Source organism: Primulina eburnea, chromosome 6 (genome assembly GCF_022965805.1).
Source record: "Primulina eburnea isolate SZY01 chromosome 6, ASM2296580v1, whole genome shotgun sequence".
Lineage (NCBI taxonomy): Eukaryota > Viridiplantae > Streptophyta > Magnoliopsida > Lamiales > Gesneriaceae > Primulina > Primulina eburnea.
The window spans coordinates 33307844-33801809 of record NC_133106.1 but is presented as its reverse complement, the minus strand read 5'-3'; the positions used below and the strand labels follow the sequence as shown (position 1 = coordinate 33801809).

The window sequence follows — 493966 nt, the reverse complement described above, 5'->3', positions numbered from 1 at the left end:
TTGACATGATCAACTAGGACATCTTGATTCAATATGATACGAAAGTTTATAGAAAATAGACATGGTCATCCGCAAGACCAAAAGATCTTTCAAAATAATAAGTTTCAATGCTAAGCATTTTTTTTTGGAAAACTTATTATAAAATCATCACCAACTAAAATCCAAACTGAATCACATATGTTTCTTAAACATATTCAGGGTCATATTTGTGGGCCAATTGATCCACCATGTGGATCATTTTGATATTTTATGGTATCGATTTATGCCTCCAGCAGATGGTCACATGTATGTTTATTATCAATCTGAAATGTGGCATTTGCAAGATTACTTGCTCAAATAATAAAATTGCGGAATCCATTTCCTGATCATACAATCAAGAAATTTAGACTTGATAATGTTTGTGAATTACTTCCCAAACTTTCAATGATTATTGTAGTCAATGTGAATAATTGTTGAGCATCATGTTGCTCATGTACATACACAAAATGGATTGGCTGAATAATTGATTAAACATCTACAACTGATTGTTAGACCAATAATTATGAAAACAAAACTCTCTGTTTCTATATAGGGACATGAAATTTTACATGTTGTGGTATTAATTCGCATCATACCAAGTGCATATTATAAATAATTTCTATTGGAGTTTACTTTTGGTAAAAAAAACCAAACATTTCTCATCTGAGAATTTTTTGATGTGCGGTATATATGCTTATTGCACTGCCTCAACGAACAAAATTAGACCTCAAAGAAAGATCGAAATTTATATCGGTTATGATAGCCCATCAATCATTCGATATCTTGAGCCTCAGACAGGCGATGTGTTTACAACACGTTTTGATGATTGTTTTTTTAATGAGGAAATCTTCCCAATTTTAGGGGGAGAAAAGAAACATATCGAAAAAGAAATCATATAGTATACATCATAATTATTACATCTAGATCCGAGAACTAAACAATGTAAAAAATATGTACATCAAATTGTGCACTTGCAAAGAATAACAAATCAAATACTAGATGCATTTGCAGACACAAAAAGGGTCACTAAATCATATATACATGTTGTAAATGTCCTTACTCGAATTGAAATTCTAAAGAAACAAATTGAAGATATTCATGATGTCATAAAACGATTCAAGTGTGGAAGACCAATCACTTCAAATGATAAAAATCTTCGAAAAAGAAAAAAAAATAGAGAAACACGATGATCAGCAAATATATAATGATATTCTGGCAGAAATACATTTCTGTTAGAACCACAAACTGATGAGAAGCGTGAAATCTCTATCAATTATATTAATACTGAAAAAATATAGAACCGAAAAGATATAAAATAAATTGATGTGATATTTTCTTAAAATGTGATATTTGACATCGTAAATGATAATGAATATCAAGAACCAAAATCTTTTGGTGAATGTAAAAATCAACAGGACTGGATAAAATGGAAAGATGTATGGATTCTCTAAATAAAAGTAATATTTTTGGACTTATAGTCCTTACACCTGGAAGTATAAAACCTGTTGGGTACAAATGACTTTTTATTCGAAAGTGAAATGATAAAACTGAAATAGTAAGATATAAAGCTCGCCTTGTTTGCACAAGGTTTTTCTCAAATGCCTTGAATTGATTATGAAGAAACGTATTCTCCTGTTATGGATGCAATTACGTTTTGGTATTTGATCAGTTTTGCGGTATCTAAAAATTTAGAAATGTGTTTTATGGATGTTGTCATAGCTTATTTATATGGATAACTCGATAGTAATATATATATATATATATATGAAAATCCCTGAATGATTTAATATGCCTAAAGCACAAAGTTCAAAACCCAGAGAATGTTATTCTGTTAACTTGCAAAGATCGTTATATGGGTTAAAACAATCCGGCCGAATGTGGTATAATCGGCTAAATGAATATTTAATGAAAAAAAGAGATATGTTAACAATGCAATATGCCTTTGTGTTTTCGTTAAGAAAACAACATCCGAATGCGTGATTATTGTTGTATATGTTGATGATTTAAACATCATTTGAACGAATAATAAAATTCAAGAAGTTGTGTCGTGTTTGAAGAAAGAATTTGAAATGAAAGACCTTGGAAAAAATACAAAATATTGTATGTGTTTACAAATTGAACAAAAAAAAATGTGGAATATTTGTTCACTAGTCAAATTATACAGAAAATGTCCTTAAACATTTTAATATGGATAAATTAAATCTTTTAAGTACTCAAATGGTTGTTAGATCATAAAACATATAAAATGATCCATTCCGTCTGTGTGAAGATGATGAAGTTATTTTTTGTACAGAAGTACTATATCTAAGTGCTATTGGTGCCCTTATGTATATTGCAAATTGTACGAACCTGATATATATTTTGCTGTAAATTTATTGACAAGATTTAGCTCATATCCAACAAAAAGACACTGGAATAGAATTAAACATATATTCCATTATCATTGAGGAACGACAGACTTGAGACTTTTGTATTCAAAAGATACAAATCAAAGCATAATTGGTTATGATGATGCTGTGTATTTATCTGATCCACACAAAGCACGCTGTTAAACCAGATATGTATTTACTTATGGAGGCACTATAATTTCTCGGCGTTCACAGAAACAAACACCCGTAACAACTTCATCAAATATTGTTGAGATTATTGCACTACATGAAACAAGTCATGAATGTGTGTGGCTAAAATCAATGACCGAACATATCCAAATCTCATGCGGATTATCATTCGACAAGAAGTCTGCGACATTCTATGAAGATAATGGTGCATGTGTTACTCAAATGAAATAATGATACATAAAAAACGACATAACTAAACATATTACCCCAAAGTTCTTCGTATTCACCCAATAGTCTGAAAAGAATAAAGATATTGATATTCGTTACATTCAATAAAGTGAAAACTCATAAGATCTCTTCACGAAGACACTTCATACGAGAATATTCAGAAATCATACATATAATACAGGGATGCACAATTTACGAAATTCGTGAAGAATAATTCGTGTTACCATGAGGGGAAGTTTATATGACTATACCTTTTTTCCTTTACTTTGATTTTTATCTCAATGAGTTTTTCCTAGTAAGGTTTTTAAGAGACATTATAAAATACATCATGAAGAAAATCATTTATCATGATCATCATCACAAGGGGGAGTGTTGAAAATAAAAGTTGAAATTATTGAATGCTGAAAATAAGAGTTGTAAATATTTAAAATTAATGTGCTATGATATATGTAATTATGTATTTATTTTTGAATTATTTGCAAAGAAATTCTATAAATATGTCTCTCAATTTGAGAAGAAAAATAAAATTGACTAGAGAAAATATTATAAAATATGTAATTTAATATATTTGTGAATTTGATATTTTTACTTTTTACCGTAAATTTTTACTTTTAACGATATCAACCATATCTCTATTATTTTAAATATTTATATAAACACTGTTTAAAACCGTTGTACTTGACATTTGCCCATTTTCAATATCTTAAATTTGATGAAAGATCAATGTTTGCACTAGAAAATCGATTTTTAGTGAAACTTTCTTTAAATTAAAAAAAACAACATTGGTGCGATTAATGTTGTAAGATTGTTTAGTACTTATCAAGTTAAGTGAAACTCTTTTTATTTTGATCATCTTCTTCAAATACAAATTGTCGGCACTTGGTTTGTACCTCCTGACATGCACAAAAGATAATCTTTTTGACTAAGTTATTTTAGTCCAACCAAAAGCAAAAGAGTAGTCTTATGTGATACCGTTTCACGGATACTAGTCTGTGAGACGGGTCAACTCTACTCATATTCATAATAAAAAGTAATACTCTTAGCATAAAAAATTATACTTTTTCATCGATGATCCAAATAAGAGATTCGTCTCATAAATTCGACCCGTGATACCGTCTCACACAAGTTTTTGTCAAAACAAAATTACTGTAGAAAACTAAAGTGTTTTAACTTTTTATTTTATAGTAGGATTTTTTGTGATAGAGTCTCACGAATTTTTATCTGTGAGACGGGTCAACCCTACCGATATTCACAATAAAAAGTAATACTCTTAGCATAAAAAATAATTTTTTTTCATGTATGACTCAAATAAGAGATCCATCTCCAAAATTACGATCCGTGAGACCGTCTCACACAAATTTTTTTCTTTATTTTAATGTGAAACAAATCTAAGTTACATTTATACGTATCGTTTCGTTCAACATATGATCTGAAGCCCATCATTTGTACCATTCAACAACTACAAGCTTTTTTAATGTCGACTAATAAAATGAATTATTTATTTGAAATAATATAAAAATGGAAAGAAAATCTATATAATTGGATTGAATGGATTAATATCAACAAAACTCCGACTCCCCAACTTATAAATTTATAATATTATAATTTTAAAAATCATTGTATTATATAATAATTTTTGTAAAGCAATTATATAATCTATCAAAAAAAAAGAAGCAATTATATAATAAATTTTTAAAGTGATAATTATATACATAATATAATCTCAGTGTCAAATCGCATTGCCAGCTAAAATTAAGTTCCAAACTGTTCGCAGAAAGCGAGCCGACGGACGTGTATGCTTGCTTAGGTCTCTTTTCCTCGGCCTTCAACCGTTCAACTTTCTCAGATCTTCGTTTCATTTTTCTTCTTCTCCGCGCTATCAAGATAAAGGTAAGATTCGTTCCTTTTATTTCTATGTTGTACTCTCTTTTTTAAAAAACTTGTTGCCATTATTGAGTATTTGTTTGATACAGTCACAATTAATTATTGTGTCTCCGATTGTACGAATGAAACTCATGTATCCGAAATTCATTGTCGTAAGATCGTCAGAAATCGCAATCAGGCAAATAGGAGAAAATGTTATTGGAAATAGCTGGTGGTTAATGTGACAAAAATTGGTTTTTCAGTCTGGCCCGGTGTGCTGTTGATGAATCACTATTGAATTTAGAATATTTAAGGCCTTTTTTTTAAATATTTATAGCTGTCCCAAAGCTAGAATTTGTGCCAGCTTATGATCTCACTATTATAGGGGCAAAAATGTACCACCACATCCAATGTTTCAAACAACGCATGTAGCATGTTAGATGACTGTAACAATTAAATCATTGAGAGTTGTATATATAGGATTTAGACAATTATAAGTTAGCTACTGGGGTGAAGTGAGACGAAAGTACACGATCTTATCAGAGCTAATACCCATCGCTATTTGTTGGACTGATCCTATGGGTCACTCGCTAACATGTTGTAAACTTTACGCAATGTGAATGAGGTATGTTAGACGCCCCACATTGTTTGGATTAAATTTTTGGGAATTGTATATACAAATTTGAACAATCCTCTTTCGTTGGGCTGACTTTTGAGTGGAGTTATGCCCAAAGCCATGATCTTGATATGAATTTTTTGGGCATGAGGGAGTTTGTTAGGTGTTCCACATCGGTTGGATTAAGTTATTGAGAGTTGTACGTATGAACTTGAACAATCTTTCTCTCTTGAGCTAGCTTCGGTTGGAGTTAGACTTCAAGTCCATTATATTAGCATATCATAGAATTTTCTTGTGTTCAAGTATTCATTTTTCTAGCTAATACCAGTTGGTTGATTAGTTATTGATGCATCATGCAACACTTAGCATTGTTGATGGACATGACCATCTTATTATTAGAGCTCCCATTTCTTTACCTCTTTTAAATTTTCTTGTCACAATACATTTCCTCGTCGATAGTTATTAACTGGATGACAATCTATATTAGCTTGAATCAATAACTGTGTCATCTACCCATGTCGAGATAAGGCATCCTGTCTTCTCGGGAGATGAGTTAGAAGGATGTCTTGTCCTTCGTCCATACATTTTAATTTATTACAAATTTTATTTTTCTTATAAAAAAATTGGCATGTAAACTTTATTATATCTTCATGCTATCTTGACATTTTATTGTGCACTTTCCAAAAAAAAGGGGAAACGTGTTGTTAAAAATTAAGTAATTATTGGTTCTTTTGTGATAGTTTATTCTATGCTCAAAGAGCTAATAATCATCCTTTTATTTTGAAATGACTGTGTTCAGCATCTAAAAAATATCATGTTAAGTTTAATTCAATGGTGCTTTATGCAGAGAAGCACTTTCCCTTTGTTGATATTGCTGTTATGCAAATGCTTTCAGGTTCTCATGATCTCATTCTCAATTATTTTTTATTTCAAGATTGATGCCATCAGGGAATTAATTGACATGGATCGAGAAACAAGGTTTTGGCATAAACAGTTTTGACCTTGAAATCTCACATTTTTCTTATTAATAATTCCGACGGCTGTTTTCATTGGTATCTGCTGCTATTCCTTGTTGAAAAACTTCCAGTATATTTGTCTGCATTCTGAAGGAGTTCATTTACTTATTGATGATATCGCAGCTAGAAGCAAGTCTGACATAGTCACCTTTGTCAAAAATAAAAATATGTCCGAAAGTATATCTATTTCGTCTGGATCTAGATCTTACTCACGGAAGCCTTTAGTACCAATCACATCACTAAATCATTGGAAAATTGGAAAGGGAGCTGGTGTTCAGATAGCATCATTTCTCATTAAAGCTATTGCATTAGAGATGGTGCGGAGGTTCTCAAGGGCGAGATGTCCTTTTGTCTGGAGTGGTCTGCAAGCATTGCAAGTAATTTGTTACCCCCCATTCAAGTGGATTCAGCGCTGGAATCCTTTTGGAATGTTGGTCAAAGGCATGCAGGTGGGTTCTGGACTGAAAGAATTTTCCTTTTAATATGGCTGAACCTGACCTGCATATATAATCTGTCACATGTCATTTTACGTTTGTGCCAAGCGTCTATTTTTACGTTTTACGTATATACAACCTGAGGCTAAATCTTTCTCGTGAAATCATTTATGATTTCAAAAGTATATTCCAGATTATAAGTGACAATCATCTCATTTTGTGGTTTTTGTTTCTTTACTCTGGAAACTGATGTACTTGTTTTGCCTTTTGCATCTCTTTGTTCCTTGTCTTAAACATTATTTCAGGCACAATTTTGGGTATGTTCTGATGTGGTGGCAACCAATCCCGATCATGAAAGGGATATGAACACATATAACTAAAGAAGTTGTGAAGTGGCAATTTATATCAACGAAATGCAAATTTCATTATTTTTTTCAAAACTTATAAAAAAGTTTCTGGGTAATGAAGGTATCGATATAGCTTCCTCAACATTCAAACAATGTGCTGTGTTTGTTGTCGTAGTTGGTAGTTTTTATATCTACAACTAGGATCAGGCATCATTTTGGGAGCTTTAATCCATTGGCACTATTTTCTGAAGCTAATTTGTTGACTGTAAATTGCTTTTTTCAGATGTTAGCACGTCCTTTATTGGTTCTCTCTATCGTGGATGCTTTCTCTGATCATTCAGACGGCAGCAATCCTGCTGTTGATAATACTGAAAATAATAATATCAATGACGAATCTCAAGCATGTTCAGACTCTCGTTCAAGATCCTCATCCGTGCAGTGTGATGATGATGACATAAGGTGTAAAAAGTAGTTGTACATGTTATACACCATGAACATAAATATTTTGTGGATGATTTCTTTAGGATGGTCTACATGAACTCACCCACATTTTCATTCTTCCGTACTCATGGAAACTATACTCCAGTGGAGTTTTGATTCTTTTAAGACATTTTTTGCTGGATTTCCTGTTCATTTGACTTTTTTCCATTGTACAGAATTGGCAATGAAAAACCTCAAGGAATGCTTTCCGCAGGGTGGTTCTGTAATCTTTGTAAAGAGCTGGAAAACCAGGGAATTACTTTACCAGAGAGGTGAGTTTGTTAGTTATGGTGTTAATAAAACTGTTGAATGACTGTTTTAAATAGAAAAAAGCAGAAAAGATATCCCAGAGTAATATTTATGGGTCTTGGTCTTTTCTTTTTTGTTTCTATTTTTTGTGCCTTGCATTTTCCTATCACATTATTACCTTTTCTTCTGCCATGCTCTTCATATATCCCGATCCCCGTAAACGTTTGGATTCAATTTTTTTTAAGGTTTTTGAGAAGAAATATGTTCCTTTGTTTTCTTCTCTTCATTTCTTTTTTGTTTTAGAAAAACCTTCATTTTGTGGCCACAACAATCTTTGAATAGTTATTTTGCTGTAGTTTAAATTGATACTTTGACTAATTTGTTCCAAATAGTTATTTTGCTGTAGTTTAAATTGGTACTTTGACTAATTTGTTCCATCTTTTTTTTTTTTTTTCATCTTGAATGACAATGAAAAGTATTCACTCTGAAGAGTGATAATAGCGATTATCTGGTACTATCAACAGTGATTTATAGGCTTTTTCAGTTGAACAGTCATTTTCTTTTGCATTGCTTTGAAATTTCCTGCTGTCATTCAATCTTAGTTTGACATGTTATTAGTGCATCAATATGATGTGTCACATTGTAACATTTTTATGCTAAGGTTGGCAATGTTTATAAAATATAGTTCGATAATAAAATTTGTAGGAACAGAGCAAAGCAAGTTAAAGAAAACAGATTAATTTTAGTTTTATTGACTGTTATCCTGAATAATTGAAACCTATTTTTCCTTTATATCGTGGTCAATAATCTGTAAAGTTTATGTATAGTTGTCTTTGGGCAGAATTAATGAAGAGGAACTCCAGAGGTTTTATGTAGCTGCAAATGGGGATTTATCGAGCTTGTTCTTATCATTAAAAAAACAATACGCTGGAGAGAGACTTACAAACTTCTCTCCGAGGAGGAACTTGAGTTGTGGTCAAATATGATTTTCTGGCATGGTTTTGATGTGAAGCATCGACCATGTCTTATTGTTCGTCTTGGGCTGGCATGTATCACCTTGTCGTCCCATGATAGACCTTGCTTTGTGCAGGCAGTGGGTACGCTCTACAGCCACTCTTGGAAATTTTTCTGGTGTTCAGCTCCTCATGGAATTTTCTCTCTGAATATCATGATATAATGAACAAGCTGGTTGAGGTGAAAAGTAGGATCATCTCGAGTATAATGCTTTATTTCATTTCCGGCTGTTCTCCCCATCTTTTCTACTCCCTTAATGCTAAGAGAATGTTAGAGTCAGTTGCATTTATTGTCTTTGTGGGGTCTGAACCTTCACGTTTGTTTCTCGCAATATATGTAACACTCCTTCTCAAGTCAAGGAAGTTAATATTTTTGTCCTTGCAGCTTAATTATCACCATATTTGTTCCCCTGATTCTCTTATCCGCGTACTCAATATATATGTACTCGCAAAACTAAGTATTGTGTGCTCGGCTTATGGCTGTTTGTAACTGAAGTATCTCAGGTGGAGCACGGTGTCCTCTACTTGGTGGATGGAGAGAATCCTCAACTTACTGTGATAGTGGATTGTCATGGGTTGTCACCTCTGAAAATTCCCGTGCAAATGATGAGACACTGCTGTAATCTTTTGCAAGACAATTTTCCAAATGTTCTCGGTTGTTTAATCATTATACGGCTTCCTCCGATAGTTCGTGTTATGGCACAAACATTTATACAAGTAAGCTTATGACTACTTTACGTGACAAATTGCTTTAAACGAGAAAATAAAGTCAGAACTTTTCACCCGCATATCCCGTTATTTAAATTTGTGCTATTTTTTTCTGTCCCTTTCATCAGGTTCTCAAACCAGTCACCAAGCAAAAACTGAGATTCGCAGGAGAGGCGGATCAGAAAGTTCTTTCCGATTGTTTCCAAACACTTCCATCATATCTCGGTGGTCTGTGCTCATGCACAAGATTGTGCTAAACTGGGAAAAGGCAGCATGCTACGAAGTTTGGATGGCCATACCAGCACATCAGAGGCAGTTTCTGAGATCACAAATTTTGAGGATTTCTCATCCATCGAACCAACTTATCAGTATGATACAATCGTGGACAATAGCTGCAGTCAAATATTGCGCTCTGCTGTTGTAGGTATTCTCATTCTCTGGGTTTTAGTCGCATTTATTGAAGGAATATATGATCCCTCAAGTCGTCCATATTTACCCCCGTGATGTTGCAATAGAGGAACGTCCCTATTTCTCTCCAAGGCTTGATTCTTCTCATCCCTCTAGGTTAAAAAGTCTATATATCTATGTAATGTAGGAACCATACTGATTGATGTGTTGTAGTTATTTGTAACAGTTTCTTACGGGGAGAAAATTTGTAAGAAATACTTAAATTCCATGGATTGAGGATTGATACCTTCTTGAAAGTCTCCGATTTTTGTTCCACTTTAGAACTAGTCAGACGGTGTTACATGGAACAAGGCTTGAAGATTGTATGATCAAGTAAGAGGTAATGCAAACTTCTGACTGTTATAAACGGAAGGCAGGCAAAATTTAAGTTAGAATAATATTATTTTGAGAGACATCTAGTGACTTGAGATTACAAGATCCCAGTTTCATAAAGACCATAATATGCCGATCTTGCGGCGACGAGAAACGGCGTAAATCGGCCACATATTGATTTTCAGAATTATGATCGAGTACCATGATATCTTTTGTTTTTGAACTTTGATAGGTGCAATATCTGTACTAGATTCCAATGTGAATCCTGTGGTTTTCAATAAATTCAAGTTGAAATTGATTCTCAGAGCACATTAAGTTGTGCTTTATGTCAAGAAGGCAAGAATATTCAATTGGCTCCACTTAGGACATCATGGTGACTCTTCGGATTCCGAACAAATAAAGCGAGGTGACACTAACTGTTTCACTAAATCTTGTCGAAATATTAACTCTAATTTATTTCCTTCTTTGTTTGGCCCACTTCGAATGAAATGTGATCTCGAATAGCTGAAGCCTTGATTAATAATTGCAGCAATCAATCTCACTTCCATTATCATACCAAATAATTGGCTGCAACGTTCTTGATATCTAATTCGGTATAATCACATTTTTGGCTCTGCGATAAAAAAATAAGTAAAAATAATCTGTCTGCTTAAACCATGCGCTGTACATCTTTATCCAGGGCAGAATTAGTGGAAGGGAAATAATGATGTAAGCTGGCTTGTTTTATAAATATTGAATATACTTGCACTAGCACTTTAGTTGGATCCACATCAAATTAGGCGTGACGTTACAAAAAGGAAAGAGAGGAGAACTTGTGGTACAATTTCCCTGTAATCCAAAAAATAAAAGCAAAGAGAGAATATTCCAAAGGGCAGGGCCGACCGACCCGACCCGAGCCGATTTCGCATTTATTGAGTGGGATCCCCATACATTAGGTCGTTGAACGACAGCTGACAAATTTGAAAAATCCAAATTCTTTAATGTCAGCTGAGACACTGGGTACGTAGGTGATTTGGTGTACGCGCACACTCTCGCGTATATTAGAGAAAATAACATTTACATCCTTCGATATATTGTTTATTACCATAAATTTCTAAGGATTTATTTACTATAAAACGTACCGTACTCAAAGTGATATTTTCATGCATCATAGTTGGTTACGATAAAGAGGTGATTTGTTGTACGTAAACACGTATATGATATATTTTGTCTGGGATTTATGTTTTTTCATTAATGAACAAAAAATTAATTGTGGAATAAGACTAATCTACCTCTATAACAATTGGTTATTACATAGTTTCCACTCACCTTGATTATATGCACTTGTACTCCACTTCCACCCCTCCTCGTTATTAAGAAACGCGATTAATAGGCAAAAACATGCAAATTCTTGAGGTATATAATTATAATCATTCAAAATTCGAGGATTTTTGTATAATTAAAACAGAGCAAGTTTGTACGTTCACACTCGCGCACTATACTAACAAACAAATCCATGCTCCACCTAGCTATAAGCTTTGTGCTTACATAAGCTATAATCGCACTTCGGCACTGGATTTGCAACTAAAAAGATAGAGTTGTCATATTTATATATGTATTGCTTTTTCCTCATTGATATTCATCACGTATATATTATATCATAATAGTAGCAAAAAATAACTTTTACTTTAACGAACTTGTGACGTTATTTTAATGCCATTGGGAATGTTCGCCTCATTCTTCATTGACCCTTTGCTCTATTCAAAGGATCAGAAACTCACTTACCAACGCAATCATTTTCCATTACAAAATCCCCCCTTTCACCTCCAAGAAAATTCACTATCATCTCTCGATTAACCTCTAATCCTATACACAAAAACCAGAGTTGGAAATGTTGTCCCAAATCGAATCAAACCGTGTTAAAGCAATGTGGAGGTGTTGTCTGTCTTCAGCCTTCCGCACGGGCATAGCATGCACCATAGTCGGCAGCGCCACCCTTTACGGCCCAAAGTTTTTCACCCGACAAGTAACATTCCCTGCATTTTCATACGTGACAGTGATTCTTATCATGAACGATGCCACTTTAGGCGACACTTTCCATAGCTGCTGGCTGGCGCTTTATGCTACCATGCAAGGTGTTTTACCGGCCATTCTCAGTTTGTGGTTGATCGGCCCGGCCAGGCTAAACGTTGGCACCACCTCAGTGGTGGCAGGCCTTAGTGGATTCACAATAGCTCTGCCGGAAAACACTCATTTGATATCGAAGCGTATAGCGCTTGGACAGATTGTTCTTTTGTACGTCGTAGGTTTTGCTAATGGTGAGAAAACAGATCCCATTATGCATCCTGTCCATGTGGCGGCGAGCACCGCCTTTGGTGTGGCGGCTTGCGTTTTGGCAATGTTGTTTCCGTACCCAAGTTTGGCTTTTTGTGAGGTAAGCAAATGCATGTGGTGGGAAGATCCTAGTGCGACACATGCATGAAAAGCATACAAACCCTAATAAAGTGATACACACTTACACACACAAATTATATTATATATATACATATTTCTTCAAAAATAAATCACATATATATTTATATATAATTTGAAAATTAAGAATAAATAATGATTCAAAAACATTTATTGATAATAATAAACCTTTTGAACAGGTAGAGTTATTCGTTCAAAAACCAACATCATATTATAAACTTAAACACAAAATATACGTCAAGTCAAGAAAGTCAACCAGTTAATGAATCACCAGTCTTAATTATTTTTTTCTGAAAAAATAATGACTAATGGCCATGCCATTTTCTGCATTTCAGGTGAAAGAGAACTGCAAACTCTATATACAAAATGCTTCCAAAAGGCTTAATTTATATATGAAGGCTTTCTCCACAGAAGATAGTACAGTGTCGAAGGGATTGATTTCACAAGCAAAGTTTCTTAATACCACAGCAACCAAACTTCTAAAAAATATCGAATCAAAGCAAGTAAGCCTATGGATTCCCATGAAATAATAAATTAGTATCGAATAATTAAGAGGTAAAAATCTTAAAATATATATTGACATGTTATGTTACAATATTTTGAACAGGAGAGCATGAAATGGGAGATAATTCCAGCCATGTTCTTTAAATCCTACAACAAAAATCCAGCTGAGAAATTGACAAATCTTGAATCCATATTAAAGGGAATGGAGATTTCCTTGACAAATCATTCTGAATTCCCAGTTAAGATATTGGATTCCGAGCTCAATAATGTCCTTCTTGTCATGGAGGAGCAATTCTTGAACCAAGTTAACAACATGGCAGTCGAAAAGACGATTTTAACGCTGTCTGATACAGAAATAGACTCAGTATTTTCTCAAACCTTGAAAAACAGTACTGCCCCATTATCGAGCAAAGATTTTCCCTCGTTGTTCTTTATATTCTGTCTAAAACTCATGCAAGGCAAATCAACACGATCTGTTTTACCAGAAGTTACATGCAAACAAGGATCAGAATTATCAAATGAGCACTCACAGAAAGAGAAAAATTGGGCCTTAATCACAAAAGTATTGAGTTTTAGTCCTATAAAAGTTAACAGAAGGAGATTATTGCCTGCCCTAAGATGCTCACTTTCTTTAGGATTCGCGGTTCTGTTTGGATTGATATATAGCAAGGAAAATGGGTTCTGGTCGGGTCTTCCTGTGGCGATAAGCCATGCTGCAGCACGAGAAGCGACATTGAAAGTTGCGAACATTAAAGCACAAGGGACAGTTTTAGGGACTGTATATGGAGTAATGGGGTGCTTTCTTTTCGAAAAATATGTGCACATAAGATTTATTTCACTACTTCCGTGGTTCATTTTCTGCAGTTTTTTACGAACCAGCAAAATGTATGGCCAAGCCGGTGGGATTTCTGCAGTTATTGGTGCCGTGTTAATATTGGGAAGAGATAATTTCGGCCCCCCTAGTGAATTTGCGATAGCCCGAATCGTTGAGACTTTAATCGGTTTATCTTGTTCTATAATTGTGGATATGCTCTTGCAGCCTACAAGAGCTGCTGTTTTGGCCAAGATTCAAGTTTCGAACTGTCTCCAAGTGTTGCACGAATCTGTGGGATCGGTAAGCATTCCATCTTTGGGCGAGTTTTTCTTAGGAGACAGGCAAAAGACGCTGAAAATCCATGTAAACGAGCTCGGAAAATTCATCGAGGAAGCTGAGATGGAACCCAATTTTTGGTTCTTGCCTTTCCATAGTGCTTGCTATAGTAAGCTCAAAGGGTCTTTGTCAAGAATGGTGGATTTCTTGCTTTTCGAGAGTCAAGTACTCATGTCCCTAAAACAAGAATTGTCAAGAAATGGGGACAGCAAAATTTTAAGACATGATTCTATTGTCAAAATAGAAGCCGATATCAACCTTCTAAAAAGTGTGATTTCCTCTGCTATAGAACTCTTCAAGGAAGTTAGTTTGGTAAGATCACTCGAGAAAATCGAACGCGAGTTCGAGAAGAGGAGAGATTCCCTCGATCTCGAGTTGGGAAAATCTTCAATTGCATGCGTGGTCGAATGGTCAAAATTCGATAATGATGAGCTTGAACAGAATACAAATTCTTTTCTTCAACATTTAGATGAACTTGTTGATCAAATGGAGGTGCATGAACTCATGAAGAACCAAGTGATTTTGAGTTTCTGTTGTTTGATGTTTTGCATGAGAGGCTTGTTGAGAGAGACTATGGAGATTGAGAAGGAAATAAAAGAACTGGTGCAATGGGAGAATCCCTCGAGCCAAGTGGATATGGTTGACATTTTATGTAAGATTTACGTATTGGGAAAAAGTGTACAATGAAGTCATATATTATTGCTCCGATTCTTTCAAATATTTTTAAGCCTATATATGAGTGGTTTATTGCTTAATTATGTGTTTTATTTTTTAAATACGGTATTCGATAATATATTATTAGTTTTTACACGTGCTATAAACTGTGGTTATTAGCCTAATTAATAGATCTCTAGTTTTTATTAATTAGAAAATAAATGTAGATATAATAAAATAACAATAATTAATTATGTCATATCTACTGTCTAAGTATTAATAACTATTAGTGCAATTAAACAGTTAAGCTCAGAATTAAAAGACTGAGTCACTATATAATTATTAAATAAAAACTGCCTTAATAAACAATACCTTAAATCGGGAAAACAAAATTATTCAAGTTTATAGTATTCAAAGCGGACTTCAACATTTTTGCTTTCTGTTTTTTAAGAAAATAATTGATTAATAACTACGATTTCATATACGAGTTTTTTTTATAAAAAAAATAACCATGAAAAAATATTGATATTTTAAATGCATTATTATTTTCAAATCAAATGCGACAAAACAAAAACATTATTATAATAATAAGAAGAAGAAGAAGAAGAAGAAGAAGAAGAGGAGGAGGAGGAGGAGGAGGAGGAGGAGGAATGCTAATTCTTCTCTATGTATGTAATGAAATCATGGTACGTTATAATTTCGTAATTAAGTTTTAGAATTTGGTATTTTTTTTTTTGAAAATTAGAGTTTAATTATATTGAATTAAGATGCATATATTTTTTATGCATGCGTTGTTTGATGCTCCCACATAGGAACCGACGAACACAATAGAATCTTGGTGGAAACTATATGGACTCCACATTCCTCATTATAAGTATGACTTTGAAGGACCATTTTTCAAACATGATTTTTAGTTGTATGTTATGCAATCTTGGGTCATTTGGAAGGGGATATATGCATCTGGAAACATAATCTGATGATCATAACCAACCAGTCGTTTCAGGTAAATTGGATTCCTTCTTACCTTGAGGAATGTCAGAAAGTAAGGAGAATGAGATTACATGAACTAGTGGCTAAACACCATGATAGAGTGAAAAAATGGACTAAACCTCCATTGGGACACTTCAGGCTTTATGTTGATGCAAGTTTCTATGAGCAGAAAGATGTTTTTAGTGTATGTGAGCAGTGATTAGAGATCATTATGGAATTATCTATCGGGTTCAGTGGCTGATACAAAACTCAATGTTATATTTTTTGTTTTGCTTGAAGCTCGTTGTGCATGATAATTATAGCAATGTGTGGGTGTTTCGGATTCAGTTCAAGCTGTTTTTTGTTGATAGACCCTATAAACATTATTAATCATGATGGTTCTCTTATCTAAGACATTTGGAAGCTTTTCTATTCTGATTGTTTTATGAGAATTCGCAATGTTAGTAGAGGTTCGAACATAGTTGTTAATTGTTTAGCGCATTTTGTTCTGTCCTATCTTTTACCATTTACTTGGAGTGAAGATATTTACTCATCTCGATTGATGAATATACTTGCTCGTTATTTGTCACTTGTCTAATAAATAGATTGATTTATGTTTTGTTAAAAAAAGATGCTTATATTTTAAATTGATTAAACTAAATATATATTTTATGGCAATTTAATGGGAAAAATTAGTAGAGATTCAAATCATATGCAATGGCAATGAGTTTGAATTTGTGTTTATCAGCGTTGATTTGATTTGATAACGATTCGATTCGCTTTGCCCTAATTTTAGAGGACTTGGAAATGGCAGCCCTGATTTACCAAATCTTCTCCTCCTCCGCGCTGCTTTCGCTAGGGCTTTACCACCTCATCTCCGCCACCAAGCACCACCTCAAATCGCCGCGCGATTACGCCGCCAAGCTCTACCACCCCTTCCCCAACGCCAACCAGCAGAATCGGTTCCTCAGGTATTTACAGCTTCACCTGGTTATATCATTCCTATTCATCGCCCTAATCCACCAGCTCCTTGTGTCCGCCGACCCCGATCCCCTTCTCAAAGGCCGGACGGCGGTGCACCGCCTCATATCCCTGCAGTCCTCCGCCGTGATATTCTGCTTCATCCTCCTTTCCGCCGCGCTCCTCGTCTCCGAAGCCACATCTCTTCTCCCTCTCCCCTCCGATCTCTTCTTTGCGATAGCCTCTGCACTCTTCTTCCTCCAGTATTCTCTCTCCGCATCCGACGCCGCCGTACAGACTTCTGATCTCCAAGCCAAGTGCGATTCCGTCGCGGCGCATGTTTCCGCATTCTCGTCTGCTCTCTGTCTTGTTCTTTGCTGTCAGCCCAGACTCTATGCGGCGGATGCTGCTCTCGGAGCCTCTTTCTGTCTGCAAGGGCTGTGGGCTCTGCAAACAGGGCTATCACTCTACGTGGATGCCTTCATTCCGGAAGGCTGCCACAAGCTGCTTGATGTCGTCAGCGGGGTGGAGGGATCAACTAAGTGCGAATTGGATGACTCGAAGCTAAGGGCAGTCGCAGTCTTGGATCTAATGTTTGTGCTTCATGCCCTTTTCGTGCTTCTCATTTTTATCGTGACTTATGCTGCTATTGCCAAGACTTTGGGTATCCGCAGCAGATTTGGATCATATGAAGCCTTGCCCACCGGGGCTGCTGCAGACTCGAATCATATTCAATTAAAGACCATGACTGGAACTCAAGCCTGATCAGCGAGGTATTTCTGTTCTTTAATCCCATGTTGAAATTCTTGTACTTCAAGTGAATTTTTGTCGAAGAAAGTGAGCATGAGCATGTACGATGTGGCCAAATTGAACTGATTCTCGTAAGGAAACGCGTGGATGCTTGATAGGAAATCTTTACCTCGGCTATTTTGTTGTACTGTGTTTTCAATTGTTTACTCATGCCTGGCCAAACTAGAAAATTTTTGATGTTACGCCATGAAAGGTAAAACAAATAATTCCTTACACTATCCAAATGATTATAAAAACTAAGGTGCAAAATTTGCATTATAAATCAATACAAGAATTACCTTTTTCTTAGCTGGGTGTTAGTTACCCTTTCCTATTTTTGGCCTGTTCATCTCAACAGCTTGCCAATCACTAGAAACTGAAGAACGTTGGGAATCTACTGGTTTGGTTTGGAGGGATTGGATGAAATTAGGTTGTTAATCGAAGAGACATCCACTAACTCGCACCAGTTGAAGTATATGGTATAAAGAAATTTTTTTCCTAAAAATTGATGTGATCCTGCAAGCATCGGACGGCCATAAGGTGATGTCCGGGAGCAGACTAGCGGCGCAAGCAAGAACTTGAAAATTTATGTGCTATTTGTTCAAAAATTCTAGTTTCGTCGTCGTAATTTCATGGAGCCACTTTCCGTTCTCGGAAATTCATGGGTTACATTCACATTCTCTAGAACACTTCAAGCATATATTTGACCGAAGTCGCCTTGCTATAGTGCTAGTGCCATTTTACCTGCGAGGTTTTCATATTAGAAAAGTCAATTCATTGTACATTTCGAACTTTTCACTATTTAGTCCTTGAATGGCATTTACCCGATCAACTTTGAATATCATAAAATTTTGTTACGTTTGAGTGAGGATAACAGAACATTGGTTTCACATAAATTTTGTTCTTCGCATTTATATTTGTATTTTAAAATAGAATTCATTTTGCATAAACATTTTCTATCTTATCCACAAACCTAAAATGGTATAAACGTTAAGTGTACGACAATTGGAATACATTTATAAAATAATATTTTTTTTTCCCAGCCTCAACTTGTATTAGATTGTCAAATTAATAATTTCGATAAGTTAATAAGATGATATTTTTTAATTTCGATAAGTTAATAAGATGATATTTTTTTGGAAGACTCTTATATAAATCCATGATCTTCTCGATATCGTAAATTAATAATTCTGTAAATTTATAAACATAATAACTAGGACAATTTAGTGAATATGATTCTTGAAATTTAACTCTATTTGGATTATTTATAACCTTTTTTTATTACATTCAAAAGCTTCAATGTTACTTCTCAAACAAAAAAAAAAATTGAAAAATTATTATTGTTATGACTGTGTGGTGCCTAAATTTCGTCACGTAATCATACAATATATGAAGTCATATGCATAGAAAATTTCTTCTCAACAACGTAATAATATAATGAATATACGACAAAATAATACAATTATCACATTATCTACATCACTCAAATAAGACAATGAGCTACACTGTCTCTATGCACTATCAACTACAGGACTGTTTGACTAGACACACCTAGTCTTTCACCTCTATCATGTCTCACGGCATAGTCCTATAACCTGTCCAACGGAAACAGTTTTCGAAGAGTGAGCATACACAACAATCATCATCATAATACATAACAGTTATATTAACAACAACATAAAATATATCTGAAATGATAACATAAATACTCTTTTTGCTGTTTCAGGAGAATCAAACCACCAACAATATCAACAATATCACTCCCATACTACTCCTCTCATAATCCTGTCGGGCCGGGGGTGAGGGGCGCTTAAGGTGAGTGATTTCACCTTTTGGAGCAATATCACTCCCATACTACTGCAAAAAAACATCATCAATCTGGGGCTTGTGATATATCTAAATAATTCAACAACAATTATCATATCATTCTCACTGTATCAACACAATCATTACAGCCTCAATATATAACATCAAATAGCTCAACAACAATTATTTCAACAAAATATAAAACTCGATTATATATCTTCATCGTTCAACAATTAATATTCTGGTGTATTTAGTTACCAATATTAACATCAAATACACCCTAATAAATTTAATTTAATTTAAATAGGCTATATAAAAACATCTGCTAAACTACAAAAATTTAATATCAACAGATAGTCTTTACTTCGTAAACTCCGAATATATAATCAGAATTAATAACAACTGACAAACAACTCTTCAATTTCAATCCTAATATCTGATTATAATAAATTAGGAATAATTCAAAACAATATCACTATAATCTTCTCTATTTCGTTAAAATCTTACATTATTTAACCATCTTCAATTTCTATATGATTTAACAATTTATTGGATTTATTCCAGAAATCGATGATTTCAAATATCACCAAATATATAAAATTTATATTTCAAATCGAAGATTTCGTGTCAACGATATCAAAATTGAAGTCGATTCGTCGATTGGATAAACCAATAAGTCGCAAGATCGACAAAAAATTGAATTATTGTTATCTCACTTTTCTACCTCACCTCTCTGTTCAAACGTCTCCTGTTGTGTTGGAATTTTCAAATTCGATTCAATTCGATTCAATTCCACCGTCTCATTTTTTTAAATTTTATATTAATAATATAATATAATATATAATATTTAATAATTTTAAGCATCGATATATCCGTTTGGATAAATCAAACGATCAAATTTATTAAAACTTAAAACATGAAACTTCTATATCTTTGAGTTTTCTATGTTATATCGAAATTTCAAATCATTTGGACTTCATATGATTAAAATATGTCATATTTCATTCTTTAAAATAATTAATTATTTGTAATATCACATTACTAAATAAATGAATTGTGATATTTATTTAAGACATTACAGTTTTCTCTTGCATAGTAATTAGTCGTGAAATAATTGTTCAACAGTAAATTTAATTTTATGAGTCTTTTTCATATTAGTTCAATAGATATTACACTTACCTGACACATAATAATTTATTTATGTAATTAAATTCATTTTTACTGAATCGAAAGAATACATTTTAAAATAATAAATTGTTTATTTATTCCTAACATTATTAATAATAGAGGTGTATATATATATATATAATAGTGGTAGGGGTGGGGGTGGTGGTGGTGGTGGTGGTGGACAACCAAGAAACCAAGTGTCAAAAGTTTGGTAGATTTTCATCTTTTGAAATCTCGAGTACAAGTTATGAAACGGGTACTAATTGAATTTGGATTTTGGATCCAAAAAACATGCGTACCACTATTTATTGATTGCAATTTATCACCTAAGCCTAACGTTACAAAATTCCTACCATTTCAGTTGCCCAATAAAATCATGACAAGTACCGCCATCTCGGACCTAACCCACCAAGAAAATTGTCATAAAATAATAAGCCAATGGCAAACTTGAAAACCAAAGCAAACGCTAGATATAGTAATTAGTTTGGCGAAATTATTTCCATTTGCCTTCAAATCGAAGCAAAGCAAACTCCCTTTCTCCCTATAAATAAATAAATAAATAATCTTCTCATCATCCACCATCCAAAAGATACCACCCACAATGTTCCATTTCAAAGCTTTCCTGTTGCTATTGCTACTCGTTTTCAGCTCCTCAATGGCGGCCAAGATCCCTTGTACCAAACATGGGAAAGATGCTAAATGGAGATGGCAAAGGCAGCCATGGATGAACCATGGAAGCTTTCGTGGTCGCACAAGGGGACGACTCATTAATCCGACAGTCGAGAGTCCATTTCAAGTCCTCAAGTTCCCTGTTTAATCTGTTAGTTTTAAGCTATTGATATATTGTTGTGATCATATTGTTCCCTCTTTCTTGTTGAATCTCCTCCTTTAACGTTATTACTTACACAACAAGCCGCAACTGTTCGACACGATCTCAAACTTGTATGCATATTAAATACTTGTGTCTTATTAGACGAAGGGGGAGACCCATGTATGATACTCCAGATGATACAAGATGGCTTCAGTGTGCATAACTAGACGCTATTAATGAAGAATGGTTTGCGGTCTAATTTAATTAGAAATCATTTTAGGAGTAAATTGAGATTGGATCATGGATGGTTCTGCCAATGGACAACGAAACTGTAGAGATCGCTGCAATCATCACACATCGATTCACCAGTAAGAACTTTGAGAGACTTACATTAAGGTTGGGCTTAACATTTGAACGATGATGTCCCAAACAAATTTGGGAAAAGGTCTTCGATCGGGTTCGTTACTAAATTGTAATAAACATCTTTGCCCGAATAAAAAACAAGAATAATAATAATATGACTGGTGACATGCATGAGCTGTCAACTTCGAGATGGGCATCAAATTCCATATCGATCCTGCAAGCGATTCGGAAAGAGTTAAAAATTTGAAAGGTTCTTCCATTCAATAATCGATTATAGTTCAAGTTTTTTTGGATTTATATCATCATCTTGGGCTAAATTTAGCTTACCAGAGGCTAGCTGGAGAATCCAGGAGGTAAGAATTTAGAAATGAATTGGAGTGGGGAAGGAATCATTACCAATTTGGCCAAATGAAATGATGTCTTAAAATTTGGCCATGAATTTGTTCTCCTTTATGTCAAGATGAAGGAATATACGAATAGCGTGCGGTCCCAAAATTTATTCTTGTATACATCCAAAATATCCCCATTAAAGTCGCAATAGTCGCAAATCCCTCGTGTTCTGCTGTCGTAACACGTGCCCACATCTTAAACCAGATTCTCTTATGTTTTGTTTTGACCTCGAGGTTTCATCCCATCTTCTCGAAATATGTTTTTTTTAAAACATATAATAAAACATCTTATAAGTTTTTAAAAAAATATAATAAAACATTTGATTTGACAAATAAAATAACGCGAACCGAAATAACGTTAGGAACAAGCAGGTCTTTCCATATATGTGGGATGGCTTGACTTGACTCAACTCAAAATTTCAACGGCAGGTCTTTCCATATATGTCAATTTCATTTATTTATGTTTTTCACTTATAATAAAATAATGCATACATATACAAATTCAACACGAAATAATGAAAAAAAAATTAAGAAAGAAATTTTTTTTCCCCCCTCAGCCAATTATGGCTAGCAGGCTTTGTCTAACGGCTGGAAGAGAGCAAATGAGAGAGCCAAAGATGCCAGTGAGAGCATATGCAATTGCACAAAATGGAAGAGCCTCAGGTTCCTTGGCAGATAAAGCAGCCGTTCCCAACCCGTGAGCACTGATCAGAACAATTAAACCATATTTATTTTTTAGCATTCTTTATACCAAACATTTTGGAAAAAAGTTTGATGTAGATGATCCGCCACACAATTTGGCAGGTTAATAAGATTGCTACCTGATGGATAAACGCATGGGTGATACCCGATTTATTCAATGTTATCCTTGGGGTATTACCTCGAGTGTAGTTAAATTACTCTAAAGAGATCGTATCTATATTTCCGAGTAGATCAATACATTGCATCACAAGAGAAAATGATTGTTTTCTCTTCTTGTCCATGGGTCGAAGCTACCGATAATGCCGTAAGTCATAGTTTGGTACAATTTATAAATAAATTAAATAATGATTAATAAGTTATCATATTTCATCTCATGTTTGATATATTTTTAAAAAGTCTTCTAGAATTTCATGGACATATGACAAATGTTGGTCTATGTGTAGAGACTCACTTTAAATATTAGTAAAAATTTGAGGCTCGGATTTTGCCCGAATTAATTATATACAAGTTCGATTCAGAGCTCGAATTTTTTAATTTTTTGGCTCGAGGTGTAATCAAAATCACGAATTATTCGAACTATTGTTCGGATGGTAAGATTCGTGATTGAAGGGCGAAAGCTCGAAGCGTCTGAATGTTCGAAATGTATATACGTTTAATACATAAACAAAATAATTTTGGTTCAAGTTCTACTCGGAAAAAAGTTCGAACAAATTCGAGTTCGGGCTAAAAATAATTCAAATATGTTCTAGTTTTGCTTGAATTCGATAAATTCGAATATGAATCAAATATTTATCGACGCTATTCTTTAATTTATCTTCCCCACTTCCATTTTAAAAAAGTTAAATACATATTTTAAAAAATTAAAATTAAAAATAATAAAATTAGACGCAAGCGCTAGCTCAGAAGGTGGTAATTAAAGGAGTGCAAGGTATCATGATCATATATACTAATAATATATGCACACGAATTTCACGAACATAAATAATTTATGGTATATCAAAAGATAAATTAATACTTTAATTATTTTAAATTTCTAAATTGAATATAGTAAGTCTCTTATAAGACGGTCTCACGACAGACGAGTCAACCCTACCGATATTCACAATAAAAAATAATACTCTTCTATCGATATTCACAATAAAAAGTAATACTCTTAGCATAAAAAGTAATATTTTTTCATGGACGACTCAAATAAGATATCATTCACACAAAATACGATCTGTGAAACTATCTCACACAAGTATGTGTGTGTAAATGAAACAAAAGTTTTTGTAACCCAAAAAAGTTTAAGTTTTGAAATCTTTAAAGTGTAGAAAATATCGAGCCATGCAAAGCTAAAATTTTGTTATGGTAAGTATAATCTTGTCAGTATTGTCCAATAGTAAAATTTTAATCAGTTTTATTAAAATCATACGAAATATTGTTGATTGTATCTTACCATCTTTCTCATCCTCTGTTTTTCCTTATATACCGAACTCTGCCTAAGACTATGTTGGAACTTATCCCGGTTTATTTCATCCTACTTATGCGGGCATTGCCCCCATGATAGGATGGATGGTCAAGATTTGTCCATGCATATGTAGGATCCACTTTTTTTTTTTGAAATTATATGTTTGGCAAGATCTTGACCATCCATCCTCTCATGGAGGCAATGTCCACATGGGTAGGATCTCATTAACAACTTATCCCCATTTCGGCTTTATAATTTTGGACGGTAATATTGCATGAATGAATCCTACCATAAGTATAATTTAAAAAAGACAACTTGAACGTAAATCGATTCAAACGCAGCCTAGAGATTTTATTGGGTTCACATTTTAAAATATCATATTGGATATTATTGTGATGGTTATATATGACCACTTTGTATATAAAGGTTGAAAATTGAATCTTCGTACCTTGATGCGGTTGCTATTCCTCGAGCGATAGGATCGCGGAATCCTAATCGGTCAAGAGTAGCCTGAACAAAGTTGGCGCCGACAAGTCCGGTTACCACGACTACAGCAGCGGTAAGCGATGGATTGGGACCTTAAAAACGAAAATGGAGCATTTTTCTTGATCGGGTCGTTTGAAAAAAAAAGTTGGCTTCGAGTTAAAAGTATAGAAATAACGCAAGTTTTCGACCTTCAAAGAAAGTCACAATGCTGAGTGCAAGTGCCACAGTTATGCATCTGGGTAGGATTGAGACGGTTAGGGATGGTTCCAGGCCGACCAGGCGTCCTATGATAGCAGTGGAGTACAAAGAAAACACCGTGGATATTATGACTGAGGTGAATATTTCTGATGCATGTCTCTTTACCAGCTGTACATTTTTTCAAACCAGGAAAAAAATATAAATCAGTGACTATTTCAAGCATTTTTATTAAAATAAAACGTGGGTTTCGGACATTTTGCAGCTGCAGTATGTTTTTGTCGGTGATACCGACCAGTCTAGCAGGCCCTGAGCCTGAAAATCCATGGGGAAACTCTTACCTAGTTCGAACTTGTTGGATGGTTTTGCCTTCAAGGCAAAATTTTGGAACCTAAAAGAACTAGACTCAAATACGATGATTAAATTGCAAGAGGATCAGTTACCTTTCTTTGTCGGAACATTGAGAAGGCGAAGGAGAGAATAACAGATCCAAGAAATCCCATTAAAAGGTCACCAGCTCCAGGATTTGACGAGGCCTTAGTAAGGTAATAACCTGTAATTTTAATTTTTACCATAAAACATATTTTACATGTCTTTGACCGCAGTTTTTGCATGATAATTTTGTTAGATCGTTACCAAGGACAGGATTAAGCCCACAATTTGACAGTTTTCCATAAGCCAATGCTGCCAATTCTGCTGAGAGCGTACAGCAAATAATGGGATGGAAAACCGTCTTCACCTGCATCGGTAGCCTAAAAACCCGAAGATATGACCCGAAAACTGAGAAACATAACAGGTAAAGACACAGAAACAGAAACAACATGCATATATGTTGGATTGAGCAAATTCTTGTTACAGTTACCCTGAGAAACATAACAGGTAAAGACACATAAACAGAACCAACATGCATATATGTTGGATGGAGCGAATTCTTGTTACAGTTACCCGGAACCGATCATGTAGCCTAGTACAGTAGAAGCGAGGAGAAATGGCAGGCACGTTCTAGCATTGGTTCCAAGTGCAGTGGGGTAGAGAAATGCTGAAGCGAATGATACGAGGAAAATACCGCCCCAAAGCCATAATTCGAGTGAAGAAAAGGGAGAAGGCTTAGGCATTGGTTCGGCTGGTATCATTTCCGTGTTGACCAATTTTCTCACTGCTATAGCTGTAAAACCCGCCACAGACAGTGAAGCCAGCCAACCTCCAACTGCAATAAAGTAGGGGGAAGAAACTCAGTGTGATGCATTTGTTTGCAGCAGGAATGGGCCAGACGTATTGGGTTAAAAGATGCATAGCTTGAAAAGAAATGTCTTTTATTTTCTTAGATCGAGCAATGTTGCGTCAGCGTTGCACTTTAGAATCGAACATATTTGGCTTTGATTGTGACAAAATAACTTAATATTTTCAATCGTAGAAAAGTTCAAATGTTATTATGTCCCAGTGGTTGTATACACGGCCACAGTATAGTAGGTCTGTCTCAAAGCGTGGTAGCTAACATAAGTACAAATTGAGCAAAATACCATAGGATAATTAATGACTTTAACTCGGGATTTCCAAGCTGCGGAATCTGAATTCGGAACTAAGATTAACTGGATCGGGCACATACCTACAATGAGAAGGATTTTAAATCCAGAAGCTGCTGGTATATCTTTGACAGCAAGAGGTAGAACCACCAACGAAGGCACGTAAAACAACGGCAGCCACCGTTGAATAAACACAAGCGCCGGCTGAAAAAAGTCGAGCAGAGTAGTTGCTGCGTCGGGGATGGTGGCATCAAGAACCATCAAAATGGTGAATATACAGAACATTCCAAATAAAGCACTTGGGAACTTAATGGCAGCATCCACAAATGCCTTTTTCAATAGCTTGTCCATGTATACTATGATCCCCAATGAAACCACCAAATGCAATAGCTTTAAAACCTGAAAAAGAAACAAAGAAGGCCATAATTATTTGAAAATGCAATTTTTTTTATTAAGTCATCCCATCTATCTAATGAACTCCTGTGGCATTTTGATGGAACGAAGATGATACTCATGCATTAATTACCATTGTTTGAACTCCTTCAGAAGTCAAACCGGTAACTGATCCAGAGGATTTGACAGCAACGTTTTTCTTGGTATGCGTTTTAGGAGCTTCAAAAACCAAGATTCTTGAATCGGGTTCAAGAGCATCGAAGGGTCGCAGAGTTTCAGCCGCTTTGCCATAACCGTCGTCTGCTTTTCGAGCTCCAACCGAACAAACCGAAAACAATCGTGAACAGACTTTTCTGGGTTTTTTGACAGAAGCCAAACGAGCTTGATTGGGGAGAACACCACGATGAACAAGAAAAGGCGAGGGAAATTGAGAAATGGAAGCCATGTGAGTAATAAAGAAGCTGAGCGAGCTGCAGAGGAGGATGTAACATTTTCTTGAGTTAGCAGTTTGCGTGTGAAATTTGTGTGGACACGATGAAACGTCGGAAACTAAAGAGATGAGTTTCACCAAAAATATATTAAATTGTATTAGATTGGATTCTGTATAACGTTATAAATTCCCGGGTCGTGTTTAAGTTACGGTTTTGTTCGTTGATCTTCTGGGCTACCCTACCAGCCACACGACCCGTATCCATGCACGTCAATCTACATTAAAAATAATCCGACATCCTTAAGAAAAACAAATATTTTACGTAATTTTTATGGTATAATTTTTTAATTGATTTCAAAACGATTTTCTCAAATATATGATAAAGAGTAGTGTGTCAAATAAATTATTGATTTTTGGGGAAATGATATTCTATGAAATTTGAAAGTAGGAAAAAATAATTTTTATGTCCATATAACCCAAATCCCATAAAATCTTAAAATTTTTCAAAGATTTTGTTTAGTTATACTTCATATTCTCGATTTTATTTTTTTTCATGAATAATATTACTAGTATCAATTTGTTAGTATCATTTAACGTCATTATAATTATCAATCTATTTTTTTTATCATGAAAATAAATTTTTTAACTAATTCTCCTTATTTATAATATTCTAATTTATTTATATTAGTTGTATTAGATGGATTTACAGAAATATCTTATAATTTTTAATACACATTTTAAAATCTAATTATAAAATGTGGTGTCGTTCGTTCGTTTGTTAATTAAGTTTATTTACTAAATTGCTCAAATCTACAAAATCATCACTATAATATTTCAGCCGCAAATTAGTCAACATTGATCATATGCCTTTGTTCTGTAGTTTTTTTTCCCAACATTGGATTACGTACATAAAAATATATTTTACTATTCAAATTGTACCATATCGAATAATCAATTCTACTAATAAATTATCCTAAGACCATCTTATGACATAATTTTATAAAACGGATTTTTGACCGACACATGAGAAACATCATTTTTATGTGCAAAATATTGTTTTTCATTACAAAAAATATCGTTTTTTGGAATGTTGTTTAATATATACTGATTTGAATGAAAAATATTTGAATAATAAAAAGTAGTATTTTATGTTAAAATATTATTTTTTATCGTAAAAAAATCATTTTTTTGTTAGTTATTTTAAGAATAAATATTGTATAATATATGTTTATTTTAGTGAAAAATAATATTTTTATATAAAAAATATAATATTGAAAAGGATCGACTCGTGAGACATTTACGTAGAAAACCTACTCATCGTTCCAAGCGAGGTGACAAACATTAAAAATTACATACACCATTTGAAACATTAGAAAATGTGAAATAGTGGTGCCCAATAATACAGTTTACCTAATTTAAACTATTAATATATAATATTATTTTCTTCATTATTAATCATTATTATCCACATCAAGACTATTTAATCAAGTTTTAAATTAGAGCATCAATAATTAATAAAATAACCTAATCCCAACTCATTTTTTTCAATTTGAGAAAAAAATTTGTTACAATTAATCTCGAACTCGAAAATACCAAAAAATAAGATCTTTGAGACCTTAATTTCAAACCAACAACATGAAAACTTGAATCCACTTATTTGTTTTAGGCAAAAACTTGTGTGAAACGGTCTCACGGGCCGTATTTTGTGAGACATATATCTTAATTGGGTCATCCACGAAACAATATTACTTTTTACTGTGAATATCGATAGGGTTAAACCGTCTTACAGATAAAGATTCATGAAACCGTCTAATAAGGAACATACTCTTTGTTTTAAATCAAAATAGACTCGTTTTTGTCTTTTACCATTCCGTTAAACCGATTCAAAACACTAATAAAAAACAAGAACCCATAGACAACTCCTCCTCTATTCCCGCCATCTCCTCTATTCCCGCCATCTGACATCAAATTCTTCCGCTCAGTTACCAAATCTCAAAGTAAATCTCGATCCTCCCACGTGGGTAGATGAAATCTTACTTATGAAAGAACTATCTTCACTTCATTTAAACAGATAGGATGAAATAAACCCCACGCTCAAAAGTCCCCAGTTTCTCTCTTTTCCAACGCCATTAAAACAATATATTAATATAAAAAAGTGCCAACACAAAGTAAAGGCAATAAATTTATCACAAAGTGGACATCCCATGAACCAAACTTTTTTGGCACCTCGCCAAGAAAATATCATTTCCACGACCCACCTTTTCATATCCTCTGCTTCTTGTAAATCAGAGTGTAAGCAAAAAAAATGGCGACTCTGGAGGATATTGGGGTGTCAGCACTGGTTAACATACTTGGCGCCTTTGCATTCTTGCTGGCTTTTGCGCTGCGCAGGACCAGGTTTGGTGTGGTGGGCAAGTTTGTGAACTTGATATCATGACTTACTTCACTTTTCTTAACTGGATGCCTGAGGCTTTGAGGATGGGTGAGTCTGAGATTATTAGCCATGCTGGACTTGATTCTGCTGTTTTCTTGAGGATCTACACTCTTGGGTACTCCAAGATCATGATTTTTCTTATATTTTTATACTCTATATATTTTCGTCTTGGATTGTTTTGAGTAATGTAATGCTATATTTTGGTGGTTAAATGGTGGGATTTGAGATTTTTAGTTCAATCTTTAGCTTGCTTTTGTGGGCTGGGGTATTCGGACTATTGATCAGATTATGCAGTTTCTTTTTTTGAAATTATTTAGTATATATTTCTTCTGCTTTCTTGGACATGATCTTTTGTTTTCATCGAAATTGTGGAATCTAGTATTGCATGTTTTATTTTCTACATCCACGACCTGCAACTTTTTCTAATTTTCTTTGTCATGAATGGATATTCTTTTTATCTTGATTCTGCTATTTTCTTGAGAACCTAAAGTTGTCCACTGTTAACTGAACACTTTGGTCCGGAATTTGATGGTTTCTTATAAGTAAGTCACTTGCGTGTTTCATTGAAATGCGCAATATAAAGTCTCGCCATCAAGATAAGGTGTACTATAGGCATTTTCACTCACTTGTTAATAAGGTATCCCTTTTAATCGTGCACAAAATAAAGTCTTTATTAGTCACTGCTCGAAGGAAAGTGGTTTAGTTGATATTATAATATCACCATTTTCCATCTGATATATAAAATTCCACAGAATAAGCGATATATTATAATTTAACACTTTTTTACAGCATTTATTGTTATACTGATTGTAATTTCAATCAGAATTTTTTCTTGGTATACTCGATAGTTTTTATACTTCAAGTCATGATTATGAAGATCAATCTTTAAATTAACAATTGTTGAATCATCTCTGTTTTACCGAAATTCAGGCTTTACTGTGTATATTTCATGACAGAAAGTCGTATGATTTCACTGTAGTGATCTATCTCCACCATTAAATGTATATATTTTGGATGCTTCTGTTATAATTTCCGGTTATCATGCTAGAGCATCGAGTTAGTGCTACATGGATGCATTCATCACTTCTCTCATTTTCTGAAGTTTATGCTTTTACTTGAACAAATATGAGAACTTTAAAGATCATTTTTACGCAATCGAAAGTATACTGTTCATAGTTTCACACAGTTGGCAACAGAGATCGATACCTGCGCATCTTCTCGTCTCCTCTTTCTCCATCAGTTGTGGAATGATATACACCATAAACTATTGTTCATTTGCAAAGTGTTTGCAGAACTTACATCCCATGTTTTTCTAACTTGGAGCTGAATTTATACTTCATCCATTCGTATTGCTTTATATCGTAGGATCAAGTGGGGAACATGGAAAAAACATAAATTTGGTTTCACTCTCACACAGATGCCTTGTAATTCAATTTCAGGTTTTTTATCCACTTATCAATGGAATACATGTTTACATTTTGGGTCTGTTACATGCTCTATAATGAATATGGTCGAGTTGCTTCAATGCGACTAAAATTTTTGGCTTCACAAGGCAGGAGGCCTGAACAATTCACGGTAAGTTCAGCTGTCATCGAGTTTACCAGCTTATACAGCCTTTGGTCGTTCTAATATGAGTCTTGATTGGACAAAGCCTGTGGTATGTCATGTAAAAGTTATTAATGGCACAAATTTCTGCATTAATGATCAAATGTCTTTGTATCTGTATCTCTACTCGATATGTTAATTATTGAAATATTTTCATGTCTGAACACAAAAGAAAAACCAACTTGCAATATCCTCAGGTTCTCGTTAGGAATGTTCCTGGTGCTTCTGGACATTCGATATCTGATAATGTCAAGACTTTCTTTCAGAAAAACCATCCGGATCACTATCTATGTCACCAGGCAATGAACTTCCTCTTTCAAATATTTATTTTGAAAAGATATTCCCCAAAACTCTTTTTGTGACATAAATTCGTTTACTTTCAATATATGTCATTATTTTTCATCTTTTGTTGAATTTTGCCTATGTCTATTTACCCAGGGTGTGTACAAAGCTAACAAGTTTGCCAAAATGGCTCGAATGAGACACCAACTTGAAAATTGGCTGGACTACAATCAACTTAAGTTTGAGAAACATCCAGACAAGAGGCCGACTAGAAAGGTGTTCTCCTTTCTCTTTATGATCTTTGAAGTGAAGTACTATGAAAATTATTTTAAGTATTCAAGTGTGACTTTATTATTTCTTTAGTTACTTCACCGCTTGACACGTTTGTACTGTTCATGTGTTTTTGTTTTTCAGAGAGGCTTCTTTGGACTTTGGGGTGAAAGGGTTGACTCTATTGACTTCTACAAAGAGCAAATCAAACATCTTGATAAAAAAGTGAGTTGTGCTAGTTAGAAACCAAAGAATAAATTCTACAATCAGATTTGGTATTATTATGATTGTAGCGCCCTTAACCGAGCCACTACTAAATAGACTAAAAACATGCATGATTAAAACTTAATAATAACAATTAAACAGTGAAAACCAAATAACTTAACAATCTAAAACTCAAACGAAAACAAAACAATAATTTCAGTTTTAATCATGGATCACCATCGGACACCCATCTGCTCTAGCCATTGCCCTGGCCATCCGAACCGTCCAACCAAAATACCTACTCCGTCGAATGGGGTGTCCTAGATGAAAACAAGGACGTGAGCGACAATCACCCAATACGAGAATATACAAGTATATAAATTGATATGATGCATGTGAAATACAATATGCTCGGATATCAAGGATCGAGTCAAGAATCTCATGCTCAGTCTAGAGGCGTTTGAGTGTGTTGTCTCTAATATGCCACAGACATCTTTTGGCTCCCACACTCATCATCAAGACGTGGGCCTAAAATGTCCAGGGTCATCAGACTCTGCGAGTCTCATTGAACACTGTAGCTCTCGATACCCAACTGTCCATAATACATAATATGGTTGATCGGCCCAAACTAACTATGTATATCTCAAAAGATATCAGACCCAACGTGATATGTAATGCATAATATATCAAAGCAATAAAACATGTATAATGCAACAGAGAAGTGTGTATAGAATATCTCAGTCAGTAAATCACGTACCTCACTAAAACAATCTGTCAGAAAGTCGTAACCTAGCCACTTACAAGTTGTAGATATTCTAACTATGACCCTATTCCGTCCTGCACTTGAAGACTTGGTGTCCAAGTTGGGCATGATCAATATATATCACCCAACTTGAGGGCGAGTGTTGAAGATTCGATAAGAGTCCATAAAACATGATTTTTTTGGATATTATACTCCCTTAGATATGTTAAGATTGAGATTTGTACCTAACTTAATCTCAAAAGCTAGCTCAAGAGGGACCCTAAAAGCTAGCTCAAGGGGAGGATTGTTCAAATCGATATATGTAACTCTCAGGAACTTTATCCAACCGATGTATTACATCTTAACAAGATAGATGCTTATCATTTTATTTTTTAATTTAAATAGTGGATAGATTAGGGTATTATCTTTTTTTCTGTATTGTATATATATAGGCTGTACTTATCGAGAACAAAAGTGAATAAGGAAGCTTCTTTTTCCACGCATCTATTCTCTTATAAACTACACAAACTTTTGTTTATATTCTGATTATTTACTTATCGTTTATCCTCAGTTAACTTTAGAGCGGCAAAAAGTTCTGAAAGACTCTGATTCTGTCACACCATCAGCTTTTGTGTCATTTAACTCAAGATGGGGGGCAGCTGTTTGTGCACAGACACAACAAAGCAAAAATCCTATTCTGTGGTTAACAAATTGGGCCCCTGAACCCCGGGATGTGTACTGGAAATCTAGCTATATCCTTTTTTTCACTTAGCATTCGAAAGCTTGTGATATCAATATCTGTATATGCATTAGTATTCTTTTACATGATTCCAATTGCTTTTGTTCAATCATTGGCGAATTTGGAAGGGCTAGAGAGAGTTGATCCTTTTCTCAGGCCAGTAGTTGAATGGTAAGTGACTGTTAAAGCGAAAAATAAATAGAAAAAAAAGAAGCAAAACACGCATTTCTTCTTCCTATTCTCGTGAGATGAAAGTTTTTCATGACCCATGAGAGAATCTTGATTTCTACATCGTCAATTATTTTTTGATATTATTCATTGTCATACTCTGTAATACATGGCTGAATCTGTTTTGTAGGTCGTTTCTCAAGTCATTTATACAGGGTTTCGTTCCTGGTCTAGTCCTTAAAATCTTTCTATATTATCTTCCTGCAATTTTAATGGTCATGTCAAAAATAGAGGGCCACGTAGCATTATCGGTATTGCAACGGAGAACTGCTGCAAAATACTACTACTTCATGTTAGTTAATGTGTTCTTGGGCAGCATAGTAGCTGGAACTGCATTCCAGCAACTTCACGCTTTCCTTCACCAATCCGCTACCCAGTAACGTCCCTTGCATCCATTTTTTTAGGTTATATATATTTGTGAAAATCAGAACCATATTTTTCACTTCACTTTTGTTTTGATATATATTTTACTAGGAAGGAATCTTTTCGGGTTGCAGGATCCCACGAAACATTGGCGTCTCGATACTAATGAAGGCTACTTTCTTTATCACATACATAATGGTCGATGGCTGGGCCGGAATTGCCTTTGAAATTCTGCGATTAAAAGATCTAGTCATTTTTCACCTAAAGAACATGTTTATTGTAAAAACAGAAAGAGATTTGGAAAAGGCGATGGACCCTGGAGGCCTCGATTTACCTGAGGCTTTACCAAGTCTTCAGTTGTACTTCCTTCTTGCCATTGTGTACATGGTTGTCACCCCTATACTTCTTCCTTTCATACTCATCTTCTTTGCCTTTGCATACTTCGTTTATCGTCATCAGGTTAGCTCTGCTAGAAATCACTCTATGTTTTACTCATTCTAAATTGAATAATGATTTTGTACTCAATTTTGTACGTTCTTCTGGTATTATATTCCAGGTGATTAATGTGTATGAACAACAATATGAGAGCGCTGCTGCATTTTGGCCACACGTTCATGCACGTATTATAGCAAGCTTGCTTATATCACAACTGCTACTATTAGGCTTATTGAGCACAAAAAAGGCAGCAAACTCCACTCCTCTACTTGTAGTGTTACCTATATTGACTCTAACTTTCCACAAGTATTGCAAGAATCGATTTGGACCTGCGTTCAGGAGGTACCCTCTTGAGGTAAGATTGTAGATGTGATATTCCTGATACAAAGCCATTAATCAAACATTTTTGTTTGGGATCAATAATTATCCTTATTGTCCCACTTGATTGTCTGTGTGACATAATAATCAGAACGTGGTGTTTGGGCAACTTTATAGTTAAAAGATTTGAATTGAAATGTTATCACTCTTTTGGTACAACAAATAGTCGGCGTTATAATTATATGTCACATTGTCAATACGAGTTGCGAGGTGGGTCAATTATTGGGGGAATTGTTCGAGAATAATTGTTGCCTCTGCTTTCTTGTGAGGCTGCCTATGTGGCATAGTGATCAAACACGATACTTGGTATTTGAGTTATATTATTACCATCAATTATGATTTTTGGTATGGTGACAAAGACTTGATTCCATAATTTTGAATCACTGTATGATAAGTTTTGTTTGATAGATGTTACTTGCATTTGCATCTGCAGGAAGCCATGAACAAAGACACACAAGATCATGCTTCTGTTTCTGATGTCAACTTGAAATCTCTTTTAGCCGACGCATACTTGCACCCGATTTTCCAGTCATTTGAAGAAGTTGACTTGGTTGAAGTAACAGTTGAGAAAAACCCGGAGGATATAGCTAGCTCTTCTCCCAGCTCACTTTGTTCTTCTCCGTCCCCTCAACATGCCCATCATCTAGAAGATGAAACATCAGACAATGCCCAACATTATGAAGTCGAACCACCTCACTCCAACTATCATTATGAAGTTGAATCACCAAATAACATGTCTAGGTATAATGTTGAATCAGCATATAACATGTATGGTTACGACTTTGAATCATATTATCATGGATATCAGTATTGAAAAAGTCGCGTACAAATTTGTTCTGTTTTTAGCTTTTTTCCCCTTTTCTCGATTCACCTGCAATGCAAAATGGTTGCTGATTTTTTATTTATCTTTCGACCTATTCGTGGAGAATTTTAACTTTGGAAATGAAAAGCCATAAATAGAGATAGTCGATCTCCCAATAAGTATTTCTTTTCACTTAATATCTGATTTTTTTAAAATTTTAAAAGTTAAAGCACACAAAGTTCTCCAGAGTCGGCCATTGAGTCAAACATACTCATGCAGCTTTAGATAGCTTTACTTCAGGCGTGCATTTTTATATTTCAATATTGTGTATTATTTTATGTTGTACTTTACAAGATTCCATGCTCGATAACTATTTAAATTTTTTTGTTGTAAAACGCCACAGCATATAATCATGGAAAATATGCTTAAGAATTACTACTCCTCTCAACTTTTTCCACCACTCACCAGTTTTCTGCATACATATGATAATTTGTTTTCGAATTTTCAAATTTCAAGATGATTGGATGTTGGTCATGCTACCTAAAGTTATGGTACGTTATACCAATTTCAAATCCAAAAAGCTAGTAGAAAAAGGTGCTTAGTAAAGCTAGTACTTTATTAAAAAAAAAGTAAGGGTAATTCCGTGTGGAATCTAGTTAAGTCACCCCTACTATGTTCTAGTATTGTGTTGTGTAAGAGACAAACCCCTCAACTTCAAGTGGGCATTTTCAAGGTTGGTATTAAATTTTATCTGCATTTCATAGGCTTTATCACTAGACCATGATAACTCCTGCACAGAATCTTTTGGTAGGCAACGGTGAAGCTTTCAAAGGCCTGTAATTTTCCCAACACACACCCGTATGTGTGTGTGTTTTTGCATTTTTTTGTCTTCAGTGGTTCTTGATTGACTCGACTGTTCTTGAATATTATATGTGCTTGAATCATATCGGACAAATGTGGTTTTTTATGGTGATAATATTTCTGCCAACAGACAATACCGGGACTTAGTCACACAAGGAGAATGATTCTAATATTCTTTGTTCATATAGGTATAAAAATCAAGTGATTAAATCGATGTCTTTCGTGGTCTCGAAAGTTTCACACCCAGCTGTTCACCCTGAACAACTGTTAAACCGTTTTTAAGGACACCCTTTGATGCAGTGATGTCTCCATTGTGGATCCCTTAGAGACTTGAGCTTCAGAGTGAGAGAATGGCGGAAAGCAGCCCTCAGATTCAAGAAAGGTCGAAAGACTTCGAGGAAGATATGGCTACACCGGATGTTCAGAACGTGGGAATGAAAATTCAGAGAGGTGCAGATATGTATAAAGCGTATGGAGGAATAGAAGAGAAGCCAACTAGGGGAGAAATTCTTATTTGGTATTTGTATGGATTGTGCTCATATTTTGTTCATACCGTACTGATTCCTATTGTGTTCCCGCTGATCATCAGCCAAACGGTGCCTGGCGCACCTGAGCCGGATCAAGGTTGGTTGAAGAGCCATAAGGGTTTGAAGTGCAAGCAGACGGAAATGCAACTGTAAGTTATATAAAGTAGTTAACTTTCCGAGTTTGTTTCAAGAATTTGAGGAGAGAACAGGCAAATAAACTTTTCGAAAAATGGTGCTAATCATCTGTGTTACTTTTGGATCTTGGGAGTCTGTAATGATTGATTTATTTTCAAGGACTCCAAGAAAAAACATTCAAACTACACATGTTCTGTGATCCTTGATGTTTCTGGCCGGTTTGAGGTGTTTTATGTTTTTGCTTAGTGTTCGGTTTACCGAGAGAGACTCTTGTGCAAACAGAAACACTAATTTTCATATCTTAAATTACAGATATGAAGGGTTGGTATACCGGGCAGTTGAAGTTGGTAGCCTGAATTTCTCCCCACTCCAATGGACTTCAATTTCTTGGATTACAGGACTCATTCTCTCAGCACCAATTCTTGGCCTTGTTTCAGTAAATCTTGACTATGGCCACAACCAACAGCTAATAGCAGGGGCAGCCACAGGCAAGCCTCTCTTAAAGAAAAATTTTAATTTGAAATAAATTTTACCACACTGAATTTCCTGAATCTTCTTATAGCAATCCCATCATGCAAAACTATTTGTTTGATGCCATGTTTAATATTGATAATTTCTGGATCTGTCTCTATGCACAGGCATCGGAGCTCTTTTCTGCCTCCCAGCTGGATTCTTCAAAAAGTCCTGGATCTTTCCACCATACATTGCTGCCATCGTTGCAGCAAGCACCATCGTAGGAGCCACCCATGCTCGTCACCTCGGCCTAATGATCCGCGGATTCACCGGCTCCACCATCCGTAAACGCCAGTTTGCCGACAGAAGATCATTTGGAAGCTGGCTATCTTTATACTCCACCGCAGCAGGATGCTTAGGAGCAGCCATAATGGCTTCTTTCACATATCACATGCTTAGCCAATCTGATCACTTCACTGCTTTGTGGGTTGTCTCGATTTTCAGTGGCCTCAAATGGGGTGTAGGAATGATCCACATTTTCAGCACAAATAGAGCTACTTCAAGTTACACTGATTCACTATCGGATTCAAATCCCCTGATCCACGTTGTATCGATTTTCAAGTATCCTCAAGCAGCAGGGAGTCTTGCAGGAGTTTTTCTCTCATCTTTCACCACAACGTGCGTTTTTGCCGGAGGGTTGCTTTATGCAATAGGGTATCTATGCATAAAAGCTGAGAATATTTTGTATCTTTGGTTAGCATATTTCGTGTGCCCTTTGTTGTCTCTCCCGTTGGCACATCCACTACAGCAAATCATGAGGGCAGATGCTGAGAAAATGCAGCTTCTTGGGTTCATATTGTCGACATTCACTTCAGGGTTTGGATTCTATTATAAGACGAGCATTTGGAGCACAGGCAGCATTCTTGTTTTTGCTGCTATCCAAGGAAGTTCAGCAGGTTTGTTCTTATGCATCTTGTTATATCTATAACTTAGCTATATACAGCCAAACACGCTTACTGGAAAATTAATTAAAAAAAACACCGCAGCATGCCTCCCTGTCTGCTCTCTGTGATTCAAGAAGTTAAATAAAGAACACAGACTCTGCACCTCTTGCTAGGTCCACCCCGGATGGAGGCTATTAAAGTGCCAAAAAACATGACCAGTTCATTAATTCGATGGCATTGTTCAAATCCAACTTTTAATGTATTTGGTAGAAAAAATTCAATCTTATAAACCACTCCAAAATTGATTGTGGAACTGAGATTAGATCATACCATCACACATCCCTTGAGAAGCCAACATAGTGCCCTATCATGAAAAGCTTTCTATCACTTATTAGTCTGCGGCAGATGTGAGCATAGGCCATATTATCTCCACAATTACAATGGTAGTCTTCTCTCCACTCATTCACATCAATTCTCAATAAGCCACCAACTTAATGTATGAGGCCCAGATTAAAGGTCGAATTCAAAAGTTGTTAGCGATTCTTATAGTTATTGCTGTAAGTCACTCCATAACTGCTTGTTTTTGAAGTCAAGGCGGGATTGTAGTAATTTACGGAAAAAACTAAACATATACTTCAAGAATCACGTGTCTTCCAATGGCACCAAACTCACTGCAAGTTTAACAGGTCTGCTGCACGCATTCGGAAGAGTTCTGTGGCTGGACTGCTCACCGGTAGGCAAAGAAGGCGCGTTTTCGGTGTGGTTCTCGTGGGCTCGAGCTCTCGGAGCTTGCGCAGGATTCGCGTTAGCAACAGTCCTGCCTGGAAGCATTGGAAAAACATTTGGAGTGTCATTTTGTGCTGGAATTATTGGAATGATCATTGTAATATTTGGAAACATAAGCAGTTTCAGAGGAGCCAAAGCTGCAGGACATGTGATCCGAAGTGAGAATTCTTCACCACTTCATAAACATGAAGATGGCAGTGATTATACGAAAGGATCAGCTACAATGGAGGATCCAACTCAAAGGAAGGTCGAAGTTTGAGCTTTGCTGCTGCTTTTTTTTCTCTGTTCTTCTTTTGGATGGTTATTTTCGTTAAGTTTTCGTTTTATTTTTTTGGTTTATTTAATAAGTTGCTTATAAATGTAATTGTTTTTAACAATTTTAAGTGGTTGATGTCAACTTCGTTACTAATTAAAAGAATTGTGGTAATATTTATATAGTTGATTTTTCATAATGATTCTTCATAAGAAAAAGTAAGGCTCTATTTTTTTTTATTTTTTCCTTCTATTCAAAATAAAATTGAATATTATAATTTATATATAAGCTTTTTCCCAAAAACCCATTTTCCTACTTCGTGATCATTGGTTTTAGTTCACTTTTTCGTTATTTCCCAAAAATATTATACGAATATATTATATTCTAACAAAAAATGTATCACAATAAAATTTTAAAATAGTTTTATTTAAAAATTTAGGATATGATTTGACATCAAACAAAATCTAACATGAATTTTATTTTCAAAAATTTTCTTTAAATTCTTTCTAAACTAAGAAAATAAAATAAAAACCATTAATCTGGTCCGGTACTTTTCCAATAAAAACTCTTTTAAAATTCTCGTGGGAGAAAAAAAGAACAAAACTATAGGCAAAAATTTGTGTGAGACTGTCTCACGAGTCTTATTTGTGAGATGGATCTCTTATTTGGGTCACCCATGAAAAAGTATCACTTTTTATGCTAACAGTATTACTTTTTATTGTGAATATGGATATGGTTGACTTGTCTCATAGATTATGATTCGTGAGACAGTCTCACATGAGACTCATTCAAAACTGGAAAGCATCAAAAAAGGGCAATCCGATGCTCCTACTAGAAAAGGAGGTACGGTTTCTTGATGTCTTCGATGTTATTTTAGGTTTGCTCTCCACAAATATTGCATGGTATTAATTGTTTTGGGAAGAATATTAATCAATTTCTTATTTAAATTGAATGGTGCCTAATATCGTGTAGACATCCAGTCTACTATTTAGTTATCCCACGTTTTTGTACTCCCCTAATCATGTTTGTAGTGCTTGATTTATCAAATATTTAGTTGTATGTATTATTGAGAGGTGATCAATTTTTTTTTATTAAATAGCGATCGAGGTATACGCGTTGCATGTGTAACATAATATTATACATTTGAAATGTTGTTTGATCAATCATTAAATGATTAAAAAAATTCCAAGAAGAAAAATGAATTTAGGTTTTAGGATTTATTTTCCACGTAAAACGACAAAAAAATTGCAAGATAACATAGCAGCAATGATCGAACCGCTCTTGCTGATAACCGCACACTCGATCCTTGAATTTAAAGAAGATGTTTTTCAATGGAGAAGGATAAGAGAGAAAATAAATCGAGGAAGAAATAATCTATTGGAAGGTACTTTTTGACTTTGAAAAGAATATGTCAAATAAAAGAAGAGAATAAAACTTAATCGCTTTTCCGGCCGCGTATGATATATGCAACCGATCTTCAAGATATTTTGTTCTATTTTCTCTCTTCTTTTTTTTTTGCTTTCAAGTGATTTTTACACGACGAAATGTGAGATGGAAAAAAAGCGGATGAATAAATTATAAATGGAAGTTAGAGTCGAGAGAGTGGGAGCGTGGTGTTACTGTATTTGGGAGTGAGAGTTTTGGAAATGTATGTTTTTCAAGGGCTCAAAATTTTTACAAAGAAACAAAGCATAAATCAGTTTTCTTTCAAGCATTTCCTCTGAGACGTGGAATGAGTGCCGAGCAGGTGGAAGACGCAGAGTGAGAAGGGGTAAAAAGGGAATAAAAGTTGGTGTCCTCCGTTGAGCAGTTTTTATAGATGTCTCAAATATAATAAAATAGTAGAGATAACCGTCTGAAGCGAATTGCACTGCACCGCCTAAACTGTTTACTATAATATTTACCTAAGATTATAATAATTTATAAACAACATATTCAATTAAAGAAGTCGTCATTCATTATATTTCAGCTATCTTCAAAATTATTATTCTTACAAAGAAAACTTATGATATTTTTAATTATTCTTTATATTAGTCTTTTATTAGAGTGTTTATTTCTTTTACCACAATATTTTATTTGAAAGTAAAAAAAAAGATAAAATAGTATAAATATCATTTTTATTGTGTTATATTATTAAATTATTAACTTAGTTTTAAATCTTAATTATTAGTTTTATCAAGTTTTATCAGTTCGAGTCCCTAGTATTATTGTTTATTCATTAGAGGCTAACGAGAGAGTTAGCCATATACGTTCATTTTATACGTTGTGCTGGATTATTATTTATTCGTACCACAGTACACTTCCATTTTTGAAACACCAAATTTGATGGAATTGATATAAATTATTGATACCTTAATTGTCTAAATCGTGCCTAATTTTGAAAAATGCATTTAATGTCGGATCACCATCATTGACTTTCTTGTTTCAAAACCCCAGTTTTTTGAATCTGTCTAAAATTGCTATTTGAATCAATGATGTTGACCAATTACAATTATGATTGATCATTGGATCCCAGCATTTGTCATCAATAACCAGTTTATGCTTTTTTAAATATAAAATCTGAAGCTTTTGGGGTCGATTTGGGGATAGAAAAGGGCTAACTTATTTCACATATAATTTTCTCTACTTTGTTTTTGCTTTCGATTAAAGATTAAATAAGTGAATTAGAACAAGGAATGTTTTTTTTTGCACCAATTGGGTACACTTCAACATGGATAGTTTCTTCTATTGGGATTCTCAAGCTTGAGCGCGAGTCTTGTGAAGAGATGAAGAAAATAAATTGCATAACATGAATTAGTGAGGGAGCACGTCACGATCATATAATCTAGTTGATTTACAATATATTTTACAGTTTTATTTATTATTTGGATAAGTATAATTTAATAATATAAATATATGATTTATAAATATAATATGTGAATTTTCGAATTTTTAAAATGTATTAAATATTGTAGTTATAAGTATAATATATGAAAGAAGATTATTTATCTAAATAAATATGTTATTTTTAAAAAAACTAATTCAAACAACAAGGGTATTCTAGTACTTTCAATACGCATATGCGTTGTGTTATTGTGTTAATAACTGGAGAAGCTGTCTCAAATAATAATAGCAAGTGGAGAAGCAGTTCAGATTCTCCGGTCTCCCGACTCCTGAGATCCAATCTGAATCCTCGCGCTCCCGCAACCCCACGGCCTCAGCTTCACGCTCCGCGGGCGGCGGTGCCGATGATGGAAAGAAAAGAAGCATTACATTACAAGTTCCCATCAAGGAAATCTCCAAGACTTTCTTCCGTGTCTTCTTCAACTAAATTCATATCCAAGCCGGGATCCACACCAGATGCAAATGCAGCAGCTATATGGGCTCTGTCATTGCATGTTATCGATCCACAGCCTTTGGGATTCCTCGTTCCTTATCTGGAAGGGGATAATTCTCTTCGCAGATCGTCAAGATTTACTACCAATAAGTACAGATCGCCAATTGAAGAGAGAAGCAGAAGCAGGAGGCCAAATTCTTTGGATTTATCTCAATTGAGAAAGTCTCCTAGATTTTCTTCTTCTTCATCTTCACTCCCGGCTTTGACCTCGGGGAATGTCAAGGTTGTTGATTTATCCCAATTGAGAAGGTCTTCTAGATTTTCTTCTTCTTCATCTTCAGTCCCCTCGGCTTTTACCTCGGGGAATGTGAAGATTGTGAAAAGGTGTCGTTCTATGGGTAAGGAAGCTGACGCGGGTCCAGTTTTGAAGAAGGGGAGAGTGGGTTTTGATGATCGGGGTACATGGAGATTGAGTGCGTGTAAAAAGGGGACTTCAAAGTGTGAATTGCTGGCATTGCCTGAGCCTGGTTCAGGGTCTTTGAGTGAAGTTAATTTGCGTACCAAGTGCTTAAGATCAAGAACTTTGGTAATGCATGTGGGGAATGAGAAAGATATTGTGGAGAAAAGTGGTTTCAAGAAAAAAAATGGCGATGGTTTCAGTATGAACGAGAAGAGCTTGAGATCTCGAAAAACAAAATACCCTTTAATTGAATCTCCCCGGAGTTTGAAAAACAGATCTTTGGACAGAAACCATAGGAAGTCTCCTAGGTTAAATCCCGCTGTTAGTATTGAGCCACCTTTAGTGCAGAAAAGTGCTTATGCAGAGAAGCGCTTAAAATCAAGGAATGTTCTAGTCAATGTGGGAAAAGAGACAAAGGACGAGGAAAAAAGTTCGAAGAGAACTGGGGATTTACAGTCTCAAATTAAAGAGTATAGTTTGATTGATTGTCCCGTAGCTTCAGAATTCAGCAGTGTGAAACGTGGTTTAGGGACGTCTCCGAGGTTTAGTGAGGACGTTTCTGGTAGAAGCTTGAAACTTGAGATGCTTTCCATGCCTGACATTCCTTCCTTAAAGAAAACAGCTCCGTTCATTGAGAACTCTTCCTTAAAATTAACAACAGTTGTGATACAAGATGGGATGGAGACTCTTGCTTCAATTGAAAGCAATTCTCCTGAGACAAAGTCTGATTTGATTGAATTACCTGATGTTTTTAAGTACATGGATTTGAATAAACGTGATTCAGAATTGACTAATGAGAAGTGCTTTAGGTGTAGAAAAATTCAACTGAAAGTGGGTGCCAATGGAAGCTCGAGTGAAAAACCGGTGCAAATTGAAATGCGTAATTCCAAGAAAGAACTAAGCGCAGATAAGAATGGAGTATTAGAGAAAAATGTGGGAAATCAAAAGATCATTGTATGTACGTTTGTGGGCAAGCCGATTCCAGAAGAAGAAGCTCAGAAAAGGTGGCGGTGGCGATACGAACTAAAGGTGAGTGATTATTGATTTTGCTAGAGGAATCATCCGTTTTGGAATTACTATATGAACTAAAGTATTGATACTTATATCTGTGGTTGTTTGAAGCATCTCATAATCTATTTATTCATTTGCTAAGTTTTTTGGCAGTCATTATATTCATAGTTCTTACGTTATACTGGAGATTTTATACAAAGTGAAATACACTATGTGAAATCCAACAGAATATACAGTAATGTCAGTCTTCTGACATTTGAATGCATCGTGTAGTGCTTTTGAAAGATTTCAATATCAATGTTTCCTGTTTTTCTCATGGTTTAATCAGATGGCTAACATTCCCATTCTTCATTTGATGATGTCAGAGGGGTGTAATTTCAGATGGAATAATAGGTCACATGAGAAGAAAGTAAGATGGCATAGGCTCTAGGCTCTAGCCGTGTCATAAATAACATTAAATTAGAAACTCGTGAGCTCTCAAAGTATAATGAACAAAACTGAACAATAAGGTAAGAAAGTGAACGTTCTATTTAAGAAGCTTAAACATATAAATAGTAAATAGATAAATAAATGGCTCACCTCAGGCTATTAATGGATACTTGATTTCACCCCTCATTGTCATTATTATAATTTTAGGTTGTCAGAGATTTCGATTTTCTAATTCTTATCCATTTGTTGCCTGTGTTGGACTCTTATGAATATGTAGCAATTTATGTTACCATCTCTGACTTTGATAGATTTTGGACTTTGCAGAGCCAGCAAAGAGGTCGAGAAGGTTGGAAATTAAAGTGAGTGAACCTTAAGAACTTCTGGTGGTAACATGTTGTGACCCTAATCCTCCATGTTTCACATTTTGCAATTTGGCTTTGCATTTTACTAATATTCTTCTTAATTGTCTATAGTTCCGGTGAAGAAGATGAAATTATATTGAACGTGGATTGCCATTACGCGCAGGCCAAAGTCGGTAGCACTATCCTAAACATTGGAGATTGTGTATATGTAAAGGTAATTTATTTAAATACTTCTCTAATAATAATATCATCCAAGCTTCATTATTCTGTATATACATTTTTTTATCCTTTTTTTAAATTGCTGGAATTGTCTGAATATCTAGACTACGGTTGTATTCCACTAGAAGCTTCTTGGTTGTAATCATTGGTGATTTTGGTCATTGTTACAAGTCCCAGCTTTAAACATGAGTCTCCTATAACATTACTAAATGCATGACTGCTTTAACATTGCAAGATTGACGTCCTAGAAACTTCTTCAGGGCGAGGGAGAAAAAAAACATGTCGGCAGGATCTTGGAATTTTTCAAAACGACAGAGGGAGAAGAATACTTTAGGGTACAATGGTTTTACAGGGCAGAAGATACGGTTGGTGGTTGGGATAATGTTATCTGTGATTCTTTTTTGTGCAACGCAGGTTTCATTTTTATAATATTTATATATTTCTGCTCGTCAGGTCCTGAAAAATGCTTCGTCGTCGCATGACAAGAGGCGTTTATTCTATTCCACCGTAATGAATGACAACATATTAGATTGTATTATTTCAAAGGTCAATGTCGTAAAAATACCACCTACGGTATGTTTCACTTTTAGGAGTCGAAAATCGCCTTTTTTCCTTTCCACTTTCTGTCTTCTCGCACTTCCTGTATGTTTTGTTTTTTATCCTTTATAATTTTGGTTGATCATGCATCTTCTACTCTTTGATGACCTGCTGTCTTTCTATCCCTCAGCAATGCCTAAAATCAAATCCCATTCGATCGGCTGCCTTTTATTATGATATGGAGTACTGTGTGGACTATTCATCGTTCCGTAATCTGGTTACTGGTTAGTAGTTTTGTTAAGATTGTGTTTATTTCTACATTCTCAGAATAGAAGCTATCTTCGAACTATCTAGGCCAAAATTTATTATATGTACCTCTTCAATTATTTAATTATTACGTATCAATCTGCAATTCAGAAACGGAGAACCATGATTCATGCTCATTGAGAAGCACATGCCTTGATGACAAACCAATTACACTGACACCCTTTGAGGTTTTGCCCAGTTTTCAATCTTCTAAACCACAATTAGCATTGCTCGATCTATACTCTGGATGTGGTGGAATGTCAACTGGTCTATGTGTTGGTGCAAAGCTTTCTGGTGTTAATCTTGTGACGGTGAATATTGGATAGACTTCCATCGTACTATGTACCTTATAACATTATTCTGTTTTTTTCAGTTCACTGTATAAATTTTAGTAGTTTTTTCCTTGATTTTTTAGAAATGGGCAGTTGACAGCAATGAATCAGCATGTGATAGTTTGAAACTTAACCATCCAGAAACACAGGTGTGTTAATTACACTGTACTATTCCACGTTATGGAGCTTGTTCTGTTGAACTAGCTAAAGGCACATCAAATCTGAATTAACATTACACTTTTACAGGTTAGGAATGAATCCACTGACAATTTTCTCGAGCTATTGAGGAGATGGGAGCTGTTATGTAAACAGTACGTTTGTGATATAGAAAGGAAACTGAAATGCGAACTAGATGAACTTGTTGAAGCTGAGGGTAATGGTAATCAATGTGATGAAGAAGTATCTTCGGACGAATATGAAGTCTCCAATTTGGTTGATATTTGTTATGGTGATCCTAGTGAAAACGGAAAATGCGGGCTACACTTGAAGGTACTGATGAATAATATTTAGTACATCTGAACTATATGAGACAAATCAAGGAGGACAAAATCCATAATTGTGAACTGTCTTTTGTTTTTTCTTCACTTTTTTTGGGTTTCTTTACACTATCTTGTGGTTTGTCGAATAGATTGTAGTCATACTTCTTCATCCAATTTTGAAGGTACGTTGGAAGGGGTATGATTCAGATGAAGATACGTGGGAACCAATTGAAGGCTTGAGGTAAGCCTATAAGATTATCCCTTTGTTTGGATTCATTTTCTCCCCAAAATAAAATCAAATATTGTTATCTAGTTTTTATTCTCTTCTCGTTTGAATATATTTTCACCTCGTTTTACATATCCTACGTAATCATTATTTTAAATTCAACTTTCATCAGTTTCTGAAAATGCCATATTATTTTATTATGTTTTACATAATACACTATATTTTATCATTTTGAAATATCTCATATACACTATTTTTATATTTTGAAATATCTCACAAGTCATAAACAATTAAATTAAATAAACACATGTGGTAGAACTTCATCAAGCCAACAAACATAGAATTTGCAGTGAAAAATATACCTCTGTCAGATATTAATAACCAAACACATTGATATTATCCCATACAATTTCTCAAAACTCATCTTTGTATTTGCTTGTTCATATCTTTGTAATGCTCCTTGTCCTTATTTTCTTGTTTCAGTAATTGCCGAGAACAGATACAAGAATTCGTTAGGAACGGATTCAAATCCAAAATATTACCTCTTCCTGTAAGTGTCTTGTTTTCTTGCTGCGTTTTGTTGTTAAATACCAATGTGTCTGTTTCTTTATGATATAACTTTAGTCGTCTGACAAGCCACCACGGATTCCAGGGTGATGTTGATGTAATCTGTGGGGGCCCTCCCTGTCAAGGCATTAGTGGCTATAATCGTTACCGAAACTTTGATTCCCCTCTGGATGATGAAAGAAACCGGCAAATAGTGGTCTTCATGGATATTGTGAAATTCTTGAAACCAAAATATGTCCTGATGGAGAACGTGGTTGACATAATAAGGTTCAACAATGGGTCTCTAGGAAGGTATGCCTTAAGTCGTTTGGTTGATATGAAATATCAAGCAAGGCTAGGCACTATAGCCTCAGGCTGTTACGGCCTTCCTCAATTTCGGTTACGTGTTTTCATATGGGGTGCAAATCCTAACGAAAAGTTGCCACAATTCCCACTTCCAACACACGATGTTGTAGTTAGATACTGGCCTCCGATTGAATTTGAGAGGAACGTTGTTGCTTATGACGAAGGACAACACCCCTGCTTAGAAGATGCTATTGTTCTCCGTGATTCGATTTCTGATCTCCCAGCTGTTACAAATGATGAAAACCGTGAGGAAATGGCATATCTGAACCCCCCGGAAACCGAGTTTCAAAGATACATAAGGTTGACTAAACAAGAAATGACGGGCCTTGTTTCAGCCACAGATTCAGAAGAAAAATCATTTGTTTTATATGACCATCGACCTTCACAGCTATGTAAGCATGATTATCTTCGTGTCTGTCAAGTCCCACACAGGAAAGGAGCAAATTTCCGGGATCTTCCCGGACTTATTATCGGGCGAGACAATGTGGTTTGTCGTGATCCAACTATAGACCCCGTGATGCTACCCACAGGTAGGCCTTTAATACCTGATTGTGCAATATCTTTCGAACAGGGTAAGTCTAAAAAACCATATGCTAGACTGTGGTGGGATGAAACCGTGTCGACCATAGTGACATTTCCTTACGTTCGATGCATGGCCATTTTACATCCTGAACAGGATCGAGTTCTAACTTTACGTGAATGCGCTAGATTACAAGGATTCCCAGATTTTTACAAATTTTGTGGTACTATTAAAGAAAGATACTGTCAAATAGGAAACGCGGTATCCGTTCCCGTGGCACGAGCCTTGGGATATGCACTCGGCACGGCATATCATAAGGTAAGCGGAGATGAACCGCTAATGACCTTACCACCAAAATTCTTCTCCTTGCAGCCTTCAGTAGATGATGAATTAGTGATACTGGGGAGCTAAACAATTCGTTGTACCTTTTCTGTTGTAACATTATACTAATTTGTGATCCAATATTTGTTGTGCAGACATGTTTGCATCACTGAACTGTAATAATTGATTGAGTTTGTCCTAAATTTATTTGTAACAGATTTCAGATAACTTATGGAATGATTTTTAATCTCTCGATTTTCTCATCTCATATTTCTCCACTGTTTAATTGGTCTGACTAAAGAGCTGCAAGCTTTCTCGTTTAATTCAACTTTCTCTAGCTGATTGGAACTCAAATGCCGAATTGCTGATAGTATCTGAGGACCTCTTTTTTACGTATCTCACATAAAAATACGTGAGCCGACGATACATACGTATTCTTTTTTATCCAATAATTATGATGTAATGACCTATATTGGTGTGGACCCCATGCAATGCATGGTGGGCCCACTCCATGTTGACTGACACGTAACAAGAGACGAAGAGACTCTTCAAACTAGAGCCAATCAAAGTAAAATATAATCCTCAGCCAAATCAAAACAGCAGCAAACATTCTTTCGGGGAAAAAACGTAGCAAACACATAACAAAGTTCAATCTTTCAGAATGTCTTTGCTGAATTCTCCAACCTCTTCAGGGATTCCAATTTCTCTGTCCTCCCCTTCGAAGCGACAGGTAAATAGTGAATAAAATTGTGAAAGCTTCCAGCTTGAAATCCGTATTATCTTTTTTCAAGATTTTGATCTGAATTGAAGGTCCGCTTGTTTGTGCCTTAATATTGGGTTTTCTTGTCTCGTTTTATTCTTTCTTTAAGCAGCCAATGTTATTGTTTTTTAAGTCTTTCGAGAAATCAAGTAGCCAACTACAATCCTTGTTAATGTATCAAACAATTCCTTTCCAACTAGTTTTCTTGTAATTTTTATCTTACTTTTCAATGCATTAAGAGTTTTTGCATATGAACATAATTCTCGAGGGGTTATTGTTGTGTTTGAACAAAATGAAGGGTAGTTGTGGAGGCTTCCCGATTGGGACAGAGAAAAGAAAATTCGATCAAAGAACTAGTTTTCTTAGTATTTCAAGAAGTCCGCAACTCGTGGTTAATGCTGCAGCTGGGAAGGGCGGTCCTTCAGCAAAGCTTGATGTGCCTTTTCCAAGTGATTATTCTGAACTTCTTGAGCAAGTAAGCTTTCTCTGTACACGGCTGCAAACTTTGACCAACTATTTTGTGTTGCCGATGCATTTGGTCTGGTGTAGCCACATTAAGTTGAGAGAATTGTCTGCTAACAGGGCTTGGTGGTGGTTGTGGCACTTAATAATCCATTTCCATTGCTATGTCATGTAATGGTCTTCCTCGTAGTTTTAGATGATGAAAATAATTTACATTTTATCATAATAGTAAGTCATTACCACATCTTTCACTTGCTTACAGTCCAATATCTTGAGCATTTATGCAGAATTATTAGACACTCGATTGTTATTCACCAAATTCACCCGCACTCTGTGTTATTCCCAACACTAGAAGTAAGAGAGTTGGCCATTTTTTCTTATTTTGTTATGCTTGTTGTGTCCGCAACAGGGCGCTGTAGATAACCGTGGTTATAAATTCACAAACTTTGATTTAGGTCCTTGTTTGGTGATACAGAACATTTTGAGAACCTAAATTTTCCTTTTAGTAGGTCCAGCCTATCTTATGTTTTCGCTTACTTGAACTTAGTACCTCGTTGTTGTGACTATTAACAGGCTAAAGAAGCCACTGAATTGGCGCTAAAGGACAACAAGCAGCTGATGGTCAGTCACTTCTTCTTCTGTTATGTTCTTGTTTTACATTTGGTGATGACATAATAAGTAAACAAACATTACATACTCCAAATTCCAGAGTTTGTGAGCAACAATTTCTGCCACAGGAAATTGAATTTCCCACTGCTGGGTTGGATTCTGTGCCAGGTAATAATAATCTTCATAAAACTGGTTTCTTCTTTTTTCTAATCCCAAGTTGTTTTCATGATTCCTGGAAAATATTTAACTTGAAACCTTTGATCGACTTAAATAGTTTGTGTTTCTATCAGGTGATGGCGAGGGGGGGATAGAAATGACCGGGAGCATGCAACTTCTTCGTGAGTTCTGTGACCTTTTTGTTAGTCCAGAGAAAGCCACACGAACTAGAATTGTAGGTGATTAGTTTGTTTGAATGCTTTGAAAGATTTCTGTCTGACGAGTATTTTTGAGAAACTCGATATTTTCTGAGATTTAATGACTATGCTTTCTGAAATTTTCTGGCATTATGCCAGAAAATTTCAGAAAGCATAGTCATTAAATCTCAGAAAATATCGAGTTTCTCAAAAATATAGATTCATGTAATAGGGGCCCCTGGTCATAAAAAATATGCTACATCTGTCTAAATTATACTGTCTGGGCTCAGTAAATGATTGTGTCCTTTGATGTAGTGTTGGTAGAATTTGTGATTATTTTGTTAACTGTGTGGGTTATGTTGGTTCCAAAGCAGTTGATGTAAGTTGTAATGATCGTTCTTCCCCATTTTGATCTATTTTAAATTAAAACCAGCGATTCAAAAAAGGAAAAAACTCATCCCTTGCTCCGTGACTTGATCCAAGTTAATTTTGCCTTCCCCTATTTTACTTTGAGTTTACTCTCTGTATCTCCTCAAACTTGCTTATGAGTGCCTCTAACATTGAAACGAACCTCAATCACCACCACCTAGCTCATTTCTCATTCGACCCATTCTTGTGACACATTATTTAGATTTTTTTTCTTTGCTCACACTAGTTGTTTGATCAGAACTTTTTTTAGATTTTAATCATATGGTTCGGTTCATCTTCATTCAATTGTATCTTTCGGATTCTCATTACAAGTAGAAATTAGAATCATCGATGCTCCATAATCAGTCCAGCATGGATTTCCGTAACTTATGCTGTTCCTGACACAGTTTCCTAAACCCTGCAGTTCTTCCCAGAAGCTAATGAAGTAACATTTGCCAGAAAATCAGCATTTTCTGGAGCTTCTCTAAAGCTAGACTACTTAACAAAGCCATCGTTATTTCAAGATTTTGGTTTTGAATCAAAAGTTAAAATGTCCGACCGTGTGAAGCCTGAAGATGAACTTTTCCTGGTCGGCTATCCGTATTTCAACGTTAATGGTGCCTGTTAAAACCCAATTCTCCTCTGGTATTTGGATCTTATTTGAAGTGATTACTACTTGGGCTTTACCTCTTTTTTTGGCTGTCCAGAAATGCTTGTGGTGGAAGAATTGTATAAAGAAGCTGTGGTGAACACTGCTCGGAAACTCATAATTTTCAATGGAGAACTTGACAGAATAAGATCTGGCTGTATCCTTTCTCTCTATAATTATCTATTAGTTCAGTGAATTTTCTTGAGCAAGTGCCATGCCTCGTGGACATGAATATAGCCTCGGTAATTTACAGATCGTGTCTCGGAGTTATGTAATTTTAACAGTTGCTGGGAGCGCATGAGTTCGTGTTCCTGAACCTAAAAAGTTGCTCAAATTTTCTTTTGCATTTGATACATGGCGATATCTTATAAAATTATCTTAAAAATTTCCATGACAACCCTGAAGATTACCCACCATTTTTCTATCCAAAACTGGCTGCACTTTCTCAAACCTTCTTGCCTGAGATGGAGACTGTCTATTACATACACAACTTTAAAGGAAGAAATGGAGGTGTCCTATTCAGGTATAATTCTACCTTCTTCCTTTGTTCAAACTAGAAGTTTTTTTTGTGTTTAAAAAAACAAGGCTACTCATTATCTTTTATATGTAGGTGTTATCCAGGACCATGGACGGTTTTTAAGAAAGTGAGAAACAATTATGTCTGCGTGCGTCAGCAACAAGTGATGCCATCACTCAAGCAAGTTGCCTTGGAAATTCTTCCATCAGCTTGAATTATGCCACGTAAAAATATGGCGATTTCTTTTGTAATTTGACTTTCCGGAGGAGAACCGAACTAGTGGCAAGCGGTCCTAGAGGCTAGAATTTTGTAAAAACCAAATTCATCACCATTTTAGTTTTAAAATTGACTTCGTTTTTTCAACCTGGCATCGACTGTAGTTAGCAATATCACTAGAGTTTTTGCCAAAAATAGTAATTTCTCACCAAAATGTCATTTCTAAAAAAAAAGATATATCATGAATATTGAAATATATGCACCGTAATAAATGATAATTTCATTTGTTGTTTACATTGATTATATCAATTCATTTAGTTCAGATTTGAATTTATTTCATTTTCATATTAATTCAAATATAATTTATGTATTATTTGTCTTTTATTATTTTTTATTCAAATTTAAACTAAACTCTATTGAAAACATAAATTATATTTAAAAAAATCATCGATTGTATCAAGCAATTTAATTTGTGATATGATTTGTATTACTATGATATATTTAATTTTTATTACAAACTGTATAAATAAATTTTACATACATTTTGCTATCTTGAGTAATTTCCTGTCCAAATTACTTATTAAAAAAAATACAATATATAATTATTTTATTTAATTTTTCTAAAAATAAAATTAGTTGAGTGTTAAAAGTTATCACTACAACAAGGTTTTCCTATAAACATTAAATTACCATTTAATAATCATAATTTTTTTTATCCCAAATGTATATTATTTCGAAATTACTTTAATTTGAAATAATTAATGCATTGTAGTTTTCTTCAAAAATCATATGTATATTGTATATCTTGAATTATCTTCTTAAAAATTCAAATAAGAGAGCATAAGAAAATTAAAAGAGATAAATTCAAAAGATTTCAAATGGACATTAAATTACTCTCAATAAACATGTATGTTAATCTCAATAATCAGAAATGTTTAACACTCAATGCATGCAATTCGAGATTTCCATAATTTGAAAGAGTTAATCTATGTTTTAATTTTATCAAAAACATCCAATGTATAGTTTTTGTCCCTTGCGATGTCTTATTTGAATTTTAAATTATAAATAATTCAATATTGCATATTATATTAAAACCAATTTTATTTTATTTATCTTACTAAATTTATCTACTCGAAAATTGAATTTTGAAATTACTCTTCTTCTCAACACCATATATGAGTTGAATCCTTCCGAGATGTAATGTTCGTTTAAATTCAGATTTGTTCGTTGTTATGAACTACCTACAATATGGAAACAACAAGAACAACGAGACATTAAGTTTGAAATTAGTATTTAATGATCGAGAAGTAAAAAATATTATTATTCTATTTGTACAAAATTTTAATTATTACGTATTACTAATTCGATAATTTTCTTCTATATTAAAAAGTTCACAGATACATGATAGTATAAAATATCTCGTAATGAAAATGATTAAACCAATTCAAAAGAAAGTACGCATCTTATTAGAAGACACCTTATAAAATTTGTTGACATTGTTTTAGAATACACATAGTAAATGTTAATACAATAACTTTTCTGATTTATACATAATTTACTTATGATCACATGTTTCAATTTTCTTTCGAAATAATATGTTGTTGTGTATATTATGAAGTGATTATGTAGATAAAATAACAACCCATTTGAATAAAGATATATATGAAACAATTATTGTTATAATTCAAAATGTGTCAAACACGTGTCATGTCACAAAATTGTTTGTAAAGGTAGATTTAGACGAAATTACTGAATTTTTGTTTAAAAAATATTTCTCATTAATTTTATTCAATGTGATTTAAAAATACTTTTTTATCACATGTTAAAAAATAATAATATATAATTTCTCAAAAATTAAAGAATTAATTATATATTAAGGTTGATTGTCGACATCAACATATTAAACACGATAAGCATTATGTCATTGCATTTGACTAACGCAATCTAAAATTTTAATATATGATAGTATTAGCCAAAAGAATCAATCGACATGCGTTGTATTTAAGAATTTTTTTAAAAATTAACGAAAAATAGTTTTTGTTTTTGTTTTTGTTTTTTATAATTATATTATTTTTTTAATTTAAAAATCTATTCATTTTTCACTATTTTTTAATAACGTTCGAATCCAAATCTTACACGTGGCGAAATCATTACCGACACATAAATTTCTTTTTCATATTATATTTTAGTAACTTTTCATGTAACGAGCACATACTACGTGTCACACACGATATAATGACACATAATTGAAACCAAAAAAAAAGAACTATATAGTGGAGAACTTTCGCGTGGATATTCTGTCTGCTTATGTGCTATAAAATGAGGTATCTACATTTCAGTCCACTCACTCGTCAAAGCTTCGAAACCTAAGCAAAAACTTTACTTACACGAGTCGTCTTCTTTGTCCTGCTTTCTTTGCTCCTACATATATCAAGCGCTGCTACTGGAGGAATATCTCTCTCTTTCCATGGGAGCTACTGATATTTTGGTGCTGCCTTTTTTTGGGCAGGGCCATCTCAACCCCTCGGTGGAGCTCTGCAAGCGCCTCGCTTCTTGTAGCGAATCTAAAGTCATCTTGATTATTCCTTCCCTTCTTTCTTCCTCCGTTCCTTTGACCCTCCACAAAAATAATCCCTCCATTGAAGTGCTCCAGATCGATGTGTCGCACTCACAACCACCACCTCTGCATCCGCCAGGAAGTGACGGGGCTAGAATCGCCAACGGTCGAGATCCAGTTCCAGATCCCGAGCACGGCAATCGGATGATGGGAAAGGGGATCGAGGGTTTTCTTGCCGAGAGATATAAAAGGGTTACGGGTCCGACCAGACCCAGTTGCGTGGTGATGGACCTGATGATGAGCTGGAGCAAGGAGATTTTTCTGAGGGAGAGTATACCCATCGTCTCGTTCTTTTCTTGCGGCGCTGCTTCCACTGCAATGGAGTACGCTGCGTGGAAAGCCCAAGCGCACGACATGAGACCGGGTGAGACCCGGGTGCTCACCGGGTTGCCCGATAGCGTGGTGCTTGAATATTCGGACACCAAAAGGCGGAGTCTCGGAGGCCCGCCACCTGAAGAGCTCATACACGGCGAGAATGGTCCGGACTTTGGCATACGTGACCCGGGTCAGGCTCCTCGTTGGTTGGAAGATGGAGATGATTCCGCAGCTTTGCTTCTCAACACATGTCATGAACTGGAAGGTCCGTTTCTCAACTACATATCGAATCAAGTGAACAAGCCGGTGTTCGGGGTCGGTCCGTTGCTACCGGACACATACTGGAAATCAATCGGCACAGTGTTTCACGACCGGGATAGTAGATCGAACCGGAAATCAAACTATACCGAGGATGAAGTTACCCAATGGTTGGACTCAAAGCCAAGTAAATCAGTCATTTACATATCATTTGGCAGTGAAGTTGGACCTGATATTGAGGAATATGGGCAATTAGCAGATGCATTGGGAGATTCGAAATGGCCATTTATATGGGTGATCCAGCCGGGTTCGGGTAAACCGAAACTACCTCCATCGGTATTTGGTGAGAAACATGATTCAAATGAGAAGGATGAAGGCTTCTATCCTGAAGGATTGGATGAAAAGGTTGGAAACAGAGGGATAGTAATAAAGGGTTGGGCACCTCAGTTACTGATATTGAGTCATCCGTCCACTGGTGGATTTTTATCACATTGTGGGTGGAATTCAACTGTGGAGGCGACTGGGCGAGGGGTTCCGATCTTGGCCTGGCCAATTCGGGGCGACCAGTATTATAATGCAAAATTTGTGGTGGATTATTTGAAGACAGGAATCATGGTTGCAACTGGTGAAAATCTAACAAAGATGGTGAAAAAGAGTGATATAATTCAAGGGATTGATAGCCTGATGGATGACAAGGAAATCCATAAACGAGCTGTCAAAATAGAAGGCACGTTTGAGAGTGGCTTCCCATCGAGTTCCACTGATTCCATAAAGGAATTGATCGAGTTTGTAAACAACATTTAGGTGGCATGTTCTATGGTATATGTAATAAGATTCCTATTGAGTTTCACCTCGTACATGAGGAGAATACCTGTGTGTTACTAATTTCCTTTTCTATGTATGGTGGTCAGTTATGGTATGTCTGCTATTGACGTAATAACAGATATGTTTAGAATTTTATGCTTGTGCTCAGAAAAATCTCTCTCTCTCACTCAATGAAATTTTCAAAGAGAAAATAAAGTCCAGCAAACCACTGAATTTGAGTCCATTTCGCATGTGGTTGGCGCGGATAATGACTCGACTGAGTCAAGATTCGGCACAATAGCAGATGAGATGGCAAAGTCTGACGGCACCAATTACCCGCTCTGGCAAGTCTTGTGTTGTATTGGCCTGAAGGGCAACGAGTTGTAAGGTATTTCATGAGCTATGTATATGATGAATCAACCCAATTTTAAGCCTAACTGGAAATCTATAGAATTGATACAAGTGAAAGCGCTCGACGTCGAAACTTAAAAACGCAAGGCCTTGTTTCTTTGCATCTTTTATGAATATAATATTTTGTTAACGACTGAATGTTCCAAGTTCCAACGATGCAAATTTTGAAACTAAACATGACACGCCAAACTAAGAACGGGCAACCACCGTTATTTGGTAGATCCTTGGGGGATTTATCGAGAACAATATGTGTAATGGAAATGAGTTTGTGTTTTTTTTTTTTTTTTTTTTGATCATTTGACATGTAATATATAATTAAATATCATAATTTGTTGATTTAGTAATATATAATTATTAAATAATTAATGATGTTGAAATAACAAAATTTGATCATATGAACTCCGTGTGATTTGAATTTGGAGATGACAGTAAAAAACCCAAAGAAGTATAAGTTTCGTGTTTTTTAATTTTGACAAATTTAATCTTTTGAATTATCCAAATAGATATAGCAATGTAGAAAATATTAAAAAAAAATTATATTATGTTATGATATATTATAATATTAAAAAATAAAATTTCGTGTCAAATTTCACCTACACACTCAGACTGAAGACGAGCAAGAAACAAATAAAGAATAATGTTTCGATTTTCTCTTTGATTTTTTTATTTATCTGTTTATCCAATTGATGACTCGACTTCAATTTTGAAATCGTGTACACGAAGTTTTCGATTTGAAATATAAATTTCATATTTCTGGTGATGTTTGAAATTCGTCGGTTTCTAAAATAAATATGAGAATTTGTTAAATCATACCAAAATGAAAATATTGTTGGAAATTGTATGATTTTAATGAAAAATAGAAAATTGTAGTTGGGTTATTATTTGGAATTATTCTTAATTTATTATAAAAATGATTTTAATCATTGAATTGAAACTGATCAGTTGTTTTTTAGTTGCTATTAATTTTTATTATATATTCAGAGTTTACGAAGTATATATTATCTTTTGATATGAAGTATTTGTAGTTTAGTGGATGTTTTGACATAACATATTATTTGAAGTTAATTGTTGATGATGTAATTGATGCTTAGATCATGAATTAATGAAGATTTATAATTGAGTTGTATATTTCGTTGAATTAATTGTTGTTGAGCTATTTGATGTCGTATATTGATATTGTTATGATTGTGTTGATACGATGACAATGATCTGATAATTATTGTCGAGTAATTTAGATACATCTTGTGGGGACCCGAACGTTAATCAAGTTCTTAATCATCATTGGGACTAATTAATCAGTTATAAAACATGGTCTAAATTTTTTTAAAATACAAAGCGGAAACGTAATGTAATTTACTCAAATTACATATTAAACATGAACATATAAATCTTGTGTTATCTACAAGAATTCAACTAGGTTCAACTACATCTCAGTGCTGAATCTTCTCTCATTCTCTTCTTGACCCTGATCCAGCCCCACCTGTTGTCATGCACACATACAAAACAAGACAACAGCCGGATAACTCCGGTGAGAATGAATCCCAGTATAAACAATGTATACAGGCAATCATATAAAAACATATATAAAAGCATATAACAAATATTCATAACAGGTATCAAATCAGAAACATAAATCAATATCAAACAATGAATCACATTCAGACTCAAACTCGACTCAAACAACGCGTCGTCTCAGACTCGACTCAATTCTAACCTAGGGATCCCGATGTTTGGATATAGATAATTATATCGAATCTCAGTCGATAGGAATGAATCAATCCCTAAACGGCATCGATATAATTCATATATCAATGTCTGGGCGAATCAGCCGCAAAATTGACGAATCAGTCAAGAATTAGGCGAATCAGCCAATAACCAGACGAATCAGCCTGTATTTAAGCGAATCAGCTTAAGTTTAGACGAATCAGTCAATAACCAGACGAATCAGCCGGTGATTAAGCGAATCAGCTTAAGTTTAGACGAATCAGTCAATAACCAGACGAATCAGCCGGTGACTAGGCGAATCAGCTTAAGTTTAGACGAATCAGTCAATAACCAGACGAATCAGCCGGTGCTTAAGCGAATCAGCTTAAGTTTAGACGAATCAGTCAATAACCAGACGAATCAGCCGGTGACTAGGCGAATCAGCCAATGACTCAACGACTCAGTAATCAATACATGCAGCGGCTATAAATCAATAGACAACAAACATCAATCTCATCAATTACAAGAATCAATGTAATAAACTAAGTATGTGATTTAGGCAAACTCGAGTCAAACCTTCCTCGAGTTGTGCAATCCCAACACAACATTAATTTATACCTTTCTTTCTGATATTCTGGCTCTGTCGAAGTCTCGAACTCCAAGCCTGTCAATACTCAGTCTGACAATAACAATATCGAGGGTACGGTATCAATACACCACTCAATTAATACCGGATATAATCAGAATTTAATCAAATTCTGTTTCAATACATAACGACATAATCTCAATATATCCAGCCATATTATATCAGTCAGATATCATTTCTAACATCTTATAATCAATAACAATTCAATTCGGATATCAATTCAACTCCGAAATTCATAACAATTTCATATGGTATATGTTCCTCAGTCCGGTTTCAATTATACGATGTCTAACATACCAAGAACATCATATATGAATCATATCAGATTCTGACAATACCATAATTTGAAGACACATCAAAACGCAGCAAAACTTACGTCCAGTTATAGCCTACGTCGATAGGAACACAGTACCGAAGTCGGATTCAAAATCGGACGGGCGGATTTCTCACAAACCTCGGATTCAATTCTTTTCCCGAACCTTTCTCGATTCTCCCCTTTCTGATTCTGAAGAATTCGTGCATGTATATATATATACATGGACATGCAGCAAGGCAAATGGCAAACCCCGCATGCAACACGTCTCGCGCTCGGGCGGTAAGAAAGTACCGCTCGAGCGCGGCACTTTCTGTTCGGATGCATGGCCTATTATCCATTGGCACTCGGGCGGTAGTTTTCTACCGCTCAGGCGCCACACTTTCTGTCTGAAATCCCAACTTATGGTGCATTGGCGCTCGGGCGGTCTCTTTCTACCGCTCGGGCGCCACGAGTTCTGTACAAAATTCTTGTTTGTCTTGCACCGACGCTCGGCTTTTCCATGTGAGCTCCTACAACCTTAATTCTGCCCTTTAATCAACGTCTTATTACAATCATTAAGTCTCGGGCATTACACATCTTAAGCCTCGAGATCGAATAAATAGACATATTTTATATATATTAATTATCAGGTACTTGTTGGTACTAGTTGACGTACAAAAATTTATTGTTATGGTTTAGTATTGATGAATATTATTGTGTTGAACAATAATAAATAACTGAGAATTGGTGATTTGATATTAAGCGTGTTGATTATTGTTGATGTTGTTGGTTACCGGTTATTGGGTAATGATATTGTTGTTTATCGCGGTATTAGAGAAGCTACAAGTTGCATTAACAGGGGAACGACGTATCGTTGTAGTAGGGGAGTGATGGTGTGGGATATTATTGGTTATGATATCAGCCATTGTCAGAAACAACGAATAAAGTATTACTGTTATGATTTCAGTTATATTTTATGTTGTTAATATAACTGTTATATATTATAACGATGTATATTGTGTATGCTCACTCTTCGGAGGCTGTTTCTGTTAGACATATTATATAACTAGTGCTGAGATATGATAGAGATGGAAAAATAGGTGTGTCTAGTGAAAGAAATCGTGTAGTTGATAGTGGATAGAGACAATACATTTTATTATCGTATTCAAGTTGTGTGTTGTGTAATTACTATATTGTCTCTAACATACTACCGTAAATATTGTGTTGATTGCATTATTTTATCGTATATACATTATGTTATTATGTAATGGAAAGAAAAAAATTATGCTTATTACGTCACATATTGTATGATTTGATGACAATATGATCTGTGTGTATCTGTGCATTTGACGTGTTTTTGATGATTTCTTGGCAACGATTGATTGTTCTTTGTTTGTATGTGTTTTTGTGCGATAGATGTGATGATGATTATCGTATTGTAATTGTTAAATGTTATGTTTAAGAGAGCCTGGGCTGATGAATTCATCGACGCCTCTTCCTGCAGGATAGGCACTTGCAGATCAACCTTTATTGTCTGGTAAGTTGAGTTTGACACGATTTAGTAATTATCTTCCGACGAGATTTGATAACACTGAAACTGAGAAGCGAGCGTATGAGTGGATTGAGAGGATAATGCAGATATTTGTTACTTCTCCTTGTGCTAGCTCTACATGGTTACGATTGGCTACATTACAGTTTTTGAGGAATGTACTGTTGTAATGGCAGACGACTGAAGTTGGATTGAGAGCCCATGGTCGTATTTTCGATTGATATGTTTTTCAATCTCGTTTCTTTGATAAGTATTTTTCTATAGCAGTCTGACAAAATAATAAAGAATTTTAAAAGTTGAGACAATGTAGTATGTTTGTTGCTGAGTATAAGTCTCAGTATTCTGCTTTGTTGAAATACAGGTCACATCAAGGACGATTATCAGAGTCAATTAGGTTGTCATTGTGATCGCATGAACAATCATTTAAATTTCAGTTATTCATCCTCTTCTGAAAAACATCGATTTAATTCACGATATCTTAAAAGTGGTGGGGGTAATATCATAAATAAAAATTAATTAATTAATTAATTTAATATAAATAAACGGACGTATATTTTACAAAAATTAGATTTGTACCTTTTTTTAAAAAAAATATCAAATTGGAATAGCTCAAAAAAGATACAAACAAAATTGTGGGTTTGGGCTCTGAAGCGGGTCATGAGATATTCTCAAGCCCGAATCCGAATTCCGAACAATAAATAGATAGCCGTTACTATTGCTTGCCAAACTATTTTCCGAACCACATCTTGATCATCTACGAAGGCCTTCTCAATCTCTTCTTCTCTATTTTTATCTCGCAGAAAACCCAAAACTCTCTTTTTCGCTTGTTCTTGGTTGTTTTAGGGCTGTAACATAATTTTTTACGTGATTTAATTATTTCTTAGGAGAAACATTGTTACTAGCCTTTGGGTTTGAGGTTATGTGGGCTGTTTCTGAATCTTGTTTGATGGATGTAGGAAGAAGAATTAAGGGATCGAGAATCCCTCTCTCAGATCAAATGCTTCAAAAGTTAAATTCCCGCGAAAATGTAGGGCCTTGCCTTTTCTAATTTTTTACGTGTTTGAATTGTGTTTCTTTTCATAGATTTGGTTTCTTGACTTTGTTGTTTTCTATTGCTGTGATGGGTTTCCTGAATTTGGGTGCATTTGATCTTTTATTTTCTGTCTTGAAATTTTATCGATTTTCTATGGTAATGGTCTATTTTAGTGTTCTTTACCCTTGAGTTTATTTCTCAAAATTTCGTAAATTAATAAATTAGAGTATTTACCTTTATTCCTAGTTCATATATCTGCTTTGAAATGTGCAGAAAAATACATTTTACTTGCCCTTTTGGTTAAGTTGTTTTATGACTTTTAAATGCTTCCACAGCTTTGCTAATTCTTGGCTTGTTATAGAATTTTGCTTTATGTTTACCTTTCTTTTCAAAGGAGAGTTTCACGGTTATAAGATGCTCTTGTATGGGGTGAAGGGAAAATAAAAAATATATTAGCAGAAATGATATATATGCATTTGCTTAAAGTTTATTTGGAACAGAACAAGAAAACTTTACCTCTATTTTCTGGATTTTATAATGTATTATTAGTAGGCTATAATCTGCATAGGATTGAATAATAAACCGATATTTCAATGTATAAACTGGCATTAATAATAATAATGCTGTGAGAACTCAACCTGAATTCCCTTTTCTCAAATGGCAGTTGGATAGATTCATCCCGAATAGATCAGCTATCGATTTTGATTTTGCTCGTTGCATGCTCACCAGTAAAAAAATTGAAAAGGAAAACACCGATCCATGTTCACCATCCAAAGAAGTTTACAGGAAGCATCTTGCAGAGATTTTGAATGTGAATAGAACAAGAATCCTTGCTTACAGGAATAAGGCACCGCCATTTTCAAAGAATATTCACAGGTCATCCTCACCTATCCAAGAAAAAAAATTAGTTAAGCGAAGAAGACATATTTCTCAGGTGAAAAATTCCCCTATTAAGTTTCGCTTTTATGCTTTCTTGGTCTGTTTTATCTGTTATTTTCCAGTGTTGCTGAATTTTTTAGTCCATTTTGTTCGATTAATAGTCCCCGGAAAGGATTTTGGATGCTCCTGGTATCATAGATGACTTCTATATGAACTTTCTAGATTGGAGTTGCAGCAATCTTGTTGCCATTGCCTTAGGAAATACAGTATATTTATGGGATCCAACGAATGGCTCTACTTCTGAACTTCTCTCTATTGATGATGATATTGGGCCGGTAACGAGTGTTAGATGGGCACCAGATGGGAGACACATTGCTGTTGGCTTTAATAATTCCCATGTCCAGCTGTGGGACTCGTTGGCTACTCGGCTAGTATGCTCTCTTCTTCATATTTTGCACTGTATTAATAATTTGTGTTCAGTTAAACTTAAATGTTTTCTATCTTCCTGTCAAACTTAGTGCTCTTAGGTTTTTTAGTTGTTTTGATGCAAACTATGTCAACTACTCGCTTCTTTTTTGTCTTTTCAAGTGATATTTATGGTAAACTATATGCAGTAAGCTAAACTAGTTTGTCTTTTGCTCCTTGCTGACTTGTCATTTTAGTTGTTTACTTGTTTCCAACTAATTCTTCTGTCATTTTTTTTCCATTTAAATATAGCTGAGAACCCTTCAAGGAGGACACCGGTTAAGGGTAGGTTCACTTGATTGGAACAATCACATCTTAACATCAGGAGGATTGGACTGTATGATCATCAACAACGATGTACGAATACGATCTCACAATATTGGAACTTATATGGGACACAACCGAGAGATTTGCGGTTTGAAATGGTGTTCCTCGGGCCTGCAATTAGCAAGTGGGGGGAATGACAATTTAGTATACATATGGAGCATTTCAATGGCCAACTCAAACTCTTCGAATCAATGGCTTCATTGCCTCGAGGACCACTCTTCTGCAGTCAAAGCTCTTTCTTGGTGCCCTTTTCAAAGCAACCTTCTTGCCTCAGGTGGGGGTGTAGGAGATCAGTGCATAAAGTTTTGGAACACAAATACTGGGACGTGCTTGAACTCGGTTAATGCAGGCTCACAGGTTTGTTCTTTGTTGTGGAACCCAAATGAACGCGAACTTTTGAGTGCTCATGGCTTTAGTGAACATCAGCTTACACTTTGGAAGTACTCCTCTATGGTTAAGATTGCAGAGCTTTATGGTCACACATCAAGAGTGCTAAGTATGGCTCAGGTACGAGTGGATCTTATACAAAATCTTTGTTGTCTGGGCTAAATCTAGTACGGGTTCTATTGACCCTTGAATTAAAATATGAATTTTTATCCCGTCTTATTGGTCATAGATCCTGCAATATTCCTGGATCCCTTCCTGTCTATATCCTGCAATATTCCTGGATCCCAGTTTTATTGGTCATAGATTGCTGACTTTTTTTCTCTTGGCCGTTTGTTGTCATTGTGTTTTACAGAGCCCAGATGGCTCAACCGTCGTGTCTGCTGCTGGTGATGAGACATTAAGACTCTGGAATGTTTTCGGGACACCACTGTCGAATAAGCCTAGAAATGCGAGTAAACCAGAGCCTTTTTCTAACGTACCCCGCATCAGATGAAAAAAATGGCATTTTGATGCGTGCAAAAATTTGCTTCAATTGAATTTATGGTGAGAATAATAAAGTATACATTTTTCCCGGAGGAACATTTTAGTTTTTTAGTGTAAAAAATTTGACTAGGGACGAATACATGGGAGTTAAGCACCTAAATTTAATTCACATGAATGGGAATGATGTAAAGTATGTTTGTGAAGTTGTACAAATCTGAAGAAGAAAGTCGATTCCTTTTCCTGATTTCATTTCTGCCCATGAAAAGCCGTACGAATATGTCTCTGTCAATATATGTATTTAAATGAACATGGTCTCTTGTCAATATGAAATTTTAAAAATCGTCTTTATATCTACACTTGGGATCTTACGAGGACTTGTATCAATAATAAAATATATGAGAAGCGGAAATACACAAAAACTCATATTAACTGGAAAACAAAAACAAAACAAGCAAAAAACAAAGATTTAAGTCTCTCACAAAAGAAATGGTGATTCAATACCTTTGTAATCGAAGACTGAGCGTCAGATTGAGGAGATTTTTTTTAAAAAATAATAAAATTCTGGTTAAGCCACAATGCTCTATTCTCGAAACATTATCTGACCATGAAAAATAGATCTGTTGGGTTTAGAATACTATATGCATGAGCTGACATGAAAGAGTGTGTTGAAACAAGCCACACAATGATTTTAGTCTCTAATACAGAGTTCATGGGTACATGAGAAAACAAGCAGCAAAATTCTCACATTTAAATGATACAATAGCTGCAAAAAATCCAACACTACTACGGTTTTTTTTCAACATTCCCACACAAATGTGACTCAAATCCATCATCATGTCTAGGAAGCCGTAGTACTAAGGTTGTTATGAGGTATGTAACAGTCAGCAAACACATATTTTCTCTCTATACATAAAGGTAAGTTCAAATAACAAGCACAAAACGTGTTCAATATGGAATAATGGATTCTATAAGTTCTTGAAGCGGGGCAAGTTCCTTCTTGTCAATCAGCACAAATTCCTGCATAACAAAAGTAAACTCGAGAACCAAGGAAAAGATTTCGATAAACAAGGTTTCACGGACTTGGAGAACTTACACATGTGAAGAGTATAAAATGTTTGAAACAGGTATTTAGATGGGCCTCCTCCTTGAGACTAACAATCTTTTGGAAATGAGAGTGATATATATGTGCATAGACACGGAATACGCGTTTGAATATGGTCTTCACGACATCCCAAAAATTTGAAGGAAATGGAGTCCCTACAGTAATTTCTTATAGTCAGATTCAGCACTGATAAAAACAAGAAGTGTGAATAAAAACAAGGAAAGCATAGAAAGAGATGGAATGAAATATGACAATCATCCATGAAGCATATGCAAACCAGCGTGGAAAAAAATCATTTGATGATGTTAATATGGAGAGATAAACGAGACTTTTTATCAATAAGAAAAGAAGAAAAAACAAAAGCATTATACTAGAGGGGTATATATCACCAGCACGTGAAAGGTAGGTTTAATGTTGGTTCTTTTTAGAGGATTGAAGGTCCAACTCATATTTGGGTAATAACTGTCGTAAGATATACTGAAACGTCATTAGTACCGAGCTTTTGAGGAAATATAGACTCATCATCTAATTGGGTTTCAATCCAGTCCATCAAATATTCGACATATTTAGGAGCAGAAACTTCAATAGGTTTCTTGATTTGCACGCCATCTGCCCATCTGTACTCATACCTGAATAAATATAACGAGCAGGTAAGTATCGTTCCCCTTTCATATAATTGATCACGTGAAATATAGAACTAAACTCAAAAAAGTTGGAGTTGAAACTAGATGTATGCTTGTTTTCATTTTCTTACCATTCCTGCTCCATTTTTTAAAACAAAACCAAACATTACGCTCTCATAAGCATTTAGTTCTGCTCCCATATATAATTATTTTTATACTAGATTTTAAACCAAATATACTATTTTTAAAATTATAAGATATTTTGCATTAAAAAATCAAACATATTCTCGAATGGTGAGATATTTCTAACCGAAAAAAATTCCTACAGACTGGTTTCTCCAAAAAGGAAAAGATCGGCAGTAATATTGATATGGCTGATGATGAAAAGGCTAGTGCTTAGCAATGAGTAACCAATAATAATCAAGACATACTTGGGACCGGCTGACATTGTAGGACATTTCTCTGGAGTACAGAACTCTGTGAGGGTGCCGTAAAGCAAATTCACCTGGTTGAAGAAATCTACGGCTGAAATTGAATATAAAGAATAATCAATCTTTTCATATTCAATCCTTAAACTGATGCTTTGGATGGGAAAATAAAAATGCCATCTTGTTAAGCAATGTGTCAGTTATGCATTTCAGCATGCCATTATAAAGACAAACCAAGAAATATTCGATGAGAAACTAATAATGGCAAAGAAAAACTTAAAACTGATAATCAAATAGTCTTCTCAATGAAGTAAGAGATTAATTAGGCTTAGATTAAGACCTGCTCATGTCAAAATCGAATATCGAGCATTGTCTCATATATTAAGCTAAAGTTTTGATCTTTGTTGACTAACCCGTGCACCGATTTTCTTCCCAAAATTCACAAAATCAATACTTCTATCCAATCAATATTTTCATGTGCATTTGCCATATGTTGAAACCAAACTAGGAAGAATGTAAATTCGAATGATGAACCCTTTAATCAACACACATATGAGACTAAATGCACATGCATATACACACACACACACACACACACACACACACAGAGAGAGAGGGTACTGTTGACGGCAAGCCATTCATTCATGTCCTCCCCAGGAGGTAGCCTCACAGCTTCTCTTAAGTTTCCACTGCCTAATGTGGCATCAATATGCTTTTTCAGCTGTGCACCCTGAAACATAAATATTATGATTTGATGATGCACTAGTATAATGTAACGGATGGAGAATATGGAGATAAAGACATCGGATGGCTAAAGTAACAAGAAAAGCTATGAAGCATATCGCGGATGCAAATCTCAACAGAAACAAGTTGTGGCAATAAAATATCACAGGCAAACAAAATGATGGTGGTGATAAATTAAACAGGTGAGATCAATCAAAATATGAAGGCAAAAGATGTGGAAAATGGAAAGAAAAAATAAAAGAATGTTTCCTATTTCCCACATGTAATTCCACAAAAAAATAAACAAGGAATAAATCAAGTTTCCTTCGAGCTAAAAAATAACAAGGAATATAACAAGAAAATAAACAAGGAATATATCAGGTTTCTTAGGATAAAAATTCCTAAGACGTGACTGAGTCACAAAACATAATCCATTTAAAGATGTATCGAATTTTAGAAGTTTAGGAAATCGAAATTCAAAGCTCTGAATTTCAGAAAGGTGTCGAATTTTGCTATTTATGCCAAGGAAAAAGCAGAAGCTGCTGAGAGGTAAAGGGTGTCGGAGAACTCATCCAGCAAGGTTCACAACAGTAAAGATTTGAGAAACAGAAAAGACAGACGAAAAACACTGTTAGGGGTGGGAGGACCACGTAAGTAAAGTTTAAACAGCAAAGAAAGTAAGCGACCCACACCTTACTCCCCGATGGAGTGCTTTTTTTAGGGCGGAATGTCCGTTGATTCCTGTCCGAAAATACCAAGCCAACCCTCGTAAATAAATTGACCACAATGGAGGGTAACAGTTAAATAGAAACGAAAACATTTGCACAAACTCCACGATAGGATTTGAGCTGGAGATCACAGAAATTACGTCTACAGAAATAATGGTTCCTTTATATTCAAACACAATTCAATTGCCACAGATGGAGTAACATTGTAAATGAACACCTTGCCAGTAAAAATAATCACCGTGATTTGCATATACAACAGAAGTTTAATTGGACTCAGAGGCATAGGTTCCTGGATCCTACCACTTAAACTTGAAACAACCCATGCTACCGTCAAATCATTTCCTTCACGATCAAGTATTTTGTGCCATGATACAAATTATTCTCAGGACAACAAAAACCCAAGGCAAAGCTATGGTGAATCAAATAAACTACCAAGTAAACCCCTTTCCCCTTTTACACGAGATCAGTCTTCATTAGTCATTACGCTCCTTACTTTCTAAAAAAAGATCATTCTTTGAAGCTGAAAAATCCTCTAACCATCCATTAAAAGAGCGGAAAACACGCTCTACACAATAAAAACCCGGATGTCCAGCATCGAGAAAATCAAAACACGACAGAGTTAACAACATCATCAAGAACAAAATGAATTCCAGCAAATAAAGGGCCGATCTGACACAAATAAAGCAATCATAGAACGATACACAATACCCAAATGCAACTCAAAAAAATACCCAGATGAAAAACATTCACGAAATTACCGGCCAAGGCCAAAGAGACTCATGGCTCCGGACACAGAGAGAAAAAGGAGAGTTAAATTGTTTACAGAACGGAATATTTGCTTGTGTGTTTGTGTATATATATACTAGTGTCGGAAAAAGCAGTCGAGCACTGACTTAGTGACTTGGCATCCAATAATAAACAAACCAGCGCCAGGTTGGGAGTAATAATAATCAATTAATAATAATTACAGGCTACAACTAATATCTATTTTAAGTTTTTTTTAATCTATAAAAAAATGCAAATACTTGTTTCTTATATATTTATTAAGCAAAAATTTGTGTAATATAGTTTCATGGGTCATATTTATGAGACGGATCTCTTATTTGGGTTATTCATGAAAAAATATTATTTTTTATGTTAAAAGTATTATTTTTTATTGTGAATATGAGTAAGGTTGACTCATCTAACATATTAAGATCCGTGAGACGGTCTCATATGAGACTCGCTCTACTTATTATATGTACCTCTCGTGTGCCCATGTATTTATATTATGTGAAACAAGTCGATATAATTTATGTAAACAATGAAAAATAATACTTTATTATAAAAAAAATAATATTTGGTCGATCGGATTTGAAATCTGTGTCACAGAAGATTTGTGCATATATGTGTCATAAAATAATATTGAAATTGAATTTAAAAAATCAAAATATATATTCACCTATACCACTAAAATATTCGAATCTTTATTTCTCATTTTAAAAATTTCAATGTTAGCTTCTTTTAAAGTATTTACGATTAGATTTAATTTGTTACTTTATCTATCTTTAATATTTTTTGTTATTTGAGATTATTATTTATCTTATTTTCAAAAGAAATAAATGTTAAAATAGAAATAAATCTCATATACTTTTTAGGTTGTTTGTTGCTGAGTGGTTAAATCCCAAAAGTAGGTCTCACGAATATTTATCTGTGAGGCAGATGAACCTTATTGATATTCACAATAAAAAATAATACTCTTAGCATAAAAAATAATATTTTTTCATGAATGACGCAAATAAAAAATCCATATCACAACCGTCTCACACAAATTTTTATCAAATCCCAATGAAATTTCCGATTATTTAGGCAATTTAAAATTTAACTATCAAAATCACATTGTAAATAATTTACAAAATATATATCTTTGACACAAAATTTTCGTAAGTCCAAGTGTGTGAGGTGTCGAAATGACAACGATTTTTTCATCTCTTCGACTTCTACTTGACACGATAGAATCTATGATAAGGTCGCTGGTTCTAACCTCACCAGATTTATACACCAAAGAAATGAAATTGTGACAAAAGAAACAACAACAGATGTATTAACAAATAACATAGAGATTCAATTATGATATTTCGAACAAAATTAAACTTATATACAAACTGGAATTGGACGAAACACTGATGGGTTGCATCCCAAAAATGGCCCTGTGAATTATTTCAATTATATAGCGCACAACGGCCCAATGGGGATGGATGACAACTAAAAATGGTTAACTCGACCCTATCTTTGCTGGCAGTGCCCGCAAGAGTCGATCCAACGGTTCGGATTTTTCCGAGTCAATTTTTTTTTTTTTTTTTTTTTACAGAGAGGTCCCGTTCATTGCCCGTGCAATCCGCTAAAAATATGATGCCTCATGGTTATGTGTAACCTTTACAAAAGTAGAATTTAGATTGCCTTACACGCAATTGTAGAGCTGGTGAGTGTCTGAGAGATGCGTCTTTAATCAATTTTTTAATCTATTCAGCTAAAAGGGAACCAAAATGTCATTTACAAATAGAACATCGAACCTTTTTGTTTACATCGGTAGTCATCATCGAATACAACAAAATAATAACAAGAACTACCCTAAACTCGAGCATATTTACTTGATTTGTACACTGATCTCTTCTTCTCATTATATAATTCTTTCGTCTTAATCTTTTTCTCGCAGTTGAATAGTCTGTATTTTTTAATTAAAAAACAATATATTATCTTCGTTAGAACAAAAAGATTGATGTAAAAGTTTTATAAATTCATGAAAATGATGAATTCGATGTTTAGATGAATATATTAAGTTCAGAAATTCAAAGTAGATTCAAATCTCGACAGATAATTAGTTCATTAAAAGAGGTAATTTATTTAATTTTCATAGGACCGATTGAGAAATGGATGTATGAAAATAACATAACAAACCTAGAAGAAGACAACTAAAATTTAGATTTGTTTGACTCAACTATCTCTATTTTGGGTTACTTCTCAATATGATTATCGATCATAGGGAGAATAGCATTGTTCAAAGGTTCTCTTTTGACTTGTTGATTTTCAGCCAAAGTGTTGGAACTATTAGCCTAGCAATTAGCAAAGATAGCACAATTCAAAAGGTTAAATATATTAATATTAAATTTAAAAAATGTCAAAATTTTATAGTCATTTCTAAAAACTTATCATACTTGATCTTTATTTTTGTTTTTGTTTTAAAAAAATTATAATTAAATCTCGAACTCGAACGCAAAAATAATACTTGTGTTATATCCTCAAAGAGTGTGTGATCATCATACAAAATCACATGATGAGCAAACGTCATTGGACCATAACACTGCCCCAACCCGACCCAATCCCACGTTGCCTCCCACCACCACTCCATGCCGCCTTCAACATCGACACCACAAATATCCCCCACCTTCTTCATCATTATCACCGAAAACCCCCCATTTTCCATTATTTGCTTCACCAAGAAAATGTTCCTATAATTATACTGTGAACTTTGAGGTGACCAACACTCTCTCATATTTAAATCTCACATTTTTGTAGTGTCTCTCTCTACTCAAAGATTCCATCTTTTTTTGTCTTCCTTCACCAGCTGCTCCCTCTCCTTTCTGATTCTGAGGTTCTCCTCCCATGTTTGACCAAACCCTAGATCCGTCTCTGCTCTAGGTGAATACCCACACTGTCTGTCTCCTGCACAGACACTGCAAATGGTGTTTATTTGTTTGTGTTTTTATAGTGTTGTTCATGTTTTCTTGATATTTCTGACTGCAGCTTTTTTTCACTAGAGCTTGCTACAGTACATATGTACGTGTTTTTTGTGTCGGAGTCCAAACACAAAGTTGTTTCTTTTTCCCTTGTCCATTTTGTGGAAGCAGCTTTTATGGAAAGTAAGAAATTTCTCATATTGAACCCCTTTTCTCCTATCCCACGAGAAAAAAAAAACGAAATAGCCCAAGCAATGGGTGCACAAAAGTAGCTACCGTGCACGTCTGCTCATGTTTTTCTAGCTTATTTTGTTAACTGACTGTAATTTTGTCAATTCTTGACGCAGGTTAGGCGAGAAAATTAAAGGAGGATTATTTATCACTGAATTTGCAAGTATCATTTTTAAAGGAGGGTCGAGCTGAAAGAAAAAAATGAGTGGCACAGCTTCTGGATCCGTGGTGGTGGGGGGAGGGGGAGGGGAGGTGGGTTACGGGGGCTATAGTAAGCCACCATTCACAGCAGTGCAGTGGCAGGAGCTGGAACACCAAGCCATGATATACAAGTACCTGGTGGCTGGACTTCCAGTCCCACCGGACCTCGTTATGCCCATTCGCCGCAGCTTTGATGCCCTTGCCTCCCGTCTCTTCCACTATCCTTCATGTAATCATCACCCTGTTTTAATCGATTTCATTCAACGTTTGATTCAAAGAGACATTTTGACTTGATGTTGACAGTTGTTCTGACTTAGACATAAATGGAAGTTCAATGCTGTGTGTGTGTGTGTGTGAAATACATAGAACAGTGGATTTGATAATGGTGGGTAATTATAGTATCAGCATGAATGTGACTTTTCACTCATGTTGACTTTTTTTCATATTTGATCGAAAAACTCAAGGATGACCTGCTTGAAATACCTGTTTGTAGGTGGATATATATAAGATTGACCAAGCCATTGGTTTATTTGCCAACTGTAGGTTGTAACTTGGAAATGATGATGTAATTTTCTTGACGATACTTTATCTGTTATAGAAGTTGTTGCCTTGTGTTAATATTGGAGAAGTAGCCATTTTTGGGGGTAATATCTTTTTCATTTCTTACTTCAATATCAGCTTGTTTGTTAAAACATTGATGCTATGGCATGTCTGCATGCTGTCAGTTGAACTAATGCTACATTGGGTGAAACCGTACCCAACTAACGTATGTCACTGATGCATAAAAAATAGTATGAGATCAGAATGTAGCATGACACATTGGGAATATTTCTTTTGGGACAACGAATAACAGACTGATACCGTCTTATTTTGTGAACTTAAATTTGGGTATTTGTTTCGTAGTGGGCTATTGTTCCTACTATGGAAAGAAATTTGATCCTGAGCCTGGAAGATGCCGAAGGACAGATGGGAAGAAGTGGAGATGCTCCAAAGATGCACATCCAGACTCCAAATATTGCGAGCGGCACATGCACCGAGGTCGCAACCGTTCAAGAAAGCATGTGGAATCTCAATCTACCTCGCAATCTTTGTCAACTGCGATATCTCACATCTCTACTGGGAGCAATAGTAGCAGTGGAAGCTTTCCAAATATGTCATTATATTCTGTTGGTAATTCTGAAGGATCGGCTCTAGGAAGAAATGTGACGAAGCTGCAGATGGAGCCTCTCTCCTATGGAATCCATAACAAGGATTTGAGGTACTTTTGTTAAGCCTAGTCATTTAGTTAGATCAAACTAATATTATGGCTTATAGCTTGTTGTGGAGCCAAAAGTTTTGCTCAAGTTTTAAAACTAAAAATTGATATGGGGAGTGAAAAGATACTTTTATGCGTGTAATAAAAAAATGTACATGCACGTCAATAAGAAAATGTAAGAGGGAGGCGACCAGGGTTGTGTCAAACCTCTCCCCCTCGAAGGGTTTGCTCAATAATAGAAATGGGAGAGCATACTCCTGGGAGATGGCTGGACCGTAGGAAGTGAATTCTATGTCTGGATCTTCACCATGAGCCTGAAGAGAACTGCTGTAGACTTGAAGTAGCAGGTAGTTTTGAAGATTAATCAAACTAACTAGTTACACAATATGGAACATGCCATGTATGACTGTTGTGGAATATCCTCTCTTTGAACATAATTAACACCATTTCTGGCTGACTAAATGGTTCAGTGGTGGAGCCATTGGTTTGTTTGAACATAGGTCTTATGTTCGATTCATAGCCTGTAGGTGGACGTGAATATTTTTTGAATAAAAATTAATGTCATTTTCCGTTTACTGTTTCCCATCTTCTAAACAGAAGTTAGCCTCTGACCATTTCTCTGCTTGTATTACTTAACCAAGACTTGCAAACCATATTTCTATTCCAGTGGACTTTCTTGTTCTTTATAATATCAAACCTGGGGTGTTGGGGGAAATTCAACTCTTACACCCATCCTCACTTTTGAAAATTAAACTAAAGTTTATGGTTGTGCTGGTAGGCAATAGTTAGTCAAGAAAGTTAAGAATCATGATCTAGCATTCATAACTCTAGTAGTGACTTCCGAAACAACTATCTTTCTCTTGAGATTTGTTTCACAGCGGGATATAAAGCATAAATATTTCTTCCCATGGCTAGAAGCTTTGGTTTGTTTTTTGGTGTCTATCTGGAGCGATTAACCTTTTTGATGCATATTCAGCTGTACCAGCATGGCCCCACTGGTTTACTTCTGGTTCTACTTGACTAAGATTGTGCTCCTTCAAGGAGAAAGTTTGCTCAGCCCTACTGATACCCTTTTTCATAACAAGATTTTTTATGTACAGGTACTACCTCCATGGATCAGCTTCTCATTCTGATGACCATAATTTCTCCCCAGAAGCTTCTCTGGGTTTAGGCTCTAGTTCAGGCAGCGGAACATGGTGTTACTTACCTTCCCAAGTTTGTTCAAGCTCTTCGTTGAGGCAAAATACTGATTCCCAGTTTCTGGGCCATTCCTCTTCTCAACAAAACATGTCGCGTGCTTTTGAAACCGTTACTAATGATACCATGGCAAAACAGCGGGAGCAACACCGTGTTTTTGGGAACGAGCTTTGTTCACTGGGACCAAATAAGCAGGATCATCAAAATCTAGTGCACCCTTTCTTCAGTGAGTGGCCCACGACTAAAGAGTCTTGGTCCAATCTTGATGATGAAGATGGGTCTGAGAAGAACCTCTTCTCCTCTACTCAGCTATCCATCTCTATTTCAAGGGCGAATTCTGAGTTTTCACCAAGGAGATCTTACTCCCCAAATGGTAAATGTTTCTAGTCGATCAAGATTTGATATTGTTGCAACATATATAGATAAAACAATCACAGAGCTGAACGACTGAATCTACGCTTTATTGATTCTCTCGTTAACATGCAGATGCTTGAAGGGAAGGAGACGATTCAATCAAATGCAGCGTAAATGTTCTCGTTGCTCACTGAATCATTGTGTACTTCAAGAATTGCTTGTATGAGATATGAGATTTATGTACCGTAATTGTTGTTTAAGTTGCTTAGTTTTTAGTCTTGAATAAATGCTTTCTGAGTCTCTGGCCGTAGAGAAACCTCCTCTGATTTGGTTTTATGCTTTGTGGGATCAGCTGCGAAGCGTTTGGAAGAGTGTAATAAATCTTTATTGATTATAAGCTTTTTAGACATTTTACCGACTTGATTTGATATATTCCTATTGTTCATGCGCTCAAACTCTGTTTGTTATCAATTTGATATAGATTTGCATGAAACACATACTTCGAAGAATATATATTTTCTCTGAAAACTTGATTTAAAATAAATTTACCATTGATTCTAAAGACAGATCAAGTATATATGTAAAGATAATAGTGAGGATGCTACACGTTGATTTTGAAATAAATTTTGAACGATAAACCTTTCACAGCATACAGTACAACTTTTGTTTTCGTCGGATGGATTTATTGCCGATAGTAATGATACAAGTTTGAGTTTCTATTTGTCCCACGTTCTGTTTCTCCATTATCGATCGATTTATGACCGTTTAATCTAGCAAGGAAATTAAAGACTATTTCAAACAACTAATGAGATTAACTGATTAAATGGCAATTTTGTCACTCTTCTAAGTTTGCTTTACAATAAAGACATGCACTAGTTTATGCATCACCACCATATGTACATAGTAACCAACCAAAAAAAAGGTGGGAAAAGTAGTGTTCCATCTCTCATGCTTAGTGTAAATTCCACACATATTTCAAGATCCACTCGATAATTATTGCAAAATTACATCACAAGTCCAGCCCAATAGGCTTGATGAATATGGTGGACAACGCATCAATCCATATTGTCCTAAAGCAGAAGTAAAGACTTAAAATATAAAGTTCGTGTTATTACTCCTACAGAGTGTAAATATCATAAGCAAGAATCAACGGCTAGATGTTCATCAAAATTTAAAACTCACTATCATTGTCACCCATCATCACTTGACAGTGACGATCTTAATGATAGACGCGGTCCCAATACGGTGAAGGGCCACGACAGCGTCTCCCACCTTGCAGAGTCCTTTTGTTTTAGCGTGCTGAAGAGCAAACTCCAGGGCTTCCTCAGTTGACTCCTCGTGAGAAGCCCTTGCAGATCCTGCACAAAGAATAGGAACCAGTCCTCTGAATATAAGACTGTGCCTTGCCGGAGATTCATCACTGCACGACCAATCAAATGAATCAGTCTTTATTTCAGGAACCACCACTGACAAAATTGGCATGCCTGGCCTGTATTTAGCCACCAGCTTTGCGGTACTGCCTCCTCTAGTCAGGACCAAAATAAGAGCTGCTTTAGCTGAATTAGCTGTTCGAACTGCTGACGATGCCAGGCTCTCCAATGGGCTCATGGGAACTGGAGCATTTGCCATGATTCGTTTAATAGCATCACTATAGTCAATTGTGCTTTCAGCTTCTATGCAAATCTTGGCCATTGTACGGACGGCAAGATCTGGATAAGCTCCTGCAGCAGTTTCACCACTGAGCATTACACAGTCTGTTCCATCAAGAACAGCATTGGCAACATCTGTGGCTTCTGCTCGAGTGGGCCTTGGAGATTTGATCATTGACTCCAACATCTGTGTTGCAGTGACAACAGGCTTTCCTTGGATATTACACTTGTATATCATCACCTTTTGAGCCAAAAATATCTTCTCTATTGGAATTTCCATTCCCAGATCACCACGAGCCACCATGAAGGCATCTGAATTGGTTAAGATTTCATCAAAATTCGCCACCCCTTCTTGATTTTCAACCTATAGAAAGACACCCAATATGAAAATAAGAAAACACACGTTAGTTGCCTCTCTAGGCAAAGCCAGGCCAGAAACATCATCAATTTAACATGCATGCTTCAAACAAAACAAAATGTACATTTCTAATGCAATTCAAAAAGTACATTAGTAGATAACACTCTGGAAACATCAGAAATAAAACCAAGCATTAACATAGTTATAATCGCATCATCTTCCAGAGTCCAAATCAGTGAGCTAGTAAAACTCAAACAAATTATGTGTTGCTTGCATAACAAATAATTTTCCAAGATTCATATATTACAGCACCGAAGAAAACAAGATCGTACCTTAGACATGAGAAGGATGCTTTTGGCATGCTCACCCAGCAATTTTCTGACCTCCACCAAGTCAGAACCTTTTCTAACAAATGAAAGAGCAATCATATCAATTTGATTTGGAACTCCCCATTTCAAGATATCTTCCTTGTCTTTCTCCGTCAAAGTTGGGAGATCCACGATAACACCAGGAAGATTGACATTTTTCCTTTCACCTAGAACCGCAGTGTTCTCACAGCGGCAATGTACTAAACCTTTTTCTTTGTCACAAGCCAAAACAGCGAAGGTGATAGTGCCATCAGCACACAGTATAACACTTCCAGGCTTTACATCCTCCGCCAATTTTTTGTAGCTCATGCAGATCATTTTCTCATCACCTTTGATGTCGTAGTCTGTGGTTATTGTGATCTCTTGTCCCTGCTTTAGTTGGACAGGCTTGGCATCTTTTAAGAATCCCGTTCGAATTTCCGGACCCTGCATTAAAATAAACATTACTTTAAGCTGCCAAATATTAGCAGTGAAGATATAGAACGGGATGGTTTGAAAATAACCTTGCCAAACTTTTTTGGAAAATCAACCCTCTCAAGTGAACCCTTCAGCTTAAAGCCCAACAGAACACAAAGCAAAGACAACAAAAATCAAAGCTAAAAAGTCTAATACAATACCAAAGGGAAGGAATCTTTTGAAAAAAGAAATCAACCGCAACGCACACAAGCATAAATTGTAACGGAAATAAGCTAAGTTTAAATTTCGAGCGAGGAACAGTAAAGCGCGAAACATACAAAACAAACAAACAGATAATCAAACAAAAAGGAATAAAAATCTAACAAATAACCGTCACAACCTTCGTGTCAAGCATGACGGCGCAGAGTATGCCTGTGTTGTCCATAGCCTGGCGGAGGTTATTGAGCGTCTCCTGATGATATTCGTGAGATCCATGCGAGAAATTGAATCGAGCAACGTTCATCCCCGCGCGAAGAAGCTTCTCCGCCATGGGAACAGAACGAGAGGCCGGTCCCAGCGTGCACACGATCTTCGTCTTCGGCCTGGGCACAATAACATCGCCTCCTTTGATTTCTACACCGTCGCAATAATCGCTGTTCGTTTCGATCCTCATCTCGATCGATTTAAAACCTCAGATCGAATGTTAAAGCAGATTTTGTCAATAAATAGAAGATTTGTGGTATGGGTGTGTCAAAAAAGCAAAGCACGTTGATTGGCAGCAACAAACCGATTCCAAAGTCTTGTTCGGATTGTTGCTTGTTAATTATTCCATTTTCGATCCATATATCACTCAATCGAATAACCAATTTTTTCCTCTAAAATATAGTATTTAATAATAATTATAATAATAATAATTGATCGTTGATCAATAAAATATTTAATTTGTGGTTTTTTTTTTCTTTTTTTCCGTTGAAAAGATTTGGACCGTCTTACGGATCTTAATATGTGATATGAGTCAATCTTACCGATATTCACAATAAAAAGTAATACACTTAGCATAAAAAGTAATATTTTTTCAAAGATGACCCAAATAAGAGATCCGATATCGTTTTTAAAACTCGATTCCATTAAATCTCATGAAATCTTAAAATTTTTGTAAAGATTTCACTTAGTTCATCAATTACCAATCTCATTTTTATCAAACAGTGAAATGATATTTGCAATTCAAATTCTATCCAATTTAATGTTGCCAAACGCCGTCGGTCCATCTTATTTTATGGTTATTTGTGTAAGCAAAAACTTGTGTGAGACGGTCTCACGGGTCATATTTGTGAGACGGATCTCTTATTTGGGTCATCCATGAATAAGTATTACTTTTTATGCTAAGAGTATTACTTTTTATTGTGAATATGAGTAGGGTTGACCCGTCTCACGGATTAAGATCCGTGAGACGGTCTCACATGTATTTACTCTTTGTGTAAAGAGTAAATACAAACATAGTTTTCGATTTCTAGCTTTAATGTGACGCCTGAATTGCAAGTTGGTGACTGCACGTGACTTTTCTTTAACAATACATAAATGCCACAGGGTTTTTTTTATAATGACAATTTTTGCTTCTATTTATTTTTGACATAAGGGAAAAATTCAGACAATCGGTTCTCTCGGTCCAACTTCTTCTAGTCAAGTTTAATAACCTAGTATATATTTACATAAATTAAGGCCAAGTAAAATATAGATTCAATCGAAATAATCGACTGTCTGGTTTCGGTTTTTAATATAAAAATTAGGTTAAACCGGAACCATTGAACTTTATATTTTTTTAAGGACATAAAGTTTATTAAAACTTAAATTTTTTATATTAATTTTTTAATCGAAACTTGATTTCGAAAATAAAAAACTAAAATTTTGATTTGTTCAATTTTAGTACTAAAGTTCGATCGATTCGATTTGTTAGACAAAAAATCTAATTCGGTTTTTTCCAAATGCTCATAAATATATTATCATTTTGTCCGTGACTTGTAGTAAATTTGTATTTGTAAAAATTTTGTATTCATCAAAATTCAAAATTAATGCATAATTGGCTGAGATGGATGGATGTTCTAATAACCTAAGAAAGACAAAAATTTGTATGAGACGGTCTCATGGATCGTAATTTATGAGGTGGATCTCTTATTTGTGTCATCCATGAAAAAATATTATTTTTTATTGTAAATATCGATAAGGTTGATCCGTCTCACATATAAAGATTCGTGAGACCGTTTCACAAGATACCTACTTTCTAGGAAAATATTTGATACGATTTTAGATTGTTATTTTTCTTAAAAAAATAAATAAATTGCCATGCTATTATGCTAATTGGGACGGATCGCTGAAGCCCATTGGATTTAGGCCCATGTTACTTGGTTGGATCTGCTCACTCCCTAATTATATCATACCGGGCCTGAGGTTTGCTACATAACCACAGCTTAAATTTTGAGTACCAAGGCACATAAAACCAAAGGGTATTATGAAACATATATGGTGTGCAGTCGTTCATCCTTTGATGCGAGAGAAGAGATATCACTATAAATTTTTAGCAATTGGAGTTAAAAAAAAAATCTTTTTGTTATCCTTAATATTCAATTTATCGTTTCATTTTTCATCGTCTCATCTCTCGAGCCAAGCGGTTTTTATATAATCCATTTAAATATTCGATTGAATTTATGTTTAATGTATTTTAAATCTTTTTCTTTTATTACTTTATCGATATTAATTAATATTGGGTGTATTTTAAAATGTTGATGTATTTTAGTATACCAAAATTTTCCTCCACAATTATGCAAACGTAGTAAAACTATCCAAAAGTTAAATCACAAGTCCCTCTCCTCCATTACCCGTATCTTCTTTTAACATAACAATTCTTAGTAGCACCAATTTTGAAGTTACCGCAGAAAGGGAAAGCATATATAATATTAAAAGCTATAAAACCAACTTAGGGAACAGGGAAAGAATTGTAATTAACTTGATATGAAGTAGATTAGAAATTCAGTAAGAATTTATCATACAATCATGTCAAAGAATTTAAAATCGCTGAGTTTAAAATCCGTAATCTCAAATCTATGTATCCAAATACGAAAATAGATTTCTCATCAGAATTCATCGTGTATTACGAAATCTAATATTCTAATTATATTTTTAATTTAATATAGATTATAAAAACTTGCATTATTAAGTATCATACTTTACAACAATATTGGTGATAGACGCATCACTTTTAAAATTCAATAATCACTTTTAATCCCATCTCCTTTCCTACATATAATATATGTGGTTTCAACCACAAACATTCCAAAGGCTAAATTAAAGTTAAATCTTGGCACTTTGCTTTTTCATGTTTTCCTAACTTTTATGCCTTAATTCAACTTTAGATTTTGTGGGTCTTTGTTAGTTCAATACTTTAGAGTAAGGGATGGTGTGATCTTCAAAATTGCTCTTCATCGGACAAACCAACGAAGTTTGTGACTTGTTTGGTTTCCTAATTCATTTTGATCATCATATCAAAAAATTATCGATTATATTTTAAAAAAAATTGTGGACCATAACCTAAAAATGAACATTTAGACAATATACAGACGTTAATACAATGCTAGAACCATAAAAATATTCCTCGGACCACTTTAATGTTCTTTTGAGCCACGCTCTGTCGTCATCGATATACATTATTGAAAAAAACTACTGATAAGAACTATGTCTTTTTCGCGTTTTTTTTGGATGTTTAAAAATGCTCAATAACAACGATTTTCACTAAAACAATTGTTAAAAAGTAAAAGACAATGGTTTTTTTTTTTTTTTTGTAAAACCGTTGTCTTTTAAGTGTTGTGTATATATTCAGCATTTTTTTGTAGTGTATATGTGATATTTCAATATCCACTCCTTAAGAAGCTAAACGTCTCGAAGGTTAAGTATCACGCCGTCCCGAGAGACGAAGCCTTCGGTTTGTGCCTGTTTTATTTTTAGCTTATTACCATCTTCGTGTTGGTTTGAGTTTGTAGAATTGCCCAAAACTTGGGTTTGTATCAAAATTCTCAAAGAGGAAATGATATTTGGTGAGAAGAAACAAAAATGTTCCATCAGATGTCATGCATCAATTTCCAAAATGTGAATGGATGATGCAAAATAATCTCACATTCAATTTTGAATTAAAGGCAGCTGCCTCTAGTCAACACAACACCACGGACCCATATGCACACTTGCCCAATGGGAAAACTTGTACCGAGATAATAGTGCCGTTTTGCTGGAGAAGTTAATTTATTCAAAAAAATAAAAATAAAACATATGTAATTTTTAAATATGATACACGACTATTCTTTATATATATATATATATATATATATATATATATATATATATATTATAGCCACAGTTTTTATTTTCATTTTCATTTTATTCAAATGTAAAGGATTAAATGTATTTATTTAGCAAGTGCCATAATACAATCTACTCAGCTTGCACACAACCGGGCTCGGACGCCCGTTTGGCGAATGGGAGTAAGAAAAAAAATAAAGAAAAAGAAGATCACTCAAGATTAATAAGAAAGTTGCTTCGTAGACTGTTTGATTTGAAATGGCAACCAAACAGGGCCGTACATATTAGATTGGAAAGATGTGAAGAAAGCTTGGAGCGAGCGAATGGAGGGATGGCTACTGTCTTTTTTGGATCTTGACTATGCCTTTCGTGATTACTATTGAGATCTCTCAAGTCACTCACTTTTTTAAAGGTTTGTTTTAGGTGTACACACCATATATATATATATATATTGGTGATATATTCGGAAGAGCCCGGGTCTTGGATGATGATCCGGGACAGTAAATGGACAACCCAGATAATTGTAAGGAGAGTGCTTAGGACTTCATTTACCGTCAACCAGAGGTCCGAGTTCTCGGGCATATTCTCAGGTGATGACTCTCTACCTAGGATGTCTCGATAATAGTATCGCACTCGAGTACAGGGAACAGACGATATATTATCTCGATAAACGTGCCTAACAGAATCCTACTGATTGGACAAAATGACAAAGTCAAGACGACGTGACATGAACTTTATGTAGATGTCTATAAATGGTAAGTATTTACTAAAAACAAGGAAAAATCATCTTCTTTTCTATAAATAATATGTTTGATTGGCATTTAATCCATTCACATATATTGACATATATTCACACATATACACACCAGTGGCGTTTTATTTCTCTGTAAAAGCCACACTGATTTTTTTCATTTTGTACCTGCTAACTTAAGCATTCGAGTTGTCACGTCGGACACTCCTCCGACGTCCATTCATATGTTTGTTTTCATGTGTTCAGGACATCATTACAACTCATTTTTCCTCATCAACTTCATATCAAGATTTAGTAGATTGTCCGACCCAACTCATCCTATTCACCCAAATTTCATCATATATATATATATATATATATATATATATATATATATATATATATATATATTATATATATAGATATAACACACACACACGATGATATTAGTTCAAATAAAGATATATTGAAAATAATTCTAAAAAGAATTTTTGATATATTCGCAAATAATATATCTATCTCAATAACATATGTACTTGGAATAATGACTTCATTGTAATATCATTTCGGAGTGTTAAACATGAGGAATGACCTCGATTTAAAAGTATCATCGCATTTTAAAAATGTGAGTTGTGTTCTAAACTATATGTATATTTAAGTCAATCCATTTGATAAATAATATAGATATAAGGATAATTGTGTTGAATTTTAAATATATACAAAAGGAGTGTCATTTCCAAACCAAATCTATATCTTCAAGTCTTTCTTTCCCGGACACACCACGTGTTGGTTAATAATTTGTTTGATTGGAGAACAAAAAGGGCAAAAATTCATAACTTGAATTAGTAATTTTGAGAGGATGCATGTCTCGTAATTCCAAGCATATTTCTTTGCTTAAAGTTATAATGTCATTGGCACAAAGAATAACGTTAAAAAAAGCTATCCCACAACTATAGTTAAAAAGCTACTAAAGCATACGTTCTTGCCCACATCTCTTACTCAATTTAATTTATATCAAATAAACGAATTAAACCGAAGTAAACGATATAAAATTTTAAATAGACTGCGGGTTCGTGCATGTTTTCGATCGAGATAATTCGCCTCCATCAAATACCTGGCAAGTCCATCGTGGTATTTAATTTGAAAATAGAACACAGTTGTTAACTATGTAAAGTGAAAACGTTGTTCGTGTGACAATATGATTAAAGTATCATGTCGACAGAATAATTTCAAAAAATATAACTTTATTTTATAAAATAATATCCGTGGAATTAAAATTTGGTAGCTAGCGATGCTCTTCTTACAAGGCAGTGAGGTAATTAGACAAAAATCTTACGTACGAAAGAATCGAGTGGCCTGCATCTTTAGTTTTCAGAATCTTCCCCGATTCCTATTTATAGATAGTACTCCATTAATTTCCGCTGAGATTATTGAAAGATCGATTCATACATGCATGGGTTGTCATGTTCCAATTTGGATTTTGTTTCCAAGTGTACGTACTTTATTCTTTTTAGAGCGCGCATACACATGCACACACACACACACACATATATATATATATATATATATATATATATATATATATATATATATATATATATACCCGAACCAGAATTTTCAAAACTATGTTGAGCTAATATTGACAAATGGAGCATCGGGCTACCGGAAAACAAGACAAAATTTTATTATAAAAAATATCGGAAATAAACAAGTCACCCAGACGGAACAACACATGAATCAGCCCGTGTATATACCCGCGGATCATAACATGCACAATGCGTATGTTCCATAAAGAAATAATGAATGATTTTCTTTTTAAAATTAAAGCTGTAGATTTTTTAATTGAAATATTTGAAAATAAAATAAAAGTACAAGATAATATAGTAAAATTATGGAGTTAGTTTGATAAGATGAGTGGTACATATATGTAATATTCTTGCACAATTGAGATGTTCAAAAGTAGAAAAAACACTTATTTATAATTTTTTCGAATCAATAAGATTGCGTTTAGATAAATAGATTCGGAATTGAGTGATCATTTGAGATGAATATTTGAAATGATTTTATTTTGAGATAATTCGAAATTTACCAAAATGACTCAAAATTAAATATTTGAGATTTGAAATAAGACCGTGGATTTGGCGACATAGCTTAACATTAAAAATGAGGCTATTCAGTGAAGGAAATTTCTTGTTGAAAAGCCACCTATTTTCCAGTCTAACATTGATTTAAGCAAGATATAGACACACAAACGCAAAGCTAGTATGCCAGAATCTAGGGACTCTTGCATTGCATGCAAGGAATTCATGCATGTTCATAGTAGAATTTTTAAAATATTTTAAATATATATGGCCACGTTATGGTACTATATGATTTTTTTTAGTTAGCGGGGAGTTTTTTATAACCGAATCTCGAGTTTGGAACTTCACTTCAAATTTGAGATACTGATATCAGATAAACTATAAATCACTAGTTATACTTTACGTTTCTAAGCGTGCTAAATCTAAAGAAAAATAACCAATCCTTTGTAAAAGGATATATAATGAAGCATTTAATTTATAATAAAAAGCATTTTTAATATAACTTCAATTTAAAGATAGATTAAACTAAACGACACACGTGCTACAATGATCGGGAAAAAAAGTTGCGATCTGGCACGGGTGAGCTAACCCCAAAACCCGTCCTCATACTACATGCAACATTAAAAGTAAGTTTGGATGATACTTTTTAAAACTTATAATGAATATTTTTGAATCATTTGATGGGAAAGCTCAAGAAAAAACACAACAAATAAGGATGTTTCCATTCAACTAAAATAAATCGATTTTTTTTCCTACAACGAGACATGACGTGGCATCCGCATAAGCATCCAGCATAGATTGTCTAGGTGGACCCCAGTTTCCAGATATCGATTTATGACGGCCCCACCCAAATCATTGCGTCTCCGTGTACAGTTTCCGAAGCACGGAGTACAACCCCCGATGCAGCGTTCGGGGTGTTCCGATTTCCGTTAGATAACGACGGGATTTGACGACGTCACCCCTTTATAAATACCCAATCACAATCTCGCACTTCGGTCTCCTTGTCTCCATCCTCGTTTCTCCGTTACCATTTGCACACCAAAAAAAAATAAATAAATAAATAAAAAATTCCACCCCTCTATTTGCGATATACATATGTATCTATTTATGCAGGGAAAAACATTCCCATTTTTCGAGCCACCTCCGCCGTTGATAGAGCTCTGAAACGGAGGAGCTGTCATGTGTCGCCGGAGAATTATTTTTGTTCATTGAAGATTCGTTGTAGCTGCATGAAGTACACTACTGGAGAATATAATCGAGAGATTCGATTCGGTCTGATTATTCGCGGGCTAGCTATTACACCCAGCTGTTATTTGATTTTTTTTTTTTTTTGAAGTGGGGATTGCTCTGTTTTTTCCCTTCTCCTCCTCCAGTTCCCCCCTCCTTCCTCTGCCATGGTAGCATGCTTGTAGCAGCAGTACGAGAATATGGCTGTGATTCTTGAAGGGATTTGTTTTTTTTTCCAAGTTAGCGTGAAAAGATTTATTTAATCCAAAGGTAAGACTCTCGAAAAGTATATATGAGATATCAGAAGGCTCAAAATTCTTGTTTCGGTTCTGACGTCTTTTACTCGAATTTGCAACCTTGTTTATCAAGGTAATTGTGAAGAAAAAAAGACCGAAATCACACAACAGTGAATAACAAGGTATGCCGATGCTCATTTTGTTCAAAATCTGGGGAAATCTTTTGATTTCTTGAAAATTAAATAAAAGTCTGAATTTTTTTGTGTGTCCACAAATTGATTTATTTGATTGTCTGAAAGAGTTTTGAGGAAGCACTTTCAAAATGGGACAAATTCTGCAACCTATTACAACATTTCAGTATTCATTTATTGAGTCATGTCATCTGATTCCCAGTTGCTTTTGCGACCATCCGGTCCCTCGTATTTAATAGTTTTAAATATTATTGGCTTGGAATTATTCAAGAAAAGGGCAAGTGTGCTTCAATACAAAAGTGAAAGGGATGAGATTATTATTCTCCCTTATTTTTGAGTGTGATCAATAAAAATTTGTCAGAAAATTGGACACAAAATCTGTTTTTAATTATTCTGTGTGTACATTAAAGGAGGGAACATCAAGAAGCCATTTTGGAACTTTGTGTTCAATTATTGGCCCTTTGTGTTTAACATACAACTACTATTAAATTCTCTTCCTGATAGTTTTTTATTATTATATTATTATTACTTTCTATGACAAATTTTGGGTTGGACATGTTTTTCTATAAAATCTTGGAATAAAAACGTAGGAAAAAAAATATCTTGGAAGGATGATATCTTACTTGCCTTTCATTGTACAATTTAAACTTATTAGTAAATATAGATCTAAGTTGAAATCCAAAAACAGCATAGAATTTGAAAAACCTGGGCTTTACTTTTGTGATATTAGTAATAGTAAATCATGGGAAACATTCAAATCTTGATGAAGAAATCCACTTGTTTCATTGAAATTTACGTAAATGAATTGGGTTTGCAGGTGGAAATAGGAGAAAAGTTAAGATGCTGACATGTATCACTTGCTCAAAGCAAAGAGATGATGATGACGAGGATGCCCCGCGTGGGACTCCCTCTACCAAAGACGCTGTCAAAAGTCTAACTACACAGGTTCTTCACTTCAACTTCTGCAACCCCCACCCACACCCGCACACCCACACAAAATATAGATAGATAGATAGATAGATAGATAGATAGATAGATAGAACTTAGCCACTCATTCCCAATCTATTCCATTGGTGAGAAGAGAGTTCCGGAAAATCATGGATCACGATCCAAACAAGAAAATTTCAGTCCCATAATCCCGTTATATACTAGCAAAATTGGTTGCTTTTTTTTGGGTTATGTACGAATTATTAGGTTGTGTGTTTGCTTCTTTTGTCACGACTCCAATCTTGGAGTCCGATAAGAAAAAATTTGAGTCTTGAATGTACTGCGCCGGACTGCTGGTACAGGTTTCTGGGTTTTATAGCTAGGCCTTGGAAAATTAAGAAATGTGAGTGATTTCGATAGATGAGAGCTGCAAATGCTATTTGAAACTTGGACACCTCGATGATACCCGACTTGTTAGTTTGTAAATGGATAGATTCAAATCATTTCGAAACCCAGACCTGAAAGGATCGATGCCAAACTTTTTTGCGACAAATAACAACAAAAGAATTACTATGCTTGCATGACATAAAGTCACAAAAGCATAGTTAGGAACTCTGAAATCTACACAAAGAGAGAGATTTAAAATAAAGATAGATGATAATCCTAACTGGCTCTCTATTTTCCCCCCGCTGGTTGAAGGTGACTTCTCCAGTCACAGCAAATGGCTTGAAGAAACATGTGGGGGTGTGTGTGCCACAACTGTAGTGGCAAAGAAAATGACTTTAATTGAAGGGGACATTGTCACGCCAATCCTCGGATCATGTGTCCGAAAATCTTGATTGGTCCTATAATTTTTTGGTCCTACACCAAAATTGTTCTCTCTTTTCAGCTTTCCATGCATTATTTGGTCTTCCTTCGATACGAGGAATTCTAGCTTGTAATAATACAATGGCTTTTAAATTTGCTTTTCACTTTATTGAATTGACCAGACTTCGTGTTTAACGAAGCACATGAATTGAGCCTGGGTTCAAGATCCTTCATCTCTTTTCTTATCACGGGTAACAAGAATGTTTATTTTTTATAACTGGGATTAATTTTGCTTGAAGGGTTCCCCTTTTGCTAGAACTAGAATGCATTCTATACGATAATGATTTCAAGAACATTGCGTAAAAAAATCTCGATTAACCGATTTAGAACTATAGTCGGTAGTATAACATAACAGTGTCATCTTGTACTTCAAATCTGAAAAGTTATTATATTTGGTACTAATCTTTGGTCTTGAATCAACTACTCACAAAATACTATGAGAAATTATGAATAATTTAATCAATTATATATATATAGATAGATTTGTGGGGATCTTCAGAAAAGACGGGGCCTGAAAATATTTGGAAAAGACTCATCCTTGACGTGGCCCACATTGAATTCCTGCCCTCCAATACGTTAAAATTCTCTCAACTCTTGGATTGAAGAAACAGTTTTTATAGACTTAGCCGCTTAGGAGTTAGGAGTACTAGCGCAATAAAAAAAGATAGATGTTATCAGATCTATCAGTTGCTTTGGACTTCACAGAGTAGCTCTTTAGCCGTGTAATGTAAGTGTCAGTATTTTGTGCAGCAAAGCTGTGTGTTTTGTGGGGACTAGCTATTTGTTGTTTAAGTTAAGCTAAATATAACTGCTATTTGGGCATATTTCTATGTCAAATCTGATGAAGTAAAAGCCATTACTCATTTAATTTCAGGCTGCTATACTGTATAGTTTTCTTGGGGGCCCTGCGGCACAAGGGAGCCCATCTTGGTTGTTCAACTATATAACGCAAAAGGGTTGGTTTTAGTATTATGGAATAAAAGTTACAATTTCTATCTCCGTACCAAGTATCCTGAGGTTGGCCTGGTTGGCTTCCTTCTGAGAACTCATGTTTCATCGTGAACTTAGCTTTAACCAGATAAAATTTTCAACCCAAATGGTCAAGATTTTATGCATCTGACAAGAAACTTTTGGTTCAAAAACCATGTTGAGAAACGAATTCGAAAGTATACAATAGTTTCACCTCAACAAGAAATATAGCAGACCAAAAGGTGGACACATCTCCCTTTTTTAGAAGTCTACATACTTGGAAAAAGCATTTGCTAGAATTATTACACATGACTTGTCCGTTACTCTGTGGTGAACGAGGGAATCAATCTGCATGTCTCTTTGTCTTCTTATTCATTGAGTGGACTACTAAAGCTAAGGAATTTTTTTCACGATCAGATCAAGGATATGGCACTAAAAGTCTCTGGATCATCTTCGAAAGGTAAGCCAGGGCAAACAGATGATAATTTCAAGAGAGGGCCAAGATCTTATCCCGATTTCAATACAATTTCCGAGGGAGTTCCTTATTCATATGCCCAACCGGGAAGCTCAAGCTCGACTCCAGCTTGGGATTTTACAAAATCAGGACATCGAGCTAAGCGACCTGATTCAACATTCACGGTATTTGGTGGCGACAGGACAGCAGGTGGACTAGAATCTTTCTCAGCTCATGATGGAGAAATGACACCCGAAATTAATAATGAAGCGAAAGAATGGATGGCACAGGTGGAACCTGGTGTTCAAATCACTTTTGTGTCACTCCCTCGAGGAGGGAATGATCTTAAACGAATCCGTTTCAAGTACGTATATATTTAAAAGACTGTATGATCATGTCAAGTTTTGGAAACAACATATATAGTTCTACCTTTTGATATTAGATATGCCTCTATGGATGTAACATTCCAAATTGATTCTCGCTTTATAACTTTAAACAGGACAACATAGTGTCAAATGGGAAGTTGATTTTATTTTTGTTTAATGAAATTTGATTTGACTTTATAATAATACAAGATCGCGCCTGCTTAACATGTATTAGCCGGGAGATGTTTAACAAATGGCAAGCTCAGAGATGGTGGGGCGAAAACTACGACAGGATAATGGAGTTATACAATGTCCAGAAATTCAATCAGCAAGGTGTCAGCACTCCAGGGAGATCCGAGGATGGAGTAAACTCGCATCACCTTTTCTTGAATTTTTGCTCTTTACTCTTATCATGATATTGTAAATTAATATTTCAACTCTTCACTTGCTTTTATTGCAGAGAGACTCGACGTATTCTAGGCTCGGAACTGCCTTAGAAAGCCCTCGAATGACTCCATCCTTAAACAAAGAGTGGACTCCTAGGTATAATCTCCCAGGCAGCAGCCAATATTACAATCCCGGATCAAGTGCTTACTCGAGTAGTGGCATGAAAAATGAAATGTTTATGGAAGCTTCAAGAATGACAACTTCTTCGAGAGACGAGGCTTCAGTTTCTATTAGCAATGCAAGTGACATAGAATCTGAGTGGATCGAAGAGGATGAGCCTGGTGTTTATATTACTATTAGACAACTTGTTGATGGAACCAGAGAACTTCGACGTGTCAGATTCAGGTAAATAAGTCTTAAAACTCATGAAACTTCAGAGTTGAAGGTTGAAAATGTCTAAATTTTAGTGGTTTTGTTGTAGCCGTGAAAAATTTGGAGAGGTGCATGCGAAGCTTTGGTGGGATAGTAACCGCGACAGGATACAAGCTCAATATCTTTGCTAGTCAAATCAGAGGCAAATTTAACAGTGGAACAGATACTATCTTAACTTTAGAAGACTCAACTTACAAATGTTGTTTTAAAAAGGCTTTAGGCGGAATTTCCTTTGTAACTAGTTGCTTCTTTTCAGGTGTTTTATCTGTCTTTGCCGCGGTTTTTTTTCGAGATTTTGTTGAGGCAGTGCCCATTTTTTCCCTATTTTATCTTTCTGGTTTAATGGTGCCAATGACAGAAGGCAGGCATTAGATTTCATGGTGTGTTACAATCTTTTTGGAAGGAACAAATTCAGTGATCACTTGCCATGGAATACCACAATTGTTCAACTTATGAAGTAGAAAATATCTAGAACTTTTTAGTTGTCGACACACATGATCCAACGGTGGATGCTAAAGCTCTTGTCCCACACATATACCACACTATGAAGATGCATAACACTAACAAGAACAATTTCCTTAATATACGAATTAATCAATATTTGTAAAAATGCGAATACGATTTTTAAAAGTTACGAAATAACAATCCACGATTTCTTGTATTTTGGAAAATTTCTTGTTCTTTACAATTTTGATTATATTTTGTCAAATTTTAGTTTTAATATGCTATTTTTATTTAATCAACAATTTTAATTATTTTCCGACACGATGATATTGAAATTACAAAAAATAAAAAATACAGAATTTTGTGAAATTACCTTGTTGACTGCAATAAATTTCTATTAGCTAAGTTCAGTGAATTATGTCATTTATTCATTTATCATTATTATTATTATTATTTATTATTTATTATTTATTATCTATAGATATTAGTTGCTTTTGATGAAGCAGCCCTTCTTTTTCTTACTTATTTTGTGTCTTTCTGTTCTGTGTTGGTGTTCAAATTTTGGATAAAATTGAAAAAAATCGTAAATCTAAAACGAAATACCCAATCACTGAATCGAATGAAATTCAATTTTTTTTATTTCAAATATAAATGTTAAAATCGAAGTATATATAGTTCGGTTTTGGATTATAATATATATCAAAATCGAACCGACCGAAATTTCATTTGAGTAATTATTTTATTGAGATTATATATTTTATGATATTTAGATAATGAAGAGTCATTTTGATTAATTTTTAGTTGAATGTTGTTTATTTAGTTTATTTTCAAAGATTTTACTAAGAAATTATCCAATAATATGTTATATTTAAAAATATATTTTTATTATTAGTTTAAATAATTGTCAAAAACAAATTAACCAAACTGAGATAATCAAATTGTTTTGGTAGAAAATTGAATCGTACCGAAGAAAAACAATTTAGATATTGAATTATATACTTTTAAAATCGAAAAAACCAAAATAACAAATCGAAACCCTAACGGAAGAGATTGATGAACACCCCTACTCATCTGTTCTCGTTTCAATTTCAATGTTTCAAAATTTCGTGTCAGAATGCATGGCAGGAGTCCCAATGCACTCTTTGTTTTGTTACAATATTTGAAGAAAAAAATTGGGAAAGACTGATTTTTTCTACAATAATGTCCAACCAAAAGTTAAGAATTAAAATTAAAATTTATTTGGTTTTGTTTGATGTATAAATGTGATAAATTATTCTTCGATGATTTGCAAGATTTTATAAATATACTCTGCCAATTTTCAGCAATCCAAGCTGAAGTGTCATTTACTTGGCTCAAAAATTTTGTTTGGGAACAAGTTTTACTGGTTGTCCCAGGAAGAGTCTGTCGAAACTATTGTTGGGAAGAAAGGAGCAGAGAAAGACGATAAAATAGAATTTTTTCGTAAGCAGCTCAACCCAAAGAAAAAGGAGGATTGGTGTATTGAAGCTGAATTCTACAAAGCACAATCTGATATATTTGATCATTTAAGGATCATTCATGTGCGTTAGAATTTATTATAATTTTTTTGTAATTGTGAGAATGAGTCCATCACAAATTGATTGTAATTATTCGGTTGACGAAAAAGTGAAAATATTTCTCGAAACTGGAGAAGGAAAGTTACATTCGATCTTCCATAAACAATTTGTTATGTGAACTTCTTACTGCTTATCATACTCTGCTGATTCTTGTATTAGTATCTATTTGGTTCAACTTTGATCACACGTTCATTTCCGCATATATATTTCACTTTGCTGACTTGTATCTTTATCGAGTTGTGATAAATCAATCGTGTTTTGTTAACCCAAGCCAATCAATCCGGAAATTTGATAATGTGTTTATTTATTCCCTCTAAGCAGTCGGTCGATCCTGACATGTTGTAATCTCCCGTGTAAAATACTTCGCTTACATGTCTTCATCAACATGCATGGTTTTTCCATTGAAAGACCAAGAACTTTCTCCACTAATTATTTTTTATATCAGATTTTAAATAATTATAATTCAAAATTGTAATTATTATAAGTTGATCTTTACTATAAAATTCCATTTATTAATAAACTTAACTTGAATATTATTATAGAGGTAATGAATATTTGTATGTCTGGCTGAATGAATATATATAGTCCAAGTCTCCAAGTCCCAGTCAAGAAAATGAACTAGGAATACATCCACAGACGACAATGACAGGCAAGAAAAACAACGTAAGTATTTCCTAGATGTGAATAAATTTTTTTACCCATTTCTGACAATGTTGGTTCTCAATATCGGAAATTAAAATATAAATTTATTCTAATTTATATTTAAACATAGTAAACATTATTAATCTATACTTGAAATTTTTAAAACACTTTTTTCGTTTGAATATATTTATTAGAAAAATTAGTGAAAAATTTATGTGCTATTGCATGCTCACACATATAATAATTAAAAATGAGAATTATCGGTCTATCTATTTTGGACTGGAATGATCATTCTCACTCCTCATTTATTATATTTATAAGATGTTTTTCTTATTTAGCTTAACCAGTATAAATCTATATCTATATCATTTTAATAATTATATATTTTATAAAAATTATAATACAAAAATAATAACAATGAAAATGATAATATTTTCAAGAAAATCACTATCATTTATATATATAAAATAATTACAATAATATTAATAATTAAAAAATAACTTAAATATAATGTGATAATAATAAAAAATATATAATAAAATAAAATAATTATTAAATAATAGTTATTATAATATTTTATTGAAAGATAATTATATAATTACTAAAATATTACTTATAAAAATAAAATTATGATCCATAGTTACTATTTTATGGAAAGATAATTACATAATTAATAAAATATTACTAATAAAAAAAATTAAGATCTATATTTATAACGATAATTTTATATTAATTAATAGAGAATAAATATGTATAATTTTATTATTTTTAATAATAATAATAATATACATTTTTTAGTAGTTATTATTTTGAAACTAATTGATAATTAAAAATGATTTCCTTTTTTTTTTCATTTTTTTTCTATTAATCACATGAATATAATAAATTTATCATTTTATTCTTGTTCCTATATCATTTCAAAATTTCTTTCTTTCCTATTTTATTCTATCTCGGTAAATCAATCATGGTCTAAGAAAATCAAAGATATTAAATGTACGAAACCTTAGAACAAATGACTTAAAGAAGGGAAATAATGAAAACAAAAATATTTTCTATAATCTATCAAGGAACGACAAAGTTTCTTTTCAAAATTTGACGATTCAATTACGGAAAAATGATATGCTGCTATTAATGTAGTGAAAGCTTTAGAAAATCGACCGACTCTTCAAAAAAAGAAAAAAAAAACCTGAAGTGTGAAGAACTTACATAAACAAAATAAGAAGACCACAATCCAAAAACAAACTCAAGTGACAAATAGAAGAATTAACATCAAATCTGATTTTGATAACAAAAAAAAACAGTAGAAATCAAAGATGATGAAAGCATTGTGAATTTATCAAAATAATAAGCAAAACAAAAAAAAAAAATTGAAAAGAAACTAAATGAAGTGAAAATCAAGCCATTAAATTAAATGATTGAACAAATTATAGTTATTTGAAATGATAGACAAATTATTTTTTGGAAGGAACTGATACATTTGCTATTGAATATAAGTGAAATAAATTATTTGTTTATATTCATTTGCAAAATTACTATCATGCATAGCACATCTACGTTCTATATTTATTTGCCATTGAATATGAAGTGAAATAAATTGTATTCATTTGCAAAATTACGATCATACATAGTACACCCACGTTCGTTATTCATAGTTTATTATTCACGTCTACACACGTACATTATGCTAGTAATAATAAACGACTCACAAATTAACCTGTCCCTGTTTGGATCAAATTCGTTCATCATGTTTAGATTAAAATGCTTCTGACTTAACACAAACCCAAATTGCACGAGTAGGAGTCAAATGTCATAGAAGATTCTAAGCAACACCCAAACTTTTTATTACAAACCAAACATTTCCATCAAATGTTGTATCAAAACATAACATCAAACCCATAACCTAACAGAACAAAAATTATAACGAGTACCGAATCAACTTTAAAGGGTACACATGGTTCCAGGTCAGAAACACGGGATAGCATCAACACAAATGGGCAATCAGCGCGATAGCATCACAGTTTTATTCAACCTGCCATTTTCCTATTGTAAGGTCGTCTTGGAAGCTCCTGAGTTGGTCCAAGCAATAATTCTGATGGCCCATGCCAACCTCCAGCCTTCATAGGTGGAGGTACATATGGCTTCACAAGTGATCTACCAGAGCCCACGCCCATGTTTGCCAACTTCTCAGTAGTATCAGAAATTGCACGAGTCTTTCCCCTGTTACCAGCTGCATTTACACAAATAGAAAGAATCCCAGCCGAAGTTAAATGGATATTCTTGTGCAAGATTTTTTTTTTCCATTAGCAAAGACAAGCATCTCAATAAAAAATTCCAGCTTCAATTAGCACAGTATCTATATCGTCCAAATATATGATATGATTATTAACCAGACTAGGCGGTTCCTATGTGGAAAATATTGATTTAATCGACCCTGATGGAACATTCCATAACAAAGAAAAGCTGCTATGTGGAGGCCAAAAATATCAATATAAAATATTGTCAAGAAGAAATCGAGCACAGCTCAAAATGTTCACCTCAAACTGAAGAAAATGATGTTACTACTTACATGGGCCATTCATGCCAGGGGGTTGATACCTTGGCTGTTGCTTCACATAGTTCTTCAGAATCTTGTCATTTTTAACCATATCCTGTATCACAGATAGGACAAACATCAGAACATTTATTAACCAAAAATTATCTAAAAACTCGTACAAATTATACAACACAATGTACCACTCATACAATTAGCTCAAACAAAAAATCACATTCCCACTTACCCGAGTGTTCATATCCAACTTCCTTTGCACATCTGATGTAAAGAAATAAAAGAAGTTACAAACGCATTCTTACAGATCATGCCACCCAAAAAACACGAGCATACATACAATAAATAATTATTTTAATCAATGTAAAACCCAGTACTAAGAAAGATGTAGGCAAAAGGAAACACAAAGGATACTCCCCCACCCTGCCTCAATAGTATCATATCTACCTTCCACAAAACAGTAATTATTATCCAACACAGTTACAGATATATTAATCATCTTTAAAAGAACTCAAAACCCATTAACTGATACTTCCCACAACGGAAAATTTGGAGATTGACTCCCTTAAAATATATCTTAAAAAATATGACCTGATGCATATGTTATGGCTTGGGCAAGGTCGTGAATTTAAAAAATTGTTGTTTAGGGCTTAGATTTTAAACCATCCCTCACACAACTCAATGAACAGCAATTTAGGCCTGCCCTTCCCAGCCATCTCTCTTTTTATTTAATTTATTTTTCAATCTCAATATAATATATTGTTTACAATTTATCTTGATCATATGATGCTAATCATCTGTCTTTCTCATTTACGTTCTACATAAAAGCACAACCTGCACGACTCTTGATTCAAATCAACAATAATTACAATTTTATTAAAAACATAATACCTGCACCCAATGCCTGGGATTTGGCACAGTAAAAACTGTTGCTGGGCTTTGGGCTTGATAAAGTAGCTGCATGTATCCTTCCACATTTTTGCTCCAAAACTCCTCTTGTTCCCACTGCAACAACTCAAATCTTAACACCAATTCCCCTAATATTTATCAAAGATAGAAGAGAGTATGGCAACCAAAGACTAACCAGAAGGAGGTGTTCTTGCAATGGTAGCTTTAGCACGCAATGATGGTGGAACATAAAAGCAACTCTGAACATTGTAAAAACAATTATTATCATTTGAGAACACTTAACCATGTCGTGTGTGCAACCAATCATATCAGACAGCCAAATTAAAAAAAATTAAAATTATTAGAGTTTGATACCTGGAAGAAGGGGTGTTGAAGAGCCTCCAAGGCGGTTGGCCTCTTGCAAGGATCCCATGAACAAAGTGACTACAGTTGGCAAAAACACGAGACATAATTCAAAAGTTCAGCGGCAAAAAAAAAATTGATTCCAAGAAAAAACAGGTTTCACAAATAAACGTTCATCGTTTCATCATTTAGAACAATTCGGGTATGTGAAGTTTACGAAAATATCAGGGAGGGAGGGATGGAGGAAATGAAGATGACATAATTTCTTACTGTGATAAGATTGATACCATCCTCGCCAACACCTCGTATCAACGCAGCGAGATGGACCCCAGCAACCTGCCACGTAACTATATTAGTGTACAGAAGTAGTCTTCGGGACTAATCACAAACTATTGTCCCATCAAATAAAATAGCAAAACATGAAATGAAAAATGTTTGAACATAAATATTCTGGTAGAGAAGTGTCAAAAATCATAGGATAATAAACCAAATATACACATATATCAATCTAAGATACATAGTATTAATTACAAATTTACAAGATATTATTTATACAATCTTCCAACACAGTCACAATATCTTCAGTTTTTAACAAAAGGTTGCTAAAATAGTAAAGCACGCAAATCAAATGTTCACAAGCGCAATTTCTCTAGAAGCAGTTTGTTTAATTTTGCCATATAAATGAAGTGTTATGAGGTAAGGCTTTACTTATTTTCTCGCTATTTTTAATTTTATCCTTATGGTAGAAAATTAGATTTAAAAATAAAAAATATTGTCTGAGATATCTTAAACCAATGTAAACAGAAAATAATGTCCTTGATGAGAACAAATTAATGCTTCTGACACTGCATTTATCTGCATCAGGTGAAAAGTGTGACACTCACTGGTGGGAACTGGTAACTTATGGCATTAGCAAGTTCAATCCCCTCAGGCCATTCATTAATGGTTGGGCTGCCTATCACAGAGCATATTTTGTAAATTTCATCTGCCTCACTGCACCAAAAAATAAGAGAACGTTAAAGCAGGTCAGACTTGTCATATGAGAAACAGGTAACATGCTTGAAAGAGATGAGACATCTAGAAAATTATACAAGTCCATGGCGATGGAAAGTACTCGGAAGCTGTGAAAAGAAAGGAACAAATAAATCTTTAAAGGGAGTAAGGAAAGCTATAAAACATTCTCAACAGTAAGAGAGCACCAAATGCTAGTTTAAACTAAAAATCATTCAGTCCACTATTAATTGAGGGTACAACCTATTTCAGCTAAAGTAATTGATTATGTTTATTAAATCGCGGCAAGACTCATTATAATCTCAAAATATTGATAGAAGGATATCTCGTTCTCCATTTGTGGTTTTATTTTTATGTATGGGCTATAAACAAATTTCACAATACGTGTGCTTTTCCCTTTCAAAAATAGGTAGAAGTATGAAAGTACTTGGCAAGACAAGCTGACAAGGTTATGAAAAAGCTAGTAACACAAGCAATTTGTACCTAGACTACAAAACTTGTTAAGATTGGGGTTTGAACCTAACTCATCCTTAAAAAATTAGCTCAAGGAGGGAGAATTTTCTAAGTCTATATATACACAACTCCCAAGAATTCTAACCGATGTGGGACATGTAACAAGACTCAATAAAAGTGACATATAAGAGGCAGACATCACTTGCGACAATCCACACATCTAATCATATCAAACTCTAGAAAAGAATAAACAAGAAGGCCGCTAAAGAAGTAAAACCTTGAGCCTGGAAATAGAGGACGGAGTGTGCATAATTCAGCCATAATAGCACCCATTGCCCACATGTCTAGAACAAAGAAGAGAAAATTTTAATATCTCATGGGAAAACTTTAAGGAATTTTTTTTATCACATATACTTACCAACCGGAGGTCCATAAGTTGGTGACTGAAGCAGAACTTCAGGAGCTCGGTACCTGCATATTACAAGTTACAGATACCTACAGTCCTACACGAATACTAGAATAGAAATAAACAGGAAGGAAGAGAAATAACTACCCACCAGCGTGTCGAGACATATTCAGTGAACGGAGGTTGAGAATTGATCTCACGAGCAAGACCAAAATCGGCAATTTTTATGACATCCTTTGATACTAGCAAGTTCTCTGATATGAGCATTAACCAATAACATCAAATAAAAATAATAGGAAAACCACATCTAAAAAATACACAGCACGTCGATCAAGCAAATTCAGGATTGGGTATGCAAAAGTGAGCTGGTTCACAAGCTTTTTAATCTAACTAAAAATATTATTCAATTGGCATTCCAAATTATTGCACTCTACACGAACTCGAATATTTCGACTGTGTGTTCAAACTGAATCTGAGGCTGAACTATTTGTTTGACATTCTCATGAGTCACAATATTTTATAAACACCCTCCAAATGCATGGGCTCAAACCTGAATTCGAGTCTTTAATCAAAAATTAAAGCTCGATAATTAAGTTCAACCAAATGAGTCAAGCTCAAATTCAAACTTCAAGCAAGTATAAAATATAAAAATAATCCAATTTCTAACTATGGGCAGGTTAAAGAATTTTGAGCTCAGCCTCAACATGAAAAATTAGTAATATTTGACTCCTTTTAATTCATTTGGATTTCATTCTAGATGATAACAAATAGACTTTTTCCAACACACACATTCCAGTTTGTAAATGGCTTGAGGATCCAACAAACAAGTATACCAATTCTGCATAAATCATAATGCATAAAAAGAAATATTTATCGCACAACTAACCAAGTAGAATTGAACCAAATTTTATACTTGATGAGTTATCGTAAATAAATTCATTAAAGAATTCATAATCAAACTGGAAAAATGTAACCAAGTGAACGAGAATCAAAACGGTAGGCATGGACCAAGCCCACAAGGTTGAAACACAGGTATTATCACGATAAGCTCCAATCTCCAAACTATCCAAATAAAACTGCTGGATATCACAGGCAAGTAGGTTTCATGTTGCAAGCAATAGGTGAGTCCTAACCTGGCTTGAGGTCTCGATGAAAGTATCCTCGTTGGTGCATATACGCGAGACCATGAAATACTTGGAAGCACCAGTTTTTCACCTCGGTTTCTGAAAACAGCTTTCCTCTGTCTTTCATAAGCTGGTATAAATTGCATTCCTGAAAAGGTAACACATTATGAGCATCTATATGTAGTACGAGACTGGTAAGACAGACAGGAAAACCAACGAGAATGCATACCATGTACTCAAAAACAAAGTACAAGATATCATTTTCCCTAATTACTTCCTTGAGCTTTACAATGTTTGAGTGGCTCATTTTCCTCAGTGACTGACAAAAAAGAAACTTGTCATTTATCTCATACATAAAAGGTGAGCTTAAGAAAACCAACCAAAAATGCAAAACTCTTGTCACCTTGACTTCTCTCAGGCTTATACATTCTTCCCATGAGTAATATTTCTTCTTCATTTTTTTAATTGCGACCTATGCATGAATTAGTTGGAAAAATTTTATTTTAAAAAATCTCATACATTCAACTTTGAGTGCAGGAATAGATTCAAATCAGAATGCGCCCAACATCAAAAGTCAAAACTAACATAAACCTACCACTTCACCAGACTGCTTGCTTAAAGCTCGCCATACAGTTCCAAATGTACCACTACCAACTTCCCTAATGATCTTGTATCTGCATGGGAAAATTTTCACAGCTGAGAACAATAATAAACAAAGTGATAATGCGTGGAAATAAAAGATTCAGGATTACAGCACGCAGCACCTTTCCATTTTTGTAGTCCGGCTTCTTGTGCCACTGTTACTTGTAGAACAATGAGTAGACAACAAAAATTATTAAATCTTATAGATTCACTAGATTACTTAACACAACAACTAGAAAGGCCTGGCTGAGTCAGCAATCTCCATCATCAACTTTTTAGCTGCACTCCACTGTGAGGACCAAAAGGAGTCCGATGGACAGGCTTCATAGCCTTATTCAGGAAATGTACCATATCAAAGAAATGAATGAGTAGATGAGGCCTGAAAGGCAGTGAATATAAGGAACTGCATAACATCTTGATACTAGTTAAAACTAAATGATTGCATCAGGTCCTACCCAATAAATGTAGTCATTATCTCGAGACACAAAGGTCTACCACGGTAGCCAGTGTAAAAATACTGAACTTGGTGCAAACATTTGGCCAACAAAACCTTGCCTCATTTAACAGGTCATCTTTGAGAGAGAGAAAATCAGAGTTCTGATAGAATAATACTTGGCACAATTACAGAACGACGAGCTAGCTAATGCTTAATCACAAAAAAATCTGCCTTTCCAAACCCTTGCAGAATTCGACCCTGGTATAAACAAAGAAAAAAATGAACCTCGAGTACATGATCATCATCCTATATGCTAAAATGACTAGAAAATACCTCAGAAACTGGTGATTAAAGGATCTCAGATGCATGTTGCTCTAACAACTATAGGATTGGTCAAGAAGAATAACAAAAGAATGGGAATCAACAGTATAAATAGTGTCCAGAACACATACAGTGCGAGCAACCCCTCGTAGAACTGCTCTGAAGTTCCGACATCTATTTTATTTTAGAAGAAATGCACGTTTGGTTTCCCGTGCTGCTCATTTAAGAGAAGCTGTCCACTAAGTGCAATTAAAGAACAAAATGAGAAGCAATGCTCTGAGGACAAAAACCCGCCATTCAAGAATTTCCTGGAATGATAAAACTCGGTGCTGGTAGCAATTTGACCAGAGGTTAACGTGCTCCATGTCCTAGTTAATTTTAATTGGTTCAAATTAAAATCTAGCACAACCTGAACGCATAAAGAAACAAACTAAGTTAGCTACTTGGAAACTTATATGCAGTTAAAATAGCTTCAGGCATACAGTGTACATGGGAATAAAGTACACATACAACAACATGGTATTTTCAAATAAAAGATTGACAAATTATTTATCTACTGCTCATTTCCAGATAATAATAAGATCACCACCTGGAACTAGAACATAAAGATCCTGATTCTAGAAGCAAACTTAAAAGAAATCAGAAGATAATTATTTACATTGAATGTAAATGAAAAAAAGAGGTAATCTTTGGTGTGGAGTCCAAATAATTCTTAAGCAAAAATAAGCATTAAAGAAAAATATAATTCAGTTGCAAGCATCACAATAGGTATATTAATATGTAAGACTGAAAACATTTAGAAAGAATAGAATAGCATACAACAAATAAATGTAGCCCAAGTTCAGAGTCCTCAACTTAGCAAATTTTAACCAGTTCCCATGTATAACTTCATATAACATATACAGAAATCAATAGGCAGTCTCGATTTGAAAAGCCAATCATATTCAACTAGAGCGTATACTAAAACATCGCAAAACCTACTAGACTCACGCATAATCCAAACTTCGATGAGATAAATATGAGTCACAACACGGAACGACACAAACACATGAAGATTCAAAACTAACCAATGACAGAACATACAGAGATCAACATCAACCCAGAAACAGCAACAACTGAAATCATAAATAATTACATCATACCATACGAACAAACATCAGCAGATACATTCATACATACATATGCAGAGAATGATGAGAAACAAAAAATATCCGCATCCAAACAATGTCAAAATTGAAAATATACTAGATGGAAATAATTGCAATGAAAAAGCAAAGAGCATACCCTATAAAAATAAAATTCAAACCCACGCCCAAAAACTACCGCAAATATCCTACTCTTAAATTTAAAACGAAAACCCACACCAGATCCCAGTATATTCGATATAAAAAACTTGATAACAAAAACCAGATCTAACCAATCACACCATAATTAAAAGCACACATAGTGCATGCATACACGCATACAAAGAGACCAACAAGAGGAAGAACTCCTGCGAGAAACGTATAATCCAAGAAGAAGACAACCAAACATCCAACTTCAAACAATATATCACACCAAATTCTAAAAGGGTCCCGCCAATTGCAATCAAACACCAATAGCTCACACTTATACATCAAACAGAAACTACGCCAGATCTTCTAACATCGACAAAGAACCCGCGATGATAAAAATCAGATCACAGCCCCAGTAACGGAAATACACACATATAACGACAGAAAATCAGAGGAATAGATACCTGCAAGGATGGTATAACCTAAGGTGAGAGAGAGAAGAATTTATGACAAAATAGCCTACAACATTGACCCACTCTTAAAATTTCGAAAAAGTATCAAAACTTATTTGTAATATATATTTATTTATTTGATATAAAAAAATTATAAATATTAATTATTATTTTGTAATATTTATTTATTTGAGATAAAAATATTATTTTAGGTCAAAAGTATGAGTTAGTCTCACATGAGACCGTCTCACGGGTCATAATCCGTGACACGGGTCGACCCTACCCATATTCACAATAAAAAGTAATACTTTTAGCATAAAAAGTAATACTTTTTAATGGTGATCCAAATAAGAGATCCGTCTCATATATACGACTCGTGAGACCGTCTCGCACAAAGTTTTTCCCCAAAAGTATTAGATTTTTTGTCAAAAACATCAACATCAATGTCTAGGCTCAATGTGACTGAGAATCGTGTTGTCAACGAGTTTGAGTCTTCTACAAGCAGTTTAGTATTCAAAACTTGTAATATGACATGGTTCATCCCACATCTTTGTGTCTTGCGAGTTTATAACCTCTTGGACTCCCTCCTTTCAAGTTCTGTGGTTGGAAGGTGCAATCGAAAAGATTGATTCTTGGCTTAGAATGATATCCACATCATCGTCTTATATTCATTTTTACGATTAATTTAAGAATTTTACTTAGAGAAATGTACATTGTTTATGACTAGGGATAGATAAAAAATGTATCTCTGAAGTTCTTAAAACTGAAATATTTAAACACTAAAACAATCATTTCATTTGTTTTGCGACCTGGATGGCTATGTTGAACAAATGTGAGACTCAACAATACCCAATAGAAACCATAGTTACAAATCAACATTATGGATCTATGTGGTTTACACATAACGATGAAACTAACAATACATGAAAAAAAAATGACAAATGTCTGCTCTGAATTTTGTATTTTTTTTTTGGTATATTTTGAAATTGATATCATATTCTGATTTGGATTAAATTTAGTGATTTGGAAATTTTGGACAAACTCTGTGTTTAGCAAAATAATATTCATTGATTTCATTTTTATTTACCCGATGATCATTTTAATTTAAACAGTCGTTGAAAATACTGGATTTCTTTTTCATTAATGTCTAGTCCAGTTCCAATTTTGCTCCTCCCATTAACTTTATTAATATTATGTTTAAATTAACTGAGTCGAAACCCAAGATTATGAACAAATAGAATCCCTTGTACCAAAAGAATTGAAAGAAAAGATATATAAAATGCAACCAAAGTCCCACATAAAAAAAAACAGATAGACTTGAGAGGATGCCAACGACAGAACTTTGTTTGAGGGGATGATAGATGAAAATGTCACCAATGTCTCACATTGGAAGATTAAGATAAAGTAGGAATATTTCTCGTATGAAGTATTTTGAGTAAAGTCAAAACAAATCATTGAGGTTCTATGTCCAAAGTGGATGATATCATATCATTATAGAGATATGTATGTTTCATGACACAATAAATGTTATTGAAGTCATGGTCGAGATAGAGCCATGTGAGTTGAATCATCGAAGGAGGTGAGAGATCCTAGTAAATCCGTGATGAGCTCTCGAGGTAGGTGATGTTCTTAGTATTTCATGCAAGGCGTGTGCCCTAACGCAGTAAAGAGGAGTGACCTCGATTGGAGGATGAATAGATTTGAGGGGAGACTCTGTCCATGAGAATAACAATAGAACTTCGTTCAAGGTGATAATTGTTGAGAATTCGACCAAAGTCCCACATTAGAAGATTAATTAAAAGATCATGAGTTAATATAAATTGAAACATATCTCCGTTGACATTATTTTTTGGGTAAAACCCAAAAATAAACGCATGAAAGTTTACGATCAAAGTTGACAATATCATACTATCACATAAATATGTGAATACGTGACTTTCATGGCCCAACAAAATATTTATCTACCAGACGTTGGTTGGATGACAACATGTGAATTCCTCTTCCTTACATTTCTCCTCCTTTTTTCTTTCGAGTATTCTACGATTGCCGACTGTATAATGCAATGACTTTAATGGGGATAGTTTGGATGGATACAAATACAATTATAAATTTTGCGACCGCCCGCTATTCGTGTGTGTTCCTTCATCTTGACATATAGGAGAACATATTCATGGCCAAATTTTAAGACATTATTTGGCCAAATTGGTAATGATTCCTTCCCTACTCCCATTCATTTCTAAATTCTCCATCTCCTGGATTCTCCAGCTGATTTATCCCAAGAAGATGAGATAAATCCAAAAAAAACTTGGATTTTAGCTCTTCCAGAATTGTTGGGTCAATATAGAATTTATGTTCATCTTGAAGGTGACAGCTATAACGGTCACCCGTTATATTATTACTCTTTTTTAACTAGAGAAGATATTTATTACAATTGAATCTCGAACTCTCGCCCTCGTTACAAATTTTGGGACCTATCAAATTTCTTACTGGTGAATAATGCGGGATGATTGCAGCGATCTCTGGACAAGGAACAACCATGTCCTTGTCCGTTGGCTGAACCATCCATGATCCAATCTCAGTATACACATATAATGATTTCTAATGAAACTAAAACAAAAACCATTCTTCAATAACACCTGCATATACAGGGGCGGATTTAGTGTAGGGCGAACGGGGGCCACGGCCCCCCCAAAAAATTAAAAAAAAAAGTTTAGTATATATTAAATTTTTTTAAACTAAATATATAAATAGATATATATATATATATGGCCCCCCAAAATAAATGATACGTCCATGTATCTCAGTGGCTAAAGCCACTTATAATGTTTCATCCGCCCGATTTCGAAACCTGGGAGCGCTTATTTTTTCTGGCTTAGCGACGGTTGTGACGAAAACCGTCGCAAAATTTGCGACGGTTTCTTAAAACCGTGGCCATATAGCGACGGGTTTTGAGAAAACCGTCGCAAAATAAACTTAGCGGCCCCCCTGTCCCTAAATCCTAGATCCGCTCCTGTGCATATACACACTGGCAAGCCATTCTGTATCATTTATAAATATCACACACAGTTCTCCCCTTCGTCTAATGAGATACAAGTATTTAATATGCATGCAAGCTTGAGACTGTGTCGAGCAGTTGCAGCATGATACAACGTTAAAAGAGGAGATTGGACTAGAAAATTGGAACAATATGATCACAACCATGTATCAATAGCTTAAAACTAACAGATTAAACAGGGGACTTGAAGTGAACTCTCGACTGTTGGATCAACGAGTCGTCCCAGAGTGCGGCCACGGAAGCTTCCATAGTTCATCCATGGCTGCCTTTGTCATCTCCATTTATCATCTTTCCCATGTTCGGTACAAGGGATCTTGGCCGCCATGGAGGAGCCGAAAACGACTAGCAAAAGCAAGAGGAAAGCTTTGAAATGGAACATTGTGGGTGGTTTCTTTTGCCAAGGATAATGGATGATGAGAAGATTATTCTTTACATTTATATATAGAAATTGTAGTAATTTTGTAACATCAGGCTTAGGTCATAAGTTAAAATCAATAAACAGTGAGTGGTACATAAGATGAAGATTTACCCAACTTTTTAACATTGGATTGATTTCTTGTTTGGCCACATACATTTACATTTCAAATATGGATATCCACCCAATGAATTTATGCTAAATTTTCTTTTAAACAAAATTTGTTTACACAAGTAAAATATTTGTTTTTAGGCTAAGTAAGAAGCTTTCCCAACTGCCAAATACAAAAAAGATCAACTCGAATTTGGTTATAAAAAAATTAATGATCTGATTTGATTAGTAGAGAATTAGCTCACTGTGAGTCCAAACTTATGGGGTCGGGTTGAAGTTCCAATGATGAGGTAACTTGTGACTATCCTAGTAACATTGTTTTTTAATCTTAATAATGAATATTACAATTAGAAAATTGAATTTTTTATTCTGGATATTTATCTATGCGATTGCGATGCTTAATTTTGTCAAATTTCTTATTTTTGTTTTTTTTAATTACTTGATTTCTAAAACAATTTTAATTACTTTTTAAATCATCATCCGCTACGCACCGAATAAACTTCGATATAACTTAGTAGCATGCAAACTACGCTAGTTAGATAAATCGTATTGAACAAGCATATGTGACATGTTCATCCAAAAAAGATGTCGGTAAGACGAATCAAATTTTTGACAATTGACCAAACATTCGCATGTTTAACTGATACGAACGTCTCTTTAAAAGCGTTTTAATTATCTTTTTAAAACGACATTAATGTGGTGTTTTTTTAGTTTGGAGGAAAAAATTGATAAAATTGAATTTTAAACTCGAGCTATCATCTTAAATTTGAAATATTGTATATTAAGTCTTTACGTCATTGCTAATGTGGTGTTGATTGAAATAAAAATAAATAAAAATAAATAAATGCAATACTAAGATATTTAAAAAAAAAAAAAAACTGAAGACAGTGGACTGAAATATATATCATTCTCGGAAAAAAGAAAAGAAAATTCTACACGAAACACAATTTTGCGGGTGTTGATTGAAGGGCGAATAAGCGAAGACAAAGAGGCGAAGATCTATGGCGGCTTTGCAGTATTTGGAGACACAGAGAAATGAGCACCCTGAGCTGTCAGAGTGGTACAGCTCGCTTTCAGATCTGTACCAACGCAAGCTCTGGCATGAGCTCACTCTTAAGCTCGAACAGTTCGTCGCACTCGCCGTATTTCAGGTACTAAACCCTACAATTGATTGCCAGTACTTTTCCGGTGATTTATTATTCATTTTGCTACTGTAGTTATGTAATTTGCCAGTTTTACTTTTGTTTGCAATTGTTTTGTTCGTTTCTTTTGGGTATTGGAATGGTGTTTCGGATTTTGGGGATTTTAGTGCTTTATTCGAGTGATTTTTTTAGGGGTGGGTTTTGGAGATTTGTGATAATTCATAGTGATGCAATGGAGTTTATGTTGAGTATCGACTATCGATCGTGGGAGAGTTCATTAAGTTTGTTGAGGAACTGAGAAAAACATACGCTATCAGGAGTTCCTTTATTGGGTATTGGTCACTCTGAATTTAGAGGCCTACGATTGTGTGATGCTTTGCGTATGATTAGACACTTTGGTTTTCTATTTTGTCTTTGAAAAGTGAGAGCCGAGGGCAAGAGAAACGAATATATTATTTTGAATTCATTTTCGATCAAAAGACATTCGTATGGGATGTTTAATTGTGAACTTGTAAATATGTTTGTGTAATTAGTTTTGTTTCTTTGTCATGTGGTCAATACAATTGAGACGCATCAAGTGTTTGAACTGTGAAGAGATTTCGCTAAACCCAGTTGGTTCCTTTACATAATATATCATGATGTAATTTGCTTTTTTTTTCCTCATAGCCAATTTCGCTATTTTTTTTTTGGTTGGCCTTAGTGGCATAACATTTTTTTTATGAACATCAGTAGTTTGATCCTCTGCTAGGTACATTATTGATTGTCCTTCCTATTTTATGCAATATGTTATGAGTAGTCTATCTTCCCACATCAATTATTTACCTCTTTGCATTGTCGTGCTTCTTTAGCTTATCTTAGAAGATAACATTAAATTTCTTCCATCTCTCTAATTCAGGCCGGGGATGCTCTAATTCAGCTTTACCACAATTTCATAACTGACTTTGAGACAAAGATCAATCTTCTCAAGCTTGCTCATTTTGCTGTTATAGTTTCTCGACAATACTTGGAGAAAGAGGCCGCTATAGAGTATCTTGAAGGAGTGATTGCAAAGCTACGTGATACAAAAGAAATGCGCATAGAGGAACCGATACTTTATATCAAAGTTCAAATCGGTACATTAAAGCTTGAGCAGGGAGATCAAAAAGAATGCAAGAAACTTTTAGATGAGGGGAAATGCACACTTGATAGCATGACTGACATTGATCCGTCTGTGTATGCCAGCTTCTATTGGGTTTCATCACAATACCTTAAATCTCGTCAAGAGTTTGCAGAATTTTATAAAAGTGCTCTCCTTTTTCTAGCTTACACTGCTGTCGATTCTCTATCAGAATCATTCAAGCTGGTAGGCTGTTTGTGCTCTTTTGTGTTTCATTATATAAGAGGCAGCTTTAGTGATACCAAGGTTATGCATGCTGTCATGGAATTCAGCTAATAATGGGAACCTATGATATTTTACTGAGATAATGTATAAAATAGTTGAATATGTTTTTAAAATGAGAGAAAAGTATCTACTTTCTTTCAAATAGCGTGGCAACATGAACAACAATATTAAATTAATTCCACAAAGTCAGTAATCATCTTTTTTTTCTTTTTGCCTTGTTCTTATATTTTGTGGTTCGGTTGATCAATCTGAATTGCTATACTACACAATCCACTTGACGAGGTTTTTGCCAGTTGTAATTACTGGGCTAGAAATAATATTATGAAATCTACTGATTAAAAACTCAATACTGAGTACGGGAAACCTTACGCCACATGCAATTTCGAACCATGAAGAAGTTTTGTATACCTTTGTCGTCGGGGTGAAATCTATGCTTGCTGTTATGCTTATGGACATGGTCATTTATGTTTATTTTCAAGTTTAATGTGTCTTGTTTTTTGGCTGTGATAATGCAGAATGCAGTGCAAGGTTCTTTTCATTGTTTCATGCATGAGTTGATGAAGCTACTATTGAATAAAAATGCTTCATTCCATAAACGTTTTCCTTTGTTCTTTTGTGGTATGATTTCTAAGTGAGGGAGATTTGCTAATGCTGTCTATTTAGCTAACTTTACCGTTGCTTGTTTCCAAGGATTTGGCATTTGATTTGTCTCTGTCAGCATTGTTGGGGGAAAACATCTACAATTTCGGTGAACTTCTTGCGCATCCAATTGTAAGTATTGTGTAAAAGTTCCATCTTTCGGAAATGATATTCAAGGGAAGCCTTCTAGTGGTTTCTCAACTCTCACTGATCACATACCCATACCCTACATGGTAACTTTATATGAACTTTATGGTCTACCTCTCACTTTTGTGTGTAAAAAAGACATTGTGCTTCAAATCAATTGATGGGGTTGCATAGCTCTAAAAATTTGCTTCTTATCGTGCTATCTTTTAAATGCTTTTTGGACTATTTGTTATATCTGGCATTTCTGCAGATAAAAAGTCTTTTGGGGACAAAAGTTGAGTGGTTATACTATATAATCGAAGCATTCAATTCTGGTGATTTAATTCGTTATCAAGAACTATGCAATGTTCATGGAGCTGCTCTGCGTACCCAACCTGCTTTGGTCCAGAATGAGAAAAAGCTTCTGGAAAAGATTAACATTCTCTGCTTGATGGAGATTATTTTCAGGTGATTTAGGAGAATTACATAATTGCTGATGTTAATGAGTTACGTGCTATTCTATTTTTGTTGAGCTCATGAAACATCTGTTACCTGCAGCCGTTCATCAGATGATAGAACTATCCCATTAAGTGTCGTTGCTGACCGGACAAGGCTTACAGTAGAAGATGTTGAGTATCTTCTCATGAAAAGCCTTTCAGTAAGCACGCTAAAATCTGATATCTTCTTCATCCAATTTTTTCTCAAGTGGGATTTTGAATTCAGTATTACAACTTTCTGGGTTTATGGCATCATCTTAAACATGTCATACTTGGTTTAAACTGAAAAGGAGCATTAGCTGTTCCAGACACGTTTTAGACTTCAAATTATGTATTTGGCCTGGTTAGATGGTGACTGCTGCCTAATTGTTGCTGCAGGTGCATCTGATAGAGGGGATAATTGACCAAGTTGAGGGAACTGTTTATGTATCATGGGTGCAACCTAGAGTTCTTGGAATTCCTCAGATCAAGTCCTTGCGCAATAGGCTCGATAACTGGGTAGATAAAGTACACACTGCTTTGTTATCTGTGGAGGCAGAAATACCAGATCTTGTTGCAGCGTAACATTCTTGGCTTATCCTTGTCATTTCTGCAGATTACCTTTAGAGGAGATACTACTACTGATTTCACTAAAAAGAGCTAAAATCGGACTTTTCACGGGCTGCATGCTTGTATTTTTTAAAAAAATTATTCGGACAACTAGCAACATATTTCTGACTTGATATGTTCGATGCAGCACCATGTTTTTCGATGATATTCTACTTTCATAAATAATTTCGTTCAACAGAAAGTTATGGGAAATTTCTGTACGAACTGTGGCCTAGTTTTTTAAAGACGCAGCGAAATCATAAAATTCATAATTGGGGTATGAATCTACCATTCGATTTGAATTAGAAAGGGGGAGGTAATGAATGAACTTTTCCCCCTTTTATATAAACAAACTGCCTGCTGCCAAGGTCGCTATCAACACGGGCTTTGGTAAAACGAGGCTCTTTGCACGTCAAAAGGGTTTTATCTGGTAAACACTACGAATAAAAATTATGAGCTTCGAGTTTCAGTTTTACCTTATGCAAATAAATTCTATATTAAATACAAACATTATATTTGAATCAAGTATAAATGTAAAAAAAATAACGATGCTCTGTGTTATACTCGCTAAAACTTACCAATACTAATTGTATTTGGTTACTATTTTGTGATATTCAAATTTGATCATGTACTTGCCCATCGAAGGACTGACTCTACAGTGAAAAATCCGGAAGAATTCACGTGTACATTTAAATAACTTTTCTGAACATGATAATATCTAAAGCTCGTAGGTAAATGGTGATAGCGCTATAGCAGCCCGCAGGGCGGCTTTTGTCCCGTTTATGCTGGTAGTGTTCCTAGAATGTGAATGTAATCCATGAATTTCCGAGAATGGAAAGTGGCTCGATGAAATTTCAACGAGGGAACTACAATTTTTGAACAAACGCTACACATTTTCTCAAGTTTTGCTTGCCCCCCTCACTAGTCTGCTCCGGAGATTACCTTATCGCTGTCAATGTTTGCAGGATCACATAAATTCTTAGGAAAATTTTTCTTTATGCTATATACTTCAACAGTGATTTAAGGTTCATCATTTACTCAATGTCATGATCGGTGCGAGTTAGTGAAGGAGTGGATATTTCTTCGATTATCGATCTTGTTTCATCCAATCACACAAAACCCAAACCAGTAGATTTCCAATGTTCTTCAGTTTCTAGTGATTGGCAAAGCTGTTGAGATGAACAGAACAAAAAGGGCAAGAGGGTAACAGCCAGCCAAGAAAAAGGGAAATCTTGTTTTGATCTATAATGCAAGTTTTGCACCTTACTTGTTATAATCATTTGGATATTGCAAGGAATCGACAGGGGTATTTTACTAATTCCTAGGCACTTCAAATATTTAAATATGAAGTCCAAATATTAAGCTTTGTTAAAGGTGCTCGAGAATATGACGCTAAGAACTTTTTGAACGATTAAAAAAATGCATAAATTCAAAAACATCAATTATCAATAACGCAAAAAGTACATGTGAAAGACTTCCAGACAAGAAACACAAAACTGCGTGCCCAGAGAAATATATATATAATGCTAAATTACCCAATCCAAGTGCCAATAATCTACCATATAAACGATAACCATAATACCATGAAATTAACGCACATATTTCATCCAAAAACAGTGTACTTGATATTTGCAATTTCCATATTCATCACCTCAGTTGTTTCAAAAGCTTCATATCCTCCACCCTTAGTTTTGATCTTTTCATTTACAACGCGAGGCTGGGTCGCATGAAACATTAGCCTTGAAAGTAAATTTGACCATGCCTATTGATACCCTCCCGGGAAAGCCGGGATCTTGGGTACTGGATGATCCCGGGTCATGAGCTAGGTCCTGATAAGCTTTGGGCTGGTTTGATAATAGCCGGGCAAATGACTGTCCGAGACATCAGCCCCAGGCTACTAGAAGCTGGGCTTCCAAACGAGTCACCGAGTGATGGTTTTCTATCCGGGTTACCTTCGATAGTACCTCACTCGAATGCACAAGTATCTGATACCTTATCTTGGTAATCATCGATCAGTGTCAGAATCGCATGGATTTGACAAGGTGAAAAGGACGGTTTGGCATGTCAGAGAAGTTGGTGTCAGAAAGCAGGGTATGAGCAGCCATCTTACCATAATTAGTAAATGAGCACTGAAAACAAGGTCATCACTGACTTTCTTTCTATAAATACCAGGTTTGTTTAAACACTAAGTAATTATTCATTGATTCACATATATGTTGTCCCTATTATTTACTCTCTAGATTCTGATACACCATTGACACATAATTTCTCAATGCTACATTGATTTTCCTCATTCACTTGCTGACTTTAGCATCGGAGTGGCTACGCTGGACATCCCTCCGACGCTCATTAACGTGGTTACCTTCGTGGTTGCATATCAGTACTAGTTCTTCTCGGGAGAAAAACCTTCGGTTGGATTCATCTCGTTGTGCTCTCATCCCTCATCATTTTCATAACCCGACCTGATGAATTTCCCACACATCACATATATACCCACTTTTACTCGGTCACATCACCTATACATTAAAAAATCAAAAGATGAAACTAACAATAACAATAATAAATACGATAATGCAATAGGTGTAATTTGTAAAGAACACACAGCGCTCCAACTCCCACGAGTTAAAATAATAATAATAATAACAATAATGAAAAAATGTGTAAATAAACTATCAGACATTGCTGATTAACCATCAAATAAAAATCCACCTTGACAACCAACAGTCGAGTGCCAGCCCTACCGAGGCTCGTTCAACAGCTAACCTGCATGCATGCAAGGAATACTAGTTTGCAGCATTGTATGTGTTATCTTGTTCCATAGTGTCGTTTTCCTGTTGGGAAAAATTACTGTAAATTTTCTGAATAAAATAAAAAAGTTCAAATGTGAATTGGTCACTGCAGTAAGCAGGGAATCATTTGGGATATATATCCATTCTCAGAAAAGATGTCGAAGTCTTCATCTACACCTACTGGCGCGTGTGTTTCTGAGAAAACCTGGATGAAATTAGTATTGAATCTATGCATACTGAATGAGATTTATTTGTGGCATTTGGAATTGTGGCTGAAATGTGAATCTTTAATGTGTCTTGCACTTTTGATCACGAACTTAAAATTGATATCAGAAATTATATCACGTGTAAAATGGTTTTGTACTTTTTTTCCTAGTTTGTCTTGGCCAATTTATGGAATATTTCACCCTACTTCATAGGACACTGCGCCCATGAGAAAATCAAAGGTCCAGTTTTAACACACATATGCGGGGTCCACCAATTCATATGCGGGGTCCATCAAATTCTTTAAAATCAACGGTCCAGATCTTGTGGGGCACTGCCCCTACAGGTAGCATCGACAGAACCGCAATTTATGAAGAGGATTGCCAGGGCTTTACGCGAGTTCAATTTTTAATTTTTTACATATTAATTTTTGAGTAAGTGCATGTGAGACGGTTTCACGGATCTTTATCTGTGAGACGAGTCAACCTTACCTTGATATTCACAATAAAAAGTAATATTCTTAACATAAAAAATAATATTTTTTCATGGATGACCCAAATAAAATATATGTCTCACAAAATACGATGTGTGAGAGCGTCTGATCACACAAGTTTTTGCCTTATTTTTTTTATAAAAAAAAGATAATATAAATTGATATTTGGAAAAAAATATTTTTAAAATTTTTATTTCAGTTGAATCAATTTATAATGAAGGAAAAGAAAAAAAGATATGAAAAAAAAAACATTTCTATTTCATGAACCATTTTGGGCTTGGATAATCCGAGCCCAATAAATATTGGCCCATTATAAGTATTTCACTGATCACTTACCCAAATCCCCTTAATCCGAGCGCAATAAGCAGTGGCCCATTAGAAGTGTTTCACCGACTACTTCGCCATATCACCTGAAACCCCCTCGAATTCCTTAATTTTGGATGTGACTCCCTCGATCATCAAGGTCTCTCTCTCTCTCTCTCTCTCTCTCTCTCTCTCTCGATTGTACAAATTTGAATTTAGCTGATTTTTAAGTTGTCGCATTTGAGTCTTTCTTTGTTGATTTGTTCGTCAATCGCAGGATCCCTCATTTCTGGTTATAGTGCTTTTTTTAATAAAAAAGAACAATCTTTCTATGTTCCTTAGGTGCGAGAATGGAGATTATTTTATTCGGTTTCGTTTTAGTTTGATGTATGTATCTCTTAAACGTTAATTTGGCGTTTTACTTTGCTTACTGGATTGTGCCTGACAGGGAACCTTGAATAGGTTTAGGCCGAAATGGGTTGGAAAGCTGCACAAAAGCTCATTCATCACTGGAAGATTCTCAGAGGCGGACAATGTGAGGAGATTAAGACTGTTTTATTGCTTATTGTTGTTATTTCTCAAAATCTTGTTCGTTAGTGGTGGACCAGAAATTTTAGTATAGTAGGGGAACGTGTACTTCGAGTGAAGTTTATTTGACTTCACAAATATTCAGTATGAAATTTGTAGATTTTCATTTAAGGTAGTCATTGCATGCCGGTGTAAGCATATTTGTCATCGAGTGCCTTATTATTCCTTTTCAGGTTATGATAATAAGAGGTAAAGATAAAGGCGAGACAGGTCTGGTTAAGCGTGTAATTCGCTCTCAAAATCGTGTTATTGTCGAGGGCAAGAATTTGGTAAGCATTTTGGTTTAATGTGTGGAAAAATCCATGTTTGAAATTTTAATTTTTTCTTCAAACTTTTTTATGAAGAAAGCAAAGCTCGAGGAAGTTTTTTTTGTTGTTATTATTTATCTGGCTTGTTGGAGATGTGACACTGGGCGAGATAGCAATGTAAATGTGTGAATAAAACGGAACTCCTTTAGTCTTGTCATATGCAGCTCCAAATAAGTTTCAATTGATACATATGTATGTCAAAGTGTGTTTGTCATGTTTCCTTTCTATCTTTTCTTCTGGCTGGATGTGTGGTATGCGAGGTTAACCCATCATTTCTATTATCTCTGGGAGCATATTTTACCTTTTTCATGTTTTTTGTGATAGATATATGTAGCAGTTATTTTTCCATCAACTACATGAAAAAATTAAGACAAATTCCAAGGAGATGACATTATGATGTTTATTTGGTTTAATATTTTTCGACCCGTGTTGTAAGTTTCCATTTTCCAACGAGGATGCAATTATTAATGGTACCAGTTTTCCCGTTCATATTACTAGTTTCATATCTTGTTATTTCGAAATGCTTAATAGGATTAGAACTAAAAACATAATTGAGTTGAATTATTTTTAGTGTTACCTAATTGCTTTAAAACTATTTCTAGTATTTCGTAGTTGTGTTAGACTATTATATAATTTGTAGTATTATTGGTATTCCATTGTTATATTTCTAGTGCTACCTAATTGCGTGAAACTATTATTAGTATTATATTTGGGTTTGTGCATATGATTCAGAGTTTCAGACAATCATTTGTTCTAAGTAAGATTTTCATAATTATCACTATTTTTCTTTGAAATTTGATTTTTACACGACTTTTTAGAAATACCAAGCGGAATTAAACAACTAAGAACACACATTGCAAGGAAATTGGCGATGCATATAAAAATCCTTTTAAGACTGATTCATCTGAATACAAATAAGATATTTAAATAGAATAGTAAGAACAAGACTAACACAATTAAGGTTATGGTAGGAGTAGCTCCAATGCAATTAGGGAATACTAAGAATTGTTCTAATGCAATTGAGTCTCTAATGATATTAGGTAATTTACAAAATAGTTCTAGAAAATGAAAAAGTAGTTTTGCTGGCTCTTGTCTTCATCGATGCCGGCTAACTGTTACCTTTTATAATTTTGTTTACCTATCTTGTTTCTACTTATTGTCTCACTGCAGGTAAAGAAGCACATTAAGCAAGGGCAAGGTCACGAAGGTGGGATTTTCTCAGTAGAAGCCCCTCTTCATGTCTCGAATGTTCAGGTTATTGATCCAGTTACCAGGTGAGGAGATGATTCCTCATCTTATTATTTTGCTTTCAAATGAAATCCTGGTTCACATTTGCTTTTACAGGAAGCCGTGTAAGGTTGGAATCAAATTCTTGGAAGACGGTAGTAAAGTAAGGGTTTCAAGAGGTATTGGAGCATCAGAATCCATAATTCCTCGTCCAGATATCTTGAAGATAAGGAGCACACCTAGGCCAACAATTGGTATCATTCAGATTTATGATCCTTCATGAAACCTGCATCAACATATTTTATAATAAAAGCTTATACTGTAGATTGTCTGTGTTATTAAGATCAGAATGCTATGTTTCCTGCTTGCATCCGAAACCGATAACTTTTCGTGGATTCCTTTTCTTTGCGTGCAGTTGGTCCCAAGGACACCCCAATGGATCTGGTCCTGGAAAAGACATATGATGCTAAAAGTGGCGTTGGAATGCCAGATCTTTAAGCATTTGTTTGCTCTTTCAACCTTCTTGCAAAATGGAAGCTGATGGTTAGGATTTCCGGATTAATGTTTCCATTTAAACTGTTCCAAGTCTGGCTTCATCAGTTTACATTTTGGTCATGATTCTTCTGACATTGCCTATCTACTCTCTCATTATTCTCATGTATACTTTCACAGTTTGGATCCATCTTCACATAAATGAAGCACGAAACGTTGGTGCTGCTTGACTCAGAAAAGGAAAGATACTACGTGTACAGAAACCATTTCCATGACCCCTCGAAGATATATATATATATATATATATATATATATATATATATATATAATATATAATCGAATATAGCGCACGGAAAAACTAAGAAAGAGAAAATACAATCATAGTTGTTTTAAAATTGAACCAATTTGGTTTGTCAACCAAATTGTGAAGTCAAACCAAACAGCATTTTTTGATCGGTTTGTAGTGAATCACAACTTGAATCGGTTTTAAAATTCACTAAACAAAAAAAAATTAGGTTGGTTCAAGTTTTCAAGGAAATAACGTAAATCAAACCTATTCAAACTTATTATATTAATATAAAAATAAATGTGTAATATTTTTTTGTTAATTTAAGTTAACTTTTCTTGAATATAGAAATATTTTATTTGATCGTTAGTTTGTGTTTTATTATAAGTGAGCATTATAAATAGTAAATCTACATTGAGAATTTATTTTTTACAGAGTTTAGACCAAATAAAATAACCAAAAAAGTGAATTTTTACAATTTGCGAAATTTTGTAATATGCATACATATTTTGTTTTATAATAATTTAATTATAATCATTTTATTCATAATAAAATTAAATTTTAACTGTAACTTTCATAAAGTGTCAATTGATATTTTTTTTCAAAATAAAATATTTCAAGCATTAATTCATTGTGAAAATCAAAACTTAAAATAAATCATCAAAAACATATGGCAGACCAAACCGAAATTCATGATTTGGCTTGATTATAAATAATTCATGAGTTGCTTTAAGTTGAAATTTCACAAAAACGGATAAAATATGATTTTGTTAGAACATGCCTTTGAGATAATGATTTTGTAACACCGAACTATTGTCGTTTATCAAAAGTTATAGCCGGTGATAATGATCCAACTCAATGCTTTTAAATCATACAACGGCTCAATCTTCGTGTTTCGATTGTTCTAACCAGCAGAGACATTTATTGCATCCAACAATCACACTTCAAATAATTGAACTTTTTTGTAATCAATGAAAATCGAATATGTGATCTTAGCTTTAATACCAATTATAGGACCACACACTTACCGATTTTACAAAAATTATAGCTGATGATAATGATACAACTCGAATCTTTTAAATTATACAACAGCTCAAACACCACATTTCGATTGTTCAAACGTGACAATTATTTTACACAATATATCAAGTTTCCCATGTTCTAATCTAAATCCTAAAAAAGATTCTGCAGAGAAATCCATATTGATAGAAATAATTTAAAACAAAAGGTAAGTTATGTTTCATAAAACAAAGCTACACAATCTGATAAATCGATCTATGCTCCACTTATTATTTCTTAACAAGGATAAACACATAACCAGCAGCAAGACAAAGCAAGACTCTCATGCTTCTTCACTTAACATATCCTAAATTATATACATCAGAAACTCAAAACCCGCCAACATATTGCTTCGATGCTGTGCCATATCTACCTGGAGTTGCGTTACTGCTCCCATAAGCTGGAGGAACATTGTTCGAATTGGGACAATCCTTAGCCCAGTGTCCCAATTGATGGCATTTGAAGCATTCACTGGATGCACCCCCAGAACTCGGCCTTGGGGTCACCTTATTGTCAAAACCACCTCCATAAGACTGTTGCCCTGGACCACCCATAACACTAGGACAATTTGCAGAGCTATGACCGCTAGCACCACAGCTATTACAACTCATATGCATACCAGCAGAGCTAGTAGGGGGAAGTTGTGAACCACTATACTGATTAACGTACATGCCCATCTGACCAGGTGTGTTTCTGGCCACGTTGATGTTACTTCCACTGTAGTTCATAGCAGATGCTGTTGATTCTCTGCTTCCACTTCCAAATCCACCGTGATTCAGTCCGGATACTGCAATGGGTTTCTCACTTTTAAGAGGTAAAGAACCCGAGTCCTCTTCTTTGAACTTCGCAATCAAGTCCAGAAGATATTTGGTCTCGGTTTGGAAATTCACCTTATCTGCTTTTACGACTGTTGACTTGACACGCTGTTCGTCACTAAAAGTCTCTTCCTTGACTTTTAATTTGAATATGAATTTGGTAAACAGAACATTCCGTATTAGTTCAGAAAATCTATCATCATCTTGTTCTTCGTATTTCAAATAGTACAGGTCTTTTGCTGATATTCCCAATATCTCCTCTCCTGTTTCCTGAAACGCAGTCACCCATGTTAACCCAGTGTGATCCTGGATTTGCATCTGGAGAATATATCTATAATCGCATTCATCAACAAACTGATCACATCTGTCACATCTCCATTTCCCATCCCCGTTATTTGTAACCTTTTTGTTGCACTGACGATCCCCGATCATGATGGGGCATGCAGTATAGCAGAAGTTGTCCACTTTTATGAACGTGAGGGTGGCAGAGACAGCAATCCAATCAGGCTTCTCGGAAGTTCCTAATTTTTCGTCTTTAATCTGAGACACAGTTTTCCGTGTATCAGTCCGGACAAAATTTGTTTCCCTTGATATAGATAAAGCAGTGGTATTTTTTCCATCATTGTCAAACCATGTTCTGAGTTTGTGAGCTTCAAGAAAATCTGGCTCTATAAACAGCTGGCTAGTGGAAATGGTTCCCAAAGATTTTCCATTAAAATCATTCACTCTACCAGATTTCACTGCCAAAACAGGAAACACTCCAGAATCGCACATGTTCTGAAGTGTTTTACCTTCTGCATTGCAAAAGTTTCCCCACAAAGTTAATTCAACACTTCTGCCTGACATGTCTTTGAGTTGGAGAGTTCTTTTCTGAGTTTCTTGACCATTTTTCCTCATTATTGAGGTGGATGGATTGATAGAAGAAACAACAGCAATCACATCTACTACACTGTTGTTGTCTAGGCCTTCAATGTCACATATGGGGCGAAAATGAAATTGCTGCTGAGGGATGGTTTTATCATCCTCAAAGCAGGGTTGCACAATTGAAGTACTCTCCAGATAAATCTCATGATCATTACGAAGGTGATTAAAAGTTTTCTGAGCAGGCTTTAGCGAACCTTTAGAAATCATATAAACTCTACCATGCTCAATTTGATTGTAAAACTGATCTGCCACAGCATTGAAGCATGTTACTCTTATTTCTCCTCCATCAGAATCAAGAAGATCAAATGCAAATACTTTACCATCACCTCGAGGATTGCTGTAGTGCTTGAGTTCCCCTTTGGACGTCACTCTTGCCTTAATCGTCCATCTTCCTTGATAAGGATTCAGTGCAGCGATAGGAATAACTCTTGGAGGAGCTTCATTTTTAGCTACAGGCCCCCTGTTGGGGAACATTGGAGGCGGTTGATTATGATGTGACTGAGGCGGCCTGACAAAATTGTTAGGAGCCCGAGAAATCCAGAACCAGATTCTGATTTCGCATACTGTGGAGGTGCATTCGTTGAACCATATCTGCTAGAGTCTAGATTGCTGATGGGAGAATTATAAGAGTGCGAGCCTGCATTTCGACCTTCCATCACAGGAGGAGCATGAATTCCGCTGCCCACATTTGGCAGTGGAGCTGGACCAGAAGCATAAAATTGTGGACCACTTCCAGTAACTGGCTGATTTGTTGGCTGAACCTGTGCTGTCGGTCTAGCAATTGAAGGGGCATTTCCGTCGGTCTTGTTAGGATATTGCTTTGGTTCACCAATAGGGTCACATTTTTGTAGTATCACGTCCAGATCAATAATGATTATAATCCTGCACCAGTTTAGGGGAAAAGTATATTTCATAAAATTGAAACATAACAAATAATTCACATGAATTACATCAGAGACAACGTTCAGGGAATAGGCCCATACGTTAAATTTTAGATTAGTATCACTCAAAGTCATAAATGGCAGGTTAGGTGGTGGTGGGCGATTCAAGGCGGCGGCGTAGCCGGTTTGAGGCAGGGTTTGTGGCACTTGTGGGTGGTTGGGTTGGCTTGGCTATTTTGTTTTGAAGACCGTGTATAATGTATTAATAATAGGGGTTTCAAATTTAGTTGACTTTTAATCGCCTCGCCTCGCCTCGCCTCGCCTGGCCCCGGCTCACCTTCAACCGCCTGCAGGACGCATAAGGCAAAGGCAATGAGGTGGATGACCCCTCGACCGCCATTTAGAACACTGATATCATGTGCTCAAGTCCGTGTCAAGTGCAATTATTGGTACCTCAAGTCCAATAAAGAAGAGTTCTTGTCGCATTATACACATAAACTACTCCAATGACCAAAGTTCCTGATCCAATATTGCAGAACTCGTGAACCTGACATGTTAAAAGAGTGTAGCCTGAGAGCATAATTTACTTATTACTAGGTTCAAATGCGGAAAATTTAATGGTTTTAGTCAAAAGCTTCAAATGGGTCAACCGTAAGAAACCAATAGCTTATGACATTAAAAAAAAGGTAAAATATAAAAAGAATCAGTAAAAGACTGGGAAATAGGATAGTGAACTCAAGAATTCATAAGATAAAAATAACCATCATGAGAAAAATTTAGTATTGCATAAGTAAAGTACTCAATTTCTTTCGCTAACTAGAAAAGACTAAATTTTGAGACGCGATGACTTCTTTATCTACCACGATGTTCAACTGCCCACCACCACCTCACCCCAAAAGAAAATTAGAGACACAACAGAAACTGAGATAAAAAAAACCTAAAAGCATAAATAAGCGTAAGGGGGATTTCGAATACTGACATGCGATTCTGAATAAGATTACAAACGAACTGCGTCAGCTGCACAATGGAACCTTTCTGCAGCATTTCAGACCGCACCAATTCGTTTCGCTGAGTCGCGAGCATGCCTTGCTGAGTGAACTCCCCGTCCGACAACAGGATCCGATACCGTTCATTGTTATTGTTCTGGTTCTGTGTGTTCACCAAACGTATGTCAGCGACTTGAAGCACGGGTTTTACGTCCGTCCCCTGCGCTTCGCCGCTCGAGAGCAGCGCAATCGCGCCCTCCGTCAAATTAATCGGCGGCATATTGTTGAAATTAGCGTTTGTGATCCGAAGAACCAAGTTATTGATTAATCTAATATGTTGATTTCAGGGGAAGAATGGGAAGTGAACAGTTTTTGAAAACCCTACGTGGATGAGTGAAGACGAAGAGAGCGCCAAAAAAATGGAAATATGAAGTTGGAGGGGCTCTTGGGATTTTCTTGTCTATTTTGGGTTCGGTAGACCGAACCAATTAAAATTAGCCTCGTGTAGAAATGACAACGGCTAGATATGAGATAAGTTTGGCCAAACACGAGACACATGACATCTCACTCCTTCGGATTGAACTCGATAAAAATTATATAATTTTATATTTCATTACATATAAAATAAAATTTTAAAATTAACAAATCAATAATGTTATTTTTCATTTTTTAAATCAAAAGTTAAAACTTATTAATTAAAGTACGTATTAAATTATTCATTATTCAATATAATAAAATAAATAAATGAATTATTGATGATATATATACATGGTAGATATATAATAGAGTGCAGGTCGGTGACGGGTTCATAAAATATGATGCTTGCTCGAACCCGCTTGTAGACCGCTTTAACATGGTCTAAAAACCCTCACATCCGGTGTAGGGTTTCCCTAATCTTGTTACATAAAATAATGGATTTTTTATATACTACATTTGAGAGGTTACGAGAATAAAACACAAAACAAATCAACTTACATGATTAAAATCACAATTTTCTCTCTTTTATCGATTTGGTTATGTTTTATGATCGCAAACCTTGCAATATTATCAATGTTGTAAAATATATTTGGTTACAAGATTTGGTTATGTTAAACATTGTTAATGAGAAACATTTTTGTACATGGCTAAAGAATGAATTATAGTTTCAATTCTCCCGTGATTGATAACGACAACTCATAAAAATAATTTATCCCTCTCAACATGCTAAGAGTGTGGAATCACCTCATAATTATTTGACACTTCCACTTATATGGCACTAATCAATTCACAATAATATATTTATATTGAGTGCTTTGTCAATATTCAAGCAATTGCTTAGAATCATAATGGATAGTGCACGCCGGTGTGTTTTATATAGATTTTTTTTTTAAAAAAAATCATTTGGTAATATTATAACTGTAAAAATTAATAAACGCACATGTGTGTGATTTAGAATAAAAACTTGTGTGAAACAGTCTCACGAGTCGTATTTTGTTAGATAAATATCTTATTTGGGTCATCAATGAAAACATTACTTTTTATGATAAGAGTATTACTTTTTACTCTGAATATCAGCAAAATTAACCTGTCTCACAGATAAAAATTCGTAATACCGTCTTACAAGAGACATACTCGTGATTTATACGTGGAGCTGAACAGAAGTAATATAAAATTAATTCAAAATTATTCAAGAGTAATATATAAAAAAGTTATTAAAAAATTGGCAATTGACAATATATGCGGCTCGAGCACTGCATCGATTACATTTTTTTCTTAATTACACTAACTTTTTTGTCTCTATGACATGAGATGGAATCCGGACCACTTGCCCATAAAAAGATATCTATGTCTACGCCACAAGTGGGTTGACATGTCATTAACTTATTTTTAACCAAATATATTTGTAACGAATCAATCATATTTATATTCATAATAAAAAATAATATTTTTGATATAAAAAATAATATTTTTTAACGGATACAAAATATCTCACAAAACTGACATTTGATACCGTCACATGAGTTTTTGTATAATTATTAATAGAATCAATATGGTTAAAAATGAACGTGCCCAAAAATTTGATTTAGAATTTAGAGGCCAGTCAACTTTACATTTATTACAAAGATTACAAATTATCAACAACACCAAAACATTTATTTCATTTTTGTTTAAAATTTATTGAGTCGCTAAGTGCGGTTATGGTTATATTGTCACTCAAAACCAATTCCACCTGTTTCCTCTCGTCGGTTTCGAATGGTAAGAATAAATGGAGTCCGTCAGTCCGCACTTCGCTACAAGAAATGCATTGGTTCCTATTAATTCTTTTGACTTAAAGGTAGGTAACCGTTAACTTTTACTTTTCCATTTGTTTTATCTGTAAAGAAACATTCACTCTGCCAACCCAATTCAATATGAGAGGGAAATCACGGCATGCAGGTACCAAATACTGATTACTTTCACCACAGAAATTAGCTAAGGCGACAACTCTGTTGTCTGGGAGAGAAACGTACGTGTGCGTATGTATACATGTATGTAAAGGTTTCGGAGATGAAAAGATTGAATCTTGGTACCTGGAACATGCTTTTGGGCCGCCTGTTTCTTATCCTCGTACGCACATGTATCTGCTCCAGCAATTTCAGTGTTTTCTTTATGGTTGTACTGAGATTATTGGTGACTGGGAATTGTCTGAGTAGCAATGTTTCTTCATCAAACATGGAATCAAGTAATTCTCTGCCTATCGACACCATTTTCAAGCTTCCTTCTCCACTGCCCTCTTGGCCTTCAGGTTTGTTGTTTCTCAACACCGTTTCGTATTCCGGTAACAGTAAAACATCCCACATTGGTTTTATAAACAACAGTGAAATGACGTGAACTTGGGAATCCTTTCCCTTTAATAAAAAAGTTTTTTCGGGTTTGAATTGTTGTATTTGGGTTTACGACCTAACCTAAGTGGTTTAGTTGAAAATTGGATTGGATGTGAGCGAAAAGAGTAACATATCAACCTTAGACGTTACATGACCACTTAGACTAATATTTTGGGTTTGAATTTCAGCTATGCTTTGGGCTTATGGCCTGCTAGCATTGTATTACTTTCACCTGCTAAGTTGGCCTTATGTTTGGTTTTTGTTCCTGCCTGCATGACAGGTGGCGGCTTTGGAAGAGGAGTAATAGACATAGGAGGCCTTCAACTGCTTCAAATATCATCTTTCAAGAAAATCTGGGCAACATATACACGAGGACCAAACGATCTGGGTGTGACGTTTTTTGAACCATCTCCAATACCAGATGGTTTCTCGATGCTTGGTAGCTACGCCCAACCAAATAACCAACCTCTTTTTGGTAGGGCTTTGGTGGGAAAATCTGATGCAAGTGATCAATCGGGTCAGATCTTGAAGAGTCCAATTGACTACACTCAAGTTTGGGTTAACAGTAGCCAGCCAAATGGGCCGGAAGAGACTGCTTATTTTTGGCTCCCAAAACCACCCAATGGCTACAGAGCCGTGGGGTATGTCATCACATCGTCCCCTGATAAGCCTTCTCTAGACAAGATTCGATGTGTTAGATCTGATTTCACAGATGAATCCGAATCCAATAACTTGATTTGGGCACATAATGGATTGAATATACATGATTTAGGACCAAAGAACAGAGGGATGGCAGCACAAGCATTTGGTATAGGCGCATTTTCTATTCAAGAAAACACTGCTAATGACACTTCTAGTTCCACCCCGCCTTTATCTCGTCTGAAGAACAACAATCCCAACTTCTCTTCCATGCCTAATCTAAGCCAGGTTGAAGCATTATTGAAGACATATGCACCGTATATTTACTTCCATCCTAAGGAGATTTACCTGCCTTCTTCAGTAAACTGGTATTTCAGCAATGGTGCATTGCTGTACACAAAAGGAGAAGAGTCAAAACCTACGCCAATTGAGCCCGATGGTTCAAATCTTCCGCAAGGGGGCTCAAATGATGGCGCATACTGGTTAGACCTTCCAATTGATGAACAAGCAAGAGAAAGAGTGAAGAGAGGAGATTTGCAGACCGCAGAAGCTTATATGCACATCAAACCAGTGCTTGGAGCAACATTTACCGACATTCAAGTGTGGCTTTTCTACCCCTTTAACGGCCCTGCAACAGCAAAGATAGGATTATTCCGCAAAATTTCACTAGGGAAAATCGGCGAACACGTGGGAGACTGGGAACATTTGACGCTTAGAATCAGCAACTTCGATGGGGTACTCCACAAAGTTTACTTCTCCGAACACAGCGGGGGTAGATGGGTTGATTCCTCCAATTTGGAATTCCAGAGCGGGAACAAATTCGTGGGTTACTCCTCGTTAAACGGTCATGCAAGCTATTCCAGTGCAGGTCTTTTTTTGCAGGGGGGTGGTAATATTGGGTTGAGGAATGAAGCTGCAAAAAGTGGAATGGTGATGGACACTGGGTCCAGGTATTCCGTGGTGTCAGCGGAGGAGGTGGTTGAGCCGCCGTGGCTGAACTATGCCAGAGAATGGGGACCTCAAATAAGTTATGATTTTGGTAAAGAATTGAGAAAGGTGCAGGAAGCTGCTGCGGGGGAAGAAGCTGAATTTGCTGCCTAGCGAAGTCTATGGGGAGCAGGGACCCCTCGGCCCAAAGATGAAAAATGTTTGGAGTGGTGATGAAATTTAGATTTTTGTAAGGATGTGAGAGATTATCATTTTATATTATTACATTACGTTTGATAGTTAATGTGTATTTTTTTTCTTTATTCTGCAATAATTATATATATATATATATATATTTCATCGCATTAGTGCTCAAATAGATTATATATATATATATATATATATATATTCTGCAATATAAATATATATATATATATATATACATATATAAAAGAATTTATTTTTAGTGGACTATCTTGAGAAAAAAATAAATATTTATTTTTATTACATCCGTTGACGGGCGACGGGTTCAACCCGCACCCCAAACGGTAAATAAATAGAGCGAAGTTCATTTTGGCGTCCACAAATACCCGATCACCGGATGAAATCTCCGGGGACGGTGAATTTCACCGCCGGATTTGCTATAGCTCACCCAGAATCCACCCTACAAAATCTCCATGGATTCGCATGAAATGGGGGAGGAGCAGAGGAAGAAGGAAAATGCTAAAGCCAGTGTTCATCGCATAATCTTGCGTTCCTGTTTTGTTCTTGTGTCCTCGTTCTTAATCTTGTTTTTCATACTGTATTTAGCTGTTCTGATTGGAAATCTATCGATCTGGAGCCCGATTTCCGTCCCCTCTCAGTGTAGAATAGTCTCCAGCGGTAAATATCTGCAATTCCAATATTTCAACCTATTATATTTACTTATTTATTATGTGGAAAGTTTCGAAGTATCGAAATGTCAGTTGATTAGGATGGGGTGTGTCAAGGGAAAATCATTGTCTTCACCAAGAAATTGCATAGGAAAAAATAAAGATTGAATCTGCTTGACTTTGGCTCAGCCATCACTATCTTGGCATTAAATGCAATCCAGTTTACTCGTCGTAGTTATGCAGAGTTTGTAAAAAAATTGGCACCTGATTTTAGAAAATTTTGCTGATATGATGAGATGTATCCAGGCATGATATATTTGAAGATGCTCGTATGATCTCCTCTTGCATTATCTATAGTTAATATGCCATGTCACCCTAGGCTCTTTGTCAAAAGCAATATCATCAACTTGTTTGCATTTGAACTTCCTCCTTGACACTTGAGATTTAGCTGTTATTCTAGTCAGTCGTCGGAAAAACACCATGGAGTATCATTTTAAAGTGAAAGACTGGCTTGTTTCATGGTGATGGAGAACACAGTTAATGTAGGCCCCACTCTTACCACTGAATTGCGTATCTTTTCAGGTGTTGATCTGAGGTCAACAAAGGTATGTGAGTTAGGATTATTAAATTACAAAGCCAAGCACGTGTTCTACCAGTTTGAAAGAAAAAGGTATCGCTGCCATTATGATTACTATTGGGCGTCTATTTTCAAGGTAATTATTTTCCCTTCTTGCATAATGTAATGGTTTATCTATCACATTTTGATTTGTTGACTTATTGCTACAACTAATACATAGATGGATTCTAAGAAAAATCCATTAGTTTTGTTAACATAACAATAGATCATAAATTGAGTGTGAACCTTATGTTTTTTGGAAAAGATATGCTCGATGATGAGTTGTTTTCCGGTTAATAAATTTGCTTAGTGTGTTGACTGCAAAATGTGTACGTATTCAAGGAACTCAAGGGATTGCTGTGGACTAGATATCCTTTGAGGTTAAGGAAATACTCTAGGCCTTCCCAAATATATAGGCTGCATTTTCTATTTCGATTGTCCCAACATATAGTCCACTTTTTTCATTTAGCAATATTTCTTCTTTATTTTTTTTCTTAATATACCCCTATTAACTAAGTCTTGGAAAGACGTGTAACCATTTTTTGAATGAATTATGTAATGATCGAATAGAAAGTGTGTTTGTACACTTTGCATTTTCAATGACTTCGGAATCTGTCTAAAAATTCAAACAAGTCTATATATTTGGGACATATGGAGTCATTTGTATTTCATAATTAATAGTGAGAGAAATTGTCGATTTTGTGACATATTTTTGAATGCTGATTAGTCAAATCATTGTCTTATTAATCAGTATGTTACGATCTCGTCAAATGCCAAGGACTGTACAAAAGTAGCCCCTCTAAATAACGGAAAGTATATATTATGTAATTAATGAACGGAATAGTATCTCCAATTAGCTCTCACTTCTGGAGCCATTTTTATGCTTGACTTGATTTCCGATCAACAAACTCCAATTAGTCAATCACCTCAAAAAGCAATATCCATCTTTTTTCCTTTTCTCCAGCATCTCAATGCATATATATTCTGTGAAATACTTAGCTTATTATGGATGCAACTGCTAACATACAGAATTTATATGCTAAAATTCCTCTTCTTTTTCTTGCAATACACATGACATCTATTATATGTGCTGCAATGGCTTTCCCGTTGACCTAACAAATTGGTGATATGAAAACTGTTCTATCCTTTTGTCGCTTTTTTGGTGTATAAGAATGACTCAGAATCTGATAGTCATTTTTTTCCTTTTATTTTCATGACACCTGATTTTATTTTATTTTTTGCACTATAATGCGTAATTTCATGTTTCTGTTTGTAGGTAGAATATGTAGATCATTCAGGCCAGGCAAGATTTGCATTTGCTGAGGCCCCAAATGAAGCCCTCCCATCCAACTGTAGACCCAATTTTGGTGCTGCATGGTTGACAAAAGATAAATTTAAGGTTCATATTTTACAAAGCAACCTTTTTTTTTTGATAGAAAACATATTTTACAAAGCAACCTTGATCATTATGGCGTTGTATTGTCATCTAAATTATTGGGTTTTTCGCTTTGGGAGTTTGTCTCAAGCAGCTTTTAAAACCCAGAAGGTTCATTATAGCTTAGTAAATTTATTGTGATTATTTTCGTGCACATGTTTTATTCATCCATACTGATTAGTTTGCTTGTTTAGATTAATGAAACTTATCAATGCTGGTATACACTGGGGATTTCTAAAGTGAGCATGAATCACAAAGGTTTATTTGACTGCCAGGCCCAGGATCCATCAACTGTTGAGATGCTTAAACGCTATTCCATGTTGTAAGTAACAGGAAACTATTTCTTTCTTAAGTTTAACGTAAATTCACTTTTAGAAGAAGAATAAAAAATATTATGACAGTCTGGAAGATCAATTTTCATTAGTGTGAACTGTGAAAAAGGCTATGATTAAAGTACTTGGTCAATAGCCTATATAAGCTATCAATGATAATCAATGCATGCATTAGAAATTGATCTGGTTGCATCAACCAGGGCAATTTGACTAAACATTTGTTAGTATTAAAAGATTCTTCAGAGTTGGAAGTTCACAGGAACAAAATATATGTGATATACCAAAAGCATACGACATTACAACTAAGTTCAACAAGTAATAATGTAAAAAAACTCAATGTCAGGCCCCCAATCTTGTCATATTATTGTTGTCACTAATTTCAAACTTGGGCATCAGTTCTCTTTCATTTCATTGATGTTTGCTTTTTGCATTGAGCAATTAAATTTGATCTTGATTGGATTTGCATTCATCTAGCTTCAAAATGGTCCATTGGTTTCCTTTAGTCCAGTTTTTTTTTGGGCAATATGAATGGTTTTTCTGTTTAGTGGTTTAGAATTATTTTTCCTCATAATTTTTTATGTAAACTGGTACTTATTGGGTCTGAGCTTGTCTAGTTTACTTTCTTTTCTCAATTTTTTTTTATAGAATTCCATTATCCCTGTATTAATATTTATTCTCTATAACGTTTTTTGGCTTATGTTAAATATGAAATGGAAATTTATTTGTCCGTAACTCCACTATATGGCTTTTCAATTGTCTGCTTTGCCTTATTATATATTATGATGCTCTTGTCATTTTAGGTTTATAAGGATGTCAAAGTCCTGGTTTTCCAATGGGGCATCAATAAGATGGTGGAGATGGGACATGATTGCTGGACTTGTTGCTGGCTTGACAACTTCTTTTTTATCCATTACTTTGGCTGCAGTTCTGCGGCAATTTATCTCTATCATCTACCGTGTCTGTGCGTCTAGGGTGTCCCTTCGATACCCAAGTATCATTTTAATCAAAAGAGCTTGTTTATTTTTAGTGTATTTCTCCTTTATGAGTTGGGTCACTTTTCAGTATGTAAAAAGACATGGCCTTTCTTAGTCATATAGCAGTTCACATCAGAAGGCACATGCTAGCAGATCCAATAGGGGAAAGTGGCCAAGGAGGTGTGGTTGCAACTCCCAAGAAAAACATTGAATCGCCCACTTTCTCCTCTGGCCTCCATCAATTACATTTCATTCTTGGGTCAACCTGTGGAGGCACTCTTTTTCCATTAGTGCAATCTCGACAAGTGCCAGAAATCCCATGAAACAATGTAACACTTTTGCATCGGTAAAATTTGTTCATCAACCTAGATCAAGTTCAGCTAGAAACAAGGACAATTGTAAATATATAGCAGCTGTGTTGTGCACTATACTTTAGTTCTGAAAATTTCAAGCCAATGAAGTTATTTAGGACTATTCTAGGCAATTGTATAACTCTTTTCTGGTGCTTTGTCAAACTTAGTTGTGACAGCTTTTAATGATTTTCATTGAACAAACAGTTCTTGAACATCCAAAATATGGGTGATTTTTGCGTGACCATTTTATGTTATGTAGAAATTTGAAATATAAGATTGTAACATTTTGCAAGTTATTCTTATGGTTTTGGTATGATTCTTCTTTGTTGATATGCTTCAATCAAATATCAACCTTTGTTTAATGAATCTATTACTCTTTGGAAAGTTTTACATTGAACTTAAATTCTGTTTGACATAATATTGGACAACGCAGGGGCCCTGAATTGACAGCAAATCGATGCCTGTTATGGATTTTGAAGTGCATCGCACTTGGCGGTAGATAGGAGTGGTGGTAGTTTTATGCTGTCCGTGAACCTTCTGAGTTCCTCCCCTTACGGGCAATCGGGAGCAAACTTACCTCAATTAGAGTTTAAGATGGTTTAGGTGTCGACTGTTACAGGAATCTGTGAGAAAGTGAGATTGGATTATACTTGCTGAGATCAAAACGTGGCCAAAGTTAATTTGGCATGACACGAAATGCATGTTCTAGATAAGTTTGGTATCGTTGAGACTTCTAATTTCAAATAGAGCACAGTGGATATGTGGGATCCATGTCGTTAGTTCCAACTAGCTTGAAATTAATGCTTGACAGGTAGTTGCCCCTATCTATTCTTGATTTTTAGTGTTGTGGTGATCAGAAAATAAATTATTAGGATCCAGATAATGTAGTATGTAGAAACAATTGATTAATTGTTAGGTTTTAGAAATACATGTGTCGGATGCTCCACTGACAGTCATACAGAAAGGTTGTAAAAATACTAAATCTGAAGGGGCCTCACATTTTCCCTGTTTCTGCGATAATCCTCTCAATTTCTTCAAGAAGTCTCTCCTTCTCTTCACCCAACTGCTTGTTCTGTTTCTGTAGTTCTTCTATTTGCTTTGTCTGCTCGGAATCCTTTCTGAAATTCATTAAGATTTAAAAAATGCTCGGTATTATTTTCTGAAAATGCACTCTCGCAAGGGTGGAAGAAAATTGTAGTTAAAGAAGTATATTGGAAGGATTCAGTGAGTCTATTGTTGGCTTACCTATTCATGAAAGCCAAGTTAAGTTTAAGTGAACGCACTTCCTTCTCAAGATTTTCACACCTCTTTAGAATTGATTGCATGTCTGAAGGAATTGTTGGTATTGAACTTCTTTCCTTTGCTTCCGCCATCCTTTATTTCCCAGAAAAATCAGTACACAGTGCAAAGCATCATCAAGAAAATTAAACGAGTACGGAGTACACATACTTTCTTGAACGCTCGACTCTACGCTTCTTTGTAGGATCTCCTCTCTCAACTGTGCAAAATAAGCTACTCGGTAAACTTATATCATAGGACATAGATCCAACAATTAGATTTGAAGATTTGTTTTTCAAGAGAGTTGTATTGACCTGAACAGGATGAGTTCACGGATCCATATCGAATCAGCCCTCGTTTCTGTTTATGACATAGAGCGTGTAACAATAAAGTTATAGTTGGCAGTAAACAAAGCAAGATCTTAAGTTTACACCGGAAACTATTATCAAATTGAGAAGAAAATCTTCATTCACAGGGTTGATCGGATCTATCAGGGGGAGGGGGGCTGTGTAGGAAAACCCCCCGACTGGTTTCTTGGGTCAGTTGGTTAAGAGAGTTACTACGTACCTTTTGATTGTCTTTCAAGTTATCATATATGCATTCTCTGAAATCTGAAATATGTTAAAAGAAATTGCATCAGTATGACGTCCTTTTCCTTAGAACTCCACGCACGGCAGTTACTTCCATTCCGTAAAGATTGTACCTTTAGTTCTTGAACTGTTCTCTGGACTCCTTCCATTTCCCATTTGATACCTAGAGCTCTCACAAACACTAGGACCCTGAGCTGAAACACAAGGATCGTCGCAGATCTCGAAACCATTTGAAATCACTGGTGCAGCAGCCGATGATTCACTTTGAGATGGCTCCCGAGAAAATGTTCTCATCTGGGTTGGGTTAACTGGATCCATAATACCTTCCAACAATGACTCTTCGATCATTTGTAGGACTCCAGCTTCCCTGACTCCAATAGTGGATACATCTTGAAAACTTCCCTGATTTTCACATCCAAAAATTCCTCCCCCCTGGTTTAAGCATGTGCTTCCCAAGATCTCAGTGCTGTAATAGCCAAAAGAACTGTCATTTGCAGCTTCTTTTTCGATCTGGTTACCGAGTTTCTTGCGTTCTAGTGTACCCTTCAGCATGCTCACAACAGAAGAGATTTTATCCGTATTCCCTATTTGTTGATTGTGGAAAGTAGACGACGATGAATGAGATGGAGACATGAATGGGCTGTATTGGTTTGGAGTCTGGCTTGTAGGTATGATATTGAACTCATTTGCTTCTGTTGTCTCTTGCTTGAAATGGTTGGCTCCATTTCCAGATACATTGTGCATTGCCTCCATACCTATTGCTGTCTGTGAATTCTGCATAGCAGCATATCTCCTCCTTCAAGAAATTGCATAAAATTCTATGTAACTCGATGAAATTTCGAAAGCAATACATTTACTAGAACGAAGATGATGTGGAAATACAACTTTTCCAGTAATTAACAACTACATAATTTTTCAGGTCAAACGAATACCTCAACTCAGAGGACCTGCTCCTGGTCATGGGTTGAGAACTGTGAAACCAGGCCTGCGATTAAGTTTACCAAATTGATTCGTTAAAATTCTTTTTTTTTTTTTACTATGTACTACTTTCTTTGAAGAAACCTTGGTACCTTTGCCAAGAACAGATTACTACCATGCAAGCCCTTTTCAGCTCCTGGTCTGGGGAAGTTAATGGCACAGTTATCTCGATATTAAATGGATTTACCATTCAAGAATGAGAAATATGGATCTAGCATATTAAAGCAGTGGTGGACCTGGCATAGGAAGTCCCCCCGATTTTTCGAAGTGAAATTTTTTTATTTTCGTCAATAGTATGTATAAAAATGCAAGTTTTGCTTGCAAAATGATACAAGATGTTCCCTTCTTTGACTAAATTCTTGGATTTCTTTTATGTATTCGAGTAGCGTCTAGACAGTAAAAAAACTGAAATTGAACCTGTTTGAATGTAGATCATTAGACAAGTCATCAGCAACAGACGTAGTTTGTGTAACTTGAGTGGTATCTTCTGCCTTTTTCTGACCTATGCCCCCAATTTGATTAGTTAAACTCGCTAGTTCAGTCGATATCCTGCAATTTTACATCACAAACTGTATCAAACGCATCGAGACGAACCTAAAAGTAGGCCTGCACGACAATCTCCTCCTTTAATTTCATGTATAAATTTCCATGAAACACTAGTTTCGGCCCCAATAGCACCCTCCCCCGACTAACCTTCTTGATGCTTGTCGAGGTCGATGCGCTGCATTTGTTGGATGACTTCCATTGTTCTGATAAACAAGCGTGCTTCTCTTTAGACACACAACAAAATATACCTAAACCTCAGCCTAAATCATGTTCAGGAAAATCTAAAAATCTTAAACATTAATCTGATTCAAGAAACTTGTCAAGAATTTCAACATAAGAATATTATTCAATATCACTTGCCTCTCCATTAGTGAGCCAGCTTTTGAAGAGTTCTTCGCTGTCTGTTCGGAAACTCTGCATAAGATTCTTGAATCCCAGCATCTCCATAGTTGGAGCTGGCATCCCAATAGAACTCTCCATCATCGTCTTTATGAACATTTCTTCACTTGTGTTTCGATGAAACTCTGTGTAGCTTCTTCCCTCCATCTCCATCAAATTTCTACACTTGTAACTTCAAATTTTCCAAGAAACGACGTTATAATCGAACAGAGAGAAAATAACACAGCATCTGTTTCTTGCAGAACTTCATGTATAAATTTCTACCTTAAACCCAATATATAAAATGATCCCACCTTAAATTTCAAAAAGATATCACACCTTCACGTGTATTGAACGTATCAAAATTATGGTTCTTTATTTTTGGTTTTTTATCCGTCAAAACCACACATAAAATCTTTTACTATTGGCAGATTCCAACTAAATCTGGCAAGGCAAGAAGCTTGGAACTATAAAACTTCTCATAAACTATGCATTCTATATTGCTTGAAGAATCATTCTTTTATAAATTTATTTCACTTTCACCACAATTTTCTTTCTAATCTGAAGTTTTTTTTAAACAAATATATGGTGGGCTCGACCAGAATTTTATATGTTTAATTCTTGGAATCAATTAGCTAATTCTGCTCAAGATTCCAGTCATCTATATTTGTCGTTTAGTTTGTGTGAAAGGGAAATATACTGGGAAACTTGATCTTGCATTATATAGTCTCTGTGACTGTCTATGTAAGTAATAATAAGACACAAAATCATTCCACCAGTTTTGAATGAGTCAGCTGAAGCAAGCTCTAAATTTTTTTATGTAAAATTATTGAACTCTCACTGGGCTTATTTTGCTCATGGCCACAAATTAGACGAATGGGAATGAAGGTTTTTTTAAGCAATCATTTGGTATCGAACTTAGATCTCTCATCTGTTAAGAGATATTTACGTCACTCTACCATTTTTAGATCAAAATATGATGATTATTTGACATGCATGATATTATCATAAATAAGGAAAATATGCTCCTAAACTACTCCATCAACTTTTGAATAACAAATATATATATTTATGAAAATATGCTCCTAAACTACTCCATCAACTTTTGAATAACAAATATATATATATATATATATATATATATATATATATATATATATATATATATATATATATATTATATATATATATATATATATATATATATATATTATATATATATATATAAGATGAGTTCAAGTGAGCGGCTCTGAGCAGCACTCGACAAACAATGGAAGCCACGAAAATGACTTTCTGTATTTAAATAACGTAGCAATTGAGAAGACATTTCACTAGTTCAATATACACTCGATCAAATTTGGTTCAGTCAAGTTTTGAAACAATGTATTTAAAAATGTCCGGTTTGGGGCCATATCTAGAGCATCCTAGCAAGAATCATACTTAATTTGATATCAAAATCTAAAATTTTGGATGAAATATCGAGTTCTGGACATAATATTGAAAACCCTCAACCCACTTGTGATATTTATATTATTGGAGTAGAATATGTAAATTGTAGAAAAAATTCACTTGTATCAAATCTACTCGAATCAACCTAATTATTGTACAAATCAAATTATCTCAACCGATTTTAATTGAAAAAAAAAAAAAAAAAACTCTCGAGTTAAAAAAAAAACTCTCGAGTTACTTATACTTTTTTCAAAAATAGTTGTGCAACAAATAAAAAATAGAAACAAATAATATATGCGCTATGGAGTAATAGGTTTTGTGTAATTTTAGGCACGTTATTAAAAGTATATCATAGACGGCCAGGAGGTTGGGGGTTAAATAAATCAATAATAGCGACATTTTATTAAAATATTAAAATTAGGACATCGTTCTCTTGACTAGAAATGGCAATGTCTGGAAGACTACTAAAACCTAAATTTGAGTAAATATTATAAAATTCTCTTAGATTTTAAAATTTTATATCAACTACACATGAGAGCCCACCATGCACTACACAGATTTATTAAAAAGGGAAAAAGTATTGTACATTTTTCTAAAAAAAGAATTTATAATAATTTTGGTCACCTAGTTTTAATGCATCGATTTTAATTAAATTAGTGACGAAACATCATTTGGTTCCATGCACTTGGAAACTTTAATTATAACAGTCAACCAAAACATTACCTAAGAGTTGAAATTTGAATGCAGTCCTGTCCGCCGGTTCGATTATTCAATTTAAGCTAAACTTTCGATAAACGATTCGAGTTATATAAATTTTTTTTATAGGAGAAAAAAACTTAAAAATCTCAGAATATATAATGCAAAAAAACACGATTTTTTTTTGTGAGACTGGAGATTGATGAGAGCTATTTTAGAAGGAGTTGTACTTCAAATTGAAAGTAGAATTCTTCTAAGATCCATTGCTCGATTTTGCTGCATGCTCTGCTCCCAAAATGCAGAGAAGACTTGCGAGAATTGAGTGAATTCAAGAGTGTATTTTGTGATAGGTATCAGAGTGAATTCATAGAGCAATTATTGTATTGTATATCTGGATCTTGATCGATAAAAGTGTCCCCGTTGATGTAGGATTTGATTTGGCCGAACCAAGTAAAGTCTTTTGTGTTAATTGTTCTCAAAATTGCTTTGATTCATATTATTCTTGTGTGTGAATCTACTCGAGAATATTGTTCTGATTTGTGCCTTCGTTGATCATCTATATTTGTTCATCACTTTGCCACATAAACATGATGCCCGTCTGGACAAAAATACAGCCCAAAGAATCCCTCAAATATGCTTCAGTACAGTATATGATAATCACATGCCAATTTGAAGGAGATCATGAAAAGACATCAAGATGGAACTTATTTTGCTGTAACTAGAATCATCGGCAGATGACAAAAAATGTGCTTCTACTAGTTCTAAAATCAACCTTAACAGAAAGATACAAGTCGTTTAAGCCATTGGTGAGTGAAATATCAGTGCATCGATAAACAAGCAGAATATCAATAATTTTAGTCAATTTTGAAATTCTAAAAAATTGTTCTTTAGTTCAATGAGATGTTAAATTTAAAACATGAAGTCAAGGTTTCATCGGAAATCTGAAACATCTGTAAGTATATGTGAATCAAAGGATGTTCAGCACCAAGTACAGAAGCAAAAATGAAATTTATAAAGAATGTTTACCCGAAATAAATGTCCTGACTAATATATCTCATCATCAGGAATATCAGGTGTCAAAAACTTTTTAGGGTCCTTGCTGATCTCCTCATAATTGAATGTAGATGGTTTAACTCTTTCTGGGACAGGCTCAAGTGGAATAATGCTATCTCTATCAATAACTCCGTCTATTAAACCATATTCAACTGCTTCAATGGGGGACATGTAGCGATCTCTATCAATATCCTTTTCAACTTGTTCAAATGATCTACCAGAGCAATCAGATATAATTCCTGTGACGTTCTTCTTGTTATGCATTACCTCCTTGGCTTGAATTTCCACATCAATAGCTTGCCCACTAGCACCTCCCAATGGTTGGTGGATCATGATTCGGGTATTAGGCATCGCAAAGCGCTTGCCTTTAGTGCCACCACCAAGAATGATGGATGCTGTTGATGCTGATATGCCAAGAGCAATCGTGGAGACATCGGCCCTAACTAGTCGTACAACATCAAAGATGGCCATCGTAGCGCTGGAGTAAAAAAATGTATATGAATGAACTTGCGAAAAATTAAAGAATATATAGAAGCCTAAACAACAACTAAAACCTATTCCATGAGACGAACTTGGAATAGGGTTAATCAATATTTTTGGCGTGTAACTCCATCCAATGCGGTCACATTTAGATATGGTTTAAGTTGCAAAGACTGGACACCATAAATAGGGGATAAGTAACTTATTATGGTCATCAATCAATACTGCAAAACATAATTTAGATAGATCATAATTCATGAGGTATTTAAAATGCAATCAAATCATAAACATGCTTTCACCAGTTAAAGAAGTAATGGCTTCGGAGATGAGATCATTCCTTTGTAGGAGCACTAATTAAGATAACTGCACTACTGTGAGGTGAATAAAATCTTTGATTTTGAACACACTAATTTTTTTTCACTAAGCTCCCTATTTTCTTTCAATGGAAGGGGTAGACAACTATTATCATATAGGCAGGTAGATATGGGGGGAGCAAGCACCACGATGAAGAATCTTAAAAAACATCATAAAAAAAGACTCAGTGACACGTGCATCACATTATACCACTGATTCCGTTTAACTGGAGCATGAGAAGGTTGATAATACTAACGAAACTATTGCATAATCATCGAAAGATTCAAAGACACATCAATCACATCACATTATATAGAAATAAATCAAATATATGTAGTTTTAGAAGAAAGAATATGCATACGCTTTATCGGCCGCATAACGGGCGAACGGAACGGAAACGATGGAGCGGAACGGTTTTATGTATGTAGCGACGGTTTTATGTATGAACCGTCGCTACTAGTCACTCTAAATTGATTCAAATTTGTGCGAATTTATATATATCCAATCGAAACTATTTTAATGTTTTAATTAATTAAATACAAATAACTTTTAATATTTTATTTAATTTTTGATATGATTGGAAATATTTTAAATATAATGACGATATAAATTGTGTTCAATAAATTGTTAATAAAATTTTAAAAATATTTAAATTTCTTATTTACGTCAAATATTCTATTTAAATGATATTTCTTATGGTAATGGTTATTGTTTATGGTTATGTTTATTGGAATGGTAATAGAATGGTTATGTTATTGGTATTATATTTCATAGTTGTTGATGATTATGGAAATGAACGTGTAGAATAGAAAGTGGATCTTGAGCCAAATAGGAAATGGAAGTGCAGAAACTGTATGAAAAATGTGGCAGTAGTTATGGTTTTTAGTATAATGTCTTGTATATTGATCCAATTGTTGTGAGGCTACTTCCATTAGAAAGATAAGATATAAGGCTATAACTTTCATGTTTTGATAGATCATTTGATTTTTCAACATCTGGTAGACATGGAATTAGACATCGTGGATTTGATTATGGGTCGTCTCAATATATTAGTGACAGATACAATGAATCTTCATCATCTATATGGCGGGGTATTGGACGTCATGGTTCCGAGTATAGATCTTCAAGTACAGCTGATAGTTCTACTGTGTATCGTGGATTCGGATACTATAATCGTCGTGACGAAAAACTATAATTGTGTTATTATTGTAAAATAGTTTTGTATTGATATATTAATTTGTAATAACTTCATATATTTTATTTTTTAGTATGATGTAATTTATATTTTAATGTTTTTTACCAATTTTTTGAATTTATTAATTTTTTTATACAACCGTTCCGCAATATAACATTGGAACTGGAACGATAGTTGTCGTTCCAAGCACCGCAACCGTTCCGGCGAACCATGCTACACACACTCCATCAACCTGTCAATCAACTCCAGAAATAATGGTAAAAATTGTTGGGCTCCACATTCAAAGTTCCTGACTTTCTCAACACAATCCATCAGGAGGAAAAACCTCAGTATGCCATCTTAGCTACGCTAACCAATAAGGACTAGCACAAACATTTGGCAACCCAGAAGCCCAATTTCAAGTAACATTGGGAGCAATGCCAATCCACCAATATAAACGTACTCAATCATATTCTGGCAGTGACTCTAATACCAACTCGTAATATATAAAGGTCATTTAATCTTAGTAACAAGCTACACATGGAAATATAATCCACCTAGTGACTAAAGCTAATCTGATGTCAGGGATTCCCATATTCAAATGAAATGAAAAATTAACCAGCAAAGATTGAAGCCAAGCCATCCATTTTTCTTTGGCCATATCATTGAAGCCAAGCCATCCATTTTTCTTTGGCCATATCATAAAATTAAAAAATAAATTAAAAAGACTTCATAAAATTACAAAATGAATTAAAAAGACTTCATAAAACTAAAAAGCCAAGAACGAGTTTGTATATACGAACCTGAGTGAGCCACCAGAAGAATTGATGAAGAGCCGGATATCCTTCCTCGAATCCTGAGCGTCTAACAGTAACAGCTGACTAATAATTGAATCAGCGACAAAATCATCAACACTGCTGCCCAGGAATACAATGCGCTCCTTGAGCAACAACCCCATGGCGTCGGAATCGGCGCCACGCATGGAGGTGGCAGGAGTATGAGGGGAAGAAGCTGTGAGATGGAGCAATAGGGATTCCGCCGATGGGGCGCCGACGGAAGAGCCGATAGTTTGGTGGTTTAAGGAAGTGAGGGAGCATCTGAGTGGTAAGATTCGGTGGCGGGTTTTGCCACGCTGCAGGCAGATAGAAGCAGGTGGTGGAGCCTGAGGGACCTGATGGTGGCTGCGGCAGCAGGATGCGACGGAGGAGAGGTTGGAGAACGGCTCGGATTGGATGAGTGAGTCCATCGCCACACTCGGGGATAAAATGTCGGTCACCGGTCCGACGACTTGATCTCAAATTGCTTGGGCTCCTCCAAACGATAAATGTAGGCTTTTTTGAGACACAAATATGGAGCCCAAGTTGAATATATTTAAAATCTGGGTTTTCAGCAAGGGCTTACTCTTACCAACCAGGCCCATTAGCCCATTATTTCCCTGACCTAAAAATACTCTATAAATTCTCATCCTCCTCCATTCTCTTTTTAGTGTTAGGGTTTCTGCCTCCAGTCTAGCAATACGGTGCTTACTTCTCCGGCGGCGTTTCTCAGAGATAACGGTAAAATCAATTTAAATCTGATATTGCACAATGTATCGGAGGCTTCGCCCAGAAACTCTTGAAAAAGAGGAAAATGGAGTGGTCTGTTGATCGATAGTGCAGAAATGGAAAGCTGAGCTTCTATCAGCGGCGGCCAGACAACCGCTGAGATGGATCCACAGATGAGTGCGTTCTTTGGTGCTTGTCTACTAATTCCATCTCATATTTTTGCTTCTCAATCTGAAAATATAATTATAATTTATTTCTTTGGAAAATCTCCCTTAAACTTGAGATTACGAGGTTGATCAGTGATTTTGAAACTCATGGAATTATTGACAGAATAAAAGGTCAACCTGATTTTCTTCAATCATTCTGTTAATCGAGTTTAGACCTTAATTTTGCTAATTAAAAGCCAAAAATAATTAAATTGTTTTTTTAAGGTCGATAATTTGGTAATTCCGACTTGTTTCAACTTTAATCGTCATTAAAGTCGTAATAACATATAAAATGCCGATATTAGCATTAATTTGGTACTGATTCTCAGGGCTTCTATCACAAGTTTACAACAAAAACCATTTCATCACAAAAATAAAAACGGTTTACAAAAGATTATAGGTAACTAGTAGAGAAAGCTATTTTGCAGGTATATCCACTTATTCATGTTCTTGAACAGTGAATCTTCTTGAACAGTCTCGGAGAAGGCCACGACACCGTCTGCACATATTGTAACACCGAAATAGAGGTTAATGAGATCTTATCCATGTGGGCATTGCCTCCATGAGAGGATGGATGACCAAGATATTGCCAAACATACAATTTAAAAAAAAAAGTGGGTCCTACATATTCATGGACAAATCTTGACCATCCATCCTATCATGGGGGCAATGCCCGCATAGGTAGGATGAAATAAACCCGAAATAGAATACCAACATTCGTTCTGTTCTAACGGAACTTATAACTGAAGTTCACCTCTTTTAGTAGTGCTAATACTTAGATTTTTAATTGAATGCCGAATAAAAAACAGAATTTTGGGTCAAAAAATTGATCTATTTAATTAAAATAAAATTTAGGCAAATACATATTATCTGTAGATGAGATCTTATCTATGTGGGCATTATCTTGCTTCATTTCAACGAGTAAGATCTTACTAAACATACAATTTGAAAAAAAAGAGTGGTTTTTATATATGTGTAGGCAAAATCTTGGTCATTCATCATTTTCATGGGTGCAATGCTCACGTGGATATGATGAGATAACCCATATTACCCACTTGATGATGTTACTTATCATTTATTTTATATTCTTATCTTATGGATAAAATTACTCTTGCATTTTCATAAAATGAAATATACAATTCTTGAATTAATGAATATGGTTGTTTTTAAATTAAGATAAGATGGAAAGATTTACTTAGAGAGAATTTGAAAGATGTAAAAACTTGTGTGGGAAGTTTTCGCGGGTCGTATTTGTGAGACGAATCTTTTATTTTGGTTATCTATGATATATTATTTTTATGTTAAGAGTATTATTTTTTATTGTGAATATAGATAAAGTTGACTCGTCTCAAAGATTAAGATCCTTGAGACGGTTTAACATGAGACTCACTTTTTGAAAGATCGATTTTAACATTTATGTGAGTTATGTTGTGTACTTCAAAATTCATCATAATTATCTTTGAAATTTACTTTATATTGAGCGAATTTGAAGGATTTGAACACGGCCTAAATGATATGTAATTATTGGTCTGGGTTCCTCACGAAAATTTGTGAGCGTGTCAAGCATGTTATCGTGTTAAATGTAAAATGATTTAACATTTTTTTATCAAGTGTTGTGAATCGTTCATATTTTTCCATATGATTTCAAAGCTTAAAATAAAAATCGACTATATTTTTACACTAAAGTTGAAAGAATATGTCAAAAATTCAAGAAACTAAACTGTTGAAAATTGAAAATACACAGACAAATTATTTCATCATATTTTTCGGTTTATGTTTTAAGAGTTGAAAGAATATGTTAAAAATTCAAGAAACTAAACTGTTGAAAATTGAAAATACACTTGACAAATTATTTCATCATATTCTTCGGTTTATGTTTTAAACTTTGAAGTAATATCGAAAAAATTATAATAAATGATCGAATTGAGATATACAACGTTTGATAAAAATAAAAAATTAAAAAAAAGTTGGATCATTTTACATTTGGTAAAATTATTTGTGTGACACACAAACAAGTTTTCGTGAAAAAACATGATGATTATTTGTTTTTTTATTATTCTAAAAATGTCATATTTTAGCTATTTTCCCTCATGGTTTGTCCTGGATGGAATCTTCTGTTCCATATTGGTTGCTCGAATAAATCTCATTTATCTGAATTATTAAAAATATTTGAATAATTTTTAAAAAAGACAATAAAATATTCTAATCATTTGACATATAATCGATTGTTGTATTTTTAAAAATAAATGAATAAAATGTTAGTTTGAACAAAATACAATACGATTTGAAATACATAGAACATATGATTTAGTCCTTGGTATACCACCGTTATTTTAGGTTTTGTACACTTTTTTGGAAGTAAATAAAGTAAGATGGAATCATTCGAGAGGCTTTGAACATTTGAGATACAAACTTTAGTTATACAATATATAAATCTTTATTCGAACTTTGGAAATTTTTAGATACGAAGATTTCTGGATTTATATGGATTTTAGTTAACCATAAATTTGACATTCACGCAATTTAGGATCTGACTTAAAAACTTTACGTCAATATATATTGGATTTTTGGTTTATCAAATCCGTATTTGAGAATTGATATGATATAAATACCATATAAAGTCATATAGGATAATCTTATTGATCAAATTTGTCAGGCTCAAATAATTAAAAATAATATTTTTATATCGAAAGTATTAATTTTTTAATATCCATCGACTCAATATATATGTTTAAGAAACGGGAAAATTTAGGAAATCTTATTTGAATAAAGTAAGATAACTAGAATTTATGATGACAAAAACTTGTGTGAAACGGTCTCACGGGTTGTATTTGTGAGATGTTAGGTGTGCAAAAATATCTGACTATGTCCTTTGTGAGACGGTCTCACGAATCTTTATCTGTGAGATAGGTCAGTTTTACTGACATTCACAATAAAAAGTAATATTCTTAGCATAAAAAGTAATATTTTTTAATGGATGACCCAAATAAGAAATCCGTTTAACAAAATACGACCCGTGAGACCGTCTCACACAAGTTTTTGCCAAAATATTTAACATATATGTTTTTTATATTTCATCTCTTTAATACTGAAACTGTAAATCATGCTTTGTATCTAATTTGAGTCAATTAATATCATAAATATATAAATCAGTATATTGATTTAATATTTTTGTAACTAAAGTTTTTTGAATTAGTGTATAAACATGTATAGTAAATGCTCATATTAATAATATTATTATAATTTTATATCAAAATTATTTTTTTATCGGATTTGAAACAGTTGATATTCAAACAGTACATATAAATAATATATTTTTGATGTTTTGTACTAATTTTCATGTGTGAAAAAAACTTCTTGTGAATCAGAGAGTGCGTTCAAACCTAAGTTTGGATTTGGAGATTTAATGACAATTTATCCAATTATAAAAGCTTTTAATGATGGCAAAAACTTGTGTGAGACTATCTCACGGGTATTATTTGTGAGACGGATCTCTTATTTGGGTCACTCATGAAAAAGTATCACTTTTTATGCTAAGAGTATTACTTTTTATTGTGAATATGGGTAAGGTTGATCCGTCTCACAGATTATGATCCGTGAGACGGTCTCACATGAGACTCACTCTTTAATGATTAATAATAAGTTGGGACATAATTATTTATATATGGAACAGCGTCAAACCCTCTTCCGCCGCTGTTTTGTCTAGGCTTATTGATTCACGAAGTCGGATTGGGTCAAGTAAAAGTTTCTAAATGGGCTACTGGATTAGTGGACTAGCTCATTTACTTGGGCTTGGGCTTGGGCCTGGGCCTTCATGGTTTGGCCCTTTGTGTTCTTTCTTCTCCCTGATATTGTCCAGAACCTTAGTTCTCCCCTTCTTCAAAACAGCGGCTGGGCTGCGGCACGGCGGCGGATAGGCAATCCGGAAGCAACGGCGGAGACAGTAAGCGGATTTTTTCTATTCTGTATTTATTCTTCTCTAGTTCTCCGGTCTATGTTGTCTGAGAGCTATGTCAAGAAGTTGCGAGCCGTGGCTGACAACTGTTTGGAGTAATGAAAATTGTTCCACTTTTGGGTCGAAGTGAGATTGGGGATTAAAACACAATCACAAGTGGCAAATTGGAATGCATTTAGGTTATTGCTGTTGATTACTTCGAAAGTCCCATTTTTCTTTGTTTATTATCATTCTTCACTGTTATAGGAATGAATCGATCCCTTGGTGCTGCTGCCCTTAAGCGGAAAAGGCCTGAAACAGATCCCCCGGGCCTGGTCGATGCTGAACGGGCCATTCTCAATTCAATCAAAAGCAAAAAAGATTCGGGTATATGGGTAAGAGACATCAAAGTAGATACCAAGCTAACTGATCATGTAGTAAACAAATCACTCAAGTCGTTGACAGCTAAGAACTTGGTAAAAGAGGTGGTCAACATTCAGAACAAGGGGAAGAAACACTACATGGCGGTCGAGTTCGAGCCTTCGAAGGAGATAAGTGGAGGAGAGTGGTACGTAGATGGGAACCTCGACAAAGAACTTATTAAAATACTCCAAGATCTGTGCCTAAGGTACATGCGGGCTCAGAGGGTTGCCACGTTACAAGGGGTGCATAATGAATTGAAGAAGAAGGGAGTGTTGAATTTCGAAATCTCTGCTCAACAAGTTGCAGAGATACTGAATTCCATGGTTTTGGATGATGAGATTATAGAGGTGAAGAGCACTGGATTGGCGGATTATCATTCGATTCCTATAGGAACAATCTGCTACCGAGTTGCAAGTGGTGCCGGGGTGGTCAAAGGCTCCAAGGTAGGTGTGTTTGCTTCAATTCCTTGTGGTGCTTGTCCCCGAATTAGTCTGTGTACATCCGATGGCTTAATTTCTCCAAGTAATTGTGTTTATTACAATAAATGGTTAGACATTGAATTTTGAATCTTTAATGTTCTTGTCTAAAAGAAAATTGTGGTTTGAGCCCTTTGCAGTTTCTTGAGTATGATGAATCAAAAGCGTTTTATTCCAAACTTGAAGGATTAATCTGGATTTTGAAGCACTGTAAATAGCTAGCTAATTACACACAGACTCATAAATAGGAATTTTCAGATGGGATGAATTTGATGGATTTCAATAGATAATGGTTTTTATTTTAGTTTTTAGCTGGTGAAGGGATTTGTTAGATCTCAACCCGAATCCCAAACTTGGGACACCCTTTGCGACTTCTCAATGACGTATCATTTTGGTGCTAGATGAACTATAAATTATCAGCTATAAGCCTTACTTTTAAGCTTGTTATTGTGAGGGTTTCAACATTACCAGTACAGCAGACTGTTCAAAATCTTTTTTTTTGATAGGAAACATAATTTTATTGATAATAATAAGTTCATATTACAGTAAGCGGACTAGTGGTCCACTAATCGAATCTACTAAAACTTCTAGCAGTACACATAATACCAATCTCTCAAAATATCAGAAATAGATAATCCATGAAAGTTTTTATCCAGTCGAATCCAATTCGCTGTGGTGAATTTTATTTTTCCCCAACAATCTTCTGTGGTTTCCTCAAGATCTTGGAAGATTCTCCTGTTTCTCTCCACAGACTGTTCAAAATCTATGCATGACTAGTAAGAATTTCGGCTGTCTGACCATCATGATAAGTTCAATTTCAGCCGGTGTTGATGTAATTTTTACAAGTTTGAGGAGCCCTCAATTAATTGGTAAAATGAATGTAGACACCCACCATTATAGCCAACACCAAAGTCCCCGATTGCCTTGACTCGTCGGATACCAACCAATGGAGCAAAAAGAAGAAAACATGCCCATCCAAGCTCTTCACCTTTCCAATTTAAATAAGGCATATAAGCCGTCGTTGCCAAACATATGATTAAAATCAAGACAAGAGGTCCAAGAAGCATTGTTGTGACAGTATAGGAGACGAGTACTAGCACGAGAGGTAATATAATCGAATGACTGGTTGAATAAAACGGGAGCAGTAACACAACAGGTATAAACACCAAACACGTAAAGATTGCATTTTCTGAGTCGGAGACTAATGGGAGGTTGACATTGATCGCGGAGGAGTTGCCCCGGAGGAGAAGGCCAAGTGCCACCACGAGAAGTGGGATTATGGGAGACGGCCCTTTTCAGGTGTTGGAAGCATGGTTGAATGAGTCCGTATCACTCATTATGAATCTAGAAACCAAGTCAGGCTGCAGTTTTACTACTTGTGAAGTTTAGTTCTTACACTTTCGTAGTGGAAACTTTGATTCAAGAAATATATATGGGAACCGGAAAGTGGGTGTGATGATGGCAAATGGATATCGTGACAAAAGTTTAAGTGATTATAATGGATATGTTTATGTGATTTTCTATAGTTAATTGTATTGTTTTGTCACGGTATTTTGAAATATATCGAGAAAAAGAATCAACTTTAAATGTTGAAACGAATTTTGGACATACGAATAAACAATCTTTGTACTTTTACTAGAACTCGGGTGAATGTTGTGCATTAAGGGAGGAAAAATGGCATATATCAAGAAGATGATTGAATGTCAAGAATCACTATCTATTTTACATGTAAACTCAAAGTGAAGGCTGAGTTGTGCATGAATCCAAGGGAAGTTTCAAATTGCATGGGACAAATAACTAGCGATGCCATAAATTTGACCTTTCCAGACGAAAAAATGGGATTTTAGAACAAGATTCATGTCAGTTGATAAAATTGCATTTATTGGTAGGAAGCTCAAATTCTTGATTATGGGGATTTAAATCTCAAAGGAAATGACTAAAATGAAATAGAAATTTAGTGATGAAAGAGGGACTAAATCTTTCTTTCTTTTTTCCTTAAAGCTCCTGTTAATATGAAATTTTCTCAAGATATACTTACAGGTACCCCTTGTAGGACTATGAAAAATCGACTCCGTTAGTCAGTAAAAGATGAAGATTAATCACTTGATCATTCTTTAAAACACAAACTGTTCGTGAAAGCACTTTTACGTCCTTTCCCTAAGAGTCCATTTCATTTGAAATGTGATGTGCATATTCGAACTGTTTTGCCCTAAAACTGCAGCCTGCTTTCTGGAATAAGCTTTTTATTGGTGGGCAAAATGATGATTTGAACCCTCCAATCTCTTGTTCAATATAAAAAGTTTTCCCGGAATAGAGTACATACGGAAACAACAGAATAACATTGTTGACAACTTGAAGAAGCACGATATGCTTGTAGATTTCATTTTATTTTATTCTTAGTTAAATAACTCAATGTTTCACAGGATCACAAACCGGTAATCGACTCATGACCAAATGAGAATTGCAATAAAACATCAAAAGTTACCATCTGCAGATCAATATACTCCAGCTTACTGGCACATATCATCTTTATTTGTAATGAGTCTCACCTTTAGACAATTACGACATTCCTCGTACCTCGTATTCATGAAATACTTGAAGCGGGGATTCCTTAGAAACGGGCCTGTCTTCTGACCATAACTCTAAATTTACAGTCCCTGTACCCCAATGAATGAGACATTTATAAACCTGATTGATATTGAACCGGTTCACTAGACATAAGCCAAGATTTTTATCAACAAGCATCCATTCACCTGGAAAGAAAACTCATATTTAAGAAGGGAAAGCACTAAAATTTGATCTGCATGAAGGTTAAACAATACGTATTATTCAACGATCTAGAAAAAAGCAGGCAAGTTACCATTTGGCCGAAGACTCCCTTCAAATAACCGTTCGCTAGATTCAGGCCAGACCTCGAGTTTGGACCCATCAATTGAAGTAAATGATATATATGATTCTGTAGGGTGTAACAAGTTGAATGTAGGGTGCACTCGTAAGCACACAAGCCTGAAATTTGATGAGGCGATGTTCAGCCTAAAGAAAATAAAAATTGATAGTGAAAATGTATTTTATCGGTTAACCTTGAGAATCCACCAGAACCAGCACCAACTTCGCGAGCAATGATGCCAGAATCAATTCTGAGAACTTTTGGGTCGTCTTTCGTGAGATATATCTCCCTCTCAAGAATCAATCCACCTCCAATATCACCCTCTAATTTCAGCAACTCCTTTTCTCCTCCCTGCTCCAGGCCCTTTCTGCACAAGCAAAAGGTGGCAGTAAATGTCAAGTATGCAGTCCTGAAAAATCACACATTATCTTTTATACTTGTGGGTTTCTGAAAGTCCCCCATTGCCTAAAAGTATATTTCAGTCGTTCTTTATAATGAATTGGTGGAGATGAGTAAACTTGAGTGAGATCATCCTAGATGACAGCAGACGTGCTAGAATGTTAACGGTGTTAATTTACATATAGAGTTGGTTGGAACTAAGTTACCACTTTATCACTCCCAAATGGATAGCTAGGATTCTAGGAAGGGGTTTAGATTGTGTCAAGCCAGCTCATAAGCCTGTCATACCAGCTTGGCACAAACTCAATCAATCTTAAGGTTTATCCAGCTCGGACTATTTCAGTTACTCAAAACTCATGACCTAGGACTAGCAAACCAAACTTGTTATATGAGCTCATGGACATGTTCGCGGAACAAAAATTGTAATCCCAAACTAAGTTCACATGTCTGTCTGCTCGAGACTGAGAATTTTCACAAGATTGATTGAGATCGACTCGTTTGCACCAAAAAATCAATACCGCAATAATGATAAAGTAATTATTTAGCGATTAATATGCTTACTCAATGACAGAATACTCCTCCAAGCACCCCGCAGACCGGAATTCCACACCACTATACTCTTCATAGCCACCAGCACCAACTTGACTATGAAGCCATTGAGTTTCTGTCACATACAGGAAAAAACAGGTAATTATGAAACAGGAACATCATTCACATTCAAGTAAACAATTTAAAGTTTACATAGACAACAGGAAAAAGCATTATGTTCCACAAAATGTTGAAAAAATAGTTGAATGCCAACACAAAAACTTCAATCAAAGAAACTCTATATAAGCCTAACAATATAAGAGTTCATATTAAGAATTACCCGAGGGAAGATGCTCCATAGAAACAATTCTACCACCAGTCCATGGTACTACTTTTAGAATCCAATCCCGGCTTTTCATTTCTACAGGGGTAAATGATAATTCTGTTCCTTTATGCTCAGAAACATTATCCATGTCTGGAATATGGTTCTCACTTTCTGCAAAAAAATGTGAGACTCGTTTGTATCTTACAAAGAAAATACACATTTGCTTTAGAAATCACCGGACATAAGATAATGTGAAAAATAGATGATAACTAAAAGAAAATAATACGTAAAAAAGATACTAGAATTCTCGAAGAGTGGGTTACCTATACGAATTTGGAATTGCTTTTCACTTGCTAAGACTAGTTCTGATATTTCACTTTTTGAAGGCATTGGGATTTCAAGAATCTCTCCATCTGTACCCCATGCATCAATCTGTATGACATGACCATAAATTAAATCATCAGTGGATCCCAAGAACTTGTTAAAATAAAAGGCACATAAATCTTCTCAAGAAAAAAATATACACACTGTTCAACTCCATGAAAAAGAAGTTGTGTACCATCGCACATTTGCCAAGCAGTAGTTTCACGTGTAAACGTCGGTTTGGTCGCTTCCATATACCTTCAGTCTTTAATACCTTCACTGTGACTGCAGAAGACTGACATTCAGCAACATATGTTGTCATAAGATATCCTCCATTAACATAGTCGTATCCATCTCCAGCATCTTCAAAGAAAGAACCTTCGGCATTACCTGCAATTTACTCAATCCAATACAGAAGCGATTCATCAATGTAACTTACTCTATAAAATATTTTGCAGTGTTACTAAAATGCATAATCAGAAAGATTACCATATTCATCTAAAGCCACCAGCAGTGTTAAATCGTCGGTATAATTAGCTTCACCAACATGTTGATAAAGAGGAGCCAAAGGAATGATTGATCCACCTTTTAGATACAATGCAGGCAAATCCTAGGTAAGCCAAGAGTGGGGAAAATGTGGAAAAGGTCACAGATCATGGTTAACAGAGACTTTAAAAAACAGAATAGGAAAGTTTGATGAAGTTGAAAGGAATTAGTTACTGGATGAGAATCTTCAAAATCAAAACTCAACCAGATGCCTTTAGGCAACTTGTGCTGCATTTGACATAACTCCTGATCTTGTCCAGTGCTGCAACACGAAGAACAATTTTCAAAGTTGATATTTTGTTCATATATATCATTGTATTGACCAGTAACATAAGTGGCTACGGTCTAAGTTTACCCATTCTACCATTCTTTATACTAAAGAAAAATGAGTATAGCAGGTGACACCAAGTTTTTTAAGTGAACTACTCTGTAGTGGGGATACTAACATGCAGATCTATATTGAATGTTGAAAAATCTAACGCTATATATTCAAGAAAGAGATATTAACCTTGCATATATGAGAAGTGGACCCAACAGAAACGAATTTTCTTGTTCTCTCAACTCCAAATCTTTGGGATCTGCAAATATTTTAAAAGTTTTAACCTACCAAACATAGGGAACCTATTATAATCCAAATTCAATCGAATTTATGAATAAAAACACACCAGCGAAAAATGTGGGAGTCACAACTGGAATACCCCTTCTATGGGCAATGTAAAACAGTGTATAAATGTGCGGTAAAAATCGATATCGCCTCCTTAATGCCCGTCGACAAACTTCTTCGCACTTTTAGACATGGCAAATAAGAAAGCAAGAAAACAGGAAAAAATTATATATAATCGATAACGTCATCAAGCAATAAAAATTACATGATTTGCTATTAACCGTTGAAACATACTAGTGCAGATAGAAAGAAAAAATGCTATGATGGGGAAGATATAGAATTTTTTCAACAGCTCAGGTAGATAAAATTAATTTCATATGAATATAAGAACATCAATTTGGTTAAATATGTCGATTTTCTATAGTTCAGTATTAACCGCGCTTGAATGCTGCCCTAATCAAAGAATACATCCCCGTGGACCCAGCATCTTTTAAAAAGATTCTAGCATAAACCAATAAAACTAGAAGGCGAACCTCTTCCCCAAAAGACCAGGGTTCATGATCAGCTGTTCCAGTTTCAGAATGTCCACGGCAAAAAGGAAACATGGACCCTACTCCCATCCACTTCCCGAACAGTTTTGGTGTTGCATTACCAGCAAATCCACCAATATCCGGCCCTGAGAGTGGTTGACCGCTAAGACCCTGGACAAAAGCTTATTTTCATCAGAGTAGTTGATTTTGTATACAAAATGGAGGAGAACAATGTTTTTAATTAAGGACTAATAGGTTCAGTATCATAAAACCTGCCACTTACCAATTGAAGAACCATGGAGATGCTCATGTGAAAATGCTCCCAATTAGAAAGATTATCTCCTGTCCATGTTGCAGCATATCTTTGGCTGCCCACAAATCCAGCTCGTGTAAGAACAAAAGGACGTTTTCGTTCATTTGCCAGTTTCATGCCTTGGTATGTTGATCTTGCCATCAGCATACCATAAACCTGAGACGAGTAAGTAAAATTAGTGACTGAAAGTCAGAAGGGGGTCCAATTTATAGCAATTCATTAATTTTATCAGTACCTTCAGGTGAACAAAAAATATGGATAGTTCTAGGCTTCATATTAAATTGTTTCATCATACGAAAAGCGTGATAAAAAAAAGTGTATTACATTGTGATAGTATGAATGGCTCTGACAACCTCCAAGTTCTGCATCTCCCCTATGAATATTGGTCTCTGGCATTGTCTTTGTTGCACTCTGTTACAAAAATAAGGCTGTAAAATGCAACGGAACAGGAAATCTCGTGCCTCCAGAAAACCTCTAAACCTCACCTTGAAAACAGCTGGTTCATTCATATCATTCCATATGCCATCCACGCCATTAGAAATAAAGTCTTTAACAAGATTGGCCCACCAAGAACGGGCTCTGAATTGTGTGAAATCGGGAAAGACACAAGGGCCTGGCCACACCTCCCCTAAAGTAGAAACAACGCAGATAAATAACAAGAACCGAGAGAAGCCTAAGCAAAAATATAAATGAAGAAAAGTGCCCTAGGCTATAGAAACCAAAGTTTCCAAGCTTTCATTTGAATCATTACTAATCATAGTTTTTTTTATTTATAATTTTATGCATAGGGTGTTTAAGGTGCATATACCAACAAAAGGTTTTCCGTCAGCATCTTGAATCCAGATATCGCTTTCTGAACCACTGTCACAAACAAAATAGCCCTTTTCGTTTTTTATCCCTGGATCAAGCATCCATATAGCTTTGAAGCCAGATTGATGAAGATCTTCTACTAGAGACTTAGGATCTGGGAATCGTTCCTGGAAATCAATTTACCATTGCTTACAGGAATAAATAATATCAAAACAGACATTGACTAACAAGAAGCAGTGGCAGTGAAGCACATGACAATCAATCACTGAAATATCAATGGTCTTTACCTTAAAGCGTCTGTAGAAAATTTAGAATTCAAATCATACAAATTGTTTTTCCGTTTCATTATATAGCTGTTAAACATAAGCTGTCAGTGATTCCACTTTTGGGGGAGTTGATAAGTAGCATTAATTATATATATTGTTGCAGTTTTTAATGCTAGAGAAATTCCTCATTCACTAAAATTATTCATGGTGCCGGAGACAGGTTCGGATAATCTACAACTAAAACAATTCCATGGCTGCTGAGAATAGTTATTTGTCATTGGAAGACATCTCGAACAGTGTAGGAGCCGTCAATAAAACCTCGTTTTCCATACCGGATCATAAATTAAATGTCCATGGTTATTTGCAGTGCTCCCAATCACTAATGATCTTCATTCTGGAAAAGGAAGGGATGAATACCTCAATGGTAAGTGTGAGTAACCAGCAAAAGAAGATCCAAAGTTTCACAAATGGGACATAATAAATAATCTTCTCGTTGTATGGCTACTCAACTCCATGACTAATTAGGCAGGTCAAATAAATGACATAAAAGATCAGGCATCTGGATATTGCACATATGCTTGGGAGATTTTGGTCACCTGTTGTGGTAAGATACAACCTGTTGTAGAAGAAACAATTCGAAAGCGAGCAACGGCACACGGCATTTGTGAAGGCGTGTGGCATAGAAGATTGTTACAGGAATTGCATATTTTATTGAAGAACCTATAATGATGTTTGTGATTGTCAACAACAATTAGTACTGTAGTTTGCCCATGGCTGAGGAACACGTTCAACGCCAAGCTTGGCATAATTGATTATTGCTCAGCTTGAGGGGAAGTATAGCTAATTTAGAAATTCAAATTACACAATTGTTACTCTGATCCCATAATTGTCGTTATTAAAAATAAGTTGCAGTTGTTCCACATTTAGAGGAGTTGATAGGTATAATTCTTTGTCTGTATATTGCCATACTTCAATATCTGAATTCAAGAGAAATTCTTCATTCTCTATTTTTCTTCAGCTTCATTTATATGAAAGACAGAAAGTAAATATCAATTGCATACAACAATAAAAATGTACTAGGAAAAATCATGCCTGGTCAAAAGTGAAACAACGAAAACCATCCATGTAATCTATGTCCATCCATATGACGTCACAAGGTATTCCTTTTTCTCTGAACGTCTTTGCTATCTGCAATGAGCACAAAAAACAAAAGTCCAAGACGAGTAAAAATTCCAAAACACTGAGAAACACCAGTATGCGAACTAATAGAAACTTTTGCAGGTCTACATAAAAACTACATACACTTCTATATAGACAAATTAAATGTGACTTGGGAAACTGGAGGTTGGTTAATTTGGGACTTGCATACCATAATAGGAAATTTATTCAATTTGGAAACAACAGATACATGAACAAAAACAGATATAATAAACTACATAATTAATGGCAAGGTGTATGTATATATGGTCAACCTGGCGAACTCGTTTATCAGAATTATAGCTCCAACGACATTGATGATAGCCCAAGGACCATTTTGGGGGCATAAATACAGTTCCTGCAGGTAAAATCTCAAACAAACAAACATCAATTGCATTCAGTGACGAAGGCGAGAACTGCTAAAGAAGTGGCAAATATTACGCGACAACAGAAGGACCCATTCACAGGAAATTTCAACTTCTCAGCAGACACGCTTTATAGTGCATACTTAAATGAAAAAAATGCTTAGATACAAGAAGTAATGATAAAAATATTTCTAGTTGTCACAACAATAATTCCATATATAAATTAATATATAGGAACAAATTTTTCAGAAAGCATCAACACATTATAAAATATGTCACAAAAAAAATGACATGGTGTGGCAAAGGATTTATTGCACAGTGTGACAAAACATAGAAGTATACATTAAGACCAAGCTCTGGATAGCAAATTACCAATTGCTCGTGAAAAAGATGCTAGAACGTCGGTTGGTGAAGCAAATGGACCAAATGTGATGACAGGATAGGAGGATGAAGAAATGAACTTTATGTTTAGTTCCTTCTGCAAATCAATCTGCCCAAAAAATAATCATTGAAACAACTTTTTACTAAGGTCAAGAAACTTCACAAGATAGCCATAAAATCAAAAGTACCTCGCAGCGTCTTGTTGTATCCGCGAGAACCCCTAACGCCTCTCCGTTAGAAAGAACTGCTAGAACCCAGGGGTGTGATTGATACAAGGAAGCAGTTTCGGGACCATAGCCATATGCATCAGTGTTCCATGTGAATATCTATCTCTCATTTAAATTAGTTTACGTAAATAAATAGATATTGACATCCAAATTATCACATACCTCCTGTAAGTAACCACAAAAGAATAATAAATTGAATGGATCAATAAGCTTACCCTCTTTCCCGTACGTTCTAGCTTCCCACCAACTTCTCCAGTTCCATAGAACGAGGTGTTTGGAGGGAACTAAATTATAGCAAGATTGAATCCCATAAATGAATTAAAAAATTTACTCTCATCAAACAGCAATATTCAAGTTTTCTACACAAAGATGTGGATGACAGAAGATATTCGATTGTACCTCAATACTGACAATCTGTTGTCCCCTTACACATTCAAAAGTGGGAATGTAGGATGGAACTTGATGAACACTCATGACTGGTGTATCCCTAACTTTAGGATTTTCAAAAGAAATGCTGGGAAATGCCGCATTTCTGTCATCTACTGAACAATCGAAACGGAGCACCCCTTCACCGAGAATTGGTTCGTAAATCATTTTACCTGATCGCACATTATTTGAATTCAATGACTCCCCTTCACATCCCGCCATCATGGATATAATAAACGATCTTTGATGAATTAGTCTCCTTTCAAGTCTCTCCTTTCTATATGCCAAATAATCACATCAAGAATCTTCCCCAGATCATGCAACTTCATAAATGACCAACAACAAGACAGAGAAGTAAATCTAGAATCAGCAAAACAAATACTCTACATATCTATAAAAATAACAGTACATAATGAGACGAAAAAAACAAGACTGAATCACTCAAACAATTAGCCATAAATATCAATAAATCACATATTTTCTTTCTTGAATTCATCCATGACAAACAGCTGAAGTAAAAGAAACTCTAAAAAGCAATGGAAGCGGAAAGGTGGCATATTGAACTGACCTGATTGAGCTAAAAAGATGCGCTACTGCAACATCTGTAACAGTAAAATGGGATTCTAAACTAAACCAATACAGAGAACAGAGGTTTCTTAGTGACCCACTTAAAGTTCTTGAAATATAACCGCGAGTTAAAACAGATGAACCAATGGGGCGCTGCCTATCCGGCAAAACCAGCACTCTACTCCAACACAGTGTCCTCTCCATTATGGTTCAGAAAAACATTTATAAATAGAAAGGAATACTTAATTTAATTGTCCAATAATTGACAGAACAGGGAAATTAACAGTCCATGTAAAAAAATCAATCGATGATCAATCCAGCGGTGAAATTCATAATTTTTAGAAATTCGGTGACTGAAAGAAAGGAGGATGATGTGTCCTAAACAAAAAAGTGGAAAGCACTCGTATGCGATCTGTGCTCTTTTGGACGCAAACGCAAGGGAATATTTTGTTATTAAATAATTTTTACAAAATATTAGAAAATATATTTAAGTCCATAATACTTTTAAAACGAGTTTTTATATCTAGATTAGAGTACGACTTAAGTGAAATAGTCTCGCAAATTTTCATGAAATGGATAAATTATATGACAAAAGCTTATATGAGACGATCTCACAGATCTCTTATTTGGGTTATCAATGAAAAAATAAGTGGAGTGTATTCAATTCAGAGTTTTGATGACTTTTAATGACTTTTTTAAATGATAAACTTTTATGGATTTGATAAATTTTTATTGACTTTTATGGAATCTCACATATTTATAAACAGATTTATGTAGATTTTTTTGCAAGATTTTTATAGACTTTTGTAGACTTTTTTGCAAGATTTTTATAGACTTTTGTAGATTTTTTTTTATAGAATTTTATAAATTTTGTACTTAACTATAACATGTGATTTTTTATTAATTTCTTTGAACTAATAATTAATTGACATATATAACATATTCAATTTGAAATTATTTTTAATATTTATATTAATAAATAAATTTAATTATTTAAAAGTTAAATCGTTTAATCCTTACATTTATATATATATGTGGGTTTATATGCATGTTTGTAAATTTTTTAAAATACATCAATTGATTAACATGTAATCTTATTTTTAAATTGATAATATAAATGTAAAAATAATATTATTTATTATTGTGTGAATATAATTTTGTATAAAAATATCATAGCTTACATATTAATTAAAAATACGAAAATGAATTTAAAAAATCATTGTTGTTACGAAACTATTCAATTATTAAGAATTAAACAACATTTTTTTTATCATCTTTTATTATTATTGAATATTACATTAATTTGTATAAATCATAAATTAAAAATCACAAAATCAATTCTATAATTCAAAATTTCCCCGTGTTATTAAAATAAAAAATTATTAAATGAACAATCAGCCAAAAAATGAAAAATTTGAAAAAGAAAGATGAAAATATATATAGAGATACACTTCGAAAATTTGAGAGAGTAATAGAAATAGATGAGAGGAGAGAATATATGAAGATATGTGATGTGAAGCGACAAAGAGAGAGTTAGAAGTTTTAAAAATCCATTCAAATCTTTGGGGTGAACCAAATACAATTTTTTACAATTTGTAGTTGTACCTTAGGCTTTAATGTTTGTATGTCAATGAATTTCATGGAGTTATTAAAAGTCCATGGAAAATTTGAATACCTGTAGACTTTTATAGAGTTTATAAAAGTCAATGTTGAATACCACTTGACTTTTTAAAACTCCATGAAAGTCTATTTTGAATACCACAAGACTTCTATAGAGTATGCAAAAGTCTTGATTGAATACCTCTAGATTTTTAAAATATACAAAAGTCATTAAAAGTCAATAAATTTCCCACGTTGAATACACCCTCCTAATATAGGTAGGATTGACTTATCTCATAGATAAAGATTCGTGAGACCGTCTCACAAGAGAACTACTCGCAACTATATTCATACTTAAAGTAATATATGTTTATTCTTATAAAGTAATATGTTTTTATTAATTGGATCCAGTTGGAGATCTCATATAAAAAAATAACTCATAAAATTGTCTCACAAGAATTTTTGCGTTTAAATTTATGATATGATATGATGATTTTAATTATTTTTTTAAAATTTAAGAGTACTAATAAATTCATTTTACGATCATACCATAACGCTTACAATTTCAGACACACAAAAAAAAAAGTTAAGTTTATCGATTTTGAAATTTTGAAATAAATTATTCAATCCAATTACAACTTAATGTTTTATCATTTTGATCTCTCGTATTTATGCCTTGTATTGCGTGAGATGAATGATTAAATGATGAAATAGGATTTATCAGATAAATTGAAGAATGAATTAGATTTTATTGGGCTACCATATATGTCTTTTTGCATGTAAACAAGAATAGTATTTTGAATACCACCTTCTATTTTATTTTAATTATATATAATTTTAATTTAAAGACGTGGATCAATTATTGATTACTAGAAACAAAAAAACATGTACATATGTGTGTTGGTTCAATATAAAATAATCTTGATCGGATTAGCTTTCTGATTGGATTCAGCTTTGATAAAAGATCTCATCAATATCAACGTCAACATCTGTTCGACTAAATGATTATAAAAACAAATTTTGCTTATCAAAACAAAGGTGGAATCAGAATATGCTTTGATTTTATTTTTATTTATTTTTTAATATATTAAAGAAAGTTTTCAACATGAGGCCAAGGAGCTAGTTTTGAAAAATATGAGGAATGAAAACTACTTATATGGTTTAATAACTTAATGTTTAATGAAAGGAAAAAACTTGTTTGAGACAGTTTCACGGGTCGTATTTGTGAGACGGATCTCTTATTTGGATCACCCATACAAAAATATTACTTTTTATGTTAAGAGTATTATTTTTTATTGTGAATATGGATAAGGTTGACCCGTCTAACATGATACTCACTCTTAATGAAATTTGATTTGTTTAATTATTTAAAGTAGATGAGTGCAAGTACGTTTCATCGCTGACGAATCAATCGACCAACTCCGAATTAAAAAAAAAAAAAAACCATGTTTTCAGGGGATTTGTTATACTGTGACCGTGAGTACATACACCTAAATCATTTGCCACTTATGGGCCACATCATATCATCAATTTAAGCTATCCTTCTATATTCATGCACAATACATGAATACATATTACATACATACATATGCATACAGACACACACACATACACACACATATATATAATTGATCTTTTGGACATCTATTGTGAATCCCATATGAGCACAGATAATGTGATATTTATCTATTGAATATAATGAAATTGTACATTTGATGGATAGACGTCGTATTTTAACATGAGCTGTCGCAATTTTTTGGAACAAGAGAAGATGTATTTTCAATGGATATATAAATATAAGGTGATAGATTAAACACATAGAAGCAAAAATACAAAAATAATTCTTGGATGGGGTGTTTGAGTTTTGTAGATTTGTGAGTGTGATAACAAATTATTATTAGTTTGATTATCTCTCTCGACATTTTCTCGATAAAAGTTATTGTACTGGGCTTGTCTAAGACGATCTACTCGACTGACATGCTTTACATGTTACCATGTTAAAGCTCGAGGGTTTATTCAGCGAGTAGGTCTTATGTGAGACCGTCTCACGGATCTTAATCCGTGAGACGGGTCAACCCTACCCATATTCACAATAAAAAGTAGTACTCTTAGCATAAAAAGTAATACTTTTTCATGGATGACCCAAATAAAAGATCCGTCTCACAAATATGACCCGTGAGACCGTCTCACACAAGTTTTTGCCTTATTCAGCACGCATTCGATGAATTGTGGCTGCGAGTTTTCCGTCACATGAAAAAATACACACACAAATAACACATAGAAGAATAGATGATAGTGACTACACTTCCAACACTTTGGTATGCATATCTTGGATTAGCTGCTAAGGAAGAAAATAGAGACAAAGGAGAAGTGAGAAAAAATCTATGTTTATTTTTATATGGAGTATAAGATTATATATATTTTAAATATACAGCCAAACATTTAAGCGGCTAGTGCTAAAATGAAATATGTGCATTATCTAGCATTGAAAACAATCGGGCATTAATATGAAACTGAAACCATTAATCTTGGAATTATGGAGCTGATTGATTTATCTCAAATATGTGAGAAAGTCTCACAAGAGACTCTTTTGTTAAATAACTAGAGTAAAAACTTACATATTGATATAATAATATTGAAATAGAGGAGAAACAATATCGATATGACATAGATTAACTCAGCTCTTAGCGATTAGACAACCACAAATTTTCAATATTTTGCCATCTGATGATGGATGTGAATTGTTAGAAAATCAGATTTCCAATAATAATAATTATTATTATAATTATAAACCAAAGAATCAATGTGTACTTGATTAAGGATTATTTGAAATTTAAATCCTACAATTTTTTCTACGAGTCATTTATTGAATAGATTTAACAATTCTTGAAAATTTTAGGATCATTTCGAAATATCATACAACTTCAAGGTCCTTAAATGATTTCCACGTCACGACCTTATCATTCTTCAACAAACAACCAATGAATGTGAAATCAAGATGGTGTGGGCCTCCTGGGCAGGCAAACGTCAATCAATGATTTGCCTAATAAATTTAAAAAGCATCCAAATTTTTTATTAAAAAAATAATATTAAATAAAAATATAAAAATATTTATATAGAGAAAATTGTTGTACGAAAAACATAAAATATAAATTAAAATGACTACAAGTATCTCTCTTACAAAATAGATTGGCTCGACCCATCGTCCATCGATATTGGATAACTTTGTAAATGTTGTTAAAAGATTATTCTATAATGAGATATTCGATTCGAATTCGATAAGAAAAAGGTAAAAACTTGTATGAAACGGTCTCACGGGTTGTATTTATGAGACATATCTCTTATTTGGGTCATCCATAAAAAAATATTATTTTTTATGCTAAGAGTATTACTTTTTATTGTGAATATGGATAGAGTTGACTCGTCTCACAAATTAAGATCCGTGAGACGATCTCACATAAGACTCACTCTAAGAAAAATTCCACAACACAAGTTTAAACCATCCTAATTTGCTATTTTTATTAAAAATAAATTTTACCGTGAAAATAGAAAATTATCTCTAGGTGAGTGTGGGTGGCATATATAGGTTACATATTTTAGAATATGTTTCTTGTGAGATGATGTCATGAATATTTATCTGTGAAACGAGTCAACTCTACAAATATTTACAATAAAAGTAATACTCTTATCATAAAAAGTAATATTTTTTCATAGATGATTCAAATAAGAGATATGTCTAATAAAATACGACCCGTAAAATCATTTCACATAAGTTTTTACCAATATTTAATAATGTTTTCTTTTTTCTTTCTTAGTGCAAGAGTTAATGCTGTCCTCTTCATACGATAATTTAAATATATATTTTTTAAAATATATATATTTAAAATAAAAAATAAAAAATAAGGACCTTATCCTTGTACATATATTTTATTTTATGCGAAGTCCTCCTAACTAAAAAATTATATTTTTTAAAATAAAAAATAAGGACCTTATCCTTGTACATATATTTTATTTCGCGAAGTCCTCCTAATACCATTTCTTTAGTGTCCAAATCGATATCATCCCCATTAACATAATCCTTACACATTGTGGGGACGTGTCATGTATCAATCTTATAATTCTCAAATTATGCTATAAAACCACTTTAAGTTACAGTACATTTTTCATGTACAATCGATCGTTTGGTACAACTGATAAGATATTAAATCATTACATAATATTAGTTTATTTAGTCTTTAAATCAAAGTATTAAAATTTTACGTCGTTATGTTTTCTATATATACCACGTATCTTTGTTACTGACTAAATCTAAATATGATTTCTCACCAAAAACATAATAAATTGAAGGTTAATTTATATGATACGGGAACATATTATTTTGGTGTTTATTGGACATGTACATGCCTAAAAAGTGACTGTCTATGAAGTAATTTGATTTTCGTAGGATAATAAGTTAAATAGGATAAGATAGTTATTTAGTAAACATAATTATATAAGTATATTTATTAAAAAAAATTATATAAGTATAATATCAAGATTCCTTAAGAAAAATCAAAATCCAAAGAAAAATAAATGTAAAATATTTAAATGTCATAAATAAATGTGATTTTCAATCCAAAAAAAGAAATTCGATATACGTTGAAATTAAATATTTTGTCTTTAAATAAAATTTGCTTTTAAAACGAAATTCAATATTTTGTCTATAAAGAAATTCAAAAAAAGAAATTAAATAAAAGTTAAAACTAGCGTTGAACATTTTGTTTTTAAAACTAATTTGCTATATAAATAGTGTTTACAAGATATATCAATCTTTTCTCAATATACAACGATTTTCAACTTTTGATGATAATACTACAAATCATAAATTTTATAACCAGAAATGTTGTAAACTCTATTTGGGAAGAAATAAGAGAACGAAATTCAATATGAATGCAAATATTTTCTTTTTGTCTGATTATCTCAAAATTTGACGTTATTTCTGAAAAATATATTTAATATATTCAGATGAATTAATATTTAAGTTATAACTCTCAAAATTGACTAAAAGACACCTTTTGACAACATTGTTTCATGAAAACTCACACATACGAATTACGATCAAATAATATATCATGAACCAAAGTGCCACTAATCGGGCACCTAGACGCCTCCCTCTTGGCCTAGAAATTCATAAATAGGTGCTAAGACGTTTCTTGAGCCTGAACACCTCTCTTGCATAGCATGAGACGCTCAGGCGCCTCCCTGGCCTGTAAATTTTTATGTCGCACATGGGACGCTCATTTCGGGGCTCCAACACCTCCCTTGAAACATGTTTTACTCCGTTTTGTTCGGTCGATGTTTATTCGTTCTTTTGTTTGCTTAAATTTCATTCATTAAACTTTAAATTTTATAACAGTTCAAAACTTTATATTTATCGTGTCCAAAAGGTACGAACTTTATTGGATTTTTTCTGAAATAAATAAAATCTATAGGATTTTTGGTAAGAAAGATCGGGGAGGAGGAGAATTTTAATCGCTTTTTTTCAGTTCAGAAACAAGAACACGTTTCACCGAGGTGGATACCATAGGAACCTTCGTTTACTGCAAGGAAAAAAAATTCAGTTCATAATAAAATAATAACGTACAGACATACGTAAATGGTGATTAGTGAGGTAATGAGAGATTCTAGTCCCGATAAGCTGTAGGATTACAGATTACCTTTTCTCCTATCCATTTCGTTTGGCTCCACCATAAGCAAAACAATAGTAAAAACAGGGACCCTCCTTCCAAAAAGTGCTCACAATTATGAATTCACTGTCAGCCAAGATTGTATATATGCATACAACAGATGGAGGGCCTGTGTATCGGGTGAGGGAGATAGAGAGGGAAAAGTTGAAGAATTAGAGGGAAGAATTAAAAGGGGCAATTGGGTTTTTCTTTTTTTTTTTGTGGATTATTTTGGCTGATGCTAGAGTTGATAAGTTCCAATTCTATGGATCTTGGGAGTTTCAGCGTTATAATCAGTGTCAGCTTCCACCATATACATTTTATTACTTGCCGTTACTTCGCTTCATCTTCACCATCTTTGTCTGTGCGTTCCTCTTGTTTTGGAAGTTACCACTCAGCACCCAGAATGGTCTCTGTTAACCACTCCATTAAACCTTCATCTCCTTTGATTTCGGAGCTTTTATCTTCACCGGTTTTTGACGAGGAGAAAGCTTGATTTTTTCGAGTTTTCTTGATTGCTGGCCCCTCTTTACTTCTGTTTCTTTTTGTCTTGTGGGGGGTTTTTGCTGCTTTTTGGCGTTTCATAACAACAGCTGTCTCCTTTTGAGATTAATCTCTGCAACCGTTTGTTTTGTTTTGTTTGTTTTCTTTTCTTGAGAAGCTGGGGCTTTTGAAGAGAAATTTCTAGAAAATTTGGTCTTGTGTCGACATGTGCGATTGTTGGGAGGTTTAAAGATTGCCCTGTCCTAATCATTTAATGGGAAATTGAAGAATGATGTGTGTTTCTTTACCTGGGTTTGGTAACCAGCAGATGATGATTACTGGTGGGATTGACGCATCTTGTGTCGCTATGCCTTCTTTGGGAACTTTTGGCAGGTAAAATCGTCATTTTGACTTTGAGTTCAAGAATTCAATGGGTTTTGATGGATTTTTTGTGACATAACATACAATTGATTGCTATGGAGGATTTTATATAGATGCGTTGAATGTGAGTTTAACTTAGCATCATCAGGTATGCTTTTGATTGTATCCATGGATGTTGGAGTGACGGCAAAGGGAAATTCAACTATATGACTGCTAAAACAGCTAGAAATGCTGCAGTTAAAAAGATGAATACGAGCGTTTCTCATCTGGCTTCTTGTACTCTGGCAGTATCAGCCTTATCGTATAATTCGTCAAGGGCCAATTTATACAAGGAGGTTGAATTAGTTTCTCTCGATATCCTCTTTTGTTGAAACCAGAATGAAACTTAAATTTTATATCCCCTCGTGTTTATGGTTGTCAAATTACGTGAAACCTTGATTACTATATTTATGATATGTCAGATTCTTGAGGCTGCGAGAGATAAATTTACTCGGGAGATATGTTTGCAGTCCAAGGACAAAGATATCTCACTTGCAAAGGTGATCTTGCCATATTCTTTTGCTAGTTTTATTCAAGATTATTAATGCTCTATGATTGGAGTAATTGCTTCTACAAGCAATTGTAGAATGATCCACAAGTTTGAGAATTTCTTACATCTAATGATACACTAGTATTTTGGATTTGGTTTTCCCTCTTGGGCTTATAGCATTATGCTAGCAAAAACGACCCAAGATGCTTTTTACTAAGTTTGATGGATTGTAAAAAAGCTATTTTTTTGGGGTTTTGTATTAAATGGTTTGGTTTGCTGTTGTTGATTCCGTTGCTTCACTCGGAATTGGTTCTTTAGGCTTTGCTTTATGTGGCTGTTGAAGATGAGGCGTTGTTGGCTTTCAACCGTGAAATTGACGCCCACTCAATCCTTAATGAAAGAAGAGAGATGACATCACCATCTAACGTGCAATCGTGGAACTGTGTGGAATCTATGCCAATAGCTGGAAAGAATGTGAATGGGTGGCTGACCGAGCTAGATGCCATATCAAGGGAAGTCGAAGCCGAACTTGTGTCGAGAGAGATAGGATGCGATTTAGTAGAAGTTTTGGGTGCGGTGAACAAAGTTCTTTTTGAATTGAGAGGTTTCAGAAGGTCACCTGTTCTAGTAGATTCAAAGTGCTTGTACTTGCACACTGTATTAAGCTCTGGATGCGCCAGCGGTATAGATCCATTAGTCCATGTTTGAAAACCATTATATTCCCTACTTTATGTGAATTGTCTTACTTCTGATATGTTCACGGTTAGAATTCAAAAGATTTCCACTAAATTTGCGAGTGTAATTTTGACAGCAATTTTGCTAAGTGTGATTTACATCGAAGTTTGCCGACGACTTAATCTGACCATTGTGGGATCTCGAGTTGGGGAAGATTTTTTGATATGGCCCCCAACTAAGAACCCTGAGGTATGTTAATTTCACTCTCAATCCTTGGCATGTAGAGGTTATCCCATATGATAACTTGTGTTTAGTCACGCATAATTGTACAACGGGACGTTTTTTTTTTCTAAAAGTTATTGCAAATTGTGCCAATAAATTAAATCTTTTAACACATCCTAATCCTAGATGCCAACTTTTGACTATTTGCGTGTATGGGTGGGGATATATTGACGTAACAGTATTTTTTTGGTTACAGGATCTGATAGCTAACTCTTAATATGTAGGAATTATTCAGAACAACCTCTGGACATAGCTTGTTCGGGATTGTTAACGGAAAGTGTGTTGAGGACCCTCGATCTAAGGCCTCAGACATTAACAGCAACTCACTTTTGGGGCTGGATATCGCAACAAATCGAGACATCATCGGAATTTCTTTGGCCAATTTAATCGTGAGTCTTTACTTTTAGTTCATGTTGTTTTATACTTGGATTTATTGCATTATGCGCGAGAAATGACTCAAAATATAGTATGCTTCTGTCCACCAAAATAAAAAACTAAATATGTATTGCAGAGACTCTACTGGAAGCGTGCTTCGAAACTGAATTATGGGTTGATGCTGACTTCTCCACTAAGGCCGTTTCATAAATCTGAAGACAAGTTCAATAATGTCTGGGGTTCAAATGTGCCTTTGTTGCGCCCTCAGGAGCTGAGGTAGCGCATCACTGCACTCTCTATATATCTTGATTGCTATTGTCCTCTATGTGTTCTGATATTACAGGTGCCTATTTGTCTTATCCTACAGGTTGAGATGCATATATCACAAGATTGGCCTGAGAATGAGGATATTGTGAATTCAGACTCATAGAATTCTCTCAAAATATTAAAATCTAACCATGAGAGGATTTATCATAACATATTATATTATAATTCTATTACTCTTATATTTGAAGTAAGATTTTGAAACTGATTAGTCGTATCATAATTGTTTCACTTGACATTTGCTCGTGGCTGGTGGAGGCCATGAAACTTTTGGTCTTTTTTCCCTGTTTTCGTAGTGTTGTACCTTTCCTTGGGTCAAGAAAATATGTCCTGTAATTTGTGTGTTACCCTGCGTTTATATGTTCTTCACTTTCTAGGCTTGCGCTCATGGCTTCCGAGAGATTGCTTATACTTCAACCGCATAATTGGGCTCTGAGACGTGACTTCGGCATGATGCTGTACTATAACAGGTATGAACGTGGGGCCTGTTATATTTGGGTCATCTCTCTGCAGTTGTGACAATTTCCCGAGTTTCTACAATACAAGTTTTAACCCTTACAGAGAATACGAGGAGGCGGTCCAAGAGCTTAGTATCTGCATGGCATTTGCACCGGAGGAAGAGGCAGAAATTTTAGAACGTTTCGTCGATAAACTAAATCTGATGCAGCTTGAAGCGTCTTGGAAGTCGTTGGGACAAAAGGGTGGTCGGCTTACAGTTCCTTGACCTGATCAGTACGATGTTGTTGGAAGTCGTTGGGACAAAAGGGAGGTCGGCTTACAGTTCCTTGACCTGATCAGTACGATGTTGTTGTTACATCTAGTAGTAGCTCGCCCAAACGATGTTACCTTTGATCAAACTTTCTGATGGAACCTTTTTCTGTTCCTTTTTTGTCCTCTGTATCGTGTGAATATGTTTCATTAGACACATCTTTGATCCCCATGGTTTTGGGACAGATCATATGCCAATAAACAGCTCTCTTTATACTTCGATTTATTATCAAATCCTTCTCATCTGAATCAAAGTGGTGCCTAATCTCTAAATGAAAAATCTCTCCCTATAACCAAAATCCTCTGGCGTAGCATGAAACATCCTCGATGTGGACTGAAATGGGGAACACGACATGTTTAGGCTTGTCTGCTGGTATCAACTATAGGACCAACAGAACCTGTTATTCACTATTCGCTGAATGATTCTTGGTTTTTCAAAATTGATTCCAATTCATTCAAGAAATGACAAAAAGAGCCTAATTTCTATTGTAATTTCTTGGAAATATCATTAAAGGGTGAAAAAAGGAATAATGCGGTTTATTTCATCCTACCTATGTGGGCATTACCCCCATGATAGGATGGATGGTCAAGATTTGTCCATGCATATGTAGGACCCACAATTTTTTTTTGAAATTGTATGTTTGGCAAGATCTTGGCCATCCATCCTCTCATGGGGGCAATGTCCACATGGGTAGGATCTCATTAACCGAATAATGCAGGGTGGGTGGCCATCTTAATCATCAAACTATTAAACGTATGATTTTGGTCTGTTGATTTCATTACCTCTCCTTTTAAGAACTATGTTTACCTTGAGATTGAATAATGCTTGGTTTGGGCATGTTCGAGTACGACGAATGTGTTTGAACTTCCACCAAAAACATCTCCTTTAGTATTTTGAATCATCATGCATGAATTTTTGTATATTTAATTTATAGGTTTCAGAATCAACTGTATCACCTTTTTTCTCAACAAAAGAAACAAAATGATATTAGCGTACATGTTTCAGATAACCGAGTTCAATCTAGCCAAATTCATGCCAACTCAGGGATTATTCTATGCTATACTCGAAGTATTTATCTCCTTATGATATAATCAAATGATAGAAATTGGATCATCAACATATATGTTAAATTCCATAAAAATGTGAGAGACCTATATAATCTCATGATATTGGAATATGAAAAAACACTCCGGTGTAGGTGCGTAGCATAGACCCAACCCTAAACTCAGCTAATGCTCATCTATTAACTAAAATAAATCAGGATATTGCAATTGCAAAAATGGGCATAACCCATGTTTACTAATGGTCACTTTGCTTGTTCTATATGAGTTTCGAGCTATGATGTTTTTATTGGTCGCCATTTCTTTCTCCTTTTTTTAAAGAAAAAATATCCAATTCTTGTAGATTTTTGGAAGAAAGTATAATTTAAGTGTTATTTTTTTTTCTTAATTTGTGTTGTATCTGTGGGACATTTGTATGAGCTAATTCAAAATGCTGTCTTTCAAAATTAACTCTCCAATACAACTCAAAGTGACGCAACTTGAAATGATATTTCCATTAATAATAATTTCAATTATGTAAGAATTTACTTACCAAACAATGAAAATCATATTATACAAAACATATTTATTATAGCATGAAAAACAGCACCATTAGAGCAGAGGATCTCATCCGGAAAAATTTTGAACGAATTCATCGAGTTTACGACCCCGTTTGAAAGTTCGTAGAAACAATTTGACTAACCAAGTAATAAATGATTCATTCATTCTTTGTACAAATCAGATACGACAAAATTCAAGGTAGAGCTAAGAATGTGCAACATCAAATTAAAAAAAAAAAAAAAAAGAATGTGCAAAATCGAGTGAATCACGAGTTTCCACTATCCTATACCTTTTGGAAAAATGTAAATACAACCTGTATAAAGTTGAACTCGAATGCACACATCGACTAGACAAAATAAAGCCTCAACTGGCAAGTTTGAAAGCATCGATGAAGAGACCGTAAGTGAAACCCATCTTGAAATTGTTCAGAAGGGCAATAGGGAAAGTGACTTTCGGCCGGCTATAATAGAACCTTGTTACGTATTCTGTTATGAGAACACACAACACCGCAGCAAATACATCATTCACACCTAAAGCCCCAAATGATAGAGATATGGTTTGCGCGACATAGAAACCACCCAAGAGAGATATACCTCCAAAAAGTGCCCTTCTTGAAGGACTTCTGAAGTAGTTTCTTGATGCCTCTGGGATAATTCGTATAATGTCAACCAATCTTCGAGGCCCTTCATTATCCTGCACAGCCCGAATTCGGAAAAACTTGGAGGATGATCCTGAAGCATAAGTTTCCCGCCTCTGATTAGCAATGCTAGTTTTAGGAACTATACCATATCCGAGAAGACTAAGAGAAGATACAGTCACAGAGTTTGCCATTTTTGCAAATGAAAGTTGGCAAATATGAATTCCCTGGAAGAAAGAAATTGAGATGAACTCATAAGACATTGCAAGATTACAATACTTTTCTTCACAATATAGATAAACCAGGAGGAAAATGGACATATTTAAATAAATTTAAAAAGTTAATAGGCAGAAATATAACACATTTTAGTGAAAACCCCAACTGTACTAACTTTTAGTTAAACTTCTTTCATCACTATTCTGTCGAAATAGATATTAGCACCTAAATTATATGACAGTTGCCTTAATATTTTTTCATAATTTTATTTTTTTAAGAAAAAAACCATCTATGCAGTTCACGTCCAAAGTAGCTATTCCACGACTTGCAACAGATCCCATATTCAAAATACCGGCTCACTTTGTGCATCATGTATGTGAATAAATGACATGCAGATATTATTCATTTTTAAACGTATCTTGATTACACAAAGGTCTCAAGTTCTAGTTTGGTGACTGACCGATCGTTCGAAATAAACTTGAAAGTTAGAACCCCGCCACTAAATTATCTATACATCCACATATTATGCCAAATTGTCCCTAGCCAAATGTTCTCGAAGATTATACCGATCAATCAAATTTGCAGTCTTATAGGAATCTAAGATAGTTTCCTTCAACAGTGCAATTCCATAGCAACACTCGAACTAAACAATGATTCAGTTTCGCTCTTGACAACAACCATATAAAAGTTCGTTCTTAAAATAAGCAATCAATTGTGAGTCTCCCCGAATCTCCTACTAAGAGAAAACACATATTTTCGGGATTTAAAAAAAAAATTAATGCTCCTTCATAAAAAATATTGAATCAATATCATTAGTCATTTAAAGTATCGAATTTTCATGTTGTAAAATTAATTTCAATTGAAAATGGGCAACATCTCCGCTGTATTTTGACTACAACAGCAACAACACAATCCTAAAGATACAAACAGGCTCACTATTGCCAAATAAAATATTTCTCGGTCCTCATAAATCAAATTTACTTACCTGAGTTCAGACCAGATACCAAGTCGTTTCGATGTTTTATTTCCACATCAAATATTTGAAAATTTTGAACCATGACCAAAACCTTCTCTAAACTATACACTTGCAATGACTCAAAAGTTCAAACATTTTCAAGAAATAAGAATGAAAATCATCTCATTCAAAAGTTCATAAATTTATTCCAATAATTAAAAGCAGGAAAATATGGTGACCCAAGTTCCCAAGACATCTCTACTCTCAATCCCATCTACTCTCAATCCCAGCACCTCTGCTCCTCGACATATCCGGTCGACTCCACCTAAAGTATGCCCACACAGAAAACATACACTAGTCCCAAAGGGTGAGCACAAGCCCAATATGAAACAACCAAAATAAAAATGGCAAGTAAAATATAGAATGCGAAATCAAATGCAAATGAAATGAGTGATATATCAATAGATAATCAAAGGAACGGGAATCTCAAATCTTATCTCATAGGGTACCCAATCATATCATGTAGGGATATACACCTGACATACTACCGACTCCTACTTTTGAGGTAATCATGCGGCACAGAGCCCTACAAACCATCAAGACTGTGGTACCCTTGTGGCAGCTCGACATAGTGCACGTTACACCTGCCCAATCACAAGTCCCATACCTCCCTCCAATCCTTGCAAATGTCACTCGGCTCATCAATCAATAAGACAAGAACTGGAGGCTCAACATGTATGCATGGCATGATTCTATAACGCACCGATGTGTGTGTTTCACAGTAATTTATCATAATCAAATTCACAATTCCAACGCATCAAATAAATCATGGTATAATAATGTCTATCAATCTATTTCGCGAAAATCAATTAATATCACATATTCACGTTTGATCAAATAATTTTATTTCTAGTATGTTACCTGATGATAACATACCTATATTTGGATGTAGGTTATGGAATTAAGCTGTAATGATGTGATAATACCCACTCTGAAATAATAGTACAATATTTACCAAGTCGTTATGAAAACATCAAAACAGTATAGCAATAATATATCTGCAGGCATCACTTATTTTCTCTCTCCATATTACAATTCATCGAATACTTAACACGTGTAATTCAACCCAATATTTCCTATGCTAGTGTTCTACTATTTTCAACCAAGAAATGCAATAATTTACACCTGAAAAGACATTAAACACGATATTGGCTCGAATCAGTTCTAATATGATGATCTTTCCAGCAGCAAAGTTCTATTCAGTTTTGCGATTGAAATAAAAAAAAAATTATTGATGTTTTTGCAATTCAATTTCACAAATGTTCTGCCAAACCCCTAATTTTAACAGCCAACCTAATCACCTATAAAGACTTAGCATGAATCTGCCACAGAATAAAGGAACCCACGTAAACAAACATGAAATCCAACAATCCTACAGCCTTATTCACTTACTTTCATAAGAAATTCAACTTAAACTTAGCACAAATGTAGACGCTTTAGTATCCCCAACATTCAATGATGTTCTATAATCTGCCTAAGTTCCTAACTTCAAGATAGAAAAACAAAATCTAAAGAGTACACGCCACTCTTACCACATATGGTTCGATTTAAGGATGGTCTTGCACGATAAGAGGAAATCGATGGAATTCACGAGGCAACACAAGAACAATTTTGTCTTGCTTGTTCGATCAATCTGCTCTTTCGGAGAAGAAGGTTTGTCACGTTGAGCTGCACTAAGGAGTGGGTTAATGGGCTAAGAATCTAGCGGCCCATGTTCCCCTCCCCTTCCATTTTTTTTTTAAAATTTATTTGTTAAACAACTTGAATAATCATGATTTATACTTCTAACTAGGTAAGAAAATATGTATGCTAAAATAATTTATTTATTTTTATGTACTTCTTAAAAATCTTAATTTAATTAAATCATTGATGGTTGTGTATTTGGATGGATTTGAACAATACTCTTCATGTGAATTAGATTTGATATTAAGTTGTCATAATTCTCAATCTTAATATAATAACAGACACAAGATTTACTGTTATATGTTGGACTGTCTTATAGAATACTCGATATATTTTGTAAGTTTCATGCTCCGATTATTCATTTTTAAGCGTGAGATAGTGTGTTAGATGTTTTACCTCGTTTAAATTAAGTTATTTGGTGGAAACGATTTGGTTTAACCTAATCTTGACGTCTTTTTTGAAAAATAAAAATAGCATTTATAAATTTTGAATTTATTTGGTTCAATCGGTCATTTCTGATTAACCCAAGCTTTTCTTGCCGAAATATTGCTAATATTATTATTTATTTATTATTGTTGTAAATTTTATTACTTTTGCCTTTTTATCGTCTTCATCATCATCAAAAGGCCAAATCAGGAAAAAATTGGTAGAGTTAACAAATCTAATACAAAACCGAATATAAAAATATTCATTTTATTTTGAAACTCGATTTATTCAGTTTATTCAATATTTTATAAAATATTTGATATAAAAACGAATAAATTGATTTTAACTTATATTTTTTAAAAAAAACAAATCGGTTTTTTGAATTAATCAAATCGAATTTTTGAACTAAATTGGTTGTGCCAGTAATCTTGGTTTAAGCAAACTTTTGTCCTCACTAATTTTGATAATATTGTTACTTTTTTTTTTTAGTTGTTTATTATAGATATTATTACTATTATTGTTATGGCTTAACCGTCGGTGTTTTCAGATTGGATAGATTCATAGAATTCTCTCAAAATATTAAAATCTATAGCTTTGTGTGTCTCTGAGAATATATTCTATTTTTTTTTCTTTTTGCACAATTTTTTTCTAAAATCCAAATTTCTGAAATTTTCCTAAATTTATGAAAAACCCTCGTGAAATTAAATTTGAATTGATCTCTATTAGATATTAATCATTACTTTTTATAATCAAGATTTGAATATATGCATGCCTTTACAAGCACGGATATTCAAAGTAAAAAGTCTTGATTCTTAGTGGATTTTGCATGAAATGATAGTAATTTTTGCATCAATCAAGCGCAAAGCTCACACAATTAATCAATTTTAAAAACATATTCTATTACTTTATCAGTTAAATTTATTTTTTTAATTCATCGAATATCTATCATAAATCACAAAAAAATTTATGAGACATATCTCAAATATGATTCAAATTCATGAAAAATATTACTTTTTATATCAAAAATATTATTTTTCATGATAAATATAAAGTTGAGTCAAAAATATATATATGTATACACACACAGTGTTTCACATTTTCAAAAGAGATCTATTCATCACAAATTTAGTGATGTTTGATATACTATTTTTGCATTCCATAATCGAAATAAATAATTGAGTAAACTTTTTTTTTTTACAATGGTAATACTCTTGTTCTTATTAATACTATATCACATATTTATTTATTTATTTTGAGAAAAAAAAACACTTTTCATTAGTTTGTTATATATCAAACTTTATTGTTCTTCCCTCCACTAGAAAAACTTATCCTTCTTCTTCCCCTTAGGCATTGTTTGGTACATGGCATAAAGGTGTGATTGATAAATAATCCCCCTTATCTCATGTTTGGTATCTTTTTAAAAAGCCCATAATAATATCATGGGTACTTGATAAATAAATTTTGAGAAGGATAAAACATCCTTTGTAAGACGTGTGATAATTTTAATGTAATGATAAAATACATTACAAATGACTTAATTTAAATGTTTATTATTGAGATATGCAATTATTAGATCTTGATAACAATGAAATATAAGTTTTTGTGATAGGTTAATTTTGTCATTACAATTCAATATATAAATTTAATCACTTTTGTTAAAATCATACCAAACATTCAACATATTATCTTATCATTATATTTATCCTTGATTTATCTTTATACTATATATCCCCTACTTATCATATCCTATGTAACAAACTGTACCTTATGGTAAATACAGCAAACTGCCATATTTCTCTCCCTCTTCACAAATGTTTGGAATTTTTGAAGAAGATATCTTTTTCATCCATGCCAAAACGAGTAACAACGTACGATATGAAGATACTATATTCTTTCAAATTAATTTTGAAACCAAGTTTTAGTTTTTTTAAAAAAAAATTGTACACATAAATTATTAATTAATAAAACAATTAAATATCGTTCAAACTCCTCCACCATTAACCAACAACCCACGTTTTATGAGTGAAATGTATTCGTCTTTCTTCCTTATTATTTTAATCTATCTGTGTTGCTTTTTATCCGTATTCTAACCAACTTTTATCAATGAATCGAATGAAAGATAAATATTTGAATAATAGTTTAATTACTTATATATATATTCAAATATTTATCTTTCATATATATATATATATATATATATATATATATATATATATATATATATATATATAAAATTATGATTTCAAATTTGTCGCCTTCGTTATATTTACTTTAAATAAGAAACACGTGAATGTGAATGTGAAAGCGAAAGCGAAAGCGAAAGTAGTGAATTATTTGTGTCAAAAACAAAAAATTGTGAATAATTGGTACAGGAATTTGTCGTTTGTCAAATGGGATATCATATTAATCCATTAATGTGTATATTAGATTAGGGGTTATCAAATTTTTTTATTAACCGTCCGAACCGAATTGTGCCATACCGTTTTTCATAATAGTTTATAAAAATTACGATTAAAAATATTAATCATAAATCGCAACGCATACGCGGTTCGATTAATTTTTTTTTTGTCAAGAATCGCACCAAACCGCAGTGCCTAAACCGCTTGCCATAATATTGAGCATATAATTATAATAATTCATAAACAACATATTCAAATAAAGAAGTCATCCTTCGTTATATCCTAACTCTCTTCAATTCTTACAAATAAAACTTATCTGTTTCTTAATTATTCTTCATATTAGTCTTTTATTAAAATATTTAATTTTTTTGCTACAATATTTTGTTAGAAGTTTGAAAGTAAAAAAAATGATAAAATAGTGTAAATGTCATTTTTGTTGTGAATGTATTGTGTTGTTAAATTATTAACTTAGTTTTGAATCTTGGTTATTGTCATATCTATTTTGATCTTTATATGCTTTGAACTATAATTTGTATTTGAAGACAATATATTGTTGTTGTTTTCAAATAAATTAGAATATATGTTTTAATAATTTTCATTAAAAAAACCGTAAACTAACCGCAACCGCTTGAAACCACCCAAAACCATAAGGCTAATTTTTCATGTAAAACCGTGATTAATTTTTCAAAATACTAACCGACCACAAATGACAATTCGGTTTGAATTTTTTAAAAAAAATCGTAAAACCGGACCGTGATCACCCCTATGTTATCTATACTATTATATTAAGTATGAGGCCCTAATAATAACCGCTCTATGAGGACACCAACTTTCTTTCCTGTTTTACCCTTTTTAATTTTTTATATTTACTATTTGTTATTTTATTATAGTTGAGCCCCTAATAATAACCGCTCTATGAGGACACCAACTTTCTTTCCTATTTTACCCTTTCTCATTTTTTATATTATATTTTTTCTTAACAAATAATATTATATTCACCGTCATAAGGAAACTGCTCACGTGAAAAATAATATTATTTCTTCTCCAAACTAGCCACCGTGAAAAATAAACTCTTTTCTTTATGTTGTAATATCATGAATATTTAATATTTTAGCCACGTGTATTCAGGACACACCCAACGTGTGTGCCACGGTTACTAGTACTATATATTTTACCATTTATCCTCGTATTATAAAGCACACGGATCTTAGAATAAATATTTTTAGTATGATCGATACATCATATTTTTTTCTTAAGTTTTATCTGAACCTCATATTTGATATTTGGATTTTATTCCATTTCCTTACTATTAATTACAGAAATTTCAAAAAAATTTCCCATTTTTTGGTCCACATGTTGTTATGTAGCTTCATCATTCAAGACAACAAATTTTGACTAAATCAACTATTTGAGAAAGCACAATATATATATACTACATGTATTGAGTGATGAATCATGATCACTTATCCATACATCATGGTTGAATATGTGACCACGATTTATGAACTCAGCACATGTGTCATATGTTGAGTGAATAAAAACACTACTCATGTGAGTAGCATGAAATTTACAAATAATCTAGGTACATAGTTGGATCACAGTGATTTGATCGACATTAATTTAATTGGGGTCAAGGTTTGTAATTTTCAAGGTCAAACTCACGCACAAATATCCCATGAAATCCATATGGCACCCTTTGCGGTAGCCTAACAACGGCCACAATCTCCAGAGTAGGAGATCTCGCGTCCATTACAATAAATTTAGATTCTGAAGTAATTTCGTTATGTACGTAAGTTACTAAATATCCATCGTCCTCTTCTGTTGTTGTCGCATCGTCAAGATCTCGTGACACGAAAATCGCTTCGCCGCCGTAACAGTTGTGCCCATATTGTCGGCTAGCCACCGTACAATCTTTGGATTCCACGGTCGAGAGCGATGTATCAATTTTCACCACCCCTGATATCTTTGGCATTGGGGATCCCATAGCTGCATAAATGTACCTGTATATATATGAGCCAACAAAACAATCAGTCGATCATTTTTCAAATTATTTAATTTGGTACTACACAAAATTTTTTGTAAGACGGTCTCATATTTCAATTTTGTGAGACGAATATTCTATTTGAAGGAACGAGATTACTTACGAGTCTGACTCCACATTTTACAATATTGTAGGAAATGTTGTAAATAATTTTTTTTTCCCATTTTAATCTATAATTATGCATAATCATAAGATTTTTTTTGTTTGTTTTTTATGAAAACATTGATTCAGTTTGTCTACAGTTTAATTAAAATTAAAATTACATAATATTAACAAAAAATTAAATGTCTCAAAATGTGTTTGGTCAGTAATTGAATAGGATAATTAAATCAAATTTAAAATTCAATGAACGAGCTCGAGTTTGAGTTGAATATATTTCTCGTACCTGTTCTTCTTCCCGGTATTAGCTGGATTGATGACTGCAAAATCAAGATTTGCACTTGACAACGCCCGCCTTTTCACGGTCTTCTCCTTCACATTTATTTCAATTCTTTCCAAGAATGCATGAGTCAAATCCATTCGATCCAGCACATGTTCCACCGACAACACGTTTGTCGCCACCATAACAATTGTCTCCCCGCCGCCGCGATCTTCATCCCATGCATTCACTGCATGTACCATGTTGAACCCTGGCACTTCGACCCACCAAATTTCACTTTCATCCACTGCGTCTCGAGGAACTATCCCCAATCTTGGCACTTTCTTAAGATCAACGCTGATTGCGGGCATCCCTTTAAGAATGTTTTTAGGGTTCATAACGATCTGTGTGTCGGGAAATATGGCGTACTTTTTCGAAACAGCGAAATCGTGGATAAGTGATAGCTCTGGTAGAGAGAATATTGGCACTTCTTGTTGCTTTTCCCCTTGTTTGTTTATCTTGAAATATATCAAGAATGGCGGCATGAAGGTGATACTCTGTCGAAAGGCGAATGCTTCATGGGTTTCCGGGTCGATTTTCGGGTGAGCTGTCATCGTTGTGAAGGGAGCTCCGAAGGATTCATGGCGGCCCAAAGTGATTATATCTCCATTCGGTGTTATTTTTATTCTGTATGGAAGATCAGATTCTCCGAGAGCAAAAAGTTTCCCAGCAAACAAAGCCAAGCTTGTGTTCGCAGTGCCGAATCCATGTCTGGGGTCGTATTCTCTAGCAAGAACGCGGCCGAAAGTGACGGCGCACCGCGCAATCGAAGCTGCGAGTCCATTAAAAGCGGAGAAGACATTGAGCATCACCGGTGAACCGATTTCCCTCTCCACCGTGTACTTGTAAGTCTTGATAAAACGACTGCAAAATGTAGCTTCCCCGTCACGAATTCTGACGGAGTGCAGCATTCCATCGCCGTCGAACAGGTGATACGGGCCTTGGGGGATGAACTGAGGATTGGGCCCGTTACGGATATAAGCTCCATCGAGGCAAGACGGAAGGGTACCCTCCACAACCTCACAGGCGGTGGGAGGAAGCTCGTCCACCGGAGAATAGTTCCCTGTAAGCACACGCTTTGGATCGATGGAGGCTCGAAGGGGAAGATCGATGAATTTACAAATGAAATCATCCAACGAACTGTAAATAAAACTTCGTAAAGATTGTGTCTGAACGCTAGTTATTCTTCTTGCGATCTGATCATGAAAAGGAGCAAACTTTTTCGAAATTTCATCGATTTTAACAGACTGAATTTGGAATCGAAGAACTTGTGACGGTTTGAGTGAAAGAGTGGGAGTGTATTTTTCAAGGAAAGATGCAGAAAGGCTTTCCATTTCTTCTATATTTGGAAAAAAGGAGAAATTGAGATCCAAGTTCAATGGTGAATCACTGGTTATTTATATTGTCATTTTCGTGCAATAATGCAAACTTCTATATTTCTCTTCTCTTTACGAATGTGAAAAATATGCCACTTCCATTTTTGTTCTCCTTACGACGTGATGTGATATGAGTATTTTGTCTTCGTACAGTATATATTTTTGTCATTTGGCTTACATAATTTTCATTTTTATTATATTAATTCTCGGTTTTTCTTTTATTTTTAGTCTTGACGTTGTTTTAGAAAATTTTATATGTCACGGACAAATTTTGACTTGATTGGTGCTAAAAAAGCAACACATTAATGAAAAAAAGACAAAAACCGAGAAAAATCAAGTTATTGATCTAAAATCAGAAATTAACCGCAAACATGACTTTTCCTTGTGCCTTTTTAAATTCCATACATATTCTCAAAATCGAGGAATGCGTATGATAAGTTAATTGCAATGAACACGACAGTTAGGGAGTACAAGTTAATCTGAGTGAACATGTGCTACTCCAATGTCTACGCAAGTGAATTTTGGAGTTGTCACGAACAATGTTAAAAACATAACGGATACCTAATGAAAACCATCTAATGCTAAAATCAGCGATTGCTTTAAAATATATAATCATGACAAAAACTTATGTGAGACGGTCTCACAGATCGTATTTTATGAGACATATCTTTTATTTGGGTCATCCAAGAAAATGTATTACTTTTTATTGTGAATATCGATAGGATTGATCCGTCTCGCAGATAAAGATTCGTGAGAACGTCTCATAAGAGACCTAATATATAATTAGGAAACTAAAAAAATAAATATAAAAATTGAACATTAAGTGAGAATGTCCCTTAAAAATGGAAAAAAAATCTCACTATTAAGGACTTCTCAATATGTGGTGTGGGCATGAAAGTGTTTGTCCACTATTGGACTATTGGGCTTAGTTACATTTGAAGCAAAAACTTGTGTGATACGATTTGACATATCGTATTTTGTGAGACATATATCTTATTTGGGTTATTCATGAAAAAATATTACTTTTTATGCTAAAAGTATTACTTTTTATTGTGAATATCAGTATGGTTGATCCGTATCACAGATAAAGATTCGTGAAACCATCTCACAAGAGACCTACTCTACCTTTAATGACTACCTTTGTCCGTTTCTCTTTTTAATTAAAATATATTTAAAACAACTAATTTTAATGTGTTTGGATCAATTTTTTTTTTTAACCGGACTACTAACCATCAATAAGTAAATTTTTAAGTTCAAAACAGAATCGACATAATCGAAAATAATAAAACAGAACCAACCGATTTTGTTTTCAAACCAAACAAACCGACTAACTTTCCATATCAAATTAAAATTAAACCGACTAAACCGGACTGATAAAAAATCGGTATTTCAGTATATATATATATATATATATATATATATATATATATATATATATATATATATATATATATATATATATATAAGGCTCTCTAGATTAATGACACAACCATTACAAAGCAAAAACTTGTGTAAAACGGTATCATATGTCGTATTTGTGAGACTGATCTCTTATTTGGGTCATCCATGAAAAAATATTATTTTTTATTGTGAATATGTATATGGTTGATCCGTCTCACAGATTAAGATCCGTGAGACGGTCTCACATGATACTCACTCTCATTTCAAAGCATTGTGTCTAAAATGAGACGGCCTGTCTCATGACCAGTCAAGCACCGATCGGATTAGTTCATCTTTTTTACTTTTTTAATAATTTAATTATTTCTTATATCCTTTGATGATAAAGAGACATGTAATATAGGGTGATAAATCAATATGTATTAGTAATATAATTATTGATGAATTTGAGTCAAACGTAGGATAAATAATAATTTTTAATAAATTAATGTTTTATCATTTTCACCAAAAGGTACTAAATTCCACATTATGTGTGTGAGGGCTAGCGAAAAATCTATTCATATATCCTCAAATTTCATCTTCCTCGAATTAATTTTAAAAAGAAGTCTTGATTATTACTTCAATGAACCATGCAAAAAAAAAAAAAAAAAAAAAAATATGCCGGAAACTCTACAAATATCAATTTCGATTATTTTATCAAAATTGAGAACCAGATACACCATAATTATAACGGGTATCCAATTTCTTTTTCGTATGGTTTGACTACTTTATTGGCATTGGAGTTGATCGAGGGGATAAATATTTAATCAATTATCATGAATTCGATTCTTTCTACTATCACTTCCGGGACAAGCTTATCACACAAGACTTACCCAGTTTTGCAGTTCGATTTATAAAACTAGTGTGATTTGCAGACTGATGAGTTAGATCGAGAGTTTATTCAATACAAACGATACAAAATATCTACAGCATTTCTAACAATATATTCGCATTAAAAATCATATGTGATTGATCGCCATTTACATTTTGGTTTCTGATTTAATTGGGGTTGAGGTTGCAATTTGAAAGGTCAATCTCACGCACAAAGATCCCATGGAACCCATAAGGCACTCTTTGCGGTAGCCTAACGACGGCGACAATCTCGAGAGTGGGAGATTTTGCATCCATCACAATAAATTCGGATTTTTGAGTAATTTCATTATGTACATAAGTAACAAGATATCCATCGTCCTCTTTTATTGCTGGATTATCAGGATCCCGTGACAGGAAAATGGCTTCACCACCGTAACATTGGTGTCCGTATAGGCGGCTAGCCACCGTGCAATTGTTGGAATCTGCTGTTGAAAGTGATGTGTCGATCTTTACCACGCCTGATATCTTTGGCATCGGTGCCCCTATAGCTGCATAAATGTACCTGTAAATGCGACGGCAGAAAATCTTGTATGTTATTCGATTTTAATTTTACTCCTATTAATTTCAATTTTCCACAATTTTTGCTTTTACATTGAAATGGTAAACGTGGTAATGCACACATCATCATCATCTTAGAGTCGCGTAAGCGCAACATAAGTGCATGACAGTGTCATGTCGGAAAAAAGATGAAGGTTGCAAAGATAGAGAACCAAGACCGAAATTTCACAATATAGAATACCCAAATCATCAAAGGCAAAACTCACGTGAGACGGTCTTGCAGGTCGTATTTGTGAGACGGATATCTTATTTTGGTTATTCATGAAAAAATATTATTTTTTATGTTAAAAGTCATATATTAGGATCCGTGAGACGGTCTCCCACTCATCGTCAAATATTTCTCAATATTTTTTAAAATTTTGGGTTGCAAGTAACAAAATATCCAGCATTTTTAAAAATTCAATAAACCGACTCGCGTTTGAGTGAATCTATTTGTGTTACCTGTTCTTTTTCCCGGAATAAGCCGGATTGATAACAGCAAAATCAAGATTTGAACTTGACAACGTCCGTCTCTTCACGATCTTCTCCTTCACATTTATTTCAATTATTTCCAAGCATGCATGAATCAAATCCAATCTATCCAGCACATGTTCCACCGACAACACGTTTGGCGCCACCAAAACAATTGTCTCCTCGCCGCTGCGATCTTCATCCCATGCATTCACTGCGTGTACCATGTTGAACCCTGGCACTTCAACCCAACGAATTTCGCTTTCATCCACTGCATCTCGAGGAATGATCCCCAATCTCGGAACTTTCTTAGGATCAACGCTGATTGCAGGCATTCCTTTAAGAATGTTTTTAGGGTTCAGAACGATTTGTGTGTCGGGAAATATGGCGTACTTTTTCGAAACAGCGAAATCGTGGATCAGTGAAGGTTCTGATAGAGAGAATATTGGAACTTCTGGTTGTTTCTCTCCTTGTTTGCTTATATTGAAATATATCAAGAATGGCGGCGTGAAGGTGATGCCCTGTCGAAAAGCGAATGCTTCTTGGGTTTCCGCATCTATTTTCGGGTGCGCTGTCATCGTTGTGAAGGGAGCTCCGAAGGATTCATGGCGGCCCAAAGTGATTATATCTCCATTCGGTTTTATTTTGATTCTGTATGGAAGATCAGATTCTCCGAGAGCAAAAAGTTTCCCATCAAACAAAGCCAAGCTCGTGTTTGCAGTGCCGATTCCATGTCTGAGGTCGTATTCTCTAGCAAGAACGCGGCCGAAAGTGACGGCGCACCGCGCCATCGAAGCTGCGAGTCCATTAAAAGCGGAGAAGACATTGAGCATCACCGGTGAACCGATTTCCCTCTCCACCGTGTACTTGTAAGTCTTGATAAAACGACTGCAAAATGTAGCTTCCCCGTCACGAATTCTGATGGAGTGCAGCATTCCATCTCCGTCGAACAGGTGATACGGTCCTCGGGGGATGAACTGAGGATTGGGCCCGTTACGGATATAAGCTCCGTCGAGGCAAGACGGAAGGGTACCCTCCACAACCTCACAGGCGGTGGGAGGAAGCTCGTCCACTGGAGAAAAGTTCCCTGAAAGCACATGCTTTGGATCGATGGATGCTCGAAGGGGAAGATCGATGAATTTACAAATGAAATCATCCAACGAACCGAAAATAATACTGCGTAAAGATTGTACTTTCTTAGCGTGATTTGTTCTTGGTTCAGCCTGATCATAAAAAGGACCAAGCTTTGCTAGATTCAGAAAGCTGGTTCTCGAGGGTATTTCATCTATTTTAACAGAATGAATTTTGAATCGAAAAACTTGTGATGGTGGGAGCGAAGGAGTGCTGGGAGTGTGTTTAAGGAACGAGGAAGAAAGGCTTTCCATTTATTTTATATTTTTTTATGAAAAATATCGAACGATGTAATAACTTTTGCTCACAATATTATATTATTGTTCTCTTTGCAAATGTAAAAAACATTCCACTTCTATATTTTTTTTCTCCTTTATAATAAATGAGAAATGAGAGAGCATTCTCGTTCGAAAACAGGGGCGTGCGTAATTAACGCATGGGCTAGGGTAGGTACTAGGTACTGCATGGGATTGGGTGGGCTGTGTATATATCATAATTATAAAATTAAACATAATAAAAGATTAAACTGTAATTTGAATTAATAAAAAATTTATTTTTTTAAATATATTTCAACTTAATAAAAAAAAAATATGTAGTTGAACTTCATATGTATAAATGGTTGCATTAATATTTGATTTATTGCTACCTTTATCATAATTAGTATATCAATATCTGGCTCAAATTAATTTCATACTTTTTAATTAATCCAGAAATAAAATGTATGCAATATGTACTATCCATAATTGCTAGAAATCTGCCTTTTAAATAATATACACTTCTTATTTTTTAACTTATTATTTGTAGACCAAGTTAAAATATTATACATAATGATATATTGAGTCTAATAGTTTTCTAGATACATTAAAATTCGTAGCAGTTAAATTTTTCTCAAATAAATTATATATTTTATATCTAGTTTAGCCTACCCTAATTATATAAAATCCTACCTATTTTTTACATTGATCCTAGTATCATAGGCGACCCTCGACCGAACGGACCGGACCGGACCTTGTTCGAAAATACGATAGTTGAAGAAAATGAAAAAAAAACTATTTTTTCAACAAGTCGAATTAATTACCAAAAAAGCCATTTTTTTTTTAAAAAAAAAAACTATTTTTTCCATGAGTCGAAGGACGTATGAAGATGTTTAATTTGTTAATAATTCGTGTAGTATTTCAAAATTCAAAACAGATCAATTATTTTCAAAAAAATGAAAAATTATTGAAAATAATTATTGCTCTGGAAAATATAAAATTAATTAAAGACATGTATTGAAAAAGATAACGAACATTAATGTGCCAGTTCCCTTCCTTTTTCTAATCAATATATTTATGTTTTAAAATTAATTTATCTTATCATGTACGATTACTTGTTTACATTAGATTAGATGACATAATTAAATCTTCCCTCCCTAGTAATATACTAATACATGGAACAGGAACCTTATGTAGAGGAATTATTAAGCAATAAAATTTTAATGTGAAGATTATCAAATATCTATTTTAGTCAACTATTTTTTTTAATGAAAATTATAGTTTTTTTTCCTGACATTACACTAATATGACACTGATGTGGTGTTGATGTGATATTGTGTCAAGTCAGCATTTTTGATGAAAAATGATTAAAACTGTAAAAAAAAAAAAATAGAAGAGACATGATTAATGTTGAAATTTGAAAATATAAAATATCAAAATCGCAAAAATTATATATATAGGACACAAAATACAATTTTTTGAATATAAGAATAAATATTTTAAGTCAAATATGCTACCTTACCTATTCGAAAATTCGTCGTGGAAGCAAAATTTTCATATTTATTCCATGCACACAAATTTCACAAATTTCCGCTAAATATGTCGGTTTCGATACATTTGAATGTAATTTCTGAAAGTGGGGCTGTGGTTAGATCCAAAAATTTGGATTTGATGAGATATTTGAACAAATGATTTGAAATGACTTCACAATATATTGTATATAGCTTGTATTTGAAATTCACCATGCATAATGATTCGGAAAATAGCTAGTTGAGATTTGCGATTCATTGTCAAATGAAACTTGTCAAACAAACCAAGTGATTTGTCAAACAAAAATCCTCTAGTTCGAATTTCAAACTTATTTATTTTTAAAATAAAAAAGAAAAGAAAATCAATAGTCGTTGAGTGCGATTTAAAAATAAATAAATAAATAAATATATAAAGTTTTATGTTGTCAATTTTTTTAGATATTTTTAAAGTTGAAAGAATCCCTTAGTCAAGCTGCCTAATATTCCAAATAATTCGAATAAACCTACATTTGGTTGCATATACATATATGCCATATATATTGCATGATGGAAGCTGTAGTAGGTTTTGATGTGTACTCTACGTTGCTTAAAAGACTTGTACTCTTAATTTGGCACCAAATTTAATAGTCCATTAATTCTAAGTTAGGATTCTGTCGTTGCATAAATTACCTAATAAATCATGATTTTTTGGGGTGTGCCAGATTTCTCAATTCGCTATGTTACATTTAAATAGTAAACTTTGTCCCTTTTAATTAGGCCAAATCATAAAAAAAAATTATTATTACTATCAAAATTCAAAATGTACTTGCAAGTACGGGTGTAAAAAATTAACCCGGCCCGAGATGAGAACATGAAAAATATCAGGCTAGCGTGGGAAGATTGTAGGGTTCGGGTTAAGTTAGATTGGATTAGATCCGATTCCGAGTTGACCTTAATTAAGAATCAATTCATCAATCAATCCGAACTCACCTGATTGATTTATGTTTTTTCAAGGTTTAATTCATACAAAAATGTGTGAAACTATGGAGAAGTGAAGCTTGGAAGTTGAAAGATACTTGTGATGCTCGAAGATATTTTTTTTTTTTTTTTATTGTGTGTTGATATTATATTCATTGTGCAATATTTATTTTATGAAATATTTGAATTTTGTAAACAATTATGTTTTTTTGGATAATTAATATTTTAGAAAATTAAATACTAAATTTAAATATTTAATTTCATGAGACATAATTATAATATTTAGACAAGTTTTGTTAACATTTGTTTAAATTAAAATATTATTATATGTTTTGAATTTTTATTTAACTAATTTGTTGAAGAGAAACAAATTACTGTTAAATGATAAAAAAAATATCTGATTGGTCGGGTTGATCGACTTGGCTCGGGTTTGAGTCAAGTTCTGTTGGGAAATTTTCATTAATAGCATTGCTTCAATCCAACACGCCCACCTGGCTCGTCCGAATTGGCACCCTTACTTGCAAATCGTTTGTCCCTCCTCATCTTAAAAAGGAAACATCTTTAGAATATCCTCTATGCTTCATATTTGTTATCCGTCTTGAAAATGAGTAACTGGTAAGAGATTTAACATCATAAGAATGGAGCTGTAATAGTTTCTATAGCCGAAAAAATCGATGAACTTGTTAACATTGTACGAAACTGAAATCTTGAAAACATTTGTATGATGGAGGGAGGGTATGTAAAGTAATCTGCACCTGAGACTTTAAAGTTAATCTACCATCTTTGGTATTGTGGCTGAAGGGCTGGAGAAAATGGTTCCTATCTTGTTGATGGATGAATCTCTTTTACCGAATGGTTCTAACTGCCGAGAGGCGTGAGGAAGAATCCCAACAAGGACCTGTCTCTCTCTGTGAGAGGCCCATGTTACCAGATAAAGTCCGGCTACAATGAGAAGTCCTCCCACGATGCTGGGACAAAATAAAATTGACAATATATTGATGAGAAGGATAGATTGGTGAGATCGAAATAATCAATTCCTCGGATGGAGAACACAAAAACCGAGCACATAAAAGAGAGAAAAACAACCTTCCAAAATAAATCGGGCTTCCTAGGAAAATTCTTGACAGGAATGCTGATACAGCAGGTTGGAGAGGGTTATACAAAGCAACCAAGGCAGGACCAAGAATTTTATTTGACCATGTCAAAAGACCATAGTTCACGGCAGATGCTATGATTCCCTGGAAAGATAACGCAAGAGAGGTTTTTAATGAATATGAAAAAGTTAGAAATATATTCATCATTTCAACTAATCGATAATGCCAAGTGTTTAGTGACCAATTTATCATTCTGCTCCAACAAGTTAACAAATAGCAGAACGATCCTACTACCATGGTTTCATGCCCCTTCACTTCCTACAAGACCAACTCAAACGGTAAAAATTGCAACAAGCACCATCATTCAAATTTGTTCAATAGAGAACTGAAGTAGCATATGAAAAAGCAGAATGACTGCAAGAAATGTAGCCTTCACTTGAGGAGAAGAATAGGTTGTCTTGTGATCTATGTACAAGTCCGTCTCTGAGTTACTCTCATTAAAAGATACTTTCTAGATGCTTGAATAGATTTGTATTACGTGGAGAAGCTATCTTCTTGCAAAAACAAGTGAGAGAGAAAGTCCAGCACTGAGACTCGTATATAACAACTCTTCGCCATATGCTAAGTTCATGAAAGGTTGTTTATTTACTAAGATAATTGACGGCCATATATTCATTCATTCCATCACACTACATAATTTGACCAAATATAGATACACCCTCTTCACATTGTGGCATTAATTGACAACATTATGGTAATCAACCCCTGCATAACAAACAGTAAAATTCTACGAATACACCAGTCAATGCATACCGCAACCATTATCTAGCGTTTGGTGGAAATTAATCCCCCTCTACCTGCAGGTAGTGTAACGGATATTGGGTTGTTTTAATCTATGCTGGAATATTTATAGGAGCTTAAGTTCTTTCAAAATCGGGTTGATGATGTTTGTAATGAAATCCTTCAGCATTCTAGCTTATATAGAAAAATAAAGAGAAAAGACTTACGGCATAGCACACCGCAATTGCCTCAGATTGAGTCAGATTCCAGTCTGTTGACTCGTTGTTCATAAAGAATGCAGTTGTTACCATAAATAGAGCACCAAAAAGGTATGAATAGGCTGTCACTGATATACTTGCAGGATATTTTACTAAAAGTGGAGCCTGAAACACAAAGAATACCTCTGTAAATATCTCATGCTGATCATCTTAAACATGAGGCAAAAAGATCAGTAACAGAATAAGTTTAAATGCGGATTTAAGACTCATTTTCTAATGTAGGCGGACCACGGCAGCGTTTGGATGGAGAAGCCATTTTTAAAAAAATATTTTCTAAAAATTAATATCTGTTTTAAAAATCACTTTAGAAATTTGAAATAGAATTTTTTTTAAAAAATTTGACTTTTAGGCTTCTGCTACTATTTGGAAAATGGCAGTGTTATAATCATGCAATATATGCATGAATTAAATGATGTTTATTAGAAAATAAAAGTTCTAACCTAGTGGCTTGGCTGGTCGGCGGTGGCGGTGGCGGTGGCAGTTTTGGTTTGAGGCGGAAGAAGTGGGGCTTGTGGGAGTTGTGGGTGATCGGATTGGGATTATGTTTTGAAGAGAGAGAGTATAATATATTAGTAACTAGGGTCCTAAGTTTTTAAAATTTTTATTGACCTTTTGAATTCCCAAGCCCGTCCCGCGTAGCCTGCCTAGCCCACCCCATCTCATCTCGGCCGCCTACATTACCGCCTAGTGCAAAGGTGGTGCGGCAGAAGACGGCCACCCGTTCAGGCCGCCATTTAGAATACTCGAAAATGGAAAAAGCTCATTTTCAGTACCATCAAAAGAGAGATATAAAGGGTTCTAATTAATATAGTAAATTGAACTGAACGTTCAATGCTTAATATAAAATTGTATTAAATCCAACAAAACATCGTAATTTAAACTCGTTCGTTTATAAATTCTAAGAAACACGTAAAGGACAACGATGTATCATCAAATTTTGTATAATACAATGGTGGTTTGGATAAGTTTGAAGGGAAAATGCTGTAATGTATCACCAGCGTCATAATATATTGACATTTAGAAATATACATCCATCATTTGATATCACTTTATTGAGCAAAGTTATATCTTTTACTTCCATCTTATCTCCATAAACATCAAGACCAACGTAAGTTACCTGAATAGATAGATAGGAGGCCATACACATGCAGTTGCCAATCAAGCATAAAACCCCAAGGTGCCAATTATCAATCCCTAACTCCGACAAAGTCGACATCAACAGACCAGCTGGTTCCGGTTGACCCTTGACAGTAATTTCACTGAGTGCTGCAAATTCTGATTCCCTATATCCAAATACGGCTGGACCTCGGAACATTGTCATTAAAATGGCACCAGAAACACAAATAAGAGTACCCCCTAACTTTGCTTGACCTTCAGTTTTTCGCAAGTCCACTGTTTCTGTACTGCATGTAGATGAACTAGTGATGACATTGAACCAAAAAATCGCCGAGTTAGTTGAGAAAACCAAAACTTGGACTCACCCCATGACTACAGCCAGTATGAATGTAAAAACTGGAGTAGCAGGCTGTATGGCAGAAGCATAAGTTGGGTTTGTGTAGCCTAGACCAAGAAGAAACAAAAGCTGGTTCCCAAAAATCCTAATGAATCAGAAGAACAGGAGAAAAAAAATAAACAAATCAGTATCTACACACAAGAAAAAAAGAAATTTAATAACCTGAAGATTCAACTCACCCAGTTAAACCGAGAAAGAAGAACGTCATTACCAATCGTTTACTTAATGGCGGTCTTAGCCTTCTGCAGAACACGTAACGAATCACTTGTAAGTGACGCACTATTTATATTCACATCAAAATCGACTGACTCACAAATATGTTGTTACTGCAGGAAAATTATTGAACTCTCTCACTGATTTTAAGCATTAGTTTAATATTCACACATTCACAAACAGCCACAAGCAGAGAAGATATACAATATGAGTCTATGAATAAATAAGTCGAGTCCACTTCAAAACTTCAGCACAGAACCTATGATCATAATTCCACGGAATAGATAATTACAAGAAATTATGCATATTTATACCCCCTCCGTTTTTGTTTTGCGTATCACTCAAAAGAATGTGTCTTTAACATACTTGTTTATACACCTCTATACCACCAGTTTTTTACAAAGCACAAAAGCCGTAAACACGTACCTCACCTTACTCTGGGTGAGATTTAACAAACCAGGTTATAAACTCAAATCCCAAGATCACAAATAAAGAAAAATCACATCGTGAAAGCCCATCAAGAACAAAAAAAATCGTGAAATTCATCACACTCGGGAGACTCACTTTTCGCGGAAATAGGCGACAGGTGCGAGAATCGAAAGCGCGAGGAGGTCACGAAAGACGCAGAAAACGAGCTGATTCACTCCAACGTTGAGTGCGACCTTGGTGATCACGTGGTACCCGGCATAGAACACTTGCACCACCGCCATCGCCACATGCGCCTTTCTCACATCTCCGCCCTTCGCCGCCGCCGCCGCCATATCCAGTACGTAAAAATCACGATCTCATTCCATTCCGACACGCATTTGTGGCCAATATATAAATGAATCCTTCGAATTGTCAATGTTTTGGATTGAATCTTTCGATCTAGTATTTTTCAACGGAGAAAACTGGAAAGAATTATTACTGAAGACTCTCCATTTTGTAGTTCTTGGTAATAAATCTCTGTATGGATGAATAAATTTGTCATTCCAGAAATAAACATTTAATAACATAATGTTTGTTTTCTATTTTCAAAAAATAATTATTGAATTTTAAAACAAAAATAATATATTATCCTCATTTTTAAAAAAATAAAGATGCACAAACTTCATTATTATATAAAATATATTATGATTAAAAAATTTAAAATATTGTGATCCCATCATTTATATTATATCATTTCACATATACATTACATTATAAGTTTTATTTTTCTAACAAAAAATAAGCATATATTTTAACAAAATTAAAAATTTCCGATAAAATTTGTCTAAATATTTGTGTATGACAAAGAAATATATAAATAAAAATAAAAGAAAAGGTCAGTAAGTTTTTTTCAAATTAGTTTCAAACTTGTAAAATTATAACAATACAATTTAAATAAATTGATTGCGTCATTTCAATTTAATAAATGGTTTACGTCCCAATTAAGAAAAGATGTGCTAAAATTTTAATTAAAGTAACTTTTTTATTTGGAAAATAAAAAATGGGTTCATTGGGTTAATTGCACAATCTGGATATTTGATGTAGACAAAAACTTGTGTTAGACGGTCTTACGGGTCGTATTTTATAAGATGTATATCTTATTTGGGTCATCCATGAAAAATTACTACTTTTTATTGTGAATATCGGTAGGGTTGAGCCGTCTCACACATAAAAATTCATGAAATCGTCTCACAATAAACCTACTCTTTGTTGTGTGGGTAGAGATCTTTTCAAAATTCCAAATTGTTCAATTTTTTATATTTATCTATCGATTTCAATCATGTCTCGATTATCTTGTAAAATAACTTAATTAAAATAAATATTCATCATGCATATTAATTTTATGATGCTTGTATATTATTTCACGTGATGCATATATCGTACTGCTAATTATAATATTAACGAAACACACGAGTCATGACTATAGGTGCAAATCAGTCAAACTATTTGTGAGTAGTTCGTGAGAGGCTCGGTCAAAATCAGACTCAGCTTGAGTTTGAGTAGTTTAAATATTTTATCGATTCGAGCTCGATTTTAAGTATCTCTTCGAATAGTTCTCAAGCTACTCGAATAAATCCGATTTCATATGTGGTGCCAAAAAATATCATGTGATAGAAGTGATGATATCAAACATTCAAACCATACATCTGCGTGTATATAGCAAGAGACCACTCATTTTAGTGTCTAAATAACCAGATATTCTACGCTATCTTTGTTTTTACAGAATAATAGAAAAATAAATATCCTAAGAATGGAATTATATAGGAAAAATATAACCCCATAAATTATTATTTTTACATATATTATGCATAAACTTATTAAAATTTAATATAAATATACACACACAAAATATATATCCAATCATAGTTTTCGTTTGGGCTTTGTGGATCATCGTTGTACGTTGGGGAGCCCAATTATACAAATTTGGACTAATGAAATATAACATATAGGAAAACTATTGTGCCTTTTTTTTCAGGATTTTTTTTTTGGGTAGAAATGTTTGTCTATTTATTATTTTAGTTTTTTATATTGTTAAATTTCGGTTTTAGTTGTTATTTTTGTTTGTTTTTTTTGTAATTTTAGTTTTTTTTCGACGTGAAGTTAATAGAACACCGGTGCAGCATAGATGTGATGCTGAAGTGTACAGTTCAACATCAACATTCAGATGAAAAATAACTAAAATAACAAAAAAACTAGAAGATGCGAGAATAAAACTAAAATTTTAAACATAGAAGACCAAATTTATAAAATGACAAAATTAAGAACAAAAAATATAAAGTTTCCCTTATTTTTATAAGTTTAGAAACTGTACGAGGAATAAGACACGCCCTTGGTGTAAAATCAATTGTGAAAACTATTTGTTTGGAAATAATAATAATAATAATAATAATAATAATAATAATAATAAAAGCTTAAAAGAATTTTCTCCAAGGCCTTGATGATATCTTAATCTCATAAAGTCTTATATTGAATATAATAAAAATATAAAAATAAATAAGTATAACTTAGTCGTAAAAATAAGTCATGTAGAAAAAATAATTTATAACAATAGAAATGCATCATTAATTGTGTGTAAAAAATACTTAAAAAAACGAGAAAATGCATCTTAGCTTATCTTCAACAAAATCTACATGCATTCATATAAATGCATTATATTTTTTAAAAAATATATAAGAGTGTGAGCTAGCGATCACACATTCAAACTTTTATTTGCAAGATAATTTTTCTGGTATTTATATAATTAATTTTTCTTTCGTTTTGCAGACTAATACACTAGTCCTAGAATAAACAATATGCAATGAATGAGATAGCGACATCGAGTTTCATCATTTAAAAAAAAGAGTAGGTCTTATGTGAGTCCGTCTCACGACCATAATCTGTGAGACGGGTCAACCTACCCATATTCACAATAAAAAGTAATACTTTTAGCATAAAAAGTAATACTTTTGCATGGGTGACCCAAATAAGAGATCCGTCTCACAGATACGACCCGTGAGACCGTCGCACACAAGTTTTTGCCTAAAAAAAAACCATAAAAGCTGTAATATACATTTTTTCTAAACTTATTTGGATTAATCATTTACGAAAGTAGATATCAAGCACTTGCTAACAATTAAATTGATCGCTGTGAAAACTTACTTTTTGGGACCATTGGGCAGAGCATGGCACATGTAATTTACTAATTTGTTCATGCTATAATTATAATTTATATAGTGTATATATAAATTAATATATACACTGGATTTAGTATAAATAGATTTTTTTTATCAGATGCGATAGTGCGATAGGACGAATGGCGTATTAACAAGTTAATTTATTTTAAACATTCTCAAAGTTAAATTATACTTATTATACCTTAAAAAAATCCCTCTTGAATCTTATGTCCTAAAATTTTTATAGTGACAGATTGAAGCTCATCTTAAAATTGTTCATAATTCAATAAGACTGGCTTCATTGTGAATCAAGGGCTTGGCTACCAAACCCAGGAGTCCGAACCCATATGTCCAGGTCTATGAACCATTAATGGGACCAATCTCTTCAACATTGTTTACTAGAAGTCCGAGCCCACTAATGTGGTCAAGAAGTCCGAGCTCTAACGTAGTTAAGAATATGGAGACATCTTTGTAGATAAATAAGAAACTTCGATAAATATGATATTCGATCAAATATCATCGAGATAAGGTAAGATTCCTAACCGCCATCAGGAGGAGTCCTAACTGTTGTGGCCACTGAGTCCTACCTCGTTATGTTTCTTATCTCAAGTAGAGTTTTATTTTAACGAGAGTTATACTCCTATAAGATAGTTAACCCCTCCCGTTTCTATAAATATCAGATATTGACTATGATTTTACTAATTATCTTGCTCGCGTAGTACTACTATAACACTCTTAAGTTTGTTTTCCAAACTGAAATAATCATTGTATGGGTCACATTGAAAAACTCTTCAACGTCCTCTAACCCTATTTTTGTCTATTATAACCCAGAGCACCGACTCGATCCACTGACCTGCAAAGATTTGAAAACCCATTATCTGGATCAACTTCGAGATAAAATTCTTGTATAATCATAGTTTTCTCGGAATTTCAATCATACTCTCTTTTATTGTTTTATATTATATTATATATCTAAAGTGGGATTGAAGAAAAAGAAAAAAAAAAACAATATAAAAAAACACACGCGTGGCTATGTGGATTCATGTCTATGAAATCTTGAACTTGGCCTATGCCATATATATTATTGCTCATAATTTGTCACACTTCTCCACATCATACCCACTAATTCCTCCTCTTACCCACCCCATGACATATACAAAAAAAAAAAAAATCAAGTTTGTTTATTTTTTCAAAAATATTTTTTATGTTATTTAGACACATATACATAGATATAAACATAAAAAATGCTGTAATAAAAATAAATTTTAATTTGTTCACAAATCAGTTAAAATCATACTTGATATTTATTTATGAATAAAATAAAATATAACCGCGACGTACCGAATACACGATCGTAGAGTTTTTATTGGCGTGCACCACCACCACCAAGATTTGTTGATACTAATCACATGGGGATGAATCAATTCTATCAAGAAAGCTAGCATATGACCAAGAAATATAGGGGTTTTGTGTCATATTCCATTTCTTTTAATTGGTCAAAATGATTTATTTTTTTAAATAAATAAATAAATGTGTATTCGTTTGTGTACGTACAAATGAAATCACTTCGAGGGAGATCTTCGACGATATATTCCCTCTTTTTTGAATGGTGTCCAATCATTTCGTGTAATTGGGGTGAATTCCACATTCAAAATTTGGTTCGATAGCCAGTTTTATCAAAACATTGCACATTTTTTACTCTACAACAAAATCATTGCAAAATGAGGAAGAATTCCACTTGCACACGTGTTGACACGGCTAAGGGTTTCTTTCCATCAAGGGATATTGTAAACTTTCTCAAGGATAATTTTGAAATAATAAAGAGATAAAAATCTATGCTCACAAAAACTTTAGGCAAAAACTTGTGTGAGACGGTCTCACGGGTCGTATTTGTGAGACGGATCTCTCATTTGGGTCACCCATGAAAAAGTATTATTTTTTATGCTAAGAATATTACTTTTTATTGTGAATATGGGTAGGGTTGACCAGTCTCACAAATTATGATCCGTGAGACTCACTCAAAACTTTAATATTTGCCTTACGGGTCAATTTTGTAAGATAAGTCTCCATCTCGATCCGATTCATAAAAAATAATTACATCTTATTCTAAAAATATTTTTTTTTTAAATATGAATCGAGTCGGCCTGTCTAAAAGGATATCATAACTGAATATTATATAGTATAACTCATATAAGATTTATATATTTTAACCTTGATTTCCAAATCCACCAAGCTAGGTGTGTGACAATCATAATAAATATTATCATTGAAGGATTGGTGACTTATCAATGTGACAAAATGTTCCATATTATATGCTAATTAAATCACGTCGGATTAGATTTTATGCTCTCTTTTTTTTAAAAAATAAAATAAAATTAATTGAGTTACTTTTTAATCATCAATCTCTTCTTTCCACATCAACTAACGCAACTTGCGAGATTAACATTATCATAAACCAAGAAAAGGTAGTAAATCGCTAGCGACTTTCAATCTCAATCATCACCATTAGTTGTTAATTAAGTAATTAATTAATCAATAATTTGTGCTTTACAACAAGATGACATTATTAAAGATAACGTAAGTAAAGTCAGTTTGAGCATAGTTCCGGTCCTGTCTTTAATTTTTATTTTTTATTTTTTAAAAAAAGGTTGCTTTCCACCTTTCGATGGAGTTCCACTCAAATATTTGTGGGATGATTCGAAGATTTTGAGCATTATAGTCCGAGGGCTTGATAGTTAGTATCCATTTTGAATTATGAGATAAACATAAAATTTCAAGAAAATAGCAGAAATGATATTTGTTTATTTTTTATTTTAGTCACGTAGATATTGAATCTTGGATATGTTAGTATAAGTTAGCGTATGTATTGATTTTTTGACGAAGTGCTGATATTATATTGGAAAATGCTTATAAAAAAATCGAAAACCAAAATACGAACTAACTTGTAGGATCCAAAGCCCAAATTAGCATGGCCAATTTTCTTATAAAATTTATATTTGCTAAAAAATGATTTTTTTAGTGTTATTGTGTTACTGTCATCATCCCAACATTGTTTTAATTTTTCAGCAATAATCTACCAACACGTGGGCGTCACTTTCTTGAGATGATATTTATTCTTCCTTTTTACCTGGCGATAGTAAAAAAAAAAGATTACCATTTATGAAGAAAAGGACAACATTCGCCAAAATTAAAATTTTTGTCCAGAAGCAAAAATGCACGAAATTTAACATCACAATTGTCAACCATTTTGGTCCAGAAGCAAAAATTAATGACAGTTCCAGTTATCAAGTGTACGTGGATAAAGTAATCTCTACTTATTAGATGCCTAATTTCATCGTATCAGTAGATGGACGTCACTTCAACTATGCTCATAAGATCAATAATATTATATATATAATATATGTGTGTGCGCGCGCACGCGCAATTGTGATTATAATGTAAAGAGAATGATGTGGGAAAAAATGGTTGATCAGGTGGAGACAAATTAGACACGAATTTCGAGATGCTGCATCTCCTTTAAAAAGAAGGTAAATATCATGGAGTAAAAAGAAAATGTTTCTTTTTTTTTAATCATGGGAAAGTTCTTTTTTTTGCGTTTTTTAAAGTTTAGATTCCTAATTCGATGGATTATATTGTTCGAGAATTAATCAAAGGATAAAATTTGAAGTGGGGTTGACAAATTTTGTACTTTCAAAAGCTGAAAAAAATTAACGAAATCTTTGGTTTTTTTTTTTTATGTTCTGGAAAAAATATTTTGCAGAAACTTTTTCGAAAGATAGTTAATGAGTTGATAGTGTCTACACTGAGGCGTTAAATCATGCATAATTCTATTTAGAAACAAGAGTAGGTCTCATGTGAGATCGTCTCACGGATCTCAATCTGTGAGACGGGTCAACCCTGCCCATATTCACAATAAAAAGTAATACTCTTAGCATAAAAAACAATACTTTTTCATGAATTATTCAAATAAAGATCCGTTTCACAAAACACGACCCGTAAGACCGTCTCACACAAGTTTTTACCTAGAAACAAAGTATTATTTTTATGAAACAAAAATATGATTATTTTAACTTGAGATTTGTGTGGATGAAATAGCAAGAGATGGCATGGGAAGTCTCCGTGGTGGAGACAAGATCAAAGGCAATCTAAGCCGTGTGGACTGACTTACATTAGAATTTCGGCCTCCACTTACACATATATTCATGTTGGGGACATAAAGATTGAGGGAGATTTGGGGAATGGATAACTTGTAAAATGTTTGTCAAATTAGGGTTTTGAGATTAAAGTGTGATTTTGGATATTTGAGCAATGACATGTTCAAATGATTCCTGTTGTTTGGCTTCAAAAAATTCATCCACTCCTTTACACTGTATGACATTGGCAATGCTCGAATTCAAACCCGTAGTTTTGTGCCGGTAATGAATATTGTATTCAAACCAAGCACAACGTACGTAAAGGAAACATTAGCATGTAAGACCAGTACATGTATAGATTTCGCTTAAATTCTGGTCAGATTTGATTTGATGCATGAAAGCTTTGAGATCTTGGGTTTGTCTAAATTAGCGAAAAATAAATCGAGAAAAAATAACCCTCAATAAAAAAGATAGTAAGTATAACCACAGCGAGATATATAGATAAATAAACATGTATATATTTATGATTTTCGAGTTCACTCTAAAATATTTTGATTCGTATTCAAAGATATCGATAATGAACATGGTCCAAACATATTTTTACTGTGAAAGTACAAGTGATAAAAGGTTTGGTAAAGATCTCCTCACACTCTAATATATATACTTCTTTTGTCAAATCTGATCTAAAATGAGTGGGATGTCTATTCCCTTTTCACCTCTTATTTTCGAGGATCTTGGTTTAATTTACTGAACAAATGAAAAAATTTAAGAATAATGTTATGAATGAAGGAATCGGAATTCCGACAATATTTCACTTGATAAGAAACCTTAGATCCACTTGTGCTAGATGGAGAAATTCAGTCGAGATGAATTAATTTAAGGCGAGTTAAAAAAGAAATGATAATATATTTCCATTGAGCAATTAGACGATGGATTGATTCCATGGAATATGGCTTTGGTAATAGTCAACGTTGGCTAATATTTAAAATTTAAAAGTTAAAAATTTGTGTGAGACAGTCTCATATATCTTATTTTGTGAGACGGATCTCTTATTTGGGTCACCCATGAAAAAATATTACTTTTATGCTAAGAGTATTACTTTTTATTGTGAATATCAGTATGGTTGACCTGTCTAACAGATAAATACTCGCGAGACCGTCTCACAAGAAACCCACTCAATTTTAAATTATCATCCCATGTTCCAACAAGTTGATATTATCTTTTGTTAGGTTAAGCCAACTTTGGGAATACGAGAAGGAATATATCTTTCTATATAAGTGTATTATACAAGAGATTCTCAGGTTGTTTTTGGTTGATATATTTTGAATTTATGAATTTCAAATATATTTTTGTTGATTCAGGTAAGCAAGAAAATGAATTTCAAATTCATCTCTTGTATGTTTATATAATGTGTTACTTTAATTCGGAAGAAATTCAAATTCACTCGATAATAATCTTATTTGGAAATTCATTTACTTTATATTATCGGTATGTAATAAATAATGTATTGATTTAAGATTTGATCTATTATTCCGTTGTTGACAATAAAGTTTCGATTACTCTCCTCAAATACAACCTTAGAGCAATTACAGTCGCAGAAACATAAATACACAATCAAAGAATCTAACAAAATCTGAAATTTTTTTCTGTGTGTGTTCGACTTGGAGAATTTCCAGTTATGTGGCATAGAATAAAAACAATGAGTAAACTCAACAACTCCAACGCTAAGAAGATTCGGTTGGATCGAGATTATGAGAGTTACATTTATGGACTTCGACAATAGTTCTCTCTTTTTGAGTTAGCTTTTGGGATTGAGTTGGGTCCAAGTCTCCATCTTAACAAAAACGCATAGATAAACAAGTTGGTGTTACGAGGATTAACAAAAACAAGAATTTATTTCGATTTAACGAGTGTCATCCGGTGTCATAAAATATTTAAACGAAACTAATGACAAGATTTTTGTGCATCTGTAATCGGTGATCTCAAATCTAGGTCAAAAAGAGTAAAATGATACCCATGCATGGTTCATTCATAAATGAGAATAAAAAAAACACAAAGGTGAAGTATTAAATTGTTTAGTTTTATTTAATATCTTCAGTTGAGGAAATCACCAGACGTACCTGTTGTTGTTGGATCTGTTTGGGCTCCACAATAACCCCACACCTTCAATCTAGATTCCCTGAAAAAGAAAACAAAAGCGATAAAATCTCATTTCTCTCTAAAAAAAAATACATGAATGGGGCAGGAATTGGAATCCAATTGATGGGTTTCTTCCTTTAATCATTTATCTAGCTCATCCAGCAAAGATTTGTTTTTTTTTTTTTAAAAAAAAAGGAACACAAAGGAGAGAATATATTAAATAAAGGGACGAACTTAGTTTAGCATCTAACTTCATCTCCACCCCTCTGTTGAATAATCTCCACCCCTCTGTTGAATAAGCTACAGGGGAAAGAAAAGGTAATAAACACATGCAATGTCATGTTTTTTGATTTTCTGCGATACGAATGTTGACAAACTACAGTCAAACAATAAGCAAAAATAGAAGAAAGAACATAAGAATTTGTTGCTTTACGAGGAAAGGAACCATTCATTATTCGTTCAAGATATAAATTTGAAGTCCACTTGATCTTTTGCTCAACTTTTCAAAAGAATAGTATTCCTTGTATCTTTAGGGGATTGTTACAGGTTCATACTTCCGTACATTGAGTACACCCTCGTGTTTCAAGTTAGGTTCATGTCATCTGAAAGATTTCAGGCTCAGAGCATATAACAAAAGTATTAATGGCATAAAATGCAGTCAAACTTTGCTGTGGCTTGGAGAAAATGAAATATTATAACTTGTACCAAGTCAAAGAACATGAAAAGAATAGTGGAGCAGGCCAAAAACTGAGATGCATACATATAATGTGAATCAGTTTGCGTAAAACCATAAACAAATCAAAGCTAATGAGCATAGTTAAAAGTGAAAGGTGGAAAGCACTATCATTGGACTGGTCTACCCAGGGAAGAGACACCAAAATAAACATAAGATATACCTATATTCTTCAATTCAAAAAATTACAGGGCAATACACATGGTATCTATTCTCGAATTTACTTTTTGGTAAGAATATGACTCCACAGTTTTTTTTAATCCTGCATTTGACTCGAGTTCTACGATAGTTGGAGTTAAAATTTTGTTATCGGGCAGCGTCTAGTAGATGAAAGTCATCTACTAACATGAGCATGGGATTAATCAGGACTTTACCCAAAACACACAAAAAGAATAAAGCCTGACAGATAGGATGTAAACAAACCTGAAGTTAGGTTTAGAGGTTGAAATTACATAGCTAACAAAAATCAGTTTTGAAAATAAATAAATAAGAGGCAACTCAAAGGAGATTACACTAAACAGATTTAGACAATGTAAACGTAATTTTTAAAGTGAAAAGGTAGAATCCCACCAGAGAGGCTTTCCCTGCATCTAGTACATGCAGGAGCATGGTTCTGAGTTCCTGCCTATATATTTGGACCAGCCAGTTCATTTAGGAATCAAAGTTAAAAGCAGCTCTTTAACGTGTCCCACCCTCTCTCTCTCTACACATTACTGGCATACTACCACTAACAGTTTATAATCACAAAAAATTGGCCATGCCCCTTTGTCCTGTGGCACCAAAACCAGAAAATGAAGGGACCGAACTGGCGGCAGGGCTGCCGATGGAGGCTTGTGACACAGTTCATCTCGCTTACCCGGTACAGAACAATTCAGAATCTTCTCTGCTAGGGACTGTATACCCTATAACTTTAAAGGTCCATCTCTCTTTCTCATTCTTCTCCCCTCACATACACACACAAAACTCACTCATGGAAACCTCAAAACAGCACTCATGCCAAGACAGATTACAACCCCCACCCCCAAGCTAGCTACCAGACTACTCGCACGTTCAAAGAAACATAGGCTGCTAGAGAAGAGTTAGAATAGTATTTGACTTGCATGACACAAAAACAAAAACAAGGAAAAATTACAAGAAGCCTTTTTACAATAATTGATCAGATAATTTCCAGTTACAGCCATCAGTAAGGTAATTATGATACTGATCCACTTAAAATTCCTTTTAACTTACAGTTTGAAGAAGTTGTTTACAAAGTGAATCTTGAAGGAAAAGGAACCTCTATTAGAGGAACATCGAGCAGTAGAGAGAAAGCGATACTCAATGGGCTTACAGGGATGGTCTGTCCTGGAGAAATATTGGCGATGCTGGGTCCATCAGGTAGTGGAAAAACCACACTACTCACGGCCCTTGGAGGCCGCCTTTCCGGGAGGTTGTCAGGAAAGATCACTTACAACGGTCAGCTATTTTCAGGCTCTATCAAGCGTCGAATAGGATTTGTTGCACAGAACGATATCCTATATCCACATCTTACTGTGTTCGAAACTCTTTTATACACTGCATTACTAAGGTTACCCAACAGCCTGACCAAAGAAAAAGTAGTACAGCATGTGGAGCATGTCATAACAGAGCTTGGGTTAGTTAGATGTCAAAACTGTATGATAGGAGGGCCACTGTTCCGAGGAATATCAGGTGGAGAGAAGAAAAGGGTGAGTATAGGTCAAGAAATACTAGTCAACCCAAGCTTACTGCTGCTAGATGAGCCCACTTCTGGTCTTGACTCGACCACAGCTCTACGGATCTTGAATACACTCAAAGGGCTGGCTACTGGAGGTCGAACTATTATAACCACCATTCATCAGCCCTCAAGCAGGCTTTATCATATGTTTGACAAGGTCGTCTTGCTGTCTGAAGGCTGCCCAATCTACTATGGACTTGCTTCAAATGCTTTGGAATATTTCTCTTCAATTGGTTTTTCAACATTCATCACTATCAACCCAGCTGATCTCTTGCTTGACCTTGCCAACGGTAATAAAAAAATATACTCTCAGAGACACTTGTCTAACATGAGCATAGTACTCGATAACTTAAGGGTATTAAGTCATTTACAGCCATGTTCTTTCGACAACAGAAATGAAACTCACAAGACTCAAGGTATTTGGCATGATTAATGGAGTTCAAATGGCCCACACCTTGCATTTTTCAATCTCAGAAATTTAATGATAATTTCAAAGCGCATGTTAATCTCTTCTGATAATGGAATCAACACTTTTAAGCAAGAAAACCTCTCCTAGTTAAAGATGTGAAGAAATATAAAAAGATTTTGGTTAATGAATTGGTATATTTATCGTTTAAAAAGATTTGGATAAGAATATAGTTGACATTCCAGGAATTGGACCCGACTTCCAGCATGCCACTGGCCACAGTGACAACATGCAACAAGATCCAAATCATGTACGAGAATCTCTAATTTCTGCTTATGACAAGAACATATCTACAAGGCTGAAAATGGAGTTAGGAAGTTCAGAAGTCAGTATCGACAGTTGCAAGAAGGAAACTTCTAAAAGTGAGTTTCCATTCTATGTCTACGTATTTGTTTACTAAACTTCCATATCGAGCAGGAAGACATTCGGCTCCGGATGATTTAATGTTTCCACTTATTTTCTGCCATTTAACTACTAATCGATAGTACAATCATCGGTCCAATCAAGCAGGATCCTACATCTCGTCAGGGAAGTGGTGCACAACTTGGTGGCATCAATTTAAGATCCTGCTCTTACGAGGACTGCGAGAGCGGAGATTTGAATCCTTCAACAGGTTGAGAATCTTCCAAGTCATAAGCATGGCAATACTTGGTGGGCTTCTATGGTGGCAAACTCCATCATCTCACATTGATGACCGTGTAAGAATTCTCCACAACCATAAAATATATCCCCTCTCTGCTTCCACATTGGAGAAAAAAGATATCCGAAACACTATCTAGAAAGTTTTGACACTGTATTTACACAACACCACTCCAAATTATTACACGAATCATCACGTTGTTAAATATATCAAATAAACATATCTTCTACTCGCCTTAACCATCATCTAGCAACATTACAAACCTATGTCACAGCTAATTATTAGAGCTACTTCAATATGCAGATTGCCATGTTATTCTTCTTCTCCGTGTTTTGGGGCTTCTACCCACTTTACAATGCTGTTTTCACCTTCCCTCAAGAAAGAACCATGCTGATCAAGGAAAGGTCATCTGGTATGTACCGCCTCTCCTCTTACTTTTTAGCCAGAACAGTGGGAGATCTTCCTCTGGAGCTCGCACTTCCAACAGCATTTACACTCATCTTTTATTGGATGGGTGGCCTTAAACCAGACCCTGCCACCTTTATTTTATCCCTCCTGGTTGTTCTTTTGAGTGTTCTTGTTTCACAAAGTCTTGGCCTGGCATTTGGTGCCATACTGATGGATGTCAAGCAAGCTGCTACTTTAGCCTCAGTAACAACTTTGGTCTTCCTCATTGCTGGAGGATACTATGTCAGACAAATTCCTCCATTCATAGTTTGGCTAAAATACCTGAGTTACAGCTACTACTGTTACAAATTACTTCTCGGGGTTCAGTACAACGAGGATGACTTGTATGAGTGCGGGAAGGGAGTCCATTGCCGAGTCGCAGATTATCCTCCCATAAAGTCAGTAGGTTTAAGCCATTTATGGATGGATATGTCCATCATGATGCTGATGTTAGTGTGCTATCGATTTCTAGCATACCTTGCTTTGCACCGGGTGCGATGAAGATGCATGATGGGGAAGACAATTCTTGGTTAAAAAAAAAAAAGGTTGTTAAACCAAGGAATAATGTTAGTTTAGGTGGACCCTCATCGCCAGGTTTTGATCATAGAAAGCCAAAATGTACTCAGGCTGGGGTTTATATTAGTCTGATTCACAAGCAGATATACCATTTTGTATCATAGATTCGAAAATAAACAGCACGGATTATCTGATCATATGGAGAAATCAAGAATTTATACAGTATTTTATATTAAAAACTACTTCTAAATGAGCCCATACTAACTTGTTAATCTACGACGAAATTTTTCTTTAGAAATTCTACATAACCAATTTCAAATCTAGAAAAAAAAAATACTTCATTAAAGACTGTTTACTTAAAAATACACCCGACCAATGTTGCATTCAATTAATTAACAAAAAAGATAATGATAATAATAATATAACAACAAAATACTTAATATTTAAAAAATGCCAAGATGAATTCAGTATTCAAACTACAGAAAAGCATTTTGTTGAAATAAAACAAAGAAATCTAATCTCGGCGAGCATATAAACTTGGTATTCAATAATTCAAAAATCGAGTTATTATTACTTAATGTTTGTCTCTCGTCGATCCTAACAAAAATGTTCAAATTTCATCGATAATAATTTATACAAAAATGTATATTACGAATGTTTATATTTTTTTAGACCTGATAAAGTAACAAAAGTATTAAATATGTAAATAATGTATGATTTAAATACGTAATATCATATAATTTATTGATTATAAATATATGTAAATAAATTATTTTATATAACAAAGTATGATTTATTGATTATAATTATATATATTTTTATAAGTTTATCACGTGTAAAAATAACGAAAATTATAATATATATTTTATTTGTAAATTATTATCGAAGATAATTAGAACAATTTCATGACACTGTTTCTAATTTATAACATGATATCAGTGGATGTGTGTTTATATAAATAATTGAGTGAAACCCGTAAAAAATATTAAATTGACTAGAAAACATTTTGGTAATTATAGACAAAAATTTGTGTGAGACGATCTCATAGATCGTAATTTATAAAATAAATATCTTATTTGGGTCGTTCATGAAAAAATATTTTTTTTATGCTAAGAGTATTACTTTTATTCTGAATATCGATAAAATTAACATCTCATAGATAAAGATTCATGAAACCGTCTCACAAAATACCTTCTTGGTCATTTGCATATTTTTGCATTTGAGATGGAAAACACAGAATAGCAATTGACAGAAAACCCCTTCGACTCATGACTTTCCCTCCATTTTCTCTCTCTACCTAGGGTTTTATAAGAGTCAACAGTGAACTCCGTTCTCTTGCCAGTGAACAGTGAAGCATTGAAAGCAATGGCATCAACAAGGATTTTCGGCAGCCGTTATCGAGTTCTGATGGCCGCCTCCAAGTCCGGTGCGGCCACCGACAAGCCCACCGCAACTTCCGCGGCGGGGAGTAAGACTGCTGTTCGTGTCACTGGAATACTGAAGGTCCAGACCGTGTCTCCTGCTCTGGCTAAGTTCATCGGATCTCCAGAAACTTCACGCTCTGGTGCCATCAAAAAAATATGGGAATACGTCAAATCTCATAATCTTCAGGTCCAAGACATTATGTGTATTATTGTCTTTTTGGTGCTTCAGTTTTTTTTTAAAAAAATTTAATCGACATTTTTGGGCCATTTGTTTCTGTACAATATTATATGCCTAATTTACTGTGAACAAATTTTGTTCCGTGCTGATTTTCATATTCTGAACCTCCTTGCGCTCGAGAGCTGGTTTGATTTATATCCAATGCATTGTGATTTTCAGATATATTGTGCTAGCTAGCTTTTTTTTTCAGTAGGAACGGACTTGGGAAACTTGATGGGGCTACTCAAGCTTGCTTTTCATGAGAAAACAGCCAATGAAGGCGACTAACACTACTAGCTCCCCTCCTGAACCTGCCGCGTCATTGTAGATTGATGTACATTGGAATTGTTTAGCATTTGATACTCTGTTTTTTTGGTATGACTATGAGCAGCTTTAACAGTAGTAGTCCCCTTCCTGAACCTGCATTCGTCTATGTAGATTGATGTACATTGGAATATTTTAGCATTTCAAAACTCTCTGTTTTTTTGGGCATGAGTAGCTTTAGTATGCTATCCCGTCTATTGTAATATCTCTGTGAAGATGTATGAAATCTGATGTTTTAGAGAGTTTTATGTAAAGAGTTGCAGAAGTTTTTTGAGTACTTTTTACATTACCCATAAAGTTTTTTGAATGCAAATTCATTTGCCGAAGTCATAATTGTTGATACATTTTGCAGAATCCATCCAACAAGAGGGAGATCTTCTGTGATGACAAGTTGAAGACAATCTTTGATGGCAAGGACAAGGTGGACTTTCCAGCAATAGCGAAACTGTTGACTAACCATTTTCCAAAGACTACATAAAGTTAGCTAGTGTAGGCTAATGTTTCTGAATCCCTTTTGGATATTCCTGCGTGTGTTGAAGCCTAAAGGTTTGTCTCTTCTGTTTTCTTGTCTTCCTGCTTGGTTCAGCAAATTTTTTTTTTGCTACGATTACGTCGATGTCTCAAATACTGTAATATGAAACTGATTTGAAGATGATATGAGAAATGTGACGGGTTATTGTTCTGATGATGTTTCGCTCTGGCTGTGTTTTTGTTTCTTTGTTGATCTTGATCACTGAATTAATCGTATGATAGTTGATAGATACAATCATTCAACACTATTTTCAAAAGCAAAAGTGTATCACCGTTCCATTTGAGATTTCTCTTCAACTTAATTCAAGGTTCACTCCAAATACATAGGAAAAAGCAGAAACAAGATATCATTATTGATAAACGATTTCATCGTCGCCGCCAAGAAGTTAGATCCATCAAATACAAACAAGGGCTGAAAATTCTTCAAGATTTTATTTCCAGTATAATTTCCAAAATCCATTTCTCAATTATTATATCGTAATACTATAATCTAACTTTTATCAACAAGAAAATGTTTCAGCTTCCATCAATCTTGGTTCATTTTCAAAATCCATGTGCCTTGTGGTCAAGTTGATTTAAAAATTGTGGTATTTTGGGTGGATGGGCTTTCTATTTGTTTAGCAAAAGTTATGGACTTATGGTAAAGAATCTAAAGATATATAATGATTTATTCAAATTAATTCATTACATTTAATTTAAGATAATTTATTTTTAGATTTTTATATATACATTTCACTTTATTTTTAAAGTTAATTTTAGATCCGTAAGAGCATTGTATGAAACGTGTAATAAAATATGTGTGTGTATGTGCCAAATACTATCTTAAAAAGAATATTAAAACATATGTTTATTACAGTGATATCACTCGTGGCATCTCTATGTACGTCTTCCCGACCTATCAACGCGTGGAGCCGAACGAGAGACCATCAGAAAATAAAGCAAATTAATTTTACTATAAACGTAATGGAATGCACTGCTTCTTCGTCATTACGTATGTGTATAGATTGTCACTTTTTTTTTTGCAGATTTGCAGTCGTTCTTTTCGTTAATGTAAGTTACATGGTTGGGAAAAACGTCAGGATCAAGAAAATATTAAATTTCCTTCTTTTCTAATATATCCGGCTAGAATTCGTGATGCTTTACATGGGAATCTGAAATAATTTGCAGGGGTTTTCTGTAGCATGTAAACTAAAAATATTCATATACTCGAGTGAATGCTGTCGCGAGAAATCTTGTTTGCCCCATTCATTTACGTGATCCGTCATGTATTGGTCGCGAGGAAAGTAAATCTTGAGTCGTTTATTGTTGTTTTCTCGTTGGATTTGGATAATTCTTGAAAATTGTGACGGAGGGGGTGGATTGTTATGGATTTGCATGCTTTTATTGGTTTCTTTACATGGTTTCGTGATTGGTTTTCCAGTATTGAAACATGACTCTCAGAAATTTATGAACTTTCATATATCATATGTATGCACAAATAGTTTAGATTTTGTTCCTCGAATTTTTTAAGTTTTAGTTTAGCACGGTTTCGCCTCTTGTGTCCTCTGCTTGAGCTATGGTGGTGATGACACGAGTGCTGGTTGTGTCGAAGTTAAAATTTTTGTTGGGCTGTTACATTTTTACAAGCTTGATCATAATTTTGAACTAACGTTATTGTTAGTTTTAGCATTTTTGCTACCTGGCTTATCGTTTGTGAATCGGGCCGGTTCTTTGAGAGTTGTTATTTAGGAAAAATTTAATCATTTGTGCTCTTTAATGTGAACTCAAGTACCATGTAAATATAAAGATTATACCGAAGAGGGTATGTAATTACCCATTAATTTTTCTTTGTTATGTAAGTAGAAATCGAGTGTTGAAAAGTAGGGTCAGCTTGAATCTACTTTCCACAACCAGAGCAATGTTTGAAGTCATTTACTATACAGTGGCTTTGATTAAACTTTGTTGTCTGAAATGTGGCTGAGGACCAGGCATTTTTTATGAATATTTTAATTCATTCACTTAACAGTGTCGGAATGGAATTTGCCAACATGTGCATTGTATTAGCTTGTGGCTGAAGTAACCACTGTGTTCTTTCATATGCCGTGATTTTATGTGTTTTTCATATATGATTTCGAATTCAAATTCCTTTCTGTTTCACAAGTTAGTGTTCTATCTTTCTAGGTAACAATATCAACTGAGATAAAAGAAAATGGGAGGTGGAAAGGACAAACATGACGAATCTGACAAAGGGCTTTTTTCTCATCATAGCCATTATCCTCCACATGGATATCCACCTGGACAGTATCCGCCAGCCCCCGGAGGCTATCCTCCCCAAGGATATCCTCCACAAGCAGGGTATCCACCCCAAGGATATCCACCGGCTGGTTACCCTGGCTCATCCGCTCCGCATCATTCAGGTGCTGAACGGAGCTCGATTTTTAATATCTGTTGTGTGTTGGATGTGTTGTGTGGCAAAGCACTTTGGTTTCTTGTCTTCTATTTCATTTGGATGTGTTGCCTTCCGATAGGATTAATATCAACAGGTCTTTTATGATAATTCCTTAATCAAACTGAAAGGATGACTTGTTTTGTTTTCAGTCTGATAGATATGGTTTGCTGATCATTTAGGATTTTGAGTCACGGTTCGTATGAATGAATGATGTTCAAATACTCTGTAACTTCTATCCGCAGAGCATTTACATATATATTTGAAAACTCTAGAACTCCAAGACAAGTAGATCGAATTTTGACTAGGGGCAGCCGCTTAGAAATACGGTTGGTTGATACGTGGTTTTACATGTGCGGTGAGAAACCATGATCTGTGTGGTTATTGTAAAGCGTAAGTTTGTTGCGCATTGGTAAATAGTATCTCTGCCATGTATAATTCTCTATCTCCAGTTTTGCTCTGTTCTTAGTTTTCCTTCATGTTGCAGGAGGGTCTGGTGGTGTCGGAGCCATGCTTGGAGGTGCTGCTGCAGCGGCAGCCGCATACGGTGCTGCGCATATGACACATGGCGCTCACGGAATGGGCCATCATGGACATGGTGGTGTAGGACACGGCATGGGCCATTATGGACATGGTGTTGGGCATGGCATGGGCCATTATGGTCTTGGGAAGATGAAGCATGGCAAGTTCAAGCATGGCAAATTTGGAAAGCACAAGGGGGGAAAGCATGGAATGTTTGGAATGCATGGAGGGAAATTCAAGAAGTGGAAGTGATTTATTACACCTATATGTAATCATGTTATGGTTATCGTTTATTTCTAAGTTTGTTTCTAAATAAATTATGATATCTGAAAGAAGCCAATAACAGATGTAAGTATATCAGGTAAAAGTTCATATTTCCACATCTTCTTTTCGCAGTGAATAGTTGCTGGCATCCAATTTCCGAATGTCAATTTTTTCGATCTTTTGTGTCAAATCAATTATGAATCTAACGCAATTTCTAATTCAAAGAACAAAAGTAACTCCCATATAATGCAATACAATTTATCAAAATCGTCCTAAATTAGTAATTGTCCTGGTGTGTATATTTTTGGCTATACAACTATTTTAGTTATTTACATTTCATTAAATCAATTATTGTTAGTATTTTTATAATTTTTAGTTATTTTTATCAAAATCATTCGCACCATAATTTTATTTTATTTTAAAATTTTATTTCAAATAAGTTCCAAGGGACTAGTAAGTTGAAACAACCGATAACCAAAACAACATAATCAAAAGATCTCTTGTGTATTGATGACAACAAAAACAAATCACACACCAAGAATGCCCAAAACGAACTTGACAGTCTGTTGAATGCTTTTACGTATACAACTCTACAATGCATATTTCTGGCATATCCACCAATTCACTTTTTCTTCCTTTACATGAACGACCCAAAATTTCAGACTTTTGTGTCAGATGGACTACAAAAATGTATACAGTTTTGTATCTATAAATTTATCGACTCTTCTATTTCTGATCGCAGTAACTATTTCAAGAACTCAAACTTCTGAGTACATCCTAGCCAATACAAGTCAGTCCATTTTCTCCCCTTTCTGTTGTTTCTCAGAGTTGTTATATATAATTGCAAGCTCTTCTCATATTATTTCAAGTAAAATTTTCAATTATTTGATTTCCGTGAAGGAAAAAAATGAAGCCTTGGATCGCAACTTTCTTCCTCGTTGTGTTGGTGTTCAACTCTATCTTTCTTGGATCCATCGTTGAGGCAGAATCAAGTAAGAGCCTCCCATTACAAGACATATATTAACGTACTCGTATTTCGTCGACGCCTATCGAAAATCATTTTCTGATCGTAACGCCGAATCTATTTCCGTGACACAAGCATGTATGCTCGCTCGTTTTTAATAACATTTTATATTTACATAATGTTCTTGAATTATTATATGACTGGATCGAAGGTGTGTGCGACTCCAAGTGTTCCGTTCGCTGCTCTAAAGCTGGGATGAAGGATCGATGTCTGAAATACTGTGGGATTTGTTGTGCTGCGTGCAACGAATGTGTCCCGTCCGGAACTTATGGAAACAAAGACGAGTGCCCTTGCTATAGGGACATGAAGAATTCCAAGGGGAAGCCCAAGTGCCCCTAACTTTGCGTCATATGTACCAAATAATGAAATTGAATGTATATTGCATGTGACGCCTGATTAAATGCATGTGCTCTCTTATATATTGAAGTGATTCTACTTATAATCCTCTTTTTATTCAACTTTATTAGGATATGATATGTATGTTAGTCATCAGATAAGATTTACTGAGATATTTTGAATTTTTAAATAAATTAGATATTATTTGAAGAAAAAATTGGAAAAAATAGAGAAATGTACAAAAATTACTCATATCAACCAACTCTAAAACTTTGATGTCATATTGACATACCAAAAATAGTTGATATGCGGAGCTCAAGTCTAATATTATAGTATAGATAAAACGTAACATATACGATAAAAATATATGTCATTCTAATGTTATTGTAAATAAAATTAGTAAGTTTACCTCAATTTATCGAACCATATCATATATGTTCCATAAAATTTCAAATCAATCAAATAATGAATGCAATTAAGAGAAAAGAAAAAGTAGAAATTGAATTTTGACAGGAGTTCAATTGACATTGTATTTAATCTTGAAATAAAATGATTATAATTAAAATATTATAAATTAAAATAAATATACAACTTACAAAATTTTGCAACTTATAAAAAAACCTAAACTTTTAGGAATGTTTTTATGTTTATTTGATATAAAATCTACAATAATAAATTCTCGATATATTTTTATTATGACAATACTTAAAAATAATATAATACAAACTAAAAATTAAAAAAAATGTTTCTATATCTAAGAAAAATAATACAAAATTAACAAAAACTATTACATAGTTTTTTAGATTAGTTTAATCATTTCGAATTGATTTGATTCGGTCTTTTTTTTTTAAAATCCAAAATTTGAAACAAACAAATTATTCCAATTTGAATGTTGATTTTAAAACTAATTCAAATCTTAATAAAAAAAAAAACCAATCCAAACAATAAGATTTGGTTTGGTTTAACCTTGTGTTCGATGAATAGATTTCATGTGAGATCATCTCACGGATCTTAATTTGTGAGACGAGTCAACTCTACTCATATTCACAATATAAAGTAATACTCTTAATATTTTTTCATAGATGATCTATCAGCCTAAAAATAATATTTTTTCATAAATGGTCTAAATAAGAGATCTGTCTCACAAATACTACTCGTGAGACCGTTTCACACGAGTTTTCGCCGTGTTCGATTTGGTCGGGTTTCTAAGAGGCCTAACCTATTTAATAAACACAGCTTAGCTTTGTGCGCAGGGACGCAAAGTAACCATCAGTTCCAATCCTCCCCAGTACCTTGTCTTTATTGCCGTATCGACCACAAATTCCCTAACAGCAATCGATCACCGAAATCGGATGAATTTTCTTTCAATCCACAGCATACACGCGACCAATTCTTGAAAATTTGAGAATTCAAGCTTAATTGACAAAAAATACATCCTAACATGGCGGCGGCAAACTCGATTCCTCCCAAGCCGATCGCACCACCAAGCTTCCCCACCCACCGAACCGTCGCAGACCTGCCGCAACATGTCCTCATTCTGTGTGAAGTCCTCTCCACCACTCCACCCCACGAAATGGAGGCTCGTTTGGCTGCCACCGGAGTCCAGCCTGAACCTGAAACTGTTCAGCAAGTCCTCAAACTGTCGTATAACTCTCCCTCTACGGCGGCTAAGTTCTTCAGGTGGGCCGGCATGTCCCGGAAGCAAACGGGGTATTCCTGGAATCTGATGGTGGACTTGCTTGGAAAGAATAACCTGTTTGAGCCCATGTGGGATGCCATACGGTCTATGAAGCAGGAGGGTTTACTCTCTTTGACCACTTTTGTTTCTGTATTTGAGAATTACGCTCTTGCAAGGAGGTTTGATGAAGCTGTTATGACTTTTGATGTCATGGAAAGGTAATTTAATATTATGAGTTATTTTGCGGGTCGTTAATTGTTAGTTTTTTCCTATATTGAGCATTTGTGTTTCTGTTTCCTTGATTTTATGAGTGCATTATTCTGGGTTTCTGGGCTTTGCACTTATTGGTCTTGTCTGTTGATGCAATTTAAAGATGGATAAGAAAATGGAGACCGAAGGTTTATACTGCAACTTATGATGTGGTTCGTATCACTTAGAAAGATAACTGAATGTGTACCGCAATAAAAGTTGACTATCGGACCTGTCTAATTGGAACTGTGGTTCAACGCCTTTTTCTTTTGTAATGTAATATTACTTAGCATATCTAATAGTAACAGCCCCTCAAGATTTTTTCTTCGTCCCTTAAAAATTTAGATGGTGTCAAGTTTAGATTTATCTGTAAGTTTTGTTGGATTGGTGGCATAAACAAAGGTAATACAGACCAAACAATTTTACATGACTTGTCAAAAGTAGATGAAGATTCTTTTGCTTCATAGCCATATCCTGCCCTGTGCTTGCAGCAGCTAGGAAGGAGAATGATTTTGACCACCTATTACTTTTTATTTGTTTTTCATCTAATTGCAGTCATCGGTATATAAATTGAGCATTCAAGTGGTTTAAGTTTACAGGTATGGGATCCAACCTGATATTATCGCGGTAAATTCATTACTGAGTGCAATATGTAGAGAAGATAATCAAACTGTCAAAGCTCTCGAGTTCTTTGAGAAAATAAAAGCTAGTATAGCCCCTGATGCAGACTCATTTGCCATTCTGTTGGAGGGGTGGGAGAAGGAAGGGAACATTGCCAAGGCAAAAACCACGTTTGGGGAGATGGTGATTCGAGTGGGTTGGAGCTCTCAGAATATGTTTGCTTATGATGCTTTTTTGAACACTCTTGTGCGTGGATCTCAAGCTGATGAGGCAATCAAGTTCTTGCAGTTGATGAAAGGAAAGAACTGCCTGCCAGGTTTGAGATTCTTTTCTAATGCACTTGACATTTTTGTGAAGCAGAATGACCCTGCTCATGCCATTGCCATGTGGGATATCATGGTGGATAGTGGGCTCGTTCCAACTTTGCGAATGTACAATACCATGATTGATTTGTTTACCAGAAATAGTTTTATTGACAATGCCTTTCGTCTTCTTGATTCGATGGCGTTCTATGGTGCTTTTCCCGACTCTTTGACGTATAATATGATTTTTGAGTGTTTGATCAAGAATAAAAAGATACCTGAAGTGGGTAAGTTCTTTACCGAGATGGTCAAGAATGAATGGCCACCTACATGTGAAAATTTTACTGCTGGCATCAAACTATTATTTGATGGTGATGATCCAGAGATGGCAATTGAGATGTGGAAGTATATGGTTAAGAATAACATTTCACCACGTGATGATAGTGCCAACACAGTGCTTCTTGGTTTATGTAATATGGGAAGGCTTGCAGATTTAAGGAGGTTCGCAGAGAAGATGATTGATGAAAGAATCATAATATACGAATCAACAATGACAAAAGCAAAGAACGCTTTTTATAAGGAGGGAAGAAGTGCTCGTGAATTGTATGACCACATTTTGAGGAAGTGGAAATCTTCCTATACCTAAGCTTTGGACTGTAGGCAATTTTCTATGCATTTCATATTCCTTGATGTGGCTGACCAATGAGAAACCTATACGCTTACGCGGTTTTTGATATTCGATGGATTCTTTTGCCCTTTTCGTGTTTTTTACGGCCTTTTTTGTTTCTGATTGCCTTCTGCGACTGGTTCTACTCTGGTATTGTTTCTTGTTGTGTCCTGCATCATTTAGTTCAATGTTCTACAGTTTTATTGTGTTATTTTTACACCACCACAATTTTGGTTTTCAAAGGTGGTCCCACTTGTATTATAATGTTCCGAATTTTTATAATTTAATCCTCTTTCTGTGCACCCTGCACCCTTTTTGTCCGTCTCTTTATAAGTCTGTCGTGTATTAGATAACCAGTCTCAGAGACTATTTTTACTATGGTCTATATCCAAATTTCAAAGTGGGGACGGCAAGACATAATTTTTTATCTTGGTAGTTGGAGTGCATGGTAATGTTCATGCCTTCATTGCATACACATATTACTTATGCCCAGGGTGGCTAGTGACACCGCTACTGTATCACTCCACCCTAGCCATTTAGAATGCACGGTTATCAATCGTGTTGAGATGCCAAATTACCAAGTTGACATCACCTGTCAGTATTATTTGGCATGATCATCTGATTTTTGATGTTGTATCGCAATGAAGTTAGCAAGCAATGAGTCACGGTCTCATGTTGCTCGTCTATCAATGCAATACCGTTCATTATTAGATTATAATTGCCGAGAAACACGAAGTATTGCACTTCTGTGGTGGCAATTCGATGAAGTCATTTTGCAGATTTGTGGACTTATTATCTGCAAAACCATTGGCAGTGTTAACATTGCTTTGTCAAGGTAGGTTATACCATGATATGGTACTTCCATTTTTCATATCAATTCTTCCAGTTGGCATAGCTGATTGCTGTGAAGTTTGAGTTTTGAATAATCGAGATTGATTGATTTGTCTCCTGCAAGTTTTGGAGTTTGCTCTCCTCATACTAGTCTTGATGAGTGGCGAATGGAACACTCTATTCTTGCATTTACTCCTTCCTTTTGACATCGGCCACCAATTCTGAAGTGTTGATGCAGTAGATTTGGAGTTTATTGAATTACTCCCATCATGTGGGGTGAAATTTATGTCTAAGATGTTGGACTTACGCTTGTAACCCAAGCATGTGAGCTTGTTGGGAAATCTCAATCTTCAGAGTTCCAAACATTATCATGGTAATACAGGTTCATGTCTTGTTGCGGTTTTTTCCATTGACAACGTCGATTTTTCCTGAATTCGCACATTGTTTCGACACAGGTATGTGAATAAACATTCACCTTCAACTTTGTGCTTTGTTGTCATATTTCCATCTCTTGTGAATTTTGGGAGTTTAATTTTGTGGCGTATTCTCTTTTGAATTTATTATGTCTGACCCTTCATTAATTGTGCATTTGTTTATTACCGAGTTTCAATAAATTTTACTTTAGGATTGTTTTATGAATATAAATTCTACGTAAAGACATGGAGTTATCTTAAAAAAATTGATTCCTAAAAGTTGCATTTTACCAAATGAAAAAATTGTCACTTCTGCAACTCGTCAATGATTGTGTTCAAAGGGTTTGTAGGACTGTTTGGCCTAATACTTCTGCAACTCACTATTGAGTTCTACAAATAATTTTTAGTGCACCCATGTTTTTCAGTGTATGGATGACCAACTTCCTATCAAGCAAGGAGGAAGATTAGTCATGTGCATTGCTAATAAAGCAAGTAGAATAAGTAATGGTAGCTTGAATGTCATAAGGTCAATACTAGTTTACTTCAGCGCCATTACCTTTGTAGCCTATTGATACAGTAGTTTAGGGTTAAAAATAATGGTCTGGAGCTACTTTCAGCTTTTATGTTTTGTTGCTGTTGTGTCATCATTGTATTCCGTTGCACTCTTGAAATTATATTGAATTTGCTTCCAAGATTGATAAGGAGATGAGTTGCACACGCAGATTGAAATTGAGGTTGCATGTCGATAGAGTGAGCTTGCTCGATAGAATAAATTGTATTGTGGATGCAGTCTTTGCTGCTATCGAGGATATAAATCACTTCATTGCGAGTCCTTTCCTTTATATAATACAAGATGATAGATTCCTTCTTTGATGTTGAAATTCAAGACATAAAATGATAGTCCCTCTTTATTTATGTTGCAATAATACAGAAGTCAGTCATCTTTGAAATCTGAGGAGCATCTGCTCGTGCAGGTGGCAACTAGTAGGGAAAATTGTTGTTTCTATTTTCTGTGCACGTTTTACGTTGGAGAGTTTTCGTGGTTTAACCCCCACGTAATAGCTTAAGGCGTGTTGTTATTTATGTTTGATTTGCCGGCTAAAGTGTGAAGAAGTGTTGTTCAATTGCAGTTAAGGGTTCTGCTGGCTTGTGTTATGTCAGTCATAGTCGCCTTTGCTCATACCTCTATCCTTTTCTCATATTGATTTTATAGATTTCAGAAATGCTAGAGTCGTTCAGTTTGATCTTTTGTTTGTTCATTGGCTTGACTGTTCAGTTTGATCTTTTGTTTGTTCATTGGCTTGAATGTCACAATTCTCAGCTCTTACTAGATCTTTCTTGGTGTTGACACTTCTTGGATTTATCATCTTTTGAGGGCTGGAGTTTTCGACATGCTTGGTATCAACAGGTTCTCAGTCAATTACATCACCTGCCTCCCATCATGCCCAAAACTCCCATCATGTTCGTCCCTGGTTTTTCATGTGTAATTTTGCCGTGTCCATCTTTATGGTCTTTTAGCTTCTTAGCCTTATCTAATCTTTGTTCTCTTCAACTTTGATTGTACGTTTTTGGACCTTGGTTTTGTTAGCTTCATTTCCTTTGATTCAGTCGCTTGTCGGAACCAAGGCTTACATTCTGGTCAAACATCGTATTTTTTAATATTATTATATTATTATGGTAAGTTGCTAACATTCGCATCTCAAAAAAAATTTCACATAATCAATTTATTGTCTACGGATCCAAATGAATCAAGTATGGCTACAAGTTTTTCCACTTGGTCCAAATATTAGTTAGTTTGTATTCAGAATTACTAAAGATTGGCTTGATTGCTTGAATAAGATTCGAAGACACTACAAGCGTTGTGAAACATGGCTCGTGTAAATTTTGAGTACCAACTTAAAAATCACTCTTTTTCTTGATTTATGGTTATGACTATTATCGCCATCAATAATTTCATGTAAGATTTAACTGGAATAAATAGTATTGTTGTTCATGCTTTAGCTCCGGACGTTGTTTCTTTGTCTGGTCTTCAAAGACTGGTTTCACCCGAGCCTTCTTTAATTCCCGTTGTAATTGTACGTACAAGACTGCGTTGTAATTGTACGTACAAGACTGCTGGAAAGATCAGTTTAAGAAAAAAATTTCTGGTTGTATGATCTTGAATGGAGTATGACACGAGACCGGGTTTTGTAGCTCAGTGGTCTCACCTCTGTCAGATTAGCTGGCATCCCGAGTTCGATTTCCCTTTTCCGTGTGTGTTGTAATAAAAAAGAAAATAAAAGAATGGAGTGTGACATGATTTTTTGTGAAATTTGTATTCGTAAAAAAATTAAATATAGTAATCTACTTGAATCTTTATTAAAAATTTATATTAACATCAACCGTTGAACATTTTAAGGTTGTGACATATGCATGTTCTATCAACTATAAGAATTGTGTTATTTATTTATCTTTGAAAATATGTACAACTAATCTATGTCAAATGTCAATATATATGAGAGCAAGGGGGCCTCACTTGTATGCATGTTAAATTCAATAATAACAATCATTTAAATGCCAGCTGACATCAATTTGATTTATGGATGACGTCATTTTAATGAAAATTCCAAGATAATATAACGTGAAAAACATTTAGTAAAGTATATTTTTAGAATAATTGTTTTAACATATATTTTCTACCTAGGTAGAAGTGATTTTAATCATGATAATTAATCATTCTTATGCATGCCACTTCAGTGTTAATTTTGAGATTTTTTCAGCAAGAATTTGAATTTGTGGAAGAATTCTAAATCAAGAGATTCGAAGTGTGTATTTCAAATACTTCGATTTAAGAGAGTGTGTTTGGAATCATAAAATTCAAGGATATTTGATGAGATTTAGAATTGAAAATAGCATTTTAATATTTAGAATGATGGAATTTCAACGCACATGAATGTATCTAGGGATGACAATTTTTCTTACTGAGTTTGAGACCTAGCGGAAAAAACCCTAAACGAGAATAGGGATCCCTGATTTTTCGGTTTGAGTTCGGAGATTTTTTTAATCCCCGATGTAGTTTGGAGTGAGTATGGGATTACTATCCACATCTCCGAACCCGCTCCGAAAATAATATCAATAATAAAATAATAGTATTATTAATATCAATAATATAATAATAATAATATTATTTTTTAAAAAAAATATTAATCATAATATTATTATTAATATTGATATTAATATCAATATTAATATTATCACTGATAGTAATAGATAATAATAAGTTTTGGTTAGAGAAAATCTTCAAATCCATCGTCGTCTTGTCATGTTAATATAAATATTTTTAAACAGAGATGGGGTGGGATGAGAAGTTGATATTCGAAGTTTCAGATTTGAAGTTTTCTCAAATCCGAAAAAGCGGAGATTGGGACTAGTATAGAGTAAAAATAGAATTCGGAGACGGAGATGAGGATGGCCAACCTGCTCCGCTCCATTGCCATCCCTGAATGTATATCCAAACAAAACTTCGGAAGCATTTGCAAAAACTCCACGTTGCGGATGATAAGGAAGAATATAACCACGGCGACGTTGTGCGTCACTTCCCCCGTAATTGAACTGAAATTCATTTCTGTCAACGTGGCCGAATCTCCTGCGTCTGTTTCGGCTATATAACCAGCATCACGCCTCTCCCCTTGGAGCCTCACGTTCCACATCTCTCTCCAGATCTATGATGATGCCTATAGATTCAGCACTATGTATCTATATCTGCGAAGAACTTCAATTTTTTTGCGGCGGCCTCTGGTTCGCTTGGTGCAGGTCGGGAACTCTCTTCGCGTGCTGCAACGTCTGCTGCGATTGAATTCTACCGTATGAGTATTACGTGTGAGCTTCCGTGCAAAATCCATGTTGTTGCATTTCGAGAGAATCAGGTTCCCGCCTTGCATCAACTGAATCGGAGACCGCGGTGAATGAGACATGGGCGGCGTTTTATTTTTATTTTTTCCGACGGATCCGATGTTGATCTGCTTCAGGTTCAATAATTTTACCTTTCGATTTGTTCTAATTCGACGGAATATTACCGGATCTGATTCGTGTTGGTAGATCGTGTTTTTCAAATGTAATTTCATGTTTCAAGTGCTAGCGTCCAAAGAAGAGAATCGAGTGTGCGGATGAAGGAGAATCGCGACTTTTGGATTACCAGGGAAGTTACTTTTCTACGCTATTTGATTATGTGGTGCGTTTACCTTTTGAGATTGAAGTTTAGCTTAGCAAGATGATGGAGACCTTGTTACACTTATATATGGCAAGGTTCGATTTTTCCTTGGTTGTTCCTATAATTCGTCTTGAAATGAGTAGGGAGTTAATGTTACCCTTTTACATATCTTAATAATTTCATGGATCATTGTGTGCAAGTTTTGGATTCACATTTGTCATCGTCGGCAAGTAATGGAAGTTGAATCATCCGTGGTTTGTGTTATGTCATATGTTTAGCGACAATTAATCATCGTAAAGTCATTTCAAATCTTTTACGGCAATCGGTGCAGTGAATGTCTGCCATATACACCACCGGCTACGTTTTTGCCATGTTCCCATGTTGCTGCACATGTCGATGGCAAAAAAATGTAATCAGGTTGTAAAAGATTTGGATTGGATACAAGTTGTGCCAGAGCAATTATTTTGTCTATTTGTTACTGAAGATGATAAATATTTCTTCTCCTTCTATTTGACTACGATGGACAATATAATTGGCGGTGAAACAAACTATACTATACATGAACTAAAGTTGTCTTCTCTCTTGAGTCTCGAGGCATTCAGGATGCCACTGTTTGCTTCCAGAGAATCTCGTAGAAGACTTGAAAGAGTATCTGCTGAGATTAAAAGAAACAATCCAGCAAGATCAGGGAAAGAAAAATAGAATGCAAGAACGACACGCATTTACTTGGTTCGGATTGAGATCAATCCTACATCCAAGGTTCTGGGAACACCCCAAGATAATCCACTAAATGAACGAGTTAAGAACAATTACAACTCTCTCTCTCAGAGCCACACCACAACCGAGTTCTCAATACAATCCTACATATACACGTAACAGGCTTGTATATACTGATCGGCCTTCCCCGTTAATACAGCAACTCTAAAACTCAAGAATTATACAACGAAGGAAGCACATTATGGTGAATTGAGTGCCCTGTGTTCAGAGAGCCTTTTTGCACGATGAAGAGGAAGAAGGAGACTTATTCTGTTATCAGGATTAACTTCCCTTAACCACCTCATTTCCACCCAATCTGTTGACCTCTAAGATATGATTCACAGCCGTTGGATGGACATCCTATTGCCATGAGCAATCTTAGCCATCAGATTAATATAATGAGTCAAATACATCTTCACAATTCTCCACCTATTTGTCTCATTTCAGTGGTACCAAAGACATGTTCCCAGATTCAAGGCCTTGACAGTCATTCTTTCATATTGAGTAGTCCCAGTGCACCCTTGAGTTTGTTGACTGGGATAACTTTTGTTAGCATATCTGCAGGATTGACCTTTGTGTTGATTTTCTTGACACTCACTAGTTCTCTTGAGATGATCTCTCTTACAAAGTGTAATCTCACATCGATGTGCTTCGTTCTTTCATGAAATACAGCATTCTTAGACAAGTGGATTGCACTTTGTGAATCACAGAAGATTGTAGCACATTTCTATTCATATCCCAATTCAGTAACAAAGCCCTTGATCCACAAGGCTTCCTTTACAGCTTCCGTAAGTGAGATATATTCCGCTTCGGTTGTTGACAAGGCTATTACATGCTGTAAACTTGACTTCCAGCTAACAACATTTCCTCCAACCGTAAAAACATACCCGGATAGTGACCTTCTTTTATCAAGGTCAGCAGCATAATCAGAATCACAATATCCTATGACTTCACAGGTTGATTGTTGAGATCTAGAGTAAACCAATTTCAGCTTACTAGTCTCCTTTAAGTATCTTAGCAGCCATTTCACAGCTTGCCAATGTTCCCTACTTGGCTTGCTCATGAACCTGCTAATCAAACCCAAACCGTATGCAATGTCAGGTCTTGTTGATACCATAGTGTACATGATGCTTCCTACAGCATTTGAGTATGGTACAGCTTTCATATAAGCGTGTTCTAATTCTGTATCTTCCTCCTTAACAGACTTTAGCTTGAAGTGTGCTCCAATGGGAGTGTTTACACTCCTAGCATCTTTCATACCGAAGATGTCCAATAGCTTACATATGTATCCTTCTTGGGATAGACTCAGGGTTCTTGCAGATCTGTCTCTGTTGATATCCATTCCTAAGATGCGTTTGGCTGGCCCAAGGTCCTTCATATCAAATTCAGAGTTAAGGAGGTCTTTCAATCTCTGTATTTCTTTTAAGTCCTTACATGCAATAAGCATGTCATCTACATAGATTAGTAGATATATTTGTGACTTGTCTAGGAGTCTGGCATAATAGACACAGCTATCATGCTTTGATCTCTGGAACCCTTGGCTCAAAATAAAGTCATCGAACCTCTTATACCATTGTCGGGGAGATTGCTTGAGACCATAAAGAGATTTGTGCAATAGACAGACTTTTCCAGCATTATCTTGTTGTACAAATCCTTCAGGTTGTGTCATCAGTATCTCTTCTTCTAATTTGCCATGTAAGAAGGCTGTCTTGACATCCAATTGTTCTAGTTCCAAGTCGGACACAGCAGTGATTGACAGTAGAATTCTGATTGAGGTATGCTTGACTACAGGGGAAAAAACTTCATGGTAATCTACGCCTTCCACTTGGGAGAATCCTTTTGCCACTAATCTGGCCTTGAATCTGGCTGCTTCTACCCCTGGGATCCCTGGTTTTCTTTTGAATACCCACTTGCTGCCAATGACTCTTTTTCCTTTTGGCCTATCAACAAGAGTCCAAGTGTGATTTTTATATAATGATTCGAGTTCCTCATTCATGGCTTTTCTCCAGTTGATCCAGTCCTTGCTCATCTTGGCTTCATTATAACTGGTTGGAGCCTCAAGCTCAATTAGATCAGCCACATTCAGAGCAAATGCTATGAACTCAGCATTTGCAAACCTTGGTGGCTTCCTAATCTGTCTTCTAATGCGATCTCTAGATAGAACATAGTCATCTAGGGGTTGAGTATAATCATTATCGATCTGAGCTTCCTCATCTCTCTGGACTTCTTGACCATTAGTGTGGGATTCTATTTGGGGCTGATTCTGGCGTATTTCATAGGTATTTTCAGATTGAGACCAAGTCCCTGTTCCAGAGTTTTGGATCATGGAGTTTCTGCTTCAGTGTTTCCATCCAAATTTTGAGAATTCACCTGTTTTTGGAGATTCTGCTCAGCTTGTTTAGAGCTGGCACTTTCTGAAATACTTGTGTTAGATTTAAAAAACTCATTTTCATTGAAGATTACATCTCTACTTATCACACACTTGAGATCATCTAGTAGCCAAACTTTGTAACCTTTAATGCCATTAGGGTATCCAAGAAATATGCCTTTCTTTGCCCTAGGATTGAGTTTACCCTGGTTCACATGAATATATACTAGACACCCAAAAGTTCTTATGTGATCGTAATCAGGTTTTATCGAAGACCATTTCATTTCAGGGACAAGGAATTCTATGGCAGAGGATGGAGATCTGTTAATTAGGTAACAAGCTGTTGAAGCAGCTTCAGCCCAAAATTTGTTTGGCAGACCACTCTCACTTAGCATGCATCTAACTTTGTCCATGATAGTTCTATTCATGCGTTCTGCCACACCATTTTGCTGTGGTGTGTATGAGCATGTTCTATGTCTAACAATTCCAGATTTTGCACAAAGGTTATCAAATTGTTGGTTACAAAATTCTAACCCATTATCGGTCCTTAATCTCTTTATCTTATTACCCGTTTGGTTTTCAATCATGGTTTTCCATTCAAGGAATTTAGTGAATGATTCCCCTTTTGTTTTTAGAAAGTAAATCCACACTTTTCTAGAATAATCATCAATAAAAGAAATGAAATATTGAGAGTCAGAAAGTGATAAAGGTACCGTAGAGGAGCCCCATAAATCGGAATGGATGTAATCAAGGGTTGATTTTGTATTATGAGTTGCTGTATTGAACTTCAATCTATGTGCCTTTCCCAGCACACATGTCTCACAGAATTCCAGATTGCTGATCTGCTTTGGGTCTAGAAGGCCTTGCTTGCTCAGTTCTTGGAGTCCTTTTAGACTCATATGCCCAAGTCTCTTGTGCCATAGCGCTGTTTTATCCTTGACAGGGACTGTGACATTTGTTTCTGAAGTTATGGTGCTTCCTAGCAAGACATACAGTCCTAGTTTCAGATTTCCCTTCATGATCACTAGGGAGCCTTTTGTAACCTTTAGTACACCATCTTGTGCCTTATAGCTGAATCCCTTTTGGTCCAGTGTTCCTAAGGAGATCAGATTTCTTTTAAGCTCAGGGATGAATCGAACTTCAGTGATCACTTTCACTGATCCATCCCACATCTTCAACTTTACTGAGCCAACACCTTGTACTCTGCAAGATTGGTTGTTTCCCATTAGCACTTGCCCTGAATCTTGTTCCTCGAAGTCAAAGAACCAGTCCCTTCTTGGAGACATGTGATAAGTGCATCCGGAATCCATGATCCATTGTTCTTCTGGATCATCAGTCGATATAGTTAAGACCTCAGCCTCTTGATATCCTTGGAGTACATTTGCAACTTCTGTTCCTAGGCTTAGTTCAGGCCTCTGATTTACCTTTCTTTGAGGACAATCTCTTCTGAAATGTCCTTCTTTCTTACAGACCCAGCAAGCTTTTTTCACTCTTGACCTTGATCTGGTTTGAGGTCTTTGTTTATTCCCATAATATTTCTTTTCAACAGATCTGCCTCTTACGTTTAGGCCTTCACCAGCTTGTTTATATTGCTTTCCAGCAGCCCTGAGATCCAACTCCTTTGAGTAGGCAGCCCCTGTGACTTCATCAAGAGTAAGGGAGTCTCTCCCATACTTCAAAGTGTCTCTCAATTGATCATACTGTTTCGGCAAGGAGTTCAGCAAGAAGATAGCCTGATCCTCTTCATCAATTTTTACTTCTATATTTTCTAAATCAGAGAGTAGCTTTGTGAAGTCATCTATGTTTTCATCTATGGACCTATTCTCGTCCATCTTGAATCCATAAAAGCGTTGCTTCAAGTAGATTCTATTTGGGAGTGCCTTTGTCATATATAATTGCTCTAGCTTAGTCCACATCTCGCAGGCAGACTTTTCTTTTACCACCTTTCTGAGAATTTGATCGCTCAAACTCAGTACAATTGTATTTCTGGCTTTCTTGAGGATCTCGTCTTTGTTTTGTATTGAGTCGGGCATTTTGGATTCACCATTTAGAGCCTCATCCAGCCCTAAGTTTCCCATGTGTGCAATCATTTTCTCCCTCCACAAGTTGAAGTCGTTTCTGCCATCGAATTTCTCCACCTCGAATCTTGATGTCGACATATTGAAGATATGTCCCTGGCCAGTAGACTATCCGCAAGAAATCAACTCAAAGCTTCGATCGAGTAGTCGATTCAGCAACTCCAATTTCCAGTCGAGATCCAAGGGTAAGATCGCAACCTGGCTCTGATACCAATTTGTTGAGATTAAAAGAAACAATCCAGCAAGATCAGGGAAAGAAAAATAGAATGCAAGAACGACACGCATTTACTTGGTTCGGATTGAGATCAATCCTACATCCAAGGTTCTGGGAACACCCCAAGATAATCCACTAAATGAACGAGTTAAGAACAATTACAACTCTCTCTCTCAGAGCCACACCACAACCGAGTTCTCAATACAATCCTACATATACACGTAACAGGCTTGTATATACTGATCGGCCTTCCCCGTTAATACAGCAACTCTAAAACTCAAGAATTATACAACGAAGGAAGCACGTTATGGTGAATTGAGTGCCCTGTGTTCAGAGAGCCTTTTTGCACGATGAAGAGGAAGAAGGAGACTTATTCTGTTATCAGGATTAACTTCCCTTTTAACCACCTCATTTCCACCCAATCTGTTGACCTCTAAGATATGATTCGCAGCCGTTGGATGGACATCCTATTGCCATGAGCAATCTTAGCCATCAGATTAATATAATGAGTCAAATACATCTTCACAGTATCCTCTAATTGCATGTGTGACCGCAACATTTTTTCTCCTTGGAAAGTTGGGACAGTTTCTCGCTGATGATGTGCAATTGGTGCTTTTACAGTTGCGAAATCTCAGAACTTTGTGAAGGGTAAAGCATACCGAGGTTGGGACATGGGAACACTGATTTCTTTCTTTCGGAGACATCCCCCGTTCATATAATTTGCTTGGGGATCTTTGAACGACCTTATCAGTGATCATCGGGGAAGAAATAAATGAAGAAGCTTATGTAAATAAATCTTCTAGAAAGAGTTGTCTGATTCTTCTCGTTTGGTCTCCAAAGTCCAATGTCCTTGCGGTTGGCCAGTTTCACAATCAAGTCATTCGTCGGGCATTACCTTTTCCTCGAATCATGAACTTCACATGTTTGGCTCAATCTGGGCCATTGATCCTATAGTGAGGTTAGGGTCGAATTTTCCGCGCAAAGTGGCCTCCTATATTTGATTCATCAGATGTTCATCTAGTGACGCCTGGGGTTTTAAGCCTCCTCGTTGCTGTATGTCCTTGCAATTGATGTCAATGTTACCAATGGTGAACCCGGAACGAAAGATATTCGTTCACTCTGTAATCACATGGTGTTATTGTTTTCTTTCTCATTTGTGTCTATGAGTGGCAAACGATGATATAATTAATTTCCTGCTTTTTCAAGCACTTACATTGCTCACTTGGTTACTAAGATTTAGGGCTCTTTCTGGTGGCGTGGTAACTTCCACAGTGATGAAGAGCGGATTGTTCTTATTTTGAGCACGAAATGCAAGTCAAACGTGACAGTTGAGCTCCCTCAAGTAAATCCATCTTAATTGGGCTTTTTTTCCTCAACTTTAACCATGCTTCTGATTTCTTTTTCTAGATGAACCATTTATTCAGTCTGGGTAGCTTGATCTTACCCGAGCTACATTTTGTTTTTTTTTTTTGTTAGTTAAATGTATCGAGTTTCAACTCCTAGATAATCAATGCCTCACAGATCAAACAAAATATGCCTACATTTGTCTTCACCTATTCAATCCTAGTTTAGCATTTTGCAAAAAAAAGTTACAGCCATGACTTTTTTTATAGTTTAGAAAAAGATTTGGAAGCGCAAAACTCAAGACTAAATGCTGTTTTGTTTTGGAAAAAAGACTCGATCGTTATTTGGAAAGATGGACCTTTTTGGAGTAAAAACACGTCATGCTTTGTTCTTCTGTTTGGAATTAGTTTAATTGGTCATAGAAATAGTGATAGAAGGGATACTAACTTCGGTAAAATGATACATAACTGAAATTATGATAAGAGTTTATTTTAAAAAAAATGAAATAGTGTTAAAAATATGATACATGCAATTCAGTACTACAACATGGTTCTTTCAAACTTGGAACCAAGACTGGAATTAAAACTATTATGTCTTTTGTGACTTGGTTTTCTATATCTATATATGTAAGACAAGTCAATCTGATTTATATTTGTAGTAAAAACTAATAATTTTGATATAAAAAATAATAATTTTTCATAAATCGAGTAGAATCGGATATTTGTATCACAAAATTGATTTGTAATATCGTCTCAAAAATTTGTGTTTAAAAATAAAAAATATATCATCCATCTTTTTTTCAAACTAAATCAGGAACTGGGTCCAGTTTTTTAAGAATTAAAAATCAAAATGTTATGAAAATATGATTCAAATCATCTTAATTTTTAAAATCAGTATATGTAGATAAATTAATGTATATATATATATATATATATTAAAGTAAGCCATATTTTTAATAAAACATTAAATATTACATAGTATTTTTAAAAGTAACAGCCACATGAGATTTGATATTATCATAAAATGATTAAAATTTGTAAGAAGAATATTAATGATTAAAGATTTGATATTATCATAAAATGATTAAAGTAAACCTTCATAATATTATTAATATTATCAAACAAAATAAAAATAATTTGGTACTTCTTTTTGACCGTTCACAGTTCAACACAGTGTTTGGATCTGATGCTGATCGCAGCAACACCACCATAGCACAGTGCCATGAATCTGTGTCATTCAACATAGCCAAACCAAGTACATATCTGAATTTCTCGATTCCACCCTGCATTGGAAACTGGACAGTCGATTTCACAGTTGATTCTAAACCCATGGGCCAAATCTATGTTTAGGTAGATGGTATCATTAATGTAAAACAAGAAACTAGGGAAAAGAAGAGTTCGGAGAACGGTAAGAAAATCTAAGCAAAGAGAAGTAATGTACTCATTATGGACAAACCCCTCCCTTGACAACAACATTTCAAGATTTTATTGCCGGTCGCCTTCATTTCCATTAATAGATTTGCCGACGGTAATGATATTATTTGAATAAAAAAATTATCTTAATTATGGTTTGGCATCCATTTTTTGTGCCTTTCAGACATTTTCACCTTCACACACACTAAAATATATTATTAAATGGCCTCCCTTCTGGTTTCCATTCTCTCCCCCAGTACTACCGTCATTTCTGACGTCTCCATTAGTATTTCGTATATATTTTTTCACCATTGATGGCAGTCTGCTTTGACCTTTCAGCTCACCACACTCGTTTCTACACGTCTCCGCACCCCTATTTCAATATATTATTGTCACCTTGAACACTTTCTGAACTTTTTTCTTGCTTCTGTGTTTGTGATCAGATCAAAGGTAAGCAAGACATGGTTTTTGTTCTCCTTTCTTCTCTTGTCATTTGTCCATTTTCTCGAGAGCCATCGTTCTTTCTTTGGCGTTCCTGTTAAAACCCAAAATTTTTGGAAGATGCTTCAATATTTTCAAGAAAATTTCTCGCATATCAGTTCTCTCTTCGTATCTTTTCTTTTTTAAAACTTTCTTTGATGATCCTGCGAAATTTTTCACCATGCAACGTTTTTTACGCACAAAGGTGCAACGAAGTGTCTTCTGTGTTTGTTTGTTTGTTTGTTTGTTTTTGTTTTGGTTATTTCCTTCCTGGTAGTACTCCTTTCACTTATTCTCTGATAAGCAGTCAAAGATAGTTTATTTGTAAAGGCCACTTTTTTGACTCACTCTTGCCTTGAAAAAGGTTGTTTAGTTCCGTCAAAGGCTTCGTTTATGGCCCTCTTTTAGCTTACACCATATTCGTTTGACCGAAAAGAATAGGACAAAAAGGGACCTTGTTTTAATACTGTGGATTACTCCTCAGTTCTTCCCTTCATTTTCTCAACGCACCCAAAATTCCCTCCGCTTCGTCCTGCTATAAAGATGGCTTCGGGATTGGGGCTTAAATTTTTTTGTAGAGAATCTGGGTTATTTCATATTTAATGCTTGTCTGGAGCATTTGCTTCGAAACTTGGACCCTTCGGGAGACGTTAAGCCGGGTCCAAAGGAAGACAAACAAGCGCATATGATGTAATAATAATTTTTCCCGCGTTTCCCTGAAAATGATTGGGTTGTCTATCTTATTTATTTAATTTCTTGCATTCGTGTTCCCTTACAAAACTATGGAAAGTTAATAAATTTGATATCCATGCAATTTAAGTATAATGTTAAATCCACGATTAGATTCTCCCTTTTGTGACATAATGACTGATTTTGTGTTCCCTTTTGGGCTCATCCCATATGGAATAAATTTAGTTAGTTTGGACTGAGCGGAACATGTATTTCTATCCACATTTGATTCGAATTTTTTTTATCAACTCTCTGTGGCCATGAAGATTGAAGAGTAGATCCTGAAGCAAAGATTCAAAGTATGAGTACCTTTTTCTTGAATCTGATCAGTTTCAGTCTCTTTCAGTTCAGTTTACTTCTTCTATTCTAACCAAGTTGAGGACTCAATGGGCTGGAGTCGTTTGCCACTCGCAACCTAAAAAAAATTTAAAATTTTATATAAATTTATCTAAAAAGTCAAATTTCGTGGTGAGACCTTCTGATTGTCTCCCTCCTCCTCACTAATCATGGGCCCTCCCTGTTTTAACCCGTCTGGTGAGGTGCCACATGAAATGAGAAGTGGTCAATTCAGATATGTAGATTTCATCCCTCTGTTTCTGTATGTTTTAACTGATTTCTCTGCCTTCTGCTTGGTTTCCTCTTCAGTTGGTTGGGTTGTAGATTTTGAATCAAGAAATCACTTACCGCGACAATCGAAATGATCGTCTTGAGGAAAAGATTAGCCTGCTGGACAGGAGATAGAAAAATGACCTGTGATGTGAATGAACAAGACAGTAAGTCCTTTCCATCTTTCTTCATTACATTGAGCTTTTGATAATCTTTATACATGGTATCCGGATCTTTTATTTTTGGAGATTTGTGCTTGTTAACATGATATTTCTTTCATTATAAAATTAACCCAAACACTTGAAAATGATTTTTTTTTAATGGATATTGAACTGTGACATTGAGAAAGCCAGCATTTGAACGTCTGTCGCTCAAATTGTGCACTGAGTTCTTGAATCAGCCGAAAACTCGTAGAAATATCTTGGAACGAAATTTACGAAAATGGTTAGGTCCCCCCCACCCCAACCGTAACTATAGTTATTGGGAGCATGTGCAGATTTCTCTAGTGTCATGAAGAAAAATGCTCTTCATTTATGGTTGAAGACGTGCATACCAGATAGAATAAATTGCATTTGGCTTCTGTGGGGTAACTCTATTTATTTGGTTACGGTAATTTCAATTTGATTTCCATCCATTATCACAATATATTGGATCATGACTTTTGAATTGAATTTTATATTTTCATGTTAGTTTTTTATTTGTTTTTGCAATTAGTAGTAGAGCGTGCTTGGTAGCGAAGTCATGAACGATTTATTAGTAATTTCCATAAAATTTTGAAAAAAATGGATATTGATTTTGAAAGCAAAACGATGTAGAATTTTTTTTTGAAAACAAACTATTTATAAGTTTGAACTACTTTAAAAATATGTGCGTATGGTGAATACTCCTTGCGAGAAAGTTATCCGTTTGCAAATGGGGCCTCTGCTTTTGGTGTGCGTAAGTATCATATGATTTATGGACAGCAGTGAATGATAGGAAAGAGTACCATCTGGAATATGTATGGACCTTATTAAATATCGATGAAAATGGTGGACCTTAGTCCACAAGTAGTATTTGCCACACTCCAATTTCATGAGACAATGCAGTTATGGATCCTCTCACATTATTTTCTTTTAACACTTTTTTGCGTTTGCTTCTATATTTCTTGCAACTTGTAAGAATGTGTCTTCATAAGACTCCATCTGATTTACCTTCTCTGTCCGAAGTAAATTAAAAATAACCCTCGATGTGAGATATTGAGATGATTATTGACAATATGAGATGTATTGTCACCACATGTAGGCTATGCCACATGTATATATCATACCTTCTCCGATGACTGGTCCGGATACAAGGGCCTGAGAAACGAACAAACATTGTTGAAACCCTGAGATTTTCCTATGGTTAAACGATTATGTATTTTCTGAACGAAATGATCAAATTATTGAAGTTTTTCCTGTCCGCTATTTGTTTAATCTTACTCTATGCATTAAGCTATCCAAGTTAAGCTAAAGCTTTGCAAAAATTGCTTTCTTCATCTGTGACAATGAGTTATAATTATTTATCAATGTTGGCTTCATTTCAAATTCCAACATGGTTGATTCTTTTGACTGAAATTGGCCTGTACTTTTCACATTTCTTAGATAACTTCTGCTTTCACTCTATCAAAGTGATAATGAAGTAATCAGCATTGGAATTCATCTGACCTTTATTCTTTCAGGAGTAATGATATATGATGGTTTAGAGAGCTGCATTCTCAGCACTCGCTCATACGACGACGAAAGTGGCACCAGCAGGGGAGACAACTGCATCACAGATTCCTTAGAAGGAGATGACACAAGCTGCTCGTCCAGCAACAATGCATCTGGATCATTCTCTTCTCTATCGACAATCATGAAGAAAGAAAAAACCGACCATTGTCAAGAAGCATGGAACATCTATACAAGCCCACGACACAGTTTTGGAAAAGAAAAACCAGATTGTACCAATCGGTTTTCTGATGTCGAAACAATGAAAGAGAAGTTCGCTAAACTACTGCTTGGGGAGGATGTCACAGGTGGCTCTAAGGGTGTTTCGACTGCATTATCGTTATCACATGCCATTACGAGCCTGGCAGGTACAGGCAAATTGCTTAGATCAGAATTTGAAAACTCTTGTTTCTTCTAAACACACTGGAATTTTCGATCGTTTAAATGTTTTTGGAAGTTTTTGTGCGAATTTTCAGCTTCTGTTTTTGGCGAGCTTTGGAAGTTAGAGCCTTTGGGGGAAGAGAGAAAGAGTGTGTGGCGGAGAGAAATGGATTGGCTGTTGTCCCCTGTTGATTACATGGTCGAGTTGGTTCCTGCGAAGCAAACTGGCATTGATGGTGGAACTGTTGAGGTACTTTTTAACTTTTAAAGGGCTTTATAAATTTTATACCATCTTTTAATGGTTTTAAAAATATTTTAGTTTCACCGTCAACAAACTCTCTTCAATGGAGTAGTCAAGCCTTTTATATTTTTTCACTAGTTCCTTGTCAAAATTTTGAATAACACTTATCATCCAATGTGATAACGTAAACCTATTTTTGGTGAAGATAATGACCCCAAAGGCTCGAGGAGACGTGCATATGAATCTTCCAGCATTGCAGAAATTGGATTCCATGCTTATTGTAGGTGGTCTCTTCACAAATAAAGCCAGCTGCAATACTTTCGTAACTGTTTAAATTTTCACTTCGTTTGGCTTCTCAAACTGATAGGAAACACTAGATTCAATGGTTAACACTGAGTTTTGGTACTCGGAACTTGGTAGTCGAGCAGACGAAGGAAGCAAGAGTTCCAGACAGAGCAAAAGATGGTGGCTTTCTTCTCCGAAGGTGCCTAACTCTGGACTCTCTGATATGGAAAGAAAGAGATTGTTACATCAGGGTAGATTGGTCTATCAAGTGTTCAAAGCTGCAAAATCAATAAATGAGAATGTGTTGGCTGAAATGCCAATTCCTACTGTCATTAAAGAAGCACTTCATAAGGTAAGTTGGCATTCTTCGAATTGTAGCTCTAAGATGCCAACTTTATCCCATTTTTCGATGACGTTTCTGCCTTGGTGTGTCCCTTGTTTCAGTCTGGGAAGGCAATTCTCGGGGATGAAATGTATAAAATAGTCAGTGTGGACTCAAACTCGATGGAGGAAATGGTCGACCGGCTGAACCTGAAATCAGAACATCTTGCTCTGGAGGCCGTGAACAGATTGGAAGCTGCCATCTTTGCCTGGAAAAAGAAGATAATTGAACAATCCAGTGACAAGTCACCCGTTCGAACATCGTGGTCTTTCGTGAAAGATCCATTATCTGAGCTTGATAAAATGGAGTCGCTTTTGTACAAGGCAGAAGTGCTTCTGCATCACATAAAGATGAGATATCCTAATCTTCCTCACACATTCCTTAAAGTCGCAAAAATCCATTACAGCAAGGTAACTAATGGAACAATCAAATATTTTGATTTTTGGCTCATCATTAAGTAACAAAATCTATATAAAATCTTTCCAGGATGTGGGATGTGCTATTTCGGAAGCATACTCTCGCATACTAGCTAACTTGGCATTCAACATTGTCACGCGAATAGGTGATGTTCTGCAAGAAGATGTGATGAGCAATCCAAACTCACCTGTGGCAATGTCGCGTCTCGTCGGAGATAGAATCCCAGGATTATTAGATAGCCCGATGCTTGATCGTGTGAGGTATTGTCTATTGAATAAAATCGATCATTCTTCTGGTCAATGTGGGGATGCCATGGTTGGTGCAGTGAATGCAACACCCAGCTGAGTTGGTGTTCCTGCTCTAGTTATCCTTGATGGTTTATATTTGTATAAATTACTTGCTTTATTTTGTTGTACGCTTTGGACGTGTGATATAGGTGTGATAATCATCTTTTGTTTTTTCAAAACTAAAAAAAATTATACAATAATAAATATTAACAATAACATGAGGAAATTAGAAAGACATGTAGACTAAAATTGTAGCTAGTTTAATATTATGTAGCAGTTTAAGGAGTTAAATAATTTTAATCAATTTCAATGTGCTAATCGTATTTAATTTGATTAATTTAAGTAATTAATAAATACATAAATATATAAAGGCATTAAACATAGATATATAAAGGGTAGATATATAAAGGCGTATAACTAACTTTAATTAATTATAATATGGTTAGGGGTGTTCAAAAACTGAACCGAACTGTAGGAGGCTACGTTTACTTAGGTGATTAACATAGGATATGATTATTAATACTGATTTATCAGGTGTTTACTTACAAAAATACTTTAACTCAAATAATCCATGTGTTCTATAAATGGAAAGGAAATTAATTTCTATCTTATTGTTTCCTTTTATCATGGTAAAAGTGAAAAATTGTGCTTTTTTTGGTTAAATAATCTGTGTGTTGTATAAATGGAAAGAAAATTAGATTCTAATTTATCGTTTCTTTTTATCATAGTGAAAGTGAGAAACTGTGTCTTTTTGGATAAATAATCTATGTGGAGTAAGTCTCTTACGAGACAATCTAATTGATATTTATTCATGAGATGGTAAAATTTTGCTCATATTTACAATAAAAATAATTTTTTTCATGATGATCTAAATAAAATATCGATCTCACAAAATTAACTCATGAAATCTTCTCGTAGCAAGCTAGTTCCATATTTACCTTTTTCCATGGAAGTGTTAGACGAGAATATATATTTTAGTGTCATACCAAGTCAGCAAAATTTAGTGTTATATTATGAAAATGATTTAAATTATAAAAAAATAGAAAATAAAGATAGCAAACTAAAAATAAAATTTGATTACATAAATATATTAAAATAATCAATCATAATTAAATTTACATGAGAAAAAATTGAGAACGATCATGCCATTCCAAATCTTTTTATCTATTTTTTCACAATTACATGAAGAAGAAACAATATTATATTTTCAATGATTTTGACTCCATTAAAAAGCAAAGGTAAAAAAATTGACAAGTACCACAATCATTTTTTTTAGTTGGGGGAAGGGATTACAATTGAGTCACGAACCCGAGACCACGATTATTAATCCTTATGATCCAAGAAGGAGATTGTTACAACCCGATACCACAATCGTTTATTGTTGAATGGTGCTGAACCAATTGTTGATGGTTGTAGATAGAACAGTGGTATCATTTAATGAAATTGACTTAATCCCTTGAGCAATGGCATCTGCTGGGGTGTATATTGGTCCTGCTTGCCATCTTGGTTCCTGATAATGCAGACAAAACTTCACTCATTTTCATTTCCTAATCCATTTACTTGAATATTCGATGCAGAAAAATAAATTTATGGACAAAGCCATATCAAATCTAGACATACTTTCAGGATACAGTGAAATAAAAAAAACTACCCACCATACATATATATCCTTAACAAGTGGTCAAAATTTAAGAATTCAAAATCTTCTTACATGAATTGTACCTGTATACAAGGTGTGATGTGGTTACCACTCAAGACTACTTTCTCGAGTTTTCCACCATAAGATTCAATGCGAGGCTTTAGCGTCTCTTCGAGGAGATCGGTCTCATCAATAGCGTCAAAACCAAACTTAACCTGAAATAATACTCGCATGGTAAAATATTTTTCTTTGAGCAAACAAATTTACTTCTTGCTGATACTAAGTTAAACAAGTACCAATAACGTGTGTTGTACACTATATAGCTTCTTAAAACAGTCGAGATTCTCCGCTGGTGTCGGCTTGAACTCCGAAGTTCCTTGTGCAATCTAAACAGAATAACCAAACCGGATACTTGATCAAAATTTGTCCAGAAAGTGACGGTACAAAAAAATAGTCGCATTTGGACATAAGTATTAATATACACGAAGGAAAAGCAATGATTACAAGCATTGGTCGAGGATTTAGGTTAATAAAATAAACGGGCGGCATATACCTGATCAAATACCGAGGGCAATTGATCGACAAATTTTGTTAAAGATACAGCAGCTTCTGGGTCATAATCTGGTACAAATCTTTCGGCCACATCACTTAATGCCTTCAATCCATCTCCTATATTTTGTACATCTTCAAATTATTGAAGAATCATATCAAATAACAAAACAAGACTGCTATCGCCTCATTTGTACAAGATACATGACTGCCTAAACATTACAACGATTGGATTTCAAAGTTGTTGCAAATGCTTCAAAGAGCACGAGTGTTTTACTAATAAGTTTGAATTCAACTATATATGATCCCAAATAATACAACAGCTAAATTTATCGTTTTTTGGTGTGATTAGCTTTTCGACAAACCTCAGGGAAGGTCCCTACAAAGAGACGAGGGGAGAGTTGCCCTCATCGAGCAGAAAATTTTGAAATTTAATTCTTAATTTTTCTAAAATATCATGTTTTATACTATTTCTGCATCTTGGCCCCTTCAGGAAATCCTTGGCCCCGGCCTACAGCACAGAAGCCATGACCCAAACACTAGAAAGAAAAGATCGAGCCCAAATAAGTGGAACTGCAAAGTGAAGTATTAACTCATTAAAGGTTTTCAAGAAATTAATTCATTTCTTGCAATGCAACTTCCAGTGAGTAACCACAACATGACTTTTAATAAAGAGAAAATAAAGATCAACTTACACATGAAAGTTATCATTCCATTTAACCAGAAAATATTATATAAGCTTATAAAATTTTGAAAGCTGCAGTAGACATGTTGTGATTTGTGGAGTGAAAATAAAATTAATAATATGTTACTAGCAATAAAGAAATTTTTCACATGCCAAAAGCTTATCGATCTTTAAATTCCCCAGTACTTTAAATTTTTAAGTGGAAATACTTCGTACATTATACATGATAGTCAAAATGTATGACAGTGTTTTCGTCCATAGCAACTCGCAACCCAGACAAATGCCAGAGAAATTTATACTAGAAAGTTTTATAATAAATCAAAAAAGAGTCAACGTTTGGATGAATTGTACCTGAGAAACTCTGAGACATTGAATAAATAGGAGATGCCTCCATCATAGGCATCATTTGCTTGACTAGAGGACCTAACTGCAGTACAGCATAGCGGACACTTATTCATGTATTCATGGTGGAGACAATTAAAACAATAATATTTTTTTGCCTATTTTTATATCTATATATTTATCATACGAGCCTTTAATTAGTTACAAGGATTTCACAAAAAAAAACATAACATTCGCTTATAATAGATTTGAATTTAGTGTGTTTAAAAAATGGCAAGCACAATGCCGCTTGTATTTTGTATTCATATCTCAATTAATATCCCACCCCAGACCAACTGAATCAGAGTTTCATGTTTCACATATCTATTGGTTGTTCTGATACGACAACTTGAGCAAAAAACTAAACACGCGAGTACAAATTTTGGGAATTACGGGGAAGCAAACTTGATTCTGAAAAAATCTTCGTCTTGTTTCACTTGTCCATCACCGTTGTTATTTATCAACCTTCAGAACTTTTGTTTCTAATGTTTGTTGCTTTACATTTCTAGGCTACCAGACTAATAGTAGAAGCACAACTATAGGCTCTTTATTCTTTAATAGCGCATCATCGATAATAAAAAATAAATACAAATATTATGGGGAAAATTTGACCATAGCAAAACTGTCCAATAGAGAAGAATACTCATGGAAACAACAGGAATAATTTTCATGCTTATTTTATTAGGAACTGCAAATTTTTCAGGTCATATACCATTTTTTCCCCTTTAATTTTGCATTTACGATTATAGTGTTCAAGATGATTGTTCCAACCCAAGCAAATTAAGTACAAGGAATAACACCTGTTCAAAGTATGGTACTGCTTCAGATGCTGGCCTGTTGTTGTACGATATAATTGCGTTAGCCTTCAACAACAAATAGATTATTCTTGATCAAAAATGGCATTTCTCATTTCATCTAACTATATACACATGGCCATCCGGAACAACAAAGATGCACATTGAACCTTTGGTATCTTTTCACAGAAGTAACTGCCCGTAAGCACTTGAAGAAGTGCGCCGTTGCTGAAAATTAAATTCACAACTGAGAGTCACGAAACTACACACACATGAAATCGGTAGTGCGATGGTCAATCGTAAACACATACCAAAAGGCATACAGAAGTCACAAATATTGATTTTTAGTAACGTATGTCAAACTAATCTTACGGAACTACCGTTGAACAAGGCCTAGAAAGGCAGAAAGCACACAGGAAGAAGCATAACTTCGTTGAAACTAATCAACTACTGTTCGAACACAAATTTGATTGATGTAAAAATTCTAATAACCTGTGTCCAACTGAATAAAATGGAAGATCGGCTATCTCAGCTCCAGAAATCCCATGCTTTGGTAATCCAGACGACAAGATAGAATCCAAGCAGGAATGAAATCGCTCATAAATTTCCCGCGTAACACGTTCATGATCGAAAGTCACATTGTATGGCACAGATATAATCAAGTACCCTGCCTTCGCCAAATTTTCGAGAAAATAACTGAACACAGGAACAACAGAATCAACGAACAACATAGCTCAACTTCGCCAATCACATTTTTTCGAACTCCAACAAAAAAAAACGCAGAAACAGAAACTGACGCACTACCTGTACGTAACTTCAGGAACGGCTCCAATAAAAGCGCCGCCCAAGAATTTGACTAATGCCTTGGGTTTTTTCCCTTTAGATGGAGGTATTACAAGACAAGAATCAAGCCTTCGATACATCATGCGATTTCTGATGGAATTAGTTCTTGGATTCTCGGATGTTCCACCAAATTGAGCATTAATGGTTGAGCTCCGAGATTTTTGGTGGTTTTGAATAGGATAATCAGTGAAAAATTTTGCTTGAGTGCTAAAAGATTGTAATCGTAATCTGGGGTCGAATCGGAACTTCGAGGGAGTGTTCCAAGATACTACAGCAGCCGCGGCCATGGAAGCTTTGCTTGTGGGTAACGGGAAGAACGAGAGGAAGTGTCAGTTTCGTATTTTCAGTACAGAAAAGCGTGGAGCATAGTGAAAGGAAACGTCGAAGTTAAAATGCGCTTCTTTGAATGTGTAACTTGCAAAACTGTGACAAGGCTCCAGTTTTCCTCCTAGCGAACGGCCTCACTCGCATTCGCCTGATCGACCGGCTATTATTTTCCTCGATATCGGCGTGGATAATCAGAATTCACAAAATGGGTTAGGTTCGGTTCATTGCTCACTTTCGAATTATAATTCAAATCGAACCGCAATGGAAATTACCTAGATGAACAAATAATTGTAATGATTAAATTAAGGTTTTTTTTTTTGTGAAGATTCAATCTCTCTTTTTTCTGTTCCGCACAAATATCAGTGTCGAACTTTTATTCACCACTAGTTTCAAGTGCTACACTACCGACGAGAAAATTCAAGATTGAAGAGTCGAGCAACTAGCGAACAACCAACTACAGTCCACAGCTAGGTGGTGGGAACATTAAGTTTGTCAAGCGGCTAAGCCTAAGGTTTTGTAATCAAGCCACGATGTGTCGATTCATTCTTGAAATAATTTTTTTACAAAAAACAGCATCAAAGACTACGAATTGATGTGGTATATTCATATCATAATATACGAATAGTAAGAACTAGCATTCTTATTGAGACTAGAATTCATAGGGAAAAAGATCTATTCATGGATGGAATTCCTCTTTGATATGCTAATTTATACAACCCTTAAAAAAAATCTGTCGATAAGAATACATGTGTTTGTACATCTTGCAACCATTTTGGTAGAAAACATAGGGCTTCAAATCATGAATCAGGTTAATTACAAATCAGATTTCAGCAATGGCAGACAGAACTGCAAATGCGATACATACCAATACTCAAGTATACAGTGTATACTCTCATCACATATGGTTCAGGAAAGCTCACCGTGCATCCTTTTAATGAAGCATTCAATTTTTGTGAAGCATGCAGTTCTTTGAAACAGAGGCGAATGTTGCTGAAATGAAAAGAAAGAAAAGTGGCGGCCATCAGGATGGTTTCTTGGTTTCGCAGTCTCAACCAGTCTCGTGAATCCTTCTTTATCATAACATGGTTGCGCATTCTGACCAGCAACACTGAGCCCTTGGTCCCAAGCTGAGTTGAGAATCTGCAATTACAATAGGCATAAAAACACGTTGATTATGAAAAGTTAAAACAATGGTCCTACGGCCGGGCCCGATCATTCCAGAACTTGGAAATTTTCATTAGAACTAATATATCATTATATTGGTACCATGAATGCTACCAACCTGCCAACTCAAGCCTTCATGGTCTGACAATGCCTCTTCTATTTCATTACACGAAGCCAGTGCTCCTAAGACTACAAAATTCATTGTCACAGCGTGCTTTTTCAGCATGTCAAACACCCGAGAATATCCATCTCGGTTGGCACAGTTATAGTACCCAGCAGTGAGCTCTGCAGCATGGCTTGTTGTCTTGCACCACCAGAAAACAGCTGGAATCTAGATGATAAAATTTGTTAATTTTCTAGACCAAAAAAAGAATACAGAGAAAAAAAGGGAGTGGAGGCAGGATAGTCACCTTGACAACAATTTGTATTTCCTCAAATGCAAGGCGCGCTAGGGATAGAACATTATCAGCATGATCCAATAAAACCTGAGAATACCATTGGAGGAAGAAGCGTCCATAGTAGCTATCATAATCACCATTTTCACCAAAGAAACCCGTTTCCTGTGGCTTAGAATTATAATAACCAGCATTTTCTGGTCCCCTTGCCCAAACAGTGTGTCCCCGGAGTGTTGCAGCTTTTCCAAGATCTTGTAGAGAATATTTATCATAACACTGAAATGTAAAGATATACGAGACAGTAAAAATCTGGTCAATTTCACCATAACACATGTAATGCTTGGGGTATCTACAGAGCACCCACGAATCCAAGTTGATCATGGTGACAAACAAATTATCCACCCAATCAATTTGAAAACATTTAAATATTCATCAAACGTGAGATGAACCTTAATTTCAAAACATTCTGAACGCATCTCGGTTTTTTCCCCCAAAACTAAAAGGAGTGTACATTTTTATGGTACTATACTTACAGAACAATCTTGCTTAAATTGGCTCTAATCTTTTCAAAGTATCCAACTAAACAATATATGGAAATAAAATAAGACACTGAGATATACCAGATACCTGAAACTCACCAATACCAGGATATCTCCAACCCATCCTCTCTGAAAATGAAGGGTACTTCAGCTCCCCCGAGGGTCCTACCCCAATTTCAACGGCAGATATGAGGCCTTTTATGAATAAATCATCAAATTCTGTTCGAAAGCTTCTCATGAAATCATAATACACCTGCAATTATAGCAATACTAAAACCTTGGGTATCAGGCAGCCACTAAAAATTAACTGTGTTAAAACTCAAGCCACATAAACCACATAGCTGGTGGGCAACTACACTGTTATCCAGAGAAAGTTATGCACAACATACTCGGAACAATTTTAATGCAAAACTGTCAGATTGTACCCAACAAAAACAAAGGGGCAAAGTGAATAATAAATTATAAATGCACAAAGCTTTCTAAGGAATTACTTCAAATGTACACATAATGAGACCAAGTTGACTTGGTGAAACATGAGAATTTTAATATCTGAATACCTCTATGCCAGTTCTTCCCCTCAATACTCTTTTCTTGTCAATTCCCCATGAAAGGCACTCAGTATTTCTCCTGCCTTCACGATCTGTGAAGAATATATCTTGATTGATTTTTCCAATCTCCAAAATCCATTGAGGCAGGGATATGAACCCAGAACCATATCCTCCATGTTCATGAAATGCCATTACCACCTTCAGAAGTAGATTTTACAAAAGGTTTCATCAAGATAAAAGTTGGGGAGAACATTCTTTGAGCAACTCCTTGGAAAACTATTGTTAGATCCACATGTCAAAAGTCAATCACAATTGACTTCAATTTAAAAGATGTTTTGATTCATCCGGAAGAGTTAAGTTACTCAAGTCCACAACAGCTTCAAGGATTCTGAGACTTTTAGTTTGTAACAAATAAACAGCTTAGAAAATTACGACAAATATCAAGACTCGAATTCTTATCACCTGCAATTTCATCCCAAATTCCTGGATAATGTTAAAAAGTTCCCTGTATCCTGCCCATTCATATTTTTGAGGTGTCCACCCTTCCACAATGCCCCACCAGCAATCTACAACAACACCATCAACACACAAAGACTTCAAATAATGTATCTCCTCCTTAATACCTTCAGGATCCATCAGCTGGCAATAATTATTGATCAACCCAGTCTGCCAGAATAAAAAAACACTGAATAGATCATTTTTCATTGGGTGGACAAAGGGAAGGAATCACAGCAATACAAGGCAGTTACGGAAATGCTGCAAAAAATGGAGTAAATCGAGCACTTACAGAAAGCTTCACATACACAGGGATAAAGGAGGTTCCAGAAGGACCATTCCCATGCTCCTTATAGACAACCTCTTGCACAAGCTGCATGAATGTCACCATGATGCAAAGAATTATATATTAAATTTCTCCTCCAAGAAATGCATTGAGAATGAAGTTCAAACATCAAGTGTTTTAAGAATCCATACAAAATAAATATAAACATGTACACCCATCATCATGTGTTTGGTGCGTTAGAATCTAGAACTGCAGACAGTAGGGTAGTGAATCTGAGTTGACAAAAAAACTTTACACAGATAGAGAGAGGGAATCAAAATTTATTTGCATCTCTTCCATCCAAAAAGATGCAATTCACTCCAAACAATAACAAAAATAACATTGGCGGAAGAAGGGTTCTAAACTGCAACCATCTGCCCTTAAAATGTTGAGGCAATTGAGAGGGGCACGGAAGCAGTTGTGAGTCTTGTGACCTGTGCAGAGTACATGATGAGTTGTTTGCTATTCAGTAATCAGTGATGCGTCATCATCGAGTTGAAATGGATCCACACAGGTATGCTGTCCTCATTCAGGACATCCTATTACCAGCTACTTGCATCAACGACAACGTGATTCAATCATCAATTATTCCTTAGAAGTATAAGGAGGCATTAACAGGTCAACATGTTTCCACTGTACAGAGCTCAAGTGCCACAGACTTTCACCATAAAACTGGAGAGGAGGAAAAGGAATTATAATTTACCTTTCTGGACTCCAAAGATTCAGAAGAAGGTAAGGCACTTGCAAATGCACAATTACCAAGGTTCACATCCCTCTCTGCAACAGCAGAATCGAGAGATGCAGGTGATAAACTCTCATCAATTCTCAGACCAGAAGGCTGACAATTAACTGATGATATCATGGAGCAATTTTTTAAAGAGCTAGAAGATAATGGGCTTTCAACTGACCGAACTGGATATGCCCCCTGTTCAAATTAAAAGCAATTTATGAGGATCAATGCATGCTGTTACGAATTCACGCCTCTGAAACAAGTTATTCATATCGAATATATTCTAAGAGTTTCATTACCCTACGCACAGCATTACATCATCATAGGCAGAAGGTTTTTACCATAATAAGCAGATTCAGACGTTTTGCTCAGCTTTTCCACATATTTATGCAACTTTATTAAGACCAACCACAACTCGAAAAAACAACCTTTTTCTTTATCTCGTCAAATAGAAACATCGGATCAAGATGCCGTTTGCAATTCTAGATGCCGTATTCAAATCTATTTAAAACTATCACCAGAGACTTACATTATACAAAATAGGAAGTTCGACATAAAGCAATTTTGACTTCGAAATCAATCAACACCAAATACAAACACTACATAAACCAAATAATAGATAAAAATAGTTTAAATAAATGTTCGTTCTCCACTCAATAGTCAGATATATAATTACCACAGTCGCCGCATTATTATGATCATTTTGTTGAACGGCAGCGATATGAGAAAAAGAATGAGGAGTTGGAGGAGGAGGCGCCGGGGATGATTGTTTGTAAGTAGTGCCATCCGCCTCGACCGCCCAGCCAGCTTCCCGAGCAAGCGCGGCGATGACGTCGTTCATATCCGCTCTTGCAGGCAAAGGAAAGTTTCCATACTGGCGGAGGCCGGCTAGCATACGGCTGGTGATAGCTCTACGGTGGCGTTCCCTGAGTTTGGTGCGCTCTTTTTCTTTCTCTCTCTCCTTTCTGCTCTTGGCTTGAATATTGGTTGTAGTAGAATCGTTGGAGAATGCGACCGCAAAACCACGGGGACGACGTAGAGGTTGGGGTTGGGGATGTGTAGGCGATGGCTGTCGGGGATCCAGATCTTGGACGGCGGCGGCAAAGCGGTGATTCGCGGGGTTGGCGTTGGAGTTCATTGTTGCCGCATTTTTTTCACCCGCTCCAGGCTCATATTTCTAATTTAAAAAATAAAGAAAAAGAGTTTAAATATTTATCACATGAGGGGAAGTCCTCCAAATATTTTTCTATTTCTTCAGAATTATTGTATTTAAAAGTTTTAAATTAAAAATACTTGCTTTGAGATATTAAATTACATGTATTCATTGTTCCAAAAAGGACTTCCTAAAACGTCACCACATTAATTGGCCGTCTAGGGGGCTCCGCATATTTTTTTAAAAAAAAAGTTAAAATAGTATAACTTAAATTTTTTAAATTGTATAATAGCACAAATACTACGGTTCGATTATTATTCTAATATAGACAATTATTGTACCTCAATACTATTGTAAAAATAAGTGAATTAAATTTTTTGTATAGGTTTTGTACCTGAATCGGCCAAATTCGAAAAATATATAAAGACGTAGAAAGATAATTAATTAGTGTATATATAAAGATATATTTTGAAGATAACAAAGATATAACGAGAATATGTGAGGTGGAAAAGAGAAAAAAAGATAGAGAGTGAAATATATGCATTATAAATTAAAAAAATCCATCCAAATTTGTAGATAAAAATAAAGACATTTTTTGACAAATTTTAATTGTATTTTAAACTTTAATGTTTTATATCAGTGAATTTCATGGAGATTTTAAAATTCTATTTATATTTTGAATAACTTTATATTTTTTAGAAGTTTTTTTAAAAATCAATGTTGAATATCACTTAATTTTTAAAACGTTACAAAAATTTATTTTGCTTATCATTAAACTTTTATAGAATATATTAAATTGAAGAGTATGTCTCATTTTTTTCTTAAATTGTATTAACAAAAAAAGCCATAAAACTTTTTAGATATTCTTAAACTTATTATCCTGCAATTATAAATACCACTTTAGTTATTAACTTGTAAATATATTTCACTGATATTGAAATAAGAATGAACAAATCAAAAGCATTGTGGTTCTATGCAGAACATCACATTCTCCCTTGTTCAAAAGCCACAGTTACATTTATTGTGAACACCTTCAATGCATTTCTCATCTGTAACTTAACATAGTTCGACACGGACTCAGTATATTCCTGCAGAAGGATAGTCCTGAGGCTCGAAGACACGGTTATGACAACTCTTGTCACAAGGGTAAGGACAATCGGTATGCTGAAACGGGCTCCTGTCGTAGTACCAATCTCCAATTGCTTGAGCTATTGTCTATATAAAGAAAGTGTTTTTTTGGGTGTGAATGCACTCATTTTCGCCAAAAATTTAAACGAAAAATGGGAAATAGTTGTGTGGAAGTAGTTCATAGATTTGTATAACCTTGCCATTTAGTCTAGGTGAGTCGCTTCTGAGCCACGTTTCTTGTGTTTCGGTTTGGCAGTGAGCGTAGCAGGAGTTTATGTAGTATCCTCTTGTAGAAGAGGGGCCTAATCCTGTCAATGAGCTCAAGAACTCCGTATGATAACCTAAAAACATGTTATATCAGATACAAAGTCATTTGATATTGAAAGATTTATGTTTTTAAGAAGATAATTCACTCTCACTAGGTAGACTGATCAAATCCAAAATCAATGAGGAAACCAACAGTTTACTACCAAATTGTCTGGTTTGACTCCTCACCTGATGAAAGATTGGGGGACAAAAGTTCTTCTGCAGTATGATACTTTGTTATCGTTTAATTTCAACAAAATTTAGATGACATTAAAGGTGTAGATTGAAATTCATGTTTTCTGCCGTGAAATCTTGAAAACTCAGGACAAGTTTCTCTCCATGATACTACTCTAGTACTATGTACAAATCATGAAGAAAGAACTGATAGATTATGGCGTAAACCTTGCATAGTTTGGAGTTGAGCAGATGAACATTTGAGAATGTCAAGCTTACAGTTGTGCCAAACCCCATGAGGATCAGCAACTCCAGGAGCCAAAATGTTCTTTATCTGTTACACACATACACTTACTTGTGATTGACATAAATGAAGTCAGAATAAAATTTAATTGCGAAATTTAAGCATCAAGATTTTTACATATCCGGTATCATGGAAATATAGACTGACCTGCCATGAATCATAGGCTGCATTCATAATGAAAAGGGGCGTTCGAATTCCTTGGGCAACGTATTGCGGGAAAAAGCACTGAAATATTTTCTCGCCATATTATTTAATTTGCATGAAAATAACCTTGCACATGTTAGTTTCTTCTTCGCGGGGGGGAAGTTTTACTGAGGAAATGTGATCATACCAGGCCTGGACTCAATCTCGAGGTACATGAACTGGGCAAATTCTTTGCTGATCCCTAAAGTCACATATAAATAAACAAGTTACGATCACGAAAAGTCGAAAATTTAGGAAATTCAAATCTTACATGAGTTTGAACAACTTGACTGTAGAAATCTTTAATATGCTCAACTCCAGAAACATCCTTCCTGTCTCAAAAAATGAATGACCATTGTTGCCGAGTTTAAACTATTTCAACTTCTTGAGATATTTAAGTTGATGCAAAAGCTTACGCGTTTATAAAATAGCCAGCATCCGACAAGCACTTCACTTTTGTGTTTGCAGGAACAAGAGCCCTGAATCTATCACAGTGAAGAATCGATGTCAATCCACCGGCTGAGCATCCAGATAAAATAGCCTGAATTACCATTAAAAGGAGGATCTTTATGTATACTTTTCATTGTATTGTGGAAAAAGGGTTGATAAGTATGATTAATCGTAATGAAAAACATTACATTTTTCGCGTATTTCATTCCTTTCTCCAGTAGATCCTCCATTATAGCAAGGAAGACCCTTGCTCCCCTGTAGTACAGTTTAGTTGCCTGAAAAAATGTGAAACATGTCAGATGTACATGTACAGGTGTTCGGAAAATTCATACTTTTATCCACTAGGAAAATTTTTGTAATTTAAGAAAAATTATGTTGAAAAGCTTACAGGATTTACTGCTTCAATGTCACCAGTAAATGATGATCCATCACAGTATCTAACCTTGACCTTATTCCAGTCATAAAAATCTGGAAATCAAAAATGGACCATATAATTAACTCTGAAAACACCAAAAAACACTCAAGGCATAGTAGGCTTCTAGTAAATGAAATACTGAACTCTATACCAGGATTAAACTGTGGTTTGTTGCTCAACATCCCAGAAAAGGAAAGGGTCTTAACCATTTTCGTGGAGGAGCCTAATCGGGTGCTTTTTCGAGCTAGGCAAGTCGTGGCATTGTTGCACCATGCTCCTCCCTAATATACCCAAAAGTATGCAAACAATTTAGACTCATTTTCTATCCCAACTTTCATAAGCAACCTTCAAGAAATACTCCATACATTATGTGACAGAGATCGATCAAATACGATTTTATCTATAGATAGTTCATTCGAAGTTGGATCGGGAAATTCTATCTGATGGTTTAGGATGTACTTTTTGCGAGTAAACTTGATTTACATCTAATTCGATTCTGATCCGGGCACCATACAACTACAAGAACTAATCACGTTATTGGATGAACTACAGCAATTAACCTCAATCTGAATCAACCAGTTGTTAATCCCTGCTCCAAATCCCGCAGAAAAATGATATGCTGGTGGACTCCCATCCAAGCAAACTACGAAACAAGGCCACACATAAAATAAATCATGATAATAATTAAGAATAATGTATAATTTTTTTTTTAATTCCATTCCATCAATTCCATTTAACATTCTTACCAGCTCCTTTTGCCACAGCACTCTGGACATAAGTGATGTCAACATTGTAGCATTCAATTCTCAGCATAATCAGCACAAAAACCACAGTTTGCAGCAATCGCTCATACCTTTCGTTCACCATTCTGACAAGTTTCACTGTTTGTTTACACTCGCGAATAATAATAATTATGATGATGACGAATCCAAATCCCTTGGAAAACGTACCTCGACTGAAAAAACTCAATGCCCAAGTTCAGAAACTTTTAGTTCCCGAGCTAAAATTGGCGACAAAGCAAGAAAAAAAAGTGGTGTCAAACTATGTATAATAACACCTTTTGAACAAACTTTAAGTCCATGTGGGCACAGTGAACCCGCTGACAATTGTGTTTTCTCCGCTGGATTTTACATATACACTTAACCAGTATTTATATTTTCTTTGAGAAAAATGTACAATTGAGTTAAAATTAACATACCGTGTGACCCAATTTATAAACGTTGAAATCAGAGTTCTGATACCATATTATAAATGAATAGAGAGTTTTTGATATCTTGGATTCATTCTTCCATTCCAAAGTGCTCGAAAAAGAGAAAAATATTTTATACAAAGAGAATCATTTCCAACTATCTTATTTACAAGCCGGAATATATTAACTTAAAAGTTTTCTCGGTTTGATTGATATATCTTTTGTTTTATTGATTTTAAGGGAAAAAAAAACGACCGGTGTCATTCCACACATGTGGAACCACAGACGAATCTTATCAAAGAACGCGCTCGGCATTGAATGTGTAACGTTGAAGGGTAGGGAATGATTGAAGGTAGGACAAAAGCAAACATCATCATACATATTTTATTATGTATTTTTTTTTTTCACCAAGAAATCTGTATTTTATTATTTTATTTAGCATAGAATTAAATCTTGAAATATGTCTTAAAATGGGTAATTAAGCATTTTTCGAGTAATGATGTTCGGTGGACGAAACCAATACGAATGGTTGATTTAGAATTAGAATTTTATTTCATTTCATAAATGTTGACTATGTACTTGATAGAACATGAAAGTTATCGTTGTATTTAATAATGGACGAATCATTGTCTCCTTATAATTTATTTGAGGGACCTGTGCATGGCGGTGACTTGTATCTACAATTATTACATGATGGTAAAGTGATTGGCCACATCCATACATTTAATAGAGGACAAAATAAATTAGGCGAATAAAGTAGGGACGAATATCGAAAGAATAATCAAGAGCATAATTATATAACGTTTTTATAAAATTGTTTATATATATATATATATATATATATATATATATATATAAACAATTTATAAAAACGTTATATATATATATATATATATATATAAAGTATTTGGAATTTTTTTAGAAAACCATTTTATATTATTATTCTTTTATTTTCGTTTTTTTTAATTCTAAATATTTGAAAAACGGATTTCAATTGTTTTTTAAAAACTATATTTGTATTATATTTTTTAAAAATAAATTAAAAATATTTTACAAAAATCTTATTCAATCACATACTTTAGTTTTTTATTTAACTCATAACATACTAAAAACATCTTTAAAGTATTGTCAAACGAGACATATATATCCGTAAAAAACAAAAAACAGAGAAATAGAAAACCACTTTTTAGAGTAGTACAATCCAATATATACAAGAAGAGGATAAATACAAATTAGCGTAGATATTAAATAAAAATATATAATACAAATTTGTTTCTCCTAAAATAAAATTAACAATATAATATTTGTATAGTTGTTCTTGTTGTTGTTCTCTTAACTAAATTCTTGAATCATCGGAATATTTTGCTGTAGCGTCCCTCTAAAAGAGAGGTGAGTTCAGCTATTGTGAAGTGGCGATGTTCTTTTAGTCCTTTCTTTTGCTCTGTCACTCCCTTTTTCTCCCCCCTTCATTTTACACCCATAATATTCCATATGTAATTTCACTAAAGGCCGTGTGATGTAGGTAATGTTTTCAAACTTTTAAAATAAAGTGATTATGAACTTTTTCTTTACAAATTACGATAACTTTGTAATTGAAAAAATTCACTATTAATTTTTTAAGCATTTGCAAACACTACCATATTCGAGATGAAAACCACGAAATCAAAATTATTATGCTTAAAATGATAAATTTGTTTATATTGTTTTCAAATGAATGTATTTGTGATTATAGTGTAAAAACTTTTCATTCAAGGAAGTCGATACACAAATGAATCTTATCAATATTTGCCCATTACATTATATCAAGAGTGGGTCTCATGTGAGACCGTCTCACGGATCCTAATATGTGAGACGGGTCAACCCTACTCATATTCACAATAAAAAGTAATACTCTTAGTATAAAAAATAATATTTTTCATGGGTGAGCCAAATAAGATGTTCATATCACAAATACGACCCGTGAGACCGTCTCACACAAGTTTTTGTCATATATTAAATGTGTTGATGCGATGGATGAGATTCAACGTTTTTGTGTGATCTGAATCTAGCTCGAGTTTTAAAAAATAACTAAAATAAAAAAATTATGTTATTTATATTTTTCATTTTATCGTCTTTCTTATCATACAAATCAATAGGCACTTAAATGTATAAATTGACATCTTATGATGATTATGGAACTTCGAGTAACTCTCTTTATAAGTAAAGATGCCCAAATGATCCAATCGTAAGGGGACCAGTTATATCGACATATATGTTTGTGGTGGTGGTTTAACTATGCATGATTGAATCAACCACTTTCTACAATTATCTTGTCGACACCAATTAAATTAGACCAATTATATAAAGCAATAGCATAATTAAAGAAACATCATAATCCATAAACCCATAAAAAATGGGAAATTGTAAGTTTTGTTTTTTTTTTTATATTAAAATTGTATTATTTAGATTATCACGTGTTAGATTTATCTTTCGGTTTTTAATAATTTTAGTATTATTTTTTTTCGTTAGTATTGATGTGATACTCACTGCACATTAGCATCATATCGACGTAACATGAACCATATCGAAAAAATGAATAAATTTCTCAAAAAAATATGAATAATGATAACATATTAAAATTGAAATGTCATCATTTACGAGATTAAAAATCGTAAACCGTGGACATGAATTATAAATTGTTCAAGACCAAAAGCATAATTATTGTCTTGACCCAAAACGAACCAGGCCTGATAGAAAGCCCAAACTCCAGAATACCTTCAAATTGAAGCGTGTCCTTCGGCCGCCGTGTTACAGCCCAGCATATTGCAAAGCAACAGTTGGTAAAATATCTGGCATTAAAGTTATGTCCAAGTGCTGTTTCTTGCTTCCTCGTTCAAGGTAATGGGGCTATTTGTATCCGTAGATTTCAAGTGCATGGAGCATATCTATTACAGAGACACTAAACATTGAGTTCACGTGTTTACTGAATGTTTCTTTCAAATTCATGTTATGTGATGCTCCATTCTGGTGAAAATGTTTTTCACGCTTTTATTGAAAGTGATTTGATTTTATGGTTTTCGGTGACTCACTTACGAAAACCTGAAATTTGGTTGTTAAAAGGGCCCAATTGCATGAAATGGATGGCGGGATATCCTTTTTTTTGGCGACCATCTTCTCTTGTTTTTTTTTTTTGAAAATATCTGGAACTCTGAAGTTATTTTGATGTTATGGAAAATGGTTTGAGTGTGTTTTTGCAAAGGGTCCAGCCGACGTGGGAAAACCATGGCAGGTTGGTTGTGGGTGCGGCCATGAGCGTGGTCAGGCAAGAAAGTCAATGACGGATTATTTAATGTTAATTGGGGACATTTTAACTCCCATGAAAACCCTTTGTTTTGAAAAATGATCCTCTATATGTAATGAAATACATTGAAGAGGGTCACTTTTTAAATGAAGAGTTGACCAAACCCAAAATTATAACTCCCCTTGATATAAAATTTGATTTTCTTTTTTTCGTTTTTGAGATTGTGCGCAGACATTTTGTGGTTCTTTGACTTGCAGAGTAGCTTGTTACAGCAAGATGAGTACGGTTCCTGAACCAATATGTCGAAAGTTTGTGCCAGTTCAGCAGAGTGAAACCATATCGATAAACAGACCTGCTGGTTTGTGGATTATGTGTTCTTGAATGAAGCATTCTTTTCTTTCAGTTGTGTGTGGATCTATTCTGTTTTTCGGTTGGGCAATATGACACCCATATATTTTAGGACCATTTTGCTCTGATACCTTTTAATGATCAATGTTACAGGCTTCAAATTCCGTATGGTGTCATATAATATTTTGGCTCAGGTATACAGATGTTATGTTGCTTATGTCATTGGTTTGTTCAAAGTCAACTATAGTTGCATCTCATTTCTCTTTGATTTATTTTTTGATGCACTTATGTTAGCTTTTAAATTGCATCCTGAAATTCATGAATTTAGGACTAAATAGAGCACCAAATAAATAAATTTTGGATTTCCATTGAAGATTTTACCTTGTTTCAACATTTTTTGATGGTGTTGATTCTGTTGAAGTTCTTTTGTTAACTTTAGTAGACAACAGTATCAAATTATGTGACTTCCATTTAAGGCCTTTTTGAGGGAATTAGCGAGAATAAAATAGTTACTAGATATGTCTTTATAAGGTTGCAATGAAGTACTGTTCCTGGTTTCCAAATATGAGGCTGAGTATATATATCGAATGGTAACATTTGTGTTATTGAACCATCTCTTCCCTTCTCCTCAATCAATTCTATTTATTTGAATCAATTTTATTTATGATACAATAGCTCTCAATGACTTAAAAAGGGTTCTTGCCTTGTTAACTTAATTGCAGATGGCATATTACATCACTTATCTCTATAATTTTAGTTTTCTTTTATGCTTTGCCTCCTTTATATAGTTATTCTTCCTATTGACTATAATCCGTAATTATTTTTCAGGCATATGTGAAGAGTGCCTTCTTTCCTCACTCACCAGCACCTTGTCTGAAGTATGAACTCCAATGCCAAGATTATTTCCTAATGGACAATTCTTATGTCGTTTGAGTTGTTCCATCCAACTATAATTTACACGAGTTTCTGCTATAAATTTGGAGTTTATAATATTACTAAATATGTCTTTGAGTGTATCTCTAGGTGGAAAGCTCGTTCTCAAGCCTTATTAAACATTCTCAAGGGCCTCGAGGCAGATTTTCTTTGTCTGCAGGTTTCTATTTCCTTCTCGCAGCTGTTATAAAAATTCTGATGGCCTTAGATGCAATACTTTATACTGTTTCACAATCATTTTTCTTTCCCTTATTTTAAGAAATATTTCTCAGGAAGTTGATGAGTATGATACCTTCTACAAGAAGAATATGGAGATCCTGGGCTATGCAAGCTGCTATATTAAAAGAAGTGGGAATAAACGCGATGGATGTGGAATCTTTTATCGGCAAAACAGGTGTGCCATGAATTTGAGAAATATATTTAAATTTGGTTGTATAGTCTATAACTAAATGTTATTTGGGACCGGATGGTTAAAAACCACTTTAGTTTTACAAAATATATGATATCAAAATTACTCGTCAACTTCATCGTTACTCCAATAACTCAAATAATAGACAAACAAAAATGTGATGTGTATTTCCGAAATACCATCCACTACAAAATATTAATTTTATTGAAATGTGTTTTTTCACCTAAAATTTAGTGCGCAAATCATGACATCTGGATTTTTTTTTACAACAATCTTAAAAGAATTCAAGGGCATTTTCTATGGTAAACTAGCTCTCTTTGCCTTGATATTGTAATTAGTGCAGAGTTGGTCGTCGAAGAGAGAATTGAATACAATGATCTGGTGGACTCAGTTGGAGATGAAAAAACCCCATCTTTGGATAAAGTGGACAAATCATTGGCTGGTGATATTGAAGATGAATCCAAAACTAGTAATTTGAAAATTAATTCTTGTCTTTGATTTATCTTTGTGTTCTTTTCCATATGATTTCCCTTTTGTTTGTAAAGAGCCAAATTTCTGTTTTAGTACAGGCTTTGCCCGTAGAGAGGCATTCTTCAGTTATCCGCCTTTTTTATTTTACTTTATATTCAATGCAGCTGAAAACAAATTTATTAGTCCGAATTTTCTACATGAATTTTGTGGTTTACTTGTGTAGCAGTTATTCTCAAGTAGATGTAGGTAGCAGCGGAGCAAGAAGAGTAGTGAATCAGGGAAACTTTTAGGAAGGTTATCATTATTTGTGCATATATATTACGTACTCATGAAAGTATGTGGTAATATTTTATAATGATGTGATGGGAGAACTGCCCCTTCCAGCCTACCATTGGCTCCGTGTAGTTATCTATCGGATATATTTCCATGTCTCCAAGATTATCTTTGACGACTTTTGATGTTTTGCACATGCTGTGTTGGCCTTAGAGCTAGCTCAGATTACTGATATAGCGCTACACATGAAACCTCTGATCGGCAAATTAAATTCAGGTGTGGAGCTAAAAGACCCTCAAGCGGACCATGGAGATCCTAAAGACCCTCGTGTGAGATTAAAGCGTGATTGTGTCGGAATAATGGCTGCCTTCAGACTTAACAGTCCATCCAGCAATTATGTTATTATTGCCAACACTCATCTATACTGGTAATCTGGTTATTCTTCATGTATCTTCCACAACTTACACTCCTCTTGGACGCATGTAATGGAAAACAAATTATTTTAGTTAAAGGTAGAGCCGGACACAAAGAGAACAAAATAGTAGATTCCAATCGAATTAAAAAATTTCCAGTTTCGTGTGTAATTTTTCTTGAAATTTCGAGTTTTTTCTTCAAAATACACCAAGTCACCTTCTTTGATCCAAATTCTTGGGTCTAGCCTAGTTAAAGGGTACTAATTCTCTTACAGCTTTTTACTAGGTTCTCTTCCTACTTGAAATGTATTCATTAAAAAAATCCATAAATTTCCAAGCCTCAACATATCCATCCAAATTGCAGGGATCCCGAATGGGCTGATGTCAAGATCGCGCAGGCCAAATACTTGCTTTCCCGCTTAGCAAAATTCAAGAAATTGGTATCAAATAAATTCCACTGCACACCGCCGATAATAGTTGCTGGCGACTTCAACTCCATCCCCGGTGATAAGGTCAGAAATATTTACCATATCCTTCTTCAATAATTCATTTAGACTGCATACATTGATCAAATACTTTTCAGGTGTATCAATACCTCATTACAGGCACCACTTCCTTGGGACAGGAAATGGCGGACGACAAGCTGCCAATTCCATTATCAAGTGTATATGGATTCATTGGAGGAGAACCTGAGTTTACAAACTGTACACCTGGTTTTACTGGTACTCTTGATTATATTCTTTTTACCCCTGTTGGAGATGTAAAACCGTGTAGCTATCTTGAACTTCCGGCAGTGGATTCGCCGGATGTTGATGGTGGATTGCCGAACTACTATCATCCAAGTGATCATCTTCCCATTGGTGCTGAGTTTGAAGTTGTCTGAGGCGTAGAATTTTCTTGGAGTGATGATGTAGAGCTCTCTCGTTGGTTGTATTTTTAATTTATTTTATTTGGATTAATGGCAACTCCATTAGATTTTTATATTACATGACCCGAAAGATTTTTCAGTCAGTTCCCACAAAAAGTACCCAACTTTTCTTCAAGAAAAAGTTTGCCAAAAAGGAAATACTTAATTTGTTTGAAATATGGGATATCCGATACTATATCTAGCAGGAAAATTGTAGTAATAAATTCCTTTAGTAAGACAAAATAAATGAAAAACTATACCTTTTCTAGGTCGACAGAAAGTTTCGTTCTTTGTAAGAAGAGAGTCTTGCGTTCAAATTCAATGTCAGTTTGTCCAATCGGATAATTGGAAACTAAGTTGAGGTAATGCCACGTGTTGGGGCAGTGCCTTTACATGGGTTAGTTAGATGGACAAGATTTACACACATATGAGATTTAAAAAATTCAGTGGACATCATGTATGTGTGGCTAAATTTGAACTCTTGATTATATCATAGGATATTGTCTCTACGTATAGGATAGAATCAACCAGTTATTACAATCACATCGAATTATTAAATATAGAAACTAAATTATATATTCATGACAAGAAGATAACAAAAAATGAAAGGAAGTTTATGTAATTTTCGAGACGTATTTTGACTGTTTTGAGTTAGATTTTGTTATTTCGAACATGAGTATTGAGATCTGGATTGTACCAAACAACTAATAACTCATCGGCTTGCGTTGTTGGGATTGTGGAACAACTGTCCACGTCCAAGAAGACTTCCGTTTCTTTTCAAAAAAAGGGTAAACTCCTTTTTTACCATTTCTCCAGCTCGAAAATCGACCCATTTTCTCCATAATACTGTAATTCCGGCTGGCATTGTGGGGCAGAGTGGCGAGTCGAACGCTCCCTTTCAAGTTTCACCGACAGAGCCCACACCTTTTATTCTTGTCCTAAATTTTCTCATTCCACTCAAAAATAAAAGTCGATCGCTTTTTTATCATTTGATTATTCTTCCAGTTCATACTTTGCTTGCCCGTGTAAATTCAACCTCTTTCATCCTTCGCGGTTCTGTGTGTCAGAAGTTTTCGAGAGCAGTTAGTTTATGGTGGCCTTGCACGTATGGATGCTATCAAGAAGCAAGCGAGTAAACTAAGAGAACAAGTGGCTAGGCAACAACAGGTATGGTGTTTTTGTCATGTTAAAACTTTCGAGGAGTTCATTTAAACTCTTGAAGTTAAAGCACCGAGATGTCTTGCTGAAAGATTCGAATTGTTGAATGAAATTCTTGGAATTTAAAGAAAATGGGAAACTGCTGTTGAAAAGTGAAAACTAGTGAATTAAGTTTCTTGGGCATTTATTATGTTGTTTTTGGAGATGTCAGATGATTGATTTTTGGCATAAGTTAACAGGTTTCGAAATCGCAGTTTATTTTTTATATGAGGTTTTACTTTATTTCTGTGCCGTGTGTATGAGATACACTTTTGGATGCCATCTGCGTCTCTCCTTTTTGGTATGCTATCTATAATTGTGGGATCAAGAGATTCTTACCAAAAGAAATTGGAATATTTTCTACAAGGACCACCAGAAACAAGGATGCGTGGAATTAGTAATAATTTTGGGTTTTTTTACTACTAATATTGATGTTAGATTGATGAGTTATGCCAAGCACAGTTTTTATGAGCTTAAGTATGATAACTGATATCCATACTAGGAAAAAATTTTATTGGGGGAAGGTCTAGGATTCGAGTCCTGGGATATGTTATGCAAGTGTTGACACAGTCACAAATTACTGTTTGGTACCCGTATGTTATTTTACCTAACGAAGGACTGAATTTTCTTTCATTTTGTTTGAATCCATGGTTCATTTTCCTTAGTGAAACGAACTATAATTAATTATCTTTGGGTTTTATAGTCCTCTACCTTTGACCTTTGTGTGTGTATTATATAAAACATTTGTATTGGCCAGAGATGACGTTCATAAGAACACATTGATATGATGTCTGGTGCCCTTTTATTTTGGATGCAACTTATTTACTTTTTCATGGTACTAGATCCTCCAATTTTTTTGAAACTAAGCACGAACATTTACGTCTGTTTTTTAAAAAAAAATATAAAAAAGTTGACAATTAGTCTTGTTCATTTACCTCTCATTTATCATTCTACTTATACGTGGAGGAATTAGATATGGGCCAAATGAGACGAAGGGGTTAGATGAGACAATTGAATAGATTCTGGGGTAGCAAAACTTGAAATTTTAGAAAAGAGCAGAAAATTTCAAAAAAAATTCAGTTGATATATCCCTCACACCTCGCTGTTGCTAGATCCATCCCTCCCTAGGATAATAATAATTATTCTATTTCTGTTTGTCTGCCCTAAAGGAGTTATTTTTATTCCATATACTTCCAACTTGGATTGAACAACTATTGGTCTTCATTCTTTGTGTCTTTCTTGGAATTTCGTTCTGTAATCATCAATCATGTAGGTAGGCTGATGATATAAATCTTAAATTTTGTCGTCGTAAAAATGTTATCCTTCTTTGTTGGCAGGTAATTCTCAGGCAACTCGGTCAATTGGGCCATGAAGGGGTCATGATTGATGAAACTGACATGCATTGTCATCAACAGCTACAGAATTTATACAAGTCTACTAGAGCAGCCAAAGTAAATACATGGGGGCTTATTTTGTTACCCACAATCTTCTGTAGTGGTTTCTGAATCTAATGAATCCTCTTATATAACTTCAGCAGTCACATTTAAGGAGCTTTTTGTTCCACAGCATTTCCAGAGGGATATTGTCCGTGGGTTAGACGGCTTCATCTCGGCGAGCAAAAAACAAATGGTGATAGGTGTGTAGTCCTATGTTTCTCTATTCAATTTCTCTGATGACAAGGGGAAAAAATAATTTCAACCTGACTTTGTAGCCAGAAAATTGGCTGAAGATTCTTGTAAGTTTGGAATTGAAAATCAGGATTCTACTCATGCCCTTGCAAGGATCGCATTGAATTTTGGTACCTCACATGCCTCAATTGAAGATCATAGAGAAACAATGCTTGGAATTCTTAGTTATCAGGTAATGAATTTAGTAAAATCGCGTATTAATGAAATCTCGGGCATCTTAATATTATTATTTTATTTGGGAATGGCATTTGCAGGACTTAACTTCATAGAAGTGCTTTCTATTATCAGTTTAAGGTCAATTTGAGTTTCCATAAACTCGATGATCGATTTTTATCCATGGACGTATGATTATATGAAAGAAACAAACATTGGGGAGTACCTATTTGCCTCAGAAAGGGGGAAAACTATCTTTTCCCATTACAGACAAGATTAAATAATTTTCCATGTCCACTATTTCAAATCTCTCCATGGTGATTATTTTTTAGGTCATTGGTAATATGAAGTGCTTGTATTGATGTTCAGCTTGCATGTGGTTTTCAATCTAGAAAAAGAGAACTCATACTTTTTTTTAATCAAAGGGTTTCCTCTTTTTGAACTGGATTTTCCATTTTGCTTTGGATATCATCCATGTCTTGTTATATTTTAGTGGTTGTTCAAGTTTATTGTATTCTCTAAATCTGTCGTTGTAACTTGCTTATCTATAGGTTTCTGAACCACTCCGTGCATTAATAAACGGTGCTCCTTTGGAAGATGCTCGCCATTTGACTCACCAGTATGATAGAATGCGCCAAGAGATTGAAATTCAGGTTCAATAATCATTAATACTGTAATACTGTGAATGCATCGTGTCTCTAAATTAATGATATGCGTAGTACGGTTATTTTTATATATTATATCATTGTCAAAGTAGGGGGTATTAATAATGTGCATGGCACGGTTTATTTTTAAATATCAAATTTTTAATATATTATATCTTTGTTAAAGTAAGGGATGTGATAGAAAACGAAAAAAAAAACAATTATTGCAATGATACTATATAGATCTAAGGCTTCACTTCATTAATACAGTGAGTGGCATTATTGATTATAGTTGAGATACCGAAAATAGGACAAATCCAAAGATTAGTATATGCCAATACAGTACATGGAGGAATATTTTTGGAAATTAATCACTGTCAGAATTAATTTAATTGTTTAATCTTCTACTTCCCAAACCCCATATAGGCAGCTGAAGTAATAAGAAGGCAATCAAAGTTCAGAGATTCTTCTGCAGAAAGTGTCCTAAAACTTAAAAACTCTGAAAAAAGGTTATCGGAACTCAAGTCTTCTATGTTGACACTTGGAAGAGAAGCTACAGCTGCTATGTTGTATGTAGAGGATCAGCAGCAAGAGTCTACTTTCCGAAAGATTCTTTCCATGGTATATCTGAAGTCATACTTTTTTTGTTGGTGTCGCATTTATATGCAATCTTTTTGGACCCTATTAACCTTGAATTTCACATTTCAAACTGTTGATTATTTGTTATGTAGTTAACTGGCGAAGTTATTTTATTTTGATGTTTTTCCTTGATCTGATCTAGTACTTGTTAAATATTTTTTTCGATATGTGCCAGCTGTAATTTTAGATACTTTTCTTTAAAAAATCACGCAGATGATGAAGTAAATATGTTCAGAAGGATAGATTTATCCGCATCTATTATTTCCTCGTATTCAGTTATTCATTACTTTTTGTGCCTGACGATGCCAGTGTGGAGAGGTGGACAGCGGAATGGTAGTTGATTGATTCTTAGTATTTGTTTATGAATAGAAATTCTCGAGATAATGGCACTTCAATAATTCCTAGAATGTCGAATCATTTGAATGTTTCATAAAAAATGGGATTACCGGATCTCTTTTTAAAATTTTGATGGAAACTTGATGCATGCTATCAGATTCATCTAAATATTTGCATTTAAGCAGATCTGGTTATATCTCCAATTTTCTCGAATTTTTTTGGTTGTGGGATCATAAACTTTAAGCACACAGGTTGATGCTGAGAGATCTTATCATCAAAATGCAGTTGCCTTATTGGAGAAACTGCATTCTGAGGTATGCACTATGCAGTCTCTCATATTATTCAGGTCAAACTTCAAACACTTGTCATGATTTTTACTTTCTTTATTTGTTTTAACTTCATTGTTTATTTTTAGATGATTCTCGAGGAGCAAATGGATGACTCATCTCTACAATCCGAAAATCCATTGATCAAGGATGGCGTTTCACCTGTTAATGAGGAGAGAGTTTCAATAAGATCCAGTAGCCGGAATGACGAGGATAAAAATTATACCTATTTTCTTGCAAAGGCTAGTTACTTATCACTGTTTTGGCTAGTGATGTATTTATTGGGAAGTTTCTTGTTTCTATTATACCCTGAATGCAGATGAATTTTCTGGCTTTTGTATCTCTTTCGAATTGTATGCACGGCGTCTTTACTTAATTTGGTTCTTGATATTTTTTGTTATCAGGTCATACACCCCTTCGACGCTCAAGCAGATGGTGAGCTAATACTTGAAGTTGATGATTACGTTGTAGTTCGACAGGTACCTATCCAATGCTCTTGTGTTTAACATGGTCTATTGTAACACATGGTATTACATCCCTTACTCCGATGGCCTGAAGTTTCGCCATAGGTCCTATTTAGGGGAGCAAACAAATGAATTGAGTTGAATAGTACTCGTGTTTTCATTTTTAAGTTTCAGCTTGAATTTTTTTAACTAACGCAAATATTAGCTTGCAATTCGAAAATAAAGGATCAAATTATAGCTTGAACTCGGGAAACTTGTTTTGATTTTTTGTATATTTATTAAGTGTTAAAAAATTATTAAATATAGCAAAGCATAATTTTATTTGATCGTCTTGCTTGGGATATTTGTTTACCTGAATTTGGAAGGTGGCTTCAAATGGTTGGTCGGAAGGCGAATGCAAAGGTAATACAGGATGGTTTCCCTCTGCTTATGTAACCAAGGGAGAGACAGTTCCAGCCACTAAATCATCGGACACTGAACTTCCACAGTGAAAATTGGACATTATGGTTTTTGTGTTTCTATTTTTAAATTTTATTTGCGTGAACGTGGGCTGAAAGGAGATGATATTCTTGAAAATTTCTTGAGGTGATGGTTGGCGTTTGTAGATGTGTTTAGTATTATGTTGTCAGTATCATCGTTGTGTCTCTTATTATGAATTCGAAGTTACGTTAAAACAAAACTCCCGACCTCCATTAACACAAAAAACATAGTGGTATGTCTGCGTCGAATGTGGAGTGTTCTATTTATCTACAAGGATATCTTATAGAAGTATATCGTTTCACAAATCTTTATCTGTTAAACTGGTTCAAATTTACCGATATTCACAATAAAAAATAATATTCTTAACATATGGATGATTCAAATATAATACGACTCGTGAAATTGTATCATACAAGTTTTTGTCATCTTTCATATGTATAAAAAAATTAACTTGACATGGAGTTAAACGTGTATTTAGTTTTGAAGTAAATGTTAAGTTCGACTCGATATAGGCTTGGCTTGAAGGTGGTTGAATTCACTAGCTTTCGATTGGATATATGAAACTTTAATATATGATTTTCATAGATTTCTCCTCTATGTTTCATATGTTTATATCGCAATATCAAGCTTTTAGTTGGTGGAATAAATTAAAATTTGCTATTTTAATGATATTAATAAATATTAAATTGTATTGAAAAAATTAATCTATTTGGTTTGACTTATTTATTTATAAAAATAAATAAATCAATTTTTTTTACGAAAATAAGATAGAACCAAATTTCAAATCAAGTCGATTCAATTGGTTATTTTAATTTAATAGAAATTTTTATAGACTCTATTTTTTTATAGTATAATTTTTTGTTTTGTTTTACATTTTTTATTATCAATATAATTATTTTTAGTTTATTACTTATTTGTAACCATAATGTATTTTGTGGGGATCCGGACGCTAATCAAGTTCTTAATCATAATTGAGACTAATTAATCAATTAAAAACAGGGTCTAAATTTTTTTTTTTAAAATGCGGAACATAGTGAAATCAAACTCATATACATATCAGTATAAAATACAATACAAGTCCTGTACTGCATGCATTCAAAATAAACTAAGGTTCAACATCTAAATATCCAGTGTCAAAACCCTATATACATCCAAGTCCAAAGTCTCCACTCTATCACGATCTCTCCTCATCTCCTGGACCCTGATCATGTCCCACCTGTTGTCATGTACACATACAGACAAGACAACAGCCGGATAACTCCGGTGAGAATAAATCTCAGTATAAATCAACGAAACATGCTATCATATAAACAAATATAAAGTGTGATACCCTTGTCCCACATCTGAAAAATTAAAGATTTAAAATGAGTTTATAAAGGGTTACAATGGACTTCTATAGCAACTTGGGTTAATCATTTTCGTAAAGCGAGGACGAATACGAAGTAGTTGTTATAGGATCCCATTGTGCAGTCACGTAGTCGCGGGCCCGGGCTCGGAGCGTGACATAAAGCATGTAATCAGGTAACAAATATATGTATCAAAATCCGAAACATAAACAATCATTCAGACTAGACTCAATCCTAGTATAGGGATCCCGGTTTCCAAATGTGGTGTTCCTATATCGAATTCCATAATAGAAGGAACTCTGTTCCTATTACTCGATATAACCAAATATGGTGTTCCTATATCGAATTCCGTAATAGAAGAATTCCAATCCTATTTACTCGATATAACCAAACATCTGGTGTCCTGACCTAACCGTCATGGACTGTAGCTCTATCGCTAATATCCCATCTTGAGACATCGTGCAATGTGCCCGTGGCGATCCCGCCACTGTCAGGCACTTCCGTCCCAAGATGTCTACACTATCCTGTGACATCGTGCAATGTGCCCGTGGCGATTCCACCACTATCAGGCACCTCTGTCACAAGATTACTCGTCTGATACATGCTATCTACAATTCAAGAAAACAAGTACATCAATCCAATCAATGCAAATATCAATGCAATAAAGTAAAGTATGTGATTTAGGGAAACTCAAGTCTAATCCGACTCAAGTCGATCTCCTAATACCACATTGACTTATACCTTTCTTTCGTCGATTTCTGGCTCAGTCGAAGTCCTGAATTCACAGTCTGTCTGACAATGACAATATCAATAATCTCATGTCAATATACCTTTCAAATCAATAACAATCTGATCAATCTGGATTTAATTCAAAATCAACGGCATAACGGTACAATTTCAATACTCCCGTCAATACCAAAATCCTCAATCACAGTTACAATCCATAACACATATCCAATACAATCCGTAATCCAATCACAATTCAAATCTGTCTGGTATAAATCAATATACCCCAGAAAATTCATAACAATTCCATAATTAGTCCATTTCTTAATCTGACTTCGATTCTATGATGTCTAATATGTTAAGAACAACATATATGAGTTCCATTCAATTCTGACAATATCATAATTCTAAAACATGTCAAAACGTAGTAAAACTTACGTCCAGTTGTAGCCTACGTCGATAGGAACTCAATACCGAAGTCGGATTCAAAATCAAACAGACGGATTTCTCGCAGAAGGCGTAAGGATTTTCAGCAACTTCTCTCTTCTTTCTCTGACTTTTGCTGAATCATTTCGAAGGAATTTCAGTTTATATATATTAATGCATGCATGTCATGAGGTGTCACAATTTTCGCAAAACACGTCGCACCGCGGGTGCGGTCTTGTTAGCACCGCGGGTGCGGTGTCTTCCTGAGCGCGGGTGCGGTGTTGCTTCAGGCAACACATGCTGAAATTCAAAATAAATAGCCGCACATTCTCTTAAATCGTGTCTCAGTTGGCCCTTTCGTAATCACGTTAAATTATAAGTCAATAATTCTTGATTAACAATGATTAATTTTCGGGCATTACATTTGATTTATTTGCTATACGTAAAATTAAAGAAGATTAATGATTTTAAATAATTAAAGAAGATTATAACTTAGGATTTTTTTTTTAAAAAGTTAAGGATGGACCGGAGTCAGAGAACCCGGTCGGCCGGCCCGTCGGTAATCTTTTTTAAGAAAAATATAAATTATTATTTAATTTAAAATTTAAAAAACCCGAGTAATACACAGGTTGTACGGTCGCCTAAAAATGTCTGTGGTGAGTCTCCCTTGTCTTCCTCGACTCGTTAATCCGAACCCGAATAGCAGACCATTTACATATCCGAATTGGAACCCGGCCCGTATCAGGATCCACCGTTTGGGCTGTCCACTCAAAGCCTTCTCTCCTGAACTCTCTCAAGACCACCGGAATGTACAGGCGAGCTCGCCGGGAGACCTCCTACGGCAGCTCTCGCTCTCTTCCGTTCTTTTGTTTGGGCTGGGACTCAGCGGCCTTTGGGCCTTTTCATCTCCAGCTCTGGCCCGAATTGCTCCACCCTCAATCGCTCAGCAGCAAGAAACTGCAGAAGGTATAATCGTTTTCCTTTTCTAGCTTGGAAGGTGTTGTGACTTTTGCTTTGTCGGTCGTACACTTCTTTGGGGATGGTGCTACGGTGCGAGTACTGATGGAATTATTTATGTTATTATGCTTTTGCGAGTGTGTGTATGTGTGTGTTTGTAGTAATACCCAAAGCCGCCGAGCTAGGGGGTTTGCTTCATTGGGTTGGATTTTCTCATTCGTTGCTCGTACCTTGTTTGCTGTGAATGCACTGAAATTAAGAGCATTTTCATCTCCCACTTGTATTTTGCGGAAAGAAATTTCTGCCAATTTGTAATGTGGGCACATACTCACTGGTGCTACAATGTGTGCATGCTCATGAATTTATGCAGAAGATGCATACATTCACGTTATGTAGTTCTGAGTTTTTACTTGAAAGAATGATAAAAAGTGGTTGTGTGGGTTCTTTATTTTTCTTCAAGGGATCGTGTGGAAATGTAGTTCGGGTTTTTTTCTCTCTTGGGGTTTATGATCCATTTCTTCATATACAGACGGCAATAATGTAGAAAAATTTGCAAATGTGGAGAGCTTTGAAGATGAAAGAGTGAAAGCAGCTTTTGACCTCTGGAAATCGAAAACGTATGCTTTGACAGTCCCTCTGAAAATTGTTGCTTTGGAAGGCTCACTACCTCCCATATGGATCCGTGTATGTTCTATATTTGCAATTTACTCTTTCAAATTTGTTTACCAGAAGTAACTTCTTTTGTCTTATCACACTGTTTTGGACAACTTTTATTTTTCTTCCCGACACAAATGTTGCCTTTAAGATTCCTAACTGAGAGCAACACCCTTTACTCGATGAACAAACACATATTGCCTAGAATACAACTCACTGTTGTGTTAGAAACTGCCATATTTTTCGAGCAGATCAATATGAATTAGCAAATCTATCATAAAGTAAAAACAGATAGGGAGGAGAGTTGGAAAGTTAGCAATTCTGGTTAGCTGGTTTGAGGTTTTGCAGCATCCAAACTTGGCGGCTGGTGGTTCTTCTGTTTTTATAAATCGTGTGGAGGAGGAGAAATGGGAAAAGCTATTGAAGGCATTGTAATCAAATTTAAAATCTTTTCTTTATTGTCAATTATGCTTTACCACTCCCAGCTTCCTGGATAATTTTCTGCATGTGGATGTGCAGATTAAATTTGGTACTTCATTGAAATCAGGCCCAAAATCACATTTTGAAAATAAAAAATATCAACTTTTTTTAAATGTAGACTGTAGTCTATCCCCATTGGTACTTTTGCCAAGTCGTAAAATTTGCTTATGCCCTTCTGAATCATATTTGATAATTTACTTCCTGGAAATCAGGAATTTTTACGGTCTCAAGGAAAGAGAGTGAAGTTCCAACCAGTGTTTCGTCGAAGCCTGAAAGACATTTTTCATGAACTTTCTGATCCACCTAACAAACGGAAAATCAACCCTAAATCTGCGGCTGTGGCTGATGTCGTTGCTTTTGGAGATTCATGGTTAAATTTTGCAATCGAGAAGGGTCTAATTGAGCCCATGAATGGACTGGAAGAAAAAGACTGGTTCAATGATATAAGTGATAAATGGAAGGTAAGACTGCAGACTACTTTCTGTAATCATATAATCATTTGTCCTATATGTGAAAACAGAAGAATGATCTAGGTGGACTCAACAGATTAACTGATACCTTGAATATACATATTTTTAAGTTGAATTTTCCAACTGAATGTCTTCTCCAATTCTGCAATAACTTCTTCATCATACTATGGTCTCATGTGCTGACATGATAATCAAGAAAAATGCATGCCTTTGGAAGTGCATTTGTGTGGTCTTCTTTAATTCAAGATATAAAATATAGAAAAGAAGAAGAAAAATTAAAGGAGTGTATAACTAAAAGAAGTCCAACGATCGTGAAGAACGAAAGGACTCTTACAATTTCAGCCCTTGTCTATTTGGAGTTCTTGGTGACCTTGACTCTGTGCTGCTAAATAATCATCATGCTACATCACTTCTTGTTCCATTGTTTATCCTTGAATTTCATATGTTATCTTATTATTCCTTTTAGTTCCATTTGATATATATGGTGTATCAGTCCTGTTTTACTTTTGAAATAATCTCAGGTATATTTGCGCAGGAGCAGTGAGGGGAATCTAGATTCTCAGGGTAGAATATGGGCAGTGCCATATCGTTGGGGGTGCATGGTGATAGCTTATAATAAGAAAGAATTTCTAAAGCATAAATTGGCTCCTGTTGAGGTAATTGTTCTTTCTGCTTCAAAATCATTCTGGAGTTCTAAGCCTCTGCAACCATTGGTTTTGATTTGGTGCCTTGTGATCTTTATATGTTGTTTCATACTTTCTATTAATGTTGCTGCAAAAAGTTAGCTCACTGTTGAAAGTATCTGGGTTGCCTTAGATCTTGGACTATTAGTTATTTTAAAATCTTGTTTTGTTTAGCTTGGATTTGAAGCAGGAAGTCCTATATTTTTCATGAAATACATTTTTTCATGTGATCTTTGATATTACACATGATATTTACTAATGTAACATCAACATAAATGGGTTGCCTTAGAGCTTGAGTTTAAAATATGGTGAGCAATATTATTTTTATATTTGCTTTTGCTAAATTACACGTGATATTCTTTTGCTAAATTACACGTGATATTTTATTACCATAAACAGGACTGGTCGGATTTATGGAGACCTGATCTTGCTGGGAAGATTTCAATGGTTGATTCACCCAGAGAGATTGTTGGGGCAGTTTTGAAGTACATGGGAGCATCTTACAATACTTCCAACATTGACTCTGAAGTGGTTGGAGGGAGACATGCTGTGCAACAGCAGCTGGATCTGCTGTTTCAGCAGGTAAGAAAACATGGTAGAGAGTTCTTACAGTAAGATGTGCTAGGGACATTTTCAAGAGTTTGTTCTTTACTACAAAGTAGACAAACGTTGTGAAACATGGTACACATGATGTGATTGACTACGAAATATTGATCTTAAAGGTGAGTGGAAATTTGGACCGCTGAATGGGTGTAACATGATGCAGAAAATGTACTGGGAGAACAAATTATTATTAGATGCCTTTGTCGGGAGGCTTACCTATAAGTAGACTCTCCCAAGGTTTCAGTTTAAGGGCAGTTCCTAGAAGTGAGTGACGAAATATATAGTTTAATGCTGTGTTGAATTCTAAATTTTAAGCTTTTTGTACATCCTCTACTTCGTAGATGTATTTAATTTAAATGAACTAATAATTTGGCAAGGAGATTAAAAGGTTGCAGCCTTTATATTCATGTCTAAAGAAGGGATAATAGTTTGAATTTATTAGGGTCACCTATCAACAAAAAAAATTCCATATGCATAGAAGGTTGAAGACATTATAGCAGGTAAAGTAGATGGACGGATTCTTGATTAGCAGAAAGCAGAATTTTTCAGCTCCCTGGGATCTCATCAATTAATATTCCTATTAACGATCTTTGATCCACATTTCCATTGACTAAACTGGAAAATTGCTGCTGCCAAGCAGTTTTAAGTGGACTAGTTAACCTAGCTTTGTCAATATTACTTTTTCGGGGTGAACTGACCAATACTTCGGACTGCTGTAGTTATGTAAAACTTTGGATCCATTCAGTTATGTGAATTCTGCTCCAGTTCTTGCATTTCAGCCATTTAAGAGCATTAAAATTTTCTGTTTAAGAAGCTTTGACTGCCATTTTTTAGTCCTGTTCAAGTAGTGGCACAACATATAATGCCCTTCCGGCTTCCACCCTCTTCAGATATTTTGTCACTGTTGCTTCCACCCTCTTCAGATATTTGAAACACAATTGAATTGACCAATGTTTTCACGATTTGGTACAGGTTCGACTATTTGACAGTCAGTACTATCTTAAAGCCTTCAAAGCAGGAGATGTATGGGTGGCCATCGGATGGAGTAGTGACGTTCTTCCTATGGCTAAAACAATGTCTAATATTGCTGTAATTGTTCCAAAGTCCGGAGCTAGTTTATGGGCAGATTTTTGGGTTTGTCCTTTCACTGAGAACTTCTCTTCTGAAAAATCAGCCTCATGTAACATTTCAGTCGAAATCTTTCTGGGTTCATAATTAAGTTCGTTTTGTCGTGCATTATAAGCGCATTATAAATGTTTAAAGTAAACACTTGCCATTGGGGGACGACAGGTAATAATGCTTCAAGCATGGTAAACTTTTCATTCATTAGAATGACCTACAGTGAGGTTATCAGTATTTTTAGTTACCTACTTAGGGACTACATGTTTCATAAATGATCAAACGGGTGTTTTCAGAAAGGAAAAAAAACGAAAAAGTGGTAGGATCTTCACTCTTTCCTGACAGCAATCATCATTTGGATGGCGACAAGTTTGTCGGTTTTCTGTAACTGGTGGTTTCTTCCATGTAGTTTGGAATTAGTCCAAACATTTTACCCCAAATATGTTAATTGTTCCACATCGGTTGAATAAATAACCTTTGAGTGGCATATATTGGCTTGGACAATCCTCCCCCCTTGAGCTAGCTTTTGGGGTTGAGTTTGGTTCAAGTTCCAATCTTAACATGGTATCAGAGCCCAGGTTTCACCGTTATGTGTTGGACTGCCTATAATTAGGTCATCCGTTCTGTCCATAATTGGGTTATTTGTAAACTCAACGCTCCAGATGTTCATTCCTGGGCATGAGAGGGGTGTGGTGTGTTAATTGTCCCACATCGGTTGAATAAATAACCTTTGAGTGGCATATATTGGCTTGGACAATCCTCCCCCCTTGAGCTAGCTTTTGGGGTTGAGTTAGGTCCAAGTTCCAATCTTAACAAAATAAGATATCATGACGGGCAAGACTATCTGGGTCATGTGTTCGTTTTGCATTGTTTATTATTGCATTCAGTTTGCCATACATCTAACATGTGTTGCGTTGTATATTATCACAGGCAGTCCCAAATGTCACGAGACTCGTCACAGACCAAATTGGGGGCCGTGTCAGAGGACCTTCACCACTGGTTTATCAGTGGATAGAGTTCTGTCTACAACCAGATAGAGCATTACCTTTTAAGGAAGAGATCATTGTTGGCGCATCACCAATTTCGCTTGATGAACCTTTGGAGAAACCCCAAGAACGACGTAAAGGTAAACCAAAGCTCGACACAAATCTCATAGCTAATGTGCCGCCTGCTGATATTCTGTCCAAGTGTGAGTTCTTGGAGCCACTGTCAGAAGACGCGTTATCTGACTATCAGTGGCTGTTAGGTAGCATACAGGAACCGAACGACGGATTTGTTCAAAGAATGCAGCATTTTCTCCATTCCGTCCTTCCTAACTCGTGGTTTAAAATGAAGTCGAAGGTTGCGTGAGACGAGGACATAAGCATGTTCTGAAGTCGTTTTATTTGAATGGATGGAACATTGGCTGTATTTTGTTGTTTTTGTTAGTTTTGATTAGCTTTTGGAGATCTGGTGTGCTCTTCATAATTCAAATTTGGAATTTCATAAATCCTCTGTGACCATGTGAAAAAGGAAATAATAACGATAGGGTGAAATTGAAATTACACTTCTTGATAAAAACTTCATTGTTTTCATCCATAAATTTGTAATTTTCGAAGCTTACAAAAAGACCTCACTACCTGGGATTATCGAATAAAAAAGTTTAAAAGTTTGATTTTTTATTTTGAGGTAAAAAAGGTCTGATTTTTCAAGAAATACAGATTTTTCCACAATTAATAATAGCCAATGAAAGTCGGCATGTAGCGTGTGAGCAAAACCTCCACACGTGCGACGCCCAGAATTTGAACCCGTTGTCACACACACACGAAAGCGTGAACTGTGTGTTCGAAATCACAGCACAGAAAAAGAGGATGACGAGAGGGAAACAGAAAATTGAGGCACAGAAAAAGAATGCGGAGAAGAATCAGAAGGCAAAAGGGTCACAGATCGAGGCTCGAGCCATCGGCCTCAAAGTTATCTGCCCCGTATGCAAGGTAATCTTCCTTTTTACACAACGCAGTCGAGATTGTTCGTAATTTAATTTTTACTTTTGTGAGAATTCATTTCATTTCTCTGCTATATGTTGCTTGGTTCCTATGGATTGCTTTTATGGGACGGGTTTTCTTAGAGTGGATGTCTTTGATTTGTAGATGATATGTATTGGCTGAAATAAAGTTTGTAAGTATTCTTGGAGCAATATAATTTACTTATGTTGCAGTATAAGCGTATCGGTTTCAAGCCTAGATGAAAATTTAGTCTTCCATCCAAAGAAGCTGAGTGAAGCTTTAATGTGAAAAAGGAAAACAAGTTTCTTAGCAGTTTGATTTGTTGGGAATTAATTATTTCAGTGGATCCTGTAGTTTGATGAAAATGATGAAATTGTTGAACTGTTCTTGAATGATCTTGCACTGTGGGTCGACACTGATAACTTTTCTTGGAAAGATGACAGGTTTATTCTTTTAGCTTTGTCTTGTTAGAGCTTTTTCTGATTACGTAATCCACAGAACGGCAATTTCTTTGTACACTCATCCTCTTATCTTCTTTTTCATTTAGTCGATCCATATGTCAATTATATCAAGGCATTGCACTTATAGCTCGTTTCCATGAAGTCTTCTTACATCTAAACGCCCGTTTTTACATTTTGAGTGATCTTATGTCCCTAAAGTATTTCAACAGGCTTTTACTAGTACTTGCTGTTATGTGAAGATGTGGGCAAACCTACAGATTAGGATTGAAGTGAACAAATGTTTGAAGACAGTCAAAGATATATTTTGATTATATGTTCGCAATTACTTCAGGCATCCCTTTTCTTGTTAAAGGCCCATTTTACACTAGAGAACTTAGTTGTTTTCTGATATTAGAAGAATACTTTAAGTAATGCTGCATGGGCACATGTGTGCTATAAATTTTACTTCCTTTAATATATATCATTATCTTCTGTCTGTCAAACGAGTGCCTTGTCGATTCAAATTGTTTGTTTTGAATGGGAATCTTTGGGGTTGTTTGAGAAAGGGTAGAAGGAGACAGTTAGCATCAAGGGTGGGCCAAGGAAATCCATTACGAGGATGGGAAGGCTTGGGGTTGCAGGGAGGCGATTTCTTATATTGAGGGGGCCAACCACATATTCTTATATAACTTGCATATAAAAAATCGATTTTTTTTACTTGAGGGATGTCAATCAATACCCCCCGTCTGCTGCTGAGTGCCCCTGTTTAGCATGCTGGAAGCAGTATGGCCGTCAGGAAACAAATATCTTTTAGAAGTGAGTCCCAAAATCAGTGTCATTATCTTGTTTTGATGGGTCTAACTTCTTGATTTAGAGGACACGAGGTGTGGGGCAGAAGTGAATTTTTTTGTATCAATGGCGATGACAAGAGAGATGGCCACTACCAAGAACCATCTCTTATTTTGGGAGAGTGCTTTAGTTATCCCAATATACTATTCCTCTTGCAGAATCCATCTCTTCTGGAGATATTGCCATTAAATTTGCCTGATCAAGTTTAGTTCAGCATCTGTCTTGAACTGGTTTTGGGTTTTTGCTGTTTTGACAATTTTCTTGAAAGTGGATACACACATTTTTTGGATGCTAATTTTTCGCTTTTATTCAGTTTTATATGATCCATTCTGAATAGTGGCTGTATCTAGTAGTGATTGAAACAGCTATCTAAATTTGCATTTCAAAATTTTCAGGCTCAGTTAGCAAATCATAATCAGCTCGTTGATCACTATGCCTCCAAGCATCCGAAAGAAAAGCCACCGAGCAGCTCAGAATAGCATATTGCTTCCTTTTTTCTAATAGTGAATTCACAAAGATCGGAATGAAATGGAAAAGTTCTGTTGCTCCTTGTTTATATGTGAATGTATTTTATGTCTTGCCTTTCGAAGATCCTCTGAATGACTTAGATGCTGTGTGTGCTAAACAGATCAGTAAAAATGTACTCTTTGAGCTTTCAGAAAAGATTTGGTGTTTTATTGACTTGAAAAGTGTTGTTTCGTGTTTTCATTATTCCATTATTATTTATTATGTAATATTCCATTATTATTTATTATGTAACAAAAATATAAAAGGAATAAGTAAGTGTCTGGCTAAATTGAACCAAATTTAAATTTATGATTAATTATATTTTGTAGATAAATACTTTTGTTCTCTGAGTTCGCTCCGATACATAAATTCAAGTTATTCGATTATTTTCTCAAGTTTAAAAGCATTCATCAAGGTTGCACTTGCTCTTTGTTGATTTTATAGAATTGCGTGGATAAATATATATGTTGTGATTGTTAAAATATTTTGGTTGAATGAATAACACTATCGATTTTATTTTTTTCAATTATTAATGAAATAAAAATAAATAAAAGAAACATAATATTGTAATTTTGTATTAATGAAACATTTTATGGGATCCCATCCATATTAAAAAAACATATACTAAATGTGTTAAAAATGAAGTATTAATAATTGAATAAACATTGATTTATTTTAAAAAATTAGCAAAATTTTTTTAAAAAAACAAAGAAAATGTTGTGCTAGTTCAGAATAATATATTTATGAGCAACTCAACCTTGGCAAAATATGCATCGTGATACCATGGAACCCTGGAGGAGCATCCACCACCCAGAGTCCACAAGGCGGCGGAGCTTCCACATCTACCACCACGATTCCGGTACCATCAGCACGGAGCACGCACACCTTCCCCTTCGCCGCCGCTATTTGTTGAGCCCCATTAAGCATCTTGTTCTCCATCAACTTTACCCACGAATCCCTCGAATGATCATACCTTTTCAGTGATCCACTCGTCTCATCCACGGCATAGATGATTTCTTCGTCCATAGCCGCCGCTGGCCCCAGCCAACCCGCCAGCATTCCTTTCGGCATATCCTCCCAGGAGTCTTTCTCCACGTCGTATATGGTTCCATCCTTCGCTGCATCGCCTTTCACGTTAACCATGCATAGTTTTCCCCTCCATCCAACGGCGTCAATCGCTTCGCGGCAGAACTTTCCGTCCTTGAGATTCGCCATCTTCTCCCATCTCCATTGATGCCCCCGCCGCAGCTCCTGCTGTTGTTTCTGGTGCCGGATATTGAGATCCCACTTTTCTACAGACCGCGCAACGTCTGAGTTGTAGCAGGATCCAAACCCACTCGCCACGAAAACGGCAGCTCGTGAAGCTCCCATAGCGCACCATCGACGCGGCGTGGAGAATGAAGGACCCCGCATCCAATTTCGAGTAAGGGGGTCGAATAAGATGGGTCCAGATAAGGCCGGCTGGAATTGATCGTTGGTGGCTGCGAGAAGTACCAGTTTGCCAGAAACGGCGATGGATTGGATTGAGAACTTCCGTGAAATAAATGATGGGTGCCGTAAGAGGAAGCTGAACGAAAACTCCGGTGGCGGCGGAGGTAAGTTTTGCCATTTACAAGAGATAGGATCAAACGAACAGAATCTCAAGCGGTTGGAGAACTGGGGAAGCGTTTCAGTCGATTCGAACAGAGCGTAAAGAGACATAAATGGAGGGAAAGAGGTGGTATAAATTAGGCGGTGCCATGAACAGCAGACAGAGTAGAGAACAGATGGGGGGACGAGAGAGAGACAGCGCTGAGCTATGTGGTCGGGAAGTCCAGGGAGCAGAGGCTGGTGGTGGTGATCCTCCTCCTCCTTTTCCGCCGCCTCCCTGAGGTGGAGGCACTTCCGTCTCTTGGAGGTGGATCTTTGGGTGGAGATGATGGAGTTGGTGGCTGAAAATTCAAGAAACGTGGTGGCCATTGATTCATGAACTGAAGAACTGAACACTCTGCGAAAGATTCAATCGTATCTTTGAACACAAAACAAACATTTCATTAATAAGAAAAAGGCGGATTTGAGTTAGTAGTCGGAGCGGACAAAGTCAGATGTGGTTGTGAATGAATGGGAGATAAGAGAGCATTCAATGCGTAAAGGTAAGAGATGGCTTATTATCAGTTTGTGCAAGTGGATAACATTTTAATAAGATTCTCATATATTTTTCATACATTATTATATCGATATATCATGTCGTGACTGAACGAAACAATATGAAATAAAATATAATTTTGAGTGATATCATATCAGACCGTCTCACGGATCTTAATCTGTGAGATAGGTTAACCTTACCGATATTCACAATAAAAAATAATATTCTTAGCATAAAAAATAATATTTTTTCATGGATGACCCATTTAAGATATATGTCTCACAAATACGACCCGTGAGACCGTCTCACACAAGTTTTTACCAATATAATTTTGAGTGAGTTTCATGTAAGACCGTCTCACGGATCTTAATCTGTGAGACAGATCAACCCTACCTGGTGGGTATAAGATCAATTATTTGTTGGGTTAATAAAATCAATTGGGTTTAGCACTATTGAGGTCCAAAATAGTATACGATCAATTATTTGTGGGTTACTAAAATTAATTGGGTTTAGCACTATTGAGGTCCAAAATATTGATTATGATTGCAAAAGCCCAAGCCCATTAGACGCTCTTAAAAATCTATAAATAAAGGAATTCCCAGACAATTCAAGGTATGCTCTCATTTTTTATAAAAGTTCTTGACTTCTCTGAGTTTCCTTTGACTGACATGACTGTTCACCGACTTGAGCGTCAGAGTGTCTACGTCGGGAACCTTCCTGACAGTCCACTTGACGAGTGTTCGTGACGCAGGTGACGCCCCGCAAATTAACTGTGTATAGTCTACATGGAACCGTTTACCAGCCATGTGAGCTCATTTACGGGCCAAGTGGACTAGTCTACTAACCAGTCGGATCTCGCGTGCGCAGTCTACGCGACTCATTTATTTTAGCTGCATCACTATCGATATTCACAATAAAAAGTAATATTCTTAGCATAAAAATTAATACTTTTTCATAGATGACTCATTTAAGAGATATATCTCACAAATACTCGTGAGACAGTCTCACACAAGTTTTGCATATAATTTTTTCTTATTATGACGAAATCGGACATCGTTATCAATAGATTCGCACCGAATAAACTCCCAGATACTCTAACCAGATAAACCGCATTGTGTAACGATCTCATCCGATAAGGTATTAGTAGAATGGTTCGAACGTATGGTAATTAATCGATCAAATACTCATCTACTTCACTCGTAAAACACCATTGATGATATATTGATCAAAATTTTCAGTTTTTCCTAAAATATATATTTAAACTTTCTTCAGCAATGATATTAATATTAAGTAAAAAAATATCCACTCGGCCATATGTAACTCTACCCTTCGAAATCAGTGTTAAATTTTACGTGAATAACTTAATTTAAATAAAACTCGAGAATTTCGAAAATACTATATTTTTATACTGCCATTTTGCAATATATAATGTTATGTCATTTAAAATAAATACGAACAAAAATCATTTCAATTAAGTCATTCAATCGTAATTATAACTATCATTATTATTTAAAAGTTGGTTCCAAATTTCTTCCTAGATGATGTGATGTCTAACCTAAATAAATTAAATCTAAATAAATACACGGGGGACGGAGCCTACACGATACTTGAACGATTAAAGCTGGAAAAGTAATTTTTGTCGTGTTCTCGGGTTTTAATTAGATACATCATACATCCCCAAATAACATCACCCACGAGGGCTTCTCAGCTTAATCATTTTTTTTTTTTTGCATTTGCATTTGTATTTATTAATTTTTGCATCATCGGATATATATATATATATATATATTGAATTAATAAAATAAATATAAAATATGAATTTTAATTTTAAATTTTAATAATTTATTAATCGGTATAAAAAAATTAAATAAATTCATGCATCATTCATTCATTTGATATGTATAGTTGCAGAGGATGGCGCATGGAACGAGGAGGTGATACATCGAACGAAGGCAGAATGAAAAGCTGAGTGGGGCTGACAAGTGGGGTGATGGGATCCTCCAATTTAAGAATGAAAGTCGTGGTTCAGCAAATGACAATTAATAGCTTTTTGAAATTATTTTAGTATTATGGTTGCCAACACGTCACGTGCTTAAAATATTGTATATATCAATGTAGCCGGCCAAGAGGACCAGTTATTAACCGCAAATATATATATATATAAATGGTATGGGGACAAATTTAATTATAAAAAAATAATCGAAATCAACGATAGATCAGATGCGAGGTCCCCGATTTGTGGTCAGATACCAAGTTTCCTTTGTGGTCAGGTAATATATATATATATATATAGACGTAAGAGATATACATATAAATGCTTACGCGTTTACGATATGTCGTCTATAGTGTCACTTCATTGATGAATACAAAAGTGAACACGAGATCTGTAAAACATAGCAAAATTATATATATGTGTCTGTTTGAGGTGAATAGCATAAAAAAAAACTATATATACATGGGTGTGTTATGTGTTGGTCAAATTTTAGACAACTTTATTTCTAAATTTACTTTCTTTATAATATAAGAATTTGATTTATATTTGAAAAAATCAAATTGCAAAAAATTTGTAGATTGAGAACTAAAACTTTTATTTCAATCTTGGATAATTTATAATAAGTGTTTACTCATTAAACTTTTGTTTTTAAGATGAATATATATATATAATGGTTGCTGGTAATATATTTTAAAAATTAGGGTATATGTAACAATAATTTTTATAAAGAAACATTGACTATTAAAAAAGACTGTGTCTCATGTAAGACCGTCTTACAGATACTAATCTGTGAGACGTGTCAACCCTACTCATATTCACAATAAAAAGTAATACTCTTAGCATAAAAAATTATACTTTTTCATGAATAACTCAAATAAGAGATTCGTCTCACAAATTCGACCCGTGAGACTGTCTCACACAAGTTTTTGCCATTAAAAAAAAGTAACTTTATAATAAATATCGAGATATTCAATGTGAGAAGATTGAGAAGCATAAGTTAGTATCAAATACACGACTCACACTTGCATCATGAAACTTCACCATAAAAAATTAATAGCCAAGGCACGACCATATTTTGGACGCATTCCTAAAAAATTTACTAAATCTAAAGAACAATTCATGTAATTTTGTTACGTTGTCTATCAATCGAGTTAGACTTAATGAAAAAATGTAATTAGATGGGATCTTCAAATTAAAGTCGACATGGCACAATTTGTGTTATTTATTTATAAAAATGGGCTATAGATTCACCAACTGGGCTTTTAGTTAAACGGGCCGAAAGCATTGTTTCTTCTCAAATTTTAATGCACACACAGATAAAATAAAATAAAATAAAACATGTGTATTGAGAAATGAAGCTCTTGGCTTCCCGCGAATGAAGAACAAATCTTATTATGAAAAAATGATTCAAAAATTGCAGTACAAAGCTCCTATCTAGTTTATTTATACCGCGCAACATTTTGCTAAAGTTGCTATATGGTAAACACGTTTTAACACTCCCTCTCAAGCATGGAATAGATAAAATATTCCAAGTTTGCACGACAGGTACTGATGTTGGCTCTTGCTCAATGCTTTTGTAAACAATTCCGCTGGTTGTTGATCTGTAGGTATATGCGATGTCTCGATTAACTTGTCCCGAATCTTTTCTCGAACTAGATGGCAATCGATTTCTATATGCTTTGTTCTTTCGTGATACAATGGGTTAGCCGTAATATATGTAACACTGCTACGTTGTCACAATATAGTTTTACTAGAAGCCTCAATTTCATTCCCATGTCTTTTGAAATCTTCACAATCCAAACCACTTCACAAGTCGTGTTTGCCATAGCTCTGTATTCAGCCTCTGCCGAGGATCTTGAAACCGTGGACCGTTTCTTGGTTTTCCAAGATATCAGAGATTCACCCAATTTGATACAATAGCCAGTCACTGACTTTCTACTCATAGGACATGTGCCTCAATAAGAATCACAAAATGATGTCAAGGAGAGTGAACTTTGTGAAGAAAGTAGGATTCCTTGTCCTGGTGCATGTAATGGTTGTAATTACACTAATATTACACTTTTGTTTTTTGTTTTTTGTTTTAAATTTCAACACACACTTTTATTTTTATTTTTTTATTTCAAATATTCAAATATCAATTTAGTCCCTTCGTAATTTGTCAAATTTCACTTTAGTCCATCGATAATAATAAAAAGATTGTACACACGCATCGCGTGTGCAGAGTAACTAGTGCAAAATTAAAGAGAGTTTATAGTTAATTTTTGGCATATCCTTTACCTACCCGACAACATCCCGAACTTTCAATAAATTTTCAGAACAATTTGATAAATTTTCCAGAGAGTTGGTGTTTTTTTTTGGTCGGAATTTTTGGCCAAAATGTGAAAAAATGTATAAAAAATAGATTAAAGTTAAAAAAGTGTTCAAAAGATAATTTTGTAGAGTTTTTGGCTCGATTGTAATTATGAAACACAAATACCCGTTTATCAGAAATCAAGTCGGGTTATGACCCGTTAATTGAAACACAAAAAAATATTTATTTTATTTTTCGAGTTCTATATAAACGAGCACCATCCCCCGTTACCAGAATCGAAACCCTCGTCTCCCTCAAATTTCTGACCCACAGAAATATAATTTTATCTGAAGATATAATACGGAAAAATCTGTCCAAGATATCGCCCAGGCGATTTTTGTTTGGTACGTATTCATCTCTGTTTACATGTTTTGTAATTTACTTCTTTAATATACGATTTCAGTCAAGGGTGGATGGATGGATCCGCATTAGATGCTTTGCAGTTGTTTCATCGATCTAGGAAAAGTTTTTTGTTTTTTTTGTAGAATTCAGTTAAATTATTTTGAACAGAACTGTTGTTGGGGGGTCTTTTTATTTGCTTGTTCTTAAGATGGTAAAAGTTCGTCTGTTTTGGGTAGACGATGTTGTTGGAAGGATTTGTAAACATCTTAAGGTGGTGTTTGGGGGGGTGAGTGGATTAAATAAGGATAGATAAGAGTCAAATTATTTATCGTTAAAATTTTAAGTTGTTTATAAATAATCATTTTGACCCGGTTTAAGATCCAATTTATTAAAGGATCCAATTTTATGATAAATATGTGATTAATAAAATTGGATCTTAACCGGGTCAAAATGATTATTAAAACAACTTAAAATTTTAAAACGATAAATATTGGACTATTAATCTATTTTATTAATCCACTCAACCAAACACACCCTAAAAGTCTTAGGGAAAGTATATGTATTTCAATCCATTTTGAATAATTGGGGGTACTCAATGTTTGTTATTTTCCCCCTGATCAATAGTCTTCAACTCAACTGTAGGGTGTAATGGTTACATGCTTACGAGCATAGTGACACGCAAAGCAATGGCCATTTATTCGGAATTGTTCTCGGATGGCAGTCCATGATTATGTTATATATGTGGAAATAAGGTGGATCAGTGGAATTTGATAAAAGCATAAACCATGGCCTCAGCAGTCGTCCCGGCTGCATCGTCTGCTTACTTTACTGGACGTATCCTCGATGCATTTTAATGTGTGATTTAGTATTTAACTGCACAAGTATATTTTGCATGCATGTGTCTGTCTTGTATTCGTGCTTCTTATTTGCGAGTTAATTGTGTGGATAGTTTATGTTGAAATTTGAAATATCTTCCCAACTTGAGTTGTTCTCAACATCATTGTTGTGTATACTTTTATGCTATCTTTCACTGGAGTCTGAAAAGCTAAAAAATTCTCGCTTTTATTTTTCTTGTTATTACAAGATAAAATTTTGTCCAACTGTTCTCTTTCAGGTTGTGTTTGATATACAGATTTAATTCAATTATCTCTTAAATTACAGGGATATCAGTCCTTTTTTTTTATTTCCCAAAATTAGTGCCGACTTTGTCTGTATCTCTTTAACAAATGCTAAGCTGGTTCAACCCAAGCGACAAGGTTTTCAGCAGCAAGGCAAATAGGGGAAATCGCCAAATCACATCCTCAGGACCTTATTGCTCTCTTGAACAAGGTATGGTTTTGTTGCCTAGGTTTTTAGTTTTCTAAACAATTGCCTTTCTATTGGTTAAACTTGATTAATGGCACAACCAAACACTTTTACCTTGAGAATGTCTGTTATTCTCTCTTCATTGTGATGCTACTGGGATTTTATGTGCTGTCACATGGATACTTTGGCACAAGGTTCTTCTTTTTTTGGACGGATCTGGACTATTCAGCAAACTTCTTGTTGACTTTTTATTAAGTTGGATTAGTTGCATCTGGCACCCACTATATACTTCTTTCTTTAATGAATCCCAATAGAAAGTTAGAAATTATAACTCTGTTTTAAGTGGAAGTTGATTAATTTTATCCAATGGAACTTAATGATTCAAGAGAATAATAGATTAATTACGCTAAATGTATAAAATTAATAGTTTTAATCCCTGTTGGTTAATGTCGTTCACATATTGTCAAATCATTTCAATTACAATATGTATATCTAAATGCCAGTGCTTTAGGAATTTGTACCTTGTTTAATTTTATAAAGAGAATTCGTATGGTGAGATCTGATTTCTACCGTGTTTCTTTGTATGGCATGCCCATGTTATTCATTTGTTTGCTTTGATACATAATCTTTTCTTCTGTATTTTAATATTTGTCACTGAAGTTCCGTGTACTCCTGAATTGTAGGAGGAGTAGTGCATTTCATTTTACGCCTGGAGTCTCACTCTTCAATTACTTGTGCAGGTGTCTCAATATTTACATAGTAAAAAGTGGGACACCAGAGTTGCTGCAGCTCGTGCTGTGGGGGACATTGCAGAAAATGTCAAACATACATCTTTGAGTGAACTCTCTAGTTGCCTTGAGGAGAAATTGTTTGAAGCTGGTATTCCTGCTACTTTTGATGAAGTGGTGATTTGGCCCAGTTACAATTCTAAAATTGTTGCTGGCACTTCTTTTAGAAGGTTTTTCATTCTCTTCGATATTTATTATATATTATATAATATTTTCTTCTAGTTGTCATAAAGCCCGAGCTATAATAATTACTTGTTTTGTTATTAAGAAACAGCATCTCATCACAATGTTTTGTGAAATGTAAATTTCTTCCATGTAATTACCATTCGCAGTTTTGATCTGGATAAAGTGTTGGAGTTTGGGGCTCTGTTGGCATCCGGTGGTCAGGTGCTTTCCCTCGTTACCCATATTCTTGTTGTAAACTGAAAATCCGTGTGTTCGCAAATTGTTTATATCTTTTGTTTGTTCATTTGTGAGGTAGCTGTATGGAGCTTCCAATTTGAGATTATTGTGAAGCAAATTTTTATTTCTCTTATGTCATTAATATATGTCTTATAAATAATTGGATGATAGTAAGCATGTTGCACCAGATATTGATTTTTCAACAACATAATTTCAGGAATATGATATTGGAAATGACAAATGCAAGAATCCTAGGGAACGTTTGAGCCTACAGAAACAAAACCTTCGGCGTCGATTAGGTCAGTGTTATTTTCTTGTATCAGTTTTATTGAGTACAAAGTGTCTCGATCAAGCAGTAACTTTTGGAACATATTGTTGTTACAATTCTTCTAAACACATGTATCAAGGTACCTGACGCATTACAATACTGCCTTGTTTCAAGAGCTCTCATTTCAACAGAAAATTGTTTACTCTATAGTTTTTTGTTGAGATTTCTTCCATACATCTTTGACCTTGTGGATTGGAAGTTCCATTTAAACCTTGTGGATTGTTGGACTCTGCTAGGAGAGCAACAAATGTTGCTCCTAGGGTTGGAATCTCTTTTTGAAAAGGGGCGTTGGCTCGTGTGTTCCTTTCTTTTGCAGAAGATTTCCCTATGTGATATACCGATGATTTGATTTTTCTGTGTAAAGTAGATCTGATCACTAGTTGTATTATTTTATTCTTGTTTGCTCGATGTATCCTCCCAAAAAGATTTCATTGTCTGCTTTGATTTGCTAAAGCAAGCCAAATTATTTTGCTCTTTTTGGCAGAATACTTTTCCCTTCTCTTAGCGACCCTCTTCAACGGATTCTTTTGCTGTTCAATCTCTTATATGGGTTCTAATTCTTTACCAGATGGCTTACAATTGAAAGTGAAACTTCGAGTATGCACTGTTTTCACTCACTTTCGGTTAAGATCTTTGGGCTAGTGAAATAATAATCTTTGATATTTTTCTTTCCATTTTTTGGTATGGTCTAATATTTAACTGCAATAGTTTAGTTTATATATCATTATCGATGATCCATAAAGATTTTTCAAGAATTGAAACAGATGATTTATTGCCCTAAATTTTTTTATGAATAAAATTGATGTGTTGCTTGTTTGGTGGATGTTGGATCGGTTGAAATTGGGGTACCCAAAGCGATCCAAAGACTACCTTCTAATTTTGTGCCAAAGACGCTGTCCACGAAGTGTAAAACCTTTCTTTTGCTGTATAAAATTGCTGGAAAACCAAGTACTGTGAAGTGATTGCTTAAATGCCATGGTGAATACGAGAACAATTATATTCTGTACTATGTTTTAATTTTTTATCCTTATTGTAGCGAGTATATGGCTTTACCTGATAAATATGAAATGTGTTATATATCAAATGTATGTAATGTAACTTGTTTTTACTATTTTTTGTTTTGTTTGTTTTATCATAAGTTACTTATGGATGTTGAATTTTATTTATAGTTTGGATATCCAAAGATCAGAAAGCAAGAAAAGATTACAAAACACAGAAAATTGTTTGAACATCAATTATCATTTCATTTGCAGGTTTAGATGTGTGTGAGCAGTTCATGGATGTCAGTGATATGATAAGAGATGAGGACCTTGTTTTGCACAAGTTTAACTACCCTGCAAATGGAATGGCTTCCCACTATTATGCGTCACAACCTCTGCGTAATATTAACAAACTTGTGACGAGTATGGTGCCCACCTCAAGATCTAGGAGGCCCAGTGCCAGGGAGCTGAATCTCTTAAAACGTAAAGCAAAAAATAATTCAAAAGACCAATCCAAAGGTTGGCCAAAGGATGGGTCCACAGAGGCAACCCAATCACATGATGCGATGGAACCCAGGACTACTTCCCTAGACTCGTCGGCTGCTAAAAAGGTGAATGAAGAACGTCTCAGTTTTTTTACCAATATTATTTGCAACAAGGTTAATAATTTCCATCATATTCTTTCTCAATCCTCATATTTTTGTTCCATCTGAAAATTTAGGTGTCGTTTACGTCTTAAAATTTGATGCTTGATGCTGCTTCTGATTTTAAAATGTGTACCCACTTCGTCAATGTTCTTTTCTTGGCATTCGTGGTTAATACCCTATGTATGCATTTTTTATTTGAGCATCGTTCTGTTGACGTATTTCTTTGTCTCCAAAGTCCTTCGATTCTTCATACTTTCTTGCTTGATGACATTGAAGAAAGTTTCCCTGTTGTTTCAATGTAGACTTTCTGGTTGCATTGTGAGCTCTTGACTCAAATCATTTCTTTAATTCCCATTCCATACTAAGCTCACATTTGAAGTTTTGGTTGAAGCCTGAAATTGAGTTAGGGTGAAAATGACACCCCTGTCCATTCTGATAAATTTAGAAAAATAAAGTCATATAGTTCTGAAAACAAAGGAATGAAATTCTCTCTCTATCAGACACCCTTACAGCTCCAAAATTCTAATTTGCTATAGAAATAATGGGAGCAGTCTCACACTCTTTAACCAACCAATTAGAGACATGATTCAGGCTATGTCTAAGGGAGAGAATATGAATCTGTCAGCATATATGCATGTAAGCAACCCTTATACCGTCCGGAATAGATTTAACTTATTCCAAACCATAGTTTTTGCACAAGGCACATTAAAGCACTCAGGTCTCCTGGGGCTAAAAAGCGTAAAGCGAAACATATGCTTTATTTTCATAAAGCGCAAATAAAGTGTAATGAATAAAATATTCTACATAGATAAAAATAAAATCAATTTATTTTAAAAAATATGAAACATTAAAATATTTTTTTATCAGAAACTAGAATTTTATTATAATATCAATAGAGGTTACAAACTTAGTGGATGAGCGGTCCACATAACAGTAAAATAAAAAAACTCCAGTAGATAACCTATGGCACTTTATGACAAGTTTACTAGCAATAAATAAAACTCCAATCACTAACAACGTCCGAGACCGATAGATGCTGAAACTGTGGTATATTGATCGTCCAAGTCGCCACTCGGAATCTGATTTTCTCCCATAATTCTTCCCACGAGTCATCTCTATCCCAGCCAGAGTTTTTGTCCCTCTGATTTCCAAACACTTTTGATGCAAGTCTATATACTTCCTTCTGGACCTAGAGCCTGTTGATTTGATTGTGTGCTTTTTCTCTCTTTTTTCCGTTTAGTTCTTTGCCATTGTTGTTAAGGGAACCAGGATTTTGCTAGTATAGAAATCCCTGGCATCTTGTGCAAGCCATATCCGTCACAATATTTTGTCATTATAATTGCATATTTTTTCTCCTCTGTGCATGTTATGCCAAGCCTTTTCCTCTTCCTTCAATATCTCCCATCTTCTATTGACCTCATAAGACTTTCTCTGGAGGACTACTAAGTGCAATCAACTGAAGAAGTTTTTGATGCAGTTACTTACAGAAACCATTTCCGATGATGACAATATCGAAAATGATGGAGATGGGGGCTGGCCTTTTCAAAGTTTTGTTGAACAACTCCTCATTGATATCTTCGACTCTGGTTAGTAATTACTTTTTGGAGCTTCTGATCACGATAGTGATAAATTACACGTTGTCTGATTTTGTTACCAGTTTGGGAAGTTCGCCATGGCAGTATCATGGCTCTTAGAGAGATATTGACCTATCAAGGAGCTTGTGCGGGAATCCTTCTCCCTGAGTTCAGCTCTGCAGGTTCATCAGGATTTAATTTGGAAGATGTGAGAAGAGAGAGGGAAACAAAATTTGATTTGCAAGTCTCAGTTGATGATTCAGAGCCAGTTTTGAAGAGACCAAAGTTGGAGGATGTTTCTAGTTCAGTCTTTGAATCCACTGATGGAGATCTAAATGCTTGTTCAAAAGTTGAAGGTGATGGAGGAGATGCTTTTCCCATATGTGCAAATGGAGAAACTGATTGCAGTTTTGTGAAGGGGGAAGCACAATCTGGTATTGACAGCACATGCCATTGTGTATTAGATGTTAAGGAGACGAATTATTATTCCGAAGATAAGGAATTGACGGAGAAGATGACAACAATAAAAAAGATACCTCAAAACTCCGAATTGATGAACTTGATTATGGAGGGTAGGACTTCTTGGCTGAGAAATTGTGAATTTCTACAAGATTGTGCAATTCGCTTCTTATGTGTCTTGACCCTGGATAGGTATGATTTGTTTAGTAAATGCTCACTACTTCTATTTGAATGGTTGGTGGTGAAGTTAACAGAAAAGTTCAACTACAAGGAGAAACGGAACTTAATGACTCAAGCATGAAAGATATCAACTTGCTATAGCAGATACTTACATGTTATTTCAGAAATACTTTGGTTTTCCTTTATCATGTATCAATATTCTTGAATTGGCTTCATCCTAAACTTAATGTATTAATTTGTTTATATAATAACAAGTGGAAGAGTTGTCTTTGGAAATATAAACCTTGAAATGAAGATTGAATTTATTGGGAACTTGTTTGATGCCATTTTTTAATGTACAGATTTGGAGATTACATCTCTGATCAAGTTGTGGCACCGGTGAGGGAAACCTGTGCTCAAGCCTTAGGCGCTGTGCTCAAGTACATGCATCCAACATTAGTACAAGAGACGCTGAATATTTTGTTGAAAATGCAGGTAAACATAGAGTAAAGAATGTTTATTTGAACACTTTTTGTGAGACTCTTTTTCTTTATGCAACATTGTTTTAATTAGCCATCACATTTTCAGCGTAGATCAGAGTGGGAGATTCGCCATGGGAGTCTTTTGGGTACTAAATATCTAGTTGCTGTGCGACAGGTATATGGTTGTGCTATACAACGCTGTTATTGGAATGCATTTTTCCTTCTGATTTTCTTGGCATGGTTCTTTTGGTAATTGCTCCGCAAATTTGATCTTAATATCGTGTTTTATCGTTTCAGAATGACAGTTTTAATGTTTTTTGATGATACTGATTTGGATCCATGTAAGGACCTCGTACTGTTGACACAAAGGTCGTGTGAATGTGAAGAGATATACTTCACCAAACCTTTTGCAGTCAATTAAACATAAACTTCTGATTCCAATAGAATGTTGTTTTAGAAATCTGGAGTCATTTGCCTTGACCAACGGTGATACGACATCTGTGTTTATTATGTGTTACCACAAATTTGCTGGGTAGAAGCAGGAACTGAACAGGAATTTGTCATATTAGATAACTTAATTGCTTAGTGCACTCTTTATGATATAGAATGTGTTTGAGAGAGATTTACTGATGTTGTTAGGTGACTAAAATGTGAGATGTCATCACATGTCCTTTTTGGGAAGTCTTTGACATATACAATGCCAAAATGATCTCAATTTCAATGGCTGTGGTATTAGCAATTACTTGAGAATCGTGGATCTTGGGAGGAGCACGAGATTTCAAAAAATCAGGTTTGGGGGAATATTAAGTGACGAATTGAAGCTTGGTACTATAAGATAAAGACCTTAAGAAACCCCATTTGGTTCTTTTCTGATTTGGATGCCAACTTGTATCGAACTAAGTCATAGTTTGTGTGCTTTGTACCCGTAACTGAAAACACGAGTGTCAAGTCAAGTACCCAAAGATGGTACCAGATGATGTGTAGTCCACCTTCTGGTTGTACTATTATAGATTTTCTTAATTAAGTTGTTTCTTAAAAAAATGTGAATACCAGCCTATACATGGTAGATGTCCCGATAATAAAATGTGCAAGAGAGTAATAAAATGAGCAAGAGAAAAATAAAATGTAGATCCTTTATTCTTGTTCTTAGATATTATTTGATGCGACAACTTTATTGCACAATCTGCACCACTAAATCTTTTCCCCCAAGGAATAAAATGTAGCCTCTTTGTTATTGTTCTTAGATGTTATGTGATATTCATGGTTGGAAGAATTTTATGTTGTGGAAAATCTTGGGACAGAGAATTCAACAAGAAAATCATTCTGTTGCATTTGAAATAGAGTTGATAATCCTGTCTTAAACCATGATTTTCATTCTCCTGGTCAAAATCTCGAGCCAGCCAGAAATTATTCAGAATTGTTTTAATGGGCTGATGCTACTATTTTGTATTACATTTTTGTGTAGTCCTTTCCTTCATCTGTACATCATATATTTTTTATGGATTTTGTTTCTTATTAATTAAAAAGTGCATCATTTTTTTTTGTGTTGTACTGTTGTGTGCCTAATTTTTTTTGAGCTTATTTTTTCTTTTCTGTCCAGCTGTAAGTTTCTATCTATTCCCCGATAGATTACTTGAGCTGATCTCTTTGTACATTTTGTCCATGCATTTATAATTTTGTCAGTTTTGTTGCTTTGACGATGACTAATATTCTCACTATGACTCTAGGAAATGCTCCATGATCTGCTTGGCCCTGTTCTTCCTGCTTGTAAAACTGGTCTTGAGGATCCTGATGATGATGTACGAGCCGTTGCTGCAGAAGCTTTATTACCGACATCAGCTGCTATTGTTTCTCTCAAGGGTCCAATATTGCATTCTATTGTTATGCTGCTCTGGGACATTTTGCTTAACCTGGATGATTTAAGCCCCTCAACCAGCAGGTACTGTGTTGATTTTATTGTTGTCTGAGGTTCTTCTTGCTGGTACATCTGCTACTTTTTGGTATTCCTTTTCGATCTCTTTTTGCTATATTGCAAATGGTCTTTGAAAGTTCATTTTTCCCCCACTGTTTTTCATTCATCATTAGTTAAATGCCACAATATATTGTCTGTTTAAACCTCTCCTGTCGTATGAATCTCCTCCATTTTTTACGAGACATTGTTCGGTTGATATGATTTTGTTTGACAGCTTTGTCAACCATGGCACTCCACTTTTTCTAGAACATTCTAGACCTTCATATGGATACAATTCGACCATAAAATTGTTAACTATCATTTCAGGGCTTGTTAAATTTATGAATCTATTTTTGTGGAATTTTTCGTCACATCTGTTCCTACTCAGGTTAATTAGCCTTTCAAAACTCACTGTTTTCGCTACAGTTTTTATTTAACTGCTAGTCCATTCTTTTCTACATTCATTATATTGTTCAATTTAAGGTTTGTGTGCTATGAAATATAACAAGGCCTTTCTAAACTCATTAGTGCATGCGGTTAATTTACTGGCTGGTAGGTCCTACCATACTGTCTTTTAACCCTCTGTTGTATTTTTCATTCTTGATTTTCTTTAACAAGAAAAGTACAGCTTTACAGATAAAAATAAAGATGTAAAAGTCAATATTTAATGAATAGGTACGACATAAATTTTAACATGCTGTTATTTATTGTGGGGACTTGGGGTTCAAATGATTGCTGCATTTTTAACAGTAAGCAGTTTGTACTGTGATGGGTTCTGCATTTCTGTGTTGAAGTCATAGTATGAAACTAGTTTTCAGTTTTTTATTTTATTGATGCTAGAATGTCATTTGCGCTGTTAAAAATTATCTTCTTGCAAACTTCAGCTTACAATTAGTTTGTAATCAATTATCAACTGTGCAATGGTGGATATCTCGATTTTGTTATTTTGCTGGCCAAGCTGTTGCTTGATTGTGAAAGCCATTTATGAGTTCTGATTTTTTTTAATTAAATATTATTGTAAATACATGCTTAAATGGAGGTTTTTAAAACGTTCCTAATACTGTATACCGCTTTTGCAGTGTAATGAATCTATTAGCAGAAATTTATTCCCAGGAGCAGATGATTCCGAATACTTTTAGTATGTCGGATTCCAGGGAGAAGCTGGAACTTGACCTTAATGAAAGCAGTCACACAGATGATCATGACGAAGGGACGAGTTCTCTAGAAAACCCTTATATGCTGTCAACGTTGGCACCACGATTATGGCCATTTATGAGACATAGTATAACGTCAGTTCGCTTGTCTGCAATCCGCACCTTGGTAGTTTATATTCTTATATCTGACCTTTCATGTTCGTAACATTTTTGTCACTCTTTTTCTTTTTTCCTGCAACCTTGAATGATTTTTTTCAAAATCATTGCATTCTTCAGGATAAGAAATATCTTGCTTATATCAGGAAAAAAACAGTGAATGCTAGTTTTATTTGCTTAAATATGACATGTAGAAATTGAACTATGTATGACATGTAGAAATTGAACTATGTATGACGTGCAGGAACGTTTGCTTGAAGCTGGTCATAGGAGGAGCATCACTGATGAAGCTAGCTCATTTTGGCCTTCTTTTATCGTTGGTGACACTCTAAGGATAGTGTTCCAGAATTTACTGCTCGAATCGAACGAGGAGATTCTGCAATGCTCAGAGAGAGTTTGGAATCTCCTAGTCCGTGTATGCAACTTGCTCCGTAATCTCAGTGTTACTGATACTTGCCGTTTCATCATTTTTCTGTCAGCCATTAATTTTATGACAGCTGTCAAAACACTCGATCTTCGTAGTTTCTCAATCTGTTGTTGACCCAAAGAATCTAGAAAATCGGTAATTTACAAACACAAAGGAAATTTAGGCAGGTTTTTACTTTTTAAGTCTGGCAGTGATCATTTTCACGTGAACCAAGCTTGATTTTAAGCACCTCGATCTTGCTCATTTTACATGATTAATTCTTTTGTAAAAAGCGTTGAATCAGTGGACCTGAATTTCATCTTAATTGTTTAATGTTTTGATCGCCCTCCTGCCCTTAATTTGCAGTTGTATAATTCTTTTTATAAAATTAATTTTGGCAGTGTAGATACTCAATTAAGCTTTATGTTGTGCATCATTGTCATATATTTAAGAATTAAGAATCATGGAACTGTTTTAATCTATTCATTCCTGCCTTTCCGGCTTCACTACTAACACAGTTCTTCAATTGGTTAGTGCCTGATGGAAGATTTAGAAAATGCTGCAAAATTGTACTTTTCTTCTTGGGTAGAGCTGGCAACAACTCCATATGGATCTCCACTGGATGCTTCCAAGATGTTTTGGCCTGTTGCCCTGCCTCGTAAAAGTCGTTTCAAAGCTGCAGCTAAAATTAAAACAGTTAAGCTTGAAAACGAAAATCACAAAAATAAATCCTCAGAATCCATGGAAACCACGTCAGCAGAGCCAAATGGAGATGCTCCAGCAAGTTCATCAAAAATTATTGTCGGTGCTGATTTGGACATCTCAGTAACTTGTACAAGAGTTGTTACAGCAACCGCTTTAGGAGTTATGGCTTCCAAGTTAAGTGTTGCATCTGTGCAGTATGTGGTTGATCCATTGTGGAAGGGATTGACTTCTTTATCTGGAGTTCAGCGGCAGGTTGGTTCTTTTCTGACTAAATCATTGATTGTATATCATTGACTTTTTAGTCTAACATAATCTTGGGGTAATTCTTGGGAAAAAGTGTTACAACCTTTTAGGCTGCTGATTGCTTTGTTTCTTTGTTGATTGTGTCAGGTGGTTTCAATGGTTCTTATATCCTGGTTTAAAGAACTGAGAGGCCTTTTGAAGTCGGATGAGGTTTTTGCTGGCATTTCAAATAATTTTCGGCACTGTTTATTAGATTTATTAGTTTGCAGTAACCCTGCTTTTCCTACAAAGGATTCTCTTCTACCTTATGCTGAACTTTCTAGATTATGTGGTAAGATGCGGAATGAGGCCAGTCAGCTGTATTACGCTACAGAGTCATCTGGCTTGTTCAGTGATCTTCTGTCGGGTACCAAGGTGGACTTTGAGATTATGACTGCTGATGATGCAGTGACTTTTGCATCGCAGCTCCCATTTGTGAGCAATATAAACACCGGACTGGAATCTGATGGAAAGAATTTATTTGAGGAGTTAGAGTCTCTAAAGCAAAATCTTTTGACAACTGCGGGATATCTGAAATGTGTTCAGGTCTGTCAAAGTATCTACTCTCTTTATCTGAAAGAACAAATGCTCTGGTTTTGCATATGTCACTGGCCACGGAAAAGATATTCTAATATTTCAATCTCTGCTTTTTGAGTGGTTGCAGAATAATTTGCATCTTACTGTCTCGGCTTTACTAGCTGCTGCTTTTGTATGGATGTCAGAGCTTCCTGCAAAACTCAATCCGGTTATCTTGCCTATAATGGCTTCTGTCAAACGAGAACAGGTAATATAAAGGTTACGGTGTATCTTTATTGGGGAACACCAAACTTTGACTAAAATAGTGTTTTATTTTAAGGAGGAAATTCTGCAAAAAAAGGCTGCTGAATCACTGGCAGAACTCATCCATCAGTGTATTGAACGCAAACCATGTCCCAATGACAAGCTAATCAAGAATCTGTGTACTTTAGCATGTGTGGATCCTCGTGAAACACCCCAAGCAGAAGTCATGAGTTCTGTGGAAATAATTGAAGACCAAGATCTTCTGTCCTCCGGAAGCAGTAGCATTCGATCAAAGTCAAGAGTTCAGGTGCTGTCTCCTGGTGAAGACCGATCAAGGCTTGAAGGTTTCATTAGTCGACGAGGATCTGAACTTGCATTGAAATATCTATGCTTGAAATTTGGTGGTTATTTGTTCAACAGACTTCCTAAGATCTGGGATTGCCTTGTTGAGGTCCTTAAGCCTTGTAATATTGAGGGACAGACACTGGAAGATGAGAAACTGATTGATCAAGCTATCGATTCCGTTAAAGATCCTCAAATTTTGATAAACAATATCCAAGTAAGCAAGCTGTCAAACTTCACTTGAACAATTGTCATCTTAAACATCATGTTTAGAAAATGAATTAATCTGTATATTTTTTGGGTCTTGGGATGCTAACGGTCGTGTTGAATTGGAACCAAACCGGAATCAGTTAGATTGGTTCTACCTGGGTTGAACTGGTCAGCCTAAAAAAATTGGAATTGGTTACAAACTGGTAGGAAAATGGGTAGTTCTGCAAGAGGTTAAAAAACTAATGGTTTGGTATCTCTTATGAGGCTCTAAACCCGTTTAAAACCTTAGTGAATGGAGCTGGTTTTATTGACCAGCCCGGTCAAGACGAACCAGTTATTAGACTTGTGAAGCCATAACCAGTTCTACCTGTTTGAATCAGTTCAGTCACTAGCTCTATTACAATTACTCTAGTTTAGAGTTGGTTAAAGAAACCTTTTATTCCCAAAAGCAGCTAAAAAAATTGTGAAAGTAGCTGTTTTTGCAAAGTCTTATAACTCACGCCTTGAAGGTCTCTTATAGCTTCTGGTCAGTGCTTTTATGTAGGTATTAAGCTGAAGTCTCGTGGAACTTAGTTCCTCATCTATTTACTTAGGTTCTATCCTCTTCTTGCCCGCTTCACTGGAAGATAGTTCTACTGGTTTACTGTATGATGACGTGAGATTTATTGAACATCTTTTTACTCCCATCCTAAGAAGATTTTTGGTTGCGTCCCATCTAATACTTCTACTCTTCTGTGCAGGTGGTTCGTTCTATATCTCCTCTACTGGACGCAAGTCTAAGACCAAAACTTCTCACTCTTCTACCTTGCATTTTCAAATGTGTGCGCCATTCTCATATTGCTGTAAGATTATCTGCATCAAGATGTATCACGGCAATGGCCAAGTCTATGACTTTGGATGTCATGGGTATGATAATTCAGAATGTTATTCCTATGTTAAGTGATGTGTCATCTGTACACGCTAGACAAGGAGCTGGCATGCTTGTTAGTTTGCTTGTTCAGGGGTTGGGTTTGGAACTGGTCCCATATGCTCCGTTGTTGGTTGTTCCTCTTTTGAGGTGTATGAGCGACTGTGATCATTCTGTTAGGCAGAGTGTGACGCATAGTTTTGCTGCCCTAGTACCTTTACTTCCGTTGGCACGTGGTGTCTCTCTGCCAGATGGCTTGACTGAACGTTTGTCTAGAAATAATGAAGATGCACAATTTCTGGAGCAACTAGTTGACAATTCTCACATTGATGATTACAAGCTCTCCTTTGAACTAAAAGTGTCTTTGAGGAGGTAACATTTTTTTTATCTTTTGTTGGCAATTCTCGCGTTATCTTTTGAGGTGAACAGTTTTGAATGAAAGGGAGTGCAAGGAAAGCTATTGCCTTTTTCCATCACTATTTTCTATTATTTTGTTTTAGTTCAAATTTCAAATTCTACAATTTGGTGTCTAGTTACCGTTATCTCTCTATTAGTTATTTTGAAGGTTGCCTATGCATAAATCCCTGTTTTCTGGGTATGATATTATTATCTGCTGGTACAAGTAAATTCAAGTTTTATTATCTTGTCTCACAAATTTGTGGTTTTAATTCAACAGTACATCTAGGTTGTTAATGTGCTTATTTTTGTGGTTTCAGGTATCAACAGGAAGGTATAAACTGGCTAGCTTTTTTAAAGCGGTTTAATCTTCACGGTGTTTTATGTGATGATATGGGTCTTGGTAAGACCCTTCAAGCATCTGCAATTGTCGCATCTGATGTAGCAGAGCACATTGCTGCAAATAGTGGCAAGGACTTGGTACCATCTTTGATTATATGCCCATCAACACTTGTTGGACACTGGGTTTATGAGATAGAGAAGTTTATTGATCCTTCTCTGTTAACAACACTTCAATACATTGGTTCTGCTCCTGAGCGATTGTCTTTGCGAGTGCAATTTGATAAGTATAATGTCATTGTGACATCATATGATGTCGTCCGCAAAGATATTGATTATCTCAGACAGGTTTACTGGAACTACTGCATCCTGGATGAAGGACATATTATTAAGAACTCGAAATCCAAAGTCACAGTTGCTGTGAAACAGTTGAAGGCTCAGCATCGCCTCATATTGAGTGGAACACCAATCCAGGTTTATCATGAAGCTCAACTTATATTTACTTTTTAAGTTTGTATTGTTGCTGATTAATCTATATTGGATTGCAGAATAATGTGTTGGATCTGTGGTCTCTATTTGACTTCCTCATGCCGGGGTTTCTTGGAACTGATAGACAGGTATTTTACATTGCTGCATTCCTTCATTCTTCAAAATTGTCTTTTCTTGCGTTTATCTGTGGCAATATTAGATCTTATATTTCAGTTGGTAGAATGAACAAAGTAGCCCGAAAGCAGAAAATAGAGACCTTGTTTCTGGTTTTGAATTTTTTGTTTATTGTTTCTCTGGAAACAAATGCATCCCTACGTGAATACACACACACATGTGTTCATTATTTCTGGCGAAATAAAAAAGATAGAAACAGTCAGCTTCCAAGCCTCCAAAGTCTGAAAATCAATGCTTGTGTAATATTTCCGTTATGTGTTTGTCAATGCTGATATGTTTTTAAATGCTCCATGTACAGTCACTCCACCTCAATGCCATGCAGCGCTGAAAAATTCCTGAACTGTTTTGAATATTTTGCTGCGTAGTATTTGTCATGTTGTTTTTGACATTTCTGGTGCTAACACTCTGAAGAAAATCTGTGAAGGATTGTTTTATTCTTGCATGAACGTGAAATAGTGAGGAAATCCATGAACTTTATTCTGCTTCCAGCAAAGTTGTGGAAAGTGGAAATGAAAGAAAAACTTGAATTCTGTAATAAGAGCATTTTTCCTGTTATCTCGTCCAATTCTCCAGCAGTGGTATTTCAAACATGGACACTGACCGACTAAAACTTTCCTTATTTAAGCTGATTGCAATGGTGACTGGAAGTGGTTCTTTTCCGAGTTGTAATTATATAAATTATTTCTTGCACATATGATACATTATGATGCTAAAATAACATTTGTTTCTACAGTTTCAAGCTACTTATGGAAAACCCCTATTAGCTGCCCGTGATCCTAAATGTTCAGCAAAGGATGCGGAAGCAGGTGCCCTTGCCATGGAAGCATTGCACAAGCAGGTTCATGATTTATTAAACCCACTTTCCTGTTCCCGCTATCCGTAATGATTTATTAAACCCATTTTCCTGTTCCAGCTCTCCGTACTTTTTTCTCAAGTTTCTTTATGTGCTCTTATATGGAGTTTGCTTGATTAGGTCATGCCCTTCCTCTTACGCCGAACAAAGGATGAAGTATTATCTGATCTGCCAGAGAAGATCATTCAGGACAGATATTGTGATTTAAGTCCTATTCAACTGAAGTTGTATGAACAATTTTCTGGTTCACATGTTAGACAAGAACTTACAAGCATGGTTAAGCTAAATGAAGACGCAGGTGGGGCACCTAAGGCATCTGCTCATGTTTTCCAGGTAAGATGAGAGAGTGGCAACTGGTACCTTTCCATTATATTGTTTTTCCCTTTTTCCCTCATTTCATTTCTTTCAATTTCAGGCACTTCAATACTTATTAAAAGTCTGCAGTCATCCATTGCTTGTCCTTGGCGAAAGAATTCCAGAGACACTCTTGCCTATGCTGTCAGAACACATTCCTGCCAATGCTGATATCTCTACAGAGCTTCATAAAATAGTACATTCTCCTAAACTTGTCGCTCTTCAGGAGATAATGGAAGAGTGTGGGATAGGTGTAGATGCATCAAATTCTGAGGGCAACATCACTGTTGGCCAGCACAGGGTTCTAATATTTGCTCAGCATAAAGTAATCACACCCCTTTCTCTTTCAGATTATATTTTCTCCATTGTATTGTGTGCTTCTCTTGGTTAATTTTGTCCATTCGTGCAGGCCTTCTTGGACATTATTGAGAAAGACTTGTTTCAGACTCTCATGAAAAAGTGAGTAGGTCCTTGTTGATATTTCTTTTGGGATAAAATTTGAAGTTCTCTTTCCTATTGTTTTTTTCCCTGTAGTCATTTATTTTCCTTGAAAATTCTCGGGAATTCTCCTTCCCAAGTAAATTTCTGGGAACGAGCCTTTGTCCCCCTTTCTCTATTGTTATTTAATTGCTTTTTGGCTCAACACAGCATTACATATTTGCGTTTGGATGGATCGGTTCAACCTGAAAAACGATTTGAAATTGTCAAGGCTTTCAACTCAGACCCAACAATCGATGTTCTACTGCTCACGACCCACGGTATGACTTTGCAATTGATTAAATAAAAACCACCTGTAAATCTAATGATTGTTATTGCAGTGGGAGGGCTTGGTTTGAACCTGACATCGGCTGATACTCTTGTTTTCATGGAGCATGACTGGAATCCTATGAGAGATCATCAGGTAGGGACCTGTGTGTTCTTTCTCACGGCTTGTTCTTGATTCATTTTCTAAATAACTGTTCTTCAGTTTCGTTGTTAGGAGAAAATATATGTAGAGGCCCTAGATCGATGGTAAAAGTTAGTAACTTAAAATCAGTTTACACTATATGTTTGCTCTGAGGCTCGACTAGTGCATATGTATCTGATCTGAAACAATCATGTAACAATCACATCGTCTTCATGACTTGTGTTTGAATAAATTGTTGGCATGACATTTCCTAATGTTTGATTCTCTGTATATATGGTAAATCATTCCTTTGCCTTAGAAAGGAAATTGGCAGCAATTAGAATGGAAAATAGTATCCTTTCTTGGATGGCTTAATTTTTGTTTTCTTGATTCTTGAATATCTTCATTTCTTGTTATTTAACGACAAAGTCAGCACCTTTCTTTCAATTGAATAAGCATGATTTTGAAAACGTCATCTCCCGACAATAAACTTGCAGGCAATGGACAGAGCACACAGGTTAGGCCAGCGGAAAGTTGTTCATGTCCACCGTCTAATCATGAGAGGCACCATGGAAGAAAAAGTTATGAGCCTCCAAAAGTTCAAAGTTTCAGTGGCAAACGCTGTCATAAATTCAGAGAACTCCAGCATGAAAACGATGAATACAGATCAATTACTTGATCTGTTTACTTCTGCAGAAAGCAAAAAGGTATTTACTTAATGCTGTCAGTTGACTCAGTTTTTCTTTGGTTGTTTTCCCATCGTTTCGGATGTTGTTCCAGAGTATGCTGGAAGCAGGAGCCCTCCAAATAAAAAAAAAATCAAACATGAAAATTAAGATGATCTAGGTTTTGAACTTTGAAATACATTAAGTTACTTGTCAACTAAATTAATCGATCCTCCCCTGAAGCCATATGCCACAAGCTTCTAACCAGTTTAGCCTCTTTCTGTGTTCAATACTTTGTTTTTGTTTTGTTATTCAGGGAGCAAGAATGTCAACATCTTCAAATGGAGTTGACACTGATGCAAAAGTACCCGGTAGGGGCAAGGGACTAAAAGCCATTCTTGGTGGGCTAGAAGATCTTTGGGATCAGTCACAGTACACTGAGGAATACAATCTAAGCCAATTTTTAACAAAACTAAATGGCTGAAGTATGCACAGTGTATGTATGTGCTTTCAAGATTTTTGATTTGAGGATGCAGCATAATTGCATCATTTTGCAGTGGGTACACGAGCTGCATAGATGTGCAGAAGTGTAAATTTTCCATGGTCACAGGCTCACAGCTCCAATTTTCAAGGATAAGTTATTGTCGTTTTTCCCCTGTATTTTCATGTTAGTTCTTTCTATTTTTATCAATTCTTTTCCTGCAATTTAGTGCTTAAAAGAAGCGGTGCAGAATTAGTTCCTGGGGTTTTGGTTGGGCTAGTTGATGCCAATGGCTCATTGAGGGTTAACGAATCTGTAAATTTTGGATACTGTAAATACACACTAAGACATTTTTTCTTTTGGAATTGGAATGATATTGCCGCAAGATTAGTTATCTTCTCAAGTTGTGATATTTTGTATGTTATGTCCTTTGTGTTTTAATTTCGTCTGAATTGTTTTAAAATTGAAATACAATAACATAATTGAAATACAATAACATATACCCATGTATTCAAATTTAATCACTTTAATTACGATTGAGCAAACCTGAAAATGTTTTGAATCTATTTTATCAGTTTGTTTTAAAGTAAATAAATTGTTCAGAATTATTCGTTATATATAAATAATTTTAAACAAAGCCCATATTAATACAAGGGTATCTATTAATCATTATATATGTTATTGAACGGGTCTTGAGCGGGTTTATAAAACTCGTTACTAAACGGGTCTATTTTAGACGGATTTAAACAAAGCCCAACAAGATTTGTTTAATTCGAGGTGGGCCCATTGTCACCTAACCCAAACTCGATCTTATATTAGGCTAATGGGCTCGATCATCATTAAATTTGTTGGGCTACATTTTATATTATTTCTCATTCCTTCCGAATACGCAGTATCCTGCCTGCCTAACCTCTGTTTCACGTCGGCGCGGCGGCGTAAATAACCGTCAGTTGGCTTATGGAAGGGTTTTTTACAAAAATAATTTAATTTTTAAAACTTTTTTCAAAAATAATGTAAAAAAAAAAAACCTTTTCAAAACTACCCTAATCCGCTCTCACGGAACGCGGACGCTGCACACGTGGAGCAGCGTCCGCGCTCCGTAAGAACGGACAATGTGCCATGTAGGCATCAGAAAATATTAGCGACGGATAATATAATCAAACCGTCGCTACTTTGCGACGGTTTATAAAACCGTCGCTGATTTATAAACCGTCGCTTGCAATGTACCCAGCGACGAGTTATAAAACCGTCGCAACTGAGCGACGGTTTTAAACCGTCGCTAAAGGCGCCCTTAACCGTCGCTAAATGCGCATTTGAAACTTTAATAAATTTGCATGATGGGCTTATACTCTTGCAAGCCCACGATCCATGCCCCCATTATATTAATATCATCATAATCTCGATCGACGATCCAATATCATTGATTGACAATTTCAACTTGTTTGTTTATATGACGCACACTTTAATTTCGAGATACCTACCTCTACGCACGCTACGCGTAATTGTATCAACAGCGTGCACATATGCGCCGTGGATAATTTTGAACTTTCAACGGCTTGCAAGTTTGCAGCCTTCAATATACGCTGCGGTAAGAGAATTTGCCGCTGCCAAAATCCATTTTTGTTGTAGTTAATATTGTGGGTGTTCAACCGAAATGGATTTTTATCCAACAAAATCTAGTCTTATACATTAGAGTATGGTTGTGGAAAAAAAAGGAATTTCTTCTTCATATCCCTTGATTTGATTTTGTTTAAAGTTACTACGACTTAATAAGGGATTTGATTTTTGTTTAAAGTTAGTACGACTTAATTCTTGGCTCGATATACAACATGCTTTGAAAATTTCATAAATTTAACATTTATTCTGATAATTTATATAAAGTTACATTTATTCTACAAAAATCGGAAAGTAGAAGAGGAATCTTTGATCCCTGCGATTAGGGATATCAATTCGAGTGAGTTTGGTGGGTTAGGTCGGGTTGATCAATAGTACTATTAAAAAATTACTGAATCCAAGTCAATCTGAACCTTAACCCGAATCAACTCATTAACCTGTATAACTCGATTTTGAACTTTTTAAAGAAAATTAAATAAAATTCAAAAATATATATATTTTTAATTTAAACACATAATAATAAAATCTCTTCATATATATGATTTAAATTTGAAAGTTTAATATGATTTAAATTTGAAGTCTAATCATAAAAAAATAAAATATATTTACTAAATCAAATAAACAATTATTTAAAAAATAAAAATAATGTTCAAAATAAATATTATATTATGAAAATTTATGATATAAATATACAATAAATATTTTTCATATATAAAATATATAAGCAATATTTATTAATTATATATATTTTTTTAAAAAAATTAAATTTTCGGATCAACCTGGATTGATCCGAACCCAACCTAACCCGATTATTTTTTTTCGGGTCAGTTATTTGGTCCAACTCGATTTGACCCGAACCCGAAAACCTCAAACCCAAATTTTATTTTTTCGAGTTGAACCGTGTCGGGTTGATGGACCGTATCTGATTTTAATACTCCTACCTGCTGATTTCTTTTTAAACTAAAATTGGAATATAGAGCAGACTTTCTACTTAGATATTTCTTTAGAGAAGATAGAGATAATATATACATTCATAGGAGAGCAGTGAGGCTAAAAAATGGGTTTCCCCCAACCGTCCACCTCCAAAGCTTAAAAATTTGTAGAAAAATCGACCTTTTTGTTTCCTCTTCTGTTCATCCGTGGCACTTTAAATATACTACAAGTGATCAATTATATGTGTTAAACAAAATTGATGGCTGCAACTAAGTACCACTCTGCATCTTCTCCATTTCTTGGGCATCTTTTTCAAGAATCCTTCTTCTTCATAACCAGGTACTTTATACCGTTTCAGTCGTATTCTGTTGTCTGTGTTTGTGCTGGGACAAAAGTGGAACGAGTAAGTATTGTTAGAAAATGATGCTTCAAATTAAATATTTTTAAGCTCGAAGAGCTGCTGATTAATCGTTTGAGTCCTTTTTTCATTTTTTTTGGCTAAAGATTGAATATTTAACGTAATTAGGAAGAGAAATGTGGGGATGACAGTGAGTACAAAGAAAGCAAAGTTGTCAGAGTCAAACGTTAAGAGGGCAAATCTTTCTGCAACCAAGAAGGAGCGAGTGAAGCTACCTGATTATGGTGAAGCTTATGGAGGCAATACCATTTATCATATTAGTAAGTTTTTTAGCCATCCTTCTGGGATTGAAGCGATCTTGAATAGAAGGGCCTTGCAGAGTTGCCAGTCCCTTGATTCCAATGTTTATAGGTAAGTAATTTTTATTTTTTTCGTATAATTTTTCATGATGTATGATAGTTTTAACAAGAATAGACACAGAAACTAGACATAGTAAATGATAGCATTCTTACTTGGGCCTGAAATGTGAAATTTCTTCATCCATTGGCAATCGAGTTTTTGATGAAGTTCTGCAAGAAGTTTGGTGAAAATTGTATTTTTTTTAATATTTGATGAGGGGGTGTGCAGGTTTTCTCACCATGAATGGATGGACCCTTGATATTTGTTGGGAGGAAATTATTGTACTTTCATGAGGTGGAACTTATGGTAAATTACATGTGTATTTGAAATATTTTCATTTGAGAGACCACCACCCTTGAATTTCTGTTGAGTCCATCTCAGGCATCACAAACTGTTTTCTTCGGAATTTCTAACCTTTTGCTCTTGGTGTCCATGTTGAACCAAGTGACTGAAATATTGCTTAATATGACATCTCTCAACGTTACTGATTCAAAAGCTACGATTTTTTGGCCCCTAATAAATGACAACGTGCACCATTCATATCTGTTTAGTAACCAAATTGTTATTGAGTATGTTGACTAAGAAACAATGTTTTATTCGGAAAAGTTGTGAAACAAAGTTTTAGCTTTGTCCTTTCTTGAAATACCACAATATTGGTTTAAAAAGCACTGAGAAAATATTACATTTTATTTCACGCACAGCTAATATGATTGAGTTTAAGCAAATGTATTATAATACAGGTGTAGCAATGACTCTTACGAAACTTATTTCTGATTAGCACCAACACATAAATTTGTATCATGTTATGTAATTGTCGTGTCCCTTGAACAAAGATTGTTGTGGTTAATTGATATCAGATATAACAGGTGCATGCTCCCGCAGATTCAATTTTTCAATTTTGAGGTTGCTCCAGTTTTAGACTTGCAAGTAACTCCGACAAGTGAAGATTGCATAGTCGAGATGTTGTCTTGCAAGGTGAGCCAATGAGACATAAGTAAAATTATCTTTTGGTTCACTAAGTAGTTCCAAGTTTATACAAGAGTTCAGGCTCGATCCCCACCATCTTTGTAAAATATATTGGTTGATGAATTTTGTTGGGTAGCACCAACTGGCACAGTTGTCCTATCTGCCACAACAATCAAATCTCACCGTTTGGACCGGTGTATGATTAAAAAAAAATTGAATTGTATCAAGACCTCCAACTACATCTTTGAATGCAGTGATAAGGATAATTATTCAATCTTGTGATGCATATCTATTGGTTGGAGTCTTGACTTTGATGATTCACAAATTTCGTTTTCGTTACATCATGTTGAACTTTCGTGGAATGCAGTTTGAGGGTTCTGAAGTAATGAAACGCCAGAATGAACGCTTCTCAGGTACATTTAATTTGGTAGTTTATAAATTTTGAGAAATCGATTCTTACTCTATCATTCTGCATCTTAGTGACATTCATCGGACCTCCACAATTTGTTTTCAAATCTTTGCAGCTTTCATGAGGAACCATATAAAATGGGAAACTGTTGATGCTAGACCATTTTTGGACTTCGATGTGAAGTTAAAGCTGGCACTTGAGGTTGTTACTTGAGCGAAATATCTCCAAGTTTATCATACCCTTTTCATTCTTAAAATGTCCATTTTGTGAAGAAATTGAATTGCAGGAAGCCCGCATAATAAATACATGTGTTTGTTACATAAAGCCAGTTATTTTATCAGGAAGCCTTGAGTTTTATTGAATTATTTTTATGTACCATGGTGTAGCCTTCCATTGCTGGTTATTTCATATTAATGATGGATTTTGTGCAGATATATACACAACCATTCACGATGCTGCCTGTATCAGCAGTAGAGCGTCCTGGAAATATGTACGTACCAAACAAATTGCATTAGTAAAAATTTATTTTCTAACTTCTAGTAGCTCTTCTTGGCATTTTTGGTTTCGTGCCTTGGTTGCAAATTCGTCGAGTCGGTTACATATCCCCTCTTACACATTATGTCATGTGTCAAAGTTTCGGCTCAAAAAGTAAATGTCGGGATAAATTTTGAGTTCTTTTTCTTTGATCTATCATGTATTTTTCTAACGTACGTACAACTCTCTAATCTAATTCATTATCCTGCCAACCTTAATCCCTCGTCTGTCTGTACGGTCGTACATTCACCTTAGCATTTTGCATAGTCTGAAACGCATCTTCCAAATAGGTAGCGATTTTTACATCCGAACGTCCACCATCATGTACAGATATTTTACAATCCTTGGCACTATTGGTTATGAAATCTGCAGAGCTCGTGTATTTCCACCTTGTGAACATTGCACGTCTTGTGGTTTGCAGAATGATGCAGGCCCTAGTGGACCAGTTAGTGCCATTGCTTGTGCAACAGCTGCTCCAAGATTACGAGGACTGGGTTCATGCCCAAACCAAACACCTTCTAAAGTGATTCTAAACTCGTTGGATTTCACATATCCTGGAAACTTCGTAAAATTTTATCTACAGGAGCAAATTATGTTAATCTTGCAGGAAGCAAGTGATCAGAGAGGGTAAGACAATCTCTGTAAAGCAACAATTATGTCTTTGGATCGTTGTCGTGCTATACTGATGCCACTAGATCAAATATGAATCACTCGTTCCAAAAAGTTAACAATTTTGTGGATATGCGAAACTTACAAAATCCATTACATTTCCAAACCAAAGTCATCATACGTATCAGTCATAAACTCACGACAAAAGCAAAGACTCCTTTACAAGCTTTCTTTTACATTAGAATTCGACATTTATTGTTCCACAAAGAACAATCCAATACATTGTGCCTGAACCAGGATCAGATGTTGACTAGTTCACCACATATACCAGCTACCATCACCAAGCTAATTCCACTGCAAAGAATTAAATTGATTGTCAAACAATAAATTTTGTATCAACCATATCCAATAGAAACTTAACTTGTCCAAAGGTCAACGTCTCTATACTTCCAATAATAAATGGATTTGTTATTGTATAAAATGAAATATAACTTTGTCCACAGACCAAGCGAGTGGACAGCTTATACGACTGCTATGGCCACACGTGGTAATTTAAAAGATGTTATCATGGGTTCACAAAGCATATGCATATTCAGAAAATTGCAAGCAAAAAATAACCCAAAATACTTGACAGTCTGCCTATGTTGGTCTTATAGACGACAACAGATGGCAATCCTGTCCTGAATAATCGAAACACAAAATGAGAGAAAATGCACTGCAGCGAATGCACTGCAGGCGAAAATTTTCAAGTTGAGAGGCCACGGTGAACAGGGCAATGGCTTTCCTACACGGGGAAATACTCTCTACTGGGGTGGTCCCCAACATTAACACAGAATTTAAAGATTCGTAAATATATGTGCAAGATGCAGCAGCAATTAAATTTACCATCCTTGTCTCCAATTGCAAGATATATCAACCAGGACTACTACCGGTGTCTAGGCCTCCTATCATCATTCCGATCATCATCATCATCATCATCCCTTCTCCCCGTAGAACGTGCATCGTCATACCTAGCTCTCTTCAAAGTATGTTCTCGCTCTCTCTCGTCTTTTCTACTCCTGTGTTCATCTTCCTGATCTCTTCCACGTTTTAACAGCTGGTGCTCAAACTTTTCCTCGTGTTTTCTGCTTGAATCTTTACCTCCATCTCTGTCATGTTTTCTTCCACGGAGGTCTTCTCCATCTCCCCGTTCTCTTCTACTCTGTCCACGGTATTCACGATAATGCTCATCTCTCCGATTGTCATGCCGTGATTCCTTCCTACTGCGTGGTACATCCCCATGGTCATCAGCATCGAGGTTTTTCCCAACATGTCTTGGTGGCCTCGAATCTCTGGCATGATTCTCTTCCCTGTATGATTTATTCTGTCTGTCCAATTCAATCTCAGACCCCCAACTCCCCTTGTCTTTTGTTGGATATAATTTTTTTGACTTCGTCACATCAGGTTGTCCACCCCATCTTCCGCGCTCATGTTCATCTCCAGATCCATCTTCCTTCGATTTATAAAGTTGTTCCAATTTCTTGAAAGTGTCGCTGGATTTATTAGAACGCTTCTCCCTGTTATCATCTTTTTTCGATCTATCATCATAGAGCTCGTCATCAGAATCATGCCGCTTGCTCCTCGAAGGTCCTTTTAACCTCTGAGTCCTATTTTTTGGAACTTCATCAGAACTACCATCAGAGTCATGCTGCCTGCTGTACCTAGGCTGGGTTTTCTTCTGAATATGGTGCTTGCCTTCATCAGAAGTACCATCAGAGTCATGCTGCCTGCTGTACCTAGGATGGGTTTTCTTCTGACTATGGTGCTTGCCTTCATCAGAACTATCATCATCATCATAAGAATTGCGACGTTTGCTTTTTGACTTTTTAGTCTTATACCGGTCTTCATCAGAACTATAATCATCATGTCGTCTGCTTTTTGAAGGATGCTTTAGCTTTGAACGTTTGAGGATGGAATCAGAACTGTTGTCATCATCTGAATCATAACGCTTATGAGCTTTTCCAAAGTTTTTGTCATGGTCAGATTCAGAACCAGAATCAGAACTATGCTCAGACTGAGCTTCTGAACCAGAAGAATCACTGTCGTGTTTTATGACTTTCTTTCGTGTCCTTGATGTCTCTTTCCTCTTCTTGTGATCACCAATCTTAGAATCATCATCATAAGCTGCTCTTCTACTGTCCTTTTTGGGTTTACTCTTGGCCTTTCCGTCACGTTTCTCGTCGCTGTCTGAGTCAGATGAATCATCAAGTACCCCACTGATTTTGTCCTTGCTGTGAAACTCGGGTTCATCACTGCTAGAAGTATTTGTCTTAACAACCTTCCTCATGCCATCCTTCTCATCTCTTCCATCCTTTACACGACGATGCTTACGAACATCAGCAGTATTCTTTTTGTGAACATTTCTTGGTTCATCCTCATCATCATTCTCTTCAATGCTTGTGGCCATGGCATCGTGTAGTTTCTTTTCTCTATCACCTTCAGAATCTAGTCCAAGAGCAGCTTTTAGCCTTTCCATCTGTTTTTCCTTCAACGCAGCAATCTGGTGAGTCTGCGTCTCTGAAACCCTAATTAACCAGAAAAAATTCAACATATAATCCAAAGGCAAATTGCCAAGATATAATGGTTAACCAATGAACGCATGCCAACACAAGAGGAAAGTGCAACCAGTATAAGCTACCAAAATATGTTGGACCAAAGTTTATGGTGGTTATATGAAGATACCAGCGAGGGTAACACCAGAATTAACTATGAAAACTCTGCTATTTAGAAGACACAGATCCTGTTATTTGCATGTAACACAGTACGCAACCTAAAAAACCTAAGCCCGCTCAAATTATTTTATATACAGAATATCTAGCATTCAAAAACTAACAACTTATCAAAGTAAGGCCCAACTGTCCGAATTGAAACGGCGAACAAGTTTTGCTTCATGTCAGTATCAAATTTTGAATTTCAAATGACAAAATCCTTTAAAAAACAACAAGCTTGTTGATTTTCGTTGCGATCAACAAAACAAACGAATTGTCTGCACAATAATATATTTTGTAGCTCATATAAATAATTGGACAATAAAGAAAAATAGAAAGATATACTAAAATTGCAATTATTTTTACCTACATCTCAAAGATAATATGCAAGTTTTAAACCAATACCACCATACCCAGTAGTTTTCGGCCTCTATACTAGATGACTGCACATAACAAATCAGAAACAATATTCTCATACGACAAAAGGAATAGAGAAAACCCAATACTTTTCCGGGATGACAGCTGAGTTACTCCCTTCATCAACATCAAGCGACTTCCTCGCCTCATCTAGCTTCTCCGAGATCTCCACATCAGTGTAACCCTGATCTATCAGTTTCTCCTCCAAAACAAGAAGCTTGAGTTGAATCTTACGCTTACGGTCGTGCTCCAGTATATCCATATTGGGTTTTCGGGTCACGCCGGCCATTCCCTGACCCAATTCGTAGCCCTTGCTCGAATCCATAACAACCTTGTTGGTCCTCGGCTTGATGAAGAACTTGTTGGTCTGGACATATCCATTGGTGCCAGAACCTCTCGCCGTCTGCAATCCTATCCCGTTGTACATGTTTACAACTTCAGATTTTGAAGAAATTCCCCAATATTTGATTTGATTCTATTCAAATCCTAACCCAACCCGAATCGTAATTTCTTAAGACGTTTTCCATTGCGGGTTATGGGTTGGGCTATTTTATCAGAATTAATTGATTTAAAAAAAAGAATTTGAAAAACTACAATTTAAAAAATATATATTAGAATAATTAAATAAAAGTTGTATATTAAATTTTGTAAAAAAAATTAAATGATATATTCTTTTGTCAAAGAAAAGAGTAAGAAGAGAAATAATATTTTCATGTATGATCTAAATAAGAGATCATTCTCATAAAATACTGCTCGTGACACTGCCTCACACAAGTTTTTTTGTCAAGAAAAAAAATACTTTGAAACGATATTATTAATAATATATATATATTGATATAATAAAAATCAACACAATTACATAATTAATCTTCCCATTCAATGCAAAATGAAAAATGAATAACTTGTATTTAAGAATGGAAAGATCAAATATTAATGGGTATTAATATTCGAATGTATTTTTATATTTTTTCGTTTTCATAATTGACTTTACTACAAGATATTTGAACGATCCATTATTATGATCAAATATTTTTTTTCAGAAACTACCATTTATAAAATGATTCTATAACAAATTATTCAATATTTTATTTAAAATACATAATTAGTTCAAATCATGTGTGCTTCGATCGGCTGGTTTACCATGCGTAATATAACAATACGAGTCATGGAACATGATTCCCGGTTAATTAGAAAAAGAGCATATCTCTTGTAAGACGGTCTCACGAATCTTTTTTCGTGAGACGAATCAACCATACCGATATTCACATTAAAAAGTAATATTCTTAACATAAAAAGTAATATTTTTCATTGATGGCCCAAATAAAAAATCCATCTCACAAAATACGACTCGTAAGATAATCTCACACAATTTTTTACCTAGAAGAAATCGGGATTTTATGCTTAAATTCCGATGGGGAAATAACGTAATCTTGCCTCAAAATTCTTTTCCGAAAATAAATATATTTATTTGCCAAAAAAATTGTTATTATTTTATTGTTCATTTTATAATAATAATCATGCAGGATTGGATAGCCCTTCGATGCTGCAGATCCAACGGCCCAATCGTGGGTACACATTATGGGGTCGTTGAACGTCACTACATGTAGCCCAACGAAACATTGTTAACAAGATTGAAGAAACTGAAGAGAAACAAGTCGAAGAAAAAGTAAACGCCAATCGGAACCAATATCAACAATCAAGATACGAATAACATCATGTATAACCCATAATATTATAGTTTTCGAAATCTAAATGGAAGTTTTTGGGTGCTTTAGGCACTGCCTTTTATAGCATCATCGGGGCCAAGACCGGATGCAGTTTTGTGTCGGAACCAAAGTAATCCTCTCGAGTATTGTCGGCTAACATCAATGCAACCAGCCAGAATAGGCACGAATCAAGAGATAAAAACGCCCCTCCTCCAAGAAGACCGGTCTTGGCCGTGGGGCACTCGGTTGCAAGATTGTGATGGATGTTGCGGACCTGGTGAAGTTGTTCTGTTATGGTTGGCCATAACAACAATGTGGCGGCCAAACCAGTCGTCGCCCTGAAAAGAAACCAAGAATACAACAAATAACAACAAGAAGCTATGACAGGATTGTGACAAACAATTTAACTATAACAAGAAAAGAGTCATTCAACCGAAATGAAATCAAGGGTGGGTTTGGGGGTATAGATAATAGAAAATGCTGGAAGTATACTCACAAAGCAACATTGAAGAAGACAAGAAAGCCCGTGTTTTGGAATAAAGCCGCCTGTGGAATGGACTTTCCTTTGTACGGGTAGAATAAGGCGAAATAACTAAACCCAGTGGAGACAGCAAGGAAAGCAGCAGACAAGTAACCCAAGACAACAGTAGGATCATCTGGATATTTGCAAATGACAAAGTTCTTCCCAGTTATGATGTTGCCAGATGCCGGCTGCAAATATGAGTAGAAGAAAACAGGTAATATCAGGGCTCACTACTTTTAAACTAAAATAAAGATGTGTGATGCTGGTAAAAAAACGATACTGAAAGGGGAAACGACGATAGCAGTACAACGCCATCAATAGGCAACACATCTCATCATGAGAACAATGAAAGAAAACATATTTTTGGTTATCTAGTCTCGTTCGAGCAACTACTGCTTGACACAAGCAGATGTAGCAACTGAAATCTTGTTGTGTTCCAAGTGAGTAAAGACACTTCACTTCCCCAAGAAAGTAGATACAGAACACACTCGAAAACATTTCGAAAAATCACCAGACTATATCTACTCTCACAGAAATAATCCACCAAAGTAAGATTAAGAATCTATTCCACATATAAGGCCAGAAAGTAAACTGGAATAAGAATATCCATTCGTAAAATCTAACCCCCAAAATTACAACTGCGTCAGCTCGTCAAATTTCTCAGTCACAGAAAAAACAAATTTATCCTAATATCGAAGATACATTAAAAATGCAAGAATCAATTATAAAATTTTCACTCATAATAAAAAGAAAACCTTCTTGTTCTCGGCAACAACTCCAAATATGAAGGAAAGCACACCAAGTGTCGCCACTATCAAAGATGTTTGCTTGATTGTAAAAGCCATTGATTTGCCTGCAAAAATTTTAGCAGAAAATTAAAAGAAAACAAAAAATCTCAAAAATTCAAGAAACATGAGACAGTCAGACAGAGTCCAGTACAGATCACAACGAAAATTGTCAAACATGAAATCACTCCTTTTCACCTTAATTTTTCACAAAATCAATACGGACTTGAACCTGAATCCTTATACACAATCCGTTCAAGAAAAAGACAGCCTTGGAAAAACAAATCACACCCCTTTACCCAAAAAAAACAAGAAAACTGATACAAAGATCCACCATTGTCACGAAACCATCATAAATCTAGTGCAATAAATACCTTAATATTTCAGAGACACGGATCCCCGAGAATTAACGGAAGGCCAGAGGAGAGCAATAGTAAATGATATTACTATGTAGAGCTCGAAGACTGCTGGCTTTTTATGGGGGGAAGATAACAAATAGAATCTGTTTGGGTTAAAAATAATTTAATTACAAGCCCAATTCAATTAGTGAAGCCCAATTTAATTATGCAAGCCCATCAAACTTGGCGGACAAATTTCCATCGGTTCAAACTAATCACTGAGCGCGGAAGAGGAAGAAGAACGTGGGAGGATAGGTAGAAATCGTGGCATGAGTGGGAAAGATCATGGGCTCATGGGGGAGTGGAAAGAAACTGCACAGGCGCTGGGAAGAAAAAGGGATCGGCAAACACAGATCAAAACTCAACAACTCAACTACGCACAAAATTCTGCAAAATACTCTCTGCAAAATTGCAATCTTCAAGCTTTAGTCGTTAATCATTCCAGCATATTTCTAGCAATTTACATCTTCTCGTTTCATGTTTCAGCAATTCTATTTGTTATATTTTTACGTCTTGTAAATTCCTACGGTTTATTGAAAATATAAACAATGTCAGGGATTTATTTTCTTCAAATTCCAATAATTTTCTTAGTTTTGGCGTTGCATTTGTTTTAGGAGATTAGAACCGACGGTCAAATTTAGTATCCATAATCGTCAAGTTTTTAGAAGTTAGATTTTTATCATTTTCACACATATCGGTGCACTTCGCACCTGGCACGCCCGCAAATACCAAATATTGTGCAAACATATTTTTGGCACGCCCGGTGGGACCATCACTATGCCGCTAAGAAGAAAGGAAAACGTGAATCAGGAGGGTGGGGAGTCTCTGGCGAATCAAGAGGGAACTCAAGCGCCTCAGCCAGAACAACACGTTGTTGAACCACAGGTTGAAGAAATGGATCTACAGATTTCTACTACTAATGACCAAGTCTCAAACAGGGTGATTGGAGAACTGACTGATACAAAGATTGAGGAAATCTCACTGGCATTATCTAAGGCGATGGCTGACTGTTTGAAATCCATTTTGTGTAAGCCGAGTAAGTCCCTTCGAGGAGAGCAAAATACTACTGGCAAAGAGGCTGACCAGGGAAGCAACCAAGTTCATGAATCCGATCAGGGAGTTGGAGACTCAAGGGCTGGCGATCCCCGCCGCCCAGAGTGTACTCTCCCAAATCAGCCCGAAAGAAGGTACACACCACCTCACAAGAGAGAAGAAACCTTAGGAGGGAGAGCTCAGCCATATCCACGTACTCATGGAGTGGGGAGCTCGAAGCAACCAGTTGCTCAAGTGTTCAGCGTGACCAATCCTCTGTACCAACCGGGAGCTTATGATGACATATCGCACATGGATTATCCAGGAGGAGATGGAGGCTTCCCAGGGGGTAATTTTGGTTTAAATGCAGGGTTTCAAGCTCGGGGGGCAAATTACCATCACCAACTCCCCGCTCGGAATTTGCACGGGATTGATCCAGAAATGGTGAGAGAAGCTGTTCAAGAGTTATATGGGCCGGCCTTGAAACAGATTGGCCGCCCAGAGTTCCACAAACCATATCCAGACTACATTGACGTGAATAACCCGTACCCAAGGGGTTATAGAGTGCATGAGTTCAGTTTATTCTCCGGGGAGGATGGCCAGTCCAGCATGGAACACATAGCCAGATTCACCATCCAGTGCGGGGAATTAGCCAACTTGGAGAACTTCAACAATCTAAAGTTGCGGCTATTCCCAAATTCCCTCACTGGAACTGCATTCGCTTGGTATGCCTCGCTCCCCAGAAATTCAGTGATGAGTTGGCAAGAAATGGAAAGACAATTTCACATTCAATTCTATAGAACAGAGCCTGAAGTGTGCATTGCCGACTTATCCAGAGTCACTCAAAAGAAAGGAGAGTCTGTGGAATATTTCATAGACAGGTTCAAGAAGATGAAGAATAGGTGCAAGGTGTTCCTACCCGAGACTGAGTTCGTGAAGATGGCACAAAAGGGGCTAGATTTTGAATTAAGGAAGAAATTCCAGGGAATGGAGTTCAGGGATTTCTTTGAGCTAGCCGCCAAAGTGGCTGAATACGAAGAGCTTTTGAGGGAAGAGTCGTACAAGAAGAAAACTGCTATGGGGTCGTATTATCAAGAGGTGGAAGATGTGGCATTGGCGGAGATTCGGTCAGCTGGTTCTTGCACCGTTCCCCTGCTAAAAAAGAAGCCAGCAGAACCTGAAAAGAATAATAGCTCCCAACTCCCCAAAGACATGCACTATACTTTTGACACGTCAAAGACCGAGGAAATCTTCGATTTCTTGGTAAAGGAAAAATTCATCACATTCCCGCCTGATCATAAGATGCCACCTACAGAAGAGCTGAAGGGAAGAGAGTATTGTAAGTACCACAACTCTTACAATCATGCTACGAAGTCTTGTTGGGCGTTCAAGAATATCTTGCAGGACAGAATTAACAAGGGAGTTGTGAAGTTCCCTAACAAACAAGAGTCTATGGCGGTGGATGACGATCCTTTTCCCCCCGTTGCTTTGGTTAATGTGAATATGACAGATTTGAGAGATCTTCTCAATGAGAAGAGAAGGCGATCTTTTGCAGTGAAAGACCGAGTGATCAAGAAATACTGGATTCCAAAGGGTCAATTGTTTGAAGCTCATGGAAGGCACAGTGTCGATGGAATGCCAATAGCCCAGCAGCGTTTCCCTAGAAGTGTTGGTGAATCCGCGGCCTTTAGGCCGAGGGATCAACATTTTCTTGAAAGACCAGTGATGGAGAAGCAATGGTTCAGAGGGGAGTCATCTCACAGTCATCACCAAAAGTATTCAAACAGGAGAAATGCATGTGAATTTGAGTCAAGGAGGGTGGAAACCAGAAAAGTATCAGCTGATCACGGCAGAGAACGGCGTTCATACGAAATCACAAAAGGAAAAATGATTGAGAACAGTGGAGTAAAGCCAAGATACGTTCTTCCAGCCAGAGGGGAGTTCAGTGAGTCTTGGAGAGTGGCCCAACACAAAAAGTTCCCTAGGCCACCGACTAGGACACAAAAGAGACGACTGTTGAGAGAAAGAGCTATTGCAAGAAGAGAGGAGTTCGCTAAGCTGAAGAATGAATCCAAAACTGATGTTCCAGTCTCCAATGAGCCAGTGGGGAGTAAATCTAAGTTTGGAAGATCGGCTACTGAGGACAAGTTTGTTGAAGACGATGATGATTTATTAAGCGAAGAGGATGATCAAGCAAGGAAATCAATTAATTTTCGCGTTGGGGAATTTCACATCACTGTGGATTGTGCCACTGGAGTGGTGATACTACCCGAGATATTTAAAATGGTAGAAGAAGGGAACGGGGAGTTGATACCCCATGAATCGTCGCAAAAAGAAGATCAGGCAATTAAACTCCCCGAAGGGAGTTCAAAAGTGATTATCAAGGAGGATCACCGAAACAAGCCTCAGCAGGTGATACTTGAAAAGCCTACACCGGCCATGACCAAGCACATAAGGCCGTTGTACATCAAAGCCCACTTGAATGGGAAGCCAGTGTCTAGAGTGTTGATTGACAATGGCTCAGCAGTGAACGTTCTCCCAGTAAGAATGTTGAAAAATCTAGGCAAAAATGAAGAAGACTTGATCCCTTCAGAAGTTTCGGTTGCTGCATTTACAGGGGAAACTACCAAGACCATTGGGGTACTCCCCGCCGATGTTACTGTAAGGAGTATGTCATCTTTATGTGCATTCTTCGTGGTAAACTCCTCCGCCAACTTCCAAGCGTTGTTAGGCAGAGATTGGATCCATGCAAACCAGTGCATACCATCCTCAATGCACCAACTGTTGTTATTTTGGAAGGGGGATGACGTGGAGGTCGTAGAAGCGGATGGACAACCGTTCCAAACAAGTGCAAGTGCAGTAGAAGCCAGATATTATAATGGGGATTTTGGGCCCATCAAAATCCGTAGCAATAGCAAGAAAGAAAATCCACTGTACATGCAAACACCAACTCCAAGCTCGGTGTTGGAAAGAATCCTCAAACCTACCGTTATCGTGCCATCGAGGCCGATAATTCAGCCACTGATTGAGGAGATTGATGATTGATTCGAACCAACGAGGAAAGGAGGTAGCTGCAACCTCTATATGGAAGGCACATGTGCAGCAAGTACTGGAAAAACTAAAGGAAGAGGAAGCATGGGACACTTATGGAACTGAAGTGGTCCAAGAAGAAGAATACGAAAATGATGAGCTCCAAGTCGATGAGTTGTTGATGGCGCCATCTCAACTGGAAGATGGCCAACATGAAGTTCAAGACCCATTGGAAGAGATTAACTTGGGGGAGCTTGAGAATCCAAAAGTTGTATATGTGAGTAAGTTACTGGAAGAGCAGTTGAAGCAAGACTTGATCAGCATGTTGAAGGAATACAAAGATTGTTTTGCATGGGGTTATGATGACATGCCAGGGTTGGACCGAAAATTGGTCGAACATCGACTTCCACTCAAAGAAGGTTTCAAACCATTTCAACAGTCATCTCGTCGCATGTCAAAAGAAGTTGAATTGAAAGTGAAAGAGGAAGTTGAGAAATTGTTGAAGGCCAAGTTTATAAAGCCAATCCGATATACCGAGTGGCTTTCAAACATTGTGCCAGTAATGAAGAAGAATGGCAAGGTCAGAATATGCATCGACTTCCGAGACTTGAACTGTGCAACTCCCAAAGATGTATATGTGATGCCGATACCTGATATGTTAATTGATTCAGTGGCTAAACATGAGTTGTTGTCTTTCATTGACGGGTTCTCGGGCTACAACCAAATCAAAATAGCTGAGACTGACACTCACAAAACAGCATTCAGATGCCCGGGAGCTGTTGGTACGTTTGAATGGCTTGTTATGCCATTCGGGCTAAAGAACGCGGGAGCCACGTATCAAAGAGCCATGAACTCCATCTTTCATGACATGATAGGACATCATATTGAAGTATATATAGTTGATATCGTTGTAAAGTCTAAACAAGCTACTGATCACATTGAGCACTTGAGGAAGAGTTTCCAAAGAATGAGGCAATATGAATTGAAGTTAAATCCATTGAAATGTGCATTTGGCGTGAAGGCAGGACACTTTCTGGGATTTCTTGTGCACCAGAGGGGAGTTGAAGTGGATAAAAACAAAGCCAAAGCCATTATGGAAGCAAATCTGCCTAGAAACAAGAAAGAGTTGCAACGCTTCCTTGGGCAAGTGAATTACCTGAGGCGTTTTATCTCTAACCTTGCAGGGAAGACAAAGGAGTTTTCACAGCTGTTGAAGCTCAAAGACAGCGGGGAGTTCAAATGGGAGGAGTCGCATCAGAAAGCTTTTGATGTGATCAAGGGTTATCTATCTAACCCACCTGTTCTGATGCCTCCCAGGTATGGAATGCCCCTTAAATTATACATCTCTGCTGCTCATGAGTCAATTGGATGCCTACTAGTTCAAAATAATCATGAAGAAAATGAACAAGCCATCTATTATTTGAGTAGATTCCTTACTCCAGTAGAGGTGAAATACTCTGTGATTGAAAAACTATGCTTAACACTGTATTATGCATGTACTAAGTTAAGACATTATTTGATTCAATCAAGAGTGTTTGTGGTGGCTAAAACCGATTTGATTAAATACATGCTTAATAGACCAATCCTCTCTGCGAGAATTGGCAAATGGTCTTTAGCATTGGCCGAGTTTACATTGACATATTATCCCCAAAAATCAGTAAAAGGCCAAGCTATTGCCGATTTTTTAGCTGATCACCCTTCACTTGATGAGTTTATTGGAGAACAGGTTGGGTTTCCAGTTTGTGGAGTGGGAGTTCAACCCTGGGAGTTGAAGTTCGATGGATCAAGTACAGAAACAGCAGCTGGAGCTGGTATTGTGATCACCTCCCCAAGAGGTGTGAAAACCGCTCTATCCTTTAATTTGGATTTCCCATGCACCAACAATCAAGCGGAATACGAAGCACTGGTCATTGGATTGGAAATTCTGAAAGGCTTAGGGGCAAGAGAGTTATTGATATCAGGGGATTCTCAGCTGGTACTCAAACAGTTGTCAGGGGAGTTCAAATGCACAAGTTTGTCCTTAGCTCCTTACTATACCGCCGCATCCCAACTTCTAGATGATTTTGAGGAAGTGTCATTAGTCCACGTCCCAAGACAAAAAAATTGGGAGGCAGACGAGTTGGCACAGGTTGCTTCGGGATTGAAGGTGTCTCCAGAACTCACTCACAGACTAGTGTTGATTCAGAAGAAAAACCACCCTTCAATTCAGCAAAGAGGGATTCAGGTAGACACGCTCAACTTGGATGTAAACTTAGCTGGGGACTGGAGGGATGACATGAAAATGGTGCTAGAATCAACCGGGAAAGATATTCCACATGGTTTAAAATGAGAGCTCTTAATTACGTTTTAGTGGAGGGTGATTTGTACATGAAAAGGTTAGATGGTCTGCTCCTCAGATGCATAGGCTTCCCAGAGGCTTTGGAGATCATGAAGCAAGTCCATGAGGGAGTGTGTGGAGCGCATTAATCTGGAATAAAGATGAGATGGTTGATAAGGAGGTATGGCTACTATTGGCCATCCATCCTGAAAGATTGCATCAAATATGCTAGGGGATGCCAGCCATGTCAGAGACACGGGAACGTCCAAAGAATTCCGGCGGATGAACTTCACAGCGTTGCCACTCGTTCATCCTTGTGGCTACAGATTTTTTCACTAAATGGGTAGAAGCAGTGCCTTTGAAGAAAGCGGAGCAAGGGGATGTCATTAACTTTGTGAAAGAGAATATTATTCATAGATTTGGAATTTCAGAGTCATTGACCACGGATCAGGGAACTATGTTCACTGGCTCAGATATGAGGGAGTTTGCAGAAGACTATGGAATTAAATTGATAAACTCATCCCCTCACTACCCACAGTCAAACGGGCAAGCCGAAGCGTCAAATAAAGTGTTGATAAAGATTCTACAAAAGATGATGGAAGAGAATCCTAGGGATTGGCCAAGGCTGTTATCAGAAACTTTGTGGGCATACAGAACATCCAAGAGGACTGCCACTGGAGTGAGCCCTTTTTCCCTTACCTTTGGCCATGATGCAGTGCTCCCTTTGGAGATTATGGTGCCATCAATGCGAGTGGCAAAGCAAAATGAACTTTCCCTTAAGCATTATAATGAAGCAATGATCATGGAGTTAGAAGAACTAGATGAGCTGAGAATCCAAGCTTACAATGCTTTGCTGTTACAGAAATTGAAAGTGACGAGAATCTATAACAAAAGAGTTAACAAGAAAAGTTTCCATGAAGGAGAAATAGTGTGGAAGACCATACTACCACTAGGAACAAAGGATAGGGAGCTGGGCAAATGGTCTCCCAACTGGGAGGGACCATTCAAGGTACATAAAGTGTTAGACGGAAATACATATTGGCTATCAAGCATAGATGGCCATCCACACAAAAGATGCATAAACGGTAAGTATCTCAAGCCGTATTTTCCAAGTATGAGGGAAGAAGTAGGAAGAGCTTGCCAGTAAAGCAATCACGAAGGCTAATCTTCAGTGGGGAGTTGGCCTTCGGGGCCACTTTTGTATATATTAAGTTCCTTATTTCAAGATGTCACGTGATGTAGGCCTTAGGGCCACTGAAATAAATATCTGTTTATGATTCAACAATAAAATTGATAAGAGAGAGTGGGACACTAAGCCACTTTCATTCATCATTTTTAAGGCCATTTGTTTCACTAGGGAGTCGGCTTTATGGCCACTTATTTCCAATGTTTTTATGGTATGAGAAATCATGGTAAAGTAGACCGTACTGCCATTATATGAATTGGTTGTTTGCATGTGCAGTGACAGACCATGAAGTAGGCCTTCAGGCCACTTAGAATATGGCAGGAAAGAAATATACTGAGCGGGGAGTTGAGCTCACCGATCGGAAAAGCGAATAATAAAGGAAGAATAGAAGTGAACAAGGGCGTTACGCAAACCCCAAGATGACCCAGAAGTTGACTTTGGAAGAAAAATAGGCTGACCAGCCATTTTTGTATGTTCTAGCTTCATGTTCATGTTGTAAGATTTTATTTGAAGTAGGCCTTAGGGCCACTAATGTAAATATTTGTTGGTTATGATTCAAAAAATGAAAATGATCAATTAAAGTTGGCCAGTAGGCCACTTTTATCATAATGGATTCATTGTGTTTCGAAAGGGAATCAAGGAAGAGGATACTCTCGAGTGGGGAGTCTTAAGCCAACTTATGGTTTTGATTGAAACTGTTGGAATGAATTGGGTTGAGTGGATTAAGAACGAATATAAACTCCTTCCCAACATCCAATACACAACATCACATTAAACCCATCCTCATTCCACATCCAACACCCAATGACCACAACACCAAACCAACAATCAACAGATAAGAAGCGGAGCCACCGCATGCAAGAAAACTAAGTAAACGTGTATGCAGGAAAGGGGTCCGACTGAAGTGCAAATACGTGTATGCGAGAAAAGGGTCCAACTGAAGTGCAAATGCATATACGTGTATGCGGGAAAGGGGTCCGACTGAAGTGCAAATGAATATACGTGTATGCGGGAAAGGGATCCGACTGAAGTGCAATGCATAATGTAAAGGATGAGGGAATCGTCTTGAGTGGATGCAGCACATAAGAGCACATAAGAGCACGTAAGAGCATGTAAGAGTTAAGTCTTACCTGTGTTTCAAAAAGCTCTAAATGACACCAAAGCTTAAGTGTCGAGCGCACTGGAGAACTGAGGCCAATCCATGGCCAACTCTCAGTTAGTGTTACCTGCTATCAATGAACTTACCAACACCAACATATAGAAGCAGGAAACAAACGTGATAATGGTGATACACGCAAGGATATGCAATCGGGGAACATTCAACTAACAGAGCAAGATAACAGAAAAATAGATAGCCATAAAGATAAGGACTGGTGGTTGGCTGGAGATCAACACACTTACAGCAAAGATAATGACATCAGACTCCCCTGTCAGACAAGAATATAGATGTGGGAAGGCCAACTAATGGTTTATGAAGCTTGCATACATTGCTTCCACGAGGTAAATGCATCAAAATATCCAATGTCATATTTAATTCAGTAGGTGCAAGAGATGAAGCCAAGGGAGTGGCCGAGACCGAGACAGGAATAAACTTGGAAATAGTATGTTTATGAGGGTCAAAAACCACTGCATAAACGCAAGAGATATTCAGAAAAATCAATGGCTACTGATGTACACAAGGCCAAATAATGGCCACTTTACCGCACCTTCAAAGCAAAGGCTAATGAATGGCCTATTAATACCCAATCCATAATTCCCCACAAAAAACTAGAGTTAGCCCAATTACACAGATAAACCAATTGTTCATCCTTTGGTTCCTAGGATACAAAATCACAAAGCAGGGAATAAAAATTGCCAGTCAATCATTCAACATTAAAGGAGCTGGAAAAGAGTTCAGGGAATGAAGAAATACCCATGGCCGTCGATGAGTTCTGACCCAAGCCGAGAAGAGCACACGCTCTTGCAGAAGAAAGCTGGCCAAAACGCGATACGCCAATTGATAACCCAGAGATGACGGCGAACGAATTGAGGCCACTATTGGAGCCGGCAAATGCCACGGGCAGCGTGGCAGCAGAGCGGCGGAGGCAGACGCAGCACTCGCAACGTTGAAGGCAGCGGTGGAGGCGCCGAAAACATCGACTTGGGCAACGTTGAAACCAGCACCCGTGACACTCGATTCCAATGGAGGCGTCGGAGCCGATTTTTGAGCCATATCGAGATGTCAAGCGACAACAGCGTGGAGGAGATGACAGTAAAAGAGGGGGCTAGCGAAGCGGCAGAAGTCCACGATAGCAGTGGGAGCAATCGGAAGAAGAAGAGGGGAGCGATTTGTAGAAGAGGCGGGGAAAGAGCGATCGAGATAGGAGATTTGAATCAGAATAAAGTGAGCCCAATGATTTACAATCCAGATACTAATTGGGCTTGGATAAATGGCCCAATGCTAGAAATAAAATGATAAATGATTATGGGCCACTACGAATAAATGGGTCGAACTGGGCTATATACAAGCATTTTGGCCCAATGGGCCAATGCTTGCGGGGGGCAATTGTTTGGGCTAAAAATAATTTAATTACAAGCCCAATTCAATTAGTGAAGCCCAATTTAATTATGCAAGCCCATCAAACTTGGCGGACAAATTTCCATCGGTTCAAACTAATCACTGAGCGCGGAAGAGGAAGAAGAACGTGGGAGGATAGGTAGAAATCGTGGCATGAGTGGGAAAGATCATGGGCTCATGGGGAAGTGGAAAGAAACTGCACAGGCGCTGGGAAGAAAAAGGGATCGGCAAACACAGATCAAAACTCAACAACTCAACTACGCACAAAATTCTGCAAAATACTCTCTGCAAAATTGCAATCTTCAAGCTTTAGTCGTTAATCATTCCAGCATATTTCTAGCAATTTACATCTTCTCGTTTCATGTTTCAGCAATTCTATTTGTTATATTTTTACGTCTTGTAAATTCCTACGGTTTATTGAAAATATAAACAATGTCAGGGATTTATTTTCTTCAAATTCCAATAATTTTCTTAGTTTTGGCGTTGCATTTGTTTTAGGAGATTAGAACCGACGGTCAAATTTAGTATCCATAATCGTCAAGTTTTTAGAAGTTAGATTTTTATCATTTTCACACATATCGGTGCACTTCGCACCTGGCACGCCCGCAAATACCAAATATTGTGCAAACAGAATCCTTTCGGGATTACGTGCCATATCGGGATTATAGGATGGGTGCTAGCCCACGAGAAGCATGAATGTAGACGCATCGGGAGAATAAATACATTGTATGAATCTTTAGTACAATTTGGCAAATGGTCCCGGAGATTCATATGATTTTAGTTAACAATATAATTTATTATTAGAATTTCTCTAAAATTTTTAAAAAAATTCGATTTTAATTTCCTTTTTTTACAAAAAGAGTTTACGACAAGCATGCAATGCATACACACGAGAGCGAAGGGCGTAGCTATAGCATGGGCTGGGCTGGGTTCTAGTATGGGCTGTGCTGGGTTCAAGCCCAACAAAGTTTATCAATTTTTTTTGTATATAGACATACTGTAGTCCAGTTATTTTTTAAGCTCATCCATTACAAAAATAAAATGAAAAAAAAAAAGAAAGTCTATCTCTCACAGCTTCAGAAGCGCTTGAAAATTGGATACCATCTCAATAGAGCTTCTCACTCTCTGTGAAACCTTGAATCCCAGTGATGACTTCAAATTATTCTCTAAAAATGTTATTTATTCTTTGATTGATAAATTTTATCTCAATTATTTTTCTAAAGATGACATGGAACATTTGAAGAATCAATTGGATCATTACAAACTTGATGTATTGGAGGATCTGAGGTATAAAGGTGTTGATTTTCTTCTAAATTCTGCCGACTATTAGTTGGAAAAAAGAAGTCGAGGATTTATTATTATTGATAGACTGATTCGTTTGGTCTTGACTCTTCCAGTTTCCACTGCAACAACTGAGCGAGCTTTTTCAGGGAAGAAACTTCTCAAGACACCATTTCGCAACAAAATAGAGCAGGAATATTTAAACAATGCAATTGTTTTGTATATTGAAAGAGAGATCGCTCATGACATTGATATAGATTACATAATTGATAGATTTGATCATTTGAAAAATCGAAGGTTGCGACTAAAGTAGTGTTTATTTAAGTTACCCTCTTTCGCGTAAGTTTTTTTTTTTAATTATGCATTCTCTTTCATATTATTAATGTTTGAACTTTTGGAAATTATTTATCCAAATTTGATGATTATATTGTAAAAATCGTGTATTGCACTTGATCTTTATGTAATGTGAAAATGTTGTATTGATTTCTAGATTAATTTCCATATTTTGAAATTCTGGCTACGCCCCTGTAACGAGTACGTCTCTTCGTATGTACATCTAATATTTTTATCTATGATTGGGTTGACTACCTAAGTGAGGAATTCATCACCATGCCACTCATATGTGTCAAATGTCGGTATGCGATTAATAAAAATACTTCTATGTTTGATGATACATATCAATTTTGAAATAAATTTTAAAATCTTCCGATTTTAATAATTTTCAGATTTTATTTAATTTTCTACGCAAACAAGAAAAAAAGATAGATATTTTGGGGATTATTAAAATTGCACTAAGACGACTTTTTTTAATTTATTATAGCTCAAGTATATTATCTATTACTATTATTAAATAACAGAGACCAAATTAAATTTATGTCATTGTCTGGCTTTTTTTTAGTTTTTTTCTTTGTTTTTATTATTTCATTATTTCAAATTGTAGTTTGATTTCTCGTTTATTTTTACACGATTACATTACCTCATATAAATATAATTAATTCAAATTTCAGTACACGATTAGAGAAATCTGAAAACCATAAAACTTATTTCATAAGTTGAATCTATAATTCAAGGTTTTGAGCCGAAGAGAGCACTCAACCAATATAGATTAAAGGATTTTGTATGTACTTATTATTAGTTTTTTGTTTTGTATAAATACTACTTGGTTTCAGTGTCTTTTTGTACATAAAAAAATTAGAGATTATATTAAAATTATGAAATTTTTAAAAAATGCGATAATTTTTTTACAATTAATTAGAATAATCAACTTTGTGTGAGTATAGATTAAATTTTTCACATATATAAAAATATTTTTTTTGTAAGAGATTATTAGGACATGTAAAAAGAAAGATGTATTAGCTTTGTTTCGATGCATCATAAATTTCACTAGCCACAGTGCTTTTGACTGAAAATCTTATTTCACATCATCACAAATGAGCAAAAACTTATGTGAGACGATTTTACGGATCGTATTTTGTGATACGGATCTCTTATTTGGATTATCAATGAAAAAATATTATTTTTATGTTAAAGAATATTATTTTTTATTGTGAATATACGTAGAATTGACTCGTATCACAAATAAAGATTCGTGAGACCGTCTCACAAATTAGATGATTATTTGACGCTTTTTGAACATCCATGTTCCGTAATTTATGTATAAATCAAAATAAGATGTATTTCATCAAATCTCTGTGATCAGAAACGGTATGAATCGAAATTAAGTAGAAAAATTACCATTATTTATGTACAATTACATAGATATCACTCTCTAAAAGTTCAAAGGCAGTTGACCATAAATCTTCATCCAAATAAACCTAAGTTAATTCTGGTGTAGCGTTACAAGTTCCTGCACGAATCCACCTCCAAGTCCTTCTGTGTTTCTCTTTTTTGAATCCCACGTGCATGATGATAATACAGACACGAGGAATTTGAATTTATCATGTATGATTCTTGAAAGAAGATTCTTCATATTATCTCGTGTTTCTCTGCTTCATCGTCGAAGTAATCTTCGCGGACATTTGTGGTCAGCATAAGAGAGATCAACCAGAAGAGAGATGCATTGAGGGATGCAAATGCACCACCACCAAGTAGACCTGTTTCAGCAGTGGGGCACTCGTAGTCAAGATTGGAGTGGATGTTTCTTGAGTGCTGAAGTTGTTCTGTTATTGTTGGCCATAACAAGAAAATCGCAGCAAAGATCGTGTTCGCCCTGTAAAAACATCAAATTTGTGCTAGTTAAGATGTATATATGCAATTATCCATCAGCAAATTAGATGGTATGGATATGTGAAATATACTAAAGATGTTCATCTGTCTTGATGGATATTATATATATAACTAATTTATGTTGAAACCGACCCGATGTGTATATAAATACTTACACTGAAACATAGAAGAATGAGGTGCACCAACTGCTGCCAAAGATTGCAGCCCTTGGGATTGATTTGCCCTTGTAGGGATAAAACAAGGACTGATATCCAGTAGCCGCGGCAGTCAAGAGGAGTGCGAAAGAGGCGTATCCGAGTAATACGGAGGGATCAGATGGGTATTTGCAGATCACTACTTCTTTCCCTGTGATCACCTCTCCTGCTGCTGGCTGAATATCAGTATACATAGTTCAATAATTTTTTCTTGACAATAAATCAGAAAATTATGCAGATTTTGTTGTATTAAGTTGTCTGAATGGAGTATCTAGACCAATAAAAATTATATAGTCGTAAGCTTGTTTTGTTTGATAATTGAATCATATGTATAAACTCACTTTTTTCAGTTCTGCCAGAACGCCAAGAATGAAGGATGCACTGCCTAGGATGGCCACAACCACAGCATATTGTACCGGTGTTACTGCCATTTTTAAACCTTTCAACCACTCTTATTTTACTGCCTCCCCACCCCTGCACAACAATACCAAAATTAATTTTTTTTTTTGAAAAAAAACAACTGCCCGGATTTTGATTGGCAAAAGATGACACATGAGTAAAATAAATTCTACAATTCTTCAGGGTAAATCCTATATTTTTAAATACTGGACTAGATAAATGAATGTTAGCCTCATGTTTATAACAAAAACTTTTGTGACGAATCAATTTTGTGAGACAAATAGATTAGTGGTGTCACCCATAAAAAATTATTATTATTTTATGTCAAAAATATTACTTATCCTTATAAATACGGACAATATTTGACTGTCTCATTAATAAAAATCCATGAGATATATTATAATATGTCTGTTGTGAGACGGTCTCATAAATCTTAACCATTTTTCACCCTCCAAAAACAAGTTTAATTTAATTTTCTTGAGATCACAAATGAACATGAATAGTTCGAATATAGAAACCAATTTCTAAGCACTTGCCTTATGTTTCTATCTCCTTGTTGGGGTCGCTGGGAAATTCAGGAGATGGTTGAACGCGCTGCAAAATTCTTGGAATCTTCAATTTTCTTGGTCGTCCTAGGATTCTGTCTCCCTCCACAAGGCAACTTAAATAAAGAAAAAGTTCACATGAATTCAGCCACGTTTATTGGACTAGATTCATTGGAATTCCCCTATAGTTAAGGGTCTCCCCTCAACGGAAAATATAGGTTGCTAGGAAGATTCAATACTGGTGCCTCCTTGAAATTCTGCGTCAAATTCTTGATTGTTATTATTCATCAGTTAACTTTCTCCACTCAGAATAACGTTATTCACCTTAAATTTCGGTCATTTATTCACCGTAGAATTTATTCATTTTTCTCATTATACGAGCCTTTTTTTTATTACAAGCATCAATCTTTTAAGTAACGAGTTTTGGGATCTAATAGTAATAACACAAAAATGATTACTTTTTAAACGAATGATGAAACACTGGTTTCTCGTTTATAATAAATTGTATTTTCAGATTATATTTTATTATAAATATAGCATAATCTTGTGCGAGACGAATCTTTTATTTGGATCATGCATAAAAAAAGTATTACTTTTTATTCTAAGAGTATTATTTTTTATTGTGAAGATTCGTGACATCGTCTCACAAAACACCTAATATATAAATATTACCAACCAACCGTATCAATTTCATTCTCTTCGTTATTTATGTCCAATAAATGAGTGTTATCTCATCAATAGATACATAGTTATTCACAATTAGTAAGCAAAAATATTATATACATACATACGTGAGAATTAAGAAGTTAAATAATTGATTTAAGCATATCCATATCCATTATGGATGAATGTCCATAGATTATTACCACCTAATAAAAGTCCTCCACTCCACGACATGAGACTCCGACAATCCCACCGACTCAATGTAAGACACACCACACGAAATCCATAAATCAAATTATATGATCTTAATGATTCAGCCATTCTGGCAAGAATATAATTAAAAATAATGGATTTTATTCTACATCTTGTTGTTATTGCTTGTCCTTCAACTACTTGACCCCATCATATATATCTGTCGATCATGGGTGGGGAATATCAATATTCATGTTTGTTCTAAAAGAAAAAATACTGAGACGTACACATGAATTACAGCACATTTAAATATCAAGATATTAAGTGTAACTATATCTTGTAAGATCCATATCTTGTCGCTTCTGCCCTGTTGAAGAAAGCTATTGGCTGAGACAATATACATGCTCGATTCCGTGCATATATGTGCTGTCTTGGCTCCAAAATATATAGATAATCATCGAACTTTCCTAAACTCTAGTCACATCTTTAATTCAAAATTCATTCTTCCGTCTCAAGTTTCTTGTTTTTCAGCCTTTCTTGCATCTTTGTATTTCACTTTTTGTTTCACTGTTCAATGTTATTTCTGGAACTTTTAAAAGGGCTCCGTCATCTTTCTTTGTTAACTGTGATTCCTTTGTTCTCCATATGATCCTTGTACTGTTAATCTTGAAACCCTTCACAGTTCATGAGGTTTTCCAAGGCCGCCCACATATATTTTTTTTCTCTCAATCTTGCATCCCTCTGAAAATCCCATTTCTTTATCAAAATTTTGGAGGCAGTAGCTAAAATTTAATGGGAATTTTGGGGATGAATCAACTGTTGGCACTTGCAGTATTTAAGGTTCTGTTCTCGATAAACAGTGTTCATGGTATTGGAGTTAACTGGGGAACACAATCAAGCCACCTTTTACCTCCTCCGACTGTGGTGAAGCTCCTGAGGGACAACGGGATTCAAAAGTTGAAACTTTTTGATGCAGAATCAAGAGTTCTTAAAGCTCTAAGTGGATCAGGGATTGAGGTGATGGTGGGAATCCCAAATGAAATGTTGTCAATTCTTGCAAATAGTATGGATGCTGCTGAGAGATGGGTGGAGAAAAACGTTTCTGCATTCGTTTCATCCAATGGTGTTGATATCAGGTGATTTCTCTTTACTTCTAACCGTTGGTTTTGCTTATTTGTTCTTAGAAGTTTGTTTGTTTTTTTTTCCGATTGATTGAAGAACTTTGGTTATATTTGGTTGAATCCAGATGAAGTATAGGTGTACTTGTGCTGTATAGGAAGCTATTTTTCTTGATATTTCTGTTTGATCAATATGTTCAAGATTGCTAAAATTAGGATATTTCTTATAGTGAAATTCCATCAAAAGAATTCCATCATGAAAATTACTTGTTTTGTAGGTGAAAACAGTTGTCTGTTTTTCCCCTCTTTTAGCCGAATTATCCCTTACTTGCCAAAAAAGCTTGTGGGATGATTCTTTGCCATACATGGATCATATTCTTTGTCCGTTTGCCTAGAAAAGGTAGGCTTGAAAACCTTTGAAATTTCCGAGTCCTGCTTTCTTATCCGCTTGACAAGAAAAAGATAGATGTTGATTGACCTTTCAAAATGTGGATGCCCTGTAATATCGATTCAATCCAAAACTCAGATTCATAGGCTCGCATAAATCAGACAGTGTCTTCAATTCTTGTTTTACTTTTCACTGATTAAAGTCTTTCCCTTTACAAGGTACGTTGCAGTAGGGAATGAACCATTCCTACCGACACTTAACGGGACTTTCGTTGCCGTAACTTTTCCCGCTCTCAGGAATATTCAAGCGGCCCTTATTAAAGCCGGTCTTGGTAGTAGAGTCCGCGTCACAATTCCATTCAACGCCAATGTGTACCAGAGCTCGACTGAAAATCCTTCCACTGGTAACTTCCGACCAGAAATACACGATCTCATGGCTCAGATTGTTAGTTTCTTGAGTCTTAATGGGGGCATATTCACCATAAACATCTACCCTTTCATAAGTCTTTACAATGATCCGAACTTTCCCATCGATTATGCCTTTTTCGATGGGTACTCGTCACCAATAAATGACAACGGGAGAATCTACACGAATGTATTCGATGCGAATTATGATACCTTAGTATGGGCCTTGCAGGGTACCGGATATGGAAACTTGACAATCGTCGTCGGAGAAATTGGATGGCCTACTGACGGGGACAGAAACGCTAACATTGTAAACGCTCAAAGATTCAACCAAGGATTCTTGTCTCATATCATGAATACAGGTACTCCAATGAAACCTGGTCCTCTGGATGTCTACTTGTTTAGCTTTATTGATGAGGATGCCAAGAGCATTCAACCCGGTAATTTCGAACGACATTGGGGAATCTTTAACTACGATGGCAACCCAAAATACAACCTCACCCTTGGTTCAAACAATAACGGGCTGGTACCAGCTAGCAACGTTGGGTATCTGAACCGACGATGGTGCGTTTTATCACCATCTGCCAACCCTGAAGACCCCCAGTTAGGCCCAAGTGTGAGCTACGCTTGTGCGAATGCTGACTGCACGAGTCTTGGGTATGAAACATCTTGCTCAAATTTGAATGCTCAAGGTAACGCTTCATATGCTTTTAACAGTTACTACCAGCGGAATAATCAGCTCGATAGCACCTGCCGGTTTCCAAATCTTTCAGTGGTCACAACGAGCGATCCTTCGGTTGGAACTTGCAAGTTCAAAATCATGATCCGAACAACAAATCCGGTAAACAGTGGATTTTCGTTAGAGCCCAGAATCGGGCTTGTTCAGGTGCTGGTGTTTTTGTTGGCACTTTTCGTGGTTGTATAGGGGTAAGACTACGGTTGATATACGTTTCTTGTGATTCTTTTGTCACATCACACGTACAGTGTTCAGTATAGTTTTCATCTTGTACCATAATAATGTCGAAGGGATTGAACATTAGTACACTCTCTTTTTTTGTTTGAAATGGTTTATTATCTGTGGCCTGTCTTAATTTTTTTTTTTTTATTACAATTGTGGGCGAGGTTTAGATGTCTCGACGGTCGAACCCCGGTTGATCGAAGAGATGATTATGTCATTGATGTAATAATATAAAATAAGATTTAATATTAACGATCAAATTGGGCTACAGAAAGTTCAAATTGACATGAAAACGGCGTTAGCAAAGCACAAATTTTCATATGATGCATTTATGACATGATATTCCGAAATTTTTGTATTTAAATTTTAAAAAAGATAATAAAAAAAAATAGTTTATGTTTAGACAACACGTCACTTAAGCACTCAATAATTTAGTGGATATTTTATTTTTTAAATATGATTTAATGAATTTATGTTTATAACATAATAATGGAGTTGCTTGAATTGAAAAATATGATTGTAAAAAAGAAATATGAAAATTAGATTGGTGGAATTTGGATGTACTTTAGAGAAATAAAACAAGAAGGCATTCCTTTTTACATGTTCCCCGAAAATAATTCCTTTCTACGTTTCCCGAAAATAAAAACCAAACATGAGATAAGCTTTACAACATCATCAAGAACAATCATACAACATTAATCCTCCCAAAGTAATTGAACTGAATTACCTTAAGCCATGCTTCCTTAGGCAATCTTTCGATCTAATGTCAGCCTAAACAACAAAATGGAGAAAAAACAGTAAGGTTGTGCAGAATTATCTTTCAAACTTTGAAACAACTGAATTATATAGCAAGGATGATGGGAACATTAAAATCGACAGGAAAAAATAAAAGCATTCACTCTCTCACCTGCCTGATGGGCTCTGGAACCCGGAATTTGCAAGTGAGTTTCGCAACTTTAATGGCTGTGGTAAGGGATATGCGATGCCCAACTGATATAAATATGGGTTTTACGGAGCCTTGAGTCGATCTCATAGCCTGTACACAGAACAAACATTGGCTGATGGTACTTTCAATGGTGGCAGTCCACAAATAAAAGACATACAAAGAGTTAAAGAAGTAAATGTTATATGATTAAAGATAATATGGGACCATGTTTCTGTTATTGTATTAAAATTTTTAGGGAGTAATGATATACAACTTAGCTCTTTTAAATTGTACAATAGTCTAGTCACTATGGTTCGACCACATCATATTACGTAGGCTAGCGAGTATAGTTGTTTTCCAACAATTCTCCTAGCAGTAATTGTCACAACTTACAACACAACAATCGAATGAATGACTTTGGATTTGATATGGATCAGGAATTGTACTAAAAATTATAATCGATGGTAATTGTATAAATCAAGTATCTTAAATCTAATAATAGCTGCCCAAACACCACAATTCAATTACTATGCCACCTAGGCATCAGCGCAAGATCGATGTAACAACATAGACAATTGTTGCTTGCTAACAAATTCTTCACTTTGCCTGGGGAGTGGAATTTGCGGCATACAGTGTGATAGTGGCAGTTCACATTGTAAATGCCGCGACATAGAAGAATACACACAGAGCAGAATCCGAAACGGAGAAAAAATGGCTGTTTCATTGTCAACTGGGGAGATAGAGGAATCCTAATTTGCTATACTACGAAGGCGATTTCAGGGAGTAATAATTATCCCAGAATTGTAGTTAGTTAAATTAAAAGAATACTCCAGGACATATGACAATATAAAATGAAATTTAATTAAATTGAAGAAGTATGTGAAAAAGGGGTACATAGACAATGTAGCAAATTCTGTTACCGGCTTACCGCTCCTAATGCTGATCCAGAGGCACCAACCAAAGTGAAAACATCTTTTGATGAATCCTCCGCAGCTTCAAGCATCTGCCTCACTTTAGATTGTGTGAGGCCATCTACATGGTGTAGCTGGAAAAAAGAGTGACATATATCTTACTGACAGCTTCAAAAACTAGAGCTTGATAAAAATATGCAAAATTTTAGAAAAGTCGACCTAACATCAACGACATCAATTAACACATCGGAGGCGATTGCTACTACAACTTAGACTACATATTTGCCAAGTTAGGCATATATAACATTTACAGTAAAAAAAACTTACATTCTTTCCTATCCCAATTGTAGGAAGGTCAGCCAAAACACCAAGATGGCAGGCCAATCCAAAGCCTGTGCAAGCTCCCAATAAAAATATGAATAAACAAGAAGCAATTTTTTTAAAAACAGCCCAACAAAAATATGAATAAAAATCGGGGAGGGTGAGTCAGGGCCTAAGATCAGGCCGAAAGGCGTAGTCGATGGACAACAGGTGAATATTCCTGTACTACCCCTTGTTGGTCCCAAGGGACGCAAATTTTTTTTAAAATTTTTTTTTAAAAAGAATTTCTTGTATGCGATAACTTAAGCCTTATGCATACATTTGAAGAAATAGACAAGTATGATCCATCGAGTTGGCACATAATCATACCGAAAAAACATTATTGTCCCAAATCCACAATCCGTGGGAGGATAGAAGGAGCATGTATGATATTTATTTTCAAGGATAAATGCATTGGTAATATATACTTCTTATCTTGTATGAAATATGATAGAAAAAGACTTGCCCCGAGGATGAAGAAGTCCATTGCCATCAACCATCAATAACTGTTGTGATACATGACTTCAGAAATTTTAGTATATACATAATGACAATTTCATTGATCTAAGAATCATATATGGCATACAAACACGCATCACCTGCACATAATTTTTAAGGGTGAAAACTCCCTAGCTACTCTCGTTTTTCAAAAACTGAAAAGCATTGTATAAAACCTTTATTTCATGGATTAAATTTAGTAACTTTCACAGTTTCGCCTTATGAGTGCGTGCAATTAGCAATTGCAAACAAGAACTGAAATTTCAAAGGTATAAGATATGGGCACCTGAGGATAGGACAGAAGTTCTTTTTTCTTCATTTTCTCTAAAAGTTCTAGAAGCACTGGAGCCTGTTAACAGAGAAATATTAAGATAGATCCTACATTATTATCATCCACGATCATAAAAAAGTGAATCTACTAAGCACATCGGGGCTTTGGATGGGATGATGAACTGAATGATAAAGGATAAATATCCAGCTGAGAATCTTTAATGGGAGTGAAAGTTATACATCCACATATTAACTGTTCTGGCGGAGATCTCATCTCCCGTATCAAACGGTGTCTCAAAGAATATGATTAAGCATGGAGATCTAATCTCATCTGTCATAAAACATAACTAGTTTTCCGTTGCACAGAAGTTTGCGCAATTCTCCTAATATCTTACTCAAGAATCAGTATCAGACCAAAGCCAATTCGAAAAAGCTAGGAAGGGGAAACAAAAAAAAACAGAAATGGGGTTTGAAGTACGAGACCTCTCTGAATGCCAAAAATCCAGGAATATAAGGAACACGAAGCTCTACAACGGCAAAATCTTCGTATATAACTTCAAGAGTACTCATATCCAAGACCACGAGGGTCGCACATGCAACTGAAGAGTCGGTTTTCGAAAAGCTCAAGTCAACCCCGCATACATACTTGAGGATTTCGCCGCATTCTGATGAATCCTGATCCTCTTTTGCTTCAGAATCATCGGTCAGATTCCAGCAGAAGTCATCCTCTGATATCAAGCTTTTCTTGAGTGAATCCTGGATCCTGCACCGGCGTGAATTCTTTGACTGGGAATAACTAGAATGGGCTAAAAGGGGTGATTAAAATGTTTGAGCTTACTCAATCCATTCGTTCTCGAGTTTCGGAGACCGATGATTTCTTGAGAGGAGCGCTCTTTCTTCCATGGGGATCGCAATGCGACTATGCTAGAGATTCGAAAAAGCAAAGGAGTATATATATATATATATATATATATATATTTGTTGCTGATAAATTAATAGGAAATAATTCAAGAATATTTTTTTAATTGTAGAACTTAGAGTTAATGGATTGAAAATGGGTTATATTTAATATAGAAACTGCACTATTTTAAAATTATTGTTGCACTGTTACAATATAATGGGTAAGAGATGATCTTAGTGGGGTGTATTCAATTCAGAGTTTTGATTACTTTTAATAACTTTTTTAAATGATAGACTTTTATGGATTTGATAAATTTTTATTGACTTTTATGGAATCTCACAGATTTATAAACAGATTTATGTGGATTTATCTAGACTTTTTTGCAAGATTTTTATAGACTTTTGTAGATTTTTTTTATAAAATTTTATAAATTTTGTACTTAACTATAACATGTGATTTTTTATTAATTTCTTTGAACCATTAATTAATTGACATATATAACATATTCAATTTGAAATTATTTTTAATATTTATATTAATAAATAAATTTACTTATTTAAAAGTTAAATCGTTTAATCCTTACATGTATATATATGTGGGTTTATATGCATATTTGTAATTTTTTTAAAATACATCAATTGATTAACATGTAATCTTATTTTTAAATTAATAATATAAATGTAAAAATAATATTATTTATTATTGTGTGAATATAATTTTGTATAAAAATATCATAGCTTACATATACTAATTAAAAATACGAAAATGAATTTAAAAAATCATTGTTGTTACGAAACTATTCAATTATTAAGAATTAAACAACATTTTTTTGATCATCTTTTATTATTATTGAATATTACATTAATTTGTATAAATCATAAATTAAAAATCACAAAATCAATTCTATAATTCAAAATTTCCCGGTGTTATTAAAATAAAAAATTATTAAATAAACAATCAGCCAAAAAATGAAAATTCGAAAAAGAAAGATGAAAATATATATAGAGATACACTTCGAAAATTTGAGAGAGTAATAGAAATAGATGAGAGGAGAGAAGATATGAAGATATGTGATGTGAAGCGACATAGAGAGAGTTAGAAGTTTTAAAAATCCATTCAAATCTTTGGGGTGAACCAAATACAATTTTTTACAATTTGTAGTTGTACCTTAGGCTTTAATGTTTGTATGTCAATGAATTCCACGGAGTTATTAAAAGTCCATGGAAAATTTGAATAACTGTAGACTTTTATAGAGTTTATAAAAGTCAATGTTGAATACCACTTGACTTTTTAAAACTCCATGAAAGTCTATTTTGAATACCACAAGACTTCTATAGAGTATGCAAAAGTCTTGATTGAATACCTCTAGATTTTTAAAATCTACAAAAGTCATTAAAAGTCAATAAATTTTCTACGTTGAATACACCCCCCTTAGTCTAATATTTTTGTGTTTTTTCTTCAATTTAAGTGTTTTTTCAACATGACACTGATATCACAATAATGTTGTGTTGACGGTATAGTAACACATTAACACTGTAATGAAAAGTTATTATAATTGCCAAAAATAGTAAAATACGAGACTAAGACTTGAATTTAAAATAAAAGAGTCAAACGCGTAAAAAAAAAAAACGCAACACCCGAACGTGGTGTTTTCTTATTATTTAATATCATCAATTAATTTGTTTTATAAAAATAATAATATTTGTTGGGTATGTTAATTGTCTCAACATGATATAACATAGCATTTGAGCATGGCCGATCCTAACAATATTCCCGAGTTTAACTTTTAAAAAGAGGTTTCTGAATCATAATGTGTGTTCATATTTTTTTAGTTCCATAGCAATTTTTCAAATTTAATCAATACGTCAAAGACAATATAAAAAACTAAAAGAATAAAAATGTCAAACATGTCCAAACGATCACTAAAAAACAATCCGCCTAATAGTTTATAGCTAAAAATACTAATCTAAGTCTGTATAATCAAGTTATTCAGTAATTTCTTTCTCAATCGATAACATAGACAATCCATTTAATCTTTCTCGTGACATGGTTGATCAGAGAAAAGTTTTGATGAGCTTTATCATGGAGAAACTTCGCTCTGCACTTGCTACTGTGACCGAGACAGTCAACAAGATTTTATAAGCAATATGAGGATTTGGATTTGAAAGCCGGATAAGCATTACATCTACCAAAATTTCAGTCAAAAAACGTAGATTATAGATATCGTATAAAGCCCCGATGAAAGTAAAAAACTACAATAAAAAATTTTAAGTCTGAACAAAGCAAATACAAGAAAATAGACTTACAGCTCATCACGGGTTTTCCAATCAAACCTAGAGATGACGCAATGACTGGAGTCGATTAAGGCTTGTCTATATATGAATATTGGGGAAGATTGGGGAATAAATCGATAATAGGCTAAGCAAGTTCCATTTAATAAATACTTGGTTTTGGGCTATCTAGTAACTAGTATTATATATAATAATTTTTTAAAAAAAATTTTGGGCCCCAAACAAGAGATGGACCTGAGTCATTGGACTCATTTGCCCCTGCATTTGAGATGCTGTACGATTTAAAAAATTTGAATTACACCATTATTAATAGCTATAACTTTTGGTAAAGTTACACATGTTCAATCCTACAATATTCATTATCTCTCGTGTATGTATGTGAATGCAATGATTTAGAAATGATATTAAAAGAAAAATATTAACATATTTCTATAAGTAATTAAAGTAATAATATATATAAAAAATTTGTCGTTTTTGAAAAATTTCTACCAAAAATAATATGCTATAAAAGAAATACTTATTACTACTAATGCATCTACATATCTATTAAAATATTTGAAAACATATGAGAAATAAATAGTAATTAAATGTGAAGTATTTTCAAATTTTTTTTAAAAATACAAATGTTTATTGATGCTTTTTGAAAATATAAAATATATTTAAATGTCTACATTGTTTATATCAATTCATTTAATTTCAGTTATTATTTTGATTTTTGTGTTACTTTTAGATATTTAGTTCTCATTACTCTCTAACATAGTAAATAAAATCTAATTTTTTATATACAATATTATGATTTTCAACTTTTTAAAATGTTCGTCGTGAATTTTTTGTATATCGATTATCTGTAAATTGTTATTGTTATTAGTGTCGTCATCATTATCATTTTGAATCAAAGTTTATTCATATAATAAATAAAAAAATTGACTTTTTTTAACAATATTTATTTATTTTTTAAAATTTTAATAGGTAGCATGATATATAATTTTTTAAATTTATTTATTTTATTAGCAACAGTTTCACACAATCAAAATAAAAAAAATTGATTTAATGACAATATTGTTATCAATATTTTAGAGTTATCTCCATAAGGGAGTTATCTCAAATGACAATTTTTTTTGGATATAATAATTTTTTATATTGATATTTAAAATTTAAATATATTTATGAAATTATATAAATAATTATTCAAATACTATTATTTGTTAATTTTAATCATTAATTAGAAAAAATAACACTCCATACATCGTGCACGTGAAATATCAATAAATCATATTGTAAGGATTTCAAAAAACGAAAAAATATTTTTTTTTTGTTATTAGTGATGATTATTTGCCATTGGTTTTGCAACCTCTAATTCAAACAGTCATAATACTTTCTTGTTTGTCATTTCAATTGTAATCAACTAATGTATTGCTATTCACACCAAACAATCATAATACTTTGTAAAACTTTATACAATATACAAACTTTGAATGAAACAATGACGTCATTGATGTTTTATCGTTCGAATTAAACGACATATATATTATATAAATTCCCTTTTATTAATGCTATGAATGTTATATTGTTGTTTCTAATCAAATTAACAAAGGAAATTGTTTTCCCCAAAATTAATTCTGACAAATAATAAGTTTGAATGATAGGCGTCATTTTCTTGAAATTATTATTTTTTGTTTAAAATAAGAGGAGGATTCTACACTCAACATTAATCCTTAAACCGACACGAATGATGTCAACGTACGACAAAACACAATGGAAGATTTATAATCAACACTTTTGCTGCCGTAAAACATAAAAAACAATAGACTGTTTAGATTGTGGTCTGGAAGAGTATAGATGGAAATAAAAAGAGGAAGATACATAGAAACAACATATAGACCACAAAGGCAATGGTACACCTTTTCAGACCACTAATTACAAAACTAAATAAAAATACTTAACTCTCTTCTAGTCTAGATAAAAAATGGAAATTCAAAAAGCTTCAAGATCGACAGTGTAATACATGTGCTGAGGCTACATGCTTAGAAGGCGTAGAAAAGAGATCAAACTAACCTGCACAAAGTAGAAAATAACAATGTCAAATGTCGAGATATTGCCATCAAATTCAGAAGCAGAAATTATCTGTAAATAGAAAATAACAAAGTCAAATGTCGAGATATTGCCACCAAATTCAGAAGCAGAAATGATCTGTCCACAGGAAATGCTGGATATGGTTTCGTAGTAACGACACAAAACGAGGTAACGCGAAACTAGTTTTATATCTTCACGACCTTTTACAGTGTAAAAGCACAGCACATAGCACGCACACATATGATGGATGACATGAGAATGTTGGAAATAAATCTCGCAAGGCACACCTGGAATTAAGTAAAAACGGAGGGGTTTAACTCATCACTCATCCGAGTGTCCCCGTTTAGCCTTCCGACGTGAATGTTTAGAGTTACCATTGCGAACAGGCTTCCTCACCTTGTTGCTGCAATCAAAACATTATTTCATTATCACAAAAAAAACGAGAAAAAGAGGTTGCATAAGTTAAATTTTAAGAAACAAGCTCCACACATACAAACTCAAAACAACATTTTATAAATATCGAAAGAGAAGAAAGCACTATACATAGACCAGTTGACTAACCAGAAAATGGCTGAACATAATTTCCACAGAAAAAAGATGGGCAGGGCCAGTAGAGCGGAGGCCTGCAATATTAAAGGTCAATTGAATAGCATCGTCCAACTTTTTTGGCATTCGCACAGAAATCATGGAAACATAAGACACAAAAGTCTAGTCAAATTCTTACAAGAAACCAAATCAACTCTTTCGTTGCAAGAGGTTTAGTGAGCTCGTGACTCTTAAGTTTCTCTTTCACTGTGTCTTGCACCTTCATTATAGATGAGAAAAATATGTTGAGATCATGAACCAGTGATGTAGTATGTATATGGACAAAGACAACAGTTAATAATCCATTCAATTATAAAGGAAACCCCTACGATTAATGAGCCACAAGAAAACAAGGCTCTGGTATGGTTCAATTAAGCACATCATTGACAAAAAAACCTCAATAATCCTCCCATCGTGGCGACTGCAGAATACAAACTTTGAAGGCAATAAGTTCACATACCTGATTATGGTAAGTAGTTGCTGACTCAAGGAATTTCCCATAGGCATGAACTGCTTCCTTTGTATAAGGCTTCAGAGTAACACGTACTTTATCAACATAAGGTCTAGTAGCAGTGGCAGCCTCATCAATATACGGTTTGCTGAATTTCTTCAATTCCTGCATGGTAAGCAGCCGATGTCTCATACTGCAGAATAGAGAAAGGATAAGCAAGTGAAATAACTGAACCATTATCTCACCTGAAAATAGGGATTCGTAAGCTCCCGAACTTTAATGACATGGGGAGTAACAGCAAACTTAGAAGCTTCATATATTTCAATAGTTTTTTCGGTCAACGATTTGACATGCGGTTCGACATTGGTAGATATCACCACCCACTGTTCCTTTATCGCTGGTACCCATTTCTTCATAAGATGATATGGAATAGAATGAACACCAATCACAAATTAATAGAAGGAACAATGTAGGCAAAGCACAACAATAAACAAAGAGGATAAAGAAAAAAACTGTACCCTATTAACATTACGCAATGCCGAATGCAATTGAAACCAAAAATGATCTCATTAGACCACACAAACCAATTCAAAGTATATAAAAACACAGATTAGCTAATTATCAAAATACTAGGATGTAAACAAGCGTAAACATAAATAAAGAAAAAGTGTAATTGAAATTTAATTACACACACGATGGTCAACTTCCCTTTTCTGCATCAAAAGCTGATCAGAATAAATCAAACACGAACAATCAGGATATATGAGTTCTTGTGAGACTTACAGTCTTAATTGTTTCCACATGTGGTGCAGCCCATTCTTCGGCTTGCGTCTTCTTCTCTATAGCCTGAATTGAGATAAAAGGGTGAACTAAATATTCCCGAAGGAGAGCATGAGCCATCACATATATCACAATGTCCATGAATAAGAATATGCAGTTAAAAAAACAATGACCTTCTGCGTCATCATCTCAATAGCAGGCTTCCCATGCAGCTGCCAGTTCTTCTCCAAATGTAACTGAAAATTGAAAGTCAATCAACTAAATAATAGATAAAGCACATAAATTGGAGAAATTAGAAAAATAATATAAAAATACCTGATATTGGATTAAATATTCTGCAAGCCAAGGTGGAAACCATGCACCACGGGCCTATTAACAGTTTTTGCAGATATTGAAGAGGCAAATTCAATAAGAAATACGTCCAAATTGTTTTTTACTTGCTAAGAAATGAAATGTATTCAAAATAACAACCAAACGAAAAATTGCAGGAACATGAATTACATGCTCTTTCCCTTTATGTTCAGCAGGTCATTCAATTTGGTCAAATTAATCGTCAGAAGTAAACCAGATGAGAACTAAACATGAATTTCATAGCTGATTTTGCGATAATTCAAATTTGCCCGAGAAGCTTGTAATAATTCTAAATAAAGTTGTCCAGTATCTCTATCCTATGCATTTTATAAATGTTCCGATTGATGACAACTATGGATCACAAGTAAATCCAAATGGTGATAGTTGGAGAAAGCCTTGAAACAACTCTTATACAACATGATACTACAACATATTGACAATTTAAAGATTGGACCTATAATAACAAATCAAATAGTCCATTTTCCACTGGATAATTTTTGCATGAGCGATATTAAGTCAATCTAGTTTGAGAATACATTTACTTCATAAATATTTCTACCTAGTTTTAGAATAAATTTACTTCATAAATATTTGTACAATGGGCCAACCATTACTCTCTAATGATTAAACAATTAAGGACTTCACTAATCGATGCATTGGCAAGTATGTAGTGCTTGGCTGTTACATGTTTCTCACTTGTAAATGTACGGAGGATTTATTACACAACTACATTATAAAGAAGAAAATCTCAAGTGTATTTAGTGTATAAAAAGATTTCAGGGAGGGGGAAGTGAACAAAACAGTAAGATTTAACAAAAATATGGCACATCAGTAAATTAGAGCTTATATCATTTACTAAAAACTCATATCCAGAGCTGTAGAAATAGAAAATAATATAATGAAACTATACCTCCATCAACTCCTTGGTTTTGGATGTAGCTTCAAACTTTGCCTTCATCATTTCTTCCTATATATATTTGGTACAAAAAAAATCAGTACTTGATCATACAAATCAATGAGTATTAGTATTTAATGCCTTGTTATATTGTTGACACGATACCTCAGCAATTTGAAGAGCTCGTTCTGTTTTGCGCAACTTTGTTTTCTGTTCATTATAAATCTTTTGAAGCTGTAAAGACAGAATGTCACGGTAATAACAAATTACACACAGAGTTAAATAACATACTAACCACATTAATCAGAAAATTATGAAAACTTTTTTAATGATAACTAATGAAATGCAATAAATAATCAATGCCGAGTCCATGCACTTCACAACACTCTACACTAATTCATGAAGATAAAGGATGGAGAACATGACTGCCCAAGATGAAGCTATTAGAAACAAAAAACTTGAAAGTTTTCAAATAGTTTCAACTTTTTACACGTGGGCGGCTCTTCGGATACATGTGACTTACATTCTCAACTTTAGAATTCAATTCCGCTGCCTTCTTTTCAACTTCAGCAGACCGGGTTTCCAATAGATCTTTTTCCTTATTTCTCAAAGCAATATTGGTTTTGAGTTTCTCCACCTCCTTTTCCAGTTCATCAACTTTTGCATGTGCCTTCCCCATTTGTTCAGCAACATCTAACTTTCCCTTTTTCTAAGTATACAAGAAGCCTTAGATACATATATAGCTTGAACATAACCGTTTCTTGAGCTCGTTGTTCAATCAAACATGTTAATTTATACATAATGACTCACATTTAGAGACGAAATTTCTCTCTCCAATGATGCAATGCTATCTAATTTTTCTTTTATTATCTTCTCCTTTGCAGCAATCGCCTCATCCTTGAGTTTGGTTTCTCGAGCTTTCTCGCCAATAAGGGACTCTTAATACCAAACAAACATGTAAGATAACAGAAGACAGTAACCAAATAAAATAGCAATAAGTTATTCTGCTCTGTCTAATGGCACGAGAAGGCAGCAACAAGTGTTGTACACTCGTCGGTTCTCATAAAATTTAGCAAGGGAATAAATTGTAAAGTTTGCAACTATTTGAACGAGACGAAAAGAGGGATCACAACAATTCTTACGGGTTTAACATTCTTAAGGGATATGTAACTAGCCTTCCTTCAGTAAGGCCCGAAGCAATAGTGATATGATATCCTATGAATCTAACAGGTAATAAGTTTCACTTTTCAAGAATCATGAATATGATTTATTCTTGTATGTACTATACATGCTTGGCATTGGTAAGACAATTCTTTAAAATAAACTAATATATCTCACACAATTAAAATTTCAGAGAACCATCCAAATCTGATTGCCTGAAGACGCAGCACCTGTCACTACCACCAAAAATTTCAATTTCAAATATATAAAAGTTCATTCATTTAAAATAGGAGACAACTGAACGCAATCAAGCAGATACGGCCAGTTCCACAAAGCATTCCACCAAGTTACACAATTTTTCCACACAATCAGCACGAATGCTCTTCAAATGGATATTTTCATAACTTGCCATGTATACGGAAGTTAATAGCAGAAACCAAATACTCCATACCTTCCAAATAAGTATTAATTTTTCCAAGGTTTTCATTTCATCAATAAAACAATCGCAGCTCTGAACATAAGTTCCAACGTAAGGACGATGGAATAACATTTTGGTTTTGCATTAAATAACAAACTTGAAAACAATAGGTAACAAACACGAAATATAACAACTGGATTCAAAATCGTCCCAATAAAACAGGTCAAAATCAAGGGTTTTCCACTTGGAGTGATAAAAAGAGGAAATCTTCAAAAAAAACTAACCGAGAGCATGGATCTTGGTCTTGAACCGCTCTACGACATCTGAGTCGTGGCCTTCCGATCTAGAAACACCATCGGCTTCCGAAATCAACACATCAGCATCGGCAGCTATCCGGCCAACAATTAGCGAAAGAAATACGGTAAATATGAACAGCTTTAACACCGCCATAAAGCCACAGATCGAGGCCACGGCGCTCCGATCACTGAATATCGAGCAATTTTAATCGTTTATCTCGAAATCTAAGACGATAATATTTGGTTTGAAGTGTGTTGTCTTTTCACGATGGGCTTCAAGAAGCCTTCGCTTTATAATATTTTCTAAGCTTTAAATATCAAGACTACGAGTAACTTCTGAGCTAATTGACGATAATGCCCTCGGCGGCAAACAAGGGCTGAAATACCTTGTTTGCCCTTTATAGGTGCCATTCGAACAACGTTAAATTTTATAATTATTAAAGAATAATAATTTAAGATTGAATAATAATTATTATTATTACCATGATCATTTTCAATGTTGTTAAACATGAGATCCTAAGATTAAAAAATACGTTAACATAATTATATCAAATCTATATAGAAAATATAATAATTTATTTTTATATAATGTGACAATTTAGTCAATTAACAGTGCAGGGCGACGTGTCCTTTTAAGTTTATATTAAAATTAATAATATATATAAATTATTTATTCATTTATGTGGTGGTGGTAGGGGTCGTTGGCATGCACGTGTCCTTTCGGGTCTGACCCAATCTCCCACCTTAACTTTCCAATGTACAACAATAGCAGAACGATGTACAAACTCATTTTTACATGTGTTTTGATTTGACAGATTTGATTGGTAATAACAGTTGAGTAAATCTCTTGTGAGATGATATCACAAATTTTTTATCTAATAAATCAACTTTATCGATATTCACAATAAAAAATAATACTCTTAACATAAAAAATAATATTTTTTCATAAATAACTCAAATAAAAAATTTTCTTTCACAAAATACGAATAATAAAATCGTCATTTTTTCCGTAACCAGTTATAAAATAAGTTCGAAAAAATATTTAATATATATCTAACTTCTCGCAGTTGCATATGCAAATTGCAAAGCAAATAATTTTTATTAAAAAATGAAACCCGCCGTTCAAAGAGGCAAGAAATGCTAGTAAAAATTTTCAATGCGCCACCACAAGACATTGAAACTATATAATTATTCTAATTGATATTAATTTAGTAACTATAATTTTAAAATATATATTAGCTGATTATAATAGCAATAAAAATGAAATTATTAATAATAATAGCAACTAAAACCCTTGATAAATTAATTTTAAAAAAAATTAAAACATGCACACTTTAATTTTAAGAATAATAAAATAAGTAATAAGTGTAAACTTGATATCTGAAATGATATATTTTTACTTTACAGACTAAACTTAGATAGTAAAATGGAAATAATATTAATAACTATTATAAATAATTGCAATAATATTTATAAAATTTAAATTACTTAAATGATAAATACAATAATAATATTAATAACAAATTGTTATATCTTCGTTAATTTAAAATATTAATTAATAAATAATAAATTACAATTACAAGAAATTTTATTAGTCGTTTAAAAACTTCCGAACGGCTTAATCTCACTAAACTCGTTTTGGAAAAGTTGGCAGTTGCCGGTAAATTCAAGAAAATGCTAAGCAATCAAACTCCTTCTAATTTTTAACACATCACATTCTGTTTCCTCTACCTCCCTTCCATTTGCTGTCCTCTCTTCTTGTTCCTGAGGTAGTCGCCCTGTTATTTATTGTTTTAGTGTTGCCAAATTTGAGGGCCACGATGGGTTTTATGTAAGCCATTCCAGGAAAGTTTCTCTTCTCTTTCGGTAGAGCTCGTAACTGAGGCAACCAAAATGCCACGAATTCTCCTTCAGGATCATAATTCTGAGCCTGGAAAAAAAAACAAAATAAGAATGTAACTCATTCCGATTATAAGCAATTTTATACGTTCCTAAACCACGAGAGAACCTTACTTGTTTAGGAATGCTGAAATATCTGTCTTCCCTAGGATCATTCCCAACACCTACATATAAATAGTAAGTAAAACCACGTTTGTCATCATTCACATTTAATAAGATTGACAACTGTCGAAATGCTATGGGATTACCGGCTCCATAGGTCCAATTTCCATAGTTGGAACACGGATCATAATCCAAAAGACAAGTCTCAAACCATTCAGCTCCCATTCTCCAGTCGATGCCCATGTCTCGAACCAGAAAGGAACAAACAATCTAGGAGAAAAAGAATGTTCAGACATTACCTTGGCTGCAGTTTCTTGATTCCATTCAGTCTTACATGATATCTTCATTTTTCTTACCTGTCGCCCACGATTTGACATGAACCCAGCACTCAGCAATTCCTTCATGTTTGCATCAATTAAAGGATAGCTGGAAAAAATGGCAACAAAAATTGGCAGACAAGAACATGTTCTTTGCTAATTTTTAAAGACAAAATGACCATAAGAAATGTTTGATCAATGGAATATGAGATACAGTACCCCGTACAACCATTCTTCCACAAATCAAAAAGTGCCTGATCTTGGCTCCAATTGGCCTGTATTTTTCGAGGACCACCTGAACAGAGACACATGACCAAGCATAAGATCACATATGCATTTTGGGGCCTCCCTATAAATTCTGAATAGTTTTTTGGTAAATTTTTTACCTGCATGAAAGAGAGAGTTACCCTGCTTGATTGATAGAAATCTGAAGTAATCTCTCCATATCAATTCAAACAATACCCTGAAAACATAATAACATTTCAATTTCAAAGATACAGCACGCTGAATACAGACTTGTCCTTTTTACTTTAATGCAATAACGAATAAACAAAATTTATGATATTTCAAAATCTCATCGTCTGAAATTTAACAACACTCACAAGACTAGTAGCGAAATAAAATTTTTAGATCAGCAACATTTCATTTTTGAACGAGAATCCAGAAATGAATAGCTAAAATGCTTAGTGAAGAATACCAGTAAGTCGAATCATTCGATTCTCTTGTCTTTTCATATCTCTTTACCTAAATATGTCAGATAGAAATTGGGCCTGTCAGTGTATAATTGAAAATTTGTTATTAATGGAAGAGATGAAAAAAGTAGCTTTGTACCTCTTCATAAATGAATCGGGGAGAAAGGCATCCTAATGCAAGCCAAATAGAAAACTTTGTTGAGTAATCGGGTCCTAACATTCCATTTCTTGTGATTTTATAAGTCCTCAACAGATCCTACAGAAGGAAAATTGCGATATTTTTTGTCATAAAGACAAAATGGTTAACACTACGCAGACCGAGAAAATACGAGGCACGGAATGGCTGGGGGTTATTTAATGCGTTCGGGGAGATTGACTACTGAAAAAAAATCAAATTTTTTCATGCAAAGGGGTTGATAACTCTAGCCTCCACTGGGTCTGTCCTGGTAACTAGATATAAAGCACAAACCAAATGTACTTGCCTTCTTCCAGAAATACTCCTGTACTCGACTCAATGCTGCACTTTCACCACCCGCAAAGGACATTCCTTTGCTGACCTGCACCAAGACCCAGTAATCTGAAGAAAACTTATCACCAAACTTAAACTAGTTACACCTGAAGTGAACTTCTTATACATAGAGTTCAACAGAACGTGCCTTTTCTGTCTGAAGCCCAAGTGAAGACAACTCAGGAACAGATCCCCAATCAACGACATCTGGTGCAGGTCCAAGTGATGTTGGGAACTTAATGCAATTCCGTATCGAAGATTTTGATTCAACTGACTGAAATTTTGATAATCAGACATCTACTAAACAAGAAATATCTGCCGACAAGTGACGTGTGGAGATCAAACTCTAAGAGAAAATTGAACCTTACGGAACTGGGTATAAATATCCGGTAAGGACTTGCAGCTAAATGGAAGGTCGTCTATGTGATACATACTACAACCCCAGATCAATTCTAATGTTGTTGACTTTGGATTCAGAACTCTCTGCAAATTTTTGGATACCAACCTCTCGACTGTCAGCTCTTCGCTGCACGTTTCTTTCTGGGCATAAACCTGATAACTAGACAGAAAAATTTAATAAAAAGACTATGATTCAAAAATTATAACAAGTAGTTCGATCTATGCTAGTAAAAGACAAAATAAAGTATAATTTTCTTAACAGTGTGAACTTCATATGCTTTTGCGAGTGCCGGAAGGACGTCCTCCGGTTTCCCCAGCTGTATAAAAAGATTGAGACCACGCTTCACCAAATTTCTTTTCAAGTCCGCTAAACATTGTATTAGAAATTGTGCTCTCAGGGCTGCCAAAGAAGTAAATACACAAGGTTCTCACATATGTCGAAATTCAAAAAAAGCGAACAGCCACATCAAGCACTTCTAGACAACAATCTCACACGTTGCAATAACAGTATAGACATCCCGTTGAAAGTGAAGGAGGTAATAATAATGTAGCTCGAAATGCATTGCAGGATACAAAATCAATCAACATTTTCAACAAATGGGAGTCCAAAAATTGAACGAAGCATAAAGGAGTCCAAAAATCCAACGAAGCATAACGACCATAACAACAGGAGCCGAAGCACAAAAGTTCCAAATTGGAAAATCGAGTTAAGACAATCACCATCTTTAAAGGTATACTACCAGCATATGAATCACATCGAGCGGGAATTTGATGTTTATCTGTAAGATATAGAGGTATTTGGTAACCTCCTTTGGTCTCTTTAGTATGCCACCTTTTGCATGTCCTAAAATTCCTCTCATTAATATCATATAAAGCATTAAATTTACGAACTATTTAGTATGAAAGGCTGATTTCCTTCAATCTCTCTATGTACTTTCTAATTTCATAAAATACCCTTTATCAGAACAATGGTTTAATGGATAAATTTTGATTTGGAAGTACTAAAACACTATACAGGCAAACAGCACGAGCCCGCAAAGCATGTGCCCAGCAACAGTTTTAGAAAATGAGATAGGTAATTGTGGAATGCATAAAAATGAATGGAATGACGCAACGACAAACATAATCGCAAAATCTAAGCACAAACTGTAAATTAAGAACTTCAAATCAAACGAAGTAACTATTTTTAAAGACACAAGTGACAAGATCAAATACCAACCTCATTTAGTATCAATAGAAGAAGAAAGACAGCTAGTCATAAACAGGGTTACTTATCTTAAATAAGTATTACACGTTAACTTATTTAACTAGCATGAATTTCAAATGCTTCTTCATTACCATGAAACAATGTATAAATATGCAATGATTAATTTTAAAGTTTACGGTATTCTTATCTAGGAACTACAAAAATACATTTCAAATCCTTGCATCAATTCAAATTCAACCTTAGAAAATTGAACAATAAATCTGAAATATTTTGCACGATACATATTACAAAACCGCAATCTCCAACAAAGAAAATGAACTAAGTGTACGAAGCGGTACCTCCAGTCTTAGGAAACCCAAAGTAATGCGTTGTCCCCAAATGTCTCGGATCAACACAGTAAACGGGCAAGACAACCTCCGATGAAGCCCAAGCCTTAAACAATACCTCATTGTCCAAAATCCTCAAATCATTCCTGAACCAAACAATCGCAACCCCTTTACCCTTCCGCTTCGACAAACCTGAGGACCCATCAAAACTGTACCTCTGAAACGCCTGTTCAGCAACCCGTTCGATTTCATCCGGCCCAAAATCGGGAACTTGGTGCACAGTTTGCGCAGTTCTAACAGCATTCGAGGAGTGCATGGTTCTAGTTAAACAGCAAAAAACGACAAATCTTTCGGGTGATTTAGCTTGAAAAGTGGGTTTTGTGGAGTGAAGAAAAAGGTTTGCTGAGGGACGAGAGAAAATTATGGCTAGATTATGGATCATCTCGTCGGGTTTACTGTGGTTTTGAAGCAGACGGGGTTCATTGGACGTTATAGATAGTTGAGAAGGTGACGCGTGGTGCGTGTACCGTACGATGACGTGGCGTTTCGCTAGCCTTTGAGAATTTGGGCTGACGAGGTTTGGGATGAAGCACCGTTTCAAATCCATATAACCAAATTTGCAAAATCAGAGGCTATTTTTTTTTTGAATTTTGAGATGATTCGATAAATATTTGACTTATATTCAAAACGAACCGAATTCGAACTAAACTTGATTAAAAATTATGTTGTTGAATAATTTGTAAACTGTTCGCTAGGGGTGATCAATTTTTTAATAATCGTCCGAACCACCTAAACCGAATTGCACTGCACCGTTTTTCATAATATTCTAAGAAAATCGCGATTAAAAATATGAATCATAAACCGCACCGCATAGACGGTTCGGTTATTTTTTTTTTTGCCAAGAATCGCACCGCCTAAACCGCTTGCCATAATATTTGACCTAAAATTATAATAATTTTTAAACAACATATTCAAATAAAGAAGTCATTATTCATATCATTACATCTCAAATCTCTTCAAAATTATTATTTTTACAAATAAAATTTATCTTCTTTTTAATTATTCTTCATATTAGTCTTTTATTAGGGAATTTATTTTATTTACTACAATATTTTGTTTGAAGTTTGAAAGTAAAAAAAAAGATAAAATAATGTAAATGTCATTTTGTTGTGAGTTTGTTATGTTGTTAAATTATTAACTTAGTTTTAGATTTTGATTATTGTTTTATCTATTTTTATTTTTGTACGATTTGAACTATATTTTATATTTAAAGATAATATATGGTTGTTGTTTTCAAATAAATTAAAATATATGTTCTAATATTTTTCATTAAAAAAACCGTAAACCGATCGCAACCGCTTGAAACCGTAAGACTAGTTCTTCATGTAAACCGCGATTATTTTTTCAAAATACTAACCGACCATATATGACAATTCGGTTTGAATTTTTTTAAAAAAAATTGTAAAATCGCACCGTTATCACCCATACCATTCGCGTACTTTAATATTTTATTAATATAATATATTATATATCAATCTTAATTATCGAAACTTAATAAGTCAAGAATATTTTGAACGTTTTGAGTCGAATTGAAAAAAATAAAATTTTCAAATTGCATATCAAAATCGAACTCAATTATATTTAATTTCAATCTTAAAATTATCGAACTCAATTCTATTTAATTTCAACCTTAAAATTTATTAATATTCTATTGGAGTTGATCCAAGCAACCTTACAGTTCCATGAGTCTTAAAATTGATTTTTATGTATTTGAATAGGTATTTTGTAAGACGGTCTCACGAATCTTTATATGTGAGACAGATCAACCGTACTGATATTTTCAATAAAAAATAATATTCTTAACATAAAAAATAATTTTTAACGGATACCTAGATTGAAGATCTTTCTCATAAAATAGATTCATTTACGTACGTGTTTTTGTTGTATTTATAAAAGTAGAATTAATTTATATAACTTGTGGAGCTCCAAATTTGCAGCAGGCGACAACTCTTCCAGTCATAGTCATCCATGGGCACAAGCAATCCAGCCACCGTTTCCAATGTCTTCGTCTACGGTAGCCTCCTCTCGGACGATGTCGTATGCGCGCTCTTGAGTCGCGTCCCTCCTTCTTCCCCTGCCATCCTACCCGACCAGTCAGTCTCTGTCAATTTCTTCCTACAAACATATATGTTACATGCATCCATGTACCTATTCAAGATGAGGGCGTATTCGTAGCTATTTGTCGAAATTAGCTTTTGCTTTGTTTTTCTGATCCGGGTTGTTTGTAATATTTGTGGAGATTTAGTGGATGGTGGGCAACTGATAGTGCCGCTTCCGATGCCTGATTTATATTATATCCTATTAGGACTGGTGTTTGCCTTCTTTTTTTTTTTTCGAATTAGACATTTTGAATATTTATTATTTTGCGATGATAAAAGCGAAGAATAATTCAGAAATGTTTGAGCTATAATCTTGGTTGTAGATTAAGGCAGCAATTTGTGCCATGAAAGATGTGATTTTTTTTTGTAAACAGCAAATCTTTGTGTTCGACTGCTGTGCGCACGATATATAAGTCCCTGTTTTAATGGTGTAAATTCATTCATTATTACTTACATGTGAATCTGGATTGAGACCAAAATGATCTCCATTCTAATTTGCGCACATTATATTTTCAGTGAAGATCACTGTCCAATTCTATGCATGTTCAATATTAATTAGATTTGATTATTTTGAGTTTTTATGTATGATTTTTTGAATAAAGTGTTTTTCTTATCAACATGCAGTAAGCAGGGAGCTGTGTTTCTGTTCTTGATATTTGTTTCCTTGTCTTTATTTTGAATAGCCATAGGTTTAGCATCAAGGGGCGTGTTTACCCTGCAATCATTCCCGTCGAAAATAAGAAAGTTATTGGGAAGGTGTGTTGCGTGTTACATATTCAATCTTTTGAACTTTCTTTGTTGCAGCATATTTTGTGATGCCTAGCCGGCGGGTACCCGTGCATTTTCTAATGATTAGAAATTGGTTATAGGTACTCATCGGCATCACCCCACCTGAACTTTATATTTTGGATACATTTGAGGATGTTGAATATGAGAGGAAGACTGTCGATGTTCTCTTTAATGTAGGTCACCATGTCTGGGTTCTTTATCATCTTGTTCTATATTTGTGGTTAATTTGTTGGCTTGAGCTTTCAAGCTTTTGCGACTGAAAGAGATTAACTTGCTTTTCTCCCTGAATTGGGACCTATGCATTCTGCTAAATCATTAGTAGAAGAAGGAAGAGAATAGGCTCGTGCCTTGGTGGAGAAGCCTCAGCTTGCTATATAATAAGGGAAAGATGTCTCATGCCATAGTTATGTGCATATCTATGCAACAATTGCCGACTGCAATTTATGGCACTTAAATATAGAACGGCCATGGACTTCTGTTTGCGAAAAAAAGTTAGGAACTTTATCTAAATGTTATTTGGCTGCTCAACTTATAAAGTGTCACTTGTGCATGTATTCTACATTTTGCCGATCTCTTGAATCTGCAGGATGGCTATGAGAAGTTGAGAACGGATACATATGTTTGGCAAAATAAAACAGATCCAAACCTCTATGGCGAGTGGGATTTTGAGGTGAATCTTCATCTTTCTTTCGGTCAAAAATAGGAATTTCATTTCCTATCACGCGACACACACACATTTAATTTTTTTGATAGATCAGAAAAGAAACTTTTCGAATGATAACTGTCTGCTCAAATTTTGAACGAGGACGAATCTGGACGACGCATCTTGAATAATTGTTGCGATCTCAATTCCTTGCATCGTACAGGAATGGAAGCAACTGCACTTTGAGGATTTCTTGAAGATGACAACCAAATTTAAGGAAGAATTGGAGCTACCTGATTCAAAGACGAGGGTTGCAACTTATGAATCATTTTATCAAGGAATAGCTAATAATCATTGAATCAATTGTCTCAACATATGATCTCTACCCTCGGTCCATTTCTCCTCAATATTTGACTTTGGATCAGAATCCCATTTGCACAAACCAGGTTAATTTTCATATATTAACCTTTTTTTTTCCTTAATCTGCAGAATCTGTTTGGATTTGGGAACTGATGCTCTGCATTCTTAAAGACTAGACAATATCTCATTTGTGACTTCTGTGAAAATACCAAAAAAAAATCTTGTAAATGCTTAATTCACAATAATAATAAAAAAAAAACTCTTGGATATTTTTAAATAAAGTTTTTAGGATTCTAATTTGAAATTAATAGGTTTTTTTTTATATTGCATTTTGTTTGTATGATGAATGTAGTTAGTTGTCTATTACAGTAATATACATCCTTCAGAGTCCTATTAGATGGGTTGATATGACTGTATGAGTAGGATGTGTAATAATATTGAATAAATAATAATTGATTTGATTAATTAATTTAGGGATAAAATGAAAATCTATTTTTTGTTCATTTACAATAATTAATGAATATGAATAAAGAAATATATAAATAATAATACTGTAATTTTAAGTCAATCATTTGATCGATTTGGAATAAATAAATATTTAGTTGAATTTAATTAAATTAATAATCATATCAAGCCAACGAAATGCAACCTCATGTTTTTTTTAATGGCAAACTTCATTTTAAAAAATGCTTTGGTCCATTAATTGGTTAATGAAATAATTTACTTGTTCTGAACTAATATGTATATGGGAGCCATTCTCCTCTTTTGGCTTATAATATAAAAGAAAAGGGGACAATTTTATGCACCTTATTGAAATAAAGATTACCTAATTTGTTAAGCCAACTTGGTCATCAATAAAAAAAAAGTTTGGTAGGCAGGGAAATAAAGTAAAAACTTTTTTAACCAAAAAAAAAAGAGAGGAGGAAATTAGGGGAATATTTTAATCCCTTCTTTCCCTTGGCCAATTAGAGAGGTAAGCAGACATCATTTCTTTCTTTTTAAATGGAAAATATTACATTTTTAAAAAAGTTTCATGATGCTTTATTTCATTTTCAGACTGTTTTCAAAGTTCCAAAAAATACATTCCCATTTCATTTAGGTTTCTTCCATTGAAATGCATGCCCCTTTACTGACACCTTTTCATTTGTTGTAACCATCCCAACCACATGTCGAGATCGACCAACAAGGTTGCTCGGTTAGCTTGTGAAACTTCTGATGTTTCTTCTTTTGTTGTTTGATGTTCTGGTGATATACCAGCTTGATTACTTAGTATTGTAAATCAAGATATTATGAAGTAATGAATTTGTTTTACTTTAAAAAAAACCATCCCAGCCAAAAAAAATAATAAAAAATGACTCTACTCATTTTTTATCCCTCAAAAACAAATATAATTTCAAAAATACTTTATTCAAAAGAGAGAAAAGGAAAGAAAAATATAAAACATCAATAAATTTTATAATAAGTGTAATAATTATTCATACGAAGTAAAACGATCGAACCGTGAAATCTATACTGTAATATAACTTAAAAGATTCGAGTTAAATGATTAGTATAATTTTTATTAATACAAAAGGTGTTGGTCCTATAATATTTTGATACACCAAATCAAAGCTCTTTCTTAGTCAAGAATTAAATAAAAAGTTGATTGGCACAAAGTGTGATGCTACACTTGGCAGACCCAATTAGACTTTTGAAGGTATCTATGGGTTGGTCTTTGTATAGGCCGGTGATGTCCAAATCAATCTCCAGAACAATACCCCATCTTTTTTCTTTATGTTAATCAATGAAAAGCCTATTCATTCAATTCAATCAACTCAAATAAAGGTTTCTTTTTTTTTTTTTGAAAAAATAAAATAAAACAAAAAAATAAAATAAAAACAAAATAAAAATTTTCATTGTGTTTGTTAGTATAGAAAACACCACCAAACATTAATGATATTGTAATAATAAAGGGGGTTTTTTTAAATAAAAAAATTGGTTTTCTATTTTCATAATATAATAAATCCGACAATACAATATACCAAACTATATTATGGAATGCAAAAGAAGAAGGTTGATTTATTCAAAACGTGATTCCAATTAGTATGCTTGCTTGGCTCCATGGAAGGATACTTTTTTATGTTTTGTCACAATGAATTTATAAGGTGTATATTTATTGGTATTGCTACATTGATTTTCAGAGTAAGTGAAGTTTAAGATAACTTTTAATGGAAACAAAATTATTGATAAATTTGAAGCCAAGAAAAACTCGAATATGTCAAGATTCCAACTAAACATATTATTAATAAGTTGTTAAGAATAATCATAAAAACTCGTACGAGATAGTCTTACAGATTAAATTTGTGAAATAGATCAACGAGTTGACCCAATTCTTGAAAAAAACATTATTTTAATACTAAAAATATTGTTTTCAAGCATGGATCGAGTTAAATCGTCTCATAGAAATAGATAAGTAAGACTTATTATATACCTACTATTATATATTCAAGGATGACATATATATATATATAATATAAATTTACTGAAATTTTTTTGGTTTGATATCAAAATTTGAATATATGAAATACAAAAGTAATAATAAAAACAATTATAATATAAACGAAACAAACACATCACGTGTGGTTCGTATAAATTATTAAATAATGATAAGAAAAAAAAAACAACAATAATACAAGGTCCAAAGTGTAATTTCAATTTTCCGAAGGGCGTAGAAGTAAATTCGCAACCTAAAGTGTGACCAGCTTCATGCAAAAGATTCCTTAGCTTTTTCATTAATCAAAAAGACACTTTGGCTTCTTCCTCCTCTTTCACTTCGGTTCACCTAAACTCTCCAGACTCCAATTATATATATAACTCCAATCCCACACATATTCCTTCCCTTCTCCTCTCTCTTCTCCACCCTGACACCCACAGGTTCTTCGTAGCTAAGAAATCCTTTAGAAAAAATATCGAGAAATCTGCAAATGGAAAGTAAAAAACCAGGCTTTAATGGCGGTTCTGTCTTCGCAGGTTGCGGTGACATGAAAAAAAGCGATTCATTATTGGCGCTTCGTGAGTTCTTTTCTTCAGAAGATGAGAAGAAAATACACCACAAAGTTGAGATCTTTGGAGGGTCTGATCATGGTTTATTTGATATGGAAAATAGTGACCATAACATCCCACTTCCTTTCCGGAGTTCGGTAATCAGTCTTGCTTAAAGTAATGAAATAAATGTTTTATCCTGTTTCCTTTCAGTTATAATATAATTCTTGTGTCTTTTTGATTGATTTATTTCGTGACTCTTATATGTACTTGGAATTGAATTATTGAGAAGAAGTAATGTGAAAGTAAATATTGTTTCTTTAGTTTCTCTTTGGTCAGAATGATAAAGTTAGCTGTATGATGTTTTTTGTCTTTTTGTTTAAAGCTATAATATTTATTTACACGTCCGCACAATTAGAAGGGGCAACCCAGAAAAATAACATATAAAATTTCATAGGCGGCCATCAGTTATTGCCCCATGAATATATGTAGCTCATACCAAAAGATGGCTAAGATTCTCTTTGCTTGCTGATGTATGCCAAAATAATTCCACTTTGATTAATTGTAATATTCAGCATTCTTTGAAGTTTGAACCACGATTATGTTGGAATATGAACTGTTCAAGGTATCTCCTTCTGTTAAAAGTTTGGTGGTTTTCGTAATAAAGTTTCATGAATCTTGATCTTGAGGTGATTCTTCAGCTAAAGAAATGCGGATGCAACGTAAAGGTGCTTTGGTAATTGGTAAAAGCCACTGCTTTATGCATCATTTTGAAATGTTATGTTGCTTTATTTTTCCAATGGATCTCTCACTTTTGAAAAAGTTTTTGTCCTTGTTTCTTGTTTCATAGTGGCAGTCACATCTGTAACTGTGGGTGTGTAAATTTTAATCTGTTGGATCTGAAGCTAGTACAATGTGAAATATGCAAGAAGCCAAGTGTTTGGCAGAAATGATTGTTAAACCTGCCATGGATCAATAGACTTCATTCTAAATGTTCTAGTGATCACACTGTTTCTTTAACGAGGCACAATAGTTAGTGTTTGTCACAAATTTCTTGTTGCTAAATCTTTGCAGAAGCGGGAGAGGGGTTTGATGGTTGCCCCGTTCCTCGTGAGATCTGTTTAAGTATTGGTTGTTGGACACTGGCAAACAGTGTCATAACGTGGTTTGAACGATAAAATTTGTGATGGCTTGTTAGAAATACTGAATGATCATAGGAATCAATATTAATATAGGTATTTGGTATGACCAATTAAGTCAGCTTCTCCGTGTAATCTTTCCTTTTGCATCAAGTAAACATGTTTCACTTATGGATCTCTGAATTTCATGAGAAAATGTTGTCGATATTTGAAGTTGGTATAACGAAATCAGTATATTCTTCTTATCAAGTTAAAGCCTTTATTGCGTACCTTTATTTTTAAATTTCAGGAAATTTTAAGAGAATTCTCAGGTTCCAATTCTCTGGCAGACGCCTCATTCTGGTCTCAGGATCTTTATCCTAACCTGTCTAATGCTTCAGCGACAATTGTCTCCAAGTCATCGTGCGGTGAGTGAATGCCGTGAAATTCCAACCAGTTCAGAGCTCAGTCCTTTATATTTGCTAATATCTAATTTGCCATCAAATTCTATGCAAGTATGTTATCTTTATGCATGTAAAAATCAGCAAAATTTGATGACTAAATTGGCTCGTAATTCCAGTCGATAGTCCATTATCCTCCATTAATCCCAAGGGTCAGGATAATCAAACAATTGGACCAAGCAGTGGTTCCTCACATGAGCAATCGGATGACGATGGTCTAGAGACTGAAGCTGGACCTTGTGTAGAAAGCACAGATCACGTAGACATTAAGCGCATCAGAAGGTATACTTAGTTCTCTTGAGAAATTGTTGGAAGAAAAGTAGACTATCAAAGCTTGAGCTCGTCTAATCTGAGTTGAGAATGTGATTTCAGGATGGCTTCTAACAGGCAATCAGCTCAGCGTTCTAGAAAAAGAAAGCAAGCTCATTTATCCGAGCTCGAACAACAGGTAAATGTATATGTTTGTTTCTCTTTAAGTTAAAGAATCACCTTGAGTTCTCTCAATGCTAACTAGGCTTTATGCATGCTGCAGGTCGAACAACTACGAGTTGAGAATTCGTCATTGTTCAAACAACTGACAGATGCTTCTCAGCAGTTTAAAGACTCCTCTACAAACAATCGAGTGCTTAAATCTGATGTAGAAGCTCTAAGAGCCAAGGTATGTAAGACGCCACGCTACAATTTCGTCGTTTCGTTTGATCGATTTTTCTAGTATATTGTGCACCTGATTTTACCTTCATTAATCCAGGTGAAACTAGCCGAAGATCTTGTGACTCGAGGCTCGCTGACCTCGAGTTTAAGCCATCTTCTTCAAAATTATCTGAACACTACGCCCCAAGCATACGTGCACAACCACATGAATAGGATGGATAATCTCTCCCAGATAATGACTGGCTGTGGAGATGAAAATTCTCATAATTACAGTGCTATTACAGATTCACGCATTATTAATGGGCTGGAAAATGTTGATACGCTCGGGGGAAATGCCGCGAACGGAGTCATCGGAGTCCCTGCTGGTCGTGTGCCGGACATATGGTCTTGGTCACCACATGTTGTTCCAGTGTCTAAATGATGAATTAAGCAGTACTGTTGATGTTGTTTTAGACCCTTTTGTTTCTGTTGGATGTGATATATTGATCTTCTCTTCTCTTTGTACTAGGATTATTGTGTCGCATGATGAATTATTCCACGTTAAGGTTTCTAGGTTGATGCTTTAATTTCTATGTTATTATAATAAAAACTGAGCCTGCATTTCGTTAAGTTGAAAAAATCTAAATGATAGCTCGACCAAATATAATGTTTTAGAAAATTTCCAACCCAAAACGTCAGTAGGTCTCCGTGTAATGATTTTTATATTCGTGAGTTGAGTCGACTCAGTCTATATGAATAATGAAAAATAGTACTTTTAATATAATATATAATTCTTTTCGTTCAAATAAGTATATATTACACTCTATTTTTCACAAAAAAAGGATGTAATTTTTTTCATTCAAATCATCATACACTACATAATATTTCTTCACAAATTAACTAATAAAGCGTTTGCACTAAAAAAATAACACTTTGGACATAAAAAAAAGTCAGATCAGATCACAATTGTTTTTGTGTGTGGATTATTATTATATTATATATAACCAGAATCCTAGAACACAGAGAAAACGTGATCAGTATTACAATATGTAAACAAGTGCTGTAAGTTAATTTTCATTTATCATCGAATAAACTGATTTGTAATGGCTTTCTAATAAACTCATAACGAAAATTTTCATTTAAAGAATACAATTTACCATGCATATATATAAAAATAATGTTAAAATATAAATATATTACTTGAATATAGAAGAATTTTGTTCGCTGTTAATTAATTAAATTATTTGGCTCCGTTGTGGTGTGGTTTATTGTCATTCGCTTTGAGGGAGTTTGCCTAAAATTTATTGAGTAAGTCTCTTGTGAGACAGTCTCGGGAATCTTTATCTGTGAGACGGGTCAACCCTATCGATATTTACAATAAAAAATAATACTCTTAGCATAAAGAGTAATATTTTTTCATGGATGACCTAAATAAGATACCAGTCTCACAAAATACGACACGTGAAACCGTCTCACACAAATTTTTATGAAATTTCTTTCACCCCACCAACTTTTTTAGTTTTAATATCGTGTCTCACACAATATTCTCATGTCAAATAAATAATTGGCTGTTTAATAATAATAATAATAATAATAATAATAATAATTATTATTATTATTATTATTATTATTATTATTATTATTATCATTTAGTTTCGTGTCCACTAGGACGTTGTCTCTACATTTACTCTTGTCCGTATTTATAGTGCACTTGAAGTAGGGAAAGCACGGTTTATTCCTTCCTACCCCTGCAGGCACTGTCTGCAGGGGTACATCCAAGGGCCAGAATTTTTTCTGGCCCAATTTTTATTTTTTTTTAAAAAAAATTTCCCCATGAAATTGAATCACAGCCATTGATCCTAGGTGTGGGCACTGCCCCCACACCCAGGATCGAACTTACCTGAAAGCACTAACATAAAGTTGTCTAATTTAAATTAATTAAAAGTTAGAGGATAACTTAATTATATCTTCGTGTTGACGGCTCAAGGAGATGGATCGGAGTTATAACTCTGTCCTAATTTGGAAAAAAGAAAAGAAAAAAGAGATATATAAGACTCCGAATTTTTTGTCTTCGAAGGACTTGTTACATGAAGGGGTTAGGGTGATAACCTGGCGAGGCCTACCTGACTTTCCCCTTATGGGTGAAGGGAACGAGGGACTGGTCCCATCCTCTCGAACATGTTAAATATTTTGGGAAAAAAATTCGCCTAGATCCGTCCCTACTGCCTCGGATCTGATGGGTCCGAGCAATAGAATTTTTTAATACTCTTAACATAAAAATTAATATTTTTTCATAGATGTCCTAAATAAGATATTCGTGTTACAAAATATGATCTGTGAGACTGTTTTACACACGTTTTTGCCTAATTAATTTATAAGCTCCACGATGCAATTTTTTGATTTTTTATTCAAAGATCGTGAAATTTATACATATATATATATATATTCATGCGATGTAAAACTCATTTAGATTTTTTGTAATTTGTTATAATTATCAATAAATCATGAATGATGCATCCAAAATAAAAAGTTATTAAACGTGCACCATCGAACACATATAAAAATCTCATCACTTTATCATGCAAGATCTGCTCCACATTCGTGGCTATTCCCATTCTCGCCCACAAATTTTCTCCTCTCAACGGAGAACACAAAATCCAAATGATACAGCACCGGAACCATCGTCATCGAGCACAAGAAAACAAGAACCGGCCCAAAAATCCACAACATAAGCGGCAGGGCCGCGTAGAACATCCTGTTCCCCACCGTATTCAGCAGGAAACCCTTCTCCAGTAACCCCGACACGTACTCCGCCGTCACAATACCGCCGCTCTGGTTCCCTGGAGGACAGTTGATGAGGAAGTTGACCTGGTTGATGAAACGTACGGAGAGGGAGTGACATAGGAATGAGAAGAGGAGGATGAGGAGTAGGGTGACGTATTTTACGGCCACCATGAACTCGCCGTGGGCGCCGTAGACAACGTCGTTTAAGGGTTTCTTGATGCTGTAAGTGCTGCTGATCACCGCGGCGAGGCCGCAGCAGAGGAGGATGGAGGTGGTGGCCATGAGGGTAGCTCCCATGATCGTGTTCCGGAGGGTTTGGACTGCCAGGATGTTTTTCTTCTCATTGTCCTGTATCGGATCGATCGAAAATATACCAATGAAAATTTAACCACTGCAAGGGACACACTGAATCCCCAGTACTTATGCACATTGATTGCATTTTTTTTAATCGCTTAGTAGGGTCAAATTGGAACATACGTATAAAATAAAATTGCAAAATTTATGTACGAAAGTTGTTCGAAAAATGATGCTCTAGTGGTGCTCACAACATATACATACATGAAAATAAAAAATAACAAAATTCGAATTAAGTGTCAAAGTTTTCGGGCAATGATCGTGAAACTAATTCACATGTCGATATCATGCAAAAATTGTGGAGGAAATACATATATACATAGCTTGGTACAATGAACTTTGTTATAATAATTAAATCATAAATTTTTATTTTGAATTAAAGTTGTGTTTCCCTGTAAAAATCATTAGCCAAACGGGGAAAAAAATGCAAGTAGCTATCGAGGAGTAGTACGTGAATCTCTCTCACATTATTATCGCATAATATTCGGAAACGGAAATGCGACATTAGTGTTTGCACACATGAAACGCATTAATAGACTTTTTTCATCTTATATTCCTTTGCGTGTCAAATTCATATACTACACATAATAGGCTTGCTTTCTCCATTTTGGTGGATTATTAGCTAACTATGTATCATCTATATATACTAAACATGTTTATTTGCACGCGTCACGTATTTATATAGTGATGATTGAATTAGCATGCTAGAATATATCAAGCTCATGTTTTTTTTTAAGAAAAAAAGTTCTTAAAAAATTAAGATATTTGCAAATGAAAAAAATAAACATATTATTTAACATAAAAAAATTGCATGCTCTCGAATGATAAAAATGGCGGATACCTTCATGATGGAGGCCACCCAAAATCTCCTTCCACGGGCATTAGTTCCGATGATCGTCGAGAGGGGTCGGGTCCGAACCATATGCCATAGCCATACATGATAAGCTACGGATATTAGCAACCCTAATGGAACAAGAATCACATCCAAATAGCACTTCTTCCACTCCATTTCAATATGCTTTTGAGGGATAGTTTTGATTTCTTCTTAAATATGTATGCTAGCTGAATGGGTAGTACCGAATATATATCACTTATATACAGAGAGAGAGGCGTGTGTATGGCAAGTCCGAGTGAAATGAACTTAGACTTGTTTGCAAGCAAAATGAGAATGAATTAGAGGGGCAAAAAAAGAGAGCTCTCCACTTTGTGAATAAACAAGAGATATTATTATATATTTCATGTGGGTCTGTTCATGTGGGAATTCTGTGTATTTTTTCATTTATTGATTGGTGTGGATTTCAATGTCGGTCTTCAAGAAATTATGCTTCCAAGTCAATCTTTTTGCGGAGTTTTTGTATTTATAAGCACATTTTTTCACGGTGTCGTGTGTATATTTTACATAGGATCATATCTTGACAGAAAGGAAGATATATGTTGCATGTCCGAGTGCAATAATTTGCATGCCATGCTAGGAGAATAATCAAAATTTGATGGTCGGGTTGTTATACAATTTTAAAAAAATTACTTTTTACTTTTAAGTATGGATCAAGTTGACCCGTCTCACGACAAAAATAAATGAAAAGTTTGGATAACATGATTACGTATTTAGCCAAATTATTTATGTGCACATCCACATTTAGTAGTGGTGCTTTAGATTAATCGCCCATTATAAATTTTTAATACTTAATATGTGGTGGCTTATGGAATTGATTTTATTTTATTTACAAAAAAATATTATATAAAATTTTAGATGAGGAAAAAGTTAACTGATTGCATAAATTAAAGATACTTCTGTTTTGTTCGAATTAAATATGATTTTAAAAAGGAGAAAGAATCGATTTTTTTTTTACAAAGTAGTTTTTTTTTAAAAAAAAATTATTTAATCTGGCCAAATTTTGGATCGACTGGTTAATATAACGTAACTTTCACTTGCATACATGCAACGTGGGCAAGCAAGTGGTCAATTATGGAAGCCACCTCATTTTATCGTGCCGATTAATTGATTGGATCAAAATCTATAAACTAAATAAAGAAATTAAATAACTAAAAAGTCGCATTATGATAAATCTCTGATATAAATTAAAAATGATAACGGTGATAAATGTTTTTACGTCTTTGCAAGTGTTTGAGTTGGTGGAGTTGATAATATTTGATCAATTACCAAAATTTCGATTCACATGACACATATACACATCAAGGAGGACGTGTACATGAGGGGATAAACATACACATCCGAAAATACATACAAATACACTTTAATATTAAAATTTGAAAATTATGATCACTGCCTTAAAATAAAATAAGAATAAGAATAAAAAAATGAAATTTAATTTTCAAGAAAGCAAGATTTGATCTTGAATATTTATCAACATTTAGCAAAGTATAATAGATTTATAAAATCATGTATGCCCAAAATGAACCAACATTTATATGGGGTTACGTTGATGGGGTTCGAGAAGGGATATCCCAATCTTAATAATATATATATATGTCTGGTCAAAAAAAAAAAACACTAGTGAGAATCTGAGTGTACATTTGTTTGGGAAAAAATTCGGCTAGTGACAGCAATTTTTTTTTCTTGGTTTAGTCTTGTACTATCAAAATATTTACTTTTCATATATGTATGTATTGGAGGAAATATTATATTTTTAGTGTTGCGTTTTTATATCTTTGTGATTTTGATTATCTATATATTGTTGCTTCTCCTGATGGTTGGTCAAGTAACAAAAATGTTTTATTTTCCGGTACATCATTATGGATTGGGTTAGTTTTTCTGGTGGATATCCTTAATTCTCTCATCTCTTGAACTTATTCGTCCCAAATCCAAAACCGAAATAAATGACCCCCAAAAAAATAAAATGAAAGGGGGTCAAACTTCTTGCAAACTTATTGGATGAACAAAAATACAATAGTTCGTTATTTTTGTTTTTTTAAGAAATTTAAGTTTTGTTAATGTCATTATCAACATTTCTCACTACAATAAGTTGATTTTCAGTCATTTGTTATTACAATGAATCATGAATGATGTATCCAAAACAATATTAGTAAATCCTAAATACGCACCACCATCAAGGACATACAAAAATCTCATCACTTATAATCAATCATGCAAGATCTGCACCGGCACCATCGTCACCGAGCACAAGAAAACCAGAACAGGCCCAAAAATCCGCAAGAGAAGCGGCAGCGCCGCGTAGAACGTCCTGTTCCCACCGTGTTCAGCAGGAACCCCTTCTCCAGCAACTCCGACACGTACTCCACTGTCACTATGCCGCCAGTCTGGTTCCCCGGAGGACAATTGATGATGAGGAAGTTGACTTGGTTGATGAAGCGTATGGAGAGGGAATGGCATAGGAAGGAGAAGAGGAGGATCAGGAGTAGGGTGACGTATTTTAAGGCCACCATGAACTCACCGTGGGCGCCCGTAGACGACATCGTTTAAAGGTTTCTTCATGCTGTAAGTGCTGCTGATCACGGCTGCGGCCTGCGAGGCCGGAGCAGAGGAGGGTGGACGTGGTGGCCATGAGGGTGGCGCCCATGATCGTGTTCCGGAGGGTTTGGATGGGCAGGATGTTTTTCTTCTCATTGTCCTGGATTGATTGAAAATAATTCCTTAGTTAATTAGCCCATTGTTAATAATTAACAATTACCATTAATATTTTTTTAAAATTGGAGAGTGCATTATCACATTGATAAAAACTCGAGATCTCGTTTCAAACTATCGTTATCAGGTCACATCTTCTACTAGTGGTCACATGAAATCTATGGGGCAATGATTCTGGAACAAATCATCATATCTAAATCATGCAAAATTTGTGGAGAAAGGGGTAACAATCTGAATTTAAAGTAAACATTTTATTTGTATATATTCCATTTAGTTTGCAGGATATTATCCTCTAAACCATCCTCTTACTTTAAAAAATTTTATATTATATTTTAAATTATGCATTGTATTTTATAATTTAAATGCCATACTTATAAAAATATTAATAAAAAACTTTTATTTAAATGATCATATACTTATTAAAAAAACAACAAAAAAAAACATGTTGCATCATCTATCACGTCATACTACGTTGTCCAATGAGGCAATTTCCCAACACATTATTAACACATACTATTTAAGGAAAGGGAAATGCGACATTAGTTGGTTGCTCGCATGAAACGCATTAAGAGACTTTCTTTTTAAATTATCTCCCTTATTTATCCTTTTTCCTTTGCGTGTCAAGGATTATTATATAAAAGTGAACTTTTTCCACTTTGGTGGATTATTAGGTATCACCATTTATATATTATTTTTCTTTAATGTAATAATGAAAAAAGTGCCCATCAACGAATGATATTATGGTTAGTTACATAAGTTAATTTCCTTAAACCAATCAAAAACACTATTTAAGGTATAAATGGAACTTCCCCAGTTTTGTCCAAGCTTTAATGTTGTTAACTTATTCGTTTCGAGATTATTAGGCATATAATAATAAATTATCGATTAGGGACCGAAAAAATACGAATTCTCAGTTCATCGAGATTACTGTAATGAAAAAATATCGAGTTTTCGGTATATCGAATATTTCAGTACGGTATGGTAATGATACCGAATTTTTGGGTACGACATGAAATTTGAAAATTTCGGTATATATCGAAAAATTATATAAAAATTTAAGAATATATAATATTTTTAAACAATAAATTTATAAAATTTTAGAAATATGATTTTTTGCCGGTATAAAACGGTATATACCAATATCGTACTGAAATCTCGATATACCGTATAATTTCTATATAATCGGTGTAAAATTTTCTTATATCATAATGTATACAATTTTCGGTACGGTACGGTGTGTAATCTTGAATTATCGATACTTAATTACTATAGAAATATTTCTAAATCTTGTTGTTTCAAATAACTTTTTTTTTTTTTTTTGTATTTGAGAATGGAACTACCCCCATAATGCAATATGTGAAATTGGCTACATTTCAAAGATTGACTACATGTGAATTTTTGTTTTTTTCAAAAAGAAACTATAGATGAGAAATTAATTAGTGTATGATAAAATGTGCATACCTTCATGATGGCTGCCACCCAAAATCTCCGGCCACGGCCGTTGGTTCCGATGATGGTCGAAAAGGGTTGTGTCCGAACCATATGCCATAGCCATACGTGGTAGGATATGGACACTAACAATCCTAATGGAACCAGAATCACATCCAAGTAGCACTTCTTCCACTCCATTTTGATTTTGGGTGTATGTATATATTAAATAACGTTTTCTATTCTTTTTTATTATTATTTATTGTTATTATGGGCGTGAACGGTGAACTTATATTATTTGTCTTTGAGAAATTACGCTTCCAGTTCCAGTTCAATCTTTTTTATTTATTTGTCACACATTTTATTTTTTATTTTTTACATTTTCATCATCGTTCCAGTTTTCATGTTTTTCACAGTTAATAAAATTTTCAGTTAGCAATTTTAGTTTCCAACAAACTCCTTATTTAGTTTTTATGTTCATTTCGATTTCTCTTGGTTGTTGTAAATAAACAAATTACGTGTATGAATCGTTCGTATTTTATCTTTCAATTTCACATTTATTTTTTATTTCCTTGTTTTTGACATTCATATTGGCTGATATTATGACTTACAATCTAATTTGATTCATCGTTTGAATATCCAATGCGGTGCATTTGTACCTGACATACCTGTTTTCTCTTATTAAAGATCGAGTGAGAATTTTTTTTAGGTAATGTCTCAATTGCCACATTTTCTAATGTTGGGCTGATGTGTCTATGACATGTATAATGTTATACCAAAACTTTTGATAAAACTAAAATTATCATATACTGAATTATACGTTACTAAAACTGAAATTCTATAATATAGATGAAAGAAATCACAAAGAGACAATCATACAAAACTAAAATTATAATTTTCCACTTATCTATAATTACTTTACATTTAAAAATAAAAAAAATGAAAAATATGATTTATTAGTAAAAATGAATATGATATTCAACGTTTAATAAATTCAAGATTTATATATATAATTGTGTTGTAATTGTACCAGCCACATCATATATATATATATATATATATATATATATATATATATATATATATATATATATATATATATATATATATATATATATATATATATATAAGTCTGTGCAAAAGTTGTATATGATTTTTATATATTTTAAATAAATAAAATATGTGAGAAATATTCGAATCGACGAATATAATATAATATAATATAACAAAAATGTTTTCACTATAGCCTGGAAGACCAAATAATATAAATTGGTGGCCAACATGCCTCTAGCAGCCAACGCCACTATTCTGTGTTCGGAAAATTTTGTAAATTAATCGATTTTCATTCTTTTGTCGAATTTGAGATTATATACATAATGTGCATATTGGATTTCAGTCCTCAGGACAAACGTATACATTGATTTAGATTTCGTGTCGGAAAAACTTAGTGTACATGTTCAAGTTGAGTCACTTGGTGCTGCTAATTTATAAATCAATTATTTAATTCGAATGTTATGTATAGGCTCACAGATTGAATTTTAAGTTTCTTAAATATAAGGTTCGTTTATATGATGCTTAGATAGGCAACGCCGTGGATCTAACTGATCTAAAGAGAAAATTATATTTTTGGTTATGTGATTAATATTTTCTCTATTTTTTGTAATTTTTTTTAAACAGATAGATCGAGTCTAACTTTTTGGTTAGATATATAGGCTCTAATCGACAATCAAAAGAATAATCAACACTATACATAACATATGCATCGCAATCTTGACTAATAACAATATGTGCCTAATTGATTAGTTAGATTTTAGATATCTATCATCGTCAAAAGTTGATAAATAACATAAAATTCTAGTTATTTTGGAAAATTATGCCTAACATAACAATAAGGTGATTTTGAATAATAATTCAATTATTCGTCGAAACATTATTGATTTTTATTTTTTTTTTGGACATACGAGAAAATCACAATTTACAAAAGAGTTCAAAAAATAAGGGGAAAATTTTTCAATAAAACAATTGATAACATATTTTTATTTAAAACAATAAATATAAATTATATATATGAATATATGATATTAAATAATGTAAAGTAACTAATTTTGATATGTCGCTTAAACCTTTTTGTTATTCCAAAAAGACTCTTTATCCACCTAAATATAACTTCAAGCTTTCATTTTAACTAAATGAAAAAAAAAAAAAAATTCCCTCTCTATTTTTTGAGACCACACACATATCGAGAAAAAATCTGATTTAATGTGATTTTACTATTTAATTATATCATTGTTCATCGACTAATAAATAATTTATTCAAGTTGTTCCAAGCAATTAACCTTAGAATTATAATGATAGCCACTAAAACTCTTGTATTTTCCTAAATTAATTGACCAAACCCAACATTCAGTCAAAACTCATCAATAACATCTAAATGATTTCTATACAAGCTTAAATATGATTGTTAAAATTTATATTTTATAAATATACCTAAATATCACACAAGCTCACAAGTTCAAACCCGAATTCAAACCTTTGCTAAATAGTTTCAGTAATAAAATCTGAACCAAATATATCACGCTCGAATGCAAACTCTGAAGCAAGCTCAAATTCAAAGCGAAATAATTATTTTTTGTTCTTGGCATATGCTAAAATGGTTTCATGTTTTTCAAAACGTAGTTAATAGGATGGTAGCGGTTTAAGTGGGGATGCCAACTCAATATTTTCTCATACTTGATCTTACAAACACGAAAAAAAGAAATTAACTCAATCGACACGATAGAAGAAAATCGTGAGATTATATTATGTTGAGCTCAAAAGGTGAGGCTTTCACCATCATTATGATCCGGGAACGCAACACATCTGAAAACTTTACATTTTGAACACAACACGCTTCCAATCTGCACAATTTTTACAGAATAAGTCGACACTATCGAACAACCCAGAAAAGATTTTGTAGCTAAATACAAATAACATTTGAAATGTATATAGGAACGCAGGCAGGCTTAATGGACAAAATCTGTACAAAAGAATACAAATTTGGCGATTGCTTACAGATTTACAAGCTGGGCAACGGCGGTAAATCCGGTTACTCTCGGCAGTTTTCACATTGGTTTTTTGCCCTTTACAAAACTCACAAAGCAGCCACCCTCTTCCACTGCAAGATTCACACATAATCCCAGAATCCAACTTTTCCAAGAAAAACAAAAACCAACAGAAAGTCAAAATCAATGGAAAAACCGAATAGAAGGGCGAGTTTGGAACCAAAGAAACACCAACGAACAAGAACACAGAAGCTCAAATCCAAACAAGTGAAACTTTAGAGCAAGAATTTGTGTATTGTTACTTGTTGTTGGACGGGAACGCATCCAGCCGGTCTAAGGTCGAGACGGGCTTTTGAGTTGGATGGCGATGGCTTACTGCTGCAGGGGAAGTTGAGCTTCAAATTACAACTGGAATGGGCCGAAGCAACAGCCATTTTCATGGCAATTGCCATTGCCTATTCTCGGTCAAGAATTTCACCACAGCTACCATATCCATACATTTATCACCTTTGTGGGGTCCAAATCTGCCGCAAAATCATATCTTTTATCAAAAATTTGTCAGACCACAACCCAACTTGTGGCTCTAAATTTAAGATCAAATAGCGTAAGATTCTTCAACGTTGACCCGTTTCGCCGCTGATTAAACATTTAAACGCAAACTTAAATATTGCACAAAAGTTCTTTGAGTATAATAAACAGCAAACATGGCCGAATCCATGCGAGCAGGGCAGAAGACTGAAGACTTAATGATATTCTTGAAAATGTAATCGTTCAACAAGGTTTTAAAACTTTTAGCAATTTTAATGAATAGGGTAGATCGTGATCGGATTTTGAAACTAAATAAATGTAGGCGCTTCAAATTTTTTTGTGACAATAAAACTCGAATGACTGCATATTGACCACTTTTGGCCTTTCGTGTGGATGTAATCTGCTTGTAAAAATAGAAGATGCATTATGCTCTAAAACACACCAAAAACATCCACTCTCTCCCTCGTTCCTGTTTTCTTTCTCCTGTTTGTACACTGTGCATGCTGCTTGTGATTCCGTGTGATCTGCTGACAAAGTTCACCTGCTATTTCATTATCCAGTTGATTTGTACAACATTGCTACTTGTCTGCTCGTTGTATTCTGAGTAATACTCGTCCGGCTAAATCCTCGAAACACTGACCAGAAGTGATGAATCTATTTTAAACAAACTGTACTTGCTACATACCTCCATTTAGTTTACTATTTCCTTGTTGTTTTTATATACAAGATATTAATACTTCAATAATAGACTTATTTCATTTTATTTTTACGATAGTGCTTTCGTTTACTGCTTTTTACTCGCGATCTTCATATTTTCTCTTTTAGCATTTTGGCTAACAGTGGAGCAATGCAAAGTACTACCCGCCAAAGATGCTGCTCCATTTGCACATCCCAACAGAAAACTGAGAGAGAGGGTTGCTTCTTAATTGTTGTAATTTTTCTTATCATGCTTAATCGTGTAGAAATTGAATTTTAGTTTTCTCAATAATCTATAATTTCTCCCAAGTTTCCAAAAAAAATGTAGCAGTTTCAGTCTAATGCAATTGGTAAAAAAAACTCCGAAGAAAATTTGGATCATGTTAAGCTCATAAATCCTCTCTCTACTGTCATTTATATTACATATGTTGTCAGTGAGCATTGGAGTAGAGATGGAGAGAAAAAGGGCCAGTATTTTGGTTATTAAATAATAAAACGTAGTATCCATTGTCTCAAAGTACACGAGCAAACTTGCAAAGAATCGTAGACTTATCCATAAACCAAGGTTGAAAGAATGTAAAGACTAAAAGGCAGTCGGTGTCTACTAGTTTCTCAAAATTTCATGCCTTTGAAAACGAGAAATCGTCATCAGTCATTGTTCTAGAAGAATACATATCAACTTCGCTTGCGTAAGATGAAAAGTCATCATCGCTATCCTTTTCCTTCAACTCTTCTATTTTCTCAACGGCCTCCTTCAAATCCCACCTTTTATCCACATCCCAATCGCAGCAGCACATTCCAATTTTGAGTAGTCGGAGCATCTGCCCTTCACCACGTCTTGCTAAATTCATGTCCTTATCGAACACCTCACCTGTCCACTCTTCTCTCACAACAGAGTTAACCCACGTAGCCAAGTCTGCGCTAGGCCCTTTGCCTTGTTTGAGATAGTTTGCAGGAAACTTGCCTGTCAGCAACTCGAGAATGAGAATTCCGAGGCTCCAAACGTCAGTCTTCCTCGTTACGCGGTCATTTTGAGAGGATTCTGGTGACTTGTATGCTACCATAAATTTTTGAGCATGATCCTTGTTGATTACTGGTACTAGTGCATAGTCAGCTAGAAGGGGTTCAAATGTGCCGTCGAGTAGGACATTTGACGATTTTAGATGGCCATGAGGAAGACTTAATGTGGGAAGTTCCTCATAGAGATACGCCAATCCTCTTGAAACACCTTTGATGATTCTTAAGCGTGTTGGCCAATCAAGACCTGGTTGGTTCGGGCCCCTTTTGCCTTCTCAAGAGAATTCAAACATGTTAAGATCATGTAACTTTTTAAAAAAAGAAATGTGCTTTCTGTGTTTAGTATATTTTCATTCTCTCAGGTTATAATAGATACATCCGAACAAAATCTGGAGATGAAAAACTTACTGTGAAGATGACTAGCCAAACTCCCATTTTCTGCAAAATCAGCGATCAAAAGCTTTTCTTCTTTCCTGTGATAGAAAGCAACCAAAGGCAACAAATTAGGGTGTGACAGCCTTCCTAGCTTTCTCATATGTTCTTGAAAGTCTTCTTTTCCGACATTGCTCATTTGTCTGAATCTCCTGACAACATAAGGTTGGCCGCTGAAAAGCACGGCTTTATAAGACGAGCCAAAGCTTCCACTCCCCAACACTTCAGCGGATGCCCTTAGCAACTCTTCCAACTCGAATCTTTGTCTATTGTTTCTGACAAATTGTAGTTTTCCATGTTCACTGTTCTTGAATGTCCCACTCTGGCTAGAAATTGGATCTTCTTTGTGGGATTTGTCTATTGATTTTTGGTATTTCAGCGGCTTTACACGCCTGCTGAATATGAGGAAAAATATGATAATAGCAGCTAATGCAATTCCCACTGCAACCGCAATGATTAAGCCGATTTTCCAGGTCAATTTCTTTGGTTTGCAAATGTCTAAGGGCATACCACATAGCTTATTTCCTGACAGATAAAACAGACCCCAAAATACAGAAAATGAGTGAGCGAGTAAATTTTATTGCATGGCGATATTTGAGAGAGAGATGGTCTTTCTATAATCTACGTAATGTTCTTTCTTACAATAAGAAAGGTGTTATTTTAATACTTGAATTTAGTTCAAATGATTATTTAGGTAGTGCTTGATAAATTTGAAATTACTAATTTCAAATTTCTTGACTCCCTCAGAAGAACAAATTTGAAATGAATTTAATCTACTTTATATCAAGTTATGCAATTTTAATAATAATAATAATTGTCGTGAATTTAAAATACATCCAAAAAAGTTCATTTAAAATCACCCAAATCAAGGGTTGCAGTCCTTCCCTGCACTCCTAATAGAGAACAGATTAGTTAAACCAATAATAAGCGACTGTTTAGCTGTCATCAGTAGCATATGAACAACGTGCATGTCAGTTACAGTTCTTAAAGAACATAACTAAAAAGTTGAAAACAAAGCTACAAAAAATATTTTGGACAACCGTTGTCTAATATTTTGATACCTCTTCCGAATTAGAAGCCCCTTTGATATTAACTAAACAGCTAGCAGTAATCCGATAACTGATTTCGATATTTAGACAAATTTTGATTATCAAACTAACTTGGAGATAAAAACAAGTCGAGAACCTTGAAATCAACTTCGAAAATAATCAAAGAAAGTTAACTATATGATCAAGCGACGAGGATTATCAAAATCAAGAAAGTAAGTATGAATATCGAAAATTACCATAAAATGAGCTTGCATTCTGGCTGCGAAGTGTAGCAGGTATAGATCCCTCTAGCTTATTGTAAGAAAAATTTACTGTCAAATTCTCCTGCCAAAAATCCGGTATTTCCCCTTCAAACTGATTACTCTGAAGCTGCAAATCCACAAGCCTTGGCAGTTGAAGCAAAGACATAGGAATGTTTCCGGCGAATTCATTATTTCCTAACACCACTCTCCTCATACCCTTCATCCCTGAAAAAGCTTTATCCGGTATTTCACCGTTGAATTTGTTATTTGCCAAATACAAACTTCTCAGTTTTTGAAGCTTGTTTAAATCACTTGGAAACGACCCTGAAAAACTGTTGTTCATCACGCTTAGGCTGGTAAATGATGACAAGTTTGATAGGGATTCTATGTCGATTTTTCCTCCAAGCCCCATCCCTTCGAGTCTCAATCCTGTTAAAACACCATGTGTGCAGACACAGCCAATCCAAATAGGAGAACACAGGTTAGCAACTGGTTCTTTCCAATCACTCAGCATGTTGGCATTGGTTAATGATTCTTTGAACTTGAGGAGGGATTTAGACGTGTCCGTCTCATCGCCTGATGATGGTATAACACAAAGTAGCACGACCCAAAACACAACCAAACAATGACGAGTGTTACGATCCATGATCATTATTCGAGAGTTCGATCAACACTTATATTATGTATAATAATGATCTTGAAGGAATATCTTGGCTGAAAATATTGTATGAATGCCTAAAAATGTTTTGGCATAGTTTCTTGAAATGGTGATTGATTGTTTGAGGAAGGCATGTTGGATGATTTGAAGATGACAAAGGGAGATATGTTCGGATACAAAGTATGCCATATTTAAAGGGATTAGCTGTGTTTTGGCCGGCTTTATTTTTGGCTTTATTTTTTTTGTATTTTTTGGGAATTAAGTAGATTATATTTCTTGGTTGGGTGGTCATTACTAGCAAGAATATTTTGTGGGATTTTGACCTTTTTCTTGTAAACAGTGTTTCAGTTGTCACCTTTTATTTATTCTCCAATTAATGTACCAAAAACTTGTGTGAGACGGTCTTACGAGTCTTATTTTGTGAGACATATATCTTATTTGGGTTATCCGTGAAAAAGTATTACTTTTTATGCTAGGAGTATTACTTTTTATTGTGAATATCGGTAAAATTGACCCGTCTCACAGATAAATATTCGTGAAAACATCTCACAAGATACCTATTCATTAATGAAATAGAGAAAAAGAATAGTGTCAAGTTTTTTTTCTAATTTCATTTGTTGTACTAAAATGAAAATTTCTCATTGGAAAATTTGAATATTCCTTCTAGTACTTGAGGAAAAAAATTCAATTTGTTTTATTGATAAATATCTACTTTAATTGAAAAAATAAATAAAATTTATGCGTCATATTTAAAAATTTATCATTAAAGTCGTTTTGCAAAATGCAAGGAGCCTCGTGCATTTTATTCAACGTAACTCATATAAGAAACTTATTATGTTACCAATATGCTCCAATTTTGCGTAAATCCTGAGGCTGTACATGAGCTGTATGTGTCCTTTTCTTCTTTATTATTTTACTAAATTGGGTTTTTTTTTAATAGAGCACCAAAAGGGCTCATTAAATGCACTAACATTTATTATTATGATTATTCATTTGTTCTCATAGTCAAGTCCGCATGGCACAAATTGTCGGGTACGATCATCTCACAAGTATTTATTCGTAAAATTGATCGATCATGTCCATATTGACAATAAAATATACTATTTTTTGTATAAAAATTAACAATTTTCATGGATGATTCAAATAGAATACGCATCTCACAAAATTGACTCGTGAGACCATCTCATAAGAGTTTTTGTATACAGTGTTATATTTGTCAATACATTATATGTTCTTCAATATATTCCACATGAGATGAATATAATCCAATGATTTATATTAGATAACTATATTTTACACGATATGATGTACGTTTGATCAAGAAATTGCCATGAGAAGTGGGCCGAAGGAAAACTAAATCATGAAAAGAAGAGAAGAGAGAATTGTGCAAATGATTACAATTACAATTTGATTAACTTGTAAACGATCAAGAAAATGGACAATAGTTCGTTATTCAAGAATGATTCCTATATTTAAAAAAACTAGATAAATGCACGTACGTTGCACGTTGAGAAATAGAATAATTTGTATATGATAATTTTATATAAATATGTTTAAATTATTTTTGAAATAAGAATAACTTTTAATAGATAAATAATTAATTATTTGGTTACAATCGAAATCATCACATTTTCTTGTCTTTGATTTGAAGACTTCTTGAAATCTTTTTGTGTCCGTCGGTTTTATCTTCTTATCTCTTTTTTTTTGTATTCGGCAATTGGTTCTTCATCTCGAATCTCTATTTCATCTTCGTCTTCATGGATCTTCATGTTTTTGTTGATGTTTATTTCATTTGATTTTTCTACCTTTGGTGCTACACTGCTTTGTTTATTTGTCTTGATAATCTTCCGAGATCTCTGTTTCTTGATATTGACATTTGTTGTTGGATAATTGTCATGTATCTCAATAGTTTATGCCACAATTTTTAACATTTCATCACGTTTTTCCACTGAATTATCCAACTTGAACAAGAATGTGTGGAACTTGGTTGATTTAGCGAATCTTTATATGGGTTATTTGGTAAATTCTGCATTGAAAATTTTTATTGTTAGATGCAATATTTATGTAGATATAAAGTCATTTGTTTGTTTTATCTTATATATGCTCATGAATTTGAATGAAATCTTCAATAGAACATCCAACAAAAGACGCTGCAACTTTTCCAAATAATGTTATTATTGCGATCTCATTCTCATCTTCAATTGTGATTGTTATTCTATACATGTAACATAAAGAAGTAAAGTAATGATCACATTTTTTTTTATTGTGATCTAAAACTTGGGTTGTGTATTGGTAATTTGTTTTACATAAAAACGATTTGAATTCATTTTTATTTCTCTTTTTCTATTCATTTGATTTATATAAGAGTAATTATTACACATAAAACTAATTTAAACTCATTTTGATTCTTTTGAAGTGTTTTCTTATTGTGCCAAACAATTATTTGTGTTTGTCATGCATAGTGTTTTACAATTTGACAAATTGACATGCACGTCAATGCAATCCTCATTATGTTCACTATTTGCTTAGTATAGGCCTTTGCACGATAAATCACAATTATAATAAATAAATATTTCGTCGTGGGTAACAAATATAACTTTTGACATAAATATTAAGCAATATTCGAACTAAAAGATAAATCTTTCACTATCATTCAGTTTTGTTAGGTTAAGCGTGCAAGAGTGAGAGTAGCATTGGGATGAGTGAACTCCTGTGAAGTTTTCGTGAGTTACGCTGCTGACATTGTGTCGCTTATTTTAAATTTCATTAAAGATATATTTTTTTAAAAAAAACTGTAACTTTCATTCCAAAAATAAAATTTCATTTTTCTTCAATTATTATAAAATTCATTAATACCTGAAAACGAACAAAAAAAAGACATTTATTTATTAATATTATTTAACGAAAATAACGACATAAATGTAAACTGACACAGTTTTATTATAGTTTTCAATTTTATTAGTCGTGTTTATTTAAGTTACTAATGGATATTAATTTACTCACGTTTAAAATAAAAATTGTATAAAAACTTCTACGAGGATTGTTTCACAGGAACATGTCTCATATCCTACCCTAATCATGAAAAATCATTGTTTTTTCACTCAAAAAATTGACCGGTGACCCATTTGAAGGATATATCCTTGAGACCAGCTCACATAAAACCAATTAAAAAATTGGAGAACTATAAAAATTCATAAAAAAAAAAGAGAAGTCAAACAAAAGAATTATTTTTAAAATAAGGATATAATTCATTCTGTGAAAATATATTGTAAATTTTATTATTCTTCTATTCATTTTAAATTATATTAAAGATATATTTTTTAAAACAAATAAAGTATAAATTTCATTTCAAAAAATGGTGGCTAAATTTAATTTTGTTCAATTTTATTTTGAATTAATTGATAGTTGGAAAAAAACAAACAATATAATATGTATTTATTATTATTATTTCAAATTTTATTAAAGATATTATTTTTTTAAAAAAATGATGTGTAAATTTCATTTCAAAAAATGAAGGCTTAATTTAAATTTCATTCTAAAAACTGGTGGCTAAAATTTATTTTTCTTCAATTTATTTTAGAATATATTAAATAATAGATGGAAAAAAACAAACAAGCGAAGAGAAGTATATTAATTATTATTATTTACGTTATTCATAGATGTTAATTTATTTAAGTTAAAAATAAAATTGACACAGAAACTCCTATGAGGTTGTTTCACGAGTGAATTTTGTGAAACATGTCTCATATCTGACTTGAATCGTGAAAAAAAAAAGTATTTTTTCACTCCTGAAATAACTGGGTCAGCCCCTCTCAGGACTATATAAATGTCTCATATAAATAGAGTACAAATTTCATCACAAAAAATGAAGACTAAATTCATTTATTTTCAATTTATTTTAAATTACATTAATTAATAGATGAAAATCATATAAAACCAAAAATAATAATAATAATGGAGTGCAAATTTCATCAATAAAATGAAGGCTAAATTTCATTTTTCTTCAATTTATTTTAAATTTTATTAATTATTTAATATATGAAAAAAAAACAAAAAATAAATATGTATTACTGAAGAATGAAGGCTGATGCTAATTTTTTTATTTATTTTTCTTCCATTTAGTTTAGATTCAATTAATTAACAGATTAGAAAAGACTAAAGTTCATTTCTCTTCAATTTATTTTAATTTCATTTTTCTTCAATTTATGTCAATTCAAAATTCACATTTACACACTCCATATTTAATTTAATTTTAATTTATTTTAAATTTCATTAATTAATAGATGAAGAACATTTTTTTTATTATTTTTCTTCAATTTAGTTTAGATTCAATTAATTAACAGATTAGAAAAGACTAAAGTTCATTTCTCTTCAATTTATTTTAATTTCATTTTTCTTCAATTTATGTAAATTCACAATTCACATTTACACACTCCATATTTAATTTTATTTTAATTTATTTTAAATTTCATTAATTAATAGATGAAGAACATGGAAAACAACAAAAAAATTAAATATGGAGTGTGTAAATCAAGGTAAGTACATTTATGTAAATTCATTTTATATTAATATATTTTAAATTTTATTAATTAAAACAACAAAAAAATTAATATGGAATGTGTAAATGAAGGTAAGGATATTTATGTAAATTCATTTTATTTTAATTTATTTTAAATTTTATTAATTAATAGATGAAAAATATGGAAAACAACAAAAAAATTAAATATGGAGTGTGTAAATGAAGGTAAGGACATTTATGTAAATTCATTTTATATTAATATATTTTAAATTTTATTAATTTAAACAACAAAAAAATTAATATGGAATGTGTAAATGAAGGTAAGGACATTTATGTAAATTCATTTTATTTTAATTTATTTTAAATTTTATTAATTAATAGATGAAAAACATGGAAAACAACAAAAAAATTAAATATGGAGTGTGTAAATGAAGGTAAAGACATTTTTGTAAATTCACAATTCACATTCATATATTTATATAGATATAGATTTAAGGTAAATATAATATTGAAGATGGTAAGTCAAAAGTCACTTGCATCATGATTCTTCAAGTTCTTCGAAATATCTTGTCATGAATAATTAATAAGGATTATTTATTAATAAAACATCAAAAGACTTGAAGATCATCTTTATAATATTCTTGGAGAATATTTTTGAAAGACAAAAACTTATGTGAGATGGTTTCACGGGTTGTATTTTGTGAGACAGATCTTTATTTGGATAATCCATGAAAAAGTATTACTTTTTATGCTAAGAGTATTACTTTTTATTGTGAATATGGGCAGGGTTGACCCGTCTCACAGATTGTGATCCGTGAGACGGTCTCACATGAGACCTACTCTTTTTGAAAAGTTTTATAGACTAAATTGATTTTTTGCCTTTACAAAACGCAAGAAAACCAAGAAACAATCCCTCACGATAACATCATTTGCATTGTTCAACCAGATCAGAAAAATCCTTCAGGGTTCTCAAAATCTTTTCGAGATAAACGACAAGCTTATCGCCGTGTTGTCTCGTTAAATCCGTTTCTACAGCCTCAGCATTTTTTTACACCAGCCAATTTGTAATCTCTGTAGTCAGCAATGTCACATTCAAGTATCGCATTTATCTGTAATGCAATTTCCCGATGGATTCTACACAAAATTTGCTCCTTCGTTTCTGCAGTGCTCTCCTTGAGTAAACTTTCGACGTTGCTGTTTTTGTTTTCCAACTTCCCATTTATGTTGCACGAGTCTTCAAGCTTTATCTTTGGGCTTGTGAAGTATATATCCCCATGGGTTTACCTTTTCAATTCTTCGTTTTTGGCGCTTCATCCTCCGTTTTTGTTTCTTGGAACTTAGTCATATGAAAAAACACTTAAGACTCAGCATATGCTTTGTGACTATAAGAATGCAGTTTTCTTGGTTCTTTGATTAATATTCACTTGAGCGTCACAGTTTTTCACAAGGTATAACAAAGCTCAAGCTGCATCAGTTTGTGGCAATGATTTGATACAAGGTTTACAAGAATATGTAACGGATTTTAACAACTTGAATAGATATTTTCGTAAACAGAGAAATAGTTTCTGGGGGAATCCTTCCTGTAGTGTCACCAGCAATGGCCACGTCCTTGACTGGAGCAACCTTATTCTTTTTGTCACCCATGAGAAAATGATGTTCCCCTCATATAATACAGCGACCAGGATTGCAAGCAAGGGGAAGAATGTTTCTCCAAAGGTTCGACTCCAGACAAGATAAGGAACAAGTACTAATTAGGACCAGCCCCTTTGGAGCGCATGGCTACTCAAATAGCAACAGCATTTGGCCCTTGTGGAAACAATAGGGGTTATCTCTTCCTTTTGGAGAAGGCCATGTTCGATATCAGTGAGTATGCTCCGGTGATATGTTTTTGAATTAAAACTCGAACTATTTAAAAAACAAGTCTGCAACGTTTTGAGGTTATGAATATGAGCAGGCCATGAAGATGAGTATGTGATTGAGCTTGCAAATGAAGTGAGAAAGATACTTGTTGGGTTGCAGAAGGAGAAGTTGATCGGTGGATTGCCTGAACCAAACCAATTGCAATTGCCTTGGATTCTTGAGATTTGACTCGCAACAACAAATTTATTCTTCTCCAACAAAATTGCTAGCTTTTGGATTTGTCACCTTTTTTTATCTTAGATTTACTTCATTTCTCACCGCATAATTCATATATGAGAGGAAGCTTGGTAACACTAGGCATATTGAAATATTCATCCTTGTAATTTTCTTCGTATCGAGTTTATTTCATCAAAATATCGAGCTCATTAAGACAAAGTGGCACTCTTTTTTCTTGATCACAGAGGATTGGATAATTTAACAGAAAAACATATATTTGGTGCACACACAGACACTTCATTTGTAATAGTTATTGTCAATTAAAGTTCAACCATTTGCTATACTCAATTGAAGAAAATAAGGGATGTCTAATGATGATACTTCTGGCCTTTGAGAATAGTCCAAGCCCTGAAAAATTCATATGATGAAATATATATTTGGAAAATCTGCCAGATCTCACTATTTTGTTAAATCTAAAATAAATGTGAATTTAAAAAATAAATACAAACCTGTAGAGTTGCTCGATGAGTACAACTAAAGCAACTTCATGATTCAAGACTAGGGATGATAGCTTGATTGATACGTCGGCCCTCTCTTTTAACTGTCTTCCATGGCCATAAGGTCCTCCAATGCAGAACACAATGCTAGAAGCTCCCTGCTCCATACAAGAGGGGAACAGAATAGTTTCCCAATATGAGCATTTCGTGTCCCATACGAGCATTTGATGTACATATTAACTTGTAATGAACTCGTAAAAGAAAGATATGTTGAGGCAGTTCATACCGTGTTTCCAGCATCCCCAATGAGAGTAGCCATTTGTTCAGATCCCACGTCGGCTCCGTGCTCGTCTAACATTACAACCTGCAGTGAAAAGTAAACTAGGAACATAAATTTCACATTGATGATAAAATCTTCAAATCAGTCACGCTTGTTCAATGCATAGCTTGCCCGACTAAGATACACATATATGCCTTGGATTCCATTCTTAAGGAAGTCTGTTGCATTGCTCAAGACAAATTGTGATCACGTGATGCGAAAATCTAATTGTTCCCTTCGCTTTCTTAAAACTATTTCAAAACAAACTTTGGTGACAAGGGTTGACAAAAAGTTTTGAAAAGGGACCTCTAACAAATCACAAGATGATCAAAATAGGCGACTGTTATGTTATACCCATTCATTGGATTTGACCAGGCTCATCACAGATATATCTTCATGTTCAATCTGAGCCATCACATCCCTGATACCGAGGACAAACAAAAGTATCTGTAAAAAATTATATATCATTTTGAGAGATTAAATAAGAGAACCGATAGAACAAGGAATCATTCAGGCATCACTAGGAGTGAGGATTATATGGAGAAAAAAGAGATACTCTAGCCTGTTTACTATATGAATCGTGCAAGTGTAACCACCTAATGGTAGTGAAATGCACAACAAGGCTACTCTCACACTTGTTGGGTGGTAGTTGTCGCAAACTGCTCAAGCTGCATACACACACAAACACCACAATTCAAACCTCCACAAATACTGTTTACTATCTGGTACTATTTTGATCCAAAGAACAAGAAGTTCAAGTTACACTAGTGGACTAGACAAAATCAAAGGTTAACCACAAAAGCAACATAAACGGGTTTGTTGACAGCATTCATCACAAAAGCCAAATCCTCCCATTTCAGGTAGAACGTGTTATTATACTATACAGCACTTGTCAGATTAAAGGTAACTAAAATTCCGACCATGTCTCAATAAACACGACTTCTGTCCAGCAAGTTAGTAGCCTACCTTTAAATCATGGCCAACCCCATCATTTTAACGCATTGTTTTCACCAAAACAAATGGCTAAAAATTCAAGAAACAAGTAGGATTGTGGATTTTGCTTCGGGAAAACTCTATTCAAAGGACAGTCAGAATATGATTTTTTTTTAGAGTATTTTAGATACGTAGCCTTTCGTAAGGACAGAATATGTATAAAGAATCGAACATAAGCTCATTTTTAAAACTCTCGCCGATGCTCAATTCTTCCTGAAGTAAGCAAAAACCTTATCCTAAGCTAGCTAATACGAAAACATTTGTAGAAGAGAAAAAAAGGAGAAATTCAACAAACTTTGCATTTTTAGGATTGGATTTGAGTCTAATATCCTGGACAGAGCAATAATTCTTGAGCTTCTCCATATACTCGTCAGCAATAAGTTGAACTCCTGGCGACCTCTTCTTCCCCACCGTAAGGATTCGAATTGGTAGCGCTCTCTGCGAAGATAATGATGCCTTCTTCGATAAAAAAAAAAATTGCACGAATCATACAAAGAATGGAGAGTGAGCGCAATTACCACTGATTGGCCAGCATAATTGCACTGTTTACCTGATAGAAAAAAGACTTGACGTGGGTTTTGGATTAGGTGCTTCAAAATGTGAAAAATAAGGATAAATTCGAAGAAAGAGAAGAACCTGGAGGGTAAGAATAATGGGTTTTGCTGATGGCGAAGAGGGATAATCCCATACCATAAACAAGAATTTCTTGGGATTCGAAACCGGTGATGTTTTCTAAATGAGGGGAAAATGCAACTTTAATGGAGCAACAATTTAAAAAATATATATATAAACCCATCGACCGTAGCTCATAAAAAGATTGAATCTTCGAGCAGCCCAGTTCAAGATTCTTCTGTGTTTCAGCTTGGAAAAATGAGTTCTTGGGGATCAATAACTAAGTCTTACTGGAAACTAACTAAATTTCAGTTGATGAAATTTTGAAACCAGAAACTTCAATAAACATCATTTTTGGAGAAGAATGGATCTGGATTTGTGTGGATTTGTCAAAATTAGATTTTTAGATCTTTCCATCTTCACCTTATATTCATATTGAGTTCTTAAAATTTTGTTCACTAGCTAAGATCTTGGGCAGATCACAACTTTTATTAAAACCATTTTCTTGCCTAAGGTATTCAATTTTTATTTCTTCTGTAATCACATTGCTCTGGTCAGGTGCATCGTAGTTCCTCACCTAATTAAATTCTCAGACTCGTACCGATATTATTTATTACATTGAAGTTCTTCGGTACATGAGAGCATCTTCAGTATATAACGGATCATTCATCAAACTGTATAGTGCTGTTGAGTTGTGTCAATATCCAATCCTTTCAACTTGACCACAGATTCAACGTGCCCTTTCAGCGTATGCACCTCCCTTTGCCTGCACCAAGAATTCATTGATCCATATCAGAAAGCAAAATGTGTGCTCTGACAAAAGATTATAGGAATCTGATACAGAGGCCATCCCTGAACCAGCTCAAGAAACTGTAAGATGCGCCATAATATTTATAAAACTTGGTCAAAATTCGAGAACATATTGACTACCTAGCAACTTCTGCACGTCGTTTGGCTTGCTCCGCAATCTCGGAAAGCTCCCTGTACCTACTTTTGTAAGCAAAAATGTATGAAATTTCCCACGGTTGAAGACCATGAAGAGTCCTTTGTGCAGCGGCCCATTGTGCTTCTCGTTCTTCTATATATGCCATAGTTGGACTTCGTTGTAAAGGTAGTCTATCAACAGATACAATCATATATTAGTTAAAATGGAATCAAGAAAGTTCGGTTTCGGATATTGGATGACTATTGTATTGAAAATGCAGAACTTTCTTCAAAATTGTTGTATTGCACCGTGCCTAGCCACTATCAATCATAGATTTAAGAGTTTTTTTTGTGACATGGGAACTCGCAACCATAATCTTTTGGTACATACATATTGGATAAACCACCGGACTAATGCAACAACTTTCGGACTAACGCAATAGCTTCCAAACCACGCTAACAGGTAAACCATATCCTCCGATCAGACAAGCCTTGTATGACAAGCTCGTCCGATTAGACTCCCATTTAGGGCTAGATTTAAGGGCTTTTGATCAGGGATATGAGTCTTCCAGGTAGTTGCTGGAATAGTCATTGAGCATATTCTCCACCAAAGAGAACAAAAATGTAATCCACAAAGAAAACAGCACATATGCCGAACTGTTAGTCAATTAGTGAAATAAATATAGGAAACTTAAAGTGCTTTTCACTATACAGAAACTATATTTCAACCAAATGAAGCCCTAGAGGCAAGCTACGGGAGTATATCTACATCCTAAGTGCAAATAGAGCCAAACAGAGTTTAGAAACAGAAAATAGTAACTCCCAATATTGTAGTAAAAGCAAAACGTCTTGTTTCTGCTTCCAGACAAGGATAGTTCACTATAATTTGAGTTCAAAGCGGCGTTGGTAATCGCCTACTGTGGACAAATTCCCCCAGGTTATTGCTTCACCTGGGCGGACCCAACCGTCACGCCCTAATTTCAAGAACCAGACCCAACCCTTGAACTTTATCTGGAGTCCTTCGGTTCTCTCACCTGTTGAGCCACCCAAGGGGATCGGATAGCCAATCATATTTTGGGAAATCCAGCTTGGCATTAAACATAGCAACCATAACCTTTTATCTAACATTTATCACTGGCTTACATAATTTAATTTGATAAAAAAAAAAACGAATTTACAAGTTAATCACTATCATACATAGTTTCAAATTATCCATCAACTAAGCTTGTCTTAACGAGACACGAGCCACTAAATTTTACAGGAAAAGATTTGTGGGTAAATTTTTTATCATAAAAAAACCTCTGATGCGAAAATAACAACTTGCGATGCCGAATTTTTTTTGCCTCAACCCATGAGGGTGAAATTTGACGACCATAATATATTTAAATCCCAGAAGAACTTCGAATTCTAAGAAAGGTTCTGTATCATCCATCCATTTGCATTGTGCATAAAAGGCAGCCGGTGGCCATATAATACAGTTTTCACCAAATGCTTGCCTAGATATTCACTAAAATCCAAGAAAATAGAAGAAATACATTGTGTACACAGAAGGGTTAGTTTCACTAAGAAGATGGTCCCGATGGGGCTGCAGCAATCTTGCAAATGGGGCAGCAATTCTTGAGCCGCAACCACTGGTTAATGCATGTAACATGATACCCGTGTTCGCATTCCACCAATGCGCCAATCTCATCCCCGAGAGCAAAATCTTCCTGCAGATAATGGTTGTTTTGTGTTATAGTGCAATCTTCACTCTATTTATACAACTTCAAAATTCTAATGGTATATACATGCTCTTCTGGAGATCTTATAATAAATTGAATAAGAAAATAGAGATCACAGAGTAACACATGATCATACCAAGAGATTAAGCGGTTTAATCATCTAGTATAAAATTTCAAGTTCAAGTAACTCGCCTTTTTTCATATACTCTTAATCTCTGCAAACTAGCATGGAGCAGGTTAATATGTCCAAGATTTAGATTTGAAACAAGACGTTCAAAAATTGTTCAAGTTGGATTGTCTATTCTGTTAATTTATAATGTTTCCTCGGAGATGATGATGAGGAAAGTACAATAAACACAGTGAAATAAATAAGAAAAATTGTTTACCTGACAAATACTGCATTTGATATCATCTCCATCTTCATCCAATCCAAAAGCTCGTATGTCTGATGAGGTCACCTGATATATGCTTCTCCTGAGGCACTTTGTCAGTGCCTCTTCAGGAACTGCTGTGCTCACTGAGCCTATCCTATCTTCCAGAGCTAACAGTTCCTGTCAGATGTAATGCATATCGAATTCCATTAAAACTGAGAGCAGATATCATAAAAACAACTGGGGTAACGATCTCCATGGAACAAAACTAACGACATTTATCATTGAGATATCTCATTCAACAATGGAATTTGAAAAAGTCACGGCAGAAGAACCTTAAGGCAACACCAACCTCATATGACATGTTATCAATATCTAGTCTCATCTCTCTGTGTTGGTCATGGAAGTTCAAACTACCGAGGAAAAAACTGGTATCCAGGGCAAGGGTTTGCTATAAACGAGAAGAAAAGCTCATTATTAAATATTTCAATTAGATGTTATGGAGAGCGAGGAAGATAAGAAACCTCATGTGTCAGTTCCTCGTCTCGTTCAATCCTCTCAAGAGCTAATAATAACTGCACCATGAGTTTATAATGTTTAAAATAATTATTAGTTCAGGAAAACGACATGCTAAGCCAATTTTGATGCACAATAAGACAATACCTCTGCGACTCCATCAATGTTGTATCGCTGTAATGCATCATGACTCATGAAATGGGTACAACCAAATTCACCTGAAGTGAGAGGTAAGGTGGATTGATAATCATCATTGCTGCTGGAAATACTATAAGAGCTTGAACCACTCATAAAACCATTTGCTGAAAAGTGCTGTGAGGAACTTGAGCCACCAATATTGATAGGTGTTCCAGATTGAGGAAACTGAGGGCTACCTGAAGCAGGTTTCCTAGCAGAGGCACTGTTCCTTATATTTGGTCTGGAAGAAAGCCTTGTCATGTTGTTCATATTCACTATCCTCTGAGTCCTGAAGGAAGTGGCACCATTGTTAACCTCACTAGAAGCACGATTACTATTTCTTGAATCACAGACGGAGCTACTACAAGTTGAAGGGGACACATTCCCATCAACGGATGATGCAGCAGTTGTTTTTCTGCGAGACAAGTAGACTTCCCTTTCCGGAGTTTGCTTATTCATCAGATTCTTTCTGACTGGCTTGGAAAATGATGATGAACTTGATGGTACGACATCTGGTATGGAATTGCATTTCAGACTCCTGAGACCATACCTGCTCCCACAACCTTCCTTAGATGGGCCTTGGTATGGGCTTTTAGAAACTGCTGAAACAGTGGGAGGTAGAGCGTTTGGCTTGTGCAGACCTGATCTGATCGGAGATATTTTTTGAGGCCTAATGCTTGATGATGCACTAGAACTTCCTGTTTTGGTCAAAGTAAATTTTCCAGTTAGACTCGTACAGGGTAAAGGCAGTTGGCTCTAGAGCTTCTGAATCACCAGAAAGACCAACTTCTGATGGATAAGATTTCAATCGGGAAGACACCTTTCTAATTGAATCAGAATTTAACTCTTTTGCACTGGTTATCACAGAATTGCCCCTAGAGGAATTTCCATATGTTTTGTTCCTATTCGGAGAACGTAAAGAAGGCTTAGAACATTTGGATGTATCTGAGGTTCCATGTTTTGCATTCTGACTATAATTAATTCTCCCACTGCATCCTATTCGGTAACAAAATTGAATATTTTGATCCCTTTCAGTAGCTGAATCTTTTAAGCCAACATTACATCCCTTTTTGGTTTTTGTAAGCGCACCTGCACTTCTTTTACCAGAGCATGCATCCATGGCTATTGGCTGTAGGAGATTCTATCCTGTCCCAGCAAAACACTTGCATCTTTAAAATAATATTAGCATGCCTACTTTAAACCACACAATGGGGCTCTCACATCTTGTCTGAATAGATACAAGATGGCATAACTGAGAGAAAAATTGCTGAAAACTCACACGCATTTTGCAGTTATAGGGCTTGTGAATGGTGAACATTACCCAAGCTTAGCTTAAAACAGTTAAAAAATATGAGGCTAAAAAGTGAGACGGAAAAAGTGAATATGCAGATTAAAGAATGAAGTATGAGCAGATTATGTAAATAGTTATAAAACACATAATTAAACAAGAACATAAGAATCATCCATGATCGCATCTTCCAGCTTGAATAGTTCCCACTCAACCTCAGCGGGTTGGGACTACTGCGCTAGACTTTAAATATTTACAAATTGGCATGTGTCAGCATCAATAGAACTTGATTAGAACAGGAAAAAATAACAAATACATTCACATGTAGAAGCTTAGCCAAAAACTAATCAACGTCGTATCAAAAACCAAAAAATAAATCTACAACCCACCTTAAACATTAAGAATGTATCCCACATGATTAATATTTACAAACATAATCTACACAAATGATTTTTTTCTTCTTTTCTTTAGTTAAGTGAGAATTTTCACGTTATCTGATTTTATTGCTTTGTTCTTTCAATTCGTGAAGAAATACACAATCAGAATCGCGCCATCACAAATTTCAAGCAAAGATGACTCTGCACTCTCTTCGTTTACAGGTAAACGGCACAAGCTGGAAAAGAGAACAGAAAGTGTGTTTTTCTTCACGAAAATAATCAAACTAATACAGGAAATTGATGTGAAAACAGAATCCAGTTGATCATACAAAAGCAAAACAAATTTAAGAAACATTGAAAGTTAAATCCCTCGGCAAGACAATATCGACTGCTGAGGGAAGCAGTCAAATTCCCAGTTAAAAAAAGAGGCCGTCAATCAATATTGCAAGACTATCAATCTTGACTCAATAACAATCAACAAAATACACACACACACACAAAAAAACCGGTTTTTAAACAAAAGCCATGTCAGAAAATCAAACATGGACTCAAAATTTATACAACCCGAAAAAATTCAAGAAACCTTTTTTGAATAGTATGGGTTCCTAAATCAAAACTCCCAAAGACACTGAATATCTGAAAAGAATCAATCAAGAAATAAACAAGAACTGATCACAGCACAACCAAATAGATAATCCAATAAAATGAATCAAGAATCAGAACGATGACAATCAAGAAACCGAGAAAATTCAAACACCGCGATCAAAGAGCCCGCAAACTCTATATTTTCCCTCGTTTACCTTTCTTCCTCCTTTTCCACAGTTATTCCCTTTTCTCACACCACCAGGAAAAAAGAGAGTCCCAACAACTACACGATTTGGAGAGGGTCTTGGCATATATTCACATAGATATAAAGAAACGGCAGAGGTCTATGGTCATATATATATGTACTTGAATTTATGTATTGGTATCCATATATATATATATATATTTATCTCGTGTATAGGTATTTATACGTATATATACGTATAATGTAAACGATCCGAGGCGAATGGGAGGCCGGGTTTTATGCAATTTGGGAAGCCTTTAAACATAAACAAATCCTCAACAAATCACCGCAGAATTGCCGTACAGCCTTTAATTTCTGAGGAACAGATTTCAGCCGTCGGATATGTGTACGTAGGGTCAACGATTAGGGGACTGTTGGGCTGCCTAAGAGTCAGGCCTAGAGCCCACTGGGCCCTACCCCTCCCATTATTGTCTTCCCACTCGTGCTATGTATCCAGGAGTCTCACAATTAGACTCAAATTAAACTTTATTTATAGAAAATAGTTAACATAAAAAAAAAAGTGGGTCTCATGTGAGATCGTCTCACGGATCTTAATCTGTGAGACGAGTCAACCCTACTCATATTCACAATAAAAAATAATACTCTTAGCATTAAAAGTAATACTTTTTCATGGATAACTCAAATAAGATATTCGTCTTATAAATACGACTCGTGAGACCGTCTCACACAAGTTTTTGTCAAAAAAAATTATGTTAAATATATTTTTTTTATTTTAAAGTTTATGATTTTTTATAATAAATAAATATTTAAGTGGTTTTAAAAATTTTGAAACTAGATGAGATGAGGTGATTATCATTAAATTACTGATTTACTAAATTTATTTTTTTGATGTTTTATGAAATAAATATATTTTTAAGACCATCATTACGTCAAAAGTTAATTATTTTAAGACCATCAAGATTTATAATATAGTATATATTCATCACCTAGCATGATAAAAACGGTTCTAATAAAAAAACATTTTTCAAGGATGAAGATATGTCATGAGTAATGGTGTATGAGAGAACATAATGGAGAGGTTCCAGAGAGGGTCCTTTTGTGAAAGAAAGCTCAGAGGGAGTTTTATATCGAGATATCTCATGTCGTTAAAAAAATATTATTTTAACGATAGTAAACTATCTTGATATCGGGCTTTTTTTGGGACTTTCTCTCTCACGGGTTTTCCGAGATGCTATTATTTATAGCATATCTTTATATTTGAAAATGGGTTCTTTTCGTCTCTCTCAACACTTGAACTCAAGACTTCAAAGATAAATGTTTATATTTCTAGAATGTTGGTATCAATTGATCTAACATTAAATTAAAAAAAATAGAAGAAAAAAATTGTGTTTTAAGAGAAACAAAAGAAGAACAATCATATATGTATATAGTGGTACTTTGTCTGAATTTAAATGGTTTTAAAAAAAAAAATGGAAGCCCTGTAAAGAGACGAACATGTCATAAAATGCGCCTAAACCTTTTGTAGAAAAGAAGACATGAAATTATCATCAAAAAAAAAAAGAAGACATGAAATTTAGGTGGAAATAAAATAAGGTTTTTGTCCCCCCGCAGATTTACATAAAACCTAAAAACCAACCATAAATAGATAGACACCAATATAAAATCGACTGTGGTTTTCTACAATTTGCTTTTATTCGTGGACACGACCAATTATCACCAAAACCCACCGCTAACCTCACAGTGCACCTGGCCTCCTCCAAACCAATAAAAGATATCGAAATAATTCTAAAAATTTGACCTTATATTTAGAAAAGGAATATCAATATTATAGTAAGAATATAATATTGTACTCACACATCGTGTTTCAAGTTGTTGAAGTATATGGGCATGATATCAAATGACCATAAATTTTATTCCTTTCACTAATAATTTGTCGTTCGAGTTTGTCGCAATGAGCTTACCTAATTAGATTTATCTGATTGAATTGTGGTTTGCGGTATGCAATTAATTGATACTTAAAACTATTATTTTGATATATTTTTAATTTGTCAAAAAATAATTAATCGTCATAAACCATATCATTGATTTCCCCTCCATTTGCATCTTTCCATCCACCAATCGTATTCTTGGATGGAACCTCTATGAAACCTATATATATGAAACATACATACATACATATATATATATATATATATATATATATAATATACTGTCACCATCTTATAAATATATATATATATATATATATATATATATGGTCACCATCTTATTTTTTGGTCATATAAATAATCTACAGCTATTTTTCTTTGAATTGAACTTGGTAGGGAATGGATTAATAAATTCAAAAATAGAAACGATTGGGTCTCATTACTTGCTGTGATACAACATCATGATTGAACCTTTTAATTTTTTAAAACGAAATTGCACATCAACATTCTGTTGTCACGGGCCCACTACTAGCATAGTGTTTAGTTGGCTCCTTTAATTCGCTGTATTTAATTTACTTTGTCAACAAATGTACTTACAAAAAAATATGTATGTCGATCGATCGGATCATTGTTTGAGTTGGTTGCGTAGACGACTCTTTAATTAATAATTATAAGTTCAATTCTTCTCAATACTATTTTTGAACGAGTTTGTTATACATGATTTGTCCAATATTATTTACTTGATTGATGTGGTTTATAAAATACAACGTTACTCCGAGTATTTACTTGGTACACATCGAAAGACAACGACGGAGATTTCATCATCATAAAAAAATCCATTCACCAACTCAAGAAATAAGATTTTCATTATTACATTCCAATTCTTCTTGTTTTTGATAGGAACGAGAAAATAGAGTATTGAAATAAAAATTATGAAATAGTAACGATCGAACAGAGATGAGATTATTCTGATAGTAATAACATTATTTGTCTATTTGTTTTGTTGACAAATTATATATATTTGTTATTATTTAATCTTGGTGTATTCGCTGAAAAAATCATATATGACAGACTCAAAACAGAAATAACAAATGATAGAAAAAAAAATTGAACTCTTGACAACATAATGATATACACAAAGTTAATAAAAAATATTATATATGATGGTAATCAAAATTGTTTGGGATATCATTTTCTTGCATTTCAGACGTAATAGAAGTTTTGAAATTTTCATTTTGACGTGCAAAATATTCTTGAGCATCATGTGATTAAAAATAATTCATATGATGTTTACATTTGATTAACCTTTGTTTTAAGAATGTTGGACATCATACCAGTCCGAGATTAGCTGAGTATCTCTTCTTGTAAATCCCTACAAACGATCTACTAGAAACAACCATATTCTTCAATCTTCTGAATAAGATCCATGATCAGATGTTTTGTTCTTCATGTAAATTGCACTAGAAGTCCACATGAAATTTGTGTCAAGATTTAGATTCAAGTCTGATTGCACCCATCGGATCATACAAAGAGCTTATAGTAGTATCGTTCATGATACCCTATGTATCACTGATAGTGCCGCAAAAATCTTAATTTATGATTAGCGTATAATAAGATATTTTCAACTCATATATTCTAATCAAATCTGCAATCATTGGTATATAAAGAGTTGCAAATGAATACGATAACTATGTGAAATATTTTTTAGTAACGATAGTGACATGGTATGTGCACTAAGGAAACATCTTTCCAGAATATGCATGTCTCACTCTGATTCGATATTTATCGCACTATGAACTCATCATATCACATAAGATATCTTTACTCGTAGGTGGACAGTGAATTCCCGAATACAATGCATCAACTACTAACTATTTCGAAACCACACTCAACTCGTCATTTGATAACCTTCAATGAAGTCGGCAAACTGATCAAAGTGCATACTAGTACGTAGAGCCTCCACGTTGTCCGGGTCAAAAGACTAATGATGTACAACCATAACAGCGGACTATTCAACTCGATAAGTGATAACCACTTTGAAATTTCAAGGGACAGTCGTTCAATGCATCCTCAAATGATCATTCATCTGTGTCATGTCATTACTAAAGAAATATGACATTTATATAACAAATGTTATTTTCATGCTCCGACGACCTTTATCCTTATTTTAGGCGGCTGAATCGACAAAAAAAAAGTTTAGAATATACCAATACGCTTCTAATGAGTTTCATGATCTTATATCAAGAAACAGACCTCGTGGTATCTATTGTATATTCAAGAGATTTATTTATCCAGCTTGCATTAACATACATATAAAGTAAATGTCATAATTTCACAAAATAATATCAAAATAATTTTTTTTTATATAAAAGTCAATAAAACACAAGTTACTAGTTGACGATTTCAAAGATCTAAATATGAAACATCTCCCTTTAAAATGAGCATGAATGTCATAGCGTCTATATTAAACAAGAAACGTAAAATCAAGTAAGATAAAGATTTAAAATTTTTGCCATCGACCCCTAAACTATAACTTTAACGCTTGATTCAATATATAAATACAATATCATGTAACTTTGAAATAGTCATTTATTATTTTATTATATATATATATATATATATATATATATATATATATATATATATATATATATATATATATATATATATATATATATATAATCTACCAGTGCATATATGCATATATAGTAATTTGTTAAAAAGAAAAAAAGGAATAAAGTCTACGTGCTCTCCTTGCCTTCCTTGCCTATTGGGATCTTAGGCTGTGCATGATTTACGCACTCATTCTACCAACAAACCCAACATCCAAAAGCCTCTCTTCGCCAACCATTCATTCTTCTAATTTCTTCATATATCAATCTTTATTATCACAACTATTATTCATTTTCTTGCTCTTCAACGTTCAATGGGGAAGTCATTCATCCGTTTGCATTATATGAGGTACAACATCGATTTGTTGTTTTTTTGCAGATTTGGATATTTTGCGATATCGCGTCCCTTGATAGGCATTTGTTGGTGAGACGAATAGCTTGAGATAACACGTGCAACAATGTTTTGGGAGATATGAATATCTTAAATTATAATTTTGTTGGGACAGAGGACATAACATGTTAATTGGATGTATGTGCTCTAAGTCTGTTCGCTATTTGATATGATTATTTGATGTTTCAATCTTTTGATTCGAATAATCATATATGTGTCGATTCTTAACAAAAATTCGACATTATAACATTTCTAAACTTAAGTTTGATTTTATCAAATATGTATATGTTTATGATAACTCGACTATAAATTTCAATAAATGACGAGTACTTCTGAAAAAACAACAGTTTGATCTCTGAACTCCGGCGTTCGTTTTCGCTGAGTTCCCAATTATAACAATTACTAGAAAATCGAATGGTGAAGACAGAAAATATATCGGGGATGTAAGGTTATGGGAATGTTACATTTGAAGATTTTCTCTTTGGGCACCATTGTTCTGTTCCCCCACACTCCACTAGCTTGGTGATCAGTGGAATTTATATTGACAAACATATATATGTTCCTCAATGCAGGTAGAATATAAAGTGCTAGACGTTATAGATGGCAACAAGAACAAAAGACGGCGCACCAGCCAGGGAGAAGAGGGGAACATCCCCTTCAAATTCTCCTCAAACCGGAACTGCACCACAGCGTAAGAGCCGCCCCAGCCCTTCCAAAACAAGCTCTCCTGCAAAAAACCAAGATTCAGCTACATCAGAAAAGCAAATTCCAAACTATCTCAAGCCTACCTTATGTTCTGCCACCGACATTCCGAAGCAACAAGGCAAGAAACCCGTTGCCACTGAAAATGCCTACAAGCCCAGTCTTTCAAGAAGAAGATCATTTGACAGGCCCCCATCGGCTTCTAGCACACAAAAATCACGGATTTCACCAAACCCTTCGCTTCGATCTTCCTCGTTTTCCAGCAAAACTAGTACGATGCCAAAGTCGAAGGATGCTGGAAAACAGAGTTCCCTGTATGCCAGGCCTGCAAGTACGGTAAAGAAGACTGGAATTTATGTTAAAAAGCAGGATGCCGGAAGTGGTACTGCCGTAGTGAAGGAACAAGTCACTAGCCCTTCTGAGAAAATGGATGTTTCCAATGAGTATGTCGTCCCACAACCTGAAACAAAACAAGAAGATGAAGAATCTGCCGTTGCCGAAGCTGAAGAAGAGAAACCTCAAGTTGAGAGCAACAATGTGATGGGAACTGAAATTTTGGTGGTGGAAGACTCGGAGAAGATTAAAGAGGAGAAAGGCGACGATGTCAAGGTTGAAACTGAAGAGGTGTATACCGTTTTTGAACAAGATGACGCCCCTATTGGCATCAAGACAGAAGATCCAGAAGGCGAGACACATATTGGAGAAACTGGGAGCAAACTTCAGGAACTAGAACACACTTCAAACGAAAGTGATAATAATCAAACTGAAGAAAGTGTTTCAGATATTCCCGTTGCTGAAGTTGAAGAGAAGGATGAAAAACTTGGACAAAATGATGGAGAACATGGAGAACACTTGGATAACAAGGAAGCAGAAGCCAGTGGAAACAAAGCCACCGAGTCTAAAGAAACAGAAGTGCAAGAAATCGCAGGGGAAGAGAAGCAGGAGACAGAAAGTGTGGCAGTTAAAAAACAAGTACCACAAGGAAAAAAGGATTCTGCAGTTTCAAATGATGTGATTGAGGAAACTGCAAGTAAGCTTCGGGAGCAGAGGAAAAACAAGGTGAAAGCGCTTGCAGGGGCATTTGAAACTGTCATATCCTTGCAGGAACCTAAGTAACAAAACACATGCATAAAGTTAAGAAATGAAAAAAAAAATACAAGATACCTACTGGCACTCACAGAGGAATGGTTTGCAGAATGCTTTTACTTGAATTTGTTTTCACAGTTGAACTTGTTGTCATAAATATCACAGAGAATGATATGACAATCAATACTTACTTTTCTCATTTTGCTTTCTTGTTTTTTTATTTTTCAGTTCTCTGTCCAAAGGCATCAGTATACTATGTGCAATAGCAAGACACTCTGATTATAGTTACTGAAAAATTTACATTTCTAATTGATGTTTCCTTGAGCTGTGATCGGAAACTCGGTTAAGTCCCTGGCTTTTAACATCTATCAAGCACGTTTCAAGGAATTGCATGTTGCCACTGTGGTCACTGCATGGTATTTCTGAACATTATATAAATTGAAGACCACTGTACAAGTTTCCCGTCAACTTCTATTAATATTTCAAACAAAAATAATAATGGTCTCTTCTATTTTCTAACAGATATCCGTGCTTATATATGATTAATCAACACTTTAAGTAATGAAATTTAGCAATATTAACCAAATTCAAGGTTATTTTCAACTCAAAACTATCACAGCTATACTTAGACCATCACAAAAATGAGACAAGAAACCAGATTAGTCATATTTTGAGCTTAACAACAAAGGAAAAAAAGAAGTTCTTTTTCTCTTCAAAATTAAAAAGAAAATACTTCAGAAATCATACTTACAAATAAACACTGCTGCTACCAAGTTGCGTCATCAGAAATTTGCAGCCAAGTCTACCAAAAAAACCTGATATATCCATTGAGTTGTTGATTGAACTTGTACTTGCCAGTTATCCCATGAACCAATCACCACTCCAAAAACATTCAGCCTCAGAAAGCTGAAGATAATAATGGGATTTTGTGCTACATCTTCTACTGAATCTCTCTTTAGCAAGTAGCATTGTGACATTCGTGTGATGTATCTGAAATCTTAACATGTTTTGATATATAGAAATTGCATCCATTTTGCAATGTTATAGCTATGAGGTAACAAGCCTTATCATTGATATTTCCCAGAATTTCAGCAAAACACTGAGATTTCATTCCGATGAAAAGGAGTAATCCTTGTTTGGTAAGACATGAAGTAATCAGATGATTTACTAAAGCTCATTCAAAAATCTTCAGAGGTTTGTGGATTACACAGACTTGCAGAAAATTTGGTTGTATATCACATAAATAATCAAAACACGTATAAGATTATGAAAGCATCTGTCATATGGTTGGAGTCTCAAATATTACACATGGTATCTATGTATGTATTATGTGGAAAAAATATCCTTCCTGATTCGTTCGAGCAAGTTACAAGATAATACAATTTTAATGAGTGCATATTGAAGCAACATTCCCGTTTTGGTAGTAGAAAAAGCATTCTCAGTCTGGGCCCATATATCCTACAATCACCGTCTGCCCTTTTTCTTCCTTGGAAAATAATATATGACAATAGTTTTAATTAATTGAACAATCCAAAAGGCATGGCTAATTAAGCAGATAATAGAACCTATCTCAAGAATTTGCATTGCTTTCTGACAGCTAAAAAAATTCATCAGGTCACTTTGATGATGAAGTTTTGCTAAGCTTATTCAGATGTATATGTGTAAAAACTCCTACGGCACGTAAACTTGAGCCATAAGATAAACCATGAAAGTCACCATGTTTAACAATTATTATCATTTTGAGTCTCTTCTGTAGCATAAGATCAATGACATATCCAATAGATGTTGAACTTGTGACACATGGAGGTGGACTTCTCATGAGTGCTGAGAGAGGCGCATCTAGCTGCATAGAAAACCATCAATAGTAAATTATTATAATCATCCATGATGTCAAAAGGGAAGAAGGTAACATTCTCACAAGTCATGACTCATCCATTTCTAAATATAGTCAAAAGCTGTTGCGCTAACATGCAATAAATTTGCAATTACTGTAACCATGAATTGAGGTTTAAGACATCTAATAAATAATCGAAGTTTGCGGCTTTTCATATGAATAATTGAAGTTTACGACTTTTCTATATAAATATGATTTCGTTTCCAAAAGCTATACAAATTCGTAGGCAATGAGAGTTCTCCACTCCATGCAATTGCATCCAAATTGATCAACTTTTGGAACGAACAACATTTTTTCTCTAATCACGACTTAAATTCCATCTAGCAGACGGTAGCCACAAGTACGGATTTGTAACTACGGAAAAGAATCCTGATTCCTGAATCCTACCAATCAAAATGAACACTCACAAATTTAGAGTTTGGATCCATTTTATCAATGGATGTCTCAGAGAAATAGAGTTTAGCGTAAATCCATGTTTTCTATAGTTTTTTATGCTCTAATTGGAGCATATCTTTAAGATTTTTTCTGAGCATCATGCTACACTATTTGTCTATGCATTTTGTTTCGGTAAGGATATACATTTGAAATGTCTTCCCTCGATGCGATAATTTTCAATCAGCTGCACAGAATGTATTGTTACCTCCAGGCTCCAAATAAAATGTTCAGTTTCATCCATTTGGTCCCCATCAAATTTCGCAATAGGTACTCTATTAAACTAGATATTGACCTATTTGTTTCCAGGTCTTCTTTGTAACATTTTAAAGAGGAATCTCCATGCATTCTAATGACCTAGCTAAAAAATCCATTCTCACGACAAATCTACCAATCAGATTTAAAGAACCTGTTTCCGTATAGCAAATACTTCATAAATTTCAGTTCACAGCAATAGGACATCACTCCAATAACATTGATTCTCAGTCCACTTTTTCTTAATATCAAAACTATACTGAAGATGTCTTCATGAAGTTATGTATGAACCGTTCGTAAGAAGAAAAGAGAAGAAAGAGAAAAGATTAAGCTCTTGCTACTTGTATGCTAACTCTCCAATACCATTTTGGAGTGCATGAAAATTCATTTTTCCTCATTTAAAAAGGTGTAGAGGAGCAGTTATAGTAAATAAAATTAGCATACCTTATTGCAGTCTTCACGATGCAATATTCCCACGCAGCCTCCCCAGTCATCTATAATGGGTACAACAGAATCCTTGAAGAACCGCATAACCACTTTCTCCAATAGCAGTCCAGCTGGTAGTGGCTGAGCTTCTCTAAATGGCATCATGATACTCTCAATCATGCCACTGAGTGATACCTGGATTAGATGATAAATAGAAAATGAAACTCACTTGACTTCAAACTATGTGTGAAATCCATCAGCATCAATTTTAAATACCTGAGGAAGCACGATAGGACACAACATTGATGTGTTTAAACCCATCAATGCCTCAAGTCGTAGAGCAACCTGCAGTGTCGTGCAGGGAATCATATGCATATGCAAGGCAGATGGCAATAATAGAAAACATCGACATTCAACTGAGCAAGACAATTCTAAGTATTGAGTTGGTAAAAGATAAATATCAAATTGAGCAAATTTTAAATATTAATTCATTCCCTTCAAACTAGTGAAATTAGATTATCATATCTCCTTCAAGCTTTTAAAAGGAGGCTAGCAATCATTTTTACAATATACTGTAGTAGAAGGGACACTTTTTACATTAATTTACTAAGGTAGCATATACTCAGAGTAGATAAGAAACTTGATGAGAATAACAATCATTTTTACAATATTTTGTAACCGGTAGGACAACTCTTACATTGCAAATCACTAAATGTATAACCAGTGGAAATATTTGGAGAACTTCTCCAAGAATGTGCCAGAGTAGCAGAAAAAGTAGACAGCTGGGTTGGTCTACATAACCCTATTGCAAAATCTCCCATGTGAAGATTACCATGCACTCATTAGAAGTGGTAAATAGTTTGCGTAACTACGCAAAGAAGAAAAGTCCTACATTGCAAGTTAGAAGAGAGTTATTGCAAATAGAATTGCATTTACTATGCTATATGAACCAAGTAAACCTAGGAAGAAGCCATCCACCGTGGAAACGAGAGTAATGATGTGCATATGCAATCCAAGACCATAAACCTAATGGTTTCAGGTCAAGGCTGGTTCTGAGTCTCATCTTGAAAGCACTCAACAGCTTACTTGCAGCCAGTAAGTGGTGCCAGAGACAAGGATTTTCAAATTTCGAACCAGCTCTTTTGGTAGATATCAGAAATGTCCAAAGATATGCACTCTCATTTTGTTTCCTTCACTAGTTGGGATTAAGTGATGCTCGCTGTGAAGCAGGAAATGGGTAGATCGTACATGACTAGGTGCACAGCCAAGCACACTGGCTTGCTGCAAAATGCCAATCAAGAGGTGTAGTCTTAAAAATGCGAGCATGGGATGCATTTACACCTGTGACACTTGGGCCAAGGGGTATCTGAGGCTAAATATCAACAGTTTACCTGAATAGGGGAAGATCTTTGGGCATCCAATGTAACCACTTGATCTGCACAAGAAGATTAAGAGAAAAAGGTGCTACAGCAGAAGGGTAGGTTTAATGCTTAAAGGCTTTTACAGGCCAGAATTGGGCCATTAGCATGTATTTTAAGGTTAGCTTCTCAACAGACAAACTCTCAAGCCTCAATCACAAAAAATTAAGATGGGTAGGTCACATGGACTTCTTACAGGTTAAGCTAGGGGTTCTCCCATCAGCAATACAATTACAAACTAAAAAGCATGTTACTAAACAAGACTATATCAAAGTTATATTGGTCATAGGCCCCAGAAAGTGAGAAATAACATACCATGCCTTCTCTACTGTTCCATGATATATCCCTCCATTTCCGAGTAACTTTTCTCAATTTCTGCAAAGCCAATTCAACCTGCAGGAAAATCTCGGACTGAGTACAGTATGTGATTGGTGAAAAGACATATCAGCGTGTAACTGGTAATGTGAAGGTTAAAAATCAAAAAACGAAAGTCTAGAACAACTAACGAGACAAGATCTGTTAGAAACAACAAATAGTCAATTATATACTTACGATTTTCTGATATCTAGATGCATGAAACACAAGTAGTAAAACTAGAATAGAATTTCCAGATTACAATGACAACCATATTTTGGGCGTCAGATATGATTCTCATTGTTCAGCCGCATTGAAAAAGGTATCATTTTTAATATATCAAACACGAGAAGTAATAGTTATCAAAGTATAGACAATACAGTTCTATAAGTCAACACTGTTAACGAAAAAAGATCCATCCTCCACATTCTAGTGCAGTTGTTGCACTTGTTTATGATGATATATAAGGTCTGGAAGCTCTGGCTAAGAACAGAAAAATTTAATATTAATTACTACATGATGTTCTCTACATATTGACTTCAATTTGTCACATTTCTAGATAAAATCCAAATAATTTCCCTTCTCCAAAATGACTTGGAATATATATGTTGGGAACATCTACAAAGAATATTTTAGAGACACCGCAAGTGGGCAATTGACCCCATCACGTTGTATGCAAAAGAAATTTACCTGTCCTTCATTTAAGGCTGCCTCCATTAAAAGGTGGTCAGATTCTACTTGCAATACAGATGAGATTGTTCCCACTGAGTCAAACCACATGCGCTCATAGAGCCTTCTGACCATTTCATAATCTCCCTCAGCAGCAAATGCACGCATCATCGACATAAACAGATGAGGCTTCGGCCTTAAGATAGGTTTTGCCTTAGCTTGTTTTATCATCTCCCCGAAAACACAGAGAGCACCTGCTCATTGTACAAGGATTGACTGATAAGTTTCGGTCTGCCACAGACAAGTTGGAAGATAGATCATAACAAACACTTGATCCTGCTTGGCTAATAAAAAGCTGGATAAGGTATAATTTTTCTTATCTTCTTTGGGTAGAACAGATTCATCTGATGACTAGAAACAGAAGAAACGCTTACATAATCCAGAACGAGCATACCTTTAATTGACCCACAAGTTAACAATGCGTCCACAATAGTAGTGTAAGCAACACGATCGATGCGTAATTTGTTGCGTGATTTCATTTCTATCAAGATCTTTTCAATAGAATGCAGATCCTTTACCTGACCAAACCCCTACAAATACGACACTTTTGAGTATAATCACTGCAAGTGATTAATTAAACCAGAGGATAATTTTCAAAGAGCGAATGAGTAGAAGCCCTCATAATGGAGAGTGTGGACACTGTAGGTGGCAATCAAATAACCAAAAACGAAATATTGCTGTATCATTACAATATATCATGTGTTATGGGTCATATATGAAATAACCAGCAAATGATTGCAAATAACGAAATATTACACGACTTTAACAAATTATTTGCACTTGCAATGAACTAGAAATACCCATTCCATATCAACAAGAGCAATAGGGTAAAGACTGTCGGCTAAAAATTACCAAAAAGATAGAAAATTGGTTGTAATATAACTACGGGTGGCATGCACGACCGACCTGTAGTAATGTAGTGTAAGTGACAAGATCTGGGAAATCATTGTGGTGACAATCTTTCAGAGCTTTGTCCTGCAATAAATATCTGATATGTTTGAGAACCTGAAATTGATATCACCACAGTCATTATCGAAGCTTCAAACTGGCTTCAAAGAAGTGCAGATACCTTCATCTGTTCATAAAACTCTGTTGCCGCATCCAAGTTTCCAGCCTTGATGCACGCATAAATTAGATGATTATATGTGATTTTGTCGGGATTCAGACCTCTCCTCAATATTTGATCATGTACACCAATTGCTGCCTGAGGACAACCAACACTAATATATCCCTGCAAAGGAAAAATATTTGTCAACTTAAATGTATGGGTATCACCCTTGGAATCTTTGAACGTCAAGGGCATAAACAACAGTAGAAGATTCAGAACTACCTTTATCAATAAGTTGAAACTCAGAACAGATGGTTTTCCTCCTTCTTGAAGCACATGGCAGAACCTTGCAAGAAGACCATTTGCACGGCGGAGATCCCCTGCACTAGATCGTCGATGACAGAGAGGCAGTGTCAGCAAGCATGGAAATGAAACTGGAGACAACTGATAGTGAGAGATTATATGTAAAAAAAATTTATCCTGGCAAGATAGATATATTAGTTGTTCAAACTCAATAAAATGTCTAAATTAGAAAAGAGTTTCACAGATCTAACAGTGAATGATGTAAAGAGAACTCAAATTTTTGAGTGGAAATTATAACCTGATTCGATTAAAGCATTCAAGAGACCACAAATAAGAGCTTCAGACAACTGCGGATTACCAACAGCAGTGCCCAGTTCCACAGACTCAAGCAGTTGAAATGCTTCATCAATTCTCCTGGCATCACCCAATCCCTTCGTGAAAGAAAACCACAGTTATTCTCTAATACTAAAAATCTACTCCACCTCTTCAAAATAAGTGGAACATCTAAAACAAGATGGTTTTGACTATTATCATGAGTCCACAGTTCAACAATGTACCTGACTATATAAAAAGTGTGTTATATTAATCAGAGCTTTTTCAAGTGTTGTTTTATAGAAGAAATTGTTCTGAGTTTGGTTAGAATGGTGAAAAAAATAGTTCTTAAAAAAATTCAAAGAGAATCAAGAAAAAAACCTAGAAACTATATTTTCTGATATGTCCACCCAATTATAACACCTTTTTAGCAAAAGCACTTTTTAAACGAAAAATAGATGCTTGTACTCCACAAACTTTTGTGCCTAAATGCATTCCATGTTGGATGGTATAAGATTGAAAAAAAATACAGTTTTGTAAAATTGTAATTGAGAATGTAATTTGATTTTGGGGGTAGGAAATATTTTCGAAAAATGTTCCCAAAACACTACCTTAGTTCCAGAAAAATTCAACCGCTACATGATACATCGTGAAATGTGATTGAGAGTACCTTCACAAGTGTGCCATATGTGATAGCATCAACCCCACAGCCCTCCGGCTTCGACATTTCAGCAAACACTCCGAGAGCTGACTCAATGTCATGACAATGAACACATGCCTGCATCACGGCATTCATCACAATTGTGTTCAGCTTTCCATGTAGCTTTTTCGCAATCTCTACTTCCTCAAATATCTGAAACAAAAAGAAAGGTGATAAAACTAAGAATTGGAACAAACTTCATTAATGCTGCCTACAGTGTGTTATTATTGGATTGACAGTATGATGCGGAGAGTTCAATCACACAGCACGCGAGAATCTTCCTTGCTAATTGAACCTAGACTTAAACGTGTTTTTCAACTTGCAGATGCACCAGCTTAATCGCCGACCCATTGGAATTTCAGCAGACACGCATATCGTCGCAAATTTTCACAAACTTGGACCGATTCATCCAAAAGACAATGCCAAACCACCAGAAGCGAAAAGTAACGAGCAAGGGAAAAGGTGAATAACATTACCTGATCCAACTGCCGGCGGCGGGTGAGTTGCACGACGCGGGAGGTGAGCATCTTGAGATTGAGCTGGTCCGTGGGGGAGCGAGACAACTTGCTCGGATATTGTTTGCGTATATGCCTAGCTGTCATTCTGGTCGATGATGGAGGCAATCCATGGATAGCGGAGCTTTGCAGTAGTATAAGCATGTTTTACGGCAATGGAGACTCAAGATTCGGCCATTACTCCACTCTCGGAGGAGGAGCAAAGCTACTGTTGGAGATTTCCTTTTGCAGATAATGTAGCACAGTATAACCAACTTATCTCCGTATTTGTTACACTGAAATTTTTTTATGACAGAAATATATTTGACGTATTATTTTAATATAATATAATATAATATCACAAAATTATCTTATAATTTTTTACACTATGAAATATTAAAATAAAAATTCTACGTTTTATAAATTATTTTTCCTAAATTATTTTCTCAAAACACACATCACTCGAGAACGTGAATGTAATATTACCCGTGAAAAATATCAAATAGCAATTAACGAGCATAATTTTCAATTGATCACTCATATTGATTATAATTAAATAAAGATACTGAAAATGTAGCTCTTACCCGGTTGCTTCGATATTATATGTGAGAACAATGTCTTCAGTATGGTTTGGATGGACAAAATTCACACACATATGTGATTTTAAAAAAATTAGTGGACCTATGTGATTAAATTTAGGCTGATGATTTTGGTCATTAGATATGGAGTTGAAACTTATTTTTCACTGACACCAATTTCATTAAAAAAAAATGAATTGCCAATCTCATTCAAAATAAGTGATCCCATCAAGACTACCAGTACAAATGTCCAATTCTTCTTGTTTCCTGTTGAATCATTTTCAATTAAACAGGCAACTGCGTAATACAAAGCGATATGAGTTTTCCATAGATGATAGTTTTGTTTCTCTATATTTCATGGGTTTTGCTCAAACATCGATGGGTTTAAGAAAGACGAAAGAACACAACATAAGTCCCCCAAAATCAAACGCAAACCAAGAAATCTGAAGAAGAAAAAAACAAGAGTAGATTATATCTGGCTCCCAGCGACCGTGTGTCAAGGATTACCACCGCCACAGTTTCCGAAATTCACCGGATTCTGGTGTAGTCTGCGCTGATTTTCGCGGCGGTCGGGAACTTTCATTCGTGCTGCCGTGTGATTTTTAATTGTTTTTTTTTTAAAATCAAATCAAATTAATGTTCGATTATTTTTATTAAAAAATTAATTAAACTGTCCTTAAATTAAAAATTTTAATTTCTTCAAAATTCGGTCAAGTCGAATATTAACAATCATTTTAATTCAATTTGTTTTATTTGTTTCTTGATAGAAAAGTATGACAGATTTCTGTCTGGCAAAACTGAAAAATCAGTTAATTTTCAGAAAATTCTAAAAGTTCGTATTTTTATCATAAAAATAAATAAAAATATACTAAATTTTATTAACAATATGAATGATTACTTCATGCTGATCCATTTTAATTGAGTATCCACAATATATATTCTAAAAACCGATGAAGTATGTGTATTCATCATTTGTATATACTCTTCTCCCATGGCACGCACATTTCGTCATCTGTTTTGTTCAAGATTCAAGAATTTGCAGCACTCTCATTCCGAATCGAAATATTGGAAGGCGCTTCTGTGGATATGTTAATCTTGCTTCCTGTCGAGTGGTGCTCTTCCCCTTGCCTAATTCTCTAGCTCCAGATGTTTATGGATTTCCTGTTGTCACTACTGGAATACAAGAAAGTCGTCTTAGTCCCGGAAACATATTTAACACATCTTGTTGTATGTGCGCATGAATGAGGATGTAAAATTAAGATCATTCGACAAAGAGAGTTCTTGCAAACAATATGATATCTCGGAAATGCTTCGAATGTAGGAAATTAGAAACTCGGAATCTGAAGAGAGCTGTAAAAGAACTTAAATGACGAAATGTAAAGCTTGGAACAGAACTAAGTCCTCAATTTCGTTCCAAGAGTGACAGACTTGATCCCTCCTTGTCGAGTACATGCTCTGGTATATCAAATTCTTTTGGGCATTGGAACCCTTCTTCCACCAAGTTCAAATGATTTGATATTTCCATTCCGTGGCTTCGAGAAACCCCTCCTGCAAAAGAAGGTTTTCGGCAGTTATTACAATCGGAAAAAGATTACCTCGTTAAAAAGCATGCCCCAAAGGCAAAAGAATTGAGTGATCAAGAAATTTGCAACCCATCTCAAATGAAGTTCACTAAATTAAATGGAGATCAACAATCCAGAAAATTTCCAACCATTTGCATTCCATACCTGTAGACACCTCCATAAATTATGACAATCAATCTGGGGGAGTAAACCCATACACCTTGAATGAAATGGCTAGGACAAGAATGGCATATATTTGCATCCAATACATAACAGCTGTTGAACCAACTGTGTGCACTACATATATTTGCGACACATAACCTAACAACATGTTATGCGTAGATAGTGCGTGATATATGCTGAATTACAACAAATGGCTAAGCTGGATTTAGGCTTATCCAGCGTAGGTCACTATACCGGTAAACCCATGTGTATTTCATACCCAAAGAAGAAAGGTGTGTAGTGGATGGATATTAGGCAGTCCATCGAATAAGGTTCAGAGATTCACATAAAAATGCTCTTATTAAGCCACGAATATGTATTAATAGACATCCAATCCCAAATTTGTTGTTTCTTAGTTTAGATTATTTATTGAATGCAACTTCCCACTAGTGGCTTTCTATAAATATTTGCACCTGGCACTCCAGCATGAACATGTTACTATCAATTGTGTTCAGCAATTACCATCTACAAATAAGAGTAAGTATAATATCAAATCTTCATATTGGTAATATGAAGATGCGCTAAACAAGTAAAAGAATCGTGGGAATCAGATTGATGAAATCTCCTTTTGTTACCAAAATGAATTACAGCGTGTGCATATGGTCACACAGTGTTTTATTGCATATTTATTAAGTGCTTAAAAGTTCCCAATTCACAACCCACTCAAATACAATCAGTGGATCACGCCACACAACATATTAGACGAGCCTCTGAATGGTATAAACATGTTCAAGATTCAGGTTTAATTTCTAAAAAGTAAGTTCTGCAACTTCCAAAATATACTGAGCCATTCATTCATCACAATTTTTGAGCTGAACTGTGCCAATTAATAATTTTTTTTTTGAAAAAAAGAGAGAGATATTGAACGCTACATATGGCAATGTGGTTGCAAACAAACTTTTGAGATCCCCATACAATCATTAATCAATATATCACAAATGATTCAACTAATCACTAAAATTAAATCAAACCACGAATTTTCTATTATCATCCAAAACCAAGTAATCCTATCAAGACTACCAGTTCAATCAAATGCCCAATCCTTCTGAACCTGTTTCCTGTTAATGTACTTGAAACTAAACAGGCAGTTGCACAATACAAAGCGATGCATAGTTTTCTTCTAAGAATAGATTTTTTTCGTTATCATTTTCATGGGTTTTGATTAAACATCTGTTTGGGATGCAGCCAAAGTCCCACATTGGAAGATCTAGAGAAAGATCATGGGTTTATAAGATGGAATGATATCTCCATTGGTATGAGGTCTTTTGGGTGGTTCCAAAAGCAAAACCATGAGGGTTAAAACTCAAAGTGGACAATATCATACCAGTGTGGAGATATCCGGATTCTATTGATCCTAACAAGTAGTATCAGAGCCAAGTTTAGATCGAGCTGTGTGGGTGGAATCCTCGATACCTAAACGAATGAGGTTGAGGAGCTCTCGGTAAAAATTCTTGATTAAACTCTCGAGGTGGTTAATGCTCCCGATATTCATGTAAGGCGTGCGCTCCAACGCGGTGGTTAATGCTCACGGTATTCATGTAAGACCGTGCGCTCTAACACAATGAAGTAGAGTAACCAATGTGAGACTTTAGTTGCGTCCCAACAACATCAAAGAATTCAACAAAAAGAAAGAACCGACAAAGTTTCCTCTTAACTTAAAAAGCAAACCAAGAAAATGACAGCACCATAGAAATTTGAAAAAACGAGAAATATATATAAAGGATCACCGGTCTAACGTAGGTTAAATATGGCTTCCCCGCGGTTCCTTGTCGGGGTTTTCCACCGCCACGGTTCCCCAAATTCGGTGTCTGCCAGTGGAGTCTGCGGTGGTAGTGGTACACTCCGCGACTGAAAATTCCTTTCAAGCTGCCGTGTTAATATATAGATGATTTTTATATTAGAAAAAAACTAATATAGATGATTTACAATGAATCTGGAAAATGATTAATATAGATTATTTATAATCTAAATATATTTTTTAATTATCCGTATTTTTCAAATAATATAGTTATTAAACTAAATTTATTCTATTTTGACCCATAACAAAGAAAAATAAAATAATAACAAATTATTAGCAAAATGATTTCATATTGGAACTGAAAATAATAAACCTAACAAAATGATACATTATGTTTGGTCGGAAAATTTTGGATTTTAGAACGATTTCAAATATTTAAGTAGTAGATTTGAAATTGAAGGGAAAAAATTAACTTTCGAGCAAGATAAGAAATTTGTAATCTTTCATTGTAATTCTGAGTTAAATCGATATGATAGATTTGAAACTCAGACCTTCTATCCAAATACAACAAAAAAGACATCTAGCTTAATACCGATATATGTAAAGAAATCGTCCGATCCTTAAATGAAGTATAGCGTATGCCTGAAAAATGTGTAAAATTGTAGTGACCAAACAAATCGAATGAATCCATGCATGCACTTCTACAATCCAAAGCTCCTTAAAAAATATACCCATAAAATTCGACAAACAAAAAATTAATTAAAACATATATTAATAGCTTTTAGTTCGTCACATGTTCTAATACCATATATCCCATACCATGTATAATACTGCCTTATACTCATCAATTATACATCAAAATTCTTTTTTTTTTTTAATCTTGAAAAGGAAAATGTAATGGGACGAAAATTAAGAGACTATACTCTCTAGCACCATTTTATATTTTCCGCAAGCTGATCTCAAGATCAGAGCACTCTGCTTTGCTTCCTTCATCCTCCATGGCTCCGTTTTCAGCGTCAGCGTTGTCGTCTTCTTCGCGATCCTCGGAGGGGAAGGCAGGCATGGAGGATTGGTGTACAATGTTGTTGGATGGTTTCTTGGAGTATTTCCTAAATTTCTGCGAGATGTTGATCAGTCTTCTTTTCTTGTTGAAAGCATGTTCAGTTTTGGCCAGTTGTGTGGCTTCTTCAAGCCTTGCTTCTGCCAAGTTTGAATAAGATTTCGATCTCCCATCGTAATGAAGAGATAACCCCTTTCTGCAAAAACACACAAATTGATAAAATATTTACCAATTTGCATTACATTTAAATATGATGAGTATTAATTTACTTGGAGTGTTAAACATAATGTAATTTGATTACAGACAAATTTATATTTTTCAAAAAAAAAGAAGGAAAAACATATTTTTTTTATCCATTTAGAGATACAACATATGTTTCTCCATGCATGCTAAATTTGCACCGATCGAAAACTCATAGAACATTTCTTGCACGGCACTCGTCATGCATGCTTATTTTTTCACAGATTCATCGAGATTTTCCAATTAATAAATCTTTATCAGAGACCATCGGATGAAACCAGTGGTGGGTTTCAAACAATCTAATGGTCGGAATTTAGGGAAAGGAAAAAAAACAAAACCAAGAGTTTTGCCAAGAAACCAAAGAAGAAAACAAAAACCACAGATCAGGAGAGGAGCTGCTCACTTAATGGGCAGAGATGTTTCCAAAGAAGCCAAAGAATTCAGAGCTCCACCGCCGGAGATTCTGCTCTGAACCTCGTCGTGATCCTCGACATCATCATCACTCGGTATCCCAATTGACGAATCCTCTGAATCAGAATCCACTGCTACATATTTCTTCAAATTTCCATCGCCGCCGTGCGCCGCCGCCTCTGACATTGTGTGTTTACAGGGCAAAACTCCAAATCTCTCTATTTGATTTATTTTCTTCAAGTGAGATAGTTCTAATTTTCTTTATCACTCTATGGCAGCTCCAAGCCTCAACCGATCATATACATATTTTGTGTGAAAGAATGGAGAAAGGACTCCTATTTATGGAGTAAGCCAGTGGGGTTACTTAGAAAATATAATATATATATATATATATATATACATATTATCTTTCTTAAAGCCTTAGCCTCAAGTTTATGATTTGGATATTAAATAATTGTTTAAAACAATAAATATTTTTTTTATTTAATTTAGTTTGTTTTGCAAATGGCCAAATGGGCAAGATTACTAGGTACTTGTCCGGGGAAGAGGAAAAGCGGTAAGAAAGTTGAGTGACGGCGGAGATAACGGACGTTTGTACTTTTAATGGATCGGTTGGTTTTGTCACATTAGTCTAAATGAATTGGTTTTTTTTTGTACTCCATTACACAACATTTTTGTTCTCTTTTCTCTTTTGTTTGTTTTAGATTGAAACATTTAAAAATTATATATAAATGTTAGCTTATAATTTAGGGATTAAAAAAAAACTTGTATTCGTGTATAAGAATAACTAATACCAATGGTGATTTGTGAATCCAATTGTGAGCCAAATATTTTGGTCCATCCGCTTGTTTTTTCATTTTCTCTTCATCTAGTAAAACTTAATTCCATGGTAATTTTTGCGAGAAAAGGCTTGCTTCGAATCCGGTCAAATTTATTCTCAATCTTAACATCTGTTCAGTCGCCGTTCGACAACGTTTTTAAAATCACGACAATATTCAAAATGAAACAGATAATGATAAACGTATAACGGTCTTACGTAACGGAAAAAATTTGAATTTGAATTATTTATTAGTAGGCGCCACCAACATTTTTTAAAATAATCTTTTTCCGGTTTTATCGAGCTCACATTTTTTTTTATAAACTAATAAGTATGCCTTATTACCCTACTTGCATTGGCGGTCAATAAATTATAGCTAGTAGTTGTCAATGTGGTAAATGAGTTATCAAGGCAAAGGCTAATTTTTGTCGGGCTATGAATTTAACTCCGAGCCGGAGGCCAATACTTCCCTAGTCAATTTTTCTTAAATTAAAATTAGCAAAAAAGATGATTCGTGGTGTATTTTATATATAGAAATAACTAGGAAAAAAATATTTTATAAACAGATTCTTGAAGTTTTTGGGAAAATTGTTATTTTTTTTGTTTAAGTTGATTTAGTTTATATTTTAATGGTTAAGTAATATGTCACATGTATGGGCTCCGTTTGGTACGTGTGATAAGATAAGTAAATGATTAATAATTAGAATGATTAAAAATGAGATATATGGATTAATAGTATGGTGGGATAAATAAGATGGTGTTTGGTATGCTTTTAAAATGATGGTTATTTTTGTAAATTTTATTCTAATGACCAAAATACCCCAAATACTAATTAAATATATATTCTTAAAATAGTTGGATAGATAATTAAATATTTATAATTATAATTTACATTTATTAAAATTAATTTAAATATATTTATTAGAAATAAATTTGTAAATTTACATTTACTTTAATAATTAAAATAACAATAATATTTTGAATGTTAATGTTAAATAAAGTTTTAGTAATAATTACAGTATTATTGTTTTTTTTAAAATAATTATAAATATTCATAAATAATTTTATAGATAATTAAATATTTATAATTAATAATTAAAATAGTAATAATATTTTGAATATTAATTTTAATGTTAAATAAAGTTTAGTGATATTATAATATTATTGTTTTTTAAAATAATTATAAATATTCTTAAAATAATTAAATATTTATAATTATAATTTATGTTTATTAAATTAATTTAAATATATTTATTAAAAATATATTTGAAAATATTACGGTAATCATTAAACACAATAAATTAAAATTTAATAAATATTTATTTTAATAAGAGATAAGAGGATAAAAATGTAATTTGTGGTGTGTTGGTAACTTATCCCACTTAATTTGTTAGACTAATAATCAAATTATTAATCATAAAATAAGGTCTTAAATCGAGTCGAAATGATTATTAATATATCTTAAAATTCTAACCAAATTAGATAAGTATGTGATTATTCATCTATCCTTATTTAATCACATCAACCAAACACACTCATGATGTATTGATTGTATCTAGTATATAATATAATTAAAAATTGAGACATTTAATCAAGGCTGACTTTGAATATTTAAACTGGATTTTGGATGATTGGTTTTGTGAATAATATAATTAAAAATGTTATTTCGGAAGTTGTGTGAGTAACATAAATATTATGTTATACACTTATATTTAAATCGAGTAATTTAATCAATATACATGAAATATTTATATTCTTTAATTTCATATAGCAAAGAAGTAAAAAAAAACAAAGATAATATTTTAATTTTTTGGTTACACTGGGAATTTAACTCCAACATCAACCAATAAACTACATAAAAATATTTGTATGATTTAAATACTGTGATGCCTAAAACGCATTTCCAGCGTCAAACTATGTTGCAAATTGCTTGTTACCCTATTTGTATGATCTTAAAATGTGCTTCGCCACCTCCATAGTTACTCTTCTTCTCTCGTTTCGCCTCCTGAATAAGAAGGTAAATAAACTCTCCGCGACTGGTTTGCGCCAGTTGGGATCTCAAAAATGAACCAGCCCCTCCTCCATTAATCCCCATAATTGGAAATACGATTAGATATTTGTTTTGGTATTCAAAAGGGAAAATAATGTGTGTACCAAAGCATGTAACACGAGTTCTCAACCTTCAATTATATACCAAGAAAAACTTTAACATTTCTCTTAAATTACTGATAAAAACTAAATTGTCATCGCTAAACAGCCATTTAAATTTGTCATATGATCACCATTGGGTCAGTTTCTCATCTAGTTTATGAGATTGTGGTCTGATATAATGGTGTTTGACATTGATTGAAAACATTATGACGAAATTGTTTGGAGTACGTGACTATGTGATACACATCCCGATTGATTTATTTTTGGGGGTTTATCAGCCATCAGGTATATGATGTTAATCCATCATTAAGTTTGTGTGGATTCAAGTACTATCGGATGACAGATGTGATAAAAATCATCCCAAATAAGGTTGATGTGTGGAGGACTTAGGCTACGTTTGGTTGGAAGGATAGGATAAACTAATGATTAATACGTAAATGATAAAGAAAATGATTGTGGTAGGATTGTAATATATGGTGTAAAATAATATTAAGTTTGGTACGATTTTTAAGTGTAGGATAATTTTGAATTTTTTGATGAAGAGACGAAATTGCCCTTCTCCTTCGCGACGGCGATAGTGGCGGCGGCGGCAGGCGGCCGGTCGGAAACGGTCTCCTTCCTGCCGGAAAATTAGCGACGGCTTCTGAAAACCCGTCGCTAATAGCGGCAGTTTTTGAGAAACCGTCGCCGATCTTGTGAAACCGTCGCTAATTTGACATTTAGCGACGGTTTATTAGTGCATGAAACCGTCGCCGATCTTTTTTGAGAAACCGTCGCTAATTTGACATTTAGCGACGGTTTATAGAACAATCGTTGCTATTTGCGAAGGATTTTTACAAACCGTCGCTAAGCGATTTTCTTTAGAAGAAATAGACTCACCCACTTGCAATTTTTTTATTCACGGTAAGGGCTATTATGGTCATTTCTTTTTTCAGTCCACTCGGATAAAACTAATCCACCCTGAAAGCATGGATACATTTGTCCAGGTAAACAGTAGAAATTGTCCTACAATTACTCAATATCAAATTTATAAATGGAACCAAACATAAGATTATCTAACAATCTAAACTTAATCACACTTATCAAACTGGGCCTTAGATCGCATAGTATTGCATGAGTTTCTTAAACTACATATGTGAAAAAATCTAATCTGTCAGGAATTATATGACAGCATGCAGTAAGAGCAGGAGAACAGCAACAGAATGCTTTTTTTTTTCCAAATTATAGCCATTTATGCTAAGCGAACAGAACTCGTCAATTTTTACAGCACAGAAAGGACTTCAAGAAGTTATTTACTGGTTAGTCCATCTATTAATTGAAATGGTAACAACGCAATAAACAATTATTAGAGAGAGTGGTTGTGACAAATTGAGAACCTGAGATTGCTCTGATGCTTTCCTATCATTCTTAAAATCTCCCCTAGTAATACTGGCCCAATTTCGTTCCCCGAATTTTCGCACAGCAGAAGTAAGCTTTGCATCATCTTCTGAAGACCAACCCCTTCTTCTTTTCCGGGGTGGAAAATTTTTCTCAGTTGACCCATTTGGCCTTTTCTCACTACATGTTCCAGAAGACAATGGCTGCTTTTGTACAATAACAGGAATGCTAACATTTCTCCCCTGAATAGCACAAGTGAGAGGTGAACCATCTGAAGAAGCACTGTGTGCCTTGCTGTTCGGTATATTAATAGTCAACGGTGCAAATCATTTTGACCAGAAGCAATTAGCACCTGCAAAAGATAGTTATTCTCACATTTGTGGTGTTTGCTTTGGTTTACTGGGTATTTGGAGAGGCCAAAATCAGTTCGTCTTAGCTCCGTTTTATCCTAACATATCATATTGTATTGTTTCTTGTTGGGTTGAAAGTTGCAGGTTTGCCAGCCAGCTATAGAAGGTACGGTATCACTGATGGGCACCCAACACTTGAGTTTTCCACTTAGCAGCCTCGTTTTAGAAAGGCCGTGTTTCATAGGCTTATGATTCAGACAGAGGAACCCAAAAAAGAGAAGTGAAAAAGGAAGGCATTTAGCAAACAGCGTCCACTGAATCCAATTAAATGAATCACGCCGAAGTGCTTGACACTAAATTGCTCCCTTTTTTTCCTTTTGTTTTCTTCTTCTTTGCCGCTCACTTTTTCATTTGTCTTCCTATCGTTTCACCACTTCTCATCACTTGGCTTTTCTTGAAGTTTCGAATTAAATCCTTTCAAAATTTAAGGTTGTTAGAAGCAGGAATCGTGATACTCTTGACCTTAATTAATGAATAATAATACCGGCAGAGGAAGAAATTTATTGTAACAACTTGGTAGTTTGCCATGGATGATTCAACTTCCAGAAATTTGTTATTCAGAGTGTTGCATAATCTTTTCACACTTTAATAAAAAAAAATCCATTTATTTAATTAAAAAAATCCCATTTATTTAATTAAAAAAATAACAAAAACCTATTTTTTCATTATAATATATTTCTAAAATTTACTACTGTATAATCATTTCAAATCATCCCTTCACATATTCTATCAAATTTTAATCTTCTGACCCAAACCCGACCTAATGGCATTTAAATTTTGTGTAAAGAATTTTGGATCAAAATGTTTAATTAGTTCAACCCATTATTTTTAATAATCTAAGTTATATTAAATTACCGTAACATGATATGAGGAAGTTAATCGATCATTTTCGTTCTTACAAATATTTGATTGTTTTTCTTGCTAGTATTACATATTTCAGTGCAATTATTTTGTATGATGAAATTTCAGTGTGATGTTTTTAATGTTATTTTCAATTTATATGTTGTGATTGTTAATTATTTTTTACTCTATTCTTTATATATATATATATATATATATATATATATATATATATATATATATATATATATATATATATATAAATGGGTTTTATAATTTGTAATGCCATCTATATTGTTGAAAAGATCGGGATGAATATGAAATAATGTGTGTTTCTTTACATATGATGATTCGCCAGTTCCTAATTGGGTATTTATTTATTTTATTTATCAAAGAATCGACAAAAGTAATACCAGGTAGGACCGTGAAGATGGGAAATAAAATCACCCACTAGATTAAACTTTTTGGGTATGCTTTATAATATTAAGTATGTTTCTTGTGAGACGGTCTCACAAATAAGATATATGTCTCACAAAATACGACTCGTGAGACTATCTCAGACAAGTTTTTGCTTTTAATATTTGCACAAAAATCACGTGACATGGTTTTACTCATCAAGTTTATAAGAAGAGTTTTCAACTCTATCCGATTCATAAAGATGTATTATTTTTATGTTAAAATTATAATTTTTTATTTTAAATATAAATCGTATTGACATATCTTATAAAAATAGATCTTTGAGACCATCTTACATGTATTCTAATATTTTAGTGATAAAAACCTTATTTGTTTTTCAATGAAATAAATAGTTTTTATGGGGCAAAAATTGTTGTAATAATTTTATAGATTTCGCGTATCGATAATTTGTTCTGGATTATTCAGCTTCGACATTTCTTCCTATTTCTGATTATCATTTATATTATATTTAAAAAATTATATTTATAAATTAGAAGTCAAAGAAAGAAGGCAAGTCAAAGACGGTCACATGACTTGGTTGTGCGAATAAATAGCAATAATTTTGTGATGTGTTCCAGTTTCCATATTCTTTACTCAACCTTTTTGACTTTCCGGTTCCCACAATTTTATTTATATTACTATAACATAATAAAAAAATAAATAGAAAATACTAAATTGAATTCAAATTTAAAAATATAACAATCCTACAATTATTATACTAATAACAAGTCTCAAAGTCAAATCAGGACGGCATCGTTTTAAATATTACTTGAGATAGATCTAATATCATAATCGTTCCATGAAAAAAAATTATTTTTTATGACATAAGTATTAATTTTTTGCTTCAGATATAAATCAACTTCTCAAAATATAGAGCCATAAGACAATCAATGTCTCAAACATATAGATTTATCAGACATTTTCATATAAAACTTATTTTAAAAAAAGATATCTTATGTTCGCCTCTCAAACAAAATAATCAAACACAAAAATTTGTGTAAGACGATCTCACGCGTCATATTTTGTGAGACAGTATATCTTATTTGAGTCATGCATGAAATAACATCACTTTTATGTTAAAAGTATTACTTTTTATTGTGAATATCGGTAGGATTAACCGTCTCACAGATAAAGATTCGTAAAATCAGTCTCACAATAGACCTACTCATAATCAAAAAGGCAATAGAAAGTGTGACCCAATTATTTACTTACCTCACTTTTGTTTTCTCTAGTAAGTGTCACTATATATAAATATAATAATGAACTCAAAACGTAAATAAATTCTTCAATTTTAGAACTAACGAGCAATATACAAAATGAAGCAATTTCCTTTTAACTGTTTTAAGTCCACTACTCCTACAAAAATTAAAAATATGTTCGCAGCAGGCCCCTCATATTCTAATCAAATTACAACAACTGCCACATTCCCCATTCAACCTCGGGGTTGACTAGAAAACAAGCTTGGCGCCACTGCCGCCGGCAGGGATCTCCGTCGACACACCTTGCACATGCCGGTGCTCCCCGTCGTAAGTAACAATCAGCATCGTTGGATCATCATTCGCCCTCTCCACATGCTTCCTCGCCGGGCAATCCCTCACCGTACTGCATCGATAATAACCCCTGAAAATTGGCGTAAGAAGATTGATTAGCCAAACTGTTTCCAGATTAACGTGGATTCGTTCCGTCTAAGGTAGATTAAGCGTTGGTGAACTGAAATTACCGTGGGTATGGGGATCCTTTGATTGGTTTTTGACCATATTTTCTCCACGAGTAATCGTCCGCGGGTATATCTGCAACTTTTGAGCTGATGGCTGGCACTCTAATGGTTTTCTTCACCCTCAGTTTCCTGCAGAGACAATGCCGCAATTTTAATATGAAAGGGTTCCTTCGTTTCGATACATTTCTGCACTTAAATCCGTAATAAATTGCTAAGGAACATGAGGCAGCGCAGAAATCGAATTAATTTTTCATGCAAGCATTTCTTGCGGTTCTGCTTTTATTATCTGTCCACTTTGTTTCTACCCAATTTTAAATTTTCCCGTGTGCCAGCTAGCCCCTGGCCTTCTTCAATAACGCCAAGTTACAGGGTCAAAATTCCGTTGCCCAAGATTTTGTGTGTGCACATGATATTATCGATAGTTTTACCATCCTAACAATCTAGTTTCAATTTCATGAGCAAAGATATTTTAGTCATTTTGTTATACAAGATTTTGATAAGATGTTTCAGCTGAAAAAATATGGTAAGAAATTACCTCTTTTTGCAGTGGCAGCGGCCGGAACCCGAAATCTTGCCGGAGAAGTTTTCAGAGTGGTCATGCTCCCGGCATCTCTTCCCTGACAGAGGCGGCTTCCCGGCGGAAACAGCGGGAGCCAGGATCGTCGACGGTGACCCACCCTTTCCATTTGAAACGCTCCCTTCACCAGTAATCGAAGACAAGAAAGTCGAAGACGAGTTTCCCGATGTCGTCCCCGCCGTCGATAAGCTAAACCCCTCCTTTCCCATTACCTCAGACGTGTCCTTCCCTAAGGCCATCAGCGACGGCTGGGAGAAATCAAGCGTCGAAGGCTGCGTCGCCGCAGGTGTAGTGGACTTGGGGAACAAACTCAGAGGCTGATGTTGGTAGATTCCAGAAGCCGGATTTTGAAGTTGGCAAGATCCAGATGTTCGGGTATGAAACTGAGGAGCAGTAGATTCGTCGGAGTAAGGCAGCGGTTGAGCAGGAGCACGGCGGAATCGGGCATGCCCGGTACGGTTGAGAATAGAAATAACCTTTTTGAACTTGGAAACCGTGAAATCGGTTATTTCTTTGCAGTCGAGTTGCTGATTTTGGCTCTGCTGCTGCTGCTTGTGAGACACCGCTTGAATCAAATGCTCCATTGATTTAATCCCAGCAAACGCAGCATCTTGAACCGCCATTTGGTCGTTGAGATTGGAATAGCCCAGAAATTCCACGGCCATATTCTGCTGACTGATGAAAAGGGTCACCCCTAAAATCCAATCAGGACAGTTTTCTGCTGTATATTATTCAGTTTTGTCGAGGGAATTCAAACAGGAGAGAAATGTGAATGGGGAGAGGAGAGGGGACTGAGGGGGTGATATATGGGAGAAGACGAAAGGAGAACCAGACGATAGTCAAAGGTTCATTACTATCCAACGGCTGATATTGGGTCTTTGAAAATTTCTATGTGAAATACTGGCTTTTCTGTTGAAAATGGTAGAGGTGGGACCCCTTGAGTGGAATTCGAGGAAATTAGTTTGCCAGATCTATTTTACTTGCTTCCAAATCTCTGTACAATATTGTGAAGGGCAACGTACATACAAAGTTGAGCTTGGCGTGGCATCGGAGTCGAGTATTAAAAAGCATCTCTCACGATTTCCATATAAAAAGTAAATAGTGTCATTTTTTCGTTTGACTCTTAATCAATCACAGTTTTCTCATACCTTTTGAAACAATTTGGATATATTTGAATGAAAATGAATTAGGTCAAGATTCTCCGAGAGAGAATAATTTTTAAAATTTTACAATTAGGTTTCCCAATATACTATTAATTAAACCTAAAGTTAGGTTCAGTAAACGATTTGATACGTCGATATCAATTCAAGCTAAATTTACATAAAAAGCACCGCTATTTCAAAGAACTTTTATTTTTTTTCTTGACAAAAACTTATGTGAGACGATCTCACGGATCGTATTTTGTGATACGGATCTTTTATTTGGATCATCTATGAAAAAGTATTACGTTTTATACTAAGAGTGTTATTTTTTATTGTGAATATCGGTAGGGTTGAACTGTCTCACATATAAAGACCTAATCTTTCTTCTTTTGTAAAATGACCTTTAGGTACATGGAAAAATTGAATACCGAATAAAATTTTTAAAACATTATATTTCAAAATGTTATTTTTCTAAAATTTATCGGAAGGAGACAGTTTAGGGGTGAAACGGGTATTTCTTAAATTTCACATAAATGGGAGATTAAAAAGAAAATCATTTTTAATAAAATAAAAAATATTTATTATTTTATTTTAAGAAAGGCTGACTGAAATGGGAGACATCATGTGGGATACGGTTGACCCACTTTGAAAATTTCCTAAATCCCAATAAAGGCTCTGAATTCACGACCGTACGATCAAGCTAGCCTCATCAACGGCCCCGATGCATTGGGTGGACGCTGACGACTATAGACTTTTTGTATAAAAAAATCGCATTAATTACCAAAACCATTATTATGAAGCCACGTGGATTGCATTTCTTAATTAGTCGTTTAAATTTAATCACAAATTAGAAGAAGGGGAAAAAAATCAATGATCGGAAAATTGTTAAAAGTGATCCATGAAACTAATTCAAATGATGAAATTATTTTCATAAAAAAATAACTTGTGAAATCGATCTCTTGTAACTAGTTAGAGGAACTCGCGATTTCAAATAGATTATATTTAAAAAAGCTTAATGATAAAAAAAAATATAGAGAATTCAAGTTAAACTCGAATTTAGATAATCAATCACTTAAAAAATGCCAAAATTGTTAATTATATCGATATGGAGATTTGTTTGCGTGTTTCGACAACTAATCTCACACTTAGTTTAGAAAAATCATCCAATCTAGAAGAATGGTTAGGCTCAATTTGGACTTGAACATCGAGATTCTCATGTCCAATGTCCATGAGTTTGGACAACTTTATTTTAATAATTTTTTTTAAAAAAAAATAAGGAAAGCGATCGGATCCAACATAAAAGCAAATCCCAACTATTCACTTTATTTAAAAGTAATCAAATGCAATTGAAAGCAACTGTAAGCCACTAATGTTATTTAATATAGACTTTATACATTCTCACTCGATTTGGAGTATTTAAAACATCAAACTTTTGACTTTTAATTTTCCCATATTTAAATTAAAGGCCACGAAATGAAAGTTTATGTTATTTACATGTGTAGTAATTTTACTCATTCAGCACGTGATACGTATGTATGAACAAATGATCATGATTCATCACTCATCACACGACAAACATATATTTTATGTGTTGAGTCGATGATAACATTTTCATATAAATATCATTTACCAAGCTACGATAAAGAATAGTACTTGTCTACTTTCTTATTTATTACTGGAAAGTGTGATTTCAACAAATCATTATTGCTAAAAATCTGTTTGCCATAATTAATTGTTCGTACTTCCTAAGTTCCAACTAAATTGAATAGTTTATATGGTAATGGGAAATGTCAACGAACCTGATGAATATGAATTGGATCAAAGTTGTGCATGACATCACTTCCAACTTATGCTAGTGGGATACCTTCTTCTTTTTTTCGTGTCTAGGAAAAGGAAAATATATATTTTTACAATTTTCCATTTAAATTTTTGGGAGGTAAAAAAAACAATTATTATTATTATTTTAAAGACAGTTTATTTTTAAAAAGAACAAATTAATTAACGGTATCATTGAGCAAACACGTACTCTGACATTTTTATGTTCAACTTTGAGTTTGAGACGGGAGGCTGATAATACTTGAGTGGCGGACATTTGGTCCCCTCTTATTCAAGTGATTGAATTTTCGGTCTAAAGACTCAAAACATGCTCATGGAATTCTTCTGAAAATAATTTAAGAAATCTAGCAAGTTTTGATTCGTAAATATATTCGTGTGATTCGGTCATAATTTGGAGATATGTGTATTATATGTGAGCAGAAATTACAAATAACAGAATGATTGAATCAAGCTCACAAAGGTAAAACTATAACCGGAATAAGTGTACTACTTACAATATGAGTATCGTATAAGGAAAACAAAACAAAATCGAAGTCTGTAACAAGTTACGGCTTCCTTAAAACAGATTTGTACCCTCCGATATGTGCTTGTGGTCTAAACCGGGTGTCTGTTTCTCAGGATACAACAGACAGACAAGTAGTGGTATTGCACAAATCACTATACTAGCGACCGAACTATAACTTGAACTTTAACAGTGGAAAAAGCAGGAACAGAAGTGCATCAAGCAGGAGCAGGGTGCATGAACATGGGAGCAAGTAGATTTTTCGATGTATTTTCTGACCTTGAAACATCTCTTATTTATATATACTAATAGCATCAATACGAAAGGTCAAAAGTTGCATGTAAAAGGTTTCTTCTGAGGAAAAAAATAGCAAAAGATGGCACATACTAGCTAGGAGATATTTGACTTGATCAGTCCGACATTCGACACACTAGTGTCGTGTTCGTACGCTTGCACGGTGTGCAGAAAGAGAGCCTCTTGATCAATCATTCTTACATTTTCATAAAATATAATAGAATATAAGCTCATTATACCACATTATTTTTTCGACGTGGGACAAACACATAATCCCTTGATTTCCATTCACACATAAAAAAAGTCATTAACACAAAACTCAATATATATATATATATATATATATATATATATATATATATATATATATATATATATATATATATATATATATAATCCAACATTATCAACACAAAATTTATTTGTTTAAATTTTCACATTAATTAAGAAAATTATTGGAAAATAAATTTACGAATTTTTTTATTTTATCGATATATTTTACTTTTTAAAATATGGTTGCGCATGCTTGCACGTTTTTTCATACGTAGTTATTTATGAATATACGAGTCAAAACGAAAACACTACTAAATATAAAAACGGAATTATATATTTTAGCCAACTCTATACTTTGCTATCAATATTTGACTTTTATATTTCAAATCCAGACAACAAAACATCCAATTAGAAATGCTTTTAAAACACAAACTGCAAGAAATCCTCGGTCCTTGTTGCCTGTGGGAGAAGTCCAATTTACCATGTGGAATATATAAGGCCGACACTTTGGCCCAACCAGCAATGTTTACTTGTAATGTGGGCCTCGCATAGGCCGAATATCATGATTGCCCGAGTCCACAGCAAACAGGCCCAATATAGAACCTCGAGGACATTTGTAGCATATCATGTAACATATTATAGAATATAGAGATTTAAAAAATAATAATAAACAATCGGTTTTATCCATAGTATTTTAGCATAATGTCAACTTCAATGCTGAAACAATTTCTTGGAACAGTTTGATCGGAGCTCCCTCTTCCATCCACAGCTTTCCTAGCCAATTCCTTTCGATCCGATCTCATTTCTTTCTCCATCTCACCTCCCATCTCTTGTTTCACTCTACTAACTATCTCTGCTCATCTCACGAGCCGTCTCTCATTTGTTTTTGCTCTTATCTCCATCTGGCCGATATATTTACAAAGCCTCTCAAATCAATCCCATTTCACACAAAAAAAAATCCGCTTTTCTACAAAGAATAAGTTCAATCTTCTGATATTCAATGTTCAAAAAAATATTGTTATAAGTATGATAAATATATCATACTTCGATATTTATAACAATTATACCGTGATATTTTGTTATTGTCTCGTGAGATTTTGTATTTAATTTATCATCAGATTTTGATAAATGCAATTTTTTGTATTGTTTGAATTGTTGTACAAATATCGTTGTACTTGTAACATGAACTTAGTTTATCATGAACCGATTTATAGTTGTCTAAAGATTTTTAGCGGCGAACCCGGATCGTGATCTTTGATTTACTTTAAAAATATGTACATACTATATTTGTGTACGCCATGACTAATTTTAAAATTCTATCGTAATATTTTCCATATACAAAAAAATTCTCAAAATGAAAATTTATATATATATATATATATATATATATATATATATATATATATATATATATATATATATATTAATTTTAATAGTTTATTGATGTCAACATAAAATGAATCTAGCGACTAGCACAAATAATAATTTTTTGTTATACAAATTATGATAGCATTAACTGATATATTATATATAATGTAGAAAAATAATAAAAAAACTAAAGAATAATACGACTTTTAATATTTAGTATATTTTATATCACATTCCAAGATTTAATAAGAATTTGATAAATCAAAATCTTTTACACCTCAATATTTTATGTATTTTGAAAAAAAAAATTATATATCCCTACTAAAACCAGGGATAAATTATTTAATATTAAAGGTATATTTATTTAATTTTTTTATATTGCAAAAAATTATTAATACGTGTTGTTGGCAAACACAAAAACTGCAATCGAAAATTTTAAGGTAAATCCAAATTTTGTCATATAAGGAAAGTAAATACACATTTGATATTGTTCAAAAATCAATTAAGGTATAAATTTACGTGAGACGGTCTCACGGGTCGTATTTTGTGAGACGAATCTCTTATTTGGGACATTCATGAAAAAATATTATTTTTTATGTTAAGAGTATTACTTTTTATTTTGAATATCGGTAGGTTGGCCCTGTCTCACAGATAAAGATTCGTAAGACCGTCTCAAAAAGACCTACTCACCCATTAAATAGGTAATGTCGAATGTTATCAACACCCCAAATTTTATATATAATTTCTGAAAAACCAATAAATTGGCGTCAACAAAATTTCAATATTTTTTCTTAACATATGCAAAGTTTTTACACTGCAATTTTGGCGGTCATTTTCATGTTATTATCCAAGTAGGGGACTAGCAAAAATCAAGCAGAAACGTTTTTAATAATGTATATTTTATCATAATGTGACAAACTGTGGTTTAAATTCGAGCTGTCAGGTCATATCTAGGTAGGGTGCACGTTCGAGCATCGTATTATTTGAGGTCGACTTGATTTAAATTATGCATGATCAAGTTCGAAGAGCTCGAATTGTGTATATATCGAGGTATTTGAGTATCATGCTAAAAAAGTTTTAAATTCTTTAATCTTTTGCTTTCTTGTTGATCACTGGCACGAAAGAATGCTAATTATGGAATTTATGTTTTAACAACTAATTCCAAACATTAATTTTCTTTAAAGATCATAAGTTTGTGTCACACACGATGTAAATAAAATAAAAGACCAAAGATACTACTGTTAAGGAATATGAACAAAACAATAGTAATGTAAGAAGGCCACAATTTCATAGGTAGCATGTCAAAATCGTTTCCTACTCTCCATTGACGAGAAATTCGAATGGTGGACCACCACAGTCAATCGAAGGTGGAGCTTTGTCCCAACTCGTAAGAGCAAAACATCCCACAACTTGCTATACAAAATTAAAACACAACATTTGTGGCCACTCCATTGCTTAAAGCAATTCCCATGTCCAATCTCCTATATTTCGCAGTGCCGACACCATTTTTTTATAACACTAGAGATGAATATCTACTTTTGCAAGAAAACCTTGATACGACTAATATGTTTGATGGGAGTCTCTCCTTAACAGAATCACAATTTCAAGAATTAATAGCTGTGTCACAACATTGTTTGCCTTGGAAACGTTGATATCCAAGTCGACGATCTACGCCTACGTTAGCGGCAGCGATTTCTTGCGACATGATTCTAAGTCTTCCCTTCTTTTAAGTCACAAGTCTCAACAAATAACAATGAGTTTTAGAATCTAATCCTAAAATAATACTCATACTTTCTTGTGAAGTTGGTTTGATAGACTAGTGGGTGGAATGATCTCTTCAATATCCTGATCTTTAGTAAACACAGTTCATCAAGTTAACTGAAAAGCCAATGACAAGAACAGAAGAAGTAAAATCGAAAGTAAAACGTATCTATTGATGCACATTGCTTGATCCCAACAAAATGGGAGTTTAGATGTCAAATTGAAGAAGTATCATATCAAGAAAAGTACTGGTAACTATACAGTCAAATGTGCAATGTTTCCTCATTATATATAGTAGACACAACCCAAGAGTTTCCACGAGCAAATTTATCTTTTAAAGTATTTCTCAATCATTTACAATACAAGGCGAGAGTGGAATGACATAGTACACACAAATATATGAGACCAATTACCACAACAGAAGAATTGATCTTCCAACCTATATACATAATGAAATTACATGTGAATGTTATGGTTATCCTATCTAAACAGAAAATTTGTCGAAAAAATAACAGTACAAGGTGATTAACAGGACGAAGAAACCTTTATTTGGCGTGAATCTTGATGAATGATATTCACACTTAAACAAAATTACCCCTTAAATGAGCTGCTTAAGGCATCAAAATGACATAGGTTGTCTTGTCTTCATTTTACCTTTCATCATTTAGTTCTTTATCAACTGACCTGTTCTCCAATCAAATCAAGACCGACAAGTAGAAACGTGATGCCTTGAAATAGTAAGAAGTAAAAATGAAGTCCATGAGCAGACAAAAGACTTCTGAGTGAAGCAGTTAGCAGAAGAAAAGCAAGAGCTAGCTCTTTTCGATAAATCTTGTTAGTTTTCTTGACCGGTTTGTTCACTGTTTGTTCCTTCAATAGGGTGAGATCAGAAAGATCATTTTCCGAAGCTCCCCTATTGATCTGTGGCTGGATAAGTGATTTCGTATCCTTATCAGCAGCAGCTAACAAGTCGGATTCTGAAGACCTTCCGGCCTTTTTGGTGACAATCCACTCGTATGAGCTACCTAATTGGAAGAGTCCCGATACCATGGCATTGAATTTAGTGACTGACATAGTGTTTTCGAATAGGAGATAGGGGGCGATGAAAGGGATGGATTTTGGTGAGGGTAGTATGTTGAGGAACGTCATTAGGATAGGAACGAAGCAAATGACCCACGTAGGTAGCTCAGCTTCGGGGATGAACATGGTCAATGGAAGAACTATGCAGAATAACGTGAATGAGTAGAAGGGAAGGATGAGTTTTCGAAGTAAGAAGAAGAGAAATATCAAATTCACTTTCTTCCATATTGATATCTGCAGAAAAGAACCAGTATCCGTGGATCATCAGTGAGGCTTTCATCTGAAAACTATTAGCGACTTATAGAACTAATATTAAATGCACCTTTGATTTCAGGACAGCGGGCAGGCACAACCGGAACAGCTGCATAGGACCAGAATGCCATCGATGTTGTTGCTTCCTGTAAGCTTCAAATGACTCAGGAACTTCACATAGAACCTAAGTTCATATGCACGTAGAATACAATTGCGTTAGTCATAATAGTCGAGTTTCTTCAAAAAGTAGGAATGACATGCTATGCTTTCTAAGGCACGGTGGCTGAAAAACAAAGTGAAATGACTGAATTTGGTACCTTGACATCATTAAGATATATGAACTTCCAACCATTGAGATGTGCACGTACAGCAATGTCCATATCTTCTACAGTTGTCCGTTCAAGCCAACCGCCAGAATCTTCCAATGCTTTGATCCTCCAAACACCGGCAGTCCCGTTGAAACCGAAGAAATTCAAGAACACCCCATTAACCTGCTGTTCTACCTCAAAATGATAACACAAATTTACGTTCTGGAGGCGAGTCAACAAGTTCTCATCCTTGTTAACAAACGTCCATCTTGCCTGAACTAATCCCAGTTCAGGATTATCCTACAACAAAAGAATTTTTTTGTCAAATCGGAATTTGACTGTTATTCAAGAATGCCAAAAGTTGAAGTAAAAAACCTTAAAATGTGGGACTGTCAGCTTGAGAAAATCGGGGGTTGGTTGAAAATCCGCATCAAATATAGCAACAAATTCGTAATACTTCACATAGTCACATCTCATTGCTGATTTAAGATTCCCAGCTTTATAACCGGTTCTAATCAGACGATGCCGATAGATTATGTTAATACCCTTTTGGCTCCATTTAGCAACCTCCGATTCAATCAACAACTGAATATTTTCATCATTAGAATCATCAAGAATTTGAATTAGCAGACGTTCTCTCGGCCAATCTAGTTGACAGACTGCTGATATAGAAAGCTCATACACCTGTACGAATAATACAAATTTAGATATTCTTATTCACAAAAGATTTCAAATCTTTAGATGACGTTTTTTTCCCATTTATCCCATTAGACCAAACTTATGTATCCTTGCATTGTCTTACTGAGCTGCGCTTAATGATCTAAGAACAGCAACATATCAAACACTGAAAGCGACATATAGAAGAAATATTGAAGGAAATTATATCATACCTCCCGCTCGTTACACATAGGAATTTGAACAAGAACCATTGGGTAATTTTGAGCTTCTCCTTCAAGATCTTTGTATTCAAAAGGATCACCATTTATTGTAGGTCCAATCTTCTTCAACTTGATATATAAGAATCCCAAAAACAGAATTAACCGATCCAACGATTGGATTAGGAACAGAACGATACAAAAGGTCGATAAAGAGAGCACAAATGGCGCAATACATCGAACTCGAAACTCCAACCAAGCCACATAAAACAGTTGGAACAGGCCTTGGATATCATAAGTGTGTGGAACGTAAAGATTTGGATTCTCAAAATAATGCCACCCTTTGAAATAAGCTACCACCTCAAAACCAAGAATTCCCAATAAAATCGTTAAAAAGGACTTTATAACTTTCAGCATCAATTTACCCCTCCCTAGTTTCTCGCTGGCAAAAGCCACTCCTTGTCTAAAGATCAACCTCTTCTTGATGGCTCCAAGAAGACCCCACAAAATAGCTCCAAGCCAAGCCACACAGCCGACAGCTCGATTAGCCTTAAGAAGCAAAACCCATTTGACTTGCTTGGAATTTTTGAGCCGGCTCTTGTCCACTGGCTTGAATGCAGCATCGGGGCCATCGATTTCTAGCATGGAGAAATTGGGATTTTCCATTTTCCCTACCACTGGAGTTCCTTGAGATGTGTCTTTAGTCCACCAGTAGAAAAGATTCATTCTGGGAACCATTTTCTCTTTTCCTCTAAAAATGGAGGTAAAATTTCACCCCGCAAGGAATATAGAAACCGACCCAAAATTCAAAAACAGGTTCAAGAGACAAAATGCATCAAATCTTTACATTCAAGAATATACAAAAAACATGTTTAAAATGTAGACTTGCACCTATTAACACCAAAAGTTAGATAAATAAAAAAATTTTTAAGTCAATATATATAACTCTATGATATTTAATCAACGAATGTGAGATAACTAACACACTTCTCAAGTCCGTACGTGAATATTTGAAACGTAAAAGTTTACATATGACCCAATAATGAACAGAAAAGATGACCCAACACACAAAAAACATGAGCTTTGATATCATATTAAGATTAAAATTTAAATCTAACTCCGTCTCAAAAACTAATTCAAGTAGAAGATTGTCCAAATTTATATATACAATTCTAAAAAACTTTAGAACAAACTGAAATTGGCACCACCAACTAGAGAAAATAGCTCACATTAAATAAAAAAAAATCACTAATAAATAGCAAGTTCGGTATTCAAAAGCAGAGTACATGAAAGTTTAAAAAAAAAAAAGTCAAAAAAAAAATAGCTTAAAATATTGACAAATATTCTTTGCACACAACATTACACAAAGCAAAGCACCATTTCAGAGAAAGGTATATAGCATCTATCAGAGAAATAATACCATTTAAAAAATGGAATTCATTTCCCTGCAAATCCCTAGATTTCAACACATGGTACCATAAAATCTCGCCTTTATGATTGAAAACAACAAGAAGAGGATCCCAAGAAGCATAAGAACTCAATTTCTTGAAATGGCAAACGCAAAGAATCACACATATAGAAAAAGGTTAAAATTTTGGGGCATGCTAACACAGGAATTAAGAACAACTGATAAAAATTCACTTAGTTAAATTGCAAGTGGACAAGGTAAAAGTATGACACGGTAATATAACGCAGATCCTATGCTAAAAAATTACATTCTTACAGAGTTACAGTAGCCATTAATCAGACATGAATCATGTTTCTCATAAACTTTATCTGCATCATTCAAGCTTGAGTTTAAAGTCAGATTTACTAATTGATTCATCGCCCTTTAGCCTTAATCTTTCTTTTTTAATTGATAGATTTACCTTCAAAGAAACAATTTCCCAACAGCCTTGAATTAAATAGAAAATGAGGGACCAAATAGCATCTACAAGCTAAGTAAAACAATGCAATGCTTTAACTTTTTCGAATTGGCCAATTCTTGTGGCTGTAATATATATCCATGCAGACAAGTACTGTTGTGCAGTACTATTCTCTTCATAGATAAGTTAGATTATCAAATCTATTGGCCATCAAATAATGTATAACTAGCCAATGGACTTGTTGCTCATCTTGTGCTCAAGTTTCGAGTTTATGATAAATTATATTATTTGAAATTCAACTGTGACAAACTTATGCATCGGATACAAAAAAGTGATGTGTAACTTTATATAATCTAAATTGAGTAATGGCATTTTAGGCTTCTGCCTTTTCTTCTTTCTTTTTCTATATTGTTGTATGCAATGACGGCGCTGCAGGCAGTGGCGGAGCCAAGAATTCGATTATACCCGAATTAGAATTTTAAACTCTAAAATTTTTTAATATTTTAAATTGATCTACCCGGCCTAATATCAAATTTATCCAAAATTATAAAAAAAATTACATATAAATTTTTTAAAAAAAATTGGAACACCCGGGCTTTGGTGTGGCTCCGCCCTTGGCTACAGGATGGGCGCCCAGTTGCCTATGAGAGTCGCAAACTCAATGATGCTGAGAAGATATACACAGGAAATTATATTATTTGAAATTCAATTGTGACAAACTTATGAATCAGATACAAAAAAAGTGATGCGTAACTTTATATAATCTAAATTGAGTAATGGCATTTTAGGGAAGTAACAAAGGTTTTTTGAGTTCAAATTTTGAGTAATATATTTACAATGGAAGCTCTGATATGTATCTAACTTTACATGATTATAAATGTTTTTTTTAGATAATTAAATGGTTTTTAATCGTTGGAAAAATATGGGGTTTGCGTAGGGGTCGCCATGCAAGAAACCGAATACAGTACAAATGTCATCCTCGAGCTTACATTTTATGACTATATAATAAAAGTCAAGAACTATATATTTTCTTAACAGAAACGTGTTAATTTTTGCAGGCTTGGTGTTAAATTGGAGAATTTATTTATTTTAATTTCGAATTCTTAATATAAATGCCATAAAATTGTTTGAAAATTTTATGTTTTGAATTGGAGTTTAATATTTGATTTTAGGAGTGATTTGAAATATGAATTCGAAATTATACATATTTTGAGTGAATTTCAAATCTATTATAATTATCGTTATATTTACAAAATTTTAAAAAATTATAGATGAATTTGAAATACATTTAAATATTCAAATGATAAAAAAAATGTTTCAATGAAATGGTAAGCATACCCTTTTATTCCAAAATAAAAACTCTAAGCTGTTGTAATTTAAAAATTAAAAGCAACAATTTTATTTTTATAATTGTAAATAGTAAGATGAAACGATTCGACCAACTCATATGGCCTTGGATTCAAAAGCGGAAAATAGGGCCAACAAAATGTTATGAGTCAAACAAATTATTCAAGAGTGTATCATGTGAGACCTTCTCACGAATCTTAATCCGTGACACGGGTCAACCCTACCGATATTCACTATAAAAAGGAATACTCTTAGCATAAAAAGTAATATTTTTTCATGGATGACCCAAATAAAGATCCGTCTCACAAAATACGACCCGTGAGACCGTCTTACACAAGTTTTTGTCATTATTCAAAACAATGTTTGTTGATAACCTAATTTTATATGATAATATTTTTTAAGGAACAAAATATTTATATTAACCTTTTTTTATGGCATGATATTACTTTATATATATTAAAAGATATAATTATGATCTTGTAAATTGAAAAAATAAAAAATTCTTCTTTACGATTTTGGTTATCTATGTTGCCGAATTTTAGTTTTATTAATTTTTTTTAAGTGTTGATATGAGATTGAATACATCGGCATCATATTGATGTAATGTTAGCGTCAAATATAAAGTATATCATTGCTATGTAAAAAAAAGATATAAAACAAAAATAATATATTAAAATGATAGAAAACCAAAATTGAAAAAAGAAAAAATGTAAAAAAATTGCGTTTTTCATTTGTGAAATAACAACCAAACAAAAAATGGTACTACTAGATTTAATGTTGGATCAATCAAAACTGCATGACCCATGAAAATTTATCGTTTTATTAAAAATTATACTGATGGTAATAGTTTACTTCAAATATTTCAAAGCATATAACAATTCACGTTTCGATTGGTTTACCAACAGAGAAAATTATTAAATCAAATATTCTTTATCTCAATAATCATACTCTTTGTAATTAGTGAGAGTTTAACTCATCATCTTTAATTTAATATCAATTGTAGGATCGATATTTTATCATTTTATAAAAACTATAACTAATAGTAATATTACAAGTCCAATATTTTTAAACATAAAATAGTTCAAACATTATATTTAGATTGTTAAACTCAATAGATACAATAATGTCACCAATAAAAACAAAAACATGTTTCTGATGAATGCAACGGTACATAATTAAATGTCAACAATTTAATAATAATAAAGTCCGCATTTAAGACAGCAACCACCCATCTCCTATTTATTATTTATCAAGCCATTACTCTTATTTTATATATATATATATATATATATATATATATATATATAAAATATGATTCATGAGAATGTCTCACACAAGCTTTTGTCATATATATTTTGATGTCAAAATCATTTCAAATTTTGTTTTGGAATTTTATATTTATTAAAAAAATTAAATTATCCATTATCATAAATATTCTTATGTTTATCTGCGTAGTTCGAAGTTCATCACTAAAGGTGATAAACCATAAATTAATTAATCTGAAATAGCATGTGAACTAGGTTAAATTTTATTTTTTTGAGAAAAAAAATAATTTAAAATATTTTGACGTATTAGTGGACATGGTCAAAAAATAAGACAAACTGTTATTATTAATTATTTAGTTAATTGATAAATTGTATAAAGAGAATACCATTAAGTAGTGGAGGAATGATGTTTGGTAGATTGGTCCTACATTTGTATAATTATTATGATTATGAATGTGATAATGAAAAGTGTCGGTTTTAAAATATTATATTATAACTATTATTTATTTTTTCCCTATGTGAAGAATATAATTTTTTTGAATTAAGAAGAGATTTGTTACAATGAAGCTTGTAAAAACAATATTTTGATTAATTGGTTGGACTAATTCAATTGGAAACTGGTCACGAGTCCGGTCCGAACCAATTCAAATAACCATTTTAAGGATCAAACCGATCAGAACTGGTAAAAAACGATCAAGAACCGTTTGGACCAATGTGAATCGGTTCGATCATTAATTCAATTATGAAAACACTGCTTGAAATGTTCCGAACTTAAAATTTTATCGTAAGATATTTATAATTCTATAAATAATCGACCATATTGAGAATATTCGGTTATTGATTGAAGAATTTAATAGAACTAATAATGCTGGAGCTACAGAATTTGAGAGGAACCTCGAAACCTCGAAAATTTTGGTTAATATAAATAATTTTAAAGAATATAATATACTTAAAATATAAAATTCTCTCATGTAAAATAACGCATACACCCACTTTAGCTGAATTTGTCCTTAACTGTAACAAACAATCTATTGAAATTTGAAAGTCCTTCTTTGAATTTAAATCAATTTTAGTTGCACTACATACCAGAGTTCCGTGGCATGCAATATGTGTGATGTGTCATATTAATTTTTTTTATTATCTATGATTGTTTTTGTGTGAAAAAAATTATTTTATTAGAATATGATACTCGTAAATTAGAAATACAAAAACTTATGTGAGACGGTCTCAGTGTCGTATTTTATAAGACAGATCTCTTATTTGGGTCATCCATGAAAAAATATTACCTTTTATGCTAGGAGTATTACATTTTATTGTGAATATCGGTAGATTGACTTGTGTCATAGATAAAGATCTGTGAGATCATCTCACAAGAGATTTACTCAATTAAATAATATTTAATGAGATGATTTAAATTTTTTGATAAATTAGAGATGAGTTTGAAAAAAAAAAATTACTAATAAATCACATAAAAAAAAAAGTAATTTTGGTGTCACGTTTTTACATACCGAATAATTAATTCATATCAGATGTTCAAGTTTAATAGTATAATACATAAATTATATAAATACGTGTGTATAACAAATATAATAATTATATGTATAAAACACACAAGAAGATTGAAATAAGTACCAAAACGGAATTAATAAAAAATATAGGGTGCTAATTGCAATAAAAATAAAAAGTGAGAGCTGGAAGAATAATACAAACACTTCACCGACAGGTGTTAGGGTACAAAGAATCTTCCTAACTAGTGCTAAGGGCATAGGCCCGCTTAATTGATAACTAGCACAAATTTTTTGTGTGTATAAATTAAACATACAATAATAATGTATATTATTTATTTACACACATAAATCTTGTTACTTTTTTAGAGCAAAATCTCGAATTTTTTTATATTTATGGAATAAGAAATTTGAATTTAAGTTAAAATAAAAGGATCAATTCATTTTATATTACATTACAATAAATAATAGCAAACACCAAATGGCTTAGATGTCATTTGTCACATACTCAGATTCCTTTTTTTTTTTAATTAAAAAAACTAATATATTTGCATATTTTATTTTAATTCATTGCTGTCCAATTATTAAGTGCGAGAAGTTTTGGACAAGGCCCAATAATTGGGCCGAAATAAGCCCAACATAACAAGTAGATGAATTTTGTAGATGGTTAAAACCCAAAACGTCCATAAAAAAACAAGATGTATATAAATTATTTTGAAATAAAACGTATATAATTTTGTAATCAAACATAATAGTAAAATAAAAAAAAAGTAATCAAACACTTTTTCTCGGACGAACTTATCACATTGAGTTTGTTTAGTGTGACTTGATTAACGTAGTTTGCTTTCTATTGTTTTAGCTCCAAGTTTTTTTAATAATTTGATGATAAACATACATTATGCTACAAAATAATATAAATAACAAGTCATTAAAAAAATATCACGAACACGTGCAACTTGTTCAAGAAATGGTTTTTTCTCCCATCTGCTGACCCCGATGATCAAACCAAATCCAAAAGCGCCGCGAGGAAAAATGCTATTTCCGGCGCGTCTCTTGGGTTCGTGGTGTCGTCGGCTTCATTACTCGCGGTTCATTAAATTGAATTCTTGGTCATTAAGGATGATTTGATGAAAATTTGGTGGGATATTTATTTTGTATAGAATAGATAGATCAATGATAAAATGCATTAAAAAAATTCTAATTTAGAGTTCGCAGTTTTTGCTACACGAGTGTTAAATTAAGTTAAAGTAAAATTTAAACATTTGAGTTTTTTCAATAAAAATATATTTGAGATAATAATGTATAAATATCGTAACTTCATTCTCCATATAACATAACTTTTATTTTTAAAATTATGTTTTGCCTGAACTTATTTTTTTTATTCATAATAATATATATTGTACGTACATTTTAATATTACATAACATTTAACCTTCAAGTTCTTGATCACCCATGATATACCAGTTAAATTCCACGAGAATTTTGAGGTGTTAATTTCTCGTGCATGTTCAACAATCACAGGCTAATTCAATGATTCACATTATCGATTATTATATATTTTCTTGCTTTTTTTCTCTCCCAAGAATGAAATTGAAGCCGAACTTTTCTGTAATTGTAATTTGTAACCCTCAAAAAAGTTTTGTATGTATATGCTAAACTCCTTCTCCAAACTTCTATATATATTTATTTAGAGTGAGTCTCATGTGAGACCAGTCTCACAGATCTTAATCTGTAAGACGGGTCAATCCTACCCATATTAACAATAAAAATTTATACTATTAGCATAAAAAGTAATACTTTTTCATGGATGATCCAAATAAGAGATCCGTCTCATGAATACGACCCGTGAGACCGTCTCACACAAGTTTTTGTCATTTATAATATGTATGTATGTGTTGTGTAAGATTATGATGAAATTAACTTTGTTCTCAAAATAAATCAGTCTTTTAAAATATTTCTATATATGCACACATAAACTAGAATCTAGTGGTTCAAAAAAAAAATAAATTTAAATCAATGGGTCTTATGGTCCAGAAAAATTTGAATCCAATGGGGTAGGGAATTTTTTTTAAAACAATCTAATGGGTTGGCCCAAATATTTTGAGCCCAAGTTTCTATTTCTTACTGGTTAGAATCTAGTCTCAAAGCCTATCAGTGCCTGTTTTCTCCGTTCCTTCCGCTCGCAGCAGCTTGGGGCCGCCGTCTGCACCGCTGTCGCCACTCGCCACCCTAATCGGTTCAATTCTCCGGAACCAATGCAATCTGTAAGTGGAAGTTGCTCTCTCTGCCATTGCAATGCCTGTACAGATTCTAACTTTTTAAATATTTAAGTTCCAGCTTTTATTCCCCGCTCAAGAATCTAATTTTCTTCTACGAGTACTGTGCGGGAGCTTCCAAATTATTGAGTCATTGAGAGACCTAATTTCTCTTTATTGTTCGAAATACAGCTTCGACTTGATCGAATCTCGGTAAGAGCATTTCTTGAATTTTTTGATCGCGTATCTTCAATTTCGGAGGCGTGAATCGACAAAATTTTCATATTTTTTTCCAACATTTTTTGAAGTAGGTGTGTGATTAGCATTCAGAATGATAATGAAATCTCAGATGGCGAAGGAGAGCCGAGGGGTGCAGTTTTCAACGTGTTGGATGCGTTGTTGAAAGGAAGTTTAGATCGCTTAAAAGCAATGAGGTTTGTTTTCTACAACTTTAATTGGTTGTTAGTTATTAAATCTGGGTCTCGTATGAATTGAAGTTCAATGCTCAGGGACGAACTTTTTTTCTACAAAAAGAAATAAACATCAAATTTATTTATTTTTAATTGAGAAGTTATTTTCCCCCGGATCAACGTAGTTTTCCAGACTGTTTCTTAATTTTATTCGATATGCATTTTAGTCGAGGAGTTGTTTGCTCTGGCTCAGTTTCCTTATTTTTTCTTGATTTTAGTTAGATATTATTAGTGTAATTTACAGTAGATGGTACTCAGGAAATTTGCATTGCTTGCGGCTTTCGAATACAGGAATTTTAAGCCTGTGTCTAGAAGAGATTGAGATACCTAGTTCAACATATTTCTACTCACGCATTGGACCTTGCCACAGAAATCTATCCTTTTTAATACCGAATTAGTTGTTATTCACAAGCATAATTTGATGGTGGTAGGGGAGATGAGCTATTCTGTGTATTAGGAGTCACCGAAAGTCTGAAACTAAAACTTAAACCGTCTGATATTAATTCAAAATCTTGTGACACCATTATCTTTAGACCAAGTCACTGACCATAATGTTGAATTTCACGTGAAGATCAAATTTGTTAATCATTATGTTGAAGTTATGTGAGAAAACTATGACAAACTTGGCATCCATTAAAAACTTCTGAACATGATAGCTTCAATTAATGTTTATCGCATGTATTTAACTCAAACTCAAAATATATGCAGGGAAAGCATAAGTTGGGTTCATACAAGGGGTTCTGGTGCTATCTTGGAAACAGATTACAGTGGTGATATAACTCTTATAAGGTCTTTGTGTTTGGAAGGTAAGTTAGGAGCAGCCATATACATTTGGACTAATATGGTTCAGCAGCTTAGACTTCCTGATGTTGTGACTCACAATTACCTTTTAAATGCAATATGCAAAAGCGGTGACTTAGGGAAGGCAGAGTGGCTTGTTAGGGAGATGATATTCCAGGGACCGTTTCCTACTTGCGCTACTTTTAACACTTTAATGAACGGTTATTGCCTTGTCAATAAAGTGGATAAGGGTCTGGATCTTTTTTCTACCATGGCTAACCATGGAATCAGGCCAAACAGAGTCTCATGTAATATTCTCGTGCATGCCCTTTGCCAGAAGGGTTTGTTAGAGGATGCGAGAAAGCTTCTTGAGAAGATACTGGGAGATGATAATGATGGGGAGACCTCAGAGTTAATCACTTCAACTATCCTCATGGACGGTCACTTCAAGACTGGGAACACGCTTGAAGCGCTCACTTGTTGGAATGATGTAGTTTTAAGGGGTATAGAGGCTGATGTTGTAGCATATAATGTTATCATTCATGGACGCTCTGCTATCAGAGACATGAAAGGTGCATATAAATCGTTGTGCCAAATGTTTAAAAGTGGTCATCTTCCTGATGTTATTACGTATAATACACTAATTGGCAAGCTTTGCAAGGCAGGCAGGATCAACGAGGCATGTTATGTTTTTGGTGATATGTCAATGATGGGTGTTTCCCCTGATCACGTCACATACAAAATGATTATCCAAGGTTTGTGCATTAATGGGGATGCAGTTAGAGCTAATAATTTTCTTTGTCACATGTTAGAGTTCTCCATCAGACCAGATCCTCTCATTTTCAATGTCATAATTCAGGCCTTTGGAAAATGTGGAGACATACATAAGGCATTGTCTGTGAGAAATCTAATGGTTGAACTTGGTGTACTACCTAATATTTACACTTACAATGCCCTGATTAACGCACAAGTAAGAAACGGAAATATCGATCAGGTTCATTACCTGAAGAAAGAGATGCTATTAAATGGTGTTTTCCCTGATTTAGTCACTTACAATATGTTGATTGGTGTTGCTTGTAATATTGGTCTCTTAAGTTCTGCTCTCCAACTACATGATGAGATGCTCAGGAAAGGGTGTGATCCAGATATTGTAACTTATACTATATTACTTAAGCATTACTGCTTACGAGGTAGCATGAAGAAGGCAGAAGAGCTCTTTTTAAAGGTGCTTTGGTCTGGTTTACGAATGGATCATGTTCCGTTTCTTATACTAATGAAGAGATACTTCAAGATGAGAGAGCTAGATAAAGTATTTGATCTTTACTTGATATGGTTAAAGAAAGGAATTTGAATGGTTTTAATATTTAATTACATGTCAGCAACCAAAAGCTTTCACATTTGTATGAAGCTTTCGCTTGGTATGTTGCAGCTTGGAGTTCTAGTTGAGGTATGCTTTCACAACTGTTCTACCTTTTTCTCCTCTCTGTTTCTATTATTTTGATTCTCCATTTATTCAAACCGTTTTTCACTCTCATTTTTCTTTCTCCTCTGCGTTTTTATTGCCAATGTTATTTATTAATTTCTAAATAACCAGTAACTATTTGTCTTATGTTTAGAATGCAAGTAACGCGGGATCGAGTTCATATATTTCACTTGCACGTTGTTATTGTCTTTTGTCTCAAATTTACTTTTTCTTGCTTCCTGGATTTTACCAACATATCTTAAAAATTGGTTGAATTCTAGAGTCGAAATGGGCGAGGCCTTGTTGAAGCATTTGCAAGCCAGAACCATGGAGAAAATGGCATTGGCTTTGGATTTGAGGCGTTCATGGTGGCTCCTTTCAAATTGGATAATAACATCCATCATTGGCATGAAAGCAGCAGATGCCGTTGTAGATAAAGTGTGAGGATGTTTGTAAACAGACGAGTGTCGGATTCAACGCCACAACCTTGAAGTTGGAGTTATCTAATGATGTCAGGAGATACATAAGGTTTTTAATTTACCGTTTTTCTATACTAGTTTCACCAAAACACGGTGCCTGATAAAGTTCAAAATACATTTTAGGCGCATCCAGAAGGTGGTAAAAAATACGAGCTCACAGATCAAAAAAGTGCTGGAATAATTGTGCAATGGTTTGCAGAAACCAGAGGTAAATAAATGTGATAAAGAGGATATGAGATGATTCCATTTAGTTCGACTCGGACATTAATTCTTGGTCTGTTGAAGGGTGATCCACACCTTTTGCAGTGTATATTGAGGATCAGCATTGGATAGAAAAATCCAAGAGTTGATGCAACATAGAATGATCCTATGGCCAAGGATGGAGAACTGCTAAAGATGTAAAAAAGATTATGATCAATGTAGATTTTCTCCATGTCTGTTAAATAATGTATCTCATTTCATTCTCTATTTGTTCTTAAAATATTTTACAAAATTTTGCAAAAATATTTTTGTAAAAACTTTTTATAAATACTTTTCCAAAGACATTTTCATCTAACTGAGGAGAAAAAATATCTTGAAAGAAAAGGCAGTCATACAAGAATGACCCGTATCAACCGGGTTAAAATGATCAATGGGCTTTCCAATAAGAATGGGCTTTCTATATTTAACTATACTTTTAATAACTAATTACATTTTTTTTAAATAATAACTAAATATTTTTATAATTACCAAATATACGAAGGAATTAGTAAAAAATAAAGGAAATTGATTAAATAATCTCGGTTAACTTTTTTTAAAAAACATACTTGAAAAGATCATTTAAGAAATACATTTGAAAAGATCATTTTATTAAAAAAAAATTGACCATTAAAAAATAAAATATCTCATAAAAATATAGCATGTTATAATAAGCCGATGAATAAATCTGTAAGCCTTCAATGCCTAGATGAGGCTCTCATAAAAAAAAAAGTGGGTTTCATGTGAGACCGTTTCATGGATACTAATCTGTGAGACGGGTCAACCCTACCCATATTCACAATAAAAAGTAATACTCTTAGCATAAAAAATTATACTTTTTCATGGACGACCCAAATAAGAGATCCGTCTCACAAATTCGACCCGTGAAGACCATCTCACACAAGTTTTTGTAAAAAAAAAAAAGGGTATTATGGTTTAAAAAAAAGGGTATCTTTTTAAGATATTGACGTTTCAAATATTCTCATTCCTTGTGAATTGAATGCTTCCCACTACCATAAGAATATCCAAGTTCAAAATACTTTTAAATTGTTTATTGTATTTAAAGCTGAAAGAATTTCGATTCGCAAAAATATATGCAAAGGTAATTCATAAATTTGGGAAAACTTTTTTATTCGATTTGTCAAGTTTAATGATTTCTCTCCAAGTTGTGGTTTACAAACTCGATTTTTTTTAAGCCTCACCAACTTGATTTATAAACTAGACATGGTAAAAGCATACCATAAACTAAAAAAAAACCTTGCAAAGTTTAACTATATTAGATAATATAGTTCAGACAAAAATTTGGTGAGACGGTCTCACGGGTCGTATTTTATAATACACGTATCTTATTTGAGTCATCCATTAAAAATTATTATTTTTTATGCTAAGAGTATTACTTTTTATTGTGAATATGTTGACTCGTCTCACAGATAAAGATTCGTGAGACCATCTCACAAAAGACCTACTATATAGTTCAATTATTTGGTACCAACTTCATATATAAATTATTTTTACCAAACAAAACTTACACGACACAGTTACACGAATTAATTTTAAGAGAAGATAAATATTTTGATGCCAAACTCTGAATTCAGAACCGGGTAAGCTTCCAAAAAATTCCTTGACCCGCAAAGAACCGCAATATAAAAGTGAGAGACCAGAATTGGTTCTGGCAATCTGATAGTACGCAGTCCATTTTCGGAGGAATTAGTGTTCAAGTTCAACAATTTGAGAGGGCTCGAATTCAAGATGCAGATCTTTGTAAAAACCCTAACTGGAAAAACTATAACGCTCGAGGTCGAAAGCAGTGACACCATCGACATCGTCAAGGCCAAGATTCAGGTCCGATCGTTTTCCTATTTATTTATTACTGTTGTCGATTTTCCTCCTTTTGTGTCGATCATCATTTTGGTTTTTTCGATTGTTTTATCCAATTATGTTTTTTTTGTTCGTCTCTGTTGCTGTTCTGCTTGTTGGTCGAGTCTGTTCCTTTTGTTTTCCTGTTTTGTAGTTGCTGATGATGTTGAATGAATTAGTTGGATTCTAGCAATTTGTTGTTATCTTTATGAGAGGAAAAGTTTGCGTCAAATTGTGTATGTTTTTTGAAGGAGCTTGAATGATCAGTTGTTCAGTTGCTAATACTGCCACGATCATGGATGAATCTTGGTGGGAATATACATGAGTGCACTAGATTATGATACTCCTGAAAGTTATTGGTTACATACTTGTTCAGGTATATGTTATAGGTAAAATTTTGATGATTGATTATTATTGAACAAACATATCGAGTTGGAAGAGGAGGGGACGTTCTCAGGCAGGGTGTGAGAGAGCAATCACCCCTCTCTAGTGAAAAAGAGTATAACTGTAATTTTATAAAAAGCTACCCCCTACCCCTCGACGATGTCTGCCAATTTTGATTTCCCTGATCCTACCCTAGTTGCTGTTGGGGAAAAGATTGAATACATGCAATAGAAGACATATGCTTGACCATCGCTCCTCTTTTACCTTTTTTTCTTGTTTGGGGAATGGATGGATGGTAGTGCTGAAACATGAAAAGAAAGATTCTGTTATTGGTTTCTGAATTTTTGTATGGGCAGTGTTTTTTTCCTTCTATCATATACCTGCATTGTATTCTACAATTAAACAAACGGGAGAATTACTGGTCTTAGGACAAGGAAGGCATAGCTCCAGACCAGCAGAGGCTCATATTTGCGGGTAAACAGTTGGAAGATGGCAGAACCTTGGCAGATTACAATATCCAGAAAGAATCAACTCTTCACCTCGTTTTGAGACTTAGGGGAGGAACAATGATAAAAGTCAAGACCCTTACTGGAAAGGAAATTGAAATCGACATTGAGCCTACTGATACCATTGACCGGATCAAGGAACGAGTCGAGGAGAAGGAAGGAATTCCTCCTGTGCAACAAAGGTTGGTCATGTTTTCTTTTATTGATTTAGCATTATTGTTATCTTTGTTTATTTTCTCGCTTGACGTTGAAATGTTCTATGCCATACCAATCAATTTTTCAGTTCCAATGCCATTAAATCTTTTTACCATTTGGAATGAAGTACTTGTGGGTAACAATAAGTTCAAATTCCTGATATAAATCTCCATTTATTTTGATGGTCTAGTAAGCAGAAGCTATAGTTCAGTTATCTCAAATCCTTTAGCTGCAGAACTATAGCCACAAATATTGGAGAAATAAAGTGCATTTATAAAACAGGTATTCTCCAACTATCGTTGCTAACACGATGAATCTGCCGCGTTTTCCTTTAGGCTTATATATGCTGGCAAGCAGCTTGCAGACGACAAAACTGCCAAGGATTACAACATCGAAGGTGGCTCTGTTCTTCATCTTGTTCTTGCTTTGAGGGGTGGTTGTCTTTAGACAGCTGCTTGGGTTTTTCGAACAATTTGCAGTGAACCGCTAAGATTTGATGTACTCTCTGGAAACCAATAATTCCGGTTAAAAACCCATAGAATTCTAGTATTCAGGAAGTTTTATCTGATCTCCACTTATGTATGATCATCTTGCCTTGTGTTCTCGTACAATTTTGAATCATGTAAAATCTCATCGTTGAATGAGAATCCTCAAATTGGATCGAGTGTTGTATGTCAATCTATGGGTTTTGGCCATCACCTCAAAGTGTTACGTAATCCTTTACTTCTTGCCGGAGCTATGAGAGTGATTTATGCGTTTGTGATACTTGTTTGTGATATCTGTCGTTATATATATTGAGGTAAAATAGTATTAAATTATTAGAATGTTCAAAAGTTCAAAAATCATGAGTCATATTTTAGTACTCAAAACCATCTGTTTACAACATATTTTTACATACTTGATTTACCGTCTCGTATTAACAGTGAATGAAAGATATAGATCGAAGAAAGAGAGCACAACCTCCAAGAAAAAAGTGGTAACAAGATCCAGATAAAGATATACCGAAGGCTCTAAAAACTTCACATCAAATTTAAGAGTTACTCGTTACGTGGGAAATCTAAAGTTATACGTTCTTCAGCTAAATCACTTCTTAAATAAAGAGTTGGAACAACCCGAGACGGAGATATTTTCAATTTAAACCAGAGTTATTATTTGAGGGTTCGGGCTGGTTAGCAAGAAACCGGACCACAACAATGGTTATGTTGTCAGCGCTGCCTCTCTTATATGCTTCCTGCATCAGCCGTTTCGCTGCTTCTTCAGGTTCTTGGATCGGTTTAGTCATGGAAACGGCTTCTTGGGAAAAAAATGTTATATAACCAAAAAAGTTGAATACTTGTGCCTGAATCAAGGTTTGCACTGTTAAAATCCATGATCCCCCCCCTCCCCCCCCACCAACTGTAATACTAGGCTGTCATGGGATATTTGGGGGAATAACTTTGGTAAAATTTTATTTTTAAAAAATAACTCTCTTTTATTTTAATGTTTTCAAATATACTCGAAAAAGTTATTTTTTTTTAAAAATGTTTGACCAAAATTATTTTGCTAACTACTCAGCTGTTCTTGGCTTCAAGAATCAAAAGATGAGTCACCTGGTTCGTTACTACGTCCCAAAGTCCATCACTCGCAAGGATAAGAAACTCGAGGGTGTCATCAACTTTTTCCTCCTGTGTAATTCAAACAATGATATTGTTTGTTAGATATTGGATTTCATTTGCAGCTTCCTATATAGGCAGAATGATTTTTTCAGATTTCTTTTCAACAGAGAACATACTATAATCTGCTAAAAAGTCTCGAGAAATGGCTACATACTGCCTCAGGAATGTCAATTTTATCCTATATGTATACATTTTTCACCAAAAGTCTTACACCATACCCTAATTTCTGGATCAGCAACCACATACTGCTTCAACAGTCTATCGCCAAATGCTCGAGATACAGCCAGCACTCCTCCCACTCTCCAAGTTCCTGCAGGCAATATCCAAAGAAAAGAAAGCAAAAAAAAATAATGACACGACATTCCGCAGAAACCATGGACGAATAGAACACGACCATCTTTTTCTACCTGCCCACATCACAAAACCTCCAGCATCTTCAATTCGCTGCCTCTCATCTGTTTGGTCTGGTTTGTGATCTCGAGATACAGCAATGGCTGCAAGATATAAATAAAAATCTAATCAAATCATACAATATACTCCAGAGAATATCTCGGAGTAACGAAATAAGAAGATTTATGGCTAATCAGCTGATCCAACAGTATGACATATCTTATAGTTCGATATATTTATGGCTCCTGATTTCAGGTTTTAAACTCAGCACTGATGTAAAGAAATTTTTGGTTGAGTTTGTTTCAAGTCATCGAAAAGAGATTGATTAAAAAGAGAATGCTAGTCTGTCTTACCCTTGCCACCCCTGGAAATAACAGCCCTCGAATCCCCAACATTTGCTACCAACAAACGGTCCCCAACAAGGATTGCAGTGGAAGCAGTCGACCCAGCATCCCTATTCTGATTCTTTTCTGATTTCAGGAACTCTGAGTCTGTATGACAGTAAGCATCAGCTGTGAAGGGAAACATACAGAAAACATGAGGTAAAAGCGAGTAAAAATTGACCTATAGAGCTTTAAGTCATAAACATTGTAGCAATACAATCACATACCTATAGCAGATTTGGTGTCAGAAATAAACTTTGGGTGCCTGATCAGATAGCTAAAAAGGTTTTGCTTGACATATTCTGCAGCTCGAGCTCCCCCATGACCTAAATAAAAAAAAAATTGGTACATTATGTAAATAAAGCTCCAAACCATCCATCTCTCGACAGCAAAGATAAATAATGAAAATTCCAAAAAATTCTGACATGATGCAACAAACAAGACAGCAACTGTTCACGAAACTTATGGAATTATCATTAAGTCATATGGTAGTAAAACAAAGACCTTCGGTGCAAGAAATTTGTCTGCAACTCTATAGCATAAATGTGTAAATTTTAATGAATTCATTATTACTGACACTTTGTTTCGAGTAAACTCTATGGCAAACTCATTTTACGCATCCTTTAACCGATTATAGTAATATTATACTAATGAAAAAATTAATTTTGATAGCTGTAGCATATAACATTTTTGCCACTTATTATCAACTGGTTCGTCGTTCGGCAGATCGGTAGAACCGTGATTCTTTACAGGCCAAGCGTTGCTAAGCTAAAGGCAGAAAAGAAGAAACAAGTTCAAAGGGTTTATTTGAAAAGGCAATCTATGTCAAAACAATCTCCAAAGGTAAGTTTTTTATTTACTCATTTTAAAATATTTTGTAGGACTCGGCAAAGTTTCTTTCTTCTGCTCTTGGTTTTTATGACACGGGTGGACCCAGCAGACCAACAAGACCTTCGCTTCCCAGTATATAATGTTTCAAGTTTCATGCTGAACTGAAATGCAGAGTGAAAGAGAAAATCACATTCGACCACATCCAAGCTCTGTGAAAGCTTCAAAATGTTGAATTCGAGGACGACTTTATGGGTTCCGTAAACCATGGACAAAGAATGGGTTCTTTTCCCAAGACTTTCACCCATGCAAAGAACAGCATGTATGAGCCAGCTACTAGAATGTGGTGTGTGTATGTTTGTGTGCGCGTGTGTGTGTGTGAGAGAGAGAGAGACCGTCAAACACTCCAAAGAGACCAACCACCTCCCCCTCCACACCATCAATCCTCGTGTCGTAAAAATCCTCCATTGAAGATCTTTTACCTGGAAAACTTGAGTATCCATAGCTAAATTTTCCATTGTGGCTGCAAGAAGGTATGGTATATCAAAGTTACACAGCATTGCACATGATCTTTTCTTCATTGGTGCAATGGAAATATCACCAATATCCTCGAAACCACAAACTTCAATAATGAACAAACTTAAGAAACTAAAAAGAAAAATCTCAATGAACAAATCATAATGCTTGTAAACTATAACCACTATTATACCAATTTAAACAGTTACAAAAAACAAGACCATTTTCCTTGTTAGATTTACGTTATCAAATTCCTAATATTGAAAAGGACGAACAATATTTAAAGAAACGATAATACAGTGCCAAAAACTACAAATTAGTTTTATAAGTTTTTTACTTAGCAGACAGGGTGATCTCAACGGTATCCGCACACGCACATTGACAAACACAGCCCAAATAGGAGTTTCCATTATCAGAAGTAAGCAATTAAATGCTGCCTCATGGCGCATGCTCTGAAAACTCAATGACCAAAATTCTGACGTGTGAAAACAAACCCCGATTCTCAGCCGACCTGACAGATACCAGACCGAGGTTTTCAAAACAATAAATCAAAGTATACCAAATAAGACGTCACCGAAGAAAGCCATCGACCACTTTTAACTTACCAAACTCAAGATTGACACACAAGCCAAACAAAAAGGCAATGGAAATTTATCACCTCCATATAATTAATCTATCACATACAAAGCACAACTGCAAGTTCAAATTTAGAACAAGATCGTGCAAATTATTGCATAAATACTATACACACGCGCACATACAGCTGTAGAGTCCAATTCAAACCAGCCAAACTAACTAGTATTTTGGGGCAACTCTTGATTTAGGGCTTTGGCAAGAAAATGGCAAAAATTTCAAAAACAATAAATAGAACGGCTAAGAGAAGAATAAAATAACCTGACGCCACCGCCACTGACCGGGGCATCATCAACATGGATTTGGTTTGTTGATTGTGGCAACACTGAATTCAGATAACCCATATAACCAATCTTTATCTTAAATTTTAAATTTCAATCCTTTATTGCTTCTATTTTTTATCTTTCCAAGTCCAATGGGAAAATCACCAAACTTTTTCCTCTTAATCTGTCACTAACAAATCTAGACAACCCAAAATGGGAATTTTCTTAGCTAATTGGAGTAAAGAAGAGCACAAAGTCACACCATCACAGCATGTGAGGTAATTTCAATTTCAATATCGCATTTCAAAATCCAACCTGCCAACCAAAATAAAAAAGATAAATGAAACAAATCCCATCAAACTTGATATTCATGAATAGGTATTAAGAAACTAGAGACATATTATGAAGCATAAAAATGAAGAACTCCCACAATCACAGAGTTAAAACATCTAATCTAAAAGGCGAAAAGATTTTCATGTGTACTTGTGTATCTGTTAACATAAATCAAAACCATAAAAAAGAATTATCTTTTCCTTCTACATATATTTCTTGGCTTCAAAAATGAAATACGGTTCAATAAACTTCTTGATCACTTTGTATCATTTTGCACGCGTATAAGAACACAGAGAAAGAATGCATGAAAATTATGCATCCTTAAATTGAATGCTATATTTTGAATGTGTTTGTGTATAGAAATAGGGAGACGGAGAGACAGCGGACCTGAAGGCAGGAATTGGAGAAGAGAGACACGATCATGATGAGGGAGAAATATAAGCCTAAAAGATGGAAAGCAAAATGGAAATGCTTTAGCTGAAAATTATTTATTCAATCAACCCAAATTGTGTAAAGTCCTAAATTTCTTTTCTTGGATTCTTTACTAATATCATAATATATTTGCAAGAAACATAAAAAATATTTCTTTAAATACTATGGTGATCATTTTTATTCGTTTGTTTGGGAATTTATTAAAATAATAATGACAAAAACTTGTGTTAGACGATCTCACAGGTCGTATTTATGAGACGGATTTCTTATTTGGGTCACCCATAAAAAAGTATAATTTTTTATGCTAATAATATTACTTTTTATTGTGAATATGGGTAGGATTGACCCATCTTACAGATTATGATCCGTGAGACGGTCTCACCCACTCAATAATAATTATCAGTTTTTTTTTGAATTATTTGGTTTTGAGTACTATGTTAGCCGGGAAATGAGGTCATTTGAGGGAAGAGTACGCGACAGAAATTGGTGCAACTTGAATTGCGGTGGCCATACACTTGGCTCCCATGCATAAAAAGAGGTTCCATTTAAGTTCATTCTCATTTAATTCCCAACCATGCTGAGATAATATTTTATTTCAGAAAAGATTACTTTTTTTTAGCAAACAAATATTAGTACTTTTGTACAAAATGTTACTCTTTGTTCATGTAATTATCTAAATTCATGTTTAAGTTTATATATTATATTATGTAATTATTTGAATTCAAAGTAAAATATATAAAATCCACGAGACATAGTTTAATAATTCAAGATCACGATCACATACTAAATTCTTTAATAATTCATGAACGTGCCACAAGCTGCTTGAATTGATTGATCATATTTCAGCATTTTACAGGTGTTTTTTTGGTCTCCATACTGTGAATTATAAATTTAGAAGTGTTGGTTTTAAAATTTAAAAGTTTTAATATGTAACAATGTAATTTGTGATGATACACAGAGAGCAATGTCGTACCTTTTAAGCCTTTGTTGGCGAATTTATTATGGCCGAAAATACCGGGTTTAGCTAGACTAACTCGCAGCAAATAATAACAGAATAGTGCAAAAGAAGAGAAAAATCTTTATATCATAAATTTGGAAGACCATCCTTATGAATATTCTTGACATACATATACATAATGCTTCTGGCAGTTTGCGGCAAGAATGTGATGATAATGCCGACACAACATCAAATCCGAATCTTTGAAACTCCGGTTTCGACGCAAGGCGTATGCCCATAGCCGTCCACGCATGTGGAACCAACTTCACTGCATTTCTTAGAGATTGAAACCCAGTAACCACTCTCAGTAGCATTTTGTGACCCTGTGAACTGAAAGAGAGAACCAGACAGACAAGTAACCAAAAGTTATAAATGGATGAGAAATATAACGGGGTATGCGAAATTGGTGAGTAAACAGGATTTGCATGTCATCCTCCGGAGAAATGGATATGAGGAACACATCCAGGAAAACAAAAAACACTACCAATTGTAGTGTAAGTTTCCTGAATCTTAGGATACCCATACTTGAGAGACGTTTCCTGGTTTCGATAAGACAGACATTGTGGCACTAAAAGTGTCCAGGATGTGTGTTTTCATGAATTCAACATGTTTATACGGCAAGGACAAATCCAAGTGTGAATCAGGCATTTGTCACCTATGATAATGCAGATAGCCAAATAACTAGTGCACAACATATTTTGTGACGGACATGGTCCATTCTCTCTACATGGATGGAACGCGAAGTGGAACACGATTTTACTGACAAACACCTATGCTGGTGAATATCCACCACAGCTAAATGGTAGGTCGGCGTGATGTAGGTTCAAGCGAAAGAACAATAAACAGCTTATTGAGCTAACATAAGCCACAGGATTTACAATCTGTTTGGTTTTGTTTTCTTAATTTTCCCCTCCCAAAATAAAAATAAATGATAATATGATGCAGGTTCCATAGATTCTCTCGAGTCGAGTGTGTGACCCAGTAAAAAATTTGGTTCCAAGTAACTCCAACAAAAAAACAATCGACACATTAATCCATTCCAAAAATATATTCTAAATCTATAACTGCAACAAGATTACCGAATCATTCTTCAGAAAAATATGTAAATGTAGAATTTAAAGAATATTTAGAACCTCGAACATAAGCTAGGAGACATTCCAACCCAAGCTAGGAGAAATCATTTGTGGATGAACTCCCTCAAAATAAAGCTGACACATATTCACAGCAGCCAGAGATTTCAATTCCCAAATTTTATCACCTATTTGGTTTCTTTGAGAACCCATCCAGAGGAAAAGCACAGATGGAGACTGCAGACACCACCCATGCCTCGCCACCGCCTCCACCGCCGTCTTCATCTCATATGGGACCTCTCCCAGAGGTGCCCTTAACTTCAGTGGATGATGTGGTGAAGTCTCTATCAAAATTTGACTTCACTACCCATCATGTCATCTGAAGATATGGAAGCTGATGTCCACATTCTTACAAAAGATAAAATAACTCGTATCAGCACTTTTGTTGCAAGTTCATCCAGTCCATTGTCTGCAGAGGCTGAGGATATCAATCTATTGGACACAAAGATTGGCCTTTCATCCCATCCAACACTAAGATCATTGTTGTTGCCCATCTTGATTCCCAACAATACCAGCCAGAGCCTCGATCTTTTGTCGATGATACCTCTTACGATCTTGAGGAAAGAGAGAAAAAAGACACTGCATACTTCATTACTTCTACATCTTTTCTCAGGTGGAATCTTTTAACAATAAAATGGATAGCTTCAACTTCAAGAACCAATAGAATGATTCCACTTCTTACCTTGCCGATTTTAATAGTCAAATGTTAAAGCAGATCTGATCTCTCTCTGCCTCAGTTGCTCACAACTTTAAACAGCTTGAGACAGTGAGGCACTATACAAATCGATTTGACATTGTTCTAACCGGCCAGATATCATTTGCTCGAAGCTCTCGAGGCCAGCATAGACAATGCAAAAAGTACCCTTGGCGGCCAAATCCGAGAAATTTTCGACTACATTCAGTGTAGTGATATCAAAAAAAGGAAAGAACAACGTAAAAGAGGAGAAGAGTTGAGACAAAAATAAGAGGAAGCGAGAAGAAACAAGGTTCAGGGACACTAAAAAAGAGGAGGTGATAGAGGTGTTGGTGCTGGTGGCATTGGTGGAAGTAGTAGTGGTAGAGGCAGTGGTCCGTACAAACCATCTCATTCTCAACATAAAACTTTGGATACTTTTGGATAGGATTTCTTGCTTTCTTGTAGATGTATTAATATTTTTTTTTATATTTCTTGCAGATAGATCTCTATAACAATGTAATTTCATTCTATCAATGAAATGCATTTTTCTGTTTCAATGTTTTATCTTATTTACCTGTATTTCTCTGACTAACAGCTTAGTTTTGTCATCACCAAAAAAAAGAAAATTACTCTATTGAAAATGTCTTTGTTTTGATGATAATAAACAATGTCGAGCTATTTTCGGATCTAGCTGCTATTTATTTGTATTCGTGGACCTCCAGTTGGATACCAGGAAGTCAAGCCGAACATCTTTTCACCCAAGATACAAGTTGGACCTTTGTGCTATCTATCTGAGAAGTCCAACCGCTCTACAAATTGAAACTCTAGTTGCCTTGCTACATCCAACCGGCGAGCATGTGAAACCACATACATCATGCTTGAATTTTGAGAAGATCATTGGAAAATTCAATTAAAAAACCCATCTTCAGTTGGCAAGAATGTCATCTAATAACACATAGATATTTGCATAATATTTCTCTATCATTAATCAACTTTTCATAAACCGTTTATTACCTCGTTTGGACGCAAGATGCAATTATTATGGAGTATTATAAAGAGAAATAAGACAAAAGACAACTTGATTTAATGTTGTATCCTAATACAATTGATTGTAGGAAAGGATTTCACTGTTGAAAAAGCTCCAGTATAAATATGCAGATTCAAGAGTGAAGAATGTTACCAAGACCGATTTATCATAAGCATTCACAATCTGCAAAAATTTTGACTACTCAAAGCTTTCATTATCTGCAAAAATTTTGACTACTCAAAGCTTTCACAATCTGATCATTTTAGGATCATCAATGCTACCTTAACGGCTCTAGTTGTTCAAGATATAAGAGTTGTTTTGTATTTCTGTTTGGAGTGAGGGTTCAACAGATTGTTTGTTGTTTCAGATGCTGAGAATCCAGTTTAATAAGTGTAATAAGTCCTAGATTGAAGTGAGTTTGTAAGAGGGTTGTATTCAAAATTTTTTAGTGCATTCCTTTATAAGTGGAAAAAGAAGATGCGTAGAAGAAGTTTGCCTTTGAAGTTCCATAATATCTTGTGGTATTTACTTCTAGTTGATTACTATATGTTCACTCATCTATATCTGTATGCATTCATCGTTTAACTTGAATATCTACATGTTCATCTAGTCTAGCCGGACCTCTTCCGCACCTTAGTCATCTATTGTGGTCGAGCCGATTAAGAATAATGCATAAATCTATATCTGTATGCATTCATCGTTTAACTTGAATATCTACATGTTCATCTAATCTAGCCGGACCTCTTCTGCACCTTAGTCATCTATTGTGGTTGAGCCGATTAAGAAAAATGCATAAATGGCTAACTACTATTTAGTCCACCTCAAGTTGTAATCGAATTAATTTTAAAATATTTATTCACAACATCTAAACATATATCCGATCATAATATTATAAATTGAATAAAAACAATATTATTTAGAAAAGATTGCACATCGAAGGTTTAATTTATGAAGTTGGAATAATGAAAACAATATGAAAACAAATGCTTAAAAAGGTATTTTAGGATTTTAAAATTATGGAAGGCCATATTATAAACTATTTGATAGATAAGGTTATTTTTAAAAATATGGATTTGAAATGGGCTATAATCCTTAAATTCTCAAAATAATATATATATATATATATATATATATATATATATATATATATATATATAATATTGAATTTTGGCATTATAATTGCATTTATTAAAAAACAAACGCATTTGTTTAGAGTCAATATCCCAAGCCAAAACTGTTGTTGATTTTTCAAGAAAATGATTACTTCTTAATTTATTAAATTGTTCTTATGCCAAATTGCAAAGAGCAATAACACTTTATATATGTCAACGATGAAATATAATCTAATAAGTCAATAGAATTATATTTTACGATATATTCTTCATGCAAGTGTTTCTATTCATGTTTCATGCGAAAACATTATTTTTGCTCCATTTTTCAGAGACCCGCACAGCCGACAATTTCTCCACCACATCCGCTGTTCACTTTTTGTAGGTAAAAATCTTATTTTTTATGAAGCACATATGTTGTGTAGAAAATACCAATTTTTGGGATAATTATATTTATATATACTATTTGTTTTAATTCAACAAGAACACGAAACATGTAAATTTCAAGGATGCAGAAATACCAATTTTTTGGGATATAGACACTTGTCCGATCCTTAAAAGCATATCAATACCCCAGATAAAACAAATATAGAAAAGACACTACGAAGCTTAGAATACAATAAACCAATATTCATTTGTGGATATGTTAAAAATAACAAAGTTTCCGAAAAGTCATTGATCAACTAAAATTATGTGGCATGACAATAACTAAAATCGATAATGGTATAGCGATTTTGATTTGGGGATACATTTTTCTTGTGATTTTACTCTTTTTAATATTATTATATGTTTTATTTTATTTCTTGTGAACGTGCGTTCATTTTAATATTATTTATTTGTATTTTATTTATAGTTAATTTACTTTCAATTTAGTATTATTTGGTTAGGTAAGAAATATACCGTAGAAAAGAGGATGATTATTGATAACCACCATGGTGTGTTGGTGAGAATGCCCAGCAGATTTCCGGAAACTGCATGCTGATTTCGGATAATGATGAATTTGTCTTTATATTACATAGACTGAAGATGAAAAAGTTCAACATCTTATTGGCACATCCTAAAACATTGCCAGTTGGTTCGTCTCCCCTTACATGTGCCGCAGGTAAAAGTTGGGTATTCGAAAACCTACTAAATGGGGATGCGCCACTGTCATAGTTGTTGTAGCCAAAGGCAGAACAAGAATTTTAGTTAGGAGGTTAAAAAAATTATTGATCAATGGACATATATTGTATGATACATCATATTATGAATTTTATTTGACTCATGTACTTATTCTCCGATGATATCAATTATTTATCAAATTGTTGTTCTACTTATACATTTGATGCGCTGGTAGTGAATTTGTGTCCATTTTGTGAAACGGTATCCTTATCAAGTGAGATTTTTTTGTGGGATTGATATATTGATATGATTAGAGTGACTCCAAAGATTTAGTTCATTTGTTTAGATAGATTATGTTATATTTGTTGTTCTAAATAAGTTCTTTACTACCAAAACAATTGTCATTGCAATCGACGTGAATTTATATTTTCTGAACATCATGGACAAATCTAAAATTTTTTGGTTGGAGGGGTTTCATCGTAAAGTAAATAAATGCACCTCGATTGCAATGGAAATAGCTTTGATTGTAATGACCTTATTTAGAACAATAAATATATTATAATCTATCTAAACAATGGACTAAATCTTTGGAATCACCTTAATCATACCAATATATCAATCCCAGAAAGAAATCTCATTTGATAAGGATACATTTTCATAAAATGGACACAAATTGACAACTACTGCATCAAATATATAAGTAGAACAACAACTTAATGAATAATTGATATCATCGGAGCATAATGACATGAGTCGAATTAAAATTCATCATATAATATGATATAACATAGATGTTCATTGATCAATAATTTTTTTTAACCTCCTAACTAAAACTCTGGTTCCGCATCTTGCTACAACAACTATGGCAGCGGCGCATACCCATTTAGTAGGCTCTCGAATACACAAATTTTACCTGCATCACATGTAAAGGGGGACGAACCAACTGGCAATGCCTTAGGATGCGCCAATAAGATGTTGAACTTTTTCATTTTCAACCTACGTAATATAGAGGAAAATTCATAATTATCCGAAATCGGCATGCAGTTCCAGGAATCTGCTGCCTATCCTCACCAACCCACCATGCTGATATATCAACAATCATCATCTTTTCTACGGTATACATAACCAAACACAAACAATACTAAATTGAAAGTATATTAACAAGAAATAAAATGCATAATAATATTAAAATGAAAGCAAATTCACAAAAAATTAAATAAAACATATAATAATATTAAAAAGATTAGATTAAAAAATATATATCTCCAAATCAAAATCCTTATACCATTGTCGATTTCAGTTATCATCATGCCACATAATTTTAGTTGACCAATAACTTTTTCGGAAACTTTGTTATTTTTAACATATGTGCAATTGTGCAAATGAATATTGATCCATTGTATCCCAAGCTTCGCAGTGTTTTCTCAATGTATTGTTTTATCTGGGGTATTGATATGCTTTTTGGGATAGGACAAATGTCCATATCCCAAAAAAATGGTATCTCCGCACTCTTCAAATTTATCTCATGTTCTTATTTAATCAAAACAAATAGTATATATAAATAGGTATTCGAATTCAAGCATAAAACAATGTGTAAAAAGAAGAAAATAATGGTTTATTTCATCCTACCTATGTGGGCATTGCCCCCATGATAGGATGGATGGTCAAGATTTGTCCATGCATATGTAGGACCCACAATTTTTTTTTGAAATTGTATGTTTGGCAAGATCTTGGCCATCCATCGTCTCATGGGGGCAATGCCCACATGAGTAGGATCTCATTAACCGAAAATAATTGTGGAAAGACACATACTTTCCCAAAAATTGATATTTTCTACACAACAATTGTGCTTCATATAAAATAAGATTTTTACCTAAAAAAAGTGAACAACGGTTGTGGTGGAGAAATTGCATGTGCGGGTTCTCTGAAAAAAAGGAACAAAAATAAGGTTTTAACATAAAAACGTGAACATAAACACTTGCAAAAAAATATATTTGTAAAATACAATTTTATTGACTTATTATATTATATTGTGTCGTTGACATATATAAAATGCTATTGCTCTTTGCAATTTGGTATAAGAACATCACCAAATTTAGTAAAATAAGTAATGAAAAATCAGACAAAACTTTCGCCTTGGATATTGATACTGAACAAATATCTTTGTTTTTTAAAATATACTATATTCCAAAATGAAATAATCCAACCAAATACATATCTTTTATAAACCCAAAAAATATGAAAAATCAACAAACACTATTCGGAAGAGTTTTTCTATATAAATATAAGAGAGCAAGCATGAATCAGTCAGTACCAGAAAGACGGTAGCGAGACGCAAAAAGTTGTCGGAGAAGATGGCTCCAATCCTCCCTAAAAACAAAACAAATCACTCGACTGCTCGAACCTTCACTGCTTAACGTACATAGCTCTCAATCCTTAATTAGTTGTTTCAAAAAAACTCTCAACCCTTTGGAAACATGTAATGTATACATATTTGATCCCACAAAAAAAAATGGGGAGTGGTTGAGGAAATTAAATTGGAGGAAAGATACAGAATAGAGCCCACTTCCTTTATTAGTAAACAAATCTCCTTTTAAAACTCGTACAAGCAACTGATTCCAGTTTCCAACTTTCTTGCCTTTAATTGATATTAGCTGGTCCTTGTTTTGTTTCTCCTTTCAAGTGTAAGAAAATAAGTTAAGAACAAATATGCAATAAAGAGATGTTTGACCCCATCAATATGCATGGTACATAAAGCTGCGAGCCAGATTCTTTCTTAATTATTTGGAGTACTGCAGACAAAAAGCAGATTGTGTTACCTTCCCTATATATTTTTTAGGTGGTATCGATCCCAATTATTAATTTTAATATATTATATTTATTAAACTGTGGGGCATTGTGCAAGAGTTGTTTGGAATGTGTTCAAAACATGGAAGGCCATCAACCCTGCCTAGCCGGCAGCACCCTCGAGATAATCAAGAACGCAACAAAGCACATAAAGACATGAAATTATACATGGCTCTTGATTTAAATTATATTATTCCTATGTTCAATCTCTATTTTAATTTCACCATCATCTACTTGTTGTCGGTATTTATTTATTAATGTAACTGATTTTTTGGAGATGTTGGAGCTGGAATGTCTAACCCAGTTTTAGATTTTGTGAAAGGACAACTTGTGGAATTTCAGCTTTGATTACAACTATTTTCATGGATTTCATATTATTTTCTGCACCTCACAAGCTTTTCTTTTAGAGATTGAATTCACATGCTTGATATGCAAGAACCAACCGACGGTGACCTTTTTTTTTCAAAGACCGTGACCTAAATAACCTATTCAATGAACTAAGACAACAAAAGCAAAGAAAACAAACAAAAACAAGAGAAGAGCACCAACCCAGTAGAAGCCTTCCAATCCCAAAAAAAGAGAACCCCGCGAGGAAGAATCGAAACCCAAGAGACTATTAAAAAGTGAAGAAGATGCTAGAAACAAAGAAAAGGAAAAAATGAGAGAAGAGATAATGACCTCTGCTTTTCAAACCGGCTCCACATGCTTGTTCTGGTTTTGTACTGCTGTGGATAACAAAGCATGTTACATGTATTCATCTGTTTTCCTACTACCGTACCAAAGCTGGTCATTTCACACTTATTCTCGCTTTAAATAAAGTACATATAGTAACCAAACATTTAAATATTTTAATTTATTTCATTTTTGCACGGCTTGCGTTAGGTGATCTCTTTGACGGAACGGATAAAAAGGCTCTATCCAGCTGACGGGCGCGGGTTTGGGACCTGAAAGTCGGGCCTGAGACTGACTTGTGGGATCTTTGGGCCGATCTGCATTATGGGCCAAGCAGAAAAAGGACTGGCCGAGCTCCTACTTCTCTGGTGTATCAAATCTGTCACTCTGATTTCTATTTACAGTTCAATCAAACTATGATAGAATCAGTTTAAAGATTAATATTTAGAGAATTTAAAAAAACAAAAAACAAAAAGACTCAAACTTATATCTAAATAATAAGAAAAATAAATACATCCATTGGAATTTGTCAAAACCAAATCAAAATAAGTAAACTCTATCTGGAAATTTACCTTTTTACTTCTTTTACTGTTACTCTTAGTGTTATGCTTCTGCAATGAGCTATATACACAACATGGTGTGCATTGTTAACATAACTCATATCTAATCATAACTCGGTTTTGTGCCCTGCCGGAAACGAGTTTTGTTCAACTCTCCACCCTCGTTGTAAAAAAATATATCAATGGAGTTCATCTAATGTGGTGAAAGAATTCAAATTTAGGAAGTCATTTTTTTGGAGTCAAATGTCAATCGAACGTGGTGTAAGAATTCAAAGTTCGTCTAGTTCAGAACCATAATGAACTTGACTTCAATATCACTGGAGACCAATGAATATGATGACACAATTCAAACTTAGGAATTCATACGATTTGTGGGTTAAAATCACCTGCAACCACCTTTTTTTTTTTTTGGTTCTTTTTTATGCATGTGATAGATTTTTGAAAACCCTCAGCTTCAAAATATCTGTATGTTTGGTTCATTGATTTATTGGGATTTGGTGGAATTTATAATTAGAAATCTCATTTTGAGTATTGGATAGAATGATATTTTAAAACGAAATTGATATTTGGTGGGATTTGATATAACTTAATGAAATTTTTGTAAATTGGAAAAAAAATTCTGTTGTATATTTAATATAACTTGAGCTTATTTTGTACCTAGTACGACTACACACAAGTTTTGAAAGGGTCGCGTATTTGTACTTGTGTTTGTATTTGTGTTTTTAACTATATAAATAAAATTTATTGATAATTTTAAATAATTATTAATTTATGATATTCAGAGGATCTCAAAAAATTATTATTTTGTTAATTTTTCGAAATCATTAACTTAGCAAGCTGGCGTAAGTGGGGACAAAAAAAATTGACATGGATATTAATTTAGAAAGATTTTAGTTCAAGTTAATTAAATTTATGGGCCCCAAAAAGAGGCCAAAGAAAGCCATGCATCGACATAAATTATCCAGCCCATTAGAAGCCCAATTTCCTCTCCGCTTTTATGAAACTGAGAATAGACGATTCCGTTCGATATCTCGTTCCCAATTTGCATTTAGCTGCAGGTTACACAAACCCTAGTCGCTAAATTTTGTAGAAATGGGAAAGCAACCTGTGCGGATGAAGGCGGTGGTGTACGCGTTGTCTCCTTTCCAGCAGAAGGTGATGCCGGGTCTGTGGAAGGATCTTCCTGGAAAGATCAGCCACAAATTCTCGAGCAGTTGGATGGGAGCCACCCTCCTCCTGGGACCTCTTGTCGGTACCTACTCGTAAGTATATCCTTACGTATTGTGGATTTTCTTGGATCGGGTGCGTGATGCGTAAACTTTGTCCAATTTGTTTGATTTGGTTTTACGTTCAGCTGGATGCAGCTGGGAAGTTGTGGTTTTCGATTCTGCTAATTCGATGTATTTGTTTTGAATATGATCTGATTCGTCATTGGTTGTCGTGATTAGCGACTTGCTTTTATGAATTTGTTTGCATCACTTGACCGAAGATTTGGAGGGTGTTGTAGTGGGACAGGTTCCAGTTATGTATTTTTTTTTCTTTTCCTTCAGTTGAGAGCTATACAGACGGGTGGTTTACTTTGAAACCTGGCCCTTGGATTATCTTTGGATTAAACTATTTAACTCAAGAAATGAGGAACATCATTATTTTCTAGCTGCCAACGGGATGAAAAATCCTCCTTTTTAAGTGTCTGATATGTATCAAATACAGATTCACTTTGGGACAGTGTCTGTTATGTGCCAAACGCCACATATGTTTCGCGTATAAAATTCATGGGAATGTAAAGAAAAAATATGCAATGATAGTTCAAACACGTCATCATTATCTGTCCTGATTCTCGAAGTTCTGCAAAACCAGTTTCTTGGTTGGTAGACCTTCACGAGATTGTGCCGCCATCTTCGTTTTTGTATTTGGTGATGTAAATTGTTGATCTTTGGTGACCAGTTGATGGAAATGGAAGAAGTTGGCTGCTTCAGCTGTTTGTGAGGAGTGGAAATCTTCGGTGAAGGATAAGATGTTTCTTTCAGGGTCAAATATAGGGGAGAAGATCTCGCGAGAAGAAGCTTGATTTGCATTATAGTCTCTTATTGAACGGTTGCATCTACTTTGATGTTGCCATTGCTGTGCACATCATTCACAGGAGTGTATTTTGCAAGTCTAACTACACAGTTCACTCTTCTAATAGTTTGTTCTTGCAGGTATGTGCAGTGGTACCAGGAAAAGGAGAAGATGGAGCATAGATATTGAGGTCGACGTACTCGATCCCTCTGCAAAGATTCCATAATCTTCTACTTCCCTAGTCAATAAGCTGATTTTATCTTTTGTTTGTGAGCTCAGTTATTGCACTCTTGATCAACTGGATTCACAGTCGTCGTTTTCCCGGACGTTTATAATGTTTGTAATAATGATATTTTTGAGTGTAGGAGAGAGACATTGCCTCCGGTATATTTGGCTTCCCCTTGGTTTCTATTTTTTTTTTTCATGGACGATGGACCGAGAATGAAATCGCTTGAACGCTGTTTGATTATGGTTCGAACTGATTTGAAATAACGCATTGTTGATTGAGATGCTAGAAGTATACATGGTGTATGCTTTTATGCAAAGTGAAAATAAGGCTTTGGGCCAGCTGGTGACAGTGGTTGCTATATGGCTCTGTGAAAACATTGGTTGTAAAATATGCTGTGATTTGATTTCAAGTTTTACAAATTTTGATTCGTTTGTTTTACGTCAAAATATTAAGAGAATGTAATGAAGCTTACTCTTACTATAAAGTTTCTTGAGTTATTTTGCTTGCTACGTACCCAAATCTTTGGCGTGCGCCTCTTGTTTTAGCAGTGGAGACATTCTTAACATTCCTTCTTGACATTTCTATTTAATTTGGATTCAAATTTCATTTCAAGCACCCTTGAATGAAGAGTCATAAACCATGCTTGAACTTCTCCATTACTCAGGTTCCTCTCTGCCTTCCGGAGTGTAGAGGACCTTAGTATAGCTGATCGTAGTGACTTCCCTTGAAAGCCTAATTTTGTCCCTCACATTAATTGTATTTTTTAATGAATTTTATAAATTTATTAAATCCTCTTTTACATTGTGCATTTTTAATTTTTCCCAGTAAAGTTTTAGCGTTCTTGACCATTGAAGCAATGTTTGTTTTTCGTAAAGTTATTCTTTGATCGAAACATAAACCGAATGCATGTTGTTTTTAGTGTTGAATTTGCCATGGATCAATCTCATCTGCAGTTGACTTTTCTCGGAAGAGATATTGATCCTGCACTTGATAAATCCTTAGCGCGGGTTCGAATTTTCTAAACAAATATCTTCATACTATCTGTAGTATTTAATAATGTCTAAGACCATTAGCAGATGTACAATAATGCGCTCACCGTGCCCGCATGGGCTTAGCCTGACTGGCTAGCAGTGGTGACATCTTGGAATAATGACTAAGGATCGAGTCTCGCAAGCGGCAGTGTGGGAGTAACTCCCTTCGATGTAGGGGGGAGGCTCCTTGTGCGCGGTGAGCACGGGTCTAGCCACTGCTGGTTGGTCAGGTTACCATGATTTACCTCCTCTCACATACCCGTCGGGCAGGGTGTGAGGAGCGCCCGGGGTGAGCGATTTCACTTTTTGGAATAATAATGCGCTCACCGCAATTAGATAAAGACCACAACACAAAAGGTAAATCTATCATTTCATCCTATTAAGTGATTCACGTTCTCTCTATTGTGTTCAACTTATTTATTTCAAATTTCCAGTTCCAACCTGTATTTCATTTTCTATTTTTCGTCTTGTAAAATATTCAAGATTTACGTTTTACTTCCTGAAAAAATATTATGTTTTACAAGTAGCGTTATTTTTTCCCCTTTTTGTCGATATACTTTTTGTCACTGATATTTGGTTTTGGATCTGTCCTTTTAGCATATATTAGGGAAAAAACAAGGCAATGGCTCGACGAAACGGTGCAGAAATGGTAATGAAAACTTATATGTATTTCAACTTGATTTAATTAATGAATAAATTTTTATGTTTATTTCCAGTTAATAGCACTTACGTTATGCCCTATATATTTTGTAGAATCATATTTAAATCAAAATGCTTTATAAATAATCATATGCATACATAATATTAATAATATGTTCGATTACTGGTTTAAATAATTAACATGAAATTGATATCATTCGCAAGAATAATGATTTATCTATGTATTAAATTTAGGCAAAAATTTGTGTGAGACAATCTCATGGGTCGTATTTGTGAGACGGATCTTTTATTTGGATCACCAATGAAAAAATATTACTTTTCATGCTGAGAGTATTATTTTTTATTGTGAATATTGATAGGGTTGACCCGTCTCACGGATTATGATCCGTGAAACGGTCTCACATGAGACTCACTCTTAAACTTATTAGTGATGTGGTGTTGAAGTCTATTTATTTTTATTTTCCTTAATTTTTCCCTTCAAACACTCATTCTCTCTCTAATTTTTCAATTGACCAATAAAAAAACAATTATTTAATGAAGACATAGTCATAAATATTTATATTTTATTTAAACTAAATTAATTATATATGATTAAAAAATTGTAATAAAAATAATATATTATATATATAAATATATACTCGCAATATGTTTGCGTTAGAGTTTAGTGTGTGTATATAAATATATATATATAAAAGATATAATATTTTTCATTTCAGTGTATTGCTGTAACATATTTATTACATAAACCAGAGCCAGATTTGAAGTGGACAGATGACTGAACGCAAATCATAAAAGAAATATGATCTTAAATGCTTAAAGTGTAATAAAGGTTAAATTGTTATTTGTCTTCGTTCGACACTTTAGCCGTGGAAAACTGGCTACACGCAACTCCATGCCGTTCAATCCCACCATTCTGCTTCATTCTTCATTATTTTACTACTTGCTTTTAGATTACTGAACAAGATTCTCACTCAGTACTATAAAATATACCAACACTTCACGTATTGTTTTACGATACAATATAATAATAATTATTATTATATTTTTCTAAAAATATTGCCAATTGAATTAAGGACAAATAAAATACGTTAACTAGCTTCATCATATTTGACAATACAAAAACTCTGATAAAATGATGCCGATTTTGTGTCAATTTATTCAACGTATAATATTTTTAATTAAAAATCTAGATTGTCTGACAAAAAATAATTTGCGGCACTCATACATTCCCTTGAATGATATTTAATTTGTATAATTTTGGCTTCTGATTTTTATAAAGACGCGATTTAAAAATATTATTAATTTAATGCGAGTAGATATAATATTTACCATGTATAAATGTTATTTAACGGGAAACACAAAAACAAATGTACTAGAAATGGCATTCTCGTTGTTTCCTTTAATTCCGAGGGTAAGTGTTCTCCTCCTCCTGATTTAACCGGAGGCCACTCAGTCACCCTTCCTGCTCACTCTATAGTGATTGTAAAACCCACGGCGGAGCTTCCAACGCCGCGGCGAGAGGGAAATTAACAGCCTAAAACATGTGTCCTAAGAAGAACAAACACAAAAAACACCAACACAGCCACCGCTCTTCCAACTCTTCCTTCGCTTCCACTGCCGGTGACACTGATGATTGGAGAGAAGGGACGATCAACGGTGGATCCTTGAAACATGTCGATCTCCACAGGGGATCCAGCGGATGGGCATCGCCTCCAGGGGATGTTTTCTCCGTCCGTGGACCAAATTATTTCACGAAGAAAATCAAAGTCCCCGCCGGAGAGTGGCTACTGAATCCGGCTGGGGTCGATTGGCTCCGATCCAACGCGAAAATCGAACACGTTCTGGCGCGATCCGATAACCGCGTTATGAACGGGTTGCATGGCTCCAGTAATCATGAAAAGTCAAAAACCTTCGTCATCGCGATAAATCTCCAAGTACCAGGCCGTGAGCATCACTCCGCGGTTTTTTATTTTGCTACGAAAGTGGATGAGTCGATAAACTCGCATCCGCTGCTGTATCAATTCATCAATGGATCGGACGCATTTCGCAATAGCAGGTTCAAAATCGTGAATAAAATTGTGAAAGGACCGTGGATTGTAAAAACTGCTGTCGGGAATTATTCGGCGTGTTTGCTGGGCAAGGCTTTGAGTTGCTACTATCATAGGGGGCCAAACTATTTGGAAATTGACGTGGACATTGGCAGCTCGACTATAGCTACGGCGATTTTACGGCTTGCGTTGGGATGCGTAACGGCAGTGACTGTTGATATGGGTTTTCTGGTAGAGTCACAGACGGAGGAGGAGTTGCCGGAGAGGTTGTTTGGTGCGGTGAGGATATGCCGAATGGAGATGAGTTCGGCGACTTTTGTTGATATCGCCACACCCACGAGTAAGATTTTGCCAATGAGCAGTGGTGGTGAAAGTGAAAATGATGATAATAATGAATAATGTTTAAACTTTCTTTCCCATTTTTACTGAGACTAAGTTTCTGAAATTCATAATGATGGTGAAGAAAATAATGAAATCCCTTTAGAAATGGGAAATGGGAATTGTAGATAGTAGCCCTTGGTGGATTTAATCAACCATTTCTTTCGTCTTTTCATCTCTTATTCGTTATTCTATAATTTTTCTGTTTGTCATTCACAGTCAGGCTAGCTATGAACTACTAAAATTCCAGTCTTTATACTGCCTATACATTCATTACGAGGCTACATCAGCTGAATCGTGGCTGTTTTAGTGTTGCATGTGTGTAATTTATTTGCAATTCAATGGTTGATGGATTTAAACGCTTTAAAAAACAGGATCCAAGAAATTGCTTTTAGTACAAATTCTGCCAAGTCAAACTATGCCTTAGTGTACAATAAAGAAAGACAACAGATAACAGACGATGAATTGGAGAAAATGCATTACTTGAAAGCCGTGATCAAAGAAACTCTTCGTATCCACACTCCAATCCCCACGCTGGTGGCACGTGTCGCTCGCGAAGATGTGAAGATAAAGGGATACGACGTTCTTAGCGGGACGATGCTGTTGGTTAACGCTTGGGCCATCGGTAGAGAGCCCGATTGTTGGGACGAACCCGAAAAGTTTAAGCCGGAGTGATTCTTGAATTCTGCAATAGATTTCAAGGGGCTGGATTTCGAGTTCATTCCGTTCGGAGCCGGGAGAAGGGGCTGTCCAGGGATTTCATTTGCCATGGCTACTGATGAGTTCGTGTTGGCAAACATTGTGCATAATTTTGACTGGGAATTAGCTAATGGAGTTGATGGGAAGGATTTGGACATGTTTAAATAGAATATTTCAAGAACGCACGTCACCCTCTATTTTTATTTCAATGTATTTCTCATTACCTTTGCTTTTAAATATGGAAGTTTGGTTATTTTCGGCTATTTATTTATTGTTCTTCTGTGTCAAACTCGTGGGATGTTTTATTTTATGATGATATTGCTCGATTTTTTTTGTATTGAAATATGACCCAAATAATTATCACATACTAGAAAAATAAATAAATTTCACAAATGAGAAAAAAAATCTCAAATCACACATTGGTGTTGCTTATTCTACTCGAACTCAAAGAAAAAATTGCATTTTTTGCCGTATACATTTACCTTTGTATGATTTTGGTATTCAATTTTTTTAAAATTTTAGTCATTTTTTATTGGAAATACTGATGTGACACTGCATATATTAATGCTATAATATTTTCAAGTCGAGGAAAAAATATTAAAATTGTAAAAAAAAATGTAACTGACTAAATCAAATTTAAAAACATATATAAAAAATCAATATCGTAAAAAATATAAAAATACATTTTTCTAGCTCGGTCTTCGTTCTAAACTCGATTTTCTTAGTCTCTACGCGTAAGATTAATTGTTTGTAATTCCCCAAGACTTTTTCGACATATATTAATTATGCATATGAATCAATATTCTTCTTATTCTTTTTTTCCAAAGAAAACATCACATCGAAATAGGCATTTTGTCCCGCGATTAATGATGGCAATTGATGTAATCCGGTTGAATTGAGTAGGCTGGGTCGGGGCAATCAACCGAATCGGATCATTGGCGCCGTCTGTGAGAAATTGAGCTCAAGACGAAAACATGGCTCCTACCAGAAGCCTGGACTCTCATACAAAATCCTTGGAGACTTTCTACCCGGGCTACCTCGAAAACAACACTTCACTCGAGTACATCAGTATAAGACACCTTATGTTTGACAATCATTACTGCCAGAACCACAGAGGTTGGCGTGTCAGAACAAGTTGTCAGAAGTAGGGTATGGACAACTATATTACCTTTAGTAGTAAGTTGGCACTTGAAAACAAGGCAATCATGTGATTTCTTCCTATAAATAACAGATATGTCTTACATTTGAGCGATTTTTCTCATTCACACATTCTGATTCAAGAGCTCTTGGCACTCACGTATATTCACACATATAAATCCATTTTCTCCTTCATCTTCACCTGCTAACTTAAGTATCGGAGTGGTTACGCTGGACATCTCTCTGGCGCCTATTCACGAGTTCATTTCCTTGTTAGCAGGTTACGGTGGAAGTCATAGCTTATAGATATACCTTCCTCACAGGCTATATTCTCTTGCCTATTTTCCCTAAACAAAAATTCTTATTCGATTCGGTGGATTGCTCCGACCCAACCTACTCAATTCAACATGATCACATTAGGTATGGTAAAGAATTTAAACATTAACTAATCTAACATAACGATGTGTTTTTTAATGTATTTTCTTCTATATAATGGATGCAAGTCGTCATCTTTACCAAAATATCTTTGATTTTTAAAAAAAAAAAAAAACCATTGGATTTTTATATCTATGACAATATAATAATTATATCAAGTGTGAGCATCATGATAATAATTTGTGCTATAGTTTTTTTTGTTATTTGTTCATGGTGAAAATAGTCATATTATAATGATCCTACCTTTGCCCATTTTATAATTATCAGTTTACCCTTTGAAAAATTTATTAGTTACCATTTTTGATTTATCCAATAATAGTGTACCAATTCTTAAATAAAATTTGAATTAATCAAAACGTAAAATTATAATTAAAAGAGATTTTAAAAAGCATACAATGCGTGCATTAAGGCACTGATATATATTCCAGTTTAAAGTTAAACCAAACAACCTAGCCTCTAATAAATGTATTATGAAAAATCAGATATTCATTTATTTATTTTCATATAAGTAATGATTTTTTCTTCGGAAGCTTCCTTGAAAAATTACACACATAGAAGCCAATTAGGAGTGTAGAAATACTTGACCTAATTGGTCAACTCGTCAACCCACTAAGAACCAAAAAAGAAGGAATTTTAAAGCTGTCATGTCGAAAAATAAGTAATTTTTTTTAAAAAAATAATATATGAAATTTGATTGGTTCCTTCCTAAATATGTGGTCCTACTATGGACACATCGTTGCGGCCACTGCTTGTAGTATTCGCAATCCAGTACGATTCTAGCCACGGAGATTAAAGCAATTCATAGTGGTATTTTGTTGGTATTAAGGATGAAGATCTCAAATGTGAGGATCTTTTCGGATTCCATCACCGCTGTTCGGATGATTTCAGACCCCTCAGAGTTTTTGAATCCAATTAGTTATAAAAACCGCAAATTAGTTAAATTTTTGGCATCGAAGAGGCCAAAAATAGTACGAATGTGAATTTAAGAGTACCGAAAGCACAAGTTAGGACTTAGCCTTACCAAAATTTATGTATGCTATCATAGGTGATATACGATTATAAGTACAATAAAACCATATAATATATATATATATATATATATATATATATATATATATATAAATCGATGGCAAAATATAATTTTATATAATACCTAACTTATCCAAATCCCATCTACGGCTGAAGTCTCTTTACAGTCCTAGGCCCTAGCTTGGATCAAGACTTGGAAGTCTCCCCATATAGTAACACGAACAAATCCATACAGTCGGTGTAATTGAAGTTTTCGACGGCAACGTTAATTGGACCACAATATTATTAATAGAATAAATAAACAAACATGCACTCGGACAAGTGATTAAGATTTGTTGTGTGAGCATACAACCCAAGTCAAAATTATGGACAGGGACAACTGTCAAGAGGTTTCAGTTCGTATAAGGTTTGTGCGATGTTGTTTACTTTGTTAACGTGATTTAATAGTTATCGTGTTGGTCATTTGAGTTTACCCTGAGTGCACTAAAAATATAGGGGTTGTGGGTTCTAAATGTTAAAAAGTACAAGACAAACTCGACGTATTCAACAATAGACATTACTACTCTTTTTTTCAAGCTAGGAGAAAAGGTGAGGCCAATCCTTAATATAAACTAGTACACGGACGCACGCGTTGCGTGCTTGTACGATATGTTTTATAATTTATTGGTTTATATTTAAATGAGGATCAAAATATATTTATAAGAAATAATGAGTGGCTATATTGTAATTTTGATATATGAACTAAAAAAAAAAGACTCAAATAAGAATTGAACCCACAACCTCATGACAAAGAAATATAAACTTTATCCACTAAACTACATGTGATTTACATTAATTTTTTAACACTTTATTGATATATATAATTAGTAAAACAGACCAAGACACCAAAAGTTAGTTACTCTAGATGCCTCTTACTTAATAATATAGTATAGAAGTATAGATAAGCAGTGAAAACGAACCAAACTTGAAAGAATCATGTGCCCAAATTTTGAAATTACGATCTGACTCTCTAACTAACTGATATAAAGTGATAAACGACATATTAGAGTTTTTTTTATTTTTGAAAATGTGACAACTATAGGTTTATGCATCATCACATCAACTAAATCATAATTATTATGATTTATAATGTATGTAAGCAGTGACACTAGATGTGTTACAAATCAGGATCGATCTAAAAAGAAGAAAACTAACAATTGGACGAGTAAGTCTCTTGTGTATTCATGAGACGAATCGATCTAGTCCAAATCTAGAATAAAAAGTAATAGTTTTTCATGAATTGAGTTTGGTAGAATATTCATCTTACAAAATTGATCTGTGAGACCGTCTCATAGAAGTTTTCTGTAATTTGACCATACTCTCCACTCCAATAATCCTAAAAAACAAGCTAGGTTACGCAAAATTGAAACTCTGACTTATTCAAAAAATTTATTACAAAAATAGACGACAATAGATCGAGTTTATATAAGTTTTCCAGGATCCAATATCTAATCCTATTCATACATGATTGTATCATACTCACCTTGACCCATAGCGGAAGTCTAACAATTTCGATTAATTAAACCATCATATACTTTATGTTCGGATTATTTTATCTTACATCTGAAGTATTTCTCCTATATAATGTGGTCAAATGTTAGTCTTTGGATCATTAACATATATGTCAACTTTCATAGAAATATGAAAAACTCGGTTGATGAATATCGGATGACAATCAAAGAACATCAAGGTTGATCAATAATGATTACTAGAAAAATGAATAACAAGAACAATAAGGGCATAAGAACAACGGCACACAATTTATGTGGTTCAACAAAAATAACCTACATTCGCGGGATATCACTTATATCAATCAAGAGTGAGTTTCATGTGAGACCGTCTCACGGATCATAATATGTGAGACGGGTCAACTCTATCCATAATCACAATAAAAAGTAATACTCTTAGCATAAAAAGTAATACTTTTTATGAGTGACCCAAATAAAAGATCAGTCTCACATATACGACCCATGAGACCGTCTCACACAAGTTTTTGCCATCAATCAATACGTAAATCCTTTCAATTTTGTGTTTGAAAGGAAATTTCGGTTAATTTTGATACCAACAAAAATAATTTATTTTGATTCTGTTCGGCAGATTAGATCATAATTTTCAATTAAATCATAATTTTCGCTTATTTTGGTTGAATTGTTCAAAAATTTTAGTAATATTATTCTATTGTTTTTTTAATGCAAAAATAATATTATTTAATTGTTGTTAACTATAAAATTTTTAACAATGAAAAGCATGGGGCGAGATTTGAACTCAGAAATTGGGGCTTTCATTTCAAATTTTCGAAGCAGAAGAGAGAAATGGAGAGTCACCAAGCAGTAGACGGGCTGCTCTTCCTGTTTTCCAAAGCCAACCGCGACCTCTCCATGGTTCACCATAAGCTCCGCGAAGAATTCCATCAATCTCTACCCCGATAATGTATTCCGTTCTTCTTTCCTTTTATCTTCCTCTATTTTTTGACAACTCTGAGTGCGTGTTCAATTTTGCTAGGCTAATCCCATGAATCTTGTGGGTCGGTTGAAAAGAATCGAAGGAGAAATGTCATCCCTCAAGGACCAGTGTAGGGAACTGTTAGCTGCTAAACAGGTACGCCCCGATGTTATATGCGACTTGCGAGAGAATGTTTTTGTGTTTTGTGCTTGAAATTTTTGTATAGTGCTTCTGCCTACTGAACTATAAGTTGTCTTATTTTGAATTATTATTAGTTTTGAGTAGGTTTCTTCAATATGAATCGATACTAATTTATTAGTATAAAATGGGCAATTGAAGGATAGGAGATTCCACGCGTATCTTTTGGAAATCTAAATCGAATTCTTTGTGTTTGTGTCAACAATGCCAACAAAGTATGTAATTATGGGAAGAGAAGTATAGATTGCCAATCAATTAACAGTAGTAAATAAATGGAGTTACTTTGATTTTTAGATCACTGTCCAGGGGTGTTCAAATTGTAAACCGATATTTGATGTTTTCTCACAGTTTTGAGTTATTTTTCTCACAAAGCCCAAGTACTTGCTGAGTTGCTGTTATTACCATTTTCCATGATGATTCAAATAGGATAATTTATTGCTTTTCAGTGAGCACACTTGTATTCGAACATGTTTCAGTCTTATCAACCTGCAGGATCTGATTGATAAAGCTAGAACAGTCTTGGTGGGGAACAAAGCGCTTGTGCAGAGATTGCAAGTTTCTGCGGGTATTCCCATAGCATGTGATGATGATGATCTCTCTTATGAGAACTTCAACCAGGTTCACTACTGTTGTTAAATCCTTCCATCCACTATTAACGTTAAATATAGGCCACTGACAGGAATTTTAAAATATGTTTTTAGTTTTTACTGGTTGCATTTTCCATGTGCTGCATAAAGTATTGCATCACGTGCCAGCAAGCAACCAATATTTAAGTGGCGAGGTTTGTTTTTTCAAGTATCATTGCATGAAGTGATATCTGGTAGCCTCGCTACACATTTTGACATTCTTGGCGGCTATTTCTCAAACTGTTTCTTGAAGTAGAGTGGCTGTTGTGTAAAGCTTTTGTTTATGATTTACAGATTATTGATGAATGGACTGTTCAAGTCAGAGCTAAAACAGGTTATTATTTGGTTGAATTTTATAGTATAAATGTTGATATAAAGACTTAAGTTACCTTTGCTTAGTTAGTCTGCGACTGCGAAGTCATTTGATCTCACTTGCTACATACTCAACTCAAACAATTTTGATTTTGCAGAGGGAGTGGAGGAGCCAGGCTCTAACAATATCAACCAGTTGCTATTCTCGGCAATTGTACAAGACAACTGAGAGTCGTGGAAATGTTTTTTCGAGGACGCCACATGAAAGTTTGTTACTCTTTGCTATTCAAGATCCAAAAATTTGGTGTGTTTGATCCTTACCAACTTGAAAGTCAGTTGATCGCTGGTTTCATTGTGTTTAAATATGGCGCGCGAATTGGTATTCTTATTGATTATTGCTTTTGATGCAACAATCATTCATCCTCAATTACTAGTTGGGATGAAAGATTTTATCTAACTCTAGCGGTGAAGACAAAACAATACAACCCATAACATGGATAAAACATAATGGGAGAAACCAATGTACAAACACTGTTAATTGTAATTCTTGGATGATAACAATTTAACACTATTGAAACTTTAAAAATCACATGGTTATACTTCCATGACACAACTGTCAAACTTTTCCCAGAAAACAGAAAAGGCACATAACAAGATTTTGAATTCATTCCAATTTATGATACTTTGAACCGTGTCAATTGAAATGACATAAATACAACAATATGTAGAATGAACATAAATTACAAAAATGTGTTGAGAAAAAAATGGAATAGATTAGCATTGCAGATCTTTATAATTGGCAAACTGTATTCGATAAATTCTGATTGAATCTTCTGCGTCTGTTTTTCAGCATGTTAAGTCCACGGTTTTTCCTTGAGAGACACCTGACCGAATATGTTTATTCCGGATATCAACTTGGAAAACTTCACAAAATTTCTCAATCAGCGATTTATGAGTGGCATCAATCAATTCTGAATAACCATTATCGTGATTATGCTCTTGTCGATTTACTTGAGATGAAAAGTTTTCTTGCAGCAGCGCCTTTATGCTTCCAACTTGACGATCCAGAATCCCACATGGAACTATCTGTTCAAAGGGTTTCATATCTGTGGTGACATTCAGCGCCAGGCCATGATATGCTATCCATTTCGATACTTTTATACCTATGGCTGCTACTTTCTGGTTTCCTGAAGGACTCAAAAGGGTGTTAAAAATAGTAAGCACTGAAGAGATATGAAGAACACAAAATGAATTCATAAGATTTCAAGTTATCAAGATTCAAGAATGCGATGCCAAATAGAGGAGGGACACAAAAAAGGTTAATAAGAGCTGATCGGAATTCTAGAGCTCGGAAATTTATTTAGAGGAATTCTGAATTATGAGTAGCATTGAGACTGTTCAAGGCAAAAAAATATTGTTAGACATACCAACCCAAACACCGGTTAAGCCCTCGACTCGTGAAGCTTCAATAGAAAACGTCGAGGAAAGAGCGCGGATGACCACTTCTTCAAGTTTCCTAAGGTACCAATGAGCATCCATCTCGTAGTAACGGAGATTGAGTATGGGGTACATGATCAGCTACAATGCAGCAAGCATGTGGAACATTCAGAACAAAACAGTAGCATCATTATTAGCATCATAGTCACATGAATTTCACTTTTATGATATGTTTTTAGACCCAAACATCCATTTTAAATCAAACAAATGTGTTTCTACAGCATCTATTCCAAGTCAATCATAAAAATTTAAATGCTCTCGAGCATTAATATTATACCACCAACTTAGAGTACCTAGGTGCACAGCCCAAAATTTTAGTGGCTGGAACAGACTTTGCATCTTTGGACAAAACTAGTGCTGTTAGAAAATATATGCATAAAAATCGCAAACATTTCCGACTAAGGACGATTGCCTCCTCAGGGTCGGGGGAATGCCTGGTGGATTTGTGAAACTGAGTATAGATCGGAAAGAACAAAAATACCAAATACATTCCACCTATCAACCCTCACTGAGAGAGAAAGCCAGGCGTGCCTCATTTGGGCTACAGTACTCAACTTTAAGATCCACTACAGTGTGGGATCAAGTAAAGTTTCAACAGAATGTAGAACACATACAGTATCATATACCTGACCAGGGCCATGATACGTGACTTCACCACCTCGTTCGGTTCGATGCACTTCACAAGATGTATTTTTTACATCAAACTTCAAGTACTCTTCCTTACTACCAGCACCCAATGTGTATACAGGGTTGTGTTGCAAAACTGATCAAAGTGTCAGTCAAATCTTTACCCTCTTCGTTCAACAACTTTTTCTCTTCAACAACAGCATTTTGCCATGACCAAGCCTCAGCATAAGGAACCAGTTCTTGATGCAAGTCAAACAAATCAACACTGTAATCAAAATAAAGAAATACAATCTATTAACAAAACACACGTTGATTGAACCGTAAATAGGAACAGTAGGGCGAGAAAAGTTACCTTCTTTTTGGCATATGCACCATTGTAACGGTGAAATTAAAGGAAGAATGATCCCTCCGAGTTACTTTCGATGGGTTTGGAATGGAACTGAAAATAGGGACTGACTAGTGAAGGCATAATTCAATTTATGGAACTGAAGATGTGCAGTAAGTGCGGCGCCAGAGAGTTTGCGGAAAAAAGCTTCAGTCTTGGGGCGGAGAAACCGAAGTTAACTCAGTCGATGGTTTTAAAGATATTTTAACATCATAGGGACAACAAATAATTTTTGATTCGGTGGTTTATTGTTTGAGGACCTGGGTAACCTGTGTCGTAGGCGCGAGGTCGTTTACACCGATGAAGCGTACGGCGGTGGAGTGGTGGAGGACGGCTAGGTGAAAGAGGCGGCTGCTGATGCTGGGTGGGGACAGTTGGGACGATCCCTCCAAAATATCCCCACTAAATTATTACATTTACATTTATGTATTATCATGAACGATAGATAATTAGTGTCACAAAGAACATTAAAAATAAAGATAAAAATGTAATATTATAAGTTATATAGTATTTTAAAATTGTTGATTAATTTTGTATATTTTATTATAATGATAAAAACATCTCAATTCTATTTTTTCTTTCTTCTGTATATTTTGAAAATTAAATAATAATAATAATTACTATAACCACGTGTATATTTACTTTTAAAATAAGAACCAATTATTATTTAATATTTTGCCACAAATATTTCTTCAAACATTATTTTTTTATTATTGAAATTTAAGAATATTAAATTATTCATGATAAAAAAAACATATTAAATTATTATTTTTCATCGTAAAGACACCCACAGTAAGTGGGTATTGTGGGTGTCATGTCATCCAAATATTTGACACCACCAAATATTCACAATTGTGACCTCTTGATTTGTGTGCAAAGTGAATAATCGGTTACAAATTTGTAACCGGTTATTCATTTTTTTTCATTTTTAAATATTTTTAATTAAACTTTCTAATTTTAATAATCATTTAAATATTTTTTTAATATTAAAAATATTCAAAAAAAATTTAATATTAAAAAATATTCAAAATTTTTTTAATATTCAAAAATATTCAGAAATATTTTAATATTTTTTATAAAATTATAAGTTATTTTATTTAAATGAAAATAAACTATTAATTAAAGTGACAGTGAGACCTATAAATATTTGATTGGTGAGATATTTGATTGTGAAATGTGATATAGTTGAGTAGTGAAATATTTGATTGATGATGTGGACTATGGACCCACAAATATTGGGAGAAAATACATCTACTACTGTGGATGACCTAAGTTTAAATCAAATTTGACATCCTCCCTCTTATACTCACTCTCAAGTCTCATTTAATTTTTTCACAATAAAAAGTAATATTTTTTTATAGATAAATATAAGATATATGTCTGAAAGCACGGTCCATCTATTTAGCATCGGTATAACATTTTCAGCTCTTTTTCAGCCCATTAATGCACTCCGAGGTGTTGGGAAAGGTGAGATTATTCTAATTTTACACTCTTCATTGATTCACACTTCGCTCCCTTTCTGTTTGTGCTTGTGCATTTGATGAAGTCATTTGTGATGTTTTCAATTGTCAGTTTTGAGCCGTGACATGGTTCATTGTATATATTTTGTCGAGAAGTTACTCTGGTTCTTAATCACTATTTGATGTCCGCTTATCTAATTGGACTATAAGTAGAAGAAGTGTCTTTTGATTCTCGGCTTATTGTGCAAGTTTTAGCCTATATGGATGAGGCGTTAAATCTACATCTTTTTTTTCTCTCTTCATGGTCATTATGATCTCTTCTGCTGCAAGCCTGCAATCTGTGTGTAACATTGCCTTTATTTAAGTTAAGATGTTCTTAAACCTCGCCAAGGTGTCATTATCAATTGCTATTTCTTTTTCTTTTTTTCTTTTTTTCATTTTGATTTTCAGATTGCAGTCTGATTCAGCTTGAACGCTGATTGTGTTACCTAAAGAAGTTTTCTCTACTATGTGATTTTATTTATTAGTTATATGTTGTGCTGACTGGCAATTTTGGTTTTGTAGTTTTTGAGCCTTACAAGGACAATAAAGTGGATCTGATTGTGCCTAAGTTAGTATTCATCGCTCTTAATTTGGTAGGCTTAGGACTTGGCGTCTGGAAGGTTTGTTCTCTGGCCCTTAATAAAAGCAATGTATTCTCACATAGCATCGTGAAACATTTGTAAAATCTAAAAAAAGCCATCTTTTTTTTTGTTCCAGCTTAATAGTTTGGGTCTTCTTCCTACTCTCATGTATCAGATTGGGTTTCATCCTTGCCTCCTGTTCAGGTTCGACGTTCGTAAATGCTCGTATAAGTTTATAATTTTGCTCTTGAAAATCGGAAATATAATAAACCAATTTTTCCAGAACAAATCAAGTTTCACATTTCAGATCTACTGCAATCTCTAGTACCAAAATCTTTTACTACTGGGATTTGTTATTGTTATATTGCTATTCCAAAATAACTATAAGGGTTTGTTTTGATTGGCAGGAAGTCGAGTATTCTGGTGGAGGTTTTCCTCTTTACTAACTATGATTCCGGACATCTTTGAATTTCGAAGGATTTAGTGGATGGCCTTTGAGGAGGGGGATAGACTAGTATTGATCGGATCATTTTGGTTGAAAGTTGTCCCACTTGTTATTGTTTTGAATCAATTATGCTTCAGATAACTAAAAACCAATCTCAAGAATGCTGTAGTTTACGTGGCCAGAGCATCTATAACTTTATGTTTATTTTCAATTTTTGTATAGTGCTACGACTTTTGTAAGTAGCATAAACAATTGGGATTAGAGGAAATGATGCTTATGTTTATACCCGTGGCCTGACGATCGACAAGCTTGTAGAGTTGTCGAAATAGATAGATCCATTCTCAATCAAACATACACTCTCCCATATTTGTCAGAAAATGAAAAATAATCACGCATACAAAATATTTTCCTCAAGTCCCACGTTATTACTGTCATCACACTTTTTAGACCTTTTCTTTCGGCCAGTTACTAAAGAAATTAGTAGATTATATATTTTTATTTCATCCAATGTTTTGATTCAAGTTTCACAAAGAATTAGAATTATAAATCATTATGCTGTCAATATATATTAATTTGTCGTCTTTATATCATACCTCAAATGTTGCATGTCATCCCATCACACAAGTGAAACAATGTTATATAAAGTATAAAATCATCCAGGGATGGATTAACCGGGTTTCTTATCAAATAATTCCTGTTTATTTTGAAGACTGAAAGTCTACCCACAACCTAAAAAATGGACAATAATTGATCAAGCGTTTATTCTTCAAATCGAATTTAATTAAAAGTACAATCAATGGAATCACGACGTTATCTAATTTTATCTACTCAACTGGCCCTTGCAATTTCTCTCAAAATTATAACAATCATAATTAGGACAGCAGATCATGTCTCTTCCTTCTCATTTGTATTCAATGGAATCATCTGCAAACTCTCATGATCCACATTTTTAGTTTTTTCCACCACATTAGGTGGTATCAGAGTCTCGTACATGTCCGAATTCGGGACAAGGAAAACCAATCCTAATGTCAAAATCCTCAAAACATTTCTGATTAAAACAGACACCCAAAGATTCTTGAAATCATTCCTAGTAACATGCAAATAACGTAGAAGCATCCCTCCGGCCGATTTCGATGTAAGCGCGCCGAGGCTGTCGATGCACATCAAGAGAGCAAAGAATGTGCCCTCAATGCCCAAAGGGCACAGCTGTGAACTTAGCACCATTATGGGCATCCACCTGATTCGGCTCACAATTCGGGAGACGCATTCTTCGAGTATAACAAAGTAGTAGTCAGGAATACCGAGAGCCAAGTTCCAACGTCTTATGAAGACGATATCCAGCATCCCGGATATTCCGAAGAGGAGCTGCACGAAGAAGAGAACGGGTCTGAAAGGGTAGTCTTTGAGGGTCTTGTGGTAGATTATGACTCCGACTATGGAAGCCATAGCACCTATTGCATAAATCATGCCCACAAATTCCTGCACGTAATGATCAATATAAGTGCATTACTGTACAAGTTGGCTTCAATAGAATTAACACGCAGTGACAAAAAAATTTATATATACCTGCGAGAATGCTGGACCCGCCTGTGGATCAGTATACCAATAGAATTGGCCTTCATGAGTGCTGATGTTCAGAGCTAATGACATGTACATATAGAGTGCAGGCTTCCACACTTGTGGGAATTTGAGTGTTTTGTACATATCATTCACCGCTTCTCTTATTTTCTGTGCTGCCTGCGCCTGCGGGCCAAAACACACCACAAATATATATATCAACAACGCATAATTTGGAAATGTAAAAATTCATTGATCTTTAAATCATCCCTTTTCTTTTTGACTTCCAATTTCTACTTCTTTATAAGTCAAATTAAAAACAAATTTTCTGGTTTGTAAATTTTTATATTTATCTATACATTGGCGATCATCTAGTTATATGTTCAAAGAAGGCGAAACGGAACATAATTATAGGGAAAGAACTTCTAGAAGGTGGCATCTCGTTGAAGCTAGAGATAGAAAGAAATATCTCTATAATTATTCTATTCATTTACACCAATCCAGACCTTAGTAGTGATTTATTGGTCAAATTAAGTTGATTTTTGCACTCAACGTGTTGGAGTCTAAAAAGTCTTGCGTTTATTACACTTTATTTTAAATATAATTAGTCAACTCTTAAATAAAATTAGTCTAGTCGGTAAAATAGTTAAAAGTTTGAATAATGACACGGTTAGAAAAAAACGTATATATCTTTTTTGAAACGATTTTACAAATCAATTTGATGAATATTTACTGTAAAAATCAATAAACCTATTGAATCTTAACTAATTTTGATAATAATTAAAATAACAGTACATAACAAATATTTAAAAACTTGAGAGGACATCTCCAAAAAGCAGCATCCCCCGGTAGAATGACGTCGCATTGCAAGCTGTCCGAGGCCACAGCCCTAGTTTTAGCTAAACTCCCATTTAAATATTAATTAAAATAAAATATTAAACTTCTAACATATAAATGACATTCTTAATTAATATTTTTTAAAATTGCTAACTTTATGTGAACAACTCTGTATCGATTAGTCCATATGTCTTTATTTCGTCTTTCAACGTCGAGCCTTTATTTTTTTATATGCAGATATTTTTTAAGTGATCACAGCTTGAAAAATATACTAGAAATTTGGTAATAACTAAAAAGAAATAATGGGTAAAAAAATCTAACCTTTTTCTTTGGAACATGACTGTCATCGCTCTTTCTTGGTTCATAAATCACAAAGCCAAGAATAATCAACGTAAATGGTGCAATCGCCAAAAGTCCTAATGCTCCCTATAGATATTTTGATGCAAAGATTTGAGTCCTTCAAAAAAAAAATTTTTGATTAATGTATTTAAATAAATAAATGATGATAATTAAGCAAATCTATACAATCTATAAATATATGAGTTTGAATTGTGAATTTACTTAGTTACCCTTCACTCACAATTACTTCATTAATGTTTTACTTATTTACCCTTTCAGTCAACATTACTTCATTAATGTTTTATTCATTTATTTATTTATGTGACTTTTTAATTTTTTGATCTAAAGATTGATATTTAAAATAAAAATAACTTTATTCTATTATTTTAGTTGAGAGTTAGTCTCATGTGAGACCGTCTCACGGGTCATAATCCGTGAGACGGATCAACCCTACCCATATTCACAATAAAAAGTAATACTCTTAGTATAAAAAGTAGTACTTTTTCATGGGTGACCCAAATAAGAGATCCGTCTCACAACTACGACCCGTGAGACCGTCTCACACAAGTTTTTGCCTTTAGTTGAATGGACGATAAATATTACAAACACATTAATATGATATTTTATTTTATTGAATTGTGATACTTAATTAATGTTTGAGACCATGTAGATTCTATATGATCTTTTGCAATTTTTTCTTATATTTTATTCGTATAATTTGATTAGTTTGATTTATTTCAACTAGACAGAGAAATTAATGATAAATTAAAGGCAAAAACTTGTGTGAGACGGTCTCACGGGTCGTATTTGTGAGACGGATATTTTATTTGGGTCACCCATGAAAAAGTATTACTTTTTATGCAAAGAGTATTACTTTTTATTGTGAATATGGGTAGGGTTGACCCGTCTCACGGATTATGACCCGTGAGACGGTCTCACATGAGACTCACTCTAAATTAAAAAGAGCGAAAACTACTTTCTACTTTTGTATTAAATTTATTAGATAATCCTTATAATTTTTTAACGAATATAATTCTTTTAAAAAATATGAATTATAGTGATAATTTATTTTCATTCATTAGAAATTAATTTTTTTAATATGATATTTTTTAAATTTGTATTACTTATTATTTTATTTATAAATGTGTTTTACTACACATATTTATTTGATTGATATTATTTAAAAAATGTATTTACTATGAAATATTAATCATCGATATTAATTTACAAATGATCCATTCTGATATAAAATTAACTGTCTATAATATGTATTCTAAAAAAACAGAGAAAGTCGAACAAAATCTGCAAATGGTTAAAAGTTAGCAGATCTATATATACTTCTATAAATATATGAGTTTGATTTGTGAATTTCCTTAGTTACACTTACACTTTTACACACTATATGATTTTTTTCCAATTAAAATGGATATTGAGAGCATGCATATTCTATATGCTCTTTTGCAATTTTTTTTGAATATTTTATATGCAATATAATTTGATAATTTTGAGTTATTTCAACGTTATTCATAGAAAAAGAAATTAATGAGAAATTAAAAAGAATGAAAATTACTTTATACTTTTATATTAAATTTATGAGATAATCCTTATAATTTTTTAATTAAGACAATCCTTGTAATAAATATGAATTATAATGCTAATTTATTATCATTTATTAGAAATTAAATTTTTTAGATATGATATTTTTAAACTGAATATTACGTATATGTGTTTTCTACACATATTTATTTGATTGATATTATTTTAAAATTTTATTTAACATGAAATTATTAATCATCAATATTATTTTTCCAATGATCTATTATGATATAAGTTAACTATGTATAATATATATTCTTAAAAAGAGAAAGTTAAACAAAATTCGCAAGGAGTTAAAAGTTGGTAAAAACAAAATTGATATTTAACTTAATAACAAGTTTATGGGTTTTATTTTAACATCATTATGATAATTTAGTTAATTAAGAGAATTTTATTTGACAATCGCTATATGCACTTCATTTAAAAATATTGTGATTTTGGTTTTAGTAATTCATTATTCTATTAATTTTATTTTTATTATTTTCCATTGTGAATAATATTTGGATGGAAAATATTTTTGTTAATTTGATAGAGCTATCATTATGTTATAATTACACGAATTGAAAAATATTATATAAATAAATGAATATTTTGACTTATCATCATCATGTATTTATATTTATTGTGTTTTGTTATATTTAGATTAATAAATAGTTATAAACAAGATGTTATTCAAACGATTTAAAAATTATTTAAATCTTTATTTTTCATTATTAGTCATCCAACGTGCATCGTACGTGATCATTCCTAGTAAATCAATATATATGAGAACGCAGATCTGACCTGAGGTCCAATGTGATGAACAAAAAAACCACTGGTTGAATACCCCACGAGAGCTCCGGCAGATGAACAAAACCCACAAAGGCTCTGCATATCAGCAGCCAGAGACCTTATCTCGATGCTATTTCTCGCTATACACGCATCGATCACCACGTCCGCCATGGCCACACCGGCGGATATACCCACCAAGCAACCCAAAGCCAATGCCACCGCCACGCCGCCGCCAGACGCCACCTTCAGAGCACAAAGTGCTCCGGCAACACCGGACAAGATGAAATACGGCCGTCTCTTGAATCCCTTCACCGGGAACACATCTGTTAGCAGACCCCAGACAGGCTTCATAACCCATGGAATGTAGTATAAACCTATGAAGAGCTGTACTTCCGATGGTTGTACCTTCTGGACGTCTTTCCAGTAATAATCTGACACCACTTTGAATAATGACCATGAAAATCCCTGGTTGAGCCCGTAGACCAAGACTACTCCGAGGACGAAGGTGGGGTTTAACCTGGAAGATAGCATTTGAAGCCATTGAAATGGTTCGAGGATGGTGGAGAAGATTTGGATTATCATAAATTGTTCTGTTTGTGTATTTCTCTGCGAGATTATTCGTGTCGTGTTCTTCATCTTCTTCGTTTTCGGTCAAGGGTTTTTCTGATTCATCAATATACTCGGAATGATTTGGATTTGGATCTTGCATATTAAACTCCAGAGCGTGGATACAAGAACTAATATTGGAGCTCCACAGCAAATAAGCGTTTACCAATGTGTGTAGTACTTGCTTGTTATTATATAATTAATTAATTAGCTTGCTGTAGAGCGGAATATCAGAATATTCACACCAAAAAGGGGGAAAAGAGAAAAGAAAAGAAACGAATGTCAATCCAAATCATATATATATGATCCAAAAAAATTATTTTACTTTATAATTTTAGAAATCAAAAATCTATAAAAAACATTTTTAAATATGAAATAGAGACCGATCTCTTGTTCGCATTATTAAATTAAAATGCAAACATAATTAATAGAGGAGTATGTCTTTCATAAGACGGTCTCACGCATCTTTATTCGTGAGATGGATCAATCATGTTCATTTTTACAATAAAAAATAATATATTTGATATAAAAGTAATATTTTTTCGTGGATGATCAATATAGAATATATGTTTGACAAAATTAACTCGTGAGACCATCTCACATGAGTTTTTGTGTTAAACTGTCCTTCCATCGCACATATTTTTTTAATTCTTACATGTTATATGACTCATAAAAATATACATAAACGAATTGTTTTGTTTGTCTTATCTATTCACAAAATGTATTTATTTTTAATTTTTAAACTAAATATTATATATAGTTTTTACTATTTAGCGATAACTAAGAAGATTTTTTTGATGACGTGAGAACCCACATCCGTTATCATTCGTTGTGCATTAGATAAACACTCGGACTACGCAATATACTGCAAACCATATTAGTCAGGTAAGTCATATATGAAAAGATCATCCTAAAAAGTGTTGGTAGGGAGAATCAAACTCCTGAATATTGGTCAAATGGTCACCCACTTATCAACTCGAATATCTTTTCGGGACGATAAATAATGAACAATAATAATTAATATACGATAGATGGATGAAATTGTGACGGAAGAAATTCTTATTTTCGGTTATGAGTGGAATAACTAAATTTTTGTATTTCATAAATTAGATCGTATACGTGCTCTCGATGGCAAGGGCCTGACCAACTCGACTTATGATTCGTTTTTAGTTAGTTAATTTCGATAATATATACACAACAATTAGGTAGCTACAGCGTACGTTGACCTGCAATTGATGGGAATTAATGGTAAATTAATATTTTCTAATTTTTTCATAACTAAATATGTGCTTTGTCCAAAACATAATAAATCGAAATCCCATATGAAAAATTGCAGGTTATGGTAGAGATAATTTGATTCTCTTTAAGATTAATTTCTTTTTATACACTACAATAAAAACACGGATGAATGACCGATAAATCGGTCTCTATTCGGTCTCTACTGCAAAATAGATACCGATTAGAGACCGATTTGGTTGGTATCAATAACCTTGGTCGCTAATTATGAGAGACCGATACGATTAATCGATCTCTAAATTAACGACCACATTTACGTCATCGATATCTAAAATAGAGACCTATATTTTATGTAGGGTTTCTATTTTATATAATGACTAATTAAAGTCAATCTCTAATATAGAGACCGATGTCGCTATATGAGATACCGATGTCACACAATCCGTCGCAAAATATGTTAGATCTTCTGTTTCGTTTTCCAAAAGGACTAATGACTTATACTGACTGCTGAATACTGCCTTCCGATCATTAGAACATGCTTTTGCTGTCTGATCTTCATCTAATCTATTCTCAATTGTTCTAATAATTTCTTGAGTATTTTCATTTTCTGTCTTAGGCACTTGGGGACTTGGTTGAAAGCATAGTTGGGGCTATTCTTATTGATTCTAAACTGGATTTGGATGAAGTTTGGAAAGTTGTTGAACCGCTTCTATCGCCAGTTGTGACTCCTGAAAAGCTCGAACTTCCTCCTCGTGAGCTAATTGAGTTGTGCGACTCTCTTGGTTACTTTGTCAAAGAAAATTATAGTCCAAAAGGAGATGTCATACATGCAGAACTTACTTTACAGCTTGAAGATGTGCTCTTGAATGGACGAGGCTCTGGACCTAACAGGAAAGCTGCAAACGGAATGTCAGCTCTTTGTTTGTTGAAGAAACTAGCTAGCTAGAGGTTGCTTTCTGCTTAAATTTATGAGAAATTTACTCTTAAATCCTATAAATCCTTCCTAATTTTCACATTTTCCTGGTCTACCAACTCTAGAATGCGATAAGCAAAGAGAAGAGGTAATACAGTATATGCAAGATGCAAATTCTGTCGCTGTTTGTTACATGTACCTCAACTTCTTTTGGCATGTCAGGCTATTATCACCTTAACTCCCCCTATAACTTATGGACGGCAACCATTGATCCTACTGTTATTTGTGACTGACTATTAATCACAATTATGAAATATGGCACTTGGACAACTGCTCTACAGGATAATAGTTTTGGGTTGTAACTTTGACAACATTTATATCTTTTTGTAATGGCAAACACTCGGTTCAACAGGAACTAAGTGCACATTATTAGTAACTGATACATACTAACTTAGACTGGTTTTTCTGTTTATGATGTTGATATTGAAGCATCCAAGCTTCCCTGATTTAGATGCTTTAATTTGATGGCAGGCCAGAGGAATATCATTTTCCAAACGTAAAAATCACCAGCCGGATCAAGGCTCTGATGTTAACATCAGATCCTCGACATGCAGCGATTCCAGATTTCGGCGTAATTAAACTCACAGGGGAGGCGAGAGCGGATAAGAAGAGTTCATTTGACTCAGCTGCACTTCCGATGATGTATGAAGAGACTGGGGAAGATTATTATTAGTGGTAGTAGATTTATTATCTTTCTGCTAAAGTGTAAACTCTTTGACTTGGATACATGAATAAAATAGTATAGGAAATAAAAAATATTTTATAATTATTCCTATTTATTGAGAGAGAACACTTCATAAAATATAAACTGGAAATTCCAAATACACACTTTTGAAAACAATCTCAAGCATAATTAAAACCGAAGGAATACGAAGTGTCGATTTTGAAAGCCATTGTGTCAAATTTTTTAAAGGAAAAATAATCTACTGTAAATTTATTAATTTTAAAAAAAAATTTAATATTTCACTAAATCAATTTAAATTTAAATTCTCACTCTCTAAAAATTGCTAAAACAATTATTTTAAAAAAAATTAACTTCAGATCGATGCATGTTTTTTTATTCACTAATATAGATTATATGATGAATATTGATTACACCTAACCAAGAAGATATCTTGAGGCAAGCTTCTAAAACGTTAGCAGGTCGAGAGAAACATAGATAAAAACATGGTAACTGATGAAGCACAAGTGTATCAAGTCGGAGCAGTTTCTAATACAAGGTTGTTCTGGAACACAAAACATTCAACGACCAATTAATAGCAGAGATTAAGCATGTAGGATTTTCAGAAATGGTCTTGTAGATTAGGCTGCATTGGCTGCAATCTAAAGGCGAAAGGCGGGGGCGGCATCTGGCTGTGGCAAGCTTCATAGTTTGCAACCCCGGCTTGATGATCATACATTCCCTGCCCATGGCTTTCCATTACGTGATTACCACCGGTATCCATCGGATCCAGCTGCAGCTGACGCTGAAATTTAGTTGATATATAGAAGTGATTTAATTAATGTATATAAGGGCGAAACTTATAATTTTACAAAAATTTAATATTAATTAGCTTTAACTCTTTGTTTGATGGGAGAAACGAGGCAAAGATAAATTGCTTTTTAACTCGAAAGGAAATGCTTGCTACGAGCAACTGCATTCAGCCTCTTGTTTTGCAGTCATCAAGGTTTTTAATCTTTTGTTTTTTCACATCCATGTGCTATAAACTCGTCCCTGTCTATCACTTTGAGATTGATCTGAGTGGTTCTTTGAGTTTATTCACATGTTGGATATGTTTGAAGAAATGGATGGTTGAACTCATGGTACCAGTTTATCTGTGAATAGATATATATAGAGGGAATGAACATACCAACTTGAATTGGAGGTTCTGATTCTCTTCCTCTATCATTTCATTCTGCAAGCAATGTTCAGCCAACATGTGAATATATAAGTATCTAACAAGTTCATGCAATATTATTGAGTTGCATATGCGTATATAGCTAGAGTACGCTTAAAAATCACATGGATGTATGTATTTGGTCATACATGTTTCCTCATCATTCTCACAAGTTCCATCTGTAAAAAAATCAAGTTTTACATGAGATTGTATGGTTATAAGATAGTAAATATATAATGATTTAGCAAGTTCTAACGAAAAGATTTCTGACAAGAATATTTATCGAAGGGCTTCGATCTGTTATTGATCCTGGAACCTGGCTTGTTTATCTTTTTTTTTTAATGAAAATCTACCATATACAATAATGAGTGGCCGGTTTACCCAACATTGTTCCCTGCAAAAACACGTCAACCAGGAGAAAGAAGGGACCTGTTTGGTTTTGAGAGCTGATATCCCGTTTGTTAGAGCTTCCTCTAAGACCATTAGTTCTTTGTAGTTCAAAGTAGTAATGTCATCTCCTTTCAGATGCCTAAATTGTAGAGAACAAGAGATATATAAGACATAAAAATCATACAGAAAGAGGGTTTTCTAAGGGGTATATGACTAGGGTGCAAGAAAAAGTGGCACATATATATCAATTCATATCAGAAGAAGAATAAACGTGTAGAAATGGCGACGGCCATAGCTTACAAATTTTGAAGAACGGTACATGCACCGCCTCAATTTTAGAAAATTGAGACGCGCATGCGCCTCTTTTTTTGACAATAAAGCTCCCGCAATCACTCATTGATGGTATAAGATACCTATAAATATTGGTGATTGAGGTCCCTAAGCACACAACTCATAAGAACAAAATACACAATCTACATGGAGTGTTGGAGTGGTTAGAAGGCTTCAATCGAAAGAAAACATAAAACTTACAAATTATTCGATGGCCGGAGGTAATACTCGATCCGCTTTCACGTGTTATTTATCATGTTTATAAATGTCTTGAAACATAAATTTTGAGAAAAATTCAAACACAGGGAGCAAAGCAGTGTGGCGATTATAAAGGTCACACGCAAATAGAAAGATTTGGGTTTGCCCCAAGTTGTCGGGGGCCTACTAGGGAGCAAACCAGTAGGAGTGACCAAAGAGTCAACCCCGATAGAAAAACAAGAAAGGGTTCAGTTCATAGACCTTAGCTCAATCTGCATGTTGTCATTCTCTTTCTTGATTCTGTTGATTTCATTGTCCAGATGCTGGATTTTTTGTCAAAATTATTGCAAGCAATTCAAAGGAGTCCATCAAATCAATCAATCAAACAACAGAAACGCCAAATACTGTAAGAAATATGATAAAAATATAATTTGTTGGTAAAATAAGTCCCGATAAAGCCGTTTTTTATGTTAGCACCAACAGGTCAAAAAAGGAGTTCATTACAAACACTTTTGTAGAATTAATATTTCCCATCTGGATCTATTGAAGTACATCAATTCAAGTTCTCTTGAATGAGAAAACATACGACTGAAAAGTTATATATTCATAGGTTTTCTTTCATAAATTTTTGCAAACAAAGGGAAGAGAGAGAAAGCAATTTCTTTACCAGATCTGTTCATAGATGTAACATCTCATGCAGTTTCTTTGGTGTTCTTATCATGGTTAAAGTACTAAATCACTTGGGAATGATGTAAAAAGGTGGAGGGGACAAGGTTAGACTTAGATCCAGAGATAGAAAACTAACTTCATACATAAGACTAAATGTAGATCTTTCACAAAATTCTTCATTTGAATATTCTTACATAATTTCAGCAAAAACTCATGTCCTTGTTTTCAACTAATTAAAGTTGCACCAAAAAACAAAGTGAAAAGTTGGAGAAATCTTGAATACCACTAGGGCTATATGATGAACTCACACACAAATATATGCACAAAGAATAAGTACCTCATGTTTAGCATCCCACAGCCTCTTCCCAGAAAGCTTGTGGTACTGCTCCAAAATGTCTGATAACCTTCAGAAACAGATCAAGATATTACTGAATATCAGCAACCAAAAATAAACCTAGTTATGCATACAAAGAATATCAACAATAAACTGTTTATGTGGGAAGAAACAAAATTAAATCTTTTCTTTTTCAGTAGTTATTACGTAATGGAAGGGCTGCAAAACTCATGCATCTTCCCAGAAGTGGAGAAGATGATAACAGAAACTTGAGAATCACAGAGAACACTGATCTCCTTAGCTTTCTTAATGATCCCATTTCTTCTTTTTGAGTAAGTGACCTGTCTGTTGCTTGAGTTTTCGATCCTCTTGATCTCAATCTTGCCTCTACCCATTTCTACAGTAACAACTTTTTTAGGCCTTTTCTTTTGTTTGCAGAAAACCCTCGAAGAAGAAAAAATGAGATCTTGAAGGGGTGATGAGGATAGGGAAGGAAGTGGGGTGGGGGAGGGGTATACATGGTAATTCGATGGCATTTTCCATTGTTGGATTGAGAGACAAGGAACTTTCCGAAACCTGTGCAAAAATGGTTCTTTTATAGGTGAATGACTTAGCCAAGACAACTGTCGCAATATGTTGCTTTAAATCTTTTAGCCATTCTTTGTAGTAAAACCTTTAACCTTGCTCACACCTTGTTACCCTTTGGCCAATATACACTCCCATCCCCGAATCTTTTCCAAAATAAAATATTCTCTGTGATACTAAGATCAAATATCGGTTAATTCACTAAAGACAAGACGATTTACATTATAGAAAAAAACTCTAAAATATATGCCATGTACATGAGAAAATATATGAGCTTGCATCAATTTCGTGAAATATTAATATGCTTGAATTTGGGTTCTTAATTACTTCATAGTTATTGTGAAGGACAAGGAAGTGTTTAAGGTTTGGTGCATGCAAACCTGAGAGCTGACTTTAATTCTGAAAGGATTGTGATTATAGTGTGTGTAAGGATAATGAATCCTTAACCATCAAATCAAACGTCAATATTGGGCCATGGTCATTAAAAGAATGAGTGAGAGTGGTGAAATATGATGCAAAAAACCATTGGATGGGACATCTCAGTCTCACACTTTCTTGAGTCAAAAAAGTGGGAAATGCTGGTAAAAAAAGAAGAAGTGGTCAAGATGTCAAATATATGTTGTGTTTGGGTGGGTTTATTTTATTTTATTATTATTTAATTTAAAAAATTACCTTGTTTTAGACCTTGAAAATTAGTGCATGATTTAAAATGGACGCCAAATTAGAATCTAAACGTACTTAATTTACATCTTCTACTATTTGGATGAAAAAATAATTTTTACAAAGTAATTTTGTACGCTTTTTTAATGCCATTCGTAACGTTTTCCTATAAAATGATCCTATTTAAAGTATTCTATAGTTTTATGCAATTAGTTATTTGCTATATTAAATTCCCCATCACAAAATAACCAATGTCATGAAAATACAGTTGCAGCTTCTGTAGTATATTAATGTCTATTTTTTCATTAGGTTCATTGTATTAATGACATGCACATCATTGAAATTCAAATTAATTATTTGAGTAAATTGCAAAATAATAAGTAAATAACAATAAAGAGAATATTGAGTGTAGATAAAATTATAATGAAATTATATGTTGACAAACGGGAGCAAAGAGATAAAATTGATTGTAGAAATATAGAGTTGTGAGAAAATCGTTGTGTGTGGAAAAAAATGATCCTATATTCATAGTTGATTTGTGGGGTTAAAAAAATATATGTTTGCAAGTTTTGCAATAAAATTGTAATTAAATATGTGTACTTCTGTAGCCGTCAGTCAACGATCTATATATTTTTAAAACAAAATTTCCGGACCCAACTCGGTAACAGGCAGGATCCGGTCTCAAAACTAGAATAGGTTCTACAGATTCAGTACCGAACTGGTTCAATCATAAAAAATGGATTGGAGGTTGTTTCGGTTCCGGTTCATCCATAAGATGCTACACTTAGGGTAATATCTTAAGGGTATGTTTGGTATGAGTGATAAGCAAAAGATAGATTGTTAAACTCATGTTTGTCTCATTTTTTATGGGTCCAATTAATCAAGAAGCTCATGATTAAAAAAATTTATTTGGGTGAAAACACATCTCATTGGTTTGGGAGGATTGAGAATCAAATTCTTAAAATATTACATAAATTACCATTTTACCCACAAAAAAATCCCATTTTTTTATTTGCACACACATCACATAAATAATTTCATGATGAAACTAAATAAAATTAAAAAAAATAGAGAAAAAAATAATTAGAAATCCACATATTATCCTCTGCGCTTAAAAAAATAGAGAAAAAATGAGATAAAATACAAAATCATATTAATTTTTATTAAAAAATAAATTATCAGATAAATACATAATCTATACTTTAAAATTTTATAAAATATTTATTTATTAATAGTTGAACACATGATTTTGAAAACATTGCTACAAATATCATTTAATATATCAAATTGTCGTCAATGTTAGTTTAGGGTATTTTTGTCTCAACAACAAAAAATATAAAATTTATCATTCTCATTAAAATTTTACGAAACAAAACATTCTTCATCACTACACATTATATATCCTTACCTTAAGTTTTGTCATCAATCTAATTAGTTATCTTATCTATACACCAAACATAATCGAAAAATGAATTCACATGTAATTTTTCAATGGACCCCATCTTTAGCCAGGTTGCCTTTCTTCACGGCTTGCTTTGATCATGGGCCTAGGAACAGATACATAATTGTTAAATTATTATCTTGCGACGTGACTAGAAACGTATGGCGATTATTATTAAACCATTATTCTCTCTTATGGGTGACATGCAACTAAAACAAATTCATTGTAATTAGCATCTTAATATTTTCAAAATAACACAAAGACAATTTAATTAATCCCACTGTTCAAAATTAGGTGTAATAGAGTTACACCTATCATCGGCCCACCTTGCCATAAAAAATTAGATGAATTGGAATGACGGTGGATTGAGTGTTACCCTCCAAAAACTATCAATTTACACACAAAATTGGCTAAGCTCGTCGGTTCACCACCTAAAATAAGTTAGTTGAGTTGGTACTTTCCCAACCCATGATAGACAGCCCGCCGTTGTGGGCTTCACTAACTACTTTTGATATATCTACTTAAAATTAAAGATGTAAACGAACCAAACAATTGATGAGCCATTGAAAGTTCGGCTCAATAAAAAACTCATTTGAGTTCATTTGTTAATCGTATCAAGCCAAACTCACGCTT

The 493966-nt window shown here is 34.5% G+C and overlaps 70 protein-coding genes, 3 long non-coding RNA genes, 1 other non-coding gene and 5 pseudogenes across 152 annotated transcripts; 41 read left to right on the top strand and 38 right to left on the bottom strand.

Moving 5' to 3' along the window:
• Positions 1 to 4541: 4541 nt before the first annotated feature.
• Positions 4542 to 10034, top strand: LOC140835497 (uncharacterized; annotated as a pseudogene).
• A 2116-nt stretch (positions 10035 to 12150) lies between these two features.
• On the top strand, positions 12151 to 15149 carry LOC140833516 (uncharacterized). The gene is made up of 3 exons (XM_073197852.1): positions 12151 to 12723; positions 13097 to 13264; positions 13369 to 15149. The coding sequence occupies exons 1-3, from the start codon at positions 12181 to 12183 to the stop codon at positions 15100 to 15102; spliced, it is 2445 nt and encodes an 814-aa protein (XP_073053953.1). The 5' UTR covers positions 12151 to 12180; the 3' UTR covers positions 15103 to 15149.
• A 1579-nt stretch (positions 15150 to 16728) lies between these two features.
• On the top strand, positions 16729 to 18629 carry LOC140834525 (uncharacterized). Its single transcript, XM_073199467.1, has 2 exons — positions 16729 to 17771; positions 18146 to 18629. The coding sequence occupies exon 1, from the start codon at positions 16846 to 16848 to the stop codon at positions 17761 to 17763; it is 918 nt and encodes a 305-aa protein (XP_073055568.1). The 5' UTR covers positions 16729 to 16845; the 3' UTR covers positions 17764 to 17771; positions 18146 to 18629.
• Positions 18630 to 22763: 4134 nt separating this feature from the next.
• On the bottom strand, positions 22764 to 27651 carry LOC140834524 (plastidal glycolate/glycerate translocator 1, chloroplastic-like). The gene is made up of 8 exons (XM_073199466.1): positions 27206 to 27651; positions 26763 to 27078; positions 26102 to 26363; positions 25793 to 25908; positions 25600 to 25709; positions 25150 to 25327; positions 24924 to 25053; positions 22764 to 23027 (listed from the first exon to the last, which is right to left on the bottom strand). The coding sequence occupies exons 1-8, from the start codon at positions 27515 to 27517 to the stop codon at positions 22877 to 22879; spliced, it is 1575 nt and encodes a 524-aa protein (XP_073055567.1). The 5' UTR covers positions 27518 to 27651; the 3' UTR covers positions 22764 to 22876.
• A 2030-nt stretch (positions 27652 to 29681) lies between these two features.
• On the top strand, positions 29682 to 36025 carry LOC140834521 (CSC1-like protein At1g32090; annotated as a pseudogene).
• Positions 36026 to 36439: 414 nt separating this feature from the next.
• On the top strand, positions 36440 to 40108 carry LOC140834522 (uncharacterized). Of its 8 annotated transcripts, XM_073199461.1 has the most exons (6): positions 36702 to 36717; positions 36783 to 36842; positions 37034 to 37521; positions 37820 to 37995; positions 38146 to 38916; positions 39591 to 40108. In XM_073199461.1, exons 3-6 carry the CDS (start codon positions 37196 to 37198, stop codon positions 39947 to 39949), a joined length of 1632 nt encoding a protein of 543 aa, XP_073055562.1. In that variant the 5' UTR covers positions 36702 to 36717; positions 36783 to 36842; positions 37034 to 37195; the 3' UTR covers positions 39950 to 40108. The 8 variants fall into 8 exon arrangements, with proteins under 8 accessions (XP_073055564.1, XP_073055560.1, XP_073055565.1 ...); XM_073199463.1 differs by lacking the exons at positions 36702 to 36717; positions 36783 to 36842 and adding an exon at positions 36440 to 36535; XM_073199459.1 differs by lacking the exon at positions 36783 to 36842 and having other exon boundaries at positions 36602 to 36717.
• Positions 40109 to 43038: 2930 nt separating this feature from the next.
• LOC140834520 (DNA (cytosine-5)-methyltransferase 1-like) lies at positions 43039 to 49636 on the top strand. The gene is made up of 12 exons (XM_073199457.1): positions 43039 to 44748; positions 45484 to 45518; positions 45633 to 45735; positions 46001 to 46105; positions 46194 to 46313; positions 46468 to 46561; positions 46695 to 46894; positions 46999 to 47064; positions 47162 to 47404; positions 47577 to 47635; positions 48104 to 48170; positions 48273 to 49636. The coding sequence occupies exons 1-12, from the start codon at positions 43171 to 43173 to the stop codon at positions 49461 to 49463; spliced, it is 3861 nt and encodes a 1286-aa protein (XP_073055558.1). The 5' UTR covers positions 43039 to 43170; the 3' UTR covers positions 49464 to 49636.
• Positions 49637 to 49937: 301 nt separating this feature from the next.
• On the top strand, positions 49938 to 53503 carry LOC140834519 (protein LPA3-like). Of its 2 annotated transcripts, none has more exons than XM_073199454.1 (9): positions 49938 to 50103; positions 50402 to 50608; positions 51169 to 51216; positions 51333 to 51372; positions 51495 to 51595; positions 52390 to 52582; positions 52673 to 52771; positions 53020 to 53137; positions 53225 to 53503. In XM_073199454.1, the coding sequence occupies exons 1-9, from the start codon at positions 50035 to 50037 to the stop codon at positions 53343 to 53345; spliced, it is 996 nt and encodes a 331-aa protein (XP_073055555.1). In that variant the 5' UTR covers positions 49938 to 50034; the 3' UTR covers positions 53346 to 53503. The 2 variants fall into 2 exon arrangements, with proteins under 2 accessions (XP_073055555.1, XP_073055556.1); XM_073199455.1 differs by having other exon boundaries at positions 49940 to 50103; positions 50432 to 50608; positions 53225 to 53501.
• A 2183-nt stretch (positions 53504 to 55686) lies between these two features.
• On the top strand, positions 55687 to 57495 carry LOC140834518 (UDP-glucosyl transferase 73B2-like). Its single transcript, XM_073199453.1, has one exon. It carries the CDS (start codon positions 55815 to 55817, stop codon positions 57339 to 57341), a length of 1527 nt encoding a protein of 508 aa, XP_073055554.1. The 5' UTR covers positions 55687 to 55814; the 3' UTR covers positions 57342 to 57495.
• A 5198-nt stretch (positions 57496 to 62693) lies between these two features.
• Positions 62694 to 66489, top strand: LOC140834515 (cell division cycle 20.2, cofactor of APC complex-like). Its single transcript, XM_073199450.1, has 5 exons — positions 62694 to 62973; positions 63644 to 63913; positions 64020 to 64289; positions 64576 to 65157; positions 65390 to 66489. Exons 1-5 carry the CDS (start codon positions 62866 to 62868, stop codon positions 65528 to 65530), a joined length of 1371 nt encoding a protein of 456 aa, XP_073055551.1. The 5' UTR covers positions 62694 to 62865; the 3' UTR covers positions 65531 to 66489.
• LOC140834516 (MOB kinase activator-like 1A) lies at positions 66186 to 70026 on the bottom strand. 2 transcript variants are annotated; one of them, XM_073199451.1, is made up of 7 exons: positions 69883 to 70026; positions 69089 to 69137; positions 68295 to 68403; positions 67677 to 67770; positions 67118 to 67251; positions 66614 to 66777; positions 66186 to 66537 (listed from the first exon to the last, which is right to left on the bottom strand). In XM_073199451.1, the coding sequence occupies exons 1-7, from the start codon at positions 69903 to 69905 to the stop codon at positions 66466 to 66468; spliced, it is 645 nt and encodes a 214-aa protein (XP_073055552.1). In that variant the 5' UTR covers positions 69906 to 70026; the 3' UTR covers positions 66186 to 66465. The 2 variants fall into 2 exon arrangements, with proteins under 2 accessions (XP_073055552.1, XP_073055553.1); XM_073199452.1 differs by lacking the exon at positions 69089 to 69137 and having other exon boundaries at positions 69883 to 70013.
• A 2445-nt stretch (positions 70027 to 72471) lies between these two features.
• Positions 72472 to 76496, top strand: LOC140834514 (growth-regulating factor 4-like). 11 transcript variants are annotated; one of them, XM_073199441.1, is made up of 6 exons: positions 72472 to 72802; positions 72922 to 73023; positions 73188 to 73501; positions 74176 to 74530; positions 75628 to 76097; positions 76211 to 76496. In XM_073199441.1, the coding sequence occupies exons 3-6, from the start codon at positions 73273 to 73275 to the stop codon at positions 76216 to 76218; spliced, it is 1062 nt and encodes a 353-aa protein (XP_073055542.1). In that variant the 5' UTR covers positions 72472 to 72802; positions 72922 to 73023; positions 73188 to 73272; the 3' UTR covers positions 76219 to 76496. The 11 variants fall into 11 exon arrangements, with proteins under 11 accessions (XP_073055542.1, XP_073055548.1, XP_073055550.1 ...); XM_073199447.1 differs by having other exon boundaries at positions 72908 to 73023; XM_073199448.1 differs by lacking the exon at positions 72922 to 73023 and having other exon boundaries at positions 72473 to 72637; positions 72729 to 72802.
• Positions 76497 to 77049: 553 nt separating this feature from the next.
• Positions 77050 to 79666, bottom strand: LOC140834513 (pyruvate kinase, cytosolic isozyme-like). The gene is made up of 3 exons (XM_073199437.1): positions 79250 to 79666; positions 78418 to 78879; positions 77050 to 78091 (listed from the first exon to the last, which is right to left on the bottom strand). Exons 1-3 carry the CDS (start codon positions 79520 to 79522, stop codon positions 77279 to 77281), a joined length of 1548 nt encoding a protein of 515 aa, XP_073055538.1. The 5' UTR covers positions 79523 to 79666; the 3' UTR covers positions 77050 to 77278.
• Positions 79667 to 87042: 7376 nt separating this feature from the next.
• On the top strand, positions 87043 to 92558 carry LOC140834512 (protein Brevis radix-like 1). Of its 2 annotated transcripts, XM_073199435.1 has the most exons (7): positions 87043 to 87501; positions 87601 to 87649; positions 88476 to 88603; positions 90839 to 91239; positions 91476 to 91605; positions 91701 to 92032; positions 92109 to 92555. In XM_073199435.1, the coding sequence occupies exons 3-7, from the start codon at positions 88499 to 88501 to the stop codon at positions 92188 to 92190; spliced, it is 1050 nt and encodes a 349-aa protein (XP_073055536.1). In that variant the 5' UTR covers positions 87043 to 87501; positions 87601 to 87649; positions 88476 to 88498; the 3' UTR covers positions 92191 to 92555. The 2 variants fall into 2 exon arrangements, with proteins under 2 accessions (XP_073055536.1, XP_073055537.1); XM_073199436.1 differs by lacking the exons at positions 87043 to 87501; positions 87601 to 87649; positions 88476 to 88603 and adding an exon at positions 88678 to 90179 and having other exon boundaries at positions 92109 to 92558.
• Positions 92559 to 96557: 3999 nt separating this feature from the next.
• Positions 96558 to 102468, bottom strand: LOC140834510 (cyclin-dependent kinase F-4-like). Its single transcript, XM_073199433.1, has 16 exons — positions 102295 to 102468; positions 102126 to 102204; positions 101934 to 102002; positions 101760 to 101849; positions 101540 to 101678; positions 100558 to 100660; positions 100419 to 100471; positions 100278 to 100344; positions 99421 to 99529; positions 98807 to 98872; positions 98549 to 98617; positions 98370 to 98433; positions 98177 to 98290; positions 97518 to 97549; positions 97307 to 97388; positions 96558 to 96967 (listed from the first exon to the last, which is right to left on the bottom strand). The coding sequence occupies exons 1-16, from the start codon at positions 102300 to 102302 to the stop codon at positions 96765 to 96767; spliced, it is 1347 nt and encodes a 448-aa protein (XP_073055534.1). The 5' UTR covers positions 102303 to 102468; the 3' UTR covers positions 96558 to 96764.
• LOC140834511 (uncharacterized) lies at positions 102120 to 104744 on the top strand. Its single transcript, XR_012118731.1, has 3 exons — positions 102120 to 102200; positions 102292 to 103363; positions 104691 to 104744. It is a non-coding gene; the product is annotated as an uncharacterized lncRNA (long non-coding RNA).
• A 4403-nt stretch (positions 104745 to 109147) lies between these two features.
• LOC140834509 (26S proteasome non-ATPase regulatory subunit 13 homolog B-like) lies at positions 109148 to 112775 on the top strand. The gene is made up of 6 exons (XM_073199432.1): positions 109148 to 109387; positions 110274 to 110720; positions 111450 to 111530; positions 111796 to 111992; positions 112083 to 112182; positions 112400 to 112775. Exons 1-6 carry the CDS (start codon positions 109238 to 109240, stop codon positions 112583 to 112585), a joined length of 1161 nt encoding a protein of 386 aa, XP_073055533.1. The 5' UTR covers positions 109148 to 109237; the 3' UTR covers positions 112586 to 112775.
• A 3813-nt stretch (positions 112776 to 116588) lies between these two features.
• LOC140834507 (uncharacterized) lies at positions 116589 to 119331 on the top strand. 2 transcript variants are annotated; one of them, XM_073199431.1, is made up of 5 exons: positions 116589 to 116950; positions 117160 to 117255; positions 118465 to 118568; positions 118639 to 118775; positions 118937 to 119190. In XM_073199431.1, exons 1-5 carry the CDS (start codon positions 116873 to 116875, stop codon positions 119017 to 119019), a joined length of 498 nt encoding a protein of 165 aa, XP_073055532.1. In that variant the 5' UTR covers positions 116589 to 116872; the 3' UTR covers positions 119020 to 119190. The 2 variants fall into 2 exon arrangements, with proteins under 2 accessions (XP_073055532.1, XP_073055531.1); XM_073199430.1 differs by lacking the exon at positions 116589 to 116950 and adding an exon at positions 119194 to 119331 and having other exon boundaries at positions 117100 to 117255; positions 118937 to 119064.
• A 1147-nt stretch (positions 119332 to 120478) lies between these two features.
• LOC140834505 (replication protein A 70 kDa DNA-binding subunit A-like) lies at positions 120479 to 124468 on the bottom strand. Its single transcript, XM_073199429.1, is given in 3 exon segments — positions 120479 to 122630; positions 122633 to 122979; positions 123958 to 124468. Coding segments are annotated over 3 exon segments (2577 nt in total). The 5' UTR covers positions 124245 to 124468; the 3' UTR covers positions 120479 to 120687.
• A 1778-nt stretch (positions 124469 to 126246) lies between these two features.
• On the top strand, positions 126247 to 128698 carry LOC140834506 (hypothetical protein At1g04090-like; annotated as a pseudogene).
• Positions 128699 to 128876: 178 nt separating this feature from the next.
• On the top strand, positions 128877 to 133070 carry LOC140834504 (uncharacterized). Of its 2 annotated transcripts, none has more exons than XM_073199428.1 (5): positions 128877 to 129105; positions 129828 to 129958; positions 131138 to 131260; positions 131491 to 131618; positions 132429 to 133070. In XM_073199428.1, the coding sequence occupies exons 1-5, from the start codon at positions 129051 to 129053 to the stop codon at positions 132715 to 132717; spliced, it is 726 nt and encodes a 241-aa protein (XP_073055529.1). In that variant the 5' UTR covers positions 128877 to 129050; the 3' UTR covers positions 132718 to 133070. The 2 variants fall into 2 exon arrangements, with proteins under 2 accessions (XP_073055529.1, XP_073055528.1); XM_073199427.1 differs by having other exon boundaries at positions 128878 to 129255.
• Positions 132606 to 137234, bottom strand: LOC140834503 (protein CYCLOPS-like). 2 transcript variants are annotated; one of them, XM_073199425.1, is made up of 12 exons: positions 136708 to 137234; positions 136495 to 136550; positions 136219 to 136350; positions 135894 to 135942; positions 135756 to 135808; positions 134937 to 135619; positions 134801 to 134844; positions 134548 to 134593; positions 134405 to 134453; positions 134201 to 134329; positions 133954 to 134073; positions 132606 to 133578 (listed from the first exon to the last, which is right to left on the bottom strand). In XM_073199425.1, the coding sequence occupies exons 1-12, from the start codon at positions 136897 to 136899 to the stop codon at positions 133569 to 133571; spliced, it is 1563 nt and encodes a 520-aa protein (XP_073055526.1). In that variant the 5' UTR covers positions 136900 to 137234; the 3' UTR covers positions 132606 to 133568. The 2 variants fall into 2 exon arrangements, with proteins under 2 accessions (XP_073055526.1, XP_073055527.1); XM_073199426.1 differs by lacking the exon at positions 132606 to 133578 and having other exon boundaries at positions 133790 to 134073; positions 136708 to 137233.
• A 2286-nt stretch (positions 137235 to 139520) lies between these two features.
• Positions 139521 to 144324, bottom strand: LOC140834501 (ATP-dependent Clp protease proteolytic subunit 4, chloroplastic-like). 2 transcript variants are annotated; one of them, XM_073199420.1, is made up of 3 exons: positions 142735 to 144324; positions 139897 to 140401; positions 139521 to 139539 (listed from the first exon to the last, which is right to left on the bottom strand). In XM_073199420.1, the coding sequence occupies exons 1-2, from the start codon at positions 143175 to 143177 to the stop codon at positions 139915 to 139917; spliced, it is 930 nt and encodes a 309-aa protein (XP_073055521.1). In that variant the 5' UTR covers positions 143178 to 144324; the 3' UTR covers positions 139521 to 139539; positions 139897 to 139914. The 2 variants fall into 2 exon arrangements, with proteins under 2 accessions (XP_073055521.1, XP_073055520.1); XM_073199419.1 differs by lacking the exon at positions 139521 to 139539 and having other exon boundaries at positions 139741 to 140401; positions 142735 to 144322.
• On the top strand, positions 143511 to 143694 carry LOC140835610 (small nucleolar RNA snoR143). The gene has a single exon (XR_012118932.1). It is a non-coding gene; the product is annotated as a small nucleolar RNA snoR143 (small nucleolar RNA).
• A 3146-nt stretch (positions 144325 to 147470) lies between the features above and the next one.
• Positions 147471 to 148747, top strand: LOC140834502 (probable DNA-directed RNA polymerase III subunit rpc6). Of its 3 annotated transcripts, XM_073199424.1 has the most exons (3): positions 147631 to 147815; positions 147883 to 148481; positions 148655 to 148747. In XM_073199424.1, exons 1-3 carry the CDS (start codon positions 147806 to 147808, stop codon positions 148730 to 148732), a joined length of 687 nt encoding a protein of 228 aa, XP_073055525.1. In that variant the 5' UTR covers positions 147631 to 147805; the 3' UTR covers positions 148733 to 148747. The 3 variants fall into 3 exon arrangements, with proteins under 3 accessions (XP_073055523.1, XP_073055525.1, XP_073055522.1); XM_073199422.1 differs by lacking the exons at positions 147631 to 147815; positions 148655 to 148747 and adding an exon at positions 147471 to 147624 and having other exon boundaries at positions 147883 to 148654; XM_073199421.1 differs by lacking the exon at positions 148655 to 148747 and having other exon boundaries at positions 147883 to 148654.
• A 2119-nt stretch (positions 148748 to 150866) lies between these two features.
• Positions 150867 to 159631, bottom strand: LOC140834499 (uncharacterized). Of its 2 annotated transcripts, none has more exons than XM_073199417.1 (23): positions 159250 to 159631; positions 158655 to 158958; positions 158471 to 158539; positions 158217 to 158354; positions 158020 to 158137; positions 157558 to 157640; positions 157178 to 157273; positions 155818 to 155986; positions 155495 to 155637; positions 155334 to 155420; positions 154980 to 155165; positions 154700 to 154867; positions 154228 to 154348; positions 154071 to 154140; positions 153737 to 153824; positions 153506 to 153626; positions 153213 to 153406; positions 152977 to 153085; positions 152669 to 152824; positions 152362 to 152464; positions 151595 to 151768; positions 151375 to 151520; positions 150867 to 151267 (listed from the first exon to the last, which is right to left on the bottom strand). In XM_073199417.1, exons 1-23 carry the CDS (start codon positions 159450 to 159452, stop codon positions 151074 to 151076), a joined length of 3240 nt encoding a protein of 1079 aa, XP_073055518.1. In that variant the 5' UTR covers positions 159453 to 159631; the 3' UTR covers positions 150867 to 151073. The 2 variants fall into 2 exon arrangements, with proteins under 2 accessions (XP_073055518.1, XP_073055519.1); XM_073199418.1 differs by having other exon boundaries at positions 158655 to 159004; positions 159250 to 159398.
• Positions 159632 to 166503: 6872 nt separating this feature from the next.
• On the top strand, positions 166504 to 170595 carry LOC140834498 (uncharacterized). Of its 2 annotated transcripts, XM_073199415.1 has the most exons (9): positions 166504 to 167428; positions 167565 to 167751; positions 167878 to 167955; positions 168264 to 168627; positions 168757 to 168869; positions 169127 to 169291; positions 169414 to 169553; positions 169979 to 170071; positions 170163 to 170595. In XM_073199415.1, exons 1-9 carry the CDS (start codon positions 167325 to 167327, stop codon positions 170323 to 170325), a joined length of 1407 nt encoding a protein of 468 aa, XP_073055516.1. In that variant the 5' UTR covers positions 166504 to 167324; the 3' UTR covers positions 170326 to 170595. The 2 variants fall into 2 exon arrangements, with proteins under 2 accessions (XP_073055516.1, XP_073055517.1); XM_073199416.1 differs by lacking the exon at positions 170163 to 170595 and having other exon boundaries at positions 166505 to 167428; positions 169645 to 170071.
• Positions 170596 to 172109: 1514 nt separating this feature from the next.
• LOC140834497 (uncharacterized) lies at positions 172110 to 175548 on the bottom strand. Of its 8 annotated transcripts, XM_073199412.1 has the most exons (4): positions 175372 to 175548; positions 174716 to 174770; positions 174019 to 174104; positions 172110 to 172835 (listed from the first exon to the last, which is right to left on the bottom strand). In XM_073199412.1, exon 4 carries the CDS (start codon positions 172800 to 172802, stop codon positions 172335 to 172337), a length of 468 nt encoding a protein of 155 aa, XP_073055513.1. In that variant the 5' UTR covers positions 172803 to 172835; positions 174019 to 174104; positions 174716 to 174770; positions 175372 to 175548; the 3' UTR covers positions 172110 to 172334. The 8 variants fall into 8 exon arrangements, with proteins under 8 accessions (XP_073055513.1, XP_073055508.1, XP_073055511.1 ...); XM_073199407.1 differs by having other exon boundaries at positions 174019 to 174770; XM_073199410.1 differs by lacking the exon at positions 174019 to 174104 and having other exon boundaries at positions 174316 to 174770.
• Positions 175549 to 179895: 4347 nt separating this feature from the next.
• LOC140834496 (probable carotenoid cleavage dioxygenase 4, chloroplastic) lies at positions 179896 to 182210 on the bottom strand. The gene is made up of 2 exons (XM_073199405.1): positions 180774 to 182210; positions 179896 to 180347 (listed from the first exon to the last, which is right to left on the bottom strand). The coding sequence occupies exons 1-2, from the start codon at positions 182138 to 182140 to the stop codon at positions 179978 to 179980; spliced, it is 1737 nt and encodes a 578-aa protein (XP_073055506.1). The 5' UTR covers positions 182141 to 182210; the 3' UTR covers positions 179896 to 179977.
• A 2336-nt stretch (positions 182211 to 184546) lies between these two features.
• On the bottom strand, positions 184547 to 186892 carry LOC140834494 (probable carotenoid cleavage dioxygenase 4, chloroplastic). Of its 2 annotated transcripts, none has more exons than XM_073199403.1 (2): positions 185492 to 186892; positions 184547 to 184994 (listed from the first exon to the last, which is right to left on the bottom strand). In XM_073199403.1, the coding sequence occupies exons 1-2, from the start codon at positions 186883 to 186885 to the stop codon at positions 184619 to 184621; spliced, it is 1770 nt and encodes a 589-aa protein (XP_073055504.1). In that variant the 5' UTR covers positions 186886 to 186892; the 3' UTR covers positions 184547 to 184618. The 2 variants fall into 2 exon arrangements, with proteins under 2 accessions (XP_073055504.1, XP_073055505.1); XM_073199404.1 differs by having other exon boundaries at positions 184643 to 184980.
• Positions 186893 to 189712: 2820 nt separating this feature from the next.
• On the bottom strand, positions 189713 to 194190 carry LOC140834493 (WAT1-related protein At4g19185-like). Of its 9 annotated transcripts, none has more exons than XM_073199399.1 (8): positions 193814 to 194190; positions 193216 to 193278; positions 193005 to 193121; positions 192641 to 192926; positions 191473 to 191628; positions 190458 to 190609; positions 190127 to 190339; positions 189719 to 190027 (listed from the first exon to the last, which is right to left on the bottom strand). In XM_073199399.1, the coding sequence occupies exons 1-7, from the start codon at positions 194008 to 194010 to the stop codon at positions 190141 to 190143; spliced, it is 1170 nt and encodes a 389-aa protein (XP_073055500.1). In that variant the 5' UTR covers positions 194011 to 194190; the 3' UTR covers positions 189719 to 190027; positions 190127 to 190140. The 9 variants fall into 9 exon arrangements, 7 of the variants coding, with proteins under 7 accessions (XP_073055500.1, XP_073055499.1, XP_073055498.1 ...); XM_073199398.1 differs by having other exon boundaries at positions 189722 to 189983; XR_012118730.1 differs by having other exon boundaries at positions 189713 to 190027; positions 190127 to 190609.
• A 10225-nt stretch (positions 194191 to 204415) lies between these two features.
• Positions 204416 to 207917, top strand: LOC140834492 (ABC transporter G family member 14-like). The gene is made up of 5 exons (XM_073199394.1): positions 204416 to 204790; positions 205107 to 205899; positions 206261 to 206437; positions 206586 to 206773; positions 207019 to 207917. The coding sequence occupies exons 1-5, from the start codon at positions 204632 to 204634 to the stop codon at positions 207661 to 207663; spliced, it is 1962 nt and encodes a 653-aa protein (XP_073055495.1). The 5' UTR covers positions 204416 to 204631; the 3' UTR covers positions 207664 to 207917.
• Positions 207918 to 208934: 1017 nt separating this feature from the next.
• On the top strand, positions 208935 to 210325 carry LOC140834491 (upstream activation factor subunit spp27-like). Its single transcript, XM_073199393.1, has 2 exons — positions 208935 to 209289; positions 209996 to 210325. The coding sequence occupies exons 1-2, from the start codon at positions 209044 to 209046 to the stop codon at positions 210119 to 210121; spliced, it is 372 nt and encodes a 123-aa protein (XP_073055494.1). The 5' UTR covers positions 208935 to 209043; the 3' UTR covers positions 210122 to 210325.
• An 824-nt stretch (positions 210326 to 211149) lies between these two features.
• LOC140834489 (uncharacterized) lies at positions 211150 to 213516 on the top strand. Of its 2 annotated transcripts, none has more exons than XM_073199392.1 (3): positions 211150 to 211224; positions 212335 to 212570; positions 213087 to 213516. In XM_073199392.1, the coding sequence occupies exons 2-3, from the start codon at positions 212363 to 212365 to the stop codon at positions 213371 to 213373; spliced, it is 495 nt and encodes a 164-aa protein (XP_073055493.1). In that variant the 5' UTR covers positions 211150 to 211224; positions 212335 to 212362; the 3' UTR covers positions 213374 to 213516. The 2 variants fall into 2 exon arrangements, with proteins under 2 accessions (XP_073055493.1, XP_073055491.1); XM_073199390.1 differs by having other exon boundaries at positions 211191 to 211209; positions 212319 to 212570.
• A 605-nt stretch (positions 213517 to 214121) lies between these two features.
• On the top strand, positions 214122 to 214851 carry LOC140833515 (peamaclein-like). 2 transcript variants are annotated; one of them, XM_073197851.1, is made up of 3 exons: positions 214122 to 214175; positions 214286 to 214377; positions 214561 to 214851. In XM_073197851.1, the coding sequence occupies exons 2-3, from the start codon at positions 214293 to 214295 to the stop codon at positions 214746 to 214748; spliced, it is 273 nt and encodes a 90-aa protein (XP_073053952.1). In that variant the 5' UTR covers positions 214122 to 214175; positions 214286 to 214292; the 3' UTR covers positions 214749 to 214851. The 2 variants fall into 2 exon arrangements, with proteins under 2 accessions (XP_073053952.1, XP_073053951.1); XM_073197850.1 differs by lacking the exon at positions 214122 to 214175 and having other exon boundaries at positions 214182 to 214377.
• A 1096-nt stretch (positions 214852 to 215947) lies between these two features.
• On the top strand, positions 215948 to 220778 carry LOC140834488 (uncharacterized). Its single transcript, XM_073199389.1, has 2 exons — positions 215948 to 216641; positions 217272 to 220778. The coding sequence occupies exons 1-2, from the start codon at positions 216187 to 216189 to the stop codon at positions 218239 to 218241; spliced, it is 1425 nt and encodes a 474-aa protein (XP_073055490.1). The 5' UTR covers positions 215948 to 216186; the 3' UTR covers positions 218242 to 220778.
• A 2143-nt stretch (positions 220779 to 222921) lies between these two features.
• LOC140834487 (uncharacterized) lies at positions 222922 to 223747 on the top strand. The gene is made up of 2 exons (XR_012118728.1): positions 222922 to 223513; positions 223618 to 223747. It is a non-coding gene; the product is annotated as an uncharacterized lncRNA (long non-coding RNA).
• An 8318-nt stretch (positions 223748 to 232065) lies between these two features.
• Positions 232066 to 237561, top strand: LOC140834486 (rop guanine nucleotide exchange factor 14-like). 9 transcript variants are annotated; one of them, XM_073199381.1, is made up of 9 exons: positions 232069 to 232317; positions 233267 to 233381; positions 233722 to 233849; positions 235382 to 235777; positions 235886 to 236040; positions 236237 to 236311; positions 236399 to 236668; positions 236761 to 237108; positions 237185 to 237560. In XM_073199381.1, the coding sequence occupies exons 3-9, from the start codon at positions 233774 to 233776 to the stop codon at positions 237458 to 237460; spliced, it is 1596 nt and encodes a 531-aa protein (XP_073055482.1). In that variant the 5' UTR covers positions 232069 to 232317; positions 233267 to 233381; positions 233722 to 233773; the 3' UTR covers positions 237461 to 237560. The 9 variants fall into 9 exon arrangements, with proteins under 9 accessions (XP_073055488.1, XP_073055482.1, XP_073055480.1 ...); XM_073199379.1 differs by having other exon boundaries at positions 233263 to 233381; XM_073199388.1 differs by having other exon boundaries at positions 233263 to 233381; positions 237261 to 237418.
• A 961-nt stretch (positions 237562 to 238522) lies between these two features.
• Positions 238523 to 242850, bottom strand: LOC140834484 (uncharacterized). 2 transcript variants are annotated; one of them, XM_073199377.1, is made up of 9 exons: positions 242255 to 242850; positions 241943 to 242146; positions 241621 to 241678; positions 241457 to 241519; positions 240627 to 240702; positions 239595 to 239710; positions 239338 to 239427; positions 239125 to 239256; positions 238523 to 238912 (listed from the first exon to the last, which is right to left on the bottom strand). In XM_073199377.1, exons 1-9 carry the CDS (start codon positions 242578 to 242580, stop codon positions 238778 to 238780), a joined length of 1200 nt encoding a protein of 399 aa, XP_073055478.1. In that variant the 5' UTR covers positions 242581 to 242850; the 3' UTR covers positions 238523 to 238777. The 2 variants fall into 2 exon arrangements, with proteins under 2 accessions (XP_073055478.1, XP_073055479.1); XM_073199378.1 differs by lacking the exon at positions 242255 to 242850 and having other exon boundaries at positions 241943 to 242181.
• A 491-nt stretch (positions 242851 to 243341) lies between these two features.
• On the bottom strand, positions 243342 to 248000 carry LOC140834483 (beta-amylase 8). Of its 3 annotated transcripts, none has more exons than XM_073199375.1 (9): positions 247493 to 248000; positions 246790 to 247011; positions 246054 to 246134; positions 245729 to 245932; positions 245276 to 245464; positions 244807 to 244971; positions 244195 to 244455; positions 243903 to 244115; positions 243342 to 243760 (listed from the first exon to the last, which is right to left on the bottom strand). In XM_073199375.1, exons 1-9 carry the CDS (start codon positions 247952 to 247954, stop codon positions 243527 to 243529), a joined length of 2031 nt encoding a protein of 676 aa, XP_073055476.1. In that variant the 5' UTR covers positions 247955 to 248000; the 3' UTR covers positions 243342 to 243526. The 3 variants fall into 3 exon arrangements, 2 of the variants coding, with proteins under 2 accessions (XP_073055476.1, XP_073055477.1); XR_012118727.1 differs by having other exon boundaries at positions 243525 to 243760; positions 243903 to 244108; XM_073199376.1 differs by lacking the exon at positions 246790 to 247011.
• An 898-nt stretch (positions 248001 to 248898) lies between these two features.
• LOC140834481 (pectin acetylesterase 8-like) lies at positions 248899 to 252097 on the bottom strand. Of its 2 annotated transcripts, XM_073199371.1 has the most exons (14): positions 251987 to 252025; positions 251854 to 251884; positions 251676 to 251810; positions 251490 to 251572; positions 251081 to 251210; positions 250903 to 250982; positions 250703 to 250789; positions 250481 to 250605; positions 250336 to 250396; positions 250213 to 250266; positions 250029 to 250106; positions 249806 to 249911; positions 249293 to 249438; positions 248899 to 249184 (listed from the first exon to the last, which is right to left on the bottom strand). In XM_073199371.1, the coding sequence occupies exons 1-14, from the start codon at positions 252008 to 252010 to the stop codon at positions 249047 to 249049; spliced, it is 1278 nt and encodes a 425-aa protein (XP_073055472.1). In that variant the 5' UTR covers positions 252011 to 252025; the 3' UTR covers positions 248899 to 249046. The 2 variants fall into 2 exon arrangements, with proteins under 2 accessions (XP_073055472.1, XP_073055473.1); XM_073199372.1 differs by having other exon boundaries at positions 251676 to 251797; positions 251880 to 252097.
• A 2749-nt stretch (positions 252098 to 254846) lies between these two features.
• On the top strand, positions 254847 to 259294 carry LOC140834482 (carbon catabolite repressor protein 4 homolog 4). 2 transcript variants are annotated; one of them, XM_073199374.1, is made up of 10 exons: positions 254847 to 254995; positions 255656 to 255756; positions 255900 to 255940; positions 256575 to 256624; positions 256770 to 256839; positions 256952 to 257073; positions 257427 to 257557; positions 258109 to 258259; positions 258610 to 258757; positions 258851 to 259294. In XM_073199374.1, exons 1-10 carry the CDS (start codon positions 254961 to 254963, stop codon positions 259007 to 259009), a joined length of 1008 nt encoding a protein of 335 aa, XP_073055475.1. In that variant the 5' UTR covers positions 254847 to 254960; the 3' UTR covers positions 259010 to 259294. The 2 variants fall into 2 exon arrangements, with proteins under 2 accessions (XP_073055475.1, XP_073055474.1); XM_073199373.1 differs by having other exon boundaries at positions 258829 to 259294.
• Positions 259295 to 259982: 688 nt separating this feature from the next.
• LOC140834480 (SH3 domain-containing protein 1) lies at positions 259983 to 265203 on the top strand. The gene is made up of 10 exons (XM_073199370.1): positions 259983 to 260319; positions 261687 to 261800; positions 261916 to 261985; positions 262061 to 262209; positions 262742 to 262843; positions 263261 to 263455; positions 264061 to 264123; positions 264225 to 264377; positions 264540 to 264614; positions 264965 to 265203. Exons 1-10 carry the CDS (start codon positions 260260 to 260262, stop codon positions 265088 to 265090), a joined length of 1107 nt encoding a protein of 368 aa, XP_073055471.1. The 5' UTR covers positions 259983 to 260259; the 3' UTR covers positions 265091 to 265203.
• A 2986-nt stretch (positions 265204 to 268189) lies between these two features.
• On the top strand, positions 268190 to 274356 carry LOC140834479 (uncharacterized). The gene is made up of 7 exons (XM_073199368.1): positions 268190 to 268543; positions 269064 to 269218; positions 269881 to 270129; positions 270660 to 270794; positions 271221 to 271403; positions 272397 to 272558; positions 273474 to 274356. The coding sequence occupies exons 1-7, from the start codon at positions 268225 to 268227 to the stop codon at positions 273891 to 273893; spliced, it is 1623 nt and encodes a 540-aa protein (XP_073055469.1). The 5' UTR covers positions 268190 to 268224; the 3' UTR covers positions 273894 to 274356.
• A 2580-nt stretch (positions 274357 to 276936) lies between these two features.
• On the bottom strand, positions 276937 to 278462 carry LOC140833513 (F-box/kelch-repeat protein SKIP25-like). Its single transcript, XM_073197849.1, has one exon. The coding sequence runs from the start codon at positions 278281 to 278283 to the stop codon at positions 277066 to 277068; it is 1218 nt and encodes a 405-aa protein (XP_073053950.1). The 5' UTR covers positions 278284 to 278462; the 3' UTR covers positions 276937 to 277065.
• A 5457-nt stretch (positions 278463 to 283919) lies between these two features.
• Positions 283920 to 302191, top strand: LOC140835496 (TATA-binding protein-associated factor BTAF1-like). Its single transcript, XM_073200988.1, has 28 exons — positions 283920 to 283968; positions 284369 to 284463; positions 285180 to 285397; positions 285560 to 285614; positions 285847 to 285928; positions 287211 to 287548; positions 289062 to 289170; positions 289242 to 289809; positions 290139 to 290271; positions 290365 to 290433; positions 291986 to 292197; positions 293289 to 293529; positions 293764 to 293934; positions 294460 to 294882; positions 295021 to 295458; positions 295577 to 295696; positions 295769 to 296251; positions 296985 to 297523; positions 297868 to 298360; positions 298435 to 298503; positions 299283 to 299387; positions 299523 to 299735; positions 299818 to 300081; positions 300166 to 300215; positions 300405 to 300514; positions 300575 to 300657; positions 301140 to 301349; positions 301624 to 302191. Exons 1-28 carry the CDS (start codon positions 283920 to 283922, stop codon positions 301789 to 301791), a joined length of 6108 nt encoding a protein of 2035 aa, XP_073057089.1. The 3' UTR covers positions 301792 to 302191.
• Positions 302192 to 304397: 2206 nt separating this feature from the next.
• Positions 304398 to 307711, top strand: LOC140834476 (uncharacterized). Of its 2 annotated transcripts, none has more exons than XM_073199365.1 (7): positions 304398 to 304674; positions 304862 to 305104; positions 305950 to 306067; positions 306426 to 306471; positions 306583 to 306668; positions 306899 to 306957; positions 307423 to 307711. In XM_073199365.1, the coding sequence occupies exons 1-7, from the start codon at positions 304595 to 304597 to the stop codon at positions 307526 to 307528; spliced, it is 738 nt and encodes a 245-aa protein (XP_073055466.1). In that variant the 5' UTR covers positions 304398 to 304594; the 3' UTR covers positions 307529 to 307711. The 2 variants fall into 2 exon arrangements, with proteins under 2 accessions (XP_073055466.1, XP_073055467.1); XM_073199366.1 differs by having other exon boundaries at positions 304402 to 304674; positions 305959 to 306067.
• Position 307712: 1 nt separating this feature from the next.
• LOC140834475 (uncharacterized) lies at positions 307713 to 311307 on the bottom strand. Its single transcript, XM_073199364.1, has 3 exons — positions 310864 to 311307; positions 308496 to 310174; positions 307713 to 307964 (listed from the first exon to the last, which is right to left on the bottom strand). Exons 1-2 carry the CDS (start codon positions 311199 to 311201, stop codon positions 308536 to 308538), a joined length of 1977 nt encoding a protein of 658 aa, XP_073055465.1. The 5' UTR covers positions 311202 to 311307; the 3' UTR covers positions 307713 to 307964; positions 308496 to 308535.
• Positions 311308 to 312422: 1115 nt separating this feature from the next.
• On the bottom strand, positions 312423 to 314299 carry LOC140834474 (uncharacterized). 2 transcript variants are annotated; one of them, XM_073199362.1, is made up of 4 exons: positions 314163 to 314299; positions 313759 to 313856; positions 312977 to 313191; positions 312423 to 312818 (listed from the first exon to the last, which is right to left on the bottom strand). In XM_073199362.1, the coding sequence occupies exons 2-4, from the start codon at positions 313846 to 313848 to the stop codon at positions 312560 to 312562; spliced, it is 564 nt and encodes a 187-aa protein (XP_073055463.1). In that variant the 5' UTR covers positions 313849 to 313856; positions 314163 to 314299; the 3' UTR covers positions 312423 to 312559. The 2 variants fall into 2 exon arrangements, with proteins under 2 accessions (XP_073055463.1, XP_073055464.1); XM_073199363.1 differs by lacking the exon at positions 314163 to 314299 and adding an exon at positions 314021 to 314045.
• A 13201-nt stretch (positions 314300 to 327500) lies between these two features.
• LOC140833512 (uncharacterized) lies at positions 327501 to 328486 on the bottom strand. The gene is made up of 3 exons (XM_073197848.1): positions 328351 to 328486; positions 327971 to 328185; positions 327501 to 327798 (listed from the first exon to the last, which is right to left on the bottom strand). Exons 1-3 carry the CDS (start codon positions 328438 to 328440, stop codon positions 327555 to 327557), a joined length of 549 nt encoding a protein of 182 aa, XP_073053949.1. The 5' UTR covers positions 328441 to 328486; the 3' UTR covers positions 327501 to 327554.
• Positions 328487 to 330046: 1560 nt separating this feature from the next.
• LOC140834473 (glucan endo-1,3-beta-glucosidase 5-like) lies at positions 330047 to 332757 on the top strand. The gene is made up of 2 exons (XM_073199361.1): positions 330047 to 330944; positions 331533 to 332757. Exons 1-2 carry the CDS (start codon positions 330601 to 330603, stop codon positions 332641 to 332643), a joined length of 1455 nt encoding a protein of 484 aa, XP_073055462.1. The 5' UTR covers positions 330047 to 330600; the 3' UTR covers positions 332644 to 332757.
• Positions 332758 to 333286: 529 nt separating this feature from the next.
• LOC140834472 (uncharacterized) lies at positions 333287 to 336580 on the bottom strand. Its single transcript, XM_073199360.1, has 8 exons — positions 336479 to 336580; positions 336124 to 336403; positions 335657 to 335719; positions 335339 to 335378; positions 334840 to 334904; positions 334530 to 334646; positions 333584 to 333712; positions 333287 to 333447 (listed from the first exon to the last, which is right to left on the bottom strand). The coding sequence occupies exons 1-8, from the start codon at positions 336541 to 336543 to the stop codon at positions 333400 to 333402; spliced, it is 807 nt and encodes a 268-aa protein (XP_073055461.1). The 5' UTR covers positions 336544 to 336580; the 3' UTR covers positions 333287 to 333399.
• Positions 336581 to 340593: 4013 nt separating this feature from the next.
• On the bottom strand, positions 340594 to 346133 carry LOC140834478 (uncharacterized). Its single transcript, XM_073199367.1, has 14 exons — positions 345831 to 346133; positions 344778 to 344905; positions 344491 to 344676; positions 344133 to 344201; positions 343983 to 344039; positions 343037 to 343090; positions 342895 to 342957; positions 342725 to 342787; positions 342187 to 342351; positions 341951 to 342106; positions 341630 to 341710; positions 341467 to 341528; positions 341193 to 341308; positions 340594 to 340887 (listed from the first exon to the last, which is right to left on the bottom strand). Exons 1-13 carry the CDS (start codon positions 345994 to 345996, stop codon positions 341227 to 341229), a joined length of 1332 nt encoding a protein of 443 aa, XP_073055468.1. The 5' UTR covers positions 345997 to 346133; the 3' UTR covers positions 340594 to 340887; positions 341193 to 341226.
• Positions 346134 to 347420: 1287 nt separating this feature from the next.
• LOC140834471 (cryptochrome DASH, chloroplastic/mitochondrial) lies at positions 347421 to 351768 on the bottom strand. The gene is made up of 13 exons (XM_073199359.1): positions 351305 to 351768; positions 350020 to 350159; positions 349724 to 349912; positions 349509 to 349634; positions 349335 to 349409; positions 348992 to 349108; positions 348858 to 348904; positions 348547 to 348623; positions 348380 to 348455; positions 348200 to 348269; positions 347990 to 348113; positions 347856 to 347905; positions 347421 to 347772 (listed from the first exon to the last, which is right to left on the bottom strand). The coding sequence occupies exons 1-13, from the start codon at positions 351732 to 351734 to the stop codon at positions 347554 to 347556; spliced, it is 1740 nt and encodes a 579-aa protein (XP_073055460.1). The 5' UTR covers positions 351735 to 351768; the 3' UTR covers positions 347421 to 347553.
• A 1475-nt stretch (positions 351769 to 353243) lies between these two features.
• On the top strand, positions 353244 to 355513 carry LOC140834470 (AIG2-like protein D). 2 transcript variants are annotated; one of them, XM_073199358.1, is made up of 6 exons: positions 353244 to 353445; positions 354135 to 354207; positions 354321 to 354413; positions 354827 to 354910; positions 355107 to 355274; positions 355373 to 355513. In XM_073199358.1, the coding sequence occupies exons 1-5, from the start codon at positions 353321 to 353323 to the stop codon at positions 355239 to 355241; spliced, it is 510 nt and encodes a 169-aa protein (XP_073055459.1). In that variant the 5' UTR covers positions 353244 to 353320; the 3' UTR covers positions 355242 to 355274; positions 355373 to 355513. The 2 variants fall into 2 exon arrangements, with proteins under 2 accessions (XP_073055459.1, XP_073055458.1); XM_073199357.1 differs by lacking the exon at positions 355373 to 355513 and having other exon boundaries at positions 355107 to 355340.
• Positions 355514 to 358058: 2545 nt separating this feature from the next.
• LOC140834469 (basic leucine zipper 9-like) lies at positions 358059 to 361060 on the top strand. The gene is made up of 6 exons (XM_073199356.1): positions 358059 to 358422; positions 359693 to 359810; positions 359963 to 360125; positions 360216 to 360291; positions 360376 to 360501; positions 360592 to 361060. The coding sequence occupies exons 1-6, from the start codon at positions 358207 to 358209 to the stop codon at positions 360913 to 360915; spliced, it is 1023 nt and encodes a 340-aa protein (XP_073055457.1). The 5' UTR covers positions 358059 to 358206; the 3' UTR covers positions 360916 to 361060.
• Positions 361061 to 362989: 1929 nt separating this feature from the next.
• Positions 362990 to 364778, bottom strand: LOC140833511 (uncharacterized). Its single transcript, XM_073197847.1, has 2 exons — positions 364453 to 364778; positions 362990 to 363605 (listed from the first exon to the last, which is right to left on the bottom strand). Exons 1-2 carry the CDS (start codon positions 364618 to 364620, stop codon positions 363051 to 363053), a joined length of 723 nt encoding a protein of 240 aa, XP_073053948.1. The 5' UTR covers positions 364621 to 364778; the 3' UTR covers positions 362990 to 363050.
• Positions 364779 to 366614: 1836 nt separating this feature from the next.
• Positions 366615 to 368876, bottom strand: LOC140833510 (uncharacterized; annotated as a pseudogene).
• A 2374-nt stretch (positions 368877 to 371250) lies between these two features.
• LOC140833509 (uncharacterized) lies at positions 371251 to 372456 on the bottom strand. Its single transcript, XM_073197846.1, has 3 exons — positions 371987 to 372456; positions 371695 to 371829; positions 371251 to 371540 (listed from the first exon to the last, which is right to left on the bottom strand). The coding sequence occupies exons 1-3, from the start codon at positions 372134 to 372136 to the stop codon at positions 371454 to 371456; spliced, it is 372 nt and encodes a 123-aa protein (XP_073053947.1). The 5' UTR covers positions 372137 to 372456; the 3' UTR covers positions 371251 to 371453.
• A 917-nt stretch (positions 372457 to 373373) lies between these two features.
• LOC140834468 (probable LRR receptor-like serine/threonine-protein kinase At4g31250) lies at positions 373374 to 376587 on the bottom strand. The gene is made up of 3 exons (XM_073199355.1): positions 375643 to 376587; positions 374334 to 374882; positions 373374 to 374196 (listed from the first exon to the last, which is right to left on the bottom strand). The coding sequence occupies exons 1-3, from the start codon at positions 376298 to 376300 to the stop codon at positions 373529 to 373531; spliced, it is 1875 nt and encodes a 624-aa protein (XP_073055456.1). The 5' UTR covers positions 376301 to 376587; the 3' UTR covers positions 373374 to 373528.
• Positions 376588 to 383150: 6563 nt separating this feature from the next.
• LOC140834465 (putative RNA methyltransferase At5g10620) lies at positions 383151 to 385792 on the bottom strand. 2 transcript variants are annotated; one of them, XM_073199353.1, is made up of 9 exons: positions 385511 to 385792; positions 385347 to 385442; positions 385229 to 385260; positions 385006 to 385148; positions 384314 to 384385; positions 384072 to 384138; positions 383685 to 383762; positions 383411 to 383556; positions 383151 to 383309 (listed from the first exon to the last, which is right to left on the bottom strand). In XM_073199353.1, the coding sequence occupies exons 1-9, from the start codon at positions 385518 to 385520 to the stop codon at positions 383270 to 383272; spliced, it is 684 nt and encodes a 227-aa protein (XP_073055454.1). In that variant the 5' UTR covers positions 385521 to 385792; the 3' UTR covers positions 383151 to 383269. The 2 variants fall into 2 exon arrangements, with proteins under 2 accessions (XP_073055454.1, XP_073055455.1); XM_073199354.1 differs by lacking the exon at positions 384314 to 384385 and having other exon boundaries at positions 385347 to 385754.
• A 1857-nt stretch (positions 385793 to 387649) lies between these two features.
• Positions 387650 to 391770, bottom strand: LOC140834466 (uncharacterized; annotated as a pseudogene).
• A 5247-nt stretch (positions 391771 to 397017) lies between these two features.
• On the top strand, positions 397018 to 398429 carry LOC140834464 (uncharacterized). The gene has a single exon (XM_073199352.1). The coding sequence runs from the start codon at positions 397018 to 397020 to the stop codon at positions 398233 to 398235; it is 1218 nt and encodes a 405-aa protein (XP_073055453.1). The 3' UTR covers positions 398236 to 398429.
• A 1332-nt stretch (positions 398430 to 399761) lies between these two features.
• On the bottom strand, positions 399762 to 406872 carry LOC140834462 (pentatricopeptide repeat-containing protein At5g10690). Of its 3 annotated transcripts, none has more exons than XM_073199349.1 (12): positions 406553 to 406871; positions 406047 to 406229; positions 405363 to 405495; positions 405044 to 405141; positions 404783 to 404944; positions 404620 to 404718; positions 404108 to 404243; positions 403675 to 403907; positions 402946 to 403023; positions 401489 to 401557; positions 401231 to 401407; positions 399762 to 400048 (listed from the first exon to the last, which is right to left on the bottom strand). In XM_073199349.1, exons 1-12 carry the CDS (start codon positions 406733 to 406735, stop codon positions 399821 to 399823), a joined length of 1779 nt encoding a protein of 592 aa, XP_073055450.1. In that variant the 5' UTR covers positions 406736 to 406871; the 3' UTR covers positions 399762 to 399820. The 3 variants fall into 3 exon arrangements, with proteins under 3 accessions (XP_073055450.1, XP_073055452.1, XP_073055451.1); XM_073199351.1 differs by lacking the exon at positions 399762 to 400048 and adding an exon at positions 402604 to 402647 and having other exon boundaries at positions 401240 to 401407; positions 406553 to 406872; XM_073199350.1 differs by lacking the exons at positions 399762 to 400048; positions 401231 to 401407; positions 401489 to 401557 and adding exons at positions 401608 to 402100; positions 402604 to 402647 and having other exon boundaries at positions 406553 to 406872.
• A 1508-nt stretch (positions 406873 to 408380) lies between these two features.
• Positions 408381 to 410808, bottom strand: LOC140833508 (uncharacterized). Its single transcript, XR_012118495.1, has 2 exons — positions 410669 to 410808; positions 408381 to 408696 (listed from the first exon to the last, which is right to left on the bottom strand). It is a non-coding gene; the product is annotated as an uncharacterized lncRNA (long non-coding RNA).
• A 609-nt stretch (positions 410809 to 411417) lies between these two features.
• LOC140833507 (KID-containing protein 1) lies at positions 411418 to 412671 on the bottom strand. The gene is made up of 2 exons (XM_073197845.1): positions 412374 to 412671; positions 411418 to 411926 (listed from the first exon to the last, which is right to left on the bottom strand). Exons 1-2 carry the CDS (start codon positions 412565 to 412567, stop codon positions 411608 to 411610), a joined length of 513 nt encoding a protein of 170 aa, XP_073053946.1. The 5' UTR covers positions 412568 to 412671; the 3' UTR covers positions 411418 to 411607.
• Positions 412672 to 419705: 7034 nt separating this feature from the next.
• On the bottom strand, positions 419706 to 421513 carry LOC140834461 (probable WRKY transcription factor 11). The gene is made up of 3 exons (XM_073199348.1): positions 420685 to 421513; positions 420153 to 420278; positions 419706 to 420052 (listed from the first exon to the last, which is right to left on the bottom strand). The coding sequence occupies exons 1-3, from the start codon at positions 421389 to 421391 to the stop codon at positions 419881 to 419883; spliced, it is 1005 nt and encodes a 334-aa protein (XP_073055449.1). The 5' UTR covers positions 421392 to 421513; the 3' UTR covers positions 419706 to 419880.
• A 6363-nt stretch (positions 421514 to 427876) lies between these two features.
• LOC140834460 (probable xyloglucan glycosyltransferase 5) lies at positions 427877 to 431311 on the bottom strand. Its single transcript, XM_073199347.1, has 5 exons — positions 430433 to 431311; positions 429918 to 430226; positions 429552 to 429842; positions 429305 to 429418; positions 427877 to 429216 (listed from the first exon to the last, which is right to left on the bottom strand). Exons 1-5 carry the CDS (start codon positions 431153 to 431155, stop codon positions 428578 to 428580), a joined length of 2076 nt encoding a protein of 691 aa, XP_073055448.1. The 5' UTR covers positions 431156 to 431311; the 3' UTR covers positions 427877 to 428577.
• A 7229-nt stretch (positions 431312 to 438540) lies between these two features.
• On the top strand, positions 438541 to 442313 carry LOC140834455 (uncharacterized). The gene is made up of 6 exons (XM_073199340.1): positions 438541 to 438663; positions 438737 to 438867; positions 438966 to 439088; positions 439833 to 441351; positions 441648 to 441894; positions 441969 to 442313. The coding sequence occupies exons 1-4, from the start codon at positions 438655 to 438657 to the stop codon at positions 441253 to 441255; spliced, it is 1686 nt and encodes a 561-aa protein (XP_073055441.1). The 5' UTR covers positions 438541 to 438654; the 3' UTR covers positions 441256 to 441351; positions 441648 to 441894; positions 441969 to 442313.
• A 1351-nt stretch (positions 442314 to 443664) lies between these two features.
• Positions 443665 to 445722, top strand: LOC140834457 (ubiquitin-NEDD8-like protein RUB2). Its single transcript, XM_073199345.1, has 3 exons — positions 443665 to 443924; positions 444752 to 445011; positions 445360 to 445722. Exons 1-3 carry the CDS (start codon positions 443832 to 443834, stop codon positions 445469 to 445471), a joined length of 465 nt encoding a protein of 154 aa, XP_073055446.1. The 5' UTR covers positions 443665 to 443831; the 3' UTR covers positions 445472 to 445722.
• Positions 445723 to 445898: 176 nt separating this feature from the next.
• Positions 445899 to 450474, bottom strand: LOC140834456 (probable protein phosphatase 2C 59). Of its 4 annotated transcripts, none has more exons than XM_073199341.1 (9): positions 450413 to 450474; positions 449691 to 450007; positions 448676 to 448803; positions 447680 to 447778; positions 447423 to 447581; positions 447087 to 447173; positions 446898 to 446989; positions 446614 to 446688; positions 445899 to 446318 (listed from the first exon to the last, which is right to left on the bottom strand). In XM_073199341.1, the coding sequence occupies exons 2-9, from the start codon at positions 449771 to 449773 to the stop codon at positions 446154 to 446156; spliced, it is 888 nt and encodes a 295-aa protein (XP_073055442.1). In that variant the 5' UTR covers positions 449774 to 450007; positions 450413 to 450474; the 3' UTR covers positions 445899 to 446153. The 4 variants fall into 4 exon arrangements, with proteins under 4 accessions (XP_073055442.1, XP_073055443.1, XP_073055444.1 ...); XM_073199342.1 differs by having other exon boundaries at positions 447423 to 447560; XM_073199343.1 differs by having other exon boundaries at positions 448763 to 448803.
• An 851-nt stretch (positions 450475 to 451325) lies between these two features.
• Positions 451326 to 460282, bottom strand: LOC140834458 (uncharacterized). 8 transcript variants are annotated; one of them, XR_012118723.1, is made up of 5 exons: positions 459894 to 460282; positions 458812 to 458867; positions 458371 to 458421; positions 456297 to 457493; positions 453164 to 453476 (listed from the first exon to the last, which is right to left on the bottom strand). XR_012118723.1 is itself a non-coding variant. In XM_073199346.1 (4 exons), the coding sequence occupies exons 1-4, from the start codon at positions 460133 to 460135 to the stop codon at positions 451644 to 451646; spliced, it is 354 nt and encodes a 117-aa protein (XP_073055447.1). In that variant the 5' UTR covers positions 460136 to 460282; the 3' UTR covers positions 451395 to 451643. The 8 variants fall into 8 exon arrangements, 1 of the variants encoding a protein (XP_073055447.1); XR_012118726.1 differs by having other exon boundaries at positions 460023 to 460282; XM_073199346.1 differs by lacking the exons at positions 453164 to 453476; positions 456297 to 457493 and adding an exon at positions 451395 to 451777 and having other exon boundaries at positions 460023 to 460282.
• Positions 460283 to 461553: 1271 nt separating this feature from the next.
• Positions 461554 to 463103, top strand: LOC140834454 (cytochrome b-c1 complex subunit 8-like). Its single transcript, XM_073199339.1, has 2 exons — positions 461554 to 461838; positions 462775 to 463103. Exons 1-2 carry the CDS (start codon positions 461669 to 461671, stop codon positions 462821 to 462823), a joined length of 219 nt encoding a protein of 72 aa, XP_073055440.1. The 5' UTR covers positions 461554 to 461668; the 3' UTR covers positions 462824 to 463103.
• Positions 463104 to 465917: 2814 nt separating this feature from the next.
• On the top strand, positions 465918 to 467255 carry LOC140834453 (protein ENHANCED DISEASE RESISTANCE 2-like). The gene has a single exon (XM_073199337.1). The coding sequence runs from the start codon at positions 466096 to 466098 to the stop codon at positions 466999 to 467001; it is 906 nt and encodes a 301-aa protein (XP_073055438.1). The 5' UTR covers positions 465918 to 466095; the 3' UTR covers positions 467002 to 467255.
• A 5298-nt stretch (positions 467256 to 472553) lies between these two features.
• LOC140834451 (uncharacterized) lies at positions 472554 to 474354 on the top strand. Its single transcript, XM_073199335.1, has 5 exons — positions 472554 to 472749; positions 472822 to 472917; positions 473452 to 473577; positions 473880 to 473919; positions 474056 to 474354. The coding sequence occupies exons 2-5, from the start codon at positions 472831 to 472833 to the stop codon at positions 474124 to 474126; spliced, it is 324 nt and encodes a 107-aa protein (XP_073055436.1). The 5' UTR covers positions 472554 to 472749; positions 472822 to 472830; the 3' UTR covers positions 474127 to 474354.
• Positions 474166 to 477729, bottom strand: LOC140835494 (octanoyltransferase LIP2p, chloroplastic-like). The gene is given in 6 exon segments (XM_073200987.1): positions 474166 to 475084; positions 475325 to 475475; positions 476021 to 476158; positions 476160 to 476286; positions 476374 to 476473; positions 477717 to 477729. Coding segments are annotated over 6 exon segments (870 nt in total). The 3' UTR covers positions 474166 to 474743.
• Positions 477730 to 477779: 50 nt separating this feature from the next.
• LOC140834452 (uncharacterized) lies at positions 477780 to 479220 on the top strand. Its single transcript, XM_073199336.1, is given in 5 exon segments — positions 477780 to 477873; positions 478431 to 478528; positions 478626 to 478652; positions 478655 to 478693; positions 478897 to 479220. Coding segments are annotated over 5 exon segments (294 nt in total). The 5' UTR covers positions 477780 to 477782; the 3' UTR covers positions 478936 to 479220.
• A 232-nt stretch (positions 479221 to 479452) lies between these two features.
• On the bottom strand, positions 479453 to 484797 carry LOC140834449 (probable folate-biopterin transporter 6). Its single transcript, XM_073199334.1, is given in 5 exon segments — positions 479453 to 480413; positions 480501 to 480671; positions 481650 to 481754; positions 484047 to 484613; positions 484615 to 484797. Coding segments are annotated over 5 exon segments (1566 nt in total). The 5' UTR covers positions 484744 to 484797; the 3' UTR covers positions 479453 to 479819.
• Positions 484798 to 487996: 3199 nt separating this feature from the next.
• On the bottom strand, positions 487997 to 491109 carry LOC140834448 (floral homeotic protein GLOBOSA-like). Of its 4 annotated transcripts, none has more exons than XM_073199330.1 (7): positions 490855 to 491109; positions 490651 to 490717; positions 489906 to 489967; positions 489156 to 489255; positions 488876 to 488905; positions 488700 to 488744; positions 487997 to 488315 (listed from the first exon to the last, which is right to left on the bottom strand). In XM_073199330.1, the coding sequence occupies exons 1-7, from the start codon at positions 491040 to 491042 to the stop codon at positions 488133 to 488135; spliced, it is 675 nt and encodes a 224-aa protein (XP_073055431.1). In that variant the 5' UTR covers positions 491043 to 491109; the 3' UTR covers positions 487997 to 488132. The 4 variants fall into 4 exon arrangements, with proteins under 4 accessions (XP_073055431.1, XP_073055432.1, XP_073055433.1 ...); XM_073199331.1 differs by having other exon boundaries at positions 487997 to 488303; XM_073199332.1 differs by lacking the exon at positions 488876 to 488905.
• Between the last annotated feature and the right edge of the window lie 2857 nt (positions 491110 to 493966).

What these genes read in the sequence shown, in the direction of transcription:
- LOC140834514 (XM_073199449.1), top strand. Translation starts at nt 73,273, where the DNA reads ATGAGTGGCACAGCTTCTGGATCCGTGGTGGTGGGGGGAGGGGGAGGG. An exon ending in TCTCTTCCACTATCCTTCAT is followed by an intron (nt 73,502 to 74,175) that starts GTAATCATCACC and finishes TTTGTTTCGTAG; the next exon opens with TGGGCTATTGTTCCTACTAT. An exon ending in ATCCATAACAAGGATTTGAG is followed by an intron (nt 74,531 to 75,627) that starts GTACTTTTGTTA and finishes TTTTATGTACAG; the next exon opens with GTACTACCTCCATGGATCAG.
- LOC140834483 (XM_073199375.1), bottom strand. Translation starts at nt 247,954, where the DNA reads ATGAACTCCAACGCCAACCCCGCGAATCACCGCTTTGCCGCCGCCGTC. An exon ending in GGGGAAGAACTGGCATAGAG is followed by an intron (nt 244,972 to 245,275) that starts GTATTCAGATAT and finishes CTATAATTGCAG; the next exon opens with GTGTATTATGATTTCATGAG. An exon ending in AAATACAAATTGTTGTCAAG is followed by an intron (nt 244,116 to 244,194) that starts GTGACTATCCTG and finishes TTTATCATCTAG; the next exon opens with ATTCCAGCTGTTTTCTGGTG.
- LOC140834498 (XM_073199415.1), top strand. Translation starts at nt 167,325, where the DNA reads ATGATGTGTGTTTCTTTACCTGGGTTTGGTAACCAGCAGATGATGATT. An exon ending in GGGCCAATTTATACAAGGAG is followed by an intron (nt 167,752 to 167,877) that starts GTTGAATTAGTT and finishes ATGATATGTCAG; the next exon opens with ATTCTTGAGGCTGCGAGAGA. An exon ending in AAGCTCTGGATGCGCCAGCG is followed by an intron (nt 168,628 to 168,756) that starts GTATAGATCCAT and finishes TAATTTTGACAG; the next exon opens with CAATTTTGCTAAGTGTGATT.
- LOC140834474 (XM_073199362.1), bottom strand. Translation starts at nt 313,848, where the DNA reads ATGGCTTTTACAATCAAGCAAACATCTTTGATAGTGGCGACACTTGGT. An exon ending in TTGTTGCCGAGAACAAGAAG is followed by an intron (nt 313,192 to 313,758) that starts GTTTTCTTTTTA and finishes TCATATTTGCAG; the next exon opens with CCGGCATCTGGCAACATCAT. An exon ending in GTCTTCTTCAATGTTGCTTT is followed by an intron (nt 312,819 to 312,976) that starts GTGAGTATACTT and finishes GTTTCTTTTCAG; the next exon opens with GGCGACGACTGGTTTGGCCG.
- LOC140833515 (XM_073197851.1), top strand. Translation starts at nt 214,293, where the DNA reads ATGAAGCCTTGGATCGCAACTTTCTTCCTCGTTGTGTTGGTGTTCAAC. An exon ending in CATCGTTGAGGCAGAATCAA is followed by an intron (nt 214,378 to 214,560) that starts GTAAGAGCCTCC and finishes ACTGGATCGAAG; the next exon opens with GTGTGTGCGACTCCAAGTGT.
- LOC140834520 (XM_073199457.1), top strand. Translation starts at nt 43,171, where the DNA reads ATGATGGAAAGAAAAGAAGCATTACATTACAAGTTCCCATCAAGGAAA. An exon ending in TCGTAAAAATACCACCTACG is followed by an intron (nt 46,314 to 46,467) that starts GTATGTTTCACT and finishes TCTATCCCTCAG; the next exon opens with CAATGCCTAAAATCAAATCC. An exon ending in CCAAAATATTACCTCTTCCT is followed by an intron (nt 48,171 to 48,272) that starts GTAAGTGTCTTG and finishes CACGGATTCCAG; the next exon opens with GGTGATGTTGATGTAATCTG.
- LOC140834470 (XM_073199358.1), top strand. Translation starts at nt 353,321, where the DNA reads ATGGGCACAAGCAATCCAGCCACCGTTTCCAATGTCTTCGTCTACGGT. An exon ending in CTGTCGATGTTCTCTTTAAT is followed by an intron (nt 354,414 to 354,826) that starts GTAGGTCACCAT and finishes TTGAATCTGCAG; the next exon opens with GATGGCTATGAGAAGTTGAG. An exon ending in ATGGCGAGTGGGATTTTGAG is followed by an intron (nt 354,911 to 355,106) that starts GTGAATCTTCAT and finishes TGCATCGTACAG; the next exon opens with GAATGGAAGCAACTGCACTT.
- LOC140834484 (XM_073199377.1), bottom strand. Translation starts at nt 242,580, where the DNA reads ATGGCCGCGGCTGCTGTAGTATCTTGGAACACTCCCTCGAAGTTCCGA. An exon ending in GTTCCTGAAGTTACGTACAG is followed by an intron (nt 242,147 to 242,254) that starts GTAGTGCGTCAG and finishes TCCTGTGTTCAG; the next exon opens with TTATTTTCTCGAAAATTTGG. An exon ending in TGCCCTCGGTATTTGATCAG is followed by an intron (nt 239,428 to 239,594) that starts GTATATGCCGCC and finishes TATTCTGTTTAG; the next exon opens with ATTGCACAAGGAACTTCGGA.
- LOC140834481 (XM_073199371.1), bottom strand. Translation starts at nt 252,010, where the DNA reads ATGGACTTAAAGTTTGTTCAAAAG. An exon ending in ACTTAAAGTTTGTTCAAAAG is followed by an intron (nt 251,885 to 251,986) that starts GTGTTATTATAC and finishes GAGTTTTTTCAG; the next exon opens with TCGAGGTACGTTTTCCAAGG. An exon ending in CAGCCTATGATTCATGGCAG is followed by an intron (nt 249,912 to 250,028) that starts GTCAGTCTATAT and finishes TGTGTGTAACAG; the next exon opens with ATAAAGAACATTTTGGCTCC.
- LOC140833507 (XM_073197845.1), bottom strand. Translation starts at nt 412,567, where the DNA reads ATGTCAGAGGCGGCGGCGCACGGCGGCGATGGAAATTTGAAGAAATAT. An exon ending in GAAACATCTCTGCCCATTAA is followed by an intron (nt 411,927 to 412,373) that starts GTGAGCAGCTCC and finishes GTGTTTTTGCAG; the next exon opens with AAAGGGGTTATCTCTTCATT.
- LOC140834489 (XM_073199392.1), top strand. Translation starts at nt 212,363, where the DNA reads ATGGGAGGTGGAAAGGACAAACATGACGAATCTGACAAAGGGCTTTTT. An exon ending in ATCCGCTCCGCATCATTCAG is followed by an intron (nt 212,571 to 213,086) that starts GTGCTGAACGGA and finishes TTCATGTTGCAG; the next exon opens with GAGGGTCTGGTGGTGTCGGA.
- LOC140834518 (XM_073199453.1), top strand. Translation starts at nt 55,815, where the DNA reads ATGGGAGCTACTGATATTTTGGTGCTGCCTTTTTTTGGGCAGGGCCAT.
- LOC140834488 (XM_073199389.1), top strand. Translation starts at nt 216,187, where the DNA reads ATGGCGGCGGCAAACTCGATTCCTCCCAAGCCGATCGCACCACCAAGC. An exon ending in ACTTTTGATGTCATGGAAAG is followed by an intron (nt 216,642 to 217,271) that starts GTAATTTAATAT and finishes TTAAGTTTACAG; the next exon opens with GTATGGGATCCAACCTGATA.
- LOC140834522 (XM_073199463.1), top strand. Translation starts at nt 37,196, where the DNA reads ATGGCGGAAAGCAGCCCTCAGATTCAAGAAAGGTCGAAAGACTTCGAG. An exon ending in AATAGCAGGGGCAGCCACAG is followed by an intron (nt 37,996 to 38,145) that starts GCAAGCCTCTCT and finishes CTCTATGCACAG; the next exon opens with GCATCGGAGCTCTTTTCTGC. An exon ending in TATCCAAGGAAGTTCAGCAG is followed by an intron (nt 38,917 to 39,590) that starts GTTTGTTCTTAT and finishes CAAGTTTAACAG; the next exon opens with GTCTGCTGCACGCATTCGGA.
- LOC140834515 (XM_073199450.1), top strand. Translation starts at nt 62,866, where the DNA reads ATGTGGGCTGTTTCTGAATCTTGTTTGATGGATGTAGGAAGAAGAATT. An exon ending in AGTTAAATTCCCGCGAAAAT is followed by an intron (nt 62,974 to 63,643) that starts GTAGGGCCTTGC and finishes CTCAAATGGCAG; the next exon opens with TTGGATAGATTCATCCCGAA. An exon ending in GAGTGCTAAGTATGGCTCAG is followed by an intron (nt 65,158 to 65,389) that starts GTACGAGTGGAT and finishes TGTGTTTTACAG; the next exon opens with AGCCCAGATGGCTCAACCGT.
- LOC140834510 (XM_073199433.1), bottom strand. An exon ending in TTCAACACCCCTTCTTCCAG is followed by an intron (nt 98,434 to 98,548) that starts GTATCAAACTCT and finishes TACAATGTTCAG; the next exon opens with AGTTGCTTTTATGTTCCACC. An exon ending in CCCTGGCATGAATGGCCCAT is followed by an intron (nt 96,968 to 97,306) that starts GTAAGTAGTAAC and finishes GTGTAAATGCAG; the next exon opens with CTGGTAACAGGGGAAAGACT.
- LOC140834476 (XM_073199365.1), top strand. Translation starts at nt 304,595, where the DNA reads ATGGCTGCAACTAAGTACCACTCTGCATCTTCTCCATTTCTTGGGCAT. An exon ending in TCGAGATGTTGTCTTGCAAG is followed by an intron (nt 306,068 to 306,425) that starts GTGAGCCAATGA and finishes CGTGGAATGCAG; the next exon opens with TTTGAGGGTTCTGAAGTAAT. An exon ending in AGTTAAAGCTGGCACTTGAG is followed by an intron (nt 306,669 to 306,898) that starts GTTGTTACTTGA and finishes GATTTTGTGCAG; the next exon opens with ATATATACACAACCATTCAC.
- LOC140834509 (XM_073199432.1), top strand. Translation starts at nt 109,238, where the DNA reads ATGGCGGCTTTGCAGTATTTGGAGACACAGAGAAATGAGCACCCTGAG. An exon ending in AACTTCTTGCGCATCCAATT is followed by an intron (nt 111,531 to 111,795) that starts GTAAGTATTGTG and finishes GCATTTCTGCAG; the next exon opens with ATAAAAAGTCTTTTGGGGAC. An exon ending in TTGATGGAGATTATTTTCAG is followed by an intron (nt 111,993 to 112,082) that starts GTGATTTAGGAG and finishes TGTTACCTGCAG; the next exon opens with CCGTTCATCAGATGATAGAA.
- LOC140833511 (XM_073197847.1), bottom strand. Translation starts at nt 364,620, where the DNA reads ATGGAGTGGAAGAAGTGCTATTTGGATGTGATTCTTGTTCCATTAGGG. An exon ending in GGGTGGCCTCCATCATGAAG is followed by an intron (nt 363,606 to 364,452) that starts GTATCCGCCATT and finishes GATCCGATACAG; the next exon opens with GACAATGAGAAGAAAAACAT.
- LOC140833516 (XM_073197852.1), top strand. Translation starts at nt 12,181, where the DNA reads ATGTTGTCCCAAATCGAATCAAACCGTGTTAAAGCAATGTGGAGGTGT. An exon ending in CAAGTTTGGCTTTTTGTGAG is followed by an intron (nt 12,724 to 13,096) that starts GTAAGCAAATGC and finishes TCTGCATTTCAG; the next exon opens with GTGAAAGAGAACTGCAAACT. An exon ending in AAAATATCGAATCAAAGCAA is followed by an intron (nt 13,265 to 13,368) that starts GTAAGCCTATGG and finishes TATTTTGAACAG; the next exon opens with GAGAGCATGAAATGGGAGAT.
- LOC140834493 (XM_073199396.1), bottom strand. Translation starts at nt 194,010, where the DNA reads ATGGCGGCGGCGGCGGCGAAGGGCGGAGATGTGAGAAAGGCGCATGTG. An exon ending in TTCTTTCTCGGTTTAACTGG is followed by an intron (nt 193,122 to 193,215) that starts GTGAGTTGAATC and finishes CTGATTCATTAG; the next exon opens with GATTTTTGGGAACCAGCTTT. An exon ending in ATACTGGCTGTAGTCATGGG is followed by an intron (nt 192,927 to 193,004) that starts GTGAGTCCAAGT and finishes ATCTACATGCAG; the next exon opens with TACAGAAACAGTGGACTTGC.
- LOC140834496 (XM_073199405.1), bottom strand. Translation starts at nt 182,140, where the DNA reads ATGGAAAGCCTTTCTGCATCTTTCCTTGAAAAATACACTCCCACTCTT. An exon ending in AATACCGGGAAGAAGAACAG is followed by an intron (nt 180,348 to 180,773) that starts GTACGAGAAATA and finishes ATATATATACAG; the next exon opens with GTACATTTATGCAGCTATGG.
- LOC140834486 (XM_073199386.1), top strand. Translation starts at nt 234,193, where the DNA reads ATGAAGAAAAATGCTCTTCATTTATGGTTGAAGACGTGCATACCAGAT. An exon ending in TTGCATTTGGCTTCTGTGGG is followed by an intron (nt 234,269 to 235,381) that starts GTAACTCTATTT and finishes TTATTCTTTCAG; the next exon opens with GAGTAATGATATATGATGGT. An exon ending in AATTGGATTCCATGCTTATT is followed by an intron (nt 236,312 to 236,398) that starts GTAGGTGGTCTC and finishes TCAAACTGATAG; the next exon opens with GAAACACTAGATTCAATGGT.
- LOC140834482 (XM_073199373.1), top strand. Translation starts at nt 254,961, where the DNA reads ATGTCCAAGTGCTGTTTCTTGCTTCCTCGTTCAAG. An exon ending in TTCTTGCTTCCTCGTTCAAG is followed by an intron (nt 254,996 to 255,655) that starts GTAATGGGGCTA and finishes TTTGACTTGCAG; the next exon opens with AGTAGCTTGTTACAGCAAGA. An exon ending in ATCGATAAACAGACCTGCTG is followed by an intron (nt 255,757 to 255,899) that starts GTTTGTGGATTA and finishes TCAATGTTACAG; the next exon opens with GCTTCAAATTCCGTATGGTG.
- LOC140834499 (XM_073199417.1), bottom strand. Translation starts at nt 159,452, where the DNA reads ATGGAGAGGACACTGTGTTGGAGTAGAGTGCTGGTTTTGCCGGATAGG. An exon ending in CCTGGTCTTTTGGGGAAGAG is followed by an intron (nt 154,349 to 154,699) that starts GTTCGCCTTCTA and finishes CATGTCTAAAAG; the next exon opens with TGCGAAGAAGTTTGTCGACG. An exon ending in AGGGAGTCTTCGGCCAAATG is followed by an intron (nt 151,268 to 151,374) that starts GTAACTTGCCTG and finishes TTTTCTTTCCAG; the next exon opens with GTGAATGGATGCTTGTTGAT.
- LOC140834448 (XM_073199330.1), bottom strand. Translation starts at nt 491,042, where the DNA reads ATGGGTAGAGGCAAGATTGAGATCAAGAGGATCGAAAACTCAAGCAAC. An exon ending in TGAGAATGATGAGGAAACAT is followed by an intron (nt 488,745 to 488,875) that starts GTATGACCAAAT and finishes CATTGCTTGCAG; the next exon opens with AATGAAATGATAGAGGAAGA. An exon ending in AGAACCTCCAATTCAAGTTG is followed by an intron (nt 488,316 to 488,699) that starts GTATGTTCATTC and finishes ACTAAATTTCAG; the next exon opens with CGTCAGCTGCAGCTGGATCC.
- LOC140834512 (XM_073199435.1), top strand. Translation starts at nt 88,499, where the DNA reads ATGCTGACATGTATCACTTGCTCAAAGCAAAGAGATGATGATGACGAG. An exon ending in CTTAAACGAATCCGTTTCAA is followed by an intron (nt 91,240 to 91,475) that starts GTACGTATATAT and finishes AACATGTATTAG; the next exon opens with CCGGGAGATGTTTAACAAAT. An exon ending in CTTCGACGTGTCAGATTCAG is followed by an intron (nt 92,033 to 92,108) that starts GTAAATAAGTCT and finishes GTTTTGTTGTAG; the next exon opens with CCGTGAAAAATTTGGAGAGG.
- LOC140834513 (XM_073199437.1), bottom strand. Translation starts at nt 79,522, where the DNA reads ATGAGGATCGAAACGAACAGCGATTATTGCGACGGTGTAGAAATCAAA. An exon ending in CCGTCATGCTTGACACGAAG is followed by an intron (nt 78,880 to 79,249) that starts GTTGTGACGGTT and finishes ATTTTAATGCAG; the next exon opens with GGTCCGGAAATTCGAACGGG. An exon ending in GCATCCTTCTCATGTCTAAG is followed by an intron (nt 78,092 to 78,417) that starts GTACGATCTTGT and finishes GTCTTTCTATAG; the next exon opens with GTTGAAAATCAAGAAGGGGT.
- LOC140834453 (XM_073199337.1), top strand. Translation starts at nt 466,096, where the DNA reads ATGTGTCCTAAGAAGAACAAACACAAAAAACACCAACACAGCCACCGC.
- LOC140834524 (XM_073199466.1), bottom strand. Translation starts at nt 27,517, where the DNA reads ATGGCTTCCATTTCTCAATTTCCCTCGCCTTTTCTTGTTCATCGTGGT. An exon ending in TAAAATCCTTCTCATTGTAG is followed by an intron (nt 26,364 to 26,762) that starts GTATGTGCCCGA and finishes ACTTTATTGCAG; the next exon opens with TTGGAGGTTGGCTGGCTTCA. An exon ending in GGCTACATGATCGGTTCCGG is followed by an intron (nt 25,909 to 26,101) that starts GTAACTGTAACA and finishes TCGGGTTTTTAG; the next exon opens with GCTACCGATGCAGGTGAAGA.
- LOC140834519 (XM_073199454.1), top strand. Translation starts at nt 50,035, where the DNA reads ATGTCTTTGCTGAATTCTCCAACCTCTTCAGGGATTCCAATTTCTCTG. An exon ending in ATTCTGAACTTCTTGAGCAA is followed by an intron (nt 50,609 to 51,168) that starts GTAAGCTTTCTC and finishes GACTATTAACAG; the next exon opens with GCTAAAGAAGCCACTGAATT. An exon ending in AGGACAACAAGCAGCTGATG is followed by an intron (nt 51,217 to 51,332) that starts GTCAGTCACTTC and finishes TTTCTGCCACAG; the next exon opens with GAAATTGAATTTCCCACTGC.
- LOC140834504 (XM_073199427.1), top strand. Translation starts at nt 129,051, where the DNA reads ATGGATTCGCATGAAATGGGGGAGGAGCAGAGGAAGAAGGAAAATGCT. An exon ending in GTGTAGAATAGTCTCCAGCG is followed by an intron (nt 129,256 to 129,827) that starts GTAAATATCTGC and finishes GTATCTTTTCAG; the next exon opens with GTGTTGATCTGAGGTCAACA. An exon ending in TGACAAAAGATAAATTTAAG is followed by an intron (nt 131,261 to 131,490) that starts GTTCATATTTTA and finishes TTGCTTGTTTAG; the next exon opens with ATTAATGAAACTTATCAATG.
- LOC140834458 (XM_073199346.1), bottom strand. Translation starts at nt 460,135, where the DNA reads ATGACCAGCTTTGGTACGGTAGTAGGAAAACAGATGAATACATGTAAC. An exon ending in GTCTCGCTACCGTCTTTCTG is followed by an intron (nt 458,422 to 458,811) that starts GTACTGACTGAT and finishes CCTTTTTTTCAG; the next exon opens with AGAACCCGCACATGCAATTT. An exon ending in CCGTTGTTCACTTTTTTTAG is followed by an intron (nt 451,778 to 458,370) that starts GTAAAAATCTTA and finishes TTCAGTTCACAG; the next exon opens with GGTCACAAAATGCTACTGAG.
- LOC140834461 (XM_073199348.1), bottom strand. Translation starts at nt 421,391, where the DNA reads ATGGCCGTGGAATTTCTGGGCTATTCCAATCTCAACGACCAAATGGCG. An exon ending in CGCTGCCACTGCAAAAAGAG is followed by an intron (nt 420,279 to 420,684) that starts GTAATTTCTTAC and finishes TTGTCTCTGCAG; the next exon opens with GAAACTGAGGGTGAAGAAAA. An exon ending in AAAGGATCCCCATACCCACG is followed by an intron (nt 420,053 to 420,152) that starts GTAATTTCAGTT and finishes GCCAATTTTCAG; the next exon opens with GGGTTATTATCGATGCAGTA.
- LOC140834469 (XM_073199356.1), top strand. Translation starts at nt 358,207, where the DNA reads ATGGAAAGTAAAAAACCAGGCTTTAATGGCGGTTCTGTCTTCGCAGGT. An exon ending in CACTTCCTTTCCGGAGTTCG is followed by an intron (nt 358,423 to 359,692) that starts GTAATCAGTCTT and finishes TTTAAATTTCAG; the next exon opens with GAAATTTTAAGAGAATTCTC. An exon ending in GACATTAAGCGCATCAGAAG is followed by an intron (nt 360,126 to 360,215) that starts GTATACTTAGTT and finishes ATGTGATTTCAG; the next exon opens with GATGGCTTCTAACAGGCAAT.
- LOC140833509 (XM_073197846.1), bottom strand. Translation starts at nt 372,136, where the DNA reads ATGGCAATTGCCATGAAAATGGCTGTTGCTTCGGCCCATTCCAGTTGT. An exon ending in GCGTTCCCGTCCAACAACAA is followed by an intron (nt 371,830 to 371,986) that starts GTAACAATACAC and finishes TTCTTGGAAAAG; the next exon opens with TTGGATTCTGGGATTATGTG. An exon ending in GTTGCCCAGCTTGTAAATCT is followed by an intron (nt 371,541 to 371,694) that starts GTAAGCAATCGC and finishes AAAATTGTGCAG; the next exon opens with ATTGGAAGCGTGTTGTGTTC.
- LOC140834503 (XM_073199425.1), bottom strand. Translation starts at nt 136,899, where the DNA reads ATGGAGATGGAGGGAAGAAGCTACACAGAGTTTCATCGAAACACAAGT. An exon ending in CGTGAACTCATCCTGTTCAG is followed by an intron (nt 134,454 to 134,547) that starts GTCAATACAACT and finishes TATTTTGCACAG; the next exon opens with TTGAGAGAGGAGATCCTACA. An exon ending in AGAGTCGAGCGTTCAAGAAA is followed by an intron (nt 134,330 to 134,404) that starts GTATGTGTACTC and finishes TGGGAAATAAAG; the next exon opens with GATGGCGGAAGCAAAGGAAA.
- LOC140834451 (XM_073199335.1), top strand. Translation starts at nt 472,831, where the DNA reads ATGAATCTTGTGGGTCGGTTGAAAAGAATCGAAGGAGAAATGTCATCC. An exon ending in AACTGTTAGCTGCTAAACAG is followed by an intron (nt 472,918 to 473,451) that starts GTACGCCCCGAT and finishes ATCAACCTGCAG; the next exon opens with GATCTGATTGATAAAGCTAG. An exon ending in CTTATGAGAACTTCAACCAG is followed by an intron (nt 473,578 to 473,879) that starts GTTCACTACTGT and finishes TATGATTTACAG; the next exon opens with ATTATTGATGAATGGACTGT.
- LOC140835496 (XM_073200988.1), top strand. Translation starts at nt 283,920, where the DNA reads ATGGCCTCAGCAGTCGTCCCGGCTGCATCGTCTGCTTACTTTACTGGA. An exon ending in GTCTGCTTACTTTACTGGAC is followed by an intron (nt 283,969 to 284,368) that starts GTATCCTCGATG and finishes ACAAATGCTAAG; the next exon opens with CTGGTTCAACCCAAGCGACA. An exon ending in TCTACTGCTCACGACCCACG is followed by an intron (nt 300,515 to 300,574) that starts GTATGACTTTGC and finishes TTGTTATTGCAG; the next exon opens with TGGGAGGGCTTGGTTTGAAC.
- LOC140834475 (XM_073199364.1), bottom strand. Translation starts at nt 311,201, where the DNA reads ATGTACAACGGGATAGGATTGCAGACGGCGAGAGGTTCTGGCACCAAT. An exon ending in TCAGCTGTCATCCCGGAAAA is followed by an intron (nt 310,175 to 310,863) that starts GTATTGGGTTTT and finishes CTGGTTAATTAG; the next exon opens with GGTTTCAGAGACGCAGACTC.
- LOC140834460 (XM_073199347.1), bottom strand. Translation starts at nt 431,155, where the DNA reads ATGGTTCCCAGAATGAATCTTTTCTACTGGTGGACTAAAGACACATCT. An exon ending in TGACAGTCCCACATTTTAAG is followed by an intron (nt 429,843 to 429,917) that starts GTTTTTTACTTC and finishes CTTTTGTTGTAG; the next exon opens with GATAATCCTGAACTGGGATT. An exon ending in TATATCTTAATGATGTCAAG is followed by an intron (nt 429,419 to 429,551) that starts GTACCAAATTCA and finishes ATATGAACTTAG; the next exon opens with GTTCTATGTGAAGTTCCTGA.
- LOC140834497 (XM_073199406.1), bottom strand. Translation starts at nt 172,928, where the DNA reads ATGTCCATTTTCCTCCTGGTTTATCTATATTGTGAAGAAAAGTATTGT.
- LOC140834494 (XM_073199403.1), bottom strand. Translation starts at nt 186,885, where the DNA reads ATGGAAAGCCTTTCTTCCTCGTTCCTTAAACACACTCCCAGCACTCCT. An exon ending in TATTCCGGGAAAAAGAACAG is followed by an intron (nt 184,995 to 185,491) that starts GTAACACAAATA and finishes TCGCATTTACAG; the next exon opens with GTACATTTATGCAGCTATAG.
- LOC140834454 (XM_073199339.1), top strand. Translation starts at nt 461,669, where the DNA reads ATGGGAAAGCAACCTGTGCGGATGAAGGCGGTGGTGTACGCGTTGTCT. An exon ending in CCTCTTGTCGGTACCTACTC is followed by an intron (nt 461,839 to 462,774) that starts GTAAGTATATCC and finishes TTGTTCTTGCAG; the next exon opens with GTATGTGCAGTGGTACCAGG.
- LOC140834501 (XM_073199420.1), bottom strand. Translation starts at nt 143,177, where the DNA reads ATGGACTCACTCATCCAATCCGAGCCGTTCTCCAACCTCTCCTCCGTC. An exon ending in TCTTCTGGTGGCTCACTCAG is followed by an intron (nt 140,402 to 142,734) that starts GTTCGTATATAC and finishes TTTTTACTCCAG; the next exon opens with CGCTACGATGGCCATCTTTG.
- LOC140834462 (XM_073199349.1), bottom strand. Translation starts at nt 406,735, where the DNA reads ATGCTTATACTACTGCAAAGCTCCGCTATCCATGGATTGCCTCCATCA. An exon ending in GCCGCCGGCAGTTGGATCAG is followed by an intron (nt 406,230 to 406,552) that starts GTAATGTTATTC and finishes TTTTTGTTTCAG; the next exon opens with ATATTTGAGGAAGTAGAGAT. An exon ending in CAGCCTTAAATGAAGGACAG is followed by an intron (nt 403,024 to 403,674) that starts GTAAATTTCTTT and finishes ATTTTCCTGCAG; the next exon opens with GTTGAATTGGCTTTGCAGAA.
- LOC140834465 (XM_073199353.1), bottom strand. An exon ending in CCATTATTCTTACCCTCCAG is followed by an intron (nt 385,261 to 385,346) that starts GTTCTTCTCTTT and finishes TTTTTCTATCAG; the next exon opens with GTAAACAGTGCAATTATGCT. An exon ending in CTCATCGAGCAACTCTACAG is followed by an intron (nt 383,310 to 383,410) that starts GTTTGTATTTAT and finishes TGAATTTTTCAG; the next exon opens with GGCTTGGACTATTCTCAAAG.
- LOC140834455 (XM_073199340.1), top strand. An exon ending in TTCGACTTGATCGAATCTCG is followed by an intron (nt 438,868 to 438,965) that starts GTAAGAGCATTT and finishes TTTTTGAAGTAG; the next exon opens with GTGTGTGATTAGCATTCAGA. An exon ending in GATCGCTTAAAAGCAATGAG is followed by an intron (nt 439,089 to 439,832) that starts GTTTGTTTTCTA and finishes AAATATATGCAG; the next exon opens with GGAAAGCATAAGTTGGGTTC.
- LOC140834525 (XM_073199467.1), top strand. Translation starts at nt 16,846, where the DNA reads ATGGCAGCCCTGATTTACCAAATCTTCTCCTCCTCCGCGCTGCTTTCG.
- LOC140834472 (XM_073199360.1), bottom strand. Translation starts at nt 336,543, where the DNA reads ATGGAAGAAAGAGCGCTCCTCTCAAGAAATCATCGGTCTCCGAAACTC. An exon ending in GATTTTTGGCATTCAGAGAG is followed by an intron (nt 335,720 to 336,123) that starts GTCTCGTACTTC and finishes CTCTGTTAACAG; the next exon opens with GCTCCAGTGCTTCTAGAACT. An exon ending in CTGGATCAGCATTAGGAGCG is followed by an intron (nt 333,713 to 334,529) that starts GTAAGCCGGTAA and finishes TTCTGTGTACAG; the next exon opens with GCTATGAGATCGACTCAAGG.
- LOC140834478 (XM_073199367.1), bottom strand. Translation starts at nt 345,996, where the DNA reads ATGGCGGTGTTAAAGCTGTTCATATTTACCGTATTTCTTTCGCTAATT. An exon ending in TTACGAATCCCTATTTTCAG is followed by an intron (nt 342,107 to 342,186) that starts GTGAGATAATGG and finishes CTTACCATGCAG; the next exon opens with GAATTGAAGAAATTCAGCAA. An exon ending in AAGAGTTGATTTGGTTTCTT is followed by an intron (nt 341,529 to 341,629) that starts GTAAGAATTTGA and finishes TTAATATTGCAG; the next exon opens with GCCTCCGCTCTACTGGCCCT.
- LOC140834479 (XM_073199368.1), top strand. Translation starts at nt 268,225, where the DNA reads ATGTCTGTGGTGAGTCTCCCTTGTCTTCCTCGACTCGTTAATCCGAAC. An exon ending in GCAGCAAGAAACTGCAGAAG is followed by an intron (nt 268,544 to 269,063) that starts GTATAATCGTTT and finishes CTTCATATACAG; the next exon opens with ACGGCAATAATGTAGAAAAA. An exon ending in TACCTCCCATATGGATCCGT is followed by an intron (nt 269,219 to 269,880) that starts GTATGTTCTATA and finishes CCTGGAAATCAG; the next exon opens with GAATTTTTACGGTCTCAAGG.
- LOC140834492 (XM_073199394.1), top strand. Translation starts at nt 204,632, where the DNA reads ATGCCCCTTTGTCCTGTGGCACCAAAACCAGAAAATGAAGGGACCGAA. An exon ending in CAAGAAGGAAACTTCTAAAA is followed by an intron (nt 206,438 to 206,585) that starts GTGAGTTTCCAT and finishes CCAATCAAGCAG; the next exon opens with GATCCTACATCTCGTCAGGG. An exon ending in CATCTCACATTGATGACCGT is followed by an intron (nt 206,774 to 207,018) that starts GTAAGAATTCTC and finishes TTCAATATGCAG; the next exon opens with ATTGCCATGTTATTCTTCTT.
- LOC140834491 (XM_073199393.1), top strand. Translation starts at nt 209,044, where the DNA reads ATGGCATCAACAAGGATTTTCGGCAGCCGTTATCGAGTTCTGATGGCC. An exon ending in TCAAATCTCATAATCTTCAG is followed by an intron (nt 209,290 to 209,995) that starts GTCCAAGACATT and finishes TACATTTTGCAG; the next exon opens with AATCCATCCAACAAGAGGGA.
- LOC140834468 (XM_073199355.1), bottom strand. Translation starts at nt 376,300, where the DNA reads ATGATCATGGATCGTAACACTCGTCATTGTTTGGTTGTGTTTTGGGTC. An exon ending in GAATGCAAGCTCATTTTATG is followed by an intron (nt 374,883 to 375,642) that starts GTAATTTTCGAT and finishes TTTATCTGTCAG; the next exon opens with GAAATAAGCTATGTGGTATG. An exon ending in TTTGGCTAGTCATCTTCACA is followed by an intron (nt 374,197 to 374,333) that starts GTAAGTTTTTCA and finishes TCTCTTGAGAAG; the next exon opens with GCAAAAGGGGCCCGAACCAA.
- LOC140834507 (XM_073199431.1), top strand. Translation starts at nt 116,873, where the DNA reads ATGGGTTGGAAAGCTGCACAAAAGCTCATTCATCACTGGAAGATTCTC. An exon ending in TTGTCGAGGGCAAGAATTTG is followed by an intron (nt 117,256 to 118,464) that starts GTAAGCATTTTG and finishes GTCTCACTGCAG; the next exon opens with GTAAAGAAGCACATTAAGCA. An exon ending in CACACCTAGGCCAACAATTG is followed by an intron (nt 118,776 to 118,936) that starts GTATCATTCAGA and finishes CTTTGCGTGCAG; the next exon opens with TTGGTCCCAAGGACACCCCA.
- LOC140834473 (XM_073199361.1), top strand. Translation starts at nt 330,601, where the DNA reads ATGGGAATTTTGGGGATGAATCAACTGTTGGCACTTGCAGTATTTAAG. An exon ending in TCCAATGGTGTTGATATCAG is followed by an intron (nt 330,945 to 331,532) that starts GTGATTTCTCTT and finishes TCCCTTTACAAG; the next exon opens with GTACGTTGCAGTAGGGAATG.
- LOC140833513 (XM_073197849.1), bottom strand. Translation starts at nt 278,283, where the DNA reads ATGGCCACCACGTTTCTTGAATTTTCAGCCACCAACTCCATCATCTCC.
- LOC140833512 (XM_073197848.1), bottom strand. Translation starts at nt 328,440, where the DNA reads ATGGCAGTAACACCGGTACAATATGCTGTGGTTGTGGCCATCCTAGGC. An exon ending in TTCTGGCAGAACTGAAAAAA is followed by an intron (nt 328,186 to 328,350) that starts GTGAGTTTATAC and finishes ACTGATATTCAG; the next exon opens with CCAGCAGCAGGAGAGGTGAT. An exon ending in TCATTCTTCTATGTTTCAGT is followed by an intron (nt 327,799 to 327,970) that starts GTAAGTATTTAT and finishes ATGTTTTTACAG; the next exon opens with GGCGAACACGATCTTTGCTG.
- LOC140834464 (XM_073199352.1), top strand. Translation starts at nt 397,018, where the DNA reads ATGGCAACAAGAACAAAAGACGGCGCACCAGCCAGGGAGAAGAGGGGA.
- LOC140834516 (XM_073199451.1), bottom strand. Translation starts at nt 69,905, where the DNA reads ATGAGTCTCTTTGGCCTTGGCCG. An exon ending in TGAATGGCTTGCCGTCAACA is followed by an intron (nt 67,771 to 68,294) that starts GTACCCTCTCTC and finishes ATTCAATTTCAG; the next exon opens with CCGTAGATTTCTTCAACCAG. An exon ending in ATTTTATACTCTTCACATGT is followed by an intron (nt 66,538 to 66,613) that starts GTAAGTTCTCCA and finishes TTTGTTATGCAG; the next exon opens with GAATTTGTGCTGATTGACAA.
- LOC140834457 (XM_073199345.1), top strand. Translation starts at nt 443,832, where the DNA reads ATGCAGATCTTTGTAAAAACCCTAACTGGAAAAACTATAACGCTCGAG. An exon ending in TCGTCAAGGCCAAGATTCAG is followed by an intron (nt 443,925 to 444,751) that starts GTCCGATCGTTT and finishes TACTGGTCTTAG; the next exon opens with GACAAGGAAGGCATAGCTCC. An exon ending in ATTCCTCCTGTGCAACAAAG is followed by an intron (nt 445,012 to 445,359) that starts GTTGGTCATGTT and finishes GTTTTCCTTTAG; the next exon opens with GCTTATATATGCTGGCAAGC.
- LOC140834471 (XM_073199359.1), bottom strand. Translation starts at nt 351,734, where the DNA reads ATGATCCATAATCTAGCCATAATTTTCTCTCGTCCCTCAGCAAACCTT. An exon ending in TTTATACCCAGTTCCGTAAG is followed by an intron (nt 349,635 to 349,723) that starts GTTCAATTTTCT and finishes TCAAAATTTCAG; the next exon opens with TCAGTTGAATCAAAATCTTC. An exon ending in CCCGATTCATTTATGAAGAG is followed by an intron (nt 348,905 to 348,991) that starts GTACAAAGCTAC and finishes TGACATATTTAG; the next exon opens with GTAAAGAGATATGAAAAGAC.
- LOC140834456 (XM_073199341.1), bottom strand. Translation starts at nt 449,773, where the DNA reads ATGGGTTATCTGAATTCAGTGTTGCCACAATCAACAAACCAAATCCAT. An exon ending in GTCAGTGGCGGTGGCGTCAG is followed by an intron (nt 448,804 to 449,690) that starts GTTATTTTATTC and finishes ACCTTCTTGCAG; the next exon opens with CCACAATGGAAAATTTAGCT. An exon ending in AGGTTTTGTGATGTGGGCAG is followed by an intron (nt 446,990 to 447,086) that starts GTAGAAAAAGAT and finishes TATTGCCTGCAG; the next exon opens with GAACTTGGAGAGTGGGAGGA.
- LOC140834480 (XM_073199370.1), top strand. Translation starts at nt 260,260, where the DNA reads ATGGATGCTATCAAGAAGCAAGCGAGTAAACTAAGAGAACAAGTGGCT. An exon ending in CAAAAAACAAATGGTGATAG is followed by an intron (nt 261,986 to 262,060) that starts GTGTGTAGTCCT and finishes CTGACTTTGTAG; the next exon opens with CCAGAAAATTGGCTGAAGAT. An exon ending in ATTACGTTGTAGTTCGACAG is followed by an intron (nt 264,615 to 264,964) that starts GTACCTATCCAA and finishes TGAATTTGGAAG; the next exon opens with GTGGCTTCAAATGGTTGGTC.